This window comes from Schistocerca americana, chromosome 7 (assembly GCF_021461395.2).
Source record: "Schistocerca americana isolate TAMUIC-IGC-003095 chromosome 7, iqSchAmer2.1, whole genome shotgun sequence".
Classification (NCBI taxonomy): domain Eukaryota; kingdom Metazoa; phylum Arthropoda; class Insecta; order Orthoptera; family Acrididae; genus Schistocerca; species Schistocerca americana.
In genome coordinates, this window is record NC_060125.1 from 503,069,753 (window position 1) to 503,646,468 (window position 576,716).

Below are 576,716 nucleotides of genomic sequence, written 5' to 3' on the forward strand. Positions count from 1 at the left end.
CTTGAGTTATTGTCTGGGGTGCAATTTCATATGACAGCAGGAGCACTCTCATGGTTATCCCACGCACCCTCACTACAAATTTATACGTCAGCCTGGTGATTCCACTTATTGTCCTGCCAATCATGAACAGCATTCCAGGCGGTGTTTTCCAACTCCATAACACTCGCCAATATACCGCTGTTGTAACCCAACATGCTATACAGAGTGTCGACATGTTGCCTTGGCTTGCTTGATCATCAGATCTGTCGCTAGTTGGGCATATATAATGGAAAACAACTCCACCTGTCATTCACAAAAACAGCTTTAACCATCCCTGTATTGACTGACCAAGTTCAACAGGAATGGAACTCCATCCCACAAACTGACATAACGGCACCTACACAACACCAATGGGTGCTTGGATTCAACATTCTGGCGGTTACACCGTTTAGTAATGTAATGGCTTATGTCACACTTACATTAACATGTGATTTTCCAGTGTTAATCATGTAAATATGTATTCTCAAAACTTAATTACTCAGATTGATTATTTTTTGGTGTTGCTATTTTTGTCCATTAGTGTCTATATTTTGCGGAATCTCTGTCTCAGTGCCTTTAATTACAAACTGTGTGTATTCCATTTTTCCTGCTTTATTGGCTCCATTTGTACTTTTTCTCTTTCCACCGTTTCAGTCAAATGTTACCTAATGCCCCCTCCAAAATGCTCAACAATTACTGGCTCCTTCCATTTATGCAGGTCCCTTCGCTTTAATTTCCTACTTTTTTGCAATTTCTTCAGTTTTACTCTCCAATTCATAACCAGTAAATTAAGGCCGGGGTCCAGATCTTCTCCTGGAAAAGTCTTACAGTTTAAAATTTGTTTTCGAAATCTCTGTCTTACAATAATACTATCAATCTGAAACTATCCAATGCCCCAGGTCTCTTCCACAGATATAACCATGTTTCATGATGCTTAAACCAAAAAGTGATGATTAAATTGTGTCCAAAATTCTAATAGGCGTGTTTCTCTATAATTCCTTTCCTGTGTCCTTGTACTCCAACTACTTTTGCTTCCCTTCCTTCTCCCAGTACCAGATTCCATTTGGATTGGATTGTTTGGGGGAAGAGACCAAACAGTGAGGTCATCGGTCTCATCAGATTAGGGAAGGACAGGGAAGGAAGTCGGCCATGCCCTTTCAAAAGAACCATTCCGGCATTTGCCTGGAGCGATTTAGGGAAATCACGGAAAACCTCAGGATGGCCGGACACGGGATTGAACCATCGTCCTCCCGAACGAGAGTCCAGTGTGCTAACCACTGCGCCACCTCGCTCGGTACCAGATTCCAGTCACTCATCACGCACCTTAACCATATGAATAACTCCGCATATATTCTTTCAGTCTATTCGTCATCTGTGGAGCAAATTGGCATATTTTCTTGTACTTCTGTTTATGTTTACCCAGGCTACTGCCTGCGACACACCACCAACCTACAGATGCATAACACAGGTTCCTGCAGTTCAGGTCTGCTAGCAACATCGCCTTCCAGAAACTGACACAGAGTTGTTTCCAAGTGAACCTCCAGTAGCCACCACAGTACCTTATGGTACCAGCTTCACAGCTAATGGAACGTGTATCAAAATAACCAGTGCTGCAATTGTGGGCACCACTTTTATTCAGCTAGTTCATGATGAATGCTGCACCTGTACGCTTTTTCAGGCTGAATGCCGCACCCATTTGCTTCTGCCAGCGGGTATTTAGGGTGCTACAACAGTTCATGCTGCAGGCTTATGCTGTCACACCTACAATCCCATCATTTGGAGTTCACTTCACAGAGTCAAACGAGGTGCATCTCACCACAACCACTGCACAATCATGCCATTATTGAGAGCACCTTCCACTCAGTGCTTAGCTGCATTTTCATCTCAGCCGTCTGAACTCACTACCTTGCTGAGCTTTGTTTCGACTGTTTACAAGCTGTCTCTCTGGACCCAATCACCAATCAGCCTTGAGCACCCTACTGCTCACTGCCAACAACAGACTCAGTCTATCTAAGAACATTCCTGCACAATGTCGGTGATAGACTTACCATCAAGAACCTTCCATTGCAACAGCAGTTACTGACTTCCAGCTGAACCAAGTAGTGTGAAGTTATGTTGTTATACTGTGTTCATCAGATTTAAAAAATGTATCATTGTTCCTTGCTATCTGGGTATGCCAATTGTAGCGTGTTGCTCCAATTAGTCGCAAATACTAAAGTAGTGATGAAGCTGACTCTTGTTTGTGTAATTAACTTGTAACAGTGGACCCAAGTTTCTGGAGCTTTGACAGAGTCAAATAACGCTGCAGGAACAACACCAAAGGCAGATGCAAGTGCAACAACTACAGCTGAAACTACTGCAGGAGCAGCCCAAACAACGAGCAGAATTACACCGAGAAGGTTGCACTACTGTAGGGCCAAGCATCTGTGGAGATGCCTTTTCCTCTTGAGCCCCCGGCGCTGTTCACAGGTTTTGATAAGTCTATGGAATGTGTGACATTGTCTGAAACGATGCCACAGTTTCAACACTATACCTTCCTCACCACCTCTTCTGCCGCCGGTACCTCCACCAATACCCTTGGTCCAACTGCCACTGCCACCTCCGCTGCTGGGCCTGCTATCACTGTTAGCGCCACCATCACCACCGATTCACCCGTGCTCCTACCTTTTCTCAGGGCTTGTTTTCTGTCTCACTCATCACTCTGTTTCCTGTGTCCATTGTGCAAGCACACCCTGGACACTCCTCCCCTCCATTCGCTGGTGATATTGTTCCATCTCCCACTTGCTCAGCTGACTGCCGGTCATTCATCTCTGTGCAGTTTTCCTCAAGGAAGCTCGTTTATTGTCATGCTGCCCTTGGTAGCGCCTTCTTCCTCATCTGTTGACAAGACTCAGCCTGCATCTCCTATACTCTGCAACTTTTCTCTCTGTGGATCCTGCATCGATCGAGTGTGACACATGTGGTGCTCCTGGCTTCTCTCTTTTGGGCATCCCTCAGGTACCTCACACTCCTGTTCACATGGATGACGAATCTTTGGTGGTGTTCCCAAGCACTCTTGCGTCCTCCATAACCAACAGACAACTGTTCTGCCCTTTGGTTCCACCCGGCAACTGAACTTACTTAGCAGTCGCATGTCTGGCAGCTCCTGTTGGTCGAATTTTCCCCTCATTGGCTGCTGACACCACGCTGAAGCTGCTCCAGTTATGGTATTCCCATATTTTCCGTCTGGACCTCGTAGCTTGTTCTCCTCGGGTTCTGCCCGATGGTGATGCATCCTTGTTCAGTCCCTTATGCATTGTCCTGTGATTTCTCACATGCTTCTCCATTTACTCTGCTGCCCTCCTTCCCAGAATAGTCATATATCATATACGCTTCTTCTCTTTTACAGTCAGGCGACATCACAAGACACGTTTTGCCACCCAACTGGTTACGTCCTGCTCCTACCCTGCTTGGTCAGCTCCCCTGGATGCCTTGCATTAGTAGCACAATGTGCATCCCTGGGAATCTCTCGTATCATGCAGGGTTTCTGCTGTGCCTCCTTAGAATGCCCTAGTAAGGCCACCATCTGGACTTTCTCAGATCTTCAATTGTGCACTCCTGGAAATTCCGACAGCAGCCAGTTGCTCTGCCCAGAGCCTCCACCATCGCGAGCACCCACATCAGGGATTGCTCCTCAGTCCTGGCAGTGCCCCCTCTCTTTGGCTTCCACATTGTCTCTAAGATAGCTCCACCAACTATTTCTTAAGGGTTGAGGTATATTGCATACCTAAGCTGCTGCCTGCAGCATGCCACCAACCATACAGGCATGTACCACAGGTTGCTGCAGCTCAGTTCTACCAGCTACACTGATCTCAGTACATTGACAGAAACAGTCCAGCACCAAACACAAAGATGCTGTGTGTTTTCAGCTGAACCTCCTGCAGCAGCCACAGTACCATGTGGCGCCAGCCTCCCTGCTAGTAGCACTGGAATCGTGAAAACACTTCTCTCCCATGAAGTCAGTGCCTGCTGAATGTTGTGCGTGTATCCTTCTGCCAACCAATATTTATTGCACCATCCAGCCACTTTACAGCAGTTCATGATCTGGGCTTAGGCTTATGCCAACTGCACCTAGTAGCTCATCAATCAGAATTCACTTTGCTGAGCTGAATGAGGTGCATCTCACTGCAACATCCACACAAACAAGCCATCATAGAGAGCACTCTCAGCTCAATACTTTGCAGGACTATTGTCTCAGCTATTTTCAAGTTAACCACTTCACTGGACTTTTTAGTCTCAGTTGTTATCAAACTCATCACATCACTGGACTTCATCTCAGCCGTCCTTGAGCCCACCACCTCGCTGACATTTGTCTCAACTGTCCTCGAGCTCAGTGCCTCACTGGATCAACCGCCAATCATCTTCAAGCACCCTGCTACTCACTGCCGACTCCAGCCTCATGAACTTAGATCTATACAAGAACATTCCTGTGGAACATCAGTGATAGAATTTCTGTCAAGAACCTTCCAGAGCAGTGTCAGTTATTGACCTTCAGTGAGAACCATGCAGTGCGGACTCAGATCCGAAGAAACCGTGTTTGTTGTATTTTGTTCATTAGAATTAACAGATGTATCAATATTCCTTGCTATCTGGTACATCAATTGTAGCATGTTGCTTCCCTTGGCTGCAAATACTAAAACTATAGTGGTCACTGGCCTTGTGTCCACCTTGGTTAGAATAATGCATCCACTATGCTATCCATTAACAACTTATCTGCTTTCCTACTTTTTTATTCATTATTAGATCTGCTCCTGCAGTCCCCCTATCCGATTTTGTGTTGATAACACTGTTGATTGACCAGAAGTCTGTTCTCCATGCCACTTCACTTCGCTATTCCCATTGCATCTAACTTCAACCTATCAATTTCGTTTTGTTAATTCTGTAACCTATGCACTCAATTAAGAAATCTATCTTTCCACATTTCGACCCATAGAATGCCAGTCTTGTTTCTCCTTATAACATCCTCCTGAGTAGTCCCCACACAGAGATCCAAAAAGAGACTATTTTATCTCCAAAAATATTTTACCCATAAGGATGACATCTCTTAATCCAGCTGCATTCCTGTAATTCCTTTGTATGATAAACCGTTGGTGGAAGGGGAGCATGTCCTGCAGGTGCCAGCAGGATCAAAGGTATTCATGAAACTCATCCCACTGCAAAAAATATTTGAAATTGAATGCCCAAGGGAAGAGGTAGTTTTATTCATGATACCTTGAATTTTTTTCGTATTGATTCTGATCAGCTGTGTGTTCAACTGTTTTCCTCAGCCAACACTAAGAAAACTGTGTGGTTTCACTGCTGGGCATCACAGTTCTGATCTCGGTCACAGAAATGTCAAGAGAAGGGGTGAAATATGGTTACGGTGAGGAGTGATACCGTTCCCATACTGCGACACGTCCACAGAGGCATTGGGCAGAACTGTGGTGAAATCTCGTGCCAATGTGACAATTAATCCTCTTTAGACTTCATATTAACTTCTGAGCTCTGGTCTTATTTTTGCATGTGGTGGTGGTGGTTAGTGTTTAATGTCCCGTCGACAACGAGGTCATTAGAGACGGAGCGCAAGCTCGGGTTAGGGAAGGACTGGGAAGGAAATCGGCCGTGCCCTTTCAAAGGAACCATCCCGGCATTTGCCTGAAACGATTTAGGGAAATCACGGAAAACCTAAATCAGGATGACTGGAGACGGGATTGAACCGTCGTCCTCCCGAATGCGAGTCCAGTGTGCTAACCACTGCGCCACCTCGCTCGGTGCATTTTTGCATGTGTTGACACCTTGTTGGTTGAAGTGTCACCCAGCCCAAGGGTGACATTGTCGATAGCTATGCTTTTGCACCATTACAGAGGAATGATGTAGGCTTCTTTGACCCAAATTTCAAACTTCTGCATCACAATGGAAGAAGGTGACAGGGTTACAAAGAAAGAGAGAGAGAGAGAGAGAGAGAGAGAAAGAGAGAGAGAGAGAGAGAGAGAGAGAGAGAGAGAGAAATGAAATGAAATGTCGTGTGACGAGGGCCTCCCGTCGGGTAGACCGTTCGCCTGGTGCAAGTCTTTCGATTTGACGCCACTTCGGCGACTTGCGCGTCGATGGGGATGAAATGATGAGAATGAGAGAGAGAGAGAGAGAGAGAGAGAGAGAGAGAGAGAGAGAGAGAGAGAGAGAGAGTGTGTTTTCTTAAGGGATCAAACTGCAGAGGTCATCGGTCCCTAGACTTACACACTACTTAAACTAACCTATAACAAGAACACACACACACACACACACACACACACACACACACACCCAAGCCCGAGGGAGGACTCGAACCTCCGATGGGAGGGGTCATGAAGTCAGTGACATGGTGCCTCTAACTGCGCGGCCACAAAAAAATGGCCCTCTAATTTTGTTGTGCAGTGTCATTAAACATCATCCCATTTTTTGAGTCTCTTCCCAATGAGAAATACGGTAACCTGCTGAGGCAGGTATGCAGAGTATCTTGTACGACTGCCTGATCATGGAGTTGAGTGCTAACACCTTTCGAGGTGGTCATCCCCACTCCTCTAAGCAGTGGTTGGCAGAAGAACTGTTTATGTCTGTCGCAATTTAGCGAACGGGAAAAGTAGAAAATAATGTTTGTACCTTAGAATACTACTACAAAGACACTGGGCCAAATGGAAAGGCCCATATTCAGGGATATGACAGAAATGATCATTTAAAGCGAAAAAGTCTGGTAAACATGGACTCTAAAAGGCATACCTTAAGAGCTATGAGAATTTCTTTATCTCAAGAGTGATAGTTACCTTTGAGACTGGATGTGGTGAGTTGACATTAGGCAAGAATGTTTTAAGGCAACAAAGATGCCATTATCAACACCTCACTGAGTTTGAATGAGGTCATGTAATAGGGCTATGAGGAGCTGGATGTTGCTTCTACAATACTACAGAAACACTTCACAGGAATATAGTCACTCTACATGATTACTGGTAGTGGTGGTAAGATCACAGAAAACTGGCCTCCAGGCACCCATGTGGCATTACAGAAAACGAACACCATCGTGTTCAGCATGTGGCTCTGTCGCATTGTATTGCATCTGCAGCAGCAGTTGGCACCACAGTGACACAATGAACTGTCACAAATTGTTACTTCAAGGACAGATCTGAGGCACTGGCCTGTAGCATGCATTTGACTGACCCCAAACCACCACCATTTGCGACATCAGTGGTGTCAGGCAAGAGCTTATTGGAGGGCAGTTGAAGGTCTGTTGTGTTTTCTGATGAAAACTAATTCTGCCTTGCTGTGAGAGATGTTCATGTGTTGGTTAGAAAGAAGCCAGTTGAGGATCTGCACCCAGCTTGTCTGCATGCTAAACACGCTGGACTTAAACCGTGAGTTATCGTCTGCGGTGCAATGTCACATGGCACAAGAAGTACTCTTGTGGTTATCCCATGCACCCAAAACACAAAATTTTATGTCAGTTTGGTGATTCAACATGCTGTGCTGCCATTCATTAACAGCATATGAGGGGTGTTTTCTAACAGGATAACGATTGCCCACAGACCACTGGTGTAACCCAACATGCTCTACGGACTGTTGACATGTTGTATTGGCATGCTCGATCACCAGATCTGTCTCCAATAGAGCACAAATGGGACGTCATCGGATAACACCTCCAGCATCATATACAAACAGCATTAACCATCAACATACGAGGTGCTATCCAAAATTTTTGGGACTGGAGCTGCCACCTGTTGAAAACCTTACCTTTGGACTGATCGTCACCATCATCCTCGAAGTAGTTCCCACCCGCACATACACATCGGTCCCAGCACTTCTGCCACTGGTCAAATGTTTTCTGGAAGTCCTGTTCTTTGAGGGTGTTTATCACCGCCAGCGATGCTTCTTGAATCCTCTCTAGAGTGTTGAACCGACGGCCTTTTAACTTGAGTTTCGGTTTTGGGAATAGCATGAAGTTGCACGGTGCCAAATCTGGTGAGTATGGTACAACCGCCATGTTGTTTTTTGCCAAATAGGTTGTGGTGAGCAAGGACGTGTGACAGGGTGCGTTGTCATGATGCAGCAGCCAGTTCCCTTGACGCTAATGTTCGGGCCAACATTGCCGCACATGTTCACGGAGCCGTCTCAAAACGTCACAGTAGTACGTGGAATTCACTGTTTGGTTGGGTGGAACAAATTCTTTGTGCACAATTCCCTTAGTATCAAAGAAAATGATGATCATGCTCTTCACCTGTCTCACTTTTTTGGGTCTTGGAGAGCCCGAGCACTTCCACTGGGGTGATTGTTGCTTTGTCTCTGGATCATAACCATAAATCCAGCTCTCATCGCCAGTGATAATCCGTGACAAGAACGTTGGATAATCAGATGCAGTGTGACGAAGGTCCGTGCACACTTCAACACGCTGTGCCTTCCGATTGGCAGTCAAAATCCTTGGCACAAGTTTTGCAGCGACACGATGCATGCCCAATTCATCCGTCAACATTCGTTGACATATCCTATAACCAATACCCACTTCATCCGCAAGGTCTTGAATGGTTCGACGTCAATCTGCATGAACCAATTGTTGAAGTTTGGCAACAATGTCTGGCATTGTGTGTCTAATGGTCCTTCCAATGTGAGTATCATCTTCGACGTCTGTACACCTGGCCCTGAACTGAGCATACCACTCAAACACATGTGTACGGCTCAAGCTTTGTCCCCCAAACACTTGTTGAATCATTGCAAGGGTCTCTGTAGCACTTTTCCCGAGATTCGCATGGAATTTGATACATACGTGCTGTTGTAATTGCAGATCCTCATAAAATCGCCACACACCAAACACAGAGTATTATGGAAATCACTGTGGACACGCAACACGTCCCCCCAGCTGAATGCCACTCCACACACTGACTCATCAGATATGCAGCTCTCGCCACCCAGCAGTACAAAGATCTGCTATTCCTACTTTCCAAATGGCAGCACTAGGCCCGAAAATTTTGGATTCCACCTCATATTGACTGACCAAATACAACAGGCATGGAACTCCATCCCGAAACTGGCATATAGCACCTGTACAATGCAATGCATGTACATTTGCATTCAACATTCTGATGATTACACAGATTATTAATGTATCAACATTTCACATTTGAAATTTATGTGTGATCTAGCAGTGTTATCACTTAAACGTGTTACCCAGACAAATGAATTCCTGTAAGTTCATTGCTCAACACTAACTGTTTTTTTGCAGTCCAATTTTTTTTCTGTCAATGTACATAAGGGGTGATGACAAATTTCCGTTTGAACGTCGTACACTCCAGAATCAGTATGCCAATCAGGCATAATTGCTGTGAGCACTGAGGCTGTCATCGCCAAGAAAAGAATAACAGTACACTGTTCTGTTTGCAACGTTTGGTAATAATGCCACCATAGTTCACATTTCCACATTTAGTGCAGACATACTGGAAAGTCCCCCCCCCATGAACCATGGACCTTGCCGTTGGTGGGGAGGCTTGCGTGCCTCAGCGATACAGATGGCCATACCGTAGGTGCAACCACAACGGAGGGGTATCTGTTGAGAGGCCAGACTAACGTGTGGTTCCTGAAGAGGGGCAGCAGCCTTTTCAGTAGTTGCAAGGGCAACAGTCTGGATGATTGACTGATCTGGCCTTGTAACAATAACCAAAACGACCTTGCTGTGCTGGTACTCCGAACAGCTGAAAGCAAGAGGAAACTACGGCCGTAATTTTTTCCCGAGGGCATGCAGCTTTACTGTATGATTAAATGATGATGACGTCCTCTTGGGTAAAATATTCCGGAGGTAAAATAGTCCCCCATTCGGATCTCCGGGCGGGGACTACTCAAGAGGATGTCGTTATCAGGAGAAAGAAAACTGGCGTTATACGAATCGGAGCGTGGAATGTCAGATCACTTAATCGGGCAGGTAGGTTAGAAAATTTAAAAAGGGAAATGGATAGGTTAAAGTTAGATATAGTGGGAATTAGTGAAGTTCGGTGGCAGGAGGAACAAGACTTCTGGCCAGGTGACTACAGGGTTATAAACACAAAATCAAATAGGGGTAATGCAGGAGTAGGTTTAATAATGAATAGGAAAATAGGAATGCGGGTAAGCTACTACAAACAGCATAATGAACACATTATTGTGGCCAAGATACATACGAAGCCAACACCTACTGCAGTGGTACAAGTTTATATGCCAACTAGCTCTGCAGATGACGAAGAAATTGAAGAAATGTATGATGAAATAAAAGAAATTATTCAGATAGTGAAGGGTGATGAAAATTTAATAGTCAGGGGTGACTGGAATTCGGTAGTGGGCAAAGGGAGAGAAGGAAACGTAGTAGGTGAATATGGATTGGGGCTAAGAAATGAAAGAGGAAGTCGCTTGGTAGAATTTTGCACAGAGCACAACTTAATCATAGTTAACACTTGGTTTAAGAATCATGAAAGAAGGTTGTATACATGGAAGAACCCTGGAGATACTAAAAGGTATCAGATAGATTATATAATGGTAAGACAGAGATTTAGGAACCAGGTTTTAAATTGTAAGACGCTTCCAGGGGCAGATGTGGACTCTGACCACAATCTATTGCTTATGACCTGTAGATTAAAACTGAAGAAACTGCAAAAAGGTGGGAATTTAAGGAGATGGGACCTGGATAACCTGAAAGAACCAGAGTTTGTACAGAGTTTCAGGGAGAGCATAAGGGAACAATTGACAGGAATGGGGGGAAAGAAATACAGTAGAAGAAGAATGGGTAGCTTTGAGGGATGAAGTAGTGAAGGCAGCAGAGGACCTAGTAGGTAAAAAGACGAGGGCTAGTAGAAAGCCTTGGGTAACAGAGGAAATATTGCATTTAATTGATGAAAGGAGAAAATATAAAAATGCAGTAAATGAAACAGGCAAAAAGGAATACAAACGTCTCAAAAATGAGATCGACAGGAAATGCAAAATGGCTAAGTAGGGATGGCTAGAGGACAAATGTAAGGATGTAGAGGCTTATCTCACTAGGGGTAAGATAGATACTGCCTACAGGAAAATTAAAGAGAACTTTGGAGATAAGAGAACTACTTGTATGAACATCAAGAGCTCAGATGGAAACCCAGTTCTAAGCAAAGAAGGGAAAGCAGAAAGGTGGATGGAGTATATAGAGGGTCTATACAAGGGCGATGTACTTGAGGACAACATTATGGAAATGGAAGAGGATGTAGATGAAGATGAAATGGGAGATACGATACTGCGTGAAGAGTTTGACAGAGCACTGAAAGACCTAAGTCGAAACAAGGCCCCCGGAGTAGACAACATTCCATTGGAACTACTGACGGCCTTGGGAGAGCCAGTCCTGACAAAACTCTACCATCTGGTGAGCAAGATGTATGAAACAGGCGAAATACCCTCAGACTTCAAGAAGAATATAATAATTCCAATCCCAAAGAAAGCAGGTGTTGACAGATGTGAAAATTACCAAACGATCAGTTTAATAAGTCACAGCTGCAAAATACTAACATGAATTCTTTACAGACTAATGGAAAAACTAGTAGAAGCCGACCTCAGGGAAGATCAGTTTGGATTCCGTAGAAATACTGGAACACGTGAGGCAATACTGACCTTACGACTTATCTTAGAAGAAAGATTAAGGAAAGGCAAACCTACGTTTCTAGCATTTGTAGACTTAGAGAAAGCTTTTGACAATGTTGACTGGAATACTCTCTTCCAAATTCTAAAGGTGGCAGGGGTAAAATACAGGGAGCGAAGGGCTATTTACAATTTGTACAGAAACCAGATGGCAGTTATAAGAGTCGAGGGACATGAAAGGGAAGCAGTTGTTGGGGAGGGAGTAAGACAGGCTTATAGCCTCTCCCCGATGTTATTCAATTTGTATATTGAGCAAGCAGTGAAGGAAACAAAAGAAAAATTCGGAGTAGGTATTAAAATCCATGAAGAAGAAATAAAAACTTTGAGGTTCGCCGATGACATTGTAATTCTGTCAGAGACAGCAAAGGACTTGGAAGAGCAGTTGAATGGAATGGATAGCGTCTTGAAAGGAGGATATAAGATGAACATCAACAAAAGCAAAACGAGGGTAATGGAATGTAGTTGAATTAAGTCGGGTGATGCTGAGGGAATTAAATTAGGAAATGAGACACTTAAAGTAGTAAACGAGTTTTGCTATTTGGGGAGCAAAATAACTGATGATGGTCGTAGTAGAGAGGATATAAAATGTAGACTGGCAATGGCAAGGAAAGCGTTTCTGAAGAAGAGAAATTTGTTAACATCGAGTATAGATTTAAGTGTCAGGAAGTCATTTCTGAAAGTATTTGTATGGAGTGTAGGCATGTATGGAAGTGAAACATGGACGATAAATAGTTTGAACAAGAAGAGAATAGAAGCTTTCGAAATGTGGTGCTACAGAAGAATGCTGAAGATTAGATGGGTAGATCACATAACTAATGAGGAGGTATTGAATAGAATTGGGGAGAAGAGGAGTTTGTGGCACAACTTGGCCAGAAGAAGGGATCGGTTGGTAGGACATGTTCTGAGGCATCAGGGGATCACCAATTTAGTACTGGAAGGCAGCGTGGAGGGTAAAAATCGTAGAGGGAGACCAAGAGATGAATACACTAAGTAGATTCAGAAGGATGTAGGTTGCAGTAGGTACTGGGAGATGAAGAAGCTTGCACAGGATAGAGTAGCGTGGAGAGCTGCATCAAACCAGTCTCAGGACTGAAGACCACAACAACAACAACAACATATTGGAATATAATGAATGCCATATGAATGCCCTTGCCTACACGTCAGCTATTATATATCTGCATTGGAGTAGCACTATATTGCATATACACTGCGGTAACACCCTCAGACGGAAACTTTTTGATCATCCCTTATACCATATAAACCTTGTCCCTGCCACATTCCTGCATGCTCCCACAAGCGGCACCATACCTTCCTCCTCCCGGCCCCAGCCACTTTCTTACCACCATCATGCAGAGATTGCCTCTCCCATCAAGCACAGTCACTGTATGCACTCCAGCCTCAGGTGCCAGAGACAGTGGTCGTATGTGCATTTGTTTTCCACTTTGGAAGACGACTTCTTGGCCAAAAGCTCAAATGTACACATTCTTTCTGTCGCGCCTTTTTGCAACTCACCATCTCCTCTACTTGGTGAGTAGCAATCTACCCTTTTCATAATGCTGTGAAACAAATCTCCTTTAGTGCGATCTCTTTGCTTTTCATATTTCGCGAGGTGGTAGTATGGACCAAAACAAGGAAAAAAATCCAGTAAACATGGGGTTCAAAGTGGCATACCTTAAGAGCTATGAGGATTTGTTCATCTTTACTAATATCAAACATATCTCTTCCACTGTACAAGTGCTCATAGCTCTTAATGAATGCATTTTAAGAGCCCACGTTTGCTAGACTTATTTCGAATGAACATTCCTGCCCTATTCCTGAATACTAACTATTCCTCCTGCGACACTCTGTATTATATGCAAAGATTTTGTAGGCTACATCCTAAATTGAAAATAAAAAACTAAGTTTTAGTCTTAATGCTCTGGCGTGGACAACACCCTCATAATCATACGCATAATTCTTCGGTATGAACTGATTCGGCAGATTTTGCTGTGGGCCACTGGTATAGATGAAGCCAGCAATTATTTCTCAAACTCCTATTATATTATATTCCCAGTGATGCCCAATCAAATGTGTGGTACTGTAATTTGCAAGATTGCTAAGACTTTTAAAAAATAATATTTAACAGAATTTTGGCATTTTGAAGTGAGTTTGATTTTGAGGAATGCAGATTTATTTCATACTTCATTGCATCCAAAACAGGACCCACAACATTTTTTAGTTTCTGTCAGCAGACACGATCTCTTGAACTGGGGAAAAACGTTTTCAGATATTTTTATTCATTAATGATGTCCCAACATCTCAGTTTGTATAAATGTGAATTTATGTATATGCCAGTGACCTGCCCCAGCTTCGCATCGGTTGCACTAAGTATTTACAACCAGATGGGTGACTTGTGGGGTGGTGCAATATTTTTGTTCACACAGCAATGCGTACAATTACAATAAAACAAAAATCAGGGAACAAGGTTAGGTAACTGAATATTATCACTTTCATATAAATTAAACAATTTAAACTGAACATCCACATGCTGGCATACTGTAGTGCTTACAGGCGTAAGTGACTGCCCGACAGCAACCCACTAACAGTGTGAGTCGTGCATCAAAGGCCTCCACAGCCACTCATTTGTCGGTGTTGCAATCACATCTGCCCACACCAGGTATCAAAATCCCTATAACTGTTCCTGAGATCAGTGTGTACATACAGAAACAAGCAAGCAGGGAACTTCACTCTTTGTGTGTGTGTGTGTGTGTGTGTGTGTGTGTGTGAGAGAGAGAGAGAGAGAGAGAGAGAGAGAGAGAGAGAGAGAGAGAGAAGAATAAATCTACGGCATCTGAGTCATGGCAAGGCCAAGTGCCCGCTATGAGAATTTTAGAAGGAAATTAAGAATCCAAGTAAATGTATGCTTTTTTAAAATAAAAATATGAATATGATAATTATACTGCTACCATTGGGAAATAACAGCAAATTTTATTTAAAATCCCTATTATAGCATTATACTGAGTCATGGGATAGTGATATGCACATATACAGATGGCAATAGTATCACATATACAAGCTATAAAAGGACTGTGCATTGGCAGAGCTGTCCTTTGTACACATGTGATTCACGTGAAAAGGTTTCCAATGTTGTTGTGGCCGCACGACAGGAATTGACAGACTTTGAATGCAGAATGGTAGTTGGCACTACATGCTTGGGACATTCCATTTTGGAAATCATTAGGGATCCACGGTGTCAAGGGTATGCAGAGAATACAACATTTCAGTCATTACCTTTGGACAATGTAGTGGCCGTTAACGACTGACAGCAGCAGTGTTTGAGCTGTCAGTGCTAACAGACAGGCGACAATGCATGAAACAACCACAGAAATCAATGTGGGATCTACAATTAATATATCCAATAGGTCAATGTGATGAAATTTAGCATTAATGGGCTACGGTAGCAGACAACCAATGTGAGAGCCTTTGCTAAAAGCACATCACCTGCAGTGCCCCTCCTGGGCTCGTGACCATACCGGTTAAACTGTAGGCAACTGGAAAACGTTGGCCAGGTCAGACGAGTCCTGATTTCAGCTGGCAAGAGCTGATGGGAGGATTCAAATATGGCACTGAACACACAAGACATGGACTCAAGTTGTCAACAAGGCACTGTGCAAGCTAGTGGTGACTCAATAATGGTGTGGGCTGGGTTTGGCTACTTGGAGACTATTTGCAGCCATTCATGGACTTCATGTTCCCAAACAATGATGGAAGTTTTATGGATGACAATGCACCATGTCAGAGGGCTACAACTGTTTGCAACTGGTTTGAAGAACATTCTGGACAATTTCAGCGAATGGTCACCCAGACTGTCTGATATGAATCCCATCGAACATTTATGGGAAATAACTGAGAGATCAGTTCATGCACAAAATCCTGCACCAGCTACTCTTTTACAATTATGGATAGCTATAGAGGCAGCGTGGCTCAATATTTCTGCAGGAAGGTTCCAATGACTTGACGGGCCCATGCCACTTCGAGCTGCGGCACTATGCCAGGCAAAAGGAGGTCCAACACAATATCAGGTGATATCACATGACTTTTGTTCAATAAGTGTGTTGCCCTTGAACCCATCAGCTTGTCCAGTCACAGCCAAGTGCAACACCATAAATCCAAGATCTCATGTTGGAGACAATTGGGTGTGGTAATGGTACTAGTTATAGGCAAATAGATGGCTATGATTGAACTGGAAAAATACCAATGACAGAATAGCCTTCACTTGTTAGATCTTGGAGAAGGTTATTCAGAAAGTAGAACTATTCTGCCAGAATCACCTGTCAGAAACGTGGCATACAAATAAATGTGACATATGCAGAACGAAGACTACTGTTAAATAGCAGGAATGTTATATTGCAAGAAATGTATTTATCATAATATTAATAGGACTAAAATTATTGTAACAATTATGCTCATAACTGTATTCTTCTTTTTCTTCTTCTTCTTCTTATTGTTGTTGTTGTTATAAACATCAGTAACAGTACAGTCACTCATTTCCTATGCAAAGTGAAATGTTAACTGTAAAAGTATCTCTCAAAACATCTGCTCAATATAGAAGAGGTACTGAAAGCCTGTATCTTGATAGGCAAAATAAAGAAATACAACATTTCTTATCATCCCGTAACTCTGATTTTTTCTGTAGATAAAATGTAACATCCTGTCTTTGTTAAGTTCTTAACAGAGTATAATTCATAGTAACCAAATTTTGAATTACTGAATGGCTTACTGGAATGTTATCTGGACATTTGTAGAAAACAGTTTGAAACATGTTTACATGGTTAATCACCTGATGAACATTTTATGTTTGGTGATGTTATCACATGTACATTTCATACACCAACATATATAAATTATATAACTTAATATTATTCATCATGGTTGCATATCACCAAACGACACTAATTTAAAGTCAAGAGATACACTGACAATTATTCCTGTTGTTTTTAATAAACAAAAACAGTTTATACACTGAGTGCTCAGCCAAACTTAGTAAGTAACACATATTTAGAAATGACATAAGAAACACAATGCAAGTTATAAATCACTATTTCCTTCGTTTTGGTTTATTAACTTCACTCCTTCTGAAGTAATTCTTCAAATTCCCATTTCTGATTCCTAGCACAGCTGATTTGGAAGTTATGTCACGCATAACAAAAGGCGAATAGCCTGAAAAATAAAATATAATTAATTTATATGAAAAATGCACAAATGTAATAATGCTCTAGCATGTCTTACCACACTGTTTCAAATGAACAGTGTGCTTACAAAGCTGTAATATTTGAGAAAAAAATGAATTTTAGCAAAAATACTATTTCATTTGTACAACTCTGAAGCATTTGCTCACACATGAGATGGTCAAGACAGGAACTGCAGAATTAACATTTCTCAAGTGTGATATTCATAATGTTAGGTAAGGAAGTTTGATTGATATTACAGTTGCTGAAATAATGATTCTTTTAAAAACAAATGTTATTGTTGTGCCATTTTTATAGAACACATTTTCTAAAACTGCTATGTTAGTCTCTGGGAAGAGCTTGATATGACAAGGATTAAAATAAAAGTAGAGCAACTATATGACACAACACACTTATTTCTGCCTTTTACATGCCTTTAAAAATACAATTAGACAGTATAGCTAATCGTCACTCATCTTCCGGATAATTTCAAGTACTGCCAACGGAGGCCAACTGAGGAGGCAAAGGCTGTTGCACTCTCCATTTAAAAGAGGACATGGCGAATTTCCGGAGAATTTCAAGTACTGTCGACAGAGGCCAAGTGAGAAGACAAAGGCTTGGTTCAAAAGAGGACGTACAAATTATGACAGTCAAAAATTAGTAGATATTTGCGCATCCGTGGAAATATCTTCACAAGGTGCATACAGAGGTCCTATCATCATACCTTGGCTAAGGATCTGGTGGCGAACTCAAAAAATTCTAGTCCTGTGTAAAATCACTAAGGGGGTCTAAGTCTTCCATCTAGTCTCTTGTTGACCAGTCTGGTTTGGCAGCAGAAGACAGCAAAAGGAAGCCAAAGTTTTAAATTCCACATATAAGAAATCATTCATACTGGAGAATCATACAAATGTACCATTGTTTGACCACTGCACAGAGCCCCGTATGGATGACATAGTAATAAGCATCCCTGGTCTAGAGAAACAACTGAAGAGATGGAAACAAAGTCGGCAGGTCCAGATGGAATCCCAGTTCGGTTTTACAAAGAATACTCTACATCACTGGCCCCTTACTAGGCTAGCATTTATCGCACTCTCTTGACCAGTGCAGAGTGCCAAGTGACTGGAAATAAGCACAGGTGGTTCCTGTATATAAGACAGGTGAAAGAACAGACCCACAAAATTACAGGTCAATATCCTTAACATCAATTTGCTGCAGAACTCTACAGCGTATTCTGTGTTTGAATATAACAAATTTCCGTGAGACTAAAAAACTTATGTCCACAAATCAGCATGGCTTTAGAAAGCATCACTCGTACAAAACCCAGCTTGCTCTTTTCTCATGTGATAAAATGCAAACTACTGATGAAGGGCAACAGCCAGATTCCATATTTCTAGATTTTTGAAAAGCATTTGACACGGTGTGCCACTGCAGACTGTTAATGAAGGTAAGTGGATATGGACTAGGCTCCCAGACATGTGACTGGCTTGAAGACCTCGGTGGTAAGTGTTCATCAGGAGTGGCCCAGGGAAGTGTCACAGGATTGCTGCTATTTTGTACGTATGAGGGTTGTAACTTAAATAGTGGCAACTATTTGTTCACAGCTGATACAAAAGAGTTACATGTTTGCACCTGTTGCTGTCCTTCAAAGTAGTCACCAGCGTTGTGTAGAACTCGCTGCCAGCGATGTGGAAGGCGTAGTATACCGTTAGCAGAGCCTGTTCTGTTGATGGTGCGAACGGAGTGGTCTAAAGTTATGGTGATTCTCATGTACAACTGTGATGGTGTTATCCTAACGCACTACATTCCTCCGCAGACCGTCAATGCACAGTATTACTGTTCGTTTTTGGAGCATCACCTGTGACCAGCTTTGCGAAAGGAGTGGTGATATTTTCTGCGCAACCTACCATAATTTTCCACAACAATGTGCGGGCGCATACAGCGCAAGCAGTGGCTGCTCTGTTCGGTCGATGAGACTGCGAAGCACTGTACCATCCACCATACTCCCCGGACTTAAGTCCTTGTGACTTTGATTTGATTACAAAGATGAAGGAACCACTTCGTGGCATTCGCTTCAGAACTGTTCCAGAAATTCGACAGGCAGTAGACTGCTTCATTCGCACCATCAACAGAACAGGCTCTGCTAACGGTATACTACACCTTCCACATCACTGGCAACAGGTTTTACACAACACTGGTGACTACTTTGAAGGACAGTGACAGATGCAAACATGTAACTCTTTAGTATCAGTTGTGAATAAATAGTTGCCACTATTTAAGTTCCAACCCTCAAACATAAATGAAGTGGCAGACAGGGTGGGCAACAATCTGCAGAAGTTCACTGGTGATGCTGCGGTGTGCTGGAAGGTACTCAAGATAAGTGACTGTAGGTTGATTCATGATGACCAGACAAAATTTCCAGTTGGTGTGATGAATGGAAGTTGTTGTTGTTGTGGTCTTCGGTCCTGGGACTGGTTTGCTGCAGCTCTCCATGCTACCCTATCCTGTGCAAGCTTCTTCATCTCCCAGTACCTACTGCAACCTACATCCTTTTGAATCTGCTTAGTGTATTCATCTCTTGGTCTCCCTCTATGATTTTTACCCTCCAGTACTAAACTGGTGATCCCTTGATGCCTCAGAACATGTCCTACCAACCGATCCCTTCTTCTGGTCAAGTTGTGCCACAAACTCCTCTTCTCCCCAATTCTATTCAATACCTCCTCATTAGTTGTGTGATCTACCCATATAATCTTCAGCATTCTTCTGTAGCACCACAGTTCGAAAGCTTCTATTCCCTTCTTGTCTAAAGTATTTATCGTCCATGTTTCACTTCCATACAAGGCTACACTCCATACAAATACTTTCAGAAACGACTTCCTGACACTTAAATCTATACTCGATGTTAACAAATTTCTCTTCTTCAGAAACGCTTTCCTTGCCATTGCCATTCTACATTTTATATCCTCTCTACTTCGACCATCATCAGTTATTTTGCTCCCCAAATAGCAAAACTCCTTTACTACTTTAAGTGTCTCATTTCCTAATCTAATTCCCTCAGCATCACCCGACTTAATTCGACTACGTTCCATTATCCGTGTTTTGCTTTTGTTGATGTTCATCTTATACCATCCTTTCAAGACACTGTCCATTCCGTTCAACTGCTCTTCCAAGTCCCTTGCTGTCTCTGACAGAATTACAATGTCATCGGCGAACCTCAGAGTTTTTATTTCTTCTCCATAGATTTTAATACCTACTCCAAACTTTTCTATTGTCTCCTTTACTGCTTGCTCAATATACAAATTGAATAGCATCGGGGAGAGGCTACAACCCTGTCTCACTCCCTTCCGAACCACGGCTTCCCTTTCATGTCACTCGACTCTTATAACTGCCATCTGGATTCTGTACAAATTGTAAATAGCCTTTCGCTCCCTGTATTTTACCCCTCCCAACTTCAGAATTTGAAAAAGAGTATTCCAGTCAACATTGTCAAAAGCTTTCTCTAAGTCTACAAATGCTAGACACGAAGGTTTGAGTTTCCTTAATCTTTCTTCTAAGATAAGTTGTAGGGTCAGTATTGCCTCACGTGTTCCAACATTTCTATGGAATCCAAACTGATCTTTCCCGAGGTCGGCTTCTACCAGTTTTCCATTAGTCTGTAAAGAATTCGTGTTAGTATTTTGCAGCTGTGGCTTATTGAACTGATAGTTTGGTAATTTTCACATCTGTCAACACCTGCTTTCTTTGGGATTGGAATTATTATATTCTTCTTGAAGTCTGAGGGTTCGCCTGTCTCATACATCTTGCTCACCAGATGGTAGAGTTTTGTCAGGACTGGCTCTTCCAAGGCTGTCAGTAGTTCTAATGGAATGTTGTCTACTCCCGGGGCCTTGTTTCGACTTAGGTTATTCAGTGCTCTCTCAAACTCTTCACGAAGTATCATATCTCCCGTTTCATCTTCATCTACCTCCTCTTCCATTTCCATAATATTGTCCTCAAGAACATCGCCCTTGTATAGACCCTCTACATACTCCATCCACCTTTCTGCTTTCCCTTCTTTGCTTAGAACTAGGTTTCCATCTGAGCTCTTGATATTCATACAAGTGGTTCTCTTTTCTCCAAAGTTCTCTTTAATTTTCCTGTAGGCAGTATCTATCTTACCCCTAGTGAGATAAGCCTCTACATCCTTACGTTTGTCACCATCACTGCTTAGCCATTTTGCACTTCCTGTCGATCTCATTTTTGAGACGTTTGTATCCTTTTTGTCCGCTTCACTTACTGCATTTTTGTATTTTCTCCTTTCATCAATTAAATTCAATATCTCTTCTGTTACCCAAGGATTTCTACCAGCCCTTGTCTTTTTACCTACTTGATCCTCTGCTGCCTTCACTATTTCATTCCCCAAAGCTAGCCATTCTTCTTCTACTGTATTTCTTTCTCCCATTCCTGTGAATTGTTCCCTTGTGCTCTCCCTGAAACTCTGTAGAACCTCTGGTTCTCCAGATCCCATCTCCTTAAATTCTCACCTTTTGCAGTTTCTTCAGTTTTAATCTACAGTTCATAAAGAATAGATTGTGGTCAGAGTCCACATCTGCCCCTGGAAATGGCTTACAATTTAAAATCTGGTTCCTAAATCTCTGTCTTACCATTATATAATCTATCTGAAACCTTCTAGTATCTCCAGGGTTCTTCCATGTATACAACCTTCTTTCATGATTCTTGAACCAAGTGTTAGCTATGATTAAGTTATGCTCTGTGCAAAATTCTACGAGGCGGCTTCCTCTTGCATTTCTTAGCCCCAATCAATGAATGGCAGCTGGCTCTTAATGTAAATATCTAGACGTAATGCTGTGAAGCAATATGATGGAACGAGCATGTGAGGGTTGTGGTAGAGAAGGCAAATGGTCAACTTCAGTTTATTGGGAGCATTTTAGGAAAGTGTAGTTCATCTGTAAAGGAGACCACATACAGGACACTAGTGTGATCTATTCTTGAGCACTGCTTGAGTGTTTGGGATCCGCACCAGGTCGAATTGAAAGAAGACATCAAAGCAATTCAGAGGCAAACTGCTAGATTTGTTACTGGTAGGTTCGATCAGCATGCAAGTGTTACGGATATTCTTTGGGAGCTCCATTGGGAATCCCTGGAGGGAAGAAGAGATTCATTCCAAAGAGCACTACTGAGAAAGTTTAGAGAATTAGCATTTGAAGCAGACTGCAGAACGACCTTATTGCCACCAACATACATTTTGTTTAGGGACCATAAAGATAAGATACAAGAAATTAGGTTTTTTGTCATCAGTCTTCTGACTGGTTTGATGTGGCCCACCACAAATTCCTCTCCTGTGCTAACCTCTTCATCTCAGAGTACCACTTGTAACCTATGTCCTCAATTATTTGCTGGATGTATTCCAATCTCTGTCTTCCTCTACAGCTCCCTCTAGTACCATGGAAGTCATTCCCTCATGTCTTAACAGATGTCCTATCATCCTGTCCCTTCTCCTTATCAGTGTTTTCCACATATTTCTTTCCTCTCCGATTCTGCATAGAACCTCCTCATTCCTTACTTTATCAGTCCACATAATTTTCAACATTCGTCTGTAGCACCACATCTCAAATGCTTCGATTATCTTCTGTTCTGGTTTCCCCACAGTCCATGTTTCACTACCAAACAATGCTGTACTAAGATGTACATTCTCAGAAATTTCTTCCTCAAATTAAGGCTTATATTTGGTATTAGTAGACTTCTTTTGGCGAGGAATGTCTTTTTTGCCATAGCTGTTCTGCTTTTGTCCTTCTTGCTCCGTCCATCATTGGTTATTTTACTGCCTCGGCAGCAAAATTCCGTAACTTCATCTACTTCGTGATCATCAATCCTGATGTTAAGTTTCTTGCTGTTCTCATTTCTACTACTTCTCATTACTTTCATCTTTCTTCGATTTATTCAGTCCATACTGTGTACTCATTAGACTGTTCATCCCATTCAGCAGATCATGTAATTCTTCTTCACTTTCACTCAGGATAGCAATGTCATCAGCAAATTGTATCACTGATATCCCTTCACCTTGAATTTTAATTCCACTCCTGAACTTTTCTTTTATTTCCATCATTGCTTCCTCACTATACAGAATGAACAGTAGGGGCAAAAGGCTACATCCTTGTCTTACACCCTTTTTAATACGAGCACTTTGTTCTTGGTCTTCACTCTTATTATTCCCTCTTGGCTGTTGTACGTACTGTGTATGACCCATCTCTCCCTATAGCTTACCCCTACTTTTTTCAGGATTACGAACATCTTGCACCATTTTAAATTGTCGAACGCTTTTTCAAGGTCAACAAATCCTATGAATGTGTCTTTATTTTTTTTAGTCTTGCTTCCATTACTAACCCCAATGTCAGAATTGCCTTTTTCGTGCCTTTACTTTTCCCAAAGCCAAACTGATCAACAACTAGCACATCCTCAATTTTCTTTTCCATTCTCCTGTATATTATTCTTGTAAGCAACTTGGATGCATGAGCTGTTCAGCTGATTGTGAGATAATTCTCGCACTTGTCAGCTCTTGTTGTCTTCAGAATTGTGTGGATGATGCTTTTCCGAAAGTCAGATGGTATGTCGCCAGACTCATACATTCTACATACCAATGCGAATAGTCGTTTTGTTGCCACTTCCCCCAATGATTTTACAAATTCTAATGGAATGTTATCTATCCCTTCTGCCTTATTTGACCTTATGTCCTCCAAAGCTCTTTTAAATCCTGATTCTAATACTGGATCCCCTATCTATTCTAAATCGACTCCTGTTTCTTCTTCTATCATATCAGACAAATCTTCCTCCTCGTAGAGGCTTTTAATGTATTCTTTCCATCTATCTGCTCTCTCCTCTGCATTCAAAAGTGGAATTCTCATCGCACTCTTAATGTTACCACCCTCGCTTTTAATGTCACTGAAGGCTGTTTAGACTTTCCTGTCCGTCCTTCCGACAATCATTTCTTTTTCGATGTCTTCACATTTTTCCTGCAGCCATTTCATCTTAGCTTCTCTGCATTTCCTATTTATTTCATTCCTCAGCGACTTGTATTTCTGTATTCCTGAGTTTCCCAGAATATTTTTGTACTTCCTCCTTTCATCAATCAATTGAAGTATTTCTTCTGTTACCCGTGGTTTCTTTGCAGTTACCTTCTTTGTACCTATGCTTTCCTTCCCAGCTCTGTGATGGCTCTTTTTAGAGAGAGATATCCTTTCCTCTTCAACTGTACTGCCTACTGAGCTATTTCTTATTGCTGTATCTATAGCATTAGAGAACTTCAAGTGTATCTCGTCATTCCTTAGTACTTCTGTATCCCACTTCGTGTACTGATTCTTCCTGACTAATGTCTTAAACTTCAGCCTATTCTTCATCACTATTATATTGTGGGCTCATATGGAGACATATAGACAGCCATTTTTCCCTCACTCTGTCTGCAAGTGGAACAGGAAACGAAACAACTATTTGTGGTACAGGGTACCCTCTGCCATGCACCCTATGGTGGCTTGTGGAGTATGTACGTATATGTAAGCACACACAAAAACAGAAAGAAAACACATGCTAGTTTCTGCAGCTGTTTGTTTCTATGCCAGGTAGGAAAGAGGACTCAGTTAGGGAAGGTTGGGAAGGAAGGGCAGATCATTCAGACTCCAGGTCGATAGGGGCTTGCAGTCAGGACACGGGAGACGGCTTTCCAACCTTATCCGACATACACATTTTTACTAAAATGTAGACTTTCACGGCTGGAAATAAGTCCATTATAATTATCTGGGCTGTTATGCCGTGATCAGTTGATGAATTCTGTGTCGATTCCCAACGTTTCGTCTCTGACTGCAGGAGACATCTTCAAGGGGGTCCGTAGCTCGATGGAAGGTCCCACACACCCACTGGCTCGCTACTGACTGCCGCTAAATTCCATGTCCGTGCGCTCCCACGCCGCGGCGTGATGTCACGTGTTTTGAAAACGTCAGTGCAATTGGCCGCTGTCCGTCGCCATCAATTGCCGTTGCCATCACCCAGTAGTGAACGGGTGGTACACATCTTCTTTAACACCGGCATCCATACACTGTTTAATTTCAAGCCCTCCTCCTTTCGGTTGAAATTATTTGGGTGTTTAGCGATTTCGATTGCCTCCCTGTAGAGCCTTTTGTAATATCCGCTTGTGGCTGCTAGTACTTGCGTCTCCTCGAAACGAATATTGTGGTTCCCTGGCTGGAAAGCGTGCTCCGCAACAGCTGATTGTTTCGTTTCTCCTCTTCTACAATTTCCCTTGTGCTCTTCCAAACGTTTAGAAACAGTTCTTTTAGTGGTACCCACATAAACATCACCACAGCTGCATGGGATCCTATACACTCCAGCTTTTTCCAATGGTTTGCGAGCGTCCCTGGCAGGCTTAAGGTATTCCTGTATCTTCCTGGTGGGCTTGTAAATTACGGTAATATTCCGCTTCGACAAGATCCTCCCTATTCTTTCCGTTACATTTTTAACAAACGGCAGGAAAACCTTAGATTTTGCAGTAGCCTGTACGTCAGTATGATTTCTGCGTGGCTGCCTCAACGCACGTTTTATTTCGGCGGACGAATATCCGTTCTGCATTAGTGCATTGTGGAGGCGTTCCATCTAAGTGTCAAGCAACTCAGGTTCACAAATATTTCTAGTTCTGTCCGCTAATGTCTTGATAACACCCCACTTCTGTTGTGGGTGTTGGTTCGAATCCCGGTGCAAATAACGGTCCGTGTGCATGGGTTTGCGGTATACTGAGTGGCCCAAAGTACCACTTTTGTTTCTAAAAACAAGCACGTCTAGGAAATGTAATTTGCTGTCTACCTCCTCCTCCATTGTAAACTGAATTCTCGAGTTTATACAGTTCAGATGTTCGTGGAACCGGCTTAGTTCCTCCCTACCATGTCTCCACAGCACAAACGTGTCATCCACGTATCGGAACCATACATTTGGTTTTTTGCTGGCAGTACCTAAGGCCTGTTCTTCGAATTTCTCCATAAAGAAGTTTGCAATTACGGGACTTAGGGGGCTTCCCATAGCCACGCCATCCATTTGCTCATAAAACTGTTCATTCCACTTGAAGTATGTGGTCGTCAAACAACACTTAAACAGTTCTGAAATATCGGCAGGAAAAATTCGATCCAGCTGTTCCAATACATCATTAAGTGGAACCATGGTAAACAGCGATACCACATCGAATCTGACCAATATGTCCTCCGGCTAGACCACTATGCCATTCAATCTGCTGATAAAATGTGTCGAATTCTTTAGGTAAAGAGTCCAAACGGCCCACATGTGGTTTTAACAGCGTAGTCAAAAACTTGGCTAACGAGTACGTGGGCAAACCAATGGCACTTAGTATCGGTCTTAACGGCACATTTTCTTTATGAATTTTGTTCAATCCATAAAGCCTCGGTGGTAGCGCAACCGAATTGCAGAGACCTTTCTGTACACTCTCTTCAATGGAGGACTTTTTTATTAACCGCGACACAGTTCTGAGAGCGTTGTTAGTGGGGTCCTTATTCAGCTTCCTATATGCTTGCGGATCCAGTAGATCAGTAATTTTACTCTGATAGTCAGCCACATCCATAACCACCGTTGCGCTTCCTTTGTCTGCTGGGAGAACCAAAATACTATCATCGTCATTCAGGTGTTTTAAAGCTCTTCTCTCACCCACAGTTATATTACTTTTCGGCAGTTTTCATTGGCTAATATTCTCACTGTTTCTATATGGATTTCTTCAGGTGTTACAGAATCCACACTGCGAATTCCTGCTTCACACTGACTATAATTTCTCCCATGGGCACAAAACGCGGACTAACAGCAAAATTTCCTCCCTTGGCAAGCACAGATGTCTCATCGTCAGATAACGAATGTTTGGACAAATTGATAACGGTCCGGGAAACATCTAAATGCCGAACAGTCTGATTAGGTAGCAAATTATCAAACTTCTTCTTCTGTCTACTAAGACGTTGTCAACATACGCTTCCCCATGGTATCATGCAGTTGTCTATCAATTTTATCCCAGTCACCGCTGCACAGTTTATTACTGATTGTAATATGGAGAGACATTAACTTACAGTTTGTGCTTGCCAAGTCCCGTCGGGTCTGCTGAATGCGCTCTCGTAGTAAGGCCTCCTCAGTCTGTTTGAAAATGCGTTGTGCCTTTCCCGAATAGAATTGCACTGACGTTTTCAAAACACGTGATGACACGCCACGGCACGGGAGCGCGCGGACACGGAATTTAGCGACAGTCAGTAGTGAGCCAGTGGGCGTGTTGGACCTTCCATCGAGCTACGGACCCCCTTGAAGATGTCTCCCGCAGTCGGAGACGAAACGTTGGGAATCGACACAGAATTCATCAACTGACCACGGCATAACAGCCCGGTTAATTATAATGGACATACACATTTTTCCTCTCTGAGGAATGAACTAACAATTCCTAAAGTCGGTGCAGTTTATTCTACTTTTGCGTGTATCAGCAGCACTGGGAATCTTGTCTGGCAAGTTATTCCTGTCTCATGGTAATTTTACAATTTTTAAAGTGTTCTTTATACTGCACTGTTATTAGTTCTCTTATAGTTCTATTTCCAAAATGGAAATCAACAATAATAGAGGGGTCAAATTTCTTATGAAGAGATCAATATTACTGTCCCATTTCATTTTCTTAAAAACAAAACTACTGGTCAAATTATGGAACCATGGTCAATAAACAGCAGTGCAATAAAACAGTAAGGTAGCAAGAGTTGTTGGGGGCAAATTTCATTCCATGGACATTTATACTGATACACTGGAGTGTCACAGAAATATTCAATATTTTTCAGAATGGTCAATAAAGTTCCCAAAGATCTGTTATAAAAGTCCATTAAGGCATCAGTTACTACATAAATGACATCTGCACCAAACCCCTGAAGTCACGACATGTACTGCCTAAGGGTTTTCTACCACTGAAATTTTCCTTCTGTGATGCACGGAGTTAGGACTGCAAGAAGTGCCATAACAACTTGTATGTACTGCAAACATAGCCTCCAACTGACAGTCAGCAGTTTCCATCTTCTAACACAAAGAAGCTGTTGAGTGGTAATCAATGCTCAACCAATATAGGCATGAAGTACCACTTTGATACGACTTTAAAGGAAATGACACTCTCCTCTTTATAAGTCTGCTTCTGCTGCTGCTATTGAGATGTAAACAGTGTCAATATCATAGTACTGGGTGTCACTGTAATTGCCTGTGGAATGAAGTATGCACATAAGAGCACATAATCTTACTTAAGAAGAACACTCATAATGAGAACTAACCAATCTAATAATTGTAAATACTTCAGGAGTGAGGAGGATCACTCACTGAAAAGCAAAGAAAACTTGCTGGCTTTCAGAATAATCCTTTTTTGAGCCAGAGTACACACACACACACACACACGCACGCACGCACACACACACGCACACACACACACATACACACAAACACACACACACACACACCAGTATGGTACAAGCTGGACAAATAATGCCAGTGCTGCATTTTGGCAAATTTACGAGGAGGTTGTGTCCAGTGCAGTAGATAGAGGGGGAGAGAGAGAGAGATGGGACACAGGGAGGAGGGGTGGGTGGCTAGTGGCTCGAAGGGGGGTAGCCAGTCTGCCAGCCAGGAATATGGAAGAGAGGGGTTTGGCAGGTGCAAGCACTAGGCACATACACAATTGTCAGAGCTGGTGGGAAGTGGCGCACACTGAAGGTGATGCCAGGACATGAATTGTGAACGGGTGGAAGATGGAGGAAGGAGGAAACAGTTATGTGGAGGGTGCGGGGATAGTGGGTTACTAGGGACTGAGGCCAGGATTAGTGAAGGACGTATTGCAAGGATAACTCCCATTGCGTACTACAGAAAAGCTGGTGGTAGGGGGATCTAGATGGCCTGGGTTGTGAAGCAGCCATTGAAACAGGACATGTTATGCTCAGCTGCATGTGGTCCCACGAGTTTGTTAACTTTGTTCCTGGCACCAGTTCAGCAGAGTCATTTCTTGTAAACAACTGGTTTGTAGTCATAATGACATAAAAGCTGTGCAGTGCTTACAGCACAGGTGGCCCGGCCTCTGTGGAGATACAGTAAATCTGTGAAAAGAGTGGAGTAGGACTGTTGGTTGGGTGGATTTGGCAGGTCTTCCACCAAGCAGCCATGTCATATACCAACTCTGCTGCAAACACTGCACAACTTTTTATGTTCGTATGACTACCAACCAGCTGTCCACCAGGACGAATGGCCACTGCCAAACTGTTGCCCAGAACAAAGCTGATCCCCCCTCCTACCAATCGTACAACATGCAGCTGAGCATAACAACCTCTATTTCAATGACTACTTCACAATCTGGGCCATCTGTATCCTTCCCTCTACCACCAGCTTCTCTGAAATATGCAGATGAGAGTTATCTTTTCAACACATCCTTCACTCCCACAATCATTCTGGCCTCTATCTCCAGTAACCCACTGCTTCCACAGCCTCCACCCAACAGTTTCCACCTCTGTGTTTTCCATCCCACAGCAATCCACAACATCATGTCACCTTCTCTGTCGTGCCTAGCCTGTGCACCTGCCGCCCATCTCTCCCACATTCCTAGCTGGCAAACCAGATGCCTTCATCCTGTTGGATGTGAGATTTTTTGTTTTCCTCTCATAGAACGTCTCTCAGATATTCAGATAATTTGGAGTCTCTTCTGAGTCATCCTTAGAGTTGCTGAAACTACATGCTATGAAATAACAGTTCAGTTCTACTCTGTTTCTCCTCCAATGTAAGAGAAAGGCATTTACTTTTCCAAATGCATTTTTTCAAAATGGAAACTGATGCAACACAGTTAATTTTTTGTTTTCAGTACAACATGCAGCAGTATGATTTTTCCGAACACACTGATCTGGAGAGTAGTCTTGCATGGAAGGGAAATGTGGATGACAAACACTTCAGCTAAGAAGAGAATAGAAGCTTCTCAAGGGTGGTGCTACAGAAGAATGCTGAAGACTAGATGGGTCAATTTATTAAGAAATTTCACTTTAAGTGAATTGACAAAGCATTACCTACAGAAATATGTCATAAATAATGTGAATAAAACGAAAGATTATTCTATAATTGGTATTGCTCCAGTTCAAAATTTATTTATTTTTGAAAGAAATGGTTCAAATGGCTCTGAGCAATATGGGACTTAACTTCTGAGGTCATCAGTCCCCTAGAACTTAGAACTACTTAAACCTAACTAACCTAAGGACATCACACACACATCCATGACTGAGGCAGGATTTGAACCTGCAACTGTAGCGGTGGCGTGGTTATAGACTGTAGCGCCTAGAACTGCTCGGCCACCCTGGCCAGCTGAAAGAAATGGTTATGGTTTAAAAAAAAGGGTCAATTGGCCTAAATAAGATAAAAAAAAGGTGGCATGGTGGTCTCAGTACCAAGTCAATTCCAGTATTTGCTCTGAATCTTCCACTTAACCCTGTGGTGCACGAATTTCACTGCAGTGGACAACTTTTAATGGTAAATTCTCTGACGGTTTCAGTGAGTCACGAGGCTGCAAATGCATGCAGGACACAACACCAGTTGGGAGTGACCACTGCAGGGAACTGTGTACATTTTCAGCCTCAGGACTGATTGAAAATGCCAAAGAAGCGATCATTAACAGCTGTCCACTGTAGTGGACACTATGCGCCACAGGGTTAATCTAAGTCAACTGGAAAATTTCAGAATATGTTACAACTTTCAAAGAAACTTGTCAATCCCCCAGCTAACACCAAATTAACACCACTTGTGGTTTTCACAAACCTGCAATATAATCTGGATCCAAGGGATCATTTTTCTTGCAAGCCAAACGTGATGGTCGCTGATGTGGAACAGGCTGATCCTCACATAAGATTGGATCATTTGAGTGCTTTCCACCTCTGAGCCTTGGAATTGAGAACTGTGAATGGAAATACAAATTAGTGGTTTCAGTATCTCTAGAAACAAAGTAGCATTTACAACACATAATAAGAGCTGCGCAATTGATATAAATTCATAGAGGTGTATATCTTCAAAAGCAACAATGGTAAAACAAGAGACGTAACTGACTATCAATGCCTCACACTACATCTCAAAGTTATTGCACCGTGGTCTGTTAATGCAGTTGTACCAATATCTGGAGGTATTCCACCACAGAGATATTTAAGGTCAATTAGATATTGGTAATGCCAATGGTCAAAGTGAAGAGAATATGAAATGTAAACTCCCAACATCTAAAAGAGCATTTCTGAAAATGAAGTAGCTGTTAACATTGAATGTAATTTTAAATGTTACAAAGTTTTTTTCTGAAGGTATTGGTCTGGGGAATACCCTTGTATGGAAGGGAAATGTGACGATAAGCACTTCAATAAGAAGAGAGTAGAAGCTTTTGAAGAGTGGTGCTACAGTAGAATGCTGAAGATTAGATGGGTCAATACAGTAACTAATGAGGAAGTACTGAATGAATGTGAGGAAAAAAGAAATGTATTGCAATGACACAAATTGACTAAAAGGAGGGATCATTTGATAGGACACATCCTGACACATGAAGGAATCTTCACTTTCGTGATGGATGGAAATGCTGAGGGTAAAAGATGAATCAAACCAGTCTTCAGGCTGAAGACTACAATGACAACCTTTCTATGTAGAAATATACATAAAACATGCTCAGAACAGATGCAGAAACCTAATCCATGAAGTGAAGAGAGGGACCATTCATTCTAGCATGTAAAAGAATCATTCACCTACCATTATGCCAACATTCATTTTTATTGACACTTCAAAAATTCAAAGAACAGCAGAAAATGCATTTTATATTATTTTTGCAGCATCAGGGTTAACTCACTATTATTTGAGGGGACGAAATGAGAGAGCTGGATGTGAGGGAGGGGTGGTGGAATTGTAAAAGAGACTCTGAACTGTTCATAAATGAGTAAGCCTAACAGACAAATGAAAGTTAAAGTCTAATTTTCTCTCTTAAGCAGAAATAATAAGAAAAGTTGTTATTTCATTTTGTGAAATTTCTCATGTGTATTTCTGTTCTATAGTCTGGAAACTGAATTAGGAACTGTTGACTGGCTTCAAGAGGATCCTGCGAATCATACCACTGTGAAGTGGCAAGGCAATCCCCTGTTGTGTCATAACAAGTCTCCTAACATGATGTGATCTCCAATTAATCCAACTGAAGACGAAATAATCACCTGGTCGAATCTGATGGGTTGTGTCTGTAGTGACCCAAATAAGATTCCACATCCAAAATCTGGGCAGACACCTGTACGGTGCGCCACAGAAGTAGCAGAGGCAGAGGCTCCCCCCCCCCCCCCCCCCCCCCACACACACACACTTGGATGCGCATGTAGCATCTTCATAGTGCACTCTACCAGCTGGCCAATAGCTTATAGAGTTGGACCCGGTCCACGTCGTTCTCAGACATATGTTGACATTCGCCATGTGTGTCTCCGACTAGTAGTGCAGCCATTCCATGACAAGTGTTTTCCTGTGGCAGTCTTCTTGAAATAATAAAGTGTTGTGTTTGTAATTATCGGTGTGTTCCTGAAGCCAGAACACACTGGAGACGAGTAGGATTGTTTTTCACGTGTTTTGTTGTGCAGTTGCTTTTCACACTAGGCTGCGACATTTTACTTGTTGTGACGTGGAAGCTCTGCTTCAAAAATTGGTGTAACAGCAGACAGAACTACTTACAGCTGTGTGACAGGCTGTACCAGGGTTGCTCTTTTCACCTTTGCATCTGGTTATGTTTCCTCCGCTGTTCCTTCTGTTTGATGAGGCAGTAGAATATTGGCATACATATGAACACTGCCTACAGCATCATTTCAGGCCTTCCATGTGACGAATGCAGAGGTATGTCATGCAGTGTTTTTGTCATGGATTTCACCTTGTATCAGATGTTGCAGCTGTTGGCCTCATCACAGGAACTTTCTTCATTGTCTTTTGACAATTTATGCTCATTGTTGTTTTCCTATTACCATTACAGCATGCACATTGTGGCTGCTGGGGTTGAATTCTGCTAATGGAGGAAACAGTCCCATCAGTCTTATCGTGTCTGAGCCGCAACTCTCTACAGCCTTAGTTGCATGTGCCATTTTGTCATGTCCAAGTCAAAAGTGTCATATGCAGACAACATGGTTCATGAAGTCATAATCTGCTCCACCTTGGATAAGGAAGTCCAGAAACAAGCCTTCCAATTAGAAAACCCTTCCATTGAAGAGGTGTTGTTCATTGTCCAGTCATATGAGATCTCACAGCTGGATGCATGGAGTGATGTGACGGCAGTGTAGCATAGCCCACCTGCATCCAGGGAGGGTGACATAGCGGTGGTGCAAGCCGGCCCATCTGGCGGCTTGCTCATAGCAAGGAAACAGCATTCCAGCCGCCATTCCCTGTTGCCGTTGTGTACATCTTGTACTCCCAACATGATAGATAAAAGCATCCCCGGCACTGAGCCATTTGTCATGTCAGAGAAATGGCCACATGTAGTACTCTGCCAAACAACAGCGCAGAACGCAATATCAGATGACACGGATATGGATTTCCAGGAAGTGTCATCATTAGGCCTGATTCCTGATCAGTCATCCAACAAGATTTTTATCAAGGTTTTGGTTCTCTTGTGACAGTTGCACCTGCATGTGGACACCGGCATGGCAGTTTCTCTGCTTAATGCCCAAACATATTCAGACCTTGATTCTTCTCTGCTGTCACCAGTAAACAGGCACTTACAGAAATAAGGTAAAAAGCAAATTGTCTTGCTTTGACAATTCACAGCTGATGTTACCTATAGATCAGTAACTCGGCCAATCACTTTTATTGTTGTTCACTATGCTAGTTTAGAAAACAATTTCAGGTTTGATGCCTTTCAAACCTTTGGCTTTTCAATCATGGACTCCATACAGTTTGTATCTGCTGACAGCCTCTCTCTATCATTGGAATCTCTGTGCTCCTAATTTCAGGACATTTTTTGTGAAAGGCCTAGGGTGCACCACAGACTTTAAAGCACACAGTTGACAGTTGGCTGGTGCTAGATTTTTTTAGCTCTCCACTCCAAAGTCAAGGTGGAGCTGGACCGGCTTGCATCTCTTGGGTTGTGGTCCGCATTTCTTCTAGCTAATAGGCTACACCCCCTGTTATCGTTATGAAACGCTCTGGTAAATTGTGAACTTGCAGTGACTGTAAGGTCACTGTGAATTCACAGTTTGTGGCCAACACACATCCGTTGCCATGTTTGAAAGAGCTGTTCATACGCTTAGCAGGTGGTCAATCCTGTGCCAAACTTGATCTTTCTGAAGCATATCACCAGTTACCCTCTGATAAGGAGTCCATGTGTATCATTGTTCTTAATAGGGTCATGTATACTATTCTACAGTGTTTCAATCACCTGGATGACATCATTGTTACCAGACATACTACAAGCAACCACCTGCACAATCTCCAGGCTGTTTTTGAAAAAGTTTGGGTCCTGTGTCTGCAATACAATCTATGCAGTCTACAGAAGTCTAAATTTTTCCAACCCTTTCTTGAGTATCTGGGCTACAACATATCATGGCAGGATACCCAACCACTTGCGAGTCTGCTCAAGGCCATTATGGACCTGACTTGTTGCTCTTCGTCATACTAACTGCATGCTTTCTTGGGTAGACTTACCTATTACCATTGGTTCATTCCTCGGGCATCCGCCATCCTGGGGCATCTGCCATTGTGCGGCCTTTCTACCTCCTTCTTCACAAGGGCACTTCCTTCCTCTTCAATGTGCAACCAGGCCTTTCCCATATTGAAGGACCAACTCAGGTCAGTGCTGTGTCTAGCTACTTTTGAGTCTAGCAAACCACTCATTTTAGCTACAGATGCCTCGCAGTAATGCATGGTGGTGGTCACTGCTCATTGGAATGCAGATGGCTCGGAGCAGTCACTGGTATTTCCATCCAAAACTCTCAGTCCAGCACAAGTCTATTAATCCTATATCAAGAAGAAGGCTCTGGCCATTGTGTATGTGCTCACCAGGTTTCATGTATTCTTGTATGGCACCAAATTCCAACTTATTGCGGACCATAAGCTGTATTTTCGTTATTCAGTCCATCCGCCTGGGTCCCCAATAAGGCAACCCACAGGTTACATTGATGGGCACTGTTCCTCTCCAAATACCACTATGACATTCATTTTCCCCCCATGCAGACACTTTATCCAGACTACCCATCTGTCCAGACCCCGAGTTTTATAGAGAGGAGCTCTACTTGGATCTTGCCTCCCGCCAAGCTGTAGACGGCTTTCCGATCACTAGTACCCGGCTTGCAAGGGCCACAGTGTCTGATCCTGTCATCAAGCAGATCATCCACTTCATCCAGGAGGGTCAATTGTCTCATCCTCCGGGCCGTGCTTCCACTCTGCTTCATAACTATTTTGTCTTGCGCCATCGTCTCTCAGTCTTAGATGTAGTCGTCATCCTCTCCCTGGATGACACAACTTCCAGGGATCATCATATCTGGGAGTTTGCGGCAGGAGGTCTTAGAGCTGTTGCTTGAGGGCCACTGGAGTATTTCTTGCACCAAAGCCTTGGCTCACAGGCATGTGTACTGCCCGGCCTTGAGTGGGAACTGGAGCATTTGGTGGCTGCATGTCCCCAGTGCGCTAGTCAAAAAGCGGCTCTGAAGGCTTTTTTTCCCCATGGACTACAGCAACCCAACCCTGGGAACACATCCATGTGGATTTTGCGGGTCCATTTCTGAATGCGTGTTTTAGCTGATTGTCACTGACACATTTTCATGTTCCTCATTTATGCGATCCAGTGCTCCTTGGTTACTACCGAAGTTACTATTCAGGCTCTTTCAAAAAAAATTTTTCTGTGGAAGGTCTCCTGGTTACTCTCGTTTCCAGCAATAGACCTCAGTTCCTGTCCCAGGAATTACATGATTTCTGTGTGTGGTCAAGCATTTGTAATGTTCACTCACCTCCCTTTCACCACCAATTCAATGGGGAGGCTGGCTGCATGGTTCACACCTTTAGGGCCCAATAGAAAAACTATCAGCAGGATTTTCCTGCTGAGGAGGCATTGTTGTTCTTTCTGATGGCCTACTGTACGACTCCTATTGGTTCCTGTCCTAATGCTGAGCTTCTCCGTGGCCATCAGCTGTGGACGCTGCTCCACCTCCTCCATCCAGGTTCTCGCCCAAATTCATGTTCCACTGTATCGCTTTTCCCGCCAGTGACAGCAGTCTGGGTGCGCGGACTTGGTTGGCACACACACTGGTTACCGGCAACCATTGAGCGTCACAGTGGCTGCTGTGTCTACACTCAGCAGACAGGATACCAGGAGGTTTGCTACCATCAAAATAAGCTCGAGTCTGGGAGGGCACCCACCCACCAAATCCCGGCTGCGCCAATTTTTGCCTACATCTGTGCCACCAGATGAGCCTTCGACTTTGCAGCCTCTTGCAGCTATTCTGGTACCCCTCCAGCTGATGGACAAGCTCCTTGCCAGATCGATGTCTCCTGTGTCGTCTCAGTCTGCAGTGGGGTTGCCTCCAACTTCCCCACTGCCACCAGACATCGCCATGGATTCCGGCTAGGACTGCTCATTGCTGGTCCCATCATCTTTTGCTCCCATACAGGGGAAGTACTGGGGCGCTTCTCGAACCAGGCACTTTTGCCCCTGTTCTGAGGTTTCCATTGACCAGGAGTTGCTCTCCTAATCGCCTCCAAGGCCTCAATGGGTGTGAGAACCATCTCCACACTGCAGCCATCCACTCCATGTTTAGGGAATTAGCAATGCTCTGCCACTAGGGGGGAAGGGGTGACCCATGTAAGATTCCACACCCATGATCCAGGAGTGCCACAGAAGTAGCAAGACACTAGCGCCAGCAGATAGAGGCCCCCACTGTAAGATGCATGCACAGTCTCTGTAGTGCACTCTACTGGCCAGCCAATGATTTGTAGAGTTGGGCCCGGTCCACTGACATTCAGCTTGTGTGTCTCAGACTAAGAGTCTAGTCGCGTCCGTGGGAAGTGTTTTCCTGTACCAGCCTTCTTTAAGTAATAAAATGTTGAGTTTTTTTTATTATCTTTGTGTTCTTGTAGTCAGATCTGGAGAAAATTTTTATCTGGAAAATGACAGAAATTCTAGACCCAATACTTCTAATGCTGATAATGTGGCAGCCTTTGGGCTTTGTCTCTCTTGCCCGAACAGCACTCTCTCTACTGTTGATGGGTCCAAGCACCCATGGAGAGGGCAGAAGGGGCTTTACTATTAAGGCAACTTGAATGTTAGGTATCTGATTTTACTCTTAGGGAAACAGTGTCACAGGAGGAAAATGAATCAATTGTGCACCTTGCGTATATCTTAGGAGGAATCATCCATCAAGTGGTAGAAGCTGTCCCTGGAGTAACTGAGATCACAGGTTACAGTATGATGCAGACAATGGCTCACCTCATCACCACCAATATCTGTTGTCTAAGATCAGAGTGTATCCTTGGTTCTTTGTAGACAATGGAGAAAGTGGTGGTTCAGTACAGCTATCTATTAGCACCATTATTGCAAGGAATGGTCAAGGTAATCAGGTTGAGGGTCCAAACTAGAGACTTGATGGGTTCTGTAAAAAGATCAGATGAATAGCCCTTGCTTATGCAAATGGGGGGTGAGTTATAAAACCATCCATGACAGATCATTCCTGGATGTGCGGGCAGTATATATGATGTGTACATTTTAAATATTAGCTATTAACTGTTAAGAGTGTTCACTGCCAAGCCCAAGAACTCACTCTCATTTCTTTCCCAAATGGTAGTGTCTCTCTCTCTCTCTCCACCATAACAAACCCCCCTCCAAAAGAAACACTGATGAATCTACTATCTGCCAAATTTAGATACAGTATTATTAGAGTTATTTCAAGATAGCCTAAATTCAGTAACACAGATTTAGCACACGGTGACTAACAGCCTTGTAAGGACAGTATTGCGAAGTAATAATGAATTCATTATTAGGCAACTGCCTCAAACAATTAGTCCAACAACTCACTCACGAAATGGATGTTTAGGATCTCCTGGTACAAACAAACCTTATCTTTCTGAGAGAGTCACAAAAGAGACTGTGATTAGTAACTATGATGTTATTACAGGGATTGTACCGTATTTACTCAAATCTAAGCCGCACTTTTTTTCCGGTTTCTGTAATCCAAAAAACCGCCTGCGGCTTAGAATCGAGTGCAAAGCGGAAGTTCTGAAAAATGTTGGTAGGTGCCACCACAACTAACTTCTGTCGTCGAATATATGTAGGGTTTCGCAGGCACAAAGATAAACACTGGCACCAAAACTTCTGCGTCAGTAAATAAATTTTAAAGAAAAAAGGTCGAAGACGAGCCTTTTTTCTCCGCCCTGAGTTTCGACCACTGCGTTTTCATACATTATCCAACGAAGTAAAAAAAAAATTCCGTATTGTTCAACTTCGAATGTAGCAGCATTTCAATGCACTACGAAAATCCGACTGGCAAGACTGATTGGGATGTTTGTCAATATGGCCTACTCTGCGTTCTGAATTTTTTCCTACTTGTGAGAAGAGATGGTTGCTAATAGGAACTTTTATGAATTGTGAATCACATGCAGTATTCTCTTCACCATAATAATAATATGAATATAAACATTTTCCCATGTATTCTTCCGTGTTTGCTGCTATCTCATTTAAATCCTGTCTGCCTAATAAACTACAAAACTAGAGTGAGACAACAGCAAACGTGGACGAAAATACATATCATGTCATGTTTATATTCGTATTATTCTTATGCCGAATAGTGATACAGTCAGAATTGAAGCACGACAATTAACTAGATTTTTTAATCTAAGATAACTCTAATTTCTGTGCAGAGTGTAATGTACTAAAGAGGCGCCTGCAAAGACTTTCAAACGGAGAAAAATTTTCGCTAAACTCTCGTTCAGAACATCTTCTATCGTACGCAGTCTATTATTTGGTTCTTGTTGATTATTATCAAAGAAAGCAGCAGTGTAAGTAACAACAAATAGCAGTCTCTTGCAATTGTTTTGCCTAATGAGACGATTCCTCTCTTTTTTTAAAAAAAATTGTAAGCGGTGGTAGCGCGCACAAAAGCAAGCAATGCCGTGAGCGGCGACAGGTCGTAAACACTCATTATCTGAATGTGACAAACAATGCATGACACAGTACAGTAATGCATTTTCAGCTTTGAGTGACGTAAACACCTATAACAAAGAGAACGGCACTTATCAGATCAAAGAAAAATAATCAATCAATTCAAACCAGACGAAGCACGTGAAAAAGTAAGGGTATCCGTATAAATACAGACGGAGCGCCTGACGCTTAGCAACGGCTACCTGGTAAAGCCTAACTGCTAAGCTTATGACTCGAACCAAACTACTATAGCTGTATCGTCATTCATTTGACCTAAATTGTGTCTCATATTACAATGGACCAACTTTGTTTCGATTTGGAGGTGCGGCCTAAAACTTTTCTCTCCCCTTGAATTTCGAGTCTCAGATTTCAGGTGTGGCTTAGATTCGGGAAATTTTTTTTTTCCTCGATTGCGAGTCTCATTTTTCAGGTGCGGCTTAGATTCGAGTGCGGCTTAAATTCGAGTAAATACGGTAGTCACCAAGGGGAAAAAAATACGTAGGAAAGTATTTGTGTTTGGTACAACTAATGACACAGTCACTAAGAACTTACTTAAAATACAAATTGTAAACATTTTGTTGCCCTGAAAAACACAGAACAACTGTGGTTAAAGCTTAGATACATTATAAACCACGGTCTAGGTAAATACATACCAAATAATGACAGATGTTGAATACTCACCTTAGTATAATAGTACTGTGCATGTTAACATCTCTAACGATCCCTTCTCTGATGGGATGTTAACCCCTAAACTTCCTTCCTTTGGAGAATGTTGTGAAAACAGAGACTACTACAGTCTCTCTGAAAAGGAGACTGCAGGGAAACTTATAGATAATACTTAACAGCAACTACTGCATTTGTAAGAAGGGGTATGTATGACAGCAACAATAATTACCACAAATAGATTGTTGCGAGAGATGTAGCAGAAAACCCTAGAAAGATCTGGCCATCTACCCAATCATGGATTAGTCTTGTGTTGGGGTAGACAGAAAGCCAAAACATTAACTTCTGCATTTACCAATGTGTCCCAACATGACATTACTACTGTGCCAATATTCAACTGCCACAGACAAGCAAAAATGAGAGAGATTGACAACTATCCTTTTGATAATACTGTCATCATTCTATCCTGGATTTTCCATTGTTTGCTTTTAAGAATCAGACTACTCAAAAAAGGTACCAAGACCTGGTGGAATCTATACTAAACATTCATCTTCTATCTACACACATTTAAACTGAAGTGAGCTCCCACGATTTCTATCTGTATGTTCAGACTAATCTCCGGAACTACTGTAGGGGTTCTGATACAGGTTTCTTTAATAGGTATGACTGATTCAGGAGCAAGGTTTGTGTATACAATTTATAAATATTTCATGCTAATTAACTGAACTATGATGAATTAAAATCCATTGCTGCTGTGAAAACAATGCCATTGCCATCTATTGGTGAATGGCAGGACTCCATGGAAGCACAGCTCTGTGCAGCACGACACAGCCCCATCAAACTGAGTTCATACACTCCGCTTTATTTGATGTGCCTACAATAGTCAGAAAGTGTTCAGTGCAGTGCACTCGTTGCTAACATACCTTTACGTATGGAGAAAGGAAATATACGTGGACACAATCTTCTTGATACCTTAAACATAGAGGATGGAATGGGATTCAGAAATTCCTTGTAGAAGACTACACAAGATTTTGAAAGACTTCTACACAAGGTTCAGGAACGCATTTTGAAAAAAAGACAAGTTTACGTAGCCAATTTGTGCTTTCCCAGATTAGCAATCACAATTCACACTCACAATTTAGGGCAAATTCTTTCAACAATGGGCATTGACTTATTTCACTACGAAGTATTGTAATAAATATGACCAATAATGAAGAGATAATTGCTTCATCCTCAAGCTATGATGGAAGGCTATAAAATGTGAAAGAATCGACTTTTTTTACCAAAATGGTTTCTCTGTAACTGTTTGCAAAAAGTTATGCATTTTCCAAAAAACTACTTCATTTGCATAAAGAAAGTTTTTCCAGCAGTGCGTCACATAACTAAACTTCCAGCTTTCTACTTTCCTTTAATCCTAGATGAGGACCCAATTCTTTGTGTGGCAGAGCAAAAAAGTATCTCACTAAGGGTCTGTGACAAAGAATGTTGGTAGTGAGTTTCTACAATGAAACGACGCATACTAAACGTTACAAGGGAAGTGCTGCCACTGCTTAAACATCTACATTATGTGTGGATTTTATAAAATTTCAGTTCATTTCTGGCCTTTGGACACAATCAACACAGCCAACCTCCGATATATGACATGCTACAAATTAAGAGACATATCTCATAAACTAACAAAACCATGATATACTGAACATTTACTTGTGTCGTAAACAGAAGTGTGCTCATCGTTACCAAAAGATGTCATTCCAAATACCAATTTAGTATGGAGTGGGTAACATTCGTACCTCCTGAAAACCTTCCTGGCATGCACTACTTATATCATTTATTATTTGAGAGTGATCATATTCAGTCACCTAATGTTGTTCTCTGGTTTTTATTAATAAATCTATGCAATGACCCATAAACAACATTATTGCTGTACCATACATCTGTCCAGAGGAGTACAAAGAGATCAGTATTTAACGATCTGTCAACAACAAAGTCATTAGAGATGGAGCACAAGCTCAGATTAGGGAGGGAAGGAGAAGGAAATCAGCCATGCCTTTTCAAAGAAACCATCCCAGCTTTTGCCTAAAGCAATTTAGAGAAATCATGGGAAACATAAATCAGTATAGCCGGATGTGGGTTTGAACTGTCATCCACCCACATGTGAGTTCAATGCGCTAACCACTGCATCACCTCACTCAGTCAAGTTGTATGGTCATAGAGAATTAGTGCTGCACCTGCAAAGCCGGGTTAGGTCGCTAGTTTTCCATAATTCAAATATTTTGAGACAACAGTACAAAGCCATATACAACAGGAAGAATATATGAAATCAGATATGGGGAGGGCAAATGGAAAAGTCATATTTATAGGAAGCATTTTGGAAAGATATCAAGTAATGTAATTTGAGAAGTGAAACAATATTATTTTAAATGACTTCATATTCACCACTGATTGCACTGTTTATTACAATACCCACTACTGAAATTTTGACTTGGTCATTTCCAGGTGGGAAATACAGCAGTATTAATGTTGACTACTACTGGGTTTTAAGCATGTGTAATCACTAGAAAATGAGCTAGGCTGGGTCCACAAATTGGGGCCAACACTGGCACAAACAGTGTCAATCAAATGTGTTGGTTGGTTGATTTGGGGGGGGGGGGGGGGGGGGACCAAACAGCATGGTCATCAGTCCCGTTGGATTAGGGAAGGATGTCTGTCAGCCATGCCCTTTCAGAGGAACTATTCTGGCATTTGCATGGAGTGATTTAGGAAATCACAGAGAAGCTAAACCAGGATGGCCAGACGCAGGTTTCAACTGCTGTCCTCCTGAGTGCGAATCTAGTGTGCTAACCACTGCATCACCTCACTCAGTAGTAGATAATGAAAGAACTTGGAACCAACCAACACTTTGAACTCACACTGGCATCAACACTGTTTTTCCGGTTGTCATTTCAAAACACAAGTTTGTTTGTTGCTTGTACTTGCAGGTCAGATATTTGAAAACACAGTGTCTCAGGAATAGTGGAGTAACATGCAAGTTCTTGAGTTTTTGGAACTTTACCAGCAAGAAATACATCTGTGGAATGCTGGTATGATGAATCACAAAAATTGCAATGCCACTGCAGACGCATGGTGACCAAACAGTTATGTAATTGCTGAATCTCTTTTCGGAACCATACCTTCTCAGACTGTAAATACACACACATATCTAAAGAGATGATTGAATATTGGTGTATATATTTGAATTTACATTCTGTATATATGCTATGTGCTGTTTCTGTGTACCTTGATGGTTTTGTTTACTTGTGCAATAAAGCTTGTTTCATCTAAGTTTTTTTCCACGTACCCTAAGCCATATGATATTTTGAGAATGTTGTGGTGTCAAAGAATCCTGACAGAGGCTTGCACTATACTTTAATGTTTTCGAAATATCAGAGCATAAGTATTCATTATGACAAAAAATTTAGTTGCTGAATGGAAGGTATGGTGAACTGTATTTTATTTTCTATGAGTATTATAAAGTACTAGTAAGTGATTCATGGTTGCAGTGGTGGTGGTAGTGGTATGTTTAGGGTGCTCAACAGCACGGTCAACAGTGCCCTTTCACAATTAACAGAATACAAGTGCGGTTTTGGATTGTTAGAAGCATGCAACAAAATGTAAATTAGAAAATGTAATCTGCAGCCATCCTGGGATGCTCTCACTTCACTGCCAGACAAACCAGAAAAAAATGTGTGCTTAAAGGCAGTGTGTGAGTAAAATACATAGACTATAACCACACAACATCTAAAATAGTGGAGGATGGAACTGTGTGTACAAGTACCTTAAAATTCGAACCACATTCGATTCATCACACCAAAAATAGACGGCAGGTCATCTGGTAAGTGGGTTCCAGCTTCATGGCATGGTATAAAACACATTCTGTTATAATGTGGTTTACAGAAATGTGTACATCCCAAGCACTCCATACTGGGGGATCTTTCCACTGAAGAAGAAATTCATGCGTCAGAAGACTGCATCCTATATAGAGTTGCATTAAAAGTATTGCTGCCTGCCACTGCAGTGACCACATGAAGAAATGCTGCTCCCACTGCAGTGGCCAGGAGGAGGAATGCCACAGACGTATTGTTAGTTTCACGAGCCTCAGCCCATTGTTCTCGAACCGTAACTGGTCCTCCTCCCACAGACGCACAATGCTGTGTCTCAAGTGCAAGTGGAAAAGGGTGCTGCGGATCAGTTGAGATACTTTTCAGCTAGGGCACTTAAGGGAGTCAGTGCAGATGAGGAATTTGCAGGAAGGCATTACATCTTCTCCAGCCCCCTCAAGATCAAATATAATTCAGTGTCATACACTGTGTCTGTACGAGGTAAGCGAATCTTGATAACACAGTCTGGAAATAACACAGCACAACCACTGGAATTATCCTGCTTAGATGCATCAGTGTAAACGACCACACAGTCACAGAGCTTGGTTAAAATTATATAGAACATCGATTTAAAGGAGGAGGAGGCGATTAGTGTACAACGTCCCCTCGACAACGAGGTCATCAGAGATGGAACACAAGCTCCGATTAGGAAAAGGTGGAGCAGGAAAGCAGCCAAGTGCTTTTGAAAGAACCATCCTGGCACTTGCTTTAAGTAATTTAGGGAAATCGTGGAAAACCTAAATCAGGATGGCTGGATGTGGATTTGAACCATCATCTCCTAAATATGAGTCCAGTGTGCTAACCACTGCATTACCCAACTCAGTATCAATTTAAAAACATATCCTGGAGTAAAAATCTTCTTGTACATTTATAGATCTAAAATAATTCTGGATCTCCACATTAACCAGGGCAGTGAGCGACTCCAACCTCGATGAAGCACAGAAATATTGTCTACACCACGAGCTACTATTTCTAAATAGTTGCTACACTGGAGGGCGAGCAACAGTATGGAATGCCAGTGATTGTGGTGTGGAGAGCAGGCTGCACACATGATGCATCATGAGGGCCCACTGCCAGATGACAAGTGGTGGTTCACCAATCTCAGCAGAGGCTAGAAATCAGACTCGTCCTATATGCTCCTGATACTAAACAACCCCTCATGATGAACAGCATAGATTATCTTAAGATAAGATAATCTAGCTGAGCCATAAACTGTGCAACCATGGTCAAGGTAGGACTGCACAAACTCTTTGTAAAACTGAAGCAGACATGACTGATTTGTCTCCCATGACCTGTGGCTGAGGCATTTTAAAATATTCGGTGCTTTTAAACATTTGGCCTTAATAGCCTTCAGATGTGGTAAGCATGTGAGGTATTCATCGAAAGTGAGACAAAAAAACTTCCTTGAACTTTTAAAAGTAAGAACAGTGCCCTCATGTTAATAGAGTCACATGAATGATTAAAATTACCTCAAACACATCTCTCTGAGGAAGATTTAAAACCTGCACTATCTGCCCACTCTTCCAATCACCATATCATAGTTCCAATTGACGAATGGTCATCGCAAGTTGGAATAGGGGCACAGGGTGGCAAAGTCGTCCACAAACTGTGGGCATAGTACCATTAAAGACAATGGTGAACAGAGGTCACTTAAAACAGATCCTTGAGAGAGACAATTTTCTTGCTTACATTGCTCAGGAAGAGCACCACTGACCTGATATAAGAAAAAAATCGTCTGGTAAAGAAGGACCATGTGAAAATTGGTAAACGTCCTCTGAAGCCCCATTTATGAAGCTTTACCAGGATGTGATGCCTCCAAAGAACATCACAGATCCTCTCAAGATCAAAGAAGACATCTATGAGGTGCTGTTTGCATAGGAACTATTGTTGGATTTTCACCTTCATCAGGGTCAGGTTGTGAAGAATTGAATGATACCTCTGAAACTCACACTGGGAGTAACTAAGTAGGTCCCGCAATTCTAGGATCCAAATCAGACGGTGGTGGGTTATATGTTCTAGTGTCTTTCCCATGCAGCTAGTGAGGGGCACACTACGGTAACTACTGGGCAACATGTGGTTCTCCCCTGGTTTCAGAAGGGGCACTAAAATTGAGTTCGTCCATGAATGGAAAGTCCCTAGTCAACCAAACGCCATTAAAAATGGACAAGATAATTTCCCTTGCATCCTGGTGAAGGTACTGTAACATGTTGTATGGTATTCAATCCTTACCCAGGGCAGTCTCCTTGACCTGAAACGATACACACCAAAGCTATGGAAAAGGGGCAATTGTAGTGCTTGGTTTTCATGGAATTAAAATTCCAGCCTCCCCTCTGCATCACTGCCTGATGGGTGCAGAAAACTAGAGCTTGGTTTGCAGGGGCAGTGATCGAATCTAAGTAATGTGCCATTGGATTTGCAATGTCCTCAGGTGTACAAAGTAGACTGTACAGCAGTTACAGTCATATGCCACATTTGCCAGATATCCTCCTTATGGCTTCCCATGCCTTTGAAGAGCTAGTGGAACAATTGATCAAGCCTAGAAAGAATTGCTAAGACCTCTTCTTGTTCCCTCTGATTGTCTGTCACGCCTTTGCCCTCACGATTTGAAAGGTTACGAGGCCATGCGTCTCTCCCTGATGACAGAGCAACATTCACTGTTTCACCATGGGACGTGTCACCTCTGAAGTTGCTGTGAAAACTTTGGGATAGATGCCACAGTGGCATGATGGATCACATTAGTAATGTGATTTATCCAGTCCCGGACACTATCTCGGCATTCAAAAACAGCTACCTGACTGACCAGTGGCAAATTTACTCCATTAACCATCCACCTTGGCAGCTTCCTTTCACAGACAGCTCTATCTGAGAAGTGGATACAGATGGGGAAGTAGTCAGTGGAATACAAGTCATTGACCACCTTCCAGTGAGCAGTACCTAAAATATCAGGAGAACATGGCTGAGAATGACTGCATGAAAGTGGTAAAGTGGGTGTAACCACAAGTGTTAAGAAGGCATAATGCCTCTGACACAATAAGGCTTGTGACAACCCAACCCCTGGGGCATGTTGATGGAGATCCCAACAGCACATTTTGCGCATTAATAACTCCTACAAGCAGGAAGAGTGAAGGGACTTGTCAAATCAGGTCAGAAAGACATGCTGTAGCCAAAGTTTTATTGGGTGGCCAATGCACACTGCAAATTGTAACAGTGAATGGAGTATTCACCAAGATAGCAACTGCCTGGGCAGATGTTACAAGAGAGACAGAAGTGGAGAGGTAAGTGTCATTCACAAAGATATCCACATCATCTTCAGCCCTGTCTACACTGAGCTCATCTTTCTTATGGATGCTGTATCCCAGAGCACAGGGGTATCACTATTTTTAAAATGCGTTTCCCTGGGCACAGGGGTATCGCTACGTTTAAAATGTGTTTCCTGTATACACAGACAAAGGAGTCTCTCCTGTGCCAACAGTTTCAGCTCCTCCATGTGTTCTGTAAACCCCCCCCCCCCCCCCAATACACACAAACCCCCACCCCCTTGCTGGCACTTTCAACTACACCACAGATGTTCTGTACAAAGTCATGCTCCATTGAATCACAAGAGCCATTTATCTGGGAGGTTTATGTTTTCTCTTTGCCCTTCTGACTGTAGGAGCACCCACTTCAGAAGGACGAGAATTCAGTGGACTCAATGTTTCATCAAAGCAGAGTTCCAAAACCACGGGTGAGTCGTCATCCTCTGAGTATTTCCGATCTGACAATCCAACTGCCTCAATACTGTCTTCTTGGCAGTGTGTCAACCCAGTGTGCTGCATTTGCCCTCCCAAAATCACACTGATGGCAGGAGCAAAAGCAGTGTTTGCTATTGGTGTTTGCGTGGAGACAGCAACAGCTCCACCTGAATTGCTGCTGCCATAAGTGTAATTTCAAGAGAAAATCTTGGCTCAAGGTCCACAGTTGACGTTTGGGTGGAAACACTTACAGATGCATGTTTCTTCATGAGTACTGCAGCAAATGAAGAGGAGTTCTCTCATCATGAGCAGCCATACAACATTTACCACATGCAACTTATCTGTTACACCTTGGAAAAGTGTATCCGAATTTCTGATATGTGAAATACCTTATAGTGTTGGGAAAGTATGGTCCGACTTTCAGTCTTAGAAAGCCAGCTTTAATATAATTTGGCAAAACTGGTGAACCAAACATAAATGTAAACGAATCTGATTTTCCAGTGTTCCATTCGTACAATGCATTACATGTTTCACCTCAATGAGTCCTTCGTCAGCCCACTCCTCTTTAAACTCCCTTGTGTCCTATGCATGAAGTCACTGCATGCAACCATTCCATGATTGTAATTACGGCTACGATGCTGTTCAACCACAATAGGATACTCACACAAATATTTGGACTTCAGAAGGTTGTTAACTTACTGTAATGCCACTGTTTTGACCAGCAATGTGCCATTACACAGCCATTTAACATATCTGAGGATCCAGCCGAACCATCAACGCCTTTTTGGATACAGAAGGGCGATAATACCTTCTTAAATGTACGATCTTCTCTTCTTATCACAAGAATGAAATTTTGAGACGCTGGGCGTGACCTGTTACAATAAAATGCCTGAACTTTGATGAAAATTGCTCAGGAGGGCTATCCTCCCAGGCTTTCTTTGAAGGTTGGGTGTTAGTACTACGCAACAGACCACCCAGACCGTTGGGAGTAAGTGTGTGAGAAGTTACGGATGCCATAGTGATCCCCGAGCCACTAGGGAAACAAACAGTCCACCCAGCCAGGACCCCGCTTGCCTAAGCCTTATACAACTGGCGTGTGTCAGGTTCCACCTCAACTCATCGGCACACAGCACAACTTAAGCTTGAGGCTTTTTAAGAGGTCTGTACTGTCCTTGAGACCCAGAAGGTGATTCCCAGCCCCTGTGACACAACATTCCACTGCCCCACCAGATGGTGGTCACTGAAGCCTGCCCAATGGCACTTACCGATCCCCAGCTCAGCCTATACACAGCAAATGAATGGTGAGCCCCTGGGGGGTCAGTGATTCAGTTTTTGAAAAGTCGCAGTTGGCATCACTCCCATAATTCCAGAATGAGATTTTCACTATGCAGCGGAGTGTGCACTGATATGGGAGTTCCTGACAGATTAAAACTATGTGCCGGACTGAGACTCGAACTCGTGCTTGGGTAGCTCAGTTGGTAGAGCACTTACCCACAAAAGGCAAAGGTCCAGAGTTCGAATCTTGGTTCGGCACACAGGCAAAGGTCCCGAGTTCGAGTCTCGGTTCGGCACACAGTTTTAATCTGTCAGGAAGTTTCACTCAATAATTGTTTTTGTTGGTTCCTGGAAATCTGAAAGAAGTATGTTTGTACATTAGAAAATATGAATTACAGACAGAAAGGTATGTAACTTCCTAAGAGCACAAGGTTACTTGTTTTAAATTACAACTTCAAATTATAATATGACCCCTTTGTATGCAAAGTAAATAGAGCAAATTACTCAATGAAACACAATCTCAGTATCTTTTTATATGCAGGTAGTCATTTTGCAAAGTATGGATCTGAGTAATAAAAAGATGATAAACTAATTCAGGAGAAACAATGTAATCATATAGATAAAAAAAAAACTACTCACCAAGTGGCGACAGAAGAACACACATATAAAAGATATTAAAGTTTGGAAGCTTTAGGAGCCAGTGGCTCCTTTTTCTGGCAGAAGGGTTGAAGTGGAAGGAAGATGGGTGCAGGAAAAGGACATTGATATAAATCAAGAAAAAGCTAACTTAGCTAGGTAGTGTCTTAACTATTAATTTCATAAACTTAAATCAAACAATGGAAATCCAGGCTGGAATGTAACAATACTATAAAAGGAAAGTTGTTACTCACCACACAGCGGAGATGCTGAGTCGCAGATACGCACAAGAAAAAGACTGTTCCAAATACAGCTTTTGGCCAGTAAGGCCTTCGCCTTCGTCAAAAATAGACGACCGACACACACACACACACACACACACACACACACACACACAGACAACTGCAGTCTAAGGCAACTGTAGCCATTCTAGAGTGTGTGTGTGTGTGTGTGTGTGTGTGTGTGTGTGTGTGTGTGTGTGTGTGTGTGTGTGTATTTTTGAGGAAAGCCTTACAGGCCAAAAACTTTATTTGGAACAGTCTTTTTGCTGTACCTATCTGCGACTCAGCATCTCCGCTATATGGCGACGAGTAGCAACTCTCGTTTTCTTAAATTTTATAAGCTTATGATCACCAAACAACTACGTTGCATTCGACTTATTGCGTGGGTTAGATCATAATGTATCCGATTCGCGAGTGAGAGTTTCCTTATCTGGTCCACCTAACACACAGTTTATTCCAAATTCGAATTTATCCGTATGCTACATAATATTTATATTAACTTCCTTTTAGAATGGTTTTCTCTTAACTCTTTTCCCTGAAACTTGTGAGTTACACACAGCTCCAACTGATTTTGGGATTTTTCTGCGTTGAATAATTCTTATACACAGTAAAGGATGTATTAAATCACACAAAGACTCATTTTAAACTAAATTTTACAATCCATGTATTCTTATTCTGAATGTCATGCAATACATTGTCTAAGACCGGAATATTTTTGCGTATATGTTACAGTCACTGCCTGCTATTTTTTACAGGTTTTTGTTTTTTGTTTTGCAATGACAAAATACAACTATTCACATTAAAAACTGCAAATGCACTGGCTGTGATTTGTCCATGAGATATGCTTAACTCTATATGAAATCAACTGAATGTTGGCTCCAACATGTGGGTGCTGCCCCATAACTACTGACCAATGTCAGTGCCAATGTTGGCACCAATGTATGGACAAAGAGTGAGGTTGAAAATGTAATAGAAGATATTGTAATAAATAGCACAGTCAATAGCAAATAGGAAGTCATTTAAAAAGTTCTACAAGTCTGTGATCCCGCAACAAGTAGAACTATGTAGTAGAAATCTGCTTCAGTTTGGATGTTCGTGGACCTACATGTAGGCATTTGGTTTGTTTGTTGTCTTCAGCAATGTAGAACTGGAGAAATGAGAGGACTGAATTTCTTAAATGTGGTGCGTGACAGGGTTATGGTAAACGAAAAGTAATATACACAAAAACAGCAATCGGAAAAAAACACATTCTATCTGCTACTGTCATATTAGAAGAATATCTGCAACAGTGAGCCATAATTGTAATCTACATAGATTCATACGACTTCTAAGCTTTTTGTAAGCTTCATCAAGTAGGTTTCTGTGTTCATGGACAGTAACTTGCCGACCGACTCACTTCTATTATGGTTTTCGTATACATGTACTCTGCTTTCATCATCTCATAACTCTTGTTGTAGATGTATCGTACTTACGAAATTTTTAGTTCACTAACTAATGGTGAACCACAATAAAAGATTAATATACCCAACTTACTGAATTCACTGAGTCCTTCAACCAAAGCATTAGAAACTTTTTGTATGAAGAGATGTGTAAGTGAGAAATGCACTTTAGAAGTACATCAAGTTTCTGTATGAACTACCAACAGCCAAACGCTGACGGTGATCATCAGTCTGGTTGTACCTGGTATACAGTCTTTCATATTGGTAATGGTCGTACCAATTCTTGGACCAACTGCTTTTATGATAAATTCAAAAATTTGTTTTGATGTGATGAAATTCTGGAAAAGCTGTGTGTCCAGCATTATTTCATGAATTAAAAGTTTCCAAATCAGTTCACTTACAAAAAAGCAAGCATAAACAAATCTGGTTTTCATTTTCTCACTAACATTTTTCGTTGTTTTTGGCAGCACAAACTACAACCTCACTTTCATCCACTTCATGGCAGTACTGTTGCCCTTGTTGACATTTCTCGTCTGTGAATGTATTGCCACCAATGTTGTTGAACATGTGGCTACAATTTGTACAGCTGGCAATTTTGACAATCCATACTGTCCGCAATATGCGTGGTAGTCAGAAACAGTCCGAAAACCAGGGTAGGTTGGGCTGAGAAATAATTGTTAAGAAAAGAATTCAAATTTTTTAGTTAATTAGCATAGATGTCAGCCAATAAGGCCTTTTGTAAGGCGCACATATTGTGCTGTGGGGCGATTGGTATGGTTGAAAATAGACATACTTCGTAAGCCACGATCACAGTGTAGACACTTTTGCTGCTCCACGATGAATGATTTTGACAGTCTTATGCTGCCATCATCTGATTAAGGGGAAAATAAAGATAATAAGAGGGGTTGGAGAGAGACGGATATATAAAATACGAAATATTTCATATACCTTCTGGAAATTGCTATAAAATTGCCATGTTACATTACATGAAGTCAAAGTATAAAAGGGACACTCTCCGTACAGTCAATAAAATACACACAGTTGATAAAATGCACACAAATGACAAAAAAGCACATAACTAAAATACTCGTATCGTCCATGTATGCTTCGCTGAAACCTGGCAAAGAAGGAAATGATCCGAAAATTTTTAGACCAGTTGCACTACTTGTTAAAAATTGCTGGAAAGGCTGATTTTAAATTACCTATCACCTGCAATTGAACCCTCATTTATACCTCAGCTATCTGGATTTCGAGCAGGTAAAAGCTGTACTCGACAACTGCTAAATCTCACACAGTTTATAGGAGATGGCTTTGAAGCTCGAAAGGTGATAGGAGAGCCATTTGTCGACTTATCAGCAGTGTATGATATGGTCTATCACCAGCTACTACTAGTCAAGGTCTACAATCTGACCAAAGATTTAGGTCTAACCAGACTCATAGCCACCCTCCTGCAGAATCGCAGGTTCTTCATCGACTTTCAAGTACAGTGTAGTCGAGGGAAGAATGGCCTCCTGCAAGGAAGTGTTTTGGCTCCAACTCTGTTTAATATATACACAAACAACCAGGAGCTTCTTATATGCTGACGACCTCGCTCTAGTCATCCACAGCACAGATTTTGAATCAGTGGAGAACAACCTCACGAATGCCCTTGAAGATCTATCCAGATACTACAATACATACCAGCTTAAACCAAACCCTTCAAAGACCAAAGTGTGTGCTTTTCACATCTTCAATTTTTTGGTCCTGTCCTCCTCAGTTGCGCGTAATACTACGGTATGTTGATGATTTTCACTTATGGACCGTCTGACAGCAACTGAATAAAACACAATTTTAGTGCCATACGCGTTTCGCCTTTATTTTCTGCAAGGCATCATCAGTGGCCTGTAATATGTACATATGTTAGCTATTTTATTTACATTTTTTGTCACTGTGCCTATAGGTTATAAACAGTTCTGGTGGTTGGTATTTCCTATTAAGTAGTAATGTTTTGAACTGTACTTACAGGTTGCGTAGACAGTTTCTTACATATTACGCTCCTGTTGCATTTTTGGTCTTGTTCTTCTTCCTATGAGCGCCAATTTGCTGTTTTTTCTGCATTCCACAGCACTATGCACTGAACGCTTTTTTTAATGCAATGTTTTGGTTTCTGTTGCCGACTGTCAAATGTTTTTGCCAAAGATCGAATATTACTGCCAAACTTATGAGTGTAACTATCGAAGTATCAGTGGACTGTTCGTGTATGCATTTGTGTGTGCGCTTGTGTGTGTGTGTGTGTGTGTGTGTGTGTGTGTGTGTTTTGGTGTCATATTATTTTATTTTATTTTATTGTATTTAATTATTTATTTTTGTTTATGTCCTGTGTATGTGTGTGTGTGTTTTGGTGTGATATATATATCTAAAAAGAAAGATGATGAAACTTACCAAACAAAAGCGCTGGCAGGTCGATAGACACACAAACAAACACAAACATACACACAAAATTCTAGCTTTCGCAACCAATGGTTGCCTCGTCAGGAAAGAGGGAAGGAGAAGGAAAGACAAAAGGATATGGGTTTTAAGGGAGAGGGTAAGGAGTCATTCCAATCCCGGGAGCGGAAAGACTTACCTTAGGGGGAAAAAAGGACAGGTATACACTCGCACACACACACATATCCATCCACACATACACAGACACAAGCAGACATTTGTAAAGGCCTTTACAAATGTCTGCTTGTGTCTGTGTATGTGTGGATGGATATGTGTGTGTGTGCGAGTGTATACCTGTCCTTTTTTCCCCCTAAGGTAAGTCTTTCCGCTCCCGGGATTGGAATGACTCCTTACCCTCTCCCTTAAAACCCATATCCTTTTGTCTTTCCTTCTCCTTCCCTCTTTCCTGACGAGGCAACCATTGGTTGCGAAAGCTAGAATTTTGTGTGTATGTTTGTGTTTGTTTGTGTGTCTATCGACCTGCCAGCGCTTTTGTTTGGTAAGTTTCATCATCTTTCTTTTTAGATATATTTTTCCCACATGGAATGTTTCCCTCTATTATATATATATATATATATATATATATATTTGTGCTGTGTATGTGTGTCTGTCTGTATTTTGGTGTTATGCAATTTTTTTTTTTGGGAGTGTGTGTGTGTGTGTGTGTGTGTGTGTGTGTGTGTGCGTGTATTTTGGTGTTATATACTTTTTTTTATGTTATCATTTCCTTTATTAAGTGTAGTAAGGAGCCTGTGCTGATGTGTGTTTGTTCATTTATCACATGTTTGTTTTCTGCTATGGCTTTCTGGATGTGGAAGTTCTCTTGCATTTGTATAAGATGTTTGTCATGGTTGCTTATTCTCATTATTTTCATTTCTTGTTCCATGTTTGTAGGATGATGGTTGTAGTGTTTTAAATGCTCTGCAAATGTGGAATGGTTTGTTTCATACTTCCAACATCTGATATGTTCTTTGTATCTTGTTTCAAAATTCCCGCATGTCATGCCTATGTATACTGCATCACAACTTTGACATTCAAGTTTATATATTCCTGATTGTTGGAATTTGTCCCTCTTGGTAGCTGGCTGGCTTAGGTGTGATTGAAGGGTTTGCCCAGGCTTATATGCTATTTTGAAGCCCTGTCTCTTTAGGATGTTTGCAACTCTGTGTGTTAGTTTATGTGTGTAGGTCATGGTGTACCATCTGGTTCTTTTCTGTGTGGTGTTGTCATTGTGTGTGTTTGTTGAGTGTGTTTGTAAGTTTTCAGCTTGTGAGTTCTTTTGTATTGTGGAAATGTTGTGTTTGTTTTTTATTTGTGTTTTTATTTTTTGATTGAGCCTGTGTACCACATGTGTGTCATACCCGTTGTTCCTAGCTATTTGTATGATCGTGTTCATTTCTTGTTCATAGTTTCTCTCACTGAGTGGGATTCTGTTTAATTTATGTAACATGTGCCTTAGTGCTGCAAATTTCTGGCTTTGGGGGTGGTTGGATGTGGAATGTATTATTGTGTCCGTGGCTGTTGGTTTTCTAAAGATGTTAAATGTATGTTTTCCATTTTCTTTTTTAATTGTAATGTCAAGAAAATTTATTTGATTTTCTTTTTCTTTTTCAAGTGTGAATTTTATGTTCTTATGAGCTTTGTTTATTTCTGAATGGAGTTCATCTATTTTTTCACTTGGCTCGTCTACCAAACAAATAATGTCATCCACGTATCTGTACCAATATATGATTTTGAAACTTTCATTTGTGGTTATCTTATCAAATATCAGATTTTCAAGGTGACTGATGAAAATGTTTGCTAGTGTTCCTGATATTGGGGAACCCATGGGCAGTCCATCAGTTTGTAGATAATATTCTTCCTCAAACTGAAAGTAGTTTTGTTCAGTTGTCAGTCTGAGCATATCCGTTATTTCTTTTATTGCGTCTGTGGTGAGGTTGCTGTGGGATGAGAGATTTTGTTCTATGATTTCTATTGTTTCTGTGATAGGGATGGAGGTATACATATTTTTTATATCGAATGAAATCAGTGATGCTGTGTGTGGTACCTGTATGTTCTGTATATTTTCTATTAGGTTTCCTGTGTTTATCACTGTTCTGTTGTTTTCTACTTTATAGTGTTTTGTAACTAACTTTTGGAGGTGTTTGGCTATGCGGTATGTTGGGGCTTTCTTGAAGTTGATAACAGGCCTCATTGGCATTCCGTCTTTATGTACTTTCGGTTGACTGCGGAGTGTTGGTGCTCGTGGGTTTTTCTGTGTTAAGTAGTATTTTTGTTTGTCTGTGAGTGTGTGTTCAATGTTTTTCAGTGCTCGTTTCACATTTGCCTGGAATCGTGGCAAAAAACGTAGGAAACGCCGCAGTTTTCATGGCACTAGTAGAAAAAACTGAGCACAACACATACATAGCAATGAAACATTTACAAAACAAACATAAACACAAGATAATGAAACTAACAGCAAAAAAGACGCAAAAATACATTTACAGTTTAAATGTGAAACCACATGAACACCAACACTCATTCCATCCACGCTTAGTTAACCTAACAGAGACAGAACTACACGAAAACGAAAAAATGCTCTTGGAAAAAGGTTTGAAACACTGCACCAATAGCAAGGTGAACAATCAATACATAGAAAATCTCATAGTAGAAACCGAACACATCCTTACACGTGAAGAACAACAAAATAATTGCGAAATAAACATAGGACTGACAAGAGAACTAGTAAAAGAAGAAATAAAAGGCATAATAAAACAAACACAGCAGACACACAATAAGAGCAACCAAACAGAAGCAGCTACTATGAAAAGGTTAAAACAAAAGTTAACAAACAACAACGTATTAATAACAAGAGCAGACAAGGGCAATGTAACAGTACTCATGGATAAAGAGCAATACATCACAAAAACCAAGGAATACATAAACACCAACGCAATACAAAAACTGAAGTCAGATCCAACTACACGATTCCAGGCAAATGTGAAACGAGCACTGAAAAACATTGAACACACACTCACAGACAAACAAAAATACTACTTAACACAGAAAAACCCACGAGCACCAACACTCCGCAGTCAACCGAAAGTACATAAAGACGGAATGCCAATGAGGCCTGTTATCAACTTCAAGAAAGCCCCAACATACCGCATAGCCAAACACCTCCAAAAGTTAGTTACAAAACACTATAAAGTAGAAAACAACAGAACAGTGATAAACACAGGAAACCTAATAGAAAATATACAGAACATACAGGTACCACACACAGCATCACTGATTTCATTCGATATAAAAAATATGTATACCTCCATCCCTATCACAGAAACAATAGAAATCATAGAACAAAATCTCTCATCCCACAGCAACCTCACCACAGACGCAATAAAAGAAATAACGGATATGCTCAGACTGACAACTGAACAAAACTACTTTCAGTTTGAGGAAGAATATTATCTACAAACTGATGGACTGCCCATGGGTTCCCCAATATCAGGAACACTAGCAAACATTTTCATCAGTCACCTTGAAAATCTGATATTTGATAAGATAACCACAAATGAAAGTTTCAAAATCATATATTGGTACAGATACGTGGATGACATTATTTGTTTGGTAGACGAGCCAAGTGAAAAAATAGATGAACTCCATTCAGAAATAAACAAAGCTCATAAGAACATAAAATTCACACTTGAAAAAGAAAAAGAAAATCAAATAAATTTTCTTGACATTACAATTAAAAAAGAAAATGGAAAACATACATTTAACATCTTTAGAAAACCAACAGCCACGGACACAATAATACATTCCACATCCAACCACCCCCAAAGCCAGAAATTTGCAGCACTAAGGCACATGTTACATAAATTAAACAGAATCCCACTCAGTGAGAGAAACTATGAACAAGAAATGAACACGATCATACAAATAGCTAGGAACAACGGGTATGACACACATGTGGTACACAGGCTCAATCAAAAAATAAAAACACAAATAAAAAACAAACACAACATTTCCACAATACAAAAGAACTCACAAGCTGAAAACTTACAAACACACTCAACAAACACACACAATGACAACACCACACAGAAAAGAACCAGATGGTACACCATGACCTACACACATAAACTAACACACAGAGTTGCAAACATCCTAAAGAGACAGGGCTTCAAAATAGCATATAAGCCTGGGCAAACCCTTCAATCACACCTAAGCCAGCCAGCTACCAAGAGGGACAAATTCCAACAATCAGGAATATATAAACTTGAATGTCAAAGTTGTGATGCAGTATACATAGGCATGACATGCAGGAATTTTGAAACAAGATACAAAGAACATATCAGATGTTGGAAGTATGAAACAAACCATTCCACATTTGCAGAGCATTTAAAACACTACAACCATCATCCTACAAACATGGAACAAGAAATGAAAATAATGAGAATAAGCAACCATGACAAACATCTTATACAAATGCAAGAGAACTTCCACATCCAGAAAGCCATAGCAGAAAACAAACATGTGATAAATGAACAAACACACATCAGCACAGGCTCCTTACTACACTTAATAAAGGAAATGATAACATAAAAAAAAGTATATAACACCAAAATACACACGCACACACACACACACACACACACACACACACACACACACACACTCCCAAAAAAAAATTGCATAACACCAAAATACAGACAGACACACATACACAGCACAAATATATATATACCAAAACACACACACACATACACAGGACATAAACAAAAATAAATAATTAAATACAATAAAATAAAATAAAATAATATGACACCAAAACACACACACACACACACACACACACACACAAGCGCACACACAAATGCATACACGAACAGTCCACTGATACTTCGATAGTTACACTCATAAGTTTGGCAGTAATATTCGATCTTTGGCAAAAACATTTGACAGTCGGCAACAGAAACCAAAACATTGCATTAAAAAAAGCGTTCAGTGCATAGTGCTGTGGAATGCAGAAAAAACAGCAAATTGGCGCTCATAGGAAGAAGAACAAGACCAAAAATGCAACAGGAGCGTAATATGTAAGAAACTGTCTACGCAACCTGTAAGTACAGTTCAAAACATTACTACTTAATAGGAAATACCAACCACCAGAACTGTTTATAACCTATAGGCACAGTGACAAAAAATGTAAATAAAATAGCTAACATATGTACATATTACAGGCCACTGATGATGCCTTGCAGAAAATAAAGGCGAAACGCGTATGGCACTAAAATTGTGTTTTATTCAGTTGCTGTCAGACGGTCCATAAGTGAAAATCATCAACATACCGTAGTATGTGTGCTTTTCATTTGAGAAACATAGAAGCCATTCACAAGTTGAAAATAGTATGGTCGGGGGTCAAACTGGAACACTACGAGACTCCAAAATACCTGGGAGTGACACTTGACTGATCTCTCACTTCCAAAAAGCACTGCATGAAATGCAAGTTGGAAGTTACCACCAGGAACAATCTCTTACAGAAACTGGACGGATCACAGTGGGGTAGTCAACCTGAAACAATCCGAACATCTGCAATGGCACTATGGTGTTCTGTAGCAGAGTATGCCTGTTCTGTTTTGTATAATTCAACTCATGCCAAACAGGTGGATGCAGCTCTCAATGAAACCTGCAGAAGTATAAGAAGTTGCTTGAAATCCGCTCCAGTCGAATGACTTTACCACCTCACAGGAATAGCACCACTACCTGTCCGAAGAGAGATAGCTTCGGACAAGGAGAGAAAGGCAGTGGAACAGGAAATTACCCATCCTCTGTATGGGCACGAACCACATCTGCAATGACCGAAGTCAAGGAAGAGTTTCCTTAAAACATCAAAGGAACTTAGAATTACTGCTGAAAAAGGTAGGTTACAACTATGGAGGGCTATGACTTACCTTCCCCTGGTTGGAAAAGAGTTGTTGAGGCTTTACCTCCAGGCCATGATGGGGGATGGACAACTTGGAAGTCCCTGAATAGACTGAGATGCAGAGTTGGAAGATCAAAAGTTAACTTGGTAAGATGGGGATACACTGATCCAAATTCAGTGCGACTGTGGAGAAGGACAGACAGTTCGGCACATGCTTTGGTGTCAATTGTGCCCAGTCTCCTGTACAGAAGATGATCTTCAACAAGCAACAGAAAATGCACTGCAAGTGGCCAAATGTTGGTCAAAAGTAATTTAATCATAACTGTGTAAAATGTATGCACATGTACCTGTATGTTTCTGACATGAGAATAAAAAAAAAAATAAATAAACTCCGAAACAGCTCAAAATATTTAATCATTTTTCTGAAAAATTATTTCTCAACACAACCCACCCTGCAACACCCTTACCAGCTTCCTAGACTGTTTCTGACAACCCTGATAATTTCAACGGCACATGTTAAATGTTTCTTAAGAAAGAATGACAAAACACTTTTAAAAATAGAGTAAGCTACTGGACAACATTTTCCTTTAGACTTAGGAAAGCACATAATTTCATAAACACATAACTCGTACACATATAGCACTGTCATTTCTGAATGATAAGGTCATCTCAGCACTGGAGAAGACAGTGGCTGTGTGTCTTGAGCTGTCAGTATGTGAATGCCTGTGCATTTTTCTAATTATGAAGGAGGACACTGACAGTTTAATCTACTTTTAAATGAACCTGTCTGCTGCTCAAAGCATCTCTTATGTGGTCTGTGGTATTCTATCCTAGTTCATATTGTCGTTTTTCATACAAAAGGGTAACAGTGCTGCTCACCAAAAGTAAATGGGAATCTCTGGAAGAAAGGAGACAGTGTTCTCACTAAAACCTACTGGGTAAATACACAGAAGAATCAGTATTCGAGGAAGAGTGCGCAATTCTTCTGTTGCTTTCATTAAGTGCACTGTGTAGAGATCAAGAGAATAAGAGAGATTTGGGGAAGAGCCGAGGCAAACACCATTTTTTTGCTACATGTGGGAATGGTATAGGATAGCAAGTCACTGCTATTGGTATGAAGCACACTGCATCAACCACAGTACAGTGTGTGTATGTAGCAACAGATTGTTTGAGATCCCATCAGAGGGCTGCAGTAAACATGAACCAGCAGCAACAATTTTGTCCAGAATTGCAAATCACAGTGTGCAAATCTCAGTACTGCATTCCTCTTAGCCCTCAGTTGTCATGCAAATTTATTTTCCTCTCATGATAAAGCCTGTTTAATAAACAGCATGGAGTGTTCAGATGAAAATAATCTCTCAAAAAAGAAGCCACATTTGGATCTGATACTTATTGGAATATAAAATTTATGAAGGAGGAGAAAATGTTTCATTGAAAGAGAAAAAACAAAAGGTATTGATGAAAAATTTGAAGATATTTTTGAAGTACAAGGTAAAATAAAATGCAATCAATATTTAAATTCAACAAAAATATTAAAAATAAGAGGAAGACCTCTACAAAACTAATAAGAACAGTCTCTTAAATATGTACTTTTAAAGGACATCTTTTTAAGGATATCTTTTGAGGAAATTGAAACTGCTTATTACCCGTTTCCCTTTTCCTGAGAGGGGTCGTCTTGTGTTGATATGTATTTCCTGAGAGCCATCTTCTTTGAGAGTTACAGCCACTTTCTTCAATGTCCTGTTGCCACAATGAGGGCAGAATACTTTTGTCATAATGCTGGTTCTTTTAAAGCATGCATAGCAGCGGAGAACAAATGTCCTAGTCTGTCGAATCAGACGACCATCAATAGATAACACATTCAGGCCAATTTGTTTCAAAACATTCTGTAAGAGAGACAGAAAGAAAATAATTGAGTAATTACACTTTGGATACGAAACAACAGCTTATCACTTCATTGGAAATTTGCCAGTCAAATGTATCTATGAAAGAAATAGCAACTTCAATATGTGTAAATTTTATATCCAGCCAACGTTTGTGGTTTTGATTTATAGTTTATTACATCATATAAATAAAATAGTGTATGTGCTTACATTTTTGAGAAAACATTATAGAGGTATGCAGTTTACTGCAACTACAGTATGGAAAAATGAAAAAACAAAGTATGCGCTCTCTCTCTCTCTCTCTCTCTCTCTCTCTCTCTCTCTCTCTGTGTGTGTGTGTGGGGGGGGGGGGGGGGGGCAGGGAGGGGGAGAGGGGGGGGGGGTGGGGGGGGGGGGAGAGAGAGAGAGAGAGAGAGAGAGAGAGAGAGAGAGAGAGAGAGAGAGAGAGAGAGCGCGTGCCATAGTAGAACAGATGCAATGATGACTCCTATCACTTTAACTTCGGTTATTGCATAACCAGGCTCATTTCATTTATGATTTGAGCTTTGGAAAACAAGATGGTAAACATTTCCCTTATAAAAAAAAGAGATAATTTAGATGCATATTAAGTCTTTAATAATTTTGCTAGACAACACATACCTTCTAAAATTTATTCTGTACTTTGAGGCATTCAGAGAATATTTCTGAAGTATTGTTAATAGTTTTCCTGAGGAAACTAATAGATAAGTTGGCATACTTAAACCAACAGAGTTAGTGTGTATCAAAAAGGAGGGCTAAGGCAGCAGCAGTTAAAGGCAAGTATTTTTAAGAATATATTACTAGCCGCAGCTACTAATAGTGGTCAGCACAGTGGTCATTAAATTAGCAACAGCAGATAATTTACCAAAAAGGTATAAAGAAATATTTTATATCTCTGTAAAAACTGTGATTTCAGCATCACATTTAATCTCTAAAGCAGTTTTAACCATGTATTTGCTATCATGTTCTGAATAATTTTCAAAAGGAAAATTTACACGAGAAAACTATAAAATTAGGGCAGCAATTCTACCTCATGTTTCAGAATAATTTTCTTTAATCAATTTATCTAGGCAACTTATGTTGCTAGAAATAGAAAGTAGCATCAATAATCTCATGAATATATCTTTAGCTCAATAATGTTCATTAACCACTTATGTGAAACATGCACTATTCAGAAATAAAACAGATATGTTAATGAAGACTGCTGTGCTACCACCTGCATCACCAGTGGTGCTGGTTATTTTTATTGTGGCTGTGATGGCTACCCAATTATGGAAAATGTGCAACTGACAGAGAAATTTTTACCGTAGGAAAGAAAAGGAAAGGAGCAAGTTGCATTTTAGAGCAGTGATGTTAGGACTTTGTTAAATGAATGGATTAAGATCAGTCCTTCCAAATAAATTAAAAGATTTAGGGTACGATGCAAATGTAACAGCTTCAGTTTAACTTTAGTGTTCAAGCGACTACAGTCAAATCTCTATAGTAATCCAATAAGAGAGGCAGCCTGGCAGTACAAGAGAAAAAGTGCAAAAAACAAGGAGTTAAGACAACAAAAAATGACCCAATATTATAAAACCAAAAAATGGAAAATCCCGAATGGAATAACAACAATATTATGAAACAGGTAGATTGCTGCTCATCTTATAGAGGAGATGATCAGTCACAGACAGCCACAATGAAAAGACTGGTATACAATCAAGCTTTCAGCCAAAACACATTCCCCCAAGCACAACTCGCACACATTGGATCACTGTCTCTGGCCGCTCAGGCCTTTTTGTTGTGTCTGTCTGAGAGTCAGCATCTCCTCTGTATGGTGAGTAGCAATCTATCCTTTTCATAATACTGCCAATAATAGGTAATAATCACAGGAGAAGAATGTCAAATCAGGTGCATAATTCTGGGTACTGAATACCGAGTTACTAGAATACGTTAGCCAAATCAGCAAACATCAGGAACCTCTGATTCAGGCTCTCTAAGAAAGACACTGGTAGCAAAAAATTAAGACTGTGACTACATGGTATGCATGCAGTAGTTTTGATAGCAACATCAGTTAATATGAATTATGTAAATCAGGATATCTGACAAATTACTGGCTAAGCTTCATCTCCTGAATGTGAAAATTGTGCCAGTCCTTGAACAGTAAAACAAGACCTTGAAAAAGTGCTCTGCAAAACATGTTATTGCTGTGCTCTAAGAAGCCTTCAAGAGATAAGAGAAATGGATAGGCACTCATAGATGGATATCACTGATGTGTAGTTCCTGACTCAATCACATGATATGCAGCACTGTCTGCAATGGAATGTGTCTCAAAAGAGTGTGCTAAAAGCAAAGGATGAGCCTAGTAACAGAATGTAGTATTCATACCAAATTTTGTACTGATGGCAAAATACAGACATGAAGGAATACATGTTTAACACACTCCACCAAGAGCTAAAAACATCAATATATACGAAGAATTTTTAGCATCAATAACGGAAAATGATAGGGCAAATTGAATATTTGTAGATGTGTTTTAATTACCTTGGCTGCATGTAAAAAGAATGGTAATCAAACTATCACACCTAAATGCAAACAGGCTAATACCATATTATGGTGGAAAGTGTTAAGTCTCATTAGGCCCCTGGGCTTAATGAGCACTGCAATATGGTGACCGAGAAGTTCCTGTACCCTTCACACCTTTAACATTTGGAGAAATAAATACTTGTTTTATAGGCATACTTGCTTCAAAGATGATGAGAAGCACTGTTGTCAGTACTGCATTGTTTCAGTTGTGTAGTCACCGCTGACGTGAGTGGACACATTTACACTGCCGAGGAGTGATTAGTGGTGTGTGTGTGTGTGTGTGTGTGTGTGTGTGTGTGTGTGTGTGTGTGTGTGTGTGTGTGTGTGTGAACCCTGCCTCACTGTGAGAAATGTACTTTTGACTCAGGCTGTGTCAAATACAGGTCACACAGAATATGTATGAAAACATGGGAAGAAATGTGCCACCATAGCTCAATCAACTTCATTGTTTCCTTTGAAACCCACTCACAAAACCTCAGCTGAACTTCAAGTACTGTGGGCAAGAAAGAATTGAAATTGAAAGGATTTAGATTGAGGTTTGTGAATGAATTATCTGGTAACAGGCAGGAGCAGCTTGTTCCAGCCTGCCATACTTTGTTGTCACAATTTCCAAATCCTGTGCCTTGCCCATGTGTGTTATTTTCTGACAAATGTGCACTATGTCTATTTCATTCAGGTGAAATGTGCTTTTCTAGTCTAAAGAAAATTCGCAGGAGTTGGAAAGGAACCAGCATCACATCATAATATGGGGCCACAGTGTTACCAGGGTGCCTGTTCAAATCAAACTTTTTTAAATGGCGACTTTTATTTGGACATTTTACAAATGTGGTTAATACCTCAATTTGAAGACAAGGGAGTTGTGGTATAGTTACAGCAGGATGGAGCTCCAGTACAACCTGCCAATCAGGTGTGTGATTTTCTTGACGAACAATTTTGAAGCCAATGGACTGGGTGTGATTCAGCCACATTTCTAGTCCTGTGAAATGAAGACCACAAATCCTGGACCTGCTCACACCATACAACTTGTACAACGGCGTACTAAGCTGCTGCCAGCCCGTCCCCTCCGGTTGGAATCGAAACTCAATAAAGGAAAGAAAAAAGAACCACACTGGCGAAAGCTGACCACCTCATGATCCAGCTGCGCTGCAATAGCTCTTGTCGGCATGCCAGCGAAGTAGAGACCATCCGAAGTGAAGCTTCGTTTATGGTGCTATCCATGAAGATTGTTTATTTTCTGCCCGATTCTTGGGCACTAGCCAGAGTCCAGATATTTAGTGTATGTGTCGTCCCGCGGGAGTTGCGGAACGTAATTCCTGTGAAATTTTTGTTCATGGTATACTTTTCTGAAAGGAATAAAGAACCATTGTGAATCTCTACAAGGACCAGCCATTAAGAGCCAATCTAAGAACATTTTACAAATTACTGTCAGCTTCGATAGCGCAAATCATTTTAAGGCCTACAAAAATCAAGAAGTATATATAGCTTTCTCAATATTATGAATCAATGAGAAAATGTAATCTGAAAATTCCTGTTTCTATAGTATCCAGTGACGATGCTATGTGGTTTTTCTATAGATTTTAAGAATGTCTCGTGTTCCTACTTCTCTCAGTTCCAAATCAGCTAGGTGCTAGCAGGTATGAAAACTGCTAAACCATAAGTTTACTGTATCTTATTCACAAAATGCTGACATGAATTATTTACAGGAGAATCGGAAGTCTGGTAGAAACCGACGGGAGGAGAAGATCAGTTTGGGTTCTGCAAAGATGAGACAGACAGTGGGAGCGATACTGACACAAGGACTTATCGTAGAAGATAAGTAAAAAAATCCAAATGTACCTTATAGTATTTGTAGGGTGGGAGAAAGCTGTAAACAATGTTGACTGGAATGAACTCTTTGAAATTACTACGAGAGCAGAAGTAAAATATAGTGTTTGAAGGGTTATATAAGAGGGGCCTTCGGTGAGCCGCTGTAGTTTCGTCAGGTTCCTATAGGTGGCGACACTGTACATAGCCGTCTCAACGGCGTCTGTAGTGGAAGTGCGTTCGAAGTAGAGCACTGTCACTGAATTACTCTCGGCAGAGCATCACAGACATTTACAGGCGCTTCCAGAATCTCTACGGAGATCTGGCAGTGAACAAACACATGGTGAATCGTTGGAGAGGCGCCTCTCATCATCGTGACAGGGTCGCGGAAACCCGTCCTATCTCCGGCGTGCCAGCTGGCCGCACACAGTATCCCTCCTGCGATGTTGGAACATGCAGACACGCTCATTCGAACAGAAAATTTAAAGCCGCTCCCTCACTTGATAAAATCATGGCGATGGTCTTCTGCGACTATGAAGCAGTTATTCAGTTTGATGCCCTCTCTCATGGTTCAGCGATCAACTCTGAAGTCTATTGTGCTACCCTCAGGAAATTGACAAAAACTACTCCAGTGTGTTAGTGGCTCAACATCAGTACCAGACCTAATGAAGAATTGCTCAGAAGTGTTGAGGAAGCTCTTCTACATGCAACTCCAGAGATTCTCCCCAGGATGTCTGGAGGAACATGGAAATATATGCATCTTCGTGTGAGGTATAACAGTGCACACACAGATCTGTGGGTTAGATAATTTTTTATACATAAGTACTCCAGTACATGGTTTTGAACTAGAAGTACAAGGACTTGTCGAACACAATGTGAAAAACAGCTTTCCAGAAGCTGTGCCCAATAAAGGATCATGAAACACAAGCTAGTAGTACTGGCAGTGAACAAAACAAGCACAAAAAATATGAAGATCAGTGAATTTAAAGAAAGTGATTCAGACGATTTTTTCAAATGTATTTTATCTTCCAAATAATTTCCTTGCAGTTGTATTCAAAAGTGTATTTCCTCAAACTCAATGATGACACAACGATACACCTCTTTGGTAAAGTTGATATAGACACAGTTGTTTCTGGAGCATCAGAATAAGATCTACAAATTGTGTATTTTACATCTGGGTCCAAAACTGCATGGGTCCAGATGTGTGGATTTGAGACTTAAGAACCACCGACTTGTCTGGTGGATTTCTTCACATGCCAAACTTTTAGAGATTTGTGACTTAAATCTATTTCCTGATTAATACACATTCTCTCTGTGATGTATACTAAGAACACACTTTTCCTGTCCTTATTGTATGCTAATGTCCTGCATGTAAGCTAGGCAAGTGCTAAGAAAATGAGGAAAATTATGTGAATAACTGAGGGTTAAACAGGGCAATACAATTCTGCCATAAATTATCTCCCTCTTCAATATTTTAATATAATTGTAAATTTTAGTGAATACAATTATTTTATTGGTTATTGAAAGTAATTTGGAATTTTTTCTGGGTCATAGTTAAATTTTGTACTTCACTGCAGTTTATAGCAAGAACCCATCATCCCCGGGCTACGTTGCCGTTTGGGATCCATGTGCAACATGTGCTGGAGTCCCTCGGTGTGGAGTCTGTACAGCCCCAAATCCTGGGTTTTAACTGCCTGCCACCCTGGTTACTGAAGAGGCCTGGAGTGATTTTAGATTTATTGCAGTACAAGAAAGATTGCACTCCTGCCACCGTTTTTAATGCAGCATTTTCTGCCATTTTATCTGAGCACCATGACTACATAGCCGTTTTTACAGATGGGTCGAAACAAGGGGATTCCGTTGGTTGCTCTGTTGTTTTTCTGGATTGTGTCCCCAAGATCCGACTGCCTCAGACTTTTACTTCTTTGATGCAGAATTGTCTGCGATCTTGCGGGCACTGGAGCAGATGAGACGTTCTTCCTGTCCTAAATTCCTTGTCTGTTCCGATTCACTAAGTGCCCTTCACTCATTGCAACGTTTGTATCCAGCAGATAAAATAGTCCAGACCATCCAGGATGCCCTCCTCCAACTACAGCGATTGGGGAAGGTGGTGGCTTTCTGCTGGGTTCCAGGGCATGTCTGCATTGCTGGGAATGAAAGGGCAGATCTCGCAGCCAAGGAGGCGTGTCTCGATCCACAAGTATCTCAGTGTGTTATACCCCTGCACGCACTTACCTCGCTGTTGAGCTCAAGAGTCATGCGTCGGTGGGAGGATGAGTGGCTGGAAGTGACTGACAATAAGCTCCATTTGGTCAAGCCCACAACACGTGTGTGGTGTACTTCCTTTCAGCCCCGTCGACGGGACGAAGTTCTCTTCACTCAGCTTCGGATAGGCCACAGCCCTATGACGCTTGGCTTCCTGCTCCGGCGAGAGGACCCTCCAATTTGTGGTGCTTGTGGCATCCAGGTCACTGTGCGCCACATTTTATTGGATTCCGTTTTATTTTCTGACCAGCGGGCCGTGGCTGACTTGCCAGCGGACCTGCTATCTCTCTTAGGCAACACTCGGGTGAATGTGGTTAAAGTTTTAAACTTCTGTGCCATGTCAAATGTTTTTACAAAGATTTTAGGGAGAGGATCTTAATTTGCTCACTGTGTGACACGATCGCCCATATTTTATGTAAGTGGCCAGCCAATGACAATTTCCTGTGGCATTCTCGTTGCGATGTTTTCCCTTTCCTTATGTTTTACTTTCTTACGTAGCATTTTCCTTCTTTTCCTGCTTTCTTTACATGTGTGCTTCACTTTTATTAGGTCTGTCCCCATTCGTTCCTTCTAATGTGTGTCAGGGCGCCGATGACCTCGATGTTGAGCGCCCACAAGCCACAACAAACAAACAAACAAACACACACACACACACACACACACACACACACACACACACACACAATGATATGTGTACAGCATTACTAACAATTTGTAAAGCACAAAGAACATTAGGACACACACTATTTTACATTACCTGCATAGCAAAATCAGATGTAATACAAGCAACAGAGACAGGCTTGCTTTCTAGGTCACCGCCACCAGTAGATCTTTTTATTTCCTCAATATTCTCTGGAGTAATCCAGTCTGCCTCATCATCATACTCATCATCATCATCATCATCATCATCATCATCATCAGTATCATACCCTTCCTCTCCAGGGCTATCTTCACTGCCATCAGCATGGGAATCACGCCAGCTATGGAAATGTTCTTGATCTTCCACTGAATCTCCACAGGAATTTTTACTGTAGTTATTTGTTTCATCAGTGGTCTCTGTGCAACTGTTTTCTGTTGTAACCGATGAAGACATTTTACTGCCCTCTGTATGTCTCTCCTCATTGCTTTGAAGCTGCTCCCTAGAGCAGTCCGTCAAAACAGTATTTTCACAAGGTTTCTTAGTTATACTTAAATTACTTTCTTCTTCTTGTAGAGCCGCAGAAATATTTGTGATTTGTTCATTACCACCATCATTCCTCTCATCAATATAAGAATCAGTGGAATCATCAGATTCATTAGGTGAGTTATGGCCCTGAAAATAAAATAAGAGTGCATGAAAAAATAGTGTAGGCAAAGAAAATATCATTATGAAATTTTAAAAAGACATAATTGTACATTTTTCCTTCATTAATTTTATTTTACTACTACTATTATTATCATTACTATTATTCTTATTAGCCTCAAACTTCTGTCTCAGCTGGTTTAACTGCGGTCAAAAATATCTTGGAGATACTGCCAAGTGTAAAACTGGGTTATGGATATGCGAGTTTTAGGCTTTGCAGTGCACTTCCAAAAAAAAAAAAGGGGCTTCTAAATCTACACAACTACTCTGCAATTCACATTTAAGTACCAAGCACCGCCAGACTTTTTCCTCTACCGTTCCACTCTCAAACAGTTTAAAAAAATGTACACACATTTTTCCATGCAAGCTCTGATTTCTCGTATTTTATTATGATAAGTTGTTTGTAACTGTAATTCTGAGGTATTTAGTTGAATTGATGGCTCTTAGATTCATGTAATTTATCATGAAACCCAAGTTTCACAGATGTCGTGGAGTACTCATGTGGATGACATACTTTTCATTATTTAGAGTGAATTGGCACTTTTCACACCATATATAAATCTTTTCATTTTCATCATAATAGAGGGAAACATTCCATGCGGGAAAAATATATTTAAAAACAAATATGATGTGACTTACCATACGAAAGCGCTGGCAGGTCGATAGAAACACAAACAGACACATACATACACACAAAATTCAAGCTTTCGCAACAAACTGTTGCCTCATCAGGAAAGAGGGAAGGAGAGGGAAAGACGAAAGGAAGTGGGTTTGAAGGGAGAGGGTAAGGAGTCATTCCAATCCCGGGAGCGGTAAGACTTACCTTAGGGGGAAAAAAGGACGGGTATACACTCGCACACACATATCCATCCACACATATACAGACACAAGCAGACAAGCTTTTTTTGGCCTTTGAGAACCTTTTCCAACTCACTGTTAAGACCAAACCTTGGTCTTGACATCATAACCATAGACCACCACTTACCACCAGTTATAATTCTCTTAAGGAACATCTCGTTCTCATCTGTGTGATCCAATAGCTCCTCACAGATTGTGAGGAAAAGGTGTTTCTGGTTTTGACTCACGAGCCATGGGACAAACTTGGCAGCAACACAATGCATTCCAAGATGCTGTGTCAGGATTTCATGACAGGATGCAACTGAAATGTTACATTCTTCTGCAATCTCTTAGACAGTTAGTGTTTGATTGGCCTGCACAATTTCATTGATGTTCCTGACATGAGCACCACTGGGAGATGCTGAAGGGCATCCTGCATGAGGGTCACGTTTGACTTCTGTCTGGCCTTTTTTAAAGCATGTGAACCATTCATAACACAGAAATGGCTTAAGAACTCTTCACTGTAGGGTTCCTGCATCATTTCACGCGTCTCTGTAAAAGTTTTCTTGAATTTCGTGCAAAATTTAATGCTAATGTGTTGCTCCTCTAGCTTTGCCATCTCAAAATTCATAAACTGTGCGACACAACATTCTACTCAATGTGGCACTGAACAATAACTAATAAAGATACAACAAAACTTTTGGCAGTTACACATTAAACACAGGCATGGACAGTGATGCCAATCACATTTTGCTCCAATCCACCTCTGGTGCAAAATTACAAATGTTCTGGAATTTTTTGAACGGACTTTGTATAGTAACCCCTTAATGGGGCAAAAAGCTTGCTGCAGAAGTATGATGCAAAGAAATAATGTGCCTGTGCATTGAACACAAAGTAAATATGTGTCAATTACCATGATTAAAAATTCATTATGGGAAAAAGAAACTGCAGCTTGAAAGTCGCCCCCCCCCCCCCCCAAAACAAAACATCACTGTACACAATTATTATGTATACTTTGTTACTAACTAATTTTGTGTATAAAATAAAGTCAGATTCTGGGAAGCTCAGTGTATGTACCCCTCACCATTTCTGGAAAACAAAGCTACAAGTAAATCATATTAATTCAAGTACAGAGTACTGCATGTCACTTTAAATTACAAAGTCTGGATGTCCTAATTCCAGTATGTTAAGCAAGTGGTTGGGTTAATCAGTAGGAAAATTTATCTGACAACAAACTAAAACATATATACACATCATATATGAACCAAGGAAGAATGCAAACACAATTAATAATATTTCCAGTCAGCTGCAGCATCGATAATCACTTGGCATCTCTGACGCATGCTTGAAACCAAGTTTCCCACATATTCACACGGAAGAGACCTCCAAATGTGTCGAATTCGTATTAGCAGCTGTTTCAAAGTGAAGTTCTTTTTCCTTTGCAATGTTTTTCTGATGCAAAACCATACATTTTCAGTAGGATTAGCATCAGGTGACTGTGAGGGCCAATCCACTACCTGAACAACTTTCTCCTTTTTCCAGTCACTGCACAGCCTGCTGTAGTGCTTCGGATCATTGCCCTCCTGCAGTATCCAGTCTTCATTTTTGTCAATGATAAATATGTAACATTTTCTGTGCATTTAAATTGTCAGTAAACACATGAAAATCTCAGCCGAGAATTCAAAGTAAACTAATGCTTTATCAAACTGCATGAAGGACAAAGGTTCCTCTAGTGGGCTGTGAAAGAACTAAGGCAATATCTTTTACCACCTGTGTGTAATGCCGACCACACTCTTACTTAGCAGACTGTAGTCACTACTATATTAGCAATGTACTAGGAGTTGCCATAGCATCCTAGAAACTTCTCAGTTTTTTTCCTTAGAAATTCTCATGTTATGCCTCAGGAACCAGAGTATGAAATGCAAGTATATATTGGCGATGAGCAAGAGCTGACTGTGTCTCTCAAATCGAGAAATCACAATTGTCACATTGTAGAAGCATACCAAACGAAATGCCACAGTATCATATAGGGGCACATTTCTCAATTACACGATGTAGAGTATTAATACTTCAGTATAAATTTTCTTGCCAAAAATACTAAGTAAACCACTTGGGCTGCCTCACACCACACATTTTAGTTTACACCTTCATCAAACAGTCAAGAACTATTCGATCATGGTTCTCTACCATTTAAATGGACCTGATATGAAACCCTTCCAGGTTCAGTATTCCCATTTGTGTGATAATTGTACAAATATGATTTTTAATGTGCTAAAGTTGAGTCCAATAACTAGTTATTTAAATATCACTGATATACTTTAGGTCAATCAACTCACCATCCTTTTGGGCACGTAAAATCCTGGGAGTTTTGTACAATCATCTGGTGCTTTTTTCGCAGTATTGATAACACAACTGAATTGTGGTTGCTGCTTCAGGTGGTCAGATCCCACTACCTCTTTTTCTAATTGATATGTCAGTGCTATAACTCTTATGTCTGTAGCAGAAAGACTTGTGTAGTCCCCAGTCTTCTTCGAAAATTCAGTAACTGGAAAAAAGAAATGAGAACTATTATTGTTAATTATTATGTATGGACAACTAAAATAAAATAATAAAATCTCCTTGGCTATTTAGGGAGATACTGATGAACTTGAACCAGTTTACATTACAACAAACATTATAATAAACTTAAATGAATAACAGAACTGCTAATTTTTTTTTTAAAAAAAGAAAAAAGCAATGAGATGAAATTTATGGGCTGCAAAAGCACCATCGATTTCTGACACTTACAACGGAATCCTTCACATTTTGCACAGATTCCTGAAGAGAAGCAGTGCAGACTGAGCTTCATTCTTCTTTCAAAACATGCTAAATGCTACAGATGGTTACCTTGTGGTTTAATTTCTTTACTTCTAAAGATTGTGCAAAACTATCGCTTACACCCATTCATTGTGTGTACAGAAGATTTACTGCTCTTTTGCTGCGACTAGTGACAACACAACTGCATGCTATAGCCAAAGATTAAAACATGGTGTACAGAGAGCAACACTCCACAACTGCTTCATTCTAACAACTCACCTTGTCATAGGAAAAAGTCATGTGTCCACTGACAATGTTCCCTGTAAAACTAAGAAAGTGTATCCTATGGAAGTAATTCCAGTTTCACTAATGGCAAGTTACTGTAACTTCAATGTCAACTTCTGATCCAGTACTGACTTCCTTCAATCTTATTAAACAACATGTTAATGTGGAAAGCACAATGAGTTTCCTTCATGAAAGAAATACAGGGCATCTTGAACAATGTGGACTACCTTACCTTCTAGTTAAATCAGCTGAACTGCAACTAAAATACTGAACGAATACCAACAGAAGAGAAAACCCATTGGCACAAAGTGCCAGCTGCCACCAGTGCCACAAGACAAAGACAGTTCTTGGACTAATTAAGTAAACACTTGGAATCAACCAGCCAACTTCATGATGGATCACATACAGTGTTATCTCACATGACAAAGAATATGATGATGCAGTAGTTGTGTGTTCAACTCCCTTTTGAAAGCAGTTATCCAGATTTAGGCAACGCATGGTTTTGCTAAATCAGTCAAATGCGACCATACTTTCTTTAAATACACCACAGCTGGTTCCCTATTACATCTTTGTCTCAATTGAGCTTCTGCATTGCATCCAATGACACCAGGGCCCAGAATGTTAATCGAAAAATATGATAGCCTCTATGCTCCACAAAAGTAACACAGCTGTTATTGTACAACCAATACCCTAATTGTCTTTACCTAAATTCCCACAAAATTGTGATAGCTACATATGGTCTTTAACCAAACTGAGACCCAGATAACTCAAAATTTAAGAATGGGATGAAGAAGCCATCAAATGACCAGTGCAGCTCAATGAAAAATACACAACTACATTTCCCTAACTGTCATATCACTAAAAAAAGTATCATTTTGCTGTATGAAAAGTAATGAAGATACTTTTTTGACATACTAGCACATGTAGACGTCAAAGCTTTTCCCAGATGTGACACTTCCCAATCTCCATAGAACAGGAATAAAGCACTGGTACTGATAAGCACATTAAATCAGTTGCAGGTAAGCTACATTCAGTTTTACTGCAAATTATAGATCAGTGGTTCCCAATCTTTTCTACATAGTGTCTCCTTTTGCAATCCCAGAATATCTGATGGCTCCCTATATTTATTTCATTTGTTAATGTTTTTTGCTTCTTTGGAAAGACTTTAATTGATGATAATCTGCAATTAAAGGAAGGTTATCAAATGTAGTGTAATACAAAACTGCAGCCAAAACAGAAATTTCTGTGTGTCTTTCTTGAATAACCAATGATACTGTTTTCACCTAAATGACACTTCTCACATCTAACTTTTTTTTATGTGATGAAAGTCATGATAAGAATTCCAAACATCAATGAGATGACTGAAACAGTTTTCCTTTAAACAGCACCCAAATGTTTGGTTTCAAACTAGTTACAAAGGACATCTAAGGTCACTCTCCACATTCAGGTCATTGTGGTATTTTGTTTTCATAAGACGGGGGGAAAGGGGGGGAGAAGAGATGGAATAATGACAAGTACCTGTTTTCAATCATAAATTACAAGTAACAAAAAGCACAATTTAAGTGAATGAGTGAAATGATGCAATTTTGGAGAGTTTACTGGTCTCATATAGATATGATTTTGTGTATGTAGACTGAAGCAGTGAGTGTGTAAGGAGGAATTTAAAGTAGACTGGGGATGGCAGTGAGAATCTGGATTGAGGAGGGAGGTGTGACAGAGTAGTCCGTGCAGTTGTGTGAACCACTGTGCCATGGTGACTTAGTGGCTAACACACCTGCCCAGTAAGCATGAGACCCGGGATTGGTTCCCAGCCTTGGTGCAAATTTTCACTCGCTGCTTCAGTCTATATACCTAAAAACGATTTAAATGTCCAAAATTATTCACAGTTAAGATTCAATTCACAAAAGTTTTGTTCTATAATTCAAGAATTCTTTTACTGGGTAAAAGCAGTTCCATCAGAAATGACTTATGGTTACGTTGAAAGGTATATTTATGTCACTGCTGTTTTAAATCTCGAGGTAGACTGCTGAATAATTTAACTGTTATCTGAGAAACACTTTTCTGATATAAATCTGTTCTAGAATGAGACATGTGGTTTTACCAACACTTCTTGTGGTATGATTATGGAGAGGCCTATTTCGTTGTAGGTTGCTACTTCTATTTAAAATACGTCCAGTTGCAAAAAGGGTACACTGATATATGCAAATGCTTTTCAGCTGATTTAACTGCAATCCTTATGTTTCCCCTTACTGTAAGTTGCAGATGGCCCTGACTGCTTTTTTCTACATTGTTAAATTTTGTTTTACTGGGAGTGGGGTCTGAGTTTCCCCAGATGATTAGTCCACATTTAAGTAATGAATGGAAGTACGTATAATAAGCCTCAATCACTGTTGACCTGCTTGCACTTTGATGTAGTGCAAATAGAGCACAACAAACATTTTAAAACTTTGTTTCAAGAGCTTTCACATGACAGTCTCATTTTAAATTGTTCTTTGCCATATTCCTACAGCTTTAGTTTCCATGATTAATTCCAGTGCCATACTGTGAAGACATGGTATTGTATCAAATTCTTGTTGAAGTGGAGAAGAGTAGAAATTTATAAAGATAGTTTTTTTTGGATAAACTGAACATTGTAGTGCTACCCATCACATTTGACTGTTGTTATCAAGGTAGAGCACACAATTATTTCGAGCTTATAAAATATGACAACCAAGACATCAATGATTGCACACAGGAAACCACACAAATAATACAAAAATATTTAACTCCAGAAATAACATGAGATTAATGGGACAACCACAGGAATTATGTGGTTCTGAGCAGGGATAAACTAAATAAATGACTGCTGAGCAGGGATAAACTAAATAAATGACAATCTTAATAATGAGGACCTAGCAAAACAGATTCTAACACAAAAATCAAGCAAATAAAATCATCAGTAATCAACAAAGCCACAATAAAAAGACCTGAAAAAAACTGGTAATGGAAATTTCACTTGATCAATATACGAGGGTGAGTCAAATGAAAACCTTAAATATTTTTTTAAATATTATTTACTGTGCAGAAGTGGTACAAAAGCTGTATCACTTTTCAACATAATCTCCCCCACGCTCAAGGCATGTCCTCCAGTGCTTAGAAAGTGCATAAATTCCTTTAGAAAAAAATTCTTTTGGTAGTTCGCGCAACCACTCATGCACCGCGTAGCATCTTCTTCATTAGAATGGAACTTCTTTCCTTCCATTGCGTCTTTGAGTGGTCCAAACATACGGAAATCACTTGTGGCAAGGTCTGGTGAGTATGGTGGATGAGGAAGACACTCAAAATGCAGGTCTGTGATTGTTGCAACTGTTGTACGGGCAGTGTAGAGGCTTGCATTGTCATGTTGCAAAAGGACACCTGCTGACAGCAATCCATGTCGCTTTGATTTGATTGCAGGCCGCAGATGAATTTTTTAGGAGACCTGTGTATGATGTACTGGTGACAGTGGTCTCTCTAGGCATGTAATGCTCCAAAATGACGCCTTTTTTGTCCCAAAAGAGAGTCAGCACAACCTTCCCTGCTGATGGTTCTGTTCGAAATTTCTTTTGTTTTGGTGATGAGGAATGGCACGATTCCTTGCTCGCTCTCTTCATTTCCGGTTGGTGGAAGTGAACCCAGGTTTTGTCCCCAGTAAAGATTCTTGCAAGGAAGCCATCCCCTTCACGTTCAAAGCACCGAAGTAGTTCTTCACAAGCATCAACACGTTGTTCTCTCATTTCAGGAGTCCGCTGCCGTGGCACCCATCTTGCAGACAATTTATGAAACTGGAGCACATCATGCACAATGTGGTGTGCTGACCCATGACTAATCAGTAAAACTGCTGCAATGTCATTCAGTGCTACTCAGCGGTTTTCATTCACTATGGCTTCAACTGCTGCAATGTTCTGTGGAGTCACAACTCGTTGTGCCTGACCTGGACGAGGAGCATGTCCAATTAAAGTCACATCATTTGCGAACGTCCTACTCCATTCATAGACTTGCTGCTGTGACAAACATGTATCACCGTACTGAACCTTCATTCGTCGATGAATTTCAATAGGTTTCACACCTTCACTATGCAAAAACCAAATAACCGGACACTGTTCTTCAGAAGTGTCCGATTCCACCCGTATTCTTTGACCCATGACGTCACAAATATGGCGGAAACGACCATACACTACGACTCCAATATGGCCCCTATGACGTCATTACGTAAACATGACCACAATACGAAAATACATTGAAAAACCAACACACACGTTCCACAAAAAAACCTAATGAAACTAACGGGGCAAGCGTGGGAAACAGAGGGTTTTTGGCTGGGGACAAAATAAATATAAACAAATTTCGACAAACACCAGCGTACCAAACCACACAAAACGATGAAAAAAAACCGACAACACAAAACTCCCTAAATTCCACTAAACACAATATCCTCTGGAATCGGACACTTCCCTTGACCTATATAGCTCCGCCATATTTATGACGTCATGGGTCAAAGCAGACGGGTGGAATCAGACGCTTCCGTATTTCCGGAGTACAATATAATCCTGGGTTAATTAATGATAATTAGAGTGCTACACTGTACTTACCAAACTTAACATTTTCAGTGAAAACGTCCTTCACAACCACATTATAGGGCAACACTACCAAGTTTCGCAGTTGGCGTTTATTTGTAATTTCATCAAGTACGTCCTGTACAGTATATACGTTGGTAGCTACGTCCTGGGTGAAGAAGAGAATCATTATCAAAATCTTTAACGTACTGTAAAATCTGCAGGGCAGACTGCGTAACGCAACGTTAATGCACATTGAAAATACTTTTAAAATATTGCTGCCAAATCAATAAAAATTGTCAGCAGCTGTCTTACGACATTAAATTTAAAGTGTGCTTACTTGCAGAGATGAATTTTTTATGAAAGTGTTAGTGTCAGCGACTAAATGTTCAACTTTTTGTTTACCCAAACTCATTTTGCAGAAATGTTGTTATTCAACATACGCTCTCCACTTCGTTAATTGTAAACATGCACTTCGACCATGCTTTAGTCAAACAACACTATACCAGTATACCTCTCTCCTAGAGGATCATCTATGGCATACACCATAGATGCTACCTTCGTATTTTTATATTAAGTCTACAAACAAGACATAAATGAAATATTTTCACTCATTCGCAGTTCAGACACTGCAAGAAATCAAATTAGGTGACTATATAGCAAATGCTTTTGGTTAATGTTGTGTGATTTATACTACTGAATATCTTTAAGGCATGTCTCATGATGACCTTTGCATACAAAGACTTTGTTGAGTATCTTCCAAATAGTTTCGGTGGAAGAGAGTGAAGCATTAAATTTGGCCATGTTGAAGTGAATCTGACGGCACTGTTGTCCGTAAATAAACAATCTGCGCGAAGCGAATTGTGTTGTTCAAGTAAACTAGGCGTTCAAATATTCACTGTTCGTTACAGTGTCGAAATAAAACGACTTCCTGTTCTTTGTGACTATAAGAGACTGTCTGAGGTCGTTATAGACATTACACAAGAGCTATGTGGCTCATGAAATGAAATATCGTCTTATTAGTTAACGAAGACATTGTGTAAACGTTGGTTCCAGTGTGTGATGTTCCAGCAGTAAAATGTCGGATAACAAGTAATTATGACTTTTTTTTAAAAACTTTTACAGTTTGATTAAATGTTCTTATGTTTGCAGAATTACATACTAGGGTATAACGATTTGCGCATATTTTATATTATTGCCGTCGAAAGCTTTAATTACAGACCGTACTGGAGTGGTAGCGATTCATATTTTGTTACGTTTCTAGACATTTTGTTGTATGTGTAGAGGTTTTAGTTACCAGAGACGTGTAACGTATCTGTTAACTGGAGAAAATTATCAACACTCTGTGTATATTCATTTCCTGCTATATAACTGTGTAGTCTATAGGGTTCATTAATTCTCATTTGGTGGCTCAGTGGTCAAGTAGGTTTGAGCGTGATTACCCTTCCTCCACTCCCCCCCCCCCCCCCCAGATAGTTATCGATCTGTTTATTCATCCATGGATTTATCACAGTGATGCAGTATTTTTTTCATAGTAGTGAAAAAATATATAGTCTAATGCAAATTATAGGTAGCTTACATACAGAATGCATAAGTGTGCCCCTACGAGGATGGGATGGGCTGTTGGCCGTGGCTTGATGACGGAACCATCTTGGTATTGCCTGAAAAGATTTAGGAAAACCTGAATAGGGTGATTGGACAGAGCAAACACTCCATCTTCCCGACTATTAAGGTAGTGTCTAAACAATTGATTTACACACAGTTTGCTTCAGGTAACTTAAAAAATATGGTTTTGGTCTTCGTTGTTGGACACACTAAGGACACCTGCTGGTGACTCTGGGCCATGAACATGCTGCTATGCCGCTGGCACTGACTCCAGTATGTTCAGAAAATTATGCCCCATACATGTCTAGATTTCCTCCCCTAAGTCCACATGAAAACTGAGTATGCATCTCCCAATGATGGATAGGATGATGTAAAACTTTTACTAACTGCTGTCTGGGAAATTGAAGACAGCAGTACAGTTGTATTGTGAGTCAGTGTTTGTATGATTTTTAGAGAGAGATTGATGGGTGAAAATAAGTGATCAGTTTTTATTGTCAAAAGTAATAACACATTCTCTCATAGTCATACACTCGTAGGAGTTGCCAACACCTGGGCATGGGCGCCCCATTGTAAATTTCAGCCGATATTGAACTCAGGAGAATGACGTTTTATCATGCACTATACGTTTTAACATAAGACATCTTTTTCAAAGTATTACATTATGATCATTTATTGGAATGTGACTGTGTCTTGTAGTTACTCCCTTCATTTTAATTACTACCCTTCAGTCCTCTAAATCATCATTAATTGCGTTGAATGCATTATTTGTGAAGAATGGTTTAGCTGCTTTATTAAACAAATGTATTTCAATAATCTTTTCCATCTCACTTTACAATTATTATACAGTTTTATTTGCAGATGTTTCCTTTCAGTTGTTTTTGATTAGCTTGACCACAGTTTTTAATTATTCTTGTGGCCCTTTTTTGCAGTTTAAAAATTATATTCATGGTTTCTGCCTCTGATCCCCTAAAAAGAATCTCATAGCTAAGAACTGAGTGTGTGTAGGAATGCTCATAGCTAAGAACTGAGTGTGTGTAGGAATGGTACATTATCACAAGACATTGACTTTTACAAACTGATGATAGGATCCTAAGAGCATAACATGCTGATGGTATTCTTTTTGGCAACAGAGTTGGTTTCCTTCTTCACACTAAAATGTTTCCTTTTTATGTTAATTTTTAATGTATTACATTTTGCCCAATTATAAACATCCTTGAGGGTTTTGTTTTATTTCTCTGATAGAAGTTTTTGTGTTATCAGCGACTGTGATGTTACTGTCATCGTCAAAGGAATTTTTTCCTCATGTCTTCCATAGTCAGGAAAGCTGTTTGTATGTATTTAGAACAGAATTGGATGCAGTACTCTTCCCTGAGAACCACCTATGTTTATATGTTTCTTGTCTGACAATTGTTTTACCAGAAGTTTATCATCAGCAGATGTATGAACTGCCACTACCTTTTGCATATTTTCCAGGCAATTTTTGGAACCACTTGTTTGCTATTTCTATTACACTAAGTGCTTTTTGCTTGATTCATAGTATTGTATGGTGTCAAAAGGCCTGGACAAGTCTAGCATATGTCTATCACACATTCTTGTCAGTACCTGCAAGTACTACCATTGTGAACTCCGTAAGACATAATGTTGTACTTCCCCATTTCAGAAGCAGAACTGGGGATTACCGAATAGCCCAATCCCACCTGTGTGCTTTGACCTGTGGCATTATGAATGTGGCTGTGACCTGTGTTTCGTGCAATATTCAATAAGGTGACCACAAAATCACTCATTTAACCTGCAAACAAACAAAAGTAATATACCAAATATTTCACACCAGCAATAAAATTAAACTAACGGGCAGCTGCTGGAAGTGGGAGATTTAGGTGGGGACAAACTAAATATGATTACAATAAGAATAAAGTCATCATTCAAAAACAAATATAATGCACACAAATTGCCCTGTAGTCAACTGAAGAAAACATGTGAAAAATACACCATTGGAATTGAATACTTACTTAACCTAAATAGCTAAAGTGAATCACTTGATCTATATATCTCAAACAATACCAGACACCCCCACAAAGCCATATAAACCAGCGCCCCAACTTTCACTTCAACTGCACAGCCCAGTTTGAAAAATGTTTATAAAACACTCAGCCCCACAATCTAAAAACACTGGACCACACTCCAGAATACCCACCAGTATATGCCAATAAATAACCTCAAAATAATATGAAACTAATTGAACATAAATTATAAAACCTTCATTTCGCAGAAAATTCCCTCTTAAAAACAAGCTACAATCTCACAACAAATACAAAAAAGGTAATTAGCAATAATCAAGGTTGCCCCCCCCCCCCACACACACACACACACATAAACACACATCTCAAAACAGAATACCCAGGTAAGTCAAGTACCTGCACTGTGGCAGCCCTCTACCACACAGGGATCACACTGTTGGTGCCTGAGTTGGAAACTCGCGGTGGCCAAGCGTTTCCAAGCGCTTCAATCTGGAACCACGTGGCTGCTACGGTCGCAGGTTCGAATCCTGCCTCGGGCATGGATGTGTGTAATGTTCTTAGGTTAGTTAGGTTTAAGTAGTTCTAAGTCTAGGGGACCGTTGACCTCAGATGTTACGTCCCATAGTGATTAGAGCCGTTTGAACCATTTGGAAACTTGACACGCAAGCCACGAGAATGTGCCTCAAGCACAGGGAGTCCAGACAACAGTTTACTGGCCAGGTAACCATTGCTGTGGCCGGGTGGCACTAGTAGGGAAACCACCATTTGGAGTGGGTGGTACCATTGTGAAAGGTTCACAAATGTAGCAAATTAAAGTTTCTTCTGCTGGTAGCCACAAAGCCGCTGCAGTCTCTTCAGATACTCCACAGCATTTCCTTTCATGCTATACCATGGGAAGAAGGTGAAGCCAGACAATGGGAGCAAAATAGGGTCTGTACTTGGAGTGATAGGGATACTTTTACTGCAATGAGCCCCCCCCCCCCTTTTTATTTATTTATTTATTTTAAACTGAAGACAAATTTGGAGAAGTAGAGTCCTTGGGGAAAGTGCAAAATGATTCATTATGAATTAAAACTTACATTCCGACCCACCACCTTCCACACATTACAGTAATAGAAATTCCTCCAGAGAATAGCTCTAAAAGCAAATTGAAATGTAAATGACTTAATGACAGACCACTGATGATGCTTTACCTCAATAAAGCAAAATACGCCTGGTGCAAAAAATCACACATTTTTGTAGCTGCAACAACAGAACAAAAATACCCTCAAGAATTTTAAAGCAACAACGGACACTATGGCCACACAAATGGAGAATGGAAGGAATATCTGTTATCTTGCTGTCTGCCAGATATTTTATATCACTGGGCAAGGGATCAAAAATTTTGGCCAAAGTAAATCAGGTCCAGCGTCACTCATGATGGTGCTTAATCTACCGCTCATAGGTTGGCAATGCGTCTGTTTGCATAGCTATTGATTTGTATAGATAATGGGATGATACTTCGACATAACCGATGGGAGGCGTGAAGAGAGGCAATGTGTATGTAGGGGGAAATTGAAGTCATTGTCTTGTTTGCTGTTTTTCAGTGTATTTGTTAGTTTCAAGAGAAATATTTTATGATTATGGCAGTGTGTGCTATAAAGTCGACTGGTTTAAGTGATGAATTCTGCAGGGCAGCGCCAACCGTCAGTGCATGTCTCATGGATTAATTACAGAGGTACGAAAATGTATCAGATGTGTTGGTGAAATGACTATGCAGTTGATCTGTGGGAGCACACTGAGCAGGGTTTTTTTTAATTAAATCATGGGAGAAGGTAGGTGGATCAGTGTTTATCAGTAATAGTCACACGTTCGATATATTAATTAACAATGATACACATACCTTCTCCCATGATTTATATAAAGATCGTTGGTCCACTTACTGTGCTTGTGAAGATTTAGTGTGTAGCAACACAGAGCAGAGAAACATTTCACTGCTTTTTCGAATGTATTGTGGGGTGCAATGCTGCCATTGGTTTGTGGATACTACAGAGTTTAAACAGCTGTGATTCAAACAAGGAGCAATTAAATTTATAATTCTTGTTTACAGCAATATTTCACCCTTTCTTTGGAATGTATTGTTTCAAAATACATTCTCTGCCTTTAAATGAAACAACAAGTTTACTGTTACCAGTCACCGTTTTATTTTTTCCACGACGCATTTCGAAGGTTTAAACCTCCATCATCGGGTGGATTTACATTAGTTAGTATTACATATGTGTGTATGTTGTGTTACGACATTTGGAGGAACTTGTGGCACTGCCTAGTGGAGAAACAAGACACTATTTCAGAATATGGTTTTGGATAACTATTTGACAAAAAATTAATGGTAAACTTTAATAAGTAAACTAGAGTACCTCCAGTGGTCACAGGTTCCTTTTTCTGTTGTAACACTTCACATGTATACTGCCACATTTGTAAACAAATATGGCGTCTGGAATCAGCTGGATGCAAGGTTCGTACAGCAGAAGAGAAGACATAATCGCAAAGTGCAAAGAATATACATTGTAACAACATTATTACAGAATAATCGTTTAAACCATTTGGAGGTGTTTGTTTTGAGGTGTCAAATTTATGTGTGTGTGCTTCAGGTGGTATATAAATCAAATTTTGAAAGGTTAAAACAGCTAAACATTCGTACTCATTTATGCAATCAGGTGAAATGTTAAAATGGCTTAAACTTCATACTTGCTAATAACAATTAGGGAAAATGTTACAGGCTTGAATTACAATGATCATATTGGCTACAGCAGTAAAATCATACATAGATGACACTCTTTGAAGAGAGAGAGAGAGAGAGAGAGAGAGAGAGAGAGAGAGAGAGAGAGAGAGGGGGGGGGGGGGGGGGGAAGGAGTGATTATATGAGAGCAAACATTTACATGGCAAGAAGTCTTAAGATTACATGTTGCATATATTAGCTGCCTAAAGGTTGGGGTAATACACTGGTTAATGTTATAAAATATGCAAATAGGTATACATTTGTGCCAGTAGTTGATGTACATACAGTTTTAAGCTGACAGGGGGTACAAGCTGTTGGTGTGATGAATTATCTGTGAATGAGGTCAATCTCTTGTACTCTTGGCGGCTGTCAATATTTATGGTAAATATTAGTGTGTGTGTGTGTGTGTGTGTGTGTATTTTAAGAGTCTAGGCAGTTGCTGAAAACAGAGATGATACTATTGTAAATATTGTCATTTTTGTCATTTAAGATGGATTCTGGTTGCTTCATTTGGTGTTTGTATATTTGGAGTGTTTCAAGGGTGTCTAGTTTTCTGCCTTTTGGTTGGATGTGTAGGATGCTAATACTTGTGTTGTTAACATGGTGTTTTGTTTCATGTAGGTGGGTAGCTATTGCTGATGTATGGTATTTTTTGTTTTTGAGTGCTGCCATGTGTTCCTTGAACCTAATCTCAAATGATCTGCCTGTCTGGCCTATGTAGAAGCAGTCACAGTCCAAACATTTAATTTTGTACACACCTATGTGATGAAGTGGGTTTCGTGTGCCGATGTTGTGGGGTAACTTCTGTCCAATCTTGTTGTCTGTTGTAAAGGATATGCTGATGCCTTTCCGTTTGAAGACATTAGCAATCTGGTATGAAATGTTACCCAGAAAGGGGATTGTATGCAAGACATTATTTTCCTTTTTGTTTTTTGTGTTGTGATTGCTTTGCCATTATTGAGTGTTTTAGAGTGTCTATTATGGAGTTGTTATAGCCATTTTCAATAGCTGTTTGTTATATTATTTCAATTTCTTGATCACGTTTATCTTCTGAGAGTGGTAGTTGGATAGCTCTATTAATCATGTACTGGTATGCTGCCATTTTGTGTGCTGCGGGGTGGCAAGAGGAGTTGTGGATTGTAGTATGTGTTGTGGTAGGCTTCCGATAAATTTCAAACTGATGTCTGTTATTCTTTATTGTAATGGTAAGGTCTAGGAAATTTATACTGTCATCTTTTTGGTGTTCAACTGTGAATTTTATGCTTTCGTGGGAGTTGTTGAAAAACTGATTCAACCCACTGATGTCATCTTTAGTGCCTTTGATTAATATTATGATATCATCTACATACCTGTAGTAGTAGATGATATTTTTGAGGAGGTGGTGATTGGAATTCAAGATTTTGTCTTCTAGGTTACTTATAAATATTTCTGCTAACAATCCGGAAAGATTTGAGCCCATTGCCAGACCATCTGTTTGCTTGTAGATTTTATTGTCAAATTTAAAATAGTTGTGTGAAAGTGTGAATTCAAGCAGGTCCATTAGTTCTTTAATGTGAGTTGAAGGGATTTTTTTGTGTTTATGTAGGTTGGCATTAATTATTTGTAGTGTGGGATCTATTGGCACAGATGAATAAAGGTTTTGTATGTCGAATGAGGCAAGTGTGGCTCCATCAGGTACTTGTGTGTTTTTGACATATTGTGTGAATTCTGTTGTGTTTTTAAGTGTTCTCTCATTATTGAATGTGTGTGCTTGTTTGAGAATTCTGAAGAGTATTTTATTGAGCTTGAATGTTGGGCTGTTCCTACAGTTCACTATGGGTCTGATGGGGGTCCCATCTTTGTGTATCTTAGGTTGTGACCTAAGACAAGGTGCTTGTGGGCTCATTGTTACAATGTTTCTTGCTTCTTGGATGGTGAGTAGAAAGTTAATGTTGTTTGAAATGTGTTTAATCTCCTTTTGTATTCTGGCTGTTGGATCTTTATGTATTTCAGTTATGTTGCTGGTTTGGAAGAAGTCTAAAGTTTTTTCTATGTATGTTGTTCTGTCCATTACAACAGTTGTGTTGCCCTTGTCAGCTTTTACAATTATTGCATTTTTCATGTTTAATTTAGTCTTAATGGTACGTGTAAGGGCTTCTTCTCTTTTCTTGTATGCTGGGAATGGTTTTGCAATTTCCTTTTCAATTATTTCGTTAATTTTGTGGCAGGCTGATATTCTGTCGGTTTGTTTCTTAAAGGCGATGGTCGAGATCTGTGTGACACAAGTGATGAGCTTCTCTTGGTTCTTTTGGTCCAGCGGAGCTTGAACATTGTGTTTTAAGCCTTTGCAGAGTAGTGCCTCTTCTTCTGCAGTGAATATTATGTTCGTGTTGTTGAGGAAAGGTGTGTAGAATGTGTGCTTCTTTTGGCTGTTTTGGTTCGGTTTGAAAGGTAATTGTTGCTTTATAAGATTGGCCAGTTTTTTCTTCTGTGTAGCTTTCGTTTTCTGTACGATGAACTCGGTGTACTCTTTGACTTTTTTGGTTATGGAATCATATTCTAATCTATGAAGCAATTTTCCCAATTGTAATTCTGCATTATAAAGCTGTGTGTTGAACTTTTGTTTTCTAATATAAAGTTCTTTCAGTTCATTTTTCACACAGAGTTTTCGTGCGATCTCCAGTGTTTTCTTTGCAGTTGTTGTGTTTGTTTTGATGTCAATCTTGACATAATTTGGGATGACGTTATTCTTGAGACAATTCCTATTGAAGTATATGTGTTGTGTCGTCATTGCGACCTTTTCTGCGCTGTTCTTGTACTCAAAAAAAGCCTTGATTGGCTGACTGGGCAGATTAACTTTAAATGCGAACATTTTTAGGTTAGGCTTTACCGTGACTGTTACTGACATTAAATGAAACAACAAGTTTACTGTTACCAGTCACCGTTTTATTTTTTCCATGACGCGTTTCAAAGGTTTAAACCTCCATCATCGGGTGGATTTACATTAGTTAGTATTACATATGTGTGTGTGTTGTGTTACGACATTTGGAGGAACTTGTGGCACTGCCTAGTGGAGAAACAAGACACTATTTCAGAATATGGTTTTGCATAACTATTTGACAAAAAATTAAACTGATATTTAATGGTAAACTTTAATAAGTAAACTAGAGTACCTCCAGTGGTCACAGGTTCCTTTTTCTGTCGTAACACTTCACATGTATACTGCCACATTTGTAAACAAATATGGCGTCTGGAATCAGCTGGGTGCAAGGTTCGTACAGCAGAAGAGAAGACATAATCGCAAAGTGCAAAGAATGTGGCAGTATACATGTGAAGTGTTACGACAGAAAAAGGAACCTGTGACCACTGGAGGTACTCTAGTTTACTTATTAAAGTTTACCATTAAATATCAGTTTAATTTTTTGTCAAATAGTTATCCAAAACCATATTCAGAAATCGTGTCTTGTTTCTCCACTAGGCAGTGCCACATGTTCCTCCAAATGTCGTAACACAACATACACACATATGTAATACTAACTAATGTAAATCCACCCGATGGTGGAGGTTTAAACCTTCGAAACGCGTCGTGGAAAAAATAAAACGGTGACTGGTAACAGTAAACTTGTTATTTAATTTAATGTCAGTAACAGTCACAGTAAAGCCTAACCTAAAAAATGTTCGCATTTAAAGTCATTCTGTGCCTGTTGCTCTCTTGTTGGCTGTGTAACACAAACAGCTGACACACCTTCTTTTGTTCCCATCATACCTCGCAACAAGCACTGACAGCACTCCAGCACAAAACATGTAAATACACTATGACCCTGTTCTAGATTTTTACCAAAATTTTTGTTGCAGCATTTTGCACTCCTTTTTGTGTTGAAGACAATCTTAATATGGAGTAGTGAGTGTCATTTTTCCTTCTCTTATTGCTATTATGTACATCACTGTTCCTTTTTAACTGTAGTGGTTTATTTACAACAAACATTTTGATGGAAGAAATGTACCTCAAGCAGTAGTCAGAATGCCCAACTCCTTAAACAGATGTCTACAAGATGGTCATTGGTGAGCACCACATATTATTCTTACAATCATTTTCGCTCAGTGAAGATGAGCTACCCGAGAACATTAGTTCATATGACATTACAGAATGAAAATATGAAAACTTATGACTTTGTCTCCCCCAAGATTTGCAATGATTCTAAGTGAAAATATGGCTGAACTAAGTTCTTTTTAGGAGTTCCAAAATGTGATTTTTCCAATTTAAATTCTCATCGGCATGGACACCGAAGAATTTGGACCTTCCACCCTGTTCAGTATTTCCTCACTATGTGTTACTCATATCATTGGTGCAGTACCCCTGGATGTACAGGACTGAATCTGTGGTGTCTTTTAAAATTGATGGTGAGACCATTCTCAGAAAGCTAGTCCATGATACTTACAAGAAAATTGTTTACCATTTCTTCTGTTTCCATATGTATGCTTGGATTGATTACAATAATAGTGTAATCAGTTGTTGTTGTTGTTGTCGTCGTCTTCAGTCTTGAGACTGGTTTGATGCAGCTCTCCATGCTACTCCATCCTGTGCAAGCTTCTTCATCTCCAAGTACTTACTGCAACCTTCATCCTTCTGAATCTGCTTAGTGTATTCACCTCTTGGTCTCCCTCTACGATTTTTACCCTCCACACTGCCCTCCAATGCTAAATTGGTGATCCCTTGATGCCTCAGAACATGTCCTACCAACTGGTGCCTTCTTCTTGTCAAGTTGTGCCACAAACTCCTCTTCTCCCCAATTCTATTAAATACCTCCTCATTAGTTATGTGATCTACCCATCTAATCTTCAACTTCTTCTGTAGCACCACATTTCGAAAGCTTCTATTCTCCTCTTGTCCAAACTATTTATCGTCCATGTTTCACTTCCATACATGCCTACACTCCGTACACTCATCAGTGTCATCAGTAAAAAGAACTAATTATGCTTTGTTGTATATTAGATAGAACTAATTATGCTTTGTTGTATATTAGATATATGGTGAACAATAGTGGACCAAAGACTGAGGCTTGGGAACCCCATTTGTGATTTCTCCCCAGTCAGAATAATGTTTCCAAACTATATGGTTGAATTACTTCTATAACTTTCTGTATTCTTTTGGTTATATGTGACATTGTTAGTTGGTTTGGCTGTACCATCAATCCCACAAAACATCACTTTATCTAGGAGAGTACTGTGATTCACACAATCAAATGCCTTAGATGGTTCACAGAAGATACTAACTGGTGCTGTTTTATTATTTATCTGAGTAGAACAGCTCTCCTGAAACCCACACTGTGACTTGCGGAAGATATTATTATTGCTAAGGTGAGATACTATTCTTGAACACAGCACCTGCTCAAAAATTTTGGAAAACAATTTCAGCAGTAAAATAGATTGTTGGTTATTGTCATCTGTCTTATCATTTTTCTTAAAGAGCGGTTTAACAATGGCATATTTCAGTTCCTGTGCAAAAATGCCTTGTGTTAATGATGGCCGGCCGCGGTGGTCTCGCGGTTCTAGGCGCGCAGTCCGGAACCGCGCGACTGCTACGGTCGCAGGTTCGAATCCTGCCTCGGGCATGGATGTGTGTGATGTCCTTAGGTTAGTTAAGTTTAAGTAGTTCTAAGTTCTAGGGGACTGATGACCACAGCTGTTAAGTCCCATAGTGCTCAGAGCCATTTGAACCATTTGTTAATGATGCATTCCATATTCCAGATAAGACCAGGCTTATTTTATGGGAACAAATCTTTAATACTATGTTTGAAACACCATGAAAACCAGATTAGCTTTTATTTTTGAAAGAATAAATTATTTTCCTAGTTTCAAAATGGGAAGTTGGTGATACATTCATATGCTTGGATTTTATGAGAGTTACCTTTTCTACATGCTGCTGCGATTCTTCTCATGAGCTGTTTGTCAATATGCTTCCTACTATATTTAAGAAATGATTATTAAATACGTTTGCTACTTGTGACTCATCATTTATAGCCCATCCATTCAGTTCAATAGTGATGATGTCATGTTCTGTGGCTGGTTGACCTGTCTCTTGTTTCACTACATTTCATATAGCCTAGTCTGTTGTCGGAATTACTGGTTTTAGAGATGATGTGTATTTTTCCTTGACTTTTTAAATAACCTTTCTTAGTTTCTGAGTAGTTTTTGCAGGGTGCTACTACTGCAGGATCCCTGCTTTTTCTTGCCAAAAGATCTATTTCCCTTTTTGTTTCACTGGATACTTTAATCCTCTGGTTATCCATGGTTTTTTATGTGGCTGTTTAAGCATTCTTTCGGATTAGCTTATGCGGAAAGCTATTTTCAAGTAACGGTATGACTTTACCATGGAATAGAGCAAATTTGATAGTAGTATTTGGTACATTATAAATTTCATCCCAGGTTGTCTCTTGTAAACTGATCTTAAAAAAAAAATTGTCCTGAAATCATTAATTGATCTAACTGATTTCCGCTTAGGAGTTTCGATACCTTAGGGCACTATGATATTTACCCTAACTGACTGTGAATCATGAGTAAGGAGAGCAATTGTTCATCTACATCAGACTCTGCAAGCCACCTAATAGTGTGTGGCAGAGGGTACTTTCAGTGCCACTATCTGATCCCTCCAACCCTGTTCCACTCATGAGTAGTGCGTGGGAAGAATGATTGACGGTAAGCGTCTGTATTGGCTCTAATTTCTCGATTTTTCTTTTTTTTTTTCCCTCGTGGTCAATACGCGAGGTGTATGTGGTGGGTAAGTAATGTGTTGTCTGACTCCTCCGGAAAAGTGCTGTCCCGAGATTTTAATAGTAACTCTCTCTGCGATGCACAACGCCTCTCTTGTAATGTCTGCCAGTGGAGTTTGTTTAGCATATCCGTAAAGCTCTCTCGCCAGCTAAACGATCCCGTGACGAAATGCGCCTCTCTTCGTTAAATCTTCTCTATCTCCTCTACCAGCCGTACCTGATAAAGATCCTAGATAGATGAACAATACTCAAGCATGAGGCAAACAAGTGCCTTATAGGGCACTTCTTTCATGGATGAGTTACATTGCCTTAAGATTCTTCTGATGGATCTGAGTCTGGTGTCTGCTTTTCCCACTATCTGTTTGATGTGGTCATTCTACATCTACATCTACATGATTACTCTGCAATTCACATTTAAGTGCTTGGCATAGGGTTCATCGAACCACAATCATACTATCTCTCTACCATTCCACTCCCGAACACCTTGCGGGAAAAACGAACACCTAAACCTTTCTGTTCGAGATCTGATTTCTCTTATTTTATTTTGATGATCATTCCTACCTATGTAGGTTGGGCTCAACAAAATATTTTTGCATTCGGAAGAGAAAGTTGGTGACTGAAATTTCGTAAGTAGATCTCGCTGCGACGAAAAACGTCTTTGCTTTAATGACTTCCATCCCAACTCGCATATCGTATCTGCCACACTCTGTCCCCTATTACATGATAATACAAAACGAGCTGCCCTTTTTTGCACCCTTTCGATGTCCTCCGTCAATCCCACCTGGTAAGGATCCCACACCGCACAGCAATATTCTAACAGAGGACGAACAAGTGTAGTGTAAGCTGCCTCTTTAGTGGACTTGTTGCATCTTTGAAGTGTCCTGCCAATGAAATGCAACCTTTGGCTCGCCTTCCCCACAATATTATCTATGTGGTCTTTCCAACTGAAGTTGTTCGTAATTTTAACACCCAGGTACATAGTTGAATTGACAGCCTTGAGAATTGTACTATTTATCGAGTAATCGAATTCCAACGGATTTCTTTTGGAACTCATATGGATCACCTCACACTTTTCGTTATTTAGCGTCAACTGCCACCTGCCACACCATACAGGAATCTTTCTAAATCGCTTTGCAACTGATACTGGTCTTCGGATGACCTTACTAGACGGTAAATTACTGCATCATCTGCGAACAACCTAAGAGAACTGCACAGATTGTCACCCAGGTCATTTATATAGATCAGGAACAGCAGAGGCCCCAGGACGCTTCCCTGAGGAACACCTGATATCACTTCAGTTTTACTTGATGATTTGCCGTCTATTACTACGAACTGCAGCCTTCCTGACAGGAAATCACGAATCCAGTCGCACAACTGAGACGATACCCCATAGGCCCGCAGCTTGATTAGAAGTTGCTTGTGTGGAACGGTGTCAAAAGCTTTCCGGAAATCTAGAAATACGGAATCAACTTGAGATCCCCTGTCGATAGCGGCCATTACTTCGTGCGAATAAAGAGCTAGCTGCGTTTCACAAGAACAATGTTTTCTGAAACCGTGCTGATTACGTATCAATAGATCGTTCCCTTCGAGGCGATTCATAATGTTTGAATACAGCATATGCTCCAAAACCCTACTGCAAACCGACGTCAATGATATAGGTCTGTAGTTCGATGGATTACTCCTACTACCCTTCTTAAACCTGCGTAATTTTCCAATCTGTAGGTACAGATCTATCGGTGAGCGAGCGGTTGTATATGATTGCTAAGTAGGGAGCTATTGTATCAGCGTAATCTGAAAGGAACCTAATTGGTATACAATCTGGACCTGAAGACTTGCCCGTAACAAGCGATTTGAGTTGCTTCGCAACCCCTAAGGTATCTACTTCTAAGAAACTCATGCTAGCAGCTGTTCGTGTTTCAAATTCTGGAATATTCCATTCGTCTTCCCTGGTGAAGGAATTTCGGAAAACTGCATTCAATAACTTCGCTTTAGCGGCACAGTCGTCGGTAACAGTACCATCGGCACTGCGCAGCGAAGGTATTGACTGCGTCTTGCCGCTTATGTACTTTACATACAACCAAAATTTCTTCGAATTTTCTACCAAATGTCGAGACAATGTTTCGTTGTGGAACGTATTAAAGGCATCTCACATTGAAGTCTGTGCCAAATTTCGCGTGTCTGTAGATTTTAGCTAATCTTCGGGATTTTGCGTTCTTCTGAACTTCACATACTTTTTCCTTTGCCTCTGCAACAGCGTTCGGACCTGTTTTGTGTACCAGGGGGGATCAGTTCCATGAGGTATGAATCTCTCAATTGCTGTTGCTACTATATCTTTGAATTTGAGCCACATCTCATCTACATTTGCATAGTCAGTTCGGAAGGAATGGAGATTGTCTCTTAGGAACGCTTCTAGTGACACTTTATCCGCTTTTTTAAATAAAATTATTTTGCGTTTGTTTCTGATGGATTTGGAAGAAACGGTATTGAGCCTAGCTACAACGACCTTGTGATCACTAATCCCTGTATCAGTCATGATGCTCTATTAGCTCTGGATTGTTTGTGGCTAAGAGGTCAAGTGTGTTTTCGCAACCATTTACAATTCGCGTGGGTTCATGGACTAACTGCTCGAAATAATTTTCGGAGAAAACATTTAGGACAATCACGGAAGATGTTTTCTGCCTACCACCAGTTTTGAACAAGTATTCTTGCCAACATATCGAGGGAATGTTGAAGTCCCCACCAACTATAACCATATGAGTGGGGTATTTATTTGTTACGAGACTCAAAGTTTCTCTGAACTGTTCAGCAACTATATCATTGGAGTCTGGGGGTCGGTAGAAGGAGCCAATTATTAACTTAGTTCAGCTGTTAAGTATAACCTCCACCCATACCAATTCGCACGGAGTATCTACTTCGACTTCACTACAAGATAAACCACTACTGACAGACACAAACACTCCACCACCAATTCTGCCTAATCTATCTTTCCTGAACACCCTCTGAGACTTCGTAAAAATTTCTGCAGAACTTATTTCAGGCTTTAGCCAGCTTTCTGTACCTATAACGATTCCAGCTTCTGTGCTTTCTATTAGCGCTTGAAGCTCAGGGACTTTCCCAGCACAACTACAACAATTTACAAATACAGTTCCGACTGTTCCTTGATCCAAGCACGTCCTGTATTTGCCACGCACCCTTTGAGATTGCAGCCCACCTCGTACTTTCCCGAGTCCTTCTAACCTAAAAAACTGCCCAGTCAATGCCACACAGCTTCCCTACCCGTGTAGCCGCCAGCTGAGTGTAGTGAATTCCTGACTCAAAATTACACCTCCTATATGAAATTCACGCAATTTAAGTAAGAATCTACGAAGTAAACACAGAAAAGAAGCTATATTCGTATCTTTCTGCGCTGTCGATGTGCACCAACTGGGAGCTCATTCCATTTATGGTTGCTCTGGATAGTTATACCTAGATATTTTAGGGCAGAAACTGTCTGCAGTTGTTTGTCATCAGTAGTGTAGCTGTACATTAGTGGATTTCTTTTCCTATGTTTGCGCAATGTGTTAACATTTAATTACATTCACGGTCAACTGCCAGAGTCTGCACCATTCATCAAATTTGTGCAGGTCACTCTGCAGATTCTTACTATCTTCTGACATTGCTACTTTGGTATAGACAACTGCATCCTTTGCTTTATGTAATTGCACGTCTGCTCCGATACTATGCAAGCTCATATTTTTGTCATTAAATGGCAATGAGGGACAGTGTGAAATGCCTTACTGAAATCAAGGAACACGGCATCAACCTGAGCACCAGTGTCCACTGCACTGTGTATCTCATGGAGGAACAGAGTGAGCTGAGTTTCGCAGGATCTCTGTTTGCAGAATTCATGTTGATTTTTATAGTGAAGATGTTCATTTTTCAAGAACGCCCCCCCCCCCCTCCCCCCTTTGGGTCTGGGGGTAAGAATAGGCCCGAGGTATTCCTGCCTGATTCGGGAGGACGGCGGTTCAATCCCGCGTCCGGCCATCCTGATTTAGGTTTTCCGTGATTTCCCTAAATCACTCCAGGCAAATGCCGGGATGGTTCCTTTCAAAGGGCACGGCCGACTTCCTTCCCCGTCCTTCCCTAATCCGATGAGACCGATGACCTCGCTGTCTGGTCTCCTTCCCCAAACCAACCAACCTATTCCTGCCTGTTGAAAGAGGCGATTAAAATAGTCTCACACATTTCGGCCTTTATGTGATGGTCCCCTGTAGGGTTTGACCTCCATTTTTCAAAATTTTCCGAAAGAGCGAGCCAATTGGGGAAGGGCGCCTTACATGGCTCACCATGTCCATCGTGCGTGGAGACCTTTAGCCCACTTTTTCATTGTCACATTGCAGTCCCGCCCATTCTCAATCTCTTGGGTGCATTTTCCACCGTGCACTATGCAGTGTCACTTTCTGTGCCGGCAATGACCATGGACTTCTTTGTACCTCATATCCAGCACGGTAGCCAGTCCGTTGTGGAGGGGCCACCATGTACCCTGTTGGTTGTAGCACCCTGACAATGCAGGGATCTCTTTGCTGATGCCTCTGCCATTAACTCCCCACGTATGCCAGGAAGTAGATGTCCATCACCTTGGGGCATTGGGAGTCCCAGCAATGGCCGTCCTGCCATGTGGCCTTTGCTGCGGCTTGGCGGTGCCCGTGGGGAGGGTCCCTGGTTGGAGTGGGTGGCATCAAGGCGGATGACACACCATGAAGCGTAGTACGTCATCTCTTGTTGGTGGTCCACCGCCAGCGGTCTCTAAGTGGGCAAAGTCTAATTTTAACGCTAAGAAATGTGACACCAACTTGTTCCCCTCCTGGGCCACCCCATGGGAGCGACGCCAGGGTAAGGATGGCAGTGAAGCTTATTTGCCCTGGTACCTCGTATGTACGAGAGCTGATGGGCAATCTTTCATGTCCATGAAGCCTCAGTTTTTTGTGGAGCATTTGGAGGACAAGTTTGGGGAGGTGGAGGGCTTGTCCAAAATGCACTCTGGACAAGTTTTGGAAAAAACAGCATCCTCTGCCCAGTCACGGATATTACTCGCTTGTGGCAAGTTGGGGGATGTTTCTGTTACCATCACACGTCATAAGAGCTTAAGAACAGTCCAGAGTATTTTATTCCACAGGGACCTTCTTTTGCTGTCTGACGATGAGCTGTGCGCCAATTTAAAGCGATGAGGAGCTCATTTCGTCCAGCGGTCCATCGGGTTCCAAGAGATAACCGGGTTGCCACCGGTGCTTCATCTTGGCTTTCAATGGGTCACGTTGCCCAAGAAGGTCAAGGTGATGGTCTACCACTGCCACGTCAAGCCATATATCCCTCCTTCAATGCGGTGCTCTAAGTGCTGGAAGTTCAGCTGTATGTCTTCCCGCTATACTTCCAGCCCCACCTGTCGAGATTGTGGGTGTCCATCGCATCCCAATACTCCATGTGCACCGCCTCCCATCTGTGTCAACTGCGGAGAGCATCATTCACCTCGCTCGCCAGACTGCAGGATTTTACAGAGAAAGAGGAAAATCTTGGAATATAAGACCCTGGACCGACTGTCCTACACTGAAGCTAAGAGGAAATTTGAGCGTCTACATCCTGTGGCTATGACCTCCTCATACACCGTGCTATGGGAACAGTTCTCACCCAATCAGTTCCTCGAATTCCTGTCACCTCTCAGGGAGACTACACCTGCCCCCTTGATGGTGGGGGGCACTTCTTTCCTAGTTGCACCCACACCACCTACTTCAGGAGCAACACTCCCCCAACCGTCAGGGATTACAGTCCCCACTTCAGACCCAGAGCAGCGTAAGGCTTCTTTGGCTCCTCTCACTAGGAAGGGGTCCCTTGGGTCACTCTCTTCCCACGTTCCTGCTAGTGGGAAAGATGTCACCCGCAAGCGGCTGAAGAGCTCAAAAGCAGCTGGTCATAGGGCTCAAAAGCAGCTGCTCATAGGGCTTTATGCTCATGCTCTGTCCCGGAGACTGATTCAGTGAAGTCCTCCCAGCCAGAGAAACCCAAGGAACAGTGCAAGAAATCGAAAAATAAGATCCCTAAGAACAGGGAACTTGCTGTGGCACCCACACCACCGCTACCTACAAGCTCTGCGTCTGAGGGTGGGGTGGAGATTCCGGCGTTCGCTGAGGACCTGGATCTCACCGGACCCTCAAGACACAATGGACATAGACTGCTCAGGCAAAAAGTCGGTGGCAGCCTGTGACCCTGAGGTGTAAACTGCCTCATTGAATGATCCATGCCTTCCCAATCTTACAATGATGTTATCCTCCGTTGGAATTGCATCAGTTTTTTCCACTGCCTGGCTGAGCTACGACAACTGTTAAGCTTTGCGCCTGCTTTCTGCATTGCCCTCCAGGAAACCTGGTTCCCGGCAATGTCGACCCCTGCCCTCTGTGGCTATAAGGGATATTACAGGAACCTTAGCGACTGTAATCGAGTGTCAGGTGGAGTTTGCGTTTATGTCCTAAACTCGGTCTGTAGTGAACCTGTGCGCCTTCAAGTTGTGGCTGTCAGAATACAGACACTGCAGGAAATAACTCTCTGCAATGTATATCTTCCTCCAGATGAAGCAGTACCCCTGAATGTATTGGCTGCACTGATTGATCAATTCCCTAAATCTTTCCTACTTTTGGGAGATTTTAATGCCCATAACCCCTTATGGGGTGTCACTGTGCTTACTGGCTGAAGCAAAGATGTCGAAAATTTACTACCTCAGTTCGACCTCTGCCTCTTAAATACTGGGGCCGCCACACATTTCATTGTGGCTCGAGGCAATTACTCGGCCATTGATTTATCAATTTGCAGCCCAGGACTTCTCCCATCTATCCACTGGGGAGCATGTGATGACCTGTGTGGTAGAGACCACTTCCCCATCTTCCTGTCACTGCCCCGGCATCAGGCCCATGGACGCCTGCCCAGATGGGCTTTAAACAAGGTCGACTGGGAAACTTTCACCTCTGCTGTCACCGTTGACTCTGCCCCACGTGGTAATATCGATGTGATGGTTGAGCAGGTGACTACCACAATCGTTTCTGCGGCAGAAGATGCGATCCATCGTTCTTTAGGGTACCCCCAGCGAAAGACAGTCCCTTGGTGGTCGCCGGAAGTCGCTGAGGCAATGACAGAGTGTCGGCGAGCTCTACAGCAACATAAGCGACACCTTTCCCTTGAGCATCTGATAGCCTTTAAGCGGCTCCGTGCCCGTGTACAACAGCTTATTAAATGACAGAAACAGGAGTGTTGGGAGAGGTACGTGTTGACCATTGGGTGATATACGTCACCTTCTCAAGTCTGGATGAAGATCAGACGTCTTTTTGGGTACCAGACCCCCACAGGTGTCCCTGGTGTTACCATCAATGGTGTGCTATATACTGACGCAAATGTGATTGCCGAGCACTTTGCTGAGCACTATGTTCGCGCCTCTGCGTTGGAGAACTACCCCCCAGCCTTTTGCACCCACAAATGGTGGATGGAAAGGAAAATCCTCTCGTTCACTACACTCCACAGTGAACCCTATAATGCCCCATTTACAGAGTGGGAGCTCCTCAGCGCACTTGCACATTGCCCCGACACAGCTGCTGGGCCGGATCAGATCCACAGTCAGATGATTAAACATCTCTCGTCTGACTAAATCGCCATCTCCTCGTCATCTTCAACCGGATCTAGGGCGATGGCGTCTTCCCATCGCAATGGCGGGAGAGCACCATCGTTCTGGTGCTCAAACCCAGCGAAAACCCACTTGATGTGGATAGCTATCGGCCCATCAGCCTTACCAAGGTTGTTTGTAAGCTGCTGGAACGTTTGGTGTGTCGGCGGTTGAGATGGGTCCTAGAGTCACATGGCCTACTAGCTCCACGTCAGGGCAGTTTCCACCAGGGGCACTCTACCACTGATAATCTTGTGTCCCTTGAGTCTGCCATCCAAACAGCCTTTTACAGACGCCAACACCTTGTTGTCGTCTTTTTTGACCTACACAAAGCGTAGGACACCACCTGGCATTATCATATCCTTGCCACATTACACAGATGGGGTCTCCGAGGCCCGTTCCCGAGTTTTATCCAGAATTTCCTGTCGCTCCATACTTTTCATGTCCAAATTGGTGCCTCCCATAGGTCGCCCCATATCCAGGAGAATGGGCTCTGTATTGAGTGTATAACTAAGTTTAGTGGCCATTAAGGGACTATCAGCAGCTGTAGGGTCATCCGTCTCGCCCTCTCTGTATGCAGACGACTTCTGCATTTCGTACTGCTCCACGAGTACCTACAGGGAGCCAGCCACAAGATGCAGTCATGGGCTTTCGCCCACAGCTTCTAGTTTTCGGCCGCTAAGTTGTGTGTCATGCACTTCTGTCTGCATCGTACTCTTCATCCAGAACCAGAACTTTACCTTCATGACGATCCACTCATTGTAGTGGAGACATATCGATTCTTATGACTGGTTTTCAATGCCCGATTGACTTGGTTACCTCACCTTCGTCAGCTTAAGCAGAAGTGCTGGCAGCACGCCAATGCCTTCCACTGCCTGAGCAACACCAACTGGAGTGCAGATCACTCTTCTCTGCGGCATCTCTACAAAGACCTTGTTCAATCCCGCCTTGACTATGGGAGTATGGTTGATTTATGGTTCGGCAGCGTCCTCAGCATTGCGTGTACTCGACCTAGTGCACCACTGTGGCGTTCGCCTAGTGGCGGGAGCTTTTAGAATGAGCCTGGTGACCAGTGTCCTGGTGGAGGACGGAGTCCCTCCATTGCAGATCCGACGTGCACAACTGCTCGCCAGTTACGTTGCACACATTCGTAGTTCTCCTGAGCATCTGAATTACCATCTCCTTTTTCCACCCACGGCAGTTCATTTCCCGCATTGGTGGCCCAGGTCAGGGCTAATGATTGCATATCACGTGTGATCCCTTCTCTCTGTATTGGAGTCCTTTCCTTTACCACCTCCCATCCAGGTCCATCCGCATACACCTCCATGGTGTACACCTAGGCCGCAGATTTGTCTGGACCTTTCACATGACCTGAAGGACTCAGTTACTCCTGTCACTCTCCGCTGTCACTTCTTCTCAATTCTTGACGTGTTTCGGGGCTCTGAAGTGGTTTACACCGATGGCTCTGCAGGTGATGGTCACGTTGGCTTCGCTTACGTCCACAGAGGCCATTTTGAGCAGCATTCCTTGCTCGATGGCGGCATTGTATTCACTGCAGAGCTGGTTCCATCTCTCGTGCACTTTGGTATATCCGTTCATGCCTCGGGGAATCGTTTCTTCTGTGTACTGACTTCTTGAGCAGCCTACAAGCTATCAACCAGTGCTAACCTCGCCATCCTTTGGTAGCGGTCTTCCAGGAGTCCATCTATGTGATAGACTGATCCTGTTGTTCAGTGGTGTTTGTGTGGACCCCAGGACACATAGGCATGCCAGGCAGCGAACTGGCTGACAGGCTGGCCAAACAGGCTACGCGGAAACTGCTTCTGGAGATGGGCATCTCTGAACCTGACCTGCATACTGACATAGGGAGACGGAATGGCATAACAGTACACACACCAAACTGCTTGTCATTAAGGAGACTATGGATGTGTGAAGTGTTCCTATGTGGGCCTTTCGTAGGGAATCAGTTGTCCTCCACCAGCTCCGCATTGGCAACTCTTGGGTGACTCACAGTTACCTCCTGCACCGTGAGAACCCACTTGAGTGTCAGTGCGGTGGCCGGTTGACAGTGGCCCATAGTCTGCTGCACTGTCCCACTTTGACTACGCCTCATTGGCTGATTTAGCTGTACGTTTTATTCATGAAGGTGGATTTTATCATTTGATCTAAGTTTTAGCACATGTCCTTTGTCCCTCTGTGTCCTCAACCCTAGTGCTTTTAGGGTGGAGGTTTTAATGTGTTGCAGAGTAGCTGGCTTCTCCTTTTTTATTCTCATGGTCAGCCAACCCTGGTAATCTGCTTTGTTGTTCTAATCTCTTCATCCCGTTTCTTGCATTTCTTTGGTTTTCTTGTCCCCTTTTACATGTTTGTTGCCCTTCATGTATCTTGTGATTTTTCCTTTCATTCCATGTTGAGTTGTCAGTCTCGTTTGTTTTATTCTCACACTTTTGGCATTGATTTATTCGGAACAAGGGACTGATGACTTCGTAGTTTGGTCCCTTTCCCCCTCTTTTAATCCAACCAACCAACCAAGAATGTCATAATTCTTGAGCATAAAACGTGTTTCATAATTCTACAATAGATTGACGTCAATGATATAGGTCTATAATGGTGTGGATCTGTCTTACGGCCTTTCTTAAAAGCGGGAATGACCTGCACTTTTTTCCTAGTTGTTTGGTATCTTTCATTGCTCAAGCGATCTACGATAAATTATTGCTAGAAGGGGAGCAAGTTCTTCCGCATAATCTTTATAGAATTTGTAGGTATCTCATCTGGTCCTGATGACTTTTCACTACTAAGTGATTGTAACTGCTTTTCAGTTTCGCGATCGGTTATCTCAATATCTTTCGTTTCGATGTTCACAGGACAACTGAAAGGAGGGACAATGTTACCATCTTCCGCAGTGAAACAACTTCGGAAGAAACAGCTTCCGTTTCGGTGGCTGTGTGGCTGCTGAGAAAATGAATAGTTGATTTTGACCCACTTACTGATTTTATATATGACCAAAATCTCTTAGGGTCTTTACTTAGGTCGGTTGACAATGTATTACTTACAGAATCATTGAACACTTCTCTCATTGCTTTACTTACACTAATTTTCACTTCATTCAGCTTTTGTTTGTCAGCTAGGTTTTTACTTCTCTTGAATCTGAGATGAAGTGCTCTTTGTTTACGTAGTGTTTTTCTAACACAGCTATTAAGCCATGGTGGATCGTTCCCATCCCTTAAAACCTTATTCGGAACATACTTGTGCAGGGCATATTGAACAATTAATTTGAATTTTTTCCATTTGTTCTCCACATCTTTGTCCTCATCGCTGAATGTTTGATGCTGACTGCTGAGATATTCTGAAATTTGTATCCTGTCTCACTTGCTGTGCAAATATATCCTCCTACCTTTCTTAACATTCCTTGTAGAATCCATTGTCATAGATGCTGTCACAGCCTTATGATCACTGATACCTTCCTCTACATTAACTGATTCAATAAGTTCAGGTCTGTTTGTTGCCAGGAGGTCTAAGACGTTACCCTCACGAGTTGGTTCTCTATCTATCTGCTCAAGGTGGACATCCAGACAAGACATCCAGAACACTGTCTCTGGCACGAGTTTTGATGGCATAACACTCCCAATCTATACCTGGCAAGTTGAAGTCACCCATATCCTGATTAAACAGTTTTTTTTGCTTTGAGTTTCACTAAAGAAAACATTATCATTTAGTGTCTTACTCTCTTTATGTGCCCAAGTTTGAAAATTAGTTATGGAGATCAAATTGTAGGTTTCCACATCATTTTTGCTGTATCAGAATCCTTTAGAAAATCTACATTGAAGTCGCCACAGACTGTCAACTGTGTGCTGCTGTCTGACACATAGCACAATAAGGAATCCCAATGCCTCATAAACTGTTCAAAATTTCCCAGTTATGATTTTTACACTTTGAGCATATGTCACTTCGCACCACAGTGGACCCAAAATGCAGCAGTTGTGGATGATCAGTCCACGAAGGTAGTCCTTGTGAACACACAGTTTTGTGTGTCAGCTTCACAAAACATCTCCCATCACATTTGCCAGAGTGCCGAGTTTTCAAGAAAGAATATAAGATCCAGGATTGCAAATCTGTTAACTGTCTATTGTATACTGAGGCAAGGAAGAAATATGAATGCCTATATCCTTTGGATGTGACAATGAATTATGTTAACATCCGGACCATTACTCCCACCATCACAGCCTTCCCCAAACCATATCTCTCACCACCCTCCTCTCCTGTGGTTCCCCCACTATCTTCTCCAGGAACTACTCCCTGCACCCTGCCAGTAAAGTATTCTCCTTCTTCTGCTTCTACTGGTAACAGGGCTCCCTCTTAGGATCTGTCTCCCAGCAACCCCTAGACTGGAGGCCCAACACCTAACAATTGTTGCTGAAGGAGCCACAGCCTGTGGGTCCCAAGGCTGTCCGCTCACCTGTCCGTGCACACAATGCAGACAGCCCCTTGAACCCCAGAATAAGAATGGGAATTGCAACAAAGCTCCTCTGATACCAACCCCCCCCCCCCCCCTTTTTTTTCCACACAGCCAATATTTGTGGATGTTGTTCCCTCCCCACTGATGACAGGCAGTGATCCTACTGCATGACCAGCCCTTGTGGCCCTTTCATGCCTAACAAGCCTACCAGTTGTGTGATCATTCAGTGGAATTGTAATGGATACTACTGTCACTTGCTCTAACTACACCACCTTATTTCCTCTCCTACTGTGGTTCACATTGCTCTACAAGAACCACATTTCACTGGTGAGTATTGCCCAATGCCCTGTGATTGTCGTGCATTCTTTTATTACTGTGCTGGTCCTGAGATGGCATCTGAAGGGGTGTGTACTTTTGGTCGTATTTATGTCATTGCTTGAATAGATTGTCCTTTCTACCTTGTTGGAGAACATAATGGTGTGCATGCAAATAACCTCAGTGATTACCAGCCAGGCCACTTACTTAAGCTGAATTGACCACATTAATCCAGCAACACCACCCTCCCCCCCTTTCTTTTCTCCTATTTGGCGACTTCAGCACACACCAACCCCTGTGGCGGAATACCACTTTGTGTGGTAGGGGCCTTGTAATTGACTAGCTTCCCACAGACCATGATCTGTGCCTCCTCAATAATAGTTTTCCTATCCACTTCAGTGCTGCTGCCCATGGCACCTTTTCAGCTATCGACCTGATGATCTTCTTCCCTAATCTTGTGGCATCACTATGTTGGTCACTAAATGATGACATTTGTGGCAGTGACCATTTTTCAGTGGTTCCATTGTTTCCTTGCCACTGCCAGACTGACTGACTACCATGTTGGGCACTTCACAGAAACAACTGACCTTTGTATGCTTCTGCTGTTACCTTCTCTGCCTCTCTGTTGGATTGTATTGATAAAGTGCATGGTGTCTCATTCTCAGATACGATCATCCACACCAGAAGAACTTCTATTTGCGTTCCTCCCTGGGGATGTATGGCTCTTCATCTCGTGTAGGCCTAGGTCCGTGGTCTTACGGTTCACTAGCATTCAACAGCTGTTCTGGCTTGTGTCCTACAGGGTAATCTTTGTACCAATTCATCGATTCTTGTACGACACCTTTCTACCCACTTTGCGGCAATATTGGCATTGTCTTCATATCTGGCTACCTTTCTACTGCAGGAGCCATAAGTTGAAGACATCCCTTTACGTTTCACTTGCCACCAATCTGAATCCTATATGAAATCTTCTCTGACTAGGAGCTACTTCAAGCTCTTCCCTCATCCCACAACACAGCTCCAGGCCTTATTTTCAGTTCAGTCAGATGATCCACCACCTGAATGTTTCCCAAAAGCAATATCTCCCCATAGTCTTCTACTGTCTTTGGCCTCAAGACGACTTTCCTTGGCAATGGCAAGACAGCGTAATTGTCCCACTCCTTAATGCAGGCAAGAACTCAATATCTCTCGGTAGTTACCAGCCAATTAGCCTGACCAACAGATTATACTGAGCTCTCTACTCTAGGTGCCTTTTGTCCCCCTCTCGGTATGATTTATGGGAGATAACTGAGAAAGGTGCAGATTCGCATTTGGGAGGACGATGATTCAAACCCACATCCGGCTGTCCTGATTCAGGTTTTCTGTGTTTTCCCTAAATTGCTTCAGGCAAATGCCGGGATAGTTCCTTTGAAAGGGCACGGCCAACTTCCTCCCCCATGGTGCTGTTTGGCCTCCTCCACCGAATCAGCCAACCAACTGATCAACCACGGGAGGGACAATCCACAACCAATGATCTGTCTTAGATTGGAAACAGCAATCTGACAGTATTTTTCTAAACACCAACATCTTATTGCAGTCTTTTTTATCTGCATAAGGCATATGGCACTAGGTGTCATCACATTTTACTCACACTCCATGACTGGGGCTTTAGAAGTCCCCTACCAATTTTTATTCATCAGCTTTTAACACCCCGGGTGTTCTGGGTTGGAGTCAGCAGTTCACTCAGTTCCTCACAGGGCTGTGTGCTGAGTTTCACTCTTTTTGTCATCACCATTAATAGACTAATGACCTTTGTTGGATCACAGGTCACCCCTTCATTGTGTGTCGACTATTTTTGCATTTGGTACCGCTCCCACTTTGTAGCCACTGCTTAATGCCAGCTCCAAGGTGCTGTACTGCGGGCCTGTGCATTGGCTTTTTCCCATGGTTTCCAGTTCTCTCCTACGAAATACATAATATGCATTTCTGCCATTGTACCATGGTCAGTTCTCACCTGGAACTCTGGAGCTCTGTGTAGGTAATCAGTACCCAGAAGTTGTTGGGACTGCTTTTTTTTTTTTTTTTTTTTTTTTTTTTTTTTTTTTTTTTTTTAAAGCTGCATGCTTAAACTTAATCCTCTCTGATTCCTTGCATGTACAGCTTGGGGTGTGGATCGTACTATCTTACCCATATTTACTGGGCCTTGGTTTCGTCTCGACTGAACTATGGTTGCCAGGTTTATGGCTCTGTGGTTCCTTCAGCTTTAAAACTGTTAGACACAGTCCATCATCGTGGAATGCGTCTGGCCTCCGGTGTCTTTTGGACTGTAGTTCAATTCTTTTATCTGGGCGGCTCGCGCATGCCTGCCCAGACACGGGAGATTGCTGTGTTGCCAGTTGCAAATGACGCTCGCGCCAAGAGAAGCAGTGCCATAGTATAGTAAGTTTGCAAACTTACATTTAGAGGGGAGCGCGCAGTTCATGAAGTAAAGCCACCACGGCCGCATTAACCCTTTCGCTGCTACAGAGACGTGCTCTCTGCATTGTGCTCTGTGCGCGATTTTGTCATCACTGCACTGCTCGCCTGTGCAGACACATAGTGTTCCGACTGCTTTGACACACTTATCATTCGATTTCACAAAAACTATTTGGCCCAAAAATTAGATTTTTACACATCTTATTGACTGATACCTTCCCCCATAAATGCCTTAATTTGTTTCGATGTTCAATGCAGTTATTGTGCAGCATTAAATGTAGTAAACCATTGCACAAAATTTTGAAGAGTTTGCAGAGGTAAAAGTCCATAGCGTATACTTTCCGTATGGTCGATTTTAGTTGCCACAATGTTGAGAATGAAATGTGGACAAGATACCTAAATTTCATATAAAATTTACTGTATAACAATATCTCATTTAAGTACCAGATAGGTGTCGTATGTAATATTGAGAAATATTCCGTCTTCCACGACTGTAATAAAAGTTTTCTTTATACCAGAGTCATTTCGCTTTTTTTTTCTAAAAAGTTCTGATTAAAACAAAGTTGGCGAAGTACACAAAACTGAATTGTAGACGTAATAAAATATAGAAACTAAAATATATTGTCAGTGAGGCGCAGTGCACAGACAATTTGTGTTTGTCACAAAGGACAGCAAATACTTGCCAAAACATAGATCAGTTGACGAAAACACTGAATATGGTGATGTTGCCAAAGCAACGAAGCAAAGAATTGCGTCAGACAATCAAATAGCTCGGCAACGTACAAGCCGAAATTCTGCTCTAAATAATACTTTTAATACTGTCGCAAAAGAATATATCTCAGTATGAATAGTAAAGCAGCGACTGCGGAAGAGAACATATACAAAGAAAACAGATAACATGAATATTGTATGTGTGCCTTTTCATTGTTTTTAATTGCTGTGAAAAGAAATATTGGAGGACAAAATTAGAAAAATCGAAAACTTATTATGATTATAATGAAGAGACAAAGCACTAGAAGTTTCAAAAAATTACATTCAAACGAATAAAATTCATGAAGTAAGACGCTTCGATATTAATTTTAAATAAAGAAAACATTAAGCACCGAACAAGGTTTGACCTCAGAACCTTTCACATACCAGCTAAACACATTAACCATTACGCTGTCAGAGCTCGTCATTCCATGGAACTCCTGGAGGACTCTAAAATATCACGCTAAATACCAACAAACACTGTTGGTATGACTATGAATTATTCACGTTTCGTCGAAGTACAATAGGAAATAAACAATTACCGCTGTTCTTTATTGCGAAAAAACAGTTCATGAGAATGAAACAAACACCTTTCCTTGCTATCGCCTGAATTAGGAAGCTTCTTGCTTGTTTGGTTTAATTGATTAATAGAATATGAAGCAATTGGTATAAAGAATGCTTTTCGAAACTTTCTATAAAAGAAAGTCTGCTATCAAGACGTTGTTTTTGTTCAGTTACTTTATTTATGACTGAACGTTTCTAAAACTGAAGACACTTGTCAATGCTCTGCACTGCAGTCGAGCTCTGGCAACGTCACTCTCTGTTCATTGGCTGACTGTGTTTTGTGACTTCAGATGCGCAGAACGAACCTAAACTCGGCCGCCGTCGTAAATGACGCGCACTATAATCTCGTAGACAGTCTCCTTGCTGAAGTGGGGATCTTCCCCATCCTGATTTGACGGTACCAGCTCTTGATTTCACTGTGAAATCACCATTCAGCAATTCCCTGATCATTCGACATATCACTTTGTCCTTACACACGAGGGATGTTGTCCTGATTCATGCCCTCAGTTGGGACTACCAGTTGGAATCTGCCTTGCTTCCCTTAGCTGAGATCTCCAACTCCTCTCTTGGGCTGTGCTCCCCATGTTTTCTTGTGCTAAGGATTAGGACCAATGTCTTCTAAGGTTCTAAAGTCTCAGTCCCCTCCCATGACCCTTTGGTGACTGTTACATCCTTTTCTTCAAGACTTTCAGGATGCTACCATCTTTTACACTGACAGCTCTAAAACTGTGGTTAAGACGGGATATGTTTATACATCTCATGCCAGTATGGAATGTCATTCACTGCAGGGAATGTGTATTGCGGGTCTCTACTGTTCTGACTTTCTTGCTGATATTTGTCGTGCTGCCTGCTCAATTGTCTTCATCTGACTCCCAAGTCATATGGGTATTCCAGGGAATGAACTGATCAACTGTTTGGCTAGAGAAGCACTTATTCACTCCTTGTTAGCTTTGTTGACACCAGGTGCAGATTTGTGAGCACATGTTAGACATGTGCTTAATCGGAAATGGAATTGCATCTGGTGGGCTATTGCCTCATCTAATAAACAACAAGATGACTCCTGCAGCATGGTGCTCTTCCTTCCAGTTCTCCCAGAAAGAATGCACAGTCCTATATGTCTTCTCTGCGTCAGTCATTCCAAGTTAACCCGTAGCTTTATTTTACATAATGAACTATCCCCCACGTTGTGGTTGTGGAACCTTACAGACAGTAGCTCATATCTTGGTGGAATGCCCTCTCCTTTTGGCCTTGATGCTAACAAGGGAAACTCCCCATCACAACCCCCTAATATTTAGTGCCCAGTGGATAGCTCATCAAAAACTTAACGCAGATCAAGCATGAAAACAGGAAGAATGTGTGCTGAGCTGCAGGGAATGATCCAAGAACAAGAAGCAATAAAGAGCAGCCCAAAGCAGCTGCGGTGTCATGGGTAAGTAGTGGTCATAGTGTTGGACTGCCAAGCGGGCAAGCCATGTTCAAAACTCCCTCGTGCCATTTATTTATTTATTTATTTATTTATTTATTACAACATTATGAACTGTCCGTCCAGTCATTGAAATGTCTGTTCTCTTTCTGTGGTCTTGGTAAAGAAAACAACAAATAAAAAGCTGTGAACTATGTTACAAGAAAGGAATTCAAGAGTCCAGACTTCCAAAATGGAATACAAATTCAAAAACGTTAAAAACGTATGTTTTGACAGAGCACAGAGAAACTGTCTTATTGTGAAACTGTTGCATTCATTTATTGCAGCTTATGTGACATACTGTTATGTTGTCATAATTTCCTTGGGAGTCATCACATTCACAGTCATATGAACACCTATATTGGGCAGGAGGTATATCTTACTCACTCACCAGTCATACAAATTAGGTTCATCAATAAGAGATTCCTATCATATGACACACATACTATCACTAATGCCATATACGACACACCTGACACATTTTCCTGTGGGGGATTTGGTTGGCTTGTCGCCTAGTTATCAAATGTTTGCGGTTCCCATTCGAAAGCCACTTCCTTTTGGTTAGAGTGATTGTGCAGAATCAACTGTCATTATAGGTCCCTATCTTACACCTTGCTGTTGTAAATGGACATTACACCACAACATAGACAAACTTTAAATAAAACGAACATGAGAGGGGGGAGGGTTGGCACGAGGGAGGTTTGAACACGGGTCACCCGCTTGGCAATTCAACAGCATTACCACTTAATGACGACTCCATTTCTCATCCTGGCTGCTTTCTATTGTATTTGTTGTTCTTGGACTGTTCACTGTTTCTAGTTTCCTTGCTGCTACACCTTCTTCCTGTTTTCATGCTTGATCTGTGTTCAATTTTTGACAGGCTATCCATTGAGGCCTCATACCATTAAATGTGACGGGAGTGCGATGGGGAGTTTCCCTTGTAAGTATGGATTTCTGGAATCATTGCCGCTAATATTGGTAGATGATTCACAGGTGGTTGAACTGGTTCTGTTTGCTCCATGAGAGTGATTTTTATTCTCAGTTAAAAGGTTTTAATCTACCTCCAGAACAGGGGCAGTGTGGTTAGGTATGGGACATCTTCCATTGTAATCTAGGTCTGGGTCGACCACTGACCCTTCCTCCTTGGCCAGGCTACTCTTTCATCCCGATTTAACTCCGTTTTACTAGCTTTTAGATTCTGTTTGCCTTCTTTCTTCTGCACCCAAATTTCTGTTCTGGGTGTTGCACTTTGTTGGATAGTGGGCGCTCTTGACTGTTATGAATCAGGAGGGGGCAGCTGTGGGTGGGACGTGTCCTGCTGCATGCAGAGCACTAGGGATACCTACCTGCTGATTTCCCTGTCTCTTCATCTTGCTTTTACTATTGGTTTAGTCTATCTGCCCACCACCTTAGAAACACCATCAGCACACCCACCTCCATTAAACACCACACACACACACACACACACACACACACACACACACACACACACACACACACACACACCATTACACGTTTGGCAACAAAATGGAAAGAACTCTAACACACACCTGTCACACACACCAGTCTCAAATGCACACAACCAAAGTGTATAGTAATAAATCCAACATCAAGTCACTAACACAGTATTACTCTAGGCCAACTTAGGTTGCTTTAACCAGGAACCTCTGCCAATAGATCTACACCCATCATCTCTCTGACTTCTCTATACATAGATGTCCCTTGTCTAAAGAGAAGAAACTCTCGATATAAGATAGCTATATTGATAACACCTCACACATTCAGCAACCAGATCAAGCAGTTGCAGAAATCTAATCACATTGTACACATCTTCAACCATAACGGCATCGAGCGATCAAGTGCTACATGTCGCAGTTGGATCCACACATACAAACAATTGATAAACTCACAAAATTCAGTTCAACAGTCAAACAAATTGTAGAAGAAACAAAAAGGCAGACTACAACTCCTGAAATGAACAAATACTCCCTTATAATCCACCATCATGAAGTCACATTCCCCAGCCAACAATGATGACAAAAAAAATCCAGAAAATGTCAAACATTGTGGAAAATATTAGAAAATGAGTAATCAAAGATACCAGTGCACCACATGAAACTGCTTGTAGGAGACTTCAGTGCACAGATCAGCAGAGAACAGAAATACAAGGCAATAATAGGAAATTTTCCTGCTCACAAAGACACCAGTAACAATGGGGAAAGGCTCGTCAACTTTTGCAGACAATTCGACTTAAAACTAATGTCAGTCTTTGTTAGAAAATTGCCAAGGAGAAATATGATCTGGTCTTCTCCTAAGAAGCTTTTAGGCTCATATCAACTGGTTCATATGGCAATTATCAAACAAAATCATAGAGGAATTGTGAATCAGAAAAGGACTAGGCATAGATTCAGACCACTCCCAAAATTAAAAAAGTCCATAGATTGACAAAAAATTTATGTCAGACAACAGGAATGAATTCATAAAAAGCTTTATACTTCAGACAACGGGAAATTAGGATGAGATTAGAGAAGCAATGATAGAAATGGCGAAAGAGTGAGAACAACCACAAAAATAGAGGAGACATATTTGGTGGAATAACGAGACGAAGCAGTAGAGCGTAGGCTGACTGCTTGGAAAAAATGGAGCTCCAGCAAAAAGGAAAGAGACTGGAACACAGTCACTAAAATCAGAAAACAGACATCAGAATTATTCAAACAGAGAAACAGAAATATGACAAAAATGATTAGAGACATAGATACAAATTTCAAACAGAACAACTCTAGGGCCTTCTACAAAGTTTTCAAAGAATTTAAAGATTCAACAGGCAAACTGATTACCAATGATGACAGCAACTGTGAGTTATGAGCAAAATACTTCAAAAACCTTCTAAACTGTGAGGAACCAACACACTGATTAATTTTCAGACAGCCTCAAAAGGAAAACCCATATTCAGAACTGCCATCACTGCATCAAATTCAACAATACATTGGCTAACTGAAAAACAACAGGACGTGTTAGCTGAAATGTGGAAACTGGGAGGGAAGCGGGCAGCTAAACTATTCATGAGGTTATTACAGATTTCTGGGAGAAATGAAGAATACAGGACAGAAACCAGCAATTACCAAGCTATATCTCTACTTCGTATAACATTGTATCCAAAGCTCTACCGAATAAGATAGAAGACCAAGCGAAACACACAATTGGTGAGTACCAAGTGGGATTCAGGAAAAAATAGATCATGCACAGAGCAGAACTTTCTGAACCCTTCAGAATTAACACAAATGTTCAACAGGGCGATGGGCTCTTAGTGATTGTTTTTAGTCTAGTCTTAGACAAGGTCATGAGAGAGTAGGGTAGAGACCTACAAGAGAAAACCTTTAAGGAGTCATTGTAGGACGAGGAAGAGGAAGATTTGAGGTTAAATGTCTTGCTTTTGCTGATGACATTGCAATAATTTCCAAAGCCATACAAATGTAAAGGTAGAAACACTTTGCAAAATTGTGGCTAAAATTGGCTTACAAATATCGTATGAGAAACCAGAATACATTGAACATAAACACGACAGAAAAAAATGTATTCAAACACAACACAGAAACATTAAAAGAATTGATAAGTTTAAGTATTTGGGAGAATGTATACAATCAAATGGATTAGATAATACCACAAGTAAAGAAGGCCGAAGGAAATGGAGTTAGCATATAGGCTCACAAGAAACTGATACAATAAGGATTGGTAACACCCCAGGCAAAAATTAAACATCAAGCAAAAGTAATTAAGTGGAAGCACTTCATGATTCTGAATGCCCAACAATGAATAAGAGGTGAACAAGAAGAACTGGAAAAGAAAGGAAGGAAAATACTCAGAAAAACATTAAGACCACAAAAGAATGAAGATAATAACTGGACAAAGAGGAACAATGAAGATCTATAAAGAAACATAGAAACAGTTGCAGACACAGTAAGGAAGATGAGATTAAAGTTTTACTGCCATATTTGCAGAATGAATGACACTACAGGAGGGCTGGAAGAGACAAAAAGGGATCTGAGAAAACTTAATGTCACAGAAGAAATTATACAGGACATGGAAAATTTCAGGCTACAGATCTATACTGCATCCAACAACAAAAATTACAACCTAGGAGGATGATGTCAAACGAACAAAGGCAGGCCATCAGCCAATCCACAAGTAGTTCTGGGAAGATAAGAAGAAAAAGATTGTACATTAGTCTTCGCTTATAAGTGGTGTATAATTCGCAGAATTCTGTAATAAAAAAAAAGGCCAACAACAGACTTCAAAACAACACTGTACAGCAAAGAACAATAACTTCCAGCACAACACTCCAAAAAATCCAGCATACTCATTTAGCGATTTGTTTCTTGGCCTTGCCCCTGGTCTCTTGTGCCCGCCATCTTCATCCTTTGAATCATCCAAGGCATCATCTTCCATTCACTTCAGATGTTCGTACCATACCATATACCTTGGGTACACAATCTAGTTGCAAGAATGTTGTGAGTCGCTGTGTGAGAGTGAATGTTTGGTTCAGTAAGACTGCATGCTAATCTGCAACTGCAGTATAGACCAGTATTTATCGGTATTCTACACAATCTTGTCATTCTGTTTAATTAATTAATTTATTTATTTTAATTACAGATCCTGCTAGTGTATGTTGGTTATATTTTTACACTTTTCATAGTTGTAGGCAATACAGTTGTAATAATTCTGAAACTGTATGACGCACATAATCCTGAGATATCTTCTCAGGTCATACCAGACTTATAAAATAGATAAAGTTTTTGCTTTTAAGCATTACATTATTTTAAATATAGTCATGAAATAGATGTAAGCTAAATCCTGGTTCTTTGTGTCTGCAGTGACATAAACCTCTTAGATGATGATCTGGAAGATGATATTGACTATGATCTTGGTAATGAAGATGAAGATCGTCTTCTGGCAGATGATTATGAGCTACAGGTATGATAACTGTATTCTATTAAAACAATAATTATCTTAAAATTGTTTTCACTTTGGATTTTTTAATACCATCTCTTCTTTGTAGGATTCCTCTGAGCTGGAGGGTCATGATCATGGAGAAATACTGGAGTCAGATGAGAAGGGTTTTGTGTAAGTATGGATTTTGGTAATTATTAAGATTTCTGCAATAATAATAATAATAGTAATAATAATAATAGTGCTTGGATAAGATGCAGATAAAAAATAAAAACCATTGTTTTGTAGAGTACTGAATTGCCATTACCATTCACATTTTTAGAACATCTGTAGGCCATACATACCCATCTTGTCATTGCAGAGCACTTTGAACCATATCTGGAATAATAATAATTACTATTTAATATGTGATACTTACATTACTCCAAAATATGTCTTCACAAACAAACTGCTTCATCTGCTACGATATGAGCAGCACTTACCTGTGAAGGAACAAATGTCAAACAGTGAGATATTTTCCGCCTTTATTTGTCATACTGTTAAAACATTACAGTGTTGTTTGTACAGAGTGTATCATAATTAGTGGCGCAAATGAATACAGTTGGAAATACATGATACTAGGAGCAGAAAAGTGTCGGTAAATGTGTTACATACAGCAAGAGCTGTGAGCACTTATTCAGTAAAAGAGATATGTTTCACAGTAGCGGAAGTGAAGTAGTGCTCATAGCTCTTAAGATATGCACTTTATAGCACATTTTATGAAACATTTTTTCTTGTTTTGCTCATTGCTACCACTTCTCAAAATATCGAAAGGAGAGAGTGTGCAGTAGAAGAGATTTGTTTCACCGTATTGAAGGTATGCAATTTAGAGCCCATGTTTGCCGAAACTTTTTTGCTTCTAGTATCACGTTCTTTCAACTGTAGGCAAGAATGTTATAGTAATGTAGTACTCTACACAGCAGAGATGATTATTTACAAGTTTATTTCGTATTCACAATTGGTGGCAGCACAATTATACTTACCATGTATAAAATACTTTCATTAGCACAGAAGCTAGAGAAGTAGTTCAAACCTAAAAAAATTCCAGTAAACAGAAAACTCCGGGTTGGAATATCAACAACGTGAGGAAAAGATAGATTGCTATTTACCATAAAGATGACATATTACGATGCAGACAGGAACAACTAAAAGACACTTAATGCATTAGCTTTCGACCAAAGCCTTCATCAGAAAAAGAAACACACGCACATTCCTTCACACAAGCGAGCACACCTCGCACACACATGACCACCATCTCCGGCAGCTTGGGCCAAAGTATAACTGTCACATAGAATGGAAGCTGCAGTCTGGAGGGGGCAGGAAAGGAAAGGGATAGCAGTATATGGGTTGTGTGCCAAAGTATGCGGGACTAGTTTGCCAGTAGGTGCAGTGTCAGGATGCTATGGGGCAGCGAGGAGGGAGGAACAGGGTGTGACAGAGGAGAGGAGTAGGGAAAGGTGGGTGGGTGCATTGGCAGAGTGTGGTACACAAAGAGGGGGGGAGAAGAGAATATGGAGAAGGTGATAGGACAGAGGGAGTGGAAACTGTTGGGTGGAGGGTGTGGGGAGCAGTGTGTTACCATAGGTTGAGGCCAGGATGATTTAGGGAGCAGAGAATGTGTTGTAAGGATAAGTCCCATCTGTACAGTTCAAAACAGCTGGTGGTGGAGGGAAGGATCCAGATGGCTTGGGTATTGAAGCAGCCATTGAAATCAAGCATGATACGTTCGCCGCGTTTTGTGCCACAGGGCAGTGACTGTTCAATCTGGTGAACAGCTGGTTGATAGTCATATAAAAGGCTGTGCAATGATTGCAGCAGAGCTGGAATATAACATGTCTGCTTTCACAGGTGGCAGCAATTGCAAAATGATGGTACACAAACCTGATGATATGAACTTTCATTTCATTCATGCTTATTGTTCATAAACATTATAGATGATCAGCTTGTCATGAACTATTTCAATTTAACATCACAGGTCACTAACTTACATATGCCATTATTACCTAATGAGTATTAACAAATGGCATTGTAGTTAAACATGTTGTTTTAAGTAGAACTTTGCACAGTTACTCCCAGACACAGACTGACTGACATGGAACATTACATCATAGTATGTGACGGACATAAGTTTTTCACAATGAGTTACGGTTGACAACTGATTTAATGTTGCATGGTGAAAACTGGACATAGATTATGCTCTTACTGACTAGATACCACCTGCCTGAGGCTTTGTGCGCAACACCTGTTTATAGACACACACATTACAGAAATTACAAAATGGTAAAATGCAGGAGTGTTATATTTTATAAAGGACAATCAGAAAATTTCTGTTTGAGGGCATTGCTGCAGTGATGCAACGAATTAGTGTGGCATTCATGTCTTTCCAATGTGCGTGCGGTAAAAGTGGAAACATGAACTAGGCCATGTTATAATCAAATTCATCCAAATAGGACCAGTGTGCCGTTATCTCTTTCTTGGATGCCGAAGGACAGTCACCAGTAGACTTCCATCAGAGAATGAAGAATGTGTGTGGGGCAGCATATCTGTTGAAAACTACCATTGTGAAGTGGTGCACCAAGTGCTATGATGGCCATGATTTGACACAAGACACTGGTCAATCTGGGAGGTCAGCCTCAGCTGGGAGGCCCAATTAGGAGACACTCTACTACCCGCCCTGTAGTCCATGTGAAATACCACGCCTTTGGTGCCTTAGAAAAGGCCTTGAAGGGTTGACAATTTGTGTCAGACGAGAATGAGCAGCAGTCAGTTATGGACTTCTTCACACAGCAGGAGATGGTGTTTTACCAAATGGATACCTGGTGAATTGTTAGGATAATTGCCTCAATGCTCTCAGTGATTTCACATCATCAGCATACTGCTTCTGGGCTGTATGGTCTACGAACTGAAACTTTTTGATCACCCCTTATAGATATTAACATAAAAGATAGAAAAAATGAAAAATATGAAGATATTATAGGCAGTGAAGTAAATTTGTCCAACCAAAAGCTGTACAACTACAAAGTGACAAAATAAAAGGTAACATATTATTAGAGGGAAGTTTTAATTGATACACTTCTCAAATTTTGCCAAGAATTTTCTAGAAAATGAGATTTTCCAGTTGGAATAATTAGTAAACTAACATGTTCTTTTAGTAGAAGTCTATATTTTTGGAAACAGAAAAATCAGGGCTACTATAATGTAACACAGGATTTTATAGAGAATTATAACTTGGAGACTAGGTTTCTGGAACACAAAAAAATTATGAATACAATTAAATTTTGAAATACCAAGTTTTTGTACAAATTATGATGTTTACAACAACAAAAATAATCAATTTTTGACAATATGATGTAATTGGACAGATAAGAAATTTACTCACCAAGTGGCATCATGTGTGTGTTCTGCCACTGTTTGGTGAGTAGATTTCGTATCTATCCAATTACATTACAAAGTATAATGTCTGTCTGAAAGAGAAAATGCGGAGATTTCATATAAACTCAATCATAAAACAAATAATTTTTAGTGGAGAAAAACTTTGATGTGCCCATATTTTAAGAGATGCTGTAAATCACTTTCTTTAAATAAAATGTTTCCATATGAGCTAAATATACTATTGTTACCACCAATCAGTAAATAGCACCACGAATAATAAAGTTCAGCAATGCACAGCATGAATAAGAAATTGATTATTTTATGGAACTAGCTGTATGTGCACTACTAATGAAAGGAGATCACAAAAGAAAAGAAAAAGAGTAGTCAAATGAAACAACATGGTTCCAGATACCTTGTCAAGTTTCAAACATCTATGATGTGTACATGTAGACTGAAGTGACGAATGAAAATTTATACCAAAGCTGGGATTCCAAGCCAGGTCTTCTGCTCACTAGGCAGATTCTCCTACCACTATGCCATTCTGATACACTGGCTTTCCAGAACTGCATGGACTACCCTAGCATGCCTCCCTCCTCAATCCAAATTCCCATTCACACCTCAGCCCACTTGGTATTCCCCTTAAACTTGAGAAGTGTTGCAGAGGCTCTCTGACTGCATTGGAATAGCACCTCAGCATCAAGTAAAACAGGAGATCCTTCCTGAAACCCAGGCATAGGTGCTTTACTTAATATATACAATTCCAGAGACCTACATCTACATCTACATGCATACTCTGACCAATCACACTTAACTGCCTGGCAGAGGGCTCATCGAACCACCTTCACAATAATTCTCTGTTATTTCAATCTTGAATAGCATGCGGGAAAAAACCAACACCTATATCTTTCTGTGGAAGCTCTTATTTCCTTTATTTTATTATGATGATCGTTTCTCCATATGTAGGTCGGCATCAACATAATATTTTTGCATTTGATGGAGAAAGTTGGTGATTGAAATTTTATGAGAAGATTCTGCTACAACGAAAAATGCCTTTGTTTTAATGGCATCCACCCCAAATCCTGTATTATGCCAGTGACACTCTCTACCCTGTTTCACGATAATACAAAATGTGTAGCTCTTTTTTGAACTTTCTGTATGTATTCCATTAATCGTATCTGGGGAGGATCCCAGACTCCACAGCAGTACTCCAAAAAAGGATGGACAAGTGTAGAGTAGGGAGTTTCTTTAGTAGAACTGTTACATTTTCTAAGCGTTCTGCCAGTAAATCGCAGTCTTTGGTCTGCCTTCCCCACAATGTTTTATATGTGTTCTTCCCAATTTAAATTGTTCATAATTGTAATTCCTAGGTATTTAGTTGAATGGATGGCCTTTTAGATTTGACTGATTTATGTAACTGAAGTTTAACGGATTTATTTTAGCACTCATTTGGATGACTTGCCAATTTTTGCACCTTTCAGATATCTTTTCTAAATCATTTTGCAATTTGTTTTGATCTTGTGATTACTAGACAATAAACGGCAGCATCATCTGCAAAACCCTAAGATGGCTGCTCAGATTGTCTCCTAAATAGTGTATATAGACATGGAATAGCAGTGGGTTTATAACACTACTTTGGGGAACACCAGAAATAATTTCTGTTTTACTCAGTGACTTTCCATCAGTTACTATGAACTGTGACCTCTCTGATATAAAATCACTAATCCAGTCACATAACTGAGACAATATTCCATAAGCACGCTAACGCTAGAAGACACCTCTGTGGTACAGTGTCATAAGCCTTTTGGAAATCCAGCAATACAGAATCTATTTGAAATCCATTGTCATTACCACTCAGCATTTCATGTGTGTAAAGATCTAGTTGTATTTCACAAGAATGATGTTTTCTAAATCCTTGACTGTGTGTTGATAGACCATTCTCTTTGAGGTAATTCATAATGTTCAAACACAGTATATGTTCCATAATCCTGCTGCATATTGATGTTAATGATATGGGCCTGTAATTTAGTGGATTACTCCTACTACCTTTCTTGAATACTGGTGTGACCTGTGCAACTTTCCAGTTTCTGGGTACAAATCTTTCATCGATTGAGGGGTTGTATATGAAAGTTAAGTATGGAGCTATTGCGTGAGTATACTGTGAAAGGAAAGTAATTGGTATAAAGTCTGCACCAGAAGACTCGCTTTTTCTAAATGATTTATGTTGCTTTACTACTCCAAGGATATCTACTTCTAAGTTACTCATGTTGGCAGCTGTTCTTGATTCGAATTCTGGAATTCTTACTTCATCTCCTTTGGTGAAGGAATTTCAGAAGGCTGTGTTTAGAAACTCTGCTCTCACTGCACTGTCTCCAATAGTATTTCCATTGCTATCATACAGATAAATTTTTCCCGAGGGCATGCTGCTTTACTGTATAGATAAATGATGATGGCGTCCTCTTGGGTAAAATATTCCGGAGGTAAAATAGTCCCCCATTCGGATCTCCGGGCGGGGCTACTCAAGAGGATGTCATTATCAGGAGAAAGAAAACTGACGTTCTACGGATCGGAGCGTGGAATGTCAGATCACTTAATCGGGCAGGTAGGTTAGAAAATTTAAAAAGGGAAATGGATAGGTTAAAGTTAGATATAGTGGGAATTAGTGAAGTTCGGTGGCAGGAGGAACAAGACTTCTGGTCAGGTGCCTACAGGGTTATAAACACAAAATCAAATAGGGGTAATGCAGGAGTAGGTTTAATAATGAATAGGAAAATAGGAATGCAGGTTGGTTGGTTGGTTGTTTTGGGGAAGGAGACCAGACAGCGAGGTCATCGGTCTCATCGGATTAGGGAAGGGCAGGGAAGGAAGTCGGCCGTGCTCTTTGAGAGGAACCATCCCGGCATTTGCCTGGAGCGATTTAGGGAAATCACGGAAAACCTAAATCAGGATGGCCGGACGCGGGATTGAACCGTCGTCCTCCCAAATGCGAGTCCAGTGTCAGGAATGCAGGTAAGCTACCACAAACAGCATAGTGAACACATTATTGTGGCCAAGATAGATACGAAGCCCACACCTACTACAGTAGTACAAGTTTATATGCCAACTAGCTATGCAGATGACGAAGAAATTGAAGAAATGTATGATGAAATAAAAGAAATTATTCAGATAGTGAAGGGTGACGAAAATTTAATAGTCATGGGTGACTGGAATTCGGTAGTAGGAAAAGGGAGAGAAGGAAACGTAGTAGGTGAATATGGATTGGGGCTAAGAAATGAAAGAGGAAGCCGCCTGGTAGAATTTTGCACAGAGCACAACTTAATCATAGCTAACACTTGGTTTAAGAATCATGAAAGAAGGTTGTATACATGGAAGAACCCTGGAGATACTAAAAGGTATCAGATAGATTATATAATGGTAAGACAGAGATTTAGGAACCAGGTTTTAAATTGTAAGACATTTCCAGAGGCAGATGTGGACTCTGACCACAATCTATTGGTTATAACCTGTAGATTAAAACTGAAGAAACTGCAAAAAGGTGGGAACTTAAGGAGATGGGACCTGGATAAACTGAAAGAACCAGAGGTTGTACCGAGTTTCAGGGAGAGCATAAGGGAACAATTGACAGGAATGGGGGAAAGAAATACAGTAGAAGAAGAATGGGTAGCTTTGAGGGATGAAGTAGTGAAGGCAGCAGAGGATCAAGTAGGTAAAAAGACGAGGGCTAGTAGAAATTCTTGGTTAACAGAAGAAATATTGAATTTAATTGATGAAAGGAGAAAATATAAAAATGCAGTAAATGAAGCAGGCAAAAAGGAATACAAACGTCTCAAAAATGAGATCGACAGGAAGTGCAAAATGGCTCAGCAGAGATGGCTAGAGGACAAATGTAAAGATGTAGAGGCTTATCTCACTAGGGGTAAGATAGATACTGCCTACAGGAAAATTAAAGAGACCTTCGGAGATAAGAGAACCACTTGTATGAACATCAAGGGCTCAGATGGAAACCCAGTTCTAAGCAAAGAAGGGAAAGCAGAAAGGTGGAAGGAGTATATAGAGGGTCTATACAACGGCGATGCACTTGAGGACAATATTATGGAAATGGAAGAGGATGTAGATGAAGATGAAATGGGAGATACGATACTGCGTGAAGAGTTTGACAGAGCACTGAAAGACCTGAGTCGAAACAAGGCCCCTGGAGTAGACAACATTCCATTGGAACTACTGACGGCCTTGGGAGAGCCACTCCTGACAAAACTCTACCATCTGGTGAGCAAGATGCATGAGACAGGCGAAATACCCTCAGACTTCAAGAAGAATATAATAATTCCAATCCCAAAGAAAGCAGGTGTTGACAGATGTGAAAATTACCGAACAATCAGTTTAATAAGCCACAGCTGCAAAATACTAACACGAATTCTTTACAGACGAATGGAAAAACTGGTAGAAGCTGACCTCTTGGAAGATCAGTTTGGATTCCGTAGCAATACTGGAACACGTGAGGCAATACTGACCTTACGACTTATCTTAGAAGAAAGATTAAGGAAAGGCAAACCTACGTTTCTAGCACTTGTAGACTTAGAGAAAGCTTTTGACAATGTTGACTGGAATACTCTCTTTCAAATTCTAAACGTGGCAGGGGTAAAATACAGGGAGTGAAAGGCTATTTACAATTTCTACAGAAACCAGATGGCAGTTATAAGAGTCGAGGGACATGAAAGGGAAGCAGTTGTTCGGAAGGGAGTAAGACAGGCTTGTAGCCTCTCCCCGATGTTATTAACTCTGTATATTGAGCAAGCAGTAAAGGAAACAAAAGAAAAATTTGGAGTAGGTATTAAAATCCAGGGAGAAGAAATAAAAACTTTAAGGTTCGCCGATGACATTGTAATTCTGTCAGAGACAGCAAAGGACTTGGAAGAGCAGTTGAATGGAATGGATAGCGTCTTGAAAGGAGGATATAAGATGAACATCAACAAAAGCAAAACGAGGATAATGGAATGTAGTTGAATTAAGTCGGGTGATGCTGAGGGAATTAGATTAGGAAATGAGGCACTTAAAGTAGTAAAGGAGTTTTGCTATTTGGGGAGCAAAATAATTGATGATGGTCGTAGTAGAGAGGATATAAAATGTAGACTGGCAATAGCAAGGAAAGCGTTTCTGAAGAAGAGAAATTTGTTAACATCGAGTATAGATTTAAGTGTCAGGAAGTCATTTCTGAAAGTATTTGTATGGAGTGTAGGCATGTATGGAAGTGAAACATGGACGATAAATAGTTTGGACAAGAAGAGAATAGAAGCTTTCGAAATGTGGTGCTACAGAAGAATGCTGAAGATTAGATGGGTAGATCACATAACTAATGAGGAAGTATTGAATAGGATTGGGGAGAAGAGAACTTTGTGGCACAGCTTGACCAGAAGAAGGGATCGGTTGGTAGGACATGTTCTGAGGCATCAAGGGATCACCAATTTAGTATTGGAGGGCAGCGTGGAGGGTAAAAATCATAGAGGGAGACCAAGAGATGAATACACTGAGCAGATTCAGAAGGATGTAGGTTGCAGTAGGTACTGGGAGATGAAGAAGCTTGTACAGGATAGAGTAGCATGGAGAGCTGCATCAAACCAGTCTCAGGACTGAAGACCACAACAACAACAACAACAACATCATACAGAGAAGGCATTGACTGTGTCTTGCTGCTAGCACATTTTACATACAACCAGAATCCGTTCAGATTTTCTGCCAGCTTTTGAGACAAAGTTTTGTTGTGGAAACTTATTATAAACATCTCACATTGATTTCCGCACTAAATTTCGAGCTTCTGCAAAAGATAGCAATCATAGAGATTTTTACTTCGTTTGAATTTGGCACGTGTGTTCTGTTGTTTCTGTAAAATTGTTCACACCCGTTTTGCGTATCAAGGGTGATCACCTCCGTCATTTGTTAATATATTTGGTATAAATCTCTCAATTGGTGTTGATACTATTTCTTTGAATTCAAGCCACATGTGGTCTACACTTACATTGTTAATTTGAAAGGAGTGGATATTGTCTCTCAGGAAGGCGTCAAGTGAATTTTTATCTGCTTTTTTGAACTGGTATATTTTTTGTTTATATTTGGAGATTACAGTATTCAATCTTGCTGTATTCACTAATCCCTGTATCTGTTTTGACACTCGTTATTAGCTCAGGATTATTTGTTGCTATGAGGTAAAGTGTATGTTCACACCCGTTTACTGTTCATGTGGGCTCATGAACTAACTGCTCTAAATAATTTTCAGATAATGCATTTAACCCATTTTCGGTTATTTTATGCATACCTCCAGATTGAAATTAAACATGTCTTTTTGCCAACATTTTGAGGGTAGATTAAAGTCACCATTGATTATAATTGTATGAGACCTGAGCCATGCAGACTGAAGCAACGAATGGAAGTTTGTACAAAACTTGGGTTCTTAGACAGGATCACCCATTTCTTATAATGCTGAAGTGCTGTTCCAATACAGTAGTAGATCCTCTGCAACGCTGTTCAAATTTAGGTGGAATACTGAGTTGGCTGAGGTGTGAATGGGAATTTGGATTGAGGAAGTAAGTGTGATAAGGTATGTGCAGTTGTGAAAAGCTGATGTACGAAGATGGTGTAGTGGTTAGCACACCTGCAGCAGGAGACCTGGCTTTTCATTGTGTTGCTTCAGTCTGCAGATACATAAAAAAAGTAATATTGTGTCAGGAACTATGTAAGGAAAAGTTGTATAATCCCACCTTACTTTGTTACACATAGTCCAAAAACCACTCCCAGATTAAATACCTCATTGGACCATTGGTGCTCTTCATTACTTACATCATTTGAAAAGAAGCATAGTGGATGACCTACACGACTTCAGTCAACTACCGTCCAGTTTCTGTGTCGTTTGGCTCACTGAAGACATGCAGCTTTACACGCTACTGTGAGCACATGTCTCCAGATGTCCATTACGAGTAGTTCCCTTTGCTTCACTGAGAGCGACAGTGCCTGTCATTGACAAGCTGTGACACTATTCCTTGTAGACATGTTGGAGAGTCTTGTTGATACACCAACAAATTGGAAATGTCATTCAGGATATGATCATATGAATGTCCAGACTGAGTAACTTCTTCCTGCCTTTCCGTCGTGTCTCTATGTCTAGCTGCCGTACTGTGCTGATTCTGTACAACCTACTGGCCAACACACACCACTTCTCTGCCATGTCTTATGTCAGTGGTGCAGTGTCATATAACTCCCTGATAGCAGTTCTGTATTATATACGATGTTATAAAATAAACATTGTACTCTTTTAAGGGAATGACAAATATTTTGTCTGGTGGTCGTACAAGGAGTAAGCACTTCCTGTGACATTTCAAATAGCAGTACCTCAATCTTTTGCACAACTCCCGTGAACAAGGAGATGCGGCAAGGTGTTAAATATGCCAAGTATATAGACTTTATTTTCATCTAAAAATCCACATATATTAAATGTACATGAGACCACGCATTGTCGCAGTGGAGTAAAAAAATGGTGTATTACCACCAGCATTAGGTGTATGTAATTTGTTTGTAACTGGATTTTAAAATGATATTGTAGGTGCATTAATCTACTACAGTAATTACTATGTGATCTGTTCTTGCGAAATAAGAACCAGAAAGTGGTTCATTGTATTTCTAGAAAATACGAAAGAGAGTTGGTTTTCAATGCCAGAAATTACAGAATATATTTGAATCGGACTTGGGTGCTGTAAAGTGAGAGGTGCCACGGGGATCTGTTTGTACCTGTTGCTTTTCTTGATTTTATCGATAATCGGTCAAAAACTGTTTGCAGTTTACACAAGGTCACAGTGAAAGATATAGTATGTTATGTAATTGATTCAGTAAAGATGGAAGTGAATAACATTAGATCATGGCTTACAGAAAATAGATAATCAAACACAGTGTATATAGTTATATATAAAAACAAAGATGAGGTGACTTACCGAACGAAAGCGCTGGCAGGTCGATAGACACACAAACAAACACAAACATACATGCAAAATTCAAGCTTTCGCAACAAACTGTTGCCTCATGAGGAAAGAGGGAAGGAGAGGGAAAGACGAAAGGAAGTGGGTTTTAAGGGAGAGGGTAAGGAGTCATTCCAATCCCGGGAGCGGAAAGACTTACCTTAGGGGGAAAAAAGGACAGGTATACACTCGCGCGCGCGCGCACACACACACACACACACACATATCCATCCGCACATACAGACACAAGCAGACATATTTAAAGACAAAGAGTTTGGGCAGAGATGTCAGTCGAGGCGGAAGTGTAGAGGCAAAGAAGTTGTTGAAAGACAGGTGAGGTATGAGTGGCGGCAACTTGAAATTAGCGGAGATTGAGGCCTGGCGGATAACGAGAAGAGAGGATATACTGAAGGGCAAGTTCCCATCTCCGGAGTTCGGATAGGTTGGTGTTGGTGGGAAGTATCCAGATGACCCGGACGGTGTAACACTGTGCCAAGATGTGCTGGCTGTGCACCAAGGCATGTTTAGCCACAGGGTGATCCTCATTACCAACAAACACTGTCTGCCTGTGTCCATTCATGCAAATGGACAGTTTGTTGCTGGTCATTCCCACATAGAATGCATCACAGTGTAGGCAGGTCAGTTGGTAAATCACGTGGGTGCTTTCACACGTGGCTCTGCCTTTGATCGTGTACACCTTCCGGGTTACAGGACTGGAGTAGATGGTGGTGGGAGGGTGCATGGGACAGGTTTTGCACCGGGGGCGGTTACAAGGATAGGAGCCAGAGGGTAGGGAAGGTGGTTTGGGGATTTCATAGGGATGAACTAACAGGTTACGAAGGTTAGGTGGACGGCGGAAAGACACTCTTGGCGGAGTGGGGAGGATATCATGAAGGATGGATCTCATTTCAGGGCAGGATTTGAGGAAGTTGTATCCCTGCTGGAGAGCCACATTCAGAGTCTGGTCCAGTCCCGGAAAGTATCCTGTCACAAGTGGGGCACTTTTGGGGTTCTTCTGTGGAGGATTCTGGGTTTGAGGGGATGAGGAAGTGGCTCTGGTTATTTGCTTCTGTACCAGGTCGGGAGGGTAGTTGCGGGATGCGAAAGCTGTTGTCAGGTTGTGTGAAAGCACCCACGTGATTTACCAACTGACCTGCCTACACTGTGATGCATTCTATGTGGGAATGAGCAGCAACAAACTGTCCATTCGCACGAATGGACACAGGCAGACAGTGTTTGTTGGTAATGAGGATCACCCTGTGGCTAAACATGCTTTGGTGCATAGCCAGCACATCTTGGCACAGTGTTACACCGTCCGGGTTATCTGGATACTTCCCACCAACACCAAGCTATCCGAACTCCGGAGATGGGAACTTGCCCTTCAGTATATCCTCTCTTCTCGTTATCCGCCTGGCCTCAATCTCCGCTAATTTCAAGTTGCCGCCACTCATACCTCACCTGTCTTTCAACAACTTCTTTGCCTCTACACTTCCGCCTCGACTGACATCTCTGCCCAAACTCTTTGTCTTTAAATATGTCTGCTTGTGTCTGTATGTGCGGATGGATATGTGTGTGTGTGTGTGTGTGTGTGTATGTGTGCGCGCGCGCGAGTGTATACCTGTCCTTTTTTTTCCCCCTAAGGTAAGTCTTTCCGCTCCCGGGATTGGAATGACTCCTTACCCTCTCCCTTAAAACCCACTTCCTTTCGTCTTTCCCTCTCCTTCCCTCTTTCCTGATGAGGCAACAGTTTGTTGCGAAAGCTTGAATTTTGTGTGTATGTTTGTGTTTGTTTGTGTGTCTATCGACCTGCCAGCGCTTTCGTTTGGTAAGTCACCTCATCTTTGTTTTTATATATAATTTTTCCCACGTGGAATGTTTCCCTCTATTATACAGTGTATATAGTTTCTGACTTGGAACTCTCGGACCTTGTTCAGACCCTAATTGCTGCTGTACTGTAAGAAAGTTCTCAAATGTCCCTGATTCCAAAGCTTGAAAGTTTGAGAGATTAAAGGTTCCTTTGAAAGGTCACAACAGATTTCCTTCCCCATCCTGGAAAAGTAGGACCTTGTGCTCTCTAATGACTTTGCTGTCGATAGGATGTTAAACCCTAATCTTCCTTCCTTTTGTTATGAAGTAGAGAGCCATAAGTGTATGTTTCCAGAATGAGATTTTCACTCTGCAGCAGAGTGTGCGCTGATATGGAACTTCCTGGCAGATTAAAACTGTGTGCTGGACTGAGACTCGAACTCGGGACCTTTGCCTTTCGCGGGCAAGTGCTCTACCAACTGAGCTACCAAAGCATGACTCTCACCCCGTCCTCACAGCTTTACTTCTGCCAGTACCTTGTCTCCTACCTTCCAAACTTTACAGAAGCTCTCCTGCGAACCTTGCAGAACTAGCACTCCTGAAAGAAAGGATATTGCGGAGACATGGCTTAGCCACAGCCTGGGGGATGTTTCCAGAATGCAAGGTTCGCGGGAGAGCTTCTGTAAAGTTTGGAAGGTATGACACGAGGTACTGGCAGGACTAAAGCTGTATGGATGGGGTGTGAGTTGTGCTTGGGTAGCTCTGGTAGTAGAGCACTTGCCCGCGAAAGGCAAAGGTCCCAAGTTCGAGTCTTGGTCCGGCACACAGTTTTAATCTGCCAGGAAGTTCCATAAGGGTATGTGCTTCTTTATTTAAGAAGCCTTGGTTCCTCTTATGCCGCATATTTCTACATAGACTTTTTTCCCCTCACAATTGCTGCAGCTGTCACCTTCTTGGTTTATTCTCAATAAAATTATTGAGTGTTTGCCTCAGTTGTACTGAGATTACACCAAGAAATTGGCAGTTGTGGGTGGTTATGAAGCCATTAAAAAAAAAGAAAGTTATGGAGCCATTAAAAAAAAGAAATCTAACAACTGTTAAAGCATGTTCATAAAAAATTAATAAAACAATTGTTACCCAGCTCTATTTGGAATATAATCATGAAATTTGATACAATATCAGTAACATGATTCATGCTTAAAATTTCTGGTGCAGCTTAATTATATATTGAAATAAGCATACTAGAAAATTTATAAACTACAGAGATTTCAGTTATAGAGGGCTACAGATTCAGTAATTGATTTATTAAGATTCTGTTGATCATCTCCTCCATAATAGCCAGAAAATGTCAAAGACAAGTGTATTTCATCTGATAATGACACTGGCACAGAGAAGAAGATAATGAGTATTGGTATTTAAGCCCTTCGAAATGGGAGCCCAACACCAACAATCCCTTTCAATGTGGCTGCAGTCAGTTCAACAAGCATACATAAGACCACTGTTCAAAGTACTTGAAGATGATTATTGGGTCAGATGGCAAAAACTTGTGAGTGGGATGAAACTGAAACTCAGCTAGAAGCAAGGAAACAAACCATTCAGTCATGCAGGAAAACATTGTGAATCAGGGTGCATCTTATTGGAAAATGACAAAACTTGAAAAACAAAATATTACACTTAAGATGAACCAGCACTCTTGTTTTGAATATGACAATGTCTCATTAATTTAAATGATATAATATAGCCTCTATATCCAACATGCTGCATTCTGTTATTGGCATGCACATAACAGACATGATTAATGGAGGACAAATCATAGGGTCAAGTGTTATATTTGAGAGGGAATGTGCTGTGGGTAATAGGTTAGTCAAATAAATGTAGTGAAAGTCAGGAAATGTGTGGATGCAAAACTTCTGAACTACCGCTGAAATTTCAGATTCAGTATATCCATTTTTCCCAGTTTCAATTCCTTCTCATTTGCTCTTTTCTTTCCTTTTCTCCCAATCTTCTTCCATACTTTCACCATAAGTATTCTTTCTTCAGACCACTTTACACATGTTCTCTTACTGTTTCTGACTTGAAACATCTCTAACTTCTTTTTTCTGAAAATACCTCTTTTGCTGCTTCTTGTGCTTGTATCCTACATATTTCTAAATCTTCTTTAACTTCTTGGCTATGTGTATTATAAACTTCTTTTCCCAGAATCACATAAAGATTTATTTTGTCAACCTATTGTCTTTCATCCTGTATAGATGTCCAGAAAGTATCATTCCCCTTTTCCGTATTGTTTCTGTTATGTTTTCTGTATTTTGGTATATTTCATTGTTGTACAATTTTCTCATGAGTTTATCTAATTTGTAATTCAGTCCTAGGCATTTGCTTGGGTAGAGGCATTCTTGTTTCACTACTTTGCTGTAATGTATTATTTTTTGGATTTCTTGATATCTACTTATAATTGTGAATGTTTCTTGTTATTATGTATGCTCTTTCCATTTTGTAAATTCTTTCATTATGGCAGATTTTTATAATCCATTTTATCTGTCCTACATACATGAACTTGTTGACTTTTCTATTTCACCAGTGTGAAAAAAGGCTATTTTTGTATGTTAATGATAAAGTTTATTTTCTAAAGAGAGATTTTTGAATATACTGTACTGGTGTCTGCCAAGAGATTAATTTGTATTTTTGCATCTGCTAGATTTTCAGATATTTGGCATACAGCAATTTTTAGTTTGCAACTGTCTGGCCTCAGTACACTGCTTCTTTCTTCCCAGTTGTGTTTATGATACTTGATTTTTTTAAATTGTTCATTCCAAATTCTTATTCACCTGTAGAGGATCAATGCACGGAGCACAGAAACACATGATAGAAAACAGCATTCATGCATTGTGTGCTTCAGTGCTCCATGCATCAGTCTACTTAGGTTAGCTGTTGCCTTTTCCTTATTTTACATATTGCTCTATCCAGAAATTTCCATTAATGTTATATAGTTGAAGAGTACTGTAGGTATGTCTTACGACTATCATATTTTAATTAAAGAGGTTAGAAATTTCATTCAGGAACTTTATTTGGAGTCTATTTATATTTGATTGTTTTTTTTTTTTTTTTATTTTTAAAAAATTTTCCATTGTAATGAATGATATTATTATTATTATTATTATTATTATTATTATTATTATTTCTCTTTCCTGTCTCAGACGTTATGTCTGGTTAAAAATGGAAAGTGACGCGGACCTTGATCAAGCGTGACTTCCTTTTAACTGTATGGTATATGTTACATTGCATTTAGGAACTTTCGGGTAATTGAACATGTATCAATAATTACAGATTTCTGTAGTTGTATATATATGTTTGGATGTAGCTGTATTGTGTTGATGTACTGGTGGATATTGTGTGGTATGACTCCTGTAGTTGATAGTATAATTGGTATGATGTCAACTTTATCCTGATGCCACATGTCTTTGACTTCCTCAGCCAGTTGGATGTATTTTTCAATTTTTTCTCCTGTTTTCTTCTGTATATTTGTTGTATTGGGTATGGACATTTCGATTAGTTGTGTTAATTTCTTCTTTTTATTGGTGCGTATGATGTCAGGTTTGTTATGTGGTGTTGTTTTATCTGTTATAATGGTTCTGTTCCAGTATAATTTGTATTCATCATTCTCCAGTACATTTTGTGGTGCATACTTGTATGTGGGAACGTGTTGTTTTATTAGTTTATGTTGTACGGCAAGTTGTTGATGTATTATTTTTGCTACATTGTCATGTCTTCTGGGGTATTCTGTTTATCTGTTGTGGTATTGGGATCTTTAATAGTATGCTTGCTGTAATATCTGGTGTTTATTGTTTGACCCTGTATTGCAATCATGAATCCTTCCGTCTTGCTGTATACATTGCCTTTTCTTAGCCATGTGTTGGATGCGTCTTGATCGATGTGTGGCTGTGTTAGATGATACAAGTGCTTGCCGTGTAGTGTTTACTTTTTCCAATTTACTTTCTTCGTATCTGTTGATGTTATGTGATCTAAAGGGTTGTAGAAGTGGTTATGAAATTGCAGTGGTGTAGCCGATGTATTTATATGAGTGATTGCTTTGTGTATTTTGCTAGCTTCTGCTTGTTCTATAAAGAATTTTCTTAAATTGTCTACCTGTCCATAATGTAGGTTTTTTATGTCGATAAAGCCCCTTCCTCCTTCCTTTCTGCTTAATGTGAATCTTTCTGTTGCTGAATGTATGTGATGTATTCTATATTTGTGGCATTGTGATCGTGTAAGTGTATTGAGTGCTTCTAGGTCTGTGTTACTCCATTTCACTACTCCAAATGAGTAGGCCAATATTGGTATAGCATAGGTATTTATATCTTTTGTCTTGTTTCTTGCTGTCAATTCTGTTTTCAGTATTTTTGTTAGTCTTTGTCTATATTTTTCTTTTAGTTCTTCTTTAATATTGGTATTATCTATTCCTATTTTTTGTCTGTATCCCAGATATTTATAGGCATCTGTTTTTTCCATCGCTTTTATGCAGTCGCTGTGGTTATCCAATATGTAATCTTCTTGTTTAGTGTGTTTTCCCTTGACTATGCTATTTTTCTTACATTTGTCTGTTCCAAAAGCCATATTTATATCATTACTGAATCCTTCTGTTATCTTTAGTAACTGGTTGACTTGTTGATTTGTTGCTGCCAGTAGTTTTAGATCATCCATGTATAGCAAATGTGTGATTTTGTGTTGGTATGTTCCAGTAATATTGTATCCATAATTTGTATTATTTGGCATGTTGGATAGTGGGTTCAGAGCAAGGCAGAACCAGAAAAGACATACTGAGTCTCCTTGGTATATTCCGCACTTAATCTGTATTGGCTGTGATGTGATATTATTTGAATTTGTTTGGATATTGAGTGTGGTTTTCCAGTTTTTCATTACTATGTTTAGGAACTGTATCAATTTAGGATCTGCTTTGTATATTTCCAATATTTGTAGTAACCATGAGTGGGGTACACTATCAAAAGCTTTTTGGTAATCAATGTATACGTAGTATAGTGACCTTTGTTTAATTTTAGCTTGATATGTCACCTCTGCATCTATTATCAGTTGCTCTTTACATCCTCGTGCTCCTTTGCAACAGCCTTTTTGTTCTTCATTTATAATTTTGTTCTTTGTCGTATGTGTCGTTAATTTCTGTTAATGACTGAAGTAAATATTTTGTATATTGTTGGTAGGCATGTTATGGGGTGATATTTGGCTGGGTTTGCTGTGTCTGCTTGGTCTTTAGGTTTCAGATAAGTTATTCCATGTGTAAGTGTATCAGGGAATGTGTATGGGTCTGCAATGTAACTGTTAAATAATTTATCTCGAAAAACAAAGATGATGTGACTTACCAAACGAAAGTGCTGGCAGGTCGATAGACACACAAACCAACACAAACATACACACAAAATTCAAGCTTTCGCGACAAACGGTTGGTTCATCAGGAAAGAGGGAAGGAGAGGGAAAGACGAAAGGATGTGGGTTTTAAGGGAGAGGGTAAGGAGTCATTCCAATCCCGGGAGCAGAAAGACTTACCTTAGGGGGGAAAAAGGACAGGTATACACTCGCACACACACCCATATTCGTCCGCACATACACAGACACAAGCAGACATTTGTAAAGGCAAAGAGTTTGGTCAGAGATGTCAGTCGAGGCGGAAGTACAGAGGCAAAGATATTGTTGAAAGACAGGTGAGGTATGAGTGGCGGCAACTTGAAATTAGCGGAGATTGAGGCCTGGCGGATAACGAGAAGAGAGGATATACTGAAGGGCAAGTTCCCATCTCCGGAGTTCGGATAGGTTGGTGTTGGTGGGAAGTATCCAGATAACCCGGACGGTGTAACACTGTGCCAAGATGTGCTGGCTGTGCACCAAGGCATGTTTAGCCACAGGGTGATCCTCATTACCAACAAACACTGTCTGCCTGTGTCCATTCATGCGAATGGACAGTTTGTTGCTGGTCATTCCCACCTAGAATGCATCACAGTGTAGGCAGGTCAGTTGGTAAATCACGTGGGTGCTTTCACACGTGGCTCTGCCTTTGATCGTGTACACCTTCCGGGTTACAGGACTGGAGTAGATGGTAGTGGGAGGGTGCATGGGACAGGTTTTGCACTGGGGGCGGTTACAAGGATAGGAGCCAGAGGGTAGGGAAGGTGGTTTGGGGATTTCATAGGGATGAACTAACAGGTTACGAAGGTTAGATGGACGGCGGAAAGACACTCTTGGCGGAGTGGGGAGGATATCATGAAGGATGGATCTCATTTCAGGGCAGGATTTGAGGAAGTTGTATCCCTGCTGGAGAGCCACATTCAGAGTCTGATCCAGTCCCGGAAAGTATCCTGTCACAAGTGGGGCACTTTTGGGGTTCTTCTGTGGGAGGTTCTGGGTTTGAGGAGATGAGGAAGTGGCTCTGGTTATTTGCTTCTGTACCAGGTCGGGAGGGAAGTTGCAGGATGCGAAAGCTGTTTTCATGTTGTTGGTGTAATGGTTCAGGGATTCCGGACTGGAGCAGATTTGTTTGCCACGAAGACCTAGGCTGTAGGGAAGGGACCGTTTGATGTGGAATGGGTGGCAGCTGTCATAATGGAGGTACTGTTGCTTGTTGGTGTGTTTGATGTGGACAGACGTGTGAAGCTGGCCATTGGACAGGTGGAGGTCAACGTCAAGGAAAGTGGCATGGGATTTGGAGTAGGACCAGGTGAATCTGATGGAACCAAAGGAGTTGAGGTTGGAGAGGAAATTGTGGAGTTCTTCTTCACTGTGAGTCCAGATCATGAAGATGTCATCAGTAAATCTGTACCAAACTTTGGGTTGGCAGGCCTGGGTAACCAAGAAGGCTTCCTCTAAGTGACCCATGAATAGGTTGGCGTACGAGGGGGCCTTCCTGGTACCCATGGCTGTTCCCTTTAATTGTTGGTATGTCTGGCCTTCGAAAGTGAAGAAGTTGTGGGTCAGGATGAAGCTGGCTAAGGTAATGAGGAAAGAGGTTTTTGGTAGGGTGGCTGGTGATCGGCGTGAAAGGAAGTGCTCCATCGCAGCGAGGCCCTGGACGTGCGGAATATTTGTGTATAAGGAAGTGGCATCAATGGTTACAAGGATGGTTTCCGGGGGTAACAGACTGTGTAAGGATTCCAAGGTTCGAGAAAGTGGTTGGTGTCTTTGATGAAGGATGGGAGACTGCATGTAATGGGTTGAAGGTGTTGATCTACGTAGGCAGAGATACGTTCTGTGGGGGCTTGGTAACCAGCTACAATGGGGCGGTCGGGATGATTGAGTTTGTGAATTTTAGGAAGAAGGTAGAAGGTAGGGGTGCGGGGTGTTGGTGGGGTCAGGAGGTTGATGGAGTGAGGTGAAAGGTTTTGTAGGGGGCCTAAGGTTCTGAGGATTCCTTGAAGCTCCGCCTGGACATCAGGAATGGGATTACCTTGGCAAACTTTGTATGTAGTGTTGTCTGAAAGCTGACGAAGTCCTTCAGCCACATACTCCCGACGATCAAGTACCACGGTCGTGGAACCCTTGTCCGCCAGAAGAATGACGATGGATCGGTCAGCCTTCAGATCACGGATAGCCTGGGCTTCAGCAGTGGTGGTGTTGGGAGTGGGATTAAGGTTTCTTAAGAAGGATTGAGAGGCAAGGCTGGAAGTCAGAAATTCCTGGAAGGTTTGGAGAGGGTGATTTTGAGGAACAGGAGGTGAGTCCCGCTGTGACAGAGGACGGAACTGTTCCAGGCAGGGTTCAATTTGGATAGTGTCTTGGGGAGTTGGATCATTAGGAGTAGGATTAGCATCATTTTTCTTCGTGGCAAAGTGATATTTCCAGCAGAGAGTACGGGTGTAGGACAGTAAATCTTTGACAAGGGCTGTTTGGTTGAATCTGGGAGTGGGGCTGAAGGTGAGGCCTTTGGATAGGACAGAGATTTCGGACTGGGAAAGAGGTTTGGAGGAAAGGTTAACTACTGAATTAGAGTGTTGTGGTTCCAGATTGTGTGGAATTTTGAGGTTTTGGGGGGAGTGGAGCTGGAAGTGGGAGATTGAGTAGATGGGAGAGACTGGGTCTGTGTGCAATGAGAGGAGGTTGAGGTTTGCTGGAAAGGTTGTGAAGGGTGAGTGAGTTGCCTTTCCGGAGGTGAGAAACCAGGAGATTGGATAGTTTTTTGAGGTGGAGGGTGGCATGCTGTTCTAATTTGCGGTTAGGCTGTAGTAGGATGCTCTGAACAGCTGGTGTGGATGTGGGAGAGGAAAGCTTGAGGACTTTTATTAAGGATGGGAGTTGACGGGTGTGTTCATTGGCTGAGTTGATGTGTAGGTGAAAGATGTAAGTGTGTGAGGGCAATGGATTGTTTTGTTTGGAACTGGTATAGGGACTGATGGAAAGATGGGTTACAGCCAGAGATGGGAACTATAAGTGTGAGGCCTTTGGGGGTAATGCCAAATGTCAGACAAGCCTGAGAAAATAAAATATGGGAGTGTAATCTGGCTAGGGCGAAGGCATGTTTGCGGAGGGAATGTAAATAAAACTTGGTTAGATGTGAATGTGTTGAGGTGAACTTCTTTAGCCAGAAATTTGCTATTTTATCTTTTCCAGGGGCTTTCCAATTGTGCGTAGAATTAATTGCTCGGGTGACCTCATGTTGCAAAATTATCACTTCGGGCATTTGTGGTATCATCTTGTATGTGTCTGTTTCTGCTTGTATCCACCATGCATGCCTGTTATGTTGTACCGGGTTTGACATTGTGTTGCTCCAGAAGTGTTCCATGTCTGTTATGTTTGGTGGATTGTCTATTTTAATGTGTGTGTTATCTATTGTCTGGTAAAATTTCTTTTGGTTTGTGTTGAATGTTTGGTTTTGTTTCCTTCTATATTCACTTTTTTTGTATCTTCTAAGTCGTTTGGCCAATGCTTGTAATTTCTGCTTCTTTTCATCTGATTGCTCTATCGCTTCTTGTTGTGAGATTTTACCTAACCTTTTTTGTTTTTTTTCTGATATTTCATTTCTTATAAATTGTGTTAGCTGTCCGATGTCTTTTCTCAGTTTTTCTATTCTGATCTGTAGCCTGTGTTGCCATGCTGGTTTTGTGGGTTTCTTCTGTGTGTTGGTTTGTTCTGATCTCTGCCTAGTGTGTATATTTAGTGTAGTGAGTGCTCCTATATAAACCAGTAGTAGTAACTCTTCCATAGTTGTATTTTCATTTATTTTGTTGTGTATGATTGTGTTGATAGTCGTTATTGTTGTTTCGACTTGTGAGTTATTTGGTGGTCTATGCAAGAATGGTCTAATGTCTGTATTTGTGTCTTTGTATTCTATATATGTTAGCTGAAATTTTCCTTCTATATCTAACATGTGTGTCACTTCATGTTCTATTTGTGCTTGTTCTGGTGGCCGTCTTAAGATGTCATTTTCCGCTGATTGTTTAATTGATGCGTGGTGTTCTTTGTTTGTTTGCTCTGGGATGTTTGATTCCATTACTGTATTTTCTTCTTCTTCTGATTGCACATTATTTTATTCTAGTATTTGTTGTACTTGTTGTTTGATGTTTTCTAATTATGACTGGGGTATCCTGTTATTTTTTATTATTACATGGATTTGATCAGCTAGTTGTTGTTCTGTTAAAAATTTTAATTCTGGGTATCTGATAATAAATGTTGTGTATACTTGTGATCTGTATCCAGTTGTGTTGGTTCCTAAGTTTGTTGCTTGGTAATAACAGAACATGAGGTGTCTGTTAACGTCATATGACCATCCTCTGTCTTTGTTTTCCTTCTAGAGTGGTTGCAGGAAACATATCCTGCAAAACACCTCTATTTGGATTTAAATCATTTTCCGCGTGGCTAGCAGTGTCGTTACCATTGTGGGCGGGCATAGGGTTCAAGTGTCGTCCCCGACCATGACAGCGCTTGTCCGAGGCTTCATTAGTTCTGTCCTGAACCAACTAATCACACTAAAAGGGGGGTTAGCCCTATTAGTGGTTTGTTCTTTTCATCGCCTTTTACGACTGGCAGAACATACCGGGGGCCTATTCTTTTCCCGGGCCTCCACAGGGTTTATTATTATTATTATTATTACTATTATTATTATTATTATTATTCTAACAGGGAAGTAGAAACAGGTGCTGGAGAGTGGACTTAGAAGTCAGTCAGATACACATTGAACACAGAGTTGAGGTGAAATATCCATCTCATCTGAGGAGTAATTTATTCCTATTTGTACACAAAGAGTTAGTTTCATTTCTCTCTCTCTCTCTCTCTCTCTCTCTCTCTCTCTCTCTCTCTCTCTCTCTCTCTCTCTCTCTCTCTCTTAAAGAAAAGTAAATTGGGCACTTAATGTGTAAGGTTTAAAAGGTTTGCTGTTGATCTATCTCTTGAAATACCTGTTACTGCAAATGGTTTCCATACACTTATTAGGGCTCATGAATATACATTGTTTTCTTATTTTCAGAGAAACTGATGAGCCAGCTGAAGATGATATTTTAGATTTGGGTGTAACTGATGGCCTTGATGACTTAGATTCAGAAATACAAGAAAGTGCTGATGTTAGCCAACAGAAACTTGTTGAAGAACAATCCACTTTTGGCACAGAAATAGAGAAAGTAACTGCAGAACCAGAAACCACAGGTATTGTTCATATTTATCCATTGCTTGTTTGTCAATACCTAAAATGTAGCTCTGAAGTATGTGAAGAGTAAGCTGAAGGACAGCTAGACCTCTCTTGCTCTCTTTTATCTTTATAATGTAAATGGATAGATTATATTTTTTATCTATCCATTTACATTATATTGTCAATAAGTGATTATTTTTGGTATTATATATCCTTCATTTTCATTTGTTATGATGACACTAGTAGTAAAGTGCACTAGAAATCTTTAGGTGACCCCCTACACTGAACTAGCTCGAATTCTTATTTTCCATATTAAATTGTTACTCATTTCTACTTTTTCTGTCCTCCATTTATCCAACTGTAAATACACCCAAAAAAAGCACCACAGAGGAATCACATGAATGGAATTGAAATCAGTAGATGTGATGTGCATATAGAGATAAACAAATGATTACTATTTCAGAAAAAATTTTTATGAGTTATTCAAGAGAAAGAGCCTCACAAATTGCGCAAGTCAGCAACATGTTGGTCCACCTCTGGGCCTTATGCAAGCAATTATTTCGCTTGACATGCATTGAAGAGTTGTTGGGTGTCCTCCTGAGGGACATTGTACCACATTCTGTGCAGTTGGCATGTTAGATTGTCAGTCACAAGCTGGCTGGAGGATCCTGCTATAATACTCCAAATGTTCTCTGTTGGGAGAGATCTAGCAACCTTTCTTGCCAAGATAGAGTTTGGTAGGCATGAAGATAAACCATAGAAGCTCTCGCCATTTGCAGCAGGCGTAATCTTGCTGAAATGTAAGCTCAGGGTGGCTTACCGTGGAGGGCATAGAATATTGTTGACACACCACTGTGCTGTAAAGTGCTGCAGATGACTACTAAAGGTGTTCTGTTTTGAAAAGGAATTTCATCCCAGACCATCACTCCTCGTTGTTGGGCCACATGGTGGGCAACATTCAGGTTGGTATCTGATCACTGTCTGGGGCATCTCCAAACATATCTTCAGGTTGGAATCGCTTGGTCTGGAGTATAATTGTCTTCAGTGATGAGTCCTGCTTCGAATTGAGTCCCCCAAAAAAGAAGCTGTCAGGAATGGCATACAAAGTGTAAGTCAATAACCTGAAGAAAGATAAATACAGAAATATGGAAAAAGAGTGGCTGGTTGTGTAAGGAAAAGCAAATATAAGGAGCAATCAAATGAAACCTGAACATCCTCTACAGCGGGACCATGGAATGGTTCCGTTCAAAAGTAATCGTCACATGCGTTGAGACATACATCCCACAGGGAGAAGAGACGGTCAATTCCTGTTTCATAGAATGCAGCAGCTACTGACGGATCCACAACTGCACCCACACTTACTCTTCTTCGTCCAACTGAAACCAACATCCACACACATCTTTCTTCGGGGCGCAAGAGATGTGGAAATCCTACATTAAAGTTTTGGGCTATACAGAGGATATTGCAGTGTTTCCCAACCAAGTTGCTGAAGTGTAGCCTTCGTCTGATTGGCAATGTGAGGGTGAACTTTATCATGCAACAGGATGATTCCATCTGACAACGTTGCTGGGCATTTTGACTTTATGGCACATCACAGTTTCTGCAAAGACTTCATAGTGCTGCGCATTGATTGTGGTTCCACACTCAAGGAACTTGGCCAACAGAGGGCTCCTGCAGTTGAAGGAGAAGGTCATCATGCCCTTACCAAAACTCATGTGTACAGTTTTGGATTTCTTTGGCGTGGGAGGTGTGGCATGTTCTCACTGTTGGCTTTGCCTTTTGCCCTCTGGCTGTCAGGCGGAATCATCCTTTAGCACGATAACACCCCGTACACTTTGCCATTCAGCCAAAGGCTGTGCTTCATTGTTGTGGTTGGGAAACAGTACGTCTACTGTACAGCCCAGATATTTCACCATGTGATTTTCACATCTTTGGCGACCTGAAGGAAGACGTGTGGATGTCGGTTTCAGTCGGACGAGGAATTGCAATAGTTGGTACGGTTGTGGAGCCATCAGCAGCCGGCCATGTTCTACGAAACAAGAATTGATCATCTTGTCTCCGAGTGGAATAAATTTCTTAATATAATTCTTGTGGTGATTACCATTCCATGGTCCCATTGTGACAGGTGTTCAGTTTGCATTTGACTGCCCGTCATAGATCAGCAAAAAAAAAAAAAAAAAAAATAAAGATATGTGGATTTAAAAAAAAAAAAAAAATCAGAAATTGCTTCGCTCCTTTAAATTATGTCACATTTAGTTATTTTACCTCAATTTCTTGCATATTACTTTTTGTCTCTGCATGCTGACAACAAATATTTTCGTAAACTTGATTCTGGCATTTATGGAATCAAACAGAGGTCGTAATTTTTTTTTTCTCCTCTCTTTCAATAATACTGACATTGTGGGGCAGCACCTTGGAGCACATATGTACCAGTCTTATTATCAACTAGCCTTTTCTCCTCAGCTTCACCTGTGTATGCATTTGACACATGTATTGAACACCTCCCCCTCTGTGTCCACCTCGTCCTCCCTCTGTCTGTCCACCTCGTCCTCCCTCTGTCTGTCCACCTTGTCCTCCCTCTGTCTGCTCACCTCATCCTCCCACTGTCTGTCCACCTCGTCCTCCCATTGCTATTTGTCTCCTCCTCTCCACTTTATGTTTCATTATCTCCTCCATCCCGTTTCGTATTACACTGTCTCCACCCTAGCTCTGACCATACCTTCATCTCCCTCCCTCCCTTTCCATCTTCACCTCGTCCTCTTCCTTTTCCACCTGCCCACCACCCATCTACACTTTCCACCTGCCTCAGGGACGTCCCCTCCTCCCCTCTCTGCCCATTTCCTCCTCCCTCTCCCTCTGTCCATTTCCTCCTCCCTTTCCATCACCTCCTCTGTCCATTCCAACCTGCCCCAGCTATGCTCACAATGTGTAGCCCTTGCAATAGCATTCGGTAAAGTAGGCTACAACACACTTATCATGCAGGGCAGGTATTGTAGCAAGAACAAACACGTTTGAAACGTAGTACATTATAAAGCAACATGTAAGATACAGGTTGTGCTTAGCACTGAACACATTGACTGGACAACAGTAATACAGCGTAAAGAAAGTGCTGAGTACTTGTTTGCAATCGCTTAAATATAACTGTTTATGTCGCGGTTCACGAGAGTGTGTCAGGGTGCCGATCCAGGTGGTCTTTGTGAGGGGACCTGTGAACTGTATGGAAGGAGTCAGGTACTGCCAACATTTGCAGATGGTAAGTATTTATTCTCTAGCGGTTAAAAATGTACGTAGGTTATCCTTCTTCAGAAGCTGTTAAATGTTAACACCTTTTACAAATGGAAATGTGTGGTCACAACTGCTAAAGAATAAATGCACTGGTGTGCAAAACATATGGACAAAAGTAACTTTCATATGATATGTCATTACCAAGTAACATAGCTCTTTGAAACTTTGACCATACCTAGAAAGAACTGCTGCAGTGTAGTCCAGAAGGTAACAAAAAAATACACAATAAGATGATCAAAAATGACACTTTAATTCAAAGACTATAATTACACTGAATTCAGCGCAATTTATGATGGTTCCCTGGACATTACAAAAGTTGGGACATGGTTCAGGGAGTGTGATCATAACAGATGGCGATGTCTTCCTGTTCAGACCACAAGATTGGTAAGGAGTTCTTGCGATACAACGTTCAAGTCATCCACCAGTGTGGTTGAGAACTGCTGGATGCTTGGTGCATGTGCACATGCTGCAGTACATCTCTCCCATGCATCCCACATGTTTTATCGGGTTTAAGTTGGCGGGACGGACATGCCAGTCTGTTCTACCCAGTTTAAGGTAATAAAAGTATTGACAATTATTGGTAGAAGCACATCTCAATAAGAGACTCATCATCCGTAGAGTTAAAGTATCCAAATGTCTCAAAACTTGTTTAAGGTCCTCTTATATTGCCCCATAGCAACAAGGACATGGAGAGATGATGGTCTGTTGTGAAGTACATACACTATGTGATCAAAAGTATCTGGACACCTGGCTGAAAATAAGTCACAGGTTCGTGGCACCCTGCACCGGTAATGTTGGAATTCAATATGTTGGCTCACACTTAGCCTTGATGACAGCTTCCACTCTCGCTGGCATATTTTCAATCAGATGCTGGAAGGTTTCTTGGGGAATGGCAGCCCATTCTTCACGGAGTGCTACACTGAGGAGAGGTATGGATGTTGGTCGGTGAGGCCTGGCATGAAGTCGGCGTTCCAAAACATCCCAAAGGTGTTCTGTAGGATTCAGGTCAGGACTCTGTGCAGGCCAGTCTATGACAGGGATGTTGTTGTCAAGTAACCACTCCGCAACAGGCCGTTTGTTGTCATGTAACCACTCCGCAACAGGCCGTGCATTATGAACAGGAGCTCGATCATGTTGAAAGATACGATCGCCATCCCCGAATTACTCTTTAACAGTGGGAAGCAAAAAGGTGCTTAAAACATCAATGTAGGCCTGTACTGTTAAAGTGCCATGCAAAACAACAAAGGGTGGAAGCCCCCTCAGTGAAAAACACACCACCACCATAACAGCACCACCTCCAAATTTTACTCTTGGGATTACACACACTGACAGATGACGTTCACCAAGCATTTGCCATACCCACACCCTGCCATCAGATCGCCTCATCGTGTACCATGATTCGTCACTCCACACAACGTTTTTCCACTGTTCAATCGTCCAATGTTTATGCTCCTTAAGCAAAGTGAGGCATTCTATGGCATTTACCGGTGTGATGTGTGGCTTATGAGCAACTACTTGACCATGAAATCCAAGTTTTCTCACCTCCTGCCTAACTGTCATAGTACTTGCAGTGTATCCTGATGCAGTTTGGAATTCCTGTGTGATGGTCTGGATAGATGTCTGCATATTACACATTACGACCCTCTTCAACTGTTGGTGGTCTCTGTCAGTCAACAGACGAGGTCAGGGTGTACACATTTGTGCTGTATGTGTCTCTTCACGTTTCCACTTCACTATCACATCAGAAACAGTGGACCTAGGGATGTTTAGGAGTGGAAATCTTGTGTTCAGACGTATGACACAAATGACACCCAATCACCTGATCATATTCGAAGTCTGTAAGTTCTGCACAGTGCCCTATTCTGCTCTCTCACTATGTCTAATGATTACTGAGGTCGCTGATATGGAGTGCCTGGCAGTAGGTGGCAGCGCAATGCAACTAATATGAAAAAAGTTTGCTTTGGGGGGGGGGGGGGGGGGGGGGGTGTTCAGATACTTTCGATCACATAGTGTATTAGAAGAAGATAAGGCAAAAATGATCAGAAAATTTTTAAACAGTGTTTTGATTGTGATGGATGCCTTGGGACAATTCCCGCATTTTTTTTTTTTTTTTTTTTTTCCAATTGACTCACAGCACATTAGGTATGGACAGCCAGCACATGCAAATTATACTGCTTACAATAATGAATGTGAAAGGAAAAGAGAACTTGAATTAAAAGGAAAGCAAAAAGAGAAACAAAACCAAAAATTATCTTGAAGAGGGGATTAAAAAGGTGAATAACATGGAATAATCAGTTAACTATTCGATAAAACTGCTCTGAAAGAGAGGATGAAAGGCCACCAACTATCTAACGAGGCACGAGAAGAACTTTTCTCTCAGGCTTCAGCTAAATGGAAAAAAATCACTCGAAAAAATGGTCTAAAGGCAACAAAATTAACCCAGAGTTCACTTGAGGGTGCATAAATAATTTATACAAGAAAGAGGGAGGTTGAAACCATTCATAAATATCTTGGGAAAAGAAAAATGTAATATAATTAGTGTAACAATATAATGAAAAGGATAGTTGCTACTCACCATATAGTGGAGATGCTGCATTGCAGAAAAGCACAACAAACAGACTGTCAGACAATTAGCTTTCGGTCAATGAGGCCTTTGTCCCATTAGGCAACACACACACACACACACACACACACACACACACACACACACACACACGCGTGCGACCACATTCTCTGGCAGCTGGAGCCAGACTTCTGTCTGATGTGTGTATGTTGTGTAATTTTTGACAAAGGCCTTGTTGGCAGATAGCTAATTGTGTGACAGCCTTTCTGCTGTGCCTTTTTGCGACTCAGTATCTCTGCTATATGGTGAGTAGCAACTATCCTTTTCATTATTGCTGTATTCCATCCTGGATTTTACATTGTTTAGTATGATTACTTCATCTTTTGCTAAGGTTCCTAGGAAACAGTACTTCAGAAATATTTTGTTGATCTTTCTCCAGTGCTGATGTGTGGAAAGTCATTACTTGTAAAAATGTGAAGTAAATAGTGTTTGTGAATTACATTTAACGAGATAGAATTACCTATACTAAATTACTAATGTACCTGCATATAATAATAAATTTGTGTGAAGAAAAGAATGGCCACACCCCATTCCAGATCATAATAGAGAAATTTATTACGCTCGTAATTGACCTCCTTGGTAGGGAATTATCAAAACTGAACGCAACTTATTTGTGCCACATCTATTTATTGAAATAATTTGTCGCCTTTTAATCACCTTTTTAAAATATTGTATCATCTTTTTCAAGCGTTTGTCACCTTTTTCATCTTCAAGTATCACCATGGCTCCTCACCCCATCTTAGTGTTTCCTAAATGCAAAATCTTCCACTATCATTATCATTATAGCCTTATTAAACTTAACTTTGCGTCTGACAGTTGATGAAAGCAACACGGTGCCATCTGTTGTGGCACACCAACATCTAACACAGAGCACATGCCAGGTAGATTGCAACCATGCAGGACTTGTACACTTTACTGCAAGGTATGATTGGCCCAGTCAGATACAAGGCAACACATGTTCTTAACTGTCAAGTGCAAACTAATCTTAATCACAGTATAGTAGCAATGAACATCTACATTGTGTTGGATAAACTTCCCTGTCTGTGCTAAATCATTTATACGGTGGTAATTACACTGAGAAAATTTGATGGCATAAAACGTCGACTTCACAGGTTTGTGTTCTATAATTCCGTTTATATAATTATTGGTCACTTTTGTTATTGATAGGATTATTCGATAGTAGACACACGCTTAGTTGGCTGGCGGCCCCAAAGTACTGATTACATGATGTCTGCTCTATTCAGATCACTTGATGTTGACTGTGATCTGTTTCAGATTGCTGCCAACATCTGTGATCTGACAGTTGTGATAGTACAGCCATGTTGTGAAGCAATGTTGATTTTACTATGTGTGTGTGTGTGTGTGTGTGTGTGTGTGTGTCTTTGATTAATGATAGTATTTTTACTAATATTTAAATGCAATATTCGTACAAGACACCATCACAAAAGTTTGGTAAAATATTTAAATGCCAGTTTCCTTGTACTCACTGTGTTGTATTATTGTATGACAACATCATTAATTAATTTAATGTTCCTGGTTATGAATAAGTACCACATTTGAAGATGACAGTCTCTGTAATGTTCATCCACAAATCCATGTTACTTCCATGTCAGAAGTTATATAATAGCAGCTGATTGATACTAATCATGCATGCCTGTGAGTTGTCAGTACTGCAAGACAGATAGTAAAACATTCCCCCTCTCACATCCTCAAATCCATCCCCACAGTGTCCATCTTATAAACTACTCTGCTCCTGAGGTAAGTAGCTAGCTTTACTTAGCTCAAGGCCAAATTCACCGTAGTCACTTAAAGTTAAGTACATCTTAAATTATTACTGCCTCTGATTATTTTTGTTTGTTACTGAGCAATACAACTACACTCAAAAAATAAAACACTTAACATTAGTTGGTGTTATTGGATTTGGCTGTCAGTTCCTAGGTGCATATTATCTATTATACACTCCTGGAAATTGAAATAAGAACACCGTGAATTCATTGTCCCAGGAAGGGGAAACTTTATTGACACATTCCTGGGGTCAGATACCTCACATGATCACACTGACAGAACCACAGGCACATAGACGCAGGCAACAGAGCATGCACAATGTCGGCACTAGTACAGTGTATATCCACCTTTCGCAGCAATGCAGGCTGCTATTCTCCCATGGAGACGATCGTAGAGATGCTGGATGTAGTCCTGTGGAACGGCTTGCCATGCCATTTCCACCTGGCGCCTCAGTTGGACCAGCGTTCGTGCTGGACGTGCAGACCGCGTGAGACGACACTTCATCCAGTCCCAAACATGCTCAATGGGGGATAGATCCGGAGATCTTGCTGGCCAGGGTAGTTGACTTACACCTTGTAGAGCACGTTGGGTGGCACGGGATACATGCGGACGTGCATTGTCCTGTTGGAACAGCAAGTTCCCTTGCCGGTCTAGGAATGGTAGAACGATGGGTTCGATGACGGTTTGGATGTACCGTGCACCATTCAGTGTCCCCTCGACGATCACCAGTGGTGTACGGCCAGTGTAGGAGATCGCTCCCCACACCATGATGCCGGGTGTTGGCCCTGTGTGCCTCGGTCGTATGCAGTCCTGATTGTGGCGCTCACCTGCACGGCGCCAAACACGCATACGACCATCATTGGCACCAAGGCAGAAGCGACTCTCATCGCTGAAGACGACACGTCTCCATTCGTCCCTCCATTCACGCCTGTCGCGACACCACTGGAGGCGGGCTGCACGATGTTGGGGCGTGAGCAGAAGACGGCCTAACGGTGTGCGGGACCGTAGCCCAGCTTCATGGAGACGGTTGCGAATGGTCCTCGCCGATACCCCAGGAGCAACAGTGTCCCTAATTTGCTGGGAAGTGGTGGTGCGGTCCCCTACGGCACTGCGTAGGATCCTACGGTCTTGGCGTGCATCCGTGCGTCGCTGCGGTCCGGTCCCAGGTCGACGGGCACGTGCACCTTCCGCCGACCACTGGCGACAACATCGATGTACTGTGGAGACCTCACGCCCCACGTGTTGAGCAATTCGGCGGTACGTCCACCCGGCCTCCCGCATGCCCACTATACGCCCTCGCTCAAAGTCCGTCAACTGCACATACGGTTCACGTCCACGATGTCGCGGCATGCTACCAGTGTTAAAGACTGCGATGGAGCTCCGTATGCCACGGCAAACTGGCTGACACTGACGGCGGCGGTGCACAAATGCTGCGCTGCTAGCGCCATTCGACGGCCAACACCGCGGTTCCTGGTGTGTCCGCTGTGCCGTGTGTGTGATCATTGCTTGTACAGCCCTCTCGCAGTGTCTGGAGCAAGTATGGTGGGTCTGACACACCGGTGTCAATGTGTTCTTTTTTCCATTTCCAGGAGTGTATATATAAAGCAGGGTGTTAGTGTTCATGTCTGGGCTCTCCTCTCAAATCCCTTCATCGATGTCAATCAGATTTGGCATAGAAGCAGCAGGTCTCGGGTACCAACACTGTGGGCATCTTGTGGGAGTAATAGCATCCTGCTTTATTGACCTGTATTGCAGGGGCTACACATTCCGATAAACATGGCTGGGAACAGATTGAGATTAGTAGAGGAGGAGATGGACAGAGTGAGGAGAGGAAGGGGAAATGCACGAGGCAGCGGGAGGTGAAGAGGGGTGGTGGGCCAGTGAAAAAGGGAGAAGGAGAGGTGGGGATGGAAAGATGGGAGAAGGATATGGTCAAAGGGAGGGGGAGAAGGAAGGCGCAGTCAAAGTGAGGGGGCAAAGCAAATGAACAAAGAGAGAAGTAGGCGTAGATAGGTAGAGGTGGGAGGTTGAGGAAGAGGTGGACACAGGGGGGAGGGGGGAAGTAGGAGGTGTGTTCAGTATATGTGTTGAACACATACATGGGCAAAGCTGCAGGAAAAAGGCTAGTTATATGAAATACAGCTGAGAATCATGGGACACATGAGTACCTGATTTTGGCCACATTTTGATGACCACTGGTATAAAACGTAAAAATATATATATGTTTGACATTTTGCAAATGTAGTGATTCATACCTTAATGCTTCAGAATAATCATATAACATTGTTTCACATTTTTTTAAATTATTTCATCCCATGTCATTCAATGACATGCAAAGACTTTCACAATATTTCTTGTATTTTATTAATGGTTCATTACATCATAGCATCTGTCTTATTTCAGATCCTAACCACAGTGTAGGTTCCGTCAGTACAGAGAAGAACAATGCAGAAGATGTATCTGCGGAGACTACAACGCATGTGGAATCTGAGGAGGAGGAAGAGTCTGAAATGGAAAGCCGGGATCGTTTTAAGTCTGAGAGAACCAATATTGTTCCCCTGAAGAGCTCAAAGACATTTGGAAATATCCCAGACACTTTAGGTAAATTTGCACTTATCACTTTCGTTTTTAAATTACTTTTTGCTGCTGTTCCATTTTTTATGTATTCATTTTCAGGAGAAAACTTAAAATAAATTATCCATTTTCACTGTACTACTCACGGTCTGGTTAATTAGTGTATGACAGGGAAAAGAGACGAGACAAATGTACAAAGTTCCCACCCATATATGTACTCAATTTATTTTATGTGGTGCAAATCTTTTTAGTTGCAAGGGGCTGACCAAAGGGTTAGTAATAATAAGGGACTCATGTTGAAATTAAATATTGGAAGGAAATTTAAGCAGTACAGCCTTGAATGAAATTATTATTGGACAAAGCAGTTCCAGATCGAAGTCTGGGCAACTACAGTTACGTCCTTTGTTGTTTTTCTAAACCACTTATATAAATTCCTCAGTTTGTCTTAATTTTTTTTTTTTTACTAATTTTTGATAAACTGTGTTTTTACTTTCTCAATTAAAAATCAGATATACTGTAAGCAGATTTCATTACTAGTAACTCCTCTGTGGCATATTGACAATGGAAGCGATAAAAGTGGCTATTGGATTGCAGTGCTAGGACAGTGTAGCCACATGGGGTATTTAAATCTTGTTTCTGTGCGTGTCAGCTGCCCAGTGCCTTATCAACTATATGCTAAGTGGTCACCATTATTCTTTCCATTAAATTTTGTATTATCATTAACAATAGCTTATCTATGAGATACTATGTTATTGCTGTAGATATCATTGTGCTGCTGCCCCATTTACTAACATCATCTGTGTAAAATGGTAGCAGTTGTCTGATACAATGTTCCAAGTGTTGTTCACGTTAGTGTCACATTAGCTATTGCATAGTATATTCACCTTCTGCACAGGAAGCTCATGAACACACAGGATGCTTATTTCCTGCTGCACCCCTTCAGTTTTATAATTGTTATCAAAATTAATCCATGTTTTATACTGTTGATAATCAACAGTCTGCCGTTTTTCTGCCTTGCAGTACTTATCTATCTCATCCAAGTATTGCACAAGAGTCATAAGAAAATGAGGTACTCAGTAATAGACCTTAGTAGAATATGCCTTGAAGCTACAATAGAAGTAGCCGGTGTGATAATGCATGAACAGAAAACTGTAATTGTCTCAATCTATCGAATCCCAGGCTCTGATGAGATAGTATTTATAGAAAGAATTAATACTTTAATATTGTTGTTGCCAAAATATAAACAACATAGAATTGTAATTGTAGGTGATATTAACATGGATATAAGGGCAAAGAGAAAAATTGTAATTAACATGATTAACACTCTGAAGTCATTAAACTATTACTGTCTCAATGAAAAACCCACTAGACTGAATGCGTGCCTTGATAACATAATTAGCAATGTACAAAGAGACTCCATACAATGTGATGTAATAGAATTAGGAATATCAGATCATGAAGGGCTATGGCTTCAAATAGAAAAGTCAGCCTTCAGTTCTACAGAGAGAAAAGTGACATATAGAATTCTAGGTGAATGCAATGTAAACAAAATGATAAACCAGTTAAAAGAAATGGATTGGACTCATGTAATGGATAACAAGAAAACGATTAATAAATGTTTTTCCATTTTCCTGACAGAGATCAAGCATATAGTAGAAATGACACGCCCCTTGGTAACAAAAAGGTACCTGAGTAATGTTACACATAAGCAACAAAATACTAACAAGTGGTACACCCCACAGCTTAACAAACTCAGAATACTACTGATGATTATGAAAGACAAATCTCATAACAGTGATAGGGACAAAGAAAATTACACTAAAATGAGAAACCTTTACAGATTAGAAATAAAAAATGCTAAGTGCTGTGCAAATTATGAATATATTTTAAATTCTAAAAATAAATGTAAAGCTGCCTGGACTGTCATTAAAAGAGAAATTAATAATACCAATAAAGAAAGGAGTATCCGTATTGACTGCAATATTCTCAATGAATATTTTGTAAACAGCGTCACCGCCCCACCCATCAATTCTGCCTCTGATGCAGAAGCATTGCTCACTTGTGCAAAACAGACAAGAAATGAGAAGTTCACTTGGACCCGAATACCATTAAATGATATTCATAAGTCAATAAACAAATTAAGTAATTCCAAAACAGAAGATTATTATGGACTCAGTAATCTCATCATTGAATGTGTAGCAAAAGAAATTGAAATGCCACTTCTCTCACTCTCAAACAGGGTACGTGATGAAGGAATAGTCCCTGACGGTCTTAAGCTCACAGTTACATTGCCTGTGTATAAAAAAGGTGAAAGAAACCTCCCAAATAACTACAGACCCATTTCAATAGTACCAATCATATCCAAGCTAGTAGAAAATTGTGTGCATAAGCAGATATACAGGTATTTTGAAACCAACAAAATTTTAAATGAACAACAGTTTGGCTTCAGGTCACACCTATCAACTGTAAAAGCAGTAGAAGCTGTGGTAAGCAATGTTTATGAAGGGTACGAAAAAAGGGTATCAATGTCTGGAACAGTTATTGACCTAAGTAAAGCTTTAGACTCGGGTGTTACATGACATATTCATCAAAAAGTTAAAATACTATGGCATTTAAGATGACACACTCCGACTATTCAGATCTTATCCAAGCAATAGCTTACAACTTGTATATGCAAATAAACAGAGGTCAGAAATACTCCGTATAGAAAGAGGAATACCCCAAGGCTCTGTTCTTGGACCTTTTCTGTTCATTGTCTATGTTAATGACTTCTCGAATTACATACCGTGTAAGAACATACTATATGCTGATGATATGCCCATTAATAAGTACAGGAGAGAACTTACAGAGTGTACTGGACAAAAATAGAGAAATGATGCAAATGGCTAATTACTGGTGTCAGGCTAACCAGCTGTGCATAAATCAAACAAAAACAGAAGGAATAATATTTAATCTCAAAGTAACTAAAAATGAAAAGAAAACAGTGAAATTACTTGGACTAATCATAGACCAAAAGCTCTCATGGGAAGGACACACCAATTATCTATGTAGTAAACTAGCACGAGTACTTTTCTTATTGTATAAATTAAGAAACAGTGTGAGTAAGCAATTGCTACTCCACTCATACTATGCTTTTTTTTCATTCCCAACTGCAATATGGAATATTGCTTTGGGGTAACTCCCCAGGGGCTGAATGTATTTTCAAATGGCAGAAGAAAGCAATCAGGTGCATGGAGGGGTTAGCACCCAGAGAGTCCTGCAGAAATTATTTTAAATCTCTTGGCGTAATGACAGTGCCAAGCATGTACATATATAACTGTCTAATATATGCCAGAGAAAATCTGAAAAAATTGAACATGAGATGTGATGTGCATGCACACAGTACAAGAAACAGTCACCTGCTTGACTTGCCTTCCACAAGACTTGCTGTAGTCCATAATAACTATAAGTACTCAAGCATAAAATTTTTCAATAAGTTACCATGCCCAGCTCGTACAGTACCAATAAATAAATATAAGAATACATTGCTAACCTGGCTAAAAAACAACGAATTTTATACAACTGAAGAATTCATAGAAACTAATCATCAAAATATATGTTTTACCTAAGAAACTAATCATCAAAATATATGTTTTACCTAAGCTATGAAGAAAATGTTTTGATGTTATATATGTTAAATCTTCAAATTTAACACATATATTTCGGACAACACAACAACACATATAAGTCACTGAGTAAGTGGACCTGTGAACAAGTCGGCATTCGGGCTTCCCGTACGGACGGAAGTGTCCCCGATGATAAAGGGTCGAGATGACAGGAGACGTAGGGGTCGAATCTGCTGGGGCCCCATGCACCAATCCGCCCGTTGCGGCAAGTCCAGTTGATATGACAGGAGACATGGGCGATGTGTCGGCGTCCGTTGGAGGAGGAGGCGAGTAGATGTACTCTGGCAGAGGATGGTCCTCCGGTTCCTGCATGGGCACGTCTCCTGGTGGCGTCCATTCTGGTGCTGGCATCGCGATGACGGTGAGAGGGCTGCGGTGTGAGTATTGAGAGATGCCAAGATCCTGAGCATCAGGTAGAGCCAAAGGTGGTGTGGCGGCATTCGGAACAGGCGCTGCTGGCACCCGAGGCCGAAGCTGGTCCGAATGACGCACTGCAACACCCGTGTCCGTCTGGATTTCATACAGGCGTCTGCCACGGTGCCATAAGATGCGGCCCGGGCTCCATTTTGGCCGCCTGCCATATCCCCGTACCCAGACGAGGTCGTCGGCGGTGAACCGGCCAAGTGAAGGCACCCGCGGCCGTGAGGTGGGAGGCTGCAGATGATGAAGTAGCGTGCGGGGCTGTCAGCCATGTAAGAGCTCAGCCGGGCTGTGATCGCCCATGGGGGTGAAACGGTAAGATGCCAGGAACTGTAGAAGCACATCATCAGCAGCAGAAGAAGTCAGAAGTTTCCGCATCTGAGCCTTAAATGTGCGGACCAGTCGTTCAGCCTCACCATTGGATTGTGGATGGAACGGCGGGGCCGTGACATGCGTAACGCCGTGACGAGCACAAAAATCCGCAAAGTCGGAAGAAGCAAATTGCGGACCATTATCAGTAACAAGAGTAGAGGGGAGGCCTTCCAAAGAAAAACTGCGGGCGAGAGCACTGGTGGTTGCTGCGGTGGTAGGTGACGTGCAACGGACAATGAAAGGAAAGTTAGAGTAGGCGTCAATTACGAGGAGCCAATAAGTACCTAAAAAGGGTCCCGCAAAGTCAGCATGAATGCGCTCCCAGGGCCTCTCAGGTGAAGGCCACGGTGACAAAGATGACTTCGGGGCCGTGGCCTGTGACGCACAAGGGCCGCAGGCAGCGACCATGTGTGCGATTTCAGAGTCGATGCCAGGCCAGTACACATAACAGCGCGCCAGAGATTTTGTGCGAGACACACCCCAGTGCCCCTGGTGAAGGAGGCGCAAGACCGAAGCACGCAAAGACGCAGGTACCACAACACGCGGCGAAGCATTGTCAGTGGAGAGGAGGATAACACCATCCCTAGCCGTGAGGCGGTAGCGCAAAGTGTAGTAGTTCCGCAACGGATCAGAAGTCTTAGCGGACGGGCGATCTGGCCAACCCTTCTGAATACAGCGTAAAACCCGGGAGAGGGTAGGGTCAGAACCCGTAGCAGCCGCCAGCCTGTCCCCAGTGATGAGGAACCCGTCCACAACCCGCTGCTCGGCAACATCCAGGTGGAAACACTAAAGTTCGTCCCTATCGAATGCCTGATCCGGACCCATGGGAAGGCGAGACAAAGCATCAGCATTCGCATGTTGAGCCGTTGGCCGGAAATGAATCTCGTAATTGAAACGGGACAAGTAAAGAGCCCAATGCTGGAGGCGGTGTGCAGCCTTGTCGGGAAGTGACGTTGATGGATGAAACAAGGAAACAAGTGGTTTGTGATCCGTAACAAGATCAAATTTTGAGCCTTAGAGAAAAACACCAAACTTATGAAGAGCAAAAATGATGGCCAAAGCTTCTTTCTCAATTTGAGAATACTTTTGTTGGGCATCCGTGAGCGTTTTGGAGGCGTAAGCGATGGGTTGTTCCGAACCGTCAGAAAAACGGTGCGCATGGACTGCACCGACCCCGTATTGAGAGGCCGCTGTGGCAAGAACAAGATGTTGGCCAGGTCGATAAGTAGCCAGGCACGGGTCCTGTTTCAGCATAGTCTTTAATTTCCGGAAAGCCCCGTCACATGACGCGGACCAGTGAAAAGGCACGTTTTTATGCAACAGGCGATACAACGGCTGAGCCACCGACGCCGCAGATGGTAAAAACTTGTGATAGTATGCTATTTTCCCCAAGAAGGCCTGCAGTTCCTTAACAGATGTAGGGCCAGGAAGGGCACCGTTCGCAGCAACAGTGTGTTGAAGCGGACGAATACCATCCCGAGAGAATTGAAACCCCAAGTACGTGATAGATGCCTGAACAAATTGTGATTTCTGAATATTACACTTAAGACCGGCAGTCTGTAAGACATTAAAAAGTGTGCGGAGATTTTGAAGATGTTCTTCAGTGGTGGAGCCAGTGACAACTATGTCGTCCATGTAATTGATACACCCCGGGACAGGGAGCAATAATTGTTCCAAGAATCGCTGAAAAAGAGCAGGGGCGCTAGCAACCCCGAATGGCAAGCGTTGGTATTGATAGAGGCCGAAAGGCGTGTTAAGGACCAGAAACTGCCGGGAAGCAGCGTCGAGAGGAAGTTGATGATAAGCTTCCGACAGGTCAATTTTAGAAAAATACTGTCCTCCAGCGAGTTTAGTGAACAGTTCTTCAGGACGGGGCATAGGGTAAGTGTCGATGAGGCATTGAGCATTTACAGTGGCTTTGAAATCGCCACAGAGACGAATATCACCATTGGGCTTAGCAACTACAACGACAGGAGAGGACCACTCACTGGAAGTGACAGGAAGCAAGACCCCTGAAGCAGTGAGACGATCCAACTCCCGTTTTACCCGATAACGAAGGGCCACAGGAATGGGCTGAGCCCGAAAAAACTTAGGCCAAGCAGTAGGTTTGAGCGTGATATGAGCTTCAAAGTCGTTTGCATGGCCTAACCCAGGAGAAAAAAGGGACGAAAACGTCGTCGACAAGGAATCCAGTTGAGCATAAGGAATAGCGTCAGAGACAATATTGACAGAGTCATCTATGGAGAACCCAAAAACGCGAAAGGCATCGAAACCAAAAAGATTTTCTGCGTTGCTCTGGTCGACCACAATTATGGGAACAGTGCGAACGACGGATTTGTAAGATACCTCAGCATTAAACTGTCCCAAGAGAGAAATCTTCTGTTTATTGTACGTCCGTAATTGCCGAGTGACAGGGGGCAGGAGTGGAGAACCCAGCTGAAGATACGTCTGAGAATTAATTATAGTGGCAGCAGAACCGGTATCCACTTGCGTGCGAACATCTCGACCAAGGATTTGGACAGTGAGGAATAACTTCCCTGAAAGGGAAGAAGTGCAATTGACAGACAACACAGAATCAGAATCAGCGTCATGTTCATGAACATCGTGTATGCGGTCGGATTTACAAACGGAAGACACATGACCTTTCTTTTTGCAATTGTGACACATAGCCCAACGTTGGGGACAATCCTCACGTCAATGTTTCGTAAAACACCGCGGACATGAAGGAAGTTGCCGGGGATTTTGCTGCAGTTTCTTAGTGGGTTGTTTACGGCTAGGCCGAGGCTGCGCGTGGGAGCGTACTGCGGCCACGTCGGCCGGCGGGGACGCGCCGCACGCGTCGTCAACAGCGCACAGAGGTTGTATTTCCCCGACGTCACCCCACGCTTCTATTTGCACCCCAGCGGCGCGAGAAATTTCAAAAGACTGCGCAATGGAGAGAACTTCATCTAGAGTCGGATTCGCCAACTGAAGGGCACGTTGCCGAACTTCTTTGTCGGGCGCCAACCGGATAATAGCATCCCGTACCATGGAATCGGCATAGGATTCTTTGTGAATGTCAGTAACAAATTGACACTTTCGACTGAGGCCGTGAAGTTCAGCAGCCCAAGCGCGATAGGACTGATTTGTTTGTTTTTGACAACGATAAAAGGGAACACGAGAAGCTACCACATGCGTTTGCTTTTGAAAATAGACAGACAGAAGGGAGCACGTTTCAGCAAAGGACAAAGACGCAGGATCCTTCAAAAGAGCTAATTGCGACGACAACCGATACATTTGAGGTGAAATCCAGGAAAGGAACAGAGACTTACATGGTTGTTCGCCCGTGACATGAAATGCCAAGAAGCGCTGTCGAAGACGTTTTTCATAATCAGACCAGTCTTCCGCTGTCTCGTCGTAAGGTGGAAAAGGAGGTACAGCCAACGACGAGAAACGCCCCGCATTTGATGCCGCGACGAAATCGCGAATCGCCGCTGTTAGAAGCGTTTGCTGTTCAAGGAGATTTTGCAAGAGCTGCTCGACAGTAGCCATGGAACTGTGTGAGTCAACGGTGAAAAGGAAAAATCCAATACCTCATCACCAATTGTTAAATCTTCAAATTTAACACATATGTTTTGGTCAACACAACAACACATATAAGTCACTGAGTAAGTGGACCTGTGAACAAGTCGGCATTCGTTTAAACACTGAGTCTCAGTCTAGCGGCCGCTGCTCGGCTGGCCGCTTAGGTGGCGCAGCTGCTGCATGGCTGGCAGACAGCGCCACACGTAGAGGACGTGCGTAATTGCGCGGCGGCACTTTGAATAATCGGCGAGTCACAACAATATAAGCTAGTTATTCACTGCGATTCTTTTCTTCTGTGCGTATTTAATTACTGTACAAAACATTGTTTTTCATAATGCTGAAGAAAAGTTCTTTAGTTCCTTTTCTCCCCTTTCTGTAACTGTTTGAATATCGTACTGAAACTAAAACCCTCTGTAAACTTTGACGAAGCCAATTGTATGAAACATACTGAAAGGCTAATAAAAATATTCTATTCTATTCTAATGTAATAAGATTGATGAACACTATGTGTTTGCTGGGATTCTCAGCTTTACGAGAGATTCACCTATACTAATATTTGTTAGTTAAACCATTCTGCTCCTCCCATCTTGCCTTTAGCCACCAACTGAATAAACTACGATATAACATCAATTATCCATATCAGTTAACTGAATCATTGGTTATCCAAAACTATTGTAAAGGTAGGAGACGAGGTACTGGCAGAAGTAAAGCTGTGAGTACCGGGCGTGAGTCGTGCTTCGGTAGCTCAGTTGGTAGACACTTGCCCACGAAAGGCAAAGGTCCCGAGTTCGAGTCTCGGTCGGGCACACAGTTTTAATCTGTCAGGAAGTTTCATATCAGCGCACACTCCGCTGCAGAGTGAAAATCTCATTCTCAAAACTATTGTAGTTGGTAAATTCAAACTTTCATCTGCTTATACTGTGGCACTGCAGCAGTTTACTCTTCATACCAATCAATGTATGTAACAAACCTCATTCCATTAGAAGCAAGTCAGCTTTTGCTTCTGACAGATCATGCTGTTGTACTATTCGCTTTGGCAACCAAATACAAACACATCATTCTCAGTGTTTCTGGTAAACTTGGAATAATAGGCTAGTTGAAGAATGGTGGAAAGGATCAAACTTAGCTGAAGAATATTTAACTGCAAATGCAATAATATCTAATATAAAAAGGAACATTGATTTCATTGCAAAATTTGTGAGCGTATTTGGCTTTGAAGATGGAAGCATGCTCTGAAAAATTATAAAATGGCAGGAAACGAACTGCAGTTTATCAATAGTTCATTCAAGTATTTAGCCAAGACCAACAGTTATTTGCTCCTTGATTTATTACAGAGCACTTGAAAGGAATAAGAAACTACATGGTTATACTAGTTTTAAAATGACTTCTGGCTGTCAAATGTTCTTTAAAACTTAGGTGTGGAATTAGGTAATGGGACACCCAGGATGGAAAAGGTTTTCTGGGATTCAAGGAGTTGAACATCTGAAAGAGCCCCTTTAATAATGTGATTATAAAGTGAACAAAAAATTGTTTAAAAAGTAACAATGCAAAACTGATTTGTACTGGGAGAGAATGCTATCAATTTCCTTAGTTTCTATGAATGAAATATCAGGACCTGGTTGCAGGACAAACAAATTAGATAACTAGTGTGGTACCTAGAAATGTTACCAGAATGCAGAGATTATCTTTCCTAAGAAGTCTAAGAATCTGTGGTGCCATAAATTAAAAAAAAAAATACTGTCTTCTGCTTGAAGCAGAAGTTTTTATGGATAGAGTGAACCAGTTTTGCAGAATGGTATGATACTGTATTTTTCTCTGTGGTCAAAAAGCATCAGCTTACAACTGGGAATTCTGGAACTGTTTTTTGTCGGTTGATCATGCTCAAATCATCACTGAAACATTCCATTGGGAAGAGAGAAAAAATGTTTGAGTTTTTTTAACCTCCATTCATTACCTCAGTCCCTCAACTGGTGGACCAGGGGTATGTGGAAAGTTTAAAATGTTATTACAGAAAGGCATTGCTACATATGGTTCTGATCAGGGAAGATTTTGGGAAAAAGCAAATGAACATCAAAATCAACTTGAGGGGTATTGTGTACATGACAGTAGAAGTTGGGCTGTTATCAATAACTTTACACTAGCTCTTTCCATCAGATGAGGCTATCACTCCGTCTGAAGACCCACCAAACAGCCAATTTGTATCATAACTGGCTGATCTGATTAAAATCTCTTTAGGATTTGAAGAATATGACCAACAAAATGTGAATGTGCTGTTGACTATGCTGACTACTAAGAACTGATGGATGATGAAATCATTGTCAATAACATCAAGGGCCAAAATCCTTGTAACATCAAGGAAAAACCTTACGACAGTTGAATTAAATTTTACCATATTCTGTAGGATTACATGGAGTATAACAAGCGTACATGTAATACAGAACACATTGTACTGACTACTGCACAGTGAAACAACTCGTAAACAGTAACACTTCTTTATTGACACCAAAATTACAAGCACTAGTGAACATTGATCCAAATAGAGTAAAAGAAACAATGTCCAGTACTAGAGCCTAGGTAATTGTAGCGCAGAGTACAAGAACATGATCATTATGGTGCAGCTAGCGAAGTGAAGCTTGGAGCTCGGGCCACAGTCTAAGCAAGCTGCCGTAGTTCAGATGGGCACCAGTTGGTGTGCTGTGAGCTTTGGCAAGCGCATCTTTATCGCAGACTAACTACAAGAGAAGCAGGTGCTGGGTCTAATGGTCAATTCTAAAACAAACACCAAGGGCTAGCAGATGAGCTTTGAAGACATAGCATGGTGAGGCAGTAGGTAGAAATGGTGCAGTACTGTTTGATCAGCCATATGTCGACTGCACATACTCAGAGTGATGGCTGGACGAGTGGCAGTAGCCACTGCTGGAGGACTCCTGCCAAAGATGGAAATGCCTAGTAATGGAGTAACATGTGGGAGTTACAGCACACATTGCAAACAAAAAAGATTCAGTACTATTTTTATCCCAAGGAGCAACCATTTCGATTAGCATTATTTTGCTCAACATTTTTATTTATTCTTGACCGTGACTGTGTAGAGTTCTTGGACATCTATGTACTGCAGTCTGGATTAATGCTTGGAAATAAATATGGAGAGTTTCCTCAAAGACGTAGCCTATACATGCTTCAGAAACGTTATGTTTAATTCAACAATGTAGGAAAAGACAGATAGGTACTTACTGTAAATAAGATATGTCATGTTGCAGACAGGCACAATTAAAAGACACTTCACAAAGCTTTCGGCTACAGCTTTCATCAGTAAAAGAGAGACACACACTATCCACACACACACAACCGCCAGCTCCAGCATCTCGGGCTGTAATGTTTACGTTATCGTAATATAGGCATGTGACATTACAGTTCTCTATAGATCTGACATAAGAGTGCAGATGTCAATATGACAGTTCAGTGTATCACAAGAGAATTAATACATTTTTAAACATTCACTTGTTTCTTCAATTGCTTACAGTGTTTACAACTGTAGCTCCTCAATGGCTGATTTGCTACTCCGACGTAGGGCGATGATCCTTGCAGAGTGGATGAATGCCCCCTGCGGGTACTTCCTGTTTTGAAAGTTAATATGATCATTGTCCCACCTTGAAGACATGCATCATCCCTCAGGATGACTTTCCACATGCAAAATACATAGCAAAATCATACAGAAGTTGTGCTCTCCTATTATTAAATCATTATATCGTTTTATTTTTTTGTGAGCATCATTTGTGGGAAAGGTAAACATAGTGTTACATATCACTCTACTGGTGTGATATTTAGTATCACATCATGCTTTCTAACACCATTGTTTACAAAGAACAGTCAGTCAGTGGGGTATGTTTTGTATCTTGTTCTTATAGTATTAAATTCATCATGCTTTTCATTTACATTCTTTACTGGTTCTAAAAGTGTTCATATTTAGCTCACTGATGAATCTGACTTCTTTAATTGTTTATTTCGATTCTGATGATAGAAATACCTTATCATCACAGACAGTTGACCTTCTATTTTAACTACATGTTATTTTGTAATCACATGTACTAATGTTGGTAATAATCTTATCGGTGTTTTGTGCTCATTAAAAATTGCAGAGTGCCGTGGTCTGTGAGCACTAGTCATTTGACCAACCCAAATATACCGAAATTTCTTGAATGCTCAGATGAATGCAAGTGCCTTGAGTTCTGTGACAGAGTAGTTTTTCCCTGAGCGCAAGACCCCTCTGCTGCCAAGAGAAATTGTCTTCTAAGAAGAAGAGTCTTCCACATCATCTGTTTGAAAGAGAACTGCACCTAAACCAGACAAAGAACTGTCTGTCATGAGACAAAATTCTTTTGTTTGATCAGGATGTGACAGAAGGATTACATTGATTAGAGCATTCTTTATCTTGTTAAATTCTTCTTGTGCCTCCTGGTCTCAGTCCGATACACTGTTTTTCCCTGTCAAGGTGCAAAGATGAGGGATGACAAGTACACTCATGTTCACAAACTGCTTATAGAGGTTGCAGAGATGTAAATATGCTCTCAATTGCTAAGCAGCAGCATTGCACACTCCGCTATCAATGCGATTTTCTCAGGGTCCTGTCGTATTCCATCAGCTGATACAATGTACCCTAAGAACTTTATTACTTTCTGTCCAAATTGAGACTCCTCTAAATTCACAGTAAGACCCGCATTTTCGAAAACCTTCAGTAGTCTATGAACACTTTATTCTGTTGTTCGCATAACTTTAGTGTGATGAGAATATCATCAACATAATGTGATACCTGTGCCCATAAGTCATCCAGCAAAATGCTGTTTAGCCCTCTAATAAATGTGGCTGAAGATACATTCAGCCCAAATGGAAGGTGCCAGAACTGGTAGCAATTACCGTAACAGTAAAAGGCTGTGTACTGTCTACAAGAATGATCTGAAATGATCAGCTAGAAGCTGGCATGGAAATCAATCAATGACAAAACTTCCACACCTTGGAAGCACTGTAACAATTCATCCAGGCTCTCCATCCTGTCCATCTCTGATGCGATGACAGTGATTATCTGTCTGGAATCCAAGACAAGGTGAACCATTTTATTTAGTTCATGCTCAACCTGCTCCTTATGTGCGTAGGGAATCGGATATGGGCACACAAAGAACTTCTGATGTTCCTGTACCCTAAACTTGTAGACAAATCCTTTAATTGCACCTTGTGCCTCAGAGAAAATCTGCTCGTGTCCCCGCAAGAACTGAAACAATTCCATACCCGCACCAGCAACATTCCAACTCAAATTAACCAATGAGGATGGCATTTCTTTTGTGTTCCTTATTCGGGCAACTCGACCCATTAATGCAGCGAACTATGACCTCTTGAGCCAGTCAAGCCTTGGATTGAACGCAAAAACTCAGGCAGCTGACTTCAGATTCATGATGCAATATGCATTCATTAATTATGAGTGTAAGTCAATTATTATCCGGAATTTAGTTATATTTTTGTTTATTTTGGTAGTACTCTTGTTTTACATTGATGACACGTGCTCTGTTTATTTTTTGTTGTATCTTTGCAATTTTCAAGCTGCTAGGTTAGTTTCATTATCGCTGCTGTGCTGTTAATCATGACTTCTCCGCTGTCTATTTGCACCAAAGAAGAGCAATGTCCATATTTTGTGATCGGAAGGCGTATCTGGCCGAAATTCATCGGAGACTTTCGATACAGTACGGAAACGGTGTTTTGCCACAGCAGAGTGTCTACGAATGGATTGAAAAATTCCAAAATGGCCGCTAGATGAAGGAGTCAGACGACCACGTACCGCCACAAATGAAGAAACCATTGAGTGAAATTATTCTCTTAGACACACGATTAGCTATTGACGAAGTGGCACATTGTCTGCAAATTAGTCACAGTTCTGCCTACAAAATCATCCACAACAAGCTTGGGTTTCATAAAGTTTGTGCAAGATGGGGTCCCAAAACAGTTCACACAGTTGCATAAACGAACGCACTTGGACATCTGCAAAAACATTTGGATCGCTATGGTAATGAAGGGGACAACTTCTTAGACAGGATCATTACTGGTGACGAAACATGGATCCATAATTACAAGCCGGAGAGTAAACGGCAGAGCATGAAATGGAAACACCCAAATTCGCCATGCAAGAAAAAGTTCAAGACCCAACCGTACGCAGGAAAACTGATGCTTATGGTTTTTTGGGATGCACAAAGTCCAGTACTGGAACATTATGGGGAAAGAGCACAACAGCAAACAGTGTACATTACAGTGAGATGCTTTCTGCCAGGCTAAAGCCTGCAATTCAAAGCAAACACTGAGGATTGCTGTCAAAAGGTGTTGTGTTGTTGCACGACAATGCCTATCCGCATACTGCTGCCCACACTGCTGAAACACTCCAGAAACTCAAATTTGAAGTACTGGATCATCCTCCATATAGTCCCGATCTTGCCTATTCTGACTATCACTTGTTTGGTACACTCAAACAGGCGTTAAGGGGCCGTCGATTTGCCTGGGATGAAGCAGTGAAAGAAGCAGTGCATTCTTCGCTCGTATCTCAACCGAGAACCTTCATTTATGAGGGCATCAGGAAGCTTGTACAACAATGGACCAAGCACGTTGAAACACAAGGAGATTATGTCGAAAAATGATGTTCTCGTAAGTTTCCTATTTGATTACAATAAAATTTTTTAACTACTTTGTGGATAATAATTGACTTACCCTTGTACAATATCCAAAAATTTACCATCAACCTGGACCATCATAGTTCCTCCACCCATGTCAATCTCTGCATGGAAGGTATACGTAAAGTCTGTTCCCAATACAACAGAGACATTTAATAGGTGGGCAGTATAAAAATTAAACTCAAACTCTTTCCCCTGACAGGTAAAAGTTAGTCGAGTCTGCCTGTGTATTTCAATGCTCTTCCTGTGTATCACTCCCCTTACTTTTGTTTCGCTCTGCCAAAAAATAGGCCAAGCATTGTCTTCCTCACATACCTGAAATGCCACCTTGCTTATAATTGAGACGGGGGCTACCAGTGTCAATAATGCACTCAAGTCGCACTTCCCCAGTTGCATTTGCAACTACTGGGCTGATTGCCATAACCTTCGCACAGGAGACTTTCTGCAAAAGTTCCTCCCTAATGCCACCCTTTTGTACAATGCATGTTCATGTGGCCTTGCCATAGTCTGCTCCAGAGCCTCATCCTTTGCTTTTGCTGACAGTCATTGCTGATTGTGACCGCTGGTTGTGTTTGGGGTTTGCTGGCTTGATCTGAACTCCTGTAGGAGGCCCTGTGACACCGTTGTTAGCATGTCTTTCACGACGAGATTGATTGCAGGTCTCATGGCTAGTATGTTCATTTTGGTGCCTGCGATTTTCGTGGCTGCCATTATTTTCTTTGTTCTCATAATGCTGTCTTTTACCATAATTTTGTTGGTTAACATGATTTCGTTGATTAGTGTAATAATACCTATGTTCCGTGTTGTTATTATGCCAGTTCTGATAAGGCTGATGTGTTTCATTCTCATATTGGTCATGGCCCCCCCCCATGCGGTCCCATCTCATGTTTCTGCCACGGCTGCGACTGTGGTTGCGACACATCTGTCTATGCAAATATGATCCTCTATACTGTGCGCCATCGCCTATATCATACTGCAGTTTATGTAGCATGGTTCTAAATCCCTCTATTTCATCTTTAGATCTTCGTGCAATAATGATATGGCTCAAGGTCATTGGTAACTTCATTATGAAAATGCGAATTAGTTCTGCGTGTCCATAAGTACAAGAACTGATTTTCGTGTAGTATATCTTCGAATAACTGAGCCAGGCTTTAAAAGCCTGATTGATGAAAGTTACCTCACATCGGTAAGCCAATAGAAAAAACTGTTGGAACTCCTTGACGGAATTTCAATCGCATGGCACCACCCTCATGCATATAGTTGCCTTGCTCTCGAGGTAACCACACATGCATTCAAACTTGTATGAATCCGGCCAGACAGTAGGAAGGGAAAATCAGAACTGTTGTAACCAAGCTCTAGGATGAATCCCATTTGGAGAGTTTTTTGAAGTTCACCTGCTTTATTTCTTCGTTGATAGTCCTTGTTGTCGATGTACTGCGTTGTTATACTAGCTGAAAAATGGGGGGTGGAAGTTCAACACTGATTACTGTAAATGACAACACTGATTACTGTAAATGATGTAGCTGACAATTGCACAGTTGTTTCACAGTTCTTCACTTTCACTGTTCACCACACACACACACACACACACACACACACACACACACACACACACACACACACACACCTCCTTCAATATTACACAGTTAAAAAGGCCAGTTAACTGTTGGCAAATTTTGATAAGCCTCATTAATAGGTTGCAGGCAAACATCAGCATACTGCTACAGCAGTTTACTATTGAATGTCTGTGAGCAGCAAAAATCGAAATACACTGTTCACATTTCGTGCAGAATAATACAGTACATATTGAACAGACACTGTCATTGTTTTGACACACGGCCTATTTGTGTTACACTTATTTCAAAGTTAAGTTGAGGCATTGTTGTTGTTCTAACCAATATGAGTTCCTCATCTGAAATTCACCCATAGACTGACTGTCTCGGGACCAAATATTGGGCATGTATATATCCTCACAATAATAGATACTGAAACTACACATTGTTTGATATTTAATTTATAGACATTTCAATTAAAACATAACTCATTCAATTAACTGAATACATTTAAAAATGCCTTCCATCCAACAGTTTCTTCTACCACAAAGGTTAGGTCGAATTATTTGTTTAAATAATGAAACTTACAGATATAGCTACGCAAACAATGCTTTTGACAAACCTGGTAATTATTTTGGAATTAATTAAGGGCTGGCTTTGCTAATATGTTTTTGAATAGAGCCAATAAATATTTAAATAATCCTAGTGGTGGTTCTTCCAAAGGTTTATAATTAGTACAGAATTTATATTTGTTTATAAGTCAACAACAGAATTTAAGTTATGAAGCACCCTACAACAAAAGATATTAACTAGGAATAGTCAAAATAAATTAGGAAATTGAGTACTAAGCACAAGATTAGATCTGGTACTATATTTCTTAAGACTGAGGGCCAACCTTTATCTGTTATGAAAATGCAGATTATACTCATTTATGTTAATGGTAATTAGTCAGAAATGAAAAAATGAATTTAAGGAGCCAGATGGCAAAACAAGAGAGGAAGTAAACACTTCGAAATTTCTCACTGAGAGGAAGTGTTTAAAATCAAATCCGCGCATTTCCTCTCATGGGTATTGCTCGCGACCACTCCCATTTCTCTTTCTTCTGCTCTATCCTCGTCCAAATCAGCACCGTGTCCAGAGTCTCGATCTGTATTTTCCTGTCTGTGTTTACAGACTAGTTCACTAGCCTCTCTATTGTATAAGTCACACAGGATATGGTGGCCAAGGATTCCAAAGAGTTGGGCTAGTTCTTTCATTTGTTGAGAAATGGAAGCTGACAAACGTTTGCCACCTTTCAGCCAGTCAGTGATTGCAAAATTGACCCACATGCCCTGCAGTCTTTCTCAAACGATTTTACAGAAACTATTTGGTGACAAAATTTCACTTTTGCTTTACTTGTAGCTTTACATGTCAGGTTCATTATGATGTGCCTCTCATTTCATTAATGCCCATATTTATTGTGATATTTATGTGGGAAGTAAGACTGCTCGAAATTCGAATAAATTTGGAATGAAAAATAGGGATTGCTATGATTTTGTCTCTGTTACATATTACATGATATGTTGCTGTATATGAAATTTAGCTACCATATTGAATTTTTCTTTATACTTTGTTGGAGGTCTCTATCTGTCACGAATCTCAAGAAAATTGATCAGATGTAGCACACTCATTTGTGATTGCACCGTGCCACCAATAAAGCCAGAGTGAAAAATCCACAACATTCCTTATGGTTCATAAACTGTGAAGAGATATCATAGTGAGATTTTGGCAAATGTTAGCACACAAAGAGGAGACTATTTTGTTGTGTTATTATGCAAAACTTCATTATCTACTGTGTTATTCCACTAACTACCAAAATTTCTATAAAAGAATGTAATTTGTTAGGACTGGTGAAATGGCAAATGCTATGGGCTTCGGAACAACATAAGTTTATTTTGTACAGAGGATGTGCTTTTTCATAAGATGCTGGCCGTACTTTTCCTCAGTTCTTCACTTAATAAACTTATTAAATCACTGTTTCAGAATTCTCTCGCAGTTGCATCTGCACAACTTGTTAGTGAGGTGAGACTGTGTAAACTCCACTAAGTTTTGGCAAAAGAAGCAAATTTTAACACGGCAGCAAGAGAAATGTGTAGGTTTTACTCAAAATTCCCCATTCATGACTCTTTTTTGAAAGTTACAAATGGCTATCAAACCAGATGAAAATAAATCACTGCATTTTCGGCAGAATTCTTCTTAGGTACTAACGAAAGAAGAGGTGACAGATCTTTTTGAATGGTCACCATAGAAGTGTGGGCATGGAGGGGCCCCACTTAATATTTCCCAAAAATGAGAGTATATGCTTCATTTTAGAACTTCCTCTCCAGCACTTGGCTTTTCCCCTACAGTACTCTGAGTGGCCCCCCACCACTGCCGCTCTCCCCACTCTTCCCCATCCGACTGCGCATCAAGTATCCACGGCATTTTGCATGTACTATACCTAAAGTTCTCTAAATGCACTACCCACTCAACACAATTCTGTCATAATGTCCTTATGATCTATATTTGCTTCCCACTGACCCCATTGAGTTTTCAGTGGTGATCTCCTCCCTGCCATCTCAGCTACACTGATCAGTACGTTCTTGTCGCAATTGTTGCTAATGAACAAGTCTCCTAACTTTCTGACCGTGCTTGCAACATTGGCTTCCTATACCTTGATCGCTTTACTATTAGTGGCCACCCGGCCGCTAATGTGCTGCGGTACCTGTGCCGCTGGCCTTTCCACAAGTGTTTGCAGCTCTGCATGTTTGTGCTTACACAACTCAGCCAGCGCACGGAAATCCCGTGTAAGACACTCTTTCTGCAGCTTAAGTTGTTCACTAGCATGCAGCTATCCCTCTTCCAAAGTGCAAATATGCTGGTCAAAAATTTGGATCTGCTCATTACATTCCGCAACTATATTGTTTTTCATCTTTACTGCAAGATCCGCCAGCTTCTGATCCATGTCCTCAGACATTTTCTCAGATAATTATTTATTACTTTCATCTACCGCCTTACAATTCTCCTTGGATAATTTTTTATTACTTTCTTCAAATGCCATGCAGTTCTCCTCAGGCAATATTCTTACTAGCTCTTTCATGTCAAATTGATAATTTACTGCAGGGTTGTTTGGGGACTCAGCTGTACTTCACTATTATTACTTAAGTTCGGACTTGCACTTTCTGACACGAAAGTGGATGGTGTCTGTCTGCTTTCAAAACTTATGTACGTGGTATTGTTGCTAACATTTTCAGTTGAAAATTGATCATTGTCCTGCACTATTATCAGAAAGGTACAGAATCCCTCCTGCTATACTCCCCATTTGCTTGACCTCTGCGACTGAATGATTACTCTGTTCCATCATGTCAACAGTTTCATGCCTATTATCACTTTTGGGCTGCGTATGAGTCGTCATAAGCAAAACCCACTTCCGCAAAATGCCACTATCAAAAATCTACAGCCGTAGAAATCTAAAACATAACAGAAGTCTGCTTTTCTAAACAGGAAGTCAGAATATAAGTTTCACGCACAGTCTAAATACAAGTAACACAAACAAACTGACACGTGGAATCAACACACACACACACACACACACACACACACACACACACACACACACACACAATAAAACAAGAGAGTTCTCAAACTTACAAAATACATATATACACGATATAGAACAATGCAGCTCCGAGTCGAGGACAACGGTGTAAAATCACAAGAAGAAATCATCTTGGAACAACGTGTGAGTTGTTTAAGTGCTAAAGGAAAAAAAAAAAAAAAAAAATTCAGTTAATACACCCTACCTACTGACTCTTCCTCTACAGCTCCAGTTATGTTTGTATGCAGGGTCACCATGTAAATGGTTATTAATGGGTGAATGGTTATCTGGAAAGTGATTTGCAAGCAGAAACTGGGGAAGTCAGTCAATGTGAAACTCTATAGTTTACTGTAAGTTTTGTGTGCTGCAAAATTTTGCTGGATCACCACCCAATTTAATTAAAATTGGGAAAATTTAATAGAAGAAATGAATTAATCACTGAATTGCTAAGCATAACTTACGTTTTAATATTAATAAACAGATCCAAGGAAATATATGGAATGAGCATATGGGAACAATTTAAGTACAAATGTTAAATCAATTAAGTCAGAGCAAGCAGGAGCTTAAGCCTCAACAAAAAAAAGTAAGACAATCATACTGAAGTCTACAAATATAAGGCCTGCCTTTTGTGCTTAAGAAACACCAGGTGGGATGTATTAAAAATAATCTTACAAAATGGGGTTGGTTTGTGTGAGAAACAGTCATGTCAGTTATCATAGTTTATTAAAATAAAACATCATATTAAGAATTTGCAAAGTAATGCTAAACTATGATGTGTTGTTGCGTGCTATTTAATTAACTCACTTGTGCAATTTTTATATTGAATGCCAAGGTACATTGCGGTGATAAATATAAAAGAAATTTAGGCACAAATGGGAAAAGTTCGCACAGTCATACTAGATTCACACACACAAGAATAGAGATAAAAACAATTTTACCCATCACAATAAGCCAAAGGCTCAGAGGTTCATCCCTATTGCTATGATTGAATTATTGTGAGTACGAATACTATGGAACACTTTCTGACTAAGTAATTTATTTGTGTCACCTTGCCCATGAAACTGAGCTACGCTGCCATGAAACACTTGCAAATGACGTTGAATATTCATTAACAAAGCAAAATTACCAAGACTCATGAAAACTTCAGGAACACAAATGTAAACCTTATAGACACAAACAGCAATAAAATATCATGCATAATTAAGAATAAAACATATCCAAGGTGGTCTTGAAATTAAACATGGTGAATGAAGCTACACAATCATAAAACTGAAATGAAATGAAAAGTTGAAGAAATAAGACACATACACATGAGAAAAGTTCACACATACATTCCAGCTAAAAGAAAAGTCAGACAGTTTAATTTTAAACCTGCGCTGGAGTAACAAACTTCCCACACCATGTGTTCTGGTTACGCAAAGCAAGGATCGGAAGAACTTACTAAATACAGAAAATATGCTCCTGACGACACTCTGAAAAATGTAAGAATTCAACTACTGAAATTGAAAATGAACTAGCAGATCAAATATGTACTCTAGTTACAACAGCTACACACCATCACACATGAACACACTCACCAAAGCCAAGTCGCTCTGAAGAGTACCGTCTTCACTCACCAAAGGTCCAGCCCCAAGTGACGAGAGCACAGACTCCCTGCAACGAACTTCACCGAGATACCCAGAAGAGACCAGAGGGGGTCCGTTCTGCCTCCAACTTAACTACTGTCGAATGTCTACCGAAAGGGTGCAGATCCCTTTGCCTTCATACAGATGATAAATGGAGAAAGGAAATTTGGGTGCACAAAATGTGGGTGAGGGACATAGGATTAGATACTTACTGATACTGTAATGTAATTGTGTACCACTGACTGTGGACAAACACAAAGCACCAAACTAAATTACAAATAATTGAGCATAACAGCACAAAATAAGAGTTAAATAGTGTAAAATGAATCTAACAGTGACGTTTCAATATAAACATCACCACCTTTATGTTCGAATCTACAGAAGTATTGTCAGTTTACTTATTTGACTTTCAGTTAGTCCATATTCACTGTTGCCCGGTATGTTTGGCCAGATTTCACTTATGAGTATTCCTGTTTATAGTTCCTTTTTACCAATGTTTTGAATATTCTGATGTAGTGCCCTTATGTAATTTTTGTTTAGCTGACTTACTACATGTTGCAGACTGTATTCTGAAAAATACATTATATAGCTTCTCATTTTTTGAATGGTGTTTGTATTTGACTGCTTCATCTAGAGCATCTGATTTTTCATCTCCATCAGGCCATATAGGTTTAAGCCTATTTGTTTCTAAGAACAGTGCTTTAAAAGAACAATCCATTGAAGAAGCTTTCCACATCCTTGATCTGGTTATCAAGAGGCTAGAATAACAAGAAAAATGTGATACTGTCGAATTACTGTCCTTAAGGGGAGTTGGAACGCCCTATCCCATCAATGTTAAATTTAGTGACTTAGCTTCCTTGTATTTCAGGAATCACTGTACCATGACATGAAATTTTTACAGGCCATTAAACTGTATGTGCTGAGTCTGCTGAACTACAGTAATTGCATTTCAGCCATTGCTTTTAGAAATACAATTTTTTAATTACATGGTTAAAATTTTGTATACTTTTTTGTACGTTATCCTAAATAATTTTAATTATACATAACATTATGTTCTCGTGGTAGTTCAGTAGACTCACGACATGTATGTCATTACTCCCTGAAAATTTGAATAGTCTACACGAAGTGGTGTCTGAGATTTAGGGAAAAATGTAACAGAAAATGTAAATTTTCAGGAACAGCTTCTAAAGCTTCAAAAGACTGTAACTCACTTAATATATGCTTAATTTTTTTATTCTTAGTCACTCAGAAGCACCCTGCACCATACTGTATGCCATCCTCTTGATCATTTTCCAAGTTTTTCCTCCTTTTCTTCTTTCTGGACTCCATAGTGGCCAACTGTACTGCCTACTCTGCTTTATCAATGCAAACCTTGTCCATCCGTTCAAGCTCTCTGATGCAATTTGCTCCAGGATTAACTCCCATATGCAGTAGCACTTTCACCCTACCAATGTTGCTATCATTAAAAGCAATAACAGCATCACTGAACAACCCCCCCCCCCCCCCCCACACACACACACACACGCACGCACACGCACACACTTTAGTGTCTTCATTTGAACAAAAACATTTTTTAAGTTAATTGAACAACTCATTGGGATTTTGAGTCTGACCATGCAGACACTTCTTCAGTATATATATATATGAAGACAGTAATTGTTCTCGAAAGAACAGATTACTGTTGTTGACCATGCAGCTCTTCCCTGGAATAAATGATGACTAACTGAAACCCTCAGCTGCCGACACGTGTTGTTGATATACCTCGATGTGGACAGCTGAAAATGTGTGCCCCGACCGGGACTCGAACCCGGGATCTCCTGCTTATATGGCAGATGCTCTATCCATCTGAGCCACCTAGGACACAGATGAATAGCGCGACTGCAGGGACTTATCCCTTGCACGCTTCCCGTGATAAAGGACTCCTTACCCTCTCCCTTAAAACCCACATCCTTTCGTCTTTCCCTCTTTCCTGATGAAGCAACCATTGGTTGCGAAAACGTGAATTTTGTGTGTATGTTTGTGTGTCTATCAACATGCCAGCGCTTTCGTTTGGTAAGTTACATCATGTTTGTTTTTAGATATATTTTTCCCACGTGGAATGTTTCCCTATGCAGCAGAAACATATTTCTGTACTACATTCACTGCTGCCTTTGGTGAAGCTTTATATGCAGTCCAGAAGTTATTACAAGATATGCACATGCGTTGCCTTCATAGGTATGACTCTAAACTGCATATAAGTAGTAGACCAGTTACTTCAAATCATAAAACATACTAGTCCATATGCTGCAAAACTTTTTTTTTTTAAGTGTGATATGCAGAATCGCAGTTGACAATGGTGGATCTTGGCTGATTATCTTAGATGATGGAGCCAACCAGAGAATTGCTTTTGGTAAATGTCGTCATGCCATTACAGGTATAAAGATACATGGCAACATAGTGAAATATAATTCTCTAGGGCATGGTAAACCGAATGTGCAGTTAAATTTTAGCTTATCTGTCAAATCCCAACATAACTTCTCAGAACTCAGAGTTTTTCTGAAAGAACCATCAAAATTGCATGACAGTCATGGCTATAAATATCATTGCTGCTCATTTGACCGACAAAAAATTAAGCTGTGCTGTTAGGTGCCAGACTAACGCCACCTCGAAAATTGCTTCATTTCGTTGCCAAGTTTCCTTACTGTCGGACTACAATTTAGCCCTAAACAACACTTCATACAGTGATTTGACTTGAGTATTACTTCATGACAATGGGGAATGCTACACGCAGTATAGTTATTGTTAATATGACAGTGTTGGGAGGCAAAGCACTAATGGTACAAATTGATTCAACTTCTAATGAATTCTTGCAATTCAGAACTAGGGATTCTAGGGCTCAAAAAAGTTAACTGTTTAATGTTTGCAAGCACTACCTGAAGACAAATGCCATTCCAGCACCATTTTATGCAAATCACACATTGTTGCAGGCCGGTGTGGCTGAGCATTTCTAGGCACTTCAATCTGGAACCGCGCGACCGCTACAGTCGCAGGTTCGAATCATGCCTCAGGCATGGTTGTGTGTGATGTCCTTAGGTTAGTTAGGTTTAAGTAGTTCTGCGTTCTAGGGGATTGATGACCTCAGATGTTAAGTCCCATAGTGCTCAGAGCCATTTGAACACATTGTTTTTCTCGTGAATGTCGTTTCATTAAGTGAAAGTGCTAGGAAATTTATTATGTTTTGTGAAAGTGGGTGCAAATTAACATTATGAACATAAGAGATTTGGTGAAAACGATAAAAAATGCTGTAAACATTAGGAAAATTTTGGCAATGTAAAAACGGGGCTATTGTGTACCTCCTTTTACACAAATTGATCTTAGCCTTAAGGTAGAAAACTGGTTGACTAATGTTCAAGATTGATTGCCATTTGTCTTTGAGTGTCTTTCACTTGCACAGAACTTTTGTAGTTTCAGTTGTTTGGCCGAACAATCATTATACTATGATACATATTTCAAGTAATTTCTGAACCATTTTCTGTATTTCATTATGAGATAGTTTATTTTTATGTTATCCTACAGGTTGATAAAATATGGTGACTGAACTTTATAATCCCTCACATTCCCCCACTTTTTTTTTAAACAAAAAAAAGCATTTGTATATTAGTTCTTGTTACTTTGAGAAGTAGAATATGTATGTATAGTTCTGAGGATATGTTCTTATTAAAAGTTCTTGTGTTTACAGATAGTGTAATTCCTTCAGATGATGTTAATGTAAAGAGGAAATGGAGAGGAAAGAAAGGATGGGCTTATTCGCGACAATCGGGATCTAACATGCGTGGTGGCTTGAATCAGCGATTTCACCAGGTAATTTTCAGTCTAAAACTGGTTAAATATTATTATTAAAATGTACATTGAAAATAACATTAATTTCTGTGGCTGCCACAAGATAAATTATTTTATGTGCAGAGATATGAGAATTTTTATCATTATATCCACCTTTCTTTTTGCCCTGTTAGGTGACTGCTTTCAGTCATCATAGTAAATTTGTGTACAATGTGTGCTGGGAAAGTAATGAGTCAAACATACAGATCTACTGGTCAGGTCTCCAGAGGTAGCAGTTGGTGCAGTTTGTCGTGCAAATGAGGAGGAGCTCAGTTGTGTTTGTGTCATCACAGATTGCAGATCAGTTGTCAAATGTAGGTATTATTGAGAATTATTCCATGAGTAAAAGTGTGAGGCAGAATCAGTCAGTGATATACAATGAATTTTTGCACGTAAATCACAAATTTTGTGACTGAAATGCTTTCTTTAAGACAAAATCTACAGGAAAGATACTTTATAGTAAGTAAAAAGCTGAGTAGGCAGAGGCATTAGCTGCATGTCACTGGTAATAAGAGTATTCCTCTTGAAGCAATTTCCAGCACTGCTGTGCCATCCTCTTTGTGACACTGATCATATGCCATTGAATTTTGGCTTTGCCTTAGGCTTCCTGTTGGTTATAGACTCCGGGCGTGCTGCAGTGTATGGCAAAACAGCAAACAACATTCCCCTGTTTTCAATGATAGTGTTGAAATGTGTCTAGAGATATTGCCATGTAGAATGCAGAATTGAGAACAGGGTCTTCAGCAAGAACTAACACTTTGCACTGAAAGAACTTTTATTGAGTACAAATGACAGAGGTGAACTGCTTACCACAGCAGAGAGTGCTCTTATTTATTCATACATAGAATGTTCCAGCAATTTACAATATTCAGTAATATGTAACGATCAGAAATTTGCAGAAGTCAGAAATGTTAAATCATAAATACTTGTAGTAGGTGAGAATCAAACCGGTGTTCATGTTGCCAACCAGAGGTATGTGGTATATCACATTTGGCTTTGCCCCCCTCCCTAGCAAAACAGCAACTCCCTATTCTGAGTGTACTATGACTTCCTAACTGTGGTTTAGTGGCTCTTCACATGGTGGTGGTGGATCTTTATGTCCTCTTGCACTGATGAGCCAAAACATTGTGACCACCTGCTTAATGGCTTCTTTGTCTGCTGTTGGAACTGAATACATCACTGATTTTGCATAGCAGGGATCTGACAGTTTGTCTGTAGGTTATTGCAACTATGTGGCATTAGATGTCTATGCATAGGTTATGTAATTCACGGAAACAATAAGTCACTGATTTTCATATGTGGTGATGGCGCCCGATAGTGACCCAGGTGGGTTCCTTAGGATTTACGTCAGGCGAATCTGGTCACCAAGACATCAGTGTGAGTTCACTACAATGCTCCTCAAAACACTGTAGCATGGTTCTGGCTCAGAGACATGGACAGTTATACTGCTGAAAGATGACGTTGCTGTGGGGAAGACATCAAGCATGAATGGATGCAGGTGGTTCAGAGCTGTCAGTGTGTCTTCAGTTACTACCATAGATCTTATGGAAGCACAGGACAATGCCTCCTGTAGCATAATCCTGGCCCCATCAGCAAGCACTCGTGGTGTGCTGCATATTTTGAGCCAGCCTTCACCTCAATGACGGTGTTTGTAGAAGAGACCATTGACCTAGTGTAGCAAAAATGTGATACACCTGAAGAGCTGACACATTTCCATTGATCAACAGTCAAATCCTGATGGTCATGTGCCCACTGCAATCGTAACTGACAATATTGTTATGACGACTTTGGGGTGGTCTGCTGTGGAGTTCCATGTTCAACAATGTATGGTGAACAGTATGCTCCAAAACACTTGTGTGTGCACCAGCATTGTGCTCTTTTGGCAGAGATGTCACAGATCACTATCTGTCCTACTTTACAGATAACACAAGCCTCCAGGCCCCACGTTCAGCGAAGAGCCACGGACGTCCAACCATTTAGTGTGTAGCAGTAGTTTCGTTGACCTCCTACCTTTTCCCATAGATGCTCACAGTAGTAGTGCATGAAGATTTGACCTGCTTCACCGTTTTCAAGATTCTTATTCACAGTTTCTGTGTAGTGATAATCTGCCCTTTGTCAAAGTTGCTTATCTCAAAGAATTTTCCTATTTGCAGCCCATATCTTTTCTAGGGTGATCCCCCATCCGTTTCTGCTCCACTTACGTACTTTTGTTAGCACATCACATGCACGCAACCCCCCCTACCCCCCCCACCCCCCACCCCCCAAGGTGGCACCCAGCATCGTGGTGGGCAGTGGTCATAATGTTTTGGCTGATCCGCGTAGTAACTGAATTGTTCACGAGTGATTACTTCCATCCAGGTATCAAAGTCAAGGTAGGTTTTCAAGTTTCCCCTATTGTATGCACCTATTGTTGATCACCACCTCAGGGTTCTCGTAGGGCTTGATGCAAAGGATATGGACAGCATTTCCTTCTCTTTTGCCTTCTCAGTGTAAGATCATCATCCTTGAACGTTGTCGACACTGTCCGACAAGTGATGGAAGCTCCTGTACAGACCAGAAAGCACATCAATATTTCTAATTGCTTAGCCTTCAGCACAGGTGTAAAAATCCATGATGGCTCACTGGTTGGTGTTTGAGATTATAATGTTTCAGTGTCCGAAAATCATATGCATGTGAGCCCTTATGCTTCTTCTGTTCTAGGAATGAGATTTTCACAGTTATCACCCTAAGCTTCATCAGATTGAAATGGAAACAAAGTATCCATTGTTATATTAGCCTCTCAACCCTGGATCAGGGATAAGAGTTGTGAATCCTGTGATATCCTTCTTTTCTGTATTTTATGCAAATGTCATGGCAGTAAGTGTCTTATTCCAGTCTCTCTGTTCAACATCTGCATTTATCAAGACCATATCTGCCAAAGTCTTATAAAATGTTTTGTAAACCCATTTGTCTGCACATGTTAGGCGTTAGGTATCCTGCAAATGATGCTACATCGCGACATTACATCTGACATTTATCTTGACTAAAACAGTTTTTTATGCTCATAGATCAGCACATGTGGTGTGCCACACTTTAAAATTATATTTTCTACGGGAAACTTGGCTATTTCTAGAGCTTGGGCAGTTGGTACAACCTTAGTGAGACCATAGTGGGTGATGTAGTCATTTCCATTTGTTGACTTGGATAACCTCCCCGAGACATCAGTTATCGTCCAGTGAACTGAAGCAGCTGCAGGAGCAATTGGTACCAGATGTCCTGGCAGTAACTGAGGCACATATTTCCCATTGTTGGTATTCCCTACAGTGGCTCAAGTAATTTTTGTCAGATAAGTAGACACGTAGTCAACAGTACCTGCTTCTTATTTGTTTGACGACCTTCAGAAATCCTACATGATGTCAAGAGCAGTGTGAAAATGCTTTAGACTGGCTGCCTGTAAATGAGCTGAGATGACGAGCTGCATTGTTCATTAGTGCTTCCTTGAGTTTGTATCCATTTTTGTGTGGTACTGTAATGACATATATTCACCAATCAGTCCGTATAAGCGATGAATGATGGGGGTTTGATCCCCATTATTAATATTGTGTTTCACACATGGATGTTGGGTCTGCATTCTATCCCTCTGGTCTGGAAGATGCCCAAAAATGATGCAGAATAGTTAGCACTTGCTGACAATGTCTAGGCAGGACCTGTTGGCAGCTGGATAGTAGATACCTCTGGTGGGTAGTCAGTAATGATCACCTAATCTGATTCTTCATCAGTGGAATTGAGCTGACCTACCTGGACTGGTTTCACTGTCCCTATGAACACGTCCTTAGGGACGAATTGTGGTTGTTCATGGCAGCTGGTGATCCAGAGCAATTCTTGTCCACATGTGGTAGTAATTATTGTCATGGCATATAGAATTCTTTTGTAAGGCAGAGTATCTTTTTGCTCTCAGCTGCAGCTTCACTCTTAACTTAACCATTCCCCCCTTCTGGTGGAGCCGGCAATGTCGATGTTGCCTCCTTTGGTGAGCAGTCCACTGCTGGATTCTGTAGCACTGTCTCTGTTTCTGTGGCAGAGGTCATGATCTAAGCCTGGTTATTGTCTGAACTAGGGGGGGATTTAGCATCCTCAGTAATGGGCGCCCTGATGGAGGCAATGGCTGGTTTGGTAGGACCAGTGTACTGGTCTAGGAAACTGTCATGGAGGGTGTGTGCATTACACCATATAGGCAGACCTGCCGACATCATTGTTTACTGTTGAGGCAGTAAATGGAGCAGGGCAGTGTGCCTGTGGAGCAAGACTGCCACGGACCTAGCCTAGCACTCATGCCAAGAGTTGTCTACAGTCATAAGCCACCTGCACCATCTGTGTGCTGAATTGTTGTCTTTTTCATGCATATATGTCCTGTAGTTAAGTTGGCACAGTGAGTTAATTCCAGCCACAGAGTTCTGTTCCCTGATTATTACTGGATCACTGTTGACCTGTCAAATCCCACGCCGACAATGTTGAGTTGCAGCATTATCACACTTTCTGCAGGCACTAAACATGTTATACCTCTTTTTGTAATATAATACATCTTGGTCCAGAATATAGTAAACTTGCTTTTTGGGGCAGTTTTCAGAGTTCCTTTTACTTTTTGACTAAATAGGATCTGTGTTTTGCATGTGGCTCAGAAAGTATTTGTGATATATCCATCCTTTGCCAATAAAACTTTTAGATCTGCCATCCTCTCCATACACAAAGATGATTCATCCAATCCTTCCTGTAAATGTGATAATGCATCTGTGGCTCTGTTCTGTTCTCCTGGATTTTCACCTGCCTCGAGATGACTGGGTGTTTGTGTTGTCCTCATCATTTCATCATCATTCATGAATGTGTTTAGTTTGATCTGAGCAATGGTTGGGAATATGTATGGGCACTGATAAACATGGTCACTGTGTATTTTGGTATGGTTACCCACTAAGCAAAAATGAAATCTTATTGTTGCCCACAATATGGCTAAGGCTTCATGTTTGGTGGAGGTATATGACTTCTCATAATGTAACTTGGCTTGCAGGCTTGCAATACCTATGGTGTAAAACTTTAATCTGAAACAAAACATTTCTTAATCCAACAATTGATACATCAGTGGTATAACATCTTTGCTTGACTTATTTCTCTTGTAGTCAAGTCAAAAGCTGATTGGCTTTCTGCTGTCCATTCCCACATAATATATTTCTTTAACAATTAACTTAAAGCTTGACTATTTTGTGCCTGCTTTGGAACAAACCTTTAGTAAGAACTATGCCGTCCTATGAATAATTTTAATTGTTTTTGTTGCATGATGTAGGAAAATTTCGTACTGCTGTAATCTTGCTTTTAATGGGCGTTATTCCTTCTGATGAAATGATGTGACCAAGAAATTTAATCCTCTTCCTTCCAAAATTTGACTTTTTAAGATTGTTGCTTCAGCTCTTCAGAATTTTTGTGGTACTTCTTTGTATCAATTTCAGATATATTTTCCATGTTGCAACTAATAACAAATTGTCAATATGAATGTAATAGTTGTCCCAGTACTTTATCCAAGGCTGCAGCAAATACACCTGCATTTACATTCAACCTAAATGATGGAACTCTAAACTAGTAACTTCTTCCTGCAAATCTGAATGTTGTATACTTCCGTGTTTCTTTTGTCAAAGTGATTTGCCAATAAATCAATGAAAATAATCAATTTTTGAAAATATAATGTAACTGAATGGATAAAAAATCTACTCACCAAGTGGTGGCAGAAGTACACACACGTGTGAAGGTTAAGCCAGGGTGAAGGGGAAGGAAGAGGGATGAAGGAAAAGGACTGATGAGGTTTATGAAATGAGGAGAGTTTGGAAAAGTCACTAAGAACCCCAGGGCAAGGGAGACCTACCGTACAGGATAAGAAAAAAGGATTGATAGTTGGGGATTGCACCAGGAGAGATATGAAAACCTCAGAGTTTAGAAGTGGAAGGTAGGGTAATAAGCAGAACAGAGATTACTGACAAAATGTTGTGCAAGAGTTAATAAGAGTAGAAATCTAAGTGCATTGTATGTGGTAGAGGTGGCGGGTGGGGAAAAATAGACAGATCAGAAAATAAAAGATAAAGAAAACCAAACATGAGTGAAGGAAGGAATAGTTACTGAGAAGAAGTGCTGAGCCCAAGAAAACGGACATAAACTTAGGCCAGGTGGGTGGCAGGAAGCAAGGATTTGTTGTAATGCTGCTTCCCACCTGTGGAGTTCTGAGAAGCTGAAGTCTGGGGAAAGAATTCAGTTGGCATGTGTGGTAAAACAGGCACCAAAGTCATGTTGTGGAGTATGCTCTGCAACAGAATATTGTGCGTTGCTATTTTGCATCCTTTTGTTATGTCAATTCTGCCTGACTGATAACTTTGTGATGGTGATACCAATGTGAGAGACCAAACGGTGTTTGAGAGACCAAACGGTGTTTACAAAACAGCTGGTACACGGCATGTTGTTTTGCAGGTTGCTCTCCCTTTGGTAGTGTATGTTTTGCCTGTTGCAAGGCTGGTATAGGTGGGGGTAGGAGGGTGCATGGAGCAAGCCTTACTGTAGGGCAATCACAGAGGTAGAAGCCATTGGGTATGGAAATGGGAGGGTGCATACATGGGGAGGGGAGGCTATTCTGTCTAGGTGTGATGGACTGATGGACAAAATGTCAGGCAGAATTGACCTCATTTTAGTTCATGAATTTTGGGTCATTGTAGCCTTGTCAGAGTAGCTGATTAATACATTCAGGACCAGGATAATTCTGTGTGTACTGAGTGACAAGAGATGTATTCCTGTGTTTTTGAGGGATCAACAGTACCAGGATTGGATGTGATGAAGCAGGAAATCTGCTTTTGATCTAAACTGGTGGGGTAATTACATCCTGTGAAGGTTGAGGTGAGAATGGTGGGTGTAAGAATCTGCATCTGAACAAATACATTTTCCTTGAATGCCCAGGCTGCCTGTGGGAGGGAATGTTTGATATGGAAAGGATACCAACAGTCAAAATTTAAATACTGTAGTTTGTTAATAGGTTCAATTTGAACAAAAGTGTGTAGCTGACACTCGATGAGGGTGAGGTCAACATCAAGGAATGTGACAAGGGATTCGGAATAGGATCATGTGAAGTTTTATTGAGAGAATGTATTTAGAGATTCAAAAAAATTTAACACGTCAGCTTCACCATGAGTACATATGGGAAAGTTGTCACTAATTACCTAAACCAAAACATGAGCTGAATGTGTATGGATTCCACGTTAATCCCTCTCCAAGCAACCCATGGAAAGGTTGTCATAGGGAGGCTATTCTGGTTCCTACGGCTGTGTCCCTGATCTCTTTGTGTGTCCGACTTCAGAGTTAAAGTAGTTGTTGGTAAGTATAAAGTAGATTAAGGTAAGCAGGAATGACTTCATAGGTTTGGAATCAGATGGGTACTGATTGACGTAATGTTCAGCAGCAAACCTACCATGCACTGGGGGATGTTGGTATGGACGGAAGCAGTGTTATTGGTGTCAAGCAAGGTGTATTATGAGAGTGGGATGGACACAGATTACAGATGATCTAGGAAACAGTTGATGTCTTTGTGCTATAGGTTGCACATGTTGATGAAGTAAGGCAGATATACATTCAGGGGTGCTTTGATGGCAGCAACTATTAGATGACCACGGTGATTGGGTTTGTGGATTTTAGGAAGAGATTTTGTAATGTCCCTTCGTGTACCTTTGAGCAGTGATTTGGAGCTATGACCGATTGTGCTTAGTTTTCCTTATCGTGATTTGTCTTCCCTCCTTCGTTCTAGCTCGAATGTCTGTTAATCTGTTAAAGTGCATCATTTGGTTGTTATTATTCCCACATTGTAATCACAGTCTCTCCAGTTAACATGTTTGTGGTTGTCCAGTTGGTACCTATGGTTGTGATGTGACTGTCGATTTCTTTCACTGTTATTCACATCATGCATGCGACCGTTTGTTTCTCTTCAACTTGCAGCACATCATGGGCATAGTACTCTGCTTTGTTTAGACACTTTCCAAAATATCTGTCAAGCATCCCACATCTTACATTGTACAGTTTATCTTGAACCCTGCAGGGCTGGTATTTTGACAAAAATAGTCTCAGACTCAGGGTATGTCTGGCATTTGTTGGTAGCTTCTGTTGCTCACAGTGGTGTGTCACATGTCATATTGCCTCTGACAAATCTGACTGATTTTCAGTCCAAGTCTCTTGCAGTACACAGTGGGAAGCTTTATAAATATGACTGGTTGGTGTACATCGCATTTTCCAGGTGTACATTCAGAAAATTACCAGTGCTGCATTTTAACATCCTCTGTCTGATATGTTATCATTATTGATTTTGCTTTCGTAATGCTGGTAGTTTTTACAAAATTTTCTGGACTTGGGTCGCAATCTCAACAGATGAGTTCTTCCCACAACATCAAATCATCGATGATGGGGGTTTGGACACTAATTGCTCTAATGTATGCTTGAATTCCTTTAACTCTTGTTTAACATTTTCCATGTCAGAAGTGATGGCTTCAATGCCTTTTTTGTATTCCTGATTAATAGTTTTATGCATCTTGCCTGTATCTTCCAAAATCTCATGTTTGCATTTCTTATGTTGATTTAGTGCAACGTTTTGTGCTCTGATTAATTCCACTAAGTGCATGTCAATGTGTGACTTGTAGTTGTCGAAAACCTCTTGAACTTTGCCGTGTAACTCCTTGGCCTGTGCTTTTTTCCATTCTGAGAATTTTTATCCTGCATTTTGTGCCACTCCTTAACTTTGTCATCAATAATTGTTATGAGCAGTTCATCTTTGAAACCACATACCAATTTTTTTTCCAGTGCTGTTTCCAATTTTTAAATTTTTACCATTAAATTTTGTTCCTGTTCCTATCATTTATTATCCAAACATTGTTCATATTCTCTGAATTTGTTTGACAACACTTCTTTTATTACTTCAGTCTGAATGTTTTGTTCAAACAACACTTCTACACATTCAGTCAATTATTTTTGCAAATTATTGTGTCATTGACTCTTGTAGCTAAATCTTAAACTGAGTCACACTACTAACTTTTGCAGTTAATGCCACTCGGGAACTTACCATTGCTGCCATTGGTAATGCCGAACTAGCTTAGATCAGGGCTTCACATAAGATGTGCTTCACAAGCAATGGTGATCGCAAGCCTGGAAGGAGTGTCTACTATACTCCCGCCTCCCATCATCTCAAGGAGTAGGCTGGGATCGATGTGCAGTTTTTTTTTACTGTCTCTACGATTATTCTCCTGTTCCACTGCAGATCTGTTGTGTTAAGCTGCATATCAGCATGAGTTGAGTACTGGAACCTTTTTCACTACTACTACTAAACAACAGTATTGTCAGAAATTTGTATACCGCTTGAAGAAGTTCTGTAAAATTTTATCATAGAAATCAGTGGAAAATCCAGGACGGCATGTAAGAATTAAATAAATTGTATACCTGTAGCTACTATTTCCGATATCGTGTATCAAATACCATTTTCAGAGTGATTTGCTACACTCACTATCCTGATTCCAGTCATTCACCTTTGAACAGTCTACAGCACACTTTGTTGTCACATCAGCATGTTTCTCGTATCAACATTTTTTTTTTTTGTGTACATTTCCCTATTGTCAAAAACTTTACAGTTATCATTGTCTTTTGTTGTGCCACTTGCACTGTCATAGTTTTCACCGTTGCTTGAATCATTAGAATCACTTTCTTCCAAGAAAAACTCAGTTCTTGTTGTGGCTTCTTATTTAAATAGGTCATTCAGTTTCCTGCTAATCTAGTAGGTTAGATACAGCTGACACAATAGCTAATATATTTCTCAACAACTTAGAACAAAAAATCTTCAGCACTAATAACACATACACACACTAAGACACTTAAATAGTATTTCCAATATGTAGATGATACTCTGCTGCTAATAGACAGTTCTAACAATGAAATTCAACAGATACATGCAACACTATATGAACTTCATCCTAACATGAAATTCACTACAGGACATGAACACAATCAATTGATCAACTTCCTAGACCTAACAATAAAAAGCAGTAACACCACAAATTAGTTTAAAATTTACAGAAAAACTACGACCTCAGGTAATATTATTAATGCAAATTCTTGTCATCCAAAAAAACACGAACATGCTTATTTTCGCACAATGATAAACAGATTACATAATCTACCATTACAACAACCAGCTATTCAGAAAGAACTTGAAACTCTCAAATACATAGCACAACATAACAGTTTTAATCTCAGTATAGTCAGCCAAATACAAGAGAAATATAAAAATCCCACACATTCCCAAATTCATGCTGACATAAAATTAATATGAGAAACATCAACTAAATGGAAAATCACATATATACTACGAGTACACATAAGAAATATATCAAACTAACTAAATCCAATATTAAAAAATACTACAGTGAGATTTGCGAACTGTACTGCACACAACATAAAAACACAAATCCATTCCAATAAAACAAAACCACCAACATACATATACCCAGATATCTATAAAACCAGTTGTAACAACTGAAAAATCTATATAGGCCAAACAGGAAGAAATTTTGTAATTAGATGTCGAGAACACACCAGAAAGAGTAACGCAAAATCCCTCAACATTTTTCTGCCACTTGAAGATGGAAACCAATAACTACACAATGAAAATCCTATATATAATACCTAAAGGCCCAAAAATTACCATTTTAGAAGAAATAGAAATATGCGCGCGCGCACACACACACACACACACACACACACACACACACACACACACACACACAGGTGAATAAGATAAATATATAACCATACGACATCTATGATTTTTGTCAGGTAAAGCTGTCAAATTTATAGAAAATCAAAATTTCAAAAATTACTCAACAGCATCTATTGTGGAGAAAGAGTATATATATAATAAACAAAAACAATTCACTCAGTATTACAAATACAATACGCAGAAATATTTGATAGCTACAACATCAACGATGTTATATGGAAGTACGTACTCACACACTGTTACAAACCAGTCAGATATATAATGTAAAAATTTTATAAGCTAAAAGCACTATATAATTGCATATCCCTTGAAAATGCAATGCAGCCAAAATAAGTTTATTGCGTAAATGTACAACTCTTGAATAAAGCTTCAAAAAATAGCAGCATCCTAGTACAGTAAATATACAGGGCTATTACAAATGATTGAAGCGATTTCATAAATTCACTGTAGCTCCATTCATTGACATATGGTCACAACACACTACAGATACGTAGAAAAACTCATAAAGTTTCGTTCGGCTGAAGCCGCACTTCTGGTTTTTGCCACCAGAGCGCTCGAGAGCGCAGTGAGACAAAATGGCGACAGGAGCCGAGAAAGCGTATGTCGTGCTTGAAATGCACTCACATCAGTCAGTCATAAAAGTGCAACGACACTTCAGGACGAAGTTCAACAAAGATCCACCAACTGCTAACTCCATTCGGCGATGGTATGTGCAGTTTAAAGCTTCTGGATGCCTCTGTAAGGGGAAATCAACGGGTAAGCCTGCAGTGAGCGAAGAAACGGTTGAACGCGTGCGGGCAAGTTTCACGCGTAGCCCGCAGAAGTCGACGAATAAAGCAAGCAGGGAGCTAAACGTACCACAGCCGATGGTTTGGAAAATCTTACGGAAAAGGCTAAAGCAGAAGCCTTACCGTTTACAATTGCTACAAGCCCTGACACCCGATGACAAAGTCAAACGCTTTGAATTTTTGGCGCAGTTGCAACAGCTCATGGAAGAGGATGCGTTCAGTGTGAAACTTGTTTTCAGTGATGAAGCAACATTTTTTCTTAATGGTGAAGTGAACAGACACAATGTGCGAATCTGGGCGGTAGAGACTCCTCACGCATTCGTGCAGCAAATTCACAATTCACCAAAAGTTAATGTGTTTTGTGCAATCTCACGTTTAAAGTTTACGGCCCCTTTTTCTTCTGCGTAAAAAACGTTACAGGACACGTGTATCTGGACATGCTGGAAAACTGGCTCATGCCACAACTGGAGACCGACAGCGCCGACTTCATCTTTCAACAGGATGGTGCTCCACCGCACTTCCATCATGATGTTCGGCATTTCTTAAACAGGAGATTGGAAAACCGATGGATCGGTCGTGTTGGAGATCATGATCAGCAATTCATGTCATGGCCTCCACGTTCTCCCGACTTAACCCCATGCGATTTCTTTCTGTGGGGTTATGTGAAAGATTCAGTGTTTAAACCTCCTCTACCAAGAAACGTGCCAGAACTGCGAGCTCGCATCAACGATGCTTTCGAACTCATTGATGGGGACATGCTGCGCCGAGTGTGGGAGGAACTTGATTATCGGCTTGATGTCTGCCGAATCACTAAACGGGCACATATCTAACATTTGTGAATGCCTAAAAAAACTTTTTGAGTTTTGGTATGTATGTGCAAAGCATTGTGAAAATATCTCAAATAATAAAGTTATTGTAGAGCTGTGAAATCGCTTCAATCATTTGTAATAACCCTGTATATAAAATGTTTTTAAATGATCCATATGATGGTAATAAATGTAGTCTGATAATATTTGTTCTCCTTGGAACCCTCACATATCGATAAGTTTGCTATGATGCAGTACACAGAATTAGGATTAGTCTGAAAGGATGACATGGTGCCAGTTTTGGGTCCATTGTTGTTGGTGGTGATGGTGCACCACTGACAGCCCACCTCTCTCTGCTGCTGTGACAAGGGAAGACACGACAATGTTCATCATGCTGAAAGTCCATGGTTCACCGGACCTTGTTGCGCTGCCCTTGTGGGTACTTGCCTTGCCTTGTTGCAAGCAAGCCCATTACCTGACTCAGGGTTCTTGACATGGGTATATGACACTGCACAGCCAAGTGAACTGTACGTTTGTCCTCTTGGGCGCTAGTCACACGGAACCACTGTCATCCTGCAAGGTTGTTGAGTATGGTCCGTCCTGCTGAACCAGTTGATTCAACATTAACATGACAGTCATGAGACACCCAACCACTAATATCACAGAATGGTAAACCACATCTTGACCGGCCTCCATTGTGTAGCTGTTGAATTTTTGGTATGTGCTGCTAGAAGTTTATCCTTCTTATATGAGACAAAACTTGATCGTGTCACAAAGAAATAAAATTTCTGAGTGGGATTAAATACCACTGCTTGTACATACTTCGAGAATTTGCGTTTAGGTGTTAATCATTTGTATATCCAACAGTACAGAGCATTTAATGCCAGATTGACTTTTTTCACATACCATCTTCATGGTGTCAAATTTTTAATGGCAAACAGTGTAAATAATGGGAAGAGTGAAAGTAACAGTTCAGCATACAGTGGAGGCATTGACACATCAATAAGCATCTAAATGAGGCTGAGAACTTTTCTAACAGAACATCATTTCCACATTTGACTGTAAAGTTATTTATTTATAAAAACCAATATTGTAGTTTCAGCCTTATGGCCATTATCAATTGGAATATCGTGAACTGCAAAAGCAGATCATATACACACAATTATATTTGAGTCGTGTCATGCGTTTAGCAGTTATATAATAAAATAAAGTCAAAATTAACATATTGCTCACATTGTGCTTCAGCATATACCAAAATAATAAAAACTATCCGACATGTATATGGGTTGTTGGCAAAAAAAAAGTGTCGGATGTTTTGAGAGGTGGTAGTAACCATCAAGACAAGAAAAAAAGGTCCAATAAATATGGGTTCGGAAATGCATACAATCTGAGATCGTTACATTTGTCCATAGCGGTTGAAGACAATAACTCCACCTCCTTGACATGCAAGATAAACATTGAGGAGACAAATACTGTATGGACACAATCATAGCCTTAGTGACCTGTAAGCAGGGTTCATTACTCTGCATGTCTTTCTGTATTGACATACTCTGGTATTAACATCAGTCTGAGCATTGGGTAGTTTACAACCAGTTGTGTTGTCAGCATTATGTTATAGATGCTGTAGTCTCAGACTTGTTAGTGTGTGTTATTGTGCAGTAAATTTCTAGCAGTGCTGGGTATGTGTTGTAGAGTTGTATCAACTTTAAAAAAAATGGCTTAATTGTTATGTTTACTGTTGTTGTGATGTGCATATTGCCCTCTACATAAATGGTGCAGTAATTTTCTTTTGTCTTCCACATGTTAGCAATAGGCATGTACTAATTGACAAGTGAAATGGTACATATGATTTTCTGCTACAGTTTAGCAAATGGAAATAGTTGCAAGCCTGTGCCATCTACACGGAAAAATATTCACATCACACAGTACCATAAGCTGTTCGGCTAACTATTTCAGCATTTCAAGGACACAGGTCCTCTAGCACCACACAAGGTGAACAGTAGGTGGTCTTGATCAGTCCACACACCTCAGATGGAGGAGCGTGTTCTAAATCTACGACAAGGTGGGTTTCACAAGAGATGACATTGTGAACCAGTGTGTGGCAATTGGCAGCAGCAGAAGGCATGATTCTCTATTTGTCTGGTTGGTACTACATGAGCAATTGCTGCATCCGTACCATCTTCAGTGCAATAAAGCACTAAGGCCAGAAGGTGACCACAGCAGATTGCAGTCCTGTCAGTGGCTCTTACAGAAGTGTACTGCAGATCTACTGCTTTTGCCGAAGATTTTAGTGACTGACGAGGCAGGGTTCACAAGAGATGGCATGTGACGTTCATAACCAGCATGAGTGGGCTAATGGAAATCCCTGTGCACTTGCAGAAAGAGTGCATAAACGACATCAGTGTATGGGCAGGTGTTTTTAGTGATAAATTACTAGGGCTGTACATCCTACAATGAAGATTAAACGGGACTCATTGTCATAAATTTCTTGTTAATATATTGCCTCCCTTGTTGGCCTTATCAGCAAAGATTACAGGTGTGGTTTATGCACTGTCATGCACCAGCACATTTCCTCTGCAGAGTGCATGAACATCTGATGCTGACATTTCAAGATCGCTGGATAGGTCTGGGAGGCCCCACACCTTGACCTCCCCATTCCCCAGACTTCAGTCCCCAACATATTTGGTTCCCGTAGGATTTTGGTTATTTGGGGGGGGATGCTTAAAGGCATTAGTCTATGCCATCCCAGTCAGTGATGTCCAAATAGTGCAGGATTTCGTTTTCAATGCATGGCAGCTTACGATGACAACCAGGTGTATTTCAATGAGTGGTGATTTGTTATCCCAAGGGAGAGAGGGATGCATTGCCATGGACAGAAATCATGTTGGACACCTCCTATTACAAGTGTGATGAAAGGACATCAGGTCGAACCTTCCCTATGAACATGTGTGCATATCTCAGAAAGTAAGTTTTGAGGACCTGTGTTTATTGGACTTTATGTTCTTGTTTTGGTGGATACTAACACCCCTCAAAATCTTCAACACTTTCTTTTTAGCACCCTGTATATGTCATCAGCACATACATATGTTGGCTATTTCAGTGCAAGAATGGGTCTATATTAATCAAGAACGAACTAAGAATGACATAAAAATGGCATAAATTATACATGCAGTTAGTGGTATTATCTTCTTTTACAAAAATTGCATCAAACCATTACGTGTGTACACTGTATAGGTGATAAATGAGGCTGTTGGCAGGAAAAAACACATTCTCGTGTGGTATTCTGTATGCTATCGCCAGACATCATGCACTACAGAGTAAACATTTCCTATCTGAGTGAATTAATAATTATTATAAGTCAGTCGGCAAACATTCGATATTCTGCTGTATAATAGAACCGTACTATTTAAGGAAGGAGATGGGTATATCATTTACCAAGGCATGACTTTGTAAAAGTCGTCTCCCCTAGCTTTGCATGCTCATAACATCTAGCAATCTGGGCAGTAATAATCATATAGACCCCATTACTCATGCATACATTGCAACAAAAACACTGAATGTGAACTTCACAACCACATAAAACCATCTTTTGTGACATTGCTTACTAAATATACTGAATTAATAAATAAAATAAAAAATATATGCTTACAGACACTGAATCTAAAGCGAAATTTGTGGGAGAAATATCTCAGCCCTTTGAAATACATGCAGGTGTAAAGTAAGGTGGTGGCCTGTCCCCGATTCTTTTTAATAGTGTTTTAGAAAAAACCGTGCAACTTTGGAAGGAAAAACTGAATGAATGTAAGATTTCACAAATAAGGTTGGGAAAAGGAAACAAAAATATTGAAATTAACTGTCTCACATTTGCAGATGACATTGCTATACTTTCTGAAAATGTGACATCTCCTATATCAAAAATTAATCTTGTAGAAGCAATAGCCAGTAGGACTAGCTTAAGAATTTCTGCATGGGGAAAACATATTACAAACATTAAAAAGATGCTGCCACTTTCTGATAACAGCCAAATTGAAAAGGTTAAAAAATTTGAATACCTTTGGGAGACAGCAGTTATAGAGGAAAGGATTTGTAAAATGGGAAAAGCATGTGGTTTAACTAAAGATGTTAACAATAAAAAATGTGTTAAATCTTCAAATTTAACACACATATTTCGGACAACACAACAACACATATAAGCCACTGAGTAAGTGGACCTGTGAACAAGTCGGCATTCGATTAAACCCTGAGTCTCAGTCTAGCGGCTGCTGCTCGGCTGGCCGCTTAGGTGGCGCAGCTGCTGCATGGCTGGCAGACAGCGCCGCACGTAGAGGACGTGCGTAATTGCGCGGCGGCACTTTGAATAATCGGCGAGTCACAACAAAATGCCTGTCTAAAAATGCAAAAAACAAGGTGCATTCAATACACTAGTGAAGGCAGAATCTCTATACAGTGCAATGTCACTTAATGAGCACCTCTCATAAGGTGCAATTCACATAACATGCGAAACAGATTGTAAAAAAAAAGTGACTCACTTTGTGAGCAATGTTTTGCATAATGAGCAACAACGATTACGTAGATTTAGTGTGATGACACCAGCTGTTCCTGCAGCGAGAGCAATGCTCAACAATATGAACACCTTTCATTGTTAACAGAGGTATATGAACAATGTCTTTTGTATGCACTGCAGTCTGGGTTTAGTGCTCTTTTGCTATCATCTTAGTGCAGCTTGTGGCCACACATTTTTCTAAACTTGTTTTCACACAGCATTTTTCTTTGTGTGTAGATTTTAATAATCTTCATATAAATGTCCCTAAAGATAAAGCCTCAAGAAGACGACAAAAGAGAAAAAAATGACCTTAGGAATGACACACAAAATCACTGAAAAACGTGAACGTGGTGTGAATGTTGCTGATTTAGCACATACTTACAATTGGTCTACATTATTTATTTGCACTATCCTCAAGAACAGGGACAAAATTACAGATATAGATGCTTCAAAGGGAGTGACAAGAGTATCTAAACAATGGTTTCGTATTCTGGCTGATGTCGAAAGGTTGCTCCGTGTATGGATAAATGACAAGCAATTGTAAGGTGACACTATTAATGAGAACATCTTCCTGGCAGATTAAAACTGTGTGCCCGACTGAGACTCGAACTCGGGACCTTTGCCTTTTGCGGGCAAGTGCTCTACCATCTGAGCTACCGAAGCACGACTCACACCCGGTCCTCACAGCTTCACTTCTGCCAGTATCTCGTCTCCCACCTTCCAAACTTTACAGAAGCTCTCCTGCGAACCCTGCAGAACTAGCACTTCTGAAAGAAAGGATACTGCGGAGACATGGCTTAGCCACAGCCTGGGGGATGTTTCCAGAATGAGATTTTCACTCTGCAGCGGAGTGTGCGCTGATATGAAACTTCCTAGCAGATTAAAACTGTGTGCCCGACCGAGACTTGAACTCGGGACCTTCGCCTTTCGGGGGCAAGTGCTCTACCATCGGAGCTACCGAAGCACGACTCACGCCTGGTCCTCACAGCTTCACTTCTGCCAGTATGTCTCTGCAGTATCCTTTCTTTCAGGAGTGCTAGTTCTGCAGGGTTTGCAGGAGAGCTTCTGTAAAGTTTGGAAGGTGGGAGACGAGATACTGGCAGAAGTGAAGCTGTGAGGACCGGGCGTGAGTCGTGCTTCGATAGCTCAGATGGTAGAGCACTTGCCTGCGAAAGGCAAAGGTCCCGAGTTCGAGTCTCGGCCGGGCACACAGTTTTAATCTGCCAGGAAGTATCATATCAGCGCACACTCCGCTGCAGAGCGAAAATCTCATTCTGGAATGAGAACATCATTTGTGAGAAGTTGAGAATGAATTTTGCCAACCTTGTTAAGAAGCACCAAGGGTCATCAGTGGCCAAAGAAATGTTAAGGGAAGTCGTGTGTGGTTCAAGAAGTTTAAGAAGAGAACCAGCATCCACAGCATTGTGAGGCACGTTGAAGCAGCCAGCTCCGCTACAAAAGCAGCAGAGAACTTCGTCAGAAACGTCAAAATGCTTGTAGATTCTGAGGGTTATCTGCCGTAACAGGTTTTTAATTGTGACGAGATGGATCTATTCTGGAAAAAGGTGCCGAAGCTTACCTTCATAACAGCAGAGGAGAATGCATTACCCGGTCACAAGCCAATGAGAGACCATCTTACACTGCTATTATGTGCCAATGCAAGTGATGATTTGAGAATTAAACTGCCGCTTGTTTACCATTCAGACATTACACAAGCCTTTAAGAAGTTTAAAGTGCAGAACAACAGGTTAAGTGTGATGTGGAGGCCCAATAACAAGTCTAGAGTGACATGTAATCTTTTTTGTGATTGGATCAATGAAGTGTTTGGTCCTTCAGTGAAAAAATATTTGCTTGATATGAATCTGCCATCCATGTCTTCCTTGCTATGGACAACACTCCTATCCATTCTCTAGGCCTACAAGACTACGTTCTTGAAGAATTTCAGTTCATTGAGATCAAATTTGTCTCCCAACACCACTCCGTTACTCCAGCCTATGGACCAAAAAACAGATTATTTCTAACTTTAAGAAGCTGTGCACTAAAGCACGCTTCGAGCATTGCTTTGAGTTGACTGACTTGAATGAGTTGAATGACTGACTCTCAGAGAGTTTTGGAAATAATACTTCAACATATTTACCTGCATCAATATGTTCGAAAAGATGTGGCGGGGGGTTACCAAGAAAACTCTCACTTCTGCTTGGATGAAGCTTTGGCTGGAGTGCATTGTCAAATGTGACTCTGAGGCATTTGAGTCAGTACCTGTGAAGCCTGTAGTCAATGAGATTGTGTCTTTGGCTAAGAACATGAGACTAGAAGTGAATAACAATGATATTGATGAGCTTGTGGAAGATCACAGCCAAGAAATGACCACCAAAGAGCTTATGGAGTTGTAGTGTGTTTCATAGCAGGAAGTTGTGGTGAGGAGTTCTTCAGAGGAGGAGGAGGTGGTGGTGGTAACGAGAAAGCAGCAATCTTCTGGTGCAACAAGAGAAATGTTAATGTGGAAAGCATGTGAATCGGTTGCATTGTACATTGAAAATCACCACCTCCAATAAAGCAGTGGGTATGTGCGCTACAAATTTATTTTATGAGAATACTGTGCCGCAGTTTTGCCAAATGTTGAAGCATAAGCAGAAACAAATGACTATATATAGCTTGCTAGTAAAAAAGAACTAATTATGTATCATGAATAATAAAGTGCGTATATTGTATGTATAATTTTCTTTGAATAAATGGCACGTCAAAGCTAAAACTTTCAGTATTTTTTTCTGCATGGAATGCATTATCATATTTTACATTAATTTATAGGCGATAAATTGTTTCACTTAATGAGTATTTCTCTCTACGAGTAACACTCTTGAACAAATTATGCTTGCTACTCAAGGTTCCACTGTATGCAAGTGAATATCTAGCATTAAACTATAAATTAGAAATAATAAAAAGGCGAATCATTAGGAATGTATTAGGCCCATGAGAAACTATGGAACTTCGTAGTAATGACAAAATTTATTTAAATATAGAAAACTTCTCAGAAGAAGACTTCTATTTTTTGGACATTTATATCAAATTAAAGACAGTCGATTAACCAAACAGATCTTCAAAAGTTTGTGGCGTAAGAAGTCAACAAGAAGTGGCATCCATAAAGTAGAAAAAAAAATTATACGAAAGCTGAAGGAGCAACTGACAGAGAAGTGTTAACTGACAGAGAGGTGTTCAGGGAAAGGTATCGAATGTGGAAGGATTTCAAGGTAGGAGAGTGAAAAAAACTGGTCTGAAGTGGTCAGCAGACAGGAAGAAAAAACAGTGGGCAGACGAAAGAGCCCTAGAACAAAAGAACCACCAAAAAGGAACATGTGGTCCTTAGTTGACCATTCGTATATATGCATCCTAGGTTATTTCCCACTTCGTATGGAAGATTACTTCTACAGGAAAAATAACACTGTAAACTACATTCTAAAACTGTAAGACACTTGTGCAGATTTATTCATACAACCATTGGTTTTCTCAGAATGCTTAGGAAAACACTGCCGTTTGGGCTGCTTTGGTAAGACCGATTTAAAACACAGTATTCATGAAGATTTTTAAAATACGTTACTCACATTTAACCCACAAGCATTGTGAATACAAAATACATATGCATTCAACACAAAACTCCTTCATTTTCTTAAGGAAGATGGGGACAATACAAAACAATGATAACAGTGTAACTACTATTCATGCTACAAAACTAGAATACACACATTTCAGTACATGTTATTGCATCTCATGTGTGTTGGTATTTCTAAGTCAGTTTAGAAAGCAATGCACTATTATTGACTTATTGCTATATGAGGTGGCACACATTGTGCGTGTTCAGTATATAAAGATGTTTCAAAGTAGTTAAATTATGTAACATATTTTAGATGCGTGTATAACAGTGCACGTAACATCTTCCTGGATACGAAACAAATTGGTATAAAGTTGTCCATAACATATTCATATATCTAATGTGTTAATTTCATCCCCATCGATGCGCAAGTCATCGAAGTGGCGTCAAATCGAAAGACTTGCACCTGGCGAACGGTCTAGCCGACGGGAGCCCCTAGTCACACAGCATTTACATTTAATAAGAGACTGTGTCAGTATACTGTGATGATAGTGACTTAAGATTAATTCTACAGTGTATTCACATGTTCAAAAGCATATAAATAACAATGGCATCAGAACAGTGTTAACATGGGGATAGGTACCTGATATAAGAATGGTTCTGTTAATGGGTCAGAGGAATTGGGGAGAGGGTTGGACGGGGAAAGACGCACTCACTTAAGTACAACCTCACTTCTGTTACCTTTTATTATTAGCACTAGTGCTGACTAGGAATTATTTGAAAATCTCGTGTTTCATAACTGTGCTTGCTTGCGGCTTGCTAAACACTCATAAAGTTTGACAGTGGGGCCATTCAAATGTTAGAAATGTTACCATCATGGTTTTTATCTGATTTTGTGACTATGTATTTATTGTGTAATTTGGACACTTCACATATTCTTAATGTTTGGAGTAGTAGCTGTATGTAAGCGCCTTTATGAATATTTATATTTGATACTTCTGCCTGATGATGAGTAGCAATAACCAAAATTACTATCGAAAGAAATAAAAAAATTAATTATTTGACAGCCTCAAGTGGAAACAATCAAGTTATATAATTACATAAAGGCTGTGGACCACTCCAGCATCAAATTATAGGATGGGATATGCCCATGACTTTAGTAGAATGTGTGGGGTAGGTGCATTGTATAGGTCTTGCACCTGGATCTTCCACAGGAGTGTGACTCATATGGTAAGGAATTGGACGTAGTTGTGTAAGGATGAACTAAGATATTTCGTAGATTGGGTGGGCGATGAAGTACCTCTTTGGGAGGTGTGGGAAGGTTTCAGTAAAAAATGTACAGCTTTATTATAAGTGATTTAAAAGTGAAAGGAAAATTAATTGTATTTTGCTCCACTGATTTTTATTTATTACTACAGAGAAACCCCTATTTTATGTTTTCATGTGGTCCAGACCTCAAAACTGTAAAATTCAGGAAAATGGTAAAACCCCCAAAATATGAGCAAAAACACATGTACTTGGCATATATTATTAAAAATCACAGTCCTCTCCAATACTTTGTATAAAATCTGTCTAAGTGGAGGGAATTAAATGAACAATACAATGTTTATAGTATAATTTGTGGTAATGGATTTCATCAGTTCTTAAAAAAATTAGGGATGTGTAACAGCAAGTAAAAAAAAAAAAAAATTTGAAATTGGTATGTGGGTACAAGGTAATCAAGCATGTTTTCCGACATGCTACAAGTACAAATTATACATGCAAAACACGCGTTATTGAGAGATCATCCTTTGTGTTCACCCAGAAAAAAAGCAAAAATTGCTGAACATGTTGAATTAAACCAAAAGCGTCACAGCAGCTAAGTGGTTAAACCATAAACATAAATTCGGATAACTGCTTGATGACAGATTTTGTCACCATTGCTGTTATTGTTTAATGCTTTTCTTAAAAGCTACGCTTCATATGCTCACCAATGTTAAAGTGTTATTTTAGAGTTGATGAGAGATAGAGAGACGTGAAAAAATGAGTTTACTTCCCCAGTTGATGTTACAAGCTTATTAGAAGGTGGCTCATTCAATTCCTACACTGTGTAAAATGTAAAAACTCAAGTGCTACAGTTTTGCTTCGTGCCCTTTTCCACTACTACCAGTCTTTACGATCTGCAGTGTGTAGTGTGTGTGGTGCAAAGTATGTATGTGAATAGTGTATGTAGTTGTTGCAACTGTATTGTGTAATGTATGTAGTTGTTTCAACTGTATTGTGTCAGAATTGAAAATGAAAATCTTTAAAATGTGATATCACAAAACCCTTATTCTATTTCTGTTTGACATCTCTGTCATAGCACATCATCTACATAAAAATATATTTTCAGCACTTCACAAAATGCTTTCACCTCTACATGCACTCAGGGTGTTGAAGGGCCACTCGTCCTCTCCACACATGCAGTAGGCAAGCTCTTTTTATATGTGTTAGTGTGGTGTGGTGGCAGCGCTGACTATTGGTTGACTTTAACAGGTTGCCAGCCAATAAGAGCTCACTAGCCAGAAATGGGCGATGTTTCCTTGCTTATGACCGAGCATATCCTTTGAGACTCAGTGTTAGAATTTAAAAGATTGGCAGTTGATAGTGTTACTGAACACAGTACATTGGAAATACATGCAAAAAGACTAAGTGGCACAAGAAAATATGGTGGCTGGATCACTTTGTCACCTATTGGCTTGGTCCGGAACATTTTGCGTTGACTGTCTTGTTTTTTCATTAGCGATGCAACCTAGCAGTAGTTGTATCATACTAGTGCGGTGAAGCTAAATGCTGCAAGTTGTGTTGGCAACACCGACCATGGATTACGCCACCATTTCCTCTCTGATGTCTCCCCTCTTCACAATGGCCCAAAATATCCCCTTAACTCTGCCGCCACCTGTGTTTCGAACCATTTGTCTTTTGTGCCACATATAGCTCATTCAGTCACGTCAAATGTCAATAGGAAGAAATGGGGATGTAATCAAGCGAGATGTTGAGTAAGAACCTTAATTGAGGTAAACCTTATTAGGAAGAATTGTAAAATCAGGACTTTTTTTAGCATTGATCTTTTCACAGGGGCTATGAATTTAGGGAGAATCATGAAAAAAGTAAAATCAGAGAAGGTAGAATTAAAGTTCCACTGTGATTGGTATCCTGTTAATTTAGGACATTATCAGTTAACAACTGACTAGTGTCCATAAAGACAAATTTACTAGGTTTGAACATCCAATATCTGCTCTAACTCACCCAATGAGCTGCAGTGGGGAGGGGGGAGAGTGTGGGTAGGCTTTACACTGAAGGTGAACTCCTAATTTTGCATTTTTGCATAAACAAATCATTGTCAGTAATGAAAGAAGTGATAAGTGACAGAAAAATCGTAGCATCAACTAAAATAAATACTAGTAGAACAAAGTTAAGTTGGTTTGCTTTTTATGCTTAAGTATGAAACATTTTGATTCAGTAGTAGTTGAAGTATCCATTAATATATTAACATGTAAATGTGTTTTTGTGGTACTGCCCGCAGCAGCAGCAACATTATCAACAGAAGCTACAACCATTCCACTCATTCCAGAACTCTGGACCCCATTTTGCTCAGATGCAACAACCACCTCAGAAGATTCTCATAAATCCACACTTCAGAGGTGCTGTACAGCCCCACTCAGATGGTAAGTGCAAATTGTATGTATATTTCAGTTTGTTCCTAGAACTATTCCAAACTTGAGTCTCCGACTATTTTGTAATAAAACACTTCGAAATTATTAAATCCACTTATTTTGTGTAAGCATCATATTTCAGTTCCACACCTTAGTCCAGTGTCCACATTTTGATTTAACACTGCCTAATTTGGCCATGTTCTGGAGCAGGATTGCTACCCATCTTCCATAAATGAGGCAGTGAGTGATTATTAAAAACATGGTCCGAACTGCACTTAAGCCTTTATCTGTCAGGTGTGCAACTGTGTATATAGTTGTGATTACCTTTAAAAAATATAATTTTGTGGATTGGTATCATTATAAAAAAGTTGACAACTTATACAAAACCTGTGTGAAATCGTAATGTATATCCTTTTCCCTGTAACTGAATGGGAGAAAAAAGAACTAAATCTTTAAAAAGTTATCAATCACTGAACTGTTTTTCGTGTTTGTTCTCATACATTGTGTCCATTGCAACTGCAAGATAATCAACGATTAATTTTATTTTCTTATGCTTACTAATAAAACAGTAATAAAGTCAGTTATAGTGTGCGCTATTGTTGATGTATTAGCTAAAGGGACAATTGAAGGATTAACATTCCATTTTTTCTTGTCTATACAGATAAACAATTACAGTATTATGAAAAAGATAGTTTCTACTCGCCATATAATGGAGATGCTGAGTCACAGGTAGGCACAACAAAAAGACCGTCGGAAAGTCAGCTGAAGAGAGAGAGAGAGAGAGAGAGAGAGAGAGAGAGAGAGAGAGAGAGAGAGAGAGAGAGTGTGTGTGTGTGTGCGTGTGTGTGTGTGTGAGTGTGTTTGATAATGGCCTTGTTGGCCTATCTGCGACTCAGCGTCTCCACTATATGGTGAGTAGCGACTATCCTTTTCATAATATTGTTACACTCCATCATGGATTTTCCATTGTTAGATAAACAGTTACATTGTTATGTGCAATATTTTGGCTGCCACTGTAGTCATCTTCATCAGATGCTGCAAATTATGCTCTTACATGTGCTTGCTACCAGCATTTCAGCTGAATATAGGAGATATTCAGCAGTAAACACAAGTTAGTGTAATTGGATAATGAGTTGAATAACATCAGATGGGATATGATAGGGTTATCAGAAGTGCTCCATGTTTCAGACGTATAGGTATCTCAGATAGAATAGCAGACAAATTAAAAAAAAAAAAAAAAATAAACAAAAGATTTTCCATGACAATCTTTCAGGTCTATGCACTAACAACATTATATGCTACTGTGAACGTATAATACCTCTTTGAAGGAATGCGAAAGCTGATATATAATAGAAAATCTTAGCGCGAGTCATTGATGAGAGACTTTAATGGAAAAGGAGGACAATAATGAAATAAGGATTCTTCAATGAGAAAATTTGAATATAATAGCAAAAATTAATATGACTAGTGCGCAAAACTTAAGGACAAAAGTAACTTTCTCATGATGTGTTGCTGCAAAGTAACATAGCTCAATGGAACTTCGAGCACAGGGTCCCAGGTTCGATTCCTGGCGGGGTCAGGGATTTTCTCCTGCCTTGAGATGATTGGGTGTTTGTGTTGTCCTCATCATTTCATCGTCATTCATGAAAGTGGGAAGATTGGACTGAGCAAATGTTTGGAATTTGTAGGTGTGCTGATACCACGCAGTTGAGTGCCCCACAAACCAATCATCATATCATCATCAGCATCAATGGAACTTGCAGCCTACTTAAAAAAGAACTGCTACTGTATAGTACAGAAGGTAACTGATGGGGTGGGAACATGCAGTGAGATGAACAGAAATGGCACCTTTTTTCAAAGACAGTAATTACACTGAAGTCTCGGTGATTTATGATGGGACCCTAGACATCACAAATGGCAGAAAAAGGTACTTACGGGCGTGTGATCACCACGAATGGGAATGCATCCTCTGCAACATGCACCCATAGCCATGTTGGCCACAAGGTTGGTAAGTAGTTCTTGTAGTGGGACATTCCATTCCTCCACTAGTGCAGTTGACAACTGCTGCTTGGTTGTTGATGCATGTTCACATACTGCAACACGTCTCCCCAACGCATCCCACACATACTCAAAGGGATCTCAATCGGTAATGCGGGCAGGGCCATCCATTTGCTACACATGCTGTTGTTCCATGGGCTCCTCCACTTCTGCTATTCACTGTGGTTGTGGATTGCCATCCATAAAAATGAAATTGGGGCTGAATGCACCCCTGAAAAGATGCATGTGGGATAGGAGTACAGTGTCACAATAAAGTTAACTGGTTTGTGTACCATGATCAAAGATGTGGGTGTCAGTATGTCCATGCACAATTGTGCTTCCCCGCACCATGACACCTGGACCACCAAAATGATTATGTTCAACAACATTTTGAGGTGCATTACATGTTCCACTACTTGTCATACTTGGCATATGAAGGTACATCCAGACTCACAACTCAGACTGAATCTGCTCTCATCCACGAAGAGTACACGACCCAGCTGCTTGCTGGTCCAGTCCTTTTGCTCTTGGCACCATCACATACAGAATGTGCAACATGCTGGTCATCAGGTAAAGAAACCAACCCCATTCATTCGCTATGCCTCTGTGGAGTGAGAGATTGCGTGCCTTGCAGTCCTGTTAAATGTAGTTGCCATGGCACCCACTATTTGACATGGGTTCTTTCTTGCCTGTTGCACGATTGAGTGGTTATCATCTACTGTAGCTGACATGGTTGACCACTTCCTCTCCTTCGTACAGCAGTGCCCATGATTCAGAATGCTCCCCCTGCATGTGGAACAAAGCTGCAAGCAGTACCAAACTCCTGGGATACACTTATCACACTTGTCTTCCTCCCAATTTTCCGATGATTCTTCCCCATGTACAGTCATCCAAATGTTGTCTTTGACCCATGTTGTAATGAAGAACACAGTGCACGGAAACTGCTTGCTGATAGACACACTGTCTTTTCCCATTCCTTCAAGTGTTGCTGAGCCATTAACATTTGATGCTATACTCATGCTGACCTCACACTTCCACAGTGTAGTAAATCTGTTGCATTACTTTATCTGGCTCGTTCGTGAGTTTTCCAAAGCTGTGTATGTTGGTAGAATTTGTCAAAGGTAATATATTTATGCTTCATACATTCTGGCAGAAGAAAAACACAAATAGAAAAGGGACTCAGCAGGGACTAACTGGAAATAAGAAATGAAACTGAATCTTTTATCAAACGTTAGAGAGATTGTGCAGGATGTGACAGTCCTGAACTGCTTTAGTTCATCAATTCTGAGATGCTGAGTAAAATAGAAGTAAAGCTGAAATAAGCAAACTCACAAGGCAAGAAACCAAGACGTTTGGATTACGAGAAATTGTTTAATAATAAGGGCTGCATACTAGATTAAATTAAGCAATCAGTTTAGCATCTTGGAAAATCAGGATTATGTGGATATAGAGGAAAGATCCAATTATTTAGCATAAGTACTCAGGAAAGCAGTAAAAGGTGTTAGGGGCAGAGACAAAAGAAAAGAAAACTTCAAATGGAGCAAGGAAGGAGAGTGTGCAAGCAAATGATAACAGAAATATAGTAGATTACACTGTATTAAACACAATTGCTTGGAAATGTATCTGTGAGGATGTGAGGAAATAAAATGAAAATGCCATTGGAGAAACAATGAAAAACTGTAAGAGCAGGCAGAACGCAGAACAGAAACATGTGTTTATTGGATGTCATTTTGCATTAGTTAATAAGGCAGTAACAAACAAAAATGGGGAAAATCTATCAAGTGTTTGAGGATTCCTTTAACTGTTTGTATAATTCAGAAAATGAATAAGACTTGTTTATTATTTTTAATGTCCCATTTTCTAATGTAAATCCCTCAGTATCACCTGATTCAATTTGACTACACTCCATTACCCATGTTTTACTGTTGCTGATATTCATAATCTCTTTTCAAGATGCGATCCGTTCCTTTCAATTTATCTTCCAGTCCTTTGCCATTTCTGGCAGAACTACAGTGTTATCAGCAAACCTTCAGACTTTTATTTCTTCTCCCTAAACTTCACTACCTTTTTCAAAATTGTCCTTTGTTTCCTATAATGCTTACTCAGTGAACAGATTTTAAACAACACAGTCGATATGCTACAACTTACCTGCTCCATTCCCAACTAGGGTTTCCATTTTGTGGTCTTCAACTCATATAACTTCAATCTGGTTTCTGTATGAGCGGTAGATAGATTTTCACTCTCTGTGTTTTACCCCTACTTCCTTCACAATTTAAAAGAATTTACGCCTGTGAGCGTTGTCAAAAGCTTATCTCATATTTATATCTACATCTCGTATGTACCTTCATCAAAGTCTAATATGATTGAATAGATAAAAGGTCTACTCACCACATGCTAACAGGAGGAAACACACACAAAAGTTAAGGAAATGTGCAAGCTTTCTGAGCCAGTGGATCCTCGTTTTGGCAGAAGGGTTGAAGGGGAAGGAAGAGGAATGAAGAAAAAGGACTGACAAGGTTAAGGAAACAGAAAGAGTTATGGAAAAGTTACCAGGAACCCTGGGTCAGGCGAGACTTTCTGGAGACTGGATGAGAAGGAAAGAGTGACTGTTGGGGAGTGCACTGGACAAGTTTTGAAAATTTGGGAGCTTAAAGGTGGAATATAGGGTAAAAAGTAAGACAGAAATTACTGACAAAATGTCGTGCAAGTGCATTATATGTGGTAGACATGTGAGGTGGGGGAGGGGGGGGGGGGGAGGAGAAAGGAATAGTAACTGGAAGGCCAGGTGGGTGACGAGAACTAAGGATATGTTGAAATGCCGTAACCACCTGTCTAGTTCTGAGAAACTATTGTTCGAGGAGAATACAGAAGGCGTGTGTGGTGAAACTGGTACTGAGATCATGAACTGTCATGTAGAGCATGCTCTGCAACAGTATGTTGTGTGCCATCAATGTACACCCTCTGTGTACATCCATTCATCCAAACTGGTAACTTGGTGGTAGTCAATGTTCAAAGAATACATCTACATCTACATCCATACTCCGCAAGCCACCTGACGGTGTGTGGCGGAGGGTACTTTGAGAACATCTATTGGTTCTCACTTCTATTCTAGTCTCGTATATCAGAATTAGATGACATACAACCTCGTACGCACTCACACAAATGCAACTAACACACACGTGACCACAATCTCGGGCTGCTGAGGCCAGACTGTGATCATGTTTGTGTTAGTTGTGTGTGTGTGTGTGTGTGTGTGTGTGTGTGTGTGTGTGTGTGTGTGTCGTTTATTTCTGATGAAGGCATTTTTGGCCGAAAGCTTACCTGCTGACAGTCTTTTTCTTGTGTCTATCTGTGACTCAGCACCTCACTATGTGGTGAGAAGCAACTATCCTTTTCATAATATTGTTATTTTTCCATCATGAATTTTCCATTGTTTGATTTGCAGAAGTACATGATTCCACCAGTCTCTTTTTTACATTATGTCCATTACACTAGTCAACAAATTTAAACTTTTTTTCTGCATCTGGTTTGTAAATGAGTGCATTTACCTAATTTTGGGGTGCTGAATACACTGGTAAAATCAGTTTTTCTCTATGACCTCACATTTCCTGGATACACAGGAGAATAAAAAAACGGTAATAGCGAAAATTGACACAATTAAGTCAAACAAAAATACACATTGAGGACGTTTGAAATCAATACTATTTTGTATGTATATGTGGGCATGATGCCAATAAAAGGTCCAGATTAGTTCAGAAGATATTTTTGCCTTTAATCATCTTTGGTTTTTGAAAAATGTGATGACAGAGCTCTTCTTTTGTTTGCTGTTTCATCACTATCCCTAACAAGACCCCAGCAGTAGTCACCCATCATCAGGGGGTTTCAATTGCCTTGGTAACGGTGTTCCATGGTAAGAATGTCTTGTTGAAAGTGTTCACAGAGCTCATCGCTTATGGCTCCCAAATTTTCTGGGAAGAAATCAAGGTGAGAATGTAAAAAGTAAATTTCAAGTGACATTCCACACCCCATGTTCTTATAGTTGTTCAACAGAGGCCATTCCTTGACTATATAGTGGTTCTTGGTGTCATGACTGTCCCAAAGGCACAAAAAGCAGCAGTATTTCATGAATCCAGCCTGTAAACATATAAGGAGTGCAACAACTGTTAAATCACAGCAGAGTTGCCATTCACGATCCTTATATTTGATTGCCTCTAACAGCAAAACCATGGTTTCATAAGTTTCTTTCATGTCTACTGCGTAAACCAAAGGTATTGATGGAACTGCATTGCCATTATGCAGAAGCTTTTAAACTGGTTTTACTGGAGTCAGTAAATAGTCGCCACTCCTGTGGATTATGTTGTACCAGACCATTGACATCTCTGCATACACACATTGGATTCTGCATATAGAAATATTGACCAAAGGAAGCACCTCTTGATCTGAAACAGGAAATTTTTGTCCCTGGAGCTAGAAGGTTCCGTTGTTGCAGTCTCGACCCCAAGAGTTCAGCTTTCTGTGCCGAAAGTTTTAGATCGTGAACCAAATTGTTCAGTTCCTTTTGATTAAAGAGCTGAGGTGAAGTGTCATGATATCGAGGGCAGTATTCTATATGTTCATTACTTTCTGATTCACTTGACATGGTGTCTGGTTCCATGGCTTTCAAGTTACAGACAGGAATACACAACCCCTCATCATGGGGCACAGGCAAATGCACTGAAGATATATTTGGATAATTTATTTTATGTCTAGTTTTGCTTGAATGTCCCAAAATATTTGTAAGACAGAAGTAACAGTGTGAATAATGATCATTAGGCTCACACCGCTCCTTTGCAAATCAAAAGCAAACAAACATCAGAAGAGAACAACAGCAAAAAGAGAAATACTGAATACAAAAAATAAATATGTATGCTGTAGGTTATCCAGTGTGTATACAACGTGGGACAACCAGGAGATCCGGGAAAAACCCAGGAATTTTTTAGAATTCAGGGAACGTTTCATTGTTTTAGTTTTCAGTTAAATTTTTATGATTTTGACTGGTAAGAACCAATACTCCAACAAAGGATATTACTGTATCCTGCGTCTGCAGGATAATACTGCAGCAACAAAACATTAGCAAGAGGAAGAAAAAACTAAAATAAAACTTAAGTCGCAAAGGAAATCCGCCATATACAGCAACAAAACATAGTGCTCATACAAGCGTCTGCCAACAGCAAAGAGTGTCCAAGGTTTTAGAAAGACTATGCAAAGATTCATAACGACAAATTGCCTCCGATGAGCGTGACGTGACAGCTGTTGACATTAGATTCGTTTGAGCAGTTGCGGGTGGTCTCTCGTGCATGCGCAGTTGAGTCGGGTATGGGTAATACCTTCTCGCGCTTCTGGCTACGGATGTGTGGCTGGGTGCCACTAGCCACTATCTACTATTGCCCTGGTTCGGAAATATCGTAGACCCGGGGCTGATGCACAGAGCAGTCCGAGTTGTAGTGGGGAGGCGGGGAATCTCCACATGACCTGTGTTTAGGGTTTAGTGATTTTGCTGTTTCCTCTTCATTTATTACTCTCACATCAAATTAAAATAAAACTGATTTCTGTGGCCGGGAGCTATCAAAAGAATTAAAATACGTTTGCATAATTACGGAAGGCTAAAATATGTTATTATTTTCAGGTTTTATTTGCACCTTTCTGTCAGTCAAGCATTAATCACCTTGCAGAGCAATGAAGTTATTTTTGTCGCTTTGCTAAAGAGATTTGGCTTTTATTAATCTTTTGCGCTGAGGCAGTCAATTTATTTGAAACAAAGTGTTTAATTTCACACTGTTGGCTAGTTTCAACTGTTCATTGCATTTCAAGTGCACGTTTTCCATCTTCTAGCTCGCATGGCATTAGGCCATAATAAAGAACCAAACATGAGATAATACAGTACTGGTACTCAAGTAAATATATATCCGAATCTGGACATACGGATGTGCACTTTAAGCCCAATTATGGATTTTAGTATGGTTCACGAAATTCCGATGAACTTGAAGTGTCCTCTGACGTCTTGTTTCTTTTGTGACATAGTGCAAGATCTTTAATGTCTTACACGTACGAACATACGGGCTTCCTGTGTCATCATAGCTGTGCAAGAGCGGTGGCGTCTGTTATCTGGCGCTCTCTGGCAACTGCTGAAACGAATCAGTTTCTAACAGGTCGCGGGAAAACATTTGGTTTGTAAAGCATTACTTTCAAAGTAAATTTCCTTTTACACAAGATTAACTACATGCGAGAATGTATGATGCATTTCTTAAATCACAGAGGGTTTTGTCTTTCAATTAAAAATCAACTCTTTGAGGACTACCATGTAGAAGAATTTTGAGCCCAGAAGATCAGACATTTACGTCGTTATTTAAAATTTTACTGGCACATTTGTGTGATGTATCTTAAAGTGTAACACTTGTAAAAAAGATCAACATTATTTATGGAAGCTTAGCTTCTCTTGCAGCTTATTAATCTTTGAGACTACGATTATATGTGAAACCTCTGTTTTTCTTGTAGCAACACTATGTATATTAATTTAAACCATCAACTTTTCTTAATTGTGTGTTCGTGCTACTTAAGAGTGACCTTGCTATTAGCTGAGTACATCACATGTCCTATGCTGTCATCAGCTGGAAAGATCACATGATATGAGCTATGACTGGCTTACAAAAGCGCATCGCAATCTCGATTTCAATGCCTTGGAAAGTAACATGCGGTGTTTGGTGGAATTCGAATTTATATTGTCGTAACACGAAAATATGCAGCGCACATGTTGCTGCTGCATATCAAAGATCTTTCCAAAAAGTTTCGTTTTCTGTAGCGCCGGGAAATTCTACGTCGGCGTATAAAACCATAAACATTCAAAAGACCAATAATTTTTACAGTTCCGATGAAAGTATACTCTCACATAACACGGGAAAAAATGTATTTTTACCCGGGAGAAAGTGTATTTTCAACTGAGAAATCCGGGAAAAATCCGGGAATTTTTTTTTCCTTGTCCATGTATACACCCTGATATCTTATTTAATTTATGTCAGTAATTTTTGATTCTCTGATTTACTTATAATTTGAATGACTTAAATAGTTTAAATTTTTTACTTATGTTGAGGCTTCTAGGTGAATTATTGCTGTTATCTTCCAGCTCGGCTCATATGGGACCGGGAAGGAGGAGTAAATAATGGTTTTCCTCAACGTATGATGGGAAATGAAGATTATGGTCAGATGCCACATGGAGGATTTGATGGACCCTTCCAGCAAAATCCGAATCCTCCCAGCGCTGTGCTTCCTGATGGCCTCCACCCACATCATCACCATCAGAATCAAAGTTACCCACCCCCACTGCATGCATCACAACAGCAGCCACAATACTACAATGAAAATTATATGGTGAACTTAATTTTTAGTTCATTCCTTATTCCAGCCAAAGCATAGGCAGAATTATAAATTCCTTTATTTTTAATTTTACATAAGTGTCTAGCTGCTGGTTTCAAAGTAATGCTTCTCTTTTGTAAGCTAGGTGATCTGGAAAAGTATATAACATTTCCATATTCTGCTTAACGTTCACACCACATTTTGTAACTGTGTGCCAATTTGCGGTGTGTACTTAATGTTTTTACTGAAATGAATTCGTTGTGAGAATTTATTTACTCTGTCAAGTATAGCAGCATATTGTGAGGATTAATGGTGTAAATCTACACTGCTGTATCTATGTTGTATTCAGATTGTTGCACAGGTAACGTCAGATTTGGTAATGGTGCTTGAAACAAAAGTAAGTTAATGGAAAATAAGAGTTATTGTTATGTCTCCTACTTTTTGCCAATGCTGAGGCTACAAAGAAACATTTAATTTGTTGCCAATAAGCCAAGTTTCATTACATCATTTTTTTGTGTGCTTCATCAGCAGATTATAGTGCTTCGTAGCATCAGTTCTTTCAGTGCTTAGTCAGGAAAAGATGCCAAGTCTCATGAGCAGCAAAGTAAAATATTTCTTCTTCTTCTTCTTTTCCAAGTGCTTCAGGGGACCCAAAAGGAAATGAACGGAGAAAGGGTAGATTAGGGTTTAACATCTTGTCAAAGACTTGATCATGAGGGACAAACATAGAAAAATACAAACCCAAAGTAACAGTTGGATTCTTTACATTTTGGGAGCATCATGCCCACTATTGCATAATTTCCTTCCTGCAAGTGAGTGCAAACTTGTATCTACATGGTTCATTTGTTGGAATTACATCACCAGATGTAGATCTCTCTTTCTGTCTTTAACTGCAGTGAGTCATTCATTTCCTGTACCCAGTTACATTGTTACATTTATTTTTCTGGCTGCTTCTACCATGTTTTGATAAAGCTAAAAGCCATAAAGCGAAATTTTTATTGTAAGATCACAAGATTTTCTAACACTCAACTGTCTACTTGCTGATAAAATATTCAGTAATTGTACATTGTATTCATAAAATCCAATTCTCATCATGCCCAAATCTGACATTTCATGTGTAATAAACTAATATTAAAGTCCCATACAGTTCATACATCACTAAGTAACTTTGTGACAAGTTTTTTGTTTAAATTGTTGACAAAAGTAATTGCTACATTGTATTATATCAATATATTATTTTCGTGCAGCTTGATCCACAGGCCATTTAAAGGCTCGCCAGTTTTATCAGATTGTACACATGTATTGTTTCTGCACTGTGTTTCATAGAAAGTAAGGAATGGAACAAGCTATAAAGAGGAAACAAACCAATAAGTGAAAAACCAAAATGAAATAAATTGAACATACATGTGTGGGTATTTATTTTGCACAGTAAAGTAACATATTACTTTTGTATTTAACACCAAACAATGAAATATAACTCTGCACATGCAATGAGGCATATAACATAATGATAATATAATGTAAACTAACAGGGAAAACAGAGCACTGCCTAAACGGCCTATGAAATTAAATGAAAGCATTTCTCTCCTACGGAGCTGCAATCGTTCTGCACATAATAATTGTGTTGGATTGTGTTTTAATTACAAGTTTAAAGTAAAAATACATGATGCTGCTGCTGTTATGTGTAAGCGGCATGGCATCTGTAGGGGAAACGAGCATGCTATTTATTCTAGGTAGCTAGTAGAAGTGAACTGCCATTTCTTTACATTAATTGTTGCAGTCATATGTATTTTAGAGCAACAAATGAACGTGTGCAGATTAATATGACAAATAGTCATAACAGATTCAAGGGAGATGCAGTTCACTGATTGATTTTTTTAATGTAAAGTAATTATTGCTTTTTCTAATTTACAGCAACAAAGTTAGCAATTCTTCCAGTAAAAGCCTTAGAACCAAGAAAGATGGTAGATTTTACACACCATAATGCTGCCAAACACAGCTGAGAGAGATTTTTCTACGTCAGTTGCTTTTTTTAATTGTCCTGTAACTGAGCCAACCAGTTGTTTTATGAGACTTATTGAAGTTCTGCAATAACAGCATTAATCACTTGTAAGCATGAACACACAGACAATAGTTCTATGTTACCTAGGAAGATGAGTTTATTGACATTGTAAATTTTCTGAACAGTATTTTGCATGCAGATTTAATTTTCGAAGTGATGAACCTACATTTATTTGTGCTAATTACTTAAGTGTTGTTCTAAATACATTGATGTTGGACCAGAGGGAAGTGAAGAAAATTCTTCTCTGCATTTTGTGTAAATTTGCATTCAAATCTGACATTCACGCTGCCAACACTTAATAGGGCATTGACAGTAGTCAAATATAGCAACACCCCACCTCCATTGTGTCACTTGTTGTTATCTCATTGCAGTCTGTATTGTGAGAGCTATCATCATTCCAGTGTAAATTGGAGAGGGTCTTCTGGAAGATCTTATATGTGGCACATTAATTTTTTTTAAAAAAGTGAGTGAATTAGATGCCAATGCAAGAAGTTGTTAATGAAAAAAATTCCATACTAACAATGTGGGAAAAGACAGATTGTTACTTATTATAAAGATGGCACATTAAATTGGAGACAGGCACAATTAAGACAGGTACACACAAACTTTCGACCACCACAGCCTTCGTCAGAAAAAGAAACAGAAACACACACCATTCATTCACACAAGCAAGCACACCTCTCGCACACGACTGCCAAATCTGTCAGCTCATACTAGAATGTACCTGATCATAGATGTTGTTTCAGAGATTTCTACAGGTTTCTAGTGTCTGATAAGATGACATCCTGATTTACAAATACAATGCAAGCAGTGATACTCCATTGTAAACCTGCAAGGAAGCTCTTAGAAAAGAGTAATCCTTGCTAGAGAAAGAGGACTATGACTGATGGACGAGTTGAAAGGTCTGAAATAGATTTGCATCCCATACATGCGTTTCTGGAAACTGGTTTTAGGAGATTATTGCATGAAATTATCAGCACTGAGCTGTGTGGAAAGCTCAAACTGAAGACACTGTGAGGGATAGTCATAAGGTTTCAGTTATCAATTCAAAAAAAAAAAAAAAAATTGTCGCCTTGGCATTTGATGATGCTGTCACTATTTCTCTGCATATCAACACTTCAGTATGACATATTTTTTCCAACAATGAATGATTTGGTTGTAGAAGTCTACATTTTAGCTGTTCAGGAAATGTTTCATCTTTTCATCTTCAAAATAATGTCTCCATCATTCTGGAAATACCTGCCATGCAATGGTGTCTCCATCTGGTGAAAGAGGAAGAAGTCGCTAGGTGCCATGCCATGTGAATACTGGAGGTATGAGGTAAAACTTGACAAGCAGCAAGTGTGAGTATGGACTGTGCAGAATGATCTGAGATGGTGCTGTGCAACAAAAACAACCCTTTGGGAAGCTTTTTATCACAATTCATCTTGACAGCTCTCCGTAACCTCATCAGGAGATTTCTATAGTATGCGTCTGCGACAATTTGCCCCTTAAGAGCATTGCTACAAAACACACACCATCATTTTGACTGATGATTGTTGAGTCTTTACCTCTTTGTCAGTGGTGAAACCACATGTAAGAATGCAAAGTCTTGCAGCAGTGACATTATGTAAAATGTTTTCAGATTTTCAGCCTTGTCAAATGATTAAACTTACACGAACTTTCTGCCAAACATTCCTTGGCCACTGTCAAGTGGTATGATTGCCAATGGGTTGCTGTTATGCCCTTATGTACATTAGCTGCCATCTGTGACATCACTGGTGCTGGAAGCATTGCCATATATTGGCATACGTTGACCTTGTGTTTGATGTGCCCTCTTCAATTGTGCAACCGCTGGATACCATGCCGCACTGAGCTGCAGGCCGCTGTCTTTATTAAGGGTGTTATCAACGAGTTTTATTTCAATGGCTTCTTTAATTACAGTCCCAGAAGCTGTTAGTGCAAGCCACAACAGAGGTTTTGTCAAATTTGATATTGTGGCCACTTTCTAAAAGAGCTGTTAAAGTGGATTTCTTGTGGTAGTACAGGCAATAATAGGGGTGAAACCATATGTTTCCTCTGGTTGCTGTGCTCCTTGTCTCAGGGCCATGCTAATACATCCAGCACTCATCCATGGTGATTAAGCAGCAGAAGTTATCTTAATTAGACTGTCACAGCAACATTCCCACTGCTGCCTCGGTTAGGCTTATGGAAAACGTATGGCTTATGGAATTGTGGAACCCGATGGGCAATGACCTATTTCACTTCTGAAATGTGCAAGATGGAAACTGATCCATGACTGATTTTAAGTTTTTCCACTATTCCCTCAACTGTGATAAAGCAGGTCATCAAGCAACAGCCTCCTCCTCTGTTGTGATTCTCAGTTGTTCACAGAGACATTGTTGGTCGCTTCCTCCTTCATCATTCAGGCTTGTTTTATCCCATCAGAAGCATCTGTGTCACCTAACCACTGTGTCATGTGAAGGTGTGTTGTTGCCATACATGTTCGCTAACACGGGTTGTTTCGGCATTGTTCCCCTTCAAATGCAGAAAATTAATCATAGCACAGTTTTCCTTTTTGTAAGTGGGATGAGGAGCTATTTTATTTGGTTCCTCTAGCAGTATGTGTTGATGTGGGGAGTTCAGTGTGTACCAAAACTGCAGTCATGTACCTGCGAACACAACAAAAATTAATTATGTAACTTTGTTTCATGGTGATAATTAAAACCTTATGACTACCACCTCAAACGTAGTTTTGCAATTGCTTGAGCTCTCGTAAGAGGTAGGACCAGAAAAATACAGACAGACATGTTTCCGATACGAAAGATGACATTGCAACACAAGGTGCATCTTAAATGTTTACCTGTAGATCAACAGTAATAATAAAATGGCATACTCTCCTCTTTTTTTTTTTTTTTTTTTTTTTTTTTTTTTTTTTTTTTTTTTTTTTTTTTTTTTTTTTACTATGACATCGCCTGAATATACACAAAGAAAACTGCAGCCAGTCACTTTTGAAGTACAGTATACTCATAATTATTTGGGGTAATGTGGGGTTGAAGATGCATGAACACTCAATGACATTGGAATCTGGATAGCCATCCAGATTAAAAATTAAGTTCTCCCTCTAAACCTAGATCTTCATGAAGTAATTTACCATTTTAAGTACACATTGTGCCTGAAACAATGACACCTCATGTCATTTTTGGCTAAACCATTGCAAAAGAGCAGCATCCAATTCATTAAATGTAGATCTCTTCATGCTTTTTTGTACAGATGGTCCAGAACTAGAATTTCATTTCCTGAGAAAATCTTGTATTTTCTGCTTATTCTTTTTAATGTCCCGAACAGTCTGCTTTGATTATAATCGGCACTTAGTTTTGCAACAGTTTCCCCTTCTCAAATCTTTCAGTTAATTCTAATTTTTGTCCTAATGTCAACACATTTCTTCACTTCTCTGTCATCTCTTTTACAAAGTTCTTTCAACTTGCTTCATTAACACTTATACACCAGACATCAGAAAACTGAGATTGTTTTCGATTTACGCAGGACAAGTTGGCAGCCAACAATGGAAACGATAATCTATTGTCACACAACAGCCATTTAAATAATGTAAATGCCAGTTCTTGTCAAGTGATGGATTGTTGTTTATCACTGTTTCCTAGAGGCAAACATTACACACTTGTTTATACTTGAATAATCGGAAGTAAATTGTATTTGCTTATTTCCATGAGCTAGTTTTTGAGCCTTTACAGAGCTCATCTTCCATAATGGATAAGCTTAATGTCTGACTGCATGTTTCATGGCATTTGGGAGAGTAAGATCCATGTACAGATTACAAGAATATTTTGGGATGTCACTAAAACAATTTATCGGAACATGGGAAATGTAGTAAGAGAATTGAATGGATGACTGAAGTGTTGAAAGAATCCTGGGAAGTGTTTTAGTCTGTAAAACATGTAAGGATGTAGAGGCTTATCTCACTAAGGGTAAGATAGATACTGCCTACAGGAAAATTAAAGAGACCTTTGGAGAAAGAGCCACTTGTATGAATATCAAGAGCTCAGATGGAAACCCAGTTCTAAGCAAAGAAGGGAAAGCACAAAGGTGGAAGGAGTATATAGAGGGTCTATACAATGGCGATGTACTTGAGGGAAATATTATGGAAATGGAAGAGAATGTAGATGCAGATGAAATGGGAGATACGATACTGCATGAAGAGTTTGACAGAGCACTGAAAGACCTGAGTTGAAACAAGGCCCCGGGAGTAGACAACATTCCATTGGAAGTCCTGACAAAACTCCACCATCTGGTGAGCAAGGTGTATGAGACAGGCAAAATACCCTCAGACATCAAGAAGAATATAATAATTCCAATCCCAAAGAAAGCAGGTGTTGACAGATGTGAAAATTACGAAACGATCAGTTTAATAAGTCACAGCTGCAAAATACTAACGCGAATTCTCTACAGACAAATGGGAAAACTGGTAGATGCTGACCTCGGGGAAGATCAGTTTGGATTCCGTAGAAATGTTGGAACACATGAGGCAATACTGACCCTACGACTCATCTTAGAAAATAGATTGAGAAAAGGCAAACCTATGTTTCTAGCATTTGTAGACTTAGAGAAAGCTTTTGACAATGTTGACTGGAATACTCTCTTTCAAATTCTAAAGGTGGCAGGGGTAAAATACAGGGAGCAAAAGGCTATTTACAATTTGTACAGAAACCAGATGGCAGTTATAAGAGCCAAGGGGCATGAAAGGGAAGCAGCGGTTGGGAAGGGAGTGAGAAAGGGTTGTAGCCTCTCCCCAATGTTATTCAATCTGTATATTGAACAAGCAGTAAAGGAAACAAAAGAAAAATTCAGAGTAGGTATTAAAATCCATGGAGAAGAAATAAAAACTGTGAGGTCAGAGACAGCAAAGGACTTGGAAGAGCAGTTGAATGGAATGGACAGTGTCTTGAAAGGAAGATATAAGATGAACATTAACAAAAGCAAAACGAGGATAATGGACTGTAGTAGAGTTAATTCGGGTGATGCTGAGAGAATTAGATTAGGAAATGAGACACTTAGAGTAGTAAAAGAGTTTTGCTATTTGGGGTGTAAAATAACTGATGATGGTCGAAGTAGAGAGGATATAAAATGTAGACTGGCAATGGCAAGAAAGCATTTCTGAAGAAGAGAAATTTGTTAACATCAAGTGTCGGTTGGTCACAGCCAGTGTGCTCCCTGCTGCCGTTGGATAAGCAGCTGCAGCAGCAAGTCGTATACTCTTAGCTCACTTATTTGTTACGTAGTTTAATTCTTAATTTCTTTGCGTGTTTTCGGTATTTGCATTGTTTAATTCATAAATTTCGGGCGTATTATAGTATTTGAGAGTTATAGCATCACGTTTTAGTACCTGAATAGTGTAAAATCGCGTAGTCTCCTTCCGCCGCCGAGCAGTGTGTCAGCAGTGCGCAAGTGTTTGTTTTGAATACAGTCAGAGAGAGCCCCTTTAGTCAACCATAGTGCCAGTAGTGCTAGTGTTTGTTTTCAGTACAGTCCAGAGACAGGTAGTGCTATTTTCATTGTATTCTACAAGAAGTCGCTAGCAATCGCTGTTTAGTCAATCAGCCGCCTTTAGTGAATTAGCAGTCTAGTTAAAAGTTTATTAACTCTCTTCAGTAAATTGATTCCTTAGGATGGATAGGATGTGTGACTGCTGTGCACGGACGCAGGAGGAGCTGGCCACTGTTCGCGAACAGCTGAACGTGTTGATGGCCGCGGTCAGCCGTCTTCAGGCTGCTGCCTCGGAGTGTAGCGGCAGTGGGGAGTCTGGTGCATCGCAAGGTACACCCCATGTGTTACATGCTTCACCCACTGTCCCTGCTGTCGAGACATCTTCGTGGGTACCGGGCGCGTGTGGGCCACCCTCTCCCCAAGGGGAGTGGCGGGTTCAGCGGTGTTCGCAGCGGACGAGGCGGAGGGTAAATGTGGAGGCTGGCCGTGTGGCATCGCCCGCTCTGCCTGTGAGTGGACATGTGGCTGCTCCTTCAGCAAGGTCCGAGCAGGCACACGGGGGGGGGGGGGGGGGGGGTTATTAGTTATTGGGAGCTCCAACGTTAGGCGGGTGATGGAGGAGCCCCTTAGGGAAATAGCGGAAAGGTCAGGGAAGAAGGCCAGTGTTCACTCTGTCTGCTTGCCGGGGGGTCTCATCCGAGACGTGGAGGAGGCCCTACCGGCGGCAATAGAGAGCACTGGGTGCACCCGACTGCAAATTGTTGCTCATGTCGGCACCAATGACTCCTGTCGTCTGGGTTCGGAGGTCATCCTCAGTTCGTACAGGCGGTTGGCGGAATTGGTGAAGGCGGAAAGCCTAGCTCGCGGGGTGGAATCAGAGCTAACTATTTGTAATATCGTTCCCAGAACCGATCGCGGTCCTCTGGTTTGGAGCTGAGTGGAAGGCTTAAACCAGAGGCTCAGACGATTATGCGGAGATCTGGGGTGCAAATTTTTCGACCTCCGCTATCGGGTGGAGAAATGTAGGGTCCCCCTGAATAGGTCAGGCATGCACTACACGCCGGAAGTGGCTACAAGGGTAGCGGAGTACGTGTGGAGTGCACATGGGGGTTATTTAGGTTAGATAATTCCCTCCCTAGGCCCGACAAGACACCTCCTGAGACGCGGCAAGGTAGGAGTAGGCAAAATGCAACAGGGAATAACAATATTAATGTGCTAATAGTAAACTGCAGGAGCGTCTATAGAAAGGTCCCAGAACTGCTCTCATTAATAAAAGGGCACAACGCCCATATTGTACTAGGGACAGAAAGTTGGCTGAAACCAGACGTAAACAGTAATGAAATCCTAAACTCAGATTGGAATGTATACCGCAGAGACAGGCTGGACAGTGAAGGGGGAGGTATGTTTATAGCGATAAGAAGTGCAATAGTATCGAAGGAAATTGACGGAGATCCGAAATGTGAAATGATTTGGGTAAAGGTTACGGTTAAAGCAGGCTCAGACATGGTAATTGGATGTCTCTATAGGCCCCCTGGCTCAGCAGCTGTTGTGGCTGAGCACCTGAAGGATAATTCGGAAAATATTTCGAGTAGATTTCCCCACCATGTTATAGTTCTGGGTGGAGATTTTAATTTGCCGGATATAGACTGGGAGACTCAAACGTTCATAACGGCTGGCAGGGACAAAGAATCCAGTGAAATTTTTTTAAGTGCTTTATCTGAAAACTGCCGTGAGCAGTTAAACAGAGAACCGACTCGTGGCGATAACATATTAGACCTTCTGGTGACATACAGACCCGAACTATTTGAAACAGTTAATGCAGAACAGGGAATCAGCGATCATAAAGCGGTTACGGCATCAGTGACTTCAGCCGTAAATAGAAATATTAAAAAAGGTAGGAAGATTTTTCTGTTTAGCAAAAGTGACAAAAAGCAGATTACAGAGTATCTGACGGCTCAACAGAAAAGTTTTGTCTCAAGTACAGATAGTGTTGAGGATCAATGAACAAAGTTCAAACCCATCGTACAATATGCGTTAGATGAGTACGTGCCAAGCAGGATCGTAAGAGATGGAAAAGAGCCACCGTGGTACAACAACCGAGTTAGAAAACTGCTGCGGAAGCAAAGGGAACTTCACAGCAAACATAAACATAGACAAAGCCTTGCAGACAAACAAAAATTACGCGAAGCGAAATGTAGTGTGAGGAGGGCTATGCGAGAGGCGTTCAATGAATTCGAAAGTAAAGTTCTATGTACTGACTTGGCAGAAAATCCTAAGAAATTTTGGTCTTATGTCAAAGCGGTAGGTGGATCGAAACAAAATGTCCAGACACTCTGTGACCAAAACGGTACTGAAACAGAGGATGACAGACTAAAGGCCGAAATACTAAATGTCTGTTTCCAAAGCTGTTTCACAGAGGAAGACTGCACTGTAGTTCCTTCTCTAGATTGTCGCACAGAAGACAAAATCGTAGATATCGAAATAGACGACAGAGGGATAGAGAAACAATTAAAATCGCTCAAAAGAGGAAAGGCCGCTGGACCTGATGGGATACCAGTTCGATTTTACACAGAGTACGCGAAGGAACTTGCCCCCCTTCTTGCAGCGGTGTACCGTAGGTCTCTAGAAGAGCATAGTGTTCCAAAGGATTGGAAAAGGGCACAGGTCATCCCCGTTTTCAAGAAGGGACGTCGAACAGACGTGCAGAACTACAGACCTATATCTCTAACGTCGATCAGTTGTAGAATTTTGGAACACTTATTATGTTCGAGTATAATGACTTTTCTGGAGACTAGAAATCTACTCTGTAGGAATCAGCATGGGTTTCGAAAAAGACGGTTGTGTGAAACCCAGCTCGCACTATTCGTCCACGAGACTCAGAGGGCCATAGACACCGGTTCACAGGTAGATGCCGTGTTTCTTGACTTCCGCAAGGCGTTCGATACAGTTCCCCACAGTCATTTAATGAACAAAGTAAGAGCATATGGACTGTCAGACCAGTTGTGTGATTGGATTGAGGAGTTCCTAGATAACAGAACGCAGCATGTCATTCTCAATGGAGAGAAGTCTTCCGAAGTAAGAGTGATTTCAGGTGTGCCGCAGGGGAGTGTCATAGGACCGTTGCTATTCACAATATACATAAATGACTCGGTGGATGACATCGGAAGTTCACTGAGGCTTTTTGCAGATGATGCTGTGATGTATCTAGAGGTTGTAACAATGGAAAATTGTACTGAAATGCAGGAGGATCTGCAGCGAATTGATGCATGGTGCAGGGAATGGCAATTGAATCTCAATGTAGACAAGTGTAATGTGCTGCAAATACATAGAAAGATAGATCCCTTATCATTTAGCTACAAAATAGCAGGTCAGCAACTGGAAGCAGTTAATTCCATAAATTATCTGGGAGTACGCATTAGGAGTGATTTAAAATGGAATGATCATATAAAGTTGATCGTTGGTATAGCAGATGCCAGACTGAGATTCATTGGAAGAATCCTAAGGAAGTGCAATCCGAAAACAAAGGAAGTAGGTTACAGTACGCTTGTTTGCCCACTGCTTGAATACTGCTCAGCAGTGTGGGATCCGTACCAGATAGGGTTGATAGAAGAGATAGAGAAGATCCAACGGAGAGCAGCGCGCTTCGTTACAGGATCATTTAGTAATCATGAAAGCGTTACAGAGATGATAGATAAACTCCAGTGGAAGACTCTGCAGGAGAGATGCTCAGTAGCTCGGTATGGGCTTTTTTTAAAGTTTCGAGAACATACCTTCACTGAAGAGTCAAGCAGTATATTGCTCCCTCCTACGTATATCTCGTGAAGAGACCATGAGGATAAAATCAGAGAGATTAGAGCCCATACAGATGCATACCGACAATCCTTCTTTCCACGAACAATACGAGACTGGAATAGAAGGGAGAACTGATAGAGGTACTCAGGTACCCTCCGCCACACACCGTCAGGTGGCTTGCGGAGCATGGATGTAGATGTAGATTATAGATTTAAGTGTCAGGAAGTCACTTCTGAAAGTATTTGTATGGAGTGTAGCCATGTATGGAAGTGAAACGTGGACGATGAATAGTTTAGACAAAAAGAGAATAGAAGCTTCCAAAATGTGGTGCTACAGAAGAATGCTGAAGATTAGATGGGTAGATCACATAACTAATGAGGAGGTATTGAATAGAATTGGGGAGAAGAGGAGTTTGTGGCACAACTTGACAAGAAGTAGTGACCGGTTGGTAGGACTGTTCTGAGGCATCAAGGGATCGCAAATTTAGCATTGGAGGGCAGCGTGTAGGGTAAAAATCATAGAGGGAGACCAAGAGATAAATACACTAAGCTGATTCAGAAGGATGTAGGTTGCAGTAAGTACTGGGAGATGAAGAAGCTTGCACAGGATAGAGTAGCATGGAGAGCTGCATCAAACCAGTCTCAGGACTGAAGACCACAACAACAACAAAACATTTTGAGCTCTTTTCTAGCAGAAGGAATTCAGAGATGTGATGCTAAAATTGTTAAGCGTCAGTACAGGCCATATAGGAGTGTCATTGAGAGATGCAGGGGAAACTGAAAGGAAACTTTTTCCAGTGAGGTGAAGTTGTTCTCATGAAGCCCTGTTAGGTAAATTTGGAGAATCGGTGCTCAAGAAACACTGCTTAGATTGTTTTGACAATAAGTATTAGGTAATAGAGAATGGAGCACATACCCAGGTATAAGAACAGTTATTTTTCCCTCATTCTGTATGAAGATGAAGGAACAGTATGAGGACAAAGATCTCGCTGACAAAGTTCTTAGATCTGTTTCAAGATTAATAAAAAAAGCTTCTCAATTGAGCAGAGTGCTCTGAAAGGTCTGTTCAATTCAGTTCCATTGTTAGGTGGTGTTATTTTATAACAGCGGCTGTTTCGAGGACCATCAGTGGTATTCCATTGCAAGTCTGCTCCCTCACTATTGTGGGTGTTGGATCTAACACCTCTTTAAATTAAAGTCATGTCCCTGACGAGTCAATTTTCATACTCAATTTCAACTGCCTCCACTATGATACTCTTTCAGAAGCTGTGTATATATTTTTACTTGAGTCAAAGCATTGCCACGTGTATGTGCTATGTTCTGTGGATCCTGATATAACCCTATCTTGAGTAATAGTATTAGCCTCTGGTGAATTTTTTAGGAAAATGGGTATTGTACAAAGATTGATAATTTTGCATTATGTTAGGGACATGCTGTAGGGAAATATTTTGGTTGACTCTGGTCTGTTTGACCAGTTGACTTGTCTGTGTGTTTTCAAGTGTGTGATACTGTCCCTCGTTTACACTCTGATTGCCAAAAATTAGAAGCATCTCAGTTGTGTTTGGAGCTCCATTTCAACTTTGCTTGTTAGATGAGTCAAGTCCATGTAGCATCCTTTTTCGATGTTGTTAAATAATAGTGCATATTGACCGCCTCTGGAAATTTTGTTATTCTGTTGAGCCTTAGGCAACCTTAAAACTTGAAAATTATTTCACAGTCATTGACTTTTGTTTTCAGTAAGTGTATTAGCAGACACACCTTTGAGTGTAAATGAAAAAGTATCACTTTCTTGTTAACAATAGAGATATATTTGATTATATCTCATATTTTGTGGGCACTGACCCATATTTTTAAAACAGAAATCACTGATTTTGTACATATACAAACCAGTTTGTTTTTATACACTTTATACAGGACCAAAGGGCAAAATTCAGTAGCACTTAAGAACTGCTTGTTTTTCTTGCTGTCTGTCCTTCAATTAAATCACAAATTCATTACTTCTTAGTGAGCACTACTTTGAGTTTTTGGAGTCATTATTGACTCTGGGGAAAGAAAGATTGAATGTTTAGAGGAGCAAACTATTTCAGTAACTCATGTTGTTTGACTGATTTCAGCTATCTGTAAGTGAGAGTATAATGCTGGAAGCCCTTTATTTATCTCCATGGTGGTGTAGGGTTTAAAGTAATATGCAGTGTGTTGCAAAACCAGAACAACAAATAAAAATTAATAGCTTTTTATGGCTACGTGGTACAAGGGAAAATACTGTTATATTTTCAGCAGATAGCAGCTGATTATTCAATTTGTTTCACAGTTTGCTATAAATGAAGGTTCTTCAGCATTTGCTCCCACTAAAAATTTCTTAAGACTGTACTGTGCAGCTTGGTGGATGTCCTCCTATGCTGTTTAAATGTTATGCGCTAAGCTCTAAATTTTATGGTTTGTGATTCGTAAACAATAGGGAAATATTGTGAATACTAGTAAATTTATTTCAAATAAGTTTTTATGTGCAAAACAGTTCAAGTGAAATTACCAAGTCTGTACTTTATAAAACAATGCTTGTGATTTAATGGTGCGCTGCTTGTTTTTCAAAAACTTTGTCAGTGTAAGAACTACACACTAGGACAGCAGTTTTAAATATTATATACATTACCCCGTCACTGGCCCTTTGATGAGGCAGCATATCATCCCTAAAATTGGGGTGAAATCTGGAATTTATGTTTACAACATATAACATTGTTCTGCTGTTTGTCTAGTTTCCACATGAATGTATAGGCAATAAAACATTTCTGTAGTTAAAAAAAATCAGAGCATTCTAGTTTCATGTTTATGGATATCTTCTAACTGGCTGTGATGGATCTGCTTGCTTTAGCATGAACTTGCACTGAAATTTTCTGCATGGTTACTTGTATGTAAATATCGAAATATGTTGTAGCTATGGTAAAGACTGTGCTAAATAATTTTATCTCTGCCAGTAGCTTTGTCATTTATGTTATTAGGAAGAGAACCATATGTATTTGATGTTCTTCATTTTCTCAATATTAAGGATTGTATGGAAATCTTCCTATTTACCTGTGATAAGGGAAGCGGAAGGACATTTCAGATCAGACTAAGACATTAGCAAGGGTGGAAGCCTGAAAGACATCTTGGTATAAATAAAGTTACACAAAATGTAATTGGTTGCCAAGTAATTAGGAAATTTTCAATTGGATTCTGAAGAGCATTGGTAGATATGAGAACAATGTGAAAGAACAGTGATTGTTGTTGTTGGAATGGGAAGTAGACTGCATCAGTAGATGCTTTTAATCTGATGTGTCTGTTTTAGCCAAACCACTGTGGTACTTGTAAATGGTCACCTTATCTACATGCATGATATGAGTGAAGATATGTGGGGTGTCACTAGCCTGTAATAGTCCAGTTAGCTCATACAATTACACTTCCTGTTCTGTTATTGCCTTGTCTTGGCCTATTATCAGTGCTGCTGCTTAAAAATGTTGGGTTACAATGTAACGATGCCTCTGTAATCATAACTCAAAGGACCCACATTACCATGTCCTATTTGTGTGTGTGAGAGTGTGTGTGTGTGTGTGTGTGTGTGTGTGTGTGTGTGTGCGCGCTTGCGCGCGCGCTCATGTGCATGTGTGCACTCTGTATGTCAAGGTCATTGCATGCCTAAATTCTTACTACCTCTCAGTAAGAGGTAAGCAGGTTATGGCTTGTCCCAATTCCATCAACAACATCTAGCCTTGCTTGATAACATGTGAACGTCTTAAATAAAATCACTATCTCTTAACACTGTGTGGTAGAGTGAGACAGTAGACTTCCGTATTAGTAAATTTTGTGTAATCTGAATAATAATATTTTATCTTTCATTTCACCTCCATTCCCATTCTCCTCCAACTTCTGATGTTGAAGTTCTTACTAAATAACTTTGGACTGTTAAATGTTAAGCAAGTATATTATTGATTTGTTTGAGGAAGCAGTTTTGCAGACCAAATTAAAATTATGTCTCATTGCTGCTGGTATGTCTGTTATACTTTTAACTTCCCTATCTTTTTGACAGGAATAGGCAGTATGGCAATAGTGTACTTGCACACCAGATTTAATTTTTATTCTTCATAGTAATGGAGAAGTCTCACCACACCTAAGTTTGGATTATCATAATAAACAACACTGCACAATTACAAATGATCAACATTCCACAATTTCATTTCTGACACAGTTTGTTTTGCAGAAAAGAGGTGGAATTGTGACAATGATGTGCTAAAAGTTATCTTATTGCAACAGAACCCTATAAGGCTATATTTGTCATATATTGTGCTAATATAGTTTGTAAACATTATGCTATTACTACTTCCTACTTATTTTGTATGTGTGTAGGGCATTCAAAGAAAGAATAGTGAATGTTTCATAAGCTCTTTTTTGTGCTCTTCAGTTTCACTTGACATGTAGAAAACATAAATTCCAGATTTTACAATAAAATATTATTTGGTATCAGAAACTAAAATTTATATTTCAGTAAAGAAAATGTCTAATATTCATTTCAAACTTAAGTCATTTCATTTATTGTTTGGACTATTTTCCCACTGCCACAGCACTTTTCTACCAATTATACCAATAAATATGTATATATATGCTACAATGTTTACCATCACACAGCAGTGTCACTGCCACTGCCCTGTTATGATTTAGGCTGTATTTAATTTTCATATTTATTTTGTGCATGTAAAGTAATAGGTGTATTTTTAAATTAGGTGACAGTTGATGTTTCAAATACAATGCTACATGCAGTTTATTGATAAACTTTGAGCTCAAATGTAATATTTAAAAGAATCTTTCTAAGAGCCAGCTCTCAATTTTTGAAGTCCATAATTTGGCTTGTTGGATTTATTGTGCAGGTTTGTTTTGTAACTAATTTCTCTGTTTCACATTCAATTTTTGTTATTAGAAACAACCTCATACGCAAGGTAATCTTAGGTCAATAATGGAATAATAAATTAAAACTTAGAAATATTTAAATGATGAATATTCTCAGAACAAATAGAATTATATTTGTAATTGTACACACAAATTAGTATTACAATTAAAAGTTTCATATGATAAATGGGTCCAGTAAACGTTTCTACTGTGTGAAATTGATTTGACTTTGTGGAGCCATAATTGCTAAGCCAAAGCAGGTGTTATTGCTTTGTTTTTCATGTTTGTGTTTATAAACTGTTTCTTTCTTTCCATTGCCTTCTGTGACCTATGTTATTGTAAGTTCTCATCAGTCAATCGGTATAGAAATGGCTGTACCAAAGGCAGTGGGAAAGTATGTCTGCAAACTTTCCAAAAGGATATATTTATAAATTATGTCATCATCACGCCTCCCAAGAGGAATCTCTTCCCCTTTTATTTTTTTTCAGCAATTTCTTAAGACAAAAATAGTGCATTTCTTAGGAAAGCAGGAGTTTATATGTACTGATTGCATGTTCAAAGAATATGGTAAAAATATCTCCGAGGAGTAAATCAAATAATTACTTATGCTGTTTTGTTTCACTCTTTGTGGTGCTTGGTTTATAGCAGGGGTTCCCAAACTTTTCCTCTGAAAGAACATTTTGATAATCCTGATATTTTGATGGAACACCTTGTTTATTTTGAAGATAAACAGAATTTTTGATTGTGAGAAAAAATTGGTTTGTTCCGTGATTACTTCCATTTATATCATAACTAATAACACAGAAATCACAATAAAATTTAAAAAAAGTGAATTCTGCAGAACACAGTTTGGGAAACCTTGGTTTATAGAATCACTCACAAAATCAGAAATATTGGTTTGCACACATAATGTTAACTAATATGCAGATCAGTGCATATCAGTTCGTTTTCCAAGAATATGTCTTAGTAACCGTTTGCATTGTTTTTGTCATGAGAATAAATGGAAGCGCAAACAGCAGTAAAAACGTGCAGGATCTCTTGCTGTACTGGTTGCAGGAGCAGCCTCCAACTCATGCCCCTGTACCAAGTGGGCCTGAACCATGGTTGAATCACAGCATGATGCAGCAGCCACCAGCTCATCACCAAATACCACCCCCACAGGCCCCCCCTGACAATTTTTTCTTGCCCCCACCACGGGATACTTTAATGTTTCCACCTCCACAGCAGCAGTTTCCTCCTTTCCAAGAACAGGGACCTCGGTTTCCACCTCCTGGCAATTTTATGCCACCACCTGATATGCACATCCAGGTAACTACATTTGAAGTTTTCTGTAGATATACTTGTTCTAAAATGTTGTACACACACACACACACACACACACACACCTTGTTTCACATTTCTTTGAAATGCAGTAACTTGTTTGTTTTCATTTGTAAAACAGGTTTATTTCCTTACACCATCACTTCTATATTTTAATATAGTCAGTTTCAGCTGGGACAAATGGTCATCTTCAAATCAGTGTGTGGCAATGTAGAGTTAGCATTTTTACTTGTACAGGTTTCTCAATGAAGGTAAGACAACTATGCTGCACATTGATCTGAAAGAGACCATTTGACATGGATGAAGCTGACATGAGGTATGATAGAATGAGTTCAGATATGCAGGAATACATCTTATCTGTTATATCAGTGAAAACAATCAATGTTTGAAAATATAACATGGATAGATAAAAAAATTTCTTACCAAGTGGCAGCTGGAAAAAGCACTTAAAAGATTAGTCTTTCCTTCTTTTACCATCCAGCATGTCTCCCCTGACCTGAGGTTCTGTATGACTTCCATAACTCTTCCCCACCAGTCCTTTCCCTTCATCCCTCTCCCTTTCCCTTCAACCATTCCACCAGAAGAAAGACCCACTGGCTCGAAAACTTGTCCATTTCCACGTCTTTTATGTGATTTCTCCTACTGCCACTTGGTGTGAGTAGATTTTGTGTCTTAACTACTATTTATGATTGTGTACTGAAGCATTAACCTTTTAGTATATTTGTCTTGAGACATTGTATTAACTATGTACTTCTTGAATTAAAAAAGGATTTTAACAGCCTGTTTTGTAGGTAACAGTAATGTAAGTATCTTTAAGTAAGTGATATATCAACGAAAATAATCACTGTTTAAAAACATAGTCACAGGATGAAAAAAAATTTCTCCTCAAATGTTGAGAGGATAAAATGTACAAAAAAGATGTGGAAAATGCAAATCAGTGGCTCCATCTGGCAGAAGGGTTGAAGGGAAAGGAAGAGGTCTGATGAGGTTTAAGAAATGGAAGAGTTATGGAAAAGTCACCCAAAACTGCAGGTCAGGGGAGGGTTACTGGATGGTACGAGAAGGAAAGAATCTTATACCATAAATTGAAGTAGTGTAACGCAAAGTAGAAAGTAAAAACTAGTTCTAACACTATTCAAGGCAGAAGATGCGTATATTCTTATCAGCCATGTGGAGAATAATATCTGAAGCTGAGTTAGATCTCATAAAAATTGAAATTGGTGTTTAGAACTCATAAATAGTTATTTTACAAGGAGAAAAATGAAGATACATGAAAGGGAAAAGCCCCAGCATCAGGAGACCCACAAACTACAGAAAGGGAATCAGGGGTAAAAGATTTTGAAAATCTGCCACATTTTATGAACCAAAATCTTTTACTCATAATGCTTCACATCATTTAAAGAGATCCAAATATTTAAAAATTAAACCTAAATGTTAATGTCTTAATAAAAGTCATGAAAACTTTAAATTGATTGAATTATTTTCTAGGATGGAATGAGATTCCAAGAGTTGAGTTTATATTTTCTGTCAGATGATATTTGTAATATTGTAATGTTTTGTTCTGTATAAACTGATTATACTGATGAGCAGTTTAATTAGATTAAACTCCACTGTGAAAAGATTGCTGTTATTTCTGAAAATGGGGCAGTTTGCCATAGCAACATAACTTGCTTTCATCAGACCTTTTGCTGCCTACCCGCACTAACCTATCACATATGAATCATTGGAGAAAGGTTTGATGAACATTCCACAGTAAAACTGTTAATACAGTAGAGGCAGACATGTACACTTTGTACTATGCTTTGACCAATCTTTGTGGTCTGTAGGTAGCTTTTGACCAGGCACTAAGGAGTGCCTCTCCACAGCAATTTCAGTATCTTTTATAGTCCATATCACAGTGACTCGTTGGTCCCATTAAAGCAAAAAGTTGGATGTGCGCTACACATCAGTGGTAATAGCTTCACAGTTTGGAACAGGTGAGGAACCTACTCTTTGATATGAGTAATAAGTAGTAGTTATTGTTACATATTCCAGTTTATTATTTTTAGAGGCAAGTCTGTAAGTTAGTATCCATTTTCTGATTGTAGAAAATTTATACTATTTGTTTTTATAGGGTGCATTTCGTGTTCCACCTCCTGGTCAAACCATGGGTCCTGGTGGACGATTTAGGCAGCCAGTGTCTAGATTTCAGAATATGAATATGAAGCGAAGGGTACATTATCAAGGTTAGTGAAAAATTTCATGATCCTTGCAAAATGGGTCATACCATATTAATTAACTGATTGTTCTCATTTAATTTTGCACATAACCTCTAGCTTGGATGCACTACTGTGAAGGCAAATTTGCTGAAATGAAGTTTTGGGACAGATACAGTTTTAGTATTGAAGCATTCTCAATTACTGGCTGTATCATTCCTAATGGTTTTGATATTATTAAAAATAATAATTACACTGTTAATTTGTTAATTGCAAGCAAAATTGTAATTTCTAAAAGTCCAGAAACTAAGTTTTTCTTGCAAGAGCAAATATAAATTTTCTGGTTGCAGATGTGAACAGGCATAAAATATGAAATGTAACTGTGTTTCTGCAACAGGTCCACCTAATGGTCCTAAACGGATTGCTTCTCCAAAGCAACAAAATGTTGTCAGTTCTAGTCAACATTCCCAACAACCAGAAACTTCAACACCTCAACAGCAGCCACCTGTGAAAGTTGTTCCTGTGAAGCGTCTGGACTCTACCCCCAGAAGAAAGAAGGTATTATAATCAGTTATATAATTGAGTATTAGTTGTGGATCCATGTTTTCTGTGTTATAGTCACTGATGCCATAATGTAGCATTTACTCTCATTTTTTCAGCTTATTCCAGTTATTATACTGTCTTCAAAATTGTTATTTGTTGTATGTGTTACTTTCTAAATTTGTGTACTACATGTGTCTTTGTATAGTTATTTGAGTGCAGTTAAAGTGTGGCTGCAGGGTCTTTAGGTTTTCATGTCCTCAGTTGAGACTTTTCTGTCTGCTTGTTTTTTACCATAGTAATTTAAAATTTAATTATGATTCTTTCTGTGTATTCTCATTTTTCCCCTCAAGTGTCAATAAATGAGCTTGAAGAAACTTTGAGAGTGTGTAGAGTGGGCAAAACATTGCAATACATGCCCAATTTCACTCTCAAAGGGTAATTTGGCATTTTATGTTTAGAGGGAATATTTTTCAAACAATGATATATAAAAAATGTTTTTCATATAAAAGTTGAGATGTAGTTAAAGTTCTTGAGAACTGTATAATTAACTTTTGTAATAATTTGAAATTTTGCAAAATACCCCACTGCCATTAATTAATTTTGAAAACATAAATTAAAGAAGCTTTCAAGTCACATACATCCCTGTGTAACGAAGCTAGTTTCTGGAACACCATTTCTGGAAAATAAGCTGTACACGATGCACTGAGAGAGCATTTTCAACATACCCAATTGAAATATCTAAACTTTCATTGCTATTCTAATTATTTATTTTACTTATATTTGTTTTATGTTTTAAATTGTTCTTTTATGTTTCAAATTCATTATGTGTTTGTGTTTTTTTTTTATTAGGTTACTGTTTCATGTAAGTGTATTTTTTAGTTGAAAATAATAAGTAACTCATTATTATGTAGAAAATAATTACAATAATGATAATCTGTCAGGAAATGCTTAAAACATAATTTTTTTACATCATGCACAAAAAATGAAATTTTTTTTTAATAATGTACCTGATGGAAAAAACAGCATAAAACAAAATTCAATAGAATTTCAACTTGTCACAGGTGATCGTCTAAATATCATGATATGTATCAGACATATTTCAGTCCATTGATAGATCTTGCTGAAGAGAATTGATTATGTACAAATGACTGCAGCTTTAATAATTCAACAAAACTAGATTTGAAGGTAGTCTCACAAAGTTCTTCCAACATCGAAAGCTGTCCTCCACGGCTGTACCTTTGCCATCGTGCCACTTGGGATCACCAGTTGAAAAAGTTTGTTGTCTGCAGGTATGGTGCTCTCAATAGTCCTTTCACATTGATCTCTGCAACAATCTAATAATAATAATAATAATAATAATAATAATACAGATATTTCTCCCTCGCTGGGAAAGAAGACATCTTTCAAATATCTTTTGACCTAGTCAGATGTTTGTATATCAGATTTTGATGCTGTCACTGGGACATTTGGTGCTTGGGAAAGATTCTCAGGCCAAACTCACTATTAGTTTCTTTTAAAGCTATGGAAAGGTGGGTGGTCTGTCTGTATGTGTGTGTTTGGGTGGGGGGACATTTTTAGCATTATACCAGAGGATGACAAACATCTGGTGATCCCAAAGGGCTCAGTGGCACACATACAGTCACAGAATGTATACAGCTTTCGGTGCTGGAAGAACATTGTGAGAAGATTCTCAGATCTAGTTTTGTTGAATGATAATGATGTCAATCAAGCTGCAGTCACTAGTTCATAATGTATTCTCTTCGTAAAGGCTTACCAGTGGACTGCAGTATACCTAATACAAATTTTATCCCTTCCCCTCCCCGCCCCAGCCTCCTCCTTCCCCCCACCCAATCGCCACTCCTATCATGCGCTGGTGCTGCTGCTCGCAGTGTAGTTTCAGCTCTCTGAGACTGCAGATGTGTGTGCAAGTTGCACTAGCGCGCGCGCGAGTGTGTGTGTGTGTGTGTGTGTGTGTGTGTGTGTGTGTGTGTGTGTGTGTCTACTGCTGACAAAGGCCTTAATGGCCAAAAGCTATGATTGTGTGAATCTTTTTATTGTGCCTATCGCGGCTCAGCATCTCGGCTATATGGTGAATAGCAACTTTCCTTCTCTCGTATTGTTACATTCCATCCTGGATTTTCCATTGTTTGATTAATACAAATCAGGGTATTTAGAGGATCACCTGTGACAGTTTGAAATCCTGCTGAATTTTGTTTTCTGTTGTCTTCTCCATTGTGTACATTACGTGAAGAAATTTCATTTATTTTATGTGCATGGTGTGAAAAAAGTTTTGTTTGCTACATTTCCTTACAGATTATCATTATTGTAATTATTTTCTATCATAATAAAAAATGAGTTACTTATGCTTTTTGATCACAAAACAGTTAACTGAAAAAAGAAAAACATTTATGTTAAACATAAAATAACAATTTAAACATAAAACAAATATAGGTAAAATAAATAATTATAATAGTAAGGGATTTTCACATATTTTAATTAGTTATATTGAAAACATACTGCCAGCACATTGTGCAGCTTATTTTCCAGAAATGGTATTTCAGAAATCAGTTTTGGTACTCAAGGATGTTTGTGAGTTAAAACTTCTTTCATTTATGTTTTGACAAAAGTTTTCATTTTTCAATATTAATTATTAATGGTAGTGGAGTGAAGTGTTTAGCAAAATTTCATGTTGTTACAAAAGTTGATCATACAGTTTTCAAGAACACTGGCTACATATCACCTTTTATAAGAAAAAGATTTTTTATATATCATCATTTTAAAAATATTCTCTCTAAACCTAAAATGCTAAATTAGCTTTTGAGGTGTGTTTCAGCCCTTGAAAGTGAAACTGGGCACCCAAGAAAAATCAAAAATAAAATATATACAGTATTACATTATTTAGCCCCCTCTACACACCTGTCAAGTATCAGAATACCATTTTTTGACACTTTGAAATGTTCCCTTGTCAGATGTAAGAAGCATCCAACAGGAACCTTTATCAATTTGTGCTTTATTAAGACAAAAAGTGGAAAGTTCTTTGGTGCAACCACATACATTTCTCTGGTTATCAGGAATTATTTATGTATTGTCTAAAACTGCTATCCTGTGAGCTAGTTTCCATTTGTGGAAAGATAGTCTGAAAAGTTTCCAACCGCAACAAGAAAATATCACTACTTGTCAACAAAAGTTGGGGAATTTATATGTGTATATCTAGTAACATACTCACCAAAATTTCAGACATTTTCGATATGCATTTGTTGTTTGACAGTTGTTTTAGTGAGTTGGTGTTCGTGCTTTCATGAAAATGGACAAAACCAAATATCAAGTTGTAATTGGAATTTTGTTTTTGAAAGTCACCACAACTATGTAAACTAAACACAAGTTTGACACTTTGCAGGGACTCTGCACCGTTATTTACTATAGTGAAATTTTGGGCAGCTGAATGTAAATGTGTTCATACTAGCTTGGGTGACAATGAACATTCGCATTCGCCAAAAACTGCAATCACTCATGAGAACATTGCTCAAGTTTGCCAGATGGTTGTAGAGAACTGTTGAGTTAAACTGAGAGAGAGGAGAGGCACAACAAAAAAAAGTTTTACACATTTTGCTTTTGTCCAAGGCCTTCTTCACAAAAGAAAACATACACATTCACAGAAGCAAGCACTCCTCAAACACACATGACCGCTATCTCTAGCCACTCGAGCCAGACTACTGGTTTGAGCGGCCGAAAATAGCAATCATGTATCCATGAGGTGTGGTTGCTTGTGTGAATGTGTGTGTTTCCTTTTCTGAAAAAGGCTTTGACTGAAAGCTGGCTAAATGTGTAACAGTCTTTTCATTGTGCCTGTCTGGAACTCAGTGTGTCATCTTTACAGTGAGTAGCAATCTGCCCTTTTCAATATTTTTGATATTCCAACCATGACTTTCCATTGTTTAAAGAACACGTTTATCATGTGTTGACTGAAAATTTAGGGATGAGTAAGCTGACCACATGCTAGGTGCCAAGATTGCCGACTCTGTGCTGTCTGACATTTCAGCAGTTGGCATGGTGAAAATTCCATGAATTGTGGGTTCAACAGCTTGATCACCCTCCTTACTTACCAGATCTAGTCCCAGGCAACATTTTTTGTTCCCTCGGCTAAAATTTGAGCTCAGAGGAAAGAAATTTTTGTTGACTGAAGAGGCCATCTCCATTGCAAACAACTGTTTTGCAGAGAAAGACACTAACTATTATGTGGCAATGGAAAATCCAGTATGGAATTTAACAGTATTATGAAAAACATAGTTGCTATTCACTGTATAGCAGAGAGACTGAGTTGCAGATAGGCACAACAAAAAAGACTGTCAGAAAATGAGCTTTTGGCCAACAAGGCCTTTGTTGGAGATAGAAAATACACACACACACACACACACACACACACACACACACACACACACTCACACTCACAAGTATAGACTTATGATGAGATTATATTGAAAAATAGAAATTAATTTGAAGAAAAAACTTGTAATTTCTTTGTTAGGTCAGAACTTTTCAGACTGCCCTCTTATGATGGTGTTGTTAGTATTGTCTCTCCCGAAGGTTTAAATTAATTTACAAACTTCATTGTATTCTTTCCACTTTGGTGAAAATTGTGCTAAAATGGTACCATAATTGTTTGTAGGATTAAGAGCTTTAAAAACCGTTTGCTAAAAAACGTGTTCAAATCAGTATTTCACATCTCACGCTGTTTGTCCTATTAATATGCCTTGACTTGTGTGTATATATTGTAATTAGTCTTCCCAGTCTCCATCTGTAATTCCCTCATAATCAACAGGACATTAAACCCTAATTTCCCTTTCTTACTTACCCCAGTCTTTCTCTGATGACCTTCCCAGTTTGCACCAAAATGATATTCTTCAAATCCCATATCACGCACCACATATCCCTACCCTTCAATAAAGTTTTGAGAAAGAAACGTGGGTTAGTAAGAACAGGAAATCGTATCTCATCATCTCTTCAATAACCCCAGTCATAACCATTGCGCAGTCATGAAGAAGAACCTTCAGGGATGTGGAATAAGTCATGTTATACATTGTGTCAAAAGGAAAATCTACTTGCAGAAACTATTGAATCACAAGAATACAAAATGACCAAGAAGACAAAATGGATGACTATTACTTACATTGAGAAGGCAAAATTCCAGTAGTACTGATAGCTATGTATAAAAGTACAAAAATTGTACTAGCTTTTGGAGCTATTTGTTCCTTATTCAAGGAAGAAAGAGGTAAGTTTGGGGAAGGAGGAGCATGTAACTCAGATCCCCAAATTGAGAAGGGGTTCCACTTGTTTCTGAGGCAACTGACAACAGAGTGAAGGGCGAGACATAAAAGAGATTGTAGGTCAAGTATAATACGTTGGTAAGCATTTCCAACCAATACCGTGTATTGATGAAGAAGTTTTATTATCCATATTTGACCATTGTACTTATACAAACCAGTTATTATAGGGCTCACATTTGTTTAATGAAGTACAATTGGATTTGTAAATAAATTATCAGTTGCTTCTGGTCTTGTGAATGTTGCTGTTGGGAACAAGTCAGAGGTGGACACTAGTAACTCTAGATACCATTGATAAGTGCTATCCAATATGAAATCAGTATCAAAATCGCCTCATTAGCATGTTACCATATTTTACACTGAGAATATTTGCAAAACTGACTTGTTCCACATCACAGCAAGAGGTCGCAAGTATGAGCCATGAAACATGCAATTAACTAAGTGTCTTGTGTGATTTGAAGTCTGTCTATGAAGCACAATTCCCAAAAAGCTATTCAGTGCAGTTTACTATGGTCTGGGTCTTTATTCCACATTTTGTAAATATTCCCACACTCTCCTTGTACACTATCTGATCAAATGTATCCATACAGCCTTACCGCTAGATGTCATGAGAAGCAGAGCCATCAATGAGGAAGAGGCAGGGAGTATTGTGGTGTCAGTAGAGAAGCAGTAACAATAGTGTGTGTCGGCAAAGAAAGCTCAGTGATTTTGAATGTGGACTAATCTGTCACCTGAGTAACAAACCCACTAAAGCTGCCCAAGTTGACTCTTGGTGATGTGATTTAGAAATGGAAATGTGCGGGAACAACCACAGCTAAACTGAGGCCAGGCAGACCTCGTGTACCGACAGGAACCATTGCGCATCATGGAGAGTGGTTGTAAAAAAAATCACATGAAATCAGTGAAAGGAATAACTCATGAGTTTCAAAGTGCTACAAGCTGTCCAGCTAGCACAATGACTGTCCTGAGGGAGACAAAAAGAATGGGATCCAGTGATTGAACAATTCCTCATAAGCCACACATTTCTGTAGCCAATACTGAGAAATGCTTTGGATGTTGCAAAGAGTGATGCCACTAGACAGTAGATGACTGGAAATGGGTTATTTGGAGTGATGAATCATGCTACACACTGTGGCAATCAAATGGACAGGTGTGGGTTAGGCAAATGCCTGGTAAATGCTACCTGCCATCAAGTGTCGAGCTAACATTGAAGTAAGGGGGAGGTGGTATTAGGTTTGGGGTCTCTTTCATGGTTAAAATGTTGTTCCTTTGTTGTGCTTAGGAAAATGCTAAATGTGGAAGAATAGGAACACATTTTACGGCATTGTGTACGATAGAGGAGATGATGATTGTTTGTATGAGCAAGGCAGTGCACACTGTCAGAAAACAGCACCTGTGAGGCAATGATTTGGGGACAATAACACTCCTGAGATGGACTGGTTTGCCAAAAGTCCCAACCTAAATCCAATAGAATACCTTTGGAATGAGTTAGAGTGTTGACTTTGCTCCACACCTGTTTCCAACATTGCTTTGGTTTCAGCTCTTTAGGAAGAATGTGCTGCCATTCCTCCACAGACATTCAGACACCACATTGAAAGTGTTCATTGCAGAGTTCAAGGTGTTGGAAGTATGAAGGGTGGACGCACTTATTATTGTCATCTAATAGGTGTCCAGATACCTTTGACGAGATAATTTATTGTGGATGATATATTGTAATACTAGTTTGTATCCTTCCAAATGCATCTGCTCAATTTTCGTGGCTAACAAATAATGTTATGTTATATTGTGAGTATCATATATGTGAAAATACTTGAGACCTCCAATCTTTGTCCTTTGTACTGACCAAGTGGCAGTTTTTAGTATTCCCACTGATTTATTTTACTGTGTGTATAGTTGTTCTACAGCTTTATCCTTCAGAAACTTTTTTTCCCTAGGAAAGACATAATAAAAATGTTATAAATTCCTCAGAAATTAATTATGCAAGTAGACTTGTCATGGGTGGTTCAACCAAGTGAGGGGTGATGCATCAGTCACACTTATTTGTGATTTGTCCATCCTGTTGAGTGACTTCTTCTGAACATCTGCATATTGGGAAAGAGACATTTTCACATGTTCATGATGAAAACATCTGCTACTGTTGTACAGTTATTTGTTGTTTGAAGTCAACTGACAGGTCTCCTACAAGTTTTCAGTGACTCAGCCCCATCTTTAGGTGTTCCTGCAAATAGCTGGACAAAGTGTCCATATCAAAGCTAACTCACAAGCAATACATCTACCGTACATAGCTTATCAGATTGAGTACCCACATATGCCCACGAGAAAAGCACCTTTAAGCTGTAACTTATAAATGCACCTGAAGACTGGTCTGGTTCCCTAAAACCTGGTAATGTAAAGATTTCATTCTACAAATGTTTTCATTATGAACATTACATAGAACAGCTGTGAATGTCTCACCAGGAAAAATTTATGACATGCAGACATCATGTGCCACTAAACTACATTGACAAATAACTGTATTTCGTATTCTGTTCCTGCTCTCTGAGCTCGTAAAACCATGTGTCAGGATAAGGCAAGGCTACGGTCATATTGAAGACCTATACACTATCTTGTAAATTAAAAATAATGCACCACTCTCCCAATTTGTGTTTGTCTTGCAGCATTTAAGAAGAGTATGTGAATTCTCAGAGAAATCATCCTGCTATTTTCTAGATCTACATATGCATGCAAACTGAACCACATAGTAACAAAAGTGTGGTATTATAAGTGAAATTTCTAAAGCAGGAAATGCTACTATTGTCATACATGTTTATTGGCATCCTGTGTTGAACAGATCCTCACTTTCTTTGCAGTTCACTTAACAGATGAAAAAGGCTTCCTAACTTTGTAATTACAGGAAACAAAAGAGAAGATTAGATAGTCTCCCTTCCTTCTCATACAGGGTAGGCCCCTCTTCGCCTAAGTTCTGGTTTATTTGTCTCATGTATCCATTTTATGCAAGCAGTTCCTTCTCTCCACTTTGCAGAAGGAACATAAATTTCTGAAAGTTAAGAGTACTATATCTCTCTTCGTTTATGTTGGCTGCATTGGAAGGTAGCGTAGTGGTTAGCACCCTGGACTCGCATTTGGGAAGAAAGTGGTTCAAATCCACAGCCATCCAGATTTAGTTTTTCTATGATTTCTCTAAGCAAATGCTGGTGGTTCCTTTGAAAAGAACGTCAGTGATATTCTTCTCCATCCTTCCTCCAGTCTGAGCTTATGTTCCATTCTTAGTGATTTCATCATCAGCAGGCCATATATACCCTATTCTTCCTTCTTGTATTGACTACATTGCAGAGTAATACTGGCTGTCAACATACATGCCACCTTCTGACTTTTCCTTTTTATACAATGAACACTTTTTTTCTTTTTAGCACATATAAAGGAGTTAAATGTTTACCCACCATTTAAATAAATCTTCCTACTTCATTAAAAAATACTCACTCATTTGTTTCTCTTCAAGTCTGTGTTTTTGGAAGTAGTATATTTCTGTGGAAGATTTGTATTCTGATGTCATATGTAGGTGATAACTTTCACACAATTTTAGCATTGAAGTGGGCAAAGGTAATAACTAAATGTATGGTGGAAACAATGAAGAAATGAAAGGCACATAAAGAAAAATGGAACATGGTAACTTGTAACATGATCTTGTGTCTACACATGCAGTTAAATGGTCTTGGTCCTCTAGCCCAACTAGGCTGAGGGGCTTTTTCCCATGGATGCAGTTGATGTGAGCAAGAAAGTGAACTGTGAAAATCTTTCCCCTCCCTCTCAAAGTGATATTCTGCTGTCCAACCAAGCTATGAAATGACCTGATCAGTCCGCGAGTCCCTTCTGCTTTCTGCGTGAACCTCACTTGTGAAAATATAGCCCTGCTTCTCTTTTATACATCTCTCTAACACATCATATTTCTGTCTAGTCACTGACGCATGTTCTGGCTGACGAAAGACAGGATATCTTGTGAAAGCAGCCCTATGTTGTAGTAACTACACTGCAGCTTCTGCACTGCTTCTTGTGTGGGTACCTCCATAAACCAAGAATTCGTTTGTTTAGATATTATCATAATTTGCTGTGTTCACAGTACCTTGTGCAGTGTTCCCAGGCTACTACTCGAACACCGTACAGCTCTGATAAGTGCTGACGCTGCCCATACTAGTTAAGCATTGTCAAATGTAGCGTGTATCATGGTTGTAACAATATTATGAAAAGGAATGTTGCTACTCACCATATAGCGGAGATGCTGAGTCACAGATGGGCGCAACAAAAAGACCATCACAAATAAAGCTTTCAGCCCCTAAGGCCTTCATCAAAAATACACACACACACACACACACACACACACACACGACTCCAGTCTCAGGCAATGGGGTGGCTCGTGGCTCCTGGTGTGTGTGTGGTCTATTTTTGACGTGGGCCTTACTGGCCAAAAGCTTTATTTGTGACAGTCTTTTTGTTGTGCCTATCTGTGACTCAGCATCTCTGCTATATGGTGAGTAGCAACTTTCCTTTTTGTAATATTGTTTCATTCCATCCTGGATTTTCCGTTGTTCGATGTATCTTGGTGGGGCACTTCCTACTGTAGTAGTAAGAGATACATGAACATTCACAAACTTGTCTACAAATGGCATTGATCTCAACACTTCGGAGACCAAGCTCAAGCATAGTTTGGGCCACAACTTGGTATTAAAAAGACCGCACATGATTATTGGTCAAGTTGCAATGTTCTCGACGCGCAAGCCAGCCGTCACTCAAAAACAGGACGCGTCATGACCTGCCCCTTGACTGGTTCTTCCTTTTGTTGTGTTATCAGTTTCTAGTATTATCTCAAAGGAAACATTATCAAACGTAACAGTTATTGCTGTTAACAGTTGATCCCATATGATTGCACTGATATAATTTGTGTGTGTACTCATTAGGTTTTGTAGTTTGCTGTTAACTGCTACAAGTACATTATGTTTTTTGAGTGAGGAAACAATTTTGTGAACTCAAGCAGAAGAAATTGCTCAAGAACTTACCACACACTTTTTGCTTGAGAGGATAATTTAATTTTCTGTCATCTTTATTTTAAAATGTAGAATCTGTCAAAGAATTGAAGTAAACATGAAAAATAAATCTTGAAGCTTGGCCCTGTTGCACTATGACCACTCTCGAAGATACATCTACTACATACATGCCAATAAAACTTTAAACCACAGAATAATTGGCCAGTTTCCTAGACCCAGTATTCTTCTAAGTGGCCAGCCTCCAAAGTGTTAAGTCATTCTGGACAGATGATAATGTTACATAGAAATCTGCCACACAAATTACAGCACTGAGAAGTTCCAAACATACCTACTTTTTACCAGTGTAAAAAATTCTTTGATTTGAACATATAATAGTAATTTTGTTAAAAGTGAACTTAAATACACAGTGAAGCATTTGCAGTTTAATGGAATCTATGACTAGCTACATTTGTAAACAGTAAATGTTTAAAGAAACCTTTTTTAAAAATGAAGCCAAGGAATTAGAATGGGACACACATGTTTCACGAATTAAAATGTTTCTGACCGTACTAAAACACCTTTCAGTACTATAGTTCAATTCTTTTATCTTGGCGGCTCGCGCATGCCCGCCCAGACGCGGGAGATTGCTGCGTTGCCAGTTGCACACGACGCACGTGCCAAGAGAAGCAGCGCCATTTCATGAAGTAAAGCCACCAGAGCCGCATTAACCCTTTCGCTGCTACAAAGACGTGTTCCCTGCATTCCACGCTATGCGTGATTTTGTCACTGCACTGCTTGCCTGTGCAGACACATGGTGTTTCCATTGCTTTGACACTCTGTATCATTCAATTCCACAAAAACTATCTGGCCCAAAAATTAGATTTTTACATATCTTCTTGACTGATACCTTCCCTCCATAAATGACTTAATTTTGTTTCGATGTTCAATGCAGTTATTATGCAGCATTAAATATAGTAAACCATTGCACAAAATTTTGAAGAGTTTGCAGAGGTAAAAGTCCATAGGGTATACTTTCCGTATGGTCGATTTTAGTGGCTACAACGTTGAGAATGAAATGTGGACAAGATACCAAAATTTCATATAAAATTTACTGTATAACAATATATCATTTAATTTAAGTACCACATAGGTGTCGTACGTAATATTGAGAAATATTCCATCTTTCGCGACTGTAACAAAAGTTTTATTTACACCAGGCACGTTTGGCTTTATTTTAAAGTACTTCAATCAATCAAAAGGAAGTAGACAAAATACATTAAACAAAACTGTGGACTTACCAAAACCTCAGTGAAGGTATGTTCTCGAAACTTCAACAAAAGCCCTTACCGAGCTACTGAGCATCTCTCCTCCAGATTCTTCCATTAGAGTTTATCTATCATCTCCGTAATGCTTTTGCGATTACTAAATGATCCTGTAATGAAGCGTGCTGCTTTCTGTTGGATCTTCTCTCTCTCTTCTATCAACCCTATCTGGTACGGATCCCACACCGGTGAGCAGTATTCAAGCAGTGGGCGAACAAGCGTACTGTAACCTACTTCCATTGTTTTTGGATTGCGTTTCATTAGGATTCTTCCAATGAATCTCAGTCTGGCATCTGCTTTACCGACAATTAATTTTATATGGTCATTCCATTTTAAATCACTCCTAATGCCTATGCCCATATAATTTATGGAATTAACTGCTTCCAGTTGCTGACCTGCTATGTTGTAGTTAAATGATAAAGGATCTTTCTTTCTATGTATTCACAACACATTACACTTCTCTACATTGAGATTCAGTTGCCAATCCCTGCACCATGCGTCAATTCGTTGCAGGTCCCCCTGCATTTCAGTACAATTTTCCATTGTTACAACCTCTCGATATACTATAGCATCATCCACAAAAAGTGTCGGTGAACTTCCGATCACTCTTACTTCGGAAGACTTCTCTCCATTGAGAGCGACATGCTGCATTCTGTTATCTAGGAACTCTTCAATCCAATCACACAATTGGTCATATAGTCCATATGCTCTTACTTCATTCATTAAACAACTGTGGGGGACTGTATCAAACGGCTTGCGGAAGTCAAGAAACATAGCATCTACCTGGGAACCCGTGTCTATGGCCCTCTGAGTCTCGTGGACGAATAGTGTGAGCTGGGTTTCACGCGATCATCTTTTTTGAAACCCATGCTGACTCCTACAGAGTAGATTTCTAGTCTCCAGAAAAGTCATTATACTCAATCATAATATGTGTTCCAAAATTCTACAACTGATCAACGATAGAGATTTAGGTCTATAGTTCTGCACATCTGTTCAACATACCTTCTTGAAAACAGGATGACCTGTAACTTTTCCCAATCTTTTGGAATGTTACACTCTTCTAGAGACCTACGGTACACCGCTGCAAGAAGGGGGGCAAGTTCCTTTGCGTACTCTGTGTAAAATCAAACTGGTATCCCATCAGGCCCAGAAGCCTTTCCACTTTTGAGCGATTTTAATTGTTTTTTTATCCCTCTGTCATCTATTTCGATGTTGTTGTTGTGGTCTTCAGTCCTGAGACTGGTTTGATGCAGCTCTCCATGCTACTCTATCCTGTGCAAGCTTCTTCATCTCCCAGTACCTACTGCAGCCTACATCCTTCTGAATTTGCTTAGTGTATTCATCTCTTGGTCTCCCTCCACGATTTTCACCCTCCACGCTGCCCTCTAGTACTAAACTGGTGATCCCTTGATGCCTCAGAAGTTGTCCTACCAACCGATCCCTTCTTCTAGTCAAGTTGTGCCACAAACTCCTCTTCTCCACAATTCTATTCAATACCTCCTCATTACTTATGTGATCTACCCATCTAATCTTCAGCATTCTTCTGTAGCACCATATTTCGAAAGTTTCTATTCTCTTCTTGTCTAAACTATTTATTGTCCATGTTTCACTTCCAGACATGGCTACACTCCATACAAATACTTTCAGAAACGACTTCCTGACACGTAAATCAATACTCGATGTTAACAAATTTCTCTTCTTCAGAAACACTTTCCTTGCCATTGCCAGTCTACATTTAATATCCTCTCTACTTCGACCATCATCAGTTATTTTGCTCCCCAAATAGCAAAACTCCTTTACTACTTTAAGTGTCACATTTCTTAATCTAATTCCCTCAGCATCACCCGACTTAATTCATCTACAATCCATTATTCTGGTTTTGCTTTTGTTGTTGTTCATCTTATACCCTCCTTTCAAGGCACTGTCCATTCCGTACAACTGCTCTTCCAAGTCCTTTGTTGTCTCTGACAGAATTACAATGTCATCGGCAAACCTCAACGTTTTTATTTCTTCTCCATGGATTTTAATACCTACTCCAAACTTTTCTTTTGTTTCCTTTACTGCTTGCTCAATATACAGATTGAATAGCATTGGGGAGAGGCTACAACCCTGTCTTACTCCCTTCCCAACCGTTGCTTCCCTTTCATGTCCCTCGACTCTTATAACTGCTATCTGCTTTCTCTACAAATTGTAAATAGCCTTTCGCTCCCTGTATTTTACCCCTGCCACCTTCAGAATTTGAAAGAGAATATTCCAGTCAATATTGTCAAAAGCTTTCTCTAAGTCTACAAATTTTAGAAACGTAGGTTTGCCTTTCCTTAATCTTTCTTCTAAGATGAGTCGTAGGGTCAGTATTGCCTCACGTGTTCCAACATTTCTACGGAATCCAAACAGATCTTCCCCTAGGTCAGCTTCTACCAGTTTTTCCATTCGTCTGTAAAGAATTCGCGTTAGTATTTTGCAGCTGTGACTTATTAAACTGATAGTTTGGTAATTTTCACATCTGTCAACACCTGCTTTCTTTGGGATTGGGATTATTATATTCTTCTTGAAGTCTGAGGGTATTTTGCCTGTCTCATACATCTTGCTCTCCAGATGGTAGAGATTTGTTAGGACTGGCTCTCCCAATGCTGTCAGTCGTTCTAATGGAATGTTGTCTACTCCCGGGCCTTGTTTCGACTTAGGTCTTTCAGTGCTCTGTCAAACTCTTCACGCAGTATCATATCTCTCATTTCATCTTCATCTACATCCTCTTCCATTTCCATAATATTGTCCTCAAGAACATCGCCCCTGTAGAGACCCTCCATATACTCCTTCCACCTCTGTGCTTTCCCGTCTTTGCTTAGAACTGGGTTTCCATCTGAACTCTAGATATTCATGCAAGTGGTTCTCTTTTCTCAAGTGTACAGTAAAGCTGCATGCCCTCGGGAAAAATTACGGCTGTAGTTTCCCCTTGCTTTCAGCTGTTCGCAGTACCACAACAGCAATGCCGTTTTGGTTAGTGTCTCTTTAATTTTCCTGTAGGCAGTACCTATTTTACCCCTAGTGAGATAAGCCTCTACATCCTTATATTTGTCCTCTAGCCATCCCTGCTTAGCCGTTTTGCACTTCCTGTCGATCTCATTTTTGAGACGTTTGTATTCCTTTTCTCCTGCTTCATTTACTGCATTTTTGTATTTTCTCCTTTCATCAATTAAATTCAGTATCTCTTCTGTTACCCAAGGATTTCTACTAGCCCTCGTCTTTTTACCTACTTGATCCTCTGCTGCCTTCACTATTTCATTCCCCAAAGCTAGCCATTCTTCTTCTACTGTATTTCTTTCCCCCATTCCTGTCAATTGTTACCTTATGCTCTCCTTGAAAGTCTGTACAACCTCTGGTTCTTTCAGTTTATCCAGGTCCCATCTCCTAAAATTCCCACCTTTTTACAGTTTCTTCAGTTTTAATCTACAGTTCATAACTAATAGATTGTGGTCCAGAGTCCACATCTGCCCCTGGAAATGTCTTACAATTTAAAACCTGGTTCCTAAATCTCTGTCTTACCATTATATAATCTATCTTAAACCTTCTAGTATTTCCAGGGTTCTTCCATGTATACAACCTTCTTTCATGATTCTTGAACCAAGTGTTAGCTATGATTAGGTTATGCTCTGTGCAAAATTCTACCAGGCGGCTTCCTCTTTCATTTCTTAGCCCCAATCCATATTCACCTACTACGTTTCCTTCTCTTCCTTTTCCTACCGTCAAATTCCAGTCACCGATGACTATTAAATTTTCGTCTCCCGTCACTACCTGAATAATTTCTTTTATCTCATCATACATTTCACCAATTTCTTCTTCATCTGCAGAGCTAGTTGGCAAATAAACTTGTACTACTGTGGTAGGCGTGGGCTTCGTGTCTATCTTGGCCACAATAATGCGTTCACTATGCTGTTTGTAGTAGTTTACCCGCATCCCTATTTTCCTATTCATTATTAAAACTACTCCTGCATTACCCCTATTTGATTTTGTATTTATAACCCTGTATTCACCTGACCAAAAGTCTTGTTCCTCTTGCTACTGAACTTCACTAATTCCCACTATATCTAACTTTAACCTATCCATTTCCCTTTTTAAATTTTCTAACCTACCCGATTAAGAGATCTGACATTCCACACTCCGATCCGTAGAACGCCTGTTTTCTTTCTCCTGATAACGACGTCCTCTTGAGTAGTCCCCGCCCGGAGATCCGAATGGGGACTATTTTACCGAAGAGGACGCCATCATCATATAATCATACAGTAAAGCTGCATGCCCTCGGGAAAAATTATGGCTGTAGTTTCCCCTTGCTTTCAGCCGTTCGCAGTACCACAACAGCAATGTCGTTTTGGTTAGTGTTACAAGGCCACATCCAGACTGTTGCCCCTGCAACTACTGAAAAGGCTGGTGCCCCTCTTCAGGAACCACACGTTTGTCTGGCCTCTCAACAGATCCCCTCCGTTGTGGTTGCACCTACGGTACGGCTATCTGTATCGTTGAGGCACGCAAGCCTCCCCACCAACGGCAAGGTCCATGGTTCATTTCGATATCTACCATTTTGTCATCTGTGCGACAATCTAGAGAAGGAACTACAGTGCAGTCTTCCTCTGTTTCAGTACCATTTTGGTCACAGTGTGTCGGGACATTTTGTTTTGATCCACCTACCACTTTGACATAATACCAAAATTTCTTAGGATTTTCTGCCAACATAGAACTTTACTTTCGTTTCCATTGAACACCTCTTGCATAGCCCTCCTCACACTACATTTCGCTTCGTGTAATTTTTGTTTGTCTGCAAGGCTTTGGCTGTGTTTATGTTTGCTGTGAAGCTCCCTCTGCTTCCATAGCAGTTTTCTAACTCAGTTGTTGTACCACGGTGGCTCTTTTCCATCTTTTATGATCTTGCTTGGCACATACTCATCTAATGTATATTGTACGATGGTTTTGAACTTTGTCCACTGATCCTCAACACTATCTGTACTTGAGACAAAACTTTTGTGTTGAGACATCCTTTTTGTCACTTTTGCTAAACAGAAAAATCTTCCTACTTTTTTATATTTCTATTTATGGTTGAAATCACCAATGCTGTAACCACTTTATGATCGCTGATTCCCTGTTCTGCGTTAACTGTTTCAAATAGTTCGGGTCTGTTTGTCACCAGAAGGTGTAATATGTTATCGCCACAAGTCGGTTCTCTGTTTAACTGCCCAAGGTAGTTTGCAGATAATGCACTTAAAAAAGTTCACTGGATTCTTTGTCCCTGCCACCCATTATAAATGTTTGAGTCTCCCAGTCTATATCTGGTAAATTAAAATCTCCACCCAAAACTATAACATGGTCGGGAAATCTACTCGAAATATTTTCCAAATTTTCCTTCAGGTGTTCTCCCACAACAGCTGCTGAGCTGGGACACTCAGATGTTTAGGACGGGTGGTAGGGACAGAGCATCGAGTGACATTATACTGAGTGCACTATCCGAAAATTACCTCGAGCAATTAAACAGAGAACCGACTCGTGGAGATAACATCTTGGACCTACTGATAACAAACAGACCCGAACTTTTCGACTCTGTATGTGCAGAACAGGGAATCAGTGATCATAAGGCCGTTGCAGCATCCCTGAATATGGAAGTTAATAGGAATATAAAAAAAGGGAGGAAGGTTTATCTGTTTAGCAAGAGTAATAGAAGGCAGATTTCAGACTACCTAACAGATCAAAATGAAAATTTCTGTTCCGACACTGACAATGTTGAGTGTTTATGGAAAAAGTTCAAGGCAATCGTAAAATGCGTTTTAGACAGGTACGTGCCGAGTAAAACTGTGAGGGACGGGAAAAACCCATCGTGGTATAACAACAAAGTTAGGAAACTACTGCGAAAGCAAAGAGAGCTTCACTCCAAGTTTAAACGCAGCCAAAACCTCTCAGACAAACAGAAGCTAAACGATGTCAGAGTTAGCGTAAGGAGGGCTATGCGTGAAGCGTTCAGTGAATTCGAAAGTAAAATTCTATGTACCGACTTGACAGAAAATCCTCGGAAGTTCTGGTCTTACGTTAAATCAGTAAGTGGCTCGAAATAGCATATCCAGACGCTCTGGGATGATGATGGCATTGAAACAGAGGATGACACGCGTACGCTGAAATACTAAAGTGTGGGATCCGTACCAGGTCGGGTTGACGGAGGAGATAGAGAAGATCCAAAGAAGAGCGGCGCGTCTCGTCACAAGGTTATTTGGTAACCGTGATAGCGTTACGGAGATGTTTAATAAACTCAAGTGGCAGACTCTGCAAGAGAGGCGCTCTGCATCGCGGTGTAGCTTGCTCGCCAGGTTTCGAGAGGGTGCGTTTCTGGATGAGGTATCGAATATATTGCTTCCCCCTACTTATACCTCCCGAGGAGATCACAAATGTAAAATTAGAGAGATTAGAGCGCGCACGGTGGCTTTCAGACAGTCGTTCTTTCCGCGAACCATACGCGACTGGAACAGGAAAGGGAGGTAATGACAGTGGCACGAAAGTGCCCTCCGCCACACACCGTTGGGTGGCTTGCGGAGTATAAATGTAGATGTAGATGTAGCCTGCTTTAACCGTGGCCTTCACCCAAATTATTTCACATTTCGCATCTCCGTCAGTTTCCTTCGATACTATTGCATTTTTTATTGCTATAAACATGCCTCTCCCTTCACTGTCCAGCCTGTGCCTGCGGTATACATTCCAGTCTTAGTTTAGAATTTCATTACTGTTAACATCTGGTTTCAGCCAACATTCCGTCACTAGTACCATGTGGGTATTGTGACCATTTATTAATGAGAGAAGTTCTGGGACCTTTCTATAGATGGTCCTGCAGTTTACTATTACCACATTAATATTGTCATTCCCTGTAGCGTATTACCTACTGCTACCCTGTCGCATATCAGGAGGCGTCTTGTGGAGCCTAGGGAGGGAATTCTCTAACCTAAAAAACCCACATGTGCACTCCAAACGTACTGCGCTACCCTTGTAGCCACTTCCTGCATACAGTGCACGCCTGACCTATTCAGGGGGACCCTACATTTCTCCACCCAATAGTGGAGGTCAAGAAATTTGCACCCAGATCTCCGCAGAATCGTCTGAGCCTCTGGTTTAAGCCTTCCACTCAGCTCCAGACCAGTGGACTGCGATCAGTTCTGGGAACAACACTACGAATAGTTAGCTCAGATTCCACCTCGTGAGCAAGGCTTTCTGCCTTCACTCCACCAACTGTCTGTATGAAGTGAGGATGACCTCTGAACCCAGATGGCAGGAGTCATTGGTGCTGACATGAGCAACAATTAGCAGTCAGTGCACCCAGTGCTCTCTATCGCTGCCGGCAGGGCCTCCTGCACATCTTGGGTGAGATCCCTTGGCAAGCAGACAGAATGAACACTGGCTTTCTTCCCAGACCTTTCTGCTATTTCCCTAAGGGGCTCCACCACCCACCCAATGTTGGAGCTCCCAATCACTAATGAACACCCCCCCCCCCCCCCCCCCCCCCCATGTGCCTGCTCGGATCTTGCTGAAGGAGCGGCCACGTGTCCACTCACAGGCAGCAGAGCGGGCGATGCCACACAGCCAGCCTCCACATTGACCCTCCACCTCGTGCGACGCGAACGCCGTTGAACCCACCACTCCAATTGGGGAGAGGGTGGCCCAGCCGCATCCTGAAGACGGCTGACTGTGGCCATCAGCACGTTCAGCTGTTTGCGAATGGTGGTCAGCTCCTCCTGCGTCCGTACACAGCAGCCACACATCCTATCCATGTGATGTAAAAACATACATGCCTCCCACTATACGATGCTTTAAGTGCTGGAAATTTGGGCACTTGTAGCGCCAGTGCATTTCCAGTGTCACAAGTAGAGACTGCAGACATTCACTGCATCTGAGTACTCCATGTTCCCCTTGTCCTGCCTGTGTCAACAGTGGAGAGCACAGCTCCCCCTGCTCACCGGACTGTGTGGTACTCCAAAAGGAGAGGAAAATTATGGAGTAAAAGACCCTGGACAAGATTACTTACTTAGAGGCAGTTGAAACCTGTTAAGATGGTAACTTTTACACTGCAGCTACGACCACGTCACCCTCCCTGGCGATGGTAGTCCCCTCGGCTAGCCTCTCACAAAGGGCCCTAGGGACTCTACCTTCCAAGGTCTCCCCCCATATAAAAGTGGACACCAGCCAGTGGCTGAAGCAGCCAGAAGCTGCTGATCAAAAGGCTTCATGGTCTTCGTACATGAAGCTACTTCAGAGAAGCCCTCCCAGCAAATGCCTCAAGAGCAACAAGAGGGCAAACAGTCGAAGAAGAAGACTGTTAAGAACTGAGAGACTCCAGTTGCCGGCACACTACCACTCCCTACCAGTTCCGCGCCTGAGGACGCGGTGGAGATTTTGGCATCCCCCATTAACCTAGATCCTGTCAATGCTTCAGCTGCAGTGGAAATGGATACAAGCACTCAGCCAGTGGCAGTAGGTGACCCTGAGGTGTAAACTGCACCCTTGGTCCCTTCTTGCCTTCCCAGACTAGAGGAAGCATGTCCTCCAGTGGAATTGCAGTGGTTTTTTTTTCCACCACATGGTTGAGTTGCGACAACTCTTAAATATTACACCTGATTTCTGCGTTGCCCTTCAGGAAACCTGGTTTCCAGCAATCCTGACCCCCATCTTTCTTGTCTATCAAGGATGTTACAAAAAATGTAATGTCTCTAAGAGGAAGTCAGGTGGAATATGCATATTTTTCCATACCTCTGTATGTAGCAAACTTGTGCCCGTTCAAAGAACTGTAGAAGCTATGACTGGCAGAGTGAGGACAACACAGGAAATTACCATCTGCAGTATCTACTTTCTTCCAGATGGTGATGTGCCACAACATGTATTGGCTGCACTAATTTCTCAACTCCCTCCACCTTTCTTGCTTTTGGGTGATTTCAACACCCATAACACTTAGCAGGGTGGCACCAAGATTACTGGCTGTGGTAAAGATGTCAAGAACTACTAACTCAACCCAATCTTTGCATCCTATATACAGGTTCCCCCACTCATTTCAGTGTGGCACATGCCACATACTTGGCTATTGATCTCTCTGTATGCAGTTCTGGCCTTCTACCTTCTATCCACTGAAGAGCTCACAATGACTTGTATGGTAGTGACCACTTTCCACTCTACCTGCCATCCCCGGCATTGCTCGCCTGGATGCCCATCTGGGCTCTTACCAAGGCTGACTGGGATGCTTTCGCCTCTGCTACCTCTGTTGGATCTTCATCGGATGAGGTGATCCAGAACATTGTTTCTGCTGCTGAATCGACAATCAGATTTTAAGTGATAGGTGTTTCTGCTGCTGAATTGACAATCAGATTGTAAGTGATGGGATTCATTTGGGGTATGGTTTTCATCCGAGACCTGTGTGACCTTGGAAAAAGGTACTGATTACCAAGCAGTTTAGTCTCTCTACTCCCCCCCCCCCCCCCCCCAATCCCTATCCCACCTATTTTAACATGTGAATCATAATAAAAAACCCTATTTGTGCCAGAGTGTTTTCTCTACTGCTGCATTTTATTCTACACCCCCCGCCCCCACAACCCCAGTCTTGGTCCGTACCCGCCCTTCATCATGCCTCTTTCTGGCTCACTTCACCTTACCTTTTGCTGTAAACAACCCCACAGTCCAATCAAACCACAACATATGGACAATGTAGCTACGTAAGGGTGTGTGCCATGAAGAAGAATGCAAATGTAGGATGTTTATGTTCCTAGATACTACTCAATGCCTCCAACATATGAGTATTGGGAGTTGATGTCTTCATTTATTGCACTGCTTGTATTCCACACAGCATTTTCCATCTAGATGTAAAATCTTAGCTGTTTCACAATAATCGTATTTCTCTGTGTGTCATAAACAAATTTCACCACAATTTGCAGTTTTTACCTATTATGACATTATACTTTGTGTTCCAGCGCATGCCAGACATGAGCAACTTACATGAAGTGAAGACCGTAGACACACTACCAGTACAGGCAGAAAGCACAGCAACAAGTACAGTAGCCACTGCTAGTACAACAAATGAAGAGGGAGATCAAGAAGATGAAGAAACACGGGAGTATCGACGTAAAATCGAAGAGCAGAAACGATTACGTGAGAAAGTACTTCAAGCGAAAGAAATACGGCGCATGATGGCAGCATTGGAGAAACAGCGTCTTTTGAAGAAACAGCAACAAGAACCGCAACAAGGACAAGAGCAGCAGCAGCATCAGACTGGTTCTGTTACTGAAAAACTCACTGGAGGTTGTATACAGTTTTATGTTATGAAATGCTTTAGCAGTAGTTGAGAATGGAGTATCAGGTGTAGCAACTAAAACAAATAGAACTGTTATTTTGAGTGGCTCACTGTTAATTGATGCAAAAAAATTCATAACGATCTGAGATACATTGTTTCTATATTTTTTCAGTAAAAATTCAGTTGTTATATGAGCCAAAGCAATTCGAGTTTTTTATGTCTTTCGTGTAAATATTTGAAATACCATTTTCCATACTTACAATTTTTTTGCATTTGATCCATAGTCCTTGTAAAACTCTCATATCTAAAAACAACTGCAATACGTAAATATTACTATTCCTTTAATATCACATCATTCTTTCCAAACATCACATTATTTTGTTGTGGTTCTTGTCTCGCATGCATATCATAAATATAGATGTCTTCAGTACATTTCTACAAATTAATGACAGTATTATGAAAAGGATAGCTGTCACTCAACATACAGTGGAGATGCTGACTCACACAACAAAAAGACTGTCAAAGCAAGCTTTCGGCCAACAAGGCCTTCATCAGAATTAGACAAAACACACACACACACACACACACACACACACACACACACACACACACACACATGACCACAGTCTCTATCTGCCAAGGCGAGACTTTACAGTGGACAGTAAAAATTGGTTGAGTCAATGTGGCAACATAAATAGCTACGTGACAAAGCATAAAAACGAAAATAATACTCTTAAAATTTTCAATGACAACATAAACTCATAGAAAATCAAACAACGGAAACTCCAGGATGGAATAATAACCACAGGCTCTAGCTGCCAAGTCTGGCCATGGCAGCCAGAGACTGTTGTCATGTTTGTGTGAGGTGTGTGTGTGTGTGTGTGGGGGGGGGGGGGGGGGGGGGGGGAGGGGGGGGGGGGCAACACTCAGTGTGATCCATCTATGTCTAATTCTGACGAAGGCCTGTTTGGCCAAAAGCTTTGTTTGACAAGAAGTCTCCTTTTTTTGTGCCTATCTGCATCTCAGCATGTATGGTGAGTGGCAACTATCCTTTTCATAATATTGTCATTATTCCTTCCTGGATTTTCCATTTTTTTATTTTCTGTCAGTTAACGTTGTCTTTGACAAATTTAAGAGTATTAGCTTCGTTTTTGTGCTTTCTGTCACTTACCTGTTTAACTCGCCACTTTGACTCAAGCTCGGCACTTTGACTCAAACAGTTTTTACTGTCCACTATTTGTTGATTTGCCCCCTCCCCATCCTCCTCTTGTGCCCCTCTCCGCCTATTGCACCCTTTGAAGTAGTGTGCCAGTTTTGTAGCAGTAGCCACTAATTACCAGTGACTACTCTTTGAGCAACAATGGTACTTCATTTCTTCACTATATTTAGTTTTTTTTTTTCCCATACTTTGTGTGGAAATAGACAGTAATCAGTTTTTTAACCAAAGAATTTAATTGGATGGATAAAAAAATCTACTAACCAAGCAGCAGCAGAACACACATATAAAAGAACGTTGTAATTAGGCAAGCTTTCGGAGCCAGAGGCATTCCTTCTTATCCTGTGTGTTAAGTCTTCCCGTCTCCCCTGACCCATCTTTTTGGGTGTCTTTCCTGAAATCTACCACTTTCCCTAGACCTCTTCAGCCTTTATCCTTCACCCATCTTCCTTCCCCTTCAACCGTTTTACCTGAAGGAGGAGCCTCTGGCTCTGAGAGCTTGCCTAATTACAACCTTCTTTTATGTGTGTGTTCTGCTGCCACTTGGTGAGTAGGTTTTTTATCTATACAATTAAATTATTTTGTCTAAAATTGATTGTTGTCATAGTAATCAGTTATTTGCTACATTTGGTGCCTTAAATTTCTTTACTTGTCAGTTATTTGCAAGAGCTGTGCTTGTACGTAATTTCCACCACTAAATATGGTTAGGTTCTTTGTTGTATGGCTAAGGATTGTGACCGTTATGGGAACCTAATGGATTAGTTGACTGCTGTCTGGGAACATTTGAAAGTTGCATTGGCAACTGTCAGCTGGCTTCACATGGCTGTTGCAAATTACACTGGTGATAGAATGACAGGGTGACCTACTATTGCAGATGTGTTCCTGAACTAGAATGTGCTGACGTGATCCAAGAAAAATGTCAGTCTGACAGTCAGTGATTATTTGGTGGTGCCTGGTGAGTCCTGCTCAGATATAATGCTGTTTCACAGGGAAAGTCTTATCTGGGCCAAAAGATTCCTGCAGTTTATGAGGAACATCACTCAGTTGCCTCACCATCATGTTCAAGATGCGTCTACTTGAGCACTGTGTTTGATGGCCACTTTAGGGAAATAACATCACAGGAGGTGAAGAAATCCAATATTCACTCAGTGTACATCCTACACTGTGTGTGGCAGTGGTTGATCCTTGACAGTCAAAGTGGGCTTTGCGCAGGTGTTTCGCATGGTTGATAAGACTAGTCACTTAATGCTATTTTGCTAATGTTTCTATGGCAACACTCAGTGTGATCCATGTATGCCTTTCAGTCAGTCTTGCTGTAGCTGTTTGTGAGTCGCATTTGAAAGCTGACAAGGCACTTCTAGCTGTCAAGATTCTTCTCGTGTCATAAGAGTATGGGATGAATCTGTTCACCAGCTGAAAAACACCATCTCAGGATCTTCGGCAGATTGTTGCTCACATCAGCACCAAAGATGTACTTCTTGAATCTTTCCCTGTGGATAGAACATTCCATCATCTCTGACTCATGTTGATGGTGGCTGTACGGTTATCAGTCAAAGTATTGGAAGAAGAAATATTACTGTCCTGAACGCACCCAAAAGATGATGGAACAATAACACCAAAGATGTCTGTCATCTGGGATCTTGAAACTAATCGTGGTTCTCTCCAGGGACCAGTGAAAGATTAGCAAAACTCTTATGGATTTTCAGCACAATTTGTGATTAGCAACACGATGAGGAGAACCGGTGAGGGTCCTGTGGTCTGGAGTTGCATTGAAGGTCCAAACCAGAGAATTTGTCAGTTCCATGGTTAGCTCATTTGTAGATTCCTCTTCCTGAGCTAGACAAGGGAGACTTGTAGGGTTGCCCTACATACTTCAGACTTGTACTGTACACTCTAAATGACATTTTGGGCAGCAGATTGTGTGTAGAAAGCACATAGGAGTATTTACATCAGCAAAACTTAAAACATTGGTGGATAGAAATCCACTGTCTGAGAACCTGCTCGTGTATCAAAAGATGAGGAGTGGGAATATTAAAATCCTAGTGGCTAACTATCAAAGTGTCCAAAGCAAAGTTCCTAAACTAACCTCTCTGCAACGAAACAGTTACTCTCACATAATGCTCATTCTAACCATGAAAGAGATAGGTTACAAAACTCATTTCTGACTTAACTTTCAGCACTGCTCATCAGTCTCAAGTCCTTTTTGACTAGTGTTAATACTTGAAGTATAAAAGATCCAAAGAAACACGGCTTATTTTGCCGTGTGTTCATTTAGAGAGAGCAATATTTCGTGGGGAGCTCATCCAACTCCAGTGGCAGCTGTTGCACAAGAGACATTATGTGTAAAAATGTTTCCCTCAGTGTGCCTATAATATTTTAGCAGTGGAAAGGTTTTGGTATCTTATCTCAGTATCTTATCTCACTATATCAATTTTTATTCTGACAGGTATTTTACAAGTCAAGTATAGTCTATGCCAAAATTTAAATTTTGTCATTTAATAGTGATGAAGGCCTTATGACCAAAATTCAGTTTTTTACCTTTGACAGTGGTTCTACAGTAAAAAAAATTGTACACAGTAGTATTGATATTACACTCCATGATAAAAATTCTTAACTTTGAGTTCTTTCTTACTATAAAACAGGTGTTGATCCGTCCAATGTTGAACCTCCTAAGGGAAATGCCATTGCAACAATTGTCAATCGCAATCCGGTACAGCCATTGTCAACGCAGGTTACTCCAACAGGAGTTCGCAAGCGTACAGCTGTTACGCGTGTTGGTGTAACTCCTACTGCTGGCATACAGGTATGTAAATTAATGCACTTTATTGCGTATCATAAACGTGATAAGTAGTAATGAAAGGGGGTGTGATGTGTAATACTCTTATGCAGCTGTCTGTAATTCAGAATAAAAGGAAAATTTTAATTCCTATACTCTCTTTCTCCTTATGGAAAAGTAGTTTTGAAGTTCTAGCAAGTAGGCGAGGGGTTCCCAGGTGGTGGTATGAAAGGACATTTCAGGTGGTACATGTTCAAGCAAGCAAAACATTTACTGATATAAGTAAAATTATTTTCATACATTACTGTATTTTGAAAGTAAAATGATAGTGATAAATCAGATTAATAAAAGGAGGATCTGTATAACATTAAAGAAAATGGATATACCACAGAATGTTTGTTTTGGGGAATACACAGGACACAGGAAGGACGATTGTACCTCCCCACTGCTCCCTTCATTATTTGTCACTGTCTTGGCCATGAATGATGGGTCTTATTTTGAAGTTGGCAATATTGTGATTGGGTCTGGTCAGTGGTTATTCAGAAGTTGTCTTTGTCACTTTGCAGCTGCTGCCAACTTATGTGGTGTACCTATTAGTGGCAAAGTAGTAGTCATTACGTGATAAATGGTTTATTGCTGTTACTGTCACTTGATTGGGCCATACAGTAAATGGCATTGTGATATGAAGAAAGCTTGCATGTGGAACCAGAGTGTGTGTAGTTCAACAAGCTTATTCTTGACTACTATAACTGTGATGTGAAGTTTGACTTAATTTTTTTACTTATATGTGATTATGTTTAAAGTGAAGCATGAAGTGATTTTTAAGCCCGGATGCTCTTTGTACCTCCAATGATGCAGTTAAATAACCTAAACCTACACCTAACTGTGAGTATGATGAAAGCTGCTTACAACTTGGCCTTATAGTATAGGCCCACATAGAAACCAGTGATAACCCAATTCCCTAGTGCATTCTATACTTGAAACACTTTCAAATCAAAGCATTGAAATCTTTTTTTTATTTTTAAAATGTCATCAGAGGTCTAAGTAGTCTGAGTAAGTTGGTAAACCTGTTGACTTTGTTCAAAATAAATCCATGTCTTGTAAAAAAAGAATCCAAGTGCATGGCAGAGTTTACACTGGAGAACCAAAGAAACTTGTACACCTGCCTAATGTTGTGTAGCACACAGAAGTGTCGCAACACAACTTGCCATCAAGTCAACTAATGTCTGGAGTAGTGCTGGAGGGAACTGACACCATGAATACTGCAGAGCTGTCCATAAATACGTAAGAGTATGAGGGGGTGGCGATATCTCATGAACACCACGTTGCAAGGCATCCCAGATATGCTCAATAACGCTCATATCTGGGGAAATTTAGTGGGCAGCAGAAGTGTTAAAATTCAGAAGAGTGTTCCTGGAGGCACTCTGTAGCAATCCTGGACATGTGGGGTGTCGCATTGTCCTGCTGGAATTGCCCAAGTCCATCAGACAGCACATAGAACATGAATGGATGCAGGTGATCAGACAGGATGCTTACGTGTTGTCATCTGTCATAGTCATATCTAGACGTATCAGGGGTCCCGTTTCACTCTAACTGCACACTCCCCACACATTACAGAGCCTCCACCAGCCTGAACAGTCTGCTGCTGACATGCAGGGTCTGTGGATTCATGAGGTTGTCTCCATACCCATACACGTCCATCTGCTCAACACAATTTGAAACAGGACTCATCTGACTAGGCAACATGTTTCCAGTCATCAACAGTCCAGTGTTGGTGTTGACGGCCCGGGTGAGGCGTAAAGCTTTGTCTCATGCAGTGATCAAGGGTTCACGAGTGGGCAGTCAGCTCCAAAAGCCCATATCGATAATGTTACGTTGAATGGTTCATATGTTCACACTTGCTGATGACCCAGCATTGAAGTCTGCAGCATTTTGCGGAATGGTTGCATTTCTGTCATATTGAACAATTCTTTTCAATCGTTGTTGGTTCCATTCTTGCAGGATCTTTTTCTGGCCACAGCAGTGTCTTAAAGTTAATGTTTTACCGGATTCCTGATATTCACAATACACACATGAAATTGTCGTACGGAAAAATCCCAACTTCGTTGCTACCTTGGAGATTCTGCGCCCCATCGCTCGTATACCGACTATAACACCACATTCAAACTCACTTAAATCTTGATAACCTGCCATTGTAACAGTAGTTTCCGATCTAACAACAGTGCCGGACATGTGTTGTCTTATAGGCGTTGCCTCCTGTAGCGCAGTATTCTGCCTGTTTACGTATCTCTGTATTTGAGTACGCTTGCCTATACCAGTTTCTTTGGAGCTTCCGTGCATTAGCACTGTAGTGACTACATAAAAGCCTCATATTTGGCTAGTGTAAGAACTGGAAAGGGAGGAAAACCTCACATGATCGGTGAGTCTCCTACTGCTTGTGGCTAGAGACATGGTTTAAGCAGCTTTTGAGGGGGTAAAATGGCCAAAGAAGTACAAAAAGTTTCATTAACCAAAAACTGTAAAAAGGAAAATTGAAGATGTGTTCCAATATTGAAGAAATGTTGTTGTTACAACTCCAGTGGTGCACATACTTTGCTCTTCAAATGTACAAGAATACAGTTGTTCCAAGTATAATGCAGTTACTCGTTTTTGTGTATTTTTACTATCATGAAGATTGAAGAAAGGGGTTTTTATTTTACAAAATTGGTTACCATTACTTGTGAAATGTAGGTGTTCCTTGGCTAAAATGTGTTGGTATTCGTACAGATGGGGCCAAGGCAGTGTATGGTCACTTAATGGGACTGGCAGTAAAAGTGAGCAAAGTTGCTCCCGATTGTCAAAGCACGCACTATATAATACACTGACAATCATTAGCTTCCAAGGATATGCCCAAAACTCTTCATATTGTTTTGACAGACACTGTAAATGTTATAAACTTCATCAAGGCAAGGGCTGAAAACTCACGGCCATTCATGCTATTCTGTGAAGATGTAGGATGCAAATTTAAAAGTTTGCTTCATTATACTGAAGCAAACTAGCTCTCTCATTTGGAATTTTGTACAATTCCTTTTTGTACAGCTATGTTGATATAGCACAACTCCAGTGATGCAGAATTACAGGGCAAATATTTCAGTTTTTAAATGTTAATACTCAGTCAGTAAAATCTGGTTTAAAAGCCCACATAACTAAGGACAAGAAGAAATCATGTTCTCAAAATAACAAGAGACTAATTTGGAAGCAGAATGTAGGTTGCATGAAGGTGTCAGATATAGATAACATACCTGATATACAGCCTGTGGTAACATGCTGTCCCCAGACCCTCCACCCAACAATTTCCACTCCCTGTGTCCTATCAGCTCATCCCCATTCTCATCTCCCACCCTCTTTGTTTGCTGCCCTCTGCCAACACAATATCAAACTGCCATGTTGGTATTCTAGTCCCTGCACTCTCTTGCGGCCTCCGCCCCACCTGTAAACTGCTATCCTTCCCCTTCCCCAATCCTCCATATTGCTGCTTCCATCCTGCGTGATGGTTGCATTGTGGCACGGGCTGCCGGAATTAGTGATCATGTGTGTGTGTGAAGTGTGCTGGCTGGTTAAATGAATGATATGTGTGTCTCTTTTTCCGATAAAGACTGTCGCCGAAAGCTTTGGATAACTGCCTTTTAATTGTGCCTGTCTGTACCTTCTTGAGGCTTGTTTATGGTAAGTGCCAATCTATTGTCTGATAGTGACACTTGGTTGTTGATGCAGGGACGAGCAGCAAGTTTCAGATTTTATTGCCAGTCTTGAAGCCAAAATGCAAACAAATAATGAATAATTTCAATGTAATTTAGTAAGCAACAGTTATGATAACACACAATTCATTGTAAACCCATTATGTGCATAGTTGCAACCATAGGAACTGATACAAATTGATTGTACATGTGTAGGCATCATAATGAATTGTGGCAAGAGAGGACCCGTGTGTGCACACAGGTGTATGCGTGTTTGTGAATGTTGTTGGATGGACACACACACACACACACACACACACACACACACACACACACACAAGAATCAGAAAATTTAAAAGACAAACAAGATTCTGGGCAACATAATACTGGCAAGTCCTGGGTAAATTGCAAGTGATTATAGGAGTAAATATAACCCCTGAACAATATATAGGGGATAGGCAAAATAATGTGAACATTTGTACTTTTTTGGGAATGATTTATTAATAAGGAGTTCGACTCCCATTTGCCCCCAGTACAGCTGCAATTCTTCTTGGAATATTGGCATATAATGATTGTATAGCCCCCAGTGGAATGTTATGCTGCTCTTCAATCAGAACCTCTTCTACCTCCTATAGCAACAACAGAGAAAGAAATCTGCTCTGGAGTCTGCGCTCCGATACCGCCCACGAGGGTTCGATAATGTTCAAGTTTGGGGACTGTGCTGGCCAGGGAAGGCGCTGCAGTTCAGTTGCATGCTTCTCATACCACAATTGTACTGTCCTGGCTATGTGAGTGGGTGCATTATTGTCCTGAAATACAGCATCATTGTTGGGGAACAACATTTGAATCATAGGGTCCACCTGATCACCTAAAATGTTCATATAATCCTTGGTCGTAACATGGCCTATGAGAGTAATGATGTAATCTGCAGAATACCATGATATGGCTGCCCATAATGTCACAGTTCTACCTCCATGCTTAATTGTTGGAATCAAGTAATCAGGATTGTAGGCTTCTTTTTGACATTCTCCAGATATAAACCCGGCCTAGTGTTGGAAATGACAAAAACATTGACTCGTCAGATAATGTGACATGGTTCCACATATCAGCCGCCCACGATTTATGCTCCTGACATCATGTTTTATGATTCTCTGTGTTGGTTGTCTCACTAATGGTTTTGGTATAGCAGCTCATCCATGAATATTCACTTTATGGATTTCTCGGTAGACAGTGTCAATAGATACGGGGTCTCAAAGGTGACTATTGAGCTCTGCAGTCACTGTAGTCGGCGTAGTTTTGTGTTGTTTTGACATAATTTGTGTTAGTGTACGATGATCTCTGTCTTTCAGATTTGATTTGCACCTACTGTCACGTTTACACGATGATGACTTCCCATGTTTTGTTTATGCTGTCATGACAGTTGAAACAGTTGTTCTTGAAACATTCAATAAGTTGGCTGTCGTAGTTACTGATGCTCCAGCTAATCAGGCCCCCACAATCTGCCCTCTTCAGAACTTGGTTAGGTCTTCCATTGCACGTCATCCTCAGCCTCTGAATGCAAATACAAAGTGTGCACTAGTCATAAATAGCCTGAACTGATGCATAGTCCATACTGAACATTCACAGTCCACCATGAAACATGCCTTACGTGCATTGTAGACCGTCAAACACAACCATCCCATTACTACAAGTGTTCACATTATTTTACCTATCCCCTGTAGTTGAATCAGTGAGTGGAAAAACAGTACAACTCCAAAATCCTTGTTTTGAGATAAATGCAAAAGTGTGCTTTGGGTAAAAAATGTACATTCTAAAATAATCAAGTGAACAGAGAAGTTGTAAGGAATGACTCCCTCTACAATACCTTGCCAGGCAAGTTTCACGAAGTGCATCCTGAGATGATGATCAACGGAAAATAAAACTCAGAATTATATTGTTTTTATTGTTTTTCCAGTCAACATTTATTAAATGTAAAAACACAGGTAACTAAATTTAATAAGAATTTTACATAATATGATGACCTAGAAATGTAATGTTTATATTATGATTCCTGTTGATCTTCGTTGTTTGTCTCCCAAGATGTAATATGATGTAAAACTCCAAGATTTCACCATTCATCAATCTTCTTTGCATCGATTTTTTTTTTGCCACCAGTGTCTGAAGTCTGTTACATCTGTATATTTGATTACTGATACTGTGGATGGCTTTAATTTCTGACTGTGTGCAATTATGTGTTGATGATCTTCAGGTTGATAAATTCAATCATGACTTGTTTGTTATTTCCAAATGGTCTGTTGCATGGTAGGAAGAAGTGCCCAAAAACAGAGAAATACAGAAAAATGGTGCGAAAATGCTTGCTTTGTACGAGATATAAGAGAAATCTGAAAATTGTATGATTATAATTTTGTCCTGGACAACCATCTGAAAATATGTGAAGTTCCTGTTTCTCAGTAGGCATTTTTTTTTTTTAATATACTCTTAAATAAAGGTACAAACATTATTTGTACCTTTCAAAGCTTGTCCTTCAATACATGTATAGAAATGTCCAATATCACTTTTCGAGTAATGTATCTCAAACCCATAGAGCAATAAATGTTTGTAATAAAACATATTATTAACAGGTATCACTAGAAGTGGCATATTCTGAAGGCAATCAAAAATTACAGCTTTGTGTTCCTTGCATAAAACTTCAATTTCCCTGAGTTTGGCATAAAACTTACTAGCCCTTCATTCATGTACAGTGTTTCCTGCTGCAGCAACTCACTTCCCATTATCATCGAGACTGTGATCTTTTAGTTTTGTACTGAGTTGTTACGTTCACCACAAACATCAGCAAGTGGCCTGCTGAACCTCAAAAGCAAAATTGGAAACTTCAACTAGAATTCATACTTAATTTTCTCCCTTTCTTCTGTGTATTTCTTCATGAAAAGGTGATACATAATCTCCACACTTAGAGAGGCATCAAAGTATTATACTTCTTTGGAACTGTAATGAGAAACCTGGGAAATGACTCTGTGTGATTTTTTATTTTGGCAATTATGAAGTCAAAATACGTTTGGCCTGTTGTTATGATTGCCACAAAATTCTTTAGGATTCTGTCCAGAAACAATTAATTGATTCGTTTGCTGAAGATGCGAATTATTTACGGGATGTATATTCAAGAAAGCAGTTTTACAAATGGAAAGTATCTCTGAGCTATTTTGCATAAAATATGAAAATGTTGTGGTCCAATTTTTTTGCTTGGTTTCTCCTTTCAGGCGACATCTAGCTATTTTTGTGACATTCCATTAGGGCAATCAAATATGTATCTTGATGGTCTTTAAAACTTTCCTGATAGAAATGGATCAAAGCACTTCCTCTTGCAACTACACAGAAAGGGGAAAAAAAGACATTTCATCTACATCTATATCTACATCATACTCTCCAAGCCACCTAATGATCTCTCCAACCGTGTTCCACTCGTGAATAGTGTGTGGGAATTATGATTGTTGGTAAGCCTCTGTATTGGCTCTTAATTTCTCAAATTTTTTCCTCGTGGTCAATACGTGAGATATATGTGGGGGGTAAATAATATGTTGTCAGACTACTCCTGAAAAGTGCTGTCCCAAAATTTCAATAGTAACTCTCTTCGTGATGCACAACGCCTCTCTTGTAATTTCTGCCAGCAAAGTTTGTTTAGCATCTCCATAAAGCTGTCTCGCCAGCTAAACGATCCCTTGACAAAACGTGCCACTCTTTGTTGGATGTTCTCTATTTCCTCTAGCAGTCCTACCTGATAGGGATCCCAGATAGATAAACAGTACTCAAGAATCGGGTGAACAAGTGCCCTTTAAGCCACTTCTTTCATGGATGAGTTAACCTTTCTTTAAGATTCTTCCAAATAATCTGAGTCTGGTGTTTGCTTTTCACACTATCTGTTTTATAAGGTCATTCCACTTAAGATTGCTCTGGATAGTTAGGCCTACATATTTTATGGTAGACGCTGTCTGCAGCTGTTCGTCATCAGTAGTTTAGCTCTATAGTACTGGATTTCTTTTCCTAGGTATGAGCAATATATTACATTTATGTACTATCAGGGTCAACTGCCAGAGCCTTAACCAATCATAAATTCTCTGCAGGTCGTTCTGCAAATTCTTACTATATTCTGGCATTGCCACTTTGGTATAGACAACTGTATCATCTGCGAATAGCCTTAAAGAGTGTCCAACGCTTTCTACTGGGTCATCTATATATATTGTAAACAGCAACGGTTCTATCACACTTCCATGTGGTACTCCTGATATTACCTTTACACTGCTGATATTGCCTTTACATTTGTCGAGTCCGTTAAAAGTGACGTGTTGAGTTCTGTCCACAAGAAAGTCTTGAATGCAATCGCAAATCTGCTCCGATACTTCGTTAAGCTTGTAATTTTTTTCATTAAACGGCAATGCGGGACAGTGTCAAATGCCTAGCTGAAATCAAGGAATACTGCATCAACCTGGTGCCATTGTCTTCCACTGCATTGTGGATCTCACTGAGGAACAGAGCGAGCTGAGTTTCACAGGATCTCTGTTTGCAGAATCCATGTTGGTTTTTATAGAGGAGATGTTCATTTTCCAAAAACATAATTCTTGAGCATAGAACGTTTCATAATTCTACAACAGATTGACGTCAACGATATAGGTTTATAATTATGTGGATCTGTCTTACGGCCTTTCTTAAAAACAGGAATGACCTGCACTTTTTACCAGTTGTTAGGTACCTTTCGTTGCTGAAGCGATCTAGAAGGGGAGAAAGTTCTTTCCCATAATCTTCATAGGATCTTATAGGCATCTCAACTGGTCCTGACGTCTTTCCACTACTAAGTGATTGTAGCTGCTTTTCGATTCCACGATCGGTTATCTCAATATCTGCCATTTCAATGTTCGCACGACAATTGAAAGGAGGGACAGTGTTACGATCTTCTGTGGTGAAACAACTTTAGAAGACCGAATTCAATATTTCAGCCTTCCCTCTGTTATCTTCCATTTCAATGCTGGTTTGGTTGCTGAGGCAATAAATAGATGATTTTGCCCCCCTTACTGATTTTACATACAATCAAAATCTCTTAGGGTTTTTAGTTGGGTCAGTTGACAACATCTTACTTTCAATATCATTGAACACTTCTCTCATTGCTCTCCTTATGTTCATTTTCGCTTCGTTCAGCTTTTGTTTGTCACCTAAGTTTTTACTTCTCTTGAATCTGAGTTGAGGGGCTCTTTGTTTACATCGCACTTTTCTAACACGGTTATTAAACCATGGGGGATCTTTCCCATCCCTTAAAACCTTACTTGGAACATACTTGTCTACAGCAAGTTGAATGATGCCTTTCAATTTTTTCCATTTGTTCTCCACATCTTTGTATCCTGTCACCCTTGCTGAGAAAATATATCTTCCTACCTTTCTTAACATTCCTTGTTAGACCCCACGTCATGGAAACTGTCACAGCATTATGATCACTGATACCTTCCTCTATGTTAAGTGATTCGGTAAGTTCAGACCTGTTTGTTGCCAGGAGGTTTAAGGGGCTCCGGAATGCCCTATACTTGCAGTGTTAAAATAACGCTTATAAATTACATCTTTCCTCACAAAGTATTTGAGGTAGGAAGTTGAACTTTTTACAGATTATTTATTGGAATATGGGCTACAACTTAACACAGGGATTTTACAAAATTGTAGTTCAGTTATTAAAGATGATTTTTTTTTTCAATTGTAATGAAAATTCACAACATTTTTTTGCAATTTTTTACTTATATATTCAAAAATATACCGTTTTTTGGAAAAAGGCTGTGTTAAATTATGCAGAAGGTACTGTGTAACATTTACTGAAAGTTTGAAACAAATATGTTTGGAAAATCCTTAGAAAACATGTAATTAGTATGAGAAAATAAAAGTTTTGGGAATCGAGTGACAAAGATTGGATTAACTTTTTAGTGCATTCCAGGTCCATAGGATGGATTATCTTCATCCTCTGCAAACTCCTCCTCCAGCTTCCTCTTGTTCCTCCTCCTGTTTACTCTTGCTTGTATTTCTAGACTCTTTACAGCCCTGTCTGCAGCCAGAAGGCGTTCCTTGTCTAAAGCAAGCATCGCTCGTTGTTGTGTTCGTAGATTTTGCTACCATTTTCTTCAGTTGCAGTTACTGCAACACTGTTCCAAAAGGTGGTCATGTATGAACACTTATCACATTTCAGTTGTATTTCACTAGCAAGTCCTACGTGCTTTATTATGGAGAGTTCCAGACCAACTTCACTACAATGAATACATCTTACACAGTTTGAAAAAATTCCTTTGAGAACCGACATATCAAATATTTCATTCACATCCGATTCGCCCATAAAACATTCATAGTTTTCACTCATTGAACCAAGCTTCTTCTGTGAAGTATTTTCTTTCCCACTTTGACTGCTATGGACAGGTGTACTTAAGAGGTTAGGTTCACTCACTTGGTTATCGTCTTTATTGTTTACAGTAATAACACATACCTTTGGCTTTCCAACATTTCTCCTTTTCTTCAAAGCCTTCAGAGGATTTCTAATAACTTTACTTTTACTCATTATTATACTTCAACAAAACAGAGACTCAAGAAACAGAATTAATTACGAATATTTTTGAGATAACGACAGAGTAAATAAACATGAAACAATCGACAATCACACCAGCGATATATATTGAACCATCACAGGTTAGCTACAACGCATACTTTATGTCACATCACTAAAATGTACCTGATGAACACGGACGTTAATAACAACACCATTTGACAGCAGTTTAACAGCGCCACAGTGGGTCATGCCCATGTAGAACACATTTCAAAAAAAATTTAAAAATAGTTGTAGTCTTCGGAATTGAATAAATTATATATCTATTAAAAGGTAATAGTCTGCAGATTCAGAAAACGCAAAAAAGTAAAAATTGAACTTTTCATGATTTTGAGCCTTTCCGGAGCCCCTTAAGTCGTTACCCTCACGAGTTGGTTCTCTAACGATCTGCTCAAGGTAATTTTCAGACGAGACATCCAGAACAATGCCACACGAATCCCTGTCTCTGGCACCAGTTTTGATGGCATGACACTCCCAGTCTATACCTGGTAAGTTGAAGTCACCCCCTATTACAACAGCATGATCAGGGAAGTTGCTAATGATATTCTACAAGTTCTTTCTGAAGTGCTCTACAACTACAAATCCTGACGCAGGTAGTATATAGAAGCATCCGATCATCATTTTTGACCGTTCTTTGGATCTCAATTTCACCCAGATTAATTCACAATCGGAATCCGTGATAACCTTGATAGATTTTATCAAATTGTTTACTGCAATAAACACGCTGCCACCATTGGTGACTAACCTATCCTTACTATAAATATTCCAATCTCGATGTAGGATTCCATTGACATTGACGTCTGGTTTTAACCAGCTTTCTGTTCCCAACACTATCTGTGCATTATAACTTTCAGTAAGCGATACTGATTTTGGGACCTTTCCTTGGATGCTCCTGCAGTTTACTAAAATCATATTAATCTTTTCTATCTCCGATCTACGAGGGCCAAGATCCTCTGAGGTCACTGTGGCTGATTTAACAGGCAAATCGTCTTTGATCCCAAGGGAAGAGTTCTCTAACCTAAAAAAAGCCCCATGTGCACACAGGTACTGTGCTACCCCTGCATGTAGTGCACACCTGACCTATTAAGGGGAACCCTACAATTCTGCACCTGATAGCGGAGGTCAAGAAATTCGCATCCGATACCGTCGCAGAGTCATTTGAGCCTCTGGTTTAGACCTTGCACTCTGCTCCAAACCAGAGGACCACGATCAACCCTGGGCACGATGCTACACATAGACAGCTTAGCCTCCACCTCACATTCATTGCTAATTGCCTTCACCAAATCAGCCATCTGCCGTAAGGAGCCAAGGATGGCCTCAGAACCCAAGCAGCAAGGGTCATTCACGCCGACATTGCCACTACATGCAGCCAGTTTCACCCAGTGCGCTTGATAGCTGCCAGCAGGGCCTCCTCCAAATCATGGATGAGACCTCCCAGCAAACATACTGAATGCGCGCTGGAATTCTTTCCCACCTTGCCTGCTATCTCCATGACGGGCTCCATCGCCCTCCTAACATTGGAGCTCCCAATTACAAGCATACCCACCCACTGTACTTGTCCAGACTGGGTAGGAAAATCAACCACTGGCCCAACTGGAGATGCATACTGTGCTGGCTCATTTATCAACACTGGGTAGCAACTCATATCTGTCGCTAAGATGTAGGGAGCCAGCTGCACGGCCTGCTTCCTCTTTCATCTTCTGCCCAGTGACATGCGAACCCACCACTGTCTGCCACCCACTCTGGAGTGAGGATGGGCTGATTAGTGTTGCGTATTAGAAGCCTCTGCGATGACTGGGTCACCAGGCGATTCCAGTGGCACCAAAGGTCACTGGCCCCAATCTCACTGCAACTTTGGGCATTAGCTAGACGCTTGTCAACAGTAGCCAACACAGCTTCCAGCTGTTTTCGGGCAGCAGCCAACGCTCCTTGTGTCCGCTCACAACAAACACAATCCCTAGCCATATCATATTGTGTATAAAATAGATGATGTTGTTGTTGTGGTAGTGGTCTTCAGTTCAGAGATTGGTTTGATGCGGTTCTCCATGCTACTCTATCATGTGCAAGCTGCTTCATCTCCCAGTACCTACTGCAACCTGCATCCTTCTGAATCTGCGTAGTGTATTCATCTCTTGGTCCCCCTCTACGTATTTACCCTACACGCTGCCCTCGAATACTAAATTGGTGATTCCTTGATGCCTCTGAACATGTCCTACCAACCAATCCCTTCTTGTAGTCAAGTTGTGCCACAAATTTCTCTTCTCCCCAATTCTATTCAATATCTCCTCACTAGTTATGTGATCTAGATATCTAATCTTCAGCATTCTTCTGTAGCAAATTTAGAAATCTTCTATTCTCTTCTTGTCCAAAATATTTATTGTCCATTTTCACTTCCATACATGGCTAGACACCATACAAATACTTTAAGAAACGTCTTCCTGACACTTAAATATATACTTGATGTTAACAAATTTCTCTTCTACAGAAACGCTTTCTTTGCCAATGCCAGTCTTCATTTTATATCCTCTCTACTTCGAGCATCGTCAGTTATTTTGCTCCCCAAATAGCAAATCTCATTTACTACTTTAAGTGTCTCTTTACCCAATCTAATTTCCTCAGCATTACCCAACTTAATTCAACTACATTCCATTATCCTCGTTTTGCTTTTGTTGATGTTCATTTTATATCCTCCTTTCAAGACACTGTCCATTCCATTCGACTGCTCTTCCAGGTCCTTTGCTGTCTGACAGAATTACAGTGTCATCGGCTAACCTCAAAGTTTTTATTACTTCTCCATGGATTTTAATTCCTACTCCGAATTTTTCTTTTGTTACCTTTACTGCTTGCTCAATATACAGATTGAATAACATCGGGAATAGGCTACAACCCTGTCTGACTCCCTTCCCAACCACTGCTTCCCTTTCATGCTCCTCGACTCTTATAATTGCCATTTGGTTTCTGTACAAATTGTAAATAGCATTTCACTCCCTGTATTTTACCCTTGCTACTTTCAGAATTTGATATAAATTATTCCATTCAACATTGTCAAAAGCTGTGTCTAAGTCTCCAAATGCTAGAAGCGTAGGTTTGCCTTTCCTTTATCTATCTTCTAAGGTGAGTTATAGGGTCAGTACTGCTGCGCGTGTGCCAACATTTCTACAGAATCCAAACTGATCTTCCCCGAGGTCGGCTTCTACCAGTTTTTCCATTCGTCTGTAAAGAATTCACGTTAGTATTTTGCAGCCGTGACTTATTAAACTGATAGTTTGGTACTCTTCACATCTGTCAACACCTGCTTTCTTTGGGCTTGGAATTATTATATTCTTCTTGACGTCTGAGGGTATTTCGCCTGTCTCATACATCTTGCTCACCAGATGGTAGAGTTTTGTCACGGCTGACTCTCCCAAGGCTGTCAGTAGTTCTAATGGAATTTTGTCTACTCCCAGGTCCTTGTTTCGACTTAGGCCTTCCAGTGCTCTGTGAAACTCTTCACGCACTATCATATCTCCCATTTCATCTTCATCTACATCCTCTTCCATTTCTATAATATTGTCCTCACGTACATCGCCCTTGTACAGACACTCTATGTATAGACTCTCTATGTACTTCTTCCACCTTTGTGCTTTCCCTTCTTTGCCTAGAACTAGGTTTCCATCGTAGCTCTTGATGTTCATACAAGTGGTTCTCTTTTCTGCAAGCATCTCTTTAATTTTCCTGTAGGCAGTATCTATCTTACCGCTAGTGAGATATGCCTCTACGTCATTATATTTGTCCTCTATCCATCCCTGCTTAGCGATTTTGCACTTCCTATCAATCTCATTTTTGAGACATTTGTATTCCTTTTTGCCTGCTCCGTCAAAGCCACCAATACTTCTTCTACTGTATTTCTTTCTCCCATTCCTGTCAGTTGCTCCCTAATGCTCTCCCCCTACAACCTCTGGTTCTTTAAGTTTATCCAGGTCCCATCTCCTTAAATTCCCACCTTTTTGCAGTTTCTTCAGTTTTAATCTGCAGTTCATAACCAATAGATTTCGGTCAGAGTCCACATCTGCCCCTGGAAATGTCTTACAATTTAAAACCTGTTTCCTAAATCTCTGTCTTACCATTATATAATCTATCTGAAACCTTCCAGTATTTACAGGTCTCTTCCATGTATACAACCTCTCATGATTCTTGAACCAAGTGTTAGCAAGTTATGCTCTGTGCAAAATTCTACCAGACGGCTTCCTCTTTCATTTCTTACCTCTATTCCATATTAACCTACTACGTTTCTTTCTCTTCCTTTTCCTACTATCAAATTCCAGTCACCCATGACTATTAAATTTCCGTCTCCCTTCACTATCTGAATAATTTCTTTTATCTCATCATACATTTCATCAATCTCTTCATCATCTGTGGAGCTAGTTGGCCTATAAACTTGTACTACTATGGTAGCCGTGGGCTTCGTGTCTATCTTGGCCACAATAATGCATACACTATGCGGTTTGTAGTAGCTTATCCACACTATTATTTTTTTATTCATTATTAAACCTACTCCTGCAGTACCCTTATTTGATTTTGTATTTGTAACCCTGTATTCACCTGCCACCGAACGTTACTAATTCCCACTATATCTAACTTTAACCTATCCATTTCCCTTTTTAAATTTTCTAACCTACCTATTGATTAAGGTATCTGACATTCCACACTCCGATCCGTAGAACGCCTGTTTTCTTTCTTCTGATAACAACGTCCTCCTTTGTAGTCCCTGCCCGGAGATCCAAATGGGGGGACTATTTTACCTCTGGAATATTTTACCCAAGAGGACACCATCACCATTTAACCATACAGAAGAGCTGCATGCCCTCAGGAAAAATTATGGCTGTAGTTTCCCCTTGCTTTTAGCCATTCGCAGTACCAGCACAGCAAGGCTGTTTTGGTTAGTGTTACAACGCCATATCAATCAGTCATCCAGACTGTTGCCCTGCAACTACTGAAAAGGCTGCTGCCCCTCTTCAGGAACCACATGTTTGTCTGGCCTATCAACAGATACCCCTCCGTTATGGTTGCACCTGCGGTATGGCTATCCCCGCCAACGGCAAGGTCCATGGTTCATGGGGGGGATAGATATAAGATAAAATAGATACAAGGTCTCAAATGGCGCTACTGAGTTTGAAATGTATACAAAATATACCAAAGGAGAATAAAGTAACACTAAAAGTTGCTTTGCAGATTTCTCAATGTTATTGAACAGAAATAAATTTCTCTACTGAAGTTTATGTATTTACAGATACCTTATATTAGAAATCCTGCTTACCGAAAAGTTATTGCATGAGATAAATACTCAAATTAGAATACATTGATCTAAATTGTATGCTGTCTTCTAGCACAAAATTAACACTTTGTGGCATGACAAAGTTTCTGGCTACAGTACACCCCCCCTTCCCAGGACAGAATTAGTGCACCCCAGCTGTCTGCTTCTAGTAGAAGCCATGAAATAGTGCGAACATTTTCAAATGTCTGCGAGTCTAGTAACTGAGGCGGGACTTGGGGACCAGCCAAGTATTCACCTAGCAGGATGTGGAAAACTGCCTAAAAACCACATCCATGCTGGCTGGCACACCAGCCCTCGTCATTAGTCTGCAAGGCGGATTCAGTACCAGGGGCCGGCGCACCTACCCGAGTCCAGAAAGCAGCGCATTACTACTCTCAGATAACCTGGTGGGTTGTGTCTGTAACAATATATGACTGAATAAATGGTCTCTAGCATGGGAACCAGGCATTTCTGGAGATAAGTTTATTAGACCGTTTTTTTGTTCTGTACCCTCTCTTCAATCAATCCTTAGAGTTTGCACACGATGGAAAAAATCATCCTGTACATGTACATGTCTTGTGAGTAACTACCGTTGCTTCTTTCAACTTAACAACACTGATAACCTCCTACAGGGTTGCATGTTTATGGATATGTCTGCGCATGTCAATCTCTAGTACAAGAACAACATACAATATTGTGTGGAAGAACGTTATAACTCCTGGTGTTATATCATTCTTCCATCCAGTAACATAGTAGGTGGCTGGGTCAATCCATACCAAGTGGTCCAAGAAAAAAAGTAATTGGTTGTTTGACCATCTCAGAAAAAAATTTTATATTTGCTGGGTGAATACCCCAATGTTTAGTAGTCACAAAAATATGTTTTAAAAAATTTATTGTTTATTATTTTGAAATGGCGCCCATATTTGTTCCAGGCCCCATATGTTTTTTCGTACTTGCAAGCATCTACATTTTTTTTACAATTATTCAGTAGTGGATTGTCCTAAGCCTTACAGATAAAATGCATTTAGTTCAACACACTCTGGGCTACAAATTAACATCATTATCACTTAGCTGAATGTATTCTTCAATATATTTTTAATAGTTCAAAGTAAGATGTTTCCAGGGGTTATGAACTGCAGATTAAAACTGAAGAAACTGCAAAAAGGTGGGAATTTAAGGAGATGGGACCTGGATAAACCAGAGGTTGTAGGGAGTTTCAGGGAGAGCATTAGGGAACAACTGACAGGAATGGGAGAAAGAAATACAGTAGAAGAAGAATTGGTGGCTTTGACGGAGCAGGCAAAAAGGAATACAAATGTCTCAAAAATGAGATTGATAGGAAGTGCAAAATGGCTAAGCTGGGATGGATAGAGGACAAATATAATGACGTAGAGGCATATCTCACTAGCGGTAAGATATATACTGCCTACGGGAAAATTAAAGAGACGCTTGCAGAAAAGAGAACCACTTGTATGAACATCAAGAGCTATGATGGAAACCTAGTTCTAGGCAAAGAAGGGAAAGCACAAAGGTGGAAGAAGTACATAGAGAATCTATACATAGAGTGTCTGTACAAGGGCGATGTACGTGAGGACAATATTATAGAAATGGAAGAGGATGTAGATGAAGATGAAATGGGAGATATGATAGTGCGTGAAGAGTTTCACAGAGCACTGGAAGGCCTAAGTCGAAACAAGGACCTGGGAGTAGACAAAATTCCATTAGAACTACTGACAGCCTTGGGAGAGTCAGCCGTGACAAAACTCTACCATCTGGTGAGCAAGATGTATGAGACAGGCGAAATACCTTCAGACGTCAAGAAGAATATAATAATTCCAAGCCCAAAGAAAGCAGGTGTTGACAGATGTGAAGAGTACCAAACTATCAGTTTAATAAGTCACGGCTGCAAAATACTAACGTGAATTCTTTACAGATGAATGGAAAAACTGGTAGAAGCCGACCTCGGGGAAGATCAGTTTGGATTCTGTAGAAATGTTGGCACACGTGCAGCAGTACTGACCCTATGACTCACCTTAGAAGATAGGTAAAGGAAAGGCAAACCTACGCTTCTAGCATTTGGAGACTTAGACACAGCTTTTGACAATGTTGAATGGAATAATTTATTTCAAATTCTGAAAGTAGCAAGGGTAAAATACAGGGAGCGAAAGGCTATTTACAATTTGTACAGAAACCAAATGGCAATTATAAGAGTCGAGGAGCGTGAAAGGGAAGCAGTGGTTGGGAAGGGAGTCAGACAGGGTTGTAGCCTATTCCCGATGTTATTCAATCTGTATATTGAGCAAGCAGTAAAGGTAACAAAAGAAAAATTCGGAGTAGGAATTAAAATCCATGGAGAAGTAATAAAAACTTTGAGGTTCGCCGATGACACTGTAATTCTGTCAGACAGCAAAGGACCTGGAAGAGCAGTCGAATGGAATGGACAGTGTCTTGAAAGGAGGATATAAGATGAACATCAACAATAGCAAAACGAGGATAATGGAATGTAGTTGAATTAAGTTGGGTAATGCTGAGGAAATTAGATTAGGTAAAGAGACACTTAAAGTAGTAAATGAGATTTGCTATTTGGGGAGCAAAATAACTGACGATGCTCGAAGTAGAGAGGATATAAAATGAAGACTGGCATTGGCAAAGAAAGCGTTTCTGTAGAAGAGAAATTTGTTAACATCAAGTATATATTTAAGTGTCAGGAAGACGTTTCTTAAAGTATTTTTATGGTGTCCAGCCAAAAATTAAAAAAAACTCCATTTTTGAACAGTAGTTTTCCAAAGAAAGATTAATATCTCAGCTTTAATATTTTTTCTGCTATTTCACCTCTGTATAGTATAGTTACTTTTTATAGGATATCAATGGTGAGCGGCTTACACTTAAAAAAATACACCATTTTAAAAAATGTTTTTTTTTTTAATTTTACAATTTTGTTGACTGCAGTATCTTTGTTGGGGACCAGATAAAAATCTGAAAATTTCACCGTTAATAAACCTTTATGATATCAAATTTCAGTATAAATTTCAACTTTGAGAATCAATTGGAAGTTATGGAAAACAAATTACAAACACGAGTCAAAAATACGTTTTTTAACATCTCCGATATCTAGGCTTATGGAATAAAATATATCAATTACAGTATATAATTTAATCATATCTATGATTACTTACTTTTTTTATTGAAAATAAACCTACTAATTACATTATATTGTTCTATTATTATTTGTTTTTAGTGCATTGCTCATTGAACATTTGAGAAATTTGTTCACTCACTTTGAGTGTTAGATTATAAGTTCACCCAGTCACAGTTGTAACATCCATGGGAGACATCTTCCTTAGTAAATTTTTAAGTGGCATCCAAACTTGATCCTTCTCAATTTTTTTAAAAGATGTCCTTGGTCCTGGAGGGTGATAAAATACATGTTGATCTTGGTTTTGACAGTCAATATTACCAACTTCGCCAATCCAGCACTGTTCATCATAAACACTAGCCACAATGTCTTTATTTTGAAGAACCAGTTGTAGAAGTTTTCCACACTGATGAAGTTCACTATCAGGCGAAGCTGATGTGATCTTACACCTCAGTAAGTTGTGTGAATGGGGTACAAAACAATGAAAAGATCGAGTGCCTTTAACACTCTAAGCGCCAAGCCCGTAAAATTTACGGGCCTGGGATCGCGCGAAAATCACCAAGCCCGTAAAATTTACGGGCCGCTACATTTAATTTCATTCAAAACACTGCAACGTTATTTCTACGGGTTTGGCCAGCGCTATACGTTTTTCAGATGTTTATTAACAAAATGCGTCCATAGATGTCACGGCAGCGCTGTAATTCATGTTAAAACTTATCTTTGCGTTCTCAGTCTGTATATCATTCAGTTGTTTGTCATCATGTTTCGGCGCGGTTTATCAGACGCAGAAATTGCGGATTTGATCAATCATAGCGACACTCTGGATAATGTAGAGAGTGATTCAGACGATTCTGAATGCAATGGTGTGTTTGAAGGTACGTATTTCCGAATTTTCCACGTAATTGTGCAGTACGCACATATCTGTTGAACATGTGTAAACGATGTATGTAGTTACACATAATGTGATATTCTTTTTAGAAGACGAGATTGATGACAGTTTGTCTTCAGATGAAGACGAGAATGATGTTGAAGGTGTTGCTTCAAATCCAGCAGCTGTGCCGTATCCGAAAGACAGTGAGTGGACTGCAGTTGACACCTACCGACCTCTGCCTGTCAACACGACACCCAGGCAGATACTAGTGGATATTGATGAGTCGAGTTCTGTACTGGATTGCAGTAAAGTGTTCCTTACTGACAGTGACGTAAATGAACTCAAGAGACAGACAAATTTGTATGCATCACAGACAATACAGAAGAAAAGAAGAGGAAATAATCTGAAGCCCCATTCAGTTTTGAGTTCGTGGAAGCCAGTGACTATAAGTGAGATGAGGCGTTTCTTGGGTATTATTTTCCACATGTGTGTTTCGAAAAAGCCAAAAATTGCGGACCATTGGAGCACTAATCCTGTTCTTAGTTGTAACTTTTGTCCCCATGTCATGAGCCGTTTGCGTTTCACTCAGATACTGTCATGCTTGCATCTTGTTGACAATTCAAATCAGAAAAAACCAGGCGAAGATGGATTTCATCCACTTTACAAAGTTTTGCCATATTATAATAATTTGAAGGAGCGATGTATCCAGGCATATCGTCCCTCAGAAAAAGTGACAATTGATGAAGGAATTTGCCCATTTCGAGGTCGTGTGAGTTTCCGTGTTTACATGCAAAATAAGCCTCATAAGTATGGACTGAAAGTATATGCTGTTGCTGAAGCCAGTAGTGGCTATGTTGTAAATTTTGAAGTTTATGCTGGTAAGCATATTGTTGACAATTCTTCGTCTGCGGTTATTTTGCGATTGTTGTCTGACAGCAGCTTGCTGAACAAAGGCCACACTGTGTATTTAGATCAATTTTATTCCAGTCCAGAGCTATTTCAGCAACTGGCAGAGAAAGGCACTGGAGCTGTTGGTACTGTGAACAAATCCAGGAAAGGATTGCCTAAAGATTTAGTATCTGCTAAGCTGAAAAAGGGCGAAATGTCTTTTCGGCGTAAAGATAATGTATTGGCAATGAAGTGGAAAGATAAGAGAGATGTGTATACATTGTCTACAAGGCATCAAGCAACATTTGGTACGCATACTAAGAGAAATGGGTCTGTAGTATTGAAACCACTTCAGGTACTTGATTACAACCTCAATAAAATTGGAGTGGATATTGGAGACCAACGCCTGCAGTACAATCCGTTCCAGCACAGAACTGTGAAATGGTGGCGAAAATTATATTTCCATTTGCTGCTTATGGGAGTATCAAATGCATTTTGGCTGTACAATGCAGTGCACAGGAAGAAAATTACAATAACAGACTTTATAACAGTGCTTGCAGTTCAGCTTGTTGAAGACGACACACTTGAATTCATTCCAAGAAATGAAGGAACTGTAGGTCGGCTAACAAAGAGACATTTTTTGCAGCACATACCTGCAACTACTAAGAAGTATGCTGCTCGTGTGTGTCACGTGTGCAGTTCCAGGAGCAAGAAACAGAGTGGCAAGGCTTCTCGCAAAGAGACACGATACGAATGTGAACAGTGTGGCGTTGCACTCTGCCTGGAACCTTGCTTTAAAATTTTCCACACTAAAAAACAATATGATTCTGTGTGAAATTTATATGTAATACTGTATACTATCAGAAACATGTAATGTAGTGCCACAATTTTGGTTAAAAATAAATCACAATTGTATTCCCTTATTCGTATGACTTTTTCTAAATTCTTAAAACATCTAAGTGATTTCTATAACTGTACCTTAAAGCTGTGCATTGTAAAGTAGTTTCTTTCACTCAGAATTAAAGTAGAAATGTGCAGCTTCAAGATGGTACCAAATTTGCCACAATCCAAACAGTAGATTTGATGCAGTAATTTTTTTAATATTGGTAAAATTGCCCGGTTTCTAGGGACGGGTGCATAAAATAGGCCTGGTACAGAGAGTGTTAATCTTCTGACAAGTGTAGTACCTTTCCTTCAAGACACTGTCATAGACTTCTTGTATTTCCTCACATTGTACAAACATGTAGGTAATTCCTTTGATATGTTTTTTACAGAATTCAAACATTTATTGAGGTGTTACGATATGATTGTCATCGGTGCACTGCAGACTTGCTTTTGTGACAGCTCGCTTTGTTGTACCCCCAACACCATCACAAGCATTCTTCCCATGGCATGAAGTGAAAAAGTGCCATTTTACATCAAATCCAAGATCGTCCTTATGAAAGGCGATGTTAATAATTATATATATATTGACTTGCTGCCCCATCCGAAAAGTAAATCATTTTGTTGTTATGGAAGAGTGTTGCTGTTTAATGTAGTTTGTTAAGGCCCTTTTTTTTTATCCATTGGTGCCCTTGTGCTTCATCTTGAACAACAAAGGAATAATTTTCCAAAAAGTCAGCAAGAACTAAGCATTCATCAGCTGCCATGGTCTGCTTTTTGTCTTTCAAAAATTTACTTTTAGCTTTTGTGATAAAATAATGCATTTTCAGATTTTCAAGGTTAGCCACCAACACTTCAGAAAACTCTTCTCATGATTTTATGACTGTCACCATTTCAGTTCTGTCTTGTGTCACCCATTGTTTGTGTTTTATATTGTCAGGCATCAAATCATCATCTTTGGATTCTTCAAACATGTCACGTAAGGGTTGTTTGCCTGGCCAATTTTTTTCTTTCACAGAAACACAGTCTTCTTCTTCTCTCTCTCTCTCCTTTTTTTTTTTTTTTTTTTTTTTTTTTTTTTTTTTTTTTTTTTTTTTTTTTTTTTTTTCCTGACATCAAATGGCTGTTATTGTCAGTGTCATAATACTTAATAACTTTATTGATTGTGTTTTCATCTACCAAATTAGATGCATTTTTCTTTTGTAATGCTGGTAAAATTCCCTGTTCTTTTGCTAATTGCCTTGTTAACTTAACAAGACGTTCTGACACATTAAATTCATCACTAACTTTTGCTCGACTCCAAGATTCGGCAGTAAACTGATAATCTTAATTGTATCCTCTTTGTTTGAAGTCCTGCATTTAGTTTTTAGTTTTTCTATCAAATCATCATATTTGGTTGGTGAAGTTTTAGAACTTCCATCTGTTTTAGTACAAACTGTATTTTGAAATGAAACTTCCAAATTCTTCTTGACTGTAGCTGCCACTTTCTCAGTTTTTGTTTTCAAGGCACTTGGTCTTTTATCTTGACTTAGTTTTCTAATTTTACTAGCAGGCAATATACCCAGGATTTCACAAGCTGTATCTACTTTTTTAATGGTTGCTGATAAGTCACAAAATTCTGTATCTGAGGTTTCACTATCCTTTCTCTTGTGAATTACAAGTATCTTAGAATAACATTTTGGACACATAGATTTTCCTGGTACGAGATTGACAAAAGGGCTTTTATTTTTAGAATAACGATCAAATGTTATTTCTCGCTGACCTTTAGTTATATGTTTTTTGTAAGGGTCCATGCAAGATTGACCAAAAAGGTGATGAATTTTTTTTTTAAGTATTTCATTTCATGGTACTTGCATGTTGATTTGACTTCTGGGCCGACTTGTAAGTAAAACAACACTTTTTCTTCTTCACTGTAATCTTCAGTTAAAGTAATGTCTTTAGGATACACTCCTTACACACTTTTATGACATGCTTCATTAACAATAACACCAGCAGAACACTGAGACACCATTTTTCAACTGTACACTTCAAGAACTTCTAGATAAATAAGTGTAAGTAGACAGTTGTTGGTGTAATGGGGAAGACAACGGTAAGACTTGTATTGGATTGCAGATGCAATTGTTAGCCTGCTGAAACCATTACCACAGCATTGTTTCGACAAATAATCATTAGCTAGTGTAATGTGGTATATTACATTATGTAGTTGGTATACTTTATTTGATTAGCATACCAGATATCACAGATGTTAAAAAACATATTTTTTACTTAAGTTTGTAATCTTTTTTCCCATAACTTCCAATTGAATCTCAAAGTTGAAATTTATACTGAAGTTTGATACCATAAAGGTCTATTAACTGTGGAATTTCCAGATTTTCATCTGGTCCTCCAACAAAGATATTGCAGGCCACAAAATGGAAAAATTAAAAAAAATATCTTAGAACAAATAAGCCGTCGGTCACAAATATTAAGTCAAAATTGATTAGGTTTCGACGCTACTATGAGCGTCGTCTTCAGAATTAGACTAACTGTTCTAAAACATATTAAGTATATAATACATTAATAAAACTGAAGTTTGTACTTACTGGAAAAAGATGCAGTACTTACAAGTCACATATTAAAAAAGATCTAAGCCGAAAAGCAACATCATGAATAGTTGTAAGAAAGATGGCGAGCCGCTAAGGGCTGCTCGTACTTTAGTGAACAAGGGTTGCAACAAGACTGAGGTGCTCACGTTAGAAAGTGTGGGCAAGTAAACATGGTGTTGCTACGAGCGCCATCTAGTAGCCACAGAAACAACTAGGCTACTGTACATTCAAAATTAGACACATGAAATTGTGATGCAGCTGATACAGGCATAATGTAAGCACTAATAATAATAGGATGAAGTTACATATTTATCTGCTTTAAACAGAGATACATTTTGTAACGTAAAAAAACGCTAGTTATGACATACAAGAAAACAGCAAAGATGTAACAGGAAAACAACATTTCGGTAAATTGCATGAGGAAATCTGAATCAAAATCAAGCAATGGCTTTATACAGTCGAAAAAGTTTTATTTCACAGCTGCAGCTGTTCGTTGAGAATGAGGCCATCATGACGAGAGAGATGTTTGAAAATTTCCAATTCCTCTAAAACATCCTTGTTTTCAGTATGTAGAATATTGTTATGGCCTGTGGCTTTAGGCGCGTGTCCAGTAATTAAGCGATGATCGGCAAAGGATGAATTTAGGGGACTGGTGCCGTTCTTTCTCAAAAGATGTTCTTTATATCTGATGGTGAAAGCACGTCCAGTTTGCCCTATATAATAGGAGGAGCAGGTATCACAGATGATCTTATAAACTCCAGAACTTTGTGTAGGAGGAGCGAATGGATTTCAAATTATGAATGAAGTTTCTCTTTAGATTATTATTAGTAGAGAAGGCAACATTGCAGTTGTATTTGTTGCGAAGCATGCGCTGAATCTGATAGGAAATGGGTCCTATGAAAGGAATAGAAAAACGTTTTTTGGGTTAATTTCAGTGCATGAGGCGTTGAGCGTGGTACTTCTTGGAATTTTCTTTTTTAGGATATCGTCCACTACGTTAGGTGTATATTCATTATTGCCTGCTATGGTTTTAAGCAAATTAATCTCCTCATTAAACTTTTTTGTTGAAAGTGGCATAGAGGTGGCTCGGTGGACGGCAGAGTGAAAAAAGGCCATTTTTTGAGACTGTGGATGAAAAGAGGAAGTAGGCACGATTTGGTCAGTATACGTTTCTATTCAAAAAATATTGAAAGTGATGTTATTGTCTTCTATTGTAAGCGTCAAGTCTGAATAATGTAATTGGCAGTTTTCGTTTTCGAGTTCAATAGTGGAAGAAATTTTTTCATGGAGGTCGTTAAAAAGTTTAAATATATGATCAATTCTATCGGCGGGTCTGTTATAGATGACTAGAATATCATCAACGTAGCTTGTGTAAGAAAGGATACCTAGTGAAGCGGCTGAAACACGGTTAAACAGCTTTTTTTTCCAAGGAATTGATAAAGATGTCGGCAAGGATGCCGGCTAAAGGGTTGTCCATAGCGAGCCCATCAGACTGCTGGTACAGTTGTCCGTTGAATTCAAAGTAGTTGTACTTGACAACGACATTAATGAGATTCATATCCATTTTCCATCCATTCCATTTTTTGAAATAGTGTGTTTTCTTAAGTGTAATCTGCTCACCATTGATACACTATAAAAAGTAACTATACTATACAGTGTAATAGCAGAAAAAATATTAAAGCTGAGAAATTAATCTTTCTTTGGAAAACTGCTATTCGAAGGTTTTTTTTTAATATGTGGCTGATAACTTTGAACTATTAAAATATATATTAAAGAATACATTCAGCTAGGTGATAATGATGTTAATTTGTAGCCCAGAGTGTGTTGAAGTAAATACATTTTATCTGAAAGGCTTAGGACAATCCACTACTGGATAATTGTAAAAAATGTAGATGCTTGCAAGTGCGAAAAAACGTATGGGGCTTGGAACAAATATGGGCGCCATTTCAAAATAATAAACAATAAATTTTTTAAGAAATATTTTTGTGAGTACTAAGCATTGGGGAATTACCCAGCAAATATAAAATTTTTCTGAGATGGTCACGCAACCAGTGCTGGACCACTTGGCAGGGATTTACTCAGCCTCATAAATATGTACATAGTGCGCTAGTCATACTTCTCTTCAACTCATCAGGTTTCAATGTGATTTTGGCTATCTCAATTAAAAACTACCAGTATCGGAGTTGTTCTGCTTTTCCACTCACTGATTCTGTTGAAGCATTGAGTGGTTAACAGGAAACAGGATTGAAAACATTGCTAACCTTTCAGACTTGTTCTTAACTAACACACACACACACACACACACACACACACACACACACACACACACACACACACACACAAACTAAATTGTTACAGCTGTTTGGCCATTTTGCCTTGCATGCAGTGACCAGTGAAGCAAACTTTTTCATCTTTTTAATTCTTGCTACACTTTTTTAGTTACAGTGATTGTTTGCTCTGCTTTTGATTTGCTTTTGCTTCAATGTGAAGATAAGAATAAAATACTGTAATGTTGACACATTCATAAAGATTATTAGCTTGGCACGTGTAATTTCTCATTGTATTTTTGTTTCTGAATTTCCTTTTGTGCCACATACTAAGCTCCTGGATTGTTTTACTTTACTCGTTTGTTAATCATTCCATTACCAACAGCTTATGGATACTCCCAATTTTGGTTTAAAATTTGTTAATTTGCAGTTTTTTATTACTGTCATTAGGAGTGGTTTGGGTATCTTTTGAGATTACTTCTTGACAGAGGGAGACATTTTTTGACTAGTTAAGCGAACTGCTTATCAAATCTGCATTTCTATAAGATTGACATTTTACATATAGGAAGAGGGAGGGCATGGGAAAAAGGGAGAAGGGATTACCATACTCAACCAAAGTCTAAACATGATGCCTTGTCATTGCAATCATTTTCCTCTGTTTTGTACTGTCCTCTTCATTTCGTCATAATTTTGGCACTTTGTTACTTTCAATACGTCTTCAACTATTTCCTTTCTTAGCCGCCTCTTGGTTTTCTTTGTCAAACTTTTACCTTCCAGTATGTCTTTTAAAAGTTCATTGTACTTAATAAATGTTGAAAAAGTTTTGTTTTCTTTTTTGTGTAGTTGTTATTAGGTTTCTCTGCTCATTGATCTCTTTCAGAACATGATTGATTTTCATTTCTGCCAAACTAGTCCTCGTTAACTCCAAAGCCACATTACCATCACTTCTAGTTACTTTCTGTCTATCTTTAACAGTGTCCAGTACATTGTTTTATCTTTTCTATATTAAACAGCTTCTTCACTAGTAGTTGTCTTTCTACAGTCGAAGTGTGTTTAGCTATTGCACTTTTCCTAATTTTCATGCTGCATCTGTTGTTTTCTATGACTGCGGTCCTTAAATAAGAAAAGTAACCAGTCTTTTCTATTGCATTTCTTTCAATTTTGATGTTGGCGTAAGTCATAATTCCACATCCAACAAAAATACTTAGATTCGTAATTGAAAACAGTGATTGCATCGTTGATTATGAGTTTTATAAGAACTGGTAAAAGGTAGGAAAATATTTTTACTTAGACAGAGGTACAGGATACAAATTGCATAAAATATTCAGTGCTGACGATAAATGGGGGGGGAGGAGAACAACATTCCATATGCCTTAGAAAAGTGTGTTCCAAGCAAGGCTTTAAGGGATGCAAAAGATCCAGTTGGTTCAATAGTTTCGTTAGAAAGTTGCTAAAAAAAAAAAAAAAAAAAAAAAAACAGTGTTTCATCACAAATTTAAGAGAACTCAAAACCTAGCTGACAACAAAAGCTGAACAAAATGAAAATGAGTGTAAGGAGAGCAACAAGAGGTACGTTCAGTGACTGTGAAACCAAAATTTAGCCAACCAGTCTGACTAAAACTAAGAAGTTTTAAGTGTAGGTAAAATTGGTAATCAGATGGAAATCATTAACATCTGGAACAGATGAGATACCCTTTAAGATTCTATAGAGATTGTGCAGAGAACTTGCCTTCCCTTCCAGCAGCAGTTTATCATAGGTCGTTGGAGCAACGAAGGGTACCATGAGACGTACATAATTACAGGCCCATATCGCTGATGTCAATCAGTTGTAAAATTATGGAATCTGTTTTATCCTCACATATTATGGAGGTTTTTGAGAACAAACATGCATCTATAAAACTCAAAATGGATTCCACAAACGGAGATCTTGTGAAACTCAGATCGCTCTGTTCCTCTCTCAGATCCACAGCACTTTTGATATCGATTTTCAGGTTGATGTGTTCCTTGACTTCAGAAGGGCATTTGGTACAGTCCCGCACTGACTTCAGAAGGGCATTTGGTACAGTCCCGCACTGTCATGTAGTGAAAAAAATAAGACCTTATTGACAATCGGACCAGCTGACTGGATTCAAGATAATTCCAGGAGTACACAAGTAAATGTGGACATGACCATTACTGTTTACAAGCTATATAAATGACCCCGTGGACAACATTGGAAGCTCCATGAAATTGTTTGCAGATTATGTGCCTGTAGGAAGATACCAATGTCATAAGATGATAGTGAATTGCAGGCATACCTGCAGAGAATTGATGAATGCAGGGACTGGCAATTGACCATGCATGTTTATGAATGTAACATACTGCACATAAAAAAAGAACCATTACTGACATCGGGTATTGTGGATATTTGGATCAGTGTCATTTCTTAAAAATCCTGAAGACGCTGAACTACTACTGCAGATTTCAATGTTACAAGTGTCTTGTTTCATTGCTTATCTGTTCAAAATAAGCTTTATTGTGTAATTGAAAGGACAGTTACAATGCTAGTAATATGCACCATCTGCACTACAAAGTGATAACTAATTTAATTAAAGAACAGAATGAAATTTTTGTATGTATTGAAATGTCATTGTAAATAAACAACTGTTTTCAAAATATTCCTAACAGCGGCAGTTAAAGCATCAGCAAAAGCATCAACACCACTTCCACCAACAGCATCAACAAATACCGCCACAACAACAATTCTTACCGCAAGGAGGCCAGCAGCTTAAACAGCATCCTATACAGAAGGTGTCTGTAGTCACCAAACAGTCAGTACAGGGCATTCCAGTTCTACGGAAAAATGTAAGTATAATTTTATGTGACCATTATTTCTCTGTGTATAGTCTTCATACTTACTCAATAGTAACCATTTCACAAAAATGGCACCCAGTTGTGATTTATGTACGCCATCCAGAGAATACAGATTATTTCTCTCATTACTTACATGTGGTAATATTAATAATTGTTCTGTGGTAGGATAAACAGTGATTAGGTACCATAATGGCTATTATTTTAGAGTGTACAGAAATGTTGTTTTGGTCATCAACCATAAGGTTGGTTTTGTGCAGTTCTCCATTCCTCGCAGTGGTTTGATGCAGTTCTCCATTCCTCACACTTACCATGTATGCTCCTCATTTCAGTATACTCATATCTACATCTGCATATACATACGTACTTCCCAAATTGCCTTACAGTGCATGGCGGGGGTTATCTTGTACCACTACTGGTCCATTTCCTTTCGTGTTCCACTCACAAATAGAGCAAGGAAAAATGACTCTAAAACCCTCCATATAAGCCCTAATTTCTCTCATCTTCATAGTCTTTATGTGAAATGTACTTTGGCAGCAGTAGGATTTTTCTGCAGTCGCACTAGCATTCTATGTACTGTCTCCTTTATGGAGGAGCTACACTTTCCTTACGTGCTCATTCCACTTCATATCAGTTTGCAGTGTTACATCTAGATATTTAATCAGTGTTACTGTTTTGAGGTACACCCTACTAGTGCTGTACTCGAATGTTACTGCATTGTTTTTCCCACCCGTACACATTAACTTACATTTATCTAAGGTAGCTCCTGTGATTCTTTCTTTCCACCACCCCTTCAACTACAGTTTGCAGTAATGACTCATTTGTGGCCAATCATCCTATCTTTCATATTGATTGTGTATTGTATTAGCCGTTTCTGCTTGTCATTGACATAAAGTAAGGAGGTGATTGTTTTCCATTGAACCAATTCATGTGATCTTAAACCGTCTCCTGATTCTCTACATTTCATAGGCTTCTAAAATCTTGAGCATAATGTCCTCCTCCGCGCCAACCAGCATGGATTCTTAAAACATCAATCATGTGAACTGAAAAGAGATTATAAGATTGTATTAAAATAGCAGACATTCCATGATTTAAAAGAAAATACATGCATATACAATATCTTACCTGTACCTGATCTATATGTGGACGGAAGAGAAAATTTTACTAGCTTATGAACTATTGCTCTTTATTAGTTTAAGCACGTGTGTGCATGCGCGCACGCACAGGGACTACAGTAAACATTGATGAGTAGCTTTGAATGATGAAATAGTGAAGGTGGCAGAGGATCAAATAGGTAAAAAGACATGGTGTAGTAGAAATCCTTGGACAAGACAACAGATACTGAATTTAATTAATGAAAGGAGAAAATACAGAACTGCAGCAAATGAAGAAGGTGAAACAAAGTACAAATGTCTACAAAATGAGATTGGCACAAAGTGCAAAATGGCTAAGCAGGAACAGATAGAGGACAAATGCAAGCCTGTAGAAGCATGTATAATTTGGAGAAAGATATATACCACCTATAAGGAATTTAGAGAAACGTTTGGAGTAAACAAAAGTAGCTATATGAATATCAAGAGCTCAGACAGAGAACTAATGCTAAGCAAAGAAAGGAAAGGTGAAAGGAGTATATTTCCTTGGGGCCCCCAAGCCTATTGTTATTAATAAAAGTAGTCATATTTTATATTTTTTCCTCATTATATTTACCAAACTCAATTGAAAAGGATTTTATGCAGCAGAAACCAAAAATAACAAGACTCATTGTAATGAAAATATAGAACAATTTTTTTATCTTTATGACATTTTCATTTATGCAAAAACTATGAAATGAATATTATGTACAATTCAACAAATAAGAATTATAAGAGCAATAAAAATTTAAATTAAGAAGTTTAGTGTGATGGATGCACCTGCTTTTGAGAACAAAGTTCCTCAAGATGTGGAGGAATAGCAGAAAGAGCCACTCGAAGTTCTTTGTTTACATTTAGCTTTTAACAGTAGTAGACTTCACAGCTGAAAAAGCTGAAAATCTAATCTTGCACAAGTATGTTGTTGCAAAAGGGGAATCAGGATCTTCATTGCATTTTTGCTTAATGTTGGAAAATCCTAGCTAATATGTATCCAAGACTCCAGCAAAAACACTTCATTAAATTTATTCTTCGGTGAAGTATCATAAGTGAGTTCAACAAGTTGTTCTTGCTCTTAGTATTTAGAAATGATGGTCCAGGAGCATTTATGAATGGATTTTCAATCCAATTATGTTTATCAAAATCGTTGCTGAAATACTTCTCGAAGTGAACTGTTAATTTAGCAAGATGATGATGAAAGCAAGCCATTGGAAGTATCAGATTTTCTGTGTCCTCTAACAGTGACTCTACAGTATGGAACATATCTACACTCATGCTCATAAATTAAGAATAATGCTGATACATGGTGAAACAATGCTCTGGTGGGTGGTTTACGGGTTTAAAGCACCTTGGGGTATGACCATGTGGTGCATTGGCGCTGGCAGCAGTCCACATACGCAGAGGTGTGTTGGTGCATGTCAGAGTACGGTGCAGCGAGTAAGTGTGCAGATGTTTTCAGACGTGCTAATGGCGAATGTGTGTTGAAAATGGCTCAAAGAATACATATTAATGGGGTAGAATACTAGGGCGGCTGGAGCCTGGTCAAACACAGCAGGTTGTAGCACGGACCCTCTGTGTGCCACAAAGTGTGATCTCAAGATTATGGAAACGATTCCAGCAAACAGGAAACGTGTCCAGCCGCTACAGTATGGGACAGTTTGCAACACCACAAGAAGACCGATATCTCACCATCAGTGCCTGCAGAAGGCCACAGAGTACTGCAGGTAGCCTTGCTCGCTATCTTACTGCAGCCACTGGAACAGTTGTCTCCAGACACACAGTCTACAGTACATGGTCATTGGAACAGTGGTCCCAGGTTATGTTCGTGGACGAGTCCAGGTATAGTCTGAACAGTGATTCTTGCCAGGTTTCATCTGGCGTAACCAAGAACCAGATACCAACCCCTTAATGTCCTTGAAAGAGACCTGTATGGAGGTCGTGGTTTGATGGTGTGGAGTGGGATTATGATTGGTGCACATACACCCCTGCATGTCTTTGACAGAGGAACTGTAATAGGTCAGGTGTATCTGGACATCATTTTGCACCAGTATGTCCGCCTTTTCGAGGGTGCACTGTGTCCCACCTTCCTCCTGATGGATAATAATGCACGGCCCCATCGAGCTGCCATCGTGGAGGAGTACCTTGAAATGGAAGATATCAGGCAAATGGAGTGGCCTGCCTGTTCTCCAGACCTAAACCCCATCAAGCACGTCTGGGATGCTCTCGGTTGACTTATAGTTGCTCATCTTCAAACACCTAGTAAACTTCAGGAGCTCCAACGGGCACTGGTGCAAGAATGGGAGGCTATACACCAGCAGCTGCTCGGCCATCTGATCCAGAGTATGCCAACTCATTGTGCGGTCTGTACGTATGCATGGTGATCATATCCCATATTGATATCAGGGTACATTCGCAAGAAACAGTGGTGTTTTGCAGCACAAGTGTTTCGGGATGGTTTTCTCAACTTATCACCAATACTGTGGACTTAACAGACATGTGTCGTGTGTGTTCCCTATGTGCCTATGCTATTAGTGCCAGTTTTGTGTAGTGCCACGTTGTGTGGCACCACATTTTGCAATTATCCTTAATTTATGAGCATGAGTGTAGTATGCCACTCTGTATTCAGTTTTTCCACAGCTCTAATTTATTTATGACCACCTTCACCTTTTCATTCCACGATAGTACAGTTGCCTGATTACATTGAAGTGAAGTGTTAAGAATATTTACATTCTCAAAAATATCAGTGAGGTAAACCACTTTAAATAAAAGATCTCCGTTCTTGAAACAGTCTGCCAAAAAGTGTCTGACTTCTCTCCTTATTTTTATTTAAAAAAAAAAAAAAAAAAAAAAAAAAAAAAAAAAATTCCTCAGTGCAAACATTCTTTTCAATACTTTACTCCTAAACAGCAATCAATCATAAAGAGCAACTGTGTGTGTTCAGCACCCATCTCCTCATATAGCACTTCAAAAAGCCTCCAATTTATAGATTTTGCCTTAATAATATTAACTGTTTGTATAACCGTTTGCAGAACTTTGTGAAGGGGTGGACTAAATTCTTTAGTGGCCAGAGTCTCTTGGTATTATTCAGTGAGACCAGAGACCATACAGCATCAAGAGCTACAGCTTTAGCTTTCACTTGCAATCCACCACGAATTCCAGACATTGAGTGAGCTCCGTCTGTGCAGACTCCAATGCACCGATTCCATGATATACCGTTTTGATTAAAAAAAGTATTGAGCATGTCAAAAAGGCTTTCAGCTGTAGCTGTTTTCTCTATTGGTTCACAGAAAAGAAATTCCTCTTGAATGTTAAATTAGTCAACGAAATGAACATATTGTTTGTTGTTGTGGTCTTCAGTCCTGAGACTGGTTTGATGCAGCTCTCCATGCTACTCTATCCTGTGCAAGCTTCTTCATCTCCCAGTACCTACTGCAACCTACATCCTTCTGTATCTGTTTAGTGTATTCATCTCTTGGTCTCCCCTTATGATATTTACCCTCCACGCTGCCCTCCAATACTAAATTGGTGATCCCTTGATGCCTCAGAACATGTCCTACCAACCGATCCCTTCTACTGGTCAAGTTGTGCCACAAGCTACTCTTCTCCCCAATCCTATTCAATACTTCCTCATTAGTTATGTGATCTACCCAGCTAATCTTCAGCATTCTTCTGTAGCACCACATTTCGAAAGCTTCTATTCTCTTCTTGTCCAAACTATTTACCGTCCATGTTTCACTTCCATACATGGCTACACTCCATACAAATACTTTCAGAAATGACTTCCTGACACTTAAATCTATACTCGAAGTTAACAAATTTCTCTTCTTCAGAAACGCTTTCCTTGCCATTGCCAGTCTACATTTTATATCCTCTCTACTTCGACCATCATCAGTTATTTTGCTCCCCAAATAGCAAAACTCCTTTACTATTTTAAGTGTCTTATTTCCTAATCTAATATTCTCAACATCACCCGACTTAATTCGACTACATTCCATTATACTCGTTTTGCTTTTGTTGATGTTCATCTTATATCCTCCCTTCAAGACACTGTCCATTCCGTTCAACTGCTCTTCCAAGTCCTTTGCTGTCTCTGACAGAATTACAATGTCATCGGCGAACCTCAAAGTTATTATTTCTTCTCCATGGATTTTAATACCTACTCCGAATTTTTCTTTTGTTTCCTTTACTGCTTGCTCAATATACAGATTGAATAACACTGGGGAGAGGCTACAACCCTGTCTTACTCCTTTCCCAACCACTGCTTCACTTTCATGTCCCTCGACTCTTATAACTGCCATCTGGTTTCTGTACAAATTGTAAATAGCCTTTCGCTCCCTGTGTTGTACCCCTGCCACCTTTAGAATTTGAAAGAGAGCATTCCAATCAGCATTGTCAAAAGCTTTCTCTAAGTCTACAAATGCTAGAAACGTAGGTTTGCCTTTCCTTAATCTTTCCTCTAAGATAAGTCGTAAGGTCAGTATTGCCTCACATGTTCCAGTATTTCTACGGAATCCAAACTGATCTTCCCCGAGGTCGGCTTCTACTAGTTTTTCCATTTGTCTGTAAAGAATTCGTGTTAGTATTTTGCAGCTGTGGCTTATTAAACCGATTGTTCGGTAATTTTCACATCTGTCAACACCTGCTTTCTTTGGGATTGGTATTATTATATTCTTCTTGAAGTCTGAGGGTACTTTGCCTGTTTCATACATCTTGCTCACCAGATGGTAGAGTTTTGTCAGGAGAAATTAACATAAGCAATCAAATTAACATCTTTATGAATGTCAGTTGCTTTGTCCACTTGAAGTGCAAAATAGTTGTTGCACAATTTATCGATTAAATGCTCAACTAAATCATCAGAAATATCTGAAATTCTTCTACGCAATGTGTCATTCGAGACAGGAACACTTTTCAACTGTTGAGCAAATGAGTCGCCAAACATTGTTTATACTATATGAATTGCTGCTGGTAAAATCAGAGTTTCTGCAACCCTGTGTAGTTTCTTGCGTTTAGCAATTCTATGGGAAATCTGATAAGAGGCTAAAAGAGCCTTAGACGTATCATTCGTTGTTCTAGCAAAGTTCTTGGGTTGATAATAAAACATTTAGTTTCCTGACAAACACAAATCTTTTGGTCTTCCCGTTAATTCAGGATGTTTGGTTTCAAAATGTCTCTTGTTAGGTTTCATGCTATCAGCAGCTGAAATTGTTAGACAAACTACACACTGCAGACATTCTTCACCATTGAATGTAGTGTTTGTGAAGCCTAGCAATAAATAGTTATCGTCATACTTCTCGTTTTCGCCTTTAGAGTATCCCTGTCCCATCCATCAGTTGACAGACCATGTTGATAATGTTTGTCACTAATCAGGAACCACTTCATACTGCAGTCAAGTCTTCCTCACAAAGTCTATAATTATAGACATCACTATAAGGATGCATTGAGATACATAAGCCAAACCTTGCACTGCGCAGAATAGTTACGAAAACAGTAATGGCACAGGCAACAAAGGGTATTGTGCTGACTAGCAAAGGAAGCAACACCACCTAGGAACAAAGCCTACTCAGCTTGCATGTGTAGGCTTTGTTCCTAGGTGGCGTTGAAGGGAGTAGCGCAGCTTTACCGATCATTTCAAACAATGCTGAAATGTGACAGCGGTTTCACTGTCGTCAACCACGTCTGGCATTAATAGCAAGAAGAAGACTGAGATAAACGAAAGTTGGTTGGCATATTTCTACATCCAAAAGAAGGCTGTTCGAATTTCACACCAGTCGTGTAAGAGTGACACTAGTAGTGCTACTATGAAGATACAAATCAGGCTTTCTTTACATAAGCACTGTAACCGTTAAGCATTATAGTTCAATTCTTTTATCTTGGCTGCTCGCGCATGCCCACCCAGACGCGGGAGATTGCTGCATTGCCAGTTGCAAATGACGCAAGCGCCAATAGAAGCAGTGCCATGGTATAGTATAGTTCGCAAACTTACATGTAGGGGGAGCGCGCAGTTCATGAAGTAAAGCCACCACAGCCGCATTAACCCTTACGCTGCTACAGAGACGTTTCCCCCGCATTCTGCACTGTGCGTGATTTTGTCATCACTGCACTGCTCAGCTGTGCAGACACGTGGTGTTCCGACTGCTTTGCACTTATCATTCGATTTCACAAAAACTATTCGGCCCAAAAATTTGATTTTTACACATCTTCTTGACTGATACCGTCCCCCCATTAATGACTTAATTTTGTTTCGATGTTCAGTGCAGTTATTGTGCAGCATTCAATGTAGTAAATCATCGCATGAAATTTTGAAGAGTTTGCAGAGGTAAAAGTCCATAGCATATACTTTCCGTATGGTCGATTTTAGTTGCCACAGTGTTGAGAATGAAATGTGGACAAGATACCTAAATTTCATATAAAATTTACTGTATAACAAGATCTCATTTAAGTACCAGATAGGTGTCGTATGTAATATTGAGAAATATTCCGTCTTTCGCGACTGTAATAAAAGTTTTATTTATACCAGAGTCATTTCGCTTTTTTCTAAAAAGTTCTGATTAAAATAAAGTTGGCGAGGACACATAACTGAATTGTGGATGTAATAAAACATAGAAACTAAAATATATCGTCAGTAAGGCGCAGTGCACAAACAATTTGTGTTTGTCACAATGGACAGCAAATACTTGCCAAAACGTAGATCAGCCGACGAAGATATTGAATATGATGATGTTGCCAAAGCAGCGAAGCAAAGAATTGCGTCAGACAATCAAGTAGCTCGGCAACGTACGAGCCAAAATTCTGCTCTAAATAATACTTTTAATACTGTCGCAAAAGAATATATCTCAATATGAATAGTAAAACAGCGACTGCGGAAGAGAAGATATACAAACAAAACAGATAACATGAATAACACTGTTGGTATGACTATGAATTACTCATGTTTTTTCGAAGTACAGTAGGAAATAAACAATTACCGCTGTTCTTTATTGGGAAAAAGCAGTTAGTGAAAATGATACAAACACCTGTCCCTGCTATCGCCTGAATTAGGAGGCTTATTGCTTGTTTGGTTTAATTAATTAATAGAATATGAAGCAGTTGTTATAAAGAAAGCTTTTTTCAAACTTTCTATAAAAGAAAGTCTGCTATCAAGACATTGCTTTTGCTCAATTACTTCATTTATGACTGAACGTTTCTAAAACTGAAGACACTCGTCCGTGCTCTGCACTGCAGTCGAGCTCTGGCAACGTCATTCTCTGTTCATTGCCTGACTGTGTTTTGTGACGTCAGATGCACAGAACGAAACTAAACTTGGCCGCCGTCATAATGGCGCGAGCTATAGTTACCTCTGAGATTGGACATAGTGAGTTGTTGATAGTCAAGCATGCCTATAAGATGACGATATCTTATCAGCAGCTCACCGAGTTTGAAAGAGATCTTGTAATAGGGCTATGAGAAGCTGAATGTTCCTTCCCCATTATTGCAGAAAGCCTTGGCGGGAAAGTAGCCTCTGTAAATGATTGCTGGCAGTGGTGATCACGGGAAGGTACGGTTGCAAGAAGCCCGAGTTCCAGACTGCCACGTGGCACTACGGAGAGGGAAGCCCATCATATTCTGTGTTTGGCTGTGGCACATCATACTGTGACTGCAGGAGCAATTTGAGCAGCAGTTGGCATCACAGTGACACAATGAACTGTTGCAAATCAGTTACTTCAAGGACAGCTCTGAGCCAGACACCCTGTATCATGCATTCCAGTGAACTCAAACCATTGTCATTTTTGACTTAGTGGTGTCAAGCGAGAGCTGATTAGAGGGCATAGTGGAAAACTATTGTGCTTTCTGATGAAAGACATTTGTGCCTCATTGCCAGTGATGGCTGTGTATTGGTTAGGAGGAGACCAGTTGAGGGCCAGCAATCAACCTCAACCAGGCATGGAACTCCTTGGCACGAACTGACATCCAGCATGTATACGGCACAATGCATGCATGTTTGCGTGCTAGCATTTGACATGCTGGCAATTACACTGGTTATTGATGTACCAGCATTTCACATTTGCAATGGCTTTTATTGCACTTACTTTAACCTGTGATCTTACAACATTAATCACTTAAGCACGTTACCTAGACAAATGTTTCCTGAAATTTCATTTACTCTACATTAATTATTTCTTGATGTTCGGATTTTTTCCATCGGTGTATTGCCTTCTTTGATTAATATACCTTTAGTTTGCTTTCCTACCTGTAAGCAAGAATTTTGTGCAATATACTTTCCAGTCAAATGCATCAGACGCTGCTTAGTTAGTTTTATATGATTATTTATCTTTAAATTGTTAGAAAATGCTGTTTGTGATTATTGACACGACTAGTTCCTTATAGAAATTTTAAAGAACTTTATATCAATTGTAGAGTCAGTTCAACAGTCTCCAGCTGTGTTGCAAGTGTTCTGTTCTCGTATCATTTGAAAAGAGCCCAGTTTGGCAACGTCTCTTTTTTAGCTACTGTTGAAAACAGTTGAGATGTGATTAACTGGAATCTGTTGATTGTAACTTGAAAACCATTTATATTTTCCTGTTTTTCTAAAAATGACTCTTATAATTTTGTGTTACAAGATTGGTGGACCAGCAGCATCGAAATCCGCTCCAGGAATGCAACCTGGACGCATTGTGAGGGCGCCATCCCAGCAGGCATCAGGTACCGCCACAGTGGTGAACCCAAAGAGAGTCACAGTAGTAGGCCAGCAACAGCTACAAGCACGAAAAGTGGTCCTCCGTGGTGCATCATCCGGAACTGGTGTTCAGTTGCTCACAGGTCAACAACAGCAAAGAGTGGTTATTCAGAAGAGTACTACCTTGCAAGGACAGGTTAGTTATTCATGAAATGACAACGCAGATTGTCTGAACCCTCTGCCCCACAAAGGAGGCATATTTAACATTTTTTATTTGATTTTGACAGGGAAGCTAAAACAGCTTAGGTCTAACCCGCCACTGCCCGCACTGAAACCGAGTTCATTGTGCGGTATCACTCCCTGTATATCTAGTAAAGCCAACCAATGCCCTTAAATGGTGCAAGGAGTTCCTTTACCAGTTTTTTGTTAGACACAATTTCTTCAGGTTTAGTTGTCTCGAAGATTCTGTATATTTTGTTCTCCAATGCCATGCATTCGAAGATTAGGTGTGATGCAGTTTCGTCAACCTCATCACAGATCCTACATTTAGGGTCTTCTTCCATTATACCCATTGTGTGTAGGTGTTTTTTGAACTTCCCACAGCTGGTCGTCGGTCCAGTCATGAGTTTGATCTCTTTTCCTGTTCAGTCCCAGGATTACAGAGCTTCTTTTAAAACATGGCTTGGGCATCATTACCTTGCCATGTTTTTGTTTATGGACCTTGGTCCAATACTCTACGTGCTGTTTCCTGAGCCATTTCTGTAGTTCCAGTTTGATCATAGCCTTGCTGATTGTCGGGACAGGTTGCGATCCAATAAATGGAGTCATTGCCCCCATCCTGGCCAATCTGTCTGCTTGTTCATTGCCACAGATCTCTGAGTGGCCAGGGACCCACACTAGGTTTACCCTATTGCTTCCCCCTTGCTCCACCAGAGTCCTGTGGCATTCTGCAACAATTTTAGATCTTGTTGAAGGAGCTGCCAGTGATTTCAGGACTGCCTGGTTGTCTGAATAGATGTAAATGCTACGGTCATTGTAGCACCTATGCATATTTTCCTCCACACATGCCCCGATTGCAGTAATTTCAGCTTGGAATACAGAGGCCAGTTTTCCTAGAGAGATGACGCCCTCCAGTCTTGGCTGAACCCCATACACCCCTGCCCCTATGTCTTAGTCTGATTTCGACCCATCAATGAACCAAACAATGTCCCCCGTACGGTGTCGAACTGATTTTTCCCACTGCTCCCTGCTTCCGGTTATTATATTGTAAGTCTTGTTGAAGTAGTTGGGAGTTATTATATAGTTGGCAGGCATTTCCCCAGCCATTCCTATGTTTACTTCACTCACTATGTTAGTGTGTGATTCTGGATATCCCGATCAGATCCAGTTTTTGCCAGTTTTAAGTCTGTATGCCCCAGTTGCTGCTTCCATCTTGACCCAAAGGTGTAGTGGAGGCATGTCCAGCATGGCTTCCAACCCAGCAGTTGGTGTGCTGCTAATTCCGCCTGTTACGGCTAAGCAGGCCAGTCTCTGCACCTTAGCAAGCTCCTTAGCTGCAACCCACTGTTCTACCTTCTTCCACCACACTCCTGCCCCATAGTAAATCCTAGGTCTAACCACTGTGGTGTATATCCATTGCATACCTCTGGGGTTTAGGCTCCAGTTTTAACCACAAGCTCTTCTGGTACTCACTAGAGTAGTTTTTGCCTTGGAGCAGATATTCTTAATATGAGGGGTCCATGTTAGCTTCTATTCTAAGGTTACCTCTAGATATTTCACTATCCCCTTCACAAGTAGAGTTTCATTGAAGAGCTTTAGATTCCAACTTGAGGTTGGATATGCTTCTTTGTAAATGGCACCACAACAGTCTTCTTAGGATTCAACCTCAGATACTGTTCCATGCACCAATTTTGCACAATGTCCAATCCTCGTTGCGCCATATTTCTAGCTGTGTCAGTAAATTTGCCAAGTATTACTATGACAAGGTCATCTGCGTATCCTTGTCAGAAGCACTGTCTGGAATTTAGTTCCTCAATGAGTTCCTTCACCACTAGATTCCACAATAAAGGGGACAGAACTCCTCCTTGTGGGCAGCCTCTAGTAGTATTAATTACCATCTTTTCATTCATCGTGGTAGCCTCTACCTTCCTTCCACTAAGCATGGCCCTGGTCCCTAGGTCATGCATCTCTGCTGCCCTTACCATGGAATCAAAGGTCATGTTATTTTGGAGCCCCCCCCTCAATATCCAGGAAGATGCAGAGGGCTATTTCTTGTGTAAGTGAAGTGCTTTCTCCACCCTCTCTTCGAGTTGTTGGAGAGCTGTCTCACATGATTTACCTGGTTGATATGCATGTTGATTTGAATGTAGGGGTGCCCTAATTAGCCTCCTCTCCCCAACATATACAAAACCAGTTTTTCCAGTGTTTTGAAAATGGAGGAGGACAAACTGATTGGTCTCGTATCCTTAGCCTTGGTATGATCAATTCTTTCTCCCTGGCTTTGGAATGAAGACAACCTTCACTGCCCCCCAAGCATTGGGAATGATTCATACTGCTAGGCTAACCCTGAATAACCTGCATAGGACTCTTATGAGATTCTCTCTTGTCTGTTGCAGGAGAGCTGGAAAAATTCCATCTGGGCCAGGTGACTTGAGCGGTTGGAATGTTCCAATCGCCCATTGGATTTTATTAAAGTCCACACACTCCTTGACTGATTCCCAGTACTCTCTTCGAGTGCCTGAGAACCGTTGTCCCTCCGGGATCACATACTGGTTTGTGTTATCTGGCAGAGCATATTGAGAAAAGTGAGTTTTGAGGAACGTTTCCAGTGTCTCATGTGCTGTCTTTGTATATTCCCCATCCTCCTTCCTCAACGTACCTTCTGGATTGATTGGTACTCTGTGAGGATTCTGTGAAGTCTGGCTTGAGCAGCCGTGCTCTCCACTTCCTCACAGAATGCCTCCCAGGATGTCTTCTTTGCTTGTGTGATTGCAAGGTTGTAGTTGACAAGGGCCTCATGATATTTAGCCCATTGACCTTTGTCTCTCAATGTTAAACAGTCTTCGTACCTGTTTCCTTTGAATTTCCAGGTTGTTATTCCACCAACGCACATTCCTATTTGTGTACTTACCGAGCGAGGTGGTGCAGTGGTTAGGCACTGGACTCACATTCGGGAGGACGACGGTTCAATCCTGCATCCGGCCATCCTGCTTTAGGTTTTCCGTGATTTCCCTAAATCGCTCCAGGCAAATGCCGGGACGGTTCCTTTCAAAGGGCACGGCCGACTTCCTTCCCCGTCCTTCCCTAATCCGATGAAACCGATGACCTCGCTGTCTGGTTTCCTTCCCCAAAACAACCAACCATATTTGTGTACTTCTTGGTGATTGTGCAGTTGTCCTGATATGAGGTTACTATGACAGAGGTAACAGCCTCTGCTACTTCTTCAGGCTCTACTTAATTCCTTATTGAGGTTTTAATTTCCGATAAGCCTAAGTCAAGGTCCCTCTTGTATGTCTCCCAGTCTGTTTTCCTGGGTTTCCTATAGGTCATTGTCTGTCTGATTCCCATTTCAACCTTGAATTTTATGTACATGTAGTCCGATGAGGATGGCTCTAACACCACATGCCATTGTTTGACATAGCTGCCTGTCATCATGGAACCAAAAGTTACATTAATTACTTCTTCCCTTCTGTTATTCCTGAATGAATGTAGGTTCATTGCCCCTGTTCAGGACCTCCAAGTTGTTAGCTAAAAGAAATTCAAGAAGGTACTTACCTCTGCTGTTGTTGTCCTTGCTGCCCCACACTAGGTTGTGGCCATTGGCGTCGTATCCCACCAGCAGTTGGTTACCTTGGCGATGGCAACCCTCTACCAGTCTCCTCACTTCCAGAGGAGGAAGAGAACTGTCTTCTTAAGGAAGGTATGCTGAGGCCAAAATAATTTCCCTCGTGATACCTTCCTCACATCGCTGCATTTTAATGTTCACTAGGTCCCTTGAGCAGAAATCCATCATTGGCATGAAAGAAATTCCATTGCTTACATAGATGCATGTTTTGGAGTTTCTTAGATTTCTAGCATAAATCAGCTTACCTCCAGTGCCACCGAGGCCCGATACACCCACTTTATATAAATAGGGTTCTTGTATCAGGGCCACATCCACTTCTGCCTACCCAGGAAGCGACTCAGGGCAGCAGAGGTTCCTTTACTGTGCTGCAGATTAATCTGCAGCACTTCGAGTCTCCATCTTGCTGCTGTCTTTGAGAACCCTGACGGTGGCCTGCGAGAACCCTAAAAACAATTTCAGGTCCTGCTCCCTCATCACCTTCAGGGACTTCTCTCCGACCTCCACTACCAGTGTTCATCCTTCTGGTGAAACCTTCTGGTTGATCACTCTCCAATAGAATCTTATTTTCTCGAACAGAGTCTTAGGAGAGACTTCCTTAAGGATCTATGGTACCGGTATTGATATCTTTGCGGTCTTAAGAAGCTTCGCTACTGTCTTAACCAGCAGCTTCGCATCTTCCCATTGGGATATCATGGGCACCTTGTCCTTGAGCCATTCCACCGTGTGCATCCCCTCACAGACAAAAATGAGGGCACTGCGATCTAGATAGACCATCCTGAATTCGAAAAAGAAGAGGTATTGCACAATGCTATGTATTAAACTGCCTTGAAATTTATTAATGTTTGCCATCTGTTATCATACAATATGTCAACTTCACTTGTGAGCAAAATTCAAGCGTAACTAATACAACAGTAAAAGTTCATCCGAAAACATAGTTAAGAAGAATTATTGTATTATATGTGGAAAGCAGTAAATGTCTATCCATTTTCTAAGCACATACCTAACTTACCTCATGGGTTTTGTGTGTACAGTCTATAACTTTTGAGGCAATGGACATCTACATATTCAGGATATATGAACATGAAAGAAGACACATCAAGTTGCAGACTTGATGTGTCATCTTCAGTCTGTCTTTTCCTACATTGTTGATATTCCTAACAGAATTTCCATTGTTTGATATTCAGGATATATGTTCATTCTCATACACATATTATCATTTATAAAGGTAAAGTTGGCAACAACCCTGCAGCTGAACTGCCTCATGTTTTGTAGGAGCACCACTATTTTTGCCCTGTAGTTAAAGAACCTCCATTTTAAATCATTTAGCTTCATGAAGTTGCAAAACAATATTCCGCTTCTGCCATACTGGTACCTTTTACTGCTGTTCTGAGATTAATTTCTTTGCTAAACGGCTGTCCTCCAGTCGTGGGAAAGCAATGTAAAATGAGATACTCATGGGCTGATATTTTGTGTTTTGTTTAATTTCCTGTCATGAATTCACACTCAATGTAAAGAGTTTTGTGTTGCGCAGCATAAGTAAACATAATAATAAAGTTCATCTAAAAACAAAGATGATGTGACTTACCAAACGAAAGCGCTGGCAGGTCGATAGACACACAAACAAACACAAACATACACACAAAATTCAAGTTTTCACAACAAACTGTTGCCTCATCAGGAAAGAGGCTCTTAAATATGTCTGCTTGTGTCTGTATATGTGTGGATGGATATGTGTGTGTGTGCGCGAGTGTATACCCGTCCTTTTTTCCCCCAAGGTAAGTCTTTCCACTCCCGGGATTGGAATGCCTCCTTACCCTCTCCCTTAAAACCCACATCCTTTCATCTTTCCCTTCCCCCTTTCCTGATGAGGCAACAGTTTGTTGCGAAAGCTTGAATTTTGTGTGTATGTTTGTGTTTGTTTGTGTGTCTATCGACCTGCCAACGCTTTCGTTTGGTAAGTCACATCATCTTTGTTTTTAGATATATTTTTCCTCACGTGGAATGTTTCCCTCTATTATATTAATAATAAAGTTCTTTCAACAAAAAAATAACATGTCACCTTTTTATGAATTGGAACATTGTAAGAATTCCACTTCATATTTTCAGCCCTTGTGGGATACACAACACACAAACAAAAACTTGCATGATACTACCGTTTTGGACACTTGCAAAATTGAAAATTTACGGTGAATTCACTGACAATCCAGTGGTGAGGCTTAGAAACAAATCCAATCTTAATAGTGACGGTGAAGTGATGTGCCTTCTTAGTAGAACACACAGCCTTCTCGGGTCTTCATCAAGCTATCAGAGCAGCACTTTTATAACATACCAATATTTTCTCAATAATAGTACATCCCGTAAACACAAAAAGATCATAAAAGACTCTTCTTCGTGATGTAATATACTGAGCTTTAATGGATGCCAGTCATGCTCAGCTGAGATATGCAAATTCTCTGTGCCACATATTTTCAGATTATGGCAGTTTATTTTTTGCTGTTAGCATGGGAAGTTACTTTAGAAGAAAATAAGTCTACCTGCAGAAGTGTCACCTCCAAGTTCACTTGCAGATCTTGACAAAACTGGTCATTTTTCCCTCGCTCTATTTACGAGTGGAACAGGAAAGGAAATGACCATGGGTACCCTCTGCCACACAGTGTGCAGTGGCTTGTGGAGTATTGATGTGGATGTGTATCGTCGGACATTGTCAGGTACCATGAACTGGGGAGAAACTGTTAACTGGAACACTGTCCACAGTAACATACCTTTTCTTTTAGAGGAGGAGACTGGAGCTTCCAGCCACTATCACCCCTCAGGCAGCCCATAATCTGTGCTAAAACCAAATCACCCCTCTACACATTAATATGTAAAATAAAGGAAAGACAATCACTCACCTTTAGCAGACTGATATGTGGCACCTAGAGACACACAACAGAACACATTATTAACTACTTTTCAAGCTCTAGTTCTTCTTTTGGTGGAAGGACATTATCACCACAGCCACAGTATTGTGCATTTGGGTGCCTGTGTGGTTATGTATGTGAATGTGTGTACTTTCTGACAGAAACAGAACCAGAGCTCAAAATCTGGTTAAGGCAGTGTTCTGTTACATGTGTCTGTGCACTGCACATCAGTCTGCTAAAGGGGAGTGGTTGCCTTTTCTTTATTTTACATTTTGTCCCATCCAGGAATTTCCATGATCATTATCTATACGTCATTAATTGCATCAAAAGAAAACTATACTTCATAAAACTATAAAATTATGACTTCGAACTTCACTTCGGAAAACTATAAAATTACAACTACTTACCACCAGCAAATGAAAATCAGTGTACTGCATAATCATACACAAAAGTAGAAAAACTATAATAGCTTTCAGAACTATAAGTTATGGAGGTAAGATAGATTGTGTGGGAATATGATAAGGGAGACACAGGGCACTCGGGCATCATTTCGAGAGGGATCCACGTGTTGTGAGGATGTGGAGAGAAAAAGATATTTTTGTTTATTTATGGATTGAGTTCAAATATGGCCGCGGATGCATACCAGCCACACAGTTGAAGTCACCACAGTTGAGATCCATTCTAGCATAATGAAAGACTGCTGAGTGAAAATGCCTGGGGTATTTGACACTATAAACATGCCAACTAAACTAGTACAAAATATACTGCCTGACCAATTGTGTATGAAAGAGCAGTGTGTGTAATTGATGCAGTGATTTCTGACGACTTTTGACCAAAAACACGTCCAGAAGAATGTTTTGCTATAGTTAGTTACAGTTTTAAGGACTTCTTTTACCTAGTCATGAAAGTGAATGAAACTTTGATCCCTTGTCAAACACATAGAGGTGAAACCCCATTCAGTACAATAGCCTAGGCTGATGAGTTTATGTCAAAGAAGACACAGACAATTTTGTTTTCTTGTAAAGTGGTGACGACTATTTCTTGAGATTGGCAAGGTATTATTTGGTTAGATTACTGGAGAAATGTCTATGCTTCATTCTTAGATAATTTGAAACAGGAGTTGAAGTGCATTATTTGAGCAGTTAAATGGTTCTGCATCCACTTTGTTCTATAGATGTAGCTCAGAATGGCTTCTTCATAATTGCTAAAATGAAATTTTGTGTTACTAGGAAGAAATTTTCATCAAACAAGGAAGTGATCATGGCCATCTGTATTTATTTACAGTGTGTGACATAAAATATATTTTTCTGATCAAATAAAAAGCTTGGAAACTTTACGAACCAGATGTATAGGAATATATGGAGACAGTCTTGAGAAATAAAGTGAGGATTTTGTTCTAAATAATTTTGACTTGTTTTTCTTGACATTATTATGAAAAGGATAGATTGCTGCTCACCGTATAGTGCAGATATTGCATCACAGATAGGCACAACAAAAGGACAGCCAAAGTAAATTTTCAGCCAAAAAGTCCTTCTGAATTAGACCACACACACACACACACACACACACACACACACACACACACAATCATTGTCTCTGCTGAGGCCAAATGGCAAGCAGGTGGTGGGGGTAAGGAGGAGGCTGGGGCATTAGGGAGAGAGAGAGAGAGAAAGAGAGAGAGAGAGAGAGAGAGAGAGAGAGAGAGAGAGAGAGAGAGTAGGGTGTTGGTGCCTACCCTGCTGTCCCTCACCTCCCCATCCCACTCTCCTCCTTATCCACACCACTCAGATTGCTTTTCCCGTCAGGCACAGCTGGTCGCTATCTGGCCTCAGCAGCCAGAGACAGTGTCCGTGCGTGTGTTGGTGTGTGAGTGTGTGTGTGTTTACTTGTTTGACAGTCTTTTTGTTGTGCCTATCTGTGAGTAACATCTCCACTATATGGTGAGTAGAAATCTATCCTTTTCATAATATTGTCATTATTCCATCCTAGATTTTTCATTGTTTGCTTTTTACTTGTGGTGGTTTTTTTTTTTTTTTTTTTTTTTTTTTTTTTTTTTGTCAGATGACCTTTTTGTTTCTGTTTACTTATAAATTGGCTATACTTTCTAGTCAATTGTCTCTGCATGTGTTACCTCTATTATTTACTGATATACTGGAACAATGTTTACTCTCTTCTAATGCTTCCACACACTTTATTTTGCCCTTTCATTTCGGTGAAAACGTTTTTACACCAGAGTAATGAAATTCAACATCTTTTCATGTTCCTGCTTCTTGTTTCTGTTAAGCAAAATATTTTATTCATGTTTCTTTGTATTATTATCTTTTTCTTTTATACCAGTGACATGCATGTAACAGTCCAATCCCTGCTCTCATTTCAGCAAGCAGTTGCATCTCCAAATCGAACAGTTATAGTGAATCAGGTTGAAGCAGGCCAACAAAGAACATCTAAATCGGTTGCAGTAGAAAACCTTTCCGTTGACACTGATGAAATGAAACTCCGCAGGATGTGCCTGCGTGTTGGCACAGTTGAGGTATCTATGTTTGTATTTTGTGTGTGTGTGTGCGCGCGCGCACGCACACACGCTTGTGCTTGTTAGTTTCTTTCTTTGTGTAGCACCTGTTGCTGTATAATGTCATACATTCTTTGTTTACAGAAAGTGCAGATGCAGCCACAGCATCGACGTGCAGTCATCACTTTTGCTAACCCATCTTCAGCGGGAATGTTCATCGATCGTTATCAGCGTAAAATTGTTGACCTCTCACTCATACAGGTGTCACTAGTGCCTTAAACGACACCGAATTATTGTGGAGGAATTATACTCTTTCTTTGCAGGCTTGCACAGCATTTTCTTACTGAAAAGAGAGTCTGAGTAATGACTTACGTCACTGAAATTGAAAGGAGAGATTGTTATAAGTCTTCGTTCGTGATTCGTGAAGCAGCTATCTTTGTATTTCAGCCTTTACAAAGGAGATATCACTGGGAGCACTGAAAATAAAATGTGTTCTCTCTCTCTCTCTCTCTCTCTCTCTCTCTCTCTCTCTCTGTCCCTGTCCCTGTCTCTTTTTCTCTTTGGTTTTCAAGCACACATGACGCCCACCCCCACCACCACACACACACACACACACACACACACACACACACACAATTCCTGCAATACAGGAATATGGAAAAACCTCCTCACAATTTATTGTTAAAAATTCTTTCAGCTGCTTAATATGCATCGCCAACCGTTGCAGCTTATTTAAGAACACCAATATCAAGGAGTCATACAGTATGACAAGACCATATTTTGTCTCATTATTTATTCTGTAAATAATCATGTATAGGCCTCTCTGGAGTATGCAGTTTAATTTCTTTTCTTTTTAGTGTAGTGCCTGTGTACTAAACATAAGCACTAAATATTTTACAACAGTTTAGTACATTACTTACAATCAGAAAAACGTTAATGTTGAAACCAGGAATCACAGATAGCTGCTTCCATTAACATAGCAGTGGTGTTTACAGTTGGAATAGTCTTCTGACATTTACTCCGTTTGGCAGTGTCATGCCAGATACACACAAGGTTTTAGCCTATTAACTTACATAAGTACATTTATTTGCTGTGCATACCCTGCAGGAATGAGAAAAACAATATTAGTTGACTGTTGGTGCTGTTTGTCATTGGGACAGATATCTTAATTAATTTGGTGTTGCTGTGTAATGAATGTCTAGCTGCTGTGAGCAGCTAAAAAACATTTTTGATTCAAGACTGAAGAAGTAGATACTTCACCATCATAACACAGCAGCTCAAGAAAAAGACTGAATTTGAAGTATTTGTGACTTCAGAGATTTTTGTCATAGTTATCCAAGAAAGTTGTGACATTTGTAACAATGTGTGTGTTCATGTGAACTTGAAGAAGACGCAGTGGTCTTGAAACCGACAAAATTTTAGAAGACTGAAGATGTTACTAATTTTTTTGCTGCCTGTGGCAGTTCCATAGCTAAGCTGGAAAATATTGTGCTACAACAAAGAAATGAAACTGGTTTTGTTTAGTTTGTGAATTATTTCATCCTTATTTCATCAAATTAGGATGATTTTTATCTCCTCTTTTTGTACTGGTTGCCATGAAGATACAGGAATGCAGACATTGTCAACTTCTTTATGGATAAGTTGCATGACTTGTTCTCAAGCACCATAAAATAGTTTCTTTAATACAACTATTATACAATGCTTCATTCAAGAAGCATGTATGACTTTGTAAAAATAAGTAATTAACAGAAAGATCTGTTTCTGAATGAAAACTTTTTTATATTACTTTAGTAAGTTCCTCAAAATGAAATCTATCAATTTTTGCACAGTGAATATCGTTTGCAATGTGCATGTTGCAAGCAGTTAATCAGCATGAATGGTGAATCATAATCTGACAGTCAATTAGAAGAGTATATTTTTAAAAGCAGTGGAATATTTTTGAAGGAAGATATATTCTACAGTGTTCAAAAGGATTGTGAAAGACACACAACTCTGAAGTTTGTGTATGTATATATTGTTGTGATTTAGCATTACTACCCTTAGACTTTAGATAGATTGAAACTGTGGGGTAGTTAACTCACTTTGAAAGTTTACTTCCAGAAGATACAAATTTTCAACAAATAGTTCTCAGAAAACTGGCTTCTTGAATAGCGAGGAAATTCGAGTCCATCAACTCAACTGGCACCAGGCATCCAATATGCAAGTAAACTTCAAGTGCAGGTATACATTTTTATGATGTTTCACAATAGTTTCATAGAATACTGAAAATATTACCACAATAGATCTGTTCACTGGCAAGCAGGTTCTGCTGCAGTATTTTACAGTATTTTTTCCCCCTCCCTCCTTTGGAGGGATAGTATTTTGGCACCTCTACATTTTTTGTCTCAACTTATAATGACCCTTATAAACTGATTTTTCAGAAATATTGCTGTACTTCCACCATCATTTTAATTCACAGACTGTGCTGTTATTTATTTTTAAAAAAGACAGAAATACATTTTTTGTTTTTTTTTAGAAGATTATTCTGCTTTAGCAACTGATCACTAAGTACATACAATGGAACACAAAAGCAATATTATGGAGCCAGCTGTGATTGGCAGTCTTCAATATTTTGATAAAATTCATGTTTATACACACACAATGTTTTTACCAGTGTATCACCTAGCTCCAGTAAGATGTAATGTGTATTTTCACCATTTAGTCATTGTTTTAAAAATATGAATATTTTATTAACAGTCCACACAAAACTTTGTGAATTATGGCTGTAATAACTGGAATTACACTGGAGTTTGGGACAGTAGCTTCAGTAAGTAATTTACTTAAGGTTTCTATTAAATATAGTTCAAAAGATGGTTTTTAATATTTGTGAAACCGCAAACAGTAAACCAGTGATTGGTTGTATCAGTGTAATTTGGTTTTCTTTCCATATTCTGTCTTGTTTGGTCTGCAGTTCTCTCATAAAGCTGAGTGTCAGAAACAGTCATCTATAACACATCTCACTGAATGTGTGTTTTGCTTATAATGGTTAATTATATTAATAAAAAGGTATATGATTATTTGTCCATCTATATAAAATACCAAAAAGGCTACTTTAAAACATAATTTCAAAGAACTTACCGCTGATACCTGGTTCTTCTGTTTTAGTTATTAATCAGGGTTCAGCAATGTGTTTCATTCAGAGCGGTTGTATTTTGTATCTGTTTTTAACTGCACTTATTCCCCTCTGTGTGTGTAATCAGCCTTAAATACCCATCCTCTAAACACTCATGTTTGAGTAAGTGTAGAGGTTTTATTAAACTGATGCATTCCACATACTTGCAGAATGTAGCATTATATATTGTGTTTGAGTTGAGTAATTGAGTACCCAAGTCTGCATTTTGCCTTTTGTTGCTGATTTGAAGATGTAGTGACTCTGATTTCTTGGGCATAAATATGGGCTTGTGTGATAAAAATATTTACTGCTTAGAATGTCATGAGTCCACATACATATTCCAGCATAGATGATTTTAAGTCTGTGTATTTGTTTGTTAATGGAAAATTATAAATTTTAGTTGCAAAGATGATACATATTCACAGACTGTACTGGAGTGGACTGTACAGGAATAATTAGAGAATGTAAAATTACAACAAAATAAAGAAAAGAAACAGTGATCCAAGTATGCTGAAAACATTAAAATGGAACAAACTTTCCTGGATTTTCATTCTGATTTCCAGATTTTTTTTCAGCAAAACTATCTATTAGTTGAATATACAGCCAAATCACATTTCCAAAGTATATTTAGTGACAAAAGTATTAATAAATACTTTTCTTTGAAAGGTACAGCTTTTTGAGGCAGTAACAAGTGTTTTTTGCCCTTGCCTCACCATTTTTATTTCTGAAATGGAAGCATGAAGGAAAATGTGTATCATATTGATACTGTGTACAATGATAAATTGAAACTGAAATCAGACACATAGTTGAGATGCACCTTGGGACTAAAGTATTTCATTTTGTGGAAATTGCACATCCTTTCTCAGTATAATTTAAATTTTTATATCACTGTTTTATTAACTCTTAAGTGGACTCATTATTGTATTGAAAATATGGTGGATAGATACTGCATGTTATGTACCTTCAACGTTTTTGCTAAAAAATGTAACATATTTTTCAAAATTCGAAATCTCGGCACTTAATGAGTGATCTGTGACCAGGTGCATGCATTCAGTCAATGCTAGGAATCTGAACATGAAATCAGTATCAAAACTAATACAAGGAGAATAATTCCACATTGCCATGTTGATGTGAAGACACTCAAAACAGCACTGTGCAATGTTCCAGTATGATCAGTGTAACGTGTCTGCCAAATAAGCAACATTTCTATTTATGTGTAATGTTTGCTTAATTAAATGAATATTGGTTTAATTTTTAAGAAGGTTATTTTGTCAAAGTCCACAAATGTAAGCTCTATGTGTAGATGCAAAGTGTTGTTACTTCTCTGCTTGCAATAAGAAAATTTATTCTCCTCATTCAGGAGCTGTAGTTGTGACATTTGTTTACTAATGCAAGACTGGTGAACTCATATTCACAGATACTTCACAAAGTTAAAGCAATCTAATACATTATAATGATTCCATTTATTTTTAAGTGTAGAAAATATTCATCTTGAGGTTGAAGCTCTGCTGTCCTTGCCTGCATAGAGATACATTTGCTTTTGGGCGGGATCCAAGTGGGCGAAACAAATTTTTTGCCTTCTTCTACTATCCAGACATGTATTGCTGAAGTTTCAGCATCATCAGTGGGCTCGTATTTTCTTTCTATTAAACAACTGGATAAATGCTTTTTACTGGATGTACTTGTATAAATGAGAGTTTTTAAGATAGTATTTGCAACTTTGAAAACTGACAAGACTTTTTATATTCAGGTTGAGTGAGGAGGAAAGGAACTTTCTTTGTGGGGTGATTGTATTAGTGATTCTGGAAGGAAAAAATAAATAAATAAAATGTTTTCCCTCTCCTTAACCGTAACCAACATACAGCTGTTTGAAAATCACAGGCATCAGTTGCATGTCCTCCTTCACTAGCAACATTAGGTTACGTAATTGTGTCTTCATTGACCATAGGTCTTTTTCTATACCATACTTTTTTTCCACACATACACATTGATATGTCTTTGTGGCAACTGACTTGTACACTACTTGGGCTGATACTTCTCCAGTTATGAACATTTTGACAGAAACAGCAGCCAAGACATTCCTTACTATATAGAACTACTAGCTCGTATTTTAAATGTGAATGAGCTCAGATCAGCAATGAAGCAGCTGTCTACATGAACTGCAAAATACATTGGAGTTGACAGTGGACGTGTTGAACATCCTTTGTGATGAAATGTGCACAATTAATCAAAATGTTAGATCCCAACGTTACATATATGAGGGCACTCTGAAAAATTCTCAGCTTCATAGTGAAAATGATAATTTATGCTTTCATTCAAAGAAGTTTTATTTCTCAACATAATCTCCTCTAATATCAGTAAATTTCATCCAGCTGTGTTCTAATGCCGTTATCCCCTCTCTGTAACATTAGTAGAGCTGCAAAGTACCCATCTACAGCCACAATGGTTTCATGATTGGAAAAAAAGTGCTGACCATTGAGGAATTTCTTCAGCTAGGAGAATAGATAGAAGACCAAGGGAACCAAATCTGGGGAATAATGTAGATGTTCCAGTATTTCATGGTGCAAACCCCTCAATTTACCCATTGCCAAGACATTGTGTTGGGAGGTGCACTGTTCTGATGGTAGATGATTTTTTCCCTTCTTTAAAGCAAGTCCGTTTTCACAAATGCTTGCATCACATTTCATTAGCAGTTGAGAGTAATATTCTCCAGTTTTTATTTTACCATTTTCAAGGTAGCCAATCAACAACATGCCTTTCACATCCCAAAAAACTGATTCCATGATCTTTCCCACCAGTGACATGAGCCTTGGCTTTTTTAACGCTGAAGAATCAGCTTCTGTTGACTGCATAGAAGCTATTTGGATTTGGATGTGTTGCCGTGTACCCATGTTTCATCCTTTGTCACTTATTGATGCAAAAAGTTACTTCTGTTTTTCTTAAAACGCACCAAGCATTTTTCAGAAAATGTCATGCGAATGCATCTGTGATCTGCAGTGGCGCATGCTACCTGACCAAAGCTTTCTCATCTTCAGTTCCTGGTGCAAGATGTGACCAAGATGTTTGGTATCCCAGAGCATTAGCAAAATGCACCTATCTTCCGAAATCATATTGTGCCCTTTGTCAGTGATTTCCAGTGTGCTTGTACTTTTTGGACGTCCTTTGCATGGATCATCTTGGATGCTACAGCCACGTTTGAACTCAGCCGCCCATTTCTTAATGGTGGAAACTGAAGAGCAGCCATAGACACTTACAAGCTGAAAATGAATTTCAGTCAGTGTTAAGCCTTCTTTTATGAAAAATTTAATAATTGCATAATACTGTCCGGCCCCAGTAGTTGAGTGGTCAGTGCAACAGAATGTCAGTCTTAAGGGCCCGGGTTCAATTCCCAGCTGGGTCGAAGATTTTCTCCACTCAAGGGCTGGGTGTTGTGTTGTCATAATCATCATCATCATCCATCGACATGCAGGTCACCGAAGGGGCATCAAATCAAAGACTTGCACCCGGCGATCAGTCTGTTTGACGGGAGGCCCTAGCCACATGACATTGTTTTATTGCACAATACTCAATTTTTTCCGTTTTCAACACCATACACATAACAACTACTTAAAAAGACTGCCTACAGTTGACTGCTGCCTGAAATGACTTGCAATGTTGTGTGGTGTCTACTAACATGTGTATCGTTGTAAGAGGGGAAAATCATGTGACTAGTGCTGCGATCTCTGGGCCAAGAACTTTTCAGACAGCCCTTGTACTATCACCTGCATTTGTCCTGTTTTATGTTGTTTTTTTAGTTTCCACAGAAGCTGTTAAGAACTTGACATGTTCATATGACATTTTTATGTTCAGAATCACCAATATTGTCACTCCTCAAAGCATTACCATTCCTCCTGACTCACCCTGTATGCCTTGTTAGCATATGCTTTGGTTTTTCTAGTTTATGTTTTGCATTATAGGTGTTTTCCTTTTACAGTTGTTCAGCTGCAACCAAATAGAACTTAATGTAGAAAAAGTTGTTTACAACTGAGAATGTTATGAATATGCCTGACATATTAACTACAGTAATTCTGTGTGGATGATTTTGCTTGTCTTTTGGTGTGTGTGTATGTGTGGGGGGGGGGGGGGCACACACACCCGCACACAAGTAGTAAAGAGCATTTTCCCTGTTGTTTAATCAGAAGAAAATAAAACTCTGCTGATTCAGTTGCAAGTTGAGAAAAAATGTGTTTTGCTCAAGGCAGATCCCATCCAAAAACAAATTTAACATACAAAAATAGTTAATAGTATACTTAATTTTCAGAACCACATGAGGAAAGAGAAAATTAGTGATAGGTGACATGTGGAATGATAGGTGACTCAAAATCATGTTAAGGGAAATGTACCTTGTGTAAGGATGAAGGAGGATAAAGATCTCGGAAAATAAGATGATGTAACTTGAATAATAAAAATTTATTGCTTGTAAAATAACAAGTAACTACTGCCTTCCTTTGTTACAGAAGAAACTAAATATACACTCCAAAGACCTCTAGAATTACTTCGGCAATAAAGTAATTTCCGCACATGCTGAATGAAACATATCAATAACTTTGAATAAGGACAATGTGTTTCAAAAGCACACAGAATAGTCAGGCTATGTGTGCACTGATGTAACACTAATAACGAAAGCAAAATGCAGCAGTTCTGGTAAAACAAATTTTTTTATGACCAAAGAAAAAACTGTGAACAGAATCCCCAGTTTTCAAAGATAATGCTACATTCAGGTGACAGCAGCAATCTACATGTTGCATTGTATTAATGGCATAGTATAAAACCTACATGGAAAATCTGCTGTAAAGTGACACCAGTTGACTGGAGATAGGTGATACTGATTTCATGTATATAATTTATAAAGTATTTTCCACAAACAGCTGTGTCCTTTGTTGACTTTGTAGCTGTGTTGTAATTGTAACTCCTGAACTACTTCAGTGGTAAAAAGAATCAACAGTTGTGAAGAGATGTACAGAAGTGAAACAATAAGCTTATTTTGAGGAGGTGTACAGTTCATAAGCATCACTGAGCAGATGTAGGGAGTAGGTACTGCTTTGCTGGTGATTGCAGAAATGAAAGTCCTGTTACTGACAATTTTGTTTTAAAAAAGTAACTTAAACATGGATTGTTTGGTGGAAGTACAGACTGTTTATTAAGACTAAAAGCTCAAAATACATAGCCTGCTTGTCAAATGCACTGGAAAACATTTGAACTCAGTAAGTTGCAGTAAAACAATGGAAAATACTTTAGTCATTTAAGGTATTGTTTTATGGAATTCATATTTACTTTGTGTATCCTATAAAACTTGGAAAGTAGTTGTAAAAACTCATTTTAAACTTGAATGGCTGTTATCTGATTCACCTCAGTTCATTATATTATATGGAGGTGCAATCAGTGTTGATTTAATCCAACAGAGATAGCCATCATGTATATTTTTAAAAGTGCCTTGTTGTCAAAAAAAAAAAAAATTGACAACCTTGTTCAATAGTACAAATTTTTGTAATTGTAAAAAAAATATTTATTTTGTTGCATTTGTTTACTGGCTGTGAAAATTGTTTTAATAATTTTCTGTGGTGAGTTAGTGCATTGAAATGCAACTTGGTGCTATATTTACATTTTACATAAGAGCATTAAAGAACATAGGAGCTTTCTCATATATTCATAAGGCATATATGATCTGATTGTGATAACATTTCACAACTAACATTGGAGTATTGCATTAATATCTTTAAATAATCATAAGTTCATTCATATTTTCATTGTTACATCTGAACTGAGTAGCCAGTTTTCATCTTCAACCTTCCTTTTTTGTTGTTATATTTATTGTGTTTACATTATTAATTTTTGTTTTGTAATGTTTTCGTTATTTTATCGACAACCCCAAAGAAACTTCATTTGACATTTGATCATAATTAGCTATCACCTTCCACAAAAATGTGGTATTAGGGATGTTACTGAATTTGGTGCCTAAAACTTAAGAGCATTGGAGTATTGTGCATATTTTTTCTTTCGTTTTAACATTAGAATTCATATTAATATGTGCAACATAGCTGTGATTGTATTTAAGACTGAATATTGGCATATTTCCTTAACTTTTTACCTGTTCAGTTTGTGTTAGCGTTTGTAAACAGCAGCATTTATTTTTTACTGCCTTTTATGTTCTACCATTGTGTGTTTATTGTATATTCGTGGATGTTGTAGCCATTTCTTTTTGATGGCTTTGTAAATATTTTCCACGCAACCAGAATTATTTATAATTTTATATTTAAGTAATGTAATTATTGTTGGTCTTCCATTAATGTATTAAGTGAGGAAATCAGTCTACTCTCAATTTATATGAGAAAGAATGCTCTGCAAGTATTGAAATTTGCTTTAAAACATTTTGTGTGTCACACAGGCTGATTTGTGTGTGCTGTAAAATATAAACTATCAGTAATCCTTGAGGGGCATTCTTTCTCTCATCTGTGATATCATCAGTGATCATTTGATCACTATTTGCTCAAATCAGGTGGTTCTTCCAACTACTGATACTATTTGAAACAATAGTATTTCTTGTTTCTGTCTTTTCATCATCTGTTTTCTTTCTTCTCTCATGTCTTTCATCTGAAACCATAAAAAGGAAACACAATATTTTCCTCAGTTATGATGTACTCATCCAGTTTTTACTTCATCATAGATTTTTAATTATCATATTTTTAAACCAAATGTTAAAAGTCTCCATGTGAACCTTGTTTACCGTCACTATTAGTTGATGTATCGAGTGTCATATGTTCTTACATAGAGCCACATGTATTCTTACTTTCTTACTATTTATTGTATAAGCTATACAGCTTGTGTTAAGAGATACATTGCCACTGAGCACCTTCATGTTCAGCTGCGGTTCCTAAGTAAGTATAACATCTACCATTTGTGCAATCCTTTTAATAACACACTAAGTAATAGCATTATAGTTCTATTAATTTTTTGTGGAATTATTGAGTGTGTTTGTATTTTCACAACCTTTCTCAGTGGCATAACTGAGTAAAATTTTTTCAGATTTCGAACAGATCAGTTAAGTTATAATTCTTGCTTTTGACAGCTGTCACTCCCATTGTCTTCAGTAGTTACACCAGACTGTTCCAACGCTGCCCCATAAGGCACAGACACTTCCAGGTGCCCCTCAGGTTCCTCATGGTCAGGTGCAGCTAATATTAAGGGAAAGGGGTCAGGCAACACACAGTGAACATCTCCAGTCTGAATTCAAGCATTTATAGGACACATTTCAAGGACAACAGCTGCACCAAGAAAGATATGGTGAACACTTTGAAGTACAGTTGGTGATGAATGCTTTGTGGCTCAGAGGAAGATGCCAGAGTGATGATATTACATCCTTAGCGTGATATTTCAACTGGCAAGGGACTACAGGTTTTCCATTGATATGGATCGAGATTGTTCCAGCTTTCTCTGAAGATTTGAAATACGTTCCCCCTTGTGAAAGAATACATTGGCCATCTTATGCCAAGTGTAGCCAGTATTTTGTGTAACTCTTGCAGTATTTACATGAAACTAACCATTTGCTCTATCACAAGTGGTTTGCTTTCAATGTGAGTATGAGTCGGTTCTGCCAGAATATTGTCCACAGGATGAACACTAAATACTGTTCAGAAAAAAAAAGATAATCTTGAGCAGTCAGACAACTTATTGGGCTCCAGTAACTGGAAATGCAACTGTGTTTCAATTATGGCACAATAATTTCAATAATAGCTAGAGGTGCACCCTTCATATATCATGGTGGCAAGGTTTACAAATTTTGGATATGAAGCAAAAACAAAGAACATGTCCAGTAGTTATAAGGGGACAGGAATGGCAGTTTTGTATACAGTATGGGCCCTTGTACTCTTTTTGCATCATGTGGCACTGCAGAGAGCTGATGAAAGTAGAAATTGCCGCACTCTGCTTGATGTCCCTTCACATGCGCACATAATTCGATCCACCTCTATAAGACTCTGAGCTTTGCTGTTCTGTGCATATAAGGAGGGCGCAAATCAGTTCCAAGAAGTCAGTAGTTTCAATATGCCAGTGCCAGTGACAGCTGTCTAAAGCTCACGAATTATAACTCATTTTATACAAGTTGAAAAACAAAGTAGTTCCTTTTTTTGTGTAGGAAGACAAAGAGATGATGCGGCAGATGCATTATCTTGACAAAGAGGTGATACTGCAGATGCATTATGTTTGAGGAGGAACCGATTTTAATTTGTTTACTCTGTAGTTCCAGTTTGACTTTTTAAATGCAACAAATGTTATTGTTTTGTTAGTGGGTGTTAGCAGATAATTAGAAAAGAGTTGTTGGCAGAATGAAGGAGCCAAATCTGTAAATGAAAGAAAGGCTCACAGACAACTGTTCAGAACATGACCTATTTCCCTTAAAAGATTGATAGTATATTTCAGAAAACCATTTTATATTGTATACATCTTTCCATTTCTGCTTTGCCATCTTGCATGACCATGCTGTTGACAGGACGTTGCACTCTAATCTTCCTCCATTTCAGTTTTGCTTGAAGAAATGCACTATTTTCAGTGTTGAAGAAATGCACTATTTTCAGTGAACAATCTTCCACACCCTTGTGCCATCAAAAGCTCACTTTTCTTTTAAGGTTGCCATTTTGATCATTGTTCATGATTGATATTGCATGTAGAGGTATCAGGTTTTGATCTTTTAAGACCATAGATATTATGAAGTGCTAGTCTTTTGTTAGTATACACTAACAGGATAAGGTGTGGAGTGCTAATTCTGAAGCCATACTAGCAAATGTGTATATTGATTACTCAATTTAAACAGCAAAGTGAACATGATAAGTGTAGCATTGGACCCTATCTATTCGCTTGCACAATTATGACTCAATGGAAAGTAAGTGAAACTGGCCCAAAAAGTGTTTTTGGTATGTTTGAAATGTAATTTATCTCTTTGTGGATGAAATGATTGAAAAGGAAAAATTATATTTTCAGCAACATTGGGCACTCCTTCTTGCATGATCATTAGGTTTCTGATTTTAAAAGAACAGTCAGCAAAGACAGTAAGATCTCCTGGCCTTCAAGATTGATTTATCTCTCACACTGGTGAAAACTGCAAGGTCAGGTATATTCAGATAATTCCCAGGTACTGTAACAGCCACAACAGAACAGTGAATACTACTCTTGCCATTCCTCATGTAGAGCTGCTACACATATCTCAGAATTTGATAAAACTTCCATAATCCTGTATCAACTTCAGTGATGACCATTTCTAGCTTATTTGGTAAAGAGCAGTTCTGTTCATTAGATAGTATTTGTTATTTTGTGTCAGACTAATAAATATTTTCCATGTTGCTTGTATTGTAGTGATACATTGACCATTATTCAACCGAGACTTTTCTTTCTAAATTTATGAACACATTTTTCAGTTTCCAGAAAAATTGTGAACCGTTCATCCTGCAGTGTAGCAGAATGTCCCATCAGTAGTGCTGGGAGAGAAAATGTGCAATCAAGTCTCAGCTATTAAATTAGCTACAGCCACTTGATATCGTTTATATTGGATGATGGAACATACCAGGAGAAATGTTTGATTTCACCCACTTTCATCAAAGAATATCTGAAAATAACTTGGTGTGTAAAATGAGGCTTCATAATCTTGAAAGACAGCATCATTCTTAGAAAAGTACTTCTGTATCATAAAATCACTAGGTCTCAACAAGTCTACATAATCTTTGAGTGTAACTCACCCATGGTGAAATGTAATATTCAGTTTGAGCAGCTAATGACAGACTGACTGGTGGGACACGTTTTGGAGTATGCTTGGCTCCTGGTGTTGCTTGTGTCATATTCCTCTGCAGTTATTTATAAGAACCTGTTTGATTTTCGGCAGCCTTGATCCATGAGGGTTGGTTTTTGTCCATTACTGTTCTTTGCTGATTATATCCCTGCTAAGTCATGTGTGAAATCACTTTAAAATCTTTTCCTATCAGTAGATCTAATGTACTGATAATTTGAAATACACTTCCTCAAGTAAACCACATCTCAGCAGTTTCTCCCTTCTGAAAATTGGAGAGATATCTCATTATACATTTCCTGCAACATGTGTCCTATTACATGTGCAGCTACTTAATAAAGCATCAAAAAAACCATAGATTTTTGTGTCAGACTGTGACACACTAAAATTAATTCTTGTACAAAAATTTTGTGTTGATGGTGGTGATGAAGTAATTTTTTCTTAATTGCATCAACATGAGACAGAAATGTTTTTCTGGTGATGCAATCAGCTTATTGTCTTTTGTTCTGAGCCACTACAAGGGGAATCACAAGTGGTTTTAGTTTATTGCAATAGCACAGTTGGTTAGATGGTTGACGGCAGCAGTCAACATAGTTTTCAAGTGTAGAAATTTTGGGTGCAACATTTGCCTGAAATCAGGGAGACAGGATATTGTTCTTTATGCGGTTTTTTTACACCATTCCTGTAAGCCATATAGGTACTAATGGTGGTATGTGTGCTTTCCAGTTATGACCATTCGATTGTCTTCCCAGGATAATTTTTCGAAGTGATAGCTTTTCTGTTGGGGCTTTGTAGCTGTCTGGGCATGGATTTTAAATTGTTGTTCAGGAGGACCCAAATTGGGTATCAGTGTTGTGGAGAAGTTTCAGTGCCATTCATAACAGATGGCCCAGAAGCAGTGAAGATGAGATGCTGTCATAGGGTGGATGGCAGAGAATTGGGGGGGGGGGGGGGGGGGGGGCGGGCTTAATGTCTAGATGCACAGTATGGATAATGCTCAGGACTGGAGGATGGAAAAAAAGCAGAGGGTACTGACAGAGGTCCAGTTACTTCATCCAATTCAAACATTGGCATATGTTGCCAACCAAAGCGATTGATTGCAGCTGATGAAGCAGTATGCGTAGCAGTCAGCTGTGGAATTATTAATTTCTCACAATTACAGTGTTGCTATCTGAAAGACTAAAATAAGGCATGCAACCCACTTATGTGTATAATTAAAAGTGTGTATAAAATTGCTACTACATGGTACTTACAAATACTGCAAAGAAAAATAGCCTAATAGTACGACAAAGACACAGGAAAAGAAAAAACTACTATCTACCACCATCAAACTACTATCGACACTTTAACTGATTAACCAACTTTTAATACTTCTGTTAGTACTACTGCTTCTATGACTTCAGTAAACTTGTCTTATTGTTCATTCATTAGGGTCATTGTTTCATTGCGGTACTAATACATCTCTACCACTGAAGATTGTTTCTTCTACTGGATCTGCCCTTAAAACTACAGCAGCCAGTGTCTGCTGAATTCCTTGAGTGTAGGGTGACATGTCTTCCACCATAGCAGTCGGCTCCATGATTCACTGTAACTTCTTGGGACCCACATTTACATAACTACTTGCACTAGTGCAGTGGACTGTCTTTAAGATTGTTTCATTCAGTGATTGTCGCCTCAGTTACCTTCTTTCCATCTGCAAAAGATGTTGATAAGCACAGGTCGCAGCATACTGATATGTGGCTGAATGGTTCATGAAATCCTTGATGGTTTCGTAGGTATTCTATTATCCAAGATGCAAGGTTGACATTTTCCTCAATGCTGCTTTGGGATCCAAGCATACTTCACCTGTGACAACCATTACCCACAGCATCTTCGTAGAGCACAGTCCTACAAAATGTGTCCCGAAGTGTCCTCAATGTTGTAGGGCAACTATCATATGTCTATCTTCTGATTTTATGCAGATACCAGCCATGACTGTGCAGGTAATATGTCAGTCTTCTCGATGGGTGAAGAAATCACATTGTTAGTGTCTCCCTTATCATATATTCTCCTGCACCTGTATCTGAAGAGTCCCATTCATTTTACCACAGATTAATTTCTTCGTATTGTCATTATTCCAAGTATCCCTTGTACTTCTGAATTGATTGTCTTTCTTTAACTTAGACAGGGCTCCTAATGTCAAAGTCCAATGAGAATATTTCTAGGATTAACAATAAGGAATCATTTGGAATTGTACAGCACTCACTTCCAAATCTCTATAGATCACCTCGTTGCACTCTTTCAAATACTGAAACTGGCTTCACAAGCTGTAATCCTGCGTGCTCGCACCATATCCCACAACAGGTGGTAATACAAATCTATGGTATGCTTTGATTATTTTCAAGAGAAGTTAAAATTTTCTGTATTTGATGTTTATAATTTTTGTGCATCACATTTGTATATTTCCTGCATGCCTCCTCTCTGTGGTGTCTGAAATTCTGACAGTTATCTAGGATAGCTTTAGACACCTCATTGCTGCACTTTTTTCTAATCATTACATTGTGCAATTTTATTGTACAATTTCTTAGTAGATTCCCTTTCAGCAGGAAGTATCTATTTTTGTGGGGTTCTGGTGCATGGAGTGCAGCATTACACTTATCATCTATAATTCTTCTCAGATCTTTGCTTATGACAAACAACACATTATCTGTAAATACTACCAGTCAACGTATGTTACTGCCGCCATGTAGCTTTTGTATTATGAACTCCATTGGTACGCTGACAGCTTTTTTAAATGATATTCATTTCTTGCCCTGAGAACATTAAAGACTTGTCTCTAAATACGATAGGCTCTCAGTATACTGTACAATTCCTTACAACACTCCAACTCCCTAAGGTGATGAAAGAAAGATGGCCACAATAAGTTGTCAAAAGGCTGGTAATATATCTATCATCCTTACTAGAGTGTAAATAAAATTGTCTGTTCTAAGTGGCATCACCTTATCAATTAGGTCTTCAGTTGTCATATTGCTCAAAAATCTATATTGCTGAGGGCTCACTAGAGTGTAAGTAAAATGAATGCCTGTTCCAAGTGACATCACCTTATTTGTTACGTTTTCAATTTTTGTACCTCTCATAAATCTGCTCAGTTCATGCACCAGTCTATGTTTGTAGTCTTTTGTGTACAATGTTTTGAATGTCTTACCAAGAACATTCAGTCTGTATGATTTGGATATAATCGTATCCTTATCTTGCATTTTTTTACCATGTCTGCATTCTTCCATGGTGCAAAGGACCTTCCCTGTAAGAGAGTAGTGCTGTGGTGAGATATTAGATGCTGTTGAATGTGTGTTGTAACATCACAGTGCCCATTGTCTATGATTATGTGTTACAAACCTTCAGTGTTCAGAATTTCCATTAATGCTGATATTGTAGATTCCAATATGGTAGAACCCATTAGCAAAATTTATTATCTGTACAAAAATATCTGGACATCCCTACGTAATGTAGAACTGACCATTAAATGTCATGAGAAGTGGGTCTGCCAATATAAAACAAAGTGGGGAGTATTGTGTTGTCAGTATGAATAGAGCAGTAACAGCAGAATGAGTTGGTCAGTACAGCTCAGTGACTTTGAACATGGACTAGTTATTGGATGGCACGTGAGGAACAAATTCATCAGGGACAATTGAAACCTTCTAAAGCTGCCCAAGTCAACTGTTGGTTATGTGATTGTGAAGTGGAAATGTGAAGGAACAGCCACAGTTCCCTTTGCCTCAGATGCCAGTGTCCAACATCACTACCTTCTCCGGTTTCAACTCATGAGGAAGTATGAGCCAGCCCACTGTTCAGAGTGATGGTTACCAGAAGGCACAAATGTTGTTGTTTTCTAAAAAATTGTATCATGCCAAAAATTAATTTTCTTGATGATTATTGGAGTTATTAAACCTTTCTACAAAAAATAATTTTAGCAAATATTCGTTTTTTATTACTGTTTATGGGGTGAAACACTGTATATGGGACAAACATTTTCCCCTGTCGTCTCGAGGGCACACACTTTTCCCCCATTGCATCATCTAATTTATTTCTGGTAATGTACAGTGTGATTGAAAACTGTTTTCTTAGGTCAATATAAAAAATAACTTAAGTAATTTTATGATATACTTGCCTGACATTTTCACAAGCTTTTATATTTAAATACCCATCTTGCCCATATCAGCTTTTGTATACATATGAGTACGCTTCTGGGCTTGGAATTAAGATTAGGCCCATTTTCGGTGGGATTGTCTATTGCTTCAGATTTCCTTTCACAAATCTACCATTGCCTTATTTTCCTGACTGCCTGTTGTAGATGCCATTTGGAAAGTTTGATAATATTATTTATAAAATACGAATAATGATGAAACTGTTAAGAATTACTTAGACTTGTGTCGTAAAACAGCCACTAAATCTTAACTTTCGAGGCAGTGAGTCATACTTTAGAAGTTTCACTAAAATAGAAAGAGAGAGATTAGCACAACCTAAGAATTGAAGAGTGGTTTCATTATACTCTGATTGTTATCTAATGTGCCTCCTTTCTTAGCCAAAACTGGAACTTTTGGTGAGTAGTGTTTCTTGCAAACAGCATGGTATGAATTTGTAATGCTGTGGGCAGTACTAACCAGTGCTGATGTTAAACAAATTTCAGTGTGTCTTGATTTTTCAGATTGAATCTTATATATATATAGATTTTCAATTAATTACAACTCCCATTATTCCTTGCATTTCAGAGGTTGTGCACACCCAACCAACAACATTCCTGCTACAGAGGTCGACAGTGATGTTAATGAGTAAGTTGCATGTCACATATCTACAGATCCGAATCTCTTCTTTTAGCCGTGTGTCAAAGGCATCAGTTTTATTACGGTTTAATTAATATTTCTAGAGGTGAATTTTTGTAAACTTGTAGAATGCTGTCAAACGGGGTGATTTCAAACTGTTTTGTGGTTATTTTCTGCATAACTTGCATAGGTTTTGGTAGATTGCATTGTTTGTTACACAGGAGTGGTGGGGTATAAGTGTAACAAATAAAATATCATAAAAGCAGAAAGTCTGTGTGTACCTGTACTTTCCGATGGACGAACAAATAAAGCATCCAAAATTACACCATAGGTTGGGATGATCCATTGTGGGTTATTTTGCTGCCTAACTACCAGAATTCCTTAACTTCATCTACTTCGTGATCACCAATCACATTGTTAATTCTCTCTGTTCTTATTTCTGTTAATTCTCATTACTTTCGTTGTTCTTCAATTTACACTGCATTCACATTCTGTACTCATTAGACTGTTCATTCCATTCAACAGATCCTGTAATTCTTCTTCACTTTCACTTAGGACAGCAATGTCATGAGTGAATCTTATCATTGATATCCTTTCACCTTGAATTTTAATACCACTTTTAACCACCACCACCCCCCCCCCCCCCCCCTCCTCCAATGTATAGACTACATCCTTGTCTTACACCATTTTTAATCCGAGCATTTCGTCTTAGGTCTTACATTCTTATTATTCCCTCTTTGCTTGTGTGCATATTGTATATTACCCGTATTTCCCCATAGCTTACCCCTATTTTTCTCAGAATTTCGAACTTCTTGAACCATTTGACTCCGCTAAACATTTATTCCAGGTTAAAAAGTCCTATGAACGTGTATTAATTTTTATTTAGTCTTGTTTCCGGTATCAACTGCAACGTCATTGCTCTTACTGTTCCTAAAGCCAAACTGATTATCATCTAACACATCCTCAATTTTCTTTTGCAGTCTTCTGTATATTCTTATCAACAAATTTTTGGATGCATGAGCTGCTAAGCTAACTGTGCAATAATTCTCACACTTATCGGCTCTTGCAGTCTTCAGAAATGTATGGATGATGATTTTTTGAAAGTCAGATAGTATATCTACATCGACATCTACGTGGATACTCTGCAAATCACATTTAAGTTCCTGGCAGAGGGTGCATTGAACCACCTTCACAATTCTCCCTTATTCCAATCTCGTATAGCGTGCGGGAAGAACGAACACCTATATATTTCTGTACAAGCTTTTATTTCCCTTATTTTATTGTGGTGATCGTTTCTCCCTATGTAGGTCGGTGTCAACAAAATATTTTCGGATTCGGAGTTATTGGAATTTTGTATACCTATAACACTACCTTTTATAAAGACAGAAATCATTTCTGTTATATTCAAAGACTTTCTGTCAGTTACTACAAACTGTGATCTCCATGACAGGAAAACATGATTCCAGTCACATAACTGAGACAATATTTCATAAGCATGCAATTTCACTAGAAGCCGCTTGTGTGTACAGCGTCAAAAGCCTTGTGTAAATCCAGAAATACAGAATCGATCTGAGATCCCTTGTCAGTAGCACTCAACACTTCATGCGAATAAAGAGCTAGTTGTGTTTCACAAGAATGATGTTTTCTAAACCCATGTTGACCGTGTGTCAATAGACCGTTTTCTTTGAGGTAATTCATAATGTTCGAACACAATGCATGTTCCAAAGTAGCTGCAATTCGACATTAATGACATTGGCGTGTGATTAAGTGGATTACTCCTACTACCTTTATTGAATATTGGTGTGACCTGTGCAACTTTCCAGTCTTTGGGTACAGATCTTTCGTGAAGGGAATGATATTAATGATTGCTAAGTATGGAGCTATTGCATCAGCATACTCTGAAAGGAAACTAATTGGTACACAGTCTGGACCATAAGGCTTGCTTTTATTAAGTGGTTTAAGGTGCTTCACTACTTAGAGGATATTTACTTCTATGTTACTCATGTTGGAAGCTGTTCTTGATTCGAATTCTGGAATATTTACTTTGTCTTCATTTGTGAAGACATTTTGGAAGGCTGTGTTTAGTAACTCTGCTTTGGCAGCACTGTCTTCAGTAGTATATCTCCTTTGCTATTGCGCAGAAAAAGCATTGATTGTTTTCCAGGTTTCGAGACAAAGTTTCATTGTGGAAACTGTTATAAGCATCTCGCATTGAAGTCCGCACTAAATTTCGAGCTTCTATAAAAGATCGCCAATCTCGGGGATTTTGCATCTGTTTAAATTGGGCATGTTGTTTCGTTGTTTCTTTAATACTGTTCTGACCCATTTTGTGTACCAAGGGGGTTCAGCTCCATCGTTTGTTAATTTATTTGGGTATAAATATCTCAATTGCTGCCGATACTATTTCTTTCAATTGAAGGCACATCTGATCTACACTTACATAGTTAATTTGGAAGGAGTGGAGATCGTCTCTCAGGAAGGCATCAAGAGAATTTTTATGTGCTTTTTTTGAATAGGTATATTTCTCATTTATTTTAGAAGGATTTGGCAGTTACGGTATTCAGTCTCGCTACGGCAACCCTGTTTTCATTAATCTCTATATCGGTTTTGATGCTTGTTATTAACTCAGGCTTATTTGTTGCTAAGAGGTCAAGCGTGTTTTCACAACCGTTTACTATTCACGGGGTGGGCTCATGAACTAACTGCTGGAACTAATTTTCAGAGAATGTGTTTAGCACAATTTCGGTAGCTCCAGAATTAAACGTGTTTTCGCCAACATATCTAGGGTAAATTATAGTCACCACCAACTACAATTGTATGAGTCGGGTACATGTTTGAAATCAAACTCGGGTTTCCTTTTAACCTTTCAGCAACTGTATCTTCTGAATTGGGAGGTTGATAAAAGGATCCAATTATTATTTTAATCTGGTTGCCAACAATTACCTCTGCCCATACTAACTCACAGGAACTATCTACTTCAATTTCGCAACAAGATAAACCACTTCTAACAGCAACAAACACGCCACCACCAACTAGTTTAGCCTATCCTTTTGGAACATCTTTAGATTCTTTGCAAAAATTTGGGCTGAGCTTATCTCCGGCTTTAGCCAACGTTCAGTGCCTGTAACGATTTGAGCATCAGTGCCAGCCATGACAATTTACAACTGTTATACCAATGGTTCCTGTATCTGTGTTCGGCCTACACCCTTTGTGGCTGAAGCCCTTCTTGTTTTTTCCCCGAGACCCTCTCGCCTAAAAAAACCACCCAGTCCACACCACACAGACCCTGCTACCCGTGTAGCCACCTCCTGCGTATAGTGGAGACCTGGCCTATTCAGCAAAACCCAACTACCCTGTGGCACAAGTCAAGGAATCTGCAGCCTACAGTGTCGCAAAACCGTCTGAGCCTCTGCTTCAGACCCTTCACTCAGCTCTGTACCAGAGGTCCTCAATCGGTCCTGTCGACTATGCTGCAAATGTTCAGCTCTGCTTTCATCTTGCAACCAAGACTGGTAGCCTTTACCACTTCTGTTAGCCACTCAAAACCAGAACAATTGGCTGCACCCTGTGCTCTTCATAGCATCTGGGAGGACCCGTTCCACATCTGAAGTGACTCCACCCAGTATGCACATGGAGTGCACATTGATTTTCTTTCCCTTCTTGGCAGCCAGATCTCTAAGGGGCCCCAAAACGTGCCTAACGTTGGAGCTCCCAACTATCAATAATCCCACCCTCTGTGATTGTCTGTATTTTGCAGGCTGAGAGGTTTCCTCTGAGACAAGACAGGCGACAGCACCTAGCTCAGTGGCAGTGTCAGTCACAGACAGCACTACCTGGAACCTGTTTGTTAGACAAACTGGGGAGACCTTACGTGTGTCGCCTGGGAAGTCGTTCACCTCCCACTCAACCACAGGTGAGGGGTCAACATCAGTGCGAGCAGTAACTTGGCTAGCCACCGGTGAGCACTGATCGGAGGACTTAGACGTGCTGGACGTCCGTTGGATCCCCATGGCCAGCCCACAACAGTGGTGCCCATCCGCTGCAGCCTCAAGCTGTGTAACCGAAGCCATCACAGCCTTAAGCAGAGAGCGAAGTGTCACCAACTCGGCTCGCATCTGCACACAACAATCGTAGTCCGTGTCCATATTAAAGACCGTGGTAAACTAAACTATGCAGATAAGCGGATTATCAGCACGAGCTGCACAACTCTACTGTAGACCCTGATGAAAACGCAGGAACTGTGTCTAATAAATCGGATTAATACGCAGAGATTCAAAAACCTAACTACCGAAGCACTCAGGTGAAACTAAATAATTCGCCCCTGATTAGGAACTTGTAATATGTCACAAAATCAGTTTACTTTCTGACGCAAACGAAAATGTGAGAACTGTGGTTATTAGATATTAAATTAACATACAGAAACTCAAGAAACTAAAGATGATGATATAAAATTTGCTCCTGGTTAGGAACTCGTAAAAGTCACAATATTGGTTACTTCCCTGTTGTTGCTTGTGTCTCGGCCGGCTACTGCTGCCTGATGGCATATCACCAGACTCAGACGTTTTACACACCAACGTGAATAATCATTTCGTTTCCACTTATCCCAATGGTTTTAGAAATTCTGATGGAATGTTATCTATCCCTTCTGCCTTACTCAATCCTACGTCTTCCAGAGCTCTTTTAAATTCTAATTCTAATTCTGGATTGCCTATTCTTCCATATCAACTCCTGTTTCTTCATATATTTCACCATCTGATAAGTCCTCACCCTCATAGAAGACCTCAGTGAACTCTTTCCACCTACCTGCTTTCTCCTCTGCATTTAACAGTGGAATTTCCACTGCACTCTTAATGTTACCACCCTTGCATTTAATTTCACTGAAGGTTGTCATGACTATTCTGTGTGCTGAGTCTGTCATTCCGACAATCATTTCTTTTTCAATTTATTCACATTTTTAATGCAGCCATTTCACCTTAGATTCCTGCACTTCCTATTTTTAGTGACTTGTATTTCTGTATTCTTGAATTTCCGTGCTCATTTTTGTACTTCAGTCTTTCATCAGCCAACTGTTACTCGTGGTTCCTTGTACCTGTGTTTTCTTTCCGACTTCCATGATTGCCCTTTTTAGAGGTGTCCATTTCTCTTCAACTGAACTGCCTACTGAGCTATTCCTTGTTGCAGTATCTACAGCCTCAGATGACTTGAAGTATCTCTCTTCATTCCTTAGCACTTTTGTATTCCACTTCTTTGTGCACTGATTCTTCCTGACTTTTCTCTTAACTTCAGCCTACTTTTGATTACTACTAATTTGTGATCTGAATCTATTTCTGCTCCTGGGTGTGGCTTACAATCAAGTATCTGATTTTGGAATCTCTGACTGATCATGACCTATCTGGGTCACTATAGGGCACCATCGCCGCATACACGAGTCATGTGGCCTTTGCATAGATGTAGACTGCCACATACCTCCACAAACTTACCAATAAACTGTCGGACCCCTGATACGCAGAATCAGTGATGTATTTATTTCGTTCCAAAGACAGACAAACATGCTATTACGCAGGTGGTCATAATGCTTTGGCTCATGAGTGTGGGTATAACTTACAAATCACAAATTTTTCTATCAATAATTTGCAATACTGAATATCATGAACAGCTTTATCCAAAAGTTCTGGGTCATAATTACATCGTACTTCAGCACCTTTTCTGCTTTTATATGTTCTGAACATTGTCCAAAATCACACCACACAGTACACACCATAATTATTTTATAACTTTACATGAAAAACTCAACAAACTTGTACAGGACTTGTCTCAATGCTGTAGACTACTGAGCTCATTGATAATTGCAGTTGTGATACTTTCCCACTAGTCACAACAATAGAAAGTTTCCACTTGACGATACAGCATGAACTTTCAACTATGAGGCTGTTCATCAGATATTTGCCTAGGTAAACAATCAGGCCAAAATAAAAGTCATGGAACATGATAAATACAATCTTGCACTTACAATAATTAGCATACGGAAGTGAAAATGAGCAGCAGTTCATTGCTGTGCACTGGGAAAGAGCAAATGAACATGAAATCCCCACAGTGTCTTAAATCACCCCGTTTGATGGTACTTTATTGTGGTATCTATTTTTCAAATTTCACTTAACTATTTTCATCCAACATTGATTAAACAGTAAACATATTTCACCCAGTATAACAGTGAATTGTTTTTATAAATTATTATCCTTCTAGTTGAGTCTCATAATATGCCTCTTATTTCCTATTTTTATCAGAGCCTCCATGGTGTGAGTGACCTCCAGGGTAAATGTGGAGCTGGCCTCCCAAATGCACGAGTCGCTTCTGAGGTGATGCAAAGATACAAAACTGTATAGTAACTTTTGGTGTACTGCTGTGATTGTAACGTGTATCTTTTGTATTGTATTGTATCTGGTCACACCTGAAGCAATGAAATTTTATAAAAATTGTGTTTTGACACTATCCATTGACTGGAGAATTGTTTGTTGTATAAACATTATTTGTTCCTGTGTCTGTTGTTACTGATAGAAAATAAAGTACAAATTATTGTAAAATGTGAAACAAAAAGTCAGTGTGTGAAATTGTTTGCCATCCTTACTCCTTATTTTCAGTATTTGCACTAGCAATATTCCTCTAAATTTAAATACTACACATTCCATTATCAATCTCATAGCCTGGTTCTGAAGACATAGTGATGTAGGAAATGTAGTGTCTTCCGTAGACAAAAGTAGAAGAGTCAAAAATTATGTGCAGCTTTTCACAAAGTAGGAATTTCAACTAAATTGGGCTGCTATGCAAACACATTAATGAGAACTGGAATTCTACACAAAAAAACTAGTACTCACTAGCATGTACACCATATACCCAGGATCAGTGGCAGCATGTCGTGACATGAACTGCATGAAGAACTGGAAGCCTTGAAAAGCCATCATTATCAATGACTGTTGAATAGTTGTCCAGAATTCATGGAGGTAGTTCAGAGCTGGGTCCAAGGCAAGGACATCTCCATGGGAACCCAGATGTGCCCGTTAGGATTTCACTCAGTATTATGTCACAGTCAGGCTTCTTCTGTTCTCTCTCCTGTCGACTGCCCTTGGTCACCTCTTGGTTTTCTCGACCCGAATAGTGTTAGGTTTCAAGGCCCATATGCGTTTCATTTTTCCCTTTTCTATCTCATTGGGGCATCTGCCTGCTGAGGGTAGTAGTAGGAACTTGCTGCCTTGTAGGAAGAAGAGGTATTGTCAAAGGCTAAGGGACTATCCCTGACGGAAAAGGAAGACACCAAACAGCCATAGAGTGCCTACTATATACAGAGAGAGAGTGTGGCCATTGGTGAAATAGCTCCAGATTGGCTGACCAGCTGCAGCACCACTTTTTTCCCATGTGTCTCTCTCAGTTCAGATGTTCACAGTGCTTTCTGGAGTTGGATTATTGTTTTGAAGATTTTTGGAAAACTATTTCAGGCTACAGCATACCAAGTGTACAGGTGTCTTGTTTGATAGTATCCAATACTACTCATGAAATCTAGGGAAATTTTACTTGATTCACAAACAAACATCTGAAGTGAAAAAATACTCTCTCACGATAACCTTCCATAAGTATCAAATGAATGCAAGTGATCCAGTGTCATGGCATATAGCGAAAATCATGAATGTCGCAAGTCAAAACAAGGACGTGGGTGAAACCATGTTGGATATAGTGATCACAGACAATATCCTTGGAAGCCATCTGATGAAGTTCCATACGCTAGTCACAGCCTGGGACAGTGTGCTCAAGGATCAGCAAATGATTCTGAAACTCCAAGAGTGGATCACTGCTAAAGAAAAATGATTGAACGACGTGGAGGGCGCATCTAACATCCTGGCAGTGACTTCATCACAAGGCTGGAAGAAAGAGCACATGAGCACAAAGAAGAAGAAATCAAATTCAAGAGGAAAATTTACTTGCAGGATCTGTGGGAAGTAAGGCCATTTGTCATGAAATTGCTGTTCTAAGAAGAAGAAAAGTAGCAAGAAAATAGAGGTAATTTATGTGTTCATTGTTATCAGTGGAGGGTCACACGAACACATGATAAAGTGATTTGCAATAGTATGCTGAATAAGTGATGTCTGGGTTCCTAATAGGGGGCATCACAGCACATCACTTTTCAGTGGGAAATCGTTCACTGAAATTTTCAAATGTCAAAACATCAAAATTTCATTTGGAGATAACACTAAATGTGAAGCAAAGGAAATCAGATTAATTAAAATAAAGAAATTCATGAATGGGTGTTGGAAGAAGGATGAATTGATGATGTGCTGTATGTCCCAAAAATAAGGATGAATTTGTTTTCTGTCAGTATTTGAATGACTAAAGGTTTCGAGGTGAGTTTTGTATGTAAGTTTGTAAACATTTGTTGTTGCTGATATTGCACTGCCCAAGGAATAAAACAAGGAAATGAGATTTTCAGAATGTTTTTGTATCAAATATCTTATGCGGTGTTAATACAGTGTGACAATTATTGAAATATATGAAATAAAATTGCCGTAACTTCTGAACAGTTTGCATTAGGACATTCAAATTGCACAGTTGGCTGTGGCCCATGATGAGAATTAGTATGCACATGCATACTATATATGCAATATATACAAATATGCAATATATACAAATATATACAAATATATGAAATAAAATTGCCGTAACTTCTGAACAGTTTGCATTAGGACATTCAAATTGCACAGTTGGCTGTGGCCCATGATGAGAATTAGTATGCACATGCGCATGTGCCTTGTTGTTGTCGACCATTTACAAGTGAAAATGTCATGATACAGTGTGCCTGGGCATATAATGTTTGTGGAGGCCTACTATGCAAGCAATAACAGCCCAACTGTGGCTCAAAGGAAGTTTGCGACAAAGTTCAAACTGAAGACAACTGGTCCAAGTGTGCTAACAATCAAGAATTTGATTCACAACTTTGAGAGATCGTCCGGTAGTGTTCATGATGACAGTGTTGGCAACGTCGGTTGTCCAAAAAGGGTGAAAACACCTGAAAAAAAAACAAGAATACATGCACTGTGTTTCAAACCAGCCCCCAGGAGATTGATCAGATGAGCTGCACAACAGGTGGGAGTCAACTGGGAGACACTGTGACAAATTGTTGGTGAAGATCTGCATTTCTTCTCATATAAAATTCAAACCCACCAGCTATTAAGCGCCAGGGCCATGGAACAGCGGTTGTGTTTCGCCAACACTATTGTCCATAGAATTGATGAAGAAGACTTTGATGTGAATACGGTTTGGTTTGCTGACGAAGTCCACTTTCATTTGGATCAGTTCATCAATAAGCATAATTGGCACATTTTGGGGACTGATAATCTGCATTTTGGTTTGAGAAATCTCTTCAACCTCAACTGGTGACTGTGTGGTGTGCAATGCCCAGTCGCAGTTAATCAGTGCAGTATTCCTTGATGGCATGGTGACTACCAAACAGTAAGTGAAGGTTTTGGAAGATGATTTCATCCTCATTATCCAAAGTGACCCTGATTTCGACAGATGTAGTGTATGCAAGATGGAGCTTGACCCCATCAGAGCAGGAGAGTGTTTGATGTCCTAGAGGAGCACTTTGGGGACCAGAGGCCACTGTCGTGGGCCTTTGGCCACCATATTCTCCGGATCTGAACACACATGACTCTTTTTTGTGGGGCTATATTAAGGACAAGGTGTACAGCAATAACCCCAAAACTACTGCTGAGCTGAAAACAGCCGTTCAGGAGGTCATCGACAGCACTGATGTTCCAACACTTCAGCGAGTCATGCACAAGTTTGCTATTCATCTGTGCCACGTCATCGCCAATGATAGCAGCCATATCAAACATGTCATAACATAAATCCAAATATCTGTAGTGACATTTATATATTGAATAAAGTGTGTGCACGCTGTAGTTTGTAACTAATTTCCATTTTTTCTCATATAGTTCAATAACTGTCACCCTGTATCTCGACTGTGAATAAACCGAAAACCTGGCACAAAGATTGGCACATACAAATGTCAAAACAAGTCCTATCAAGGGAATAAGCCCGTCTGATGTGGCGTCCTTCATTTGTGAAGCATGTCAAAATGCAAAATCTACTGTTTGCTTTTTAACAAGAAAGTTGAAAGAAGAGATTCAGAAATACGCAATTTCATACTCAGTGATGTATACAGGCCAAATCAATCAATGGTGCAAAGTATTTTTTAACGTTCACAGATGACACATCTGTTTTTCATCGTGTCTATATCTTGCAAAATAAATTCGACATTTTTTATCATTTCAAGGAATTCAAGAAGATGATGTTGATCAGTATGTCCAGAACTATGAAGACTCTAAGGACTGATCAAGGGAAAGAACACTTGAACAAAAACATGAAGAGCTATCTTTTTGTATTTGGGATAGCACTCGAGACAACTTCGCTGTATACTCCTCAACAAAACAGAAAAGTAGAATGCAGGACCATTGTTGAGTCCATGACGTCCATACTCATTGAGATGAATATTTTGAAAATTCTTTAACTGGAGGCAATTAACACTGCTGTTTATACATTCAATCAAAAAAGGAAGAAATGCAACACCATATGAAAACCCCCAGAAAACCCCAAATCTCACACATAAGGACTTTTAGAGCAGAAATGTTCATCCACGTTCCTAAATTGACCCATAAGAAGCTGAATCTGAAGGCCAAGAAAATCATCATAGTCAGCTATCATGAAGAATCTTGCAGCTACAGGTTTTTTTGATCCAAAAAAACAAGAAAATCTTCAAATCCCACAATGTTATTTTCAGTGAGGGAATCCGACCATTCACAAACCCATTTCCAGGCAGGATTGTGTTGTTTTACATTGTTTATTACCTATTTTGGACTCCAACACCAAAGACTCTGAAGGCAAAGATTGAGACCAGCTGAAGATGAGAGGAAAGTACAAGAAGATGGGGGATCGATATCCCAGACTACTACTCCAAGATCAGCAGCAGTCTTACAGATTACGTGACAGGAGCCAGATTAGACCCCCACCCAGATATGATAAGATCTGCACAGCAACAGTCTTACAGATTACATGACAGGAGCCAGATTAGACCCCCACCCAGATATGATGAGATCTGTGCAGATTGTCTTGAACTGAACACTTTTCAAGAGGCAGTCTCAGGTCCAGACAAAGAAAAATGGAAATGAGCCATAGAAGAGCAACTTGAAGTGCATCAAACAAATGAATCTTGAGTCACCATAACAACAGAAGGGACCTGAATGACAATAGATTCAAAGTTTATTTCCAAAATCCAAGCATTGAAAATGAGAATGGCTCCCAGTGTAAAGCCCAACTTGTCATTTGAGTCTTTACTCAACTCTCTGGACTTGACTACAATGAAATTTTTTTCCCCGTAGTGAGACATGAGTGACTACACAATTTTCTTGCAATTCCAGCCATAAAAGATATTGAAATGTTGCAATTTGATGTAAAACCACATTTTTGTATAGAAAACAAAGCAAGGCAATTTATATGTCATCTCCACAAGGTGTGATGCTGAATGAGAACAAATATGTATGCATTCTTAAATAGTCAATGTACACCCTAAACCAGGCATCCTGTTGTTGGAATCGAACATTTTGTAAATTCTTGAAGAAGTTTCAGAGAGAATGATCGGGTAAATTTATTTTTATTGGGAAAGTTGGAAATGATCTTGTCTTCTTGGCTTTGTTTGTAGATTATAGGCTGTTGACTGGAAAAAGCAAAGAGTCCATCAAGGTCATTGCACAAACAATTGTGAAAACATTTGTAATAACTGTTTAGGAAGTGGAAGTCTTTTGCAGAATGAAAATTGAGCAAAATAGAGAAGAAAAACGTTTATGCACCAAACAGTGTATGCGACAAAAGTTCTGAAACATTTTTACTTGGAAAATTCGAATCCATTATTCATTCTGTGAAATTATACTTATCTGACGAAAATGCTTCAGTTATAGCAAAATTTCTATTCAGGGAAGCAGTTGGTTCACTATCATTTCTTGTGAATGTTAATTGACCACATGTAGTTTTCAAAATGAATGCAACGAGCAAATACTTGAACAATTAAGACAAGGGTCATTATCAAGCCATCATATGCATTTTCACATTTTGAAGTATGTGCAAGGCATGACAGCTTTTGGTAATTCTATAGAAAGAGCAAAGACAGAATGATTCTTTTGGGGTATAGAGATTCGCTTACGTGGGAGCTATGAAAACAAGGCGGTCGACTTCTGGTTTTGTTTTTCTGTTATCAAACGGACCAATAATGTGGTCCTCTCAGAATACGTTTAGACCATTTTAAAATAAGCTAATTCATATACACGTATATTTACAGACTTCTAGTTAGAGACAATCATTAGATTCGCTCTGGTATACAATACTTTTTTACAAATAACTTATTAAATAATGTAATCCCACACTGTTCACTCATATCTCACTATCAGTCACTGCACACACTATACACACATTGTTTCATAATACTTCACCCACTACACACACACACACACACACACACACACACACACTGGTGATACCTGGGCCATTTTCTGTACTGCAACTTCCCATTTGCTATCCTGAAAAACTGAGTCAGCATCCCTCTGTAATGAGTGAGATGTTGAGCTCAGAAAGAGGAAGATGTGTTAGTATTGTACTATGCATAGCTTGGGGTAAGTATTTCTGGAAAGGAAAAAAAGAGGGGGAAAAAAACATGAAGTGGAGGTGTTATGTGGAATGTTAGATGTTTTATAATCATAATTATTATTATTTATTTGTATAACATTTTTTATCAAACCCCCTTCTCTGTTTTATCTAAGTAATCCTTCAATGTATAAAATGTATTGCATAACTGCTACTTTTTAGATGCCTTTTTAAATAAGTGTATTTTTGCAATTTCTTTAACCTCTTTTGGTAATTTATTGTACAGTTTTATTCCATGATAGAAACTGCTGTTTTGAGTTTTATGTTTATTTTTTCTTGGTAAATGTAAGTTGAGTCTATATCTTGGTTCATGGTCATGGACAAAGCAGTTTGTGCAGTAATTACCAATGTTATTTTTGATGTGTACAACTGACTGGTAAATGTATTCACATGGAGCAGTTAAAATCGCCAGTGTTTTGAACAGATCTTTACAATGAGCTCGACTAGTATTTTTGGTTATTGTTCTTATGGCTCTTTTCTGGAGTTTGAAAATTGTGTTCGTATTTTGTGCATTTGTTCCCCAGAAAAGAATGCCATAGCTAAGAATTGAGTGTACGTATAATATGTAACTGAAATACGCTGCATGTTACATGTTTGCTAAGTGATTTTGGGAATCAATGTGATCCAGCAACAAAACTCTATATGGATAACCAGAGCACGGTAAGACTCATAAAAAACCCTGAATTTCATAAAAGGCCAAAACATATTGATATCCAATATCACTTCATAAGAGAAAAGTATGAAAAGGATGCGATCATTATGGAGTATGTTCCAAGTGAAAAAACAGTATTCAGATATTTTAACCAAACCATTTTGCATATACAGATTGTGATGGTACGCACAACCTTGAACACTGTCACAAAAGATTTTAAGACACTCAGGCAGTGGGAGTATTGAAACTGACATGTTATTTTTGTTTTTAAAACCTCCCCACCCAACATACTGATGGAACCGCAGTCGCATTTCTTTTTATGTTCCTTGGACATAGCCCCTCTTTTGTTTATTCATTGAGTGACTGCCATTCAATACACGTTGTTTTGTATTAAGACACAGTAAAAACTGTTCCACTGTATTCCTCTGTCTGAATTTGAATTTCATAAACCTTAATATATAAATGATGTATATTCCATCTACAAGAAATGTATGAATAGAGTGCAGTGACACCCACACAATAGTTTGTAGGAGGAAGGGGACCTAGACCTTGATGTGTGGAGAATATTTTAAAGATTTTGGAAGATGAATGGTGACTTGTAAGTTGCACAAAAAATTCCAGTTCAGGTCCTATTAAAAGCCTATGTAATAAAAAGCCTGACTACACTGTGTTTTTTTGTTTTTTTCATTCCTTGAGAGCTGGCTTATGTGGAACCCATCTGACTGCAGCCCTTCCAAGCAAGCTGTAACATTCACCACCACTTCCCAGTACCTTTTCCAATCATGATTTCCACAGTTTGTAATCATAAGCACTATGAAACTAATCAATTCACCATGATTACAGTGCAAGATGAAAGGATAATCTGTATTGTGATTTAATGAATCATCCATGACACAGATAGGTGCACAATGTTGTAGTATTAAAATCAGTAACTTACTGCCAAAAAATAAAGATGTACTTGATAATAATGCACTGTTTAAATACAAAAAAGATCATGTAAGGAATACAAAGTCTTACCAAAATAGTTGTGCAGACTGTTTCAATATATCCTCTTCCTTTGATTTTGTTTGTTAAATGTTTTAATAGTTATTCCTCTGTTATTTTAATTGTGGTTTTTTATTATTCTCTTTAATCTTTTTTGTCTAAATAACATCTCTTCACTGACAATCCATTAAGTGTTTGAAGATTGGTTATCTGTATCATATTTCTCTGGCTGGCTCTGAGCACTATGGTACTTAACATCCATGGTCATCAGTCCCCTAGAACGTAGAACTACTTAAACCTAACTAACCTAAGGACATCACACAACACCCATTCATCACGAGGCAGAGAAAATCCCTGACCCCGCAGGGAATCGAACCCGGGAACCCGGGCGGGGGAAGCGAGAACGCTACCGCACGACCACGAGCTGCGGACGTATTTCTCTCTCTCTCTCTCTCAGACACACACACACATACACACACACACACACACACACACACACACACACACAATACAGATCAACAGAAAATGTATAAAACATAAAATAAGGCACATACATTGTATGTTTCAGGAATTCCATCATGTTTTGTAAGGTAACACAAGAAGTCAACAATGTCCCATAAATCTTTCTTTGGCCAATTCTAGAAATGTTAGTGAGGAGTCATGAAGTATTTCCCATTTTGGAGTTTTTCTTAGATTTTTACCCATTCTTTTTATTAAATCTAGCATTTTACTCAATTTTGTAATCATTATGCTGCATATATTTTGTGTACTGAGTGAGGTGGCATAATGGTAAGACATTGGGCTCACCTTTGGAAGCAGCTGTTCAAATCCTCATCTGGCTATCCAGATTTACGTTTTCCATCATTTTCCAAAGTTGCTAAAGGTGAATCCAGAGATAGTTCCTTTGGAAAGGGAAAAACCAATTTCCTTGCTTGTGCACCGTAATGACTTTGCTATGAAAGGGAAGTTAAATCCTATCTTCTTCTCTGTGTTATTTTTTGATATTGTTTGTGTCCTATGTCTTTCTTTTTACTCAAGTTGTCTATCCCAAGCCAAACTACTAGTCTAACAGAGAAAAAATGTATTCAACTCCATGACTTGATTTACTATTTTTGTTGTTCTATGCATATTTATTGGTTACTAGCTGAGAAATCCAGCATTACCCAGATATTTATTTATAGTTGTGCTCTAGACTTTGTTTTTGACTTACAAAGTTTCTGTATATACAATGTGTTGAGGTATTGTGATTAAGGCATGCAAAAACAGCTTTTTTGTTTCAGTCATATGGGAGAGAGCCACATAGAGTTGGCTGTGTGAAAAGCTACCATCACTAAGTTCCATGCCCATGAAACGTAGGCCTGGTCTTGTGTTATGTCTGTGGTCATGGTATAATACAAGTTCACTGAAAATTCTACGTGTTCAATATGAAATGGTAAATTGTTAGCAATAAGTGGGATTCTGAATATATAAACTTGCTCACCTGCACCACTGCACATCAAAATTTCCACTTCTTTGTGTTTCAGTGGAGGGAAGTAACTTTAAACAGGATGCAGAATGCTCTCGACCAGAGCTACAATGTGCCTCATTTTCAGAAAAGGTTTAAAGAGAATGAATTAAAGCCTGATGTTTCTCGAGCTCCAGCAAGTCTTGCTTCACAATCCTCATTGGATTCTTGAAACTGCGTAGTCCACAGTCTTTTAGCTGTTCTGGAGTATTCAGGAAGACATGACCATTTTCTAGACATTTTAATTCATAAACAAGATAAAATAAAAATTAATGAGTAGGCTCCCAACTCACAAAGGAAACTTTGTTTTTCCTAGCAACGAATACAAAAAAAACCTATCAAAAGAAGCAAAGCAATGTCATTAAAATTTTGACACACAAAATAAAATCAGTAAATCCATATTACCTAACCAAGTAAATTTGCTGTTAGTTTGTATTCATAAAGATAAATTGGTGGAGCTTGACTATGTCACTGATGTAAACTTCCAAAAATACAAATGTCACTGCATTAAAAAACACTAACAATGCCACGTGTTGGTTCATTGGTGTACTATAAAACTAACAGCGCCATCTATTGGTTCTTTGACGCACTGTGCCATGATCATTAAACATCAGAACTACTAAGCTGAGAAGACAATGTTAGATAAAATTTTGAATCACAATATATTTTTTTTTTTCCTGTGTTCCAACTTTGGTGAAATAAAGCCATTATTTTGCCCCAAGCTTTTCTCAAGTCAACTGTGAAAACCCAATGAAAATTCATTGGGTTTCATTCAGTTTTGGAGAGTGGTGTGTTCAGACAGACAGGCACTGCAGCTATGGATAAAACTTTAAATTCTGCTTTCTTTTTTATTCTGTGATCAGATTTTGATGAATTAAGGCATATGAGATTTCCAAGTTAACAGTGATAGCCACATGAAAATTCATCTAGTATTTTGGAGATCAATGTGTTCAAGCAGATAGACATGAGATTTTACAGTTTCATTATTGACATGAAACTTCCTGGCAGATTAAAACTGTGTGCCCGACCGAGACTCGAACTCGGGACCTTTGCCTTTCACGGGCAAGTGCTCTACCGACTGAGCTACCGAAGCACGACTCATGCCCCGTCTCACAGCTTTACTTCTGCCAGGAGAGCTTCTGTAAAGTTTGGAAGGTAGGAGACGAGATACTGGCAGAAGTAAAGCTGTGAGACCGGGCGTGAGTCGTGCTTCGGTAGCTCAGTCGGTAGAGCACTTGCCCGCGAAAGGCAAAAGTCCCGAGTTCGAGCCTCGGTCGGGCACACAGTTTTAATCTGCCAGGAAGTTTCATATCAGCGCACACTCCGCTGCAGAGTGAAAATCTCATTCTGCTAGTTTCATTATTAGTATTGATGGGAAAGTTTCCGTACTAACATCATGAACAAAATTTTCAGGTAGGCAGTCTGTCTTAATTTCTAAATGAAATGAAATAAATTGCAGAAAACCAATATAGTCTAGTATTTTAAGATACTGTTCATGGTAGCAGTGCTAGTATTATTTCCTTACTCCCACAGAAATGTTCATGAATGTTGTAGGGAAACGTACTGTGCTGACTCAAATGTTGTTGTTGTTGTGGTCTTCAGTCCTGAGACTGGTTTGATGCTGCTCTCCATGCTACCCTATCCTGTGCAAGCTTCTTCATCTCCCAGTACTTACGGAAACCTACATCCTTCTGAATCTGCTTAGTGCATTCATCTCTTGGTCTCCTTCTACGATTTTTACCCTCCACGCTGCCCTCCACTGCTACATTTGTGATCCCTTGATGCCTCATAACATGTCCTACCAACCGGTCCCTTCTTCTTGTCAAGTTGTGCCACAACTTGATTTTGGGGAACACTATTCAGAAAATTTAGAGAACCGCCATTTGAAGCTGACTGCAGAACGATTTACTGCCGCTAACACATATTTTGCATAAGGACAACAAAGGTAAGATATGAGATGTTAGGGCACATGTGGAGGCATATATACAGCCATTTCTCCATCACTCTGTTTGCAAGTGGAACAGGAAAGGAAAGAAATAATAATGGTACACGGTACCCTCCACCATGTGCTGTGCGGGGTATGTATGTACATGTAGGTAGATGATAGTAAATTAATCCCAATACTTCCCTCATTCCTTCATCATTGTCACCGCTAAGGTATTACGAGGGCCGTTCAGAAAGTAACCTCCGGTTGATTTAAAAACATACACCAAGTTAAATAAAAATATTTTAATATATACATCTTACAACTACATCTTTGCACTATTTTTCTACATAGTCTCCATAGCGATTGAGGCACTTATCGTATCTCTTCACAAGCTTCGAAATTCCTTCTGCATAAAAATCACCCGCTTGTGCCTGGAGCTAGCCTGTGACCGCATCTTTGAGCTCTTCGTCGTCATCAAACCGCTGTGACCCGAGCCATTTCTTCAAATGCATGAAGAGGTGATAATCACTTGGCGCCAGGTCTGGGCTGTAAGGTGGATGGTTGATAACGTCCCACTTGAAGGACTCAAGAAGGGCCGTTGTTCTGCGAGCAGAGTGAGGACGGGCGTTATCGTGCAAAAAAACGATACCGGAAGTCAGCATACCACGGCGTTTGTTCTGTATAGCCCGTCGTAACTTTTTTATTGTTTCACAGTACACGTCTTGATTAATGCTCGTACCACGTTCCATGAATTCAACCAACAACACCCCTTTGGCATCCCAAAACACCGTTGCCATCAGTTTTCTGGCAGAAAAATCTTGCGAGGCTTTTCTTGGTTTGGTTTTCTCGTCCACTTTTAAATAAATGTACCCATTCACGGACAACTCCTTCACTCATAACTCTTGGTCCGTACACGGCACAAAGCTCACGATGAATAGCTGCTGCAGAATATCCTTTGGCTGTAAAAAACCTTATGACAGCACGCACTTCACATTTGGCGGGGTTTTCTATTGCAGCACACATTTCAAACTGCCACAAAAACTAAACTAGCGCAGGTACGACGTTCACTCGACCACGGCTTGATGCCGACTGATCTGTTGAGTGCGTGAACGCACAGATGGCGTCGCTACTCCCCCCACAACCCGCACTGTGACCAATCGGAGGTTACTTTCTGAACCGCCCTCGTATATAACTAGATTAGATTTTCTTTTTAATCATATTAAATGTGCTGAAAGTACACATGACTCAAGCTCGGATCCAGACCAACAGTTTTCATAGGCAGTGCTCATACACCCAAGCTATCCAGGTTTACTTTGCAGCACGTCACTAACTTAATCACTGTCTTGATATTATCAATCAATGTGACTGTTGAGAAGTTCAGTCCAGTTATTAGGCTTCATTCATTTAATTCTCACCATAGTTAAAAGATCTATGACAACGCATGATAATTCTGGAATTCAATTAATAAAAGTTCTCATCAATAGGTATTAAACTTTGAAGGATTTTTGTCCAGTCAGTCTTTGGAGTACTATTGTCATGACCTGAATACTTGCTGTCATTGAGTGTAATTCTCAGCATTTATAAATGGTTAATATTTTCTTAAAACTTGCTCTGATACTTTAGACTCTCTGTACATCATTCAAAGTACAAGATTTGTATTCAGTGTAAGGTCCATTGAGGAACTGAAGGTCACAAAAATTTTTGTCTAGTTCTAAAATAAACAATTATGAGTCAGTATTCTTCCAAACTAGTGTTATTTTATGGGGTACTTTTGGCATTATGATCTGTTAAATGACAGACTTTATACTCCTCACTGTGCATATTTGTGCAGCCTTCCCAAAACTTCATGACTCCAAGGCCTTGCTTTCTAGAAGATTGTTGCTTGAGGCAGGTAAAGCTCCTACAATTCACAGTGGATTTTAGCCAGAGTATGATCTTTTGCACTGAGAAAATGACTCATTTGGAGTCGGCTCTTAAACAGCAAAACTCTCAGTCACAGAAAGAGAAAGCAGTATGAACATGAGAATGCTTGAGTGCTCATACATGGAGTATCAAATGTAGCCAATTGGCATTTACTTTTGAGATGTGTGTCATAGCTTTTCGTCATCAATGAATTTATGCGTCATTTACCTGAGTACATGATATAACATAGAACTCCTTTTCTTGTTATATCTTTTTACTGTTCCAAATGTTAAAATTGGCATAGCCAACTTTCAGATATCTGCTCAAAATGAATTTCACCAAGAGGAGAATGAACTACCAAAAGCAACTGTTGTGTCTTATTGTATGTGCACACTATTTAGCATTTTATGTTGGTACGAATATGATGAAACTCTTGAAGAACTGAATAATATGTTATTAACAGAAATCCTTGCTGAAGGATGCATTCAACAACTGGAAGCATGGTACATGCTTCACTGGTCAGACTGTAGGAATACACATCAAAGTCTCTAGACACATAATATTGTTCATTCCAAAGAGTTTAGTTATATAACTAAGACAGCTCCCACTACAGTGTTCTTTTTACAGAAAAGGCTTTTCATTAATTTCTGATACAATTAAAGTAGAAATTTGTCCCATTTGTCCTCAATTATGTGGTGGATGCATTCCAGTGTCTGTCTTCCTTTACAGTTTTTACCCTCTACAGCTCCCTCTGGTACCATGGAAGTTATTTCATGCTGTCTTAACATATGTCCTACCATCCTGTCCCTTCTTGTCTGTGTTTTCCATACAATCCTTTCCTTTCTGATTCTGTCAAGAACCTCCTCACTACACACCTTCTCAACCTGTCTAATTTTCAACATTCTTTGGTAACACCACATCTCAAATGCTTCAGTTCTTTTCTGCTCCAGTTTTCCCACAGTCCATGTCTCAGTAACATACAATGCTGTCCTCCAAACATACTTTCTCAGAAATTTCTTGCTCAAATTAAGGCTGATGTTTGATACCGGTAGACTTCTGTTCGCCAGGAATGCCATTTTTGCCAGTGCTAGTCTGCTTTTTATGTTCTCCTTGCTCCATCCATCATGGGCTATTTTGCCACCTAGGTGGTACAGTTCCGTAACTTCATCTAGTTCACGATCACCAATCCTGATCTTAAGTTTGTTGCTGTTCTCATTTCTGCTACTTCTCATTACTTTTGTCTTTCTTCAATTTAATTTCAATCCATATTCCATACTCATTAGATTCATTCCCTTCAACTCATCCTGTAATTCTTCTTCACTTTCACTGAGGATAACAATGTCATCAGCAAATCTCATTGTTGAGATATTTTCACCTTGAATTTTTATTCCACTCTGGAACTTTCTTTTATTTCTGTCCCTATTTCTTCGATGTATAGGGATGAAACACTACAACCCTATTTTACACCCTTTTTAATCTGAGCACTTCATTCTTGGTCTTCCAGTATTATCGTTCCCTCTTGGTTCTTGTATGTATTATATGCTATCTATCTTTCCCTACAGCTTACCCCTATTTTATACAGAATTTCGAATGCCTTGGCCAATTTCACATTATCACATGCTTTTTCCAGGCCAACAAGTCCTATGTACATGTCTTGTTTTTCCTTCAGTCTTGCTTCCATTATCAACTGCCCTTCTGGTGCCTTTACCTTTCCTAAACTCAAACTGATCGTCATCTAACAGACCCTCCATTTTCTTTTCCATTCTTCTATATATTATTCTTGTCAGCAGCTTGGATGCATGAACTGTTAAAATCTGCATACTGAGCTATTCATTATCGCAGTATCTATAGCCTTAGAGAACTTCAAGTGTATCTCTTCACTCTTTAGTACTTCCATATCCCATTTCTTAGTGCATTGATTCTTCCTGACTAGTCTCTTAAACTTCAGCTAGTCTTCATCACTACTGAATTGTTATCTGAGAATTTATCTGCTCCTGGGTATGCCTTACATCCAGTATTTGATTTCAGAATCCTGCCTGACCATGATGTAATCTAACTGAAGTCTTCCCATATCTCCAAGCTTTTTCCAAGTATACCTTCTCCCCTTATGATTCTTGCACAGAGTATTTTTTGGCTGTTAGTAGCTGAAATTTATTACAGAACTCAATTAGTCTTTTTCCTCTCTCATTCATAGAAGCAAGCCCATACTCTCCTGTAATCCTTTCTTCTACTCCTCCCCCTACGACCATAGTCCAGTCCTCCATAAGTATTAGATTTTCACCTCCCTTCACATACCCATTCAGTATCCTCATACACTTTCTCTATCTCTTCGGCATGCATACCTGAACTATCGTTGTCAGTGTTGGTTTGCTGTTGATTCTGATGTGAACAATGCTATCACTGAACTGTTCACAGTAATTCGCTCTCTGCCCAACCTTCCTATTCATAACAACTCCTGCTCTCATACCATTTTCTGCTGCTGTTGATAATACCCTATTCTCTTCTGAGCAGAAATCCTTGTCTTCTTTTCATTTCACTTTACTGACCCTCACTGTACCTAGATTAAACCTTAGCATTTCCCTTTTCAAATTTTCTAGCTTCCCTTCCAAGTTCAAACTTCTGACATTCTGTGGCCCAACTCGTAAAATGTTATTCTTTCATTGGTTGCTAAATCTTTTCCTCATGGTCATCTCCCTCTTGGCAGTTTCATTCTTGAGGTCCAAATGGGGGACTACTCTGGAATATTTTGCCCATCGAGAGACCATCGTGACATTTTTCAATTATGAAGATTCGAATGGGGGACTAGTTCAGAATCTTTTGCCAGTGGAGAGATCTTGATGAGACTTTTTCAGTTACAGGCCACATGTCCTGTGGAAATACATTATGTGTCTTTAATGCAGTGGTTTCCATTGCCTTCTGCATCCTTATGCCATTAATCTTTGCTGATTCTTTTGCCTTCAGGGGCAGTTTCCCACTCCAAGAGCAAGAGTGTACCAAACCTCTGTCGGCTCCTCCACCATCTTTGACAAGGCCATTGGGTGAATAATGGTGACTTCTTATGCCAGAAGCCTTCAGCCACCATTGGTGATGATTATTGTTCAGAATTTAAGCAGTGGTCGCACTCAAACCTGGGATCGAGGGTGCTTTGATTACTAACGATGCTACCCTTAGATCTGAGTGACCTGCTATCCTTTGCAATCTTCCCAGGTTTTATACTTTTATTTCTGTTGGCAATACTTTGAACTTTGCCTCCTAAAAATAAGTACTGGTCAGCCATTCTGTCTTAAAAGAAAGGAAGATTAACATTTAACATTCAGTCAACGATGAATCTATAGTGGAGCATGGCTGTGGTAGAGGAAGAAAAATGGCTGTGTCTGGTTGAAAGGATCCATAAGGGATTTGCATAAGTGGTTTAGGGAAATTATGAAAACTTGTACCTGTATGGCCAGACAAAGATTTGAAACTACATTCCCCAAATGCGGGTCCAGGGACTTACAATTGGACCACCTTATTCAGCCCATTCTATCTCCTTGTGATTTCATTATGTAATTTGAATAGAACATAAAATTTAACCCTTTCTTGCATTCAGTGATTGTGTATGATTATGTCATGATTTGTGAGAGAACATTCTGTCCAGATTATATTGATAGGAAATATCAGTTCCTCAAACCATGCATCCCTGCTCCACTTATTGTACCCTCAGCTAATCTCATGTTTCAGTTGCCGACTGAATACAGAACACTTTCATGAAGTCATGCTTTGAAACAGCACTCTGGCAAAGGTTTCAGATTTTCAGCAAATGATGTAGAAAAAGCTTGCATTATTTTCAGAAACAGAAGATACAGGCCTCTTCTGATCAACGTCAGGTTGACTTAATTTGAAACTAAATGTAGTTCTAGTGGAAAAAATTGTTTCTAAAATAATCTTTCACTCTATTGACATTATCTAATGACTTCCACTGTCATACCTACATTTGAAATCATGTATATAAACATATATTTGTTGCACACTTCTTGCCCTCTTACTCAGTCAGTTCCCTGGTCAGTGCTACAAACGAAGTCATGAGAACACATTCTAACCTTCTTAATAGCACATTCACCTTCTTTTGAGATTTTTTTTCCAACAGGATAAAATTTACAAATAATGACTTTAAATTTAAAATGAAGTATTTGTATTGTGAGAATATAGTTTCATGTGAATTTTTAAGTGATTTTGACATGGAAAACATGTCTCCACTTTCTTCATACTGGATGTGTGAGTATTGTCTCAACTTTTCTCCTGCTGTGACACTCCTGTGTACAACAAAAGTGAAAGGATTAAACAGATAATTTCCTAAAACTGTGGAAACTTCTGACAATGTTTTATATTCACAAACATCAAGTTTATGCAGTCCATTTATTACTTGCAGCAATACCACTCAGTTCTGCTGTTGCAATTGTTGAGTTAGAACTTCTGCCATATAGCTCTAAAATAGTAGCAGAAAAAAATCAATTATAAAACCAGCAATAACATTTTCATAAATAGAATGTAATTTTGGGATATGGTTCTGTTAGAGGTAGTATGCTGTTGCCTTCTTCGACCTTTGAACTGACTTACTCAGCCAGTTACAGGGGGAAGCAAAGTTTATTGTGGTCTCCAAAGCAGGGAGCAATCAAGCATCTTTTGCATTAGCATTGTCAGAGGCGCAAGAAGATAAGTCATAGATAAAAATCCTATGACTGACTGGGGATTGACTTTTAAATCATTTGTGAAACCTAGCATTTTACTGATATTATGTTAAAAGACTGGTATAGTACACTAGTAAAGAATCATAAAGTACAAGATGCCTTTATTCCTGTAACTAACAAAATCAGATGCTCTTCCTTGTGGTGTTCATAATTTCCTTGTTACATCTGGTTTGTAATTTTATCATAAGTATCAAAATATACTTCAGCACAGTAACAATGGGAAAGACATATGCATTTCTGATCATGAGGGACTATGATTCAAGATAAATTTGTAACAGTAAAATAATTGAAACATCCATGGAACATAGAAGAATTACAAGCCCAATTAATTACCCAGAGCTAAACCAGTTGATTAAGTAAATTGAAGTAAATAAAATTGGATACAATAATAACCAATTCAGATACTAATGAACTGACCAATAAATTTATAGGCCTGTTTACTTGACTTTTGAAGCATGTTCTAAACACTACATGAAAGCTTCCAGGCAAAGTATCTGCACTAAACCACAAAATCGAAAAAACTGGTACACCTCAAATCTGAGCTGAATAAGAATCATAATGCTACAAAATAAAAAAAATCGGTACACACCAAATTTGAGTTGAATGAGACAGGTCAAAGCATAATAATGCTGAGGAGAAAAGGAAATGATTAAAACAGAACTCAGTTTTGATGATAATGTATACCAGTCAAACTGTCCAGATAGCTGCAAGCATTAGCACACTGCTTCTGGGATTCAGGGAGGAGCACTGGCCCAGGATTGAGTCCACCTGGCAGATTAACAATGAGAGCCGGAGTGCTGCCCAGCCCTGAACGTGGGTTTTTTAGGTTTCCCACATCCGACTAGGTGAATGATGGGTGGCACCCGTGTCCCACCTCATTTACAAAGTTCACAGATATTTAGGAAATATTCTCACACTTTCCATGGGATAACACTAGATGCAGGCTGACGGGATGCACAAATTCCATCCTGGGGAGGAAGGGGTAGTGATGACAGGAAGGGTATCCGGCCAACCTCTATCACTAACATTGCCAAATCCAGATTAACATGCCAATCCCATAAAGATACAGGATAAGGCCAGCATAAGAAAGAAGATAAAGTATTCCAGACACTAATTCCATCTAACATTCTATATGCATATTTTATAAGTCCTCACTCAGATGACAATGTCATGGAGGATGTGAGTAAAGCAGAGGCACTACTGCCAGTAATAAACAGTAAACAGAAAAACAGCTTTTGCTGGACTCATGTAATGGAGAAGGTGGTCAATGAACCAACAGCTAAGCTCTGTAATATGGAAAGGAGAAATTGCCACTCACAACATAGAGGTGGTGTTGAGCCACAGACAGGCACAATGAAAAGAATACCAGAAATATTTAAGCTTTTGGACAAAGTCCTTCCACAGTAATAGAACTCACATGTTCACACAAGAATTCATACACACAACAACTGTTTCCACGTGCTAAGGCCTGATATTGACAATGACTGATCTAATCAGCAATGTGCTGGAGTGGTCGGTTGGGGTAAGGAGGAGACCTGGTTGGGGAGGGTGAGGGATTGGGGAAGATGCTAGTGTTGCCTATGTGAATGTGCAGGGACACTGTGGGGATAGGATAAGGCTGCCAGGTGCAGCATTGGGAGGCTGTGATGAGCAGCCTGAGTGGAGGGGCAGGGGGTAAAATCCCCAGCACCCAAGCCTCATGGGGGGCCACAAGTCTCTCAAGAATTCATATCCCTCCATGGTGCTTAATTGGCAAATGTAATCTTCTCCACCACAATTTCATGCACCAGCTCTGAGAAATTTGGGGAAAATGTCGTGAAAGTTCCATAATCATGAAACAATGATTTACATCATGTCTGTCCATCACAAGGCTAGGCCTACCCCTGTGGTCCTCATTGTGAACACTGGTACAGCCTTTTATAAAATCAATGCACCATTGCCTCACTCAGCTTTCACTCATTAGTCCTGTTATGTATACATCACAAAGGCCACAATAAATTTCAATCAATTTGCAGTTTTTTGCAAAAAAAAAAAACCCTTAATCGTTGAACGTAGCTCACAAGTGATGCAATTTTCTATTGCAGTGCACATATTAACAAATCACAAAAAGCAAAATAGCAGAGACATAGACCACATGCTACCACCACTGGATGCAAACTAAGAGTAGGAACATTATGACACCAAGATGGTGGCTGTAGCCCTACCCGTTGCTGTGGCAGACCAAAATGTTTGTTACTTTCTCAGTAGCCCTTGTAGCTACACCTCTATCACATGGCAGTTTACTTTTACACTGACAATTCTACAAAAAAATAAAAGAATTTGTGCATTCAGCATTGTCTAACAGGGTAAACAAAGTACATGGACACTACAAAGACTACAGCTACGTTACAAGGTCAATAATGGTGTAATATATCTAGTGTCTTGTGGCTGTCGCTTGGAGCTGTTATTAAACAAGCACTGCTCACTTTACTTTGTTTTTAATAATTCTGTATTTGAAACCAAGGAAATTTTACCAATAAAAATGCTTTGTTTAGAAACTGAAACTTTTAGCATCACTGATATGGCAAGTTGAATTTTTGCCAGTTTTCTTACCTGGTTTTCAGTTTTTTTTAAAAAAAAAAGGAGAGAAAAGACCAATAAACAACTGAAAAACTGGTTAATAAGAAAAAAATGCAATATGTTTCCCCATCCCTATTCTCAATTCTCTTCACACCAATGCCGAAGTAAAGAACTACTGTAATTGTATCTCCAGGATACCACCTGCTATTCCCCAAAAGATGACCATTCTCACACACACCTTTTATGTCAAATGCACTGAAGACTTGAGAATTACCAGTGAGTAGCCATTCTATATGGCCCATACTTTTGTACATAGCAATACCAAAAGCTGACTACAGAGTACAAGTTTGCAGCACTGCAGAGATCTATTTTACAAACTTTAGATAGTTGTGAGGTTGATGTGAAACAGTGCAAACTTGATTTAAATGATATTAATATTATAGAATCTAAACATAAGTCTGGAGCAGTGAAGAGGAAAGAAAGAAAAGAGAGGAAGATCAGACAAGTTTATTCAGCCTAAGATTTTGTTTCTACCTCAATGTACAATGACATTGTTTTCCCTGCCATCAGGCTGAGACAGTTGTTCAAAACTACTCTTCAAAATCAGGATATTCATATCAATATATAAGAAACTATCAGCCTTGATTGTGGTAATGAAACCAACCTTTACCTAGGTTTCAGCCCAAATAATTGAGCCTTCTTCACAAGATATATCTGAATCTATAATTTGTCTAAGAGGGCATGGTCTAGAAATAAAACTAGAACAGCCTGAATAGGCGTAGCCACATTTTAAAAATGCGGTACATAAGTACTAAGTCAACACCAAGACTGAACTTGAGCTCTGGCGTGCGCCTCATCTCCATGAACGCCATATGGTGGGCCTCAGGAGCTCACGTGAAACTAAGTAGGTCTAGATAACGTGCTGCCCATCAACATGGCGGGGAACATTGCGCATGTCTAACTGAGACCATGACTGTCAAAGATAAAAGACCAATGCAGTTATATCTTAAAACAAATAACTTATAGAAATGTTGAAAATCTTAAACATAAAGCTTCTGCATCATGTTATGACTAAAATGTAACAAAGTATGCATGGATTTATATAAGTTCCAACACACTACCATGAGTTACACTACTAGAATATATTGGCCCTTTCACAATGAATGCTGCATAACGCATCCATCATTATTAATGCAAGGTGACATAGGACATAAAACAGCGAAACTGTAGTATGTAAACACCATAATGCAATAATCTTGGTTAACCTGTACACAGATGGTCGAGTAGGTGTTTTTATCAGTTAACGTAGACATACTTATTGCTGACACACACTGAATGAAGAATATTATCAAGATTAATTTTTTATCTTATTACTAAAAATAACACCACTTCATTGCCATGTAATAGCAAATGACCACCATAGGTCAGATTATGTTTTATGTGTAAAAAATATGGTAATTGCGTGAATGGACGTGCAACGCTCTTTCATCGCCCTTATGCTCTATCGACTGACAGAGTTCAATTTCACTACGCACTACAAAAGAGAATTACTCCCTCTTATACTAAAGGCTATTGTTAAATAGATATATGATTCGATAAAATGTGCTTGACCTGAAAAGACACATAGGAAAATTTTATGGACACTTGACATGGGAAAACAGCATGTTCTTCACAGGGAAAAATTAAAAAGAAATGAAAGGTAGCTACTAATATGCCCATGTGCATGCCATAAATGGACAAGGATGAAGTCTCTCTGGATTGCAACTACAAATAAATGTAAAGGGAATTAAGTCCCAAAAGGTCACGATGGACCAGCTAAACTTCATCTTGTCACCTGAGGCTCCATTTCACCGCTCGTGGGCTAGTAACCATGTATATGAATATGGCTACTGTCTGTGGGATAGATGCGAGCATCTTAATTATTTAAAAACCATGTGTGCCACATTATGTAAGCACCATATGTGGAAAGATGACCTGATGGGAATCATATACCAAAATGTCATGTGCTCAAATGCACGCATGCTAGCCACTACCTTAAGGGATGTCTAAAAGTACATCAAACACTGACTATCTGTGTCACACTGCCACTGAAATACTGCTCGGCTCCTGCCAGCCAACCATTATCTGTTCATGATATTCTAAATCATGGCATAAAACATTCAAAAACATTCCTGTTTTTTAACTGAAGTTGATCATTAAGGAGGTTATCCTTATCAAATTGCAGATGTTTAAAAATCTCCATTTCTTCTAGGATGTCTAATCTAGTACCTTTAATCTCATGAAGAAGAAGCTCCGTGCTGGTTAGGGGATTAGGCGCATGTGCCATTTGGATCAGGTGTTAGGTGAAGGAGGAACCTTGTGTGCCGTCACCACTTTTAGTTAGAATGTGCTCCTTATATCTAGTTGCAATGGCTCTCAATGTTTGACCTATATAATAGTTTGGGCAATCCCCACAGGTGATTTTATAAACCCCAGAGCGAAATAGTTTTTCTTAGGCAAATTATACATTTAGGTATATCTTCTGAAGAAGGCTCAATTATTTGGGCTGAAACCTAGGTAAAGGTTGGTTTCATTACCGCAATCGAGGCTGATAGTTTCTAATATATATTAGATTATCATGATTGCTGACTGTGCTGCAATGTTGAAAGTACAAAAAAATATTCTTATCAGTTAAAGTGGAAAAACGTTATATGACAGCATCAAAGAACATCAATCTAGCAAACTTCATAAAGAACGTTAATTGAAATGGTGAAACTTTGAAATCAAGTTACAACATTCTGGTACATATTACAATGTATCAAGAAGCAGACTGAAAATGAAATCTATATTTGGAAACAGATACTAAGAAGTTACTTGATGTAACATTATCTCTTGGCCAAAGAGGCTTGGCCTTTAGAGGTTCATCTTGTTGTTGCTTTTGTTGTGGTCTTCAGTCCTGAGACTGGTTTGATGCAGCTCTCCATGCTACTCTATCCTGTGCAAGCTTCATCATCTCCCAGTACCTACTGCAACCTACATCCTTCTGAATCTGTTTAGTGTATTCATCTCTTGGTCTTCCTCTATGATTTTTACCCTCCAATACTAAATTGGTGATCCCTTGATCTTCTAGTCAGGTTGTGCCACAAATTTCTCTTCTCTCCAATTCTATTCAATACCTCCTCGTTAGTTATGTGATCTACCTATCTAATCTTCAGCATTCTTCTATAGCACTACATTTTGAAAGCTTCTATTCTCTTCTTGTCTAAACTATTTATCGTCCACGTTTCACTTCCATACATGGCTACACTCTATAAAAACACTTTCAGAAATGACTTCCGGACACTTAAATCTATACTCGATGTTCACAAATTTCTCTTCTTCAGAAATGCTTTCCTTGCCATTGCCAGTTTACATTTTATATACTCTCTACTTCGAGCATCATCAGTTATTTTGCTCCCCAAATAGCAAAACTCATCTACTACTTTAAACGTCTCATTTCCTAATCTAATTCCCGCAGAATCACCTGATTTAATTCGACTACATCCATTATCCTCGTTTTGCTTTTGTAGATGTTCATCTTATTCCTCCTTTCAAGACACTGTCCATTCCCTTCAGCTGCTCTTCCAGCCCTTTGCTGTCTCTGACAGAATTACAATGTCATCTGTGAAACTCAAAATTATTATTTCTTCTCCATGGATTTTAATTCCTACTCCGAATTTTTCTTTTGTTTCCTTTACTGCTTGCTCAATATACAGATTGAATAACATCGGGGATAGGCTACAAAGCTGCCTCACTCACTTCCCAATCACTACTTCCCTTTCATACCCCTCCACTCTTATAACTGTCATCTGCTTTCTGTACAAATTGTAAATAGCCTTTTGCTCTCCGTATTTTACCCATGCCACCTTCAGAATTTGAAAGAGAGTATTCCAGTCAACATTGTCAGAAGCTTTCTCAAAGTCTACAAATGCTAAAACCGTAGGTTTGCCTTTCCTTAATCTGTCTTCTAAGACAAGTCGTAGTCAGTATTGCCTCATGTGTTCCAACATTTCTACGGAATCCAAACTGACCATCCCCAAGGTCGGCTTCAACCAGTTTTTCCATTTGTCTGCAAAGAATTCGTGTTAGTATTTTGCAGCGGTCAATTATTAAACTGATAGTTTGGTAATTTTCACATCTGTCAACACCTGCTTTCTTTGGGATTGGGATTACTATATTCTTCTTGAAGTCTGAGGGTATTTCGCCGGTCTCATACATCTTGCTCACTACATGGTAGAGTTTTGTTAGGCCTGGCTTTCCCAAGGCTGCCAGTAGTTCTAATGGAATGTTGTCTACTTCCGGGGCCTTGTTTCAACTTAGGTCTTTCACTGCTCTGTCAAACTCGTCACGCAGTATCATATCTCCTATTTAATCTTCGTCTACATTTTCTTCCATTTCTATAATATTGTCCTCAAGAACATCGCCCTTGTATAGACCCTCTATATACTCCTTCCCCCTTTCTGCTTTCCCTTCTCTGCTTAGAACTGGGCTTCCATCTGAGCTCTTGATATTCATGCAAGTGGTTCTCTTTACTCCAAAGGTCTCTTTAATTTCCCTGTAGGCAGTATCTGTCTTACCCCTAGTGATATGCACCTCTACATCCTTACATTTGTCCTCTAGCCATCCCTGCTTAGCCATTTTGCACTTCCTGTCTATCTCATTTTTGAGACGTTTGTATTTCTTTTTGCCTGCTTCACTTACTGCATTTTTGTATTTTCTCCTTTCATCAATTAAATTCAATATCTCTTCTGTTACCCAAGGATTTCTATCAGCCCTCGTCTTTTTACCTACTTGATCCTGTGCTACCTTCACTATTTCATCTCTCAAAGCTATTCTTCTTCTACTGTATTTCTTTCCCCCATTCTTGTCAATCGTTCCCTAATGCTCTCTACTTCTGGTTCTTTCAGTTTATCCAGGTCCCATCTCTTCAAATTCCCACCTTTTTGCAGTTTCTTCAGTTTTAATCTACCATTCATAACCAATAGATTGTGGTCAGAGTCCACATCAGCCCCTGGAAACGTCTTACAATTTAAAACCTGGTTCCTAAATCTATGTCTTACCTTTATATAATCTATCTGAGACCGTCCAGTATCTCCAGGCTTCTTCCATGTCTATAACCTTCTTTTATGATTCTGAACCAAGTGTTAGCTATGATTAAGTTATGCTCTGTGCAAAATTCTATCAGACAGCTTCCTCTTTCATTCCTTAGCCCCATTCCATATTTACCTACTACGTTTCCTTCTCTTCCTTCACTATCTGAATAATTCCTTTTATCACATCATACATTTCGTCAATCTCTTCATCATCTGTGGAGCTAGCTGGCATATAAATTTGTACTACTGTGGTAGGCATGGGCTTTGTGTCTATCTTGGCCACAATAATGCGTTCACTATGCTGTTTGTAGTAGCTTACCCGCACTCCTATTTTTTTATTCATTATTAAACCTACTCCTGCATTACCCCTATTTGATTTTGTATTTATAACCCTGTATTCACCTGACCAGAAGTCTTGTTCCTCCTGCCACCGAACTTCACTAATTCCCACTATATCTAACTTTAACGTATTCATTTCTCTTTTCAAATTTTCTAACCTACCTGCTTGATTAAGGGATCTGACATTCCACGCTCTGATCCGTAAAACGCCAGTTTTCTTTCTCCTGATAACAACGTCCCCCTGAGTAGTCCCCGCCCGGAGATGCGAATGGGGGACTATTTTACCTCCGGAATATTTTACCCAAGAGGATGCCATCATCATTTAACCATACAGTAAAGCTGCATGCCCTCAGGAAAAATTACAGCTGTAGTTTCCCCTTGTTTTCAGCCGTTCGCAGTACCAGCACAGCAAGGCCATTTTGGTTAGAGCATATCAGTCAATCATCCAGACTGTTGCCCCTGCAACTACCGAAAAGGCTGCTGCCCCTCGTCAGGAACCACACATTTGTCTGGCCTCTCAACAGATACCCCTATGTTATGGTTGCATCTGCGGTACAGCTATCTGTATCGCTGAGGCACGCAAGCCTTCCCACTAATGGCAAGGTCCATGGTCCATAGGGAGGGAGGGGGGGTTCATCTTAGAGGTCTAATATTCTGAGGAAGTTTCAATTAGTTAGGTTCATCTTAGAGGTCTAAATAATCGAAACTTCCTCAGAATATTAAGACTTCTTGGACCACCATGATCCAGTTCTTACGAAACATATTAGCAAAGTCAGAAACAGTCCCGTCATGCCAGCAGTGCCATCTTGGAACAGAGAGAAAATGTTAAGTATTATTTAGTTATTTTTGATCCAATCCCAGATGCAAATCATGCTGAAAAGACAACATTTGCCCTGTGTTATATTTACTTCAGAAAATTAATAAAAATGAAATAAATGAACGATTTTTGTAATTTCTTGATTCTTAACAGAACACAGGATTTGATACTACACATTTGATTAGCACTTGTGAAATACTCAATTCCCATTAGTGAATGCCGTGGACAGAGTCATGATAACATAAGTAGCTTGAGTGGGGCTTATGAAAAAGCCCAGACACATTTTGTTCAGTGGAATACTTTTGCAAAACTTTGTCTGTGTGCTTGTCATAATATTAACTTATGTGCAGCACATGCAGCTGAGAGCTGTGATGAAGCACATACTTTTTTGAAGTTATTCAACAAATTTACAACCCATATCAGTTGCAGTCCACTACAGTGGGAATTCTGAAACAGTATGTTGGATGTTCTTTATATTCCGTGTCTGACATCTGTAGCAGTGCTTTGGTTGATGCTTAAAGCTTTGTTCATACAGAGGGATTTGTTGTGGAGATCTGTACCCAGCACAAATTGCAGTGGAAAGTATCTCTACACAAATATATCATGACTTAGTTCAGGAACAAGAGCCCAGCAGAAGTTGCCAATGTGAGTGTTCTCAGTGGTGACCTATAAAGGTGTAGCCAGTAAGCTTCACAAAACATGGCGTCCGAGGCAGAACTTCTATTGCTTTGCACTAGCACTATGAATGTATTTACGAAAAGGAGAATAATTGGAAAAAGGAACGTAGGTGGTGGGTGCATAACTTTCTCAGTAAATGGCGATGTCACGGAGCTTACATTTCAGTAATAAATGACATAAAAGTTGAAGACATACAAGGTTTTGTTTGTATGTCTAGGACATATTTCACTAGTGCTAAATATGACAGCTCTATATTCCAAATTTGAGGATACAAATTTTCACAAATCTGTAACCTCTACTGAATAACTTGCTTTCATATTATACCTTTTAGCTACTGGAGACTTGTACAGCTGATTAATGTACATGCACAGGATTTCTAGATCCAAACCAATGAAATAATACTGAAAGCACTTGTTTGTTTACATCCTCCAGGCATACCATTGATATGAACAGCTCTTCTGTAGCCAATTCTGTTGTATTCAAGGATGAACATCTGTTGAATTCAGAGAGGAATTCTGACCTCAAGTTGTGAATTTTAGTGTCCAATACTCTATCTGAAATGCCAAATAAAAGATGCATGTTGGAGAAGGGCAATATGTTTGGCAATGTGGTTTTGAGAATAGGAGAATGAAGGATCTCGTAACTAATGCCTTTCATGAAATTCTTCTGTTAGTTTAATGGTGTTATTATTCACCCACTCCATCTTCACAAACTGCTGGTGAACGTACACAGTTGATCACCTGCACCCAAGATGCAACATCATGAGTCTGCCTGTTAGCTTAATACGCATGCTCAGTAGAAAATGTAGCAGGAGTTTGAGACACATTTTTCATGAGTGAATCCATACAGGAATTTGTGATGGAACAGAGTATTTCTTAGAACATTAGTGTCAATGTTGCAGGCACATACCACAGGAACTTGCAACATGTGCCATACCTCATGTGCTGGGCACAAGTCTATTAACAAACGTAGCTAAAGACCAATTGCAGCTCACTTGGTTAAGATTGTCACTGCTGTTAGAATGCACAGTAAGTTAAACTTATCAGCTGAAACATGTTCTGTAGTACGGGATGTTTATGATTATGTTATACCTAACAAATGTTTAATCAAGATATCAGTTTTGTTTAAGATATTGGTACCAACTGACTACAGAAGTAAATTACAACCTCAAAATACTCACCAGTCGTCTGAGGTAAGAAACATTGAAAACTTTCCTGAATTTCTGGAGGTGCACACTAAGGAGAGGAAATCATTTTGTGATGAAACCAGGAATGATGTGACAGTGGCGAATTCAGAAGATTCAATTTTTTAAATGTAATCTTGAAAATCTGATTTGAAGCAGTCAAAGATTTAATGTGACACATTTGGAATTTTATGGTAAAACTCAAATGCAACTGATTATCAAGTCACTGAAGCATGCAAGTATTTTTCAGTGAATGCCATGATGTCACAAAAGATTTAGAAGAAGAAATTAAACATCTGAAAACAATTCATACTTCTAACTTTGAAGAGATTACTTTGTAATCATTAGACCTCTAGAATAATATGCACAAGCTTAAAATTTCAATCTTATTTGCAAATGAGCTGAGAAATGTGGCATTGCCCAGGTATTTGTTTATAGCTGTGTCCAAGACTCTGAACTCATGGCACTTATTTTTTACTTATAAAGCATCTTGGTATACAATGTTTGAAACAGTATGAGTGGGGGCATGAACAAAGAGCTTATTTGCTTCACTAACTTGGGAGAGAGCCATACGTAGCAGGCCAGGCAAAAGACAACTGACATCAAGGTCCACACCTGCATCTTGCCTTATGCTTTCTTTATGGTTATTGCATAACATAAACTCACTGTGAATTTCAATTTTGGAAGGAGCAAGCTAAGCCTGATATTCTCGAGTTGCAACAAGTCTGACCTCATGATCTTCATTGCATTTTTGAGATTATATAGTCCACAGCCTTTTAGCTGTTCTTGTGTATTCAGAAAAATATGACCTTTCTCTACGAACTTTAATTCATAAACAAAATGAAATAAAAATGTAGAAAGTAGGCACAGAAATCACAAAGCAAACTCAATAAACATGTTTTTCCTAGCAAAGAATATAAATCAAATCTTTCAAAAGAAGCAAAGCAATGTCATTAAGTTTTTACTCCACAAAACAAAATCAGTAAATCCATATATCCTAGCCAAGTAAATTCACTTTTAGTTTGTATTTGTAAAGATAAAATGGCTGTCACGTACATAAAACTTAAGAAAATACGTCTGTCACTGAGTTAAAGAACTCATTGTATTGCTTCTTTGGTGTACTTTGCTGTAATCACTGGACATCTGACACAAGCAGATGATTTTAAATAAAATTTGGAAACTGTTTTTTTTTTTTTCCATTTTCCAATTTTGGTGAAATAAAACCTTTATTTTTTCCCACACTAACTCAAGTCACCTGTGAAAACCCCATGAAAATTCATCTAGTAATTTTCGAGATTGACATGTTCAGACAGACATGACAGTTTAATTGTGAGTCTAGATATAGGTAGATGTATATGTAGCTTGCACGTCTTTTGCACTCTTACAGTGCCTGTAGCTGAAAATTCATTCAAGACTCTGGCTTATGTTAAAAATTGTCTCGGATCAACTATGCATCAACAATGTCTCACAGTTTGTGGACCCTGGGAATTGAATATAACTTAGCAAGGCAACTAAACTTTAATACACTAGACTCTTGCTAAGATGGCCCTAAATAGTCCGGCCTCTCAGTAATCCAGTGCACATACGAAAATGCATTCACAATTAATAATCATGCACAACAATGCTTAGTTAAACAATGCCTTATACACTGTATTTGAAATTTTAGTTTTCTTTACAGTTCGGAATCATGTCTTCTAAAAGGAAACATGTTATGTTAGACCTCAAGCAGAAACTCTAAATTTAAATCAAGATTCTCCCAGAAAGCCATTGCTGCTGAGTTCAGTGTTGGACGAGCAACTATGTATGAAATCAAAAAGAAAGAAGATGCTATTTGACAGTACTCAACACAATTGTGGAAAACTGGTTATTTGACAGGGTGGGAATGAAGAACTGGTCGTAGCTATTCATAGATGGTTCATACAACATTGCAGCAAAGGAATTCCAGTAAGTGGCCCAATTATAAATGAAAAAGCAACTGCATTTAACAAACACGTTGGTGGTAGTAACTTGTTAGCAGCGAGCGAAGGTTGACCATCAAACGCAAAAATGACATGGCATTCAGCAGCTGACAGTCACCAGGGAAAGCTGCTCAGCTAACAATAAGGACGCTGTTAAGTCTGCAAGCAAGATACAGAAGATAATAGAGGAAGAAGATTTAACTGCTCATGCCTTGTATAATGCTGATGAAAGAGGACCCTTTTACAAGATGCTTCCTTCAAAAACATTAGCTGCCAAGAAAGAGAAGGAAGCTCGTGGTTACAAGCAACATAAACATCACATAACATTAATGGCATGTTGTACTGGAAATGGCAGTCATAAACCACAGCTTATGGTGGTTGGAAAATCCCAACACCTACACTGTTTTCAACTCACTGACATAAATACTCTACCAGTGCAGTATTGTGCTCAGAAGGAAGCGTGAATGGACAGTCAAATATTCTCTCAGTGGTTCCATAACGTCTGTACCAGCAATGAGAAAGGAGCTAAAGAAGAAAAAGCTTCCACTGAAAGCTGTTTTTGTAACTGACAATGCTCCCAGTCATCCTTCAGACGTTTCTCTACAGTCCAATGGCATACAAGCACTCTTTTTGCCACCCAATGCGACAGCCCTAATTCAGCCCATGGACCAGGGAATTTTGGAATCAGTTAAACTTCTTGTCTCCTTGCTGAATGAAAGTGAAAGAGACTCTATTGAGACTATGCTGAAGGCATGGAAAGCAATTAACATATGTGATATTGTTTTCCAAGCAGCCAAAGCATGGGATACAGTGGAGAGCACTACCATAATGAAGAGCTGGCAAAAATTGTGGCCACGCATTGATGCCGAGTTGGATCCAGTAATGAGTGATAGATGAGCCAGTCAATTCAGAATTATCAATTACTTTGTACTCTGACAACTTCTACAATCCTCCAGGAGGAGAATAAATTGATGATGAAGATGTTACTAAGTGGCTGAATGAGGAAAACTGAGATACGGACCAAACTTTAACAGATGAAGAAATAATCATAAGTGTGCAAGAAAGTAATGATGAAAAGTGATGAAGAAGAGGGCACAGGAGGAGAGAGCTTGAAGATTTCTCACACTGCTGGTGCTAAAGCTGCCAAGGTCTTCCTGGAGTACATTATGCAACAACCAGATACATGCAGTACTGATGTAATGCTTGTAAAGCAATTGCGTGATAAAGCATTCCAGCATTATCTATCATCATTGTGACAGTTAAAAATTATGGACATGTTTCATAGAGAGTGATATGACTGTATAATTATGTACAGTATATTGTACACTTGAGGACTAAGTTTCCTTTGAAAATTAATGTGTTTTTGGATTTAATAAACTATATCCTCTACGAAAGAAGATGCTATTTGACAGTACTCAACACAATTGGATAGTGAGTTGGGAAAACAGGTTATTTGACAGGGTGAGAACGAAGAAGTTTGTGGCACAACTTGACTAGAAGAAGGGATCGGGTGGTAGGACATGTTCTGAGGCATCAAGGGATCACAAGTTTAGTATTGGAGGGCAGCGTGGAGGGTAAAAATCGTAGAGGGAGACCAAGGGATGAATACACTAAGCAGATTCAGAAGGATGTAGGTTGCAGTAGGTACTGGGAAATGAAGAAGTTTGCACGGGATAGAGTAGCATGGAGAGCTGCATCAAACCAGTCTCAGGACTGAAGACCACAACAACATCCTCTATATTTTAAAATTGTAGCCTTCAGTTTAATAAAGTACAGTACACATATCCCCTATGTTTCAAAATAAATAAAAAACAAAATAAATGAATAAAATAAATTTCAGACACTCAATAATCTGGCACCCATATGTGCCAGGAATGGCCGGACTAATCAAGAGTCTAGTGTACTGTGGTTCAAATATTTGCTGAACAAAAGGCTCATTAAGCACTATGGAGTGTTACAGGCAAATATGTTATAATAAACTACTTGTTGCACATTCTTGTCTTTTTACTGAAAGATGTGTGGGTACCCCATGGGAATAAGTAGGGACAGAGCACTCAATATCATAGCACTACCGACACCAGACTTTCTTCAAACTACAATTCAGCATAATGCGTAGCCTTTTGTTTTGAACTGAGGTTAAAGGAGCAATGAAAAAAATAAAATGGAGCATGTATACATTTACAATGGTTCATTATTGAGTAGCATGTGAAGCCAAACTTGTAAGTTCATCAATTGTATTTCAGTTTTCTCCCTTACCATGCAGGCTTTGGTGGAAGAAAGGAAGATTAAAGAGTTTTAACGTCCCAGTTTGAGGTCACTAGAGATGGAGCACAAGCTCAGATTGTGCGAAGGATTTGGAATGGTTATGTGTCATACTCATTCGAAAACAATTAAGGCACTTTCCTTGGAAAATATTGGGATATCAAAGAAAGCCCTAATCTGAATGGCTGGATACGGATCTGAACTCATCGTTCTTCCAAATACGAGTCCAGTTTGCTAGCCACTACACTCTTGTCAGGACCAGGGAAAGTTACTATTTTGTTCCCTACTGTGGTGGCCTTTGTCTTCATCTCTACTTTCAAAACTAAAATCACCATTCTTTCTGTTTCTGGTGGCTCAATGGTAAAGTCACAGGCTGCAAGCTCAAAGGCCTCAGATATGATTCCTGGTCAACCCTAGGATTTTTATCTCTCACTTATCACTTCTTTTGTCTCCAACAATCTTTGTTGATGTGGAAATTCCGAGTTGCACTGTGCATCTGAATCCATGTTAAACTGGTCCAAAAAGTCAGTTCAGAAGTCAGAGAAAGGCAACAGGACCAAGCCTATTAAATCACTGTGTGTTCAAAATCAATCTCTAAACAGGACCAAGCCTATTAAATCAGTGTGTGTTCAAAATCAATCTCTAGATTAATAATGAGTTTATTTATTCTTTCAGTCTCCTCCATTCTTTCTTGATACATTTAACCTTTGTACACTCATTCAAGATTCATCTGACTGGTGTGTTGATTCTTTCAAAGCTGCAGAATGAAACTGGAGACATGGTTTATGGCTATTTTTAGTTTTACTACATTCCAAATGATTTTGATTGTAATAGAACATTAAACAGGATAACACATAACTATTCCTAGTTCTTTGATATAATAGAAGGGATGAAATTAAACATTTTTCTTGATAAACCAATGTCCAGAAGTGCATTGTTTTGACCTTGTTCTGGGACGAAGGAAGCTGTGTAATAAAAGCATTGGAAGGACTTCAATGCTTAGCAGTGCCACATGGTGCAAGTGTGCTACAAATGATCTTTTTACAAAATTATTAAAACTAAACATAATGAGAATTGCAAATATATTTATAAATCTTACATTTAAATTTGTAGCCACCTCACTCCATTTTAATACTGAATGAGATTGTGCATGGAAATCAGAAATATGAATCCATTTGTATTTGTAAATTATTAACAGAAATTACAATTCTGAGTACATTGTAAAAACTATAAATGTTCCTTTCATTACATTTTTCCAGCTTCTGAGAATACTGAGCTTTAATATTTGATGAGAATCAAAATAACATACTCAAAATTTGTGACATCTGTAAACAGTTCAGTGCTACAAACTTGCAAGTCAGCAAGAGCAACATCACTACATGGATTCCTGATTATGGAAAGATTGTTACAAAAATGAAACTTTGACCCTCCTATAATAATTATACAACAAACATAAATTTACCTATAAAATTCCTCAAAAGCTGAATTATAAATATCTGACTCCAGAAGACAACTACATATACTGAATAAATACTTCAGAGTCTACTAACTATTTAGGAGACAGAATAATATTTACATTTTTGGTCTGCAAACAATATATGAGTAAAACAGATAAATTTCAGCAGTAAGCAGATAATATATTTTATCTACTTAACACAAAACCCATTCTTTTATATTTACTTCTTTCCTATAATATGTAATATGCAGCAAACAAATATAAACTCTTCTTGTATAAAATTTAAAAAAAATTGTAACACCTATTTCATATATTGCTTTAAAAAAAGGCATTTTTAAACATGAAACTGACCAGTATTACCAAAATTAGCACTATGAAAAACACCTCAAAACAGTTCAGACTGACAATTCTGACTAATAATGCCTAATATTTCTATGAAATGTAACATTAATATACAAAAATCTCAAGTCTCACATGAAAGTCAACTGAATATGTACAGTACAAATTTCTCATAAAAATCTGTGTCATAGCAAACCTCCATACCATTGACTCTCTGGATTGAAATATAGGTCAATATATATACAGATGTTCTTTAAATTTTTCATGTAAATAATCATTGATTCACATCATTCAGTCTATCTGAGGAATATGTACTCCAAAACTGGTATTCACCCATAAATTGAAATCATCAAATCATTCATTTTCTTCTTATCCTTATTATTTCCTTCTTATCATGTATATGAGCTTCTGATCAGAATAAATACTGTTCACTCTTCCTGAATTAATATTTTAACGTATTATCTCACTGAAGCAATAAAAATAGTGCTACATTACTGGACTTTTTCATGTGTATCAATGCCAAGAAATTCAAAGGAATGGATGCAGGAATGAATGAGAGAGTCATGCTGAATGCCTTTCGTTGAGTGGCAGCCCATTGTTTAGGTTTTGAAGTCGTCGGCATTCTCGTTGGCGGAACGCTTTCCTTTCAGATTTTGTTCCTCCAGTCATTACTCGAATCACGGGCTTTTCTCTAGACACTCTGTCTGGATTGTAAGTGTAACCAGGTCCATCTGTGTCCCATGATTCTTGTGGAGGAGGCAGATTTACTGGGACGTATTCCTTCCAGCATTCCTCGGCACTTCTCCGTTCACCCTGGAAAAATGAATATTTTGCTTACAGTGGAGTGAAGGCTTTCAGTAATTTATTTCTTTGGACAGGCACTGAATCTCTAGCCTATAATAGGCTATAGAATACAGATTGCACAAACAGGAGTGTCAATATTTTGAATCCAATAATGTGCTTGGAGACTAGCTTCTAATGAAACAGTAAACAGTGAACAGTAAACGAGAACTAGTAATGGGTATGATCTGGAAGAAATGCTTGCCATTCTTAGGACATCTAATCAGGACACTGGAAAACAGAACCATCGGTAGAATAATGCAGAAATTATGGAATACTAAGAGCAACATTAGATGGATTACAGAAATCGGATAAGATATGAAGTAACTAGAGAATACCAAGAGAAGATATAAAAACAAAGACAAAATCAACAAAAACAAACCAAACTACACACCAGGGGCAACAAACAGACAACGGGAAGAATGATTTTATAAGAAGAAAGAAGGATTTGATCTGAGAGACTGAAGAAGTACTGCATCAACAGGAAACAAAAAACCAATTGTAGAAAACTGATTAAAGTAGTCCAATGGAAGCCATAATATGCAAGTAAATAAATAAAATACTTAGCTGCTCACGGAATGGGTTCAGGTCCAACCTTTTTAAAAATCAATTGTATAAAATTGACAAAAGTAGTCCAACGAAGGCCGTAATATGCAAGTAAATAAAGTACTTGGCTGCTCACAATATGGGTTCAGGTCCAACATTATTACAGTCAAAACAGTCCAACGAAGGCCGTAATATGCAAGTAAATAAAGTACTTGGCTGCTCACAATATGGGTTCAGGTCCAACATTATTACAGTCAAAACAATCATTGCATTGTAACATGGTTTGGAAATAATGTTATATTCTATGCAACACTGTTGGATTTAAGGAAAGCTTTTGATCTGGACTCTTACATTAGTCTTTATCAGAAAATTCCAGAGTTTTACTACTACATCTACACTTACATGTACTTCACAAGCCACCTAACCCCCCCCCCCCCCCCGCCCCCCGCCCTCCCCTGACAAACAACATCCCCTCTTGTTCCGGTTGTAAATAGTTCGCGGAAAGATGACTGTCAGTAAGCCTCGGTGCGATCTCACATCTCTCTAATTTTATCTTCATGGTCTTTTCATGTGATATACATGGGAGAACCACTTTATTAAATAACTCTAAGAACGTATGTGCTTGGAACTTTGACAGTAAACCACAGTCATGCAAACTGTTTCTCATGTAGTGGCAGCCAATGGAGTCAGCTGAGCATCTCTGTGACACTTTTGCACTTACTAAGTTAACCCATAACAAAATGTGCTGCTCTTTTTCAGGTCTTTTGTATGTACTCTATCAATCCTATCTGATACAGATCCCAGTCAAACTCCTAGATATCTTATGGATGTGACTGTATCGACTGAGTGATTCACAATCAAGTAATCGAACAGTAATGGATCTTTCTGCCTATTTGTGCGCTATATGTTACATATGTTTATATTAATGGTCAACACTGCACCAAGTGTCGATCCTCTGCTGATCTGTCTGCAGTTCGTTAGAATTTTCTAGCATTCCGCCTTCTGCCCAGAGATTCAGGACCCCACCACTATTCTCCCTTCACCATCACCCCAAAGTGTCCAGGGCGGCACAGTAAACACTGTGCAGAAGCAAATGCATTCCTGTCAATGTGTGCTTGGTGTCGGAATGGTACACTTTGCATCAACATTTTGATGGTAGGCAGAGAAATCCTCGAAACTCCCATTTTGTTAAATTTTGCAGATGAAGCAAAAACAGTTTCTTAAAAAATAATATAATGTGATACAGAAAGTTGCTACTTGTATGGCTGTATAGTGGAATGTAAATTATTGGCAATTAAAGAAATCCATGAACTTTAAAACTTCTCTTTGATTCCAGAGATACTGGTTACTGAATTACAAGTTTTCACAAAACGATGGAGTTACGAGGTTTTCATCGCTACCATTGACTTGTTATGTTGGAGATTGTGTGGTTTCATGAGCATTGTCACTTTCGCTTAGTTGCTTTGGTGCGGTGGGTTATTTGCAACTGATAGTGTTTTGAGCGTGTGCAAGCAATGCCAGATAGTGCTGTTGTTGGCTGTCATGGCTGTACTTCTCACAATTGCAACACTAAAAAGGAATGAAAGCATGGCTTTATGCTTTCCCTTTAAATGATTTGGCTGTAGAAAAGACCCTATGAATATTGCAAATGTTGAAATATGCCCTCATCATTGCAAACAAATAGATTATGTAAGAGACTTGCGTTTGGTACTGTTAAATTTACCATGTAAACGAGTGCCTTAAGAGCAATGAAATTCCATGGCGTAATTCGCCAAGTAGTATGCACGCCAGTGCTACCAAACCACTTGTGATAGATAAAGGGAAAGGAACCTTTCAACAAATCTGTGGAAGAAGCATGGGCACTTTGCGAAAGCTTTTTACAACGGCAGATGGGCGCTGAAAAATGTACATTGCTGATGAAGTCCTTTCTAATGAAATCAGATAAAGCCTGTTTACAAAATTGCATACCGTCATTACAGAGGAGAAATACTCATCTGAAAAACATGCGCATGAAATTTTTGTTAACGAAACGTCTTCACAACGAAGAAAATAAATGCACCTGTATCTATTGAAACTAATCGAAACTGGGCAAAATATTTTCATCCAGTCAAATGAGAAGTTTGTTACATGGGTCAAAACGGGTTCTATGGGCCAAAGAGCACATTATTTAGCAAGTCGATTTTTTTGCACACCATTTCACAGAAGAGTTACAATTTTTTCAGGAAAAAAATCCAGAGAACCTCCACCTGCAGTGTCATTCTTGTGTTCTTGGAGAACCCGCAGTTTCAGTTGGCACCAGGTATTTGGGAGGATGTTCTACACTCATGACACAAATTAAGGATAATTGTAGAATGCGGTGCCACACAACGTGGCATTACACAAAACTCGCACTAATAGCATAGGCACATAGGGAACACACACGACACAGATCTGCAAGTCCACGGTATTGGTGGTAAGTTGAGAAAACTGTCCCGAACACATGTGTTACAAAACGCCACTGTTTCTTGTGCATGTACCCTGACATCAATATGGGATATGATCACCATGCCCACGTACACAGGCCGCACAACGGGTTGGGATACTCTGGATTAGATGGTCGAGCAGCTGCTGGGGTATAGTCTCCCACTCTTGCACCAGTCAGTGCCTGCTGGAGCTCCTGAAGTGTCCTAGGGGTTTGAAGACGTGCAACGATACGTCGACCAAGAACATCCCAGACATGCTCGATGGGGTTTAGGTCTGGAGAACAGGCAGGCCACTCTATTCGCCTGATATCTTATGTTTCAAGGTACTCCTCCACAATAGCAGCTCGGTGGGACCATGCGTTATCATCCATCAGGAGGAAGGTGGGACCCACTGCCCCCTTGAAAAGGTGGACATACTGGTGCAAAATGACATCCCGATACACCTGACCTGTTACAGTTCCTCAGTCAAAGACATGCAGGGGTGTAGGTGCACCTATCATAACCCCACCTTTACCATCAAACCACGACCTCCATACAGGTCCCTTTCAAGGACATTAAGGGGTTGGTATCTGGTTCCTGGTTCACACTAGATGAAAACGCAGTGAGAATCACTGTTCTGACTATACATGGACTCATCCGTGAACATGACCTGGGACCACTGTTCCAATGACCACGTACTGTGTTCTTGACACCAAGCTTTACGGGCTCTCCTGTGACTACGGGTCACTGGAATGCACCTTGCAGGTCTCTAGGCGAATAAACCATGTCTGGTCAGTCACCTGTAGGCTGCGTGTCAGGAGACAACTGTTCCAGTGGCTGCTGCATGGTTCCAAGCAAGCCTACCTGCAGTACTCCGTGGCCTTACTGATAGTGAGATATTGGTCCTCATGTGGTGTTATGGAAGTCCCGTACTGTAGCACCTGGACACATTTCCTGTCTGATGGAATCGTTGCCATAATCTTGAGATCACACTTTGTGGCACACGGAGGGCCAGTGCTATGACCTGCTATGTTTGACCAGCCTCCAGTCGCCCTAGTATTCTACCCCTCATAATGTCATCAATATGTGTTCTTTGAGCCATACACACAGTCACCATTAGCACATCTGAAAACGTCTGCACACTTACTCACTGCACCATACTCTGACATGCACCAACACACTGCTGTGTGGACTGCTGCCAGCACCACCGTGTGATGACTGCAGGTCAAATGCACTGCTTAGTCGTAACCTGAGATGATTTAAACTTGCAAACTGCCCACCAGAGCGTTGTTTCACCATGTATCAGCATTATCCTTAATTGATGAGCATGAGTAGTTTCATTAGCTAATTCAAATGCTTCCTACAAGTAAAGCACTTGTATAATTTATTGAGTGAAAATGACTGTTCACCTGTAAGTTGAAGTTCCTTTTAAAATGTGAACAATACAAAATGAAAATGAGAGTTACGTAGGTCTTGTTCACTCGTTAAAACTTTTCTCAAAGCCAGCCAGATAGATCACATCTTGGTGGACCAGCGCTATAGCCATAGAGTCATGGACGTCAGGTCGTATAGAGGAGCTGACTGTGCATCAGACCACTTCCTCATTGTGTGCATGATTAAACTCATGTTCACTTACACGCATAAGAAGAAGGTGACATATGTTGAGAAACTAGGAGAAAGTGCCATTAAAGAACAATATGCTATAGAAATCAAAAACCGTTTTGAGGTCCTAGAGACCCTAGAACCAAGAGAGAAAGTGGAGGAAAGATGGAAAGAAATAAAGTCCACAGTACTAAGTGTAGCGGAGGATATATTGGGAAGAAAGAAGATAATGAAGAAGAGGAAATGGTTCAACGAGACATGCCGGAAGGCTACAGAAAAGAGAAGGAAGATGAGAGAGAGGTGGCTAGCTGACAGAGGGAATGAGCAGAAAAGGGAACATTTTACCAACATCAGAAAGGAGACAAAGCGATTCCTAAGAGCAGAGAAGAGAATATTTCTAATTAGTTTGCTAAAACAAGTTGAGACAGAGAACCAAAACAAGAATTCAAGACAATTCTTTCAATACATAAAAAAATCGGGAACATGGATTTCAGAGCACAATTCTTTTCATTAGAGATACGAACGGCAACTTGATAAATGACAAGGAAAGAATTGTAGAAAGATGGAAAGAATATGTCTCAGAACTGGTGAATTGCCCAGACCAAGATGGGATATTACCTGCAAACACTACGGAGGAAAGGAAAGATGAAGAAGAATGGGAAGTTAGTGAAGAAGACGTGAAAATCGAAATCGAAGGACTCAGAAACAAGAAAGCCCCAGAAGAGGACGGAATAACATCAGAATTAATCAAGGAGGAGGTTGAGAGCTTACACTCAGAGATATAAAAACTGATCCAGTTGATATGGGAGAAGGAAACACTGCCAGAAGAATGGAAATTGGCTATAATATGCCCAATATACAAGAAGGGAAGCAAAATGGAATACGGTAACTACAGGGGAATCAGCTTGTTGAATGTAACGTGTAAGATGCTGTCCATCATTATCCTCAGAAAATTGCAACCATTCATAGAGAACAACATAACAGGAGTACCAAGCTGGCTTTCGACCAAACCGATTGACAATAGATCATATTTTCACACTAAGATAATCGTTTGAAAAACACTGGGAATATGATAAAGATATCTACAGCCTGTTCGTTGATTTTCAACGTCCATATGACAGCATCCACAGGAATAGCCTATACAATGTGATGCAGGACTTCAGAATCCCTGAGAAGCTAGAGAGAATGGTGCAAGCTTGTATGGGAGGGTCAAAGGCAGCAGTACGTTTCTGAGGAGCCACATCATAAAAATTCAAGATTGAGACAGGCCTCAGACAAGGGGATGCTCTCTCATGTGTTCTGTTCAATATCATCCTAGAGAAAGTAATAAAAGTGTGTAGGCAACAGGAGTGGGCTGGAGTAGAGATGGACGGTAACTTCAATTGCCTCGCATATGCAGATGACATAGTACTATTAAGTGAATCAAAGCACAAGTTGAAATAAATGTACCAGAAAATGGACAATTATGCACAGAACGTAGGGCTCAAAGTGAATCGAGACAAAACAGAGTTCAGGCAATTAGGAAGAAAACAAGAGCAGTTAGAATTTCTTGAGATAGATGGCAAGAGGTTCAGGAGAGTAGACCATTTCAAATACTTGGGATCTTGGTTTACCACGAACAACAAAAAAATGAACATCAATGAAAGAATAGCAGTGGGAACGAAATGCATGCATTCCCTCAGAGAGACGCTCAGCTCTAAAACAATCTCAGTGAACACTAAGATGAAAATCTACAACACAGTGATATGCCCAGTAGTAATGTACGGTTCAGAAACATGGAGTATGACTAAGCGGGAAAGGGAAAAACTATTAATATTTGAAAGACGAGTAATGAGGAAGATATGGGGACCAGTTTTAGATAATGGAGGAGGAGAAAAAACGAGGAAATGTACCTTCTGATGCAACAACCAACTATCCTACGGAAGATAAAGAGCAAAAGAATACAATGGGTGGGCCATGTAGCCCGTATGCCAGATGGAAGACAGGCGAAGATGGCACCTGCAGTGAAACCAAACACCAAACGCGCTATTGGATGACCGAGACAGTGCTGGATGGACAACCTGGCGAAGGACCTAGCAACCCTGGGAATCGATGACACCTGGAGGAATCGGGCACAAAACAGGAAGGAATGGAAGCAGTTTGTGGAAGCAGCGCGTGGTCTGCGGGGCCAGTGATCCCTGAATATCTTATCTACCTATCTAGCTTAGAAAATAGCAAGTTTGTTTCAAACATACAGAAACAGATCATACTTTGTGCTTTTTTGCATGTTTTGATTTGAAAGGTGCTTGAATCTGTTTTAAAAATTAGCAGTGTCTATTTGAAAGCTGGTTAGGTTACTCGATGTAGGGGTAACATTCTGGCAATAGCATATCCGTTTACATTTCATTATTTCAATAGAAACTTAAAGGTATCACAAATACATCGCATAAATGCACGGCCCACAAGTTATAGTGCTATTTCCGAGGTTTTTAGTGACGCCACAGCGCCCGCCAATAGCTGCACGAAGGTGCTGTGGCATCAGGGGTCACAGTCGACACTGTAGGCTACTGAGTTGCGAAAGCGAAATGTCTCAGATGCCCTAACACCACCACAGACTGGGGCAGCAACTGAAGGCTGTGGTCAACGCAGCTTCCAGCTGTTTATAGCTGCCAGTTCTGGCCGCATCCGTACACAACAGGCACCGTCTTTATCAATCTATAATGAGTCCCCCCCCCCCCCCCCCCCCCCCCATGAACCACGGACCTTGCCGTTGGGAGGCTTGCGTGCCACAACGATACAGATAGCCATACCGTAGGTGCAACCACAATGGAGGGGTATCTGTTGAGAGGCCAGACAAACGTGTGGTTCCTGAAGAGGGGCAGCAGCCTTTTCAGTAGTTGCAGGGGCAACAGTCTGGATGATTGACTGATCTGGCCTTGTAACACTAACCAAAATGGCCTTGCTGTTCTGGTACTGCGAACAGTTGAAAGCAAGGGGAAACTACAGCCGTGATTTTTCCCGAGAGCATGCAGCTTTACTGTATGATCAAATGATGATGGCGACCTCTTGGGTAAAATATTCCGGAGGTAAAATAGTACCCCATTCGTATCTCCAGGCGGGGACTACTCAAGAGGGCATCATTATCAGGACAAAGAAAACTGGCGTTCTACGGATCGGAGCATGGATTGTCAGATCTCTTAATTGGGCAGGTAGGTTAGAAAATTTAAAAAGGGAAATGGATAGGTTAAATTTAGATATGGTGAGAATTAGTGAAGTTCGGTGGCTGGAGGAACAAGACTTTTGGTCAGGTGAATACAGGGTTATAAACACAAAATCAAATAGGGGTAATGCAGGAGTAGGTTTAATAATGAATAAAAAAATAGGAGTGCGGGTAAGCTACTACAAACAGCATAGTGAACGCATTATTGTGGCCAAGATACATACGAAGCCCACACCTTCTACAGTGGTACAAGTTTATATGCCAACTAGCTCTGCTGATGACGAAGAAATTGAAGAAATGTATGACGAAATAAAAGAAATTATTCAGCTAGTGAAGGGAGATGCAAATTTAATAGTCATGGGTGATGAATTCGGGAGTAGGAAAAGGGAGAGAAGGAAACATAGTAGCAGGGATGGCTAGAGGACAAATGTAAGGATGTAGAGGCTTATCTCACTAGGGGTAAGATGGATACTGCCTACAGGAAAATTAAAGAGACCTTTGGAGAAAGGAGAACCACTTGCATCAATATCAAGAGCTTTGATGGAAACCCAGTTCTAAGCAAAGAAGGGACAGCAGAAAGGTGGAAGGAGTATATAGAGGGTCTATACAAGGGCGATGTGCTTGAGGACAATATTATGGAAATGAAGTGGATGTAGATGAAGATGAAATGGGAGATGTGATAATGCATGAAGAGTTTGACAAAGCACTGAAAGACCTGAGACGAAACAAGGCCACCAGAGTACACATCATGCCATTAGAACTACTGACAGCCTTGGGAGAGCCAGCCCTGACAAAACTTTACCATCTGGTGAGCAAGATGTATGAGACAGGCGAAATACCCTCAGACTTTAAGAAGAATATAATAATTCCCTCAGACTTTAAGAAGAATATAATAATTCCAATCCCAAAGAAAGCAGGTGTTGACAGATGTGAAAATTACCTAACTATCAGTTTAATAAGTCACAGCTGCAAAATGTTGTTGTTGTGGTCTTCAGTTCTGAGACTGGTTTGATGCAGCTCTCCATGCTACTCTATCCTGTGCAAGCTTTTTCATCTCCCAGTACCTACTGCAACCTACATCCTTCTGAATCTGCTTAGTGTATTCATCTCTTGGTCTCCCTCTACGATTTTTACCCTCCACGCTGCCCTCGTATACTAAATTGGTGATCCCTTGATGCCTCAGAACATGTCCTACCAACCGATCCCTTCTTCTGGTCAAGTTGTGCCACAAACTTCTCTTCTCCCCAATCCTATTCAATACTTCCTCATTAGTTATGTGATCTACCCATCTAATCTTCAGCATTCTTCTGTAGCACCACATTTCGAAAGCTTTTATTCTCTTCTTGTCCAAACTATTTATTGTCCTTGTTTCACTTCCATACATGGCTACACTCCATACAAATACTTTCAGAAATGACTTCCTGACACTTAAATCAATACTGGATGTTAACAAATTTCTCTTCTTCAGAAACACTTCCCTTGCCATTGCCAGCCTACATTTTATATCCTCTCTACTTCGACCATCATCCGTTATTTTGCTCCCCAAATAGCAAAACTCCTTTACTACTTTAAGTGCCTCATTTCCTAATCTAATTCCCTCAGCATCACCCGACTTAATTAGACTACATTCCATTATCCTTGGTTTGCTTTTGTTGATGTTCATCTTATATCCTCCTTTCAATACACTGTCCATTCCATTCAACTGCTCTTCCAAGTCCTTTGTTGTCTCTGACAGAATTACAATGTCATCGGCGAACCTCAAAGTTTTTATTTCTTTTCCATGAATTTTAATACCTACTCCGAACTTTTCTTTTGTTTCCTTTACTGCTTGCTCAATATACAGATTGAATAGCATCGGGGAGAGGCTACAACCCTGTCTCACTCCCTTCCCAACCACTGCTTCCCTTTCATGTCCTTCGACTTTTATAACTGCCATCTGGTTTCTGTAAAAATTGTAAATAGCCTTTCGCTCCCTGTATTTTACCCCTGCCACCTTTAGAATTTGAAAGAGTATTCCAGTCAACATTGTCAAAAGCTTTCTCTAAGTCTAAAAATGCTAGAAATGTAGGTTTGCCTTTCCTTAATCTTTCTTCTAAGATAAGTCGTAAGGTCAGTATTGCCTCACGTGTTCCAGTGTTTCTACAGAATCCAAACTGATCTTCCCCGAGGTTGGCTTCTACTAGTTTTTCCATTCGTCTGTAAAGAATTCGTGTTAGTATTTTGCAGCTGTGACTTATTAAACTGATAGTTCGGTAATTTTCACATCTGTCAACACCTGCTTTCTTTGGGATTGGAATTATTATATTCATCTTGAAGTCTGAGGGTATTTCGCCTGTCTCATACATCTTGCTCACCAGATGGTAGAGTTTTGTCAGGACTGGCTCTCCCAAGGCTGTCAGTAGTTCCAATGGAATGTTGACTACTCCGGGGGCCTTGTTTCGACTCAGGTCTTTCAGTGCTCTGTCAAACTCTTCACGCAGTATCATATCTCCCATTTCATCTTCATCTACATCCTCTTCCATTTCCATAATATTGTCCTCAAGTACATCGCCCTTGTATAGACCCTCTATATACTCCTTCCACCTTTCTGCTTTCCCTTCTTTGCTTAGAACTGGGTTTCCATCTGAGCTCTTGATATTCATACAAGTCGTTCTCTTTATCTCCAAAGGTCTCTTTAATTTTCCTGTAGGCAGTATCTATCTTACCCCTAGTGAGATAGGCCTCTACATCCTTACATTTGTCCTCTAGCCATCCCTGCTTAGCCATTTTGCACTTCCTGTCGATCTCATTTTTGAGACGTTTGTATTCCTTTTTGCCTGCTACATTTACTGCATTTTTATATTTTCTCCTTTCATCAATTAAATTCAATATTTCTTCTGTTACCCAAGGATTTCTACTAGCCCTCGTCTTTTTACCTACTTGATCCTCTGCTGCCTTCGCTACTTCATCCCTCAAAGCTACCCATTCTTCTTCTACAGTATTTCTTTCCCCAATTCCTGTCAATTGTTCCCTTATGCTCTCCCTGAAACTCTGTACAACCTCTGGTTCTTTCAGCTGCAAAATACTAACGCAAATTCTTTATAGATGAATGGAAAAACTGATAGAAGCTGGCCTAGGGGAAGATCAGTTTGGATTCCGTAGAAATGTTGGAATACGTGAGGCAATACTGACCCTACGACTTATCTTGGAATAAAGATTAAGGAAAGGCAAACCTATGAGTCTAGCATTTGTAGATTTAGAGAAAGCTTTTGACAATGTTAGTTGGAATACTCTCTTTCAAATTCTGAAGGTGGCAGGGGTAAAATACAGGGAGCAAAAGGCTATTTACAATTTGTACAGAAAGCAGATGGCAGTCATAAGAGTCGAGGGACATGAAAGGGAAGCAGTGGTTGGGAAGGGAGTGAGACAGGGTTGTAGCCCATCTCCGATGTTATTCAATCTGTATATTGAGCAAGCAATAAAGGAAACAAAAGAAAAATTCACAGTAGGTATTAAAATCCATGGAGAAGAAATAAAAACTTTGAGGTTCGCTGATGACATTGTAATTCTGTAAGAGACAGCAAAGGACTTGGAAGAGCAGTTGTACGGAATGGACAGTGTCTTGAAAGGAGGGTATAAGATGAACATCAAGAAAAGCAAATGTAGCTGGAATGTAGTCGAATTAAGTCGGGTGATGCTGAGGGAATTAGATTAGGAAAGGAGACACTTAAAGTAGTAAAGGAGTTTTGCTATTTGGGGAGCAAAATAACTGATGACGGTCGAAGCAGAGAGGATATAAAATGTAGACTGGCAATGGCAAGGAAAGCGTTTCTGAAGAAGAAAAATTTGTTGACATCGATTATAGATTTAAATGTCAGGAAGTCGTTTCTGAAAGTATTTGTATGGAGTGTAGCCATGTATGGAAGTGAAACGTGGACGATAAATAGTTTAGACAAGAAGAGAATAGAAGCTTTCGAAATGTGGTGCTACAGAAGAATGCTGAAGATTAGATGGGTAGATCACATAACTAATGAGGAGGTATTGAATAGAATTGGGGAGAAGAGGAGCTCATGGCACAACTTGACTAGAAGAAGGGATCGGTTGGTAGGACATGTTCCGAGACATCGAGGGATCACCAATTTGGCATTGGAGTGCAGCGTGAAGGGTAGAGGGAGACCAAGAGAGGAATACACTAAGCAGATTCAGAAGGAAGTAGGCTGCAGTAGGTACTGGGAGATGAAGAAGCTTGCACAGGATAGAGTAGCATGGAGAGCTGCATCAAACCAGTCTCAGGACTGAATACCACAACAACCACAACAACGAGTTTTCGTCTATATCACTAGTAATATAACACTACCACAGGCAGTCGCTGCTGCTACGCTACTTCTAATGGAAATAAATACACTTCATATGCCGCAATCGCAGTGTCGACACTTTTATTGTTATGTTGGAACAATAAAAGTACGTACACTGTGATCGCGGCAAACAGTGTTCGTTTCCAACCACACCGATCGCCCCACAGAGCAACCTGTGTGCTACTTCAGATATTGAATAAACTGCGAAGTCAGCTCATACAATGCAAATGCAGTAAAATTTATATAGAAACGTACAGTTCACTTCTTCGTATAGGCATGCGAGAACAAAAACTAAATCAAATCGTGCGTATAAACAGAAATTACTGCTGCTGTTGCCGTGTCCACAGGGCTACGCGGCTGCAGCTTCACAGACTACGCGCGCACTGTATTTAGTGATTGCTATGAGTGGAAGAGGAGGCTCCGTGTCCTATACAACGTAGTTAAGCAACAGCAGGCAGCGAATATAAATAATAAAAAACAGCCAGTTTTCAAATTGTGTGTGTGCCTCACAGGGACCGATTCTTGAAACTTTCTTGTTCATTATTTACAGAAATGATTGACACAAAGTAATGTTGTGTGATACAATCATATATTCTTTGACACGACACTTGTCAGATGTGACAGATATCTTCAAAATATACAACATAGTATAGACGTAGTGATAAGGATATGTGCCATTTGTTTTCGAAAAGAGGTACTACAAAAAAATACAGCGAAGGTGAAGACTTTATACTTAATGTCAGTGCTACTAGTGATGACAACAGAAAGTAAAACTGCTTTGATTTCATACAGAACTAAGCTTCAGCTGGGATACTCACACAAGAAATCCCCCCGTCACAGCTGCACATGTGCTCCAGCTACTGCAAGAGCTGATTTGGGCACATAAATAACTCCTGCTACCATACTCGTATATGCGTATTTCACATTCTTCATCTTCTCCTCTGTGTTATGGAATAGCTTTTCGACAAGTGCAGATCCAAGGGAGGTGCGCGTCATGTGGCCCCCAAATATATTTTAGTAAAAACGTTTATATTTTTACATATCCAAATATCTCAGATAACTTTCGTGGAATAATGTAAAGTGGAAACTAGGAGTTTCGAAAATGGTAAGGAATTCTAGAAATTTACAACTTACTTCTCAGTTTTTTGTCCAAGTGTATGTGCGTGCGTCCCGACTGCTGCGGCCATTCCGGTCACATAAGCATCCAATCACAGCCTGATCGAACCTGCTGCGGACAAACAATCCGACACGCTAGTACTGGGAAACGATGGTCAGTTGAGTGACCGGAGGCGCGGTGACTGGTCGTATATCGGAAATACTTTTACAGTCACTCTCACCAGCCATCGCGCCGAGCGTCAACTTAGTTTACGCGTGTTAATACATCATCAGCGCCTCTAGGGAAAAAAATACGGAAAGGTCGACTTGTGCAACGTAGTTGGAAATGACCGAAAGAAAGACTTCCACTCACAAGGGGAGGCCAGCAAATGGTCGACTTGTGCAACGTAGTTGGAAATGACCGAAAGAAAGACTTCCACTCACAAGGGGAGGCCAGCAATTGTGAAATTCAGATTAGATTCATACTGCGCATAATAAAAGCTCATGGCCAAAGGTGTAATGTGGCAAAGCACCAAGATGCACTTCTCAGCCGTTGTCGAGAAAATCGACAGTTAAAAGAAACAGTTGCGGTGAAATGCTCTCTACGATTAATAATTTGCTACAGCGTCGTGGCGCAGCGGAAAGCGCTTCCGAAGGTCGCCGGATCGAATCTTGCGTCATGCAACTTTTTTTTATCATTAGCTTTATATAAAAAGAAACCGTTGCGGTGAAATGCTCTCTACGATTAATAATTTTCTACAGCGTCGTGGCGCAGCGGCAAGCGCTCGGGTTCGTAATCCGAAGGTCGCCGGATCGAATCTCGCGCCATGCAACTTTTTTTTTATTATTAGTTTTTGTAATTCATATATACTATTAATGAATTGCTTATGCATGTTGGTGAAGGCGGATCGCTCTCCAATTGTACCGCCTCCATTTTTCCCTTTTTTTTAACAGGGTGTACCAAAGCTCTCCCGTCCGCACTGATTTTCGACGATGTTATAAGTTGCGCTAGGGACCGCATCTACCTTCTTTCGAAGTTAGCACGCAACTACGCTGTTATGCGGCGGCTCGTTTCGGCCCATTCAACATCTGTCCTTCAAGTGTAACGAGCGAGTAACGGAGTTTATATTTCATACCTGCCACAGCAAATTTGTGTTCGTGGTGTCTCTATTCTAATTCGAACGTTTGACTTCCGCTATACGTATTCGTTTCGGAATATCGTTTCTACGTCTTCCGTTAACTATACGTGGATAACATTATGAAGATAATTAATAACATTGTGAAATACAACTTTGTTTGCGGAAAACATAATGATGTTCGAAGTCGCCAGTTTTTCCAAGACAAACGACTTTCAACATCTAATTATACGCATAATTGTTGCAACTGATTGCCGGGAATTATGTATATTAATTACAAAAAAACAAATACCAAAAAAAAAAAAACGGTTACATGGCGCGAGATTCGATCCGGCGACCTTCGGATTACGAACCCGAGCGCTTACCGCTGCGCCACGACGCTGCAGAAATTTATTGATCGTAGAGTATTTCACCGCAACTGTTTCTTTTAACTGTCGATTTTCTCTACAACGGCTGAGAAGTGCATCTTGGTGCTTTGCCACATTACACCTCTGGCCATGACCTTTTATTACGCGCAGTATGAATCGAATCTGAATTTCACAATTGGCGGCCTCCCATTGTCAGTCTGCAGCTGTAATGCTTAGTGTATTATTGACAACGAGGAACGAGCGCTTTGACTTTAAATTGTGTAAATTTTGATGGTGTCAGAATTGTGAGAGTTTATTGTTATTAAGAGTTTTAAATCAATTGCGTGCACATCCACTTGTCTAATTTGGCACTTATGCAGTTTAGGGGGTACATGTGCTGATCACGAGAAAAGCACTTATTTTTGAAGGAAACGCTGCTCTGTTGGCAGGGACTGCAGAAAGAAATGTTCAATAAGGAAAATGCCATTTTTTGCTGGCAGACATTTAGACATTTCTAAAATTTTGCGACTGTCTTACAAGTGGGCTTTCGAGCTCAATAAGCAAAAGTTTTTAATGAGGGAGCTCAAAATTGGCAGTGAGCACACTGCGGTCGATTGGTGCCAATTTTGTAGGGATATCTGCCATGAATATTTCTTAATTGAGCCAATATTTTTGGGCAGCCCTGGCCATAATGTTGAAATAGACGAGAGCTGCTTCGTCAGGAGAGAGTACCATCGAGGTCATACGGTGCGGGAGCAATGGGTCTTTGGTGGTTATGATGTTGAGACAAAGCAAACCTTTATGGTTGCTGTGCCAATTTTGCAACAGTATGTTTTGCCTGGAACTACAGTAGTTTCTGATTTGTGGCAAGCTTACAACACCATAGGTAACTTGGGCTACAATCATCTGTCTGTTAATCATTCGCTTTATTTAGTCGATCCCTTTACAAACGCAACCACAAATCACGTGGAGTCAAGTCTGGAAAAAAGGTAAAGAAAAAATAAAAGGCGTTTCGGAAATCACCATGCAATGCTGAATAACTACCTGGCAGAATTTCTCTGGCGTCAACGTTTTGGGGAAAATCCATTCCACAATTTCATTGAGCATGTTCGAAAACGCTATCCTAATGCTGCAAATTAACTTGAGGTAGCTGTTTTTATCTAATATGTGATTCGAGCTTTAATGTATATCTGTGCAAAATAAACAAGTATGATTTCTTGAGAAAATTTTGTTAATAATTCCATCTTTTTAGAAAAAAAATATTTTTGAAATTCCGTGCACACATATGCAATAAGTCATTTTTGATAAAAAATTTTTTGAGACAGTTAATTGATAGTTTCTTTTGCATCCATGTGAAAATAAGTACTTTTTTTTGGTGAGCAGCGCGTAAGATATGACTAACACACAATTTTTGAAATAAATTTTTTTTTTTGTATTCCATGCATATATATGCTATTATCTTCAGAAATACGCGTTTCCTTCAAAAATTGGTACTTTTCTCGTGATCAACGCACGTACCCCCTAAACTGCATATGTGCCTCTAATTATTGGATGAATGCTGTTCAAATGCTGTAGTTCCCTGAATTTGAAGCACTATGCTCACTGATGTAAATAAATTATCATTGTATTAAAATATTTTGCAGTTATTGTTATCATCTTAGGCATCTGTGCCATGTGGAAAGTAGTGGCGACAGCAAATTAAGATATGAAATCCGACAATGGGGGGGGGGGGGGGGGGGGGGGGGATGAGAATATAATAAACTTTCAGCCTCCTCTCCCAGTATCGAACCCTGGATCGGCACCTGCTATGGGATAATGCTACAGTTCAAACTTGGTTAATTCGCAAAAGAAAGCTATCACGTGCAACACAGGACCATCCTATATGAAGCACGTTGAAATTTTGTTAACAACTGAATGTAAGGACAGTACTCAGTCTGTAGGCCTAACTGCACATCTGGAAACTTTTAAGAAAGAATGACCTAAGTGAGTTAATACCTGACCGTATCAAACAAGAAAAGGACACATAATCAACAAGCCACTTGCTAGGATGGCAAAGACTCGTTACCAAAGCATTTACAAATGTCTTGGTTATGTCCAATTCAACAAATTACCTAAAAGTGCCTAAGAAGATGAAAAAAGTTATGTCCAATTCAACAAATTACCTAACTAAAAGTGCCTAAGAAAGCGAAAAAAATAAAGTTGAAACTAGCTTTGGAGGATGACTGAAAAGTAGATGTTATTCTGCTCAAAAATGTAGTGTGTGCGCAGCAACTGACATATAGTACTTTTTTCTGCTTGTGACCAATGGATAAACAGCAGACTATATTGCATAACTCCAAGTAATGCGGTGCTCAATATCTATTCTGTGTTATTTTCTAGTGTTTTTCTAAGTCTCGTCAGGCGCATTTCGACAGATACCTGGAATTTCATTTTTGTGATATGTAACCCAAACAAATACTGCTCGTCACGCCTTTCATACGACGCCCAGCTTCCTATTGGAAACAAAATGATTTTTTAAGCGGAATTTTACGTGCCCATTCGACAGAGCTGTCGCGAATTAGCTTTGTGCGATATTCTTTTATCGATACGTTTTAACTAGGACAGTAAAACACTAAGTATCCAGCAGCGACAGAACTGTCCTAGTCCATCATGCAACAGCGCTGCTCAGTCGCTCCTGGAGAAGTTTTTAACGGGAAGCAATCCGACGCTTTCCGTCAACGCTGGACGTCGCATGAAAGACGTGACGAGAAGTGTTATGTTCTTGTTGACTCCAGCTACATACGACAAAAACTAAATTGCAAATATCTGCGAGAACGCAAGAGAAAATGCTTCTAAGTATCTCTCAGGAGAGACGCCCAGTATACATAAAGTGCTTGAAATCGCATATATTACTGCGCGGAACAAGCATATTAGTAGGCGCACAAACAAATTATTAGATTTGGCACTTTTCAGTTACAGCTATCAGGTCACGTTCCAGTTACAATTACCCACACAGTCGCCCACTTCATTCATAAATCGAACTTTAATCCTGCCCCACGTGTCACGTGGAGAGTATCAAGACTTATCTTTAACTTCTTCCCCTGTCCCCCCCCCCCCCCCCCCCCCCAACCTCCAACACCGGCACGCGAAATATTTGCCTGTGGTGACAGACTGTAGCGTAGCCCCAGGTTCACGTGAGGTTGGACGGTGATAATTCGGTGGTGAGTTGCCGAGGCCAACGAATGTGAATGCCAAGTTTAGTGTAATGTAGCCAACTAACGTTTACGTCCGCGCCGTATTTAACGCACTTTTCGTCCTAAAAGCTGAAAAACAAGGTAAATTCATATACCAATTCGTTTTAATTTTGACAACGCGGACCATGCATAGCTTGCACTAAAAAAGAATCGATATTAATCAATTAATCTTAAAGTGAATAATAAGCGAATTACTGCCGTTCAGTTTTAACATGGAAGTTTGGCATACCGACAAGTAGCAAATGTACCAAGACTCAGAGGCGGTTTCTCAGCATAAATACAGCACATGCTACAGGACGACTGCTCAGTATTTTTAAGGCACTTAAATAATACCGTAATTCATATCAGGTTTGTCAACGCATAAAAAGGACGGGCCTACCGCTAAAAATTATGGATATATCGCTAAATAGATGTTCTTGATTACCACATAACGTTTATAAGAGTAAGTGGTTAAGAAATTATGAGTAAAACGAAACAAGATATTATTATTGTTTCAATGAAAAAACCGAAAATAATACCTGTGATAACCCATACGCAACAATGCAGTTATTCATGCTTATTGATTATATGGCTTATGAAGACCCTGTGGCGATGTACAAAAAGAATAATAAAAATGTTTTACTTACGTCCACGTGGTAGGCGTGCTCGTCTAGGACACGTCTATTAGGGCATGTCTGAATGTGAACCAGATAGTCATTGGCAGGAACGTGATGGGTAGAATCGAAGCTGCAAATGGCTTTCTTCTGATCGTTATGTACTTTTTTGCACTTGACCAGGTGGTACTGCAACCGAGACTCGTATATCTGGTGAGCCGTATTATATACGCAAGTCACCTGACGATCACTGGCGATCATCATCGCGTACACGACTTGTCAACGCGGCGCCTCAACCAACACTGAGGCTGGTTTCACTTCGCTCTGGGATGCCCTGTGTGTATGCATTGTTGAGATTATTTTCTGCTGTTGCCGGTTTCGGCCCTTTTTTCTGTGTTAATCAATAATCAAGACAGTGAAAGGAAAAACTGTTTCTATGTCAAGATGTAATATTGTATGTTAACATTTCGAAAGCTTTGACTACTAATAAGTGTATTACCAAGAACCAGCGAAACGACAGACGGGAAAGTTCTAGAAGCTAGTGCAACCTGTTTCTTGTTTAATTTTTATGTTTTATGTTTGCTAAACTGATAAATGTAGAATGCATTGTGAAAAATACCGATGTGATAAAATCGCAATTAACAGATTACCCGTAACAGCACTTTCTGACCTTTTCCCGAACAACAATTAGTTTTTTTAACGAATATATACTACGACAATTATTCGAGCCATACGGAATGCAAAGTACCTGGCGCAGTTCGATGACTACTGAATTAAAATTCAAGGAAATTACTTTAGCCTGCAATGAGTCGTGTATTTAAAATGATGTTCAGAATCCAAAATGGACATTTTAATTTTCAATGACGTTCAGCTAGTCAATCTAGGCCATTTTAATGAAAGGTTGTACGATTAAATTGAAGTCTAATAATGTAAAATGGCCTACACTCGAAGAAAGATGCTTAGAAAATACCAAAAATAACTTATAATTAGGGAATTTAGAAATATTTTTCAGGCTCCTTAAGTCACTTTCCCATGCAAACCATGATATTAAAATCAGACTAATAAGAGGTGGCACAGCTCGAAACTTTAATAGAGTACAATAAAGTAGATGTAAAAGCCTCACACGCGAGCGACGGACTGCAGCCATTCGTAGTATGGGAGACCGATCGCTTCGTAGCTCTGGCGTGTGTGGGCAAATCGCAACGGTCGGTCGATGATCGCGTGAAAATCCCAGGCAGTCTGATAGATCGCATGTGATTCGTGCACGCAATATGATTGTCTGGCTTGTTAGCGGCGATCTTTGACAATGTAGCTGAGATTCGTTTCTCTAGTCATGAAGCATCGTTGTGCAGTTTTGTTTCATTTCGCTTTGCGTATATTGAAGATATTTACATTAGAATTAAAAGTTATTCGGAGATCACGACTACTCTGAGAAGTGAAGCGGAAACCGAAGCTGCCATCTATATTAAGAAGTGATACAAAATACGCCCTCCTGTTTTGAAGCTTCTAAGATAGAAGCGGAATTGATGGGAAGTTCATTTATATTTATTTGTGAAAAAAAATTCACGTATTATTGAACAGAATACAGTAACAGCAATATGAAGTGGGCATTTTAATTTAAATATTCAGGACAAATCTACTATGCAGATACACTCAAGTCCCTTCTCATATCATAAAATCAAACTCTCTCTCCTACAATTTATAACCAGAGTTACGGCAATCAGCAGTGCTGTTATTGGCATTTCTATGTACACACCGAGATTCCTCCATTATGACTGGCGAACATATCTGCTAGTGAGCTGAGATTTTCGCAAAGATCTGAAGGTGAAACTAGTCGACGAGTGTTCCGAATTATAAGTTTATGGTCATCCTAGACAGTGATGTTTGCTCAAAACTATCTCGCAGTCTGCTTCAGTTTGTATCTCAATGGTTTTCAGTTTTTTAACTATCTCAATGAACGCACAACCTCCATCACCCATTAGCCTACCCTTTAGGTTTAGATACACTCTTAGTTGATACAAAAAGTCTCGCTGTCTTGAAACTCAGAGGTTCTGCACTGCTTTCTGTACTTGGCATTAAGTGACTACACTGTTTCTTAGGAGCGTTTCAAAACTGTGGCATGTTGTTGCAGATGCATTCAACGATATTGGAAAAAAAAAAATTGGCGAAGTGCGAGTAGGGCTTGTGTACTGAGGGTTCCGTATAAACTTTTTCTATATACGTGGTCTCAACGATTTTACCTGTTATCGATAGCGATACTAGGAAGATAATGGTCCCGGGAATTCCAAGACCGTATCATAATCTCTACAGTATTAGAATCTCAGATTCAAAATCTCTCCGTAAATCCTCAGACTAGCCTGGACGTACAAAAAGAAGCGAGCAGGAGACTTCAGTTTATATATGTGCAGAGAGAAGATTTAATAAAACATTTTTATTTACTTTCTAAAACATGACAACTTAAGTTTTATGTTTGCACGCAATAGTGTTCGTCTATTGTGCTTTTGACGGATGATGAATGCGATGTATTAAATGGCAAAGCTATTTGTTATGTAATATAATAACAGTTTAACAAGTTTCAGATTTTTTTTTTTGCTTTACTTGTAATGTGAAACCTTGTTTCTTGTTGAATTTCACGTTCTAGGTCAAAGGTTTTGATGAGTGAGCTTGCGAGTATCAAAATATGTGACATAAATGGTCGTTTGTTTTGATTGCAGTGACTTAGAAACTTAAAACATTTACACCGTCAAGGGGCCATAGGTCTTAATAGGTGACATAAATTTGAACGTGATTTGTCTACCCGTTCCTGAGAAAAAGGGTTCTTAACAATCGGACAGACACAGGGACAACAACGCAATGCTATAAGGATTCCATTTTTGCACGTTGAGGCGAGGAACCCTAAAGAGATGGATTCATAATGCGTACTTATCTCCATGAGTCTAGACAAGGGCGCACCCAGCGAGCGGCAGGAGAGTGTACAAGAACCATTTGTCTTGCGGTCTGCGACTTGTTTCGCTGTTCGCCGGAATGGCTGTGCGTTCTTAAAGCTTCTAGAACGTTCTGACTTTTAATTAACGGTGTTCGTTTTCTTGTTGCTAATCAGTGCCAAAACCTGCCATGTGTATTCCATTCATATAAATTCAGTTTAATTATGACTCCTCTCATCTGGCCATTAACCCATATTTATTATCGACTTTTTTGTGAATTGCTGATGTAGTTTTACGATCGAAAGTTACTTTTGCTATCAAGATTTTTTCCCAGACGTTTTAGTTGTAGTGTCTGTTGTGTACACGAATGTTGTCGTAAACATTGTTTTCATTTGTAAAATTAAATGAAATAACATTTTCTTTATGATACTGCAGTCCAGCCGCTTGTACCGTTGCCTCAAACGACCTCCTACCTGATAACACTGACGGAACGATATCAATATTCTTGCCAACAATGCAAGCGAAGAAAACCATTTTTATTCATTTACAAGGCAATGTATTTTGCTAATGCTGCTTGAAGCATGACAAAATTATAACATGAAAGTTCTTCCTCCAGTTAGCATAACTTAAATGGGCGTCCGCGGGAAGTAATTCAAAAGGGGACAAGATTATAAAATTTCCATTTTTTGGCATATCTGATACTCACAATGTACTCACAAGGTACTCACTCAACGTTATATAAGTACATTATTCTAATACCGAAATGGTAATCATTTTTCATTAATATAATCTAATTAGACATGTTTATGTTGTTAATATGAAAACGAAAGCCATCATTTTGATTCAACAATCTAAAATTACATCCTTAGTACGATTAAATTCATGGTATTCAGCGAATTATTTACAAGAGTAAATATTTTTTCGTGTGCCAATAATGTTAGGCTTGCCCTGAAAATTAAAAATCTGAAATAGAAAAAAAACATCAGAACGAATGAAAGAATAATGTTGGATAGCAACATAAATAATCAAGACAAACACCAAATTTAATACTCCTCAAAGTGGAGAAACAAAACCAAACTCTCAAATGACAATATTTTTTATCACACTCGGCAATTTTAAATCCGAGCCTCAGGAGAATCGCAGAAATCATTGCTTGAAATACAAATTTTATAGTAAGGGTTAAGTCTATTCCCTTAAATTTTAGGAGGGGGAAGTGCCTTCCTACCGTCACTGCGGTGGCCTGTGGCAACCAAAAATTTTTTTAAAGAATGATTTGTTGCCAGTCTTCTCTAAATCCTGACAGTTCCTAATGCTGGGCAATTCCAGTTGTGTTTCTGTAGTTTTATGCTTATCGGAATGCTGTCCTTTGAAACATTTGAAATAAAAAAAGAGTCGCGTTTCAGAGAACTTATCGTCCTCTACTTAGGGCCTACACAGGTGGTTAACTTTATCGTTCCTACATTGTATATAATAATTATTCATGTTTGTCGAGAAAAGTTTAAAAAAATGAAAACAGGTATTTGTTGTTCGCCCTCCCTCCTCCTTCCCGACCGCTCCGTCTGTTTTTACCGACACGAGAGGTATTTATGATTGGAATTTCTTATTGCAAAGTGACCAACGAAACGTAGTGTAGGGTCGCTCCGCCTACATTAAGACGATATGTTTCCCGAGCTGGAGACTGAAACAATCCTGTAATAGGTGCATTTATTATGTTCTCAGACTAATAGAGTTTTTTTCCCCCAGTTTTGTGCAGTTATTCTGACCAGTCAAGAGCCTCACTAGAACTGCACAAGTCACCGTCACGCGGGCGTGTTTCTGGGCAAATAACGAATTTACAATATTTTGCCAACCCAACGAAACTTACGCTAATGCTTTTTAAATGTAGCACTGGTGTTACTTTCCACATGCAATTTTACTACAGACAACTATTTTATCTGGAAACAACCTGTTATGATTCGCATCAGTAATCTTTGTCAACAATGGAAACATGTAGTAGTACGCATAAAATCACAAACACTTATGATACTTGATTCAGGCATGCTGGCCTAAATAATGACTATTGTCAAGAATTTTCAAAATTATCACTCCCGTGGCTAGGAACTGTATAGGTACGAGTTGTGGTTTCGAAATGGAGGAGTGAATAAAGCACTAGACTCACATTCAATTTGTGGGAATGGGGGCGTGGGGATAGTTATTCAAATCTTTGTCCGACCAACTGGTTTTCGTTTTCCGAGCTTTCCTTAAATCACTACATATGAATACCGGAACGATTCCTTCGATAAGGTCATGGGAACTTCTTTCTCCAATAACGCCATTGCTCAGTCTCAATGTTACACACGATCTTTTAAGATACTGGAGGTTATTTCTTTCTTCCATTTATGTGATGATGCTTTTTTCCGGGCAAAACGTTGGAAAACGGAGTGTGAAGCATTTGCCTGTCGGTGCACTGGTCACAGACTCTTTATTACGAAACATATCTCATTTCGTTCTAAGTTTCCAACGCCATCATCACAGAGATATCGTTCCTCACTGAAGTTATCTTGTTTGAAAGTTGTAAAAAACGTGCTAGCGAGTTATCGTCATTCGGCTATCCGTTGATTGTTGTCATACGTACTTGAACCTTTGAAGCTGGTATCTGCCCAGTCATCCACAAGTGATGGGTATTTGTCGGATAGAAGGAAGTGTACAGTTCAACGTTCGATCGGTGGCAAGTCCGTTAGAGAAAGGACGCTAGAAAATAATCAGGACTGTCTGAGACGCAAGACTGGCTGGCCTGCGCCCCGCCCGCTCCAAATAAATTTTGAAATAAAAAATTGCCTCCGTGCGACTAGGGCTTGCGTTCTGAGGGTTTTGTACATTCTTAATTATGTACGTAGACTGTTCATCCATGAAGGAAGTGAGAATCTCGACAATTTTTGGCTGTTACCGACAGCATTACTGGCAAGATATCGGTCCCCGTAACTCTATGACTTTCAAGAATGTTTTAATTGTAGGTCTGAAGTCGGATAACAAATAACAAAGAATATTTTCTAGCGTTATATAATCACAAATTAACATTTTTCGGATTTTTTCCCTTTACTTTAATTGTTAAACCTTGTTTCTTGCCAAATTTCGTGATTCTGGATCAGCAGTAACTACCCCATAGGTTTTATGAGGAGTTCGCGAGTATCAAAATATGTAACATAAATGGCCGTATCTTTTGACTGCATTTATTACACCGCCTAAGAACTGTAGATCTTAGTATGTGAGACAGATTTCGGGTTGATACCTAAACCCGTTCCAGAGAAGAATGGGCCTTAACAGACGGAGGGACAGACAAACAGTTAGGTAAATGACAAAAAAATTTTTTTCGTGTGGTATAATTCCAAGTTAACATTTTTCGGATTTTTTTTCCTTTACTTGTACCATGAAACATTGCTTATTGCCAAATTTCATGATCCTAGATTAACGGCTAGTGCCTTGAAGGTTTTGATGAGACGGTTTGCGAGTATCGAAATAAATGGCTCAAATGGTCGTAATTTTTGATTGCACTGACTTGGAAAGTTAAGTTTTTTACACCGCTAAGGTACTACAGATTTTAGTATGTGACCGGTCCTTGATAAAAATGGTTTTTAACAGACGAACGGCCAGACGTACAATAAAGTGATCCTGTAAAGAGGTTCCGTTTTTACCGACTGAGGCACCGAACTCTAAGAAAAATTCCTTGTATTAATACTTTGGTGCAGGCCCGTTATAATCGTAAATGACGTGGGCTAGCCATGTTGTATGGGCTTATACAGACGACTTTTTCAATTGACAGCTGCTATGAATTAAGTTGGCACATGCCGCTCAAACCTCCTCTCTCGCGTCAAATTCCTACAGGGCCGGTCAAAAGTGAGGCCCCTCTGTCGGGAAAACCGCAAAAACTTATAAAATAATGGTTAACGAAATCATCTGGAACTGAAGAGAGTTCAACTTTGCAGGAAAAAAATTTCTTTCATTTCTCTTTTCATCTTAACCAGGGTTCATAAAACGTCGAAGATTATTTTCCTAATATCGAGATCGCTCTAAGAACGTATCTCTCACTTGTGATCAGAAACAGCAGTGGAAAAAGTTAATTTTCAAAAACGAAGTCGGTTAAAAATAGGGCTTCGAAACTCCTCGTTAGAAGACAGGCTCAACGTTTTGGCTTCGCTCAGATTGAACGTGATGTTTTAAGACAACATTTATGGAGATATTATAAGTAGCTTCAATAGCACAAAGTGCAGGTGCAAGCACATTAGCCAGTAAGATTGACAGTTTCATTTTAAGACTCATTGTTTGGGGAAATACTGTATACTAATACTTGGCCTGCGGCATGTCACATATATTTCACATACGTTTAACATATATCTACTTCTAGATGATTACCCTGCAATTCACAATTAAGTGCCTGACAGAGGGATTATCGAACCACCTTCAAGCTATTTCCCAACCGTTCCACTCTCGAACAGCGCGTGGGAAAAGCGAACACTGAATCTACGCCTTCGAGCTCTGATTATATTTATGATGATCATTTTTCCCTATGTAGATGGTCGCCATCAACATATTTTCGCACTCGGAAAATAAAGTTGGTGATTGAAATTTCATGAGCTCTCGCCGCAGCGAAGAACGCCTTTGTTTTTACGATTGACACCCCACTTAGCTTATCATATCCGTGGCATTCTCTCCCCATTTCTCGATAATACAAAACGAGCTGCTCTTCTTTGAACTTTTTCCATATCTTCCGTTAATCCTATTGATGCGGAACACACCGCGCAGCAGCAAACCAGAAGAGGACGGACAAGCGTGATATAGCCAATCTCTTCGGTGGACCTGTTGCATTTTCTAAGAACTGTGTTTCAAGAAAAAGGACTGTCGCTGGCAGCTGTGCGATTCTCCGTTGTTTTATGCCACGATACACTACAAAGGACTCTGGCATTGAGCCGTGTGGCATGATCTTTAGACCCGAAACACACTGGCAAAATCGTTGGCTCCCTGCATTGCTCATTCTTACTCGTGTTGTTCAAACACAAATAAGAGACAGATTGCGCATTACTTTCAAAATATCCGAAGTCAACTAATTAAAGCAAAGAAACACCGACGGGTCGGTATCGGACGTTTCTACATGCCACCTCTTTGTCATAATCACGCGCACCCCTACCGGCAGTAGAGATGTTTCGCGCCCACATTATGTTCATACACATGCCACTTACTTCAGGTGTTATGTAGAGATTCTATACTGGTGTATCACTATCCTTGCAACCCCCCCCCCCCCCCCCCCCTACTGCTACCATACCACCACTCCAACTCCAACTCTCGTCCGCCCTCCGGTAGCTGAGTGGTCAGCGCGACGGAATGTCAGTCCTTAGGGCCCGGGTTCGATTCCCGGCTGGGTCGGAGATTTTCTCCGCTCAGGGACTGGGTGTTGTGTTGCCCCGATCATTATCATTTCATCCCCATCGACGCGCAAGTCACCGAAGTGGCGTCAAATCGAAAGACTTGTACCCGGCGAACGGTCTACCCGACAGGAGGCCCTAGTCACACGACGAGAACGACAACTCTGGGGCCGAAACGTCACTGTAATTCACCAATAAGTCTAGCGATCTCGAAAATTATGGATGTGACGCTGATATCGGTTGTCATTGAATGTTTTTGCGTGTCACGTCCTCTCCCCCAACCCTCACCTCCAAATGTGACTGAAATTGCTCCAGATATTCCACAGTTAAACTTGTACGTCACCCCGTTTTCACTTCCACCCCTGTGGGTGGTAGGTGATTCTTACCCCCTCAGAACCCATTGCGAACGTGAGCAGGACAATTCACCAGTTTCGTCGCTATTGGGTGAATGGTTTGGGAAGATGTATATGACGGACAAACAAATATTCATTTTGAGGTGTTAGATGAAATAAATATAAATAAAATTTGCTTGGTTATTGGTTTCCTATTATAATTCCGCATTTGCCTAACGAACATGTTTAATTACAGCTATGCTGTTTCTCAGTGTGGTTGTTCATAGCAATGTTGACATGTCTAGTTGAATACCTAAATGTTTCAGTTATTTTCATTTATATTTTAAAATTATATGCATTTAAACTTTAAATCTCAAATGATGCTTTACAGGCTTCTAATTCGAAAACTGCCGTAAAACAGTTCAAATACGGTATAGTTGCACAAAAACATTTGTTAGATATCTGGACGTGTTACGTTTTCAACAATCAGGCGGAAGCTAGTGGCCTTTGACAATAATTATGCAAAAACGTACTGACAAGGTGACAAGGTACGCCTCACGCGTAATACGTAGTGTAATGGATGCAGAACATACGCAGCGTATATGATATTTTCGTGTGCAGTTTGTGATTAAAATTATATATGCGAATCAACTCTATTACACATGTTTTACGTCCGGTAACTGTTAGGAATACATCGGCTACATTAACGTTTTCGGTTTCGGAGTGAAAATAATCCGTCGTTTTATCACGATGCTTTTACGTAAATATTACTAATCTTGCAGTACCTTACGCTACTTGATGATGGTGAGTGATTTCCGAGAGACGCTGTATCTCGATTAGGGATGTTCCGATACCATTAAAGTATCTATATCTACTCGAATGAACGGTAATTAAGTCAAATTGCGATACTACTCATAAAGTACTTCAAAAGTATCGGTATAAACGCATATCGGTATCTTTTTAATTTTTTTATGCAAATGAAGTGACGTAGTGTATATGATATTTTGCCTGGTTGCTTGTTTTCTGTAGTCTATTAAAATACATTAAAACTTTTATTTATTTATTAATGCTAATCCCTTAGCAGAAAAATCACATGTTGGAAGGGTTCTCTAAAAGAGCAATCACTGTAAATATTTCGGAGACAATTTTTTTCTATTTTGAGTTACAGTTGCACCAGCTTTTGAGAATAAACACTCACTAGACATAGATGTTGCAACATGGTGAGATGTTGTTGAATATATTTGTACAAAAATAACTTTCATGTCTTTCCATTCCACAAATGGGTTCCTTTTTAAATATATTAACAGGGTTTGACAAATAGAAATATAGGTTGTGTGTTTGCCTTTTCTTTCTGCGGCCGTGTGCTAGTCGTATTCCTGTTACAGTAGACGAAGTAGCATCTTCCTACGATTCTGTTGGGCTATTTTGTTGTTCACAGTTTATACTTCTGAGTTTTTGTATGGCCCGCCCATATACCGCTGGAACTTGAGAATGCAGGTTTTTAAACATTGGATCCAACAGAGAAGCATTGGACGCATGGTCTTTAAGTCAATTAACCCACATCTTTTCTTCAGTTTTTTTAAACAAAACGCCGTTGCATTTTTTGAAAACTGGTGCGGCTGGTATGATGTTATCACATCTGGTTGACAAGCGATTCATCATTGCTATAAATTTGGATATTGTAGTATACTTTTGCGCAGACGCTTCTTTTGTGACATGTTCGAAAGTCTTTATTAATCAAGGTAGTTGATTGCTTCCATCTCTACAGCAGTTGGCATGTCAGCTGCTGAAACTCTGACAATTAAGATTTCAGATATCACTTTTCTGAGATGTAAGAAGCCCTCCAACAATAAAAGGGCCGAATTCCGCCTTGTTTTAAAATAAGCCACAAGTTTCAACAGTGAGCCTTCGTGAGTATTGTTTCGTATTTAAATTTTTTTAGATTTGTCCGACCGCACAACACTAGTTTTAATCCAGTGCACTATCTTTTTACCGTCAGGTTCCGATTCGACACGAATACTTTTTTCTATACTAAGTAAGTATCGAAAGAAGTATTCCATTCTAAATGTACTCGGTATCGAAACAAAAGTATCTAATACCCAAGTGTATGAGAACATCCCTAACACATAAATATTTTTGAGCAACTTTTTTTTATTTTTATTTATTTATTTATTTATTTTTTTACTCAGCCTTGCGACTGGTTTGAAGCGACCGTTCCACCAATGCGTCTTAAACTGCCGTTAGTGCGTTTGATGGTTTCCATTGCGTTCTGCATCCTCATGCCGTTGATCTTTGTTCCACAGACTAGTCATGAATTTTCTCGTCGCCAGGTCTGTCCTGCTCCATTCCCTCATTTCCAAATGTTGGGAATGCCATGCTTCCGCCGCCAAGTCCCCGTCTTTATACCTCTTCAGCATCAACAAAAAAACATCAGCGTCGTTTCACGCCTAACTCTACCAACACTGTGCCGTTAACGGTCATCAACACTTTCATTAAATGGTGTTACAATTTCACCTTAATTGCTGATGTAATTACTACCGATAGACTGGTTCGAATTTGTATTTCGAAAACATTCGCCAATCTGTACTTGAATGCTATCTTCCGTTTTCCGTTTAGTAGTTCGTTTTCTATTTTGTGTACCTCTTAGCATTTTGATGTCATGTTGGATAGCTTACTCTTTAACAAAGAATAACAGCTAACATGCGCAAAGATGACAACTGACAACCAAGGAAATTTCAACTTGTACACGAAGCGATGTCAAAAACAGCGGTACAGCACCAACAGAACTCAAAACGACGTAAACGACATGCTAGCGACAGCCATATTTTCAAAACACATGCAATTCCTTTTTTGTGACCTAACCTACCGAAAATAAAAGGGCCTATCGATGTGTCTCGGCACCATCTTTTCTCTCTAACGCCCTGCGCTCGGGTCTACATGGCCCATGCGTAAATCCGTCCCTGATGTTGGTCCTAACAGTTACGTATGTAGCATAGGACGTGTTATGTATTTGTCTCAAGTGCAGCAAAAAGATTTTTTGTATGTTAATGTAGATAATTTTAAGATTTCAGATTCGCCGTCTAACAATGAGCGGCAATATTTTAGCTTCAACAGATTCAGGATGAAATTAGCTCCGTAACAATGTGAGGAGTAATTCTTGACTCATCAGTGCTTTTTATCTGTCTGCAGGTGACTGAAACAATACAGTAAAGATGAATGTAACCGTGTCAACACATCTGATTGTTGCCTAATTTCGTTTCGTGGTTAGTGTTAAATAGTTGGAGACTGCTTCATGCGTTTCTCATTCGTTCACTTGCGTTTAGTGTATCATTAGAGCAAACAAAGAAATAAAAGGCAAGAAGAGACTTGGAAATGTTAACTGGAACGGTTTAGAAGATTTCTTAAATATTGGGTTTTTTACAGTTGTTTCTATACTAGATAGTTTCAAGTGCTTATACTATAATATGTGGGTCAAACAATGTCAGTTACATATTTCTGCAGAAAATTAAGAACCTAAATACACGCTATTGGCTGTCAAGCTTCGTGCTTGGGTGATACATCTGTAAGAAGGATTCAGTTCATCGCATTGCCAACAAGAGACCCTCGATTGCGAGCATCAAGTGCAGTTTGCATTTGTTGGCATAAATCATCTTAATATTTAAGAAATGATAAAGAGTATATCGTGTGACAAAGAGTTGCAATGTTTAAACTTGCACAAATTTGTAATCGAAATTGCTGAGTGACGTGTAAAGTTAAATTCTTGACGTGTCGGTGCTTTTTATTTACCTGCAGACAGTGTCCTGAAACACCCAAGAAAAGATGCGCCAGCACAACTGATGCCTTTCCCATTAGTTTATTTGCGTTTCATGTATCGTTGCAGTAAACAAAAGAAATAAGAGGACCAATGTAATCGCAACAAATTGACAGTTTTAATTTCTTGATATTTTAGAGCCGCTTACAAACGTACGGTATACTGAGCAACCTCAAATGCATATACTCGCTATCATGAAACTTAACGACAATTAAGGCATTTACAACTTGCGCTGTATTCTACTGCAGTGGAAGTACACTGAGAAAAAATACACAGAACAAATTAAAAATGACCTTCAGGCAGCCCTATATAAACAGGGAAACAGTAGACAGGAAACTGCTCACTCAAAGGTTTAATTGTTAGGTAGTACTGCCAGGAAACGAAAAAAAAGCAAGTGGGCTGGAGAAAGAAAAAACAGACCACGGAGAGGGAATGAGTGCCACGATGACCAGGAAAACGTATCTAAAAGCATTGTGTGATCAAACAGGGTCCATAATAACTATATACTGACAGCATGTAATATACAGTATTGTGATCCTGTGTCGGTGCTAAATAAGGACTTAAGAAAGCGTTGTAATAAGAAACCTCCCAGTATAAAAAAAAATATATATAACCTAGTCTTTTAAATAAACCTTCCTGCCGGAGGAGCATAGTTTCTCCACTAGTAAATCTTTTATTGTTGCTAGTCTCTTATCAATTTTGTTGATGAAAACTGCTCCAGAATTCTGGTATTTGTCCGGCAACTTTAATTTTTCCTTGTAAAAACTTCGTTTTCCGGCAGAATATTGACTACCTATTACTGCTATTGTTGCCGACGATTCTAGATTATCAGTAACTATTGTAATAAAACACAGCCTTTTCATATTTTTATAAAACTATAGTTTATTTCCCTTTCAGTCGTAATAAGCTGTTTTTCTCCCTTCTCTGTCCACATATTATTAACCTTATTGTTTTTTAAGAAAAATTATGTCAACATCCTTAATTCGTATTATTGACTCAAGAGATTACTTAGTTACATTGTTATTGTTGTTGTGTTCTTCAGTCCGAAGGTTGTTTTGATGCAAATCTCCTTGCTACTCTATCCTGTGCGAGCCTATTCGTCTCCAGATAACTAGTGCAGCCTACATCTTTCTGATTCTGCTTACTGTATTCATCTCTTGGTCACCCTCTACGATTTTTACCCTCCACGCTTCCCTGAATTACTAACCTGGTGATCCCTTGATGCCTCAACAACGTTTCCTACCAACTGATCCCTTCTTTTAATCAGGCTGTGCTACAAAGTCCTATTCTCCCCAGTTCTATTCAGTACCTCGTCATTAGTTACGTGATCTACCCATCTAATCTTCAGCATTCTTCTGTAGCACCACATTTCCAAAGCTTCTATTCTCTTCCTGTCTAAACTATTTATCGTCCATGTTCCACTTCGATACATGGATACACTCCACACAAATACTTTCAGGAAAGACTTCCTGACACTTAAATCTATACTCGATGTTAACTAATTTCTCTTCTTCAGAAACGCTTTCCTTGCCATTGCCAGTCTACATTTTATATCCTCTCTACTTCGACCATCATCAGTTATTTTGCTCCCCTAATAGCAAAACTCCTTTACTACTTTAAGTGTCTCCTTTCCTAATCTGATTCCCTTAGCTTCACCTGGTTTGACTATATTCCATTATCCTTGTTTTGTTGATGTTCATCATATATCCTTCTTTCAAGACACTGCCCATTCCGCTCAATTGCGCTTTCAAATCCTTTCCTATCTCTGATAGAATTACAATGTCATCAGCAGACCTCTAAGTTTTTATTTCTCCTCCAAGAACTTTAATTCATACTCAAAATTTTTCTTTGGTTTCCTTTACTGCTTGTTTAATATACTGTTTGAATAATATCGGAGATAGGCTGCAATCCCGTCTCACTTCCTTTTCAACCACTGCCTCCCTTTCATGCCCCGCGACTCTTATAGCTGCAGTCTGGTTTCTGTACAAGCTGTAAATAGCCTTTCACTCCTTTATTTTACCTCTGCTACCTTCAGAAATTTCAAAGAGAGTATTCCAGTCAACATTGTCAAAAGCTTTCTCTAGGTCTACAAATACTATAAATGTAGGTTTGCCTTTCCTTAATCTATCTTCTAAGATAAGTCATGGGGTCAGTATTGCCTCGCGTGTACCTGCACTTCTCTGGAAGCCAAACTGATCTTTCCCGAGATCAGATTCTATCAGTTTTTCCATTCTTCTGTAAAGAATTCGCGTAGGTATTTTACAACTATGATTTACTAAATTCGGTAATTTTCACACCTGTCAGCAACTGCTTACGTTGGAATTGGAATTACTACATTTTTCATCAAGTTTGAGGGTATTTCGCCTGCCTCATACAACTTGCATAGCAGATGAAAGAGTTTCATCATAGCTGACTCTCCCAAGGCTATCAGTAGTTTTTTCCCAAAAGGCCTCTTTAATTTCCCTGTAGGCGGTATCTATCTTTCCCCTAGCGATATATGCTTCCAAATCCTTATATTTGTTCTCTAGCCATTCGCACTTCCTGTCAATCTCATTTTTTAAAAGTTCGTACTCCCTTTCGCCGGTTTTATTTGCTGCATTTTTAAATTTTCTCTTTCCATCAGTTAAATTCAATATCTCTTGTATTATCGAAGGATTTCTACTAGGCCTTGCCTTTTTACCTGTTTGAGCCTGTGCTGCCTTCACTATTTCATCTCTTAAAGCTACCCATTCGTCTTCTACTGTATTCCTTTCCCCTGTTCTAGTCAACCGTTGCTTAATGCTCCCTCCGAAGCTCTCAACAACACCTGATTCTTTCAACTTATGCGGGTCCGATCTCCTTAATTTCCTTCCTTTTTCCAGTTTCTTGATAACCAATAAATTGTGGCCAGGGTCCACAACTGCTCCTGGAAATGTACCATAGTTTAAAACCTGGTTCCTAAATCTCTGTCTAGCCATTATATCATCAATCTGAAGCCTTCCGGTGACTTCAGGCCTCTTTCAAGTATACAGCGTTCTTTTATGATTCGAAAATCAAGTGTTAGCCATGATTAAATTATATTCTGTGCAAAATTCTACCTCTTTCATTCCGTCCTCCCAGTCCATTTTCACCTACTATTTTTTCTTCTCTTCTTTTTCCTATTGTCGAATTCTAGTCCTCCATCACAGTTAAAATTTTCGTCTCCTTTAGCTACCTGAATATTTTATCTCATCGTACATTTCTTCAATCTCTTCATCATCTGCGGAGCTAGTTGGTATGTGAATTTGTGCAACTGTGGTAGGCGTGTGCTTCGTGTTTATCTCGGCTACGATAGTGCGTTCACTGCGCTGTTCATAAGAGCTTACCCGCTTTCTTATTTTCTTATTCATTATTAAACCCATTACCGGGTTACCCCTATATGACTTTGTATTTATAACCCTGTGTTCATCTGACCACAAGTCGTGTCCCTACTGCCAACGAACTTCACTAATTCCCGTTATATCTAGCTACAACCTACATTATCCGTGGTTGTATGCTTTTTCATAAAAAAATTCCACTTTTAGAGAAAAAGGTTATGAGAACTGGAAAAACGCTATATACATATCCACGACGTCAGAGCTGATTTGCAGAAAAATAACAAAAGAGCTTCAGAAGGAGAAAAATTATAGCGGGGTTCTTCAAATGTGTTGTTGCTGTTCGAAAGGCATTGGGTTTTCTGGTGTACCAATGAGAGTTTCTAATGAAGGCTTCGGATCATGTGCTTGTGAGAACTTCGCAAGTTCGCTAAGCTAATTGCGAAATTTGATCAATCCTTTCCGAGCACGTACAACCGTACGGATCCAAAGAAAGCGGTAGAGAATCGCATTTCTCAACTGAAATTTGTGAGTGGTTGGTTCTTCTCATCGCAGTTCGAACAAATTATTTTTCGATAACTGTTGCGTTTACCACAGACTTATTGCACATAGGTCAATTCTCGTAATTTGGTATGTATCTCAGGGGAATGGAAAACTCTCCCTTGTAGAGCGATTTGTTCAGTTTTTACCAAACGCTGACCACAGATCTTCTGACTAGTAGAGAATGTGATTATAGCAAAATCTACAAAATGATATTGACGATTGTAAGGGACAGTATATAACAATATATCTGGCGGAAAAGGATGCGGGACTGCAAGCTAGAATTAAGAGAATCAGCCATTTACTGAGTTCATGCCATGTGCGATGTGCCTGAAAGTCCTTAAACCTAGTTAGCAAGAATCTTGCGAACATATTTGTTTATAAGTGCGTTTCCTCCGTATTAAATTCAGTTTACAATTTATTTGAAACGTCAATTTATCTCCTTGTTTGTAGATTTTTTCAGGCAGTTTCGGTTTTAGGATTTCTGCAAGCATGTGTGTTCAGGATTTTCGGTTTCCTTGAGAAAGTGAATTCACCTTTGTTCCACGGAGTGTTTGGGCTTCCATTCTTCCGAGCCACACTTAGTTTCTAAAAAGATCTTCAGATACACATATTCCTGAAAACAATTGTCACCTGAAGTCTTCATACAATTTTTAGTCAGGTATATAACTGTGAATCATCACCAAATCTGTGGTCTCAGATAGCGTCACCCAACGAAATATTTCATATTTATTAAAAGAAATAGCCCATTTCTCTAAGTAATGCTATGGCATAGAAAGCCATTGTTTCGTCCTCACTTCTGAAATCAAATTAATTATTTCTTGGTTAGGGTTCACATTCTTTAATTCGTTCGCATTCATCTTGGTCTGCGTGCCAGTAAAACTGCCTGTCTTCCTTTCATTCAGACTTCTTTGAGAGTCGATTAATGTATTTCTTATTCCAGTTATCGAGACTTTATTCTTCTCCACACTTTTTATATTGCACTCGCTGTTCGTATTACGTTCGAATTACGTTTAGAAAGAATCGTTTTATCAGATACCTATTCAAATGGGAACTGCCGATTCTTCCGCGTGGCGCTGCTTAAGTAATTCCAGCCCTATACTACTGAAGAAGTCTGGTATTTTCTCGAATGATGGTGATAAATCTAGAAGGTGCTTGCATCGTCGGTACTAGACACTCAACATGCAACCCCAACGACCTTTTTACATAAAACTTGTTGACACAAATAAAATTAACCGAGGCTGCATTTACATCCTGCGTCAACAGATGGCGTCACTTCAGTAGCTGAGCCAAACTCATAACAGCATTTTGCAAAGTCGGAAAAAAAATTTGGTCTTGTTGGGATACCTGGACAAGAAAGCCCATAATGGTGACGGCCCGACATATTGGGACGGATGGGCAACCCTACCTCTAGAGCTCCTGCAAGTATCACAGAAGTTGCTGCTTGATGTCTTGACACATGTTCTGTCATTCTGTCCCTACTTCTTGCCAGTGTTTTCCAGATGTTAGTCCCCTCGTCGATCCTACGAAGTATCTCCTCATTCCTTATCGCATCATTCTACCTAATTTTCTTATGTAGAAGCACATCTCAGACGTTTCGATTCTCTCCTTTTTCGATTTTCCCCGCCGTCAATGATTCACTTTCATACAATGCTGTGCGCCAAAAGTACATTCTCGTCAAATTAAGACCGAAGTTTGATTGCATAGTAGAGTAGGCTAAAGGAATAACTGATCGCTGGTGACGCTGTTGTCAGCTTTCACCAGTCGTCCGAGGTTGGCATCCGACTTTCGAGAAATATACTGTTTTTCAGAGTTATTGGTAGCATACTATGGTTCAAGAGTCCTATGTACAAAATCTGACTAGTTCTGTAGAATTTCGCAAAGAAAACAATAGTCTTGGGAAAATTTTAATTTTGTAAGAAAAATTATTTGGTGATTTATGAAAAACTTATGATCGCAAATCTTCATTGCTCCCCACTGTTTCACTGAAAACCATGTAATCCTGTTTCTTGTTGTCTGATTGTTACCTGCTTCTTTACGAATAAGTGTTAAAGACATGTCATCCAAATCTTTTCCTTTTAATTCCGTGATATTCTCCTGTTTCTTCTTCTTCTTTCGGATGGACCAGCTAAGGACCACGATATTCAACTTTTCAGCCTGGAGAGGGACTTGATGTTTGCCCAGTAATCCCTGTGATATGGCCGTAGAAAGTGAGACGTCTTATCCTGGCTATATCTGTGATTTTCTCGGTGTGATTGTATAGCTCCTGGTTCGATTGTCTTCTATACTTACCATCTGTTTTAACGGGTCACAGAATTTTTCTCAAGATCTTCCTCTCCTGAATCTCTAGTATATTTGTCAAGCCTTTCCTGTTCAAGCACTCTGAGGCATATAGGGCTTCAGGGCGGATAGCTATTTGGTAGTGTTTTAGTTTGAAATTGCGAGATAGGCAGTTCTTATTATAGATGCTCTTGGTTAATCGATATGCTAATTGTAACTTCTGTTTGTTAATGTTTTGGAGCTGGTGTGTGAAAACGTATGTTCGCTGACTCTAATAAGTAAATTAAAAGAGCACCGTGTATTCTTACCACAGCATCTCAATAGCGCCTCGGATTCTAGAGCGCTTCCCATTGCAAATTACGTGAACGTTACCACGATCATTGAAAACGTTGCACAGTCTACCCTTGCCACAGCTCTACTTTCAATGGCTAGCTTAAATAGACAACGAAACGCTGTGTCATCTTGAGCAGATGGTAAACAGATGGGGATCGAACCGTTCTGTTACCTGAGCAGAGTTCGGGTAACAGTTTAATTGATGATTGGTAGAACTCTGGGGATGTTCTCCGAACCGTCTTCAGAACTGTTGTAGAAATTTATTTTTTATGAAGTGTAAATGGGTCTCTCATTTTTGTAATTATCTCATAAGTTATTATCTGCATAAAGAAGGTTATTTGGGTTTTCTGTGTAGCTCTTGGGGAGCTATTCAGCATTCATAATGTTTGCAAATAAGGTTTCTTACACGATTATGATTTTCCCGAGTACTATTGTTTTCTTCGCGACATACTGCAGAACTATTAAAATTTTGTTCAGAATACTTTAGAACTATAGTATATCTATAAAAAAATGAAAAATGTATATTTCTTGAAAGTCGGGTGCCAACTTCATCAGACTATTTTCAGCTATGAAGCGCAAACTGGTAGGGGCGGAAACAGTTAATTGTCCGGAGATGCGATAGCAATGAGGCGTTGTTAAAGAGACGTATCTAAAATCGCGTTACGTGACTGCTTGAGGCACATGCGCCAAGCCACGCTACGCCCACTATAGCTGTCAAGGATTTCCTTCCGCTGACTGCTGTAGTAGGTAAACCTCCCTTGGCCAAGATGTCCTCTTTTCCTGTCTAGTCTACTTTTTACGTACTCCTCGCCTCTCGAGCCATGAGTTATATTGCTTCCAAACAGGGGCGCCCGTAGGACTTTATGTCAGTAAGGGTAAAACATTTTCCCCATTCATGTGATTTAGAAATTTTGAAGGCGTTGTCATCTGCTCATCATTTTCTCCAGTTGGTTTCTAGGGAGCAGTTTGAGTACTTGGTCAGTGTCATAAACATGAAGAAACTAACAGTATAATTACAGTAAAACCTGTTTTTACATTTCCAGTTTTTACGTTTTCCCATATTTTACGTGGTTTTTGATCGGTACTGTTGTATGCCCTGTTCTCTCAACTATTTTTCAGCCATTGTAAACATCGTATGGATAGTATTTCTCACATTTTGCGACTTTGAACCACTGTCACAAGCTTCAGCATCGACTTTCAATCCCCCTTATGTAGAAACTACATCGTGTTCCCTCTCACGCGCAACTTCTAGGATACTGCATAACATAAAACTGTACATTTTATTTCAGAATTTAAACCATTTTGAAATCAAAATGTTGTCGCCATGCTTCGTCACTTGACTCTATTTTAAAATGGATCCAAAACAGCATTTTAATTGGTTTTTCCTTTTGGAGGGTTGTCAAATAATGCATCAAACAATATGCAACGAAGAACTGATTTCAACCTAGCGCAACTAGTTTCTGCTAAGTTTGCAAGATACTCGCTTTCTTCCACGTCCTTAATTTGGCTTGTTATAATATTACAGTTACATCTTTCCGCTTTTCAGAATTCATTGGTGAATGGAAGGCGTATGAATGTGCCGTACTGTCTGACACAAGTGACTGTAAAAGCACAAGCAACTTAGAAAGTGCACTTTTAACTGCCTTAGAATAAACCAGTCATGAGTATAATGACAGCCAGTCCAATGGAAATGTACCCTTTACGTCACCTACGTCATTCTTGAAATTATATTTTTTGTCAGATTTCCACAGATTCAATTAAATCCTGTACTTTAGGGAATCGTCAATCTCCCTTTTTTGAGTACAATTTAGAACAACGGAAGTACTGACCAGGAGTCCGTTACCCTTCTCATCAGAGCACTTCAAGCCGGCAGAGGTTCTGGCTAGGTATATATTTTCACTATCAGTACATTTGGAGCAACGGCCTTGCCACAGTAGATACAGCGGTTCCCGTCAGATCACTGAAGTTAAGCGCTGTAAGGCGTGGCCGGCACTTGGATGGGTGACCTTCCGATCCGCCATGCGCTGTTGCCATTTTTCGGGGTGCACTCAGCCTCGTGATGCCAATTGAGGAGCTACTCGACCGAATAGTAGCGGCTCCGGTCAAATATAACCATCATAACGACCGGGAGAGCGGTGTGCTGACCACATTTCCCTCCTATCCGCATCCTCAGTGAGGATGACGCGGCGGTCGGATGGTCCCGAGGGGCCACTTATGGCCTGAAAATGGAGTGCTTATTATCAGTACAATTAATGAATTTTTAATAACTGTATTTGAGTTTGAGTCACCCTTTTCCTTGCAATATTTCATCTCAGGTAGTATATTTTTCGAATTCCTATTTTCATTTTCGGTTGTCATTCGTCCGTGAAATACAAATAACTTTCGATTGTCGGTCATTTTTTCACTGTATTCACTATAAACTACACGCAAAATTTAAAGTAAATCACATTCATGCACCACTCTTCTCTTACAACTCATTGTCGACTATGGAAAAATTGAGAGACAATTTCATTAACTGCGGACAACACTCTCGCGCTGTACCGATTAACTGACCTTCGTGACAGCATGTTGTAGACACGTTCTAGCTCAAATGTGGTTGTTATTTGTAGTAGCGGTTATGAAATTAGTTGTTAAATGAAGGCTATTTTACAACAGTTACTCATTGAGTGTAGCCCATTGTTAGATTGCATAGGATGGCAGTCGTTCCAATGGCGACGACTTCATACATATACCGGCAAGTACTGATCAGCGGGCACACACTGCAAGTGAACACCTCGTCAGTAAATGAAAAAAAAACATGATATGTTATTTTAAATTAGCACCTGACAGTTATTACTAATTATTTGAATTTTGGAGGAGTATGCTTTTCTTGAGTGTTTTTGTCTTGCAACTGTTTTCTTACTGTAGTAACTATTTGAGGTTTTATGAAGATACGCATACTTAGTGCCGTGGGAATGGGATGGTGACTTTTCCTTTCCTTACGAAGGCAACATTTCGGAAAATGGTTCAAATGGCTCTGAGCACTATGGGACTTAACATCTATGGTCATCAGTCCCCTAGAACTTAGAACTGCTTAAACCTAACTAACCTAAGGACATCACACAACACCCAGCCATCACGAGGCAGAGAAAATCACTGACCCCGCCGGGAATCGAACCCGGGAACCCGGGCGTGGGAAGCGAGAACGCTACCGCACGACCACGAGATGCGGGCAACATTTCGGAAACGAGACTTCCACCATGCATAGCTTAATGGGAGAAGTATGTGCTGGGTAAGGTGATTAAGGACGGAAAAGATCCACCGTGGTTTGGTAACGCAATTCAGAAAATTCTGAGAGACTGTTGCATTCTTGGTTCAAAAACGAAAGGAGAAAAGTCGACAGGCAAAAGTTAGCAGAAATTCGAACGACTACAAAAAGATCGACACGCGTAGTATACGATTATTTTTCCACCGCCATTAATATACACCTTTCCAGCGAAAGATCTTGCCGAGAAACCGCGAAATTCTGGCCCTGTGCAAAATCGCTATCGGATCGAAGGCTACTATCCAGCCACTTGTCGACCAGTCTAGCGTGGCAAAAGAGGACAGCAAAAGGAAGGCCATCGTTTGACTGTCGCTCAGAGTCTCGCGCGGAGGGCACAGAAATAGACAGGCATCCTTGGCGTTGATAAGCAACTGAAAGGGTTGAAAACAAATAAGTCGTCAGAGTAGTCTTCGGCATTGGTCTTTCACTTAGCCTGCATTTATTGCGAATCCCTCGCCTAGTGGAAAGTCCCAAGTGAATGGGAAAAGCGTAAGTGACTCCTGTGTATAATTAGTGTAAAATAACGGACCCCCAAAATTACAGACCAATATCTTTAACATTGGTTTACAGCAGAACTCTTGAACATATTCTAAGTTCGACTGTAATAGATTTCCTTGGGACGGCCAGCATATGCCCACAAATAAGCATGGATTTAGAAAACATTGCTGGTCCGAAACTCAGCCTGCCCTTTTCTAATGCGATAACCAGCGAACTATGGATGAAGTACAACAAGCTGATTTCATATTTTTAGATTTTCGGAAAGCGTTTGACAGAGTGCCTCATTGAAGGCAGTTAATGAAGGTTCGAGCATATGGAGTAGGTTCTCTGGTACGTGAGTGGCTCGAAGACTTCGTAAGTAATAGAGCCCAGTACGTTGTCCTGGGCGGTGAGTGTTCATCAGAGACAAGGGTACCGCCAGGAGTGCCCCAGGAAAGTGTTTTAGGACCGCTCTTGCTCTCCATATACATAAATTATATGGCGTACGGGGTGGGCAGCAGTCGGACTGTTTGCTGATGACTCTGTAGTGTACGGGTAAGTGTCATCGTTAAGTGACTGTAGAAGGATACAAGATGACTTAGAGACAATTTCTACTCGTATTTGGTTGAGGAATGGCTGCTTGTTCTACACATGACAAAATGCAAATCAATGCAGATGAGTAGAAAAACAATGCTATAACGGTCGAATGCAGTGGTATTGGAGACTGATTGACACAATCATGTCGATTAAATATCTAGATATAACGTTGTAAAGGTATATGAAATATAATTAGCGCTTACGATCGGTAAGAGGGCAGACGATTGGTCGGCTTCAGTTCAGTGGGACAATTTTGGGAAAGTTTAGCTCATCTACCGTTCTTAAGTACAGCTCGACTGCCTAGGATTCAGACCAGGTTGGATTAAGGGAAGACATCGAAGAAATTCAGAGGCATGTTGCTAGACTTGTTACCTGTACGTTTGATCAACACAAAAGTGTTACAGAGGTGCTTCGTGAACTGAAACGGGAATTTCTGGAGGGAAAACGAAGTTATTTTCTCGAAACACTACTCATAAGTTTTAGGAAATCGGCATTTGCAGCTGACTGCAGAATGATTCTACTGCCACCAACGTCCATCTCGAGTAAGGATCGCTAGGTCAACATAAGAGAAGTTAGCACTCACACAGAGTCATAGACAGTCGATTTTACCTCGCTCCATTTGCGTGAGGCACAGGAAAGAGTATGACTAGCCCTCAACTGTGGTGTCTTAGATTGCGCGAAAATTTTCGAACTCGCCCTCCAAGGCCAGTTCTGGTGGAATGCTTCTACACCCCTCCTACCCTCCTTCACCCTGTACTGCCGAAATTATTATCTCCTGTAGAAAAAAATATTTATATGCACAGAATATTAGTTTAATAAGTCACGGCTGCAAAGTACTAACACGAATTCTTTACAGACGAATGGAAAAACTGGTAGAAGCCGACCTCGGGGAAGATCAGTTTCGATTCCGTAGAAATGTTGGAACACGTGAGGCAATACTGGCCCTACGACTTATCTTAGAAAATAGATTAAGGAAAGGCAAACCTACGTTTCTAGCATTTGTAGACTTAGAGAAAGCTTTTGACAATGTTGACTGGAATACTCTCTTTCAAATTCTAAAGGTGGCAGGGGTAAAATACAGGGAGCGAAAGGCTATTTACAATTTGTACAGAAACCAGATGGCAGTTATAAGAGTCGAGGGTTATGAAAGGGAAGCAGTGGTTGGGAATGGAGTGAGACAGGGTTGTAGTCTCTCCCCGATGTTATTCAATCTGTAAATTGAGCAAGCAGTGAAGGAAACAAAAGAAAATTCAGAGTAGGTATTAAAATACATGGAGAAGAAATAAAAACTTTGAGGTTCACAGATGACATTGTAATTCTGTCAGAGACAGCAAAGGACTTGGAAGAGCAGTTGAACGGAATGGACAGTGTCTTGAAAGGAGGATATAAGATGAACATCAACAAAAGCAAATCGAGGATAATGGAATGTAGTCGAATTAAGACGGGTGATGCTGAGGGAATTAGATTAGGAAATGAGGCACTTAAAGTAGTTAATGAGTTTTGCTACTTGGGGAGCAAAATAACTGATGATGGTCGAAGTAAAGAGGATATAAAATGTAGACTGGCAATGGCAAGGAAAGCGTTTCCGAAGAAAAGAAATTTGTTAACATTGAGTATAGATTTAAGCGTATGGAGTGTGGCCATGTATGGAAGTGAAACATGGACGATGAACAGTTTGGACAAGAAGAGAATAGAAGCTTTCGAAATGTGGTGCTACAGAAGAATGCTGAAGATTAGATGGGTAGATCGCATAACTAATGAGATTGAATAGAACTGGGGAGGAGTTTGTGACAAAACTTGACTAGAAGAAGGAATCGGTTGGTAGGACATATTCTAAGGCATCAAGGGATCACCAATTTAGTATTGGAGGGCAGCGTGGAGGGTAAAAATCGAAGAGGGAGACCAAGAGATGAGTACACTAAGCAGATTCAGAAGGATGTAAGTTGCAGTAAGTACTGGGAGATGAAGAAGCTTGCACAGGATAGAGTAGCATGGAGAGCTGCATCAAACCAGTCTCACGACTGAAGACCTCAACAACAACATGCACAGAATGTTAAAGAATAATGTGTTTAACACATACAAGGTGGACTTTTATTTTAAAAATTATTTATATTTTCGAAATAGGTTTATGACTCTGAGATCACGGTGAGCAGTTACACATTAGATTCACTCTTGTACGAGTATTGTACTATTTCCATTGTAAGACAACAATGCAGCTGTATGATACAGTAAAATTGTAAGTAATAATGGAATAACACTTAATAGCATGCAGAAGTACATACAATGCAATAATTTTGAAAAAATGGAAAGCTAAAATTTGATTTTAATGTCATCGTTTTTCAGTTTCTTAGCTTCTAATTTGAACTATTAGAATATGATGTGAAACAAAGATGCACTTCTCATATTGTGCAAAACACTCTTTTTGCATCATTACATCCTGTTTTTTTTGCACTGTCTTCTTTTTTCTGAAAATTGGGCTCAGTGACCCATTCCATCCCTCGATCCATTCCATCCTTCTTCACTGCATTTTCAGGCAGTGGTGCCGCTGACCCAATTTTCTTCTTCAGCTGAATTACAGTTCCAGTTGACGAACCATTATGTCTTCCCTTTTTCTCTGTCCATCCTTATTCTCTTTGCAAAGACAAGCAGCTTCGTTAGCTTTGAAGTCCGGTGGGCTGAGCTGATCTGGTTTTCTCACTGTACAACTTATACAATCTCTTCTATATAACAGTCAAGCATTGACTACAGTCAGGTCAAGCAAGTGAAATACAAGACTCAAATACCACTTCTTTGATCGGATCTTCATGCGACACAATTCTATCAGTTGTATCCAATAGATCAACCCGCCCCCCTCCCCTCGCCCCCATGTACTGATTGTAATAATGAACGATACTATGGCACTCGATATTTATTTTTTCTTTCTTTGTATGGTCCCATCTCTCCATTACTGATGTTGGATAAGCAAAAGTACTGAGCAAATGAACAGGTTGTTCTCATACCATTTTATTGCACTCAAAGTAATGCCATCTGTTTTAGATGAATGTTCATCGTAACTCCTTCGACCCCTATTTTTAACCTCTTTGTTAGAAGTGAGTGTACAATATTTGAGCCGATTAGGTCTCACTGTTCCTAAAGACGAATACCTTTTTTTCTAGTTCAGCTAGTAGCCGAATTCCTGAGAACCAATTATCAAAAGACAGTTCGTGAAGCATGTCTCTAGGTATAACAGAAGCCAAGCGAAGAACATTTCCACTCACATCTTCATCAGGTAAGGAAGGGTCAAGCTCTGTTTTCCCTGAATATATCTCTAAATTATATGCGATTCCATTTGCATCACACAAGACAAATGCTTTGTAACCCCATGTTTTGGTTTCTATTTCACATAGCTCTTCAAGGTATTTTTCCCTGGAAAGGAATCATCTGTTCATTCGCAGACAACGTTTCACTCTTCGTGTTATTTCGAAAATATTCAGCCAGTGGCTCCAGAACGAGTCTGATCTTGCACAAACTACGTTCCTACAACTGTTAACTCGTAACTATGTGTGTACGCACAAACGAGAATTGCATCTATTACTGGAATCCGCTGCGTACCTGTTTTCTTCTGTATAGTACAAAATGTTTTCGCAGGAATGTGGTAGTTTTAACAAGCTTAAGTTTGACGAAATTGTTAGTCGGTCGATGGAGGAAGACATCGTCGTACAGATCAAGAAATAGACGAAAACGGTGATGCTTTTACTATAGCCAGTGATCACAGTTCTGCTAACGGAGGATCATTCAGCGGAAGAATTCAGGACAATTGTGATGGGGATCTTTCTCGAATAAAATGCTGGCAGTGTTAGCCAGTAGTAGCACAACGTACTCTCCGCCACGCACCACATAGCGACTCATGGACTATGTATGTAGATGCAGATGTAGGTGTAGACTTCATACATATATACTAGTTTCATCATTCCGTCGATCGGCAGCTACATTTTATTATAGCGTTTTTTTATAGTAATTTCTGAAGTTCGTTGAGATATAATCTTTCTTTCCACATGAGCCACGCATTGTTCACAAGTACTGAAATCTCTAACATTATATAGAAACGTAAATTTAATTTTGCATTTTTCGTCGTATTGGTACCATACATTATTTAACTCTTCAATGAAGACGCCATTTTTAAAAGTTTACTGCGTTTCTACATTTTTGGGTATCAAGTTCGTTCATTACACAATAATTCACTCTTTTAATGTTGGCGAGAACGAATAATGCATGTACCTCAAGGGAAAACGTAACAATGTCGCTTAAGAGCATATTCATACACACCGAAAATGAATTGATTGTTCGTCTGGTTATTGTCAGTGTCGGGTCATTTACTGTTTGTTAACTTTTAACAGGTGGGGGTACTGAAACAAAAATATTAATATTTTGAACAGATATTGTACCAAACGTAATGCCCATTTGTGAAATGTTATATATATCGTTATTTTTTAAATTAAAACTCAAAGTCACGCTCCAGTTGTTTCAGCAAATGTTGAAAGATTTTCTACATATAGGCACTAATTGCCCGTCAACAGATGTTCCCCCATTTTCGACAAACTCTACAGGATGACAGACATACGCTACAATACCTCTGAGACGATGGTACAACAATTCTCGTACATCTTCGACGAATGAGATTTCTTAAAGAAAAACATAGTGATTTAAAATTAACCATCTTCTTTATAATTTCAGTTTTCTACAAAGTTTTTCATTAGTCTAGTTCATTTTGTAACTCACTTTACATACGTTTCATATAATTTTTACGCCTTTTTATCGGCTTTTTCAGGTAATTTTAGCAGTGATTTTCGCGGTATTTTAGATAATAAAAATCCAGGCCCTACCGTTACAAGTAGTGTTTTATATTCATAAATGAAATGAATTCGCACTAGGGGCAGCTGCCCCCACTGACACTCCGCCCCTCCCCCCAACCTCCTACGGGAGGCCCCCGGCTTCAAAGGTAGCATTAAGTTTGCCATTGATGTCGTTCCTGCTACTTCTCGTTTCTTTCGTCTTTCTTCCAACTACCCACAGTCCCTTGTGCGTGCTCATTAGACTGTTGATCACGTTCAATAGGTCTTGCAATCCTTCCTCACTTTCACTGGGTATATCCACAAGCGTCTTCAAGTGTTGGAAGGGGGGAGGTGCCAATAGGGCCATTCGTCCCCTCCCATGGAATCTGGAGAACAGCAAGTGGATAACTATCAATTCTTTGGAATATATTTTTTTGTGTTAGCTGTGAAATCTAGTTTTTATGGCGTGTCACGTTTCTAAACTGATCACCTCATTTGTGTCAAAAATGACAATTTTAGAGTCTTGAGATTCCCTCTCTCCTAGAAAAATTTCTGCGGATGCCCATGAGGGTAGCAATGTCATCAACAGATTTTATCATTTTTATCCTTTCACCTGAATTTTAATCCCACTCTTGAATCTTTCTTTCATTTCCGTCATTGCTTCTTGAATTTACAGTTTGAGCAATACGGGCGAAAGACTGAATCGCTATCTTATATCCTTTTTACTCAGAGCACTGCAGTATTAGTCCTCCAGCCTTGGTTCTTGTACATATTGTACGTTACCCATCTTTCCCTATAGCTTACTCCTATTTTTCCCAGAATTTCGAACAATTTGCACAATTTTACATTGTCGAACGCTTTTTCTACGTCGACAAAATTTATGAGCATGTCTTCATTCTTGCTGACATTATAAAGCACACTGCCAAAGCACCTCGGTGGAACATTTACCTTTCCTAGAGTTAAACTGAGCGTCACCTAACAGATCCTCAATTTTATTTTCCCATTCTGCTGTATACTTCTCGACAACTTGGATGTATGAAATGTTAAGCTGATCGCGCGATAGTTCTCTCCTTGCTACTCATATCTTCGGCGCTGTCTGGAAGATGTTTTTCTGAAGGTCTGGTGATAAGTTTCCAGACTCATACACTGTAAAAACTAACTTGAATAGTCGTTTGGTTACACTTTCCCCAAAGATTTCAAAAATTCTGCCTTATTTCATCATAAGTCATTCAAAGTTTTGTTAAACTCTATCTCTACTACTGTTATCGCCCATATCTTCCAGCTCGACTTCCATTCCTCATTATAACTCATCATAGGACATGTCTTCTCCCTCATAGAGTCCTTCAGTGTACTCTTTCCACCTACACACTCTCGCCTCTGTGTTTCACGGTGGAATTTCCCTTGCATCCTTAATATTACTGCTCTTGCTTTTAACTTCATCAAAGGTTACTGATTGGCGACTCCATGGAGCGCTGTGTGCACAACGACCATATAGGTGAAATTAGAAGGAAGGTCAGCGTTGGCCGTAATATTGATGGTTTATTGATAGCAAAATCGATTTTCAATCAAATAATGATCATCTTCAGTGCTGTGGTGTACAAATTAAACTCATAGGCGCTGGTAACAAGTTGTTATCAGAAACTAAAGCTAAGAAACGATCACAATAACAATGCACCATTATTGTGCACAATTATTGTGATCGTTCCTTAGCTTTAGTTACAGATAATAACTTGATAGTAGTGCCTATGAGTTTAATTTGTACACCATAGCACTGAAGATGATCACTATGTGATTGAAAATCGATTTTGCTATCAATAAACCATCAATATTACGGCCAACGCTGACCTTCCTTCTAATTTCATCAAAGGTTGTTTTGACTTTTCTATATGGTGTATCAGTCCTTCGACCATTTCTTTTGCGAATTACCTGTTTATTTAAATCATAAGTGATCTACATTGCTGTATTCCTGTCTTTTCCTGAACATTTTTGTGCTTCCTTGTTTCGACGATCAATTGGCTCAGTGACATGGTGCATTGTTATCCATAAAAATTCTAACTTTGTATGGGAACATGAAGGCCATGAATGGGTGCAAATGGTCTGCAAGTAGCCGAATATAACCATTTCCAGAAACTGAACGGTTCATTCCATGTAAACACAGCCCACACCATTACGGAGCCACCACCAGCTTGCACAGCGCTTTGTTGAAAACTTGAGTCCATGTCTTCGTAAGGTCTGCGCCGCATTCGAACCTTACCGTCAGCTCTTACCAACTGAAATCGGGACTCATCTGACCAGCAACGGTTTCACAGTCGTCCTGTGACCAACCGATACGGCTATGAGCCCAGGAGAGGTGCTGCAGGCTATATGGCGATATCACGGTGTTAGCAAAGGCTTTCGAGTCGGTCGTCTGCTGCCATAGCCCATAACCGACAAATTTCGCCGCAGTCTCCTAACGGATACGTTGATCGTACGTCCCACATTGATTTCTGCTGTTATTTCAGGCAATGTTACTCGTCTGTTAGCACTGACAACTCTATAAGCAAACGCTTCTGCTCTCTGTCGCTAAGTGAAGGCCGTCGGTCACTGCTTTGGCCGTGGTGAGAGGTAATGCCTGAAATCTGATATTCTCGAAACACTCTTCACACTTGGATCGCGGAATACTGAATTCCTAACGATTTTCGAAATGGACTGTCCCATGTCCAACTACGGTTCCGCGTTCAAAGTCTGTTAATTCCCGTCGTACGGCCATTATCACCTGACAAAACTATGCCAATGTACTGCCCTTTTATACCTTGTGTACACGACACTGTCGCCAACTGTATGTGTACATATCGCTAAACCATGTCTTTTGCCATCTCAGTGTATATCAAAGCTATAACACCGTAACATACCTAATGCAGCAGAACAACGAGTCAACAATTTGAATAATATGAATTTATCGAACCTTACAATAAATGTGGTGTGCATTAATACATCACAAATAATAGAGGAATATGAAAATACCGAATAAAGGACCTTACCCTTGAACTCCAACCTAAAAAGTATCCATCCAAAGCCACCACCTTACTTAATTCTAAACATGCAATATAAGTCAGACAAAATCAAATTTGTACACTCTGCCGGATGCAGAAGATAAGGACCGTAAAACAATGGAAACCAAAAGGAATGTCGAGCGGTTCTAGTTGCTTCAGTCAGGAACCACGCGGCTGCTACGGTCTCATGTTCGAATCCTGCCTCGGGTATGGATGTGTGTGATGTCCTTAGGTTGGTTAGGTTTACGTAGTTCTAAGTCTAGGGGACTGATGACCTCAGATGTTAAGTCCCGTAGTGTTTAGGGGCTTTTGAACCATTTGAACCAAAAGGAATGACAGATAAAAAATTTCACGAAACACAATTCAATCAAATAGTCTTTCCAACTGAATACTCTAGGACCAACAGCGGCGTCATTGTATTTCACATATGTAGTCACTTGGTGACTTACGAAAGTCAGCACTGATACAACGCTTCTCTATTTTCTCCCAACCTGTCTCAGCCCATTACCCCTGAGTGCAGTCACATATCAGCTAGTTCCTGCAACGTCATCAACGTTAGTGCTTAATTAACTTTTAGAATGAAAAATAATTTTGCTTGAACACTTTTATGTTTAGACTGACGAAAGATGCAGGGTGACAATTACTGAACTATATGAAGTATAATTGTCATAACTTCTGAACGGTTTGCGTTAGGACGTTCACATGCAAGGTTGCACGCGGGGTATGGTGACAATTAGATGGTTTGGTTTAGAGACGAAGCCCACTTTTATTTGGATGGGTTCGTCAATAAGCAAAACTGGGGCATTTGGGGGACTGAGAATCCGCATTTCGCGATCGAGAAGTCTCTTCACCCTCTACGTGTGACAGCCTGGGAGATGTTTCCTGAATGAGATATTCACTCTGCAGCGGAGCGTGCACTGATATGAAGGTAGGAGACGAGATACTGACAGAACTGAAGCTGTGAGGACGGAGCGTGAGTCGTGCTTGGGTAGTTCAGACGGTAGAGCACTTGCCAGCGAAAAGGCAAAGATCCGGAGTTCGAGTCTCGGTCCGGCACACAGTTTTAATCTGCCAGGAAGTTTCATATCAGCGCACACTCCGCTGCAGAGTGAAAATCTCATTTCGGAGATGTCAAAACATATTTGATAGATGTGTATCAATTTTCCTGTTGTAAATCCATGGCACAAAATAAAATGTTTGTGTGTAGTAAGTGGCTATGTGAAGGATGAAGATGTTCACACATTCGTTTCATAAGTTTAAATCTCAACCGAATTGTGTCACGGGTTAATGCTCGTATTTGAAAAAAAAAAAGAAAAGATAAGGACTGGGTACTTAGTAATCAGTGTTACGAAATAGTGATATTAATAATAATCTTTAAAAAAGTAATTTAGTAACACCATCGAATTGCTTGTTTTTACCCCTTAGAAAATTTTATTTTACCCCTCAGAAGGTAATTACCCCCAGGTTGGGAACCACTGCTCTCCTCCAACTGTTACTCCCGAAAACACAAAACAGCAGCGAACTGTAGATTCCTGGTTGTGCTGTATTCCCTGGTTCTGCGAATCCAAGCAATGTCCGCTGCTCCAGCCAGAAGGATGGCCCTGTTGACAACAAGATGCTGTAAGCCTTGACTGTCAGTCCATCAGGCTGTCTCTACGTTTCCTGCTTCGCCCATTGAGCTGGCTGCTCTCTTACTCCAAATTGCTAGTAGTCTCCTTCTACACTGGCTGTTCTGAACTGCCTCCTCTCCACTGCAGCTGCCTGTCCGATGGCGGAAGCGGCCACGCTATCATCTATCTCATGGAACCACTCTGACAGTGGCAACGCCCTGGGCCAGCCACACTGCTACCACATACAGGTTTGGCCAGTGCTCTGTCCGTGACCCCGATGCCACCCAGGTTACTTGTGAACCGCTGTCCACGACCACCAAATGATGGCTTCATGTTGGTGTCGACAATTCAGGTCCATCAGTCAGACTCTGCACTGCTGTGCCATATGGTTGCAGCGCAGCTTGATGTGCCACTGCGATAATAGAAGGTGGAGTCAAATGAAAACCTTAAATATTCTTTTAATATTTTTATTATTTGGTCATGTGTGCAGCCACTCGTGAGCCACCTGCTGCTTCTCTTCATCAGAACGTTGGCCAACGTAGTTGCCGCTGCCAACCGACCGCTTGGTGAAGAGATGCTGGGGCTGGACTTTAGTTAAGTAGTTTTAATTCGACATGGTGCCACGGTACTATAGGTTTTAATTTTAATGTTGACTGTGCCTTACTCTGGCATGTTATAGTAATTTACTCTTCTTAAGAATGCTAGATTAATTTAGCCGAAACCTGGTAAAGACCAGAAAATTTTCGCAACTGAGGCTGATCCTTCAAAATATTAGTCTTTCACAGTTGCTGGCGGGGCTGCAATATGCTAAAAAATTCTTAGATTTCATATATGCCTTGAAGCGTTTCTGGGTGTTTTCTTCAGTTTAGACTTCTGAAGCCACATGCAAAATGATGGGTATTGATGAAGCGGTAATTTATAGTTTGGAGCAGCTGGAAATTTTCAGTATTACTAGTGTACAAAAAATGGGTTAGAAGAAATCTTTGTTCGATTACTCTACGATTAAAAGAATATAATAGTCAATAAAGAGGGAGATCAGCTTTTAATGTCTCGTTCACGATGCGGTCAGAAAGGATGGAGGACGAGCTCAGACTAGAAACGAATATGGAAGGAAACCAGCAGCAGGAAGTATTCTAGCATTCGCTTTAAACCTTTCAGAGAAACAGTGGGAAAAACTAATACTGAATGGCTGGACGGTGATTCGATTGTGAGCTCATTGTGTTACCTCTTTCCTTCATCACTAAAATCAAATGCACTTACTCCGCTCACCCAGTCAGTGGAATTCTCAAAGCCACTGAACCAACAAAAAGTTATTCAGTTCCACTTTGGACAGATCCCAAATTCGTCCATAATTAAACCGAAATTTAGCAGTGAACTATAAATTAAAGCAACGAAGAAAAATATACATTAGTTGAGTCATGTTGAGGACGAAGAGACGCTCTGTAGTGATTACTTAGTAGAAGAAGAGCTGATTAGCCGAGATCGCTATAAAAAACTTTATCATAGGTAACCGGTTTCATTAAAGCTAAGTTACCATTGACAAATCTTTAATAAAATTACAAGAAGTACTACAAGCTGTCATACAAATTATGCAACATTAACCCTTAGAATAATCAAATTGCAACGTACGTTCAAAAAGGTTGTTATAAACATCGTGTGCGAGCTGCACATAAAATCTTTCCATTTAATTTCCAGGTACATAAAACATGAAATGATCGATGCGTTGGCACGTCAAAATTAAATTTACTATTTACATCACAATTCACCAAACCTTCGTTTCCATAATATAACATGTCATGCCTATCAGTGTGGCACAAGATTGTTAATAGCTAATACATGAAACGAACTGACCACGAGCACAAGAGGTGTCTCGCTGCAGTAGTATACAGATCCTATCAGTAAAAGTCAAATATGTAATTTAAAAACAACCATGATTCCAAATATATACATATATAAATTGTGAAATGTTTATAAAATATTTTGATGATTTCTTCATGGCAGAATACTGCTAAGAAACCGTATACAACATATTTTGAAACTTGCGTATTATCATTACAAAAGTGCAAGTGCCTTTTTTTGACATTATTGCTAAGTAAGTGACAAAGATAGTTACAAATGAAAAGTAAAATTTTTAAAAGTTAGACTGTATGCTATAAAATTTTTTAGCAAATTATTCAAATCAAAATACAGCGGTATTCAAACCGATATCTAAAGTTAGCGCAACCCTTCTGAAAATTATACCATTATAGTGCAACACAACATATCTAATGCATTAAAAAATTAGGCAGTGTGATAGCTTATACAGGGTCTTGAATGCTAGGTAGGATACCAACAGGAAACAGTCAGAAATAAGTATAGTCTGCATCTTAGATTGAGTACATGGACGTCTGTAGCCAAAGAATACTGAACATGAGAAACCAAAATGCAAGCTTGACTCACAAACCTAAGAAAGCTCATTCATTGCATTCCTTTAATACAAGTTATGGACTAGCATACAACTTAATGCCTAGGAATATAGTAACGTAGCCAACCATCTATCTTCATACACCAACCTACAAAAAGGCTATCGTATGCAAATGGAAACTTGAGTAACACATAGGATATGCCACCGCCCTGGAAAAAGCTAAAGTACTTAGTGAAAGAATTTGTTAGGGGAAAGCCTCTAAGTATCCTTACAGTAAAAATTTGAAAATAGTGTAAATTTTACAAGTGGTATTCTCTACATAAAATGGCAGCTTCCTAACAGCTGTTTTCTCATTGTTGTATATGACATGTTCTGCACAACCCATACCTATACAAGAATTCCTACCAAGGCTTGTTTGTAATTTAGAGTAAACATTCTCTTTGCCATTTCTGTTTATTACACCAAACATACTGTTCATATTGTCAGCAGATAACCACACAAACTTTTATTCTAGGCAGAGATATCGCAGGACTGAAACCACATTTTTATGTATCAGATTAGAAGTTTTATTTTCAATAGAAATAAACTCTGATAAGTTTTGATGGAACCCCATATCTGAAATGAAATATTTAATTAATACTGGTAGAAACTTTGTTGATTTTTAGTTACAAAGTTTACATGGTCAAGAACTTCTTTAAGAAATTGTTTGCACGAAGATGATATTACGTTTTTAACAATGGCTTAAGCTTTGATTCATTTGGAACTAAACCTCACATCACAAAATTTTTTAATGACATTTGTTGTGCTATCTGTGGAACAGTAACTATGATTATGACACATGGTGTGGTGCACAGAATTCCCTCAGTTTCAGCCACTGTAGCCTCTTCATTTCCTGATATTTCACAAATTTCGCTTTTACTGTTTATACATTCGATCTTGATGCAAATTGAAGCTCATAACTGAAAAAAGTGTGGTTCTCACTACATAGAACCAACATTCATGTGTCAAACTGAATAGTTTATATATTGCTCAGTGCTATAAAAACAATTAGTTGTCAGTGTATTTTTCTTAAATATTCCCGACGTTTTACGTTATTTGGTTCTACAGACAATGCATTCATTATTATTTTCAGTTCATGTACCATATTAGTCCAGAACAGGGCCTTATTATGCACTTCTCTACGAAAATCTTTTCTACTTCTAGTTTCATAAGTGTAGGCCTGACTGTTTAATGATGGTAATATGTATCCAGGAAATCAAAATTTTAAATTCTGTAAAAATATTCCTTCATAATTCCCTAATGGTAATAGCTTTCATTATTATTGTTGCTCATTTTGGAATTTTAAATGATTGTTTTGCAAAACTTACATTTACCCGCAACACCACACCATACTGTTACAGGCTATGCACATTTACGTGTTAAATACATAGTACTGTTTCAGTGTTACATCAGTTCCTAAATAATCTTAAGACATAGCTGTATTTAATCAACTTTTCTTTCAATAATTCATGTTTTTCTATCTTAAATGATCTTTTAACTAAACTCCTAGAAACTTCGTGTAAGATCATCAAAATATCCACGGGTGTACTGCTGGTCTACAGTCTCCAACGGGCCCGTTGGACACTGTAGACCGGCAGTACACCCATGGATATTATGAGTATCAAATACGCCGGGAGAAACTCAAGAATCACTTCGTGTAAGATGTTTGTTCAATGCTATATCCTTCCCCCACTATTCTAGTATTGTTTCCAACGTTAGCTCTTGTCTCTAAAGCTTTCCACAGTGTTTCCTTCTCATGCAGTAGACTCTAAATCATACACAGGTCCCTTCTGCTGTAAACTAGGTTGTGCTACTAACAAGTAGTATGGTAATCATTTATAAAAATCAGGAATAATGGGTGACTGAATACAGGGCCTTTATACACAACATGATTAATTTTCCTGAATCCTGAAAAGTAACTTTTGTTTTCATGACATACTTACACTTTCTCTTGCCTGCCAGAAAGATACAACTCAAACCATGTGTAGGAAAGTGTGCAGATTACTTATCTGGATAATTTCTTGAGCAGCAGATCATAACTGATCAGATCAGAGGCTTTAAATACATCCAGAAACAACCGACAGTTTAATTCATCTTATTCTGTAGCATTCAGGACTTGAGTCAAAAAGTCAACGGAAGCTCCTTCAGCAGATTAATGTTTCGTGAAACCATTTTGAATGTGGACTAACATTTTAATGTTATTAAAACATTTGATACATTATTATTTTACAAAAGGTAGGCAACAATGGGACAGGGCTGTAGTTTTATGTCTTATGTGTCATCCTTTATGTGAAGTGGCTTTGATATTGATTGTTGTTAGTTTGTTGGGAATATTCCTGTACAAAATGGTATGTTGATTATATCCATTAGCTGAGAGTGTATTTTACTAGAACTTTATTTAATGACCTCTTTTGTGATGCCATTGGGATCATATGATGTCTCATTTTTTGGTTTATTGATGCTGTTCTTAAATCCATTATAGTCACTGGATTTGGAAACAAAGTGTTGTAATTTTTGGAAATCTTCTCATCATCATTTGGATACACTGGTTTTTAATTCAATTTTGTATTGTATTTATGTAATGTTAATTACATATTATAGCAATCTCTAAGGGGTCTTCAACAGCTCTACCTTCACTTTTTATGGTGAATATATCGTGCCTTGCTTTATTTCTCCTCCATGAACATGAACCTTGCCGAGATGGGATAGCTTGCATTCCAAAAAGATACAGGTAGCTGTACTGTAGGTGCAACCACAATTGAGGGCATAAGTGGAGAGGCACGGGAAACATGAGGTTTCAGAAGAGGGTCGTTAGCTTTCTCAGTACCTGCTGGGGCAAAGTCTCGATGATTGTCTGATCTGACTTTGTAATATTTAGCCAACATGGCTTTGCTATGTTGATGATGTAAATGGATGAACGCAAGAGGAAACTACAGCTATTAGTTTTCCCCATGTATAGTTTGTAAAGATGGAAGCAGTAACTGATAATCATCATCAGACTGAAATTCCAACCGAGATATCCTGGTTACACCTATATGAATTAGCCATGTAAGAACACCTCCAGGTCTGACACAGACTTCCAATTCCCCTAACGTTTCCCTCTTATTTCTGCATCAGACTACTGGCCATTGTCTCATATTGGCAATTTAACCACGAGAAAGTGGATCTAATGGAAGAGCTACAGTGTACCATAGTAAATATTCTTAAACTGTCAAAATGATGAAATCAAGGAAATAAGTTCACTATTGCAATTACACAGACATTATTCACTTGTTGTGGACCTGAAATTTTCTGGATCAAAGGCATTTTGTGCTACTTTATAGGAGCAGACTGTGTACTGGTTCTGTTTTTCATCCTCTGCCTTCATTTAATTTTCGTTATCAGCTGTAGGCACAAGAACTATGATGCACAAGGATCGTTTCAAAAATCCATGCTTAGTGTTACACATCTAACACAATGTCCACAATTTGGAGGAGGTCCCATTCCATTATCACGCCAAGAAATTAGCTTTCTACCTTCTCGTTCACTAACAAGATGGGTTGAGCAGGCAGATTCAGATCTAGCCCACTGCAAACCTCAGTTCCGTTCAGCTAATTCCCAGTAAACTGGGAGTGGAGCAGATGGGTTCCCAGCTGGGAATGTTTGAGAGGAGATTGCCAGTGGCGGCATTCGACTGACAACCTGTGGCATAATCAGTTCATGGCACCATTGGTGCACGTCCTGGGAGCTGTTTCTGTGGGGATGTAATTTTTAAATGTGAAAAAACAATGCAGAAAGACAAAATAAAAGATTAAGAGAAATGAAGGGACGATAAGGAAGAAGAAGAAGACGTAGAAGAAGAAGTGGGAGTATGTGAAAGAACCAACATTAAACAGGGCTGGAGATCATGAGGAGATTCGTGAGCTACCTTTGTGTTGTCAGAGTGCCCTCAGTAACTACCATCTATTACCTGAAGTCATATCCAATAGGTCCCCGCACTAAGACGCCAGGAGTAACACCATTGTGCCTCTCAAAAATAAAGGAATAACGGGGTCTCTACCCAAGTTGTCGCTGTACGTACTGACGATGGTCATCCTGGGTGGTGCAGAACTGCAGTTCACTGCTAAATACAATGTGACGCTGTTTATCAGGTGTCCACGGTTCCCAGTCATGGCACCACTCCAAATGCAGCCATTTGTGTCGTGGTGTTAACAGCTGCCTATGCATGGGATGGTAATTCCCTAGTCTGGCTGCTGCTAGCCTGCAACCAGTGTGCAGGCTGACACAGGATGTTCTGAAGTTCATCTCTTGTTAGGCGCAGATGTGAACGGTTTACGATGTGCTTGGTGTACAATACGACGAATCTCTCTTATGGTGGATGTTGCATGATTCATCCGGTTGGCCGAATGGGGTCCCACAGTTAGGCCCCTGTCGAAGTCTGTCAGGTGCTGATAACATTGTCTCACACGAGTAAGTGCCATGTTAGCGTTCTTCACAGTGATCTCTCAAAATCTAATGTTGTTCACGCCCCTTATATACCTTACCAGGCCTGGAAACAACACTAAATACAAACTAAACAAAGGCACTCTGGCGGCCATTCTACTTGTCACAGAGAATTGCAACCATAATTATTACATACCCCTGGGTGGTGTGCAACGTGTTCGATGTTACACTGACAACCGGCCATATCTTCTGGATGCTTCACTTTTTTTTTATCAGGCATGCGTTTATGCATAGTCTCACTGAAATTTCGTAACAACATAACTCATAAGTTAAGACTGATGGTTAGTTTTGAGTTTGGAAGAGAAAGTTTGATACTTCGTTCTGGAAACAGGCAACTACAGCGGTTCAGACTCAAAATTACCCTTGCTTAAAATACTTAACAATTAATGAAAACCTGGTATGCTTCCAAATATGGCAAACTGACAAAGGCGGGGGGGGGGGGGTGGAGGGGAGGAGTGAGGATTATACAAGAAATGGGGACAAGTTGGCAAGTGGTGAGCACGAGTGTGCTTGGGGGAGGGAAGCACAAAGTCAGTTTTCCCTGGGCAGTGACAGTTACCCTAGTTTTGCCCCTATTCCTAACCGAGGGCAACCCCCAGAGAATCTTGGCTGAAAACTTCAGGAGAACCTTGGCTGGAAGTTCTGGTGGGGCGTGGGAGGTGTTAGAACCACTTATGTTTCGTGTCTGAGACGATATCTAACAGACACTGTGCACATGCGCCTACTGTATATCTGTTGTACATTCATGGCTCTAAACGTTATGACCACTGCCCATGGGAAGAATCAGCACTGCCTGGTGGCCCCATAAGGGAAGTATATAAGCGGAGAAGAGATGAATGGGAAATCATTTGAGCAACGATACAGTTCACAAATGGGGTACTCTAATGACACAAGCAGCTCTGATAAAGGGCAAATCTTTATGGAATGATACCTGGGATTGAACAGTTTGGAAATGGCGGAGCTGGTTAGCTGTTCGTGTGGAACTGTTGGAAAGTGGTTGAAGGACACTGAAACCCCGAGTAGGCGACAATATATCGGGCGTCCCCAACTCAAGACAGAACGAGGAGGTTGGACGTTTAGCCACTGTGCGAAAAAGGATAGGCGGCGATCTGTGGCAAAGCTGATGACAGAGTACAATGCTGGTGCAGGCACAAGGGTTTCAGAACACGCCGTACAGCATAGATAACTGAACAAGGGCTTTGCAGCAAAGCCACTGCGTGTTCCAATGTTGACCCAATGGCACTGTTGCAGAGGGTGGGGTATCATCGAGAGTACAGTTCAAAGGACACATGTTGCCTGGTCTGAAGAATTACTATACTTTTCTTGTTACACCATCTTAACGGTTATGTTCGTTTAGGCTGTCATCCAGGAGAACTGATGCTTGAAAGGTGCCCCGCACCACAGGTGCAAGCCGATGTGGGCAGTGTTATGCTGTGGTGGACACCCGCCTGGGATTCCTTAGGGCCTGTGGCAGTAATCGATAGCACCAATACAGCTATGGACTAAAACTAAAACTAAACTCCATCCGAAAAGGCCTTGGAAGGCCCAACGCTACTGACCGGCCGCCATATCATACTGAGCCCACGGCATCACTCGATGCGGATATGGAGGGGCATGTGGTCAGCACACTGCTCTCCCAGCCGTATGTCAGTTTACTAGACCAGAGCCGCTACTTCTCAATCAAGTAGCTCCTCAGTTTGCCTCACAAGGGCTGAGTGCACCCCGCTCGCCAACAGCGCTCGGCAGACCAGATGGTCACCCATCCAAGTGCCAGCCCAGCCCGACAGCGCTTAACTTCCGTGATCACACGGGAACCGATGTTACCATTGCGGCAAGGACATTGGCACAGCTATGGACTATGTGAACATTATGGTGGATCACCTGCATCCCTCCATGCTAAATGTCTACCCTGACAGTGATGCCATTTTCCAGCAATACAGGGTGATTCAAAAAGAATACCACAACTTTAAAAATGTGTATTTAATGAAAGACACATAATATAACCTTCTGTTATACATCATTACAAAGAGTATTTAAAAAGGTTTTTTTCACTAATAACAAGTTCAGAGATGTTCAATATGGCCCCCTCCAGACACACGAGCAATATCAACCCGATACTCCAAATCGTTCCACACTCTCTGTAGCATATCAGGCGTAACAGTTTGGATAGCTGCTGTTATTTCTCGTTTCAAATCATCAATGGTGGCTGGGAGAGGTGGCCGAAACACCATATCCTTAACATACCCCCATAAGAAAAAATCGCAGGGGGTAAGATCAGGGCTTCTTGGAGGCCAGTGATGAAGTGCTCTGTCACTGGCTACCTGGCGGCCGATCCATCGCCTCGGGTAGTTGACGTTCAGGTAGTTACGGACAGATAAGTGCCAATGTGGTGGCGCTCCATCCTGCTGAAATATGAATTGTTGTGCTTCTTGTTCGAGCTGAGGGAACAGCCAATTCTCTAACATCTCCAGATACTGTAGTCCAGTTACAGTACCACCTTCGAAGAAAAAGGGACCAAAAACTTTATTGGCTGAAATGGCGAACAAATGTACAACTAAATGAAACTTTATAGCTTCCTTAATTCGCCGACAGATAGTGCTTAGTCGTTGCAGAGTTTTAAATTCCTAAAGTTGTGGTATTCTTTTTGAATCACCCTGCATAACTGCTTGTGCCACAAAGTCAAAATCTCGCGACCGTGATTTGAGAAGCATGGTAGTGACCTCACGCTGAAATCCTGGTCACTAAATTCTCGTGGTCTGAACCAGATGGAAGACATGTGCAACTCTTTTGGGTGCCACATTCGCGCCCAAAAACGATTGGTCCTTATTTTAGGGGAAGTGCACGACGAAGGAGCAGATATGAGGTATCAAATAACTGGAAACAAACTAAGAGCTTAAGGAATCCATGTCACATAGAACTACTGCTGTATTGCTCCCAAATGTGGACCGACATGCTGTTAAGCAGGTGGTCAGAATGTTTTGGCCCATCAGCGTATACATATCTGTAAATGTATACAACAGAATGAGACCGATGACTTGCTTGACATATGTCTCATTGTACCTATCATACTGGTGCAAGTAAGCATGAACAAGAGAACGTCAACAATATGGGATGTATTACATTGTCACTGGGGTCAGTACAGTGACAAGAGTTGATGCAGCCCTTTGAGTATAGCACCGAACAACAATTATTGTCTGAAGTGATGCACCATGACTATCCAGCCAGCCCTAGTATATAATCTTAATTTCTTGTGGATGTCACAGAGGATAAAGATTGTCACAGCTCGAGTCTCTTTGGGGCAGCACTGACAGGAGACTCAGCGAGCTGCTCCAAATACTTTAGCAGGTGTGGCGGTCTTTCTCTTTGCAGCCACGTGCACTGCCAGCTCCAGGGCGAAAACGGTCAATGACAGCAGCCAACCGGCGAGGAGTGCTGCGAACGCGCCTTGGGCGTGCACCAGTGACAGCGAGAAGGCGGCATCGCCTTCTGCGTTCTCATCGCCGTCGGTGTCCTCGATGCCAGCCTCTGTCGTCCACCGGTGACGCGACAGGTCCAACCACCACCTGCCAAAGAGATGTGCGTGAGCTTCTAACACTGGTGTACGTGTCGAGTGTACATGTGGATGTTCAGTATTATGCGAGGGCCGTGATGAAGCATTATGCACACCCGAACCGGAATTGGCGCGTAAGTCTTTAAATATCATCTACACATGTTGGACAAAATAACATGAGCAGCGACCTGAGATAGTGTAGTGGCACACTTAGCTGCCTTTTAAGTAGAAGTAACATAGGTTTACGCCGTCTTTTGCGACTGCAATAAAAATCTTATTTAGACCAAGTGAGTTATGCTTTATTAAAAAAAAGTCATCAGTGGTCACCGTAACAAAGTGGTTTTCCCTACAAATCTCTTTGCAAAGAACGTAAAAAATTCTCATATTCTAAATTACAGCTATTAAACAAATGAAAATTTTTGCTCATGATCTTTTCTTTCCTACTTCAATCCTAATTTTTCTCTTCTGAACATAGAAATTCGATATTAGTGCACCGCAGTTTTACTGCCAATGTGTTTTCGTTTCGATGTTGTGTAGATCCAGTTACACCATGTGTTATCTGTTTTGATGTTGTGGCATACCAGTGTCTTTTTGTTTTGTTTTTGTGGTTTTGGAAGTGTCTGCTCCTCAAAGCGGAGTGCTAATACAATAATATAATACAAAATGAAATACCTTCCCCATTATAATTAATCAGCTTTACAAAAGGAGGCAAAGATAAACATACCAAAACGACAAAGTGCTAACCTAAGACTGTACCACAAGGTATCAATAATATAACTCCAATGAAATAAAAAACTTTACTATACAGTCGCATGAGTTAATATACCGAAATAACTGCACATACAGCAATAGGAGAACACTAGGGCTGGATCTTAGACAAAGACCTTTTCACAAAGTGCACCCAACAAAGGCTGACACCTAAAGTTGACACTAGATAGACAATGTAGATAGACACAATCAACAGTAAGACATTAATGTGCAGGTGGCCCCCGGCTCATAGAGGTAAGGAAACATGTTGTTGATAACTCCAAGTTGTGAAATTTTTCTTTCTCACGTGCTAGACGTTACCTGTCCATGGAAAAGTTCTTGTGACTTGCACTGCGGAAATGGCCTATGTTGATGGCGAAGTGTTCTTCACACGGTTGGGGACTGCTAACAAGCTACACTTTGAGAACCTGCAGCCTGCAGCCAATGGTAATTGTACGAGGACGTCACACGTGTTTCCATAGGTTGCAGCAAGACGTGGATTTCAGTTTGGTCTCTCTCTGCCCTTAGCCTCGGGCCCAGCAACACACCATCTTCCTACATTCTCTCAATTCACTCAAAACTTCACAGTATTCAAATCATAATGACACTTCCAAGCAGCCAGTGCTCTGCTCGTCTACCCTCGGCACATCCCATCTACACTGTGTCAATTATATCTTCACAGCTGGATTCAACAGTATTGTCACAGCTGGAGACACAGTAGGACCAGGAGTGATTTAGTCAAGGCTGGTTCTGTTCGTCACTGGGAATAGGCGCAGTGGCTGACACTGCACAATCCACTGCTGTGTCGGGCAAAGTCGAGCTCAGTGTGAGATTTGTCTGAGACGCTGGGATTACAAAAGCTGTTGCCAATGCAGTCACGTTCACATAGCGTAAGAGTCGTGCCATGGATTCATAGTGACACAGAGCAACAATGGGCGCCATCCACATGCGCAATGAGTGCAAGCAGTGCCTGCTGTGATGAACCAAGTGAATGGATTTGCTGTATATGGTTCATGCGGCTTCCTGATAAGAGTGCCACCTCTGTTAGCTGCCTGTCGCCCACTGGCGTCGCCGCATCTGTTGAGGTCATGCTGGTTATGTTGGTACATTGCCTGCCGCTGGTCGAGCTGACCTTGCCACGGACCATGCTGTTTGCCACAGGTCATGCTGTAATCCACCTGTCGCCAACATCACGCCATTCCTGCTGGGACCACCCTGCTTCACCGCAATCTGTAGCAGTGCAGCCCATCTGTCGTCCATGTGTTGACGAAGCTGGGTACAGCTTGCTAGTCTGTACCTGCTTCATCTGAGGTTCATGGCTTCAACACTGCAGTGCCTCTTCCTTGTCGCTGATGGAGTCAGCCTGCAATTGTGGCCCACACACTGAACCTCGCCATCCTTGCAGCCAGGTCCACACGGGTGCCATCTGCCTATGGACCCAGCAGCCCACATTCACCAGCCATGCTGCTGATTTCACATGTCGCATCGTATCACGCTTAATGTATGTGTCGCCGCTTGCTAAAGTATTGCAGCCGACATGCCAGAAGTGAATGCTGCCCGAAGAGCAGACTATTTCTTTTACAGGAGCTTCTCAACCTGTTCTGTAAAATTTTCTGTTAGCAATTTTAGCATCCATTTAAGGTTAAAAAAATGCCCACCACACAGTCAAAATTAGATAGCAGAACAGAGGGAGGAGGTAGTGAAAATCCTTTCGAGGCTTTACAGGAAAGGGTAACAAAATGGTACTCAGGAATTTCAATTTATAGTAGAGACTGAAGCAGACGTATAGGCTATTGAGGCTATTGCAGAGGAACCTACAGACTATGCTGCCGCCCCACAGCGTAACAAAGTGAACAGCTTTCCTGCTGTCACTTTTATCCCTTCCTTCTCAGGGAAGTCCACAGAGAATGCATCCACTTTCTTGCAAAATGTCCGTGATGTTGGTCGCATTTTCTAGTAGCCACAAGGTTTTCTGTCGAATGTGGCGTGCCTAAAGTTGTCGGGTGACGCATGCACTATGTGGAATCAGTAACAATATTAAGGGATACAGAAAGTCTCGGAGTATTGGCCGATGGGTTAGAAGACAGGTACTCAGATAGGAGAAGTCTGAGCTATTGCCAGGATAAATTGTGCATCCTTGGGCGAAGGCAAGGAGAAGATCTTGAAGCATTAGGTGATAGAATTCGTACAATCTTGTGTCACTCATATGCCTTGGCGAGAGACATGACACTGTACGATGTCTTGTTAGGAGCAGGCAAAGCACGAGCTGTTGATGCGTTTGTCTACAGTATAAAGTTGCAACTTGGAGCTGATGTTAAAGTGGGGTCACCTTTGCCTTTGCAAGAGCCATGTCACTCTACTGTTTGAGGAAGTTCTGCTGTTTGTTTCGATCGACTCATGCAATAAAGACGCCCCGCTGCATATTTATTAAGGAAACAAACGGTGAACAGCGCAAGTGACGCAGATACTCAGCTGACACATGTGATTAAAACTGTTGGCGATGCACTACGGCATCCTGTACATTGGAACTGGAAATGACAGTGGGAGCTGTGTGCCTGACAGACCTGTCGAAGAATCCGGCGGCCATGAGCCTTCCGATGAGACTGTTGATGCGAGGCAGCAGTGGAGATCCCTTGGGCAGCAACATGACGACGTCGAACGAGCGCACCACGTCTTCCTGCAAGCAGAGGTCACCCACCACACGATCTGAAAGTCTGTTTATAGCACAGAGAGCGGACTGAGGGATGTTTATTCACAATTTTCGTCTGACCTGCTCCCAGATTTGGAGGTTCTCAGACATCACATAAGCTATGATACATATTACTAGCATAACCTATGGTAGCAGCATCATCGTCTCTCCAATTCAAAATGAATATAACGATTATAAATATATATTACTATTTAATACGCAACGTAACAGTGATAAGAATTACACTGAATGTAAAACTCTGTCTGAGGAGGCTTTGAAGGTCCAACATTACCGACCGACCACTGTGTCATCTTCAGGCCAGAGACGTCATTCGATGCGGGTATGGACGGGCCTGTGGACAGTACATTGCTCTCCTAGCTGTTGACAGATTTCGTGACTGGAGCCGCTACTTCTCCTTCAAGTAGCTCCTCATTTGGCATCACAAGGGTCTAGCGCATCCCGCTTGCCAATAGCACTCGGCAGAACGGGATGATCACCCATCCAAGTACTAGCCAAGCCCAAAAGTACTCAACTTCCTTGATCTGATGGGAACCGATGTTACCACTGCAGCAAGGCCGTTGAGGTATGTATGGGATTATTTTGTAAAGGAGGCATACATATAATGTCTTGTATGTATCTCCATAAAAAGTGATCCATGGGTGTTAGGTCTGGAGATCTGGATGTCCAGGAGCAGAACACAGCGTCTTCGTGTCCAGTACGACTGATCCAACGGTTTTAAAAATGTTGATTTGTAAATAGGTGAAACTCTGTGCCCCAATGTGTTGGGTGCACGGTCAGTAAAGGAAGGCTTCACTCACGTCACCCGCCCCTGGAAACTGCAAGGATGTTGGTTGCTGACGGCTTTAATGCTAATGACTGCTGGAGACACACATGACAGATTAACGCCATCCATATCAAACAAGCAACCTGACTCCGAACCGCCACGAAAGATCTGTTCGGTTCTTAACGGAATTTGTACCAGCACTGGCAAGTGTGCCGGTTTTCTACAGAAGTGTAAGAAAATAGCTTCTCCAAGTTGTGACTGTAGCACTGAAAAGCAGACTGTTCACCATGTTGCAGTAGCTACAGGTCCCCTCAGTCTGACGTCAGGGCTTCTGTTCAAGCTCGAGAGAGTGTTTGGTTCACTTCATAGAAAGTACCAAAAATTAATTTTGTGTGGTGACTGTAAATTTAATTTTATAGATGATGTTGCAGATCTTCTAAATTAGTTTCATCTCATGCAGACTGTGTTCTTTCCAAATAGAGTCCAGGAGAACAGTAGCATAACTGTAGACAACAGTTTTGTTCATTCTTCGTTTGAAGAGGGGCATTCCATAAGTAAAAGTGTAAGTGGCATCCCAGACCATGATGCACGGATTTTTACAATAAGAGGAATTTGGGCATACATGCGTGCTCAATATCAATACAAACTATTTAGAAGTATTAATTGAGTGGCAATAGCGTCTTTTTTAAACCACATTACAGAAAAAGAGTCGCGGGATGTTTATTGTGGCCGGCCGTTGCGGCCGAGCGGTTCTAGGCACTTCAGTCCGGAACCGCGCTGCTGCTACGGTCGCAGGTTCGATCCTGCCTCAGGCATGGATGTGTGTGATGTGCTTAGGTTAGTTAGCTTTTAGTTCTAAGTCTAGGGGACTGATGACCTCAGCTGTTAAGTCCCTAAGTGCTTAGAGCTATTTGAACATTTGTTTATTGTGCCAATAACACAGACGATGAATACAGGGTGGTTATTGTGGTATCATGTATCGATACGACCCTGCCAACGTCTTTAGATGGCAACAGAATTGAAAGTTTCCATCAGATGCAGATAGTGGTCTCGCAGGATCTGGTGGATGCAACCCTCCTGAGCCACGCCTCCAGTGGCTCTGAACTACGAGCTCTGTCTGCCGTTGTGATACAAGATGGCTGTCGGCAGCCATTCTACCCGCTTGCACTTGGAGCCTCTTCGCTATGACACCATCATTCGCTCTTAGTGCAGGGAGCCCCTTCCTCCTAGAGATTGAGAACTGGACTTTATTTCTTACTGCAATATTTGTAATGAGTGTCCATTCACTTGGAGAAATAGAAATTAAGTAAATCTTCTGTTTACTGTGTTAACTTGTTTGCTAATCACTTCTCCTGCTGTTCAGCTTTCCTACGACGACAGTTGCTGCACCACTCTATAGCCCACCTCTCTTTACAATTGTGTACAAAGTCTTACGCCGGCCGCGGTGGTCTCGCGGTTCTAGGCGCTCAGTCCGGAACCGCGCGACTGCTACGGTCGCAGGCTCGAATCCTGCCTCGGGCATGGATGTGTGTGATGTCCTTAGGTTAGTTAGGTTTAAGTAGTTCTAAGTTCTAGGGGACTGATGACCACAGATATTAAGTCTCATAGTGCTCAGAGCCATTTGAACCATTTTGAACAAAGTCTTACACAATAGTTATAATTAAATTTTCACCGCTTGGGAAGGAACCCATGATAAACGAGAGAACGTAGGACAATGAAACTTTGTGGAAACATTTGTAAAGACATGCAGAATAGAAATAACGAATCCATTGAGATAAACATATTTTAATATCCACATGAGATGGTAACATTTGTTAACCGTGTACCTAGTTTACGTTCCAGGTTACAACTGTTGCTCAATATGACTACCATTTGGATCCATTACAGCATGGAACTGCACTCTAGATACCATTTCACAATTGTTCGCAGCACATTTCGACTGGTGGATCTAGAACGTTCAGCTGTTGTAACACAGGTTGTGCACTGCTTGAAGAACGCTTACTGTGTCCAGTTCACCTTGCCTTGTCTCAAGTTGACTGATTTCAGCTGTAATACATACTGATGCTTGTGTTTCAACCCTATGTCACCGTACCAATAACGGTACCTAACGGCGTGTCACGATGCTAATGCTACTGACAACGGAAATCATGCAGTGCACAGTCTGAACATAATTCATATAAATCTAGGTAACCATACAGTTAATAGTTTTTCATCAATCCTGGTTCAAGTAGCGAAAGTTTAATTATAACCACCATGTATAATAAGTTTTTGAACACATTTTTCATGTTCTTTAAAGTTGCTTTCCATTTTAATGTCTAAAACAGGACACTAACAGGCAGGCTGGGTGGCTGACTAATTGGATAGGATATCATACAAAACAAATTCGGACTTATATCGAAACGTTAGTGATAGTAACAATCGAGTTACAATAGCTCATTACAAACAGTGATGTAAATGCTGAAAAATGTCATTAGGAACGCAAAAAGCATGTAGTATCCAATCAGAATAGCTGATTCTCAGGACGAAATTAAATCCATAAGGTCAGTCGTGAAGGAAGCGTGCGGCCAACGGCGCAAGGGTAAGGATATAAAGTCAATACATGCTAAAAATGTTTTGTTACTGATACGTCAAATATATGTGCAGTATTTAGCAATCACTTTCTCAACAAAGCAGGTGAATTAAGTTTGAAATTAATTTCTACAGAGAATCATGTAACTCTTTTAGAAAATGCGTTACCATGACTATTATCCGAAACATACCTCCGTGATAATGACAAAGGGGAGATTGAGCCAATAATTAAATCACTGAAGACTAAGGACTCTTGTAGATATAATAGGGTACCTACCAGGATACTAAAGCACAGTGCTGCATGTGCTAGCCTGGTGCATAACCACATTTGTAATTTTTCCTTTAGAAATGGCAGGTTTACCGAACGATTAAAGTACTCAGTAATGAAACCGCTAGACAAAAAAGGAATAAGAGATCATGTAGGTAATTTTGGACCTATTTCTGGGTTATCAGTGTCTGCAAAAGTTGTTGTAAAGGCTGCCTGTATAAGAGTAATTGATCATTGCAGTTCATATAATTTGCTATGAAATGTACATTTTGGTTTCAAAAGAGGGTTAAGAACTGAAAAAGCTACTTTCTCTTTTCTCTGTGAGATAGTAAACGGATTAAACAAAAATTTACTAGTAGTAGACGTCTTATTTGATTTAAATAAGGCTTTTGATTGTGTTGATAACAAAATATTACAACAGAAGTCAGACCATTATGGAATAAGAGACGTAGCTCACAACTGGTTCCTTTCATACTTTAAGAACAAACAGAAAAAGATCATTCTCCTCATTAATGAGAACAACTATGAGATAGTATCTGACTGGGGCATGGTTAAATGGTGTGTGCCTCAGGGGTCATTACTGGGACCACTACTGTTTCTTACATATAGGGTGATTCTTATTATCGTTTAAAAACCCTCAAAGTGATGTAGATGACACTGAGACAACTAACATCTATCGCTACAGAATTTTACACATTTTCTAAGGATATAATAAGCTTATTTATCTTGTTTTTCAACTCTCTAATATTCTGATGAAACAAATTAATTTTATTTTCTTCAAACTGTTACGTGTATTATGGTCTGGTCCTGCTATAGTCTGTTCCACTAATCTCTCTGTGTAGCCTGGCTCTAACCCGCAAAAAATGGGGCCCTTTGATTCCAGTAATCACATGGACTTCGTTTTGTGTACTCGCCGCCCCCCCCCCCTCTCCCTCGCCCCCTCCCCACCATTACAGATTCTGCAAGGTGCTCAGCTAATCTTTTTTTCCCCTCCTATTCAGGTTCAGGCCATGATTAGTGTATCCCACTCCCAGTCTCAGCAACAAGCTGTTTATGTTACGTTCGTTGAGTCTGTGATGCTCGAGACGCCCCTTGATTTGGCTCGGTGTTTTGGAACTGATGAGGCCAGTAAAAGGTGCGAAAAAGCTGTATGCATACGGATTCTAAGTTACTCATGTTGGCAGCTGTTCTTGATTCGAATTCTTTAATATCTACTTCGTCTACTTTGGTAAAGGAATTTTAGTAACGCCGGTTTTGTGTCACTATCATCACTAACATTATCACTGCTATCGCACAGCGAAGGTATTGACTGTGTCTTACTGCTGGTATACTTCACATATAACAAGAATCTCTTTAGATTGTCTGCCAGATTTTGAGACAGAGTAGCACTGTGGAAACTATGTTAAAAGTATCTCGCAGTGAAGTCCGCGCTAACTTTCGAGCTTCAGTAAAACGTTGTCAACCTTGGAGATTTTTCGTTTTTTAAACTTTGGCATACTTTTTTTCGTTGCGGCTACAACAGTGTTCTGGTTTGTTTTGTGTACCATGGGGTGTCAGTAGCATTTCTTATTAACTTGTTTGGTATGTATCTCTCAGTTGCCGTCTGCATTGTTTCTTTGAATTCAAGCCACGTCTGGTGTACTCTTCCTTAGTTAGTTTGCTAGGAGTGGAGCCCATCTCTTACGGAGGCGTCAAGCGAATTTTATTTGATTTTTAAAATAATATTTTGCATATTCTTTTGGTAGATTTGAATATTCCATCTCGCTACAACGACCTTGTGGTCACTAATCCCTGCCTCCACCATGCTGCTCCCTCTTTGATCAAAATCATTTGTTGCTAAGAGGTCAAGTACGACTTCACAACCATTTACTCTTAGAGTGTGTTCGTGAACTAATTATTCAAAATAATTTTTCTGAGAAAGCATTCAGTACGAGTTTGGACGACTTTTTATGCCTACCACGGACTTCAGACACGTATTTTCGCCAACATATGGAGGGTGGATTGAAGTCATCGCCAACTATAATTGTATGACTATAATAGAAATGAGACTCAAGGTTTCTTTGAACTGTTCAGAAACTGTATTACGTGAGTCGGAGGTCGGTAAAAGGAACCAATATTAATTTATTCCCGTTGACAAGTATTACTTCTACCCGTCAGTGTTCACTTAACGCGCAGAGTCCACGTATTCGCCGATCCACAGTAGCAGACGATGCGTGAGAACTTGAAACACACTGTGGGAAACGTTCTGTGTAAATATGTCTTGCTGCAAGCGCATTGGGATTTTTCTGAGAAAGCATTCAGTACGAGTTTGGACGACTTTTTATGCCTACCACGGACTTCAGACACGTATTTTCGCCAACATATGGAGGGTGGATTGAAGTCATCGCCAACTATAATTGTATGACTATAATAGAAATGAGACTCAAGGTTTCTTTGAACTGTTCAGAAACTGTATTACGTGAGTCGGAGGTCGGTAAAAGGAACCAATATTAATTTATTCCCGTTGACAAGTATTACTTCTACCCGTCATAACTCACAGGAACTATCTACTTCAATTTCACTATAAGGTAAACTACTTCTGACAGCAATAAACAATCCACCATCAACGGTATTTAATCCATCCCTTCCGAACACGGTTATGTCCTTTGTAAAAATTTTGGCTGAACAGATGGGTAGCCCATTCTCCGCGCAGGCAGCCCATTCTCCGCAGAGCACAGTGTGGTACTCAGCTGTGACGGGAAAGGTGCAAGGTAAAGGTGATCATTGTCACTATTGAATAATTAATTTTTGTACTGAATCTGCAATAAGGGCTGTAAGGAATTGTTTCGATGTACGATTTGTTTGTCATAGACAGAAAATCAGCAGGAAGGAATTCATTAATTACATAACAGAGATCGCTCAAAGTAAACAAGATTTAGGTAGGATGCTTAATGACACTGAACGTATATTAGTCGATGGCTACACCGAACATAAACAGAAAGAAAACTAATGTGATAGTACGTGCAGCAGGTGGATGGATGATCGGTAAACTTGGGCAATACGCTTTTGAAGAGATGTTGTAAACCTTGTTTAGTGATGTATCACGCACGTGTGGGGAGGCCTCAGCAGCTGTACAGTACAGTCCCTTTCAAAGGAAGGGTATATTTTCAATTACGAGTTCATACTGAAGGCAAAACTACGAATTCAACGAAAATAATGATAGGCAGATTATGGTAGAAGACTCAATAGGAATATACCAGTAATAATACAAGTTTCTTCGACCTTCTGGACTCACAGTTGCTTTGACCAGATGCTGGACCGTTGAATGGTGAGGCAGAATCGGTTTTAAATCACTCAAAAAATTAATCTAAAATCCCCTCTCAATGCATTTTTTGCCTTCAGTGTTCACTTAACGCGCAGAGTCCACGTATTCGCCGATCCACAGTAGCAGACGATGCGTGAGAACTTGAAACACACTGTGGGAAACGTTCTGTGTAAATATATCTTGCTGCAAGCGCATTGGGATTAGCAGCAGCATGACTGAGATTCACGTTTGCAAGCTCGTTAAAAGTAAATCGATTCACCGTAGTCTCGTATTACTACTACCGAGAGCACTGCCTATCACATCAGATAATGCAAGAACGAAAACAGAGTAACCTAGTGGAGCGATGTGTAGCACTGAGCCCTACGGATGTGGGTAGGTTCAACAAGCCCAACCGCTAAACGTGCGGCGAGGTACGATATCTGGTGACGTCACGTGTTCAACATCTGTCACCCGCTTTTGGGGTATTTCCCGACATTTGAGGCCCAATCGGTCTTGTATTAAATTACTTGTCTCAGAGTTACTTTGAGGGTTTTCAAACGTTAGTAGGGGTCACAATGTATATTGAAAATGAAAACACCTTTTATTCGCAGTGACTTAAATCATTTTGTAGTCGATAGAGTTCATTAGCTAACTCCACCAATCCTGATGTGAAAGCAAATCACGGCTTGTTTGTTTGAAGCATTAAAAAATGTTATTTAGAAACAACTGAGCTGTCTTAATCGAAGTAAGAGGTCAAGATACCTCGATTCAGCTAATTTCTGATGGAAGAGAAGATTTGAATTATCTGAATTAATTAAAACATCAATAAGAGTGCATAGATTACATTCCAAATTCACTGTCATGAAAAAATCTGACTCCAGATTTTTATTCATCGAATCAAATTATGTCGTTTAATATAAATAACAATAAAATTCAGTTCAATTTTTATTTTACAGTTTTATGATAAATTTTTATTTAGATGTTTTTAATCCATCTTTCTTAAATGATATGTATATAATGATTCGCCTTAGTCTGAAATTAGCCAAATTTTAGATATAAATTGAACTCTCTAAAAATGACGTCACAAAACACCACGTCAGAAATTTGTATAATGTCTTTTTTATGCAAGATGCGCAGTCAAAGTTTATATTGCCTATGTTTTTAATGTTATGACAATTTTCAGAATAAGCCATAAATTTCCAGAAGCAATATGCGTACTGTGTCGTAGAATAATCGACATATTTAGATGTGAAGATGGTTCTGTGCAACCGTAATCGGTAACAACATTAGAACTGTGTGCAATCTAGATAAACAATAAAATTTGTCATCAAAAGACGCTGTCTAAGCTGAAGGGACAAGGTGCGGCAGTCAGTGTCTAGGAGAGTTTGACACACAATGGACATCACGCGTGTCTCGTCTTGTGAAAACTCTTGAAGGTTTTTAAATAAGACCAAATGTTACTAACATTCTACATCTTTACTCTTCACATCTACGTATTTGTAGCCTTCAGGAGCAACAGGGATCCTAATTTTAGCGTGTAACGTGGCGGTGCGTAACGCAACTATGTCGGTGCGTGAGGAACAGCGCTCTGTAATCGAGTTTCGACTTCGAAGAGTTCGTCTACACATCGAGCACCCTTCCTTCAGGATAACAATGCTAGATCACACACGAGTGCTGCGACATTGTAACAATCCGACGCCTGGGCATTATTGTCATGGTACGTACGCCCAATCCAGTTTTAATCGATGAATCCTACGACCGTTTCTTGATTTTTCTTCAGGCTGGCTTCCATTTTCATGCGCAACGTCAGAACTGCCTCTCTGTTGTCTTTACCTTTCCTAAAGCCAAAATGATAGTCATTTAATCGATCCTCAGTTTTCTTTTCTATTCTTCTGTATAATATTATCGTCTGCAGCTTGGATGCATGAGATGTTAAGCTGTTTGTGCGATAGTTACCGCATCAATCTTCCTTTGCTATGTTCGCAACTGTGTGGATAATATTTCTCCGAAAGTCCGATGTTACGTCACCAGTCTTATACATTCTACACACCAACCGTCGTCTCGTTGCCACTTCCCCAAATGACTTCAGAAATTCCGGTGGAATCTAATTTACTCCTTCTGTCTTACCTGACCTCATGTCTTCAGGAGCTTTTTTAAATGGTGACTCCAACACTGGATCCCTTACGTCATCTATACCGCCTCCAATTTCTTCTTCTATCACGTATAGTCGCGTACAGGATTGCAAATTTGGTAGGCAGGGGTGCCGCCTCTGACAACAAAATGGCTCTAATCCCAGTGACTGGCTAGTAGTGGCGTGCTAGTCTTTCGGTAACTTATGCGACATATGTTTTTAATGGGTGAGAGATCTGCAGAACGTGGTGACCAGTCTAACGGGGACAGCATGTGGGACGTTGCGGTCTTGTGATATCTTCTTGAAATATTACGTCATAGAAAGCCCAAAGATACAGCTTAGCCACCGTCCTTAATACGTCGGAAATGTAGCACGCGCTGCCCAAATGATCGACTATGCTAGCCAGAAGAGATCGTATTGTGTACCAGATGGCACCTCATATCATCACGCTTGGGGCCTGGGTCCACATGACGATGAAGGATGCAGTCTGACGGTGTTCGATCACGTCGGAGCTTCCACAGACGGGTACATCCGTCGTGATGCTGTGCACAGAATCCGTATTCGCCTGGAAAGACGAACAGGTGCCATTTTTGTTTCCAGAGTTGCTGTGCTTCAAGGGAAGTTGCAGCAATAGTCAGTGTGTTGACAGTCGTTGGTGTTGCAGATTTCGTTACGCTGTCCGTGTAGGTACATATCTTGCTGGAAAACATGCCCATATTCCGAATCAAGATAAGTGATGAGGCTTTATGACTCTGCACGGAAGAGTGAACAATGTTGCTCCTTTCGGGCGCTAGTTGCCAGAGCCGCTGAGATCCAGCATGGCGTTGAGTATTGGCCTGTTGATCCCATTTATTCCATATTCGTAACACAGTTGTGGTATCCTGATCAGTGCGAGCATCACTACTGCAAAACGATGAATCACAGTCTCGGCTGGCCACGGTATAGTTGCTGTCGACTTTCTACACGTGTCACCTTCCTATATGAGGCATGACAGGATAGTTTCACAAATGGCTAACATTCAAATGCGATTTGTGATTGACGAACGCGCCGCGTAATCTTTTCTTGTACACGTTACGTAGCTGGCGGGCAACGGCATTGCGGCAGTGGATACACCGGTTCCCGTCAGATCACCGAAGTTAAGCGCTGTCGGGCGTGGCCGGTACTTGGATGTGTGACCATACGGGCCGCCATGCACTCTTGCATTTTTCGTGGTGCTCTGAGCCTCGTGATGCCAATTGAGGAGCTACTCGACCGAGTAGTAGCGGCTCCGGTCACAGAAAACCATCATAACGACCGGGAGAGCGGTGTGCTGACCACACGCCCCTCCTATCCGCATCGTCAACTGAGGATGACACGGCGGTCGGATGGTCCCGATGGGCCACTTGTGGCCTGAAGACGGAGTGCTTACGTAGCTGGCGTTACTCCTATCTACGTATTTTGAACACTTGTGCTGAAATGTTAATTATTTGTGCACTATCTGATTGAAAGTGTCCGAGTACCTCTCTGTAATGCAGAATTGACTAGTAGATGTAACTAAAGGCAGACTCACGAGTGTAAAAGAAGGCGATGTGTTCTGTGTTGTCAGTAGAGAAGCAGTAACAGCAAAACATGTCGTTCAGGAGGGATCTGTGACTTCGAACGTGGACTAGTCATTGGATGTCACGTGAGTAACAGGTCCATCAGGGACATTTAAACCACCCTAAAACTGCTTAAGCCGACTGCTGATAATGTGGTTATGAAGTGGAAACGCGAAGGCACAACCACAACCAAACCAAGGCCAGGCAGAGCCCATGTACTGATGGGCAGGGCTCGGTAAGTGTTGTGAACGATGGTTTGCAGTCCAGCTAGCACAATCACTATGCGTGGAGAGTTAAAAGTACAGATTCAGAGGGTGTGCTGAAAAGTAATGCCTCCGTACTTTTATATGCAAACTCTTGAAGTTTTTTGAATAACACAACATTTATTAACATTTTGTATCTTTATTTTTCATGTCTACTTATTTATATCTCACCATAGTCACTCTGGCGAAGAAAACATATCTTCCAACGATTGATCAGTTTGTTGATACCATCACTTTAAAATATTTAGCTTTGCTCATACACTCCTGGAAATGGAAAAAAGAACACATTGACACCGGTGTGTCAGACCCACCATACTTGCTCCGGACACTGCGAGAGGGCTGTACAAGCAATGATCACACGCACGGCACAACGGACACACCAGGAACCGCGGTGTTGGCCGTCGAATGGCGCTAGCTGCGCAGCATTTGTGCACCGCCGCCGTCAGTGTCAGCCAGTTTGCCGTGGCATACGGAGCTCCATCGCAGTCTTTAACACTGGTAGCATGCCGCGACAGCGTGGACGTGAACCGTATGTGCAGTTGACGGACTTTCAGCGAGGGCGTATAGTGGGCATGCGGGAGGCCTGGTGGACGTACCGCCGAATTGCTCAACACGTGGGGCGTGAGGTCTCCACAGTACATCGATGTTGTCGCCAGTGGTCGGCGGAAGGTGCACGTGCTCGTCGACCTGGGACCGGACCGCAGCGACGCACGGATGCACGCCAAGACCGTAGGATCCTACGCAGTGCCGTAGGGGACCGCACCGCCACTTCCCAGCAAATTAGGGACACTGTTGCTCCTGGGGTATCGGCGAGGACCATTCGCAACCGTCTCCATGAAGCTGGGCTACGGTCCCGCACACCGTTAGGCCGTCTTCCGCTCACGCCCCAACATCGTGCAGCCCGCCTCCAGTGGTGTCGCGACAGGCGTGAATGGAGGGACGAATGGAGACGTGTCGTCTTCAGCGATGAGAGTCGCTTCTGCCGTGGTCCCAATGATGGTCGTATGCGTTTTTGGCGCCGTGCAGGTGAGCGCCACAATCAGGACTGCATACGACCGAGGCACACAGGGCCAACACCCGGCATCATGGTGTGGGGAGCGATCTCCTACACTGGCCGTACACCACTGGTGATCGTCGAGGGGACACTGAATAGTGCACGGTACATCCAAACCGTCATCGAACCCATCGTTCTACCATTCCTAGACCGGCAAGGGAACTTGCTGTTCCAACAGGACAATGCACGTCCGCATGTATCCCGTGCCACCCAACGTGCTCTAGAAGGTGTAAGTCAACTACCCTGGCCAGCAAGATCTCCGGATCTGTCCCCCATTGAGCATGTTTGGGACTGGATGAAGCGTCGTCTCACGCGGTCTGCACGTCCAGCACGAACGCTGGTCCAACTGAGGCGCCAGGTGGAAATGGCATGGCAAGCCGTTCCACAGGACTACATCCAGCATCTCTACGATCGTCTCCATGGGAGAATAGCAGCCTGCATTGCTGCGAAAGGTGGATATACACTGTACTAGTGCCGACATTGTGCATGCTCTGTTGCCTGTGTCTATGTGCCTGTGGTTCTGTCAGTGTGATCATGTGATGTATCTGACCCCAGGAATGTGTCAATAAAGTTTCCCCTTCCTGGGACAATGAATTCACGGTGTTCTTATTTCAATTTCCAGGAGTGTAGATCCACAACTCCACATCCGCTCGCACAGCTTCATCACTATCAAAGAGCACTCTTATTTTCGGGTTTGAAATTGTGAACACGGCTTCCATCACCTGTCGTAATGTTTCTAAGGAACTCATCACCGTAACACTCGAGACGCAAAGGAAACTGTTGATGATTGGTTGGTTGATTTGGGGTGAGGGAACCAAACAGCGAGCTCATCAGTCCCTTCGCATTATGGAACGATAGGGAAGGAAGTCGGCCGTGCCTTTTCAAAGGAAGCGAAGCGGCATTTGCCTGAAGCGATTTAGGGAAATCAAGGAAAACCTAAATCAGGATGGCCGGAGGGGGGTTTTAACGGTCGTCTTCCAAAATGCGAGTCCAGTGTGCTAACCACTGCGGCAACTCGCTCAGTCGAAATTGTTAACAGATATCCAATATCCTCTGTTTCATGCCAGGGGCGAATATTTGAGGTATGCACCATCCACACAGTTTTCTGTGCCGCAGTTCTGCAGTGATGCTGCACTTTCCTGACAAGGGAAGGTCCCCATCGCACACACCTCAGTTTTAGTAGTAAATTGGCCCTCGAAAACAGAACACAGATCAAGCATGAAAATAGGATGAAGGTGTACTGTACTTTGAAAAAAGAAGCAAAATAGAAACATTGAACGGTCCAAGCTCAAAATGTGCAACATCGAGCGACGTGGTTTTGTGGTCACGGTGTTGGGCTGCAAAGCAAGAGATCCATGTTCAAATCTCTCTCCTGCACCTTTTTCACACAAAATCATGGGCTTTCCGTCCGGTAATTGACATGTCTGTTCTGTGATCTTGGCCATTGCCACACACGTGCGACTAGGGCCTCCCGTCGGGTAGACCGTTCGCCAGATGCAAGTCTTTTGATTTGACGCCACGTCGGAGACTTGGGCGTCGATGGGGATGAAATGATAATGATCACGACAACACAATACCCAGTCCCTCAGCGGAGAAAACCTCCGACCCAGCCGGGAATCGAACTCGGGCCCCATAGGATTGACATTCTCTCACGCTGACCACTCAGCTACCGGGGGCGTACGGTACACATGATGAACAGTAAGAGCAAGCGGGACGCTGCATAGACCTCTCACACAAATAAAAACAACAAATAAATAGGTGTGAACTATGTTACAACAGTCAAAACCTCTAAAACAGAATTCAAGAGTCATAATACAATATGTGGTACCTGTGTAAAACAAATAGGAAGTACGTACGTGTGAAGGTTCAAATGGTTCCAATGGCTCTAAGCACTATGGGACTTAACATCTGAGGTCATCAGTCCCCTAGACTGATGCGCCTAGAACCGCTCGGCCTCAGCGGCCGGCCGTCTGGAGGTCCCTTCCTTACACCTTGCTGTTGCAGACGGACGTTACGCCAGGACACAGACACAGATTTGTATATAGCGAGCAGACACGTCAAAGACAGGATGGTATGTTTATAATTTTCTATAAAAAAAATGGGGCGCGAGAGAGATCTGAACTCGGATGTCCCTGCTCATAATCCAACGCCGACGACACCATGCATACTGAAATTCGCTCGATGTTGCACATATTCTGCTACTTTTCTCACAGTTCAGTACACCTTATTCCTGTTTTATTGCTTGATTTTTTTTCTTTGGGCAGACTATCCACTGGGCCATCTCACCACTAAATCTGACCAGGGTACGATGAGGAGTTTCCCCTGTGAGAACTGTGTCTATGTTTTCCGACGATTTTCTTTGATGATTTCATCAACCTGAGCGTGTTGAGTCTCCCTGTTTCCTTCATTACCAAGACGAACTGCCCAAAGTCGCACGTTACTGACGTTGGCACCGTACACAGCTTTCACTCTTGTATGGATTTCAATAATAATAATAAACTGGGTTACAGCACGCTGTTTCTCATGCACCGACATAGTTTTCCATCATGTTACACCGTAAAATTCGGAGACCTCTAGCGGCTGAGTGTTGCAGCTTGCGTCAGCGTAGCGAGAAAGTCAACCAAGTAATATGCATGACATGTGATACCTCAACCGATACTGAGATCAGAATAAAATGTTCGGAGACATTTTTCAGCACGCCCTCGTAAAGTGGTCAAGCAGCTCCTCATAAGCCACATATTTCTGTGGCCAGTGCTAAGCGACGCGTGGGGTGGTGTAAAGAGTGAAGCCATTAGACATTGCATGACTGGAAACGAGTAATTTGCACTGATGAGTCACGTAGTACCCTGTGTCAGTCTGATGACAGCGTTGGGTTTTATGACACCTGGAGAATATTGCCTAAGACCATTTGTAGTGCCAGCGTTGAACTGATGTTTCGCTGTGGAGCTGTTTTTCGTGGTTAGGGTGTAGTCCCCTTATTGTGTTTAGAAACTGCTAAATACAGAAGGGTATGATCACATAATACAGTATTCAGTACAACGCACAGTTGTTTGTATCTGCATCACAGTGCACCTCACCATTAAGTAGCATCTGTGTGGGAATGGTTTATGGACAGTAACGAGTGGCGGCCGGTTATAATGTACTGATGGGGTTGAAAGGTGGCATGAGCCCCCTCTCATATTTTTATCTTCCTCTGAGTAATTCGACTTTTCCTCTCTAATTGCATGCAGTGAAAAGATGCTATTCCTTCACATGTGGACTCCCCACGAAGCATCTTTGGTCACCTGGGTGGTCCGGTGACAGGCGGTTTCTGCTGATTTTGAAAGGGTTAAGCCGACGGGTGTGAGGGAGTCGAGTGGATGCTTTCCAGACGCCAACATTGTCATAAGAGCGGCGGCGACACGCCCACAGGGGCCTGACGGAGCGGCTGGGCTAGAGATTCCGTTACTTCGCAGAAAGTTAGTGAAAACACTTTCTGGCGGGCTACCAGCGAGGCGTGGGAATGACTTGTGTTCCCAGGCAGTCTTGGCGGTCAAATTCCCGCGTTTTCTGCAAAATCATAACTGTGATTGGCTTGCTCACGGGATAGCTTCGTGACGTAGCAAAATCGGCGCAGAAATTGGCGCCAAGTATCTCCATTGGTGGACTAGTAGTGCGTCGGCAATAGAGTGGAATTTTCCGTCGGTTTTCGAGTTGCTGATTGGAACGTTTAACCACGGCCACTGTCGTGGGGGCGGTAATGTTCTGTGTTCGGCTTGTACGGGTGCTCTTGAGAGAGTCGGCTCTCGCCTTTCGGCCGGAATAGGTAACAAGACTGAGCTCTCAGTGCTCTGGACAGCCTGCCTTCCGTTGGCTGTCTAATATACTTTTATTTAATTGTAACTGTTTGACAAAGTTGCTGAAGTTTCGACTTCAACGTAACTTTCCGAGTACAGTTGGCAATTGAGCGTTCTGCGTACAAGCGGCCTATGTTGTCTGTCTTGAGCAGTTTTGGCTAAAGTTGACTGTATCGGAGTTACTGTGTGACTTCGCTTGTTAAAATCAATCACTGTACCGTCAGTGATTGTGTGGCGGACCTTCTTCGTCTCCCTCAGAGGCGCATTTGTATTGCTAGGAAGTCTTTAGTCTGGAACAACCAGACCAGGATAATTTGTTTCGGGCTATACTCGCGACATTATCATCACCACGATGGGACGTTGAAGCAACCAGCCATCGCTTCCGGTACGCCAGATCGTGTTCTTGCAGTTATGAAGACAGCTTGGTAGTGTATGTCCGCAGTACCGGCAGATTAGGGAATTTTGCTAGGTGATAATCAGAGCTCAGCAGAGCGCGCCTGTTCGTCTTTTCTAACTTTGTTCTGTCTTGGGTGTCCCCCGTCTGAGTTCTCAATACTGTAGCAGCAATTAATGTTGGGTTGGCTGTGTGTTTCTCTTAAGATTTGAGTTGCAAGGAATTGGCTCCACATACCACTTCGTCATAAATGTCACAATCTAGTTTATGGACAACTTCACATTCACAGCATTTATTTGAGTATCCAATTTGATGTATTGTAAATGTTTCATGTGTTTTGTTTATTATTTTTAGTCATAATAAATCAAATTGTTATTTTGGACAGAACTTTCATTCTGTTAATCGGTAGAGCAACCCTTTCATTTCTCACTATGTTAATGAAACTTTCCTTTATTTAATTAATTTCTATCAAATGAAATTATTGCAGGTGCCAAACTCTTTTCTACTCCACTTGCAGGGTCGATTACAGTCAGTTCGCGTTTCTTCATAATCCATGTGCAACAGCAAAGGGGGGGGGGGCTTAGAACATCATTTACATATGAAGATTCTAGAAGAATTTAGTGTTAAATACACTGCTAGCCCCGGCATCTCGCAGGGTACAGCACCCTGAAAATATCGCATTAAAATTATGCCATGGGGGGGGGGGCTTAGAGCATCATTTACATATGAAGATTCTTGAAGAATTTAGTGTAAAATACACTGCTAGCCCCGGCATCTCGCAGGGTACAGCACCCTGAAAATATCGCATTAAAATTATGCCATTTCTCTTTGAATGTGAGCCGGAAATCGCACTAAAATTACCCCATTTTTCTTCGAATGCGTGCTGTATACAAATAAAATGGAAGAAAACTACTTTTGTAGCATTCTCTGCACAATAGCTGTAAACCAGCGTCAAGTGCTGGAATGATGGTTAGCTGCGCTACGATGAATTCAGAGACTGGGCGCAGCTGTCCATTTTCGAATGTGCGTGCTCTAATGTGACGTCATCCCTTCAGGCACTATGAGTACTACGCAGCTCACAGTACCAGGTCAGTATTTATGTTAGAAAGTGCGTGGAACATGCTTGTGCAAGTGCAGAGTTTGAGGGACTTCATAGGAGCAGTTTGTGTAACGGTGCTTTGGCAGAGTAGTCACACACACTGACTGGCAATTCGCTGGCTCGGTTTTGATTCCTGCTGTTATTATAGTTTTTTTCATTTTATTTCTCGCAATATTCACGATTAATTATAAAATTTAAATATTTTCTAAGTCAAAAGGCTATAGGAAATCACACTGTAACACATGTGTGTGATGTCCTTCCCAGAGTACCGACATAAACCCAATGGAAAACATTTAGGATGAGTTAGAGCGTCACCTTCGCTCCAGGTCTCAGCGTCCAACATCACTGCCTTCTCTGGTTTGGTTCTGGAAAAAGGATGGGCTGCAATTTTTCCACAGACGTTCCTACACCTCACTGAAAGCGTTCCAAGCAGAGTTCAGGCCGTCAAAAAGGCAAGGGTTGGATGCATTCCTTGGTAATGTCCACTAACAGGTGTTCAATACCTTTGATTGGATAGTGTATTTCCAAGCATGTAGTACATGGGACGCCAATTTGACGATTGTGCCATAAAGGAAGTTCGTGCATTTTTGAGTCTGCATGGGACGCTTTGTTCACTTGACTATTATACCGAGCGAGGTGGCGCAGTGGCTAGCACACTGAACTCGCATTCGGGAGGACGACGGTTCAATCCCGCGACTGGCCATCGTGATTTCCCTAAATCGCTTCAGGCAAATGTCGGTGTGGTTCCTTTGAAAGGGCACGGCCAACTTCCTTCCCCGTCCTTCCCTAATTCGTTGAGACCGATGACCTCGCTGTCTGGTCTCCTTCCCCAAACAACCCAACCCAACCTCACTTGACTAGTGAACGCGATGTGGATCTCACAGTGATTAACACTGGGAGAACCCGCAGCTCACCTGGAGACGTCTGAGCTTTCGGTGTCCGGCGCCCATGGTGTAGTCGGCAAAGGCGTCGGCGGCGGCGACGGCGGAGTCGCGACGGGAGGCGGTCGCGAGCAGACTGCCCCTCACGTCCTCTGACAGGTGTGCTCGCCGCACCAGCCGCCGGTATCTCTCGTCCTCCATATTCTGCAGCACGCTCCCTACTTCAGCTCCTCCCTCTCGAGTAACACTGCGACAGCTTTATTGCAGACAGCTCCACATGAAACCATAAGAATAATGAAGTGGCCGAATCGTAGCAGGAGTGTGGAACACGTGATATGGCAGTATTAGTTCTACATCGGAACATGTGTGAGCCAAGCTTCCTTATAGACGTGACGGAGGCTACAGGGTGCTTTCGCTATTTGAGCCATTGCAGACGGAAAACTACACGATCCTGTCACATTACTATGACCATCGCCAATGTTTGTCAACGTGCAGTAACCGCTCTCAACGGCTTGTGTTTGCAGTAGCAGTGATGACGATGAGGTCCCTTACTCCGAGGAGCATAGGGAACTACGCACCGCTGACTAGGCAAGGTCCTGGCGGAGGTGGTTTGCCATTGCCTTCCTCCGACCGTAATGGGGATGAATGATGATCATGAAGACGACACAGCAACGCCCAGTCATCTCGAGGCAGGGAAAATCCCTGACCCCGCCGGGAATCGAACCCGGGACCCCGTGCGCGGGAAGCGAGAACGCTACCGCAAGACCACGAGCTGCGGACAGCAGTAGCAGTGCAGGGATATAAAGCGTGTCCGGGGACGCAGAAAACGGTGCTCTCGTTGTCGTAATAGGGAAACGGACCAATTTATCTATGGCCCAAAAGGGCATGATCATTGACTTTAGGGCCAAGAGTGGAAGCATTTCCGAAACGGCTAAGTTTTTAAACTGTTCGCGTGCCTCCATGGTTAAAGTACTCTGTGCATTGCAAACTGGCGCTATCCAAATCCGGCGCCGATGTAACAGGGGTGAACAACGGCTGCGGACATGTGTAAGGGCGAACAGACGTGCAACTGTTGAGTAACTGACCGCCCAGATGCACGACTTGGCTACCAACAGTGTCTCCTCAACGACTGTTCAGCGAACGTTGCTGCACTGGGCTTCCTCAGCAGGTGCCTGGTTGATGCACCCATGCTGACTGCTGTTCACAGCCGACCGGTGTGGCCCAGCGGTTCTAGGCGCTTCAGTCTGGAACAGCGCGACCGCTAAGGTCGCAGGTTCGAATCCTGCCTCGGGCATGAATGTGTGTGATGTCATTAGGTTAGTTAGGTTTAAGTAGTTTTAATTTCTAGGGGACTGATGACCTCAGATGTTAAGTCCCATAGTGCTGAAACCCATTTGAACCATTTTTGAACTGATGTTCACAGGCGACGAAGGCTGTAATGTGCACGCCAATAGCCGAACTGGACCTCCACTGAGTGGCGACAGGTGTTCTGTTCAGATAAAGTCCATCGGACAGATGGCCGTTAGCGCATACGGCGTGAAACGTCCGAAAGCAAACATCCTTCAACAGTCGTAAGGATTCAGGCCGGAGGCGGGAGATTTATCGTCTGAGGAATGTTTTCACAGCATTCCCTGTCTGATTTCGTCATTCTGGAAGGCACAACGGATCAACACAGGTATACATTTATCCTTGGGGACAATGTCCATTCCTTCATGGACTTCGTTTTTTCTCGACACGATGTCATCTACCCGCACGACAGTTCAACGTGTTATACAGCTCGCAGTGTACGTGTGGTTCTAAGAACACCACGACGAGTTTACTGTACTCCCCTGGCAACCAGACTCCCTAGTTTTAAAGCCAATGAGGATCTGTAGGACCACCTCGATCGAGCTGTAAGGGCCATGGGTCCACATCCGAGAAATGTAGAGCAGATGACCACGGGACTGGAGTCCGCACGGCTCCACATCCCTGTTGATACCTTCCAGAACCTAATTCACTCTCTAACTGCACGTCTCGCACTGGTCCGCACTGTAAAAGCTGGCCGTTTTTGGCTTTTGACAGGTGGTTACATTAATGTGACCGGACAGAGTAATTGTCGCATGAGTACACAAGTTTATAGACGTGATGTTCAGACTGTGAGCTGCAGGATTTGCGTTTTTCTACACCTACATCTACATGGATACTCTGCAAATCGCATTTAAGTGCCTGGCAGAGGGTTCATCGAACCACCTTCACAATTCTCTATTATTCCAATCTCGTATAGCGCGCGGAAAGAATGAACACCTATATCTTTCCGAACGATCTCCGACTTCCCTTATTTTATCGTTGTGATCGTTCCTCCATATGTAGGCCGGTGTCAACAAAATATTTTCACATTCGGAGAAGATAGTTGGTGACTGGAATTTCGTGAGAAGATTCCGTCGCAACGAAATACGCCTTTCCGTTAATGATGTCCAGCCCAAATCCTGTATCATTTCTGTGACACTCTCTCCCATCTTTTGCGATAATACAAAACGTGCTGTCTTTCTTTGAACTTTTTCAATGTAGTCCGTCAGTGCTATTTGGTAAGGATCCCACACCGCGCAGGAGTATTCTAAAAGATGACGGACAAGCGTAGTGTAGGCAGTCTCCTCAACAGGTCTGTTACATTTTCTAAGTGTCCTACCAATAAAACGCAGTCTTTGGTTTGCCTTCCCCAAAACATTTTCTGTGTGTTCCTTCCAATTTAAGTTGTTCGTTATTGTAATACCTAGGTATTTAGTGGAACTTACGGCCTTAATATTTGACTGATTTATCGTGTAACCGAAGTTTAACGGATTCCTTTTAGCACTCATGTGGATGACCTCACACTTTTCGTTATTTATGGTCAACTGCCAATTTTCGTACCATTCAGATATCTTTCCTAAATCGTTTTGCAGTTTGTTTTGGTCTTCTGATGACTTTATTAGTCGATAAACGACAGCGTCATCTGCAAACAACCGAAGACGGCTGCTCAGATTGTCTCCAAAATCGTTTATATAGAGAAGGAACAGCAAAGGGCCTATAACACTACCTTGGGGAACGCCAGAAATCACTTCTGCTTTACTCGATGACTTTCCGTCAGTTACTACGAGCTGTGACCTCTCTGACAGGAAATCACAAATCCAGTCACATAACTGAGACGATATTCCATAAGCACGCAATTTCACTACGAGCCGCTTGTGTGGTACAGTGTCAAAAGCCTTCCGGAAATCCAGAAATACGGGATCGATCTGAAATCCCTTGTCAATAGCACTCAACACTTCATGTGAATGAAGAGATAGTTGTGTTTCACAGGAACGATGTTTTCTGAACCTATGTTGAGTGTGTGTCAATAGACCGTTTTCTTCGAGGTAATTCATAATGTTCGAACACAATATATGTTCTAAAATCTTGCTGCATATCGACGTTAACGATATGGGCCTGTAATTTAGTGGGTTACTCCTACTACCTTTCTTGAATATTGGTGTGACCTGTGCAACTTTCCAGTCTTTGGGTACGGATCTTTCGTCGAGCGAACGGTTGTATACGATTGTGAAGTATGGAGCTAATGCATCAGCATACTCCGAAAGGAACCTAATTGGTATACAGTCTGGACCAGAAGACTTGCGTTTATTAAGTGATTAATGTTGTTTCACTACTCCGAGGATATTTACTTCTACGTTACTCATGTTGGCAGCTGTTGTCGATTCAAATTTTGGGATATTTGCTTCGTCTTCTTTTGTGAAGGCATTTCGGAAGGCTGTGTTTAGTAACTCTGCTTTGGCAGCACTGTCTTCGATAGTATCTCCACTGCTTTCGCACAGAGAAGGCTTTGATTGTTTCTTGCCGCTAACGTACTTCACATACGACCAGAATCTCTTTGGATTTTCTGCCGGTTTCGAGACAAAGTTTCGTTGTGGAAACTGTTATAAGCATCTCGCATTGAAGTTCGTGCTAAATTTAGAGCATCTGTAAAAGATCGCCAGTCTAGGGGATTTTGCGTCTGTTTAAATTTGGCATGTTTGTTTCGTTGTTTCTGCAACAGTGTTCAGTCATGGACTGTGCGGCTGGTCTGGGCGGAGGTTCGAGTCATCCCTCGGGCATGGGTGTGTGTGTCTGTCCTTAGGATAATTTAGGTTAACTAGTGTGTAAGCTTAGGCGCTAATGACCTTAGCAGTTAAGTCCCATAAAAATTCACACACACACAATAAGATCAAAGATCAAAAACAACAAGAAGTTTTAGCTCTCTTGATGTTCGAGGTGGACACAGCTACCTAATGAAAGGCGTGCTAAAACATTTTTAAGAAGATGTTAAGACTCCGTGAAGTACTAAAACTGAGTGAGCGGTAGCAGATGTCGAACTAGCCGTCCATCTGGCGGCTAAAATGTAGCAGTTGGCGGCTCTTGTCCCCCGCCCGGCAACAACAGGGTCTTAACGATGAAGGCTTCAGAGAAGAGTACACAGTCCATTCTGAAGGATGAAATTCGCAACTTGATTTGCGGCCCTGACATAATCAGCAAGGTCTTCAGGGAGTAGATCTGTTGCGCACCTTGCCGTGTTGCAGCGACGCTAGGGCACTCCAGCGGGATATGGTGGACCGTCAGGAGAGAGAGGCAATTAAACAGGTTGCGCCACCTTGTCGCAGGATGTAGCCATGGACCAGATTACTGTAATCAATACGGAGGGGGCAGAAGATTGCGGGTTCACAGTGAGATTGTCGAAGAGAATACAGCTACACAGTTGTAGAGTGTTTTTATAACGTGCAACTTATTGGTTGTGAATGTCACACTCCACTCTCTGTTAGATACCACTAAAGACTAGATGATACATTATTATCCACATGTGGCATCTCTAATTCCTTGATACATATTGCACAAAAGCTTTATGAGGTGTGGTAGTCATATTCTACACTTCTAATAAAATTCTCGTGTTGACAACAAATATTTAATGTCCTTCGTATGAAATAAGTAAAATAAATGTTTGTGATCAAGACGAGAGTTTTATTATCTTTATTTGCACAACATTTTTCCAGATAGCATCATAGGCCAGCCGATCCACGAGTTAGTTCCCAGGAGTCTGAACATGACTGGGGGACTGGAGAAATACCACCGTGTTACTGTTGTCAATGAGATCTAAGAGCAGATATTTTATTTCCCAATTGATGCCGGGAAAAATAGTGGCCTACAACATATCAGCTGAGAAAGAAAATTTCAAATGAAACTTGGAAGGGAATCACAGAAACCTCGTCCAGGTAAGGTGGTGAGGATATGGTGGCACCATGTGGTACCATTGGATTTACGTGAGTCAAAGAATATTGAACAGTTTCTGAAAACACTTTCTGTTGGTATACTCCAGGGGAGAGTACATAGTCACAGGTAGAAGTAATAGACCGGATCTCCTGAAACTCACAATGCGTGGTAGAAAAGAGGCTTTTTCTCGAGGGTCCAGAACAGTTGTCAGCTTACCATGCAACCATTGTAAAAGATATTGGCAAGACAAGTTGGTCTGTAGCTGTTCGCTTCCTGCAGGGTCTTTCCTACTTTCAAAACCTAGATAATCTTAGTTTCCTTCCACTGCGGAAGGAACACTCCCTCAAGCAAAAAATGGTAAGGAAGTGTTGCATACATTTTATTCGCTACTTTGCTCTCACTTTCATATGGCTGAAGTATTGCACACACTTCCACTTCCCTCCCCCCCCCCCCCCTTCCTCCCACATTCACTATGTCCATCTCTCCCCATCCCTTCTCTCTGTCCACCTCCGCCTTCTCCCTCTCTCTGTCAAGCTCCTCTTCTCCATCTCTCTGTCTGTCTTCTCTTCACTCCTCTCACTATCTATCTACTCCTCACCACTCTCTCCGTCCATGTCGCTCTTTCCCTTTCCCCATCCGTCTCATCCTCCCCCCCTCTCACTCCATCTCCTCCTCTCGCCCTCTCTCTGTCAATCACATCCTCCACCTCTCTATCTCCCCCCTCTCTCTATCCATCTTTTCCTCCCTTCTCTCTCTTTCTCTGTCAATCGCCTCCTCTCCCTCTCTGTATCCATCTCTTCCTCCCTGACTACCTCATTCTCCCACTGCTCCCTGTCGCCTCCTCCCTTATTTCTGCCTGTTCATTCCCCTTCCCCTTTCTCTTGATCCATCTCCTGCTCCCACCTCTATCTGTCCATCTCCTCCTCCTCCGTCTCACTACCCATCTTTCTGCCCCTGGTGGCTCGATCAGTGCATATAAATAATGTCCGGGCGACAGTTTGTTTCTCTATCTGGCCGTGAAGGCACGCATCACCGCAATGCTGGATTGACTGCAGTGATCTATAGTGTGTGCAAGTGTGGTTAACTAACAGAGTTTTGTTTTTGTTTATACAGGATGAACCTAAATACCAGCAACATAATTTTTGAGGTTGTTGATAGTATTTCACGTGTCTTTTCATATTAGGCACCTGCAGTCTCTGGTGGCTCCTTGCAGAATAAAAATGTAATAGTCATTTAAAAGGTTTGTTATGCCAATTATCTGTGTTTCTGTGGAAACACATTAACAAAACTGAAAAAGCCCCTAATATGCAGTTGAGTCAGAGCACAGTACAGTACTTAATAAATGCAGAACTTGCAGATACTGAGGACTACCTTGCTCACTGCAGAGGATGCAGCGACGCCCCAACAGCTGTCTTATTCACCAAGAATCCCAGGAGTTTGGTGATCTGGTTCCACTGCTGCGACAATCTTAGCAGTCAGGTCTATGTATTGACCGAAGTCTGGTAAACTATGCTCTTCATATGTTCCTGAGAAGACGAAGTGAATTCGTGTTATTTCCGAAGATCAAGTTGGCCACAGGAAAGGACGACGGGGACCAATCCATCAGTCAATTTTCTAACATGGAGCGAAAACTGTGCCGACGCTCCGTCATATTGAGACCACATAATCTGACGAATTCTCAGCGGCGCAACTTCTAGAAACTGTGGGAAGGCTTGGTGAAGCAACATTTTTGCATGCTACCCCTTTTAACTTATCTGGAGGTACGTAAGGTTCAGTCGCATGATTGTTGACAGTACCACTCCACACTTTCGCAGCGAATCCATATTGATAAAAGCTGTCTCTCGTAAAAACAGCTTCATCTGTAAAAATTACGAAAGCAGGAAAATTGTGTTTCTGCATATTTCTGTAGGAGTCAATTAAAAAACTCCGTTCGACACAGAAAGTCCGCTGGCGGCAATGACTGCACCTTCTGTGTTTGATACGGATGCAAATGGTGTTCTTGTAAAGAGTCTGAGAACAGTGTTTGGCTTCTATTCAGAGCACGTGCAAACAGTGGCGCGATTGTCACCAATGACGTGGAACATATCGTCTTCCGGATGGGGAGTTCTGATACATATCGCATGTCTTCATGTCTTCCATTCTAACACGGTATGATCCGGTTCCTCGTAGGCACTTATTCTGTATGCAGGCGCAAAGGCACTGTGCGGAAACAAATCCCGCACAATGTCATGGTGTTCTTCTTTGCGTTCGGTGAACCCATACACGAGGTGAATGTCGTCAAATTCTTCATCAGTAAATCAATCCGTATCCCAGTGTATAACTGTTATTATCATAACTGGATAAGTGGCCAAAGATTTTGCTTGTAGCGTTGTACACCTCTTTTTGTGCTAAAGACAAACTTAATGAAGAGTAATGAATTCACTTTTTCTTATGGAATTGTACCTGAGTACATCTTTGTTGCTTTTGAACTGCAGTGGATCATTTACAACAAACTTCATTAGAGAATAAATAAACTGGGAAGTTGTAGTCAAAAAGCAGAATTCCTTAAACTGACGTCTACAAGAAGATCGTGTGTGAGCACCACACATTATTCTTATGGCACAGTTTTCAGCAACGAAAACATTCTTTCTTAAAGATGAGCTATCCCAGAACACTATTATATTTGACACTATTGAATGAAAGTACACGTTTTTGAAAGGAAACATTTCAGCTTACTTATTTTTCTTTCCCCAAGATCAGCAATGATTCGAAGTGCAAACGTAGCTGAACCAAGTTGTTTTACGAGTTCCAAAATGTTCACAGCCGGGAAAATCTTAGTACACACTTTTAGAGGCTTCCAATTCTCTCAAAGTTTATTGTTGTAACAGAGCATATGGAGCACATGCAATGATTACATTTACAGATGAATAGCACAAGTGGTTCTAAGGTACCAGGTATCAACCATCACTAAAACACCCATATTAACATGTGGTGCAGCTCCACGGCGGCAATGCAAGCGCTGACTCTGGCGTCCAGTAGATCATGCAGATGGCGAATACTGACATGGGATACGTTGTGCCACACCTGCTCGACCTGTTCGCGTAGCTTTGAAGAGTTGTCGGTAGACGAGTCGCACGAGTCACTTCTCGTCCCACCATATTCCACACGTGCTTGATTGGAGATTGTGCTGGCCCGGGAAGTTGCTGCTTGTCTTCCAAAGCACATTGAGTGTCATGGTCAGTGTGTGGGCGAACATTACCCTGCTGGACAACACATCACCTCCCTGTTGCAAGAACGGCAAAAGAATGGGTGTAACAATGTTCCATACGTACCGAGTTCTGATCAGCGTCTGCTCCAGAAGCACCAAAGGTGAACAACAGTAGTAGGTTATCGGGTGCGAGACCATATGGCCTGGAATGTGGCCAGTGTACCTTGAACGAATACTCTCTACAAGACAGTGCTCACCAGGCATGCGCCGTGTGTGCAGACGACCATCACTTACTTGCAGGTCGAATCTGCTTTCATCACTGAAGACCATGTGATCTTCTGACGGCTCCAGTCAAGACGGGCTAGAGGTGTGCATGTCCATAGTCCCACTGCTAATAACTGGTTCGCAACAATTCGAATTGAGACCCCCGGCTTACAAGCCCTTTTATCTGTACCGTGGTTACTGTACAATCTGCCACTGCTGCTCTTACAACACATCGATCCTGACAGGTGTCTACGCTGCGTGGACGTTCGGACCTCGTCTATGAGCACCTTGTCTACGTATGTGAGAATGTTCAAGTGACCACTGATATGACCATCATTGCACAGTGGACGTAGCACATGTAACTTGTGTGGTAGTTCTCTGAAAGGACCATCTCGCTACTGCGAAAGATCTCACTGAGCTTTCTGGCTGAGAGCATTCCCTATTAAAGGGTGGACACAGATGGCATGCTGGAGCTATGGCACTACGCTATTTGTTGGCGGACGACGTTGAAGCCATTATCAGCACATCTAGTACCTGGCAGGTGACATATGCCACCATCGGATCAAAATCGACTTCGTCTTCCCAGGTCTACTAATATTTTTCGACAGTATATTTTTTCGTTTAAATTCACATCAATGTACAAAATCTAAAAATTTTGATGTTCCCGCCCCGATCATTGTTTCCTCATGATGTGTTACACTTATCATTGATGTAGTAGCTCTAGATGTGCAAAACTGAATGTGTTGTGTCTTTTCGAATTTGAGAGCGAGACCATTCGCAGGAAGCCACTCAAGAATAGTTTTAAGAACATTGTTTACCATTTCTTCTGTTTTAGTACATCTAGTTGGATGGATTACGATACTAGAGACATTTGCAGAAAGAAGTAATTTTGCTCATTATATTTTACAGAGAACATCATTTACTTACATGAAGAACAATAGTGGACTTGAGACTGAGCGTTATGAAACCCCATAAGCCACTTATCCCCAGTCAGAAGAAGAACCCCTGCTTACAGGGCTCGAATTATGAAGCATAAATTTCTGCATTCTTTTGGTTAGATATGACGTTACCGGTTTGTCGGCTATGCCATCAGTTTCATAAAACCTGAGTTTATCTGCTAGAATATTGCGATTTGTACAGTCCAATGCCGCAGAACATATCAACCAGTGCTGTATTGTTATTTACTGCTTATAAAATTTGATGACTGCAGTACAGATACAAAGATCATTGGGCGTAAAGAATCAGGGTAAAAGCAGCTACTCTGTATCGAGCCACTCGAGATCACGGGTCATATATACCAAAATAATGAGAAAATATCCCTGGAAAATTTCCGAAATTTTGCTAGTGGAGTTCGGATTGACTCTGAATAGAGAACAAAGAGGCCCGTGGATAACTACGGGACTCGCGAGTAGAAACAAAAACAGGAGGAGGACCGGTGGCAGCAGTTACCTGGAAATAGGCCTTCCAGAAGGCGGGGAAGACGAAGGAGAGCCCTCTGGACAAGGCCTGCTCCAGGCTGGCGACAGGCCGCTCCCAGCCCGGATGCGCAAGCCGGCTCACAAGGCCAGCCTGGTATGCTGTGTTCACCTGTGGGCAGTAATCATCGTTTAGGGCTCCCATACACAGATCGAGCAGTTTGCCGACTCCTCTTCCGAGTGGGTCCGTCACGACCAGTCTGCCTATGTGTGGACAGTGGGCTCATGGTCGGGTCCATGGTCTAAGTCTGTTAGTTCCACTAGTGAACCTTAACCTGCTGGCCCTGACCCCCACCTGTCAGCCCACACTCCGCCAGTGCAGGCAGGTAAGGTCTGTCGAGCAGCTGCCAATGTCCACACACAGTATGACAGGTTGGCGGTTGAGTCAGAGAACCAGTCAGGTTGTGAATAGATGCCTTTATGCTGATATCACGACTTGTTATCTTGGCTTTGTGGGCTGTATGTGATATCAGCAATGGAACCATTAAAATCATTTTACAGTCTGTCTGAAATTTTACCCATAACTTTTCCAGAAAAACGGCATCTTCAACCTCTAGAGATTTACTGACAAGGCAGTCAAACATCTCTGTGACAAATTAGTAATATGTTTGTGCCAATTATGGACCAAAGAGCATTTTGACTTAAAAATTCCAGGACTCACACCAAGAATCTAATTTTGCAGTTTTTTCCAACCAAAACATCACATTGGCCTATATCGAAAAAACCAAATTCTTATTTTCTCATTTGAATATTTTCAAATATAATAAATTTTATTCTTTATAAATAAGACCTATAAACTCATTTGCCTACATTGAAAAAACCAAATTCTCATTTTCACATTTAAAAATTTTCTTAAATAAGAACTATCAAATGTCATTTGCTTATATTGAAAAAAAGAAACAAATTCTCATTTAAAAACCTACAAATCTAATAAATTTCATTTCTTATAAATAATAACAATCAAACCTTGAATATATTTCATTGATTGAAATTGAAATACAAAAACTGAAAGGTATATTTTAACAAAAAAGTTTTAATAAATTAAAAATCAAATTTAATTCTATATAAAAACAATAAAAACAAAATGAATAACAAAGCTGAGTTATTTAAAAACTTAGAAAGTTATAGCAAACGAAAGTAGGGCTTGTGTTATAGAGACTTAGAAAATTACTGTAAAGGAAATGGTTATTCAAATGTAACTGGAGAAGATCTGTTGGAATTTATTGGTTATTTTAATAGGAAAGAAATGAATAAAGAAATGGAGAAGAGAGAACTAAAATATAAAAATATAAAGGAACTTACATCAAATGGTAAAGCAGAAAATTTACAGAATTATACCAAACTTAACAAACAGAAATTAATCACCCTTATTGTAAATCCTGTTGACAATATTATTAATAAAAATGATAATGATAATGAATTTAATAAAAAATATTAAAAGAAGTTCATAAAATCTCTAAAACGAAAAAGTAAAAAAATATTCTAAATTTGGAAAAAGTAAATTAATTGATTTCATCAACAAATCTGAAGGTAAAATTAATAACGATAATGATTTGAGTAAAAATCGCGAAGTGATCTTCATAAAGCCTGTAAAACGTAAATTAAAAAAATTATTCTATTCTTAATAAACGATAATTAACCGATCTTATCAGTAGAACTGAGAAAAATATTAATACTAATGATAATGAGAATTATTTTCAAAAACTTCTAGTAGATAAATATCAAGGAATTAAAGAAAAATGTATCAGAAAAACTTACCAGGTTTCCATTTTCTAGATGAAGATTTTTTCAAACCAGATGCTACAATGCAGATTTTCATGGTAAGTACTTACATCTTTGGCGATTCCTGATTTATAGTGATTAGACCATGGGCTAAGGCATGTTTCCATGCTTAACTTTTCGAGTTTATTATCCTCTGAACAAGGTGACTCAGGTTTAAATGAATTATAAATCTGGAAGGCGTCGTAAAAATTAGGCTGCTATCGAAAATAAATGAGAAAACTTACGACTACTAAATGACACAAAAATCACATTTGTTTTGATTTATTGTGAGAGAAATGATTTCCAAAACAAAAGACAGGCAGTGGCAACATTAATATAATAAGGCCTGAGCGTATCTGACATGCAATTTACAGGGGGAGGGGGAGGGGGAAAGTGCTAATAATTGCAGAAGTGAATTAAATGTAATCGCGAAGTGTCCAGTGAATGTAGTGTTGTTGATTGAAAACAGATAATACTACAGAAGAGAATATGTCACACCTGTGGTTGTAGCTGAAAGTAGACTGTTCATTGATTTAGAATACAAGTCTTGAAAGCTTGAAGTGATCAAAATATTGTAAAAGACTATACTTTCCCTACACATCATCTGGTCGTTGTGGCTTGATCTCACCAGAGTGTTGCAGATGGCTGGACGCTGAACTGGTTGCAGTCCTTGGTAGAACCAATGGGTTTGTCAATGGCAAAGTGCAAATCAGCCCGAGATTCCTCTAAGTCCCTCGACACATCAGTCGTGGTGGTAACACTAGCAGCAAGCATGCCAAAGATAGAGGCTCAGATGAAATTGATCACGAAGGAGAAGGTGGAGCCAAAGATGACGTCCAGGAAGAAGTCGAAGTTCGGAATGGAGTAGACGCTGAAGTGATTTCTGTCAAATGTATACTACAAGAAGACCACGCATTGCTGCATTTTGCGTTTATTACTAAATTCAGGTTGTCTGGGCTCCAGATCTTCTGAGTGCTGACCTGTAAAAATGTTCCTTAGAACATGCTAGTCCCCATCCTTGCGCTCTCCTCTATTTGGTTCACCAGTAACGTTTATCCTACCCTCTTACATAGAAAAAGTCAGTTCACTCTGTCTCTGTCTTTTTCTGTGTCTAAGGAGGTGTTTGTCGTAAACATAGCTGAACTTCTCTGTCAAACTTGTGAGCCAATCTCTGTATTCTTATGTCGCATATACATTTGTTTTTTGCTGAGTCAACACATCCACTGGTCCCACATCTTCAGAGGTCCAAAACTGTGTGCCCCATTCCATTTTCGAGCTGTTTATCTGTGGTATCCTGTGCTGTCTGGGGAACAACTCTGATCTCTGCTTTTCTCACAACAGTACTTTCTGTTACAATATTTCTTTCGTTTTGGGTTGTAAAATGTTAGTGGTGGGAGCTTTCACAACAGGAGGTGCCATCTAAGTGTTCACAAAGCTTTAGATGCCCCAGGGCAGAGTCACGAAGTTGTGCCTGTCCATGGACTATTGATCCTCACTTCTGCCTTGGGGAAGCCTTCTGCAAAATGGCTCTGAGGGTGGCGGCCGACTCTTACTGTCCTTGCACCATCCAGAATACTTTCAACGTTGTCTCACTTCTACAAGGCATGCAAATCCGAATCAAAAATAAATGAAGGGTAAAATTAAATTAATTTGTTACCAACATTCGCTATATAGCTTTTTCCTGAGCATCAATTAAATACTCTGATCAAATGGGTCTTTCTTCATGAATCTGCATATGTTATGTGACTGCTTCTGGAAAAACGGTCACATAAGATCTGATGATGTCCCACTGTTACGAGATGAGTCGTTAGGTACAGAAACACGCCTCTCACCATAACTGTATGCCTGTAAAGCAAACCTTCCACGAGATCTGCTCGATGAGACACCAAACTGCAAGAAGAAAACTGAAAAGCAGGGCAGTGAAAATCATTTGTGGCATCTCCTTCAGTACTTTTCCAAGAAATCTGTGTTCAACTACAGACACCTACCACTCATTTTATGGATTAAATGTATTTTTCTATTAAATCGAAGCTCTCTTCATACAAGTTAAACTGATATGAATGTCTATATGGTGATGTATATGTAAATTCGAAATACGTGACAGTGCTGTTCAGTAAAGTAAATCAAATTGTGACTAGCTGCCGTTGGGCATTACAAAAACTCTGTACCACGTAACAGCCCAATTATCCAGCAATGACATTATTTGACAAAGTGATATACTAACTTTATGAAAGAGTCAGTGGCATATTACTAGAGTTGCAATGCTATGTGGCTTTATTTGCGGTTCAGGCACATTACTTAGCAACTGGACACCACAACTTTAAACAAATGACCAGTTCAGGATGACATATTACAGTGCTTGTATCCTACACAGAAATAATTAATTCACATCCTCAACACACAACTGAGATGATACAGGAAGTGTAACAGTGGACTTCATATTAATCTTTCTGGCATACCGTTAGTGATTTATTTCTTTCAATTACAAAGACAACAAATCATTATACACAATCTATGCTTTTATTACTGTGTCCATCCACATTTTGTCATGTAAAATTAAATTGGTTTACCCAAGGCATGCCTAATACAGTGACAGAAATTGATAATGTTACCAGTACAATATTTGTCAAACTTTATGGTTATGTCAATTTCATGATGTGTATTACACAGTTAAACTTTCATTCGATTCTGAACTGTCCATCATCAACATCAGTAAGAGGTCTTACTACAAGGAGTATGAATATACTCTTGTACTCATTGTGTCATGGAAGCAAACAGTCTTCGAATGTCATATTAAGAAATTGCTTGGCATGTCTCAAAAGCATGGTGTGTCACTTTATGAAGGTTGTTGGCTAATTGCTGATATGAAAATATATGTCTTCCCATCGCATCTCAACATGCTCTGTGGATACCAAATTAGGGGCTGGGCTCATGGGTCAATGATCCACACATTTCTCAAGCCTTTTGTGGAGTAAACTGCAGTGAGGGATATTGCATTATCTTACTTGACTATGCCGTTTGGAGCACTGGTCACGAAGGGTATGGCAACAGGTTTTCAACTCCCCTGCCACATATTGGCGAAGTCAGTTTTTCTTCTACAATTACTGAATCAGTTCTGCTGTTATTTGGAGTAGCTCTCCACTGCAAGATTGCAGGAGTTGCAGATCTAACTAATAAATTAGCTGGAAATTTTTATCTCTTTAAAGTAGCAGTTGCCTAATGAAATTATAAACCTTTATTAATCTGTTGTATAAATGAAACAGAGTGTACATGTATATATCTGGGATTTCCTGCTAAACTTCTGGATAGATTTCAACCAAATTTGGCACAGAAACACGAGGCCTCCCTAGTATCAGCACTGCAGGTTTATTATTTTCTTGCTCCAGTTGGAACAGAGATACGGGGTAATCATGTCTTTCCAGTCCCTACGTGACAGACTTGTTGATTTGTAGGCATGTTGATTTGCAGGTAGTCTATATATCAGGTGCAAGAAACAGTTTTCTGGGCTCCAATATGTAGGGTGCCCTGCAAGACACGCATGTTGTGTAGGAGTAGTATCAGCCTACTTTATCGAGCTCCTTTGCATTATGGCCTTCCTGTCAGAGGCAAATAAATGCCTGATGTGTAGCCTGTGCTGAATGACAAATGTGTTGTTGGAGTAACATTGGCCTGCTTTATTGAACTGTGGTGCAGGGGATATGTGTGTCAATAAGCTTGGCTGGGAACAGGTTGAGATGGATAGAGAGAGGATGGACTCAGTAAGCTAGAGGATGAGAGGGACATAGAGAGGTTGAGGAGTAGATGCATGAGGCAGGTGGAAGCTATAGAGGGGTTGTGGGCAGGAGGTAAATGAAGAGGGGAAGATGGACATGGAGAGAGAGAGAGAGAGAGAGAGAGATGGGCAGGAGGATATGGTCAGAGAGAGGGGGAGGAAGGTATGGTTAGAGAGAGGGGGTGGAGGGAACTGACAAAGAGAGGGGAAGGTGGAGACAGAGAGAGTGTGGAGACGAGATAGACACTCTGAAGATGATGTGGGCAGACAGAGGGAGGAAGAGGTGGAACAAAGAGGAGGAGGAGGAGTAGATGCGTTCGATGTATGTGTCGAAAGCTTGCAAGGGCGAAGCCACGGGGAAAAGTCTAGTAGACAATAAAAAAGTACAGCCTGCTTTAATTCCTAGGTAGTAGACCCATGTGGCAAACAGCTACAAATAAATAGTGGTAAGGATTTTGAGTAACTTTACTTCCTGTGATCTTGTACCATCTTGTCCACGGACACCCTGGAGTCGATCTGTCCATCACAAAGAGAAGCCATACTCATCACTGAACTCCACGGAATGCAACTGAATGTCCCAGGTGTCTCTGGCTTTACTCCATGGAAGCCTCTATTGTCTGCATTTTGGTGTTAGCAGTAAACGATGCATGGCAATTCGAGATCTCAACTCAGCTTCAACTAATTTCTTCCAGAGGGTTAGTGGCGACACTTCGCCTGTAAACTCTGCCCAGATATCACATGTTGTCATTCATTCTATCTGTCAGAGTCAGTCGATCAATCCTACGATCTTCTCGTGGTGTAGTCCTTCTAGAGGCAACTGTACTTGCTCTCCTTGACACACCATAGTCTTCAATCCAACTCGTCAGCCCCCGCTCTGTAGTCTTTGCTCAACTGTCTGTATAATGTGTCTCTGTAACGCCCTGAAGCCCTCCATACCAATGATTCGAACTTATGCAGAGTGCTAAAGGTGTCGATAGGCTACACGTGCACGACTTTTCGCCATGTCCTGTTGCTATCTCCAGGATGTCAGGAAAAATGTGGGAAAAATAATACATTCTTAAATCTGAAAAAAATATCCTTCTACAATTTGCATTTATGTAAAACTATGTGATACTTATAATACTCACTCGTATGTCACACTTTGCATTTATGCAAAACCGTGTGAAATTTAGACCGTTAATAAACGTTTCGTAGGTATAAAACCACAATTTTAAACAATTGCGATTGGATTAATGGCTCTTTCGAAAAGGAATGGATGGCACGTGTCTTTAGAAACTATGTATTGCAAGAAAGCAGTTTTTATCTATATTTAAAAATAAGTTTATTTTCCGCTTCCCACACATGACAAAGGTATAGTTTTTGCAGTTAGGGAGTTCGCACATTGCTCTCATTCCACACTGGCCGATGATTGTAGGGATATAATCTTATATGCTCTGGAGGTAACGATAATCCCTTATATTTAAGCCTGTGGATCTCTGTTGGATCTGGGCTAGCTCATACATCTCGCTTTTTTGTTCCATGTCCAATCCGACCTAGAGTTTGAACCAATGCTAATCTAAACTACTTCTGGTTCATCGAAATTTCTGTAGTTCTTTTTTCAGTGTGTGGCCTTCTGTAGAGAATCCATAAATTTATTACAGTTAAATCAATCATATGCATCGTTTGGATGTAATTTTTATACGACATCTGACCATGCTGCTATCTAATAAATTTACATTTTCCATATGTGAGTTGTACAGCAGCACGACAGGGTACCATTGTGTGTTCTCTCTTCTTTCTAAAAATTTTTTCGCTTCAGATTCTGGCACAAATTAGACATAAAACATACAAACTATCTCGTCTCTGTTGATCCGTCATGGACTGGGAACATAAGGTGGTCAAGTAATTATCAATGAAGTTTGCCAACAGCTGTGTAGTTGAGATATTATTTTATTTTATTCTGACTACCAGTTTCGGCATTCCACTATGCCATCTTCAGGTCCATGCATAATAAAAGAGTATACTTGTAGTATATATCAGGGTGTACTATACAAGCTAAACAGAAAGTGACGGGCACTCATACACCTCAGCCTAAGAAACTGGTTCATCTGCCTAGTATAATGTAGGGCCCCCACGTGCACGCAGAAGTGCCGCAACACGACGTGACTTGGACTCGACTAACGTCTGAAGTAGTGCAGGAGGTATCTGACAACATGAATCCTGCAGGGTTGTTTATAAATCCGTAAGGGTACGAGGTGGTGGAGAACACCTCTAAACACCACGTTGCAAGGCGTCCCACACATGCTTAATAATGCTTATGTCTGGGGAGTGTGGATGGCAGCGGAAGTGTTTAAACTCGAAGAGCGTTTCTGGAGGCGCTCTGTAGCAGTTCTGGACGTGTGGCGTGTCGCATTGTCCTGCTGGAATTGCCCAAGCCCGCCGGAATGCACAATGGACATGAATGGATGCATGTGATCCTATATCCATCCAACTGCACACACCCCACACCATTACAGAGCCTTCACCAGATTGAACAGTCCCCTGTTGACATGAAGGTACGTGGATTCATGAGGTTCTCTCCAACGCTGTATACGTCCATCAGCTGGATACTCGTCCGAACAAAAAACATGTTTCAAGTCATCAACAGTCCAATGTCGGTGTTTACAGTTCCAGGTGAGGCGTAAAGCCTTGCGTCGTGCAGTTATCAAGGTGCACGAGTGGGCCTCCGTCTCTGAAAGCCCATATCGATGATTTTCCATTGAATGGTTCGCATGGTGACTCCTGTTGATGGTGCAGCATTGAAAAATGCAGCAATTTGCAGAAGGGTTGCACTTCTGTCACGCTGAACGATTCTCTTCAGTCGTCGTTGGTCCCGTTCTTCCAGGATCTTTTTCTGGCCGCAGCGATGTAAGAGATTTGATGTTCCTCCGGATTCCTGATGTTTACGGTACACTCGTGAAATGGTCATTCGGGAAAATCATCACTAACTCGGAGGTGCTGTGTCCCATCGCTCGTGCGCCGACTTAACACCACTTTCAAACTTACCATTGTAGCAGCAGTAACCTATCTAACAACTGCGCCAGACACTTGCTGCGTTACACGGGCGTTGCTGACCGCAGCGCCGTATTCTGCCTGTTTACATATCTCTGTTCAAAAATGTTCAAATGTGTGTGAAATCTTATGGGACTTAACTGCTAAGGTAATCAGTCCCTAAACTTACACACTACTTAACCTAAATTATCCTAAGGACAAACACACACACCCATGCTTGAAGGAGGACTCGAACCTCCTCCGGGACCAGCCTCACAGTCCATGTCTGCAGCGCCTAAGACCGCTCGGCTAATCCCGCGCGGCCATATCTCTGAATACGAATGCCTACACCAGTTTCTTTGGCGCTTCAGTGTATAAGCACTTAAAGCTACAAAATGACAGTAGCGGAGTTAGAACAAACATCTGGGTACATCCAGCACAATAGAATAAAACATATGTACAAATTTGTTAGTCATGAAGCTACTAAACATCACAGATTTACAAGATAACACGCAAAAACATTAAAAGGGTCAGAACTAGACAGTATACAATCGGGAGGTCCGTCTAACAAAGGTTGTAAACTTTCTAAAAGTATAAAATTCTATATAATTCTTATAGCTGAGGAAACCTCTAATATAAATGAGGACCTATCATCATTTTAAAAATCAAATGTCACACTGTAATTTATGAAGTGCAATAATGTGGAGATTTACGGCTTTGGTATTATCACATCTGGTCATATAATTGGTTGTCACGGCATCAGAAATGCAACTTGACGCAGACGATATATTAAGAAAAAAACGGAATGCAAAGAGCTCGCTTAGGTTATTCACAAATACCTTGTGAACCTATATTACACAATAAATCGAAATAAAAAGATATGATTTGATGTCCTTTATATCGCTTAACAGGTAGGCGCTGAAAAAAACCAATAACGATCTCAAATCCAACTTAACAAAGGGGAGACCTACAAGTTCTCGGCCGATAATGTAATACTACACTCCTGGAAATGGAAAAAAGAACACATTGACACCGGTGTGTCAGACCCACCATACTTGCTCCGGACACTGCGAGAGGGCTGTACAAGCAATGATCACACGCACGGCACAGCGGACACACCAGGAACCGCGGTGTTGGCCGTCGAATGGCGCTAGCTGCGCAGCATTTGTGCGCCGCCGCCGTCAGTGTCAGCCAGTTTGCCGTGGCATACGGAGCTCCATCGCAGTCTTTAACACTGGTAGCATGCCGCGACAGCGTGGACGTGAACCGTATGTGCAGTTGACGGACTTTGAGCGAGGGCGTATAGTGGGCATGCGGGAGGCCGGGTGGACGTACCGCCGAATTGCTCAACACGTGGGGCGTGAGGTCTCCACAGTACATCGATGTTGTCGCCAGTGGTCGGCGGAAGGTGCACGTGCCCGTCGACCTGGGACCGGACCGCAGCGACGCACGAATGCACGCCAAGACCGTAGGATCCTACGCAGTGCCGTAGGGGACCGCACCGCCACTTCCCAGCAAATTAGGGACACTGTTGCTCCTGGGGTATCGGCGAGGACCATTCGCAACCGTCTCCATGAAGCTGGGCTACGGTCCCGCACACCGTTAGGCCGTCTTCCGCTCACGCCCCAACATCGTGCAGCCCGCCTCCAGTGGTGTCGCGACAGGCGTGAATGGAGGGACGAATGGAGACGTGTCGTCTTCAGCGATGAGAGTCGCTTCTGCCTTGGTGCCAATGATGGTCGTATGCGTGTTTGGCGCCGTGCAGGTGAGCGCCACAATCAGGACTGCATACGACCGAGGCACACAGGGCCAACACCCGGCATCATGGTGTGGGGAGCGATCTCCTACACTGGCCGTATACCACTGGTGATCGTCGAGGGGACACTGAATAGTGCACGGTACATCCAAACCGTCATCGAACCCATCGTTCTACCATTCCTAGACCGGCAAGGGAACTTGCTGTTCCAACAGGACAATGCACGTCCGCATGTATCCCGTGCCACCCAACGTGCTCTAGAAGGTGTAAGTCAACTACCCTGGCCAGCAAGATCTCCGGATCTGTCCCCCATTGAGCATGTTTGGGACTGGATGAAGCGTCGTCTCACGCGGTCTGCACGTCCAGCACGAACGCTGGTCCAACTGAGGCGCCAGGTGGAAATGGCATGGCAAGCCGTTCCACAGGACTACATCCAGCATCTCTACGATCGTCTCCATGGGAGAATAGCAGCCTGCATTGCTGCGAAAGGTGGATATACACTGTACTAGTGCCGACATTGTGCATGCTCTGTTGCCTGTGTCTATGTGCCTGTGGTTCTGTCAGTGTGATCATGTGATGTATCTGACCCCAGGAATGTGTCAATAAAGTTTCCCCTTCCTGGGACAATGAATTCACGGTGTTCTTATTTCAATTTCCAGGAGTGTATTTCCGTGGGCGTATAAGGCATTACCCTAACGACCTATTAATAAAATGACGAAACCATCTAAATAGTAACAGTTAATTGATAGGTCGTTAGGGTAACGCCTTTCCCATTACCGTCATAAAGGAACATTTCCCATCTGCAAGGCTATTTCCAGTGATTAACTTAAAAAGGATGGTGTAAAAATATGCGAAAATTTGCTCTGCACATCTACAAAGCAGCGCAGTGAAGGGTTGAATACATGCAACGTGTACGCAGGCAGGACGAGGCGGTGCTGAGGCCTGACCTGCATGCAGAAGAGCACGTAGGACAGGAGGAGCAGGCGCAGGGCGTGTCCGGCCGTGGGCAGCGGAGTGCTGCAACCCAACAGCACGGCCCACGACTTCAGCAGCGGCGCCGACATCAGCCGCCGGCCAGATCTGAAACCTGAGAAGAGGCTCAGGCCCATCAGTCCGTCTCTGTACATTGGGCCACCATGACTTGCAAAACACCTGTGTCCCAGCTGTGTGTGTGTGTGTGTGTGTGTGTTTGTGTGTGCAACTACTTCTGTTTCTACGTACACAGTCATGTACAAAGTTTTCGAATACCAGTTAGACACTAACCCTTTCGCAGACGAATATTCTCTGGAAGAAGGAAAATTTTTCTTTATGCGATAATTCTCTTAGGTGATTTTAGATTCAAGATTTATAGAAAAATATGTACCTGTTTTCAAACAACTTCTACCCTTGGTTTCATTTTATGGCGTAAAATAACTAATTACGAAATATTCTCCATTGTAATGAACAGTAAAATGATCATTGAATATTTACCTTGAAAAAAAAAAAAAACAAACAAACAATGTTGAATTGTACAGTGGAATATAGCGAACCAGCCACATCCGTGTATTCTGGCGGTCACGATCTGCTGTGCACTGTTAACTGACTTGCTGATATTTTCATAGTGACTCCCAACAGTTGGCAGCACTTGCCCGTGATGAAAAGGTTGAATATTCACAAATGTGTACCTCAGACTTCCATTGGGAAAAAGATACTTCTGTTGTACCTAAGCCACAGTAAAACTTGATGTGCACAATAATAGCCAGAGGCCCACCCTTCGCCTTTATGACGTCTTGATCTCTGATGGGGATAATTCCTGAGATGTGTGAATGTCTGTGTAGGAATGTCAGCCCTTCCTTCCCCAGGAGCCGAAACCAGAGAAGGTAGTGATTTTGGACGCTAGGGTCTGGAGCGAAGTTGTAACTCATCTGAAAGGCCAAAGGCCTTCCATTGGCTTCACGTCTTAGTTTTAGTTACTTCATGTTCTGTAGATCATTTTCCCGAGTATTTTATCGATATGATGTGGAATTTTTTTTACCATTTCTGAAACAGAAACTCGTCCATAGAGTAGAGGGAGTTGTCCAAAAGAAATGATTTTAAGCTAGATTAAAAACTTGATCTGATACCTACCAGACACTTTATGTTGTTGGGCAAATGATCAAAGATTTTTGTTGCTGAATAATGCACTCCTTTTTGAGCAACTGGTAGCTTCAATAACGGATAGGAAAGGTCATTTTTCCCTCTAGTGTTGTACGTATGAACATCACTGTTCTTCGCGAATTGAGATGGATTATTTGTAACGAATTTCATTAGCGAATTTATGTACTCTGACGGAGCAGTTAAAATACCTAACCCCTTGAAAAGGTGCCTACATGACGCCCTTGGGTGAACACCACTAATTATTCTCACTGCTGTCTTGTGCAATCAATACTTTATGTCTAAGTGGTGAGTTACCGCAGAAAACTATTCCATAAGACATTACTGAGTGGAAATATGCAAAGTACGTTAGGAGGCTGATCTGTGTATTACCAAGACTACCGATTATACAAAGAGCGAAAGAAGCTGAACTTAGTTGTTTGAGGAGCTCAGTAATACGCTTCTTCCGGTTCAAGTTGTCGTCGATGTGAACACCCAAAAGTTTGGAGAAATCTACCCTGTTAACTTGAGCCCTGTCCGTATGCTACATCAATTGTCAGTATGACTCTATTCGATGCACAGAACTGGATATAATGAGTTTTTTCAAAATTAAGGGAGAGTCCATTTTCTGAGACCCACTTAATAATTCTTTGAAAGACATCCTTCATAATATCTTGAGCTGCTTTTTCTGGAATGGGATTTATTATAAAACTCGCGTAATCTGCAAAAAGTATTAGTTCCGCTTGCTGAACGTTAAGTGGGAGGTCATTCACATGAATAAGGAACAGAAGAGAACTTAAAATTGAACCCTATGAGACTCCCTTTGTGATAACTCCCCATTCACTAGAATTTGCCACCCTCCCAACATTATTTGTGCTATTCGGCACAGCTTTTTGCTTTCTGTTCATTAAGTATGATTCAAACCAGCTGTGTGTATAGCCTTCAATTCCGGGACTCTTGGTAGGCCAGCTCATTGCAGGAATGTTATTGTTGTTGTGTCTAGGCAAGACAGCCTAGACACAATGAGAGGAAGCCGAAAGGCACGCACTTAAACTCACGCAGGCTGGCGTGAGGTCTGAAACAGGACACGTAAGAAATGCTATAAAGAAAAGTACGTAGCTTCTGAAATACTTAACTTTAATCCATAATTGTAGAACATCGCTCTTGATGATACATGCTTCATAATATTAATTAGCAATTGAATACGGCGCCTTGCTAGGTCGTAGCAAATGTAGCTGAAGGCTAGGCTAACTATCGTCTCGGCAATTGAGAGCGTAATTGTCAGTGATCCCCTTCTGGCAAAGTCGTCTGTACAACTGGGGCGAGTGCTAGTACGTCTCTCTAGACCTGCCGTGTGGTGGCGCTCGGTCTGCTATCACTGACAGTGGCGACACGCGGGTCCGACGTATACTAATGGACCGCGGCCGATTTAAAAACTACCACCTAGCAAGTGTGGTGTCTGGCTGTGACACCACATTCCTCACCCACAAATCGGCGAACGGTTGTGTTATAAGGCTTCCGCCTGCCGTGGGGAGGACCCCATGTTGACGTATGCGACGAGGTGGGGAGCCTAACAACAGGCGAGGCTGTGCCACCCGCACCCGGCCATTCGGTCCGAGGGGAGCTAGGAAACGCCTGAAAACCTAGTCCAGGGTGCACGCCAACATGCGGTGTATGCGCCCGGAAAGAGACAGGAGGGGCCGAAGATTCGACCTCCATCTCGTCGGGGTACCCGACGGGCGAAGACGACATCTGGTCCGGAGCGGGCAAGAGTTCCATGTCGGAGGACAGGTGGTCACGGGAAGCGATCGGCTGCGCGTGACCCAGGGAGGCGCCTGGCGGGTGCAGCGAAGCGTCCACTGCGGGCGGCGCCGGCTGGAGAACAGGCGGCGGCGGCGGCGCGTCGCCATGGGGCAAAATGGAAGGCAGCGTCGGTAACACCTGGGGATGAGGCGAGCCAGTAGATGGGTCCCCAGGGCGCTGATCGGACGGCACCGTCGCTGAAAGCAGACGGGGAGCGGCAGAACCCGTGCGACGACAGAGGCGCAGCTGATTGAGATGCCGACGCACCTCACCAGAAGCCCCCAAAACCAGATACATAGCGCGGCCGAGGCAGCGAAGAATGCGCCCTGCGCGCCAACGCCGTGAACCTCGATAGTTGCGATAGTATACAACGTCGCCTGGAGCAAAAGCAGGTGGCTGCCGCTGCATAGGAACCTGATGTGGCGGATGTAGCAAAGACATCAAGGTTCGATGAGGACGACCGTGGAGCAACTCAGCCGGCGAGCGACCATCTCGGGGCTGAGAGCGATACGAAGACAACAAAACGCAAAACGGTAGCAAGGACAGGGTCAGCAGCTGTGGCTGTAGCTACACGACGAAAATCAATCGGAAACGATTCGACCACGTCATCGGTTTCCGCATCAATGAACATGCAAGCAAGTTCGGAAGAATCGAATGCTCTATCCTCAGCAACAGGCAAACGGGACAACGCATCGGCGTTTCCGTGCTTAGCAGTGGACCGATACAAGATGTCGTAGCGGTACTGCGAGAGGAAAATAGACCAGCGAATGAATTTCTGCGCTGTACGTGGAGGTACAGGCTTGTTTGGATGAAAAAGCGATGTCAAAGGTTTGTTGTCCGTGATGATGGTAAAGTGACGACCATACAAGAAATCATGAAACTTAGTAACACCAAATACGAGAGCCAAAGCTTATTTCTCTATCTGGGAATAATTTCTTTGCGCAGACGAGAGCAATTTGGACGCAAAGGCAATAGGGCGACCATGCGATCCATCTTTGTGCGCAAGCACAGCACCGATCCCGAAATCCGATGCATCTACCATCAACAAAAGGGGTTTCTGGGGATCGAATGGCGTAAGGCAAGTATTGGAAAGCAACGCCGATTTCAACTGGCGAAAGGCGCGTTCACATCCCGTCGTCCAGACGAACGAAACACCTTTACGGCGTAAGCGATGAAGCGGAGCTGAAATGGAAGAAGCATGCGGGATATATCTGTTATAGTAATTTATTTTTCCCAGCACACTCTGTAGCTGCTTCAAATTCTGCGACGAAGGCAAGTCTTGTACGGCACGGAGGTGCTCTGGACTAGGATGTATGCCTTGGGCATTGGTTACATGTCCCAGATATGGTAAATCACGAGCAAAAAACACACATTTGTCCTTCCGCAAGCGAAGACCATTTTGTCGCAAGACCTGAAATAATGTCCTGAGATTGGCTAAATGTTTTTCTTCCGTCTTTCCGGAGATCACAATATCGTCCAGATTTTTTGCTGCAGTAGGGACCGACGCACAAATAGTTTGCAGATATTGCTGAAACAATGGAGGGGCGGATGCACACCCGAATGGTAGTCTTTTGAATCGATACAAACCAAGATGCGTGTTAACCACCAAGACGCGCTGAGATTCGTCGTCCACTGGTATTTGCAAGTACGCATCTGCCAGGTCCAACTTCGAAAAATATTTACTCGGGCACAGTTTGTCAAAAAGATCTTCCGGGCGGGTTAAAGGAAAAGTTGCAATCACTAGTTGTGGATTCACTGTAGCTTTGAAGTCCACACGAAGTCTCAATTTTCCGGAAGGTTTTGGCAAAATTACTAAGGGTGATGCCTAGAGAGAAGCCTGCACACGTTCTATCACACCTTGTGATTCCAAATCGTGTAATGTTCTTGTTACCTCATCACACAATGCGTGGGGAACATTGCACGCTCTGAAAAATTTTGGTTGCGCGTTTACTTTCAGTTCCAAATGTCCTTTATAGTTCTTAGCGCAACCAAGGCCCGGTGCAAAAATGTCTGCAAATTCTTCACATAGACTAGAAACACTGGCTGAAGGCACAGTCTGGTTCACTGATAGGACCTGATGGACTATAGACAAGTTAAACAACTGAAATAAATCTAAACCAAACAAGTTCACAGCAGAAGAAGAACGAAGGACGTAAAAAGACACAAGTTTTGTTTGTCCCTTGTATGTTGCAAGAAGGCTGCACTGTCCTAAGACTGGGATATGCTGTCCTGAATAACTAGTTAGCTTAACATTTGCGGCACGCAAGGGAGGTGTGCCCAGTTGTTTGTATGTGTCTTTGTTGATCAATGAAACTGCAGCTCCGGTATCGAGCTGGAATGGTATCACGTGGTCTACAAAAAGTTTATTGTCCTGCTGACGACAAGAGCGACTCTCTCGTGCAATTTGAACAGACACTGGTACAGAATCACTTGCTAATTGACGTGATTTCCGGCGACGTCGACGCACACTTTTTGTGGGACACACACAGTCACGTTTAGAGAGAGTAGCACTGGGCGGAGTGGAATTAACTACATGAATGTCCATGGGCGAAGGTTCACGAGCCTGAGTATTCTTGGTTCGATTCTGATTCCGGCGTGAAGCAAAGGGCCTGGAATGGTTGTGAATGTCCGATCTGAGCTTTTTCTGGCAAACACACTGAACATGTCCTTTTTTATTACAGAAAAAGCAAATAGCTTGGCATGATGGGCAATTCTCACGCGAATGTATGGTTGCACACCGCGGGCATGATTTTAGCACCGCATTTGCTTGCTGCTGCGGGACACGTGGTTGAGAGCTTGGTGGCAGCTGCGCGAACGAGCGCGAGGGCTGTTTACAGTTCCGTGCAGCTCGCCCGGCGGGCCGGTTAATGTGACACACGGCTGGCGAAGTTTCAAATGATTCCTGAGCAAAGTCAAGTGTGTCTTGCCTATCCAATATGTCTATCACTTGTTGAAGGGAGGGATTAACTAGTTTCAAAATCTGTTCCCTTATACGAACATCAGAAACGTTCTGTGCAATTGCATCACGCACCATAGTATCTGAATAAGGGAGTCCACATTCACACTCAAAAGCACAATCCCTAGTAAGGCCTTGCAAAGTTGCAACCCACTCCCGATTAGTTTGACCGGCCGTACGTTTTGTACGAAACAACGTATACCGGTTTGCAACTACATTGACTGATTCCTTGAAATATGCATCCAATGCCGACAAAATTTCTTCGTAGGACAGAGTTGCTACGTCGCGTCGGGGAAACAATTTCACTATCACACGGTACGTCTGGACACCGACACATGACAATAAGTGAGGCTGCCGCTCATTACCTTGAATTCTGTAGGCGGCGAGATGGAATCCAAATTGGCGTGACCACTCCGTCCAGCTTTCCATGGCTGCTTCAAATTGACGAAAAGGTGGTGCAACTGCGTGTTGTAGCTGCGGTAGCGGTGGAGCGGCGGCAGCCGCATCATTTTGCATTGCACGTTGACCCTGGACGAGCTGTCCAAGGGCATCCAATAACGCCTGCGTCTGCTGATTCTGCAAGCGATAAAATTCGGACAGTACATCTGGAGATTGTGGCGAAGCCATGACACAAGTAAATTAGAGCAATACGACCGTTTGTATCCGAGTCGCCAAAAGTGTTGTGTCTAGGCAACAGAGCCTAGACACAATGAGAGGAAGCCGAAAGGCATGCGCTTAAACTCACGCAGGCTGGCGTGAGGTCTGAAACAGGACACGTAAGGAATGCTATAATGAAAAGTACGTAGCTTCTGGAATACTTAACTTTAATCCATAATTGTAGAACATCGCTCTTGATGATACATGCTTCATAATATTAATTAGCAATTGAATACGGCGCCTTGCTAGGTCGTAGCAAATGTAGCTGGCTAGGCTAACTATCGTCTCGGCAATTGAGAGCGTAATTGTCAGTGATCCCCTTCTGGCAAAGTCGTCTGTACAACTGGGGCGAGTGCTAGTACGTCTCTCTAGACCTGCCGTGTGGTGGCGCTCGGTCTGCTATCACTGACAGTGGCGACACGCGGGTCCGACGTATACTAATGGACCGCGGCCGATTTAAAAGCTACCACCTAGCAAGTGTGGTGTCTGGCGGTGACACCACAATTGTTCACAAACCATTGCCTCAGAGATGCTGTTTTACGATTGACTGCATTATCACGCAGATACAGTCATCGTGTCCATGTAATTCTCCTACTGTAAGCAGTACACAATGCTGCAAAGTGAATTCATACCCTTCACCATACAGCCCAATAACGGGAGCAAACCCTAATCTCCTCCATACTGTAACACCAACTCCTCCATACTTCACTGCCACGGATGCAACGTGATTCATCACTCCAAATCGCTCGTTTCCAATCATCCACTGTCCAGTGACGTTGCTCTTGGCACCACCGGAACCCTTGCTTAGCATTCATTGAGTGCAGAAAAGTGAGGCCCATGAAGAGCTGTTCGACCATTGTACCCCATTCCTTTAGATTTCCTAAGCACAGATGTTATGCTAAATCGACTGCTAGTTGGACTTGAGAACTCGAGACTGTTTCCTTCCGCTGAATTCATGCTACTTTTTCTCTCATCCAAATTCCATAATTCTCGACGGTCCGTTTCTGCCAATATGAGGCCTGCCATCGTTAGGTTAGCTGCGGTCGTTCCTTCGCATTTCCACGTCAAAGTCACCAATGGTCGACTCGAGCATCTTTAGAAATATTCAAATGTTCTTGATGTATCTGTTACCCAGGTGATTTCCAATGGGTATTATAGGTTCGAAGACACTGAGGTCCCCTGACCGAGCCATTCTGCTGTTACTGCTTCTGTACTGGCAACACTCTCCACCTCCTTTTATACTGGCGAGTCCGCCTGTCGAGACATGTAGTGCTCAGAACTGCATTACACAGAGGTGTCTCGTCACTTCTCATCAGACAGTGAAGTATCTGCGCTAGCAGAATTGAAATGCGGAAAACACAAGTCCGAAAACAGTTTATTGGACTCACCAAAACGAAACAATAATACAATCTCCAAAAGAACAAAGGACTCGATCCCATCTGAGAATCGTCACAAATATAAAATAGAAAATAATACTAGAAAAGCCCCGTCTCTTCACGGGGAGAGAACACAATGAAACAATTCTACAATGTAAAGAGGTTTGTCGACTATACCAAGTCCATCTGCAAGAGATCGGCCAGCTAGAAGAGGCGTCTGGCCGTGGCTGCCGGGGTGGGAGTTCTGTAGACGTCCAAGCGGTGCGTCGAACTGCACTTTGCCAGCAGTGCGCCGCCCTATAAGGCCTGTTTGGTAGAAGTATCTGCCGGATCTATTTGCGAACACGTGCCTGGCGTATCAAAGTAGATCCTGGGCTAGCTGTGGCCTCTGGTGAAGGTGTTCGGCAGGCTCCGCGAACGGGTAGCAGTCCCTGGCGGCCTTTGGTGGAGACCTGGTGTTGTGGCTGCCGGTAAATATTTGTGTTGACAACACAGAGAACGTAGGTTTTCCTGGTCAATATACGCCCTGTGATGCAGGTATCCCGTGTTGGTTGGACGTGAAGTGGGATGCCGGCGCGGTAGGCGCTACGCTGTCCGAAGTGGGCGGCCACAGCAGACAGTTTATGTATTCTGTAAGCTAATGTACAGTGCAGTGCAGTGGATACATAGTACCGTTATTATCAGTTGTATGTGCCACATACTCTTGTCAAACATGTAAATGTTGCAGGAAAAGAACACCCTACAACCGAAAGCAATCGCTGTTATGAGGTGACTTGCCTGCACGCAACAGCCATACAGGGCCAAATATGGCTAGGCAACAGCTACAGAAAAATGATTACAACAAAAATTAGCTTCAATTTACAATAATTTGTTAATATAAGTGGCTATCAGAATCTTTCCATTCAAAAGCCGTATGGTCCAGAATCGGTACGCTAATCAAGCAAACTCGCCGTGAGCACTGAGGCTATCGTCCCACCGACGCACCAGGTTGAGTATACCCGTTTAGTAAAACGTCGTGTCCTGCTGCGTGAAGCAGTGCTCATAACTACGTCCCACAGGAACCGTCGACCCTTCAAGGCGTTTTTTAAGAGACGGAAGGCGTGATAATCGCATGGGGAGAGATCAGAACTGTGCTCCAGTGTCTCCCACTTATTCGTAATTGATGAGGCGAACTTTCCAAGTCGACGAGCGCGTTGTATCGAACCACGACCGGCACAGAACTTGGTGTCCGGTTCCACAACAGTGGTTTTCGACCGACGTGTTTCTCATATACATTATTCATTCTCCGATGTATGTCTACTGGTGTTTGTCATACGGTAGCCAAGGAAAGTCTTGAATGGAGAATTTGGTAATGACGTTGCCGTAGTTTACGTTTCCGCCTTTGCCGTACGCACGTCAGAAAGACACAAATGCCACACTAATCTATTGCCTAGCTGTCTGTGCTTATATATCCCCATCGGAGTCGCGCTGTCTTGCATGATACACTGCAGCAACGTCCTCAAACAGAAACTTTCTGATCGCCCCTTTATAGAGAATTGATAAGAAATTCATGACAAAATATAGGAGCGGGAGACCGTCAATTTCTGAGGAGACAGTGTTGAAGGTTGAGCAAAGCATGCGTGAAGATCGGCGGATCACCCTGGATGATCTCTGCCCTTGGTTCCTGAGGTTTCTCGAAGCACCGCTCACAGAATTTTAACGGAAACACTGAACTACCGGAAGGTGTGCGCAGTATGAGTGCCACGCATGCTGACTGAGGACCACATGCGGCAACGAATCGATGCTTCCCGCGCATTTCTTCAACGCCTTGCAGCCGAACAGGACAACTTTCTGGGCTCGATTGTCACGAGTGACGAAACCTGGGCATATCACTTTACGCCTGAAATCAAGCAACAATCACGCCAGTGGCGACATCCTTCTTCGCAAAAGCCACGGAAATTCAAACAAACACAGTCTGCCGTAAAGCCATGACAACCGTTTTTTGGGATCAGAAAGGGGTATTGTTGGTCGACTTTATGCCCACTGTGACCACAATTAACGCTGACAGGTACTGTGAGACTCTGAAAAAACTCAAACGGGCAATTCAGAACCGGAGAAATGGAACGTTGAGCAAGGGCGTACACAGTCTCCATGACAACGCTCACCCACACATCGCTCGGCAAACCGTTGCTCTCCTGCAACAGTTTCAATGGAACACAATCACCCATCCACCCTATAGTCATGACTTGGCACCCAGTAACTATCACCTGTTCCCTAGGTTAAAAGAACATTTGGCCGGAAAGCGATTCAGCTCTGACGACGAGGTGAAAGAAGAAGTTCATAACTTTCTGAAGAGGATGGCGGCGAGCTGGTATGACATGGGCATACAAAAACTGCCACAGCCTCTACAAAAATGCATCGACAGAAATGGTGATTATGTCGAAAAATAGCTAAATGTTCGAGCTGTAAACTGATGTAAACCACTGTAGAAATAAGCAGGTCTATGTACTTATAAAAAATAGGAGGCCTTATTTTTGGGATTACACTCGTATTATTTAAGTGCCGTATGAAGACAGGGCGTGGCAGTCATTCAGTGTTCGCTTGTACTGATCTGTCTTTAACCCTGGTCTACCCTGAATCCAGTGAATGATAACAACCATCACTTGTAGAATGCCAGCTCGGAGCGCTTCTACGTATAGCTATGTTTCGCGTATCTACTGGAGAACACAGAAACTATCAGTATTTTTTTAATTCCGTCTGCGTATTGTCTGCTTATATGCATCTGTATATGCCCTAATCTCTCTTGTTCTGTTCTCATGCTCTCTGAGTGAAATGTACATGATGGTCGCACAGTCTTTTATGAATAGTTTCTCTAAATCAAACCAACACGTTTTCGCGAGAACAACGTCGTATTTCTACCAAAGATTTCCCTGGGCAGTTCTATTACAGTTCAGTGTTGGCCATGCGAACGTGTTGTGATCTAATAGCGGGTTTCAGAATTCGTTTGATGTCTATTGTCTTGCCTGCTTGATTAGCACGCCATATTGTTGTTGTTGTTGTGGTCTTCAGTCCTGAGACTGGTTTGATGCAGCTCTCCATGCTACTCTATCCTGTGCAAACGTCTTCATATCCCAGTACTTACTGCAACCTACATCCTTCTGAATCTGCTTAGTGAATTCATCTCTTGGTCTCCCTCTACGATTTTTACCCTCCACGCTGCCCTCCAATGCTTATTGTGTGATCCCCTGATGCCTCAGATCATGTCCTACCAACCGCTCCCTTCTTCTTATAAAGTTGTGCCACAAACTCCTCTTCTTCCCAGTTCTATCAATACCTCCTCATTAGTTATGTGATCTACCCATCTAATCTTTAGAATTCTTCTGTAGCACCACATTTCGAAAGCTTCTATTCTCTTCTTGTCCAAACTATTTACCGTCCATGTTTCACATCCATACATGGCTACACTCCATACAAATACTTTCAGAAACGACTTCCTGACACTTAAATCTATACTCGATGTTAACAAATTTCTCTTCCTCAGAAACGCTTTCCTTGCCATTGCCAGTCTACATTTTATATCCTCTCTACTTCGACCACCATCAGTTATTTTGCTCCCCAAATAGCAAAACTCCTTTACTACGTTAAGTGTCTCATTTCCTAATCTAATTCCCTCAGCACCACCCGACTTAATTCGACTACATTCCATTATCCTCGTTTTGCTTTTGTTGATGTTCATCTTATATCCGCCTTTCAAGACACTGTCCATTCCGTTCAACTGCTCTTCTGCCTCTGACAGAATTACAACGTCATCGGCGAACCTCAAAGTTTTTATTACTTCTCCATGGATTTTAATACCTACTCCGTATTTTTCTTTTGTTTCATTTACTGATTGATCAATACACAGATTGAATAGCATCGGGGAGAGGCTACAACCCTGTCTCACTCCCTTCCCAACCACTGCGTTCCTTTCATGTCCCTCGACTCTTATAACTGCCAACTGGTTCCTGTACAAATTGTAAATAGCCTTTCGCTCTCTGTATTTTACCCCTGCCACATTTAGAATTCGAAAGAGAGTATTCCAGTCAACATTTGTCAAAAGCTTTCTCTATGTCTACAAATGCTAGAAACGTAGGTCTGCCTTTCCTTAATCTTTCTTCTAAGATAAGTCGTAAGGTCAGTATTGCCTCATGTGTTCCAGTACTTCTACGGAATCCAAACTGATCTTCCCCGAGGTTGGCTTCTACCAGTTTTTCCATTCGTCTGTAAAGAATTCGCGTTAGTGTTTTGCAGTCGTGACCTATTAAACTGATAGTTCGGTAATTTTCACATCTGTCAACACCTGCTTTCTTTGGGATTGGAATTATTATATTCTTCTTGAAGTCTGAGGGTATTTCGCCTGTCTCATACATCTTGCTCACAAGATGGCAGAGTTTTGTCAGGACTGGCTCTCTCAAGGCCGTCAGTAGTTCTAATGGGATGTTGTCTACTCCTGGGGCCTTGTTTCGATTCAGGTCTTTCAGTGCACTGTCAAACTCTTCACGCAGTATCGTATCTTCATCTACATCCTCTTCCATTTCCATAATATTGTCCTCAAGTACATCGCCCTTATATAGACCCTCTATATACTCCTTCCACTTTTCTGCTTTCCCTTCTGGAAGAATACTCTGGAATTGAGCGCACTAGCATCTTGCAAATCTACATCTACATCTGTGTCTTCATCTACATCTACATCAATACTGCGCAATCCACCTTATGGCACGTGGCAGTGTTCCACTCGTAAATAGAACGAGGGAAAAAAGACTGTCTATATGCCTCCGTACGGGCCCTAATTTCTCGTATCTTATCTTCGAGGTACTTTCCCGCAGTCTGTGTTGGAGGCAACAGAATCGTTCTGCAGTCAGCTTCAAATGCGGGTTCTCTAAATTTTCTCAATAGAGTTCTCCGAATAGAACATCGCCTTCCCTCCAGAGATTCCTGTTTTTTCGCGAAGTATCTCCGTAACGCTTGCGTTTTGCTCGAACCTACCAGTAACAAATCTAGCACCCCGCCTCTTAATTGCTTCGATGTCGTCCTTTAATCCGACTTACTACGGATCCCAAATACTCGAGCAGCATTCAACAGTAGGTCGCACTAGCGTCCTATATGAGATTTCCTTTACAGATGCATTTCATTTTCACAGAATCCATGGAACAAATGTGTTTTCCATTTTTCTGTCCTAGTGTAGCTACTGTTGCAGAGCCGAGGGGATGCATATGTAACAATAGCTGTTTATACACAGTACATAGTTTAGTTTCTGTTTTGACGTACTTGTGCGAAGAACTGAATTGTATCTGTGTATTTTACTGTGTAGACTAGTGTGTACTAACTTACTCTTGGGCCTTTTGGGCAAACTTTTAATCCATTAACTTTGTGTGAGACAGCTTCGGAGTGTAGTGTAAACTAGAAGTGGCGTAGCAGGAGAACTTAAAATTGTATCCACTTGAGCTAGTGTGAGGTGTAGACAGAAACTGATTAAAGACAATTAGGGACTGCACCTCTTGTGTACGGAAACGGGAGGAACTGGTCATTATATGTTGACAGCTGAAAGCTTTTTTGGCCATGGTCGATAAGCTTCAGCCTGCTGTCCAAGACTGGGGTGGCGTTGGAGCATCTGACAAGAATGCTGTGGCACCTCTGGATCCCTGATGCCACTACACTTTGCAATTCACACGTCCCAGCCAGCTGACAATTACCAGACGGTGACTGACGGACAGTGGTGGCGTCGCGAATCTCTGGGGGAAAGGCGGAAGTGGGTACTAGCAGAACGGCCTTACACCTTAAAAACAAAGTTGAGGTGTTGCCCACTACTGAAAGTATCTCCGAGTGAGAATGGAATGCCTCGCCTGTTGGGACTGTGGCTGATCATCCCTAGAGGTCCGGAGAGGCGCAGAGGGTGGGATTACTTCTCATTGTGACGAAGTTAGCCAGGTGATGGAGCCCCTAAGGGAAATAGCGAGCAGGTCGGGAAAGAGCGCTGGTGCCCGACGTGTCTGTCGATGGATCTCGTCTGAGAAGTAGCTGCAAATCGCGGCTCATGTAGGCACCAATGGCGGCGACCGTCTGGGTTCAGAGGCCATCCACGGCTCCCACAGACAGCTCGCTGATTTAGTGAAGACAGCAACTTGCACGTGGGGGTGGAAGTAGAGCTAGTGCAGTTTTACAGTATCAGTACCAGAACCAACCACGATTCTTAGGTCTGGAGCCGGGTGGAAGCGTTAAACCAGAAGGTCATACGATTCTGTGAGGATTTTGGATGTGGATATCTCCACCTACGCTATCGTGCGGAGAATTGTAGGACCTCCGCACAACAGATCAAGATGCACTTTCGCAAGCCGCAGTTACTTTGGTAGTGGGATACATGTGGCCTACAAATGTAGGTTTCTTAGGATAGAGAAATCCATCCGCAGGCCCGATAGGATGCCTGCTGATTCCAGACAGGGCAGCACTCGTCATACCAGATCGGAGGAAGAAAATATTAATAATGTGTTATTTAACTGAAGGAGCGCTTGTGGAAAGGTCCTGGAACTAAATTATTCTCGCTTATAAATGGCAAACAATGTGCACATAGTAATAGAGACAGGACGTTGGCTGAAACTAGGAGTTGATAGCAATGGAATTCTCGATTCCCACTGGAATGTTTGTCACAGAGTAAGACTGAGCGCTAGTGGTGGCGGCGTTTTTATAACTATGAAAAAGATATAATATATAATGTGAGTCGTACAGCTTACCAATGTGATATGTGTTAAAGGTGGATGAAAGATGGTCATCAGACGCTTTATAGACCCCCTGCCTCAGCAGCAGCAGTGGCGTAATATTTGTGTGGAAACTTGGAGAATATTTTGCGTAAATTTCCTGGTCACGTTCAACGTACCAGCTATAGACTGGGAAACTCAAATGCTTAGGGCGGGTAATAGAGACAGGGGAGAGTGTGAAATTGTTCTAAATGTCTTATCCGAAAACTGCCTGTCGTGAAGGTGACATCTTAGACACTCTGGTAACTGACAGACCAGAACTTCTCGACTCATTGTAGAACAGGAAATCAGTGATAATAAAGCCTTTAGCATAACTAAATACGACTAGATAGGAGTTCAAAAAATGGTTCAAATGGCTCTGAGCACTATGGGACTTAACATCTGAGGTCATCAGTCCCCTAGAACTTAGAACTACTTAAACCTAACTAACCTAAGGACATCACATACATCCATACCCGAGGCAGGATTCGAACCTACGACCGTAGCGGTCGCGCGGTTCCAGACTGAAGCGCCTAGAACCGCTCGGCCACACCGGCCGGCTAGATAGGAGTACAAAGAAGTGTAGATCGTCGCAGGAACGGCTAAGTGACGCATATCGGAATAAGTACCTGAGATCGCTCAAGAGAGGAAAAGCCACGGGGTCTGACGGGTTACGAATGCTAGTCTACATAGGTATGCAAAAGGAGTTGGTCCTGTTCCGGCAGGAGTGTACTGTAGGTCTCTGGTGTGAGAAAGTGTTCGTAATAATTAGAAGAAAGCATGGATCAGTCACATTTTCAAGAAGGGTCGTCGAATAGACACTCAGAACTATAGGCCTATCTCTGAAGTCGGTCTACTGTAAAATTTTGGAATGATGAAAGTCAGTGGAATGGTGATATAATTTAATTCAGGGTGTAATAAAGTCTCCCTTGAGTAATGCTCTTTGTCTCGTGTCTTTCAAATTTTATTAATACATATGGGAGAGATGCTTGCCACAGTTCCAACATCTTGATTTGTGTACAATAGATTTTATTTTAGTATTGGATTCTTACTGCAATGGCTTCTGGTACACTGGTATAGCTTGGGCTAAGGCCACTGGAATTTTCACAAGGCGAGACCGACTGTCCACCCGTTAGGCTCCGTTCATCTACATCTACATCTACATCCATACTCTGCAAGCCACCTGACGGTGTGTGGCGGAGGGTACCTTGAGTACCTCTATCGGTTCTCCCTTCTATTCCAGTCTCGTATTGTTCGTGGAAAGAAGGATTGTCGGTATGCCTCTGTGTGGGCTCTAATCTCTCTGATTTTATCCTCATGGTCTCTTCGCGAGATATACGTAGGAGGGAGCAATATACTGCTTGACTCTTCGGTGAAGGTATGTTCTCGAAAGTTTGACAAAAGCCCGTACCGAGCTACTGAGCGTCTCTCCTGCAGAGTCTTCCACTGGAGTTTATCTATCATCTCCGTAACGCTTTCGCGATTACTAAATGATCCTGTAACGAAGCGCGCTGCTCTCCGTTGGATCTTCTCTATATCTTCTATCAACCCTATCTGGTACGGATCCCACACTGCTGAGCAGTATTCAAGCAGTGGGCGAACAAGCGTACTGTAACCTCCTTCCTTTGTTTTCGGATTGCATTTCCTTAGGATTCTTCCAATGAATCTCAGTCTGGCATCTGCTTTACCGAGGATCAACATTATATGATCATTCCATTTTAAATCACTCCTAATGCGCATTCCCAGATAATTTATGGTATTAACTGCTTCCAGTTGCTGACCTGCTATTTTGTAGCTAAATGATAAAGGATCTATCTTTCTGTGTATTCGCAGCACATTACACTTGGCTACATCGAGATTCAATTGCCATTCCCTGCACCATGCGTCAATTCGCTGCAGATCCTCCTGCATTTCAGTACAATTTTCCATTGTTACAACCTCTCGATACACCACAGCATCATCCGCAAAAAGCCTCAGTGAACTTCCGATGTCATCCACAAGGTCATTTATGTATATTGTGAATAGCAACGGTCCTATGACACTCCCCTGCGGCACACCTGAAATCACTCTTACTTCGGAAGACTTCTCTCCATTGAGAATGACATGCTGCGTCCTGTTATCTAGGAACTCCTCAATCCAATCACACAATTGGTCTGACAGTCCATATGCTCTTACTTTGTTCATTAAACAACTGTGGGGAACTGTATCGAACGCCTTGCGGAAGTCAAGAAACACGGCATCTACCTGTGAACCCTCTCGTATCTCCTTATCAGCCAGTTTCTGGGAGTCGTAATATCTGTCAATCCCACTGTTAGGAGCTTCTTCCTCCTTGTCATAGACCGAGTTTCCAAGTGCGTTAATAATCTGAGCTGTATAGGCAGAATTCCTTGCGGACGGAAGAAGGCTATCCGTAAAAAACAAAATTTTCACTGAGCAGTAGAACACTAAATCAGTTCAACAGAGCTCTCTAGACAAAATTTTCACTGAGCAGTAGAACACTAAATCAGTTCAACAGAGCTGTCTAGACAAATAGCAGCGAAACTACGTTTTATTTAATGCAGCAATGTTTAGAGGAAAGAAACCTCAAATATCTATATAGGTCAGATTCAGCAGTCCAAAATTGCGGAGTAGTGCTTATGAAAATAACTCGACTTCGACAGATCTTTGTTTCCTGAGATGATTTAAGATTTATTTTGGTTACCCCAAGCAATTCAGGCAAATCGCAGCCGACTGTACACAAGCCGAAGTCGTGACAACCGGCAACACTGTGAAGACGGCCTACTACCGATGCAGTCCTATATTCAGCAAAATACGAGTTGTGATTATTTTGATTTCAGTTTTAAGACGTGTAATGTCTCGCAAAATGTTTTCCCTAGACCTCCATATATCGCTGATCTGTCTGTAAATGCAAGTTTTCTTACTAAATTATTACTATAGAAACGATGTCAAAATATAGCGCGAGTGTGTGAAGAGACAGAGTAAACGGCATAAATGTAACTGTTAGTAAAAATTTGTGTTACATATAGCAAATACTTTATTACTATTAATTAAATAACATTTTATACATCCCATACAATTACACTGTACAACATGTGCGAACAGTTGCCGTTAGTGAGGCGATAAGAGTTAAACCGCGGTAATCCGGTTCTCAACAGGTATGAAGACACGCGGTGTAATTCCGAGGAAAAGCTGGATAATATTCAAGGGATCCTCGGTCTGTGTGAAGCATTTTGAGGAGAGGATATTAACAGCAGCTTCTACTACTCTCAAGATTTGCAAGTAAACGAGCAAAAGTACCCAAGAACTCGAGCAAAATTACGTGAAGGCGCAATTCCAACAATTTTCTCCAATCTGTCATACTATTTAATTAAACTAGTCTGCGTCTGGATAAGCCGTAATGGAAAAATACTGAAGCCGAAGGCGTACTGTGGGAACAGTCTTAGCTGACCATCGGACGACGCCAGATTGTCTGACGTAACCGTCCAATTCCTGTCTCGCTTATATTAAGGTCTCCCGGGGCTCTATGTTCACGGTAGCTTCCTCTTCGAAGGTGGAGTGGTGCCGCTGAGGCAGCGATGTGATACGCTGGTATTCTAGCTGCTTGAGTAAGCTGGTGAATGGCACAGGATAAGCCTTCAACGTTTCTCATAGGCGTGCAATCTGCTGTTTCACCCCTCACCCTGAGCGCAGTGCAAAAAGCAACCGGGCATAGCACAAGGCAGATACAGTTAAGCTGCACTGCTGGTAAACATTTTAGCTACCTCGTGAGAGTGTCACTTTACAGTTGTCAGTTAGGTGTTTGATGTTACCGACGCGTCTGTTTGTCGCCAAGTCTGCGAAAGTTTACTTCAGGCCGTTGGGAACCGAGAGCTCAGGAGCGACTTGCCAGCAATATCAAAATGTTGTCTGATGGGAGAGCAAGCCAGCAGCTTCCCTTTCATTGGTAGGCCTTGTAATATTTTAGAGGACTGGGGGCTTCGCAAGAATATGTTAATACTGTTTAACTCAAATTCCTTGACTGGAAGAAAAGTAGCTTAACTTTTAGGAAGAGAGAGGGTAGCGAGCCTTCAGGGTGAGCTGAAGACAGGAGGTGCATTATAGAAAAGCTTCTGGAAACCACCAGTCTTATTCAGAGAACGCGGATCAATGCGTTTGATATTTTTCGTGTAGTGGTCACCAGTCAACAGTACCACTGCAACACCGCAGATGTTTATTTGTTCAATCCTGTTACTGTCGGCATTCCTTTGTTTCTTTTGTGAATGGCATATAGTTTCCGAGAGAGGACAGTGCAAACAAGTGTTTCTGTGACAAGTTTGTAACTGCTTCTTTAACAGTAGTTAGATGATCCTGCTTCACTTTTGTTCAATAATAACGTGCTTAGGAACACAATACGAATCATTCGTTAGGGCCACTCAGTAAATTATTTCCGTTTCCGTTGCTTACAGTTATTAGAATCACATTGGAGTCAATGAGAGGGAAAATTATTCAGACTGATCCACGTTTCTGCATATCCACGATCATGGCCGCATTCCTTTTAGGACGACTTTCATAATTAGCCGAGCATGCCTTAACAGCTTAAGTCCCCTTTCATAAATTGCTGAGTCTGCCCTGGTTTCATTCCAGTAGAATCTTTTGATCGAATCAGATCAATTCAGATTTAGTAGATAGAAAGAAAGATCTCTTATCATTTAGCAGGTCAGCAACTGGAAGCAGTTAATTCCATAAATTATCTGGGAGTACGCATTAGGAGTGATTTAAAATGGAATGATCGTATAAAGTTGATCGTCGGTAAAGCACATGCCAGACAGAGATTCATTGGAAGAATCCTAAGGAAATGCAATCCGAAAACAAAGGAAGTAGGTTACAGTACACTTGTTCGCCCACTGCTTGAATACTGCTCACCAGTGTGGGCTCCGTACCAGATAGGGTTGATAGAAGATATAGAGAAGATCCAACGGAGAGCAGCGCGCTTCGTTACAGGATCATTTAGTAATCGCGAAAGCGTTACGGAGATGATAGATAAACTCCAGTGGAAGACTCTGCAGGAGAGACGCTCAGTAGCTCGGCACGGGCTTTTGTTGAAGTTTCGAGAACATACCTTCACCGAGGAGTCAAGCAGTACATTGCTCCCTCCTACGTATATCTCGCGAAGAGACCATGAGGATAAAATCAGAGAGATTAGAGCCCACACAGAGGCATACCGCCAATCCTTCTTTCCACGAACAATACGAGACTGAAATAGAAGGGAGAACCGATAGAGGTACTCAAGGTACCCTCCGTCACACACCGTCAGGTGGCTTGCGGAGTATGGATGTAGATATAGATGTAGTTTGATGGTAGACTTGTTTCTGGAAACTGATTGTTGCCAATAGGGCAATGGTTATTTTTGTGATAGTTTGGGTGCTGGTTCCACATTATGATTCACAGTTCTTTGTGAGCCATCGTTAATTCAGGGACAAAATTAATTTCATAACAGTTCCTGTAGTATACTATAAATTACAAGTGCGATTTGTTTTGTGTGAATGTGATTTGTACGTGCGTCTTTTGTAGGGTGTTTTGACAGTTTCGTTGTTCGTCATGTTTCGACGTCGTTTATATGTTAGAAGCTGTTGCATCCTACCGAAACCACGTGCATGAGATTGCAACATCGGAGTTGAAAAGAAAGCTTCAGAATTGATGCAAACGAGTTCCGGAATGTATAAATTTAGATGGCGAATATCTTGACTAGCAATAAATTGATTCGCACCAAAAAAGTTTTATTGTATTGTTTTTGATAACACCTGAAAAGGCGATCCCCATATGGAGCAAGTGGTGTGGTTGGTTGGTGCTTGGAGTAACGGAAGCAGCGTTATGCTCTGACCATTATACGTACTCCTCTTGGAGAGCAGGGCGATGAAGCAGGCGCAGCCGAAGAAGGCGGCGGCCAGGGCTGCCCAGAAGGGCGCGGCGAACGCCCTCCACAGGGCCTGCCAGCGCGCCAGCGGCCGCTCCTCCGCCACATACCTGCCACACAGCATCTCTTAAGTCTAGTGTCACTAATTACGGCTAACTGGGGCGAGTCCCAGTTCGAAATATAGCAACCCCGAATTATCGAAATGTTGTCTGATACTATAACTAGAAATGTACCAAAGGTACAGTGAATATAGGAGCTTCTAAATACTAGATGAACCTTAATATTATGTGAAATACTATATACTCTGCTTAATGCAAAAGTAGCTAACCTAATGTTACCACAATAATGACAACAGGATTAGAACAGTTAAAGTTCGATACATATTCAAAGAGCATATTAAACAAGCTTCACATGTACACTACTGCACGTGTACATTATTGCGTGTATACATAAATGGAAGACTGTGCAGTACTGTACACTTAACTGCTACTGTAGAATGATACATCAGTCGGTGTAGTGCCACCATAGACAACAAAAATGATAAGAAATTACTGTTTGGCGTCTGCTAATGTTCTGGAACTTCTACAGAATGTATATATGATTTCCCATATAAATGCATCTGTCAGAGTCATAGAGGCTCGCTACCCTCTCTCTTCCTAAAAGTTAAGCTGCTTTTCTTCCAGTCAGGGAGTTTAAGTTAAACGGGATTAACAAGTTTATGCTCAACCCCCAGTCCTCTAAAATATTACAAGGCCTACCAATGATAATGTACTGTTGTGCACGAATAAAACCAGTAAATACAGCTTATCTCGAGGTGGTTTACATGAAATTACATGTTTCCATACTCATTGTTGGAGACCACTGTTTAAACTGTGCTCTCCAACACTGTGTATGGAAACATGTTACTGAATGTGAACCACATGAAGATAGTCACAAGTCCAAACCTATCATGTGTTAATAAAAGCTCTTCTTGTGTCTGGTAGCGTTTATTATCCTACACCCTATACAGGAGCAGTCACAGAGTTCAACTACATCCATAACGAATAAAATTCACTCTAAATTCTGGGTGACTGTGTTTAAAAAATGAAAAATTGTGGTAATGTTATAGTTTTTAAACACAAATAATTTTTCATTGTACATGTGGTATTTTCTACATTTAAACTAAGCATGCTCACACGCCTTCTACAAACATAAATATTCCAGTTTTAAATATGATGCGCGTATACGCACGGAAATTGATTAAAAGTGACCACAATGAGTGCTCGATGGCGAATTGACATGTGGATTCGGAGAGGTAAATTCAGGGAAAGAAGTGGCTTAGTAATAATGGGGGTGGGGAGGGGGTGAGGGAAGGGCGCGGGAAGAGCAGGAGGGGGCTAGGGGAAATGGTCAGGGGAGAGAGTGAGGGAGGGAAGGGGAAGATGGAGGTCAGTACCAAGATCAAAGGTCGAAGTCATATTACATTCATGGTTTATGCTGTCTAATTGGCCTATTTCGAAGAAAGGGATATGGCTTAGGAATGAGGAGGGGAGTGAAAGGGGAGTAGCTTAGGAATGGGGGCTGGGAAGGGAAGAGAGAGGGGATGGAGTGTAATTGGAAGGGCAAGGAGAGGCCACTATCAAGGCCAAAGGTCCCAAGACGCTATTGATTCTGTGTTGTCACCGCAAGGCACCACTCTTGCTAGGTTGTAGGGTTCAAATCAGCCGCGGTCCGTCAGTACACATCGGACCCGCGAGTCGCCACTGTCGACGCTAGCAGAAAGAGCGCCGCCACTCGGCTGGTCTTACGAGACAAGCTAGCGCACTGGCCAATTCTACAGCCGACTTTAATAGGAATGGTTCACTTGTTATAGCTTCAGAGATCTCACGTGCAGAGACGCTAGTTAGCATAGCCTTCAGCTAAGTCAGTAGCTACGTCCTAGCCAGGCGCCACATACAGTTTATGCGTTGACAATTGATCTATATGTGTGAAGCAATCAGAATTGTAAAGAAGTATTCGCAGTTCAGTTTATAACTGCACTTGTAAAATTATTGTACAAAGTCAAGATCGACGTGCACTGCTGATGCTGAATTAAAGCTAAATATTTAATCGCATTCCTGTCTACTAATTTTCAAATCACCTAAGATGTTCCGGATACATTCCATCAAGTATAATTCATTGATGCTCACGTCAGCCTACGTGATCAATGCATGCAATTAATGGCCACACCTCGTGTTCAGACTAAGAGTCATATTGCGTGACTCAGCCGGGTCACGCTTTTTCCGTGAGGCCCATAGTTCCGCCTCATACACAACACAGTAATGAGTAAAGCTATTCCTACACTTGTGACGTTTCCAGTCGCAACACGAGACATTTTGTGCATTTTAATCACACTATTACAAAGAACATTAAATTTGGACGTGGGTTACAAAATCGTAGTAATTTAGGGCGGGAACAGGGCTACAGTTGGGAGGCAGTAAATGGCCACTCCCACATGCGTCCCCTGTTGCAATACACATTACAAGTGGGGATGAAAAATGGAAGTGTGAGAATGTTGAAATGTCTAGTATGTAGTATTACCCATTTGTCACGGTAGACGGCTAGCAATCAGTTGAGCAATATACGACTAACGCCGTGGCAGTGATACAGTTTACGTTCGCTGATTTTCTAAACTTCTTAGAGTTAAGGTTTTGATATTAAATTTGTTTACCTATCTTGTAACTGTTTTTATTTACGTAAGATAGCTTATAAATGGAGGTACACAGAATATTCTGACAATCTTCAATCGAACTAAAATGAACAGTTTCTTAACAGTTTGTGAGTAAAATTTAAGCATACACAAGTTGGTAGTGTAGAAACGTTTCCGCACTAACCACAACAAATAAATTACGTCTAATTCGTTTTTTACCTGTTTTTGGATGCCACTGACGCAAACTGATGGGAGTCAAGCGCTAGTTTGAAGAAATAGGATCCTGAAAATGCGATTAAGGCTATAACAGACGTAACGGGAAGCCAGATACGATTAAGAAGAGCAGTAAAAGTGTTCGGCGTACCTCAGACCGTACTTTAACGATTTGTGCCTAGTTATGTGTTTCCTTAAAATTCACGTGTTTCTTTAAAAGTTGAGCTTAAGCCCGTACTTCCTGACACTACTGTAAAATAACTGGTAGAGTATCTTGTTGAAATGGATAACCGCTTCTATAGTTTACCAGTTCAGATACCAACAGAAGGGCCTGTCAACTAGTAGAAAAAATACCCATCATCCTTTTACTTCAAATGCGGCAGGTAGAGCTTGATTTGACGTTTTTCTTATATGACACTAAAATAAACTTACAATCCACAATCCTACACAGATCTCATTTTCGAAGCAAAGGGGTTAAAGAAGCTGTAGACAAGTTTTTTTGACATTTTGGGCTCACTGACGTCCAGAGCAAGATACGAGATGTAACCGGACTGAAAATGGAACTAAAATAGGTGCCATCACAGCAGCAGAGCGAGGATTCCTTGCGAGTGCTAGGGGTACTTTCATACCACCAGGCATGATCTTCCCAAGGAAGAGCTGGGCTAATGGTCCACTGAAAGGAGCACCACGTGGAACAATCGGGAAACGCCGTCCTTCAGCCTGGATTCAAACGGAGCCCTTCACGGAGCGGCTAGATCATTTCATTTCCAAGGCACGCCCTTCAAAAGAGTCTCCTGTGTCACCAGTTCTCGATGGGTACATCAGTAACGCCAGAAATCTTCAAGGTGTAGAAAGTGCAAGGAAGAATCTCGTTACAGTCGTGAGCTTCCCGTCTCACACATCTCATAAAACTAAACCTGTTGTTAAGACTTTCAGGGAATCTGCCAAAATCTACAATGGTGAATGGGTTCGCCAGTGGTTGCGGTATAGCAACTGGCCCTTACCCCATATGACATATCTGATCTGTTTATGAAATCCTACCTGCAGTGTCAGACTGGCTTTATTGCTGCGAAAGAATTTTTGGAGATGAGAATTTTCTCGTGTGACAGGACTGTGTTTTCATAAATCGACTTTATAGCTGCCATACCAAGTTTAGCTACCCAGTCTCCGCAAACACCGCTATCATTAGGTGTGGCCAGAAGTTTGATAGGAAATGAACAAAACTCAGGACCTGATGGGAATCCAACCTCTCCATGTGTAAATAATGAGCCGAGACAAGAAGAAATTCCGAGCTGCTTTGGACCAATACCAACAGGCAGCCCAAATGAAACTGACCTAAGAAAAATTACATGTTCAACATTATTGGCTAATACGCCATGAAACATATGTGTATCTCCACAAGATATGCAGATGCCGTCCTATAAATGGGAAAGTTTCCAACAGAGGTCGTAAGCCAGGCTTATCACTTGTTTTCACCTCTTCATCTTGTAAAACACGGCACGAAGACTAGTTTTTAAAGGATGAACAGAAGCTGTCAAAGGCCCCAATCAAAAGAAGGAAAAATCTTGAAACTGCTCCAAGAAAACCGTGTGAGAAACCTCTTAAGTTAACTGAAGAGTCGGATGAAGAGTCGAATGCACCGATCTCCTCTTCAGCCGAGTTCTATTTGAATCTTCCCATTGGGGAAGAAAAACTACTAAAGAAGATACGGTTTGTATTTTTTGCAGATGCGCATTTTCCAAAGACGTTTGAGGAGGATTGTGATTAAGTGTGCAGTGTGTGAGGAGAAGAGTCATCGTTTGTGCGCAAGGAGTGAAGGTGACATTTATATACGCGATTTTTATAAGTGAACTTTTTATTACAATTATGTTTAAAATGTTTTATGCAGTATAAATTTAATTAGAAATGAAATAGTTTCTAGTTGTTTTATTTCTTTTCATTTGAAATACTAGTTACCCATAATTTATTTTAAGGCGTTTCCAAACAAATGTTGTTGAAGTAGAAAATATTTTTTAAGTTTTTTACACATTTAGCTTTTATAATTAATAATAAAACATTATTAATTAACTTTGGGTAATTTTTGAAGCTAAAAGAGTTGTAAACATTTCTTTCACACAGCAAAAGCAAAACAGGTTTCCACGTTATGTCCCCTCCTCTACCGTATGGGAGCACAGTGAACTGAGGCCTGGCGAGTCTCGTGGGGAGGTCTGTTGGGTTTTACTGCCACAATGGAATAATTTGATAATAATTATTAAACAAGTGGGCAACAGCCACAAATATGAACTAAGGCATAAATTTCCGTATTGAATGTGCGCTGAGATACTTTATAAGTAAAGGTTATACTACACGGTTGTTGGCCTGTTTTCGAACTGAAAACAGCCGAAGGTAGCACTAATGTTGCCGAAAATCTGGCGCTGACATGTAGTTCACTAGGAAGGCAGTCTTGGCTAAGTTTCGGTCTGGAACACGTTAGTGTCATTTACAATAAACTTGTGATTATCCATTCATCTCGTGTGCCACTAAGCTGATCGGTACTTCAGAGAGAGAATACACACATCGAAATTATGCCAGATCACGAGTGGTTTTTGTGTAATATACGCAGCTGGAGTGCTGGTAGACGTGGGCGAACTGTGAAGACTTTTGTACCAGTTTTGCGGTTTAGGAAGACAGTACATTTCACTGTTTCAAGTAAGTTTTAATTGAAGGTATCCTTTTTTATTGCCAAGAAGATTGCACCAAAAACCGCCGATGACATAATCAACCACATTTAAAGAGCTTTGTTTACAGCCAATAAAAGCATGATACATATGTCGCTAAGTCCAGACTGATGCAAACTCGGGGTTCAGTAAGAGTAGGTATATACACACATCAAAAAAGGTTTTGTATCACCCAAGTTCCCAGAACTGAGGACGGACGTTGACTGAGGATACTGTATCACAGACACTGTCCCTTTGACTGTTCAGAAGTGTCACTGAACCGGCCCAAAGATGTAACCAAGAATGCATGAGCAGCGCCTATTAGACGGAGGGTGTCCGACAGCCGATCAGTTCCAGTCATTCCACCAGGAAGGAGGTACACGACTCGTGTTGTCTGTAGTTCAACCACGCCTAGACGGTCAGTACCGCGGTTCGATCACGTCCACATTGTTACTTTGTGCCAGGAAGGGCTCTCAACAAAGGAAGTGTCCAGCAGTCTCGGAGTGAACCAACGCGATGTTGTTCTGATATGGAGGAGATACAGAGAGACAGGAACTGTCGATGACATGCATCGCTCAGGCCCCCCAACAGCTACTACTACAGTGGATGACCGCTATCTGCGAATTATGGCTCGGAGGAACCCTGACAGTAACGCCACCATGTTGAATAATGCTTTTCGTGCAGCAACAGGACGTCGTGTTACGACTCAAACTGTGGGCAACAGACTGCATGATGTGCAACTTCACTCCCGGAATCCAAGGCAACTACAACACCATGCAGCGCGGTACAGATGGGCCCAACAACATGCCGAATGGACTGCTCAGGATTGGCATCATGTTCTCTTCACCCATGAGTGTCGCTCAACCACACAATCGTCGAAGACGTGTTTGGAGGCAATCAGGTCAGACACACTGTCCAGCGACTGCAACAAAGTGGAGATTCCCTGCTGTTTTGGGGTGACATTGTGTGGGGCCGACGTACGCCACTGGTGGTCATGGAAGGCGCCGTAGCGACTGTACGATACGTGAATGCCATCCTCCAACCAATAGTGCAACCATATCGGCAGCATATTGGTGAGGCATTCGTCTTCATGGACAGCAATTCGCGTCCCCATCGTGCAAATCTTGTGAATGTCTTCCTTCAGGATAACGACAGTGCTCGACTAGAGTGGCCAGCATGTTCTCCAGACATGAACAATATCGAACATGCCTGAGATAGACTGGAAAGGGATGTTTATGGACGACGTGACCCACCAACCACTCTGACGGACCTATGCCTAATCGCCTTTAAGGAGTGGGACAATCTGGACCTACAGTGCCTTGATGAACTTGTGGATAGTATGCCACGACTAATAGAGGCATGCATCAATGCAAGTGGACGTGCTACTGGGTATTAGAGGTACCGGTGTGTACAGCAATCTGGACCACCACCTCTCAAGGTCTCGCTGTGTGGTGGTACAACGTGCAATGTATTGTTTTTATGAGCAATATAAAGGGCGGAAATGATGTTTATCTCGACTCCAATTTTCTGTACGGGTTCTGGAACTCTCGGTTTTGAGGCGATGCAAAATTTTTTTTGATGTGTGTACAAACAGTATCTCTCTATGCGACGTTAGAAGCAAAAGACTGCATCACCGTCTTACACCCGTTTTAATCCGAGCACTTCGTTCTTGGTCTTCCAGCCTTATTGTTCCTTCTCAGTTCTTATACATGTTGTATACCACCCACTTTTCCATGTAGCCTACTTCTGTTTTTCTCAGAATGTCGAACAACTTGCACCATTTCACATTGTCGAAGTTTTCTCTAGATCGATGAATCCTATGGGCGTATCTTGATTTTTCTTCAGTCGTGCTTCGATTATCAGTTGCAACTTGAGAACTGCCGTTTTGGTGCCTTCACCTTTCCTAAAGCGAAACTGATCGTCATCTAACAGATCCTCAATATTATTTTTTATTTTCCTCTGTATTATTCTTGTCGTCAATTTAGATGCATGAGATGTTAAGCTGATTGTGCGATAGTTTTTGAATCTATCTGCTCTCACTATGTTCCGAATTCTTATGAAAGTCTGATGGTACGTATCCAGTCTCACAGTTTCTACACAACATTTCCCCCAGTGATATGAGAAATTCCGATGGAATGTTTTTTAGCCCTTCTGGTTTATTTGATCTCAAGTCTTACAGTGCTCTTATAAATTATGATTCTAATACTGATTCTCCTATGTCTTCCTTACGAGTCCATTTTCTTCTGCTATCAAGTAATTTGTAAGACAATGTTTCCCTCTCACAGAGATCTCAGTGCACTGTTTCCACCTATCTGCTATTTCCTCTTCGTTTAACTGTGGAATTCCCATTGCACTCGTAATGCGGTTACTCTTGTTTTTTAATTTTGTCGAAGGTTGTTTTGACTTTTCTATATCCTAAATCCGTTCTTCCGACGATAGTTTCTTTTTCGTTTACTTCGCGTTTTTCCTGCAGTAATTTCGCCTTGGTTGCCCTGCACTTTCTATTTATTTCATTCCTAAGTGATGTGTATTGCTGAATTACCGTCTTTCCCTGAACATTCTTGTACTTCCTCCTCGAACCCATCAGGTGAAGTATTTTTTCTGTCACCCAAGGTGTTTTGGGAGTTATCTTCCGTGTACCTCTGTCTGATTGTCCAGCATTTATACATGCCCAGTCCTCTTCAAACGCGTTTCATCATGCCTCAGCACTTCAGTATCCTACTTCTTTCCTCAATGATTCTTCCATATGATTTATTTTATCTTAAGTTTTCTGTCCATCGTTACTAAATTATGATATGAGCCTATGTCTGCTGCTGGATACGCCTTACAATCCCTTTTCTGATTTCGGAATCTCTGTCTGACCATGACGTAATGTAACTAATAATTAGAATCTCGATAGTTGATGACACATTCGGAGTAGAAGGTCAGCGGCGCCACCTCGCCGCGTCTCTATGTCAAGCAGCTGCTCCGCTCCACACTGTTCAAGCTAGTACAGAGCTGGCCACGGCGTGCCAGACTTCACGTGTGTAGGGTGTGGGGACAAGGCTTAGCCTGTCGTTCGGCTTTGCTCGGTCCTTCTCGGAAACACACGGAACAGCGCCTCATCTCATTTAGCATTGCGGTGCGGCACTTTTCGGTCGGCACAACTCTCCTCAGTTCGGCAGAATCGTGCTGTCAGCACTGTTTAACCCTTGCTGTTTGTTCGTGGTATGAAGGACGATCCCAAGTCCACTGGCTGCTTGCACAAAGAATGTCAATCTACCAATCTATTGTCACATTCGCTTAAAATGAATGCGGAAGATAGAAGAGAGGGATGAGAATTCTCAAATCGCATAAGTATATTTGCTATGAAACGATATTACAAAACCATACAGAAAGAATTTAAAGATTTGGTTAACAATGAAAGGGCAAAAAATTACAACGATCGACAGATGAGATGCGTTGTTCCGTACAGCAAGTGAAGAAACTGGTGGTACGAATAACAGAATTTTTGAAGTCGCTCGCATTATTCCATCGTCAGTTTAACAGTATTTGATGGAACTGAACTAAGGGTAGGAAGACTTTAAAGATCACTGCAAAGTACGTTGGTTATGTTAAGGGGCATACTTTGACGGTTTTTCAGTTTAAAACTCGCTATTGTTCAATTAGTGACGGAAAAAGGAGTTCAGGAACAAAAGTTAGAACATCCGAAATGGATTGCAGACTCCGCACTTTTAGTGGACTTGACTGCACAGTGCGTCGCCCACAGGAATACACTGCAAGATAACTTCCTTCTAATTTGATGGGGATGGAATTAAAAAGAAAATCGAGTTGTAGGAGGGACACATTCTGACGAAGACAGTCCAATTCGCTAAGCTCACCGGCATGAAAGAAAACGTGAGATTTGAAGAATTCATTGGGCCTTGAAACACACTCCTGGAAATGGAAAAAAGAACACATTGACTCCGGTGCGTCAGACCCACCATACTTGCTCCGGACACTGCGAGAGGGCTGTACAAGCAATGATCGATCACACGCACGGCACAGCGGACACACCAGGAACCGCGGTGTTGGCCGTCGAATGGCGCTAGCTGCGCAACATCTGTGCACCGCCGCCGTCAGTGTCAGCCAGTTTGCCGTGGCATACGGAGCTCCATCGCAGTCTTTAACACTGGTAGCATGCCGCGACAGCGTGGACGTAAACCATATGTGCAGTTGACGGACTTTGAGCGAGGGCGTATAGTGGGCATGCGGGAGGCCGGGTGGACGTACCGCCGAATTGCTCAACACGTGGGGCGTGAGGTCTCCACAGTACATCGATGTTGTCGCCAGTGGTCGGCGGAAGGTGCACGTGCCCGTCGACCTGGGACCGGACCGCAGGGACGCACGGATGCACGCCAAGACCGTAGGATCCTACGCAGTGCCGTAGGGGACCGCACCGCCACTTCCCAGCAAATTAGGGACACTGTTGCTCCTGGGGTATCGGCGAGGACCATTCGCAACCGTCTCCATGAAGCTGGGCTACGGTCCCGCACACCGTTAGGCCGTATTCCGCTCACGCCCCAACATCGTGCAGCCCGCCTCCAGTGGTGTCGCGACAGGCGTGAATGGAGGGACGAATGGAGACGTGTCGTCTTCAGCGATGAGAGTCGCTTCTGCCTTGGTGCCAATGATGGTCGTATGCGTGTTTGGCGCCGTGCAGGTGAGCGCCACAATCAGGACTGCATACGACCGAGGCACACAGGGCCAACACCCGGCATCATGGTGTGGGGAGCGATCTCCTACACTGGCCGTACACCACTGGTGATCGTCGAGGGGACACTGAATAGTGCACGGTACATCCAAACCATCATCGAACCCATCGTTCTACCATTCCTAGACCGGCAAGGGAACTTGCTGTTCCAACAGGACAATGCACGTCCGCATGTATCCCGTGCCACCCAACGTGCTCTAGAAGGTGTAAGTCAACTACCCTGGCCAGCAAGATCTCCGGATCTGTCCCCCATTGAGGATGTTTGGGACTGGATGAAGCGTCGTCTCACGCGGTCTGCACGTCCAGCACGAACGCTGGTCCAACTGAGGCGCCAGGTGGAAATGGCATGGCAAGCCGTTCCACAGGACTACATCCAGCATCTCTACGATCGTCTCCATGGGAGAATAGCAGCCTGCATTGCTGCGAAAGGTGGATATACACTGTACTAGTGTCGACATTGTGCATGCTCTGTTGCTTGTGTCTATGTGCCTGTGGTTCTGTCAGTGTGATCATGTGATGTATCTGACCCCAGGAATGTGTCAATAAAGTTTCCCCTTCCTGGGACAATGAATTCACGGTGTTCTTATTTCAATTTCCAGGAGTGTAATTACAAGTATAGTTTTATATAGATTCTGAGGACTAAGTCAACCTTATATCTGTTTTCGAGACCGTTTTCCGTTTCAGTTGAAAGTGTCCTGTGAATGTGCATATGTAACTGACTGACCTGCAAGGTAATTCCAGTTTTAATGACAAATGTTTTTACGTTAGCACTGCCGAGGACGTCTAAAAGTATATTGCTTTCCTGAGATAGAGTTTCCAAATCTCCATAACAAGCTTGCAATAGTGCTACAATATTTTGATTGACATATTTGCGTGAAAGATCTTCTTCCGATTATGAATCTAAATAAGTCACGATTACATGGCAACTTGAGAGCCAAACTCTGTGAACTGAAACTGTCTGCATCTGTCTCGAAGCTAAGTTTGCACTAGAAAAATACTATATTTTATCTCCAGCGCCCCAAAAATAATGAAATAATACTGAAAATTATTATTTGTAACCTGTGTTGTTGATAAATGTGAAATATAACACCAAGTAGTACGCTGTGCGACAGCCCTGCCATTTAAATGCGGCGCGTTCGCAGTTTTCCCTTTTTCCCCCTTCTCGCGCTCAGACAGCGTGGCCCTGGCAGTGGGGGAAATGTGATGCAATGCTTAGCATATCGGCATTCGTGCCCGTGCATGGCCCGCGAGCCAAAATCTTGGCTGCCCCTGAGTTACCAGGGTTGATTGAAAAGTAATGTCTCCACCTCGGTAATTCAACAGTTGGCAGCCTCTTCTCTACAGCTTCAGCTGGCGAGAAGTCTTAGCATTCAACGGTTGTGTTGTTACAGTGTAAAGTATGGAAGCCCGCGCAGACGGTAGGTCTACGTCATTTAATCAACGTACAGTCATTGAATTCTTGACAGCAGAAGGTGACACCCCACAGGAGATTCATCAGAGAATAAAGCAGTTTGTGGTGATCGTGTTGATGTGAGTACTGTGCGTCGTTGGGCTAGTAAGTTTAAAGATGCATGACAAAGAGTTGGACGCCCTGTGACAGCAACCACCGAGTTTCACAGGGAAAATGTTGACAGATTGATTCAGGACGATCGTCGTCCCACTCAGAGAGATATTGCAAGCACAATCGGGATTTCACATGAACGTGTGGGTCACATTAACGCTTTGCTTGGCTATCGGAAGATCTGTGCACGATGGGTACCCCAGATGTGACTCGTGAAATGAAAGGGCAAGGACTTGAAATTTGCCAGTAACTCCTCTCGCGTTACGAGAATGAAGGTGAAGCCTTTCTCCATTCTGATCCGCGGGGACATCATTATGCGTCTGATGAAGACGTTGAGAGAACTGTGAGACTGTGGTTGCAGGAACAGAGTCGACTTCTTCTGTGACAGCCTCAGAAAAGTTGTTCATCGTTGGCAGAAATGTATCCAATTGACTGGTGATTATGTGGAAGAGTGAATATTGGTAATTAAAGACCACATTCTAAGGATTATTTCTGCATTCGATTTATTAAAATATTCCCATCCAAATCCAATTAATGAAGGCGGAGGCATTGCTTGTCATTCAACCCTCGTAATAGGTTCGTGCATACATCAAAATAAACATTCACATTATACTCATTTTGTTTATTAGTAATAATCCCAGTTCAAATGGTTCAAATGGCTCTGAGCACTATGGGACTTAACTTCTGTGGTCATCAGTCCCCTATAACTTAGAACTACTTAAACCTAACTAACCTAAGGACATCGCACACATCCATGCCCGAGGCAGGATTCGAACCTGCGACCGTAGCAGTCACGCGGTTCCGGACTGAGCGCCTCAACCGCGAGACCACCGCGGCCGGCAATAATCCCAGTTGCCGTTTTCTGTGCAATTACTGTGATGTAATGAAACTTTATAACAGACTACAGTCAAAAATGTGTGACAGGAAGGAGACAATATATACAGAGATGAGGAAGTTTGATGCAATGTCATACAATGGTGTATACTCCGACAAAATTGCACTAGCCTTTAGGAAAACGAAAGTAAAAACTGAATTACAAACAAAACGTGGCACTGGTTCTAGGCTACGCCACAAAGATGGCAACAACAGCAATAATTGTTTAGCATCTGCTGTCTACATCAGCTGCCAAGACTGGTCAGACCTGAAGGACTTTCAAGACTCGTTTTAGAGAGCATATATATAGATAAAATAAGAGCAAACTCGGTACACACTTTGATAAAGAAAAACATGTGGCAGGAAATATAAACGATAATATGGAAGTGTTGCTTAAGGCACCAAAAGGACAATAACTGAACGTGCTGGAAGAAATGGAAATTTACGTACAGAAACCGAGATTACTGCTAAATGTACGGAATGAGTTTAACTTGAATGCTTATTTTGCTGTGTTCAGGAACCTCCAAGAGGTGAGCAGCATCGAGCGTCACAGCAGCTTGGCGTACTGTACATTACATTACATTTATCGTTTTCTATGGATCCCTTGGAGAGGGGTCTCTGCGATGTGGAAAGAGTCAAAGGTTTTTTTTCTTTTTTCTTTTTACTCAGATACATGGATATCGTACAATTCTAATGCAGACAGAGTTATGAGCTATAATACTTGTGAAGATATTCACCGATAGAGTAGGAGGAGTTGGTCAACAGGAAGTTCTTTAATACACTCTGAAACCGATCTTTATCACTTACAAGACCTTTGATAGGCTCTGGTGAGATACTGAATATATGAATACCCATGTACTGGACTCCTTTTTGTACTAATGTTAAGCTTCTATAGTCCTCACACAGACTGCTTTTTGTTCTGGTATTATAATCATTATATTATTATCAGGAGAAAGAATACGGGCGTTCTACGGATCGGAGCGTGGAATGTCAGATCCTTAATCGGGCAGGTAGGTTAGAAAATTCAAAAAGGGAAATGGATAAGTTAAAGTTGGATATAGTGGGAATTAGTGTAGTTCGGTGGCAGGAGGAACAAGACTTTTGGTCAGGTGAATACAGGGTTATAAATACAAAATCAAATAGGGGTAATGCAGGAGTAGGTTTAATAATGAATAAAGCAATAGGAATGCGGGTAAGCTATTACAAACAGCACAGCGAACGCATTGTTGTGGCCAAGATAGATACGAAGCCCACGTCTACGACTGTATGCCAACTAGCTCTGCAGATGACGAAGAAATTGAAGAAATGTATGATGAGATAAAAGAAATTATTCAGGTAGTCAAGGCAGACGAAAATTTAATAGTCATGGTTGACTGGAATTCGAGAGTAGGAAAAGGAAGAAAAGGAAACGTAGTATGTGAGTATGGATTGGGGGTAAGAAATGAAAGAGGAAGCCGCCTGGTGGAATTTTGCACAGAGCATAACTTAATCATAGCTAACACTTGGTACAAGAATTATAAATGAAGGTTGTATACATGGAAGAAGCCTGGAGATACTGACAGGTTTCAGATAGATTATATAATGGTAAGGCAGAGATTGAGGAATCAGGTTTTAAATTGTAAGACATTTCCAGGGGCAGATGTGGACTCTGGCCACAATCTATTGGTTATGAACTGTAGATTCAAACTGAAGAAACTGCAAAAAGGTGGGAATTTATGAAGATGGGTCCTGGATAAACTGACTAAACCAGAGGTTGCACAGAGTTTCTGGGAGAGCATAAGGGAACAATTGACAAGAATGGGGAAAGAAATACAGTAGAGGAAGAATGGGTAACTTTGAGGGATGAAGTAGTGAAGGCAGCAGAGGATCAAGTAGGTAAAAAGACGAGGGTTAGTAGAAATCCTTGGGTGACAGAAGAAATATTGAATTTAATTGACGAAAGGAGAAAATATAAAAATGCAGTAAATGAATTAGGCAAAAAGGAATAAAAACGTGTAAAAATTGAGATCGACAGGAAGTGCAAAATGGCTAAGCAGGCATGGCTAGAGGGCAAATGTAAGGATGTAGAGGCTTATCTCACTAGAGGTAAGATAGATACTGCCTACAGGAAAATTAAAGAGACCTTTGGAGAAAAGAGAACTACTTCTATGATGGAAACCCAGTTCTAAGCAAAGAAGGGAAAGCAGAAAGGTGGAAGGAGTATATAGAGGGTCTAGTCAAGGGCAATGTACTTGAAGGCAATGTTATAGAAATGGAAGAGGATGTAGATGGAGATGAAATGGGAGATATAATACTGCGTGAAGAGTTTTATAGAGCACTGAAAGACCTAAGTCGAAACAAGGCCCCGGGAGTAGGCAACATTCCATTGGAACTACTGACAGCCTTGGGAGAGCCAGTCCTGACAAAACTCTACCATCTGGTGAGCAAAATGTATGAGACAGGCGAAATACCCACAGACTTCAAGAAGAATATAATAATTGCAATCCCAAAGAATGCAGGCGTTGACAGATGTGAAAATTACCGAACTATCAGTTTAATAAGTCACAGCTGCAAAATACTAACGCGAATTCTTTACAGACGAATGGAAAAACTAGTACAAGCCGACCTCGGGGAAGATCAGTTTGGATTCCGTAGAAATATGGGAACACGTGAGGCAATACTGACCCTACGACTTATTTTAGAAGCTACATTAAGAAAAGGCAAACCTACGTTTCTAGCATTTGTAGACTTAGAGAAAGCTTTTGACAATGTTGACTGGAATACCCTCTTTCAAATTCTGAAGGTGGCAGGGGTTAATTACAGGGAGCGAGAGGCTATTTACAATTTGTACAGAAACCAGATGGCAGTTATAAGAGTCGAGGGGCATGAAAGGGAAGCAGTGGTTGGGAAGGGAGTGAGACAGGGTTGTAGCCTCTCCCCAATGTTGTTCAATCTGTATATTAGGCAAGCAGTAAAGGAAAAAAAAGAAAAATTCGGGGTAGGTATTAAAATCCATGGAGAAGAAATAAAAACTCTGAGGTTCGCCGTTGACATTGTAATTCTGTCAGAGACAGCAAAGGAATTGGAAGAGCAGGAATTTACAGTGTCTTGAAAGGAAGATATAAGATGAACATCAACAAAAGCAAAACGAGGATAATGGAATGTAGTCGAATTAAGGCGGGTGATGCTGAGGGAATTAGATTAGGAAATGAGACACTTAAAGTAGTACAGGAGTTTTGCTCTTTGGGGAGCAAAATAACTGATGATTGTCGAAGTAGAGAAGTTATAAAATGTAGACTGGCAATGGCAAGGAAAGCGTTTCTGAAGAAGAGAAATTTGTTAACATCGTGTATAGATTTAAGTGTCAGGAAGTCGTTTCTGAAAGTATTTGTATGGAGTGTAGCCATGTATGGAAGTGAAACATGGACGATAAATAGTTTGGACAAGAAGAGAATAGAAGTTTTCGAAATGTGGTGCTACAGAAGAATGCTGAAGATTAGTTGGGTAGATCACATAACTAATGAGGAGGTACTGAATAGGATTGAGGAGAAGAGGAGTTTGTGGCACAACTTGACCAGAAGAAGGGATCGGTTGGTAGGACATGTTCTGAGGCATCAAGGGATCACCAATTTAGTATTGGAGGGCAGCGTGGAGGGTAAATATCGTAGAGGGAGACCAAGAGATGAATACACTAGGCAGATTCAGAAGGATGAAGGCTGCATTACATACTGGGAGATGAAGAAGCTTGCACAGGATAGAGTAACATGGAGAGCTGCATCAAACCAGTCTCAGGACTGAAGACCACAACAACAACAATCATGTATCGCACTATTTCGTGTAAGAATGTTGGAAATGACAAAGGACATCAATGGGTATATGTACTAACAAGTAGTAGTTAGAATACCAAGTTTCTTAAAGAGGCCTCTGCATGACGATCAAGGACTGACGCCAGATATAATTCTAATGATTTGTTTCTGAATTTTGAAAATGTTCTCTTTGTGAGAGGAGTTTCCCCAAAATATGATTCCATAACTCATTAGTGAATGGAAGTAGGCCGAATAAACTAACTTCTTCATTTTTAAATCTTCTATTTTTGCTATCATGCGTACTTCAAATGTAGCTGAACTAAGGCGTTCCGTTAAGTCTAGAGCGTGAGTTTTCCAATTTAGGTTGTGGTCAATTTGTAGCCCTAAAAATTTGACACTGTCTACGGCTTTAATTTAATTGTTTGAATGAATTATACTTATAAGGTCAGGTATTTTTTGTGAGGTACTAAACTGTACGTACTGGGCCATGTCAAAATTCAGTGAGAATCCATTTTCTGTGAACCACCCAATGACAATTGTCAATATTTCATTAGCTGATTGCTCTGTGAGATCACGGGTACTGTTTCTTGTACCAATACTTGTATCATCTGCAAATAAGACAAAATTTGCATTTTGTGACACTGCATATGGAAGGTCATTAATATATAATAGGAACAACAAGGGACCCAAAATAGAGCTCTGGGGCACCCCTCGTCTGATGGTTTCATATTCCGAATTGTGTGCGCCGGTCACCAACGGCGAGCAGCAACAGTAACGATCCTTTGTCAAATGCCGTTGATCGTCAGTAAGGCAAATGTAGCACTTTCTGAGTTATCGAGACAAAAACAGGGTGTACGATTATAACATTCCGTAACGAAAATGAGCCACTTTCAGTGAACATCACCCCAATTTTCAGAAATACATCCATGCTTAATATGGAACTGTTAAACGATATGATTTGCTTTAGTGTTGGCTATCGTTGCTGGCGTTAACTTTCAGCAAAATATTGCTGAGTGCGTCACTACATCATAATGTGATAAAGCTAATAAAGCTTGTCTATAATGCAGGCAGCCTTAATTAGGATGCCTGCTTGTGATTTGTAGTTAAGGTTTTGTATTTGTTAGGGGGTTTGGAAATAATGTCGTTTCTGCACATGTAGATAATCGTTTGTCATTTGTCAGCTCATTATGTACGGGAGAATAGGGCGAAAAACATTTTAAGGCTAGAGTGACTTCCATATTTGAAAATAATTAAATATTGTATATTTTTTGCAATTTATGGTGAAATGGCCAGCCAAATACCAGAAGAGGACATATCTGGCATCCTATTTTTTTGGAGCTTCGCAAGGGTGATAACACAACACTTGGAACCAAAAACATTTACGATGTTTATCCAAGTGAATTAGACGTTTGCAAGCGACAAAGTGGTTTTCTAAAGTCAAATCCTGTAATTTTGATCTTTCCGACTGGTATCGATCAAGACGACCAACTTTAGACAATGAAATGGTAGGGACGGAAATGGAAGCAAACCGGTGTCAAACAATCGAGGAACTGTGAAGCACTCTTAATCAATATTGGCCGACCCTCCAAGAAACTAAGCGATTCACTACACGCAACTTATTGCTTCAGCGACACAATACGGAAGTGTCTTTTGATCGCTCGATCACTGGAGATGAACAATGGGTCCTCTATGGTATTCCAAAACCCAAATGGCAGTGGCTCTCTCAGAATGAATCACCACGATTTATACCACAAAAAGGCTCTTTTGTGCGTTTCGTGGAGTGTTCGAGGGATTGTTCATTTTGAAGTGCTGAAACCTGCACGAACAGTGAATGCAGACTTTTACTGGGAACAACTGGATTGAGTAACTCAATCTTTGAATTGACAAGTACCCAGATATTGTCAACAGAGAAGGCTTTATTTGCAACACGATTATGCAAGACCGCACCCTGGAAAAAATTAATGTATTGTGGTGGGAGGCATTGCCTCACCCACCATACTCACCCGCTAATGCACCATCGGATTTCCATTTATTCCGATCGCTACAATATTTTCCAAGTAGGAAAAAATGTGAAAACATGGATGCTGTCTAAAATGCCATTTCGAGGCATTTTACTCAAAAACCAATTGATTTTCATCGATCCGCCATTGAAAATTTGCACCCTGGATGGCAAAAGTTTGTTGATAGCAAGGGTGATTAGACCATTGATTAAAAATAAAAGCTTTTAAGAATTTATCTGAATTTAGCGTAAAGAGAACCAGTACTTTCCGGCCCCCCTAGTGCTACTGTGTCGCTAAACTTGCAGTGGAAAATGTTTCAGCGTCCTAGCACATTGTGTCTTCAGATGTACGATGATGAGCGAGAGATGTCGAATGCTTAATGCTAGGATTATTTCGTGTAAATGTTTAGTGGTTCTCATCGGCTTTACACAAGAAACAGTTCTGGCTCATCCGAGTGATAATGAATACTGGCTACTGTTCCGTTACCCTGAATGTAATGAAGTACTGACGAAGCCGTTAGTGGTTACCATCGAGATGCCAGCCTCGTCACCAAACATTTTAGATGCATCTTGTGTAAGACTCATCAAGAGATTTCTTTTTTGCAGGACTATGTGTTGAAACTAAAATACTACCCTAGTTAACATAAGGCCTCTGAGAAATGTATGAACTGCATAGAAAGGAAATTTGCAGTGGAGGTCCTCACCAGTAGAAGCTGCCGCGATGGTAGGGCACGGTGCAGGTGATGCTGAGATGGGGATGCATAACAACGAACCACTTGCCGGCGAAGCCGATGTGCGCGGAGCGTCTGCTGACGTCATCGACAACGCCGCGCCACATGTCACGCATGCGCACGCGGTATCTCAGCTTTGCGTTCAGCTGGACTGCCAGAGTTCCTGCGAGGCGCACCTCCAGGCCTCCTTCGAAGAAGGACCCATCCGTCAGCAAGAAGTGGGCCGTCTGGTCGCTCTCTGGGTCTGTAGCGTTACCTGGAGTCGCCCACACAGGAGGAGGCGTAAGCTGGAGCAGCGCCAGTGTCAGGGAGGATAATTTATAGCCACACTGACTGTTAATAGACCGTGGCTGTTTAAAAAATATGAAAAGATTTTTCAGTGACCGCAGCCAGTCACAGAATATTATTGTTTTGCTTAAATTATTTAATGAAGCAACATGTTTCAACGTACAAGCCTCTTCAGCCTACAGTGGTAATACAAAAGAACATTTAACAGGAGTTACACACAGATATTAAAGTTGAAGTTGAAATATTTATCCGTGGCCACAAGTGAAAAAACGACATCCTGAACGAAATTAGAGCTTTAGAGAACTCACATTTCTTCAACTTCGATAGTGCTGAAATAGTAAATAGTAACGAATTAGGAATATGTGTGCGTTCCAGAAACAATATCTTTGTAGTTCTTTAAAATAATTTTTACACTGTTGCTATTAACCTCAAGTTGTCATTGTCTGTCTTGTTGTAATATTTCTTGTTGAGCAACATACAAATACGCAACAGCAAGATTTGGAGAAGTCACTGAAAGTGATATAACACCAGGATCGAAACATCGATTGAGAAATCTAAACAAGCGTTGTCTAGACTGCCATCCACTGCACAGTAGAGTAGTTGCGACGACTTGTTTTAAGTGTGCTTTGCAAGCTTATGAAGAGTGGTTAATGAGGTCCAAGGAGCAATAGCAAGAGAGGTAAATGAACACACCATAAGAAGACATCCATTCCATATGAACAAAGTGACTGACTATTTTAAATGTGAAGAGCAGACCAATGAACGAAGTGAATATTTCCTCACATTAGGTCACGATGACCACAGCTCACAAAACTATACACAACAACTTTAATATACATGTGTACTTTTGTTAAATGTTGCCATTGTAGCGTAAAGATGAAGTTTGTACTTTGAAACATGTAGCGTCATTAAATTATTCAAGAAGCCAACAAATTTTGTGACCGGTAGCGGTCTCTGAAAAGCCTTTGCAATTAGGATAGTTCAATAAAAGACGTAGAAAAGCAAAAATAATCTTTTAATATCACTTACTTCCTCAATAGTCCCCCTTTTACATCTAGGAGTCTCATTTGTTAAGTAGGTTTTGTCAAATCCTTCTAGTATGAAATATGTTTAATAAAAATGCTTCCCATGTAACTGATCGTGTACTTTGGAAAAACTGTTGTAAAGGTTGTATCAAAAACTACAGAATATTTACAATTTAGTCTCTGACATGCCAGAGGCGAAATCGTAAAACAAGAGCAGGAGTTCTTTTAGATTTGAACCGCAGCACAGACGAGGTCGAAGAACGCCATATTTTATTTTTGGTACAGACTTCTGCTGCACTATTCAGTTATTTACTCGTAGTGGTTATAAAGTTAGACGACGAATCCCTTTCGGCGTTTTGCCGTTATCAAGTGTAGGTCTTGGTACGATGTGGTTCATATTGCATCTTGGAGTGTAAGTATCGGTTGTCTTTTCTTTCACGTATAGTCACGTTATTTACAAATACTTTTACTTTTTGTGATATCGGTAGAATTCTTTTTCACAGAGCAAAAGTACACAGAAATAACGTGATTATAATATAAAAAAGACAACCGATACTTACGCTGCTAGTTGCAATACTGACCACATCGTTCTTGCTAAGTAATAAGCTTGATACTGGCAAAATATCAAAACGAGCTCGCCGGGTAACTTTGTAACCATTCCGAGTAAATAACTAAATAGTGAAGCAGAAATCTATATCAGAAATAAAACATGTTGCTCTTCGAAAACTAAAAGTGATCATTTTGTTTTGTCAAATGTTGACATTATTCCAGAACTTTCGTTGTTTTCTGATAGAGCAGCAAACAGCCACAATTTGATTTTCATTTACTTTACTGTAAAGCCAACTTTATCGGTCATGAACTCATTCATCGTCAGCTTTTACGAAAACACACAGTACGTTGGTTAACTACATGAGTGTTATTCGTTAGGGAGAGACGATAAAAAGAAATGTTTCAGGCGGTCGTTTGACGTAAGTTAAGTTCCGAGACGAGTCGGTTGTCATACCTTTGAAACCGAATTTTTCTTTATCTTAGGAACTGTAGACATCTGACGATAACTGGTAACATTGTTTTTCAGTAAAGTAAAACTAAAACCAAATTGTGGATTACTTTTGTTGGAACGGGGAAAAGGCAACGAGAAAAGCCAATGGCCTAGCTGCAGTGGTAATATTGGTTGCTGTAGGGTGACCGAAGTTAAGCTAGCACTTGGATTGGTCACCGTCTGGGCCTGCCGAGTGCTCTTGGCAAGCAGGGTGCACTCAGCCCTTGTGGGGCCAACTGAGGAGCTACTTGATTGAGAAGTGGCGGCTCCGGCCACGAAAACTGACAACGGCCAGGAGAGCAGCATGCTCGCTACATGCCCCCTGTATCTGCATCCGGTGGTGTCTATGGGCTCAGAATGATACAGTGGCTGATCAGTACGAGTGAACCTTCATGGCCTGTTCGGACGATGTTTGTTTTTAGAGGGGGTACAAATGATGCGTTACAAAGAGTATTAATATGCAAGTAATATGACAGCATTTTGTTTATACGAGGGTTGTCCACCAGAGTGAAAGCCCAATGAAGCTTTGCACGGATGTGTTGGGTAGTATCTATAGTATGACCGTCGATTGCATCAAGACGACCTTTTCAGTTGGGAACGCACTGTGAGCGAGTAAGGAGCCTAGAACAACGATGTCTCCCGCCAAGTCGGAGGACCCGCTGAGAGGATTCGCCTTAATGAATGCAGCCCACCTAACAGAACTGCCACGCGCTCCTTCTCAGCCGCACTCTTCAGGGGCAGTGAAGACGCTCCTGTAGCCTTTTCGATGGGAAGTGTTCGATCATCCACAGCACAGTCTTAATTGTGTCGTCCTGAGTATCATCTCTGTTCGCATGAAGCGCTGGATACGAAGACAACACTTGGGTGCAGGCTACGCCCTATAGACCAGCGTAGAGAATTATGGGAAAGCATAGGCGGCTGCCTTCTATGACGATGGTGTTGGAAATTTGGTGTAACGCTCCGACAAATGTCTAAGTCGGAGCGGCGACTATGTGGAGAAGTATCTGGAAAGTATAGCTAACTCTTACAAATAAAATGTTTCTGATTTTCACTGTGGTTTCCATTTAGCGACCAATCGGAACTTACTTTCTGGACAACCCTTGTATTCACTGATACAAAAGTGAGCGCGGACTGTGAAGCAGATGCTCAAATGGCAGATGCTGTAAGAGAGGCATCGTGGCTTCACGGAGAGATTTAGTGTTGGAACACCGAGAACGTACATTCCAATAACATGCTGGCACTGTGTCAGTATCTTCTGTATACATATCACGAAATGACGACGTAGAAATGGGAGAAACTGAAGATGATACAGGCACTTACTGATAGTCATTTTTCCCACACATCTTTTATGAGTGGACTTCAAACTTAAGTGACACAGTACTATGGCATGCTAAGTAAATTTTACTGAATGCTACACTAGATCTCAAAGTTACATATGTTCACGACACTGTTTTTCAACATAGTCACCAAGTTTCTGTAAACAAATGTCGGAACGTCCTCCCAATCGTTCCGTACTTCGATGATAGAAGGAAGTTCCTTGGTCACAAACCATTCGACAGTAGAAGAAAGGAAGATTAGAGTTTAATAATCGTGCTGTCAGTGGGACATTAGAGACGGGCAGCCATTTGAGGACCGCTGTCTGACCGTCCTAATCGTTGGAAGATTTGCTCTTGATGCGAATCAGTTTCTCGATTGCAGGACACGGTCGTCTTTGATTGACATTGGTGGCATTCCTCTCCTACCATCCATGTCTGTGCGGATTTGGTCAAATTGTTGACACCGTTCCACTATGGATGGACGCGACATTGCATTTGGTCCACACACATGATGAATCCGTGTGCAGTTTGGACGTTTCACCTACGAAATCCACTGTCCGGCGTGCTTCAACTCTGGAGTACGTGTCCAGTTGCCACGCCACTTCACTCACGCACTGTGATGCACCCGCTGTCGGTACAGCAGCAGAACTGTCTCTGCAGGAAAACTGGAACATGTGCTCTTATCTGACAATGCGTCACTCTTATTGTACAATGTTCCTAATGTGTAACTTCCAGCTTTAAGACCCCTTGTACGAATGGTATGGGAAGCCGGTAGAGGGAAGAGGTGGCGATAGTACACTACTGGCCATTAAAATTGCTACACCACGAAGATGTGTTACAGACGCGAAATTTAACCGACAGGAAGAAGATGCTGTGATATGCAAATGATTAGCTTTACAGAGCATTCACACAAGGTTGGCGCCGGTGGCGACACCTACAACTTGCTGACATGAGGAAAGTTTCCAACCGATTACTCATACACTAACAGCAGTTGACCGGCGTTGCCTGGTGAAACGTTGTTGTGATGCCTCGTGTGAGGAGGAGAAATGCGTACCATCATGTTTCCGACTTTGATAAAGGTCGGATTGTAACCTACCGCGATTGCGGTTTATCGTATCGCGACGTTGCTGCTCGCGTTGGTCGAGATCCAATGACTGTTAGCAGAATATGGAATCGGTGGGTTCAGGAGGGTAATACGGAACGCCGTGCTAGATCCCAACGGCGCAGTCGAGATGAAAGGCATCTTATCCGCATGGCTGTAATGGATCGTGCAGCCACGTCTCGATCCCTGAGTCAACAGATTGGGACGTTTGCAAGACAATAACCATTTGCACGAACAGTTCGACGACATTTGCAGCAGCATGGACTATCAGCTCGGAGACCATGGCTGCGGTTACCCTTGACGCTGCATCACAGACAGGAGCGCCTGCGATGGTGTACTCAACGACTAACCTGGGTGCACGAATGGCAAAACGTCATTTTTCCCATGAATCCAGGTTCTTTTTAGAGCATCATGATGGTCGCATCCGTGTTTGCCGGTGAACGCACATTGGAAGCGTGTATTCGTCATCGCCATACTGACGTATCACCCAGCGTTATGGTATGGGGTGCCATTGGTTACACGCCTCGGTCACCTTTTGTTCGCATTGACTGTACTTTGAACAGTGGACGTTACATTTCAGATATGTTACGACCAGTGGATCTACGCTTCATTCGATCCCTGCGAAACCCTACATTTCAGCAGGATAATGCACGACCGCATGTTGCAGGTCCTGTAGGGGCCTTTCTGGATACAGAGAATGTTCGACTGCTGCCCTGGCCAGCACATTCTCCAGATCTCTCATCAACTGAGAACGTCTCGTCAATGGTGGCCGAGCAACTGGCTCGTCACAATACGCCAGTCACTACTCTTGATGAACTGTGGTATCGTGTTGAAGCTGTATGGGCAGCTGTACCTGTACACGCCATCCAAGCTCTGTTTGACTCAATGCTCAAGCGTATCAAGGCCGTTATTACGGCGAGAGGTGATTGTTCTGGGTACTGATTTCTCAGGATCTATGCACCCAAATTACGTGAAAATGTAATCACATGTCAGTTCTAGTATAATATATTTGTCCAATGAACACCCGTTTATTATCTGCATTTCTTCTTGGTGTAGCAATTTAAATGGCCAGTAATGTACATACGGTATCCAGTCACATTAATGTGACCAGCTGTCGAAAGCCTGAATAATCACCGCCTGCAGCGAAACGTACTGGAGGAGAGTCATTGGTACAGACAGGGATGCGGAGCCATGGTGACTCCCCTGAGCCGTGGCCAGCTGCGTTATGTTTGTCGCATGAGGATCCGTCCGACCTAGGTGGTCCCACAGATTCTCGATTGGTTTAAATCTGGGGTGGTCAGGGAAGTGTGGAAAACTCACCATGGTGCTCTTCGAACCATGTTACATGTTGCATTGTCCTGATGGTGCTGAGGAGGAACAAATTGCATGCAGGTTTGGACATGGACCCCAAGGATAGATGCATTCTTCGTTGATCCATTGTGCCTCCGAAAGTGACGAGATCACCCACGGAATGCCTTTAAAACAGACCATGAAGCTCTCTCCTCCGGTCTGGACCATCTTGACGATTGTTGCAGAGTGTTTGCTTTTAGACGCTTCACGCCGTACACGCCAACGGCCATGTGTGTGATGGAGCATAAGACGCCATTCATCTGAAAAGGCCACCTGTCGCGTCTCAGTATTGGAGTGCAAATTCCAGCCTTCGTCGCCGATGTACAGCAGTCAGCATGGCTGCGTGAACCTGGCTCCGACTGCGGAGACCCATACACAGCAACGTTCGCTGAACGGTCGTTGAGAAGACACTATTTACAGCCCCTTGATCAGGGTAGTGAGTTGCTCAACAGTTGCATATCTGTATACTCGTAAATATCTCCTCAGCCGTCGTTCATCCTGTCACCTATCGCCCTTGATGCACCACAATTGCCTCGGCTCCTGTTTTCGATGGGGTCCTTTTGCCATGTACGGTATAGTTTAGCTACCGCGCCATGCGAACAGGTTACAAAAATAGCCTTTTCGGAAATGCTTGCAGCCTTGGCCCGAAAGCCACTCCCTTTTGGACGTCAGATAAAACGCTCCGTTTCCGCATTAGAACTATTTCCGAACAGACTGATGGGTTCATTTAGTCCAAAGTATGTCTTTATACTGTGGAGACCCTGTTTATTTATTAATTTTTGAGATTTGGCCTCTTATTTTATTATTAATACATTTTATCTCTTTGTCTGGTACGGCGCGCCACGGAATTTGAATCCGCGCCAGACGTCATGGACGTCGAAGACCCATAGAGGTCTCTGCACCATCGCGCCGTAAGCCGTGGCGGCGCGCTACTCCTGGCCCACGTTTAGTGTGAAGGCGCCACAGTGGAACACGTGGTTCCAGCGGCCAATACCGGCCCCTCCGATCGTGTATTCAAGCACCTGTCTCTCGCTCAGCCAGTGAGTCTTATTGTTGGGTGCGTATTGACACATCGCCTCGACAACAAAAAAATGGTTCAAATGGCTCTGAGCACTGTGGGACTTAACATCTTAGGTCATCAGTCCCCTAGAACTTAGAACTACTTAAGCCTAACTAACCTAAGGACATCACACACATCCATGCCCGAGGCAGGATTCGAACCTGCGACCGTAGCAGCCCCGCGGTTCCGGGCTGCAGCGCTAGAACCGCACGGCCACCGCGGCCGGCGCCTCGACAACAGACAGCGCCTTTACCGTTCTTTGTTTTCATTACTAGCGGACGTCTTCGATTCGTTTGGTTCTCTCTGTCACCCTATTGCTTCTTGCGTGTTATCGTCGGAAGGTCTCCCTCGATCGTCCGTTGTTGTTTCGTGTCCGTCCTTTGCGTTCGTTCGCGGGCCGCTCTCCGTTTGGTCCGGTCGCGCTTTCTCGGTCACTCCGCGACCGTTCCGGTTGCGGTTACAGCACTTTGGTTGGACGAAGGAGGAACTTACAAACCCTAAGTCGTCCTAAGTGCCGAGGAAACACCTCCCTAAATAAATTCTCTGTAAGGGTTCGCGTAAGTCAAATCACTCTTCTTCTTGATTGTGTTTTTTAGGATGCAGTAAAACATCATTTTCTTGTACATTGGCGCGTATGTTACTTTCCTGTTGGTTGAATGTTTGTAAGGTTTCAGCAACTATACTTGGACGATGTGGGTCTTTACATTGTGGAAAGTTACATTTAAATGGTGTCTGCTTTAGAAATTCTGTTGTTTTGGTTTCTGTTGTCAAACTTGATAGCCCAGTAATAATTTAATGAAACGTTATTCGAGTGGCTGTACATTGGTACTATTATAAAGTCGTCCCGTTATGGTGCTAGGATTCGATCTTGATGCTTTTCTTAAAATCCTTCTCTCAGTGTTGAAAAGTTTTGGCGTCTGTACTGAAGCTGCCGTTCGTGTTGACGCTACATATTCTGTTATCGGTCTTATAAATGAACAATACGCATATAAGAGCGTAGGTGAAGATGTTTCATGGAATTTTCCTTTTATTAATGTTAGTAAATTTAGTCTTTTATTTGCTCGCATGATTAATTCATTGATTGCTTGCCTTTATGCCATTGTCGCATTGTAGGTGATTCCAAGATATTTCACAGATTTCCTGGGTATGATTTGTTTCCCCATAATGTTAATGTGAAATATTCTACCTTTCGCAGATTGTAATTTGTCAAATATTTATGATGAAATATTATGAGTTGGCTTTTCTGAGCATTCGGGCGTATCTTCTATTTGGCAAGCCACGATTTCAGTAAAATGATATGTGTTGCCAATCTATGTAAGCTTTGAGTTGTGGATGCATGACGCCAGTAAGCCGTATCATCTGTGTAAAGGCCTAAGTCTTCATTCCACTTGATTAGCAGAGACATACTTGATATGTATAACGTATAAAGAATAGGCGACTATACTGCTCCAGAGATTGGATAAAATGGTGTTGATTTGCTGTCGTTTATGGTAACCGAACTTGTATAATATCAACTGAACTTGCTATCAGTTTTGCCAATTTAGCCGTTAAGTCAAGTTTTGTTTTGTAATCGTTCCGAATGCCAAACTTTATGAAACGCACGTTCGATATCCAACAGTAGAGCTAAGGCTCAATTTTCAACATTTAGTGCTTGTGTCATGTTCCTTGCTAACCAAAATCTACTTGTATAGGTGGGGCGGGTTGTTTATGAACCACGAACTTTTGTATCCTGTTACCTAATATAGCAGCAAAAGTCTTACTGATCACAGGTAGTAATGTTATCGGTCTGGATGACAAGGGATCATTTGGAAGTCTTTATGGTTTTACATCATTATCATCATGGTCAGCTTCCATTGGTGCAGTATCTTTTGTTGCTTACGAACCATTCTCAACAAATTTTGTAATGACATAAATAGAGGCTCTGGCGCTAGTTTTGGTATCTTTCTTGGGCCTGGCGAATTATTTTTTCCTTGGTTAATAGCGTGTTTTACTTTTTATTCATCCAAGTGCTGGTCGGCATTCAGTAGATCTTGGAGTTCTTCGCTTACTCGTCCTTCACGATCTAGGTTGAAAGTATCATCAGTTCGAAATTAATGAACGTTATCCAGAATCTCTCTGAAGATTTTAGTTTTATTTTTTGTTACATTTCTCCCCTGATGGATCAAAGGGAATATATTTTTGAAGATGCTGCATTTTTATGATCCAGTTTTCTGATTATGTGGACCCATTTTGGGCTCTAAATTGTTTTAATTGATTTATTACCAAATTATTCAATCTGTACGATTCTGTTTTGCATACTGGGTTTGTAGTTTGTTTGAAAAGTTTATACATTTTTCTCTTGATTTTTATATTATTCAGTATATGGTGAGGAGTCGTTTGGCGTTCTGGTATGATTTGGATTTTAGGAGTGCACCCAATTACGGCTTTATTTATGATGTCAACAATTTTCCATTAAAATCATTTGTATGTTCTCTGTTGATTGTACCTTGAAGTTCCTGTATGGATGCCTTAATCATTTGGCTGAATTTTTATGTATGCAAATTGCATATGCCTTGGATAATTTTCTGAGGTTGTAGCTGTCGTAAATTTTGGCCATTGACTTTTATTAGAGATGTACGGAAAAAAGTGGTAGATTATCACTCCCGACACCATCACCCACCCATCTTTCACTACATTGATTTTTATTGCAATGTAAACTTATCATATGATCAGGTATTGATGTAGCCGGTAGGTCCTATTTAGGTTGGTCGATCGTTATCAGATCTTGTTAAATTATTATTATGAATAAGTTATTCGAGTATACGACCATTACGGTTTGTAGCTGTGTCACCAAATAAAACAGAATAGGCATTGGAGTCACCCATTATAATCAAGGGTCCTAAGGATACTGAACAATTGACAGATTCTGTATTTGTTGTATCTATTGTAGGATTGTATATCATGGCCTGATATACACTCCTGGAAATGGAAAATAGAAAACATTGACACCGGTGTGTCAGACCCACCATACTTGCTCCGGACACTGCGAGAGGGCTGTACAAGCAATGATCACACACACGGCACAGCGGACACACCAGGAACCGCGGTGTTGGCCGTCGAATGGCGCTAGCTGCGCAGCATTTGTGCACCGCCGCCGTCAGTGTCAGCCAGTTTGCCGTGGCATACGGAGCTCCATCGCAGTCTTTAACACTGGTAGCATGCCGCGACAGCGTGGACGTGAACCGTATGTGCAGTTGACGGACTTTGAGCGAGGGCGTATAGTGGGCATGCGGGAGGCCGGGTGGACGTACCGCCGAATTGCTCAACACTTGGGGCGTGGGGTCTCCACAGTACATCGATGTTGTCGCCAGTGGTCGGCGGAAGGTGCACGTGCCCGTCGACCTGGGACCGGACCGCAGCGACGCACGGATGCACGCCAAGACCGTAGGATCCTACGCAGTGCCGTAGGGGACCGCACCGCCACTTCCCAGCAAATTAGGGACACTGTTGCTCCTGGGGTATCGCCGAGGACCATTCGCAACCGTCTCCATGAAGCTGGGCTACGGTCCCGCACACCGTTAGGCCGTCTTCCGCTCACGCCCCAACATCGTGCAGCCCGCCTCCAGTGGTGTCGCGACAGGCGTGAATGGAGGGACGAATGGAGACGTGTCGTCTTCAGCGATGTGAGTCGCTTCTGCCTTGGTGCCAATGATGGTCGTATGCGTGTTTGGCGCCGTGCAGGTGAGCGCCACAATCAGGACTGCATACGACCGAGGCACACAGAGCCAACACCCGGCATCATGGTGTGGGGAGCGATCTCCTACACTGGCCGTACACCACTGGTGATCGTCGATGGGACACTGAATAGTGCACGGTACATCCAAACCGTCATCGAACCCATCGTTCTACCATTCCTAGACCGGCAAGGGAACTTGCTGTTCCAACAGGACAATGCACGTCCGCATGTATCCCGTGCCACCCAACGTGCTCTAGAAGGTGTAAGTCAACTACCCTGGCCAGCAAGATCTCCGGATCTGTCCCCCATTGAGCATGTTTGGGACTGGATGAAGCGTCGTCTCACGCGGTCTGCACGTCCAGCACGAACGCTGGTCCAACTGAGGCGCCAGGTGGAAATGGCATGGCAAGCCGTTCCACAGGACTACATCCAGCATCTCTACGATCGTCTCCATGGGAGAATAGCAGCCTGCATTGCTGCGAAAGGTGGATATACACTGTACTAGTGCCGACATTGTGCATGCTCTGTTGCCTGTGTCTATGTGCCTGTGGTTCTGTCAGTGTGATCATGTGATGTATCTGACCCCAGGAATGTGTCAATAAAGTTTCCCCTTCCTGGGACAATGAATTCACGGTGTTCTTATTTCAATATCCAGGAGTGTATATGTGACTGGTCTTCAGTATATTTTTGCAGTATTGTTATTTGAACATCTTCATGTCGTTAGAGAGGTATAATTCTTGTAGCAGATATAGCTCTATCATGATTTATGGCCACTCCTCCTGTGTAATTTTGTGCATTATAGCGATAACATATATAATCCTTTAATTGAACTGGAAATTCACCAGCTCTTGTTTCTCTAACTCCGAAGATTTCGATATTTTCTTTGTCAATTACGTACTTGAGTACAGGTTGTTTTGTACGGTGACCATTTGCTTTAACAGATGCAATTATTAGACACTTCTTCTTCAATGTTGTGCAGGCCATAATGTAGAAAGGAATATTGGTTATTTTCTGATTTTGCATTACTAATAAAGAAGGGGTTTGCAGTTCCTGCTTGAACAATGATAACTTTTCGCTTGAAGAATGGTGTGGCCACTTGATCCACTGCATTAACCCCTTTTTCCTTCTTTTCTAGAAATATGTTAATGAAGACTGTTGTTTGGAAGAACTGCTTCTGGTTTTGATTCAAGATCAGGCATTGTCGGAAGATCCACACAATTAATGGTATCCGTTGTTTCGGCACTTGCCGGCTCCTTTGGGTATTTGGGACATTTAATATTAGCAGAATGATGATTTTCTGCACAATTTGCATTATTAAGGTTTTAACTTCGGAATTACGTTTCCTGGCGAAGTGCCCACCGGTACAGTTGTTGCATTTTATTTTGTTCCTGCTTGCCGCACTGTTCCGCGCCCTCCCACGACGCGCTCTTTATACGTTCCACTATTTGTGCTTGCACCTGCCGCCTGTGAGTGGTTATTGGACGTTGATGTCGAACATAGGCGCTGGTCACATTAATGTGACCGGACCCTGTAAATAAGCTCCGTCACACAGGATAAATTGGATTGTATAGATAGATGATCTAATCTTTCGGCTGGAAAATCCTACTAGGCGATGAACTGCTTTTATTAGAGAATGGATTTGAAGAGTGTAGTGTAGTGTGTGTGCGTGCGTGAGTGTGTGTGCATTTGTGTATTTGTGTGTGTGTGTGAGCGTGTGTGTGTGTGTGTGTGTGTGTGTGTGTGGGCGCGTGTGTGTGTGTGTGTACTGACGCGGTTGTGTGTGTGTGTGTGTGTGTGTGTGTGTGTGTGTGTGTGTACTGACGCGGATGGTGTGCCGGCAGCGTGTAGGGCGGCCAGACGAACGTAGAGGCGACCAGAGGGCAGCCCCGCATGTCCAGCTGGGCACTGTGGGTCGGCGCCGGCTCCAGCCGTCCGTGGCAGGGGTGCGGTGCCCACCGCGACAGGCGACCTGTAGAGATCTCCACCAGCAGCAGCCGCGACACCCCGCGAGGTGCGGCCACGGTCTCGCTACGACTGTGGCAAACAACGACACGACGGTCAGCGTCCGTACACTGCTGTACAGATAGTCTGAAGGCTGACAAACAAATAAGCACAGTGGACGAAAGATCTTCACGCAAACATTGTGTAACACTGCCACTAGCATTGACAGCTGCCTCGAGAGCAGAGTCCATAAGTTTCTCCAGCTAAGTAGTACCAGTTCAAGTCAGTCATTTATTATGTACAGCTACCAAAATTGCGGGCACGTTAATCGCATCTTATCACCCATCGTTCTAAATAACGAACAGATACAAAAGCCGTAAACGAGATGCAAAAGAAATTATTAGAAGCTAAAGAGCAATGTAATCGGAAAAGAAATGAAGCAAAAGCGATTGTAAGATCAGCACACACTACATGCTGGGACGCGTTTATAACCAGAGGTAAATATGACATCTGTGGTACATGAGAAATAGCATATAAATTAATGAAACGCCTCAGCAATGAGGAGGAGACACCGTAAATCTAATTACAATTTATAAAGAACTATTGTGCAATCCAGAAATCAAAGAATCAGATAAAAAAGAACAATAAGAACACCTAAGGGATAGACTGTACTGAACTGACGGAATTGACGACGATTTAAAAAAATGGAAAACCGAAAATCATAAGGACTAGAAGGAATAAATACCGAACTGAAACTCCATGGCAAATTGAAGCCGTGTGCCGGACTGAGACACAGGACGTTTGTCTATCGCGGGCAAGTGTGGTACAGCACTTGCCCATGAAAGACAAAGATTCCGAGTTCGAGTCTCGGCCCGATTGGTTGGTTTGTGGGGGTTGAAGGGACCAGACAGACTCGGTCCGACACACAGTTTTAATTTGCGAGGAAGTTTCGTATCAAGCTCACAATCCGTTGTAGAGTGGAATATAATTCTTGAATCATCTCCCAGGCTATAGCTGAGCCATGTCTACAGTATCCTTTCTTCCAGGAATGCTAGTTTTGCAAGTTCCGTAGGAGAGTTTTTGTGAAGTTTGGAATGTAGGAGATGAGGTCCTGACTGAAGTACAGCTGTGAGGAGTTTAGAGTCGTGCTTGGGTAGCTCAGTCGGTAGACCAATTACCTATGAAAGGTAAATGTCCCGAGTTCGAGTCTTTTCTAGAACACAGTTTTAATTGGCCAGAAATGTTCTATCAGAGCAAACTCCGTTGTGGACTGAAAATCTCATTCTGGAAATAGGGAACTGATTAAACACGGAGGAATTCTCTTAGAGGTGGGGATGCTACATGTGCTTTAACATGTGCTGGATAAAATATGATACACCGGGGGAAAGGAAAATAGCGAAGGTCATTTCAATGCATAAGAAAGGCCACAGAAGTAATGCATCTAACTACAGGGACATAAGTATCCTGAACATTGTTTACAAAATGTACAGCAAAATAATAAACAACAGACAGTGAAATACCTCGGATGTAATTTTGATGGAGGAACAAGTAGGTTTCCCAAAGGGAAAATCATGCATAGACGATGTTTCCACAGTAAAAGAAATAATTCAAGAGAGGCAGGAATTTAATCTGAAAACTCACCTAGCATTTGTGGTGCATTTGAAAAACATTAGACAGAACTAACAGGGACAAGCTAAGGGCAGTACTGGAACAAAGAGGAATCCCTAAATATCTGGTCCAAGTCGCAAAAAGCATGTATGTGAACACTAGAATTAGAACTGACACGAGTAAAGCGATGACACTTGAAATAGAAACAAATCAAGAAGTAAAATAAGAATGTAGCTTGTCACCAACATGATTAATTATCTTGTAGATGATATTATCAGCGATTAGAAGAGAGATAGAATATCAGGCATTAATATTGGGAGGAACAAACATATTTACGCTATGTTATTCGCGAATGATCAAGTTATCATAGAAGACAGTGAAGATTCGTTACAATTGGCACTACATAGACTAAATGAGATAAGTGCAAGCTGCAGTCTGACTATATCTGTAAATAAAAGTAGAGCCATGGTCTTTTTAGGAAGTCACCCAGTACGAAGAGAAATAGCCCTTAACAATAATCCGATAGAACAGGTAGCCCATTTCATGCATTTAGGATGTTACATGCCATTTGATCAACATAAGGATACACAGGAAAAATACTAATACTTACCAGCGTATTGAGACAAGCATTGAGACACAAGTGAAATTTTATGAAGTCATAGCGATGCGTACTTTATTATATGTCGCAGAAAGTTGGACGCTGAGAAATAAAGATTTTCGATAACTATAAGCAGCAGAAATGAAATTTTTAAGATCTGTGAAAGGCTGCTTTAGAAAAGAAAAAATTATAGACTAATAATAAAGGAATAATTAGGACTCCAATAATCCAAAAGGCAATCCAGTACAAAAAGAAAAAATGGCAAAAACACATACTTTATATGTCACCACGAAAACTTCCTAAACTAGCAACGGATTGTTGGATGTGAGTACCGCCAGTTATGCAAAACACCATTTTTCTCAGTACCCAAATATGTTTTGGCACCACTGTGCCATCATCAGTGGGTTTTCGTTTTTATTTATTCTGCAATGTGAATATTTTTGTTAAATGGTTATAAAATTTTGTGCATTATTAGTTCAAACAACAGATCGTTTCTTTTTGTAAATACCTTTACATTTGGTATGCATGAATTTTCTGGATCACTTGTGTGTTAATTACTACAGGTAGCTTGTCATCTGTAACCAAAATATGTAGATGAGAATATTTTTTTTTGCTCCCAGCCCAAAAAAAAAAAAAAAAAAAAAAAAAAAGCCGCTGATGATGGCACAGTGGTGCCGAAACATCTTTGGTTACTGAGAGAAACGTTGTTTTGCATAACTGGCGGACCTCACATCCAACAATTTTAACTGCAAACACAGCCAATACAATGAGCTGCAAATCAAACCGATGGATATAACAACGGATTGTAAATCATGAGCCAAGAGAAGTGTGGGAAGATCGAGGATGTGATGGCGAGACCGAAATAGGTCCTACGCCTAACCGTAGTGTGGCTGAAGAAGAAGTAGTTCTAAATAATCCCAGACATTCCATATCAGATTGAGATCGGGTGATTTAGGGGCCAGCCGAAGTGTGATGTGGTGAATACGGTTATTACAATCTTGGAAGACGAGTGTGTCTACAACATCCTCGTCATGAAGTTGTTGAAGAATGCTCAACAACCAGGAACATATGTGTGCATCTCTGTGAATACGTTGTTACCACCTTGGAAGACGAGTGTGTCTACAGCATCCTCATCATGAAGACGCAAAAGAATGCCCAACACTTGGTCACCGAGGATGTTGAAATAGACATCCTAATTCATGTTCACGGTAACCTGAATAAGGGAGCCCATCTCATGACACGAGAAACACCACAAAAACATACACACTATCATTTTCTGCCAGAATCACACCATTCACACACTGCAAAGCACACGCCTCATTGAGCCGTCGATGCACCTCTTTTCAAGAGGAGAAGAGGCGAAACCGCGACTCGTCGGATCTTTCTACATGCTTTCAGTCAGTTACTGTCCAGTTTCTGTGTTGTTTCACCTATAAAAGACGTACCGCTTTGTGAGGTACATAAATCCGTTGCATGCAGCTGCCTTCGTAATTTTCTCTCGGAAATTGGTTGACATAGACCGTCAGTACAAGTAGCAATTACTGCTGTGTTTGAAACCGATTGCCACCGACAAGGTGTTATTCTCGTTCCTCGTCCCTTTCCTGGAACCTTTCTACGATCATTGAAGAAGCGTTAGTTGGCAGTGAATGATCTACCGTTTCTTGTTGATACACTGGGCTATCTATGGTAATAAACCAACAAACCAGGCAACTTCGTTCACTGTCGGATCATGAGCTCGTCGAAACACGTTAGCTCCTTTCTGCCATTCTTCATATCTCGACATCAACCCATGTTACACGCCAACTACATACAATTGACTGGCACATATACACCACTTCACCACCATGAGCTACGTTTGTGGTCGAGGATCACATGACAGCATGGTACCGATCCTACACCATCTACTGCGCTCTTTTAAAGGGACGACTAATGCTTTTCCAGTGAGCTTAGTTACTGTAGTACACCCTAAGGCAAAAAAAAAATATCAGCAGGAGTCATGTACACGTATAGACAAACAAATGACTACAATTTCAGGAAAATTGGGGAAAGAGCCGGTGACCTCGCTGGCCCAAGTAGGGTGGGATACCAACCTGACTGTTGTCCGCCATACGGCCCAACAACCAGGAGTGGTCGCCTGGGTGCTATTTCTTTTCATAGCAGGATCCCTTTGGTTGTCATCTGCAGCGGCCTTGCAGCACAGCAGTACATTGACGATCGACGATATTGTACGAGCCGTTCTCTTGCCCTTAGTAGCAAGTGGTCCTGGATTTATATTTCAGCAAGATAATGCCCGGCCTTATACGGCGAAAGTTTCTACTACTTGTCTCCGTGGTTGCCAAATCCTACCTTGACCAGCCAGCTCGCCAGATCTCTCGCCAACTGAGAACATTTTTTTTTTTAGCATTTTGGGCTGGGCCCTTCAACCATGTCGGGATTTTGACAGTCTAAAGCCCGTTTCACACTGGGACACTGGTGACGGTCACTAGCGACGGTCACCGACATAGATAGATTCGTTTGAACTGGAGCGTTCACACCGGGACACTACACTGCCTCAGCGAACCACTGTGAAAAAATGTCTCAAATGGCTCTGAGCACTATGGGACTTAACTTCTGAGGTCATCAGTCCTCTAGAACTTAGAACTGCTTAAATCTAACTATCCTATGGACATCACACACATCCATGTCCGAGGCAGGATTCGAGCCTGCGACCATAGCGGTTCTCGCGGTTCCAGACTGTCGGGCCTAGTCCGCTCGGCCACTCCATCTGGCAACCACTGTGACCCAGCAGTGACTTACCATCGCCACATGTGACGGACAAGGTCACTGAGTTTACAGCAGTCACGGTCAGACATGGATTAGTTTGAACTGGAGTATTCACACTGGAACACAGACACAGCGCTGCAGATTAGCCAACCGACAGGCAGTCATTTCCGAGACAGTGACGCGGAACTTTCATTGTACATTATACTCTACACATTGTAGCCTTGGCTTTAGATTTGATTAACACGGAAGATTTTGCAAGTGAACTAGAAAGTCGTCATGATATTTGGGATGTGAAAAGCGATGGCTATAGAAACAAAGCGATGAAACGAATGCGTGGCAAGAAATTATAACGAAGTTTGTGCCTGATTTCAATGAGCAGAGCATGGATGAGAAAAACAAAATTGGTAAGTTGTATATTATTTTTCAAATTTAGTACCTTATTCTTCGGAACGTAAAAGGCAAGCGAAGTTTGGTTGCTACCCCTGTACGAGTCCATTTCACTAACTTATCAGTTGGCAATACCTGTGGTGTCGGACACCATTGCTCCAGCAGTGTTCACCAAAGTCACCGGTGACCATCACTGGCGGCCGTCACCAGTGTCCCAGTGTGAAACGGGCCTAATGCGCCAGTTGGATACAATTTGGCTCGATATACCGCAGGATGGTACCCAACAACTATCAATCTACGCCAAGCCCAATAACTACACTCCTGGAAATGGAAAAAAGAACACATTGACACCGGTGTGTCAGACCCACCATACTTGCTCCGGACACTGCGAGAGGGCTGTACAAGCAATGATCACACGCACGGCACAGCGGACACACCAGGAACCGCGGTGTTGGCCGTCGAATGGCGCTAGCTGCGCAGCATTTGTGCACCGCCGCCGTCAGTGTCAGCCAGTTTGCCGTGGCATACGGAGCTCCATCGCAGTCTTTAACACTGGTAGCATGCCGCGACAGCGTGGACGTGAACCGTATGTGCAGTTGACGGACTTTGAGCGAGGGCGTATAGTGGGCATGCGGGAGGCCGGGTGGACGTACCGCCGAATTGCTCAACACGTGGGGCGTGAGGTCTCCACAGTACATCGATGTTGTCGCCAGTGGTCGGCGGAAGGTGCACGTGCCCGTCGACCTGGGACCGGACCGCAGCGACGCACGGATGCACGCCAAGACCGTAGGATCCTACGCAGTGCCGTAGGGGACCGCACCGCCACTTCCCAGCAAATTAGGGACACTGTTGCTCCTGGGGTATCGGCGAGGACCATTCGCAACCGTCTCCATGAAGCTGGGCTACGGTCCCGCACACCGTTAGGCCGTCTTCCGCTCACGCCCCAACATCGTGCAGCCCGCCTCCAGTGGTGTCGCGACAGGCGTGAATGGAGGGACGAATGGAGACGTGTCGTCTTCAGCGATGAGAGTCGCTTCTGCCTTGGTGCCAATGATGGTCGTATGCGTGTTTGGCGCCGTGCAGGTGAGCGCCACAATCAGGACTGCATACGACCGAGGCACACAGAGCCAACACCCGGCATCATGGTGTGGGGAGCGATCTCCTACACTGGCCGTACACCACTGGTGATCGTCGATGGGACACTGAATAGTGCACGGTACATCCAAACCGTCATCGAACCCATCGTTCTACCATTCCTAGACCGGCAAGGGAACTTGCTGTTCCAACAGGACAATGCACGTCCGCATGTAGCCCGTGCCACCCAACGTGCTCTAGAAGGTGTAAGTCAACTACCCTGGCCAGCAAGATCTCCGGATCTGTCCCTCATTGAGCATGTTTGGGACTGGATGAAGCGTCGTCTCACGCGGTCTGCACGTCCAGCACGAACGCTGGTCCAACTGAGGCGCCAGGTGGAAATGGCATGGCAAGCCGTTCCACAGGACTACATCCAGCATCTCTACGATCGTCTCCATGGGAGAATAGCAGCCTGCATTGCTGCGAAAGGTGGATATACACTGTACTAGTGCCGACATTGTGCATGCTCTGTTGCCTGTGTCTATGTGCCTGTGGTTCTGTCAGTGTGATCATGTGATGTATCTGACCCCAGGAATGTGTCAATAAAGTTTCCCCTTCCTGGGACAATGAATTCACGGTGTTCTTATTTCAATTTCCAGGAGTGTACTTACATAATGGCCACAGGCAGACCAACGCGTTGTCGACTTCCTCAATTTGCGAAGTTCTTTCTCCTCAATAAATGAGGCATTTTTTCTGAAATTGTAATCATTTGTTTGTCAGAACATGTATATCACATTTACCGGTTTACGCCCCATTCGCATAATGCCTTCGAGGTACCTCGGTTTACTTATTTTTTTAAATTAGAGTGTATGTTAAGAAAGCTGCACCATGCTTCTTTCTGCACATTGGAGACATGATTTTTGAAGTAAAGGTATACTGGCTGAAATTTTGCAAAGTTTGAAATCAAGGTTTTGACACTCAGGTTAAAGAGGCTGTAAGACAATGTTGTATTTCGTCACTGTTACTGTTAAACACAGAGGTCAGCAATACGCAACCCAGAGAGCTCATACGGAACCACCAGAGAGTTTATGCGTTTTCTGTACAAGAAAATACACTTAAAAACTACCAGCTGGAAACAGATAATGGCAGCTCCTGTGCGCTCATTGTTTTTTAGTGTTGACAGTTAATTCGCGTTTACATCGTCGATCACAGCACAGCTTGGGGACTTCAGCTTTACCCAAAATTTTCACCTCACGACTCACCTTCAGCATTTCCTACAACTCGAAGCGCGAGCGCGAACAGGTCAACAAATGAGCGGGTGGTGGGCCTGTGAGTGACATGGTAAGCGTACGAAAACATCTGTGACGCTTTGCCAACCTTGCAGACATTTTGTTAACAGTTTGTCCATTTGGATAATAATGAAATTAGGTGCAACCTCTGTTTGAAAAACTTAAAGTCTTCGGGAAACATAGAGTGGCGCACATAAAACCACCCCCTGCGCTGAAAGGAATATGAATGAAGAAAATCAACGTACATCATCGCTTTCTTAAATTTTTATTGTACAATTTCATTATTAACTACGTAATTAACAGTTTAAGTAACAGATTTGCTTTTATTAGTTTAATAAGCATGTTTTAGAAAGAAATTTAAAGTCTGTGTTCAAAATGTTCTCCGCCAACATCCAAGCAAAGTTGTGCACATCGAAGCATGTTAAGGAAAACACTTTTCAGTACTCTTTGAGGAATGTTCGAAATTTCTTCACATATGTTGTTTTTTAATGTGTCAAGTGTTCTGGGATTGTTACGGTTGATTCTAGCACTTAGAAGTCCCCAGAGGTAAAAGTCATATGGTGCAAGTCGGGAGAGCGGGGTGGCCATAAGCCCTTACTAATGGTTCACTCTTCTGTAAAATCAGTATGTGTACGAACTAAGGACAAATCCGACGTATGAGAAGTTGCCCCATCTTGCTGGAAATATGCAAAAGATTTTTAGTTTGGAGTTAACAGAGCCGAAAATTCATTGTAGAGTTGCAAGTAAACATGTGTGTTGACAGTTTCGTTGAAGAACAATGGCCCAATAATCCTGTTTCCAGATACAGCACACCATACACCATTTTTAAATCGTGTAACGGCTTTTGCTGTATGCCATGGGGATCCTCTGTAGCCCAGTGTCTTGTGTTTTGTGAATTAACGTAATTCGACAGATGAAACCAAGCTTCACCCGTCGAAAAAAGGAGGAACGGATCAAGATGTCCCCCAGCGACATTTTCCAGCAACCAATTGCAGAAATGTGTATGCTTACCCTTGTCTGCTTCTTTTATTTGATGAACGCTAAGGTATCATTTTTAAGCCATAAAGGATGCGTTGACATGACCTGCGAGATATTCCACATTGCTGTGATAATCGTCGTTTTGACTTGTACGGACATCTTTCTACGTGTGCCGTCACGTTTGCCACAACTTCAGGTCTATGTACAGCTGGTGCCTTATTTGTCTCTAAATTAACAACACTGCCTGTCGAACGCCACTTTCTCACTGGATCCTGAATCTTTGATTTTGCAGGAATATTACTCTCAGGAAACTTTTCATGAAACGTGTCACGAACAGCTTTAATGGATTCAGACCGCACATATTATTCAACAATAAACACACGTTCTTCAATGGAGTAAGTCATGATAATGAAGTACACGGTTTATAACGACCACTTTCCGTATGAAGTACTCACACGCTACTGCTGTTGGAAGGTGGCAAATAAACTCGCAAGCTAGTAACGCTACTCACGCGCAGTCGCATTCCGGTTCGGGCCGGTTTCATATGCGTCACTCTGTATTGCAACATGTAGAAAATATCGCTTCACAACGGCAAGGTCAAATTATTTATTTAACGAGCTAATAAGAGCTTAAATAGAGTGTTACATATTTGTTAGTTTAAATACGTAACGATGTGAAGGAAGAAGGTATAAATCAACAAATAGAGTTTTGAGATAATCGAGTTTCAAAGAAGTTTCAAAGAAAATCATATATCTGCAATAAGGAGTTTATCAGCAACTAATACAGCAGCTATCAATGCTATTAACAGCAGCGAACTATATAGTGATTCTTATCTGGAAATGGTAAATGACTTTTGGATTTGTCAGAAGACGTTTACACACAGCAAACAAAAGAAAAAAGATGGAGGAGTTGCCTCTTTCGAACTTGCTGTTGCTGATCAAGAAGCCGCAATGAGTCTTTATTTGGACACAACTCAGAGGTAATCCCTTAGAGTAGGCTGTTCCAGCTTGCATGTCTGCCAGCGGTCAACCGTGCATCCATGAGCAGTTGTGCTTTAAAGTCCTGTGTTACAGGGGTTTAGTGTGCGTGAGGTGACACTAGACCATCTTACATTAGAGATTAGAGCAATGGCAAAACATGGACGATTTATTCTCCCAGTCGTATAAGCTACTCAACGACCACATGACAAATCACCTCTCAAAGTCATGTAACAGATTATCAGCGAAACAGATAAAATGAGGTTTCTGAGTGATTATAAGGAGGACGAATGGTAGACCAAGAAAGAAGTGCTCGGATTAAAAAGGGTGTAAGACAGGGATGTAGTCTTTCGCTCCTACTTTTCAGTATATACATCAAACAATCAATGACGGAAATAAAAGAAAGGTTCAAGAATGGAATTAAAATTTGAGGTGGAACGATTTCAATGTTAAGGTTCCCTGAAGATATGGATATTCTCTGTGAAAGTGTTAGAGTTGGCAATACTCTCTTAGGATTTAAAGGTTGGCTACAGCGTGCATGCACAAGCTCTGGAATCTAAGATATTGTTGTCACACTTCGCAGCACACAGATTAACTAGTGGCAGTTTGGAAGACAGTGTAGGAGCCCGCCTGCTGTGGTGCGCACGTGTGTTGGGCGAGGGGTAGTCGCCGAGCTGCCATACTGCTGTGTCCGCCAGCAGCGACACAGGATTTGGTATTTAGTTGATAGTTTTTATAATTTGCAGTGTGCTTATTAATTTAAAGAAAAGGGTTTGTGTATGTGTGTAGCAGCAGATGGTAATGTTGATAATGATAGGAGTTGAATTCTTAAGGGAAACCACTGTTAGGTGAATAGATTAAGTATTGATTTTTGACATTGATTTCTTTTGTAATTGTCAGGGAATTGTTTCACTATGCATTTAACTGAGAAGTATTTCAGTCTGTCTCAAGAGTTTGATTAATTTGTAATATTGATTTAATGCCACTGGAGCCAGATTTACATACAAAGCGATTGTTCAAAGAGCTTCTAACGTTTTGTTAATTGAATGAGAAAGAATCGCTTTTAGAATATAGTTTAATTTTTTTTTAAAAAAGGAATTAGATTTGACCAAACCCTTTCTCTTGAATTATATGTAGTTGTAGCAAGCAGCAGCCGCAGCAACAGCAGGAGCCGCCATATAGAACATGCATTGCACTCAGCATGAATAATAGGTTTTTTATGTTTTTTTGTTAAACAATGGAATGCAGCAGATCAAGCAGTGGCAGCAGAAAGACCAAGTAAGTTATTTGTTGTCCACAGGACCAATTAAAAAAATCTCTGTAATAGTAAAGTTAACAAGAGTACAAGCACGAGATTTTCAGTAGAAAACATGAGATAAGAAGATAGATCTCGAGACTTTCACCTGGCGACCCTGCCAGGATACTTTTTTTTTTTTTTTTTGGATGAGTCGTAGTTAGACATGCTTCGTCTTTATACTGCCTACTGCAAGCTTACGCAACAGTAATCATTAATGGAGGCACAGCATTTTGATCGCTTGCACACTGCTTTGTATTAACACAAAATTTTTATTTCAGCAGTTTCATCTTTGAATTTGTTGGTGCATTGTGTAATAGTTAACTGAACAGTGGAGTTTTTAGGATATCGGTGTATTTTAGTGACTGTTTTCGCTTGTATTGCGACAATGAGGATGCGAGCACAAAAGAAAATGGAAAATAATGCAGATGCTACCACAAACGCGAATGTAGATACGGTTACGAACATGAATGTAGGAGCGGTTTCAAACGCAGTTTCCGAAAATTCGGAACAGAGAGTAGTAAATTCTTTTGAGAATATTGAGATCCGGGAATTTTCGAACAATACTGCGGAGAATCGGAATGTAGGCGATCATTTGCCAACAATGTGTGATGAACAACTGTGTACTACATGCAACTTAGGACATGACAATACAGTGATGCAAACCGAACTCATTATGAGAAATTCCAGCGTTGCTTCCGCCGCAAAAGTGCAGAGTAATTTTGTTTTCCCCATTTTCGGTGGAAATTCAGGTCTGGTTGCCACTCCGATAGAGCGGAGTAATTTTGCTTTCCTTCTGTTAGTGGAAATGCAGATACTGCTTCTGCCTTAACAGAGAAGAGTAACGTTGTACTCCCTGCCCCCAGTAATGATGTTTTACAATTGTTACTGAGTAATCTCACTGAATTTAATGACAGACAGGAGAGTAAACTCACTGAATTTAAGAGTAAACTCACTGAATTTAAAGACATACAGGAGAGTAAACTCACTGAATTTAACAACAATAATGCGAAGAATTTCAAATCGCTTCAGAACGAAATTAGCGAGAATCTCACATTGTTTTGGGGTGAGGTGAATGACAATTTAAGTAGTAAATTTGAAGAAATGACCAGTCAGTTGAAAAGTCAGCTATGTGAAGAATTTAAATCAGATATTAATAATCTAGTATCCCAACTTGATCACATGGAAAATGTTGATATTGTTGAAGTGAAACGACAGACGTCACAACAAGAACTACAAGTAGAGGAATCAACGAAAAATGTTGAGTCATTGTAATTACAGACCACCTATGAAGTTTCAAAGATAGAAACTCAATTAACGACAGTTGCTAAACAGGTTGATAAATTATCCATGAAAGTGACGGAACTGAGTATTGGGTTAGAGACGAGGTCAGATGACGCTCAGCTGGTACCGACCGTGGATACCGAGGAATTTCAGTCTCTGCAACGTTTTAAACAAGGGCAGATGACGATTAATCAGCAAAACAAACGTGACGTGAAAAATATACAGGAACAGCTTGCCAGCATCGAAGAAAAGATCGATCGCAGCAATGATACTGGTAGATCCGATAATTAATTACCAAATTGGTAACGACAACGAGCGCGTTAATCATGGAAATGCCGACCACTTTTCTCGTGGATATGACACGTTTGCGGGACGTAATGAAGGAAACGTGAGTCATGCTAAAAAAAATTAAAAAAATCATCCGCTAAGAAAAATTATGAGATTGACTATAAGCATTTTCTCACAGTTAGGAAACTTAAAATTTTTCGCAATGCTAGTCACGAAATCCACCCTCGAGAGTGGTTACAACAACAACAATTTGACTATTCTTTACCACCAACATGGCCGATTGGCCACAAATTCATTTGCAGTTATCTTGAAGGAGAACCTGCAACAAGAATGTGCTCAATAGTACGTGAATGTCACACATATGGTGATTTTTATCAAGCGTTCTTATCTGTTTACTGGTCAGAGACTACACAAGATCGTGTAAAAGTACAATATTTTGAAAACATGATGCGCATGAACAGATATTTAACGAATCCGTACAGTCAGTCGGAATTAATTCGTATCTTTTTGACAAAACTGCCGATCAGATTACGCCACATAATTTTGGCAGGTAGGTGCAAAGATGACTTGGAGGCATTCCAAGCTCTTTTGCAAGAATTAGAGTTTGACAACTATGAAAACACACAAAGAGATAATAGTAATCAGTATTGGGAAAATAATAATCCGCGGCGTGACCGTAAACGCGTATGGAACTCGTACGAACCTCACGCGTACAGGGCGGAAGAAGATAGGCGCGATACGCGGCATCAACTGTATAACACAGATTATAGACGCCAGAGAAATGATTTTTATGATCATAGGAACTCTCAGTATCGAGCCCACGTGATAATTATGGGCATAACAATTATGAGACCCAAAACAGTTATGATGATGAGGGAACAAATCAAAATTGGCAGGATCACAGAAATTCCAATTTAGAGCGTGGCGACAATGTACAAATCTGACCACCCAACCCAAGCAATAATTCGCGGCAATAGGAGCCGGCACAACAATGACTAGCAACAAGGACTACAAACGAACTGTTTGTAGCGGTGGAAAGCCGACACACAAATTATGTTAACTTTGTTGGACTGGAGGACATTAGAGACGCATTATTACAAGAAAATGATAACAGCGAAATTATGTATGCTCATCCAGTTATAAAAAACTTGGTAGGAAATATTCTACTTTCAGCTGTACTTGATTCTGGCAGCCCTGTGAATGTAATTAGCGAGACAATGTTTAAGAAGTGTGAACAGGCATCTGTTTGTCCTACTTTGCCATTAGTAAAGACCAAATTAAAGGGAGCCATTCAAGGAAAGAGTGTAGACGTACGCAATCAGACTTCTTTAGTTTTCAGGTGTCAAGGACACGAGTTTTCTGCAAATTTCTTAGTAGTCCCTCTTTTATCAACAAAAATTATTTTGGGTGTGGAACTCCTACGTGAATATAAAGCAATGTTAAACTTTTGTAATGCTGAAGTCATGTTACGCGTAAATCAAATGCTAGTCACACTTAAATTTCAAGGATGGTTAACAAAGGAGGATGAGGAAGTTAATTATCTGCGTTTTCTCTTTCCGCTTGAGGCACAACAATCACTGAATTTGTCTAATAGTTGCACAGATAACATCACTAAGTTTTACTATGAGACAGAACAACCCATTAGTACAGAACAATTAATTAAAAGGAAAGTTTACCGAGACGAAATAGATCCTAATGCAGGCACTGATGAGTTATTTGAAATATTACAAACAAATTGTGAAGTTTTTTCTCACAAGACAGGAACAATACGTAACTTTCTTTATGAATTCAAGGTCAAGGCACATAATAAATTTTTTGTACCACCATACGTCATGCCATTGACATACAAAGTCAAACAAGAAATACAATCCATGTTAGAGCAGGGATTCACCGAACCTGCTGTGAGTTCATATAACAGCCTATTACACGTGGTTAAGAAAAGGGATAATTCCATTAGACTGGTTCTTGATTCCGGACAAATTAACACAGTAATCCAACCTGAAACCGATAGACCACAGACTCTAGATGAACTGTTGCAAAAACACCATGAAGTAGTAAGTATAGCATTACAGAACATAATGAAAGCTGCAGACAGAAGAAAGAAGCTGCATAATCCACGAGTCAACGTCAAGAATTTACAGGTAGGTCAAAAAGTATTGCTTAGATCACATCGACTATCTCATAAGGGAAAATATTTGAGTAGGAAGCTTTTCTTGGTGTATGAAGGACCCTTCCGTATACGATGCATTGCACACACAACTCTGTGGAACTTGAGACAATTCGAACACATAAATCGCGAGGTCTTCATTGCTTATCACACATTAAAGTTTTCAGGGAATAAGGCGTTAGGGGGTTTACTGATCTTCAGTAAATATATGTTTGGCGAGCATAGGTGCCCCAGCCGTTACAGTATATTCTTCCGATTTTAGTTTTCAGTACTGTTTCATAATCTTGACTAACATGTTTATCTATTAAGCTTTTACTATCAATCTGTCCTGTATGAAAGACCAAGAATGAATGATTATGAATGATTTGTATTGTTTGAGAGAATGAAAGCTTTGCAAAGGGACATTTCTGACGAGAGGATTATACCAGCTGTTGACATCTTGCGATTGTTCACTGAAACAATGAAATTTTCGTGACTTATTTGAAGGAAAATGCAAGAAATAACTATGTACGTTTTTTAGGGAGAAATAACATGAAATAATAGAAACTGTTGACATTATCTTCAGGTAAAATATAGTGTATAAATGGCTCTGAATTGAGAAGGTATAATTGATGGGCAATAGTATAATTAAGAAACCTTCCAACTGACACTTGTTCTGATTTATGAGGTAGTTTGAAGAGTGATGATTTATGTGGATTTTTCGTGTTTATTAGTTTGCCAGGTAAGGCGTATTAGGATTTATGGACCACTCATGAGGAAGCACTTTGCAGACATTTATAGAACAAGAGAAGGTAAGAAAAATACACTTCTAAATGAAGAAACTCACAACGTTATTCTATGAAGGAAGATATAGCTTATACACATTTGTGTAAAATTTAAGTCAGAGTAATGTTATGGTAGAGCACACTCTTAAAATCTAAGTCACAGTAAAGTTAAGACATAGCTATGAGTCACGAAAGGAGTTCTGATACAAATACACAGCAAAGTGTTGAATTATGTGATGAATGAGTGCCAAGAATATTTTTTGCCCTGTGAAATTGTGGAATGGTAAGAGTGATATTGATGTTTCTCTTCTTACTGTTGTTAAGGTTAACTTTATTGCAATTCTTACAGGAAACATGATCGCAACGGAAGTTTTCTCCATTGCAGAAACGAAAGCACTTAACGTGACGTAATTTTGTGTAGCTATGACCTAGATAATTATGTCGTGCATTAAACGATTTCTTTTATCTTTCCAGAGTGAAATGACTCTTACGCCAAGAGGCGAGAGTATCTGCCATATTTTATGAATGTGTAAATAGTAGTGTAAAATAAGTCAATTTAATATTTATTTTGTGTTTTTCTATTTCATGATTGTAATTTAGTGATGCAGTGCCGATTCCAGCACGAGGTTAATTGGAAGGTGATGATTTTTCTCTTGTCATGTTGTAAATTTATTTCTTGTCACCTTGATGAATAAACCATTTCTTTCAGTTTCTACTGGACAGATGGAGGGGTTTTGTGTGTGTATTTTGTAAATAATTTATTTTTTTATTATGTACTTTGTAGGTTGTTCCTTTTTCTTGTTCTTTGTGACTGTCCAAGGTATGGCCATACAGATTCATACAAAGACTAGGGAGGCCTCCAAACAGAGACAACAAGGACTGCATATAAAAACGATTGAGACGCTGTACCACAGACATTGACGTTTGACATCAGAAATATTGACAGTCATTACAGACTGATAATTATAAATTTGGTATAACTTAGTAATTGGAGTGTAAAAATACTCTGACGCAAAGTCACGTAATTATTCACTAAATTTTGTACATATTCATGAATTGATTTGGCAAGCCGTTGGCTAGACTTTTTCTAAATGATTCTGTAGCTTTTATTATATATAATAGCATCACTATGGAACTACTTTTCTAATTGTAGGATTATTTAAATATTTTATAACCAAAATGTACATAACAATTATTGTAACAAATATTGTAACATTCTTTTTCAGCATCACTAGTAATGTAAAAATAGTAGGTAATTAGAGTTCGATGGCACAGGATTTATGCCTTGAAATTAAAATGATATTTTTGTGTGGTGCCGCATTTGTAATGATTCGTGGTCACAATCAAAACTTTGCCACTGTTATTTGCCAAACTTATCATAAGGAAATTAACTTGCCACCGTGTGGTGAGCCTCATATTATGACTGAATTGAAAAATTACATGCCACAAATCTGTGATTGCTGTGGCGAGAAATTTAAAGAAAATTGACTTCACCACCGTGTGGTGAGCCTCACATTATTATGACTTGCGATATATGCCACAAATCTGTAATTGCTACGGCAATAGCGTTAAAGAAAACATTTAAATGAGCTCAGAGCTCACATGCCTGTTTACATATAATTGCTTAATTTCTGTAATTTGGTTAGAGATATCGTATTTTAAAGGGAGAATCTATTTTCTATAAAATAAGACGTTTCCAGTTTACAGAAATACTCGACCGAGGCTTGTACTACATACGTTTGAGGAGGTACTTATGCAGTAACGCAGTGACGTGTGGTTGTCAGTGGACATGAGGTCCCTGAGTCTGCCAACACTGTCAAACTGTGTCATCCTGGGAGAGTGGACGTTACGTATTGTTGTCAGTGGACACAAGGTCCCTGAGTCTCCCTACGTTGACAAACTGTCTCACCAGAGGAAAATTTGACTTCAGGTGTGGTTGTCAGTGGATATGAAGTCCCTGAGTCTGCTGCACTTAAAACATGTAGACCTGGTTACTTTTGACCAGAGGGAACTGCGAGCATAAAAACATAAAATATCACGTAGTCAGACCACTACTGATTAATGTCATGGAAATGTAAGTGCCCAAATGCAAAAAATAAAATATTTTTTTACTGGTTATTAGGTTATGTTAGCTTATTGAAGACTATTCAACGCTTAAGTAGTTATTGTTACACATCTGTTAAAACTTATATGATCTTTTTATCTACTTATGTAAGAAACTTGTTATATTAACTTTGATATTTTCTTATTACATATGTACTACGCTAGCAACATTATCATATTATTTTTGTAAAAGGAGCCATGTTTTCTTTTTTCCAATCAATTAGGCAAGCAACATTTCTGCCATTTTGTATAAAATTTTAACATTTTTCTCTTGCCTATATGCCATGCAAGACAGTTTTGGTCGTTTTGTAAAAAAAAAATTACTTAGATGCTAAGCAAGAAATACTGTTAGTCACTGGATATAAATTGTTACATTTTTTCTCTTCGCGTAATTTTTCGTCGTTTTGTAAAAAAAAAATTTCACTGTTTGTTCCTTGCCAATATGTTAGGCAAGAATCACCCCGCAAAACTTTCAAAAATGAGGTTGGGGGTTATGAGAGTTGGCAATACTCTCTTAGGATTTAAAGGTTGGCTATAGTGCGCATACACAAGCTCTGGAATCTAAGATATTTTTGTCGCGCTTCGCAGCGCACGGATTAACTAGTGGCAGTTTGGAAGTCAGTGTAGCAGCCTGCCTGCTGTGGTGCGCACGTGTGTTGGGCGAGGGGTCGTCGCCGAGCTGCCGTACTGCTATGTCCGCCAGCAGCAACACAGGATTTGGTAATTAGTTGATATTTTTTATAATTTGCAGTGCGCTTATTAATTTAAAGAAAAGGGCTTGTGTATGTGCGTAGCAGCAGATAGTAATGTTGATAATGATAGGAGTTCTTAAGGGAAACCATTGTTAGGTGAATAGATTAAGTATTGATTTTTGTCATTGATTTCTTTTGTAATTGTTAGGGAATTGTTTCACTACCATTTAACTCAGAAGTATTTCAGTCTGTCTCAAGAATTTGATTAATTTGTAATATTGCTTTAATGCCACTGGAGGCAGATTTACATACGAAGCGATTGTTCAAAGAGCTTCTAGCGTTTTGTTCATTGAATGAGAAAGAATCCCTTTCAGAATATAGTTTTTTTTAATGGAATTAGATTTGACCAAACCCTTTCTCTTGAATTATATGTAGTTGTAGCAAGCAGCAGCAGCCGCAGCAACAGCAGGTGCCGCCATATAGAACATGCATTGCACTCAGCATGAATAATAGGTTTTTTATGTTTTTTTGTTAAACAATGGAATGCAGCAGATCAAGCAGTGGCAGCAAAAAGACCAAGTAAGTTATTTGTTGCGCACAGGACCAATTAAAAAAAAGTTTAGGCGATCTCTGCAATAGTAACGTTAACAAGATTACGAGCACGAGATTTTCAGTAGAAAACACGAAATAAGAAGATAGAGCTCGTGACTTTCAAGTGAAGAAGAACTCTACGACCTGTTGCATGGAATGAACGGTCTAATGAGTACAGAATATGGATAGAGAGTAAATCGAAGAAAGACGAAAGTAATGAGAAGTAGCAGGAATGAGAACAGCGAAAAACGTAACATCGGGAGTGAGGTGACAATGAGCTAGATGATAAGGAATTCTGGTACTTACGCAGCAAAATAACCCATAGAGGATGGAGCGAGAAGAACTTAAAAAGCAGGCTACCAATGGCAAAAAGGGCATTCCTGGTCAAGAGAAGTCTACTAATTTCAAACATGGGCCTTAATACGAGGAAGAAATTCCTGAGAATGTACATTTGGAGGACAGCATTCTGTGATGCTGAAAAATAAACTGTGGGAAAACCGTAACAGAAAAGGATCGAAGAATTTGAGATGGTATGCTACAGAAGCATGTTGAAATTCAGGTGAACTGATAAGATAAGGAATGTGGAGGTTCTCTGTAGAATCGGCGTGGAAAGGAACAGGATGGTGGGACATGTGTTAAGACATCAGGGAATAACTTCCATGGTACTAGAGGGAGCTGCAGAGGGTACAAACTATAGAGGAAGATAGAGATTGAAATGCATCCAGCAAATAATTGTAGATGTAGGTTGCAAGTGCTACTCTGAGATGCAGAGGTTAGCACGGGACTGATATTTATGGCAGGTCGCATCAAACCAGTTAGAAGACCGATGATTCAAAAGAAGAAGAATGGAAAGTTTACTTAAGATTTAACTTACTTATTTTTGGATCCTATTCAGCTCATTTTCTGGTAATCTGTTCTGTAATTGCAAGTTTCAAAATTTTAATAATTGAAACGTGTGATGAAAATTAAAGAAATACTGGTCTAATGCTTGCGTTATTTTATTTAAAAGTTGTGAAAATCGATTCTCTCCTCTCACCCCCCCCCTCTCACTCTCCCTCCCTCCAATATATATTTTAAAAACAAAAATTGAGAGACTGGAGACGATAGAGTGCTTTAATGTTATTATCGAAGATAAGTATCAGTACCTCAAAGTACTGATACCTTTGTTTCGATACTTTTATCAGTACGATATTATCCATAAGGAAAGTGTCGATACTTTTCCTACGATACAGTATCCATACATAAGAATGGTACGAAACTTTTTTTGAGCACTGTAGCTTTTTGGAAAATGTTAGACTGGCTCGACGGTTCCAGCAGAGCAGATAAGCACGTTGTCTTACTCACGCGTCGACACGGAAGTGGCGAGTCAACAAGACGAGCGGCTGCGGTTCGTCTACTGGACGGTCCAGCTTCTCCAAAGTGGCAGCCACGTCGGCACCGAGTACCACCAGCACCGCACCCTCTGCAGACCTGCGCATACGAGAATTACTTCACCAGTTCCCCAGCAAGTATGTCACAAATTTACGATATCTAGTTCCGATCTTCGTTCTTCTTTTGGCTGAACAAACCAGCGTGCCAACAAAATATACTGGCTTATACACAAAAATTAGACAAATAACTATTTTAGCGTCCTGGTAAGTGACAGAAATTGCAGTCAACAGTCCACAGCGCAAACAGAACTCACATTCATGTCAGCCGATTTCCTCACAGTTGGCGTTCAATCGAACACCGAAGTCATGCGATAAAATATCATAAAGCATGTGGCACGATATAGGAGAGCAGAGGAGCATATAAGCTGATTCGGTAGATGACCCACGTAGTTTGTCATCCTGTAAGGAGCTTCCATGATACCCCCCCGTCTCTAATATCATCAACATCTCGACAGCCTGGTGAGGCATCCGATTTTGTTGATCTTAATTGCAGTTATCACTACCACTAAACTATGTTGACAATCTTCTTTTATTTTCTTGTGACAACGATCACAAAACCATTTCCAAATGCAGTTTCGACCAACCACAGGTTATCATCACACTGACTATGGATAAAAGAGAGGAGACAACAAGAATAATTATGCAATCGTTTAAATTCGACAAGTAACAGCACATAAATGAAACTTAAAATGTTTTATCATTACATACATAGATATTTGGCAGGTTTTGTAGATTCTATAGCGATCCTTGTTCTCTTTATCTATAGAAAGTCTGATAATGACTGTTGGCTGGTGGAAACCGGTTACTCCATTTGTTAACGCGTTCGCAAGAAAATAAAAGAACATAATTAGTCACAGAATGTGCATAGAGAAGGTGATTTACCCCAAAGCTAAATTATCTGTTTCTACTAATAAAGTGTTTGTGGAAAATATTCTATAATTATTTGTTGAATGTTACGTAACTTTATCTAAATGTTGAACATGAACTGTAGAAAATCATAAAAAGCTCGAAAATACAGACTAATGGGTAAAGTGTGAATATACAATACGTTCGAAATGTGGCAGAGAGATCTGTCACATTAGTGGCCGAGGATGCTAATCCGATGTTCCTGCTCACATTCTTTCTAAGTCATCATGAATCTCCTTACAAACTCCTCGTTATTCAGATGAAAAGGAGAAACACACGCCTTTGAAGGCTTCGGTGATAATTTTTCTTGTCGTACTTTGGTTGCTCACAGTACATCATCTAATTCTTCAAATTTTGCACAATGCATTGTCACACTATTTGATCAATAGCACCTGGACACTCCCATCTAACGCGTAATTGATTAGTAGATGGCACGAGAAGCAGACCCGCCAGTATAAAAGGGTGCGGGGAACATAGTGTTGTCAATAGAGAAACAGTGACAGCAGAGTGGGTCGGCCAGGAGACTTCAGTGACTTCAAACGCTGACTGATCATTGGATGTTACATGAGTAACAAATCCATCAGGAACATTTGAAGCCGTCTAAAGCTGGGCAAGTCGACCGTTGGTGATGTGACTATGAAGTGGAAACGCGAAGGAACAGCCAGAGTTAAACTAAGACCACACTGACATCTTGTACCGACGGACAGGAACCGTCAAACTTTGCGGAGAGTGGTTTTAAGAAATCGTATGAAATAAGCGGAAGAAATCATTCGTCAGTTCCAAACAGGTACCAACAGTCCAACTAGCAGAGGACTGCGCGTAGGGAGATAAAAAGAGTATGGTACAAAGTTCGAGCAGGTACTCATAAGCTACACATTTCTGTAGTGAACGGTAAGCGACACTTTAGGTGGCGCGAAGAGTTATTCACTGGACAGTTGATGATTGGAAGCGAGGGGTTTTGTCCGATGAATCACACTACACTCTGTGTTCATCCGATGAAAATGTTGTTTGGCGAATGCCTGGAGGACGCTGCCTGCCATCATGTGTAGTGAAGTACAGAGGAGGTGCTGTTACTGTATGGGGGTATTTTTCGTGGTTAGGGTGTGCTAAATGAACAGTTTTTACAGAATTGTGTACTGAGTGCAGAAGAGGATATTTCGGAGACGATGACTGTATCAGCATGTCAATGCATCCTGTGATAAAACACAGTCTGTGAGACAATGGTTTTTAACAATAACATTTCTGAAACGGACTGGTCTTCCAGAAGTCCTGATTAGAACTCAATGGAGCCCTTTGAGGTGATAACAAAGTTGACTTTGCTCCAGACAGCAGCATTCAACATCACAACCTTGTCTGATTTTGGCTCCTCCACAGACATACAGACATTTCATGGACAGTGTCCCCAGCAGAGTTCAAGCTGTCATAAAGGAGAAGCGAAGACACACTCCATGTTAATATCTAAAGATAGATGTCCAGATACTTTTGATGAGATACTTTATAAGTCATCAGTCCGTACAGATATTTCTGTATAGGTGAGTGAAGACTGGTTGTTACTAGAAATACTGGGAAAGGTGTGGATTACAGGAAGCTTTTCTAGACGATGTAAAGCTAGCAACACATTACTATACCAGATGAGCACACTTACCATTCGCCGCCGCAGTCGGCATGCACCGTGAGGGTCCAGCGCGTCTCGACATTCAGAGCTGACGCCAGAGCCCACCTCATGAAGTGCATCCACTCCGCCTCTCCTGGCTGCGAACCTACAGCAATGTCGATTCTAACCAAATCGCAGCTGTGTGACCTGCATCATTTATGGGTCGTTAATTTAGTTGCCAGTATTATTATTACTGTTATTATACGATATATTAACTTCGTATTTCGCAGACTTGCCATCAGCCAGACAATTTAACCAAAGGGTCACAAGTGTCTAATTTAGGGCGTGTAATGCGACACTTGCGGTTCAACCCGTAGACGAGTTTGAGACAAGACATTTCGACGAAGAGGAACTGCAGGTGAGCAAGAACATCTTTGAGATGTTAGTTCCCAAACAGGGCAAGGTGGTCGTGCCATATACTGCCGAGCCTTCAACAATTGCCAAATCAGTTCTGTTGTATAAAATATTTCCCACACCGTGGTTCCAGGAATTGGACATGCATATGTCTCGAAAATCGCTACCTCCTGTGGCCTTTCACCAGGACGTCTATCGACACATTGGAGCCGATATGAAGAACAGAAAATCGAGACTCATCGTTGAACACCACAGAATGCCATCCTTGTCCCAGTTGTCTCGCACTCTGCATCACGCAAGTCTCTGTTATCTGTGAGACGGAGTCAATGGTAAACGAAACATAACTGGAGAACCCAACCTACCTCCAGTAATATGTTCCCTGCGGTTCGTGGGGACACTCGGCCTGTAAACCTCTGTCCGTAGTACAGCTGTTATCCTCCTGTCAGATGTTCAGGGTCTCATCATTCGTTGTCGTCTATTCGCCACAGTCAGTAGAAAAAACATATCGTAATGTAGTGTGGTTTTCTGATTGAATGCGTGCCTACTCTCCTTGCCACACTGTTATCCTGAGTCTATGTCGTCGCCACTCAATCTGCAGCCACTGCACTACAGTCAGTTCTTCTTGCAGTCTGTCGACAGGGTGCTCCCTTGTGTCAGTGATTTTTTCTCCGAAATATGGCTATAAACTCGACTTGCACGTCCCCTGGACATCCTGAGTTGAGATCTTCACTAGAGAAGTTTGAGTAATGTTAAACTCACCCAACAGCCAACATGAACTTCATCTGTAGGAATGGCTTTTCTCTGTACTGAAAATATTGAAAAGAAGCTCGCAAATGGATATAATTGTGATCATTCAACAGGAATGCAAATACACGGTCCAGTTACGTCAAAGTGCAATAACGACTCACAGACTGAAAGTGGCCAGACTAGCAGTGAAGGGCATATAAAACGTGTCGGGGCTATGCAGTTGTTGTGATGCAGAATAGGAGCGATTTATCTGACTTCCAAAAGGGCATGATCATTGGCTCTCGGGCCAATGGTTGAAACATTTCCGAAACAGCCAAGTTTGTAAACTGTTCGTGTGCCGCAGAGGTTAACGTATGCATGGAAAAATAGGGCTACCCAAAACTGGCACTGAGGCAACTGCGGCACTCCGCAGGTCATAGGTGACAGAGGTGAACAGCGGCAGCAGACATATGTACGGGCGAAAACACATGCAACTGTTGATCAACTGACCACCCAGATGAACCGAGGAGCTACCAACAGTGTCTCCTCAATGACTGTTAGCGAACGTTCCTGCCAATGGGTCTCTGCAACAGGCAATTGGTTCGTCCACCCATGATGGCTGCTGTTCATCAGTGATGAAGGCTGGAATTTGCACGTCAATACCGCAGCTGGACCCCTTTTCAGATGAATCAAGTTTATGCTCTACTGGACAAATGGCTGTAATTGTGTGCGGTGTGAAACGTCTGACAGCAAACACCAAGGCAGGAGGAAAGATTTTTATGGTCTGTGGAATGCTTTCGTGGAATTCCCTGGCTTATCCTGTTATTATGGAAGGTACGATGGATCAACAAAGTTGTCCATCTATTCTTGGGGAACATACCTAGATGCAGTTTGTTTTTCGTTGGTATGATGGCATCTACCAGGAAGCCAACACTACGTTTCACACAGCTCGCAGTATATATGCATGGTTCGAAGAGCACCAGCATGAGTTTGCTATACCGCCCTGGCCACCAGACTCTTCGGATTTAATCCCAATCGAGAATCTGTGGGACCACCTCAATCGGGCTGTTTGCGCCATAGGTCCTCAACAGAGAAACCTAGTTCAGCTGGCCTTGGAAATGGAGTCAGCATGACTCCACAAACCTATCGGTACCTTCCAGAACCTTACTGCCAGGCACTTAAATGTGATTTGCGGAGTATCCATGTAGATGTAAATGTAGACTCTCTACCTGCACGTCTCACAGCAGTCCGCACTGCATAAGGTTGGTATTCAGGCTTGTGACAGGTGGTCGCATTAATATGACTGTACAGTGCGTTTGGGTATTCGTGACTTAACACTTTTCATTTCCGTTAGTGAGTGTAAATGCTTTTAATATTATTAAATAGGGGAAGAGGGAAAGGTTGCACATTAAAGATTGTAAATATTATCGTGTTTTAAATACAGGAAACTGACAGTCTTCTAAAAAACGGGGCATTTCAGTTCACTGGACTGTTAAAGAGAGGAATGTGGGGATAAAGTTTGTTGAAGATGGATTTTGGAAAGGCTGTGGAATTGGAAAGTGAGGAAGGAAGGAGGAAGCACCTGAAGGAAGCTTATGGAAAGGGAAGGAGGAAACTCAGTGGAAGATGAGTCCTGGTATAGAGAGAATGAGGCGTATTCCGTCAAAAGCTTTCAGAAGTGGGTAGATCTCTGAGCGTATTTCGGGCCAGATTAGGGGTGGTGGTTGAAGTTTCTATTGGTCAGAATGTGGGAAATGTAAGGTTGGGGGATGTGCTTGTACAAGTGCAACAGAATGCGAGTGTTGATAAGCATGTATTAAGATGGTTGTGTAGAAAATGCATTTATGTCGCTTTGTCAGAGATAGAACAATTATGTTTGAAAGAGAATTAATTGCTATGTAATGACTTAATATCTCTTTTGCATTTCAGGTTGTATCCTATTTTTTTAAGAGGAAGCGGAGTATGATATGTCTTCTTCTTCTTCTTGCTTCAGACCACAGCGCAATAAGGTCATGTATCTTTTGCTTTATGTAATCTTACTTGAATAATAATACATACGAGCACAAATATATTTTATCCTATGGTTATGTGATTGATCATATTTATTAATTATATATAAAGGTAGTATAAATATTTCGGCCTGTTAAATTCGTTGAAATTAGCTGGTTTGGTGACGCTACGATCGCGCGTCTTCAGAAGACCATCGTTTACGCATTTTCATTCCTAAAAGTCGAACCTGCAATTAAAATGTTATTTACGAAGTCCAATTTTTACTGTTGTTGTTGTTGTGGTCTTCAGTTGAGAGACTGGTTTGATGCAACTCTCCATGCTACTCTATCCTGTGCAAGCTTCTTCATCTCCCAGTACCTACTGCAGTCTAAATCCTTCTGAATCTGCTCAGTGTATTCATCTCTAGGTCTCCCTCTACGATTTTTCCTCTCGACGCTGCCCTCCAGTACTAAATTGGTGATCCCTTGATGCCTCAGAACGTGTTCTACCAATCGATTCCTTCTTCTAGTAACGTTGTGCCACAAATTCCTCTTCTCCCCAATTCTGTTCAGTACCTCCTCATTAGTTGCATGATCTACCCATCTAATCTTCAGCATTATTCTGTAGCACCACGTTTCGAAAACTTCTATTCTCTTCTTGTCTAAACTATTTATCGCCCTTGTTTTACTTCCGTACATGGCTACACTCCATACAAATACTTTCAGAAAAGACTTACTGACACTTAAATCTATACTCGATATTAACGAATTTCTCTTCGTCAGAAACGCTTTCCTTGCCATTGCCAGTCTACATTTTATATCCTCTCCACACCGACCATCATCAGTTATTGTGCTTCCCAAATAGCGAAACTCATTTACTACTTTAAGTGTCTCATTTCCTAATCTAATTCCCTTAGCATCACCTGATTTAATTCGACTGCATTACATTATCCTCGTTTTGCTTTTGTTGATGCTCATCTTATATCCTCCTTTCCAATTGCTTAACTTCAACCAGCAGTATTTTTCCTGCCTGGTGGCCGCTAACGCCCCAGTTACCTGCCCTAGGCGTTTGCGTATGTAACGGCAGTGTACTTTTCCTCGCCTTGCCGCTGCTGTCCCGTAAGGTGTGTAGTTTTGACAGCTTTCTTGATTTTAGGCTGTTTGTGATTCTTCTACTATGGTGGTAGTGATTCCTTTCTCGTTCCGGGCGCTCTGAGCACAGTATTCTGGGGGCGTAGTGCAGTCAGACGGTTCCGGCTTTGGTGTGTTGTTCCATTCTTGCGTTTGGTTTATTGGATGTTAGGTAGCTTCAGCAAGATTATCATTAGTCACTCGTTAGACTGCCACTAGTCTGAGCTACCATCTTGTTAAGTGAATGCAACTCTTGGTTGGCTGCCTGTCTCATCGCTCGCGAAAGTGTTTGTTGCCGGACCTTCTCAGAGGTCGATTCCCGGAGCACCGTCTGTGACTGGTCCGTGTGTTTTATTATTGTGTTATTTATTACCATACCTTGTAATGCCAAATTAAAGGTTATGTATGTCTAGTTAATAGTTCTGGTCGCCTTCTGGAATAAATCTAGCAGTCTAAGGGTTGTGTTACAAGGTTAAATGGCTCAAATGGCTCTGAGCACTATGGGACTCAACTGCAGTGGTCATCAGTCCCCTAGAACTTAGAACTACTTAAACCTAACTAACCTAAGGACATCACACACATCCATGCCCGAGGCAGGATTCGAACCTGCGACCGTAGCGGTCGTGCGGTTCCAGACTGTAGTGCCCAGAACCGCTCGGCCACCCCGGCCGGCGTTACAAGGTTACCATCAACTTATTTCACCTGCTTGGTGGTCAGTTGCTTGTTTCTTTTAATTAACTTTGTATTTGCTGTTTTACAGTAGGTTTCTAAATTTTTATATAATTGCCGTTCCTGGTGTGTAAGGCCTTCAGCCGTTATTGTGGTCATTTGCTTTTAAAAAAATAATTCGATACTTGTATTTTAGCCGTAAGCCTTAAAACCTTATTTACTGCCATTCCTGGCGTCCGATACCTTCTGCTGTATTTGTGGCCACTTACTTTTTAATATTTCAATACCTATAAGTTGCAATTACAGCGAGTTCGTAAACAATCTTAATTTATTGCCATTCTTGGCGTGTAAGGCCTTCAGCTGTGATCACAGAGGCTTGTTTTTTTAAACATTACCTGTATCTGTATTTTATGGTGATTTGCTAAATTGTAACGCACTGAAGACACTTTATTTGCACAGTTGTTTATTCCTTCATTAATAACGTGTGGTATATTTTATTTATTGTTGAGTCTGGAACAACTGTTTCAAAAATAAATTATGTGTAACTGTAAAAGGCAACCAGTAGTAACTGATTACGGCCCCGTCCACAAGCGTAACCGAATCCTGCCTTTTCTTGACTATCAGATTTCAACCTGGAGGTCCAGATGTCTGGGCGGTGGGGTGTAGGTAGGTGTCTGCATGTGTACATTTAAGTGCTTTGCGGTTAAAAAGCCCGTGTCGATACAGATACGTGCAGGTACATCCACAATAACATTTAGTTTGTGTTTAAAATTCAATGGACAGTGACAGTATTACCATTTTTGTCCGTTTTCATTACATTCGATAGATAATAATAATCATTATTGTTTTATGTTACTGTTATTACCTATTCACGAAAGAGTGCCACTTCATTGGCATGAATGCAGTGTCTTGGAAAGGGCAGATGATTATTTGACTCTTGAAAAGGCTGAAGACGGTGACATGACCTTCTCCTTACTTTTCCGTACAGTTACACGTCCGTCCAAGTCCTGTCATTCCAGCCTTTATGTCTGAGTTCATTATGTTTCATCTGAAGTAAAACAAGTCACTGATGGAATTACCTAAAGATGATGTGGCAGTACTCCCAGAGGATTCTAATGAGACCAGCTGCGTCACTTTGACATGATACTATACCTCGTGACTCGTAACTGCTCTGGCGTAACTACTAATGTCGGAACAAAGACGACGAACGCGAGACCGGAGAAGGCGATGAGGAAACGTCAGCCAATAGCACTGTGACAAGAACCGCGCCGCGCCAGGAGCGCCCTCTGCAAGAAGTGAACATAAGCGCCGCTCCTGCCAGCCTCGGCCGCTCAGATCGGCTCCGTATGTGGACATTAGTGGACGGTTGTAGACAGGCACTCGCAGAACAGATTGTAGTTACCTATATCAGGTGCATACTTGGACTTTGTCTATAGCGACGAACATTACTTGCGACACCGATGTAACTCCAAAGTTAAGTATAGTCAATTGCTTTATTGAAATAAAACTACTAATGTTATTCGCTTGAATTGTTGTATAGTATTGCGAGAACGCAGCACCCTTTAGGCACCCTATAAGCGACGAGTGTGCTAGATCCAAAAATAACTGCATAGGCTTCTGCGGCAGGTCACGTTAGGATCCTTCTGAAAGTTCTGCCGTGTCAACTTCTACAAGCAACAGCAAACTACAAAGACTACCGGAAACCTACCCACACCACCCGGTACCTCCACTCCGATCTTCGTTCGGCTAAGAAATGTTCCATCCTACTCATGCTGACCAGTCTAGCACATCGCATCACATATCAAAACGATGTCAAACACTAATGCTGACTAACAATTTCCTATACAATGGATCCTCCCCCCCCCCCCCCCGGCATGAACCATGGACCTTCTTGCCGTTGGTGGGGAGGCTTGCATGCCTCAGCGATACAGATAGGCGTACCGTAGGTGCAACCACAACGGAGGGGTATCTGTTGAGAGGCCAGACAAACGTGTGGTTCCTGAAGAGGGGCAGCAGCCTTTTCAGTAGTTGCAGGGGCAACAGTCTGGATGATTGACTAATCTGACACTAACCAAAACGGTCTTGCTGTGCTGGTACTGCGTATCGGACAGACTATATAATGGTAAGACAGAGATTTAGGAACCAGGTTTTAAATTGTAAGACATTTCTAGGGGCAGATGTGGACTACGACCACAATCTATTGGTTGTAGATTAAAACTGAAGGAACTGCAAAAAGGCGTGAATTTAAGGAGATGGGACCTGGATAAACTGACTAAACCAGAGGTTGTACAGAGTTTCAGGGAGAGCATTGACAGGAATGGGGGAAAGAAATACCGTAGAAGAAGAATGGGTAGCCTTGAGGGATGAAATAGTGAAGGCAGCAGGGAATCAAGTAGATAAAAAGACGAGGGCTAGTAGAAATCTTCTGGTAAACCTTGCGGGATGTAAGGTCGTGGTCCATGAAACTCTTCAGCTCCTAACGTTTCGTCCAGAGCTGCGCTGGACATCTTCAGAGGGGTGTTTCTCCTCCGGTGAGTCTTGCCGACTGCAGTCGGCAAGACTCACCGGAGGAGAAACACCCCTCTGAAGATGTCCAGCGCAGCTCTGGACGAAACGTTAGGAGCTGAAGAGTTTCATGGACCACGACCTTACATCCCGCAAGGTTTACCAGAAGATATGTCATCCGGTCGTGAAAGCCTTCATACTAGTAGAAATCCTTGGGTAACAGAAGAAATATTGAATTTAAGGAGAAACTACAAAAACGCAGTAAATGAAGTAGGCAAAAAGGAATACAAACGTCTCAAAAATGAGATAGACAGGAAGTGCAAAATGACTAAGCAGGGATGGCTAGAGGACAAATGTAAGGATTTAGATGCATATCTCACTAGGGGTAAGACAGATACTGCCTACAGGAAAATTAAAGAGACCTTTGTAGAAAAGAGAACCACTTATATGAATATCAAGAGCTCAGATGGAAACACAGTTCTAAGCAAAGAAGGGAAGGCAGGAAGGTGGAAGGAGTATATAGAGGGTCTATACACGGGCGATGTAGTTGAGAAAGCTTTTGACGATGTTAACTGGAACACGCTCTTTCAAATTCTGAAGGTGGCAGGGGTAAAATACAGGGAGCGAAAGGCTATTTACAATTTGTAGAGAAAGCAGATGACAGTTATAAGAGCCGAGGGACATGAAAGGGAAAGTGATTAGGAAGGGAGTGAGACAAGGTTGTAGCCTCTCCCCGATGTTATTCAACCTGTATATTGAGCAAGCAGTAAAGGAAAGAAAAGAAAAATTCGGAGTAGGTATTAAAATCCATGGAGAAGAAATAAAAACTTTGGGGTTTGCCGATGACATTGTAATTCTGTCAGAGACAGCAAAGGACTTGGAAGAGAAGTTGAATGGAATGGAAAGTCTCTTGAAAGGAGGATACAAGATGAACATCAACAAAAGGAGAAGAGGGCAATGGAGTGTAGTGGAATTTAAGTCGGGTGATGCTGAGGGAATTAGATTAGGAAATGAGACACTTAAAGTAGTAAAGGAATTTTGCTATTTGAGGAGCAAAATAACTGATGATGGTCGAAGTAGAGAGGATATAAAATGTAGACTGGCAATGGCAAGGAAAGCGTTTCTGAAGAAGAGAAATTTGTTAACACCGAGTATAGATTTAAGTGTCAGGAAGTCGTTTCTGAAAGTATTTGTATGGAGTGTAGCCATGTATGGAAGTGAAACATGGACAATAAATAATTTGGACAAGAAGAGAATAGAAGCTTTCGAAATGTGGTGCTTCAAAAGAATGCTGAAGATTAGATGGGTAGATCACATAACTAATGAGCAGGTACTGAATAGAATTGGGGAGAAGAGGAGTTTGTGGCACAACTGGATCAGAAGAAGGGATCGGTTGGTAGGACATGTTCTGAGGCATCAAGGTATCACCAATTTAGTATTGGAGGGCAGCATGGAGGGTAAAAATCGTAGAGGGAGACCAAGAGATGAAAACACTCAGCAGATTCAGAAAGTTAGATGAAGAAGCTTGCACAGGATAGAGTAGCATGGAGAGCTGCATCAAACCAGTCTCAGGACTGAAGGCCACAACAACAACAACAACAACAACAACAACATACAATGGATACGACAATAAAACAATAATAACTGCTAAGTTCAGGAGGTTCCAGATGCAAAAAATGAAATTAAAAGAACGGCTCCCAGTGGTGCGCTTACCTTTAGTCAAAGGCGTCAGTGACCGAACAGGCAAGATACTTTGCCGAGGAGGAACCAAACCATGCAGCAGGTAAAAGGAAGGAGTTAAACTACTCAAGCATCAAATGGGTACTGCATGCACCCCACGTTTACGTTTTAAATTCTACAAGGTTTGTCATAGCTAGTAAAAATTTACAAGCACAGGTTTTCAGGACTATCTGAAGGGGTTAGGAATCTGTATGGGGCTAGGAGAAATTATTTTGTACTTTGTAGTCCTTATCAAAAACGTTTTATATTAAAAAGCATTTTTCTAGATAGTTTATAAGTTGACGCTGCAGCACACCTGGAATGCTTTTAATGAGACATAAGCAACGTCCGGTAGAAAATAGGCAAACCTTTCAACGTTTCTATGAATCATATTTGTAGCTATAATATGCAATGCTTAATACATGAAGAGAAATGTAGCGAACAGACATATTTTAACACTGGTAGTGAATTAAGGACATTTGTTAAACGTGGTATAAAATTAACGTTTACCAGTATGCAATACGTGACGCCTGTTCGGAAAACGACTTAAATTTACTTCCTGGCGTTGCTGAAATTTCCCCCAGAAAATTTTACAAAAACTATTTCAGTAATTATGAAAACTGTAGCTTACACAACATATTAAAATATATATAGTGTTAAAATATTCTCATTATCGATATTTATGTTAATTAATGGAATGTAAATTACGACACAAATGACTTCAGTAGATGAAAACTTAGACCAGAAGCAATCCCGCTGTCATCTCCAACTATCGACGGTGTTAAAATGAACTTTTGTCGCTCACAACAGTCGTTGATCGCAAATATTTGTTTGCTCAGTTAGCTGTCTCGACCGTTTGATCGTCTTCAGATTGCTCGAACTGCAGAAATGTGCATATGTTATAAATTTTCTTGACATTACAATAAAAAAGGAAAATGGCAAACACACATTTAACGTCCTTAGAAAACCAGCCACAGACACAATAATACATTTCACGTCTAACCATCCCCACAACCAGAAACTTGCACCAGTATGACATACGTTACATAGGTTAAACAGAATCCCACTCAACAAGAGAAACTATGAAAAAAAATGAGTACAATCACACAAATAGCTAAGAATAATGGGTATGTCACACATGTAGTACACAGGATCAATCAGAAAATACAAACACAAATACAAAACAACCACAATATTTCCAGAATATAAGAGAACTCACAAGCTGAAAACTTACGCTCAACAAACACACAGAATGACAACACCATATAGAAAAGAACCAGATGGTACACCATGACTTACACACATAAACTAACACAGAATTGCAAACATCCTAAAGAGACAGGGCTTCCAAATAGCATATAGGACTGGGCAAACCCTCCAGTCACACTTAAGCCGACCAGCTGCCAAGAGGGACGAATTTCAACAATCAGGAATATATAAACTTGAATATCAAAGTTGTGATGCAGTATATACAGGCACGGCTTGCAGGAATTTTAAAACACGATACAAAGAACATATTAGGTGTTGGAAGTACGAAACAAACCATTCCACATTTGCATAACATTTAAAACACAATAACCACCATCCTACAAACAAGGAACAAGAAATGAAAATGAGGATAAGCAACCATGACAAACATCTTATACAAATGCAAGAAAAATACTCCTCCCCCCTCCTTCGCCTCTTGGACACACACAAACACACACACACACACACACACACACACACACACACCGCAGATACTTCAATAATTACACTCGAAAGTTGGCAATAACATTCCATCTTCGGCCTTAACATCTGACAGTTGGCAACACCAAACAAAACATTGCACCAAAAGAAGTATTCCGTTCATAGTGCTGTGAATTGTGGGAAAATCGCAAATTGGCATTTATAAGAAGAACAGTAGAAATGCACCAGGAGCGTAATATGTAGAAAATCGTCCATGCAACCTGTAGGTACAGTTCAAAATATTACTTCATAATAGCAAAAACCAACCACCAGAACTGTTTATAATCTATAGGTAGGTGACCAAAATGTAAACTAAGTAGCAAACATACGTACATATTCAAGGCCACTGAAGATCCCTTGCAGAAAATAAAAGCGAAACATGTGTGGCATGAAATTGTTTCGTTCAGTTGCTGTCAGACGGTCTACAAAGTAAAATTATCAACATAACGTAAAGTTATAAAATGTGCCTAACGGTAAGCTAACAACAGTAACAAGCAGGTCTAATTTACGTACACTGGAAAATTAGCAAATATACCTCTCTTCGTCACGTTAAAAAGAAAGAAATTGAAATATGTAGTCATAAGTGGTATTACCACATACAGTAAAATAACGATAATAATCATGTCCCGCAATAACATCTGAGGTCATCAGTCCCCTAGACTTAGGACTACTTAAACCTAACTAACCTAAGGACATCACACACATCCATGCCCGAGGCTGGATTCGAACCTGCGACCATAGCAGCAGCTCGATTCCGGACTGAAGCGCCTAGAACCGCTCGGTCACAACGGCCGGCTGGTGTGGGTATGGCGAATGCCTGGATAACGTCATCTGCCAGCGTGTGTAGTGCCAACAGTACAATTCGGAGGCAGTGGTGTTATGGTGTGATTGTGATTTTCATGGAAGGGGCTTGCACACCTTGTTGTTTTGCGTGGCACTATCACAGCACAGGCCTACATTGACATTTTAAGCACCTTCTTGCTTCCCACTGTTGAAGATCGAGTCGGGGATGACGGCTGCATCTTTCAACACGATCGAGCACCTGTTCATAATACATGGCCTGTGGCGGAGTGGTTACACGACAATAACATCCCTGTAATGGACTGGCCTGCAGAGTCCTGACCTGAATCGCACAGAACACCTTTGGGATGTTTTGGAACACTGACTTCGTGCCAGGCTTCACCGACCGACATCGATACTTCCCCTCAGCGCAGCACTCCGTGAAGAATGGGGTGTCATTCCCCAAGAAACCTCCCAGCACCTGATTGAACGAATGCCTGCGAGAGTGGCAGCTGTCATCAAGGCTAAGGGTGGGCCAACACCATAATGTATTCCAGCTTTAGCGGTGGAGGGCACCACGAACTTGTAAGTCATTTTCAGCCAGGTGTCCGTATACTTTTGATTACATAGTGTAACACCAGTGCATGCAGCTGAGGGGGGCGTGGCCACTTGATTAAGTTTTCCGCATACCGTTTGCAACGGTGTAATACAAAGTTAGAAATGTAATCTTGGACTATGTCTCCCTACAACTAAATGGAATGCATAAAATGCAGTTAAGGGGTAGCTACAGTTATAACGAGTCAGAAGGGAAATATCACTTTAAGTGTATATGCTATATGCAGTACAATGAAGTTAGTTTCACAACGTTGGATCGCTTCCACCTTCACAGTGACTGTGTTACCCCTCGTAGATTGGTTGAAATCGTTTACAAAAGTTTTTCGCAGATATTGATAAAAAGCCTGCAGGCGCGGACAAGGAACTTAAGGTTGAGGATTTCATTTCTCTTATTCGCGCATCCCTTGTGACGCAACAGCCAGCGGTAGCAGGTAATGTGACAAACGTGAGCTGTCGTTAACACTGGTCGAGGAACACGTAGTGTCAGGGCGCGCAGCATATTGAAAGGGCGGCGCAATAGAGCCAAAGCTGGTAGCTGGTTATCTGATTTTTGACATTTGCGTGCCTAGGAGGAGGCCTTGTTAAAGAAACCGGAAGACCCCTCGACTAACTTCTTCGATCATTGGCGGATGCAACTTATTAAGGGGTTGGCCGTTGCATCCGGCGAGAATCGAGTTATATGTGAACCATTAACGATATGAAACGTCTAAACATATATTTTTATTTTTATCAATGTGGCTCATCAACACTTCACAACAATTGGTGCGATGAAAATTGGCTCTGTTTCACAATGTAAAGTGGAATAACTTGATACAAATCAATGAAACTTATTAATATTACTTCTGTATACCTACAGAGGACGGAATTTCTGAGAATGTAGGTTTGTGACACAGGATTGTATGGTAGTGAACCAGTGACAGTGAGAAGCCCGTAACAAAAGAGAATCAAAGCGTTTTAGATGTGATGCTACAGAAAAATGTTGAAAATTAGGTGGATTGATTAGATAAGAAATGAGGAGGCTCTTCGCAGAATCGGTGAAGAGAGGAAAATATGGAAAACACTGGGGAGAAGGGACAGGATGATAGAACGTGTGCTAAGATATCAGGGAATACCCTCTGTGCTGTTAGACGGAGGTTTAGAGGGTTAACACTGTAGAGGGAAACAGAGATTTGAATATACCCAACAAGTAACTGAGGACATGAGTTACAAGTGCTATCCTGAAATGAGGTTAGTGCAGGAGGGGAATTCGTGGCGGGCCGCTGGAACGCAATATCCACGTCAGGCTATCTGTGGTAGGAAGGACAGGGTAAAGAGTGGCTGAACATCATTCGTATTGTAAACTTTCCCTTTAATTTATCAGAACAATAAGATTTATTAAACAGCTATTGGAATAACACCTCCTGTGGTACTGACAACTAAGAAACAGACTAATTTACAATCATACAACTGTACCAGACTGATTAATAGCAAACTGATTAAATACAATAATAAAAAGTGTAGCAGTACAATAAAAGAGCTAAAAATTCTTTTCCGATAGAAACTAAGATTTGAAATAAAAAACAGAAGTATTCTCCGCAAAGAAGCGTCATATAAAAGATTAATAGATCGCCGAATAGCGCAGGTGCGCAAGGCACGCAAGAGAAATAACCAGACAAAATTGATGTTAAATATTGTGTCGTGAATGGTAGAAATAGTCAGTGAGAACTTTCATAAAATTAATAGATCATAACTCTCCTAGTGTTTAGCTAGTTCAGAAACCACCAGTGTGTACAAGCGGCAACATTAATAATCATTCAGTTGGCCAAGCCACACTTGCTTAAATGGGTTTAAGAAAATAAATCTAGTAATTACTCGACTGGCAAGCTAGTCGATTAACATTTCAGCAGTTTACATGAGCCAGAAGTAACAAAAATTAAAACGAGGGCTGCGGTAGGTGCGCAGTGATTAAGATACAAATAAATACGCCGACGTGCTATACAACACTGTCTTGGCACAGCGTAATGGGCTCAGAAAGATTGCCGCCCGGAGTGGCCGCGCGGTTCTAGGCGCTACAATCTGGAACCGCGCGACTGCTACGATCGCAGGTTCGAATCCTGCCTCGGGCATGGATATGTGTGATGTCCTTAGGTTAGATAGGTTTAAGTAGTTCTAAGTTCTAGGGGACTGATGACCTCAGAGGTTAAGTCCCATAGTGCTCAGAGCCATTCAGAAAGATTAAGTAGTGCAGGAGCACCTGCACCCGTCTGGCCGTTCGGTCGAGCGCGAACTTGGCTCTGCTTTCGGACGCTGCACCTTTTCTGTCAACCAGGCAGATTTCACACAAGTCCCACCAAAAGAAACACAAACGGCAGCCTAATTAACAGAAGAATACAAAATTTAGTAAAGAAATTGGGCCAGGCCACCACTGCAGACCGAACACTGCCACACGACAGACAAAATGACAGCAAAAAAAAAAAAAAAAAAGCAGTTAATCATTTTTCAACGAGTTAACGGAATCAAACCAATGAAGCTTGTAAGGCGACCAGAATCTAGGTTACCGATCAGGAAGTTCGACTGCCATCCACAAACTGTACCAATCCCGTGCTAAGTGGGCGAGGGGTAAACAAGAACCCGCCACGCATAGCGGAGTACTAAACCCCAAGCTAACACGTCTGGTTGGCTAACGGACCCCTGACTAACAGCAGACAGAACATAACATTTTTAATAAGATAGTAGCAACAAACGCATAATAATGTCCTCTTTGAGAGAGACTTAATAATTAACATTAAGAGATCCCACCCACACAAACAATAGAGAAGCGCAGTCAAATTTGGTAGTATAAACACCTAATAAGACAGCAGATGAAATTGTGCGCTCCAGTAATAGTACATGCAGGACGTGGCACATGAAATCAATGCACTTAATATACAAATGCTCTCCGCCACAAATCCGACGCCTTACAGCCGCCAACTAGGAAGCTGAGACCGAACTTGGCAAATAACACTCAGATTGGAGCATTTAGTAATGAAACAAATTGAGTAGTTTTATAGCAGTGCTGCCTGGAGACAGGGATCAATAACCAGAAGTCTGATATGGAAGTGAACCTCGAACAGACAACCAGAAAACTACCGAACTAAACACAGTACTAGTACAGAAAATGGCAATTATAGCTATGAGAGAGAGAAGAGAGAGAGAAGAGAGAGAGAAGTTTGTGGCACAACTTGACTAGAAGAAGGGATCGGTTGGTAGGACATGTTCTGAGGTATCAAGGGATCACCAATTTAGTAATGGAGGGCAGTGTGGAGGATAAAAATCGTAGAGGGAGACCAAGAGATGAATACACTAAGCAGATTCAGAAGGATGTAGGTTGCAGTAGGTACTGGGAGATGAAGAAGCTTGCACAAGATAAGAGTAGCATGGAGAGCTGTATCAAACCAGTCTCAGGACTGAAGACCACAACAACAACAGCTATGATTACTGGCGATACTCGGCTCATTCGCATCCGATAAACCAAATCGGAAGCTCACCAGACACATCCGTGCAACGATTCAGGAAGGACGGAGTGGAGCCGACGCACAATTTTATAAGACAGCGGTGGACCGCCGATCGCCTTCAGATCCGGTCGGTCGCTGAAGTACACAACACGCTCCTTTCCTCGGACCGCGCCCCACTTTTTTGAAGGCTTGCAGCGGGCCCCAACCGAGCTGACAATGGTTTGCAATCCAGGAAATCGTCTGAGTGTGTCTTCATGGTATCGCTGCTACGCTCAGACTAGATGTCTGTTAACAGCCGTACTTGTACTAACCATCAACTGCCGGCAAACTACCCGGCTCGCCGCCAGGTTCCAACTCAGCCGCGTCACCCCGAGTGGTCTGTTTCACCTTCCCCGTCGCCCTGTCACTGCCCTCGCGCCTCCGATCTCCAAGCGCAGCACACTCTCCTATGCCAAAGAAAATCTACATGACGGTTCAGCCGCATCAAATGAGAAGACTCATGACCAAAAAAAGAAAAAAATGCTATAGAGACATACTTCATTTACATTTTATGGCCTACATTGGACCACTAACAAACTTTATAAAAAGAATTTTTCAGTCAGCCCAGTACTTCTTCATTCTCTCGGATCTCATCCTTCTTTCTTCATCGGAAATCACCCTTCCTATTGTCGGTTCGTTGATTCTCGTTTGCAGTCTGGTTTGTTTGTCTGTGAGTTTCCTGAATTTGTCAGTTTTGTCTCTTTAGTCTTCCAATGTAATCTGTAGCTCATCCATATCTTTCTTGATTTCTGTAATCCACTTAATGTTGCACTTACTATTTCACAATTTTTCTATTATTCTCCTGATGATCCTGTTCTCTGATGTTCTGATTAGATGTCCGAAAAATGAAATGCGTTTCCTCCTGATGGTACTCATTACCGGTTCTATTTCATTGTTGACTGTTTCATTTGTAGCTCTCCAGTGGCCATCTTTCTGGTACGATTTGTTGTTGCACGCTCTGATGATTCTTCTCTCTATTTTGAGTATTTTGTCTATTTGTGCAGCGTTAGTTGTTTTGAAGATGGTTTCACTTTCGTATACTATTTCTGGTTGAGTGTCTGTTTTGTAGTGTTTTAATTTTGTTGCTATTGACAGGCTCTTTTTATTGTAGCTGTTCTTGGTGATATATTGTGCTCTAGTAAATTTTTTTATTCTGTTATGCCGTATTGGCTTTTAATTGAGGTTATCTACATCTACATCTACATCCATACTCCGCAAGCCACCTGACGGTGTGTGGCGGAGGGTACCCTGAGTATCTCTATCGGTTCTCCCTTCTATTCCAGTCTCGTATTGTTCGTGGAAAGAAGGATTGTCGGTATGCTTCTGTGTGGGTTCTAATCTCTCTGGTTTTATCGTCATGGTCTCTTCGCGAGATATACGTAGGAGGGAGCAATATACTGCTTGACTCTTCGGTGAAGGTATGTTCTCGAAACTTTAACAAAAGCCCGTACCGAGCTACTGAGCGTCTCTCCTGCAGAGTCTTCCACTGGAGTTTATCTATCATCTCCGTAACGCTTTCGCGATTACTAAATGATCCTGTAACGAAGTGCGCTGCTCTCCGTTGGATCTTCTCTATCTCTTCTATCAACCCTATCTGGTACGGATCCCACACTGCTGAGCAATATTCAAGCAGTGGGCGAACAAGCGTACTGTAACCTACTTCCTTTGTTTTCGGATTCCATTTCCTTAGGATTCTTCCAATGAATCTCAGTCTGGCATCTGCTTTACCGACGATCAACTTTATGTGATCATTCCATTTTAAATCACTCCTAATGCGTACTCCCAGATAATTTATGGAATTAACTGCTTCCAGTTGCTGACCTGCTATTTTGTAGTTAAATGACAAGGGATCTATCTTTCTATGTATTCGCAGCACATTACACTTGTCTACATTGAGATTCAATTGCCATTCCCTGCACCATGCGTCAATTCGCTGCAGATCCTCCTGCATTTCGGTACAATTTTCCATTGTTCCAACCTCTCGATACACCACAGCATCATCTGCAAAAAGCCCAGTGAACTTCCGATATCATCCACAAGGTCATTTATGTATATTGTGAATAGCAACGGTCCTATGACACTCCCCTGCGACACACCTGAAATCACTCTTACTTCGGAAGACTTCTCTCCATTGAGAATGACATGCTGCGTCCTGTTATCTAGGAACTCCTCAATCCAATCACACAATTGGTCTGATAGTGCATACGCTCTTACTTTGTTCATTAAACGACTGTGGGGAACTGTATCGAACGCCTTGCGGAAGTCAAGAAACACGGCATCTACCTGTGAACCCGTGCCTATGGCCCTCTGAGTCTCGTGGACGAATAGCGCGAGCTGGGTTTCACACGACCGTCTTTTTCGAAACCCATGCTGATTCCTACAGAGTAGATTTCTAGTCTCCAGAAAAGTCATTATACTCGAACGTAATAAGTATTCCAAAATTCTACAACTGATCGACGTTAGAGATATAGGTCTATAGTTCTGCACATCTGTTCGACGTCCCTTCTTGAAAACGGGGATGATCTGTGCCCTTTTCCAATCCTTTGGAACGCTACGGTCTTCTAGAGACCTACGGTACACCGCTGCAGGCCGGCCGAAGTGGCCGTGCGGTTAAAGGTGCTGCAGTCTGGAACCGCAAGACCGCTACGGTCGCAGGTTCGAATCCTGCCTCGGGCATGGATGTTTGTGATGTCCTTAGGTTAGTTAGGTTTAACTAGTTCCAAGTTCTAGGGGACTAATGACCTCAGCAGTTGAGTCCCATAGTGCTCAGAGCCATTTTTGAACACCGCTGCATGAAGGGGGGCAAGTTTCTTCGCGTACTCTGTGTAAAATCGAACTGGTATCCCATCAGGTCCAGCGGCCTTTCCTCTTTTGAGCGATTTTAATTAATTCTCTATCCCTCTGTCGTCTATTTCGATATCTACCATTTTGTCATCTGTGCGACAATCTAGAGAAGGAACTACAGTGCAGTCTCCCTCTGTGAAACAGCTTTGGAAAAAGACATTTAGTATTTCGGCCTTTAGTCTATCATCCTCTGTTTCAGTACCATTTTGGTCACAGAGTGTCTGGACATTTTGTTTTGATCCACCTACCGCTTTGACATAAGACCAGAATTTCTAAGGATTTTCTGCCGAGTCAGTACATAGAACTTTACTTTCGAATTCATTGAACGCCTCTCGCGTAGCCCTCCTCACACTACATTTCGCTTCGCGTAATATTTGTTTGTCTGCAAGGCTTTGGCTATGTTTATGTTTGCTGTGAAGTTCCCTTTGCTTCCGCAGCAGTTTTCTAACTCGGTTGTTGTACCACTGTGGTTCTTTTCCATCTCTTACGATCTTGCTTGGCACATACTCATCTAACGCATATTGTACGATGGTTTTGAACTTTGTCCACTTATCCTCAACACTATCTGTACTTGAGACAAAACTTTTGTTTTGAGCCGTCAGGTACTCTGTAATCTGCTTTTTGTCACTTTTGCTAAACAGAAAAATCTTCCTACCTTTTTTAATATTTCTATTTACGGCTGAAATCATCGATGCCGTAACCGCTTTATGATCGCTGATTGCCTGTTCTGCATTAACTGTTTCAAATAGTTCGGGTCTGTTTGTCACCAGAAGGTCTAATATGTTATCGCCACGAGTCGGTTCCCTGTTTAACTGCTCAAGGTAGTTTTCACATAGAGCACTTAAAAAAATTCACTGGATTCTTTGTCCCTGCCACCCGTTATGAACGTTTGAGTCTCCCAGTCTATATCCGGCAAATTAAAATCTCCACCCAGAACTATAACATGGTGGGGAAATCTACTCGAAATATTTTCCAAATTATCCTTCAGGTGCTCAGCCATAACAGCTGCTGAGCCAGGGGGCCTATAGAGACATCCAATTACCATGTCTGAGCCTGCTTTAACCGTGACCTTCACCCAAATCAGATATTTAAATTTATCTACAGTTTTCATTTCTTGGTTTCCTATGACAATTTTGTTTATGATTGGTGGGTCAGTTAACATGATGACTATTTTTTTCAAAGGCTATTCCAAGACCAATTTTCTGTGCTATTTCGTGTAGTGAAATAAATTTTTGTTTGGTTTCCTGAACACTGTTGCACAAGAGAGCAAGGTATCAGGAAATCCTAGACAATTTAAACTTATGTTGTCTTTGGGTCTTCCAGTTTGGATGTTGTTTGGGTTAATCTTGTACCATTCCCTAGAGACATACTTTATAACAACCGATAGTTGCTATTCAGAGTTGCGCGTGTCCAACATATCTCGGTTCAGGTGCTACGACACGAATTATAAGTAAGCAATATGGAACTTCAGACATGTACAGGTAATAAGACGACAGTCCAAGGCAGATGTACACATTGACTATCTTATACATGAAAGTGCTGTAGACATGAGATTGATTACGTGGTAAGCCTTTAATTTAAACCACAGTTAGTAAAATCAACTATAGTTCAAAAGTGTTGCTAAATGTTTAAACTTTCCTAGCAACATTAAAAAGTACATAAAAAACCGCTTCAAATCGATACGGCATGTTAATTAGCAGCTCCTTGCAGCTGCCTGTGCCCTATGGCGACTCCTTGGTAGCCACGCCAACACAGACAAGTACGATTAGTGCATGGCCAAGTCCCCGGCGCCGTCCCACGACTTGTCTGCCACTGTGGCACTGGCCCAAGTCGATGCCGTCTCTTTGGTTAGGTAGAGCTGACTGTTCTTCTGAGAGCGGCACTTGTTTGACCCAACCCGCCAATACAAACAACCTTGGCCACCGTGGCAATGCCTGGCTCCCAGCTATGAACCACAGTCCTTTTTAACAAGGCCAGTGCAAAACGAGAGTGACTCCTTAGACTGGGAGTCTTCAGCCACGATTGCTGATGATTTTGTTCAAAAATGGTTCAAATGGCTCTGAGCACTATGCGACTCAACTGCTGAGGTCATCAGTCGCCTAGAACTTAGAACTAATTATACCTAACTAACCTAAGGACAGCACACAACACCCAGCCATCACGAGGCAGAGAAAATCCCTGACCCCGCCTGGAATCGAACCCGGGAACCCGGGCGTGGGAAGCGAGAACGCTACCGCACGACCACGGGATGCGGGCGATGATTTTGTTATTCAGCAATTAAGCAGTGGCCTGGTTCGAACCTAGGACAGAAAACATTTTGATTATTAGTCAAAGACGCTACCTTGTATTTACATAGTGTTCCGAATATACACTACTGGCCATTAAAATTGCTACACCACGAAGATGACGTGCTACAGACGCGAAATTTAACCGACAGGAAGAAGATGCTGTCATATGCAAATGATTAGCTTTTCAGAGCATTCACGCAAAGTTGGCGCCGGTGGCGACACATACAACGTGCTGACATGAGAAAAGTTTCCAGCCGATTTCTCATACACAAACAGCAGTTGACCGGCATTGCCTGGTGAATCGTTGTTGTGATGCCTCGTGTAAGGAGGAGAAATGCCTACCATCACGTTTCCGACTTTGATAAAGGTCGGATTGCAGCCTATCGCGATTGCGGTTTATCGTATCGCGACATTGCTGCTCGCGTTGGTCGAGATCCAATGACTGTTAGCAGAAGATGGACTCGGAAGGTTCAGGAGGGTAATACGGAACGCCGTACTGGATCCCAATGGCCTCGTAATCACTAGCACTCGAGATGACAGGCATGTTATCCGCATGGTTTTAACGGAACATGCAACCACGTCTAGATCCCTGAGTCAACAGATGGGGACGTTTCCAAGACAACAACCATCTGCACGAACAGTTCGACGACGTTTGCAGCAGCATGGACTATCAGTTCGGAGACCATGGCTGCGGTTACCCTTGACGCTGCATCACAGACAGGAGCGTCTGCGATGGTGTACTCAACGACGAACCTGGGTGCACGAATGGCAAAACGTCATATTTTCAGATGAATCCAGGTTCTGTTTACAGCATCATGATGGTCGCATCCGTGTTTGGCGACATATCGGTGAACGCACATTGGAAGCGTGTATTCGTCATCGCCATACGGGCTTATCACTCGGCGTGATGGCATGGGTGCCATTGGTTACACGTCTCGGTCACCTCTTGTTCGCATTGATGGCACTTTGAACAGTGGACGTTACATTTCAGATGTGTTACGACCTGTGGCTCTACCCTTCATTCGATCCCTGCGAAACCCTACATTTCAGCAGGATAATGCACGACCGCATGTTGCAGGTCCCGTATGGGCCTTTCTAGATACAGAAAATGTTCGACTGATGCCCTGGCCAGCACGTTCTCCAGATCTCTCACCAATTGAAAACGTCTGGTCAATGGTAGCCGAGCAACTGGCCCGTCACAGTACGCCAGTCACTACTCTTGATGAACTGTGGTATCGTGTTGTAGCTGCATGGACAGCTGTACCTCTACATGCCATCGAAGCTCTGTTTGACTCAATACCCAGGCGTATCAAGACCGTTATTACGGCCAGAGGTGGTTGTTCTAGGTACCGATTTCTCAGGATCTATGCACCCAAATTGCGTGAAAATATAATCACATGTCAGTTCTAGTATAATATATCTGTGCAACGAATACCCGTTTATCATCTGCATTTCTTCTTGGTGTAGCAATTTTAAAGGCCAGTAGTGTATTACGAGGGGAGTGCGGACTTCAAAGGTGGCGTCTCCAGTTTTCCGAAGGGAAGATCTGTCTCGCTGTACATCCACGTCGGCTACGGTACCTGTGAGGCAGGTGAGCAGCGTCAGTCGGTGTCGGGCGCCGACGGCTTCGCGGACAGCTGTGTACATCAGAGGTTGAAGTGATGCGTCGCCTGGAGCAGTGACACTGCCAGGGGCCGCCAGGCGCGAGTCGCAGCCGTCCATGGCGGCAGCGAGCAGCAGCAGCACACCACTCAACAGCATCCTCAACCAGACGCTCTCCCTCGTGAGAACCTGTCAGAGAAATGGTTCAAATGGCTCTGAGCACTATGGGACTCAACTGCTGAGGTCATTAGTCCCCTAGAACTTAGAACTACTTAAACCTAACTAACCTAAGGACATCACAAACATCCATGCCCGAGGCAGGATTCGAACCTGCGACCGTAGCGGTCCTGTCAGAGAAACTTGCGAAGAAACTGCCTGCTTTAACGGTACCACTAACAATGAAAATCGCCTCCAATTGCTGTTTTAGAATTTTGTTAAGTTCACACGACTGCCTTTATAATGGGTCGTTATCAAGTCTATACAAAACTTTCCAATTTTAATACATACTACACGGAAAAAGTGCATCTGGAAAGACGACGTCGATTTTGATGCGATGACGACAAATTCAAACTGGGGGATAGTAAATGTTCTGATAATGGTCAGAGCATCATCCACATTAAGAGTGCAACTGGAATTCCGCTGTTAAATGCAGAGGAGACTGCACTGAAGGCCTCTATGAGGCGGGAAGATTCGCCTGATGTGATGTCGATTTAGAAGAGAGAGGGGATCCAGTATTAGAATCAGAATTTTAGAGAGCTTTGAAGGACTTGAGATCAAATAAGGCAGAAGGGACAGATAACATTCCATCAGAACGTCTAAAATCATTAAGGAAAGTGGCAACAAAACGACTATTCACGTTGGTGTGTAGAATGTATAAGTCTGGCGACAAATCATTTGACTTTCAGAAGATTGCAATAGGTGACAAGTGCGAGAATCACTCACTATCAGCTTAACAGGTCATGCATTCAAGTTCCTAACAAGAATAATATAGAAGACTGGAAAAGAAAATTAGGGATGTATTAGATGACGATCAATTTGGCTTTAGGCAAGGTAAAGGCACCAAAGTGGCAGTTCTGCCGTTGCGGTTGATAATGAAAGCAAGACCAGAGAAAACTCAAGATACTTCCATAGGATTTGTCGACTTGGAAGAAGCGTTCGACAATGTAAAATGGTGCAAGATGTTCGAAATTCTGAGACAAAAGGGGGTAAGGTATAGGGAGAGACGGGTGATATACAACATGTACAAGCGCCAAGAGGGAATAATAAGAGTGGACGATCAAGAACGAAGTGCTCGATTTAGAAAGGGTTTAAGACAGGCATGTTGTCTTTCGAAACAACTGTTCAATCTCTACATCGAAGAAACAATGATGGAAATTAAAGAAAGGTTCCGGAGAGTAATTGAAATTTAAGTTGAAAGGATATCGATGATACGATTCGCTGATGACATTGCTATCTTGAGTGAGAGTGAAGAAGAATTACATAGTCTCCTAAATGGAATGAACAATCTGATGAGTACAGAATACGGTTTGAAAGTAAATCGAATAAAGACGAAAGTAATGAGAAGTAGCAGAAATGAGAACCGTGAAAAACTTAAAATCAGGATGGTCACGAAGTAGATGAAGTTACTGCTGCCTAGGTTGCAAAATAAACAGAGACAGACGGAGAAAGGAGGACATAAGAAACAGACTAGCACTGGCAAAACGGGCATTCCTGGCCAAGAGAAGTCTACCAGTATGTAAAATAGGCCGTAATTTGAGGTAGACATTTCTGAGAGTTTGCACTTGAAGCACAGCGTTGTACTCTAGTAAAACATGGAAACCGAAACAGAAGAGAATCGAAGCATTTGAGATGTGATGCTACGGACAAATGTTGAAAATTAGGTGTAGTGATATGGTAAGGAATGAGGAGGTTCGTCGGAGTGGAAAAGAATGTGTAAAACACTGAGAAGGAAAGGGACAGGATGATAAGATATCTGTTCAGACATCAGGGAATGACTTCTGTGATACTAGAAGGAACTGTAGAGGATACAAATTGTAGAGGAAGACAGAGATTGGCATACATCCAGCAAATAACTGAGGAGGCGGGCCGCATCAAACCAGTCAGAAGACTCAAAAAAAAAAAGAAGAAGAAGAAACTGGATGGCAGAATCAGCGCCTGCACCGCCGCACGTGGAGGATATACCACTTACTAATGTTGGTGTTACGGCATGGGTGGATACATGGTACACCAGCACCGCTTGTGAAGTTGATCTGTAAATGTAGTTGTTTCAAGTACTCCATATGCAATGTGCAACAATAAACCTTGAGTGAACTGGAAACCTCTAAAATAGTGTACTAATTCTTTTGCGGTGGTGTATGATGGGCATATAGATATTTTCGTTTTTTATAATAGGAGATGAGAGACAGTGCTTACATATGTACACCGCAAGTTGGGAAATAATATACAACTTAACGTCATGCTGTAGACAATCAACGTCAAATAACAGAAACAGTAGAATTCAAGTGGATTTAAAAGTGTTTCGCCCCCAATGACATCACGAGAAAAATGACCTTGCCGTCATTATAAAAAATCCCATATTTTAAAGCTTTTTTCATGGTTTAGCTTAAAAAGAGTTATCCGATGTGTTTCAGAAATACACTGAATATTTTTCAGATAAAATGCCGGTAGTAAACGATAAAACAGTAAAACTGAAGTAGATTTTAAAAAGTTTTGCACCAAGTGATGTCATGAGAAATGGGTGTGCCGTGTTTATAAAGAGGTACAATCCGAAAAATGCTTTAGCTTAAAAGAGCTATATCTGACGTGTTTCAGAATTACGATTGCATTTTTTAAAAATAAAAGCTGGAAGTAATTATTTGGAATTAATAAAAGTGTAAAATATTTGCAAGTCGAGCGTAAAGCTGCACAGCCTGTAACGAGTAAATTTGAACCACCAAGAACTGTTGACGGCTCTAACACAGCTTGGACGGATCAGCGACTGTTCATTTGGCGACCACAGTATTATTGCACGTGGGAGGGGGGCACTTCAGTCGGCTTACCGTCATCTAGTGCTTAATCGGGGTTGATAGTATATAAACAGCTGACCTCATCTCCGCTTGTTTCCGGTAATGACCATGTGCAGTAATATAGTGGCTGACTAATGGAAACCAAGTGGGGTAACAGTGGTTAGCACATTGGACCCGCATTCGGGAGGACGATTGTTCAAAGCCGCGGCCGCCCATTATGATTTATATTTTCCGCTATTTCCCTAAATCGCTTGAGGTAAATGCCAGGATGATTTCTCCAAAAGACCACGTGCTGCTTTCCTTCTGCATCCTTCCCTAATCCGAGCTTGTGCTCCGTCTCTAATGACCTCGTTGTCGACGGGACGTTAAACACTATAATATCCTCCTCCTCCTCCTCCTCCTCTAATAAAACAGTGTATTTACAAACAGTTAGCTACAGCTGCGAATTTGAGGAAAATCTGTACAGGAAGTTGTCAATAACTGGATGGAGATATCCAAGAAATTGGTGCTCGTTAATATGCATTTCTGGTTAACCGTCCCATGTTTTCTTTTTCAGGTGAACGTAAAATTAAATATCATCATAAATATCCATAAATTAGCCCTTCTTCATTGTTTTGGCAGTTTCAGATACACTTGATAATGATGTAATATAAAGACCGAAACCTTTCGCGTGAGCTAAATGAAGTTCTAAAAAAGCAACTGGAGTGGCTTTTCATTAACTGAACAACTGTGGCGGAAGCAGCCTCATTCGTACATAGAGAAACTAATAAAAGCACCACTACATCACCATTAAATTTTTACTATCGTAATTATGGTAAAATTAGGTCTGCCATGACAGACGCGTTGTAAGAGGTCTTAAATTTCACATGCAATGCAACGCTGAGAGAACATTAACGTAAATAGTGGAAACAGTAGTAGCTACAGTAGAAAAAGAACATAGTTTATCAAACAGAACTAACATGGATATTGTAAGTGCACAAGGGAGGGCAGTACGAATCATCACAGGTTAGTTGGACGGACGAGAACGTGTCGCTGTGATGCTCTATAACCTGAGCTCTCATACGCTGGAAGCTAGACGTTTTTAGCGACAAAAGACATAAAAGTGTAAAGTGTATAGACTCTTATACGATCACATAGCAGAAGGACACAAAAATATAGGAAACTTTTTTTAGCATTGTAAAAGCCAGTGCACAATGTAGGGTAGTCGATAATGACCTGAAGAACCTGGAGTGAAGAAAACCATCTAAGAAGATCACACCAGAAGAAAACAGCGTTAGTAAAAATTGCATCAATGCAACTGGCCATTTTCGTTCCTGTACCTTGCAAGATTATTGTTTACAACCTTGCTCGCTCTCGATTAAGCTTTTAACTACATACTGTCCTAGACTTGATGACCCATAATTGCACGATTATAGCTAATGATGATTTTTACAATGTACATTCAATTCGTTTTTACAATTTGAACGATCTGAAGATGGTTGTAGAAAGCATCCGTAACTAGTCATCATGCTTTAATTGTATAACGAAAATGGCGGTTTGGGCATTAAAAGTTATTTACATCACAAAATTTTTATTTAACAATAAAAATTTTGCTTTGTCGGTATCCTGTGACTTGGGAATTATAACGTTACTCACAAAAATCAAACAGAAAGAAGGAATGGACTTTGGATAACGATCGAAGCGACAAAAAACGCGAGGACTAACATGGCCACATGGAATATTAGAGAAATGAACACCAAAGAAGAACACCTAACAAAATACGAGGGTTGCTCAATAAGTAATGTCACGCTTTTTTTTCAGAACATATTCATTGATAAGAGACAAAATTTGGTGTTAATATACATCAACATGTCTTGTCCATGTCCTATTTTTTTACGTCGTCTCCAACGCGTTCTATGGCCGTACGCCAACGTTGTGGAAGAGCGTGTATTCCCTGCTAGTAAAAGATTTTGTCCTCTAGACGCAGCCATGTTTTCACTGCATGACTGACACTCCCGTCATCTTCAAAGTACAGAATCCTTAAGCAGCCCAAAGAGATGGAAGTCCGAGGTTGCCAGGTCTGGGCTGTAGGTTGAATGAGTCAATGATGTCCAATCCAATTTGGCAATGTGTTCCCGGGTTCTCAGACTTGTGTGTGGGAATGCATTATCGTGTTGGAGGAAGATTTCTGCTGGATTCTTGTCCGATCGAACACGTCGGAAACGGTTCTTGAGTTTATTCAGAGTCTTCGCGTATGCCTGTGAATTGGTGGTTGACCCTCTTGGCATCACATCCACAAGAATGACGCCATCACAATCCCAGAAGACTGTCGCCATGACATTTCCTGCAGACGGGGGTTGCCTTGAATTTCTTCTTTCGTGGTGAATGAGGATGATGCCACTACGGGGACTGCCTTTTTGTTTCTGGTGCAAAGTGGTGCTCCCAACTTTCGTACCCCTTAACGATCCGTGACAGAAAGGCCTCTCCGTCGGTCTCAAAACGCTCCAACAATTCATATGAAATGGCCTTTCTTTGAATCTTGAGGTCCGCTGTGAGCATTCGTGGAACCCATCGTGAGCACCTCTTTGAATATAAGAGTCTCGATGACTGCAGACACACATCCAATGCTGGCCGATATCTGTAGGGCCTATCGTCGAATTGTGATGCTCCGGTCGGCACGAATAATGACACGATTCAGCATGTCTGGAGCAGTGGCTGTGACAGGGCGTCCCGAGCGTAGCTGACCGTGGAGCTCTGTTTCTGCCTTTCCTGAGGCTGTCACTTTCTTTACCCATCGCCCAACTGTACTCCTATCAACTGTAGCATCGCCATGTACTGCACACAAACGGATGTTCACCACAGTTTCTTTTTCTGAACACAAGAATTCAATAATAGCACGCTGCTTGATTAACGTGAGTCGTACGTAGACGCCATTTTGACGCTGTACTACGGCTCTGCCATCTGCCAGAACGGTTCGAAACTTCACCGGCGAACGTAACGAACATCAAATGTGAGCCACCAACAAGGACGTTTGTTGATGTATATTACTGGCATTTTTGAAAAATATAGGGCATTACTTATTGAACGAACCTCGTAATTAAACACTGCAAAACTGATATCGCTGTAACATCAGAAAGAAAGAAGGAAGGCTCAAAAGAAATTAATGGTTATAGCTGTATTATGGTGGAACACATTGCAGTAAATAGAACTGAACGAGCAAGAATTGAAGTCGATGTTATGATCAAAAGTACTCAAAGGAAATGGTTGCAATCATGTACGAGGGCTATTCGGAAAGTAAGGAACGATAGGTTGCTGTTTTATTTGCAACGGTTAGCTACACCTTCCAGCTACCTCTCTACACAGTCGTCACTCAGACATCTGTCGTAGCGTTGTACCAACTTTTCAAATCCCTCGTTATAGAAGACAGCCGCTAGTGCTTTTCGACAGTTTTCTACTCTGGACTGCAGCTCGTTGTCTGTGTCAAAATGTTGTCTTCATAGCCAGCGGTTCATTTGAGCAGGGATGAACCTCAGGGGTAGCCAGTTACGGGCTGTATTATGGGTGATCAAACACTTCCCATCGAAAACGTTCCAGGCGCACCTTCATTGCCCCTGCAGAGTGCGGCCGAGAATTGTCGTGTAGAACAAACCACATGACAGTTATGTTGATTGCATAGCTTCAGGCGAAATCTTTCGCCAGGCTCTCATACTTGGCGGGATACGCTAATTTCTAGCCATCTTTACGTTCTCACTGTGAGCTCAGAACTCAAAAGAGTGACATGATGTGATCGACAGGCGTACTAGACACAGTGCCCAACGCATGTGTGCAAAATTTCATCAGATATTTCACTCTATTTTCCATTTCGTGACCGCTCGTTCATTACTTCCCGAATAACCCTCGTATGTTCATACCGGCACGTGTAAGATTAAAAAAATTGGGAAAGCTGGGGAATATAATTGGTATATGTGCATCAGAGGATGGCTACAGGGAGGAAACATTTGCAACCTAATAATAAATATAGTAAATGATTAATGGAATACATAAAGGCGAATATATAATTATTGCTGGGGATTTTAATGCCAGGATCGGCAGATCTACCATTAAAAGAACAGTAGGACCACGTGAAGAACATACTAAAAACTATTATGCAAATCAGTTAAGAGATTTTTCTCCCTTCAAGCATTTAAGAATACCAAACAGTTTTTCCTGCATAAAGGATTCATAAATTTACTTCATGGACGTCCACCTTACATACATTGCGGGACCAGCAGTTCTGGAGGAAAGGATACTGCGGCGACATGGCTTAGCCACAGCCTAGAGGAGTGTTTCCAGAGTTAGGAAGGCAGGAGATGAGGCACTGGTGAGAGTAAGGGTGCAATAGCGGCTAACGAGTCGCCATTGGATAGGTCAGTCGGCAGTTGGTAGAGCACTTGCCCGCCAAAGGGAAAGGCCCCGAGTTCGAGTCATGGTCCGGCACTTCGTTTTAATCTGCTGGGTAGTTTCAACAGCAAAGTGCAGCTATAGCAGAGGCGACAGAGCTACAACTTACATTTTCTGACGAGTTAGTGACCTAGCGACAGGCTTTTTCTGCTGTAACGTCGTCATTCTGTAGCTTCGTGAGATTGGATGGTGTTTCCCCATATGGGTACCTATCTTCAGTTGGTCTTTAAGACATCCTATACAAAGGATTTGCATTCTGAAAGAGTTTAGAACTTTGTAACTCTAGACCTACAGTCAGATTAGGCAACATTTTAAGAAGCAGTTTGCAAAAAGCAATAAAAATCATCTTTGTAGTAGGCTTTAGGCCTCATCGTTTGCCCCAGAATCACGTTGCGCGCGATGTCTTGTTCTGCGCTGCTACGCCTGTCGTCACAGCCATGAGATAATACGCATTTTTCGGCATCCCCTTCATTATCTACTCATGCCTGATCCCTGTGCTTTTATTTAGTAATCCTTAGTATTTTTTCCCTATAGGTTGCCTTTTAGTACTTTTTATTCTGCAACATACCTTCTTTGACGGATACATTTGGCAGAAAAGTTCTGATTTTTAATGTGAGTTACACTACGTTTCTCTATTTAATTATATTAGGTCGGTGTCTGAAGCTTTGTTTGCTTTTGTAGTAGTCCAGGACAGGACCATACCAGATTAATCTTAATGTCGTCCTCCTCTTATATTTTCAGATGAAGTGATGATGCCCTACCCGAGCGAAACGTTCTTGAGTTAATAAACAACATTGTGCAAGATACAACTGTTCTTTATTTATTTATTTATTTAAATGTCAAGTTCCGTAGGACCAAATTGAGGAGCAAATCTCCAAGGTCATGGAGCGTGTCAGTACATGAACTTACAACATAAAAAGTAATAACAGATAAAAATAAATGTTCATGAACCTGAAAGAAAATCAGTCCATAAGTTTAAGCAAACGCTATCAGCAATACAATGAGAATCATCTTAATTTTTCAAGGAACTCCTCGACAGAATAGGAGGAGTGACCCATGAGGAAACTCTTCAGTTTCGATTTGAAAGCGCGTGGATTACTGCTAAGATTTTTGAATTCGAGTGGCAGCTTATTGAAAATGGATGCAGCACTATACTGCACACCTTTTTGCACAAGAGTTAAGGAAGTCAGATCCAAATGGAGGTTTGATTTCTGCCGAGTATTAACCGAGTGAAAGCTGCTTATTCTTGGAAATAAACTAATATTGGTAACAAGAAACGACAATAAGGAATATACATATTGAGAGGCCAATGTCAAAATACCCAGACTCGTGAAAAGAGGTCGACAAGAGGTTCGCAAACTCACACCACTTATTGCCCGAACCGCCCGTTTCTGAGCCAAAAATATCCTTCTAGAATGGGAAGAGTTACCCCAAAACATAATACTATACGACATAAGTGAATGAAAATAAGCAAAGTCATGGTCCGGCATTTAGTTTTAATCTGCTGGGAAGTTTCAACAGCAAAGTGCAGCGATAGCAGAGCCCAGAGTTACAACTTACATTTTCTGCCGAGTTAGTGACCTAGGGACAGGCTTTTTCTGCTGTAACGTCGTCATTCTGTAGCATTCTGTGGCTTAAATAGCACCAATAATACGATTGCTGTACAACGACGCCAAGATGGAATAATTTCTAGAATCACATTTGTTTGGTGGGAGGCTAAGAGGCGAGTGCGTTAACGCTAGGCAGGTCACACTACTTTAATGTATGGCTGGTGCACTGATATCCTGGCACCTCGTGACATTCAGTGTAACTAGTCGGTTATCAAGTGGAGGTACCCGGTAACACGAAATTATGCGACCACGCCCAGACGACCATGCGATACCGACCAGCCATCTTGACCTTCTCAGCCAATCAATTCGAATGTGGTACGGAGGTGCATGGGTCAGCATGTCACTCTCACGGCCGTTGTCAGTTTCCTCAGGCCTTGAGCCATGTCCTCAGTTGGATCCCGTTCCAGTCCTCCAGCAAAGGAAAAATCTCTGTCAGAATCGGGAACTGAGCAGGGTACTGCGAACGGCAGTCAGACGTGCTGACATTTCAGCTATGGAGGGAGATGAAACTGGAAGTAGCAATGTTAATGTTTTACTTCTTATTTGTATCTCTATTTCTACATCGATACTCTTCAAATCACTATAAAGTGTATGACAGAGGGTTCATTTTGTTTGTTGTTGTGGTCGTCAGTCTGATTTGATGCAGCTCTCCACAATAGCTGTCCTGCACAAACCTCTTATTCCCCGTGTAGCTAATGCAACTTTAATCCGTTTGTACCACTTTTCTGGAACCACACTTCCCCCAATATCAAATTCCTTGAAACCCAAGGATACGCCGTATCAAGAGATCCCTTCTTTTTGTTAAGTTGTGCCATTAATTAATTTTTTCCCCACTATGTTCTTTCGTACCATACACGGAGTTTAGGGAAATTACTGCTTGTAGACCGATGGGTCTGTATGATCTGTTATTTGCATAGTTTTATTTTCGTGATCTACATGTAACAGTTGCATAAGGAGCTAAAGAATATTTGTAATTTATCCTCTGAAAGACGATTCTTGACCTTTTATGAGCAGGTGACCTAGAAATGTAATATGCTATTCGGAATATCTGCTACTTAAGAGTTCTGAAAATTTCTGTGACTCTCTTTCAACAGTGAAGCATGCCTGTGACCATTCGCACCGCTACTGATGTTCCACGTTAGTCCTACTTAGTATGATCCCATACAACTGAGCCGTACTGAAGTATGGTCGGTACAGGTGTTTTTTTGTACAGCCTCTTTTGTAGACAAAATATGTACTGCCTGACAATAGACAGTGAATCACTTAAAAGATAAAGTGAAATGAAATCAAACCTGACGAGTTGAAAGGGTACGTGATGACATATCAGTGATAATAAAATGAAGTCAAATTTATAAAGAACTTGGCAGTTGCCTACCTGTCAGTATGACGTTTCACCCCTTCGATCCTGGATTCGGTCGGGAGGGCTATCATGAAGCAAGCTGACCCACCCGAATAGTGGGAATGGAACGGAGATGTCTGAGTTGGTTCGATACCCTTCTATAAGGGACACATCCAGGGATCTTGCTGGCCCCGGGAGTACCTGAATATCACATATACAGTTCGTGCTATGCATGGAGAAGTACTGTCCTATTGAGAACTGGCATCACAATACTGCCTCGTGAGAAGTAACACATGAGGGTACAGGATGTTTGTGACGTCAGAGTTCCCCCAATAACTATCAGCCATGTCTTGAAGTGAGACCCGGCAGCTGCCCACTCCATGACACAAGGAGCAACACTGCTACGCCGCCGGCCGGGGTGGCCGAGCGGTTCTAGGCGCTACAGTTTGGAACCGTGCGACCGCTACGGTCGCAGGTTCGAATCCTGTCTCGGGCATGGATGTGTGTGATGTCCTTAGGTTAGTTAGGTTTAAGTAGTTCTAAGTTCTAGGGGACTGGTGACCTCAGAAGTTAAGTCCCATAGTGCTCAGAGCCATTTGAACTGCTACGCCTCTCCAAAACGCTTGCAGAATGGGATCTCCTTCCAAATCACCACGATACTCGCCGACTATTCTTCGCTGAACACATTCATGTGTAGTCCACGCTTGATGGCCACGGTACCACGCCAAACGCAGTTATGCCTCTCCAAAACACTTGGAGAATGGGACTTCCACCCAACTCACTGCCATACTCGCTGATGATCCTTTTAGCTGAACGCAATGCAACACCATCCATCCGTAGATCATGCTTGAGGACCACGGCACCACTCCAGACGCAGCCGTTTACGTCTTGGTGTTAATGGAAGCCTACTCAGGGACAATTTCTTACACTGGTCTCTGCTGGTCTCCAACGAACGGTGAGAATTACTTGCTCTCGAATGGGAGGCGCAGATGTGAAGGGGTTACAGTGTCCTTTGTACGCAATACGATGATCTTTTTTGGTGGTCAGATTTGATGCACTAGAACTTTGACGACGATAATGTCAGCTCTCACGTTCCACTGCAGTCCAACATCGGAACACTATTACATCCAAAAACCTCAGAAAACAGGATATTACACAATCCGACCAACCACTTAAATAGAGACTCACCATGAGGCTGTCCGCAGCTCGTGGTTTTGCTGCTTCACTTTTTTGTCAGGCAGTGTAGTTCCCCAGCACACTATGAATGAATCGAAATCTACCATTTACTAAAAGTACCAACTCAGCATACGTAATCATGACATTTCGTGTCTATACTCAATGTTAGCGGCAAATATGTATATGACACGGCAGAAAGTTGTGACTGATTAAACCTTTATGTAATAAACTGCGACACCTAGAGTCGTCGTTTTGGTTTATTTCATTTTACCACAACCAGTTTAGATGACATAATAAACCATCTTAAGGCCTTAACTGACGGCCTGAAGATGACATTAAGTCACCGAAACTGGTTGCAATATAACAAAAAAACATCAAAACGACCGCTGTAGGTGTTTCATTTTATTATGTAAGTGAACGGCCAGAGTCCCGCAGACCATCAGTCAGAAGAATGGACATCAAAATCTTGATTAAACACTTAGTCACAGATAACACGCTTTTGTGTTACGTAACTTGCACAACTTCTTTATCTCTCTAAACGATGAGCTAGGCGCCAGTCTTGTCTTCAAATTAATATGTTTTCCGAGATTTAATTGCAATTCTTACCCAGGTTATCTTCACAGATATTGCGTCATGTGTGAAAAGACAGAATGAAACTAATGCTACCTACCAGGTCATTAATATATACAGAGAGAGACTCATTACTTTCCCAAGGAGCACACCAAATGTTACTTTAGTGTGTGTGCCTGACGTTCCATCTACTGTGTCCTGCCTGTCATTAAAATTTCGTTGCAGTCGGAAACCTGCTTAGGTAATCAACAGTTTATTTAGAAGTTATAGGTTGAATCAATAGTTTTTGGGAAGTATAGGAACACCAAATCCACCCACTAATCTACATCTAAGTCTATAGTAGGAAAGCCACCTAACTGTGTGTGGCGGAGAGTACAGCACGTACTACTGTCACTTTTCCCCTTTCTGTTCCAGTCGCCAAAGGTGTGCTGGATGAACGACAGTCGGTAAGCCTCAGGGAATTTCAGGAGTAGACACAGTGATCCACAATGCTTCTCTCGTAACGTCAGCCGATGGAGTTGGATGAGCATCTTCGTGACGCTTTCGCGTTTACTAAATGAACCTGCGATAGAACGCCCTGCTCTCTATCAGTACTACTCGTTAAGGATCCCAGATAAGGAGGAATACTAAAGTATAGATCGAGCGAGAGTTTTGTAAGTTGCAGCCTTCGTATATGGCTTACACTTCCTGAAGATTGTTCAAAAGAATCTGCGTGGTATATGTCTTCCTTATGCTTAGTTTTACCACGTAATTCTACTTTTAGTCGCTACCTACTCATACTTCCACATATTTTATGGATGTGATTGGTTCCAGTGATTGTTCAACAATCGTGTAATCGGACAGCAATGAGGCTTCATAATCTAATTGCAATACTTTACATTTACGTTGTAGGTTACCTAACAGTCCCTGCATCATACTGTAAGCATATTGTCTTATCGCTGCCTATCCCGCAGACCGATATCGATAGTTGCCTGTCTGTCAAGTGGAGAGCGCGCTTGTAGAGAGCCGTAGCTCAGTCTTCGTGGTGTGTGTGTGTGTGTGTGTGTGTGTGTGT

The 576,716-nt window shown here is 40.8% G+C and overlaps 2 protein-coding genes across 4 annotated transcripts; one reads left to right on the forward strand and one right to left on the reverse strand.

Annotated features, from left to right (window-relative positions):
- Positions 1-16,635: 16,635 nt before the first annotated feature.
- LOC124622579 (RNA-binding protein NOB1) lies at positions 16,636-78,277 on the reverse strand. Its single transcript, XM_047148327.1, has 7 exons — positions 78,097-78,277; positions 77,793-77,925; positions 72,438-72,646; positions 68,680-69,234; positions 61,038-61,277; positions 30,723-30,858; positions 16,636-16,884 (listed from the first exon to the last, which is right to left on the reverse strand). Exons 1-7 carry the CDS (start codon positions 78,169-78,171, stop codon positions 16,763-16,765), a joined length of 1,470 nt encoding a protein of 489 aa, XP_047004283.1. The 5' UTR covers positions 78,172-78,277; the 3' UTR covers positions 16,636-16,762.
- A 267-nt stretch (positions 78,278-78,544) lies between these two features.
- LOC124622029 (RNA-binding protein 33-like) lies at positions 78,545-325,373 on the forward strand. 3 transcript variants are annotated; one of them, XM_047147586.1, is made up of 20 exons: positions 78,545-78,848; positions 113,444-113,543; positions 113,629-113,693; positions 137,193-137,368; positions 147,448-147,645; positions 172,856-172,977; positions 197,076-197,217; positions 206,402-206,646; positions 223,936-224,187; positions 226,313-226,424; positions 226,792-226,952; positions 248,576-248,903; positions 252,754-252,914; positions 281,815-281,991; positions 291,722-291,973; positions 300,899-301,051; positions 301,175-303,033; positions 303,131-303,250; positions 318,741-318,800; positions 325,076-325,373. In XM_047147586.1, the coding sequence occupies exons 1-17, from the start codon at positions 78,835-78,837 to the stop codon at positions 301,307-301,309; spliced, it is 2,793 nt and encodes a 930-aa protein (XP_047003542.1). In that variant the 5' UTR covers positions 78,545-78,834; the 3' UTR covers positions 301,310-303,033; positions 303,131-303,250; positions 318,741-318,800; positions 325,076-325,373. The 3 variants fall into 3 exon arrangements, with proteins under 3 accessions (XP_047003542.1, XP_047003541.1, XP_047003543.1); XM_047147585.1 differs by having other exon boundaries at positions 301,175-303,250; XM_047147587.1 differs by having other exon boundaries at positions 197,079-197,217; positions 301,175-303,250.
- Positions 325,374-576,716: the final 251,343 nt, after the last annotated feature.

What these genes read in the sequence shown, in the direction of transcription:
- LOC124622579 (XM_047148327.1), bottom strand. Translation starts at nt 78,171, where the DNA reads ATGAGTTTGGGTAAACAAAAAGTTGAACATTTAGTCGCTGACACTAAC. An exon ending in TAAAAAATTCATCTCTGCAA is followed by an intron (nt 77,926 to 78,096) that starts GTAAGCACACTT and finishes TTCTTCACCCAG; the next exon opens with GACGTAGCTACCAACGTATA. An exon ending in CATCTGATTTTGCTATGCAG is followed by an intron (nt 61,278 to 68,679) that starts GTAATGTAAAAT and finishes TCTCTCTTACAG; the next exon opens with AATGTTTTGAAACAAATTGG.
- LOC124622029 (XM_047147585.1), top strand. An exon ending in TGAATCAGCGATTTCACCAG is followed by an intron (nt 172,978 to 197,075) that starts GTAATTTTCAGT and finishes TACTGCCCGCAG; the next exon opens with CAGCAGCAACATTATCAACA. An exon ending in TGCGTGTTGGCACAGTTGAG is followed by an intron (nt 301,052 to 301,174) that starts GTATCTATGTTT and finishes CTTTGTTTACAG; the next exon opens with AAAGTGCAGATGCAGCCACA.